General features: G+C 35.9%; 1 protein-coding gene, 1 long non-coding RNA gene and 1 pseudogene across 2 annotated transcripts; all 3 read right to left on the bottom strand.

Annotated features, from left to right (window-relative positions):
* Positions 1–178,954: 178,954 nt before the first annotated feature.
* Positions 178,955–487,410, bottom strand: LOC117312595 (uncharacterized). The gene is made up of 5 exons (XR_004526988.2): positions 486,780–487,410; positions 458,214–458,284; positions 319,428–319,490; positions 190,626–190,719; positions 178,955–188,808 (listed from the first exon to the last, which is right to left on the bottom strand). It is a non-coding gene; the product is annotated as an uncharacterized lncRNA (long non-coding RNA).
* LOC101331679 (non-selective voltage-gated ion channel VDAC3 pseudogene) lies at positions 218,247–219,169 on the bottom strand (annotated as a pseudogene).
* TUSC1 (tumor suppressor candidate 1) lies at positions 431,675–435,713 on the bottom strand. Its single transcript, XM_004331951.4, has one exon. The coding sequence runs from the start codon at positions 435,437–435,439 to the stop codon at positions 434,825–434,827; it is 615 nt and encodes a 204-aa protein (XP_004331999.4). The 5' UTR covers positions 435,440–435,713; the 3' UTR covers positions 431,675–434,824.
* Positions 487,411–576,716: the final 89,306 nt, after the last annotated feature.

Genomic DNA, 576,716 nt, shown 5'->3' with positions numbered 1-576,716 from the left:
CTAACTCAGCTTCTCATTCTTCTTTTTGATCCATCCAATAAAGAATAGTGGTTAATTAGTTCAATAAGGTAAACCAGAGTTCAATAAATCCTATTCTGTTCCATTGCATTCTACATCTTGAAGTTATTAGTAGTAAAGTCTGCTTTTAAACAAACAGCAACAGTAAAAAAAAAAAAAAAGGAAAGAAAAGAACAAGAAAAAAAACTACTTAAAAACAATCTCTCTTTCTCTTAAAAAAAAAAAAAAAGGCTTGAATGAGTTTCCACTGTCAATTGCATTTTCTGCCTCTGAGCCTTCCCTGAGCTATTTCCCTGATCTGTGAGGCAAGGGATTCTGCCTGCCAGCTTCCTGAGCAGATCTAGGGGAAAATTAACACATCCACAACTGAGCTCAAGCATTGCTGACATCTGGTTTACTCATTTTCACAGCACACTGGCACTGTACCCTATTGCCTTCTTCTTCTGCACTGTTTTATCATGCGGCTCATTTCAAGAAAATGCATTTAACTTTTAGGTACTACTCTGTGGTATGAAGTGTGGCAAATAGGAAATAAAATAACCTTGAAAGAGCATTTCCACATATATGAAGCTATAATAATCACTGAATATCAAACCTCAGAGCTTATGATATGCTCTGTTTGGTAAAAGCTTATGAGACCAGGGACAATGTTGATATCTGAAGACACCAATCTCACTTTTGAAGAGAACAAAAACAAAATACCAACAACAAATCATCTCTTTACATGGACTGGAATTTATTGCTTCCCAGAAAGATAATAGGCAGTTGCTTTTACAGTCATTTGTTTAATGGTGTTTTAATGAAACCAAAGTTCAAGGCTTTGGGTTTAATTTTGAATTGTACCTTTGAAAAGTATTCTGTGTGTTTTCTATGCTCTACTTATAATTCAATTGCTCCGTTTATATATTTAATAGGAACTTCTTTAATGTAGATCCCATTTAATTTAGAATATATGATAAAGCAAAAGTACTAAAGATTGCTTTGATTATGGATACAGGTTTTGCTAAGAAAATTTATATTATAAACAAGATTTATATTATATCATAACATCTACAGTGAGAGACATAATGAACGAATTATTAGTTCTTCATCACTAATAGAAAATTGACAAAGAATGTCTGCCAAAATAATTTCATTTTAATTGTTCCATAAACTTAGTATTATTGAAACTATACTTAAAAGTATTTCTCAGGGCTTCCCTGGTGGCTCAGTGGTTGAGAGTCCGCCTGCCGATGCAGGGGACACGGCTTCGTGCCCCGGTCTGGGAAGATCCTACATGCCCCGGAGCGGCTAGGCCCGTGAGCCATGGTCACTGAGCCTGTGCGTCCGGAGCCTGTTGCTCTGCAACGGGAGAGGCCACAACAGTGAGAGGCCCGCGTACCACAAAAAAAAAAGTATTTCTCAGTTCAAATTTTAATTGTGATTTGTTCTTCTAACAGTGTATTCTTGAATTTTCTTTAAAAAGATATATTTTTCATTCCTATATTATCGATCTGTACTAGAATTTCAACTCATATAATATTGTTATGCTCTTTTGTAAACGAAGTACAGGGCATAGAAGGAGAATATAATTACTACAGTGTAACATCCATGAGGAAGGTTGTAATAAGATTGAATGTTTTCTGAAATCAAGAGGTGATCATTTAAATAACTGCGAGGTATTTAACAACATTAACCAACTGTCACTTGGAAAATATAATAAATATGTTCTCACACCCCTAATCATTAGGTAGAATATGTAGGCATAGATATGTTGCGTGTGGGTGTTAAATTCAACCAGATTCCCTATGTAGTCATTAGGAAAGTCCTTAAGATGTAACTTAAATTTTATTATAAATCCTACATTTTAGTTGTAAATTTGTATAGTTATATAGTTAATAAAACTCTATATTTACAAGAGTAAATCTTTTTTATTAATAAAGAGTTAGAATATCTAAATTTAAATTATAGTGAATAACAATTTTAAATGAATAATTTAAAAAAATATTAAAAATATTTGAAAATTAAATAAGACTAATTCATAAGGTCAAATTATCTAATAAATTAAATTTCTTCTATATCATTTAGCCAGCCTGAGTCCAACTGATATGTACATTTGTATCCATGAAAGATGCTGTCATGTTTTGTCTCCCAAAGAGACCACCAAAAAAACCTTTTCATCAAAAATATTTATTAGACCTACTCCCTTAAGGAAGAACCCATCTTGAGTCTCAATAGTGCCTTAGAAGAAGGTATCAGAGGAAAACATGTATAGGGTTTTAGGGCCTGGACTTGATTATTTTAAGGTAGATCTTGCAAGGAAGGTTACTGGTTAGGGTTGGTCAAAATTTTTGACATAATAGCTTAGGATTCGCCAGCATAGCAAATCAAGGATCTTGAAGCATGTCGTGATGATCAAACTCTTAGTCTTGAAAAGTACACTGTTTTAATTGGCTCACTTTCCAGGAGCAGATACTTCCTGGAGCAAGCAGATTAGTTATTTTCACTTGTCCTCAACATTGTCTAACATAGGAAACTATGCCTATTACTGCTTTTATCTAACACAGGGACAGGTAATTTTCTCAATTTAAAGGACTTTCTGTTTGTATGAGCACAAACAAAAATTATTAATTAATGGTAGATATTGTTGTCACATTGGTATATTCTTAAATGTAACCATTATATCTAAAACCTGTTTATATTTTTCCTTCTCAGTGCTCTTTACTTCCTTTTCAACTCAGAATATGAGGCCTTCCTGATTTCTGACACTCCTATTATCAAAATAGATCAAAGTCTGAAAATAGATTTCTAAAATTATCATGGAAATTATAAAATTCATAACAGTGATACTTTATGTAGATTATGTTATTTAATTAATTGTTATATCATGTTGTCCTATTATTATCTCCATTTAACATGCATGATGCTAAGGCAGACAAAAGTTAAGTAATTCGAGAAGGTCCCTCACAGCTTGGGGATAGAATTTGACTTGATTGTATGAGTTTAACCACTAAGGTTAAATGAAAATTTCTAGTTAAAATAAATGTAAGCAATATTGAATAAATGGAAAAGAAAGATATTATTGGTTTTGAGTATATACATTGGTGTTTCTATCCCAGACAAAAGTTTAAGGGTTCTCCTCTAAAGAAATGGAACTAATTTTTTGGAATACCTAAAACATTTAATGATGTGGAAGAATAAGAGATTTGACTGGGATGTGAGCTTTCCATGTCCTGGATTTCAGTTAACTCAGATTTTTGGACCAATATTTCCCTCTTATATTCTGTCATACATACGGGCTTTCTTGTACCCTACAAAACATTTTGGATACCTCATTAGCTGTGTTTAATCTAGACTGTGGCTTTCTTCTTCCTGCATCTATACTTACCACTCCTTAAGTTGCTTTTCATGTTATCAAATGTATTGACAGTTTTCATGGGTTATCTCTCTATACATTGCTCCACCTCCAATATTTTTGCAGTTGTTATTTCTGGGAGCTTAGATCTAGTAATTCTAGTATATAATCATACTTTTTGAACAAGCCTGTCTCCTGGGAAATATGAATTAGAGGAAGGAGTGGTTGGCCTTGCTGCCTCTTTATCCCTTAGTGCCATCCTCCCTAAATTATTACAAGTTTCATACCATGTATCTGACTTAAGATAGTTTGTGTTTTCAGTAGTGGGAAAGATCATAGGAAAATACAAGATGAGGTAAATGGATAGAACTTAACAATAGAGCGTTCTGGAAAAACACCATGGAGTAGGGAACTTCAATTGTTAGATATTTAGTTATCCTGGACATTTAAGGACTAATGTTTCTGCATGTGTTCTTAAGCCCACCCCCAGAATAAACTTGTTGACTGTAAATTTTCTTATAACAATTAGAGTACAAAAAATTGAGAATGTTTTATTATAAAAATTAATGTACAACTTCCACTTTCAAATGGCAGTATGAGAAGCTCCATGAACTCGCTCCCTTGCAAAACTAAAACTGGTAAAAATTACTTTAAGAAACCATTTAATGTCTGTGGAAATTGTCCTAAGGGTATGCATGAAAACAACAAAACAAGCTCTGAGGTGAGGTGGGAATCAGTACTCAGAGTTGCTACAGTATATTATCTAAAATGGCTACTTTTTAATAAAAAAATTTGAGAAATATAAAAACACAGGACAGTGAGATCAATACACAGGAAATACAAATCAGACAATGAAAACTACCTGGGAAAGGGCCCAGATGTCAGATTTAACTTAAGACAAAATAGATATTTAACAATAAAAATGTTAGAGAACATTTTATAATAATAAAAGAGTCAATCCATCAGGAAAATATGGCAATTTTAAACATATATGCACCTTACAACTGAGCTTTAAATTACATGAAACATGAACATACAAAATTGAAGAGAGAAACAGATAATTCAACAATAGTTGGAGAATTCGGTGTTATACTTTCAGTAATGGATAGAATTACTAGGAAGAAGATCAACAAAGAGATAGGTGATTTGAACAACAGTGTAAAGCAATTAGACCTAACAAACATCCAGAGAATATTCCATCTAACGGTGGAATACATATTCTTCTCAAGAGCACATGGAATATCCTCTATGAAAGACAATATGCAAGGCCATGAAATAGACTCAATAAATGTAAGAGATTGAAATCATACAAACTGTGTTTTCTAATAACAGTGGAATTAAATTAGAAACCCAAACCCAGAAAGAAATTTGGGAAATTAATAAGTATGTGGACATTAAATACCACATTCCTAAGCAACCAATGGGATAAGGAAGATCACAGGGGAAATTAGAAAATACTTTGTGGTAACTAAAAATGACAAAAACTTATTAATACTTATAAGATGCAGTTAAAGCTGCAAAAAAAAAGAAAAAGTTCACTTTGGTGAAATAGACAAATGCCAAGAAATAGTGAAAGTGACTTGAAGAAATAGAAAATCAGAATACACCTATAGGAGTAAAGAGATTGAGTTTACAAACAAAGAACAACAAAAAAACCTACCCCTAAAGAAGCCCTGGGCCAAATGGCTTTACTGATGAACTCTGCCGCATATTTAAAAAGTGATTAATATCATTTTGTCACAAATTCTTCCAAAATATAGAAGAGGAAGGAATACTTCCCAACTCATTATATGAGGCCTATGTTACCTTGTTTGGAAAACATTTTGGCAGTTTTTCAAAAGGTAAAACATAGAGACATCATCTGACCCAGCAATTCTACTAGATAAACCCCAAAGAAATAAAAACACATATCCACACATAAACATATACAGAAATGTTCCTGTAAATATTATTCTCAATAGCCAAAAAGTGCAATCAGCCCATATGTCCATGAACTGATAAATGTAGTGATGAAGCATGATATAGCCATTAAATGGAATATTATTGAGGAACAAAATAAAGGAATAAAGAACTGTTAGAAGCTATAAAATGGATAATCCTTGAAAACGTTATGCTACATGTAAGAAGCCAGACACAAACACCACCTACTGCATTATTACATTTTGATAAAATGTCCAGAATAGGCAAATCTATAGACACAGAAAATCGATCAGTAGTTGCCTGGTGCCTGGGTGAGGAGGGTAACGAGGAATGGAGAGTGACTGCCGCTGTGGTACAGGGTTTCTTTCTGAAGTGATAGAATATGCTACAATTGATGGTGGTGATAACAGCAGAACTCTGTGAATATATTAAAAACCATTGAATAGTGCACTTTAAATAGGGAATGTAGGTATGTGAATTATATACTAATAAAGCTGTTATAAAAATATCTATTTCACTCATTTTTGTGAATTATTTATATATACTTAGTAAAAAATTTATGTGTGGGAGCAAAAGTAAACAAATACATATATGTATACAAATACATATGTGTGAGGGAAGGTACAATGTATGCTGTGTGCATCTTCAAATGGTATTTGGAATCCTGAAAGAATTGCTTGCCTTCATATAGATGAACATTCAATTTCCTGAATAAGATTTATTCATTCTAATTTATTATAGAATCAGTGCCTGCTAAATGAACATGTTCGCCCTTCCAAGAGACTTCTGATGGTTAGCAACAAAAATCCCAACTACTGAGTTTTTATCATTAACTTTTAACAAACCTATGGGGAAGGACAGTAAGAAGTAAGAGCAGAATTCCATGATATTTTAGGATTTCCTTAAGGAGATACTAATTTTGAATAAAACATGAATATTTTGGTCCCCTGGTTTTTAAACAAATGGTTGCTTAATTGAAAATGTGTCCTAAAGCACTATAGTGATCCTCTCACTTCCATAATATTATTCAGACTTTGCTTCAAGCATATGCATTTTGATACATATTTTGGCATTTTGCAATATGTACATACTGCATAATCAAATGCTATAAAACATTCAGATAAAGCATAGCACATCCAAACAATGTCTTGAAAAATAAAGTTATGACAAGTGTGTTCATTAGGAGATTATATAGTACACATATGTGAGAAAAAACTGAGTTTGTTTACAATATTAATATTTTACAGGAATTATGCTTTTTTTTCAGCAGGACAGTTCTATGTATGCATTTTTCTTTTCATTGCTGCTGAATTGATAATTGTTTTTCCAAATGTCACAGCTGCAAGAACATATTTCAAAAATGTTCTAACCATGAATATCAAATTTACCTCCTACTTTTTGGGAATTTAGACTTCTTAGACTGTAATTACAGAACCTGGTCTTTCACCCATCTTTTCACTTTCATAGTTAGTATCAGGCAACAACAGCAGCTCATCTAATTTTGACATCCTTGGATGGGTTTGAATATCTAAAGAAACACTGTGATCTTTGCTCAGAATCTTCTCCAAGATTGTCTTCATTTCTAGGGGGTTTTTTGTGTGTGCGAATTTTTCCTAAAGCAAGAAAGCTGAAGTCAGGAAAGTGTGCAGTGAAAGAAAATAAATCTGGGCTTTTTCATTTTCTGCTTTTGATACAAGAAAAAAAAAAAAAACTACTTTCCTGTAAATACATTTTTTTTTTCAATTTATTTTTTAAAATTTTTATTAGAGTATAGTTGATTTTCAATGTGTTAATTTCAGGTGTATGTAAATACATTTTGATATTGAAATGTTTTATTTTTAATCTGGTTAATTACTCAGAGAAAGGTAATGAACACAGTAGTTGCAGTGTTCTGATTTGGTCCCACCCAAAACAATTGGATATTTTATCTTCCAAGAGGGTCTAACTGTAATGACTAGCAGTAAGGCCTAAAAGTTCTGAAGCAGTCTAGTTCCAGTGAACTCTTGAAGGCTCCTTTCCTACTGAGGATGGTGTCAAAATGAAACAGGAGAAGGACCACAGGAAGGCAGGCAAGAATAGGTCCAAATAAAAGTGGAGGAGGGGAACAAAAAGGAGAAAATCTCAGAAAGTAGTTTACCATAGTTTTTAGCACTACCCTAAAATAACAGAAGGGGGAGTTTTGGAAGTTAGAGACACTTTTAGTCAAGCCATTTTTCTGTTTGGGAAAATTAAATTCAAATAGAAATGTACAACAGAAAAGTATCAAGGTTAAATTCCATAGCAAATTATTTTAAGAAAAAAGAATATAGAGCCTTATATCATCCTTATATTGAAAGTATTGAAGTACAAAGTAAAAATGAGGAGAAAATTTAAATGTAAAGTAACAAAGGAAATGATAAAAAGGATTCAAAAGAAAGTGATAAGTATTGAAGATCAATAAAGAGGATGAGGCATATAGATACTAGAGTTTCTAAAGAACCTAAGAAAAGCATCAGAGAAAATTATGAAAATGTACCTTTTAAGGAAACTTTTCTTTAAATGTTTAAACTTTACATTAAAAGACACACTGTGCACCTGAGAATATTGACTATAATGATCAGCAAGACCTAGTCTAGTAAAATTATTGCACTTAAGAGAAAATGAGGGAAAAATTAAGAATGTGACTTGAAAGAGAAATAAAATTAGATTATCACCAGACTTTTCAATAGCAATTTTTATGCAAAATAATAGAGTAAAATACCTGAGTTATTCAAGGAGGGGACATGAGAACCATGGATTTTGTAGCCAGGAAAATTGACCTTCAAGTATCAATATAAAGGACTTCATAAAGGATATTGTAAAACTAATATCAACTGGCAAAATCTTACAGGATATGGTTCCCATAAAACTCTCCTAAACATTCTACTTAAGAAACAATCTTCAGGAAAACAAAATGACTAGAGAGACACATAGTGGAGAGGAGATGAGCATTAAATAGGTAATTCTTATACTAAATGAGAATTAAAAGGGGGAGAAAATAGCATGCAGTGCCCATCTGTTGTGATGATTTAGACAGAAGACAGTGATTGACAATGAGGGGGATAATGGGGATAGCATATATCAACATTTTTAACCATTTTCAGTACAAGTAATTCGTGATAAAAATATTATTAACATAGTTTAAAACTGTTGTATGTAAAGAAGACACTGAAAATATGTAATTATAGTTTAATTCCATCATCCCTATTGTTCTAGAAAACTAGGATTCTCAGTGTGGAACTAAGGAGATTCAGATGTAATATAGAAAAGGTTAAGTAAAAAACCCTGAATGCTGCACATATAATAGTAATATCAGTGTAAAAACATGAGGTATTTTACCTTTAAATATTTATATGCAACTTATATACACATATATATGTTTATATATGTATGTCTGTGTAAATCCACACACACACCCACACACACACATGATTTCTAGCCAGTATATATTCCTAATAAATATCCTTAGCTCTGTCCATCAAAAACATGTTACAAACAATGACCAGCTCAGCAGCAGTTTGCTTTCCAAGCACTAATAATGATTCTGATTTATCATTTCCCATTAGAAGAAACCAGAGTCTTGTAGAGAAACTACTGATTCTCGTTCTGGGGCAGAGAATATACAACATGAGCCTGGGACATCTTGACATACCAGTTATCAAGAAAGCTTTCCAAGAAAATAAAAGGTCTTAGGAGCCCCCTCTCTCTTTGAAAAAATAGCATTACTGAATACAAATTTAGAAACTGAATATTTTAACCACGTATTGGGTTAAAACATACAGTACATAAAGTAAGAACTTGAGTTCAGACAAAATTTCCACAATAATTAGTATGTCCTTGTTGGTATCTTCTTTGAGAATCAACCTCTGTGATAAAATGCTGGCTAATCTCCCAAAATATGAGAGAAGATTTGTTTCCTGGGCCAACTCTTAAAAGCGATGTTTAAACATTTAAGAGATAGTGTCATAGCTTGCACACTGTATGCTCAATAAACACAAATTGATTTTTATACCATCTCCAAGTAAGTTGGTTATAAAACCATTCTGAAAAGGTCAGTGTTTCTGTTTGTTTTGAATTTGGGTTATGTATCAAAGAAGTTGTTTTCAATATTTACCTAGTACAGGTCATAAAATTTTGATATCTTGTAAGAGGAATTTAAGAAAGAAATTCTCTAATGAAGTATGAATAAAATAGCAGGTAGATGTTTGTGATTTAAAAGATTACACTAGTAAACTATGACTTCCCTACTGATTACCTATCATATCCAAATCATAATGAATAATTGATATCGATAATATAAAATAGTTTGAGTCATAAAAGAAAACATACATTTTCATCTGTTATATATCTATAATGTATAGATATCATCAGTAAGCCATCTCCCATTGTTACCTTGACAAGCATTCAATACAATGTAAAATTTTAAATGGACACAGCCAATAAATAACTGTGACTCGTACTCTTCACACAAACTCATCCAGTTGTGAAACATGGAGATTTTTACTATCCTAGTTTTACAAATAGAGACAGAAAATATTTTTTAAATTGTTATGCATTTACTATCTTAGATCTAAACTTTAACTGGCCCATTAAAGAAAAAAAAAAGAATATCATAGTAGCATTACTAGGATTCAGGTTTTACTTTAAAATAATAGTTCAGAAATTGTGAATACCTTAGCTAACTGATTAATGTATAAACATTAATTTTTAATTATTAGAATAATCTAGAAGGAAGCACAAGTCTAGTTTATTATTGATTGCATCATCAATTCCTGATTACTCTAGAAAAATTAACTCCCAACTTATTGGCCATATCACTGTTCTACAGATTTGATGTCTCCTTTAGCAACCTTATCGGTAGGTAGCTCAACACTCGCTTATTGAGAAGTGCACCTGTATTGGTTTACTTTGTATGCACAGAAGTTCCTTAAAAACCTGCATACTTAACCCTTCTCCTGTTTCCACAATTTAAAAAGGAAAACTCTCTATAAAGAAGTGTCAGATAAGTTAGCAATTAGAGAAGTAAGTCACCTTGCTGACACCTTCTTCAAATAACAATTCATTATTTGTTTTGAAGCATCTAAGAAAGAAGCAGTTCATTGTTTGTCTTGAAGTATTGCTCAATACTAGCTATTTGCCACACCCATTTAAATGTAAATACAAAGACATACTAAAAAGTTAAAATATGTTATCACAAATCATACCTATCTTAATCTAGCTTCTTCTGAATTATATATTTAATTTTGAAAAATACAGTCTCATTTACTAATACAAATCCTCCTGTATTTTCTCCATTGAACACAAGGAGAAATGACAAGAAATCTCATATGTCTGAAGTGGTTTCAGTCCTAGTAAGCTAAGACTGGTGCTGTTCATCTCCATCTATGGATTGGAGACAGAACTTGGACTTAAGGAGATAGAAAATTCATAAAATTAGAGCTCCTAATGTGATACCCTGAGTAATAGTTTGGACCAGAAAGAAAAACTACACCACTAGTACAAGTACAACTCATCAACACTTTGTCTGTACATGTATCTGGAATTTGGGTAGAGAAGTGTTTCTCCCGAAAAATCTTAGTCTAAACTGGATCTCCCATGGCTATTTTTGTCTAAATTTATATGGTATGTAGTGTTAAAACCAACAAAAGAAAATAATAATAAAAATTAGTTCAAGGTCTGTTTTATATGGATATTCAACAGTTAATTACATAAACCATTATGGAATAAAAATGGTGAAACTAACATTTAGTCCTTACTTTAACATAGTTACCATGGCCCTGTCTGCCATGGAACATATCGTATACAAGATCAGAAGAAGATTTAAATTTTATCTTTACACCTTGAAGATGAGTCAGAGTGTTGAGTTTTTTTGTTTGACTTTTTTTTTGGTATGTATGTAGGTATGTATATATGCATGTATATATGTCTATTTTTTTTGTATTGTTTGGTTTGGTTTAAAAATTAAAAATATTTTCGTCAGAATAGTATTATAAATAATTCAGTGAAAATGGTTGACTTTCATATGAAAACTAAAAATTCAGCCAATTGTTTCTTCTGAAAGCTTGACTGCTTTGCAATATGATTTTTTGCAAGGAAGAGGAAAAACCTTTATCAGGAATCATAACTTTCTATAAATTTTTTTCTTTATTATTGGTGTAACTCTGATTGCTCAGTTTCAGGCTAGAGGCAACTTCTGGGCCCTAGATTCAGGGAGGGAAACTCAAACAGAATCCAGCTGCCTTGGTGATAGCAATGTAGCTATTGTACATATTTTTTAGATTATCTAAATATTTATCTAAATATTTCTCTTTTTAGTGGTATTTTTTTATTTAACTTCAAATTTCCATTGTTTACTGTTGGAATATAAGAAAGCAATTGACTTTTGCTTATTTACCTTATATTCTGCAACATTGCTATAATTGCTTATTAGTTCCAGTATTATTTTGTTGATTCTTTGGATTTTCTTCATATACAATTATATCATCTGCAAACAAAGACTGTTTTACTTCTTCCTTCCCAATCTGGACTTTTTTGGGTTTTGGTCTTACTGTATTAGCTATGACTTCCAGTATAATGTTGAGTAGGAGTGATGAAAGCAGATGTCTTTGCCTTGTCCCTGATCTCAGTGGGAAAGCATCTAGTTCCTAACATTAAGTATGAGGTTGACAGTAGATTTTTTGTAGATGTTCTTTATCAAGTCGATGAAGTTCCTCTTTATTCCTAGCTTGCTGAGAGTTTTTGTTTTTTTTTTTAATCATGAATGGGTAATGAATTTTGTTGGATTTTTTTGCATACATTGATATGATACTATTTTTCTTCTTTAATCTGTTGATATGATGGATTACATCAACTGATTTTCAAATACTGAACCAGCCTTGCATACCTGAGGTAAATCCCACTTGGTTGTGTTGCATAATTTTTTATATATTTTTGGATTCAATATTCATTGAATATTATTTCATTCAGTAATATTTCATTGAGGATCTTTGCATCTATGTTCACAAGAATTATTGGTCTGTAGTTTCCTTGTCTTGTAACGTCTTTGCCTGGTTTTTGTATTAGGGTGATGCTGGCCTCACAGGATGAGTTAGGAAGTATTCACTCTAATTCTTTTTTCTGGGAGAGAGAGTTGAGAATTGGTGTAATTTCCTCTTTAATTGTTTGGTAGAATTCACCAGTGAACACATCTGGGCTGGTACTTTCTATTATGTAAGGTTATTAATTATTGATTCAATTTCTTTAATAAATATAGGACTATTAACATTACATATTTCTCCTTGTGTGAGTTTTGGTAGATTGTGTCTTTTAAGGAATTTAACTAGACCATCTAAGCTATCAAATTTGTGGGCATAGAGTTGTTTATAATATTTATTTATTATCCCTTAATATGTAAAGAATCAATAGAGATGATCTCTTTTCATTTCCAATATTAACAATTTGTATCTTCTCTTTTTTTTCTTAGTTAACCTGACTAGAAGTTTATCAATTTCTGTTGACTTTTCATAAGAACCAGCTTTTGATTTTGTTTTTTTTCTTTATTGATTTCCTGTTTCCAATTTCCTTGATTTCTGCTCTAGTTTTTTTTTTTTTTTTTTTTAACGGTACGCGGGCCTCTCACTGTTGTGGCCTCTCCTGTTGCGGAGCACAGGCTCCAGACGCACAGGCTCAGCGGCCATGGCTCACGGGCCCAGCTGCTCCACGGCATGTGGGATCATCCCGGACCGAGGCACGAACCCGTGTCCCCTGCATCGGCAGGCGGACTCTCAACCACTGCGCCACCAGGGAAGCCCTCTACTCTAGTTTTCTATTAGTTATTTTCTGCTTGCTTTGCATGTTATACAAACTCATTTTAGAATTTCTCTCAATGTTTCTTTACTTTTTTCTTCCATTCTGAAATACATTTCCAATACATATAGATTTCTAGTTTGGAAGTTATATCAGCATTTCAAACATGCTATTTCATTGTCTTGCCACTTGATTTCTGGTGAGACATCACTGTCACTTTTATTTTTAATTTTTCAAAATAAGATATACCAGCTTTTTTTTTCTTTGTCTTTTGCTTTGTGTACTTTGACTTGTATGTGCCTAGGTATGTTTTCTTTGTTGTCCTACTAGGTGTTTTCAACTTGTGAAATCATAACTTTTTTCAGTTTCGGAATAGTCTCAGGCATCATCTTAAATATTTCTTCAATTATACATTTGTTAGAACTTTTCAGTGTTCTTCATTTATTTCTTATGCTATTTTCTTCAATTTCCATTCTTTTTTTTCTCTATTATTTGGTTTGAACATTTTTATTGCCCTTCTTTCATTAATCCTGTCTTCTGCTAATTCTGTTTGATATTCTAGTAATACACTCTCTGTCACAATTTTGATTCAACATGGCAAATCTGTTCCTAGCCAGACATTTAAGGCAAATAAAATTATAAAGGTTAGGAAAAAAAACATGTGAACTTTTCACTATTTGCCAAAAAATGTGATTGTATATATAGAAAATCAAAATGACACTATGGACACACTTTTCTAATTAAAGTGAGTGTATCAAGTTTATTGAAGACCAGGTCATTGTAGAAAACAAACAGAAAAGTTTTAAATAGTGTCATTTATTACAGCATTAGAAAACATCAAATGCCTATGAATAAATGTAACAAAATATGTGCAAAATTTCTATACTTATAAATATAAAACATCATTAAGTATGAGTTTTTTAAAAATCTAAGTAAACTTTCTTGAATTAGAAAATTTTAAAAGATTTGAAAACACTATCTTTTAAAACTGTTCTATAAATTCAATGAAATCATATTCAAAATCCTGTAAAATTTTGTACATTTGTATAAATCCACAGCTTCATTCTGAAGGGTACATGGTAATTAAAAGTCCAGAATAGTCAAGGAAAACTCAAAAGAGAAATACAAAGCTGGAGAAATTAAAGATTTAGATATAAAAACCCATTATAAATATCTACGTATTATAGTATTTGGTATAACAATGAAACATATGTTAACGGTCTTTTGATTAATGACTACAGCCAGAAAAGGGGAAAATTACCTCTTAAATAAATGGTTTTAGTTCAATTAAACATTTGCATTTTTTAAAAGGAATGATAACCCTTGATTAATACCATATACAAGAGTCAATTACAGATATATCATAGATTTAAAGTATAAAAGTAAAACAATAAATCTTCTAGATGAAACATATTTATTACCTTGGAGCAGGCTAAGTTTCTTCAGCAGAATACAGTGTGACATGATATTTGATAAATTCCATTAAGATTAAGTCCTGGTATTTACTAAAATGCACCAGTTAGAAGGTGAAAGTTAAACCAAATAGTGTGAGAAAATGTATGCAATGCATATATCTAGCAAAGACCTGTACCCAGATAATATATAATGGTCCCAACAAAATACCAAGAAAAAGGCAAATAGGCCAATAAAAAATGGGTAAAAACCTTGTTCAGGCTCTTCAAATGAGGATGTGCCAGTAGTCAATATGCATATTACGAGATGTTCAAATGCTTATTCATCAGAGGAATGAAAGTTAGACACAATTACACAGCCAGCAGAATGGGCAAAATAAAAATGACACATAATACCAAAGTTTATTAAAGACGTAGATCAATGGAAATTTCTGTGCATTTCTTTTGGGAACGTAAATTGGTAAAATTACTTTGGAAAATTGTGCTGTAATACCTACTAACATAGAACATACATTTACTGAACCAATTACCATGAAGTAATTCCTCTTTACTCCAGAAATGCATGTGCATGTACATGTATAAGGATGGTCCTGGAAGCATTATTTATAATAACCAAACACTGGAAAAAATAAAAACATCCACAACAGGAGAATGCGTAAACAAATTGTGGTATATTAAAGAACAGTGAACAAACTTTACAACATACAACAAAACAGATAAAATTCCAAATATAATTTGAATAAATAAAGCTAGTGATAAAAGAGTATATATGATTCCATTTATATAAAGTTGAAAAAATAGACAGCACAAAATATAATGTTTCAAAATGCTTACTCAGTAAAGCTATACAAAAAAGGAAGAAAGCATTTATTTACCATTGCCATCAAAGTATTGTTTGTATCCAGTTGGGAGGAAAGGAATTTTTAATTGCCAAGAGTCATGCAGGGATCACCTGAAATGCTGACAATATTTTGCCTCTTGGCCTGGTAGGCATTATGCAAGGATTCCTTTAGAATAATTTATTGAACAGTACATACCTTTTTGTGCACATTATTTATCCATATATATTTCATAGTAAAGAAGTGTAAAATTTTTTTTTTTATAAATTTATTTATTTTTATTTTTGGTTGTGTTGGGTCTTTGTTGCAGCGCACGGGCCTCTCATTGCAGGGGCTTCTCATTGCAGTGGCTTCTCTTGTTGCGGAGCCTGGGCTCTAGGCATACGGGCCTCAGTAGTTGTGGCACGTGGGCTCAGTAGTTGTGGCACATGGGCTCAGCAGTTGTGGCTCACGGGCTCCAGAGCGCAGTCTCAGTAGTTGTGGCACACGGACCTAGCTGCTCCGCGGCATGTGGTATCCTCCTGGGCCAGGGATCAAACCCATGTCCCCTGCATTGGCAGGCGGACTCCCAACCACTGCGCCACCGTGGTAGCCCCGTAAAATGTTTTTTAAAAACTAAAATGTATATGTGATTCATTAAAAGATGTTTCAGATTAAGTGGGCATTCTGATTCTTAAAGGAAGATTGACAGGTGCGGTGAGAATGACACATTGTGTCATGATAAGTAAATTAAGCCAGTTTTTGTTTTGAAAAGTTAATTTCTAAATAGATCAGTTAAGGGGATATTATCAAGGAAAATAGTTTAGTTTGAATGAGGACCACAAAGTCTGAGTGACAGTTATAATAAATAATTGTTTAAAATTAGAGTCAAAGACATAGTTTCTGAAGAAGACATCTCACATCCAGAGATAGTATGCTCTTCTTTACTATCATTTGCTCATTATTATTCTTAATTGATTTCATATATATTTTATACATTGACTCTGCCACAATTCACCTGATTATTATTTATTTAAATATAGTTTAATCTTTTTAAAAAGTTTTCTAGTTAAAAGGAAGTTTGTATTTTCTCTTAATGTGATATCAGTCTGTTCAAATGTCTGTAATATGTGAGGACCTGATGACAGTCAAACATTTAAGCCTACTTTTTTTTGGTGGGGCCAGTTTATGCTATTGTGAAACAAGGAATGCATACATTCTTTTTTTTTTTTTAAATAAGAATTTTGACACATGTCCCCTTAAGAGGTCACAGATTTAGCTAAAAGGAACATATTCACCCATAACTTCATAAGTTAACTAGAAAAGCCATGAAATTTTTATCACTAAATTTCACATACATCATATTCTCTAATTAAAATGCTCAGAATTAAGATAGTCTAGGGAACACTGCACTGTCTTTTTATTTTTAAGATAATCCTGTCTTCTAACAGAGCCTTTCTGTGTTTAATTTGTTGATAGATTAATAAGCTCGATATGAATTAAAAGTCCTGTGCTTAAATGCTATGTTTGACAAATTTAAATAGATTTCTTCACTGAAGGATTCCTCGTACTCTTGTATTTGCTAGTGTATACCTTAACTCTCAAAGAAAAAAATTTCAAATATATTTGACCATAGAATTTTTTCAAGTAAGTTTTTAATCGGCCAGGATTTGCAGACTATGCCTTGGTAAAATTAAACTTATTCCAGGTAACAATAACAGCAATCATTTCTATTATTATTTTTATAATAAATGTCATAAAACAAAGACTATTTTATCTATTACTTTTGGTAGCTTTCTTGATTTACTTACTTCAGTTCTTTTTTAATGCTATCATGTATATTTTACAAAGATCCTGGCTCATCTGTTAGTATACTTCTCAAACTTCTTATCTCATCTTGGTAACTGAGAAGTTATGCATGAAAGAACTGAATCATGAGAGTTTGGGATTAACATGGCTGTCATGAATGATGAATATTTTATACTAGTTAAGACATCTTTCATTATAACTGTACCAACTAGGCATACTTTTATATCTGTTGGTGCTAGGAGTCAGTGGTTGCTTGGGAAATGCTGTTATACCTGTAAGTTTCCCAGGGGTGCCATGTGTTTAAGATTAAAAGAGATAAACTAAATTTACATAGATATCTCTTAGGTAGCCAGCTATGTGTTTGAAAAACATATTCTAAATCATGAATCTGAGCTAAAGGCATGGAGCCATATCCAGTGTTTTGTACTAGATGTAGATGGTTCCATATGTTTACTATTTTTTTTTAATTTGAGGTTTTTAAGATTGGATACTTAAAGAGAGAACTTTTTGTAAGCTTGCTTAGTTCCAGTGGAAGTGTTTATTTGGCTTTATAAATGAGTACATGTCAATTATGCATCAATTGACAGTTAAGAGAGTATTGAGATTTATTATGAGAGATGCTGTGTAATCAATTTTAAATTACGGGACACTAATATAATTAGATTTTTAACACATAAAAATTGTAAGGAATATTTAGGCACTTAATCAGAATTTTAAAAGCCAGTGATAACAAGTTAATAATTGTGACAGCTAATAGAGTATCTAAATAAATGTCACTATTTTTATTAATTGATATTTAATTTGCTGTAGCTTGCCTTGGTAAATGTTAATTAAATGCCAGAAAATTCCTTATAATTTTAACATATTAATAATCTTATAATTATGCCTTTATTGCTTACACAATTATAAGTTAATTACACAGCTACTAGATTTACTGTACCCTTTATAGAGAGCTCAGGACTATTCATTTTTCTCCACAGGTCAATAAATTTGATTGCCTGGTAACCACTGTAGGTCATAGAACATCAAAACTATTTGTGAATGAATATACATTTCCATACAACACTCTGAATATTACATATTAAATCAAGATAAATGAAATAATGGAAATCTGCCATTATTCCTTCTATTAATCTATTATCTTTTACCTTAGAAAATATGTATTGATATGGGAGAAAACATGGGAATAGTTTGTCTTTCACAAACTTTTCTAAAATGGTATATATGAATCGTATTTTCTTTCAACGTGCTTTCATATGTGTAGTCTGATTTTATATATACAACAACCTTATAAAGTTCAGTTATCCTTATTTTACTAATAAGGAAACTGATTTAGAGATTAAATGACTTTCCCAATATAGTTCCATATTACTGTTGCTTACACACTCACTGACCTTTGTCACTCTTCAGTCCCTTGTATTTTCACCCCCACTTCCTCCCAACTATCAATTTCCAATCTAGATACATTGCTACAACCCTGTTTACCTCTCTTTCTGGTAGACAACTAAACATTATATGAAGAAAAAAACATAAATATGGTCATTCGTTCTTCAAAAAAACCATGTTTCTATCAGCTTTTCACCACTGTGGTCAAGCCTGATAATGAAGAGGCCATGACTTACTCATCTTTGGATGATTAGCTGAGGCTCTATCACAGGACATGTAGTATTTGATGCAAAAGTATAAGTGAATTCAAAACTTGTAGAAGTTTTGTTCAAGTTCAAGTTAGGTCCATTTCCTCTTTCTCCTGGTGGTTATAGCAGAACATCATCTCCCCCCAGTCCTCAGATTTTAAGCCTGCTGCTCTCTTACCAGTTTGACAATTTTGTCTCTTACAGAGAGACCTTCTACGACCAGTCTCTCAAATCTGCCTCTCATTCTCAAATTTCAGTCTATTCTCATCTCATTCTTTCTTTTTGCAGAAGAAGAGATACTGTTTTTTAAGGTGGATCCTCCATTTATGTTCTTGATCATTTCTATTTACATCTAGTGCTTATAGCCAACCACTGATTTCATAAAATGTGAAATAAAAAGCACGTAAAAAGCACAAATAAAAAGCACATAACACTAATTAAGCAATAAACAACACAATTTGCATGTCACAATCACTAAATAGAGGTGAAGCCTCATTATTTTTTATTTTATACTTACAGAAATATTTGTTATAATAGACACATTTGGATTGCATTTTTAAAAAAAAATTAATTGCATATTCTAAAGGTAACAATAACTCAACGCCATGGAGATATTAATTAATACATAGTGTTAGTCTTTTTCAACATATTGCATCATGATATAATAGGAAAAAATGGAATGGATATTATCACATCTACAGTCCAAATTGTGCACTGAAAAATGAGATAAATGGATTAGAAAGCTTTTCTGGCCTTTTCAAATTCCAGGTTTAAAATTAAACTATTTGTCCTTCTACTGTACATAATATATCAAGATTAAAATAGATTGTTAAATAAGCAACAATCACTTCTTCTATATTCTCATCCTTGATTTTATAAAATAGTGCTTTATTCATGTTGAAGCAAGTTTTATCAGAGTCATTCTTGCATCACATGAAAAAGTCTGCATATTCTGATAATGGAAGAGACCAAGTTTTACAGCAATCAGTGCAGAATCTACTACTCTGCCCAGTTTCCAATTTTCTTCATAATTTGATGTCACACTATTTGTTCAATATACTTTCTCAGTTCTCTTCAACATGTAATTAGATTTCTTATCTCACACTACTTCCATAACTTGCAAATCTATAGCTTTGACCAGAAAGACCCTATCTACTCACCTCTGAGTGTTCAAATGGTTTTCATTTTTAGAAGACCCAACCACGTCTTATATTTTATCATCTTTATGACACATTATTAACAACTCTGGCCTTCACTGATCTTCAATACTGATGTTCCACAGTAAATACTCTTTATTTAATTGATTACCCCTTTTATATTACTTGTCTTGTGCATTTTTAATTTTTTCCAAACTGTATCATTAGACCCTTCAGATTAATGACCAGGACTTCTGTTTCTGTTTTATCTCTAACACTCGCCAGCATTGTATTATGTATATAGCAGACCGTAGGCATTGTTCAATTTAATTCTTGTTTGAATCTTGTACTAGTGCAGCATTTTTAATTCTGTGGTTCTTTAATGAAAGTGAATTACCTAGAAGCTTGTTGAAATATGGTCTCTTCTGGCCTGCCCTGGATCTGAGAACCATGGAGTAAGGGCCAATACTCTTTAAAAGGAGCCTCACTAAATCTTATACAGCATATAGGCTGCAGGTAACTGAGTTTGGATGCAGATTTCTAATACATAAATATTACTTCTCACCTTATTTTAATGTTGATGAGCATCAAAGGGGAAATGATCCTGCAATTCATCAAACATTTTTGGAATTTTTAGACTAATTAACAGGATATTATTAGGATAAGTATATGTACTTCTAATTCCACATATGCCTTCTCCATGGGTAACATTTAGAATATGACAAAAAGAAAGTATGTAACACCAGTGAAAGATCTTTTGACGATCTCATTTGTGTGCTTTGAAATCAAGTCTGTATAATGAAAGAAACACTTTTCATGCTCAACAGCAAATTAATTTAAAAAAATTAAAATAGACCTATTCCAAAAAAAGACATTATTAAAGAAAATTCAGTGTATATCACTTAGTTCTTCCTAAAGATTTTTTTTTTTTTACCTTTTTAAGAGAGGAAGAAACTTATACTAAGTATAATTGAAAGGAAAAATGGAATTATCCTGTTTGTCTTTATTTTGCTTTCCTATGGGTAAAAGTCACAAATCATTCTGTGAATTTTACCAAGGAAAAAATGTGTCTTAATAGATTGCCTAGGTGAAGCTCCATTCTAGAGTAAAAATTAAATTTTATGAGAAACCAATTTCTCTAAAGATTTTCAGCTTAAAAATGATTTTTAAAAATTCCTAATCATTACCGTTAGTTTAACTCAGCCAGCAGCTATCAATCCAGAGTTTCATGAACATTCTTTGCAGAGGAAGTTGATCCATAGATATAAACGTCAATTTTAATTTCTTGCCTTTTGTTGTGTAGCGATAATATGCTTTCCAGGTATGTATTTAATTTGTAATTTATATTTATACCATTCTGAAATTCATGCGGTAGGCTCATCCTGGTACAAAGTTACCTTTCCCATAGGACTGGACATTTATACACTGTAAATGAACAGCTGCACAGTGTACTGGTTTCCAAGGCTCACATTAGTACAACGCTAATCCATGTATATTTGCAAATTGTTATGATCATTGCTCAGAAATGGCATCAGTTGCAGCTGCAGCATTCTGAAAATATTTCAGACTTGTGATGGCTAGAACAACAACACAGAAATTATAATCATCTGACATCCATCACCACTGCTCTTTCACTTGATTACACCAGTCAACAAATCCTGGGCAGGAAGACAGTGAAATAGGGAACAGCACAAGTCTTATCTACTAAAGAAATTATTATCTTTCTCTCAGATTTTCACCATTCCAAGTTTCTACCATCTTCCTTCTTTCCATTTCAAACAGTATCCAATACACAAACAGAATAAGAAGAAATACGATTTTTCGAAATGTCCATTAATGTGCTACTTCTTAAGAACTGAATCAACAAAGAACTTCTAAGAAAACCTAGTCCCAGGTAATGTGAGGTTGTTACGAGATATTAGTCTAAATATGATTTTGTTTTTAGTATAAACATATTTATCTGCTTCTTTTTCTCTTTTCATCCCCCCTCTGTTTTCTGTTTTCTTCTTACTGGAAGATTTATCCTCAATGTACAGGGTAGACAGGATTTCTTTTTCAATGCTGCTGTTTTTATCTTATATCTCCTAATCCATATACTATGGCTAAACAGTTGTCTACTGAAGGCTATTTTGATAATTGATGTCTATGAAGTCACTATAGAAATTCAACCTAAAGCATTTTTTTTAAGTCTCAGTGGTAACCTTAGTGTTACTGGTTTTTCTTTAATCTCTCAAACAAGCAGAGCAACTTCATAAGATCCAACACCAAGCAAAGTGCTTTTACTTAACATATGCTAAATGAACGTGGAATGAACTAATGAAAGAATATTTAATTGGATGACGTGTTATACAAGTATACTGTGTCTTATCAAATTAGGATCCAATTAGACAAAAAAAAATCCTAGTATTATAACATGTAATATAAAACCTTTCATTGGCTGACCTTTGCTTGTTTATTATCCTGCTTGCAAACCATCTTTTCGTTATTTGCCACACCATATATTATGTCTGAATATCCTTAGGTTTTAAGTGTAGTATTTCATGGCTTGTGCATGATCTCTCTGAGAGAATTCTATTCGCTAGTAATATATCTATCTCAAATGATTCTTTCTCCAGAAAACCATTTAAAGCATACAATTCAATTTTTAAAATTTTTTTTAGTAAGGTTACAGAGTTGGACAACCATTACCAGTATATAATATAGAACATTTTCATCACTACAGTTTTGATTCTCTTAATTTCTTTGTGTAGATTTGTGTTACCATCTGGTTTCACTTTTTTATTCAAATACATCTTAATTCCCACCTGCCCTCCTTTGTATGGCTATTGTATAATGTTTGCATTGTGTAATGATACAAATTACATATATATTACATATATATATAAATGTATTATATGTATATATATACCTCCAATAACACAATTAGATACATTGTTTTATTAAATTTTTAATTATTTAAGAGAAGGGAGAAGAAATATATAATTATACTATCTTTTATAACTACCTACATAATTTTTTTAACTAGCACTCTTTGTTTTTTCATGTGGCTTTGAATTTACGTCTGCTATCAGTTGCTTTCAACCTGAAGAATTTTCTTTGATTATTTCTTGTAATATAGATATGATAGCAATGCATTATGTTTATTTAATTTTCATTTTTGAAAGACTCTTGATGTTTTTTTTTTTACCTTTAGAACTTTGAATATGTCGCCCATGACTTTCTGGTCTCCATTGTTTTTGATGAGAAGTCTGACTCTTCTAATTTGGTTTCTCTCACATGTGATGAATTGTTTTTCTCTTTCTGCTTTCAAAATATTTTCTTTATTGTTAGCTTTCAACATTTAACTGTGATGCATATGAGTGTGGATTTTTTGTGTTTATCTTATTCGAACTTCATTATATTTTTGGATGTGTAGATCAATATTTTTCATCAAATTTGGAATATTTTCAGCTGTTGCTTCCTCGAATATTTTTCTGTCCTTTTTTCTCTCTCTTCTCCTTTTGTATTATGCATATATTGATGTTCTTAATGATGCCCCACATTTTTCTGAGGCTCTATTTATATTGCTTTATTTTTCTCTCTTCTTAGGATTGATAATTTCTGTAATCTTTCTTCAGGTTTGCTAAATCTTTGTTTTGCCTGCTCAAATCTACTATTGAACATTTATTAACTCTAGAATTTCTGTTTAGTTCTTTATTATAATTTTTATCTCACTATTGATATTCACTGATTGTTGAGATATTGTCAGCATGAATTCCTTTAATTCTTTGTACGTGGTTTGCTTTAGGTCTCGGAACAAATTAATCCTAGCTGCTTGGAAATCTATTGACAAAGTTCAAAATCTAGTTCCCACAGAAACGTTTCTATTGTATGTTTTGTTTTGTTTTTTCATTTGTCTGACATAACGCTTTTCAGAACTTTGCATGTCATAATTTTTCAGTTGAAAATTATATCTCAAGATAATATAATGTGAGGACTATGGAGACTGATTCCCACCCACAGACACCTATAGGGAGTTGTCATTTTTGTTGTTGTTTGATTGGTCATTTGTTTATTTGTCTAGTGACTTGGTTGAACTGAAACTATGATGTTTATTTTCCCTGCAGTTTTGAATCTCCTGATACCCCTGCTTAGACTTTTCTTTTTTTTTTTTTTTTTTTGCTTGTTTTTATCTTTTAGCATGGCTACCAATGGTTCTTCCTTTGTCAGCATAAGCCACTTATTGATCATTGAGTGTGTTTAAGCCTCCTGACCAGTTAGATTTCTACTCTTTAATGTTGGGTATGTGTGTGGCTTGTGTGCTGTTAACACAGTCAGTTTTTGGCAAACATTCATCCAGGGACTAGTAGCCTGGATGTTCTCATTCTGATTACTTCTGAGAGGGCATAGCCTTGGGCATACACACAGTCTTCCAGACTATCAAGGGTGCATGTGATTTTATTTTTAAACAAATAAACTTCCTAGAAGTTGTTCCTTGGTTAGAGTAGCCTAATGCTTAGGCAACATTGATCAGAGGTTGTAGTTAAGTCCCCTGTGCCAGTTGTTTTCTGCCCCCTGTTAATAGATAAGTGTGATATTTAGGAATTGTTTCCACATCCTGTTCTGCGATTGGGCAGCCTAGTGAATGTGTACAATCTTCATGATTCCCAGGGTTGAGTGTGATCTCAAGGGGTCCCTCTATTGCTCTCTGTTATATTTCTGATTGCTCTACCATTTTGCTTGTTTCTATCAGTATTATGGAGCTACCAGACCCTCTTAATTGCTCTCTCCCAGGATCTTCATGGTTTGTGACAATGAAGGGAACATCAGTCCTGTTGCCAGTGCTCACCCAGAAGAGCGTTTTTGCAACATGGGGCTGAGGAGGACAAGATAAACTAGTGTCCTTCCCCTTTTGGGGAGAAATCACAGCCCTAGACCGGGAGCTAGAGGGAGGGGGAGCTCCCTTTTTGCTACACCCACCCAGGGTAGAGTTTCCATATGCAGGTCTGGGGAGCAGCATTGGGAGTAGGTTGTGGATCAGATACCACAGTCACTTGTTTTCTAACTAAGATCTAGCATATCTTCTTGAGTGGATGTTTCTGTATTTGCTGTAAATCCTTTAGACAATTTCCAGAGATTTTAAAATGTTTTTGCTGTAGTTATTTGTAGGTAAAGGCTTGCTGCTCTTGTTGGAGACAGTGTCATCAAGGTCCTCGCTCCACCACTCTAGAAGAAAAAACAGGGTTTATTGCAGCAGTGTGAGGCTTTTGTTTCGCCTTGTTTTTGTTCGTCATTACTTTACTGACATACCCATCATAGTAAAAGGCCACTTGGTAAAAATCGTATGATTGGATAATCACTTTCAAAAATGTAGTAGTCACTTGCTAAAAACTCATGTTTAATTTTAATAGTTAGTTTAGGCTTTGTAAAAGCACAAATGAATAGGTTATAAAGTTAACTCATTGACTTGCCACTTTATTTGGTCTCATTTCCCATGTATGTTTGACAAAGAATATTGATGCTTTTATTTGTCTTCTTTTATATCATTATCATTTCCATGATTCATTACTGAATCATCATTCCTAGAGGGAATAAAATATTCTTGTATTTTAATACAATTTTATCAAATCATTCAGCAGCATATCAAAATAATAATATAACACGATCTAGTAGGGCTTATTCCAGGAAGGTAAGGGTTTCTCTTTATTAATCTGTCTATTAACATAATTCTGTACAGCAGTAGACCAAAATTTTACGAAAGCATATGATTATCTTCTTAGATTCTAAAAACTCAGTGATGAGACACACACTTCCTAAAAGTCTCATTAAACCACTTCCTCGTGAGGAATGGTTCTGATGAACCTAGGGGCAGGGCAGGAATAAAGATGCAGACATAGCAAATGGACTTGAGGACACGGGGAGGAGGAAGGGTAAGCTGGGACGAAGTGAGAGAGTGGCATGGACATATATACACTACCAAATGTAAAATAGATAGCTAGTGGGAAGCAGCCGCATAGCACAGGGAGATCAGCCCAGTGCTTTGTGCCCACCTAGAGGGGTGGGAGGGAGATGCAAGAGGGAGGGGATATGGGGATATATGTATACGTATAGCTGATTCACTTTGTTTTACAGCAGAAACTAACACACCATTGTAAAGCAATTATACTCCAATAAAGATGTTAGAAAATAGAAAAAAGAAATATTTGTTTAGTTAAATAAATAAATAAGATAACAGCCCTGGCTATTTCTGTCTTCACTGGTAACTGCAGAAGTTTGAACAAGCGCAAAAGTATAATTCTTCTGCATTTCTGTAAATGCCGCCTGCTGACCTAAATGGAATATTTGTTTGCCTATACTAAACATCATATAAAAAATTTATCACTGAAAAAAAAATAGTTCCTCATAAAAATATTTTGTAAGCATACTTGAGTTATTTATTTATTTACTTATTATTTCAATCAACACAAATGTTAGCAACAAATCTAATGAGGAAACTATGAAGGCTTCTCCGACAAAGTCAAGGAGAAATGTAAAGATCTCCTTTATCACCGCAATCATTTAAAAGTCTTCTATATGTATATAAAAGAAATGAGAGGTAAAAATTAGGAAGAAATAAAACTATTCTTATTTACAGATGATATTACCGTTTATCTCAAATACCCAAGAGACTTAATGAACACTACAAGTAATACGATAATTCAATAAAGAGGTGGGCAGCAACAACCCATGAGGTAATACAATTAAGGAAACAAATCTATTTATACAAGCAAAAGAAAATACCTAGGAATCAATAACAAATGTACAAGATCTATTGGAAGAACAATTTTAAATGCTACTAAATGTCACAAAAGAAGAGTCAAACAAACAGAAAGACATGAGTGTTTTTGGCTAAAGTGGCATGGCAGGTAGAAGTGAGCTCTAAGCCATAGGTGATTAGTTAACTGAATAGTCAATCTGTTTGGTGACCAGATATTTTCTCACAATGACTGAGTGGTTGCCTGACATCTCTACTTCATCACACTAATGGACCAGTAGAACACAGTCCTCGTTTAAGCAAACAGTAAAAAACAAACATATCTGCACTATGAAGGCATACTAGAATTTCAGAGGAAGACGTCTCCCTAGGCACTGAAGTGTAGTTGTGGGGCTGGGTAACTTTTTTTTTAAAACAAGATGCTTGAACTTCATAGAAATCCCCCCCGCCATCACCAACCCACCCAGGAGTGTAATAGTTGATGTTTAATAACTCTTAGAAAAAATAAAAATGCTCTAAAGCACTAGATTGTCTTCTAGTATAAGAGAGTATATATAGTCTAATCTTACAAATAAGTTTAGTACACTCTATTTACTGATGTTAAAAAGAATTGACTTTTGCTTATAAGGTTAATTAACTATATTTTTTAAAGGTATTCATCTTTCTGTATAAATAATGTCCGAATATAGTGCCTCCATGTTTGGGTAATGTTAATAAAGCATTTTCTTTTTCCGGAGTCTGGAATAGAAATGCTTCTGTGGTTCTGCTTTTACAGAGGAAATTTATTGTATTAGGCCACAGCTGTAAATTTTCTCCCTCCAATCCTATAAATTTCTTCTAAATGTTTAATGGTTTATAACTGTAATTATTCTTGTGTGCCAACATTAAACTTTAAAAAGTTTAATTTGGAGACTATTCAGAGAAACTCATCTTTTTTACAGCCTCATAAATAGTTCTTTGATGAAATGAGCAGAGGCTCTGTGTCTGCCTGAGGTGAATACAAATGACACCACATAGCCTGTCTTTATGAAGAGGAAACAAATGCACTGATGTTGAAAGTGATCAGCTGGTGCTTAATAGCAATGGGGAGTAATATGTTCAAAGGTGGGAAATGACATAGCTCTCAAGCTTTATGTCTTTCTCCTCCTCCTCCTCCTCCTTCTCCTTGCCCTCTTTCTTCTCCTTATTTTTCTGAAAGTCCTCAAAATTACCAACTAGTTCTAAGAAACAGAGGATGGTGTAGATGTAGCCACCACAAATTCCTAATCCAGAATATATAGTTCATGGCTTCTTTTTAGTCAATATATTTCAGTGCCATTTTTGAATACTCTGCAATGGAGAGTGCATAGCTATATTATATATTGCTAAGAATATATCTTCTTTGCAAAGTTCATTTGCTTTATCATATCATTTCAAGAAACTGAGGTGAATGAGAATTTCTTCAGCTTCAATGTAGGCTATGGACATTGAGATAAATATTGAAAACTCTCAGGTAAACAGTTGTACATAGAATGTTTCCAAATATGAATTTATACACAGTAGTTAAGTTCAATTAAGATAGAATACCCAGTTGATTTTCTTTAATTAAATTCAAGGAAAAAAATTGAAAGCTTCTCACCTACAGGTACATAGAAAGACATGGGCATACCCTGGAAAAGATTGAAATTTCTGTTTTTATTTTTAAATTATTAATTACTATGTTTAAATATATATTTTAATACAAAACAATGCATTTTCATTTTGTATAATTGCTTGAATTGAAAAAATTCAAATTAATTTATGATATATTAATATACTACCTTAATTGAAAAAGTATTTAAGATGACAAATACTAAAATATATATCAATTATTTCTTCTATTTAGGCATTATATACACATATTTGTAACATATGCATTTTTCAAATTTTAAAGTTAATACACAATTAAAAAATATAGAAAAATAGATGTAAGCACAAAACAACAAAACAATCTATTTTCCTTTCCAAAGTTGTCTACTTACTCTATAGGTATGATTCAAATATGATTAAGATAATAAATTTGTTTTGTTTTAAGACACTAATTTTGTGGTAATTTATTATAGCAGCAAAAGCAAACTAATACAATAAAAATGCAGCATAGGTAATATAATGAATGTAAAGGTACAATATATGACGAATATGGCACAAAGGTTGGGAGGGGAGAAATGAAGGTATAGAATTATAAATTTCTTATCATATACATTAAGTAGTATAAAATCATTTAAAGGTGGTTATGATAAATTAGGTGTATATTATAAATCCTGCAGAAACCACTAAAATAACAACAAAAGAGTTATTGATAAAAAGCCAACAACGGGATGAAGTAGAATCACAAAAAATTATAAGATGAGATCAATGGTAAACATATAGCAAGATGATCGATTTAAAGATAAAGATGTCAATAATCACATTAAATGTAAATGCACACTGATTAAAAGTCAGACGTTGTCATAGTGAATAAAACGCCAAGGTGTACTTATATGTTGTGTATAAGAAATGTACTGAGACATAAATTTAAAGATATGTATGGAAAAAAGATATACTGTGGTAACACTAATTATAAAAGGGTGATATTAACATCAGGCAAAGTAGATTATAGAGCAAAGAATATTCCCAGAAATAAAAGGTTATTTCATAATGGTAAGAAGTTAATTATTCAAGGGGTAATAACAATCCTAAAGATTTATGCATGTAACAGAGCTTCAAAATACATGAAGCAAAAACAGTAGAATTAAAAGCAGGAAAAGCCAAAACTACAATTATAAGAACAGATTTTAATATTCTTCTCTCAATAATAGACCAAGTAAACAGAAATTCAGTAAAGATATAGAAGATTTGATCAATACTATTAACAAAGTTAAACTAATTGACATTTATAGATTCTCAATCAATGGCAGAATACACATTCTTTTCAAGGATACATGAACCACTTGCCAAAATAAACCATCTTCCAGAACATAAAGCATGTTATGTTTCAATTGTTTAAAAGGATTCAAGACATACAAAGTAGATCTCTGATTAAAATGGAATTAAAAGATAAATCAACAACTTAAGAATTTCTGAACAATCCAAACATGAAAGCATACAAATGAAAATCAAAAAGTATTCTGAATTGAATGAAAATGAAAATACAATATAACGAGATTTGTGGGGTGCTGCTAAAGCAGTACATAGAAGGAAACTAGTAGCAATAAGTGCCTATAATATTGTAGAAAAGCAAAAAAAAAAAACAATCAGTGACCTCAGTTTCCATGCTAAGACACTACAAAGATAAAACAAACGTAAATGCAGATAAGTATAAAAAGAAAGAAATAACATCAGAATGGAAATATGAAATTAATGAAATGAGAAAAGTAGAGAAAATCACTGGAAGTGAAAGCTATTTGAGAGTATCAATAAAAATTTCTAACTAGACTGACCAGAAAAAAATGGAGAAAACATAAACATCTCCAAAATCAGGAATGAGAGAGATGACATCACCATAGATTCTGCAAATAACAAAAGTATAAGTTAATAAAATTATGGACAACATTACATCAATAATTTTTAAAACTTAGACAGACTGGACAATTCCTTGAAAGGCACAAAATATTGCAATAGCACACTCAAAAAGAAATTGATAACATAAATCTCTCTATATCTATTTTAAAAATTGAATTTGTACCTAGAAACCTTTTCATAAAGAAAACTCCAGACCCAAATGTTTTCAGTGATGAATTTTACCAAACATTTAAGGAAAACATAATAAAAATTATATACAACTTTTCCAGAGAATAGAAGAAAAGGGAATTCCCAATTAATTCTATGAGGTAAATATTACCCTGATATTACAATTAGAAAAAAGACATGAAAATAAAATAAAACTACAGACTAATACTCTTCATGAACATAAGGGCAAAAATTCTTAACAAATATTTAGAAAAAGAAATCTAACAATATACAGAAATATATGATACTCATGAACATGTGGGATTTATCATAGGAATAAAACTTGGTTTAACACATAAATAATCAAAATGTAATTCACCACATATGCAACTTTTTTAAAAAAGAAAAACTATATGATCTTCTAAATAGATATAGAAAAAGCACAAACCCAACATCCACTCAGATGAAAATCTCTAAGAATAGTAGGGAACTTTCTCAACCTGATAAAGGGCATCTAAAAAAAAAAAAAAGCCTACAGCTAACATCATACTTAATGGTGAGAAACTGAATTCCTTCTCTGTAAAATTGGTAGCAAGATAAAAATATCTGCTCTTACCACTCCTATCTATCATGGTACTAAATGTCCTAGCTAGTGAAATAAGAGAAACAAAGAAAATTAAGATCATATAGATAGGAAAGAAAGAAATAGCACTCCTTAATTGCAGACAACATGATTATGTAGAAAATACCAAGCAATCTACAAAAAGTATCACAGAACCTATTAAGTGGGTTTAGTAAGGTCACAGAATAAAAGGTCAACATACAAAAAGTCAGTTATATTTCTATTTACTGGCAATGAACAATTGGAAACAAACTTTTTTTTTTTCTAAAACATCATTCGATAGCTCCTTTAATCAACAGACATATCACACCATCTTTGAATTCTCTCTGCCATAATTGTTGTTTTTCCCATTGGCTGATATCTTTCTGGCACACTTGTTAGAAAGAGGAGGCTTGTTTAATCTCTCTGAACGGAAGAGCCCTTTCCTTATTGGAATTTAATTAAATGTGTTTTCCCTGATACTCCTTGCTGGGTTTCACTATTTCACCATTCATATCAGTATATATCAAATCAAGAATTAGAATCACATAGTAGATTAAACAGGGCAAATGTGATATAAAAAACTATGAAACTCTGCTAAAGGAGTGACTATAATTGTAAGGAAACTGTATATGGTAGCTGAGGGATGAGGGGTAGTAGTCAAGAAAGGCCAAACGTGGAAAAGTTCAACTTTGTTGGAGAATTTTTTTTTTATTTTTATTTTATGTTGGAGTATAGTTGATTAACAATGTTGTGTTAGTTTCAGGTGTACAGCAAAGTGATTCAGTTATAATATACATGTATCTACTTTTTTACAAATTATTTTCCCATTTAGGTTAATACAGAGTATTGAGCAGAGTTCTTGGGCTATACCATAGGTCCTTAATGGTTATCTGTTTTAAATATGGCAGTGTGTACATGTCAATCCCAAACTCCCAATCTATCCTTCCCTTCCACCCTTCCCCCCCAGTAACCATAAGTTTGTTCTCTAAATCTGAGTCTGTTTCTGTTTTGTAAGTAGGTTCATTTGTATAATTTTTTTTAGATTCCACATATAAGTGATATCATATGATATTTGCCTTTCTCTGTCTGACTTACTTCACTTAGTATGATAATCTCCAGGTCCATCCATGTTGCTGCAAACCGGGTTATTTTATTCTTTTTAATGGCTGAGTAATACTCCATTGTATATATGTACCACATCGTCTTTATCCATTCATCTGTCGATGGACATTTAGATTGCTTCCATGTCTTGTCTATTGTCAACAGCACTGCAATGAACATTGGGGTACATGTATCCTTTTGAACCATGTTTTTCTCTGGATATATGCCCAGGAGTGGGATTGCTGGATCATATGCCAGTTCTGTTTTTAGTTTTCTAAGGAACCTCCATACTGTCCTCCGTAGTGGTTGTACCAATTTACATTCCCACCAACAGTGTAGGTGGAGTCCCTTTTCTCCACACCCTCTCCAGGATTTATTGTTTGTAGATATTTTGATGATGGGAAAAACTTTAATTCAGCCTACTGAATAGCAGAGTTCATTAGTTTGCCCAGGCCAGAGCTGGTCTGCAGTCACTGTACAAGTAGGAAGCAACATCATTGTACTGGTGGTGGAGCATCTTGCTGCAAACACTCTAGAAAACTGTGGCACAGGGGCCCACTAAGGAATCACTGTGCAGATGTAGGTGGGAGGTCTTTCTTCCATGTACATCGCTTGCGGAAGGCTATTTACCAAGTCTGACCTAGGCCACAGTGTTAGGGCAGAGATTCACCGGGTGTTTCAAGTCCACACATTAACCTACCAAGCAGCTGTAGGAAACAGCTAAAGGATGGTTTCCTCCCACAGTGTCTCTCCAGCGCCCTCCATTGAGAAGCATAGCATGCAGCTCATTATACAGAAGGGATGCTTAAAGAATTCTGTCCATTATGTCTGCACATATATTGAAGGGCACATTTAGAGTAGAGAGGCAATAAATTGATAACTGGCATACCGTTTATTTTTTGTTAATTAATTTATTTATTGATTTTTGGCTGTGTTGGGTCTTGTTGCTGTGTGCGAGCTTTCTCTAGCTGTGGCGAGCAGGGTATACTCTTCGTTGCCGTGTGTGGGCTTCTCATTGTAGTGGCTTCTCTTGTGGTGGAGCACAGGCTCTAGGCGCACGGGCTTCAGTAATTGTGGCACACAGCCTCAGTAGTTGTGGCTCACGGGCTCTAGAGCACAGGCTCAGTAGTTGTGGCACAAGGGTTAGTTGCTCCGCGGCATGTGGGATCTTCCCAGACCAGGTATTGAACCCATGTCCCTTGTATTGGCAGGCAAATTCTTTTTTTTTTTTTTTTGCGGTACGTGGGCCTGTCACTGTTGTGGCCTCCCCCGTTGCAGAGCATAGGCTCCGGACGCACAGGCTCAGCGGCCATGGCTCACGGGCCTAGCCTCTCCGCGGCATGTGGGATCTTCCCGGACCGGGGCACGAACCCATATCCCCTGCATCGGCAGGCGGACTCTCAACCACTGTGCCACCAGGGAAGCCCTGGCAGGCAAATTCTTAACCACCGTGCCACCAAGGAAGTCCTGGCATACCGTTTAAAATCTTACATCCTGCAGTTTACATAGGTCAAAGGGAGAGTCATGTATGCATTCATGTGCTACGTAACTATATTTCCCAAGCAATACGAGTTATTAATTTTCCAAACATAGTCAAAATGAGGAATTAAAAAGAACTTAAAAAAAATTATATCCATCTCTTTTCATCAACACAACAAATTTACTGTGATCACTACCTTTGCCGCCTGCGTTCTCACACTGTTCTTTCATTCCTTTTCTTTTGTCCTTTGTATTCCCATAACTTTATACAACTTTCCCTTTCTGTACGCAACCTCATCCCCTTTACCTTCTGGATTTCTTCATGACCTCATCATCTCTTAATTTTTAAAACAGATTTATTGAGGGATAATTGACATAAGATAAACCGTACATATATTTAAATTGTACAATTTAATAAGTTTTGACATAATGAATAAAATTGGAAAATCATGACAATCAAGATAATGAACATAATCATCAGCCCCAAAACCTGTGCAAGCTCTACTGTACTCTCTCATTTTTGTTCCTCCCACCCTTGCTGCTCATCTGCAAGCAGTAACAGATCAGCTTTCTGTCATCATATGATTTCCTTACTAGTTTTTTAATAACTCGAGAATCTGTAATGATATCACCTCTTTCATTCCTGATTTTGGCAATTTGTAGGTTCTCTCATTTTTCACTGATCAATCTGGCTAGAGGTTTATCAACTTAATTGATCTTCTCAAAGAATTAGGTTTTCATTTCATCTGTTTCTCTCTCTTTTTTTTTTTTTTGCTTTCTATTTCATTCATTCCTAGTTTGCTTGTACTATATTATTTTATCTGAATTTAGTTTGTTATTTATGTTGTAAGGTGAGATCATTGATTTGAGACTTCTTTTCTAATATCCATTAATGATAATTTTTTAAATTATCAATTATTGTGTCCATCATTATTTTGTAGCTGAAGCTACATTCCACAAATTTTATGTTGCATTTTTATTTTCATTTGGTTAGTATACTTTCTAATTTCTCTTTTGATTTCTTCTTTGACATACCAATTATTTAAAAAGTATATTATTTAGTTTCTGAGTTTGGGGGAATTTTCCAGAGATCTTTCTGTTATTGGTATCTTATCTATTTATTCACATAATTATCAGTCCCCCTCATTTACTCCTGATATTATTTTCAAAATATTCCATCCCTGAAGATATGTCCTAACTTATAAATAATGACACAGCAGAACATTTGAAGATGAGAAGTCCAATAAAATTATAGGTGATATAAATGTAGATGGAGAATTCCAAAAATAGTTTGATTAAATTCCACATGATATTCATTTAAAAAGGAAGTAATTTAAGCTCATTTAACACTCATTAATGTAAGTTCACATAACAGTCAACACAGATAATTGATCAGTAAGCATATCAGTGTTATTGCACAGCTCAGGTTGTTGCACAGCTCAGGTCCCCAAAATATGTTTTAATAATGATCGTTGAATGAAAAACCATGTTTATTATAACTAGATCTTCATGAATTTAATGATATTTAATAATATATTATTTAGGTATTGAGGATTTATAACTACATAATGGATATATTGCTTTATACACTCATAAATGTCTTTTAAGAAATCACTAAAGTATCTAACCTCAATAATGATCCTATTAAGTTTCAATTTAATGCCTAGTTAAGTATGTTTAGGGCAAGTCATTTAGACTATGCCCATACAGATGAAATGAATTAAAAGAACCAAAATAGTTATCTAAATAATTTCAGCCAAAAGTAAATTTTAAGATCTTAATTAACCAGGACAAATGTCTTCTTTGATGTGTTAGGTACCTCTGTAATTCTTGGATATTTTTGTTTTCAAAGAATAAAGTTTACGTGTCATTAAAACTATAGTGAAGTTTCCTCAGGGTAGTAAACCTTTTTTTTTTGGCTTCTATATCTTTCTCATAGGCCAAATGAATTAATCAAGATGTAAAGAGGTGACGCCCAATAAATTATTGATAAGAACTACTTAACTTTAATTAGAAACACTAAATGATATCTACATAACATCAATTTTCATGGAGTATGAAATTTTGTAGTTTTTATTACAAGTTTTATAAAATATTATTATACTATAATTTTTGAAGTGTCTCTAATGTAAAAACCAATTCATGAGGTTTTGTGTTTGTGTAAGAAATGAAAATTAGGGCACTAAATACTTTAGACTAAAATTGTCTCAGCTATCTGGAAAAGAAAGCATTCTTATTGATTCATTATTTGACTGTCTAAAATTGTCAGCCATCAAAAGATAAAGTGAGGCATATTGAAACTGTTGAGTTTATTTGAGCAAAAATCGATTCTAATAGGGCAGTGCCAAACTGGAAGTGGTTATGAGTACTCCTCAGGTAGGAGCTGTGAGAAAGGCTTATAGAGAAGTTACAGAAACAAAGGAAGAAAATTGATTGGCTGTAGCTTAAAGCCTAGTTGGCTATTTCTGATTGGTTGTCCTTAGGTTTCGATTTCTTAACCTTGAGGTATTTACAGGCTTAGGTTTTGGTTTGTATACTTAGGCCACCAAGCATTAGAGCCACTTCAGTGTAATGGGATTCTTGTTTAATTAATTTAACATATGATGTTCATTTCTCACTTACTCTGTAAATGTCGTTCTTCTGGATACTGAATCATATTTGAAGATTAAGAGTGTGTAGAAATCAAACTTTTCAGTCTAAAAGGGTAATAAATATGGAAATAAAACCATAAAGAAATACAAATAAAATGTGATAAATACAAAAAAAAAAAAGGATAAAGGTGAAAATATTTGTGTTCAGAGGAAAAGGCAATTATTTCCAAAGAATTAAGGGAGAGTTTGTAATAGAAATGGCATTTGATGTTGTTCTTGAAAAATTGGTAAAATTTGGAAAATATCAAATATTTGGAAATCATTAAAGAACTGTAAATATTTCAAAAGAGCTAAGTTATAGGATAAAAATACTTATTATGAGTCCAAGCAATAGCTTGAAGTTTGATGGAAGGAAACTATGTAAGAAGGAAAATAGTTTAGGACGTAGTTGTCATTATTGTCTGGTACAGTGAGTGAATTGAATATCCAGCTGAGGAGTTCAGATATCAATGAGATTTATTGAAATGACTGTCTTGATTATAATTTTTCAAGGAGCAAATCATATTCATTAACCCAAGTTTTCCATTGACTTTGTATAACTGGCATATTACTTGTTTAAATAGGCTTTGGCAGAGAAAAAACTGAAACCCAAAATGTTTCTTCTGAAAACTAAACCTAAGGCCAAGATGAGCCCTGAGAGCACTAATTATGTGTCAAATTTTAGTTTATAATCTTTTAAATAGCTACTGTGAAAAGACCTGTTATTTTCAATCCAATGGGGGAAAAATGTAATGCTCTAAAAGCCTGTCTCCAATTATTTTCCTAATTCCTCTTCCTATACCATTTCAACTGTATCATTCACCTCAGGTTTCCACTGTTTTTATGATGCAGCAGCTCCTCTAGTTCTCATGAAAAGTGATCTATAATCACGTTGAAATTGATGTGTTAGTGACTTAACATGTAAATCACCACTTTAGACAAAGAGCAGGAAGGGCTAAGGTAATTCTCCATAAAAATTAAATGCTAATGCTGAACTTTCGGCATCAATAAGGTCAGTTGGTATATTAGCTAGGACTCTGGTTTGCAAGTGGCATGGAATTCAAACCAAACTGTCTTAAAGGGGAAATTACTGGTTGATGTCCCTGTAATATTAAGTACAATGTTACTTAAGAGGAAGTTAGATGGTAAGCATTCCAACAATGTCTCACAGCTGCACTTTTTTTTTTTTTTTTCTCTCTCACTGTATTTCTCTTAATTCACTCCATATTCTCTGAGATTTCCTTTCTCTCCTGGACTTTCATAGCAGTTTTAGATGTTATATACCTCTGTTTGAATTGGGTAGTAGAAGACATGTTTCTTTCCCAGAAGTTCCATCAACAGTATTATCTTGTTTCACTTGTTCTGATTAACTCAAGATCTTCCATGGTGAACAATTAATGGAATGTTCCAATGGGCTTGGGCCAGGACACCTGCTCCAGTCCCCATCTGTAGGTGGAAGTGACTACAGGTAGGAGAAAGGTGTTCCTTAGAGAAAAATTGGTGCTGCAGTTACCAGAAGAGAGAGCAAATGAGAGAAAGCAAATGCTAAGTAAATGATAAAGGAACAAACCTAACTTTTAACTGACCCCAATTTGATAAATAGAAATTTTCTTTCTGTAACTTTATTGCTTTTGTAACAAAATTTAAATGGTATTTTGTCAAAATGTAAAGTTGACTTTGATTAAAATTTCATGGCTTATGAATTATTTGTGCATTCATTAATAGTGTCAGGTATGGGAAATTTATGTAGCAATATGAAATATTCCCAAAACTTCTCTCTCAACCAGAAAGCCCTCATATTTTGTTCAGTGTCAAACCTCAGACTTCATGAAAGCCTATACCTGCTATCCTACTTCATAATTCAGGCTGAATCACTTTTTTTTTGACGTTCATATATATTTTTTTAACATCTTTATTGGAGTATAATTGCTTTACAATGGTGTGTTAGTTTCTGCTTTATAACAAAGTGAATCAGCTATACATATACATATATCCCCATATCTCCTCCCTTTTGCGTCTCCCTCCTACCCTCCCTATCCCATCCCTCTAGGTGGACACAAAGCACCGAGCTGATCTTTTAATTTTTCTTCCCCTTTCACTGTTTCTCTGTAACTGCACTATCACATGAGACTATGTGACTCCTGGTACAATTTCTGGATCCAGATACTTCCTCTTATTCTCAAAATACTTCAACTTTAGAAGTTATGCAGCAAACATAACTTCTAAAAGTAGTCATTTTAAAAATCAAATTTTTGAAAGAATGTTTGTGAAAATCTCAGTTGAATTTCTACAAGAAAAAACTTTATTATATTTATTTTGAATAAATTTTAAAGAATCACTTCCAGTCAAAATTTGTGTATAAGGTTATGAACCAGCTTTCATTTCCTCTCCAGCCTCAAAATGTGTGGCCTCTCATTACACAGAAAAATCCCACCACATTATTAGTTCAAAGAACTAGTGGCAAGAGAGTTTCACATCTTATTATGTAGAGTACAGAATGAATGGAAAGACAAATATCCTTCTAAAGATGGCTAAGGATGATATTAAGACTGCCTAGGTCTTCACACAATATTTGATGTTTTTGAACTGAATCTGTGTTACTGTGTTGTTTTCTCTCCATCCTACTTATGTTTTAGAGACACGCTACTATTTAGAATGTTTAGAAATATTATAATTATTTTTTAGATAAATTTGATTTTAAAGTTGATGTCCACTGATATTGTCACCCTTTATTTTTTATGTTACTGTTCTCTCCTGGATCTGCTACTAATATAGCTGTTTGTTGAGGATCTCTTCTTGCTGGAAACCCCTCTTCTTCCCTACCTTCACTGTAGTTATTTTAAGGACTCAGTTGATACTTCTGTGTCTATACTCTTAATACCTTAAATAATACTTCTCTGTAGGATTTTGTGACCAAGAACCTAGCAAACTCTCAATACAGGTCTTCTGTATTATATTTAAAGACTTCAGGAAAATATAAAACTTCAGGGGAAAAAAATCTGTTCTGTCCTTTTTATGTGGTTTTCTTTGTTTTGTTTTTTTTCCATATGCGTTGTCAGAAGGGAACCTGTCCACAGGTTCCAAACAAATTTTTCAAATTTTAAAGCAATGAGACAAAGAAGTCAGTCACTTTTACTCCCTAAAATTTATAGTGCCTTAAAAGTTTGCTTTGTTACACATGGCCATATATATATATATATATATATATATATATATGTATTTATACAGAGACATATATTAATAATGCACACATTTATATTTAGTAAAAATACGTTTATAGAAAGTTATACTTTTTGTTCATTTCCTATCTTTTTTCTACATGAACATGAATAATCTGGGATTTATATTGAGATCATGAAATATTATCCAAAGTTCATTACTGGCCATAGTCTTTAAAGTTGAAAAAAAATAAAAAAAAAAAAAAAAAAAAAAACTATACAAAAGTTTATATTATTCCTTAGAGAATTCTCAAAGACATAAAACAGAATGTTATATTCTTCCACTGAATATTTGCCTTATTTTTTGCAAAGCACCAAACATGGGAAAAATCATTTCAATTGAAATAGAGTGGAATTTGTCACCCCAAAATATTGCCTCTTTGACATAAGTACTATTTTGGGCTGATTATTTTTAAGAAACAGCAGACAAAGGAGAAGCTCTGAAAACTGAGCAGAAGTTACCCTTTTGTAGGAGACATTTACATTTATAAGGGGAATCTCCATTTGTGAGGGTCTCTCCCTACTTATACCAGAGAGAGGAGGGATGACCAAATCTCTGAAAACACTTACCAGTTTAATGACTTAAATATGCATAAGAACCACACCCTTGTTTACTGTGCTTTTCCTGGAAACCTGCCATAACTGGCTTACTCTTCTTTCCCCCACCCCTAACATCTTTCTTTTGTCTTCAGCTGGAGACAAAAGGGGGTGGCTTGGGCCATTTCAGGGAGTTTCTCAGTTTTCCTGAATATCTCCCATGTCTACAGGAAGTATGTATATTATTAAACTTCTGTTTCTCCTGTTAATCTTTTCTTCTAGGGGACTCTCAGCAAAGAACCTAGAAGGGTAGAGGGAATTTTATTTTTCCTCCCCTACACAGTCCTACCAGGGCCTGAGGTAATCTCAGCTGGTGTTTCAGAGTTTGTTAGAGGAATCAGTCTTCTTCTGGATAGTCCTTTGTGTTTACCAAGGCTGCTTTTTTTTTTTTTTTTTTTTTGATAGGTGCTAAGCTCTTCTATTTTTTCTTATCCTCAGCACTGTATATCTACTGAAAGATTCATTCAGCTTTTCAACATGTGTATGAGCTTCTAATTCTCCTGTGTTTTGCATTTTATGAATAACATGATTTCAGGAGAAAACTGGCACTGTGTCAGGTTTATTTCCTAATGCCTCAATCCTCTTTGAGATTTAGAACACCCAATTCCAGGTTCCTTTAGCAGCCTAGAACTTTATTTTTTTCTACCTGACCCCATGCGATTACCTAACGCTCTGATGTTTTTTTCTTCTTGGTACCCACCCTCTGCTGGGCATCTTCTATGTGCATTGCATGTAGCCAAAGAATTTGCAAATGCCTTGAAGGGAAAAGCATCAAATGCAATTTGGATTTGGCTCAGTGAGATCTTCTTCCTAGGATTTTGGCCTCTCTAATTTGACTGCTTTTGAAGCTCATTAATGCTTATAAATAGACTTCTTTTTTCTGTATATTTTCTTCAGCTTTTGTAGGTCTTCTCAGTCAGAGTATTAGTCTATTTAAATCTATCCCATTATAGCCAGATGAAGCCCCCTAACTTATTCTAAAATATGTGTGTGTTTATATACCTGTGTTTTTTTTTTTTTTTTATATTTCTATCTGCTTAGTAAAGACACACATAATTTGGGTAGAAAGCATCTTTTGGATTGTATGGATAAATAAGCTGTTATCTTTGGATACATTGGCTACATTACAAGTAGATATGAAGTTAAAAAAAGCACAAAAGCCATAATGTGGTAAACATCTTTGTTGCATACTCAATAGCTATCTCCTCCCCGACCCCTCTAAGTTTGTGTCCGTAGAAACACAAAACCCCACTTTTGATCACTTACTGAGTATTGTAAAACAAAGAATGTTGCTCACTATCCTTTTCTACAAGGATTAAATGATTAGCTGCTGTAGTAGCTGACTGACAGTGCATCCTGAGAGGAATTAAGGACAAAAAACAAAATGAGGCACTCTGTGCTTTGGAAAAACAGGCTCCTTAGATAGTTAGATGTATATCTCAGGAAGAATTTTAATGAACCCAGATTCTTGCTTCTTCCCATAAGTAAAAAAAACACTAAAATCATTACCCAAGATACCTGTTCCTTCGAACAGCAGTAACCTTTAATTGAGGCATATGCTTGACTACATGTATTCCCTAACCCAAAACCATATATATACACTGGCTTCTCTCCCTACCTCTTTGGAGCAGTTCTCTCAGAAGCTACTGAGAGGCTGCTTTCTGGGCTGTATTCCTCAGTAAGGTCCCTGAATAAAACTGACACTCACAACTCTTATGTTGTGTGTTTTGCTTCCAGTCCACAGTATCCATGTGTTTTAGCTGGTGTCTTCAGCCTGAATGGGTGAAATTTCATTAGTTGCAGCCATAGTTGGTAACTATTTTCCCTGTCAGTCATAGTATTACAAATCAACCTGTAAAGCAATTCTGGCTAAGGAGATGTATTGGAAAGCCTTCTCTGTTACTTTAGAGTAAGTCTCTCTTCTTTTAAAAGGTATATGACGATTAGATGCTCTTCTAACCCTCTTCTGAGTTTTGGGAAATTTGGTTTTGAACATGTGATTTCTGGAGATTTGAGTAGAATTTACAAACAGGAGCCCCAGGGGTGAGGGAGAAACCAACATGCCACAAATGTCAGAACGGTAAGTTGGAAGGAACCAGCATCCATGAAAATTTAGCTGAGTTACTGAAGTCACTTGCCCTGGAAGGAATCTATCATTGGGCATCTCAGTGAGATAATGTGGCCGAGTGGCATAATCCACTTTAAATTATGTCACTTAAAGTCAGAAGTATCCTAACTCCTACAGGGGCATCTAGAGACACCATCTTGCCATCCTCATATGTGTATTTGCTAATTCATGAAAACTGAAATCAGTATCATAAGATGAGACTGCTACTTTTGGCTCAATTCGGTGTGAAGGGTGAAAAATTAGTTAAGGTTGCCGTTTTGTCTTTCAGCAGGCTTCTGTTTACCCTGCACCTTGAAATTTTGCCCTTTTCTAGTTCTCTGGCTCTTGCTTTGTTTTCAGATGCTTTTATTTCTAGATCCGTACCTAATGCCTTTGCTCATGCCTCTCTCACACCTGAAGTTCTCTACCTCTACCCTGTGACCTACATCTGTGAAAATGTTACCTTTGTTTGATGTCCATATCAAATATATTCTCCATAATGAAGTTTTTTTTTTTACCCAGTAAAGCTGCTTTTTATTTTCCCTGATTTTTCAGAGCATTTCTTTTTGTGCCTTCCTTATGCCCATTCTTATATTTTGCTTTATATTTTACTCAGACTTTACACTTTGTGAGGTAAAAGACGGCCTCATGTATTGATATATAGTGAGGTCCTTGAAAAGGGGAAGGGTTTTCATTCATCATTGTATTGACAGTTCCTGGTACGTTGTAGGTATCTAAGCAGTATTTATTGAATGAAATGATACTGGAATGCTGATTTAGAAATTTTCTCTCAGAGGCTCTCTCCTTTCAGCTCCTTACCTGGAAAAATTCACATTGCAGATGTCTATGAGAGTAGTTACCCTTTGGATCCAATTAGTGTTTAACTTCTGCTTGCAAGAGCAGTTCAGTCCTGAAAGTAGTATCAGCCATTAAAATGAGGCACAAAAATTAACTTTTTTTTATAAACAATTCATTTTCCCTACAGAAAGCAAACAGGTAGAAAAATAAATGAAATTAGCATTCTTATCTCCTCTCCCAGCATAGATCTTAAGGCACTCTGGTTGAGTTTGCAAGATTAACATGGCAGAATTTCACATAGAATTGTTCACAGTTCCATGGATGAATTTAAATGTAATTCAGAAATATCATGAAAGAATTTAATTTCGTAAAAGTGAATGCAAAAATTACAAGGATTAGAATGCAAAATACCACCAATTTTCAGTAAGTATTTGCTGGAATTAACCTTGCTGTATACAAATATTCTGTAATTCAGTATGCACTGGTTACTTTTCTATCAGAAGTAGCACTTAGTTTAATTTTTTCTCTGCACATTGAGAATTTGTGGTCTCTTAATTTAGAGACCAAGCTGCTGGGACCTCCCTCTCTGAATAGCTTTATTCCAGAAGGGACACATTCCATGTGCTTTGAGATCCACAATCTTACTCCTACTTAGTAGAAACAGATGAGATCTAAGTCCAACAGAATCTAAAAGGAAATGAATTTGGGGAGCTTGCAAGTTATCAGTTGCAATTCTTTAATCATGATGGAAGTATGAATTACTAACATGTATTCAGTGCATACTATCTCAGGTATCTTGTTTAGTACTTAGCTGCATTATCTCACTGAGGATCGTAGACACAGCCATGGCAAATAAGCTATGCAGCCTTGCTTTTATCATTCTTGAAAACAAAGAAGAGGAAAAGATCTAGGATCACTCACTCTGCCTCCGATCATCCTCTAACATCCATCCTTTACTACACATGATTTTGTAACTATAAAAATGAGGGCAAATTAGTCCACAGCGTAAATTTTATATTTTATTTTAATTGGTGTGTGCCTAACTGAGAGTATTCAGTCATAAGGACTTGAAATGTGGGTAAAATTCTTGAATGAAAGTGCTCTTCTTTTTTTCTGATTCATTGTATTCAATATCACCAAATCTGTACTAGATATTTTTCATTTATATTGTCCACAGGATTAACTAAATCACTTAGCCCTTTGGGAAATAAAAATAGAGTATGTGGAAAATAAGAATAAAACAATTGTAAATGTTTTCATAAATGACATAATGAGCATGCAATGAAATAACTGAACAGTGTGGTTCAGCCTTTGCAATGAGCTGCATAAGTGTGGGTGGCTCGAGGTTCAGCTTCCTCATCTGTAAAATGAAAAGAGATTGGATTCCATCTTCCCTAATATCCATTTAATTTCAAGTAGTCCATGGTACTAGGGAAGAAAAAGAAAGAAACTTTTTTTTTTCCTGAGACATGAACAAAGTTGAACAACTTGGTGTTGATTTCTCCTGAATATTTTGACATTGGGAAGGAAAAGTAATTTATTTTTGGCTTTTTTCCTTCCAGTGTAACACTGATAGTTTACACTATAATCAAAGAGAAGTTAGTACACTTGTTCTCAAAAAATATTGAAAATATGAAATCTAGAAATATTGAAAGAGCAAGCTATTGAATCATACATAGACTTATGTTGATTCCTATTTCCTATCGTTCAAGGATGATGCTATAATAAACACTAGAAAGGAAGTTCACTAGAGGTTTTGCAAGAGTGAGAGAACTGGGCCTTATGTACCAAACAAATAAATTGGCCTGTTCAGTCCCTAAATCTATGAATGTTGACATATTTTGAGTCTCACAACCAGCACACTGAACAGTTCACTTCCAGCATGGGTGTGTGGCATGGGATAGCCCAACGTGAGGTTTGTCTGCCTCTCTTTTCACAGCCTTGGTGGGAAATTTCTACTTTCTACAGTTCCTGGCACAAAAATTTATGCACCGAAAGGAGTGGCAAACCATTTTTCCTTTGGGTTTGGTAAATCCTTCATTTCAAAGAATAAAATAGTATAAAATCACAATATACAATTACTTTATAGACTCAGAGCTCACAAATCTGTCATTTTCACTTATTCAAACACTGTGGGGAAAAAAAACAAACAAACCCAGCAATAAGTAAAGTATCTTCTGAGCCACAGATACCTTGTAAAATGCATACATTAATACCCAGTCTCACAAACAAAACATGCTCAGACAACACTGAAAGGAATAGCATGGAAATGACTGATGGGAGGCAGAGCGTTTATAACATCAATACATAAACATGTACTGAGCACTTACTATTTGGCATTTATTGTCCTAAGTGCTATATCACCACCATGAAATAGAATTATCTTGTGAATGATTACCACGAATTACTACTTACTTCCATTTCATAGATGGTGAACCTGAGGCTCAGAAAAGTCATGTGACTTACCCCAAGTCACACAGCTGTAAATAATGTTGCCAGTATTTAACTTCAGGCAATCTTAGTATAGAACTCATACTTGAAGCCATGAGGTTTTATTATTTTTCTGACGTTGGAAAAGTGTGATAATTTGTAGCCTAAAAACAGAGATGAAATAAGGAAATAAAGAGACATTTTAAAACATCCATTAGGGAAATATGAACTGCTAAAATATAAACAAATATTGATCTATTACTATATTTACTACAGTTGGGTATCAGTGCTTTCAGCAAATTAGTTTTCTCTTCGATTTCTGTCACTTGTGAGTATTGCATGGCAGAGCAAATTTTCTTAATTTACTGACCATATGTTTTCTCATATATAAAATTGGGATGTTTTCATTGTGAGAGATGCTGTGATAATTAAATGACTATAAAAGGTCTAGCACAATGTCGGGCATATTTTGAACACTTAATACGTGGTAGCTACTACTATTAGTCATTAGATGATAACAATGTAATATAGAATGTGTTCAGATTCCAGTATTAAGATTCAAGTGGATCATATCACATTTTTCTTTTGCCTGATGCTTATGCCAGTCATGTTGTTTATAACATGTTTATAACATGTATGTATTTTGCAATTATACATATGTATAAAATTATATATATAGTACACCAATAGTAATACAAGAAAAAACTGAAAGTGCTAATCTTTTAGAAAAAGTTTGCAAAAGGAATCATTTTTAACCTCCAACATACTTAAGGATAAAATAAAATGTCATAATCTATTTCCAAGATTTCAAATAAATGATTCTTAGTTTCAATTCTTCAAATACAGGGAGTTGGCTGTTTGAGGTCATATACTAAAATGCTGGTGCAGTGTAAATGCTCACATTAAGCATAAATTGCCCATATGGGAGGCAAATCATTCATACAGCACATAATCACAGATAGTATTGGTTATTTCACAATTCCTTGGTAAAATCTGTTATAAATATTGAATCTCTCTAGAAAAAGCTATTTTTCCATGTCAGTTTAACCAGAAAAATGTCCTTTCTTTAATCTTACAGTGTGAATCCAATTAATAAAGAGTTAGTAGAAACACTTTTTTAATAAAGAATGATAGTCATTGTGGCTACATACATTTTCATCTGTTTGAGAGAAACGCCTAAAACGCTGGATAAATATAGAAACATTTATTTTAACGTATGGCTAATCTCTTGAATGCAAAGGCCATTTTGGTGACAATAATAAAAATAAGTAAGTATTGTAGCTGGAGGTTTCCCTAAAGGGATCTGATGACAGATTTAGTGGATTAGGATCTGGATATATTTAAAGGTGTGTCTAAACAGCAGGGACAACACAGAACCTGGGACTGTATTGGAACGACCTATTAAAAAATATCATACTTATGCATGAAGCCAGGACCCAGGACTCCCTGGAGACAGCACTTTCAGTAAGAAAAATACTTGCACACATGCTTCCCAGTCCCCCATCCTCCCCACACCCCATGAAATCTGTGAAGGGAGACTGTAAAGAGCCATGGTCTTGGTCAAGTCTTGCTTGAGAACTCTAGACAGAATACTACACAAATGAGGGTTAAGGTGACTTAGATGTTGGTTCCAGATTGGTAGTGTTTCCAATAGTCTGGCAAAGGAATCATAGGCCTTCTATAGAGGAACTCACTTTAAACCTGTGCCTTAAAAGCTTGCCACAGAGAAAGTTCCAAGGAATATTGCTCATCTTCAGAGCTCACTAAAATCATAAGAAAAATAGGTCACCATGAGTCAATAAAAAAATACAATTAAAAAATCAGAACTGCCAAGCTTATGAATGTTGGAATATCAGGAACAAAGACATTATACAAAAATGATACTTAACTGGGCTTCCCTGGTGGCGCAGTGGTTGAGAATCTGCCTGCTAATGCAGGGGACACGGGTTCGAGCCCTGGTCTGGGAGGATCCCACATGCCACGGAGCAACTAGGCCCGTGAGCCACAGCTACTGAGCCTGCACGTCTGGAGCCTGCGCTCCGCAACAAGAGGGGCCACGATAGCGAGAGGCCCGTGCACCGCGATGAAGAGTGGCCCCCGCTTGCCACAACTAGAGAAAGCCCTCGCACAGAAATGAAGACCCAACACAGCATTAATTAATTAATTAATTAATTAACTCCTACCCCCAACATCTAAAAAAAAAAATTATTCTTAACATATAGTATAACAACAGGTGAAGAGGGCTGAGTTAATCAAGCTCCTCAGTTCATAGCATCACAAAAAACATTGGTCTCTGTGAAGTCCCTTTCATGTTTCATTTATCTCCCTTTAACTACATCCTTGACTCCTTTCTATATCCTTATAGACAATGGTTGAGGTATGTGGATATATGTCCTTGAATTGGTATATATTATTGTAAATATGTAGTGAGGTTTTGAGGTCTGACTTTGATTTACATATATGCTCCTTTTGTTTTACATAATTACTCTGTGCTATTTTTTAATATCTTTCCATAACTGTGTTTCCATAACTGCTTTCTGTATTGTAATTCCTGTAGTTGATGTAACTGTTTTCTCTGTTCACACAAATACTTCATGATGAACATCTTACATGTTCCCTTACAGAACTTTGCAAAAAATGTGTGTGTGTGTGTCAGAGAGAGAGAGAGAGAGAGAGAGAATCAATATGAATCAGGAGAGAAATGCTTGCTCCTAGGTACTTACTGAATTTAAGTAAGTTACTCTTAAGAATGGCTGTTTATATCTTTCTTCTCCTCCATCTGACTTTAGTAATTAGGATTCTAAAGTTAATTGTGTTTGGACAGTAAAGGCCTATTCCTAACCTGTTGTTGAAAATTTAAGGTTTGTTTAAGTGTCTTTAATTAACGTTGCCCAAAAGGAAATTCCATGTTGTCCTTATTACAAAACAGGAAGTTTATCTTTGTCTTTTAATGATATAATGCTACTAGAAAGACATAGAATTTGGTTTCTGATCTGAACCTAATCTCTACATCTGCAACTTTCTCTCTGTGTAACACTGGGCTGGTGACTTAACTGACTTAGGAGCTTTGATTTTATCATCTATAGTATAAGAATAAATACCTATTTTAAATAATTATTGTCATGATTAGTAAAAATACTATACAGAAAATGCCTGTTACAGGGCAATCCTGAAATGCGAATTCCATTCCCCTTCTCATATTCCCCCCTTTTTACTTTTCATAATGCTTAGCATAGTGGCTCGTCATATTTTAAGGGCATTGACTACCTTGGAAAGTAAATGAAATCATTCTAACAGTTTTATTTTAAAAATCACATATACATTAAATACAAAATATTACACAAAATATCAAAGTGATCATGGACCTCTTTAGAGACTACATTTGTTTTTAAAAATATTTTCCAAGTTTCACTAGAGCCTCTGGCTTTTACCTCTTTCCATGGAGGACAGCCCCCAAATATGAATTAGATTCACAACCCCCATCATTTGGATAAAGGAACTGTTTACTGGGAGCTGATATAACTAGCCCAGAGTTAGGCTGACGGTAGCAGCACTCCAGCTTAGCAGAACTCTTTCTCTCCATTCCACTGTCAGGAGATAAAGAATGAGAGCTTTCTGCATACTTTTTGCAAATTATAATTTGCTTTATATGGAACATTCATTAATGGCTTTTGTTTTCTTGTCCTGAGGCACACATTTCTGTCTATGCCTTTGGTAAATGGTTTCATTTTCTGCCATTATTTATTATTTGTACTTGTCAGATTTTTAATTGTATAATTAAAATGCTATTGGTCTTCACTAAAAAAATCATCAAAGTGTTGTGACAGTGTTATACCAAATAAATTCTGAGGTCACTGAATATAAAAGGGAATTTAAGGGCTCTAAGCTACCAGGTATGTAACATATTTCACTCAGGGACAAACTTAATCAGGTTTAGGAAATAACCAGTTTTGCTAATAGCCATTGGAACACAGCCAGTTATTAGCTCTCTATTATTTAATGAAATGCCATTAGACCAGTGAGCAGTGTTTGAAATGGGGAATTTTAGGGAAATAGAATTAGGGGCAAACAAGTAGACATTGTTTTCCAATTCCTTTCTATGAAAACAGCAATATTAAGAAACAAATAGAACCAATTTAAAACTACAGGGAGTTTTCCTTGAGATAACAAAACTGAGGTCTAGAAAGTTTGTCATTTGCATGAGGTTATGTACTAATTGGGATTTCTAGTCAATCTGACTGTTTAGTGTTTTGTTTTATTTTGTTTTTGTTCCTCTTTTAGTTTCTTTTCTCCCTATACTTTGAGCATGCCACTGCACTTGGCCTCACTGGTAGCATTAATAGTTTAGACACCCATGTCTCCAGGATGTGGAAGTGCTGGGAATGCAGATTAAAACATTTACAGCAAATTCCGTAGGGCTATATATCTTTTCTTAATTGAAGTAGATTCTCTTTCAAATGTATATTGATTTACACAAATCCAAACTGCCTAATTACAAGAAACAATTTCTGAATTTATATAGATTAACATCATCAGCTAAAACATATGCACCCAGGTACTATGTAGATGGGACAATGTACAGCTGTTTGATTGTAAATTATTTTTATCCTCGAGATAATTTTTTTCTTTTTTTCTTTTGGAAAAATTGTTTCCAAGTCTTGTCCTTTTCCCCCCACTGTTATGAAATGAGGCTTTAAAAAAATGCCTTTATATTTCTTCTTGTATATGAATTGTATTGTGCAGCTGTTTTTGTTTTGTTTTGTTTTGTTTCCCTTTTGGCCTTTTTCCCCTTTTAATGTGAATAACTCTGAGACAGACAAGTACTGGATCAAAGCATTACCAGTTCTCTCCATGAGAAATCTGCTGACACCTGAACTGGCTTCTACTGGAATTGGTTTTGGGTTGATCTTTACATGACCTTTGAAATCCTGGCATCTGACCCGCCTTGGGCTTGGACTCCATGGCTCTAAGCCTAGTTGCTTCGGGGACCTTGTCCTCCCAATCTAGTAATTTCTGGACCTTCTGTCTATCTTAACCCTCTGGAAGCCAAGATAGGAGAAGCTAGTATTTTCTGGGCCTCTTTGTTGGTCCTAACCCTATGAAAGATAAGATATGTAAAGCAAAATACCACACACCTCTTTCAAGTGGCTGTTGTGTCCCAATGAATATACCAGTGCTGAAAGATGTACTCATAGAGGAAAAATGAGCTAAATTGGAAAATGCCGGAGACTGGGAAACCTTTGGCATTGTGTACAAAAAAGGGCCTCAGCCAGTGATGCAGTATTTTACTTAAGCCATTCTAAATGCTAGATGGCTAAAGTTAACAGATTAAAATTTTAGGAAATTTCCAAGACCATGAGTCCCAAAATAATATTTTTCATAATACATTCTTTCACACTCAGATGCAATTCTTGGTTCTGGCTTGGACTATTGACAGATGTGCCAACATCCTCCCAGGGAAAAAAAAAAAATGCCGTCCTCACAGGGCTTCTGCCCAACTGGAAAAGGGAAATTCCAGCCATCTCTTAATAAAGCATGTGCTCCAGAGATTTGCAACTCAATTTTGTAGAGCTAATGAGTTTGAAGATGATTGGAATAAACATTGAAACTTTGGTAGCAGCTTAGCCGAATTCTGGCTAATCTCTATGTCCTTTGTGGTTTGCCTTTCACAGATGCAAACTCCTCACAGCTATTGCTAACCAAGATTATTAGTGCCATACAAAGCCAACTGAAAACAAGTCGGGTGACAATCCTTATTGTGTATCTTTAATTTACAAAGGGAAATTCTCTGGGCAGTTTTCATTAGCTTCTAGCAAGTTTAATTGGCTGAAAACATTGCTTTCATGATCTTTGATACCATGTGTTGGTACAAATTAAAGCATAGCAGCTTCTAGTCACGGAATTTTGCTCCTCAAATGCCTCCAGAGGGTTAGACTAGACAAAGGAGGGTCCTTAACAGAATTATTACAAATCTCCCAGGGTGCAAATTGATGCTTGTAAATGTCAAGATTCAGTACTAAACAAAAGAACAAAAGTTCAGATAAACACATGCGTAATCAAACATTCATGAGAAACATATAATGTGTTCAAGACAGATAGTGCATATTTAGGAGTCCTGCATTACTTGAAATGGCGGCAGGTACTTTTATAGAAAGATTTGTTTTAATGTATTACAGTATATGAATCTTGTCCGTGTGGTATCATAATGCATTGATAGTTTTCTGACCAGTTTGAATTTGTATCATCACTGATGGTCTATTAACTGAATTTGGTCAATAAGAAACATTCAACCCTGATTATTTTGTGTGTGATTTACATTGATTACCCCACTGAAGTAATCTTTGGGAAAAATAAATTAATCTTCTTGAGTTTGAGAAGGTAAAGGGAGGAGGCAGCAGACTAAGATTTGATATATTTGTCTAATAAGAGAATCACAAAAATAGTCATGTTCAGATTTTTCTGGTTGGAAAACACCGTTACACTGATACTTCTGAGGTGGTCAGTCTTCGGAAGGTGGGCCCTCAGTAACCAAAATCACAAATTCCTAAAGCAATGCCGGTTGTTAGTTAGGATATGTGCCTGCTTCTGCAGACCAGGATACTTAAGGTTGGCTTTTAAGGGCATTCGCTTCCCCAAAGGAAGTCACACACCTCTTGATGAATTCCTACAATAGAGCCAGGGGAAATCCTAAGGGAAGTGTCACAGTCACGATGATGCACATTGTCCAGTTTTACTGTCTAGTGTTTTATCTGCCAAACAGAATACAGTAAGTCCCCTACACACGAACCTTCAAGTTGCGAACTTTCAAAGGTGCAAACGTGCCCCTGGATGCCAGCTGTTGTGCTGTACTACTGTACTTTTCAAGGTACTGTACTGCAAGATTAAGCATGTTTTCTTGATATTTTGTGTTTCTTATGTATTATTTGTGCGAAAAGTACTATAAACCTATTACAGTACAGTACTATGTAGCCGATTGTGTTAGTTGGGTACCTAGGCTGACTTTGTTGGACTTACAAACAAATTGGACTTACGAACGCGCTCTCGGAATGGAACTCATTCGTATGTTGGGGACTTACTGTAAATGTTTGCGTCATCTGCTAACTCTAGTGGGTATTGATGTATTCAGACCTTTTATCTTCCATTGACTAGACTCAAGTAGTTAGGCTTGCAACTTCGTGTTGTGAAGAAGATTATCACCTTAAAAATAACACAACTCCTTAATGAGTCTATGAATACTTATTTGAAACATAACAAATATGTATCATGGATGTCTCCACACCCTATTCCAGAGGTCATGACTAACAGTCATCCCCTGGCATGCGGTCGTGAGAGTGTTTCAGGTGTTTGAGGCTGCCAATACCAATCCGTCAAGATGGGGACATGAGTAGAAAAGTTTTGGTCCTGCTCTAACTATGTCATGAATTTTATAAAGCACTCTGGTCTTATTAGGAAAACATATACAGACAATCTCATGGGGAAGAATCTTCTTGTATGTGATTCTTAGTAATCTAATAATACTAATTCTTAGTAATTTCAGATTCTGATGGTAATATTTTCAGGCTTGTCCCTAACTCTAGTGTATGTTCTTTATTTAGATAATGTGACACATATTTTACAATAATAATTTCAACCCTCAGTGGTCATTTTAGTAGAAAAGTTAAAAGGTTTAGAACCATTCAAATGATGCCTAGAAACATTTTAACCTTTTTTTTTCTTGGTATAAATTATGCATACATTTAAACTATTGCTAATAATTCATTTGCTTGAATAGTCATAAACTTTAAATATGATATGTAGCTATTTGATTCAACTCCACTTTTTAATTAGAAAAAAATGAAGTCATTTTTAGCATTAAAAATCTTTAATAATGTTTTAAATGTAAGATCATGCCAGTGGTTGTAAAGAATTAATTCTAATTTCTAGAATAAATCAGCAGAACACATTTTTGCTATTTAGAAAACGTTTGCTAAAAGGAAAAAAAAAGAGCATTTGTATGCAAGGACATGCATTCCCTTCTTATGCAAATCTCAAAAATGCTTTAATTTTCCTGAACACTTAATTGACATTATACATAGCAGTGAACGATTCATACAGAATCACGTTTATGTGAAAAAAAAAAGGTTCCTGTTGAGCAGTACAGACTTGAAAGCCAAACCAGGAAACTATAATAAGCAACTAAGTAAACATTTAAGTCAAATGTGTGCTTCAATAATGGTGGTGTAATGGGATGATTCTTAGTAGATGCAGAGGGAACAAAAGGAAAGAAGTAATTCTGCTTGAATCATGTGACACTGAGTTTCTCTTTCTCATTGTCCCCAAATATTCACAGTAGGTAAGAGAATGTTGCCTCCATCTTTTCCTTTTCTATGCCCGCCCAGGGGAAGAGAACAATTTCATCTTTTCTCATCATGCTCAACTTTTGACAGCTCCTTGAAGAATGCTCCCCAGGTACATGTGGACCTCAGTTAGCAATGAATGGGAGGGGCAGGTGTGGAGGGGCTCCAGGCATCATAGTGAGCACCCCTAAGTAGTTTTCTCTTGCTACTTACTGGCACTGCTCCCCTGGATACTACTTCTCTCTCTGAACCAAATGGAAGAAAGCTTAATAGATATCACATCTTGCCCCTAAGTGGTTTTAATTCTTTTGGTTCACAGAAGACAAGATTTAACTCTCCCCGTAACTGTGAAATTGTACTGAATTCCCTAGGATCCAAGCCAGGAAGCTATTCTAATTATCACACTTTGTACAGTACCATTAACTTTTCTAATTTATCCTAATCTTGTGTTCTCAAATTGGGCACAGAACTCCCAGATTAACCCCTACCCGGGGCCTGGCCTTTCTGTAACATCTTCTTCTTCATGGGTCTGGACAGACTTATTTGAAGGTCTTAATTTGAATGATTCAGGCTTGTATATTAGTGTTCATATCTCCATTGGTGTCACACATTATGAGAAAGCTTAGACATGAAAAGGTAAGTAGGGATTTAATAAGCACGTTTGTACATCTCCTGTAAGTACCAAGGAGCACAGACTGAGGTGGAGTGAGCAGTGAGGAAAACATAGGGTCTAGAACTGGGCCTTCTGGGTTTGAATACTGACTCTACCACATACCAGTTGAGTGACCTCAGGAAAATTACTTAACCTCTCTGTGCCTCAAAACTCTTATCGGCAAAATAACGCTTAAAATCAGAAACAAAACCATAAGGTTATTGCGAGGAATAAAAGTATTAGTATATGTAAAACACTCAGATGTGTGCCCAGCATCTGTTAAAGCACAGTGTACTTCTTAAAAACAAAACAAAACAGAACAACTTGATTCAAGTTTGTCTTGTTCTTGATTTTGTAGAATATTCTTTACGCCAATCATTATTGTTTCTGTGTGTTTCAAGTGTCTTAGGTAATAGCTTATGTTTTCATTATATTTTCAGTGATATCTGTACACAATTTTACATTTTAATATAAGGACAAACTTCAGTATTTTTTAATAATTTAGCTTTTTGGTATTTTGTCTAAAATATTTAGCTTATGCTAAAGTGAAATAAAACAAAATACAACATTGTATATATAAATTATATGGAAAAAACTTGAAGTAAAAATCTGATGTAAATGTTAGTAGTGGTGCTTTAGATTAAATGTCTCCCCCAAATTCATATGTTGAAATCCTAATCCCCAAGGTGATTGTATTAGGAGGCGAGGCCTTGGGGAGGTGATTAGGCCATGAGAGTGGAGCCCTCATGAGAGGATTAGTGTCCTTATGGAAGGAGACCCCAGATAGCTCCCTTGCCCCTTCCACAATTTGGGGACAGAGCGAGAACCAGGAAGTGGGCTCTCACACCAAATCTGCTGGTCCTTGATCGTGGGATTTCCAGCCTCTAGAACTGTGAGAAATAAACGTTCATTGTTTATAAGCCATCCAGTATTTTGTTATGGCAGCCCAAACAGAACAAAACAAGTGGCTTCTAGTGTGTAATGGTATTTTCATCCTTTGTACTTTGCTCTTCACAAAATTCTGTTATAACTATGCTGCCACGTATTGCATAAGTAATAATAAAAGTTTAAGAGACTATGAGCTGGTCTGCAAACAGAAACACACATACACACTCACGTGGACCAAGGACAGAAATGTAACTGTCAAGATGGAAGGCACTGAGAAAATACAATCCGTGGTGTAACTTCCTCTTCCCTTGGAATCCCGTGAGGATCACTTACTGAAGATCCTCCACTGATTAAAATGGCAATCTCTTTTAAATCAGTATTCAGAATACACCCTGCAGACTTCATCCAGATTCTTCAGGTGTTTTGATAAATAATTCTCTGATTGCGTGTTTTGAAAAGAGGAACTAACTGAGGAATGAGAACAGAATGGTGACTAACCTGGAAAGAAGGGGACAATTATCAAACAGCAAGCACCCTCCACATAAATAATGTGCGTCTTTCCATGACCCTTGCTTTGACAGCTGGTTGCTGCTTCTCTCTAGCAAACTGAGGTCTCTCCTCCTGATTAGGTCGCCTCCCTTGATGATCATAATTCTTAGTGTCACAACAACATAGAAACAACAGTAAAGCAGGGATAACAACAAAGCCTTCTGGGCACTGACATTGCGTTCATCTCTGCACATTGTATGGTTTTGTAAATTGTCTTCACTTTGTAAATGTGCAAAGGCTGACTACTGGGTTCCTTTTCAAACTGGAGTTTTATCTAACAGATGATACCATCAAAATCAGACAGTGGTAGGGGTTCCCTTACCACTCTCCTGGCAAAATGCTATTATCATTATGCTCCAGCTGATCAAGTTGGAACAGTTTGCTCCAGAGGGATTAGACAGGGTATAGTTTATTTTTAAGGATGTTCTGTTGGTGTAATGTGGAGTAGAGTATGGAAATTCTCAAGTGAGTCTGGACAGGTACGTAGTTCATATCAATAATTCAAAGCCTCTCCTTCCTGAAACAACTATGTATTTATCTCAGTTACTCAGTTTGGGGTAAGATATAGGTTATAATCACTGTGGAGCCACAGTTTTCTAAACTTTCCTGCAAGTTCTGACATTCCACCTGTCTTTCCTCCTCACTTTATAGTCTCACCACGAACATATCCCTTGTGGGTTATTCTCCATATTTAGATATATATAGAGAGCATCTCTTCAGTTTCTTCCTTGATACCTATGGGAACCAAACAGGCCATTTTTTTTTTTTTAACAGGGAAATAGTCAGATATATAGGAAATTACAAACTTGGGGATGTTAAAAAATGTTCCAGACATGCTCCTTGGTTAACAGTCCCTGTCTCCCTTCTGGGATGGTAACAAGACACCGTATTGTTTTTATGGCTCCAAGAAGACCAATTCTTCCCCAGTGTAGAGTGAAGAGGCAATCCAAGGGAGAAAAAGAAATGTCTATTTTTCTCATTTGGGCAGTTTACATGCCTAGGGATTTACACTGGGTAATACTAATTTTCTTAAGCCTTTACACCTCACCAAAGAACCCTTTGAACATTTCTTACCTATCCACAGAATCAAGGAGAAAGTAGATCGTGTCCCCATCTGTTACCCAAATGATTTATGTGGGGTGAAATGTATTTTTGGTATCTTAGGAAATTATTTACTATTTTTATGTAGTATGAAATATTTATTTTTTTAGTACAAAATAGAACTTGTAATTTAATAAAAACAGGTTCCTCCTCCACACACGCACACACACACGTTTATATGAATGTAGACATAACCATAGTGCACTATAAAGGCAAAAGAAATCTATAGATATTGTATCATCATGGTTATTATAGCTGTCATATATCTTGCAATTTTTTATACAACTTTTTGTTTTAAATATTTGAAATATGTATCAGAAACACAGCTTCTGATTTTATTCTGAATTTAAATATTTCAGGTAACCATTTTATTTTTTGTTTATTATAAATTTACTATTCATTATCTCTGGTGAGATTTGCTATCATGATAATATTAAAATTAAATATTATTTTCAACTGAACCATTAAATTATGAAATTGAAAATTAATCCAGTCATACAGGTAGTAGTAGTTCATTCTTCCTACCAACTCATGTTAGCCATATGTTACTCTTCAAAATTATTTATTCAGATTGTGCAGTGTGTATCCAAAAGTAAAAATGAGTAAGCACAAAAGTTATATGTATTTTTTTAATATTGTTTTTCATGAATTCAGAGCATATTTGAATTAAATTTGGTCTTAGAGAAATTAATGTTCAAATTACAGGTGAGTAAAACAAGCCTGCAAAAGTTCAATGACTTTGTGCAGGCCTATGACGAAAACCCTGATTTCTGGATTGCTAGTCACCAGAACTGTTAGTCTAAGAACTGATGGTAGCACCAGCTCTGTCACTAATAAGTTGGCTAAGTCATAGAAATTATTTTACCTTCCATTACCTTCATATCTGAACTACAAAATATGGAGGCCAGCTAGATACTTCCTAAAATAATTCTGGTCCAAATATTCTATGATTGCATCTCTATCCATTCTACCAAGACTGTTTGCCTTCTTAGTTTAGATTTGCAGATTAAAATTAAGAGCTCCCATCCCCCAGAAGGACACCTTCTGCAAAAAAATTGGGAATTCTGTTCTATTAAGGGAGAATAGTTACTATATGAGCTTTCAGATAAAAATAATATTCTAACATGCATTTATGGCACAAATTTCAGGTACAGAAATATAATTCCTGTAGTCTCCTCTTCAGAGTTGAAGAGTAAGCAGTCTTTCTGTGGAATATTAAAAATGCAATATTGATTTTTGGCTAAGTAATTTGATCATTTAGACACATTAATCAATGCAGTTTTCAGAGTGCATTGAATAACGGGTGATCAGTGGTATGGTAAGCATAGTCAGTCAGTGGTCAAGACATGCAGCAAGATGGTAGGTAGAAAAAGGGGCTAGAAACTTTAAGGTGGTATGATATCCCTAGGGTATTGTATTACCATTAAACCAATAAAAGAAGTTACTAAGGTGAAAAGGGCAGATAGGGTTTCTACTTTGAGGAAGCATTTCTACTTTGAGGAAGATAGATTCATATGTTAATTCTTCAAAGATTTTCAGGAAAGGCATTCAGGTTAAACCCAGGCAGAAACCAGTTTATTCTTGTAATTAACACTTACGACAATTACATCAGATAAACCCTTGGTGATAGGCAAAGTGAGGTAGAGTATTCAGTGGCTACATCCTTTGTACTCAAAGTGTGATCCACTGGGGAGCTACCTTTGGCATCATATGAAATTTGTTAGAAATGCAGACTCTCAAGCACTGCCCCCACCCCAGAATGACTAAATCAGAATCTTCTTTTAACAAGATGTACATACAGTTTAAAGATTGTGAGGCATTTGTTTGAAACCTTTATAACTTTAACAATCTTATTCTCCCAAATTCAGGCTAAAATAGCTAATGATTAATGTCCAGTTTTTCTGCATGTCGTGAGAAATTACTTTAGCATGGAGGACACCTTTTTACAGAAGAGGTATTTTTCTCCATTTCATTTTTACCTGAAGGTCAGAGGCTAGCAAACAAGGTGATGTTCTAGCCAAGCGCTGCTGTTCTACCGCACGCCCGTCCCCCAATACCTGGCCTGCTTCCTTCTCTGAGGTTCGCATTTGGAAATTTCCTTTGGGAGAGGAACAAAGCTGCCAGCTTTATCACTCTTCACCTCAAGCATTTGTCAAATCCTAGTCTCCAGGCAGACCCTCCACCACTGAAATTTCAAATTTTTAAACAAATAAAAAGCAGTTATTTTCAATGAGGAAGTCAGGGAAACTTGGGACTGGTTTTGTTTGTTTGTTTGTTTTTGTTTTTCTTGATAAGAAAGAGTCTTTACTTCTTATAAATCTCCTTGACTCAATCACAGAAGCTTTTCTTACCCTGGCCAAAATTCCATTTTATTTCTGGACTTAAGATAAACTCTTTTCCCTCTGTAATGCATACTAAGGCAAATTTGTTTTTGTTGTTTTTGTTGAATCTCAGAGAACCATGATCCTTTTTATACCACTCATCTAAATGTATAATACACTCTCATTTGTGACACTGATTATTACTCTCCTGGCACTAGAAAACAGCAAGTATGTCTTATTTCTGTGTATTCCCTCTGTTTAGCACAATGCCTGACCCACGGTAAGCATTTAATAGTATTTGCTGATTAAACAAAGGAATTTGGGACTCAAAAAGTAATTGCTCAAAATGTCACACACACTTGAGACGTTTCTAGCTATAAATTCTATGTTTTTTCTTCTGTACCAATAGTTTTTCCAACCTGGCTGCATCCCAAACCAATTAAATCAGACTCTGAATATGGAATACTTGTGTTGGTATTGTTAAGGTCCTCCAGATATTCTAATGTGAAGCAAGGCTTGAGAGACTCTCTCTATACTTTGCTGTCTCTTTAATGTAATGGTGCAAAATCTTCCAGTATGATAAAAAACAGCAATTGAGGAAGTCAGAATAAACTTGTCAATTGGTAGGAAAACACAAGGAATGAAAAATGTTCAGTTTGAAGTAATGAAATCTCAAAAAGAACTGGCTCTCTGTCTTTAACTATTTGAAAAGTTTTCTTATATAAATGTGATTAGACTTATTCTATATATTCTCAGGAGGCAGAACCTAGCTGTATGCATGCAAATTACAGAAAGGCAGTTTGGGGCTCAATATGAGGAAAAAACCTCTTAGAACTTGAACACTAAAAATATACTGTACCATTTTTGGAGGTGATGAGGAACATATTGTGGGAGGTATTTAGGTAAAGCTGGGTGGGTGGGTTGGTGAGGTCCAGATGCTGAATTAAGTTAGTGAGAATGTGGCTGCATGGGACTCTGTGATTCTGTGTGTCTCAGAATATTTATAAGTTTTATTTTAAAATTATTTAGTAATAATAATATTAAAAATAATGATAGTGAATATTTGTTGAATGTTAATTATGAGCCAAGCACTATCTTAAACAATTTATATCATTGTATTATCTCTGTAAGCCTCACAACAACTTGGTGACATTGGTATAATTAATAGCCCCATTTTAATGAGGAGGAAACACAGACATGGAAAGATTAGTAAACCTGCACATGGTAATTAGCCAGAAACTATTGAAACAGGGATTCAAACTCAAGCAGTCTAATCTTGAAGCCTGAATTCTAGGTCATTTGGTTCCAATCATCCATACAGATTTCTGTATTTATCAGACAATTAAATACTGTTACTTTTATAGACATACATAGGTTTAAGATACCTACTTTAAGATACAAGAACAAAGCCACTAGGGAAGAAAATATTCAGTTCATTTCTTCTCTTTAAAACCAGGAAATTGCAACCATGTATTTGAAGCAGCAAAGGATGAAACTTTGTTTTGTCGCCTTAAGATGTTAGAGATATGCTTGATCTCTCCATTGAATGATAGAAAGACCAGCTGAGGTGCTGCTTCTCAAAATCTCAACTCAGAAGTTTTGATTAAAAAACTTTTGTAGCTTATTCTTAGCACCTCAGTTTACTCACTCCCCACTAAAGTGGAGAAAATTATGCCAACTTCGACAGACTCAATGAGAATTAAATGAAATAATTATCTAAAATACTTGGCACAGTTCCTGGTTCTCAGCATATGTTAAGCAAGTTTTAATTGCCTTCCTTTATCCCTCTTTTATTGTTTGTTCCATCACCTTTAAAATGGTGCCAATAAAACTCCCTGACTTAAGCCATAGTGCAGTTATGAAGATAAAAAATGAGTTTATGTATATTCAAGCTATGACTACTGTAATTTACTATTTACAGTTATCACTATTAGTCATTGCCCTTTTAATTATTTAGTTGTCTATCACTATCTTGTATTTTGATTCTCCATAGTATGTGCCACCTCTGTTGAAGGCACTATAGAAATATTTCTAAGAAGAAAAAAGGTCATAAAGTTAGATATGTAGCTGAGCTTCCCAGGGAGACAAAAAACTGGAAGGTACTAAAGAATATTGCTGTAGTAATTACCATCTGCATCCTGTTTAGATTTGCTCTCATGATCCTGCATAGTTTCAGTATAAAGAACTATGGGAGAAGCAAAGGAGGTCACTCTTACAGCCAAAGGAAGTCTCTGTCTCTCTCTTCTCCCCTGTTCAATCCTACTTGGAACTGAGTTCCCTGCCACCATTGTCTACAGAGGGTGAATATTTCCACTAGTATCAGGAAAATTGGCACATTTCTTACTCAAGCTTATTAAGGCCATGCTCTTTCAATTATTTTTCCTCATAAATACCTGCTTCACTTCATGCATGCATCTTGCTTCAGATTGAAACTTTTAGTACAACGATGAACTGCTTGTGTTTGTGGTTTTCTTTGCTAGAAAATGCATATACAGAAAGGATACAAGTTTGGTTTAATGTTAGGCCAATAACTCTAACAGAAAACTCTTCAGAACAAAAGCAGTGTAGGCATTTTTCCCCCAATACATCATGTTTGCAGTCAACTGATAGTGACAAAGAGACAGAAGAATTATGTTTGAGAAAGCATATTTATTATTATGAAGTTTTCAATAAATAGGGCAAAGAACAAGCTGTGATGAATTATGTTTTACTTAGGAATACATTTCCAAAATTGTTAATAAAAGGAATATTGACTTCAAATGAAAGTCATAGTACTTAGTTATTTTTTATATACATCATCAAGAGAGAATAACTACAAATAGGTTTTACCCCAGTACTTTATACTAGCAGAAATAATGGACTTAAATTTTCCAATGAGTAGGAGTGAATTCTCATGTAACCAAGTTAATGAAACTAAATAAAGCATCATCACAGATATAAGGAATAATTTGTTAATATGTCCTTTTCTACATGATTTTTCAAACTTTTTTTTATTCAATCAGTTCAAGTGTGCAACATATAGAACCTATGGTATCTTTCATTTACCCAAAAGGAGAAAATAACTACATATTTTCTGGCAGCCAGGATCATGCTTCCTTGGTTTTAGGAATAGGAAGAATGGAGTCTTGTCCTTCACATTTGGAAAGTACATTGTGGAAATGTGAAAGTTCTGCTGAGTGTCTCATTTTATATTTTTCAACTATCCAGACTCCCATATTGAGAGCCTGTTTGTACACAGATTGATTTGTTTAGGCCAGAGGAGCTGGCTTTCTCACCAAAAGTCATTCAAAATCATCAGGACTTTTAAACCTTAGCCAAGGCAAATAAAGTTCCAGTTCCACAATATCCACAGTTTAAAAGGGATGAAGGGTTTCTTCACAAATACTCAAGGATACTTAGGAACTCATTTCAGTCATCCAGAATCATCCTGGTAAGTTTCCCTTCTAAACAGAATATACATTGGTGGCGATATTCTATCTCCCTGCTGTTATTTCAAAAGTAGTTTCTTTACAGTTCTGTTATAGTGCTTGAGATGGATCTATATTTGTTTTTGGTTTTAGTTTTGGTGACATTTTGAAGAGGACAGGGCATTTTGGCCAGGTAGAACTGAATTCCAGATTTACTACTCTTTGTGACTTTGGACTAGCTTCCTAGACTTTCTGAATCTCCATGTTCTCATTTATAAAACCAGTGGAATAAAATCAGTCCTGCAATGCTAGAAGTAAAAAGGTCAGCATTGTACCCGGCACTTAGCAACTGCTTTATTATCATTATCTTGAGTAAATGAAATGAAGACCAACACTGAATTACAGGCATCAATGAAGATGTACAATTTTGAGGCATAAGAAATGACTAATGAAATGTCCAGGAATTTTTCAAATTAAAAAACAATGTTTTTCAGATCTCCAAAATATCCGTTGATGTATGGGATTATTACCATAAAATTTGGAGCAACAAATTTGCATTAAAAAGCAGTGTTTGTTTAGCCCTTGGACTCATAAACTGTGTCCATTAAGAATTTCAGAAACTTCTCTGTTTAAACTTTTCTGAAACTGTGATTCCTTCTTCCATTTTTTTTTTTTTTTCCCTTCAGAGAACCCTTACATCAAGCAAGTAAAAGACAATTTATCCAGAATCATTCTAGCGTGTCACAGTTCTATTTAGTATTGTGTTGAATAAAATGACAACTCACAAATCCCAACCCTGTTTTTCGGTCAGCGTTTTCAGTCCACAGTTCAAATGAAACTTCAGCATTTTCCTTAATGCCAAAAGTAATTTGGCAAACAGAATTTGAGAAAAGAACATTTTTGCTTCTGCTATGCAAAGCCCATATGCTCCATAAATATTATTTAGCATCTCCATGGTGCATTCTGTGTGCACTCTGTTTTATAATCATTGCTATGGCCATTAGCATAAAAGTGCTTTTCTCCAGTCTTTTCTTTCCCATGCTTTGGCTTTGAAATTTTATCCTTATCCATAGTTCAAGAACTTTGCAAACAAATAAGATGCTGCACAGAATACTGTAGGCAGCTTCGATCCCAGTACTAATCTGCAATTTGTAGCATGAAACGAAAGTTAAGCAAGCGTATGGCCAAAGACTGGAGCACAAATAATATTATGCCATGAGAATGCCATAAGAATGGAAATATCTATTAAGGTCATTAATTATAAAATCATCATTTGTCTTTCTGTTACAAAATTTAAGGCTGATCACAAAAGTAAACTTGTTTGTCCTGTGTGTGTAGATGTATATGTACATATACATATATAAGACATATTATATTTACATATACACACATATATAGTCTTGTTATGTTTCTTTTTTACTTTTATATTGATTACATTTTTTATATGAAAGGTAATAGAAATATGTGAGGGAAATGGCAAAATAAAGGCAAGGATGAGATTAGTTTGGAGAAATGTATACATAGACTCTTTTGGAGTTTATAAATGTGGGGTAAACATTTGTTGGGAGACAAAGCAAAAAGAGGACCCAGTCTGCCACAAAAGCCATGGTGCCCATGGGAAAAATAAAAACAAGCCAATTGCTCAGCACAGATTTTCCTGATTCTGACACTTGAGGGAAGCTCTTTCTGTGAATTATCTAAAAGATAAATGAGGACGAGGAGACAGAGAATAAGTTTTTTATAGATTTTGATCATTAAGATTACACACAAAATATATAGCTACTAATGAGTCAGCTGCTTTTTCTAATACTGGTGTCTTACACAAATTAAAAAAAAAATACATATCTTTGAGTTAAATCTTGCTTTATAGAATATTACTACCATATTGTAAAGCTGCATTTATATTAGTAGAGGCATTTTAATTCTGAAGATTTGAGTGAGAATAAAATTTTGGTAAAAGAGATTCTGTATTTTAAATAGGGTGTTTTTATTTAAAATCTCACCATTGTATCCTTTGGTATACAGAAGTTCTTAATTTTAATAAAGCCTGCAGAAAGGAAAAAGAAAAAGACAACCAACTCATTTTTTTTTAAAAAAGGCAAAATTGTTACCTCATCAAAGGTGATAACCAAATAGCTCATAAATCCATCAACATATGCTTAGTATCATCGGTTGTTGGGAAATATAAATTAAAACAACTACCAGATATACTATACATCTACCATAATTACTAAAATGAACTGAAAAGTACACGTACATTTATTAAAAGAAACATATACAAGGATATTAATGGCATTTATCGTACTAGCTTCAAAGTAGGAGCCATCCAAATGTCCATCAGCAGTGTCATGGATAAATGTATTGTGGTATATTCATTCAATGGAATTGATGTGGCAGTAACATTTCACAAACTCCAGTTACACAAAACAGTATCAGTGACTCTCACAAACATAATGTTAAGAAGTCAGACTTGGGACTTCCCTGGCGGTCCAGTGGTTAAGACTTCACGCTTCCAATGCAAGGGACGCGGGTTTGATCCCTGGTCAGGGAACTAAGATCCCACGTGCTGTGTGGCATGGCCAAAAAAAAAAAAGGTAATGTACTGTTTAAAAAGTCAGACTTGAAAAAGAGCATACTGCAGGATTCCATTTATATGAAGTTCAAAAACAGGTATCACTAATCTTGTGGGGAGGGAAGAGAGAGCAGTGGTTACCTTTAAGTGATGACTGGGGAATACTGACAGGGAGGAAACATGAGGGAGGCTTCCAGGGTGCTGGTAATGTTTGACTCATAGCTGTGCACATTATAAAACGTCATCTAGCTGTACACATATTATTAGTACAGTTTTCTGAAACTTAATATAGGCTCTTGAAAATCTCAAAAATAAGGGGAGCTCCTATATAGAATAAATCACAAGTTTGTTAATAAAGCAAAACTAAAATATAAAGAATAGAGCCTTAGAAGTATGTGCTGCTTTGCTGTGTAATGCAATTTCTCAGGGTTATTTTACTGGCTATCCTTTGTATCCATCCTTCTTATAGCACTTATGCCACGGTATTATATTTATCTGTTTACGTTCTTCTTATTTTTGGTTATTCTGGAAATTTCTCTTGGGAAAGGAAAAAGGTACTACAAACACCTGAAATTGTTAGATTTGTATTCTGTACTCTTTAGAAAGGGGCAGCATCAAAGCAAGGCCTGTCATTCCTGCGGCCTGTACTAGAACCTCTCCAGCAGGCCCCAATCTCTTGGTGTTGAGCAATCATCACCCAGCCCCCATCAGCCAGTAAGTTGTACTCCATGTTTCTGCCCTCAAACCCTAACCCACTCCTACCACCATCAAGATTGGGGAAGGTGTGGAGCCGAAAGGCAATCAGATTACCTCTCTTGAAATTTTGTTCGGGAGGTTTAGGACTAGAAATCAGTTGACTGTTTTTTGTTTTGTTTTGTTTTTGTTTGTGTGGTGTGTGTATGTGTGTGTGTGTGTGTGTTTTCTCCTTGCTGAAAACGAAGGAAAAAAAAATTTCCTACACTAAGACCCTTGTTTTTCTGACAAGTGTACAGTGGAGCAGAAAGGCCAGTAAACATATAGGATTAAGAATGAAACAGAAATAAAGATGAGACCATGTTACCGTGAGAGCTGGAGGAAAGTAACTTCCTTTGTTTATAACTTTATTTTTCTCCTTCTCGTTACATGTGAGGCCAACTGCATTTCCCTTCTCAAACCAGTAGCTGCATCATTTTAATTTGATGCGGCTTCTCCATGCTTCTGTCACTTGCAAAACAAGCAAACAAACCATAAACCCTCCTTTAAAACACATATATGCTGTTTCAATCAATTACTTTGCTGAGGCTTGGAAATTTGACCTATATGTGTAAATTTACTTTTTAACTTTATACTTTGTTGATTTTGTTCATCTGAATTTAAATAAAGTAGCATCATAATTTCTCATCTCTCTCAGATTAACCATAGAACAAAATCTGGTTTACTAGAAGATGAGTTTCTTGAAAGCAAGGAAATCTTATTCTAAGTTTTATCCCCAATATTTAGTGGGGCTTGACGTTAAAGAAAGCTTCCAATAAATACTGACTAGAAAAATGAATTATCCTGACATGCAGAAAGTCTACCTAACTGTGGAAAGTAGGAGAGTCCTCTGCAAGGTATGGTGATGGCAGTGGCTGTTAAAGGGGAAGACGTTAGGGTGAAGCCTTGTGTATTTGGTAAAGTGTGAAATAAATCTTTAACAGGAATGAGGTGGGCATAGCTTTGATGATTTTCTTCCCCCAAGAAACTGGCTCCATAGCTCCAAAAATAACATCAATTTTAAAAGTTTATTTGCTGTCCAAATAGTAACCAACATCTTTTTTTTCTTTCTTTCTTTTGTTTTTACATTCATAGAATCAAAGAACAAAATGTAGCCATTAAAAGAGGCTGTTTGGACGTTTACGTTTGAAAAACAAATTTCCTCTCTTATTTCTGCTTATGCTCCAGAATGCCTAATTTGAAGGCTCATGATTTGCTGAGGCAATGCAGCAGCCTGAGCTGTGCATAGCAGCTGCATGTTTATGTCTGATCCACAGACAGGAGGATGTGTCCATAAAACATGAGAATGTGATTATCAGAGCTTTGAAATGAGCAATACCGGGTAAGCAGGCACAAGATTGGCTGCGCCCGACCTACCATGAGCCCTGGATGCCAAAAATAGTGCAAGACACACACTTAATTTCAATTTTAATTTCCAAAAGGCTTAATTGATTTAAAACTGATATACAACCACGATTTACTATTTACTCCACTTCTATTCAGTCTTTTACTTAAACCCTATTGTTTCCTAAAGATATGGAGAGCCTGTACCAAAATGTTAAATAAGGCATACATTCTCATAAAGCCATAAGTAGTATCTCCCCTCTGTTTTAATCAGACTTTGTTGTTGTTGTTTATTGCAAGGAAAAAATGTAGATAGATTTAAGACATAGGGAGATAAGATAATGAGATGGAATAAGGCATAGTTCTAAACTGCAGGGTCCAAAACACACTGATATATCACAGTCATTCCTGAGGTATGTCATAATGACTTTACTACAGATAGCGGTCAACTTACTGAAAATTTTGTGTGATTTCCTTTTCAAAATACATTCTGTATTTTAAAGTTATATTTTTGTGATTTTTTCTAATTGTATTTTTCACATCTTTGAGAGAAGCTAAAGTCGTGGTTAGATCGCCAGGTAAAGGTAAGGTGAGAGGAGTAATCACATATATGGAAAGTGAACTTCGTTCTTCATTTATCTGACAAGAGAGAAGAAGTTTTCAATCATTGATATGAAAGGTTTCAGGATTTCATTAGTGTCAATCTTTATGTCTAAATACATACTTAAAGTCCACTGCAGACACCTCTCATTTTTTCTCAAAAGATTATAGACTAACTGAAATCAACTTGATGTCCAGTGTTTGGGGGAAAGTAGGTTTTTGACATGACCAGGTTATGTACAAATCTCATGTAATTTTATTAAATCATAAGATCTATTTTATCAAATCTTATAAGATTGCTTCCTAAAAGTCTTTAGACAATGTAAGGACTTTGGGATTTGAAGGCATTGCCCCTTGAGGATGCAGGGCTGATGCGAACAGAACAAAGGTTGACGCTGCCTTTTCCCACTGTACTGGAAGTGCTACTCCACATGAAGTACATAGGGCATATATGGCATAAGTGATATGGATATGACACTGTGAAATTCTCGTGGTCATTTTTGCTTTGTGTCTTCTGAATATTCAAAAAAAAGTTTTTCCCAGCATTTTGGCTCCAAGTTGTCTCTTCCTTCTAAAGAGGACCAATGTATTCAGTATGTAGATGTTGTAACACAAAACATGGATAAATAACCTGATAAAAGATTATCATTGTTGCCTCTGTTGTTGTTCTTTTTGCTATATCTCAGTGCAAGAGACAGTTTATGTTAGAAGTTCATGTTTAAAAGTTTAATGGTTAGAAGTTTAGTTGAATTTTCTAGAGTTCATAATTTGTGAGGTCAATACAAAGGAATGTTTTATATCCAAACTGTACTGAAATTTTAGCAGCTGAGATGATTAGAAAATAATTTAGAGATAGGTATTGCTCAGAAGACACCAAGTTCTTTAGGTAGATGTGGTGGGTTTTAAGTCGACTCACTTTTCTACAGTTCAATATATGGTAATTGTATGATTTTAAAGTTTCGGTTTTGAATAGAGGATGCAATGATTTGTTCTGGGGAGCAAAACGGTATAATGATTTTGTTGTCAAGTAGATTTAGATTTTTATCCTTTTCTATTTACTAAATGGGTCAGGAAACCTTTTAATATTTCAGTATTTTGGCCAAAATAAGGATATTATGTCTAATTCATAAAGTTTATTATGATAAATAAAATAAGCTATATAAGGTATTTAAAACCCCTAGCATATAGTTAGTAATCCATAAATGTTTATATTTTTCCTCATAATTAAAAAATTAATACTTATATCAATATAATCTCACACATAAACATCATTATAATCTCACACATATTCTCTGTGCTATAATAATATTAGGTAATAAGAGTGAAAAAATATTGATAATATTTATTACACTGAGAAAAGCATTTAATGTGGATTTCTCTTTTGATCTTCACCATAACCTTAAGAGATAAGTGCAATTTCTGTCTCACTTCACAAAAGAGAAAACAGAGGAGAAAGATTTCATAACTTGTTCAAGGGCGCACAATTTATCAATGGTGGAGGGAGTATTTAATGTTGGCAATTTGACTCTACAACCTGTAACCTATACACATACCACATCTAGAAATATAATAGCCTGGCTGTAGAAAAATAAAAATAAATTTTAAAAAGAATTGCAAAGACATGGCTAAGAGAATTGGGATGGATATAGAACTTCATACTTCTAAGCACCTACTTTAATACCCCACTTTACAATTATTATTAAACCCATCAGAGAATTTTTCATTCATTTTCTGGTTTAGGGTTTAGAATTTCCATCTTCTTATAATTTTCTTTCCTCTGTTAAGCTTCCCTATCTGATTATACATTAAGACTGTACTTACTTTAACTTTTTAAATATTCTTGAAGTTTACTTTTTTAACAAAATTTATACGCCATACAATTCATGCATTTAAAGTATACAATTTTATTTTTTTAAGTAAACTCAGAGCTGTGCAACCATCACCACAATTCAAGTTTGGAACATACCAAGCTGTGTGAAAGAAACCGCGTATCCATTGTCATTCATTCCTCATTTCCCAGTACCACCCCGTGGGCAGCCACTGATCTACTTTCTCTGTCTATGGATTTGCCTTTTTTGGATACATAATATAAATGGAATCATAAAACACATGATCTTATGTGACTGCCTTCCTTCACTTAGTGTAGTATTTTTAAGTTTCATCCACATTATAGCAAGTATCAGTACTTTATTCTTTTTTGGTGCCAAATAATATTCCATTGTATGTGTATTTCACATTTTATTTATCCATTTATCAGTTAATAGACATGTGGGTTGTTTCTGCATTTTGGTTATCATGAATAATGCTGTCAAGCACATTTGTGAGCAAGTTTTTGTGTTTATATTTTTTACATTTTTCTTGCATGTATACCTAGGAGTGGAATTGCTGTTGTAACGAATGACCACAAATATACTAGCTTAAATCAATGCAAATGTATTATCTTACAGTTCTAGAGGTCATGTGTTTCACGGAGAGAAATTCAAGGTGTCAGCAGGGCTATGTTCCTTCTAGAGGCTCTCAGAGAGACTCTGTCATTCTTGCCTTTACTAGATTTTGGAGGCCATCTGTATTCATTAGCTCCTGTGCCCTTTTTTCATCTTCAAAGCCATCAAGGTAATATGTTTAAATCTCTGAGTCTTCTGCTTCCCTGCTTCACTTATAAAGGCCCTTATGATTACACTGGGCCCAACTAGAGAGTTCAGAATAATCTCAAATCCCTTAACTCCATTACATCTGCAAAGTCCCTTTTGCCACGTAAGATAAAATATTCACAGATTCTGGAGGTTAGGCCATGCATGCCTTTGGGGAGGAGGCATTAGGCTGCATACCACAGTGGGTCATATGGTAATGCTATGGTTAACATTTTAGGGGTTGCCTGTTTTCCAAAATGGCTGCTTTTTTGCATCCCCACCTGCAATATGTAAGGGTTTTAATTTTTCTACATCCTCCCAACACTTGTTTATTGTCTATCTTTTTGATAATATTTATCCTAGTGGGTATGAAGTCATATCTTCTTGTGATTTTGATTTGCATTTTCCTAATGAGTAATGATATTGTTAATCGATTAACGTGCTTATTGGCCTTTATTTCTTTTATAGAGAAATGTCTATTCATACCCTCTGTTTATATTTTAATTGGGTTATTTGTCGTCTTATTTTTGAATTGTAGGAGTGAGTTATTTATATGTTAGGATATAAGGCCCTTATCAGATACATGATTTGCAAATATTTCTCCCATTATACAGTTTGTATTTTCACTCACTTGATGGTATTGTTTGTAATACTAAAGTTTTCAATTTTGAGCAAGTCTAATTCATTCAATTTTCTTTTGTCACTTATACTTTTAAATTGTATTTAAGTGCTTCCCTGGTGGCGCAGTGGTTGAAAGTCCGCCTGCTGATACAGGGGACGCGGGTTCGTGACCCGGTCCGGGAGGATCCCACAAGCCGCGGAGCGGCTGGGCTTGTGAGCCATGGCCGCTGAGCCTGGGCGTCCAGAGCCTGTGCTCCACAGCGGGAGAGGCCACAACAGTGAGAGGCCCACATACCGCAAAAAAAAAAAAAAATTGTATTTAAGCAACCATTGCCCAACTTAAATTCATGAAAATTTACAGCTATATTTCCTGTAATTCTTTGAGCATATTTTTCTTTAGTAACTTTAACATATTTATTATAATTTCTTTAAAATTTGTCTTTTAAGTCCAATATTTGCCACCTTAAAGTGATTACTATTGACTTTTTTTTTCTTGAGTATAGGTCATAATTTTTATAGGTTTTGATTGTGCACTAACCCTGCTGATAATTCATTGTGGGAACTCTTGTTTCTCTTATCTTCCTGTAAAGATTTTTGTTTTAGCCAGTCATTCTTTTACCAGTTGATCACTTTTCACTTGTCCAGACTTGATCTTTTGCTTTATTAAAGCTATTAATATTTCTGGAAAGCCCAAAGAATTTTCAGGACTTTCTAATTTGGAGATACTAACCATCCAAATCTTGGTTCCTCTTTGGTACTTAAGGTTTGATTTTAGGTTTCATTTGGGCAGATCCAGAATGAACCTTATTCTGCAATATAGTCTTTATTCCTAAGGCTTGGCTTTTTTGATGTCTCAGATAAATTCCTGCAGCATTCATGCAGGGCTTTATAAATATCTCCACTTCAACCAGGCTCAACCTCCAGTGTTGCCCTCTACTCCTTCACACTCCTATCCTTGTTGCATTTTCAACTGTATCAGCTGCTTTTTGGAAAGCTTTGTGTAATCTCATCCTGCATGTGTACAACCCATAATCCAGGAAATTGCAGGGAAACCTAACACAGACTCTGGCACCTTCCCATGTACACCTCTTAGCTGCTTTGTTTTGCCCTTTCAGCTTCAAATTCTGAACTCTTCCTCCAGTAGAAATGCTGAGCTCTGCTTAGATTCTAACTCTCTGTGTTATAGCTGGAAAATCGTCCCCAATAAAGAATAAAAGCAGGGCTTCCCTGGTGGCGCAGTGGTTGAGAGTCCACTTGCCAATGGAGGGGACACGGGTTCGTGCCCCGGTCCGGGAAGATCCCACTGCCGAGGAGCGGCTGTGCCCGTGAGCCATGGCCGCTGAGCCTGCGCGTCCGGAGCCTGTGCTCGACAACGGGAGAGGCCACAACAGTGAGAGGCCCGTGTACCGCAAAAAAAGAAAAAAAAAAAAAAAAAAAAAAAAGAATAAAAGCAATTATACAGATCACTCAAAACTTCTTTCCTCTCAGGAATTATACTATTCTAATGCCTCTTGTTCAATGTAGGAAAACTCTTTTGACATATGTATTTTGCCCAGGATTATGGCTGTTTACAACTAGAAGCCTAGTCCATTGTCAGTTACTCTATCATAACAGGAAGTCAGACAGAAACTTTTGATAAATATTTTAAATTATAGCCATCCTAACATTTCTGAATGTTGGATATCCTGTTACCTTTTCTCAGATATATGGTAATTACTATTGACTTAAATTTCATTGTCTGATACGTTTTAGGTAGATAATTTCATACCAATGCTTATAGTGAATATAGTGAAACATTTTTAAAACTTTTAAGTGGCAAACAAGGATCTGAATCTAAGTTAAAATATAACCATGTGTGCTTGTAGCAATACAAATGCAATATATATAATGCCTAAATCTGTGTGTGTGCAAGTAAAAGACAAATAATTCACCATCTCTTATGGCCGGAGGCAAATATCTTTGGAAACGAATTTTAAATACATCCTTATCTTGTTAAATTGGAACAAGATGATGTGGGATAAATACTTTACTAAATCCCAGAAATGATGTAACTATCATGCTTTCTAGAAAGGGATCATACTATAAGTACCTCAGTTTGACTCTTTTCTCACTTAACAGGTGTTAGATACCTTTCTAGGTCAGCACATGTAGATTTATAATATTCTTTTAGGAAAGCTTCGTAAAACTCCATTGTATCAATATACCATGAAAATGTTATCTAATTCTCTTTTGATGGACATTTAGACTACTTCTAGTTCTCTATTATTATAGTTATCTATTATAGTTATCTAAAAAAGGAGATATTCTTATACCTACATCTGTGTGTACTTGTGTGTATATTTCAGAAAGAAACATTCTAGAAATGAAATTGTTGTGTAAGAACCTTAGGCATATCTTGAAATATGGCACATAGTGACATGCTGCACTTTCAAACGTTTGTAGTGATTTACATTCCCACAATGCTAATCTAAAAATAAATGTTTAGGTATTGTTAGATAAAAGGTGTCTAACAGTAAAGTAGAGTGACTCCTTCAAAAGGTAAACTGGCATTTGATAGGCTTTTCATTTTACCAGTCTATTAGAGGGGACAAAAGACTATCTTATTATATTATATTGTTTTAAGTATTTCTAATTTTATATAAGTTTTTATGTTTACTATCTATATATATTCCTTTGTAAATGTCTTTTAAACTGTTTTTCTACTGAGTTATTGTATCTTCTGTGTGTTGGTGTATCCTGGATACAATACTTACTGTATACCTTTGGTAAACTAATTTAATTATTTAAAATTTCAGTATCCTCATTTATAGAGTGAGAAAAATAATAGTGCATTCTTCACATATTAATATTATAATTAAAGAAGATTGCAAATGCTTAATAAATATTACCTATTTCTAAACTTAAAAAAATCCTCAGTACATTAAGCATGATAACTGTGTATTTCATATGTACATCAAATAATTCATTTAAAAAATGCTTTCTTGGGCTTCCCTGGTGGCGCAGTGGTTGGGAGTCCGCCTGCCGATGCAGGGGACACGGGTTCATGCCCCGGTCTGGGAAGATCCCACATGCCGCGGAGCGGCTGGGCCCATGAGCCATGGCCACTGAGCCTGCGCGTCCGGAGCCTGTGCTCCGCAATGGGAGAGGCCACAACAGTGAGAGGCCCGCGTACCGCAAAAAAAAAAAAAAAAAAAAGCTTTCTTTTGTAGGCCTTAAAGTAAATTTTAATTTGGTTGTATTCAATTTATCCATCTCTCCTTATGGATTTCTGATTTTTATGTTATTATTTTGAATGACTTTCCATTCTAATCTCAGAAATATATTTAATCATGTTTTATTCCAATAATTATGATTTATTTTTTATATTTATATGTTTGATACACATGGACTTCATTTTCTATATGTGTGTGTATAAGGACAAAGTTAGATATCTGACTTTAATTTTTAGACTTTTATCATTATCCAGTTGTTCCAAGTCTGGATTCTCATTCTCCTCATTCTTTTAAATTTTTTTTCTTTTTTTTTTGGCTCTTCTTATACTGGTAAACAATGTACCTTTAATTACTCTAATTTTATAATATATACTAATATCTGAAACAACTGCTTCCTCATTTCTCTTTACTTTAGAATTTTACTGACTATTCTCGTGTGTGTGTGTGTGTGTGTGTGTGTGTGTGTGTGTGTGTGTGTGTGTGTATGTTTCCAGATAGACTTTTAAATCATTTCCTCAAGCTCCAAAATATACTTAAATTTTTTCTTTGAAGTCGCATTAAATTTATAGATTTAGGAGAACTAATGTTTTTATACTATTGAGTTCTCTGATCTGAGAAAAATGTTATATTGTTCCCTTTTTATTAATTTTTTATTTATGTACCTCAGCAGTATTTAATACCCTCTTTGTATATATTATAAACATTTATTCTCCATTTCCTCTCAAATATTTCACTATTTTTTGCTTGTCTGAAAAGTTAATATGATCGTTTTGAATTATAGCAATAAACTTACTACCATTTGTCATTTAAAAAATATTTTTATATAACTTTCACAACCAGCCATCATACTAATATTTTATTTTTTTACATTTCCTTATAGTTTCCTAGCTACTTCTCTTAAGGTTTCCAAATATACAGTCAAATCTTCTACCAATTATGATAATATTATGTTCTAGTTCTATCCCTTTCTAAGAGAGATAAAGTATACGTTTAATTATATGTTTTTAAGATATTAATAAGGCATTTATCTAGGGTCATATCAGCACTAAACCTGTGACCATGTGTTACTCACTTTGACCTATTAATTTGGTGTATTCTATTAATAAATTTCCCCAAATTGACATAGTTTTACAATTTTTTAAAGGAAACCTGCTTTTCGTTTCAGTGCTAGATATTGACACAACTGCTCTTTTTAAATTTCTTCATTCTATAGCTGATAATCTTCAATTTTGCATATGTAGAGAGGTTCATATCTAAAGTATTCTCTCTCTGGAATTTTTAAGAAGTTCCAAAGTATATTAATCATTAGTATTTTGTATTTAGAATTCCCATTCTCCATCTTTTTCTCCTCATCTTTCTCTTCTTAATGGTAGTAACCAGGAAAGATAATTGTGTTTTCTTTCTGTTTGTTACTCCTCCTTGAATGGAAGTCCTTTCTTTCTATTTGCTTGAGAATTCCCTGTGTACTCTCTTTTGCTCTCATTTTGCAATGTTTCTATTAGAATTTATTAGTTAGACTGGATTTTGATTGTTCAATACATCTCTTGCTTGGAGGGCAAGGAATGAAAGGAAATGAGCTAGAGCACACAAGTTTCAGTTTAGATATGTTATCTTAGGATTAACATTTTTCTGCAAAATATGACAGATCCTCTGTTTCCCCTAGCATTTGATATATTTTTTTTTTGATTGGAAATAAGTACTGAGGCTTGCATTAAACACATATTACACATACATCTTTTGTTTGGTCGTTTGCTGTATATTTAAGTCTGCTGTTTATCTCTGCAAAATGAAGTTAAATATGTACTTCTCTCACCTGTCTGCTTTAACAAGTCTCAAAATTCTTACTTGGATAGCTAGTTGTGTGGGTAGCGGGTAGTGGGGGAGGGGACGGAGAGGAGAAACAAGAAGGTGGGTGTGCCCCCTCAGGAGCAAGGAAGGAAGGAAGGTCATCTACTTGTCAGTTAGAGCTCTGTATATACTGGAAATTATTTAATAAACCTAATACTATGTGGCAATCACTGATTGTGAAAATCTAATTTAAAAATCTGGTCTTGTATGTTAGCTCATGTCTATTTCCCTCCTTCCTGAAATCTACAGTAATCTCAGGGGTTTCTGGTTCTTTTCAGTGCATGGTAGTATATTCTTTTCTTAAAAAAAGAAATAAAATAAAACAAAATCATCTAATGTAAATTCTCTGTTCTTAAATGGTAATGGGGTTTTACTCTTTTTCTCATATCACTAGCCACTACTTTTTTTGTTCTGGTTTTCCCTTTATACATAAAACCTCACTTTTGAGACTTATGTTTCTACTCTTCTCTCTACATCCCTTGCCTCTTTCTGATACATTCCTAACAAGAGCCAGGTTATAATGGAAGTGTAATAGATGAAGAAGTTGACATGGCCACGATTGGAGCTTGAGGGATCTGCACAATCCAATGAAGATGTAGATAAAAGAAGAGAAATAGGAAACTGGAGAGTGAAAAAAATCCCTGAAAACTCTGGAAATTTGTAGGAGGATTCCCTGACAAATAGGTCAGATTTGTATTTAAAATGAAAAAATTTATTGAGTGCTTATTTGGTGCCAGAAATTGTACCAAAGCCTCATTTTATAATTTCCTTGTGAAGGAAATTTCATAACATATTAGTAGGCTGATAGAAAGATACAGAGTTGGCTGAGCCAAGCCTTTTCTAATGGTCCAGATTTCTTCTGATGACAACTAACAATGTAACTATGCCAAAAACAAGCTAAAAGAATATACATCCAACCATCCATTCATCCAATAATCAAATGTTTATTGAGCAGCTCCTAAATGGCACACATGAGATTTATGTATGTTGGAGAATAAATGGGTGTTATTTATATCTTCAAAAAGCTTATAGTCTAGGGAGAGGCAATGAAATATAAGCATACAAATAAGTGTATTATTATAAGTTGTCATAAATACTGTGAAGGAAGGAACTGTGGGGTTCCAGTTGTTTTGGGTGACAGTGGAAGAGAGACTTCATTCACAATGAAACTATATTATTGTAGTCATGCTATGTTGATTGAAGAAAAGAAGGACAAGTGCCCACCACCAAAAAGATTAGAAAGAAACTTTACAACAATATGTTAAAATGTTTGGTTGTGCCTGGTCAGACTAGTTTTGTACTTAGAAACAGCATTTTATTTAATAGTTTCTTTATAGTATAATTCCTTTGAATAGTTATAATGCTGATGGAATTCAAAATATTGTAGTACATTTGAGTACTGAACAATAGTGTGGCGTATTCTTTATGAGGAGAAAGCACTGAGGAGAAATAAAAGAGCGCCATAAGTAACCCAAATGTGTGACAGAGAAAAGAGCTCACCCCTTCCAGTACTTTACGTAATAGAATGTCCTTGTAACACCAGTTGAAAAGGGAATCAGTGAGTGCCACACGATTTAAGTGGCAGGTGCAAGAGTATATATTATTCCTATTCATCATTTCAACAATGGCAGAAGAACCATGTTAAGCTTATAGATATCTTTTCTTCAACATATATTTGGCAAGAGCCCGCAAGTGGTATCTCTTGCTACTTGGCGAAAAAGAAAACTATGAGGCTACTTTCCCAATTAGTGTATTCAGCTGATTTTCTGCGGCAGAAGAAAATGCAGACTGATTGTTCAGCCCCCAGATGAGTGTGTCCCAAACTTGCTCATTCTACAAATGAGTGTCTGACACATAGCTGCCTTCAATAGATACCATAGGAATAAATGAGAAAAAGAAGAGAAAATAAGAGGAATGGGAAGATAGAACGGAAATAACAAGAATTTGGAGTACTTAAGGCATTATTTTTATCCAGTTTGGGTGATGTATAATTAACACATAACATTTTATAAGTTTAAGGTGTACAACATAATGACTTAATAATATATGTCGGTATTGTGAAATAATTACCACAATAGGATCTTTTAAGATTTACTCCCTTATTCTCTTTGAAATATACAGTACGGTATTGTTAACTATAGTCACCATGCTGTATATTACGTCCCCAGAACTTATTTACCTTATACCTGGGAGTTTGTACCTTTTGACCACCTTTGTCCATTTCACCGTCCCCCCCCGCCCCCCCCCGCCCCCCCCCCCCCCGCACCTCTGACAAGCACCAGTCTGTTCTCTGTTTCTGTGAGTTTGGCTTTTTTAGATTCCACATATAAGTTAAATCATACAGTATTTGACTTTCTCTGACATTATTACTAATTTGAAGTAACAAATATGTGATTGTGCCACAGGGGGAGAGAAGGAAGGGAAGATAACCTGGGAGACAATTACATGTCCTCAATTAACAAATTCAGAAATAACCCAACGTGATCTTGTGTTTGGGTCTATAAAGGGTATGTGTTATGCTAATGGTTTTGGAAACAAAATAGGACATATTCCAAAAGATGCATACCACTTTGAAAACAGAAATGTTGGAAAAGGTTAACAGATGTATATAATCAAAATGAAAGTGAGTATATCTGTCTGCCACTTTGACAGTCTTCCAAATCACCTCTGTTTCTCTCTTTCTGAGTAAGAAGCATATTGAGAAAATATTCATGCAAGATAAAGAGTATGTCTTTATTTTTTCTTTTGAACAGCGCTGTGGGTGTGGCAGGGACACCCGTGGAAACATAGCATGACTAGATGTCTTAGTGAAGTTTCTGAATGTTTAAACATTTAAGATTTAAGAGCTCCTTGGTATGAGAGTCTAATTCATTTTGGCAGTTGACAGTTTGCTGGCAGTTTCCACTTGGTAAGTGCACCTGACTCTGTCAGTCTGTTTTCACAAGCAACCTATCTGTCACACTGTGAGTGGCCTTCCCTCCACTTACACAAAGGCTGTCTTTTTTATATTATTTTCCTCATGGAGATTTAAAGAGACTGCGTGGTGAAAGGCCACATAATCAGTCTTTGTGATGACACCATGCCTGCACTCTAGATATCAAAATAGTAAGAAAAATACATGCTGGTTCAGAAATTGTGATTTAAGTTACAATCTAGTACTGAATGGACATTGAACTTCAGGCACTTGTTAGCAATTTGTGGTTTTGTGTTTGTTATTGTTCATAATTTAGAATCTAGTCTTCCACAATAAAAGTAATGCAAGAAATAAAAATGATGTAAAGATATATGGAGAAAATTATTTGTAATCCTAAGAAGGATTACAATCCTTCTTAATAATAACCCTCCCAAGAAGTTCTGTGAAAGTGGATTTGTATGGTCCTGAGATCTGTTATATGACAGCCAGTGAAGCACAGGGAGAATCCTGATATCCTTGTGATGATATTGCTAGCACAATTGCACATAGCTTCTGTGACTCCAAATGTAGGCTACACTGTGAAGGCTGGTACAACACCATGAAAGAAAAGGTTCAGAGGAGAAAGGCAAAGAATCAGAAAGCTCTTGGGTCATTACATAAGACATTCTATTCCTTGACCATATAGCCTGCACATGCAGTAGAATAGTTACATGCTGTAGAGGGCAGCTTGACTATTTGGGGAGTGTTAAGTAAACAGGCATCATCACAAGCAGTATGTCTTGCACCACATAAGAGGTGAGAGATGTAGCAAGAGCAAAGAAAGGAGATTTCACCTCAAAATTTACCTCACACAGAACTAGTCTGGTATGAACATAACTTCTCAGCCTTAGTAAATTGAATAATAAGTCTTCTCTGAAAGCTTTTAAAATGCCTGGCCTAGCATATAATTGGAAAAGTAGGATTGGAAATATGATTTTCATATCACCAACAAGTAGACTTCCTAAAGTTTTTTTTCACTACAAATGTTTTCAACAGAAGTTAAGGTTGTTAGTAGAAAATTCGTAAGGGTAATGCATTGATATTTTCAGTCTCCTTGATGAAATGATGAAAAATGAAAATTAAACAAAAGATGTTTGTGGGCTAAACATTGATGTTTAACCATTGTATAAAAAAGAAAGTTGCAGTGCTCTTGATCCAAAGTTAATATCAATATTAGAGAAGTATTTTAGCATTCAACAATCCAGGTAACATTTATCTGTGAACACTTACCTGGTAATATTAAGTGACTACCATGTATCAACTAAATGCCAGGCATGAAAAGAGTTATTTCACGAGAGAATTAAAAACAGACTGAAACACATTCAATATGAGTCACATCAGAAACTATTAGGATTAGAAATATTTTACTCTGGGAAGAGAACAGAAAGATAGAGATTTTAGTGTTTTAACAACTGAATTATCAGTCCACAGTTAAGTATTAAGAATAAAACTGACACTGACTCTATCAATAAGTAATTCATTACTGCCAAGAGACTTTTTATTAAAATTGAAATTGAGGATTATCAAGAGAGCAATGATAAAGACCGTGTATCAAGAAGTGTTTTAGCCGCTCCGCAGCATGTGGGATCCTCCCAGACCGGGGCACGAACCCGTGGACCCTGCATCGGCAGGCGGACTCTTAACCACTGCGCCACCAGGGAAACCCAAGAAGTGTTTTATTGTAAAGATTAAAAGCCATACTAAGAGAAGAGAGAATTTAATTTGTTTCAACACACAAAAAAGGGATTAGAAACAAAAAGCCACTCTTGTCTGAAAAATGAAAGTCTGAGAATTACTTCAAGCAGGCAAGAAAAACTATACAAACTGCCAGCCAATTTTTATTAAAAATAAGGAAGAAGATAAAAGGAAAAATTAAGAATTCAAGCACAAATCACAACACATCAATTATTTGAATGTGAAGGATGGCAAGGAGATTGAAGTCTTTCTAGACCTCAGTTATTAAGAAAATATTAGATATATTCACTTGAAAAGCCTAAATCAGAGAGGGAGTTACCATATACTTTGAGGATTCTCATAGATTGTTTTGTGATATGCTAGAAAAAGTCAGAAGTTTTGCCCTTTTTGTTGTTTCGTGTATGCATTTTTTCAAGAACTCCTGGATGACTCATACAGACTGCAAAATGTTATTTCCATATACTGAATCTACAAACCATGCTGGGATTACAGTTATTTACATCACATATCTTGTGGTAGAGAATGGAATATAGAGTTACAGAGTATAGAAGAGAAAAGAACAAAGGACCATAGCGAAAATTTAAATGAGAGAGGGAATTTAAAATTCTCTGTAGCAGGGGACATTGGCAGGTCTTTTTAGTGAACTATGGAATAACCATCACACCATCAGGGTCTGTACAGATGCTTGGCAAATATCAAAGAGAGCTATATAATATCTTTTATTTAATGTTTAGTGGGGACTAGATCTAAGAAACTCACAATTGGAAGACCCCTTAGTTCCCAAGTGACCTCTGATTTCATATTCAGCTTCTAATCAAAGCAGCAACCTTTCCCATGAGCTTTACAGATGATTGTTTAGTATCTGGTTAAACTAATTCACTGGTCATCTACTTATGACAATATTGGAAAATTTTAGTTACTTACCATTGTAGAAGGTTAAGCCTTATTTTGATTACAAATATATCTTCATGTAACTTTTCTTACATGGTTTTATTTTGAGCTACAAAAATCTAATTACTCTCACATAACATCGTTTAAAATATTTGAAATTACATTTGTCCTCCTTTTCAAATTGAATATCCTTGGTTATTTTCTATAGTTTCTTCAGTGGTGTATAAATTCATCCTGGATAACATTTGAATTGCCATATATCAAGGACATCACATTTTGAATTATACACATCATTTGTATAAACTAAAGATGAAACTATAACAAAATTTTCAAATTGGTATTATAATTCCCCTTTCAGCTATTAGGAACTATTTTTTATTAGATCGATCCTTACTCTAAGAACAAGTAGAAATCAAAATCTCTCTCTTTCTAGATAGACAGATAGATAAATAGATATACATACATATACATATTAGTATCTCTATAATCTCTGAAGTCTATACACTTGGGTACAAGGAAAAAAGGCTTCACAAAGCCTAAAATGGATCTTTCAATCAGTTCAATCATATGTTTGTAAAGATCATTTACTCTTAGTCTAACTTCTTGTAGGAATTGAAAGTATATACTTTCTTGAGCAGCAAAACACAATTCAGACACTAGGTTTTATTAAAATATTCCACATATAATATGCAATGCTCAGTAAATAAATGTCCAGGCATACAAGAAAAGAAAACTTGACCAAGAGAAAAAGAAACAAGAGAACAAACCCATAGGCAATTCAGATTATGGTGTTATTAGGAGCAAAATTCTAAATAATTATAATTGATATGTTAAATTAAATGTTAAGAGGAATTATTTTGGCTGAAAACTGGAAACTGCCAAGAGACATATCAAATGGATGTTATATAAAAGATAAGAACTAAAATTGAGAAATAAATGGATGGGTTTAATAGCAACTTATAAAGAGTTAAAAAGAAAGTTAACTGAAAGTTAGATTAGTAGAAAATATCCAAATGGAAGCATAAAAAGTCAGAAGGGAAAAATAGAGAAACGAGTGTATTCTGTAGAACATAGTGACAAATCTAACTAATGTATAATTTGAGTTACCAAATTTTAAGAGAAAGGAATGGAGCAGATACAATATTTAAAAGGATAATAACTGATATTTTCTAAAATTGATTGAAGACATGTAGCATAGAATAAAAATGCTATAATGCTTCTGCTTCTGGTTATGACTAACAGGAACCAGATATATTCCCACACATGAAATGACTTTTAAAAAGAGAAAAATATGTGAAACAAGTATTTGCAGACATTGGACCATGGGCAACAGAAGACAGTGATTCCTGCAAGAAGGGAATGAACACTGTGAGCCTTCTGATGGCCAAGCTTGTAGCCTAGCTAGAGTTTCCAGGGTGCAGTGTGGGAGGGAACCCCAAAAGGGACTAGTAGTCTTCTTGAGTTGAGCAGTAGAGTTTATAATTTGAAAAAGCCAAGAAAGCTAGAATTTGTGAGGCAAAGTGCCAGAGAACAGTGCTATGTGTCTTGTTAAGAAATCAAAATTATTGTTATATATCTTCCCCTCAAAAAAACAGCGAAACACATACAAACAAAAACAAAACAAAAAGGACCACTACAGGACCAGATGGCTACACTGGCAAATTGAATCAGAAATTTTAAAAGGAAATAATACCAAATCAGTGTAAATTCTTCCAGAAAACAGAAAATGAAGAAATGCTTCTCGACTCATTCTTGTCAACATGCATTACCCTATGGCACAATCAGACAAAGACATTAGCAGAAGAGAAAACCACAGACTCATGAACAGAGGTATACAAATTTTCATCAAAATGGAACAATTGGAATCTAAAAATATATAAAAAGTGTAATAGATTGTGACCAAGTGAGATTTATCCCCAAATTCAAGATTCTCTTAAAATTATAAAGATTAATTTTTAAGATGAGCCTCAATTGTAGACAAAAAGAAAAACTTTATATTGGAATGGAAGATCTCATTCACTGTCCCTTTCAGCAGTCACATAGTTGTCCCTCAATATAGGCCTATTGTATTGAGTTGAGAAATGAGTCCATGATCCTATTTTCAGGAGAAGAATTTGATATGATGTTCATTTTGGAACTAGAAGAGTACTGCTATTGTAGTCTCTCTGGGTTGTCTTAAGATTTAAGAGGCAAGGATTTAAGAACAAATCCAGGGAAGAGCTTAAAGTAGAAAAAGCAAGAAACCACATTGGTCTGGTTAAAAGTTGTAAAAGAAGTAAAGCATTCTGAAAACATGGCCAAGATGCTGATAGGTAGAGATGGGAAACTGAGGAATAGAGAAACCAAAAATACATCTGGCTTTGCGTATAAAGTCTAAGCAATGGAAATGAAATTGAGGTTCCAGACACAGGCCTTTGAAGTAAATTCAGTGTCAACTGGGCAAAACAATAGAATAAACAGAACTTACTACAGCCACATGAGCAAGAATAACAGGAAATCCAAAAGCAGAAACAACAATTCCAGTAGTGAAGAAACATGCCAGGTCCCAACATCGCCACTTGTTGCCTCTTTTGTGTTGCTCTTTTGGCAAGGAAATGGGGCATGGAGGAGATGAAGTGAGATAACAAGATGAAAAGGGCCCATAAGCGCTACTGGTTGGACTCAGAAGAAAATCCCAAAGAATAGTTACAATGACATTTTAAATTAAAGACATACTGCCATTTCAAAATTATTTAAACGTCTAGGTTAAAAATATACTTAACTCAGTTGTCAGTGTTAGAAGGTAAGAGAATTCCTACCAGGAACATATAAGAAGTAATGATATTTAAAAATTATGAGTGCCTTAATGTGTAGATACTTTATATTGTGTTAACAAACAACTACACAATGCATAGTCTAGAATCTTTATTGTCTTCTGTCAGCTGTAATTTCTTTAATGACGGAATCTTTTTTATCTTTGCTTTCCCTATAGAACATAGTATGCTGGCTTACACATGTTAATTTAATAAAGATCTTCTGAGTGCTAACAAAGAAAAAAAAGAAAAAAAAATGAACCTCAACACTTATCTCACACTCTCTGCACAAATTAATTTGAAATAGATCATAACCTTAAACTTAAGAGCCAAAGCTACACAACTTCCAGGGAAAACATTACAGAAAAAATCTTAGTCACTCTGAGTTAAATAGAAACAAACAACAACAACAAAAAGCAATATAAAAGAAAAAGAGATGCCTTATTGGAGTTCATAAAAATTAAAATCTGTTGTTCTTCAAAAGACTCATTAAAATGAAAAGACAAACTGCAAAATGGGAGATAATATTTGCAAAACATGTATCTGAAAATGGACTTGTATAGAAAATGTATAAAGAATTCTTAGGGGCTTCCCTGGTGGCGCAGTGGTTGAGAGTCCACCTGCCGATGCGGGGGACACAGGTTCGTGCCCCGGTCTGGGAGGGTCCCACATGCCGCGGAGCGGCTGGGCCCGTGAGCCATGGCCGCTGAGCCTGCGCGTCCGGAGCCTGTGCTCCGCAACGGGAGAGGTCACAACAGTGAGAGGCCCGCGTACTGCAAAAAAAAAAAAAAAAAAAAAGAATTCTTAGAACCCAGTAAATTTAACAAGCAATAAAACAAAACCAAAAAACTGACAAACCACTTTTAAAAATAGGAAGATTTGAAGAGACATTTCATCAAAGATATGTAGTTGGCAAATAAGCACATGGGAATGTACTCAATGTCTTTGGTCATTAGGTAAATGCAAGTTAAAATCACAATGAGGTATCATTAGACTCCTTGGAATTAGAAAGACTGAGTATATCAAGTGATACAAGAGGGTGGGGCTACTAGAATCCTTATCTACTGCCGCTGGGATCTTAAAATGAATATAACCACTTTGCAAAAATGTTTGGCTATATTGTGAAAAGCTAAACGTACAACTACTTTATGAGTTTTGACATAGAGATACACCCGGCTATTACTCAATATTAATGAAAGATTATTAAAAGCATACATCCACACAAAGAATTATAGACAAATGTTCACAACACCATTAATTGTAACATCTCTAACATGGAAACAACCCAAGTTTCCATCATCAGGAGAAGGAATAAACACATTTTGATATACACATTCAATGGACTACTACTCAGCTAAAAAAAAATTACTGAAATTAGTGTTTAACACAAAAACATGGATGAATCTCAGTGACTCTACTGAGTGAAAGAAACTGACAAAAGAGAATCTATATGATTCTATTTGTATGAAATTCTATAAAATGCAAACTAATCAATACCGACAGAAAACAGATCTGAGAGACTGGGGTAGAGGGAGTGATGGATTACAAAGGGGACTAGTAAACTTTCGGTAGGGAGAGAAATGTCTTTTATTTTGATTGTTACAGTAGTATATCTACAGGTCAAAACTCATGAAATTATACACTTAAATATGTACAATTTGTTGGATGCCAACTTTATAATTCAAATCTATAAAAAAATAATTGTTATTAAACTTAATTGGAATAAACAGTAAGAAAACTACAACTGGCATATGATAACTGAAATGCAAAAACCAAAGCAAAGAGAAAATCTTCTAAAAACCAAAATAATAAAGGCATATTATCTTCAAAGGAGCAACAATAAAAGTGGCAATTTACTTCTCAACAGATATAGTGAAAGAAAAAGACCAAAAAAAAAAAATGACATGTTGAAAGTTACTTTGAATGGGAGTAAATGCCGACTTAGAATTCTATAACCAATGAAAATACTCTTCAAAAATGAAGATATTTTCAGAGAGTCAAAATCTGAGAAAAATTTTCACTAGCATACCTGTACTATTGGAATTGTTAAAAGGTGTACTTCAGGCAGGAGAAAACTATTCCTAGATTCCAGGTCAAAGATGAATGGAGACGTGAAGAACTATGAAAATGGTCATTATATGGGAAAATCCAAATGAAAAATATCTGTATGAAACAGAAGCTATAATATGTTTGTTTGGTTATTTTTACTAATTTATTTTATTTTTTATTGTTTTATTGATGTATAGTTGATTTACAATGTTGTGTTAATTACTGTCGTACAGCCTAGTGATTCAGTTAGACATATATATGTCCTTTTTTTATATATATTCTTTTCCATTATGGTTTATCATAGGATACTGAATATAGTTCTCTGTGCTATACAGTAGGACTTTGTTGTTTATCAATTCTATGTATAAAAGCTTATATCTGCTAACCCCAACCTCCCACTACATCCCTTCCCCAAGCCCCTTCCCCTTTGCAATCACCAGTCTGTGTTCTATGTCTGTGATTCTGCTTCTGTTTCATAGGTTCATTTGTATCATATTTTAGCTTCCACATGTAAGTGATATCATATGATATTTGTCTTTCTCTTCCTGACTTACTTCACTTAGTATGATAATCTGTAGTTGCATCCATGTTGCTGCAAATGGCATTATTTAGTGTTTTTTTTTATGGCTAAGTATAGTATTCCATTGTATATATGTACCACATCTTATTTATCCTTTCATATGTTGCTGGACATTTACGTTGTTTCCATGTCTTGGCTATCTTGGCTATTGTGAGTAGTGCTGCTATGAACATAGGAGTGCGTGCATCTTTTTGAATTATAGTTTTGTCTGGATATATGCCCTGAAGTGGGATTGCTGGATCATATGGTAATTCTATTTTTATTTTTATTTTTAATTTTTTCCCCAACTTTGTTCCTTCTTTTAATCTGTTTTTTAACTTTAAAATTTATCAGATTACAAAAAATTATAAAACCAATACAAAGAATACACTCCAATTTCCCAAATGTTAAAGTCATATACAACAAGTATACAATACCAAACTGGAAAAAAAAATAACATTGATACAATACTGTTATCTAATATACAAATCTTATTCAAGTTTTATCATGCCTTTTGTTCATCTGTATTTCCATCCTTTATCCTTTCCCTTCAGCCTGAAAAAATTCTCCTACTAGTTCTTGTAGTGCAGACCTTTTGAAATCAATTTGAAAATTATGTTAATTTTTTTTCTGTCTAGAATATCATTATTTTGCCTTCATTTTTTTAGGATAAAATTCTAGATTGAAGGGATTTTTTTCTTTCAACCTTTTACAAATGCTGTTTCCTTTACTTCTGGCCTCCATTGTTTTTGGTGACAAGCTAGTTGTTTGTACGTTTGTTTGTTTGTTGTAATACCAGTTTTCCCTCGTATATAATCTTTTCTCTCTGGCTGCTTTTTAAAAAAAAATTTTATTGGAGTATAGTTGATTTACAATGCTGTGTTAGTTTCAGGTGTACAGCAAAATGAATCAGTTATACATATATCCACTCTTTTTTTTTTTTTAGATTATTTTCACATATAGGCTATCACAGAGTATTGAGTAGAGTTCCCTGTGGTGTATAGTAGGTCCTTATTAGTTATCTATTTTATATATAGTAGTGTGTATATGTCAGTCCCAATCTCCCAATTTGTCCCTCCTGACCCCTTAGCCCCTGGTAACTGTAAGTTTGTTTTCTACATCTGTAACTCTATTTCTGTTTCGTAGATAAGTTCATTTGCACCTTTTTTTTAGATTCCACATATAAGCGATATCATATGATATTTAGTTTTCTGAGGAACGTACATGCTATGTTCCACAGTGACTGCATGAACTCACATTCCCACCAACAGTGTAGGAGAGTTCCCTTTTCCCCACACCCTCTCCAGCCTTTATTTGTAGACTTTTTAATGATGGCCATTCTGACTGGTGTGAGGTGGTACCTCATTATAGTTTTGATTTGCATTTCTCTAATAATTAGTGATGTTGAGCACCTTTTCATGTGCCTATTGGCCATCTATATTTCTTTTTTGAAGAAATGTCTGTTTAGGTCTTCGTTTATGGTTATTTTATATTATACATTTATATAGCACACACAATATTGTTGCATCAGTTCAGAGCAAATTGAATGTGGTTAAGCAAATTGTAAGATCTTTCTATTAACTAAGTGATAAAGCTACTTATTTATATTAAATTTTAAAAGATCAAGAATGGGTGTTGTAACATCAAGCGTGACCCTTAAGAGAATAGAAAGAGAATGTATACTGGGTAAGCTAATAAAGAGGTAAATGGAAAACTGAAACAATTGATTATTTACAAAGGAAGAAAAGAAAGGAGTAAGAAATACAGAAAAGGTGGGACAAAGAGAAAACAGTAATATAGCAAATTTAAATCAAAATATATCAGTAAGCACTCAAGCAACAACAGTAAGACTTGATTAAGCACAAAAACTTAATCTATATAGTCCTTGAAAGGATACAAACCTTAAATACTATTTTAAATGTTTTTATATTTAAGTGTTTCAGTTTTCAACCTTTGAGCACAATAAATATTTGTTGAGGATCCAACTTGGGTCAGACCCACAGGTTCATAACATACAAGGCTAAAAACACATGTTATCTGTCACCAAGAAGTTCAGTTTCTCCCTGTAAAAAGATCTAAGTTTAAAATATGAGAAAAGAAATAATGATACATGTTTCTAATTATATCAGCAAATCAAATGGAAACTTTCTTTTCAATTCTGTTTGTATTTAAACTTTTTGGGGGGGTCATATATATGCCTCAAAATATATTGCTGTGAATCTATTTTTGAGCACGGCTGGTAAGCATATTTACACAGAATTAGCATGAATGAACTAGTTTGCAGCATCTGTTCAGTGCAGTGTGGCTTTCCTCCAGGGTGAAAATGTCAACATAGCATAGCAACTTTTTTGGAGAAGGGAAAAGTGAACTTTTATTGTTTAGAAACAATTGTTTAGAAACAAATTTATATCTGCCTAGCGGCAGATATAAATATCATAGGCAGTGTCATGACAGACTGATTAATGGGCTTAGCAAAGAGGGGAGAAAATGGTTCACTTTTATCATTTGACCAGTTTTGCACATTCTTTCCTAATTTTCTGGTTGTGCCAAAACATGCTTGTTTTCTCTTTTCTTTCTTTTTTTTTTTTTTTTTTGAGATTGAAGGATCAATCCAGTTATTCATTGTGAGCACTGTACATTAAAGAATGTGATGTTATTGTATGAGACTGTACAGTAGAGGATGCTGAAGTGCTTAAGTTCTAAGTCACATATGATTCCATGTTTAAGGAACAAGTTGCTTGTTAGATAGTTTTCATACATATTTATAATACTTCATGTAAATTCATACCTAAGTACTGATATGCAAATAAATATGCATATGTATATCTAAATACATATACATTATATATAAACACATATATATTGTATATAGATGGGTACATATATAAATATATGAATGTTAAAATATATATTAATATATGACTATATATAAATATACAAATGCATACACACACATACAATTCTTTAACCAGAGATTTTTACAATACAAATCTCTTCTAAATATCAACAGAAATTTATATTACCATTCATAACATATGACTGTTGCTCTCTGATTTGATGTATGAGCACTGAAAGAAAGTCTTGAATATGACTCACTTTTAAATTAACTTAGTTTTCATCAAAGTCAAAATGAGCTTCATTAGACTCTAATTATTTTTTACCCTATTTTCTTAAATGTACCTTGCTCAATCCTCCATTTTCAGTTCAAGTATGAAGTCTTTTCTTTCCTAAAATAAAAATTTGTTTTCTGGAAGAATATACTTCTAAAAAGTCACAAGGAGTAGAAACTACAACTAACTTCTCAAACCCTGGCACTTCACAAATGAAGTATGCTTCCAGAAACTTAAAAACAATGTAATTAGTCATTGAAATTTGGATTTGATAGCCAGGAAGATTACAATCAGTTTAAGTTTTTGAGAGGACTAACATGAGGGAAAGTAATCTTCACTGTTGCCAAAAAAGAAATTTTGTTTGTTTACAACAATATACATTATTTTCTGCAGAAATTATTTTGCTCTTAATTTCTTACCTAAGCACCTTGTTATCTCCACTGGTAATGACACCTTATTTCAAATGTTTTGAACATTTGTTCAGTGTAGGGTAAGAAGTACATCAACTCTTTCAAGTTTGAACCTGATTGAAAGCCTGAAAATTACACATTTTAAGCTATGACTTGGACTGTAAGCTTCTGATGAAACCTTAAAGTGACTGATTAAAATAATGCTTCTTTAATTTGTCTAGGAGAGCAAAAATAATTTTATCATAAGTTGGTAGTAAATAAATCAGAAGTCTATGGGTTAAACACAGGCAACAATTATGTTTTTAATGTCAGGGATAATTGGGAGGTAATTGCAGTTCAGGTTATTTAAACTTTAGCATATTTTATAATGTTTTGAGATAATAGCCAAACATGAAGCGCTTTTTACGTCATTTATCTAACTGGAGATAATGAGAAGTCAACTTTAGTTTGAGTCATCAGCAGTGATATTATTTTATTATCATTATCCCCATTTCTGTCACATGATAATGTTATATTAGGGACTAGTACATATCAACATAGCTTTCTTTTTCTTTATTTTATTTATTTATTTTTATTTTTGGCTGTGTTGGGTCTTTGTTGCTGTGCACGGGCTTTCTCTGGTTGCGGCGAGCGGGAGCTACTCTTTGTTGCCGTGCTCGGGCTTCTCACGTGGCGGAGCGCAGGCTCTAGGCACATGGGCTTCATTAGTTGTGGCACGCAGGCTCAGTAGTTGTGGCTCATAGGCTCTAGAGCACAGGCTCAGTAGTTGTGGCACACGGGCTTAGTTGCTCCGCAGCATGTGGGATCTTCCCAGACCAGGGCTCGAATCTGTGTCCCCTGCATTGGCAGGTGGATTCTTAACCACTGTACCACCAGAGAAGCCCCTCAACATACTTTATACTCATGGATTTGTAAGAAAGAAAAAGGAGAAAAAGGGGAAAAATCTTCAAAGAAAGAAAAATATATGTGGAGATGACATACTGAAAAAAGTGTTATTAGAAATCATTTAGGTATGAAGTGAATTATTTCTTTCTTCCTTTATTTTTTCCTTCCTTCTTTCCTCCCCCCCTTTTTTTTTTTTTCATCTTTAGTTCCTTCATTACTTCTTACAATTTTCATCCTGACACTTTGGCACAATGTGGGACGTATGGCCTATATTACTTTACAATAATTTTCCCTTATACTTACAAGTCAAACTATGCTTGCCTCTCTTTCTGTTGTCAATAGGCAATAATCTAGCATTAATAGTTACTGGTCCTAGGATAGATATTATTATTCAGCAAACTTGTAGGAAAAAGTAATACTTTTTTGCTAAATAGAATTAACAATATTAATTATCTTCAACTTCTCCTTCAAAAATAATATGCCAGTGTATTTCCTAACCCACTCAGAAATAGCATCTGTTCAAAAGTTACTTACGTAAAACAGGAAGCTGCACATTAGAGTTGTGTCTTAAAAGAGTTCTGAGAATCACATAAAGGCAAGACCTTGGCAAAGCAGAGAAAGAACTTAAAGAAGAGCAGAGGGATATGAATCTTCTGCCAGAATAAGAAAAACACAACTTCTGATTATGATTCTGAAACTCAAATGTGTCTTCCTTGGCATAGAACCAGAGAGAAATGAAGCAAGCGGCACTTTTTGTTTGGCACAAGTCTCAAAACGTGCCTCCAAAAAAACCAGAGTTTTGGCGCAGTGAGACCCCAAACATCCAAATGAATGGCTGACTTTTTCTCCTTTCACATGAGCTGAACGATACCATTCCAGCCTCTGTGTATGTGAAGCAGCCTGTTCATGTGCATCATGTTTCAATCCCCAGGATTACCACTCTCCTATCTTCTTTGATCATATAGACCAGTAGTTTCCATCAATAGTTGACAATGTGTGTGTGTGTGTGTGTGTGTGTGTGTGTGTGTGTGTGTAGGTGTGTGTCCAGTGACTAGGCCTGGGAAATCACATGATGAAACATGTAACACCTTATGTTGTCAAATTGTGAAGACATGTCAAAGGATGATAGGGACCTACCAAAAGAACATGCTTTGAAGGAGTTTCCATGGACAAATCTGAAACTATTTGAGCATAAAAAATGATTGTAAACCTTTATAACTTTCTGATTAAAACGTAACTCTATAAGGGAAGAATAAAAAACTTTTCTTACAGTGGAAAAATTTGTAAATCTATAAGGGAAGAATAAAAAACTTTTCTTACAGTGGAATGTCCTTTAATAGATATAAAAAGATTGACAGAATTAGAAAATCACCAATTTGAAATATGGTACCATAAAGGTATCATTTATTCAGGCAAAACTAATCAGTGCATGTTAAAATTATTTGATAAGAAGATATTGATTACAAAAGGGACACTTTTATAGTTGTAAAAACTAGGCAAATACCACCTTAAGTGACCAAACTTAAGATCATCAGTAATGGGATAAATTTATATTGTGACATCTTGACATGAAATACTGAGGGTAATCAATATGACTTATGAACAAGAGTGAATATTAGATGAATCCAAATTGAGGTACATTCCACAAAATAACTGCTATGTAGTGTTAAAAAATTGCAAGGTCATGAAAGACAAAGGAAGAGGGATAAATTGCTCCAAATTAAAAAGGATTAAAAATTCATGACATCTAAACATCACACATAATCTTGGCCAGACACTTTCTGGTTGGTTTTTTTTTTTTTTTGCTTCAAAAGACATTAAATTTGGATAAATTTAAATAATAAATGTATCTAGCTCAGCTCTTGACCCTCTTCTGTCTACTCTCAGTGGAGCCATCTGAGTTATTCAAGTGAAGCATAAGACAGATTATATCATCCACCTGTTCAAACCATCCAATGACAAACTATTAGGGTAAAATTCAAACTCCATACTACAATCATGGTGACTTATTATCCAAACTGGGACACTTTTGAGAGTGAATATCACATTATTAATAATCACCCCAAAATAACAGGCATAAACTTGGGTATATGATCACCTTGATTACAAAATCTTATGTAGCCCCCCTTAATTCTCTGGTCTTCTCCTATTGTCTCTCCCTAACTATGCTGTTGCAGTTACTTTGGCTTTTCTGCTCCTATGAGCAAACTAATAAATCCTCCACCACCGGGTCTTTGCAAACATTGCTTAGCCCTGCCTGGAATGCTCTTGCCACAAATTTCCTCATGATGCCCTCTCTTATTTCCTTGAAGTCTGTACTGCAAAACCACTTTCTCAATGATGTAAAATATGTATGTATTTTTGTAAAATATGTAAAATTTCAAGATCTCCTCTCTGAAATTTCATGTCTCTCTTTCCTGTCTTATTATAGGCATTTATTTATATATTTATCAATATATAATAGAACACAGAGTTTGATGATTTATCTAGATTGTTATCTGAATTCCATAGTAGAGTATAAGATAAAAAGGACAAGTATTTTTGTTTGTTGGATATAGTATATATCCATAGCTCTTACAATAACGCCTAGCACTTGATAGGCAATCAATCAATATTTCTTGAAAGAATTAAAGAATGTATTTTATCAATGAAAAATATTAAGTTTACTGAATGTTTAAGAAAAATAAATTCATGAATTTTGTGAAGAATCAGCCTATATCTTTACTACAATGTATACCTTTATTCGTGGTAATAAAAAGCAATTGAGCATTAGTTATATTAAAATAATAATTTATTTATATCAGAGTCATAATAATAAAATATAAACACCGAATTCTGAGCAACATTCAGTTATTCTTCATCCTTGGATTGGGTTGAATGGATGTTATTCTATTGTTTTTCTTGCATTTCACTGATTAACTGTTAGGTAGAATATTATTTTTTCATGTTTTTTGAAACATTTGTTTTCCTACTCAGAGTTGTGTCTTATAAGTCCTTTTTTTATTTGGTTCTTAGTGATTTCTTTCTTTTCTATGAAATCATAAGAAGCTTATTCATTGTGGTTTCTCTTAAATATAACATTTTACATTATTCTACCATAAAGAATATGCAGCATCGTCTTATAAAGTTTAGGGACTAGAAACATATTTAAGGGATTCAAATATAAGCTTACTATCCTAATTGTGGATTTGGAGTCAGCAACCTGGGTTTAAATTCCAGAACCATATTGTCATCCTGTATGATTATTTGACCTTTGCATAATATCTTCAAGCTTCAGGATCTCCTTCTCATGGTTATTATAAAATGGAATGAAATAATGAATTTTAAGCACTTAATGTTACATTGGTTTTTATTAACTATAGAGTAAGCTGTCTCCTTTTAAGGTACTCTATTATTATTAGGTTTTATTGTTATTGGTCATCATCTTTGACCAATAATTTCCATATGCATACATATTTGCATATTTGCGATGATGGAGTATATTCAACTTTATATCATGTGTTTTGCTTAATAGCATATCATCAATAAGCTTAATGCTGCAACATAATATGCATAATTTTAATTTTAATGAAATGCGTATGATTCCATCTAGTGATGGTATCATAACTTATTCAAATATTAGACTAGTATTAGGCAATTAATTAAAATGCTTTTTAACATACAAATCTGGTAGGGTATAGTGAGAGAGGCATGATCATAAACTCATGATAGTTATACAAATATGATCATAAAGTCTTTTAGGAAAGCAAGTTTGGAAAGATATCCAAACTTTAAACATATTCATTCTCATTGACCCAGAAATTCCATTTCTGGGAATATCTCCTAAAGAAATTATCAGAAATAAGAACAAAGATTTATGTGCAAAGATTTTATCATGCCATTATTTATGGCAGCAAACAATTGGAAGCAATACAAAAGTCCTGCAATGAATGATTACCTATATCATAGTACAGCCATAAGAATAAAGAGTAGGCAGCTCTTTTAAAATATACTTAGGAAAAGTTTTAAAATAGGGAATATACTCATAATGTTAAAAGAAAAACAACAGATTTGAAAGGTATAAACTTATAACATGTACAAGAAAATATTTGCAGTGTTATCTCTGAGTAGAGAAATTATAGGTGTCTTTAAAATTTTCATCAATTTTCCACATCTTCTACAATGAGCATACATCACTTTAAAGCTAATTTTTTTAAAGAAAGTAAAGCTACTGTTAAATTACTAATAGTGACATCTATGTTGAGGTGGGGAATTTTGAATGATATGGCTTGCTGTGTATTATAGTTCAACACTGATGGCATGATACCTTTGTTGGTGAGCATGATACCGCATCCCAAAGGCAATGTCAAGCCATATCCAACCATTTTCAGCTTCTCTTAGCCTGTGGAAAGTTTCCAAATTGCAGTGTTGTAAAAGCAGAATAAAGTTAAAGTCTTATGAAGTTACAGACTAATGAACAGTAGCAGCAGGTTCATCCACAATCCAATTACTTGGAAAGTAAATGTACCGAATCTAGTTAGTGATATTGTTTAATATTTAATCCTGTGAAACGAAAGCATGAACATTAAAGTTCCATCGTAAACCCTAGAAGCATGAAAATAAAGTATAAAGGTAGCAGGTCTTAATAGTTCTACAGAAAAGCAAAACCCTGCATTAAAAAATTGCCCTTACACAGACTGCACATGTGCTGTTACAACAGGATAAATGAAAACTGATTCAGTTCTCATTTTTTCCTTCTGTCCAAAATAATTAAAACTAGATTAGGTTTGTTGCAGCCTCTTCAACTGGCTTCTTAGATTCTATAATGACTGGCAGTCTATTTAAAAATGAGCATTGGGCTTCCCTGGTGGTGCAGTGGTTGAGAGTCCGCCTGCCGGTTCAGGGGAAACGGGTTCGTGCCCCGGTCCGGGAAGATCCCACTTGCCACAGAGTGGCTGGGCCCGTGAGCCATGGCTGCCGAGCCTGTGCGTCCGGAGCCTGTGCTCCACAACGGGAGAGGCAGTGAGAGGCCCGCGTACCGCAAAAAAAAAAAAAAAAAAAGAGCATTATTTAAGGTCACATAGTTTTGAACTTGAACTTTTAAAAATAAGTTTCTAATAAAAATATAGTAGGAAGATGACTATTTAGACTCATTACTGTAGGGATCATTGCTTCCTACTTCTCCTGACCCCTCATGGCTACAGAAACTGAGGCCTCCAAATTACGAACTCACTCTCATCAAGATTTAAACCAGTTCCCATCTAGGCAGCAGAACATAGTAAGCCCTCTCCTCACCAGTGGTAGAGTTTGGAACTTTCAGTTTTATTCTCATTATAGTATATGGGTATATATGGTGAATCTACCGATGAATAGCGAGTGCACTCAATTGCAGTGTAGTTTACAGGAATGCCACGTTTGCTTATTCACTGTAACTAGATGCCTAGGTCAAATTCTGATTGTACAGCAGTTTCATTGGCACTCAATTGATGCCCTTAATCCCAGTTATTTTCCTACACCCCTCACACCACACCTAGTTCTGGTCCTCTTCCCTGTAGCACCTACAGTCCATTTTATATGTACTCAGATGCTGCCTGTAATCCGGTATCAAGCCAGATAGATCATACTGAGTTTTCAGTTATGCCCCAAGAGACTAACATACCTGAATTTTGTGTCCCATTCACTTTATTGACCTCCTTTTTATTTTCTGTAAATAATAGACAAATCATAACAGTTTTATTCCGGGAATATTACCTACTTTTAGTTGCAAACTGTTTCCCCCCAAGTTCAGACCATGTAGCCTGACTTGGAGTTGTCTCATTTTCTCAAGAATCCATCTCCCTAATCATAGGGATTTATTCAAGAAATGACAAATGCCGGCCCTAACAGACTCTTTCCTTAGGAGTTTTCAAATTTGAATTGGACAAGAGCTACTTTCATTGATATGGTGAAAGAAAGATAATGTGACACCCAACGCTGGCAATAGCTGTAGGATATAGTATTGTAGATAATGATGCCTCACCACACCACTTAGCCATTACCATTTCCATGCACGTTGGCCCAACCTCCGTCTGATAACACCTGCATTTCTTTCTGTGGACTTTCTTAGCTACTAGAGCCCTCTCCGTGCACATGTGTGGCAAGCCAAAAGTGATGAGGAATTAACACTTCATAAGAGCAGCCCTCACTGATGACTGACAGGAGCTGGTAGGTTAAACACCCTAATTCCCTCACCCTTTAGATGGGATAACATGGAGCTCCAGGATCTATACCACCTGGTACCTGACTTACCCAAGAATCCTGGCCATTTCCAGAACTTCGTTTTTCTTTTCTTCTAGTCTATGAACCACATTAGTATTCTTCCAGTACCTACTGCTAGCTCTTAATTGAGAAATTAGTGTTTGATATTTGAATCCAAGCAAATCCAAATATAGATATAAATATCCTACGCTATGTCCATATGGTAGGCTGAATAATGTCCCCCTGCCACCAAAAAAAAAAAAAAAATCTATGTCCTAATCCCTGGAACCTGTAAATATTACTTTATATGAAAAAAAAAAAAAGATTTTGGAGATATGATTAAATTAAGGCTCTTGAGATAGGAAGATTATCCTCCATTATCCAAGTGGCCTAAATGAAATCAAGTGTATCCTTTTAAGAGGGAGGCATAGAGTGATTTGGCCACATGGAAGAGGAGTAGGTCACAGAGGCAAATATTGGAGTGATGTGACCACAAGCCAAGGAATTTTGGCAGCCAGAAGAAACAAAGAGACAAGGACAGATTTTCCACCTCCCCTAGATTCTCTGGAAAACGTGAGGCCCTGCCAGTACCTTGATTTTGGTCTAGCGATGTTTATTTCGAGCTTCTGACCTCCAGGACTATAAGAGAATAAACTGTTGTTTATACCACCAAGGTTGTAGTGGTTTGTTACAGCAGCCACAGAAAACATACACAGTCCCATTGAACACTAAGGTACAAGCCACATATTTCCGAGACCAGATCTCTAATCCGGTTGGTCCCTGAAATCCCTTTTCTTCCCTTTTCTACCATCTTTTCCTTCTCCAGCTGCTCATCCACTGAAGTACTACCTAGCCTGAGTCCTGGCTAGATTCTACATTAGACAAACTAAACTGAATTTATACCACACCGAATCATCTTATGAACAATTTGCATAGTTAGTAGTTTACCTAAAATATGACCATACTGCCACCCTTTTTAGTTTTGTTTGCATTTTGTGTCTTTCTGCTAATTTTTTTTATCATTTTAAGCTTACTCTAAAATAAATTGTCTGTGGACACACTGAATGATATTTTTTTTTTTACTTCTGAATTATCCAATCTCTCACATATAGGATTATTCTAATATGTATATATAGAACAACTAAAGAACTCTTAAAATAGTGGTTTTAGGTACTGTAACGTGAAATATTAATGTAAATAATGTTTCACTTTGTTACTTATTTACTTTTATTTCATTGTAAACATTCAAAATACATTAATTTTAGGCAAACTGAACTTTTCCTAAACATAAGGAAAATTGGACTTTACCTAATGCCTTTAGGAAAGTGTCTTTGTGACTTATATTTCTACCCTGGAATTTATCTATGCTAAGTTATTATAGTAAGGGATAGCAAAAAGGTAAGAGAGTTTGAATATTGCTTAATCATTTATTATCTGTAAAAGTCTAGAGGGTTTACTAAATCTTTGAGTCTGTTTCTTTATCAGTAAAGTAGGTATAATTTCTCTTGCCATATAGGGTTTCTATAACAGTTAAACTAGGTACTGTATAATGTACTAGTTGAGTGTCACACATAAAATTAGTACCCCCAAATTTTGTGATACACTAAATTTGAGGAAGGTGTTAAATCAGTGTCATAAATATCTCTGACTACTTTATCTCCTCCATTAATTTAGTCATTACAGGAAGATTTAGTGTCAGAAAGTTTGCATTACATCCTAAATTTGTGTTTACTTAGCAGAAATTCTGGGTGAAGATGGTGTCAGTAATAAAGTGCACCTTTAAATAATATAGGTAAATTATAAATATTAACAATAAAGAAAAATTGATAAGGCCACATTATGCAACTTGCACTGTTCTCAGAACAAAGGTTACTTGACCCTTCAATGGAAGCAGAGTTGAAATCTGGTATCTGTAATGTAATATACACACAGAGGAATGGTCTAGACCACGGAGTTCCTGATTTCTTAGTACTTTATCCATTTCTGCAAAAAGCAGAAGTTCCTTTCCACACCCTGTCTGTTTTGCCACTAGAACCTCAGCCTACCTTTGTGACTGATACAAAATCACCACCACCAATTGCTACTTCAACCGAACACCTACAGCATTAAAAACACCTTTTCCTAGCAACCCTTCCTCAGGGTGCACATCTCTGCTGTCAGAGAATGAGAAATCCTTGACAGACTCCCAGACATTCTGCTCCCTTTGCCATTCCCTTTCCAAATTTCCCACTTATCAATCACCCAGCTAACATACTCATTGATTCAGAGAACTCTGGCAACATTTCATCTAATAAACTGTCCCTGATAGCCCAGTCTAAATTAAAGTCTTCTTTCTGCCTTCTGTTACATCACTGGAAAATTCCTACTATTGAAATTAGCATGTTATTAAGTGAAAATAGATTAAGACATAGTGCCTAGGCAAGATTAGGGGCTCAATGATTTTGCATTGAATGAATAAATAAACAAGAGTCAACACTAATAGAAGAGCTGAGTGTACTGCTTTTTCTCATAGCAGAAATATTATAAGTAGCATATAGCTTTCTCAGGGGATGTCCCCTAAAACTTATTTAATACAAAATGTCACTGAACTATAGTTTTGCTACACAAAATGAACATACACTCATTCTAATATTTAGGTTTTATGCTATTTGCAATTTCTAGATAGTTGGCTTTGAAAAAGAGCTGGGTAGAAGAGTTAGAATGGTAGACAGCACCTCCCCCCAAAAAAAACTTAAGGAGCAACACAGTTATAAAATTCATTTTATAAAATTCAGTGACAGAATAGTTCTTCTAAGAACAAGGACAAAAAACCTTTTATTCTTAGCTCATAGAACATTCTTATACCTATGTGAAGTATATGAATATTTTGAAGCTAAGAATAGCAATATATCACAATGTACTTTGGGCAGATATATATATATATACACACACACACATATATATATACACACACAAATATATACATACACACACACACACAATAGGATATATACATATATAATGTAAGATACATGTATATCTCAAACTTGAAATGTAAGATGTTCACAAAGTCACTGCAGATATTTAGCTATAACAAATGAGTTAGCTAGACAAGTTTCAGTTTTTATTACTTAATCATAGAAATAATCCAAAGAAAAAATGTTTTAACTTTCCATTAATTCATATAATTTGTGATGTATTAAAACTATTATTTGTTCAACTGTATAAAACTATCCATTTCATGTACAAGGGTCAGAGGGCACAAACAGATTTAACCTGAGGATTAGCTCTCTCCTATAATACTGGAATAAATAGCTTTTGTATTTTCTATCCCATTCTATGAGTTGCTTAACTTCATTGAACCTCAGTTGTTCATCACTAAGATGAGAACAATAAAAAATATATCTCAGCATTGATGTAAAGATTAAAAATTAGAAAATATCTCTGGCACATGATAGAAGTTAAATAATCTTCTTTCAGGCTACAAAGTAAATATGTTGCGATTGGGTAGGGGAAGGAGGAGAACCTTCAGCAAATTTGTCAGATTCATTACCCTGCTGTCTGCAAAATTCAGGAGAATTATGAATGAACATCCATGTTCGTATAAAATTGTGTAATTCTTCATTCTGCTCTTTAATGTTCATAATGTCCTATTAGCTTTATATAGGCATTTGCACTATTAGTTCAGAACTAAATTTAAGCAAATATCACAGAGTGGACAATTGAATCATGTATCTAGATTGAGTCAGCAGTCTATAGCCCACAAGTCAAATCCAACTTGCTGCCCATTTTGTAAATAAAGTTTTATTGGAACACAGCATACTCACTTATTCACATGTTGTCTGTGGCTGCTTTTACACTTCAATGGCAGCGTTGAATTCTTGCAACAGAGGCCATATGGCTAAGTATCTTGTATTTAGCCCTTTACAGAAAATATTTGCTGAGCCCTGATTCACACAATTGAGGAAAAGAAAGCTGTATTACAATTAAGAACAGCTTTATTTGATCAAAGGGGATAATTTTGAATAGAGGTATGATTTGGAATATATGTGCAAGAAGCTCAAGAATAATTCAGTTTCTTTTCTTTTTTCATTTTTTATTGAAGTATAGTTGATTTACAATTTGTGTTAATTACTGATGTACAGCAAGGCGATTCAGTTATACACATATATAATTCTCTTTTTTAATATTCTTTTCCATTATGGTGTATCACAGGACACTGAATATAGTTCTCCGTGCTATACAGCAGGAACTTGTTTATCCCTTCTATATGTAAAAGCTTACATCTGCTAACCCCAACCTGCCACTCCATCCTTCCCCCAAGCCCCTCCCCCCAGAAACCACCAGTCTGTTCTCTATGTCTATGATTCTGTTTCTATTTTATAGATAGGTTCAGTTGTGTCATATTTTAGATTCCACATATAAGTGATATTACACGGTATTTATCTTTCTTTTTCTGACTTACTTCAGTTAGTGTGATAGTCTGTAGTTGCATCCATGTTGCTGCAAATGGCATTATTTTGTTCTTTTTCATGGCTGAGTAGTATTCCATTGTATATATGTACCATATCTTCTTTATCCAATCATCTGTTGATGGACATTTAGGTTGTTTCCATATCTTGGCTATTGTGAATAGTGCTGCTATGAACAAAGGGGTACATGTATCTTTATGAATTATAGTTTTGTCTGGATATATGCTCAGGAGTGAGATTGCTGGATCATATAGTAATTCTATTTTTAGTTTTCTGAGGAACCTCTGTATTGTTTTCCACAGTGGCTGCACCAACTTACATTCCCATCAACAGTGTAGGAGGGTTCCCTTTTCTCCACACCCTTTCCAGACTTTGCTATTTGTAGACTTTTTCATAGAATGATGGCCATTCTGACTGGTGTGAGGTGGTACCTCATTGTAGTTTTGATTTGCATTTCTCTAGTAATTAGTGATGTTGAGCATCTTTTCATGTGCCTGTTGGTCATCTGTATTTCTTCTTTGGAGAAGTGTCTATTTAGGTCTTCTGCCAATTTTTAGATAGGGCTGTTTGGGTTTTCTGGTTGAGCTGTATGAACTGTTTGTTTATTTTGGAAATTAAGCCACTGTCAGTCTCCTCATTTGAAAATGTTTTCTCCTATTCTATAGATTGTCTTTTTGTTTTGTTTATGGTTTCCTTTGCTGTGCCAAAGCTTGTAAGTTTGATTAGGTCCCATCTATTTATTTTTATTTTTATTTCCATTGCCTTGGGAGACTGATCTAAGAAACCACTGGTAACAATTTATGTCAGAGAATGTTTTGCCTATGTTCTCTTCTAGGAGTTTTACGGTGTCATGTCTTATGTTTAAGTCTTTAAGCCATGTTGAGTTTATTTTTGTGTATGGTGAGATGTTGTGTTGTAACTTCATTGATTTACATGCAGCTGTCCAACTTTCCCAACACCACTTGCTGAAGAGACTGTCTTTTTCCTATTATATAATCTTGCCTCCTTTGTTGAAGATTAATTGACTGTAGGTGTGTGGGTTTACTTCTGGACTCTTTATTCTGCTCCATTGATACATATGTCTGTTTTTGTACCAATACTATGCTGTTTTGATTACTGTAGCTTTGTAGTACTCTCTGAAGTCTGGGAGGGTTATGCCTCCGGCTTTGTTCTTTTTCTTCAGGATTACTTTGGCGATTCTCAGTCTTTTATGGTTCCATATGAATTTTAGGATTGTTTGTTCTAGTTCTGTGAAAAATTAGTGGGTAATTTGATAGGGATCACATTAAATCTGTAGATTGCTTTGGGTAATATAGCCATTTTAATAATATTAATTCTTCCAATCCAAGAGCATGGGATATCTTTCCATTTCTTGGACTCATCTTCAATTTCCTTTATTAATGTTTTATAGTTCTCAGTGTATAAGTCTTTCATCTCCTTGTTCAGGTTTATTCCCAAGTATTTTATTTTTGGAGGTGTGATTTTAAAAGGTTTTTTTTTTTTTTTACATTCCCTTTCTGATATTTCATTGTTGGTGTAAAGAAATGCAACCAATTTCTTTATGTATCCTGCTACCTTGCTGATAATTTAGTTTCTGGAAACAACGTTTGAGACTGACTGTAGATTTCAGCAGTAGTAAAATGTAACAGTTTCCATGTTGATCACTCAGAGTAAATGATTGATTCAGTTTAAAGGATTTCATCTTTCAGGCAACTGTAATCATAGAGTGGTAATCTAATGATTTCAATGTGATCAAACTTGGTTGAACACCCATGTCTTCTCCACATGTTACCATAATCATATGACTGTCAAAAATCAATAAACTGGACAATAATAGTAACTTGTGGGTAAGAGTTCTAACACTGATGTTATAGGTTTACAGTAAAACTGGTAGTTTATCATAAGACATTCTTATTTAAAGGAATATTATTTAGTTCATTATTTGCATAGATAGATAGATAGATAGATAGATAGATAGATAAAAGTAATACATCACTACTTTTCATGCCCTGATTCCTCTTTCATTAGCTATTCAAGGATTGAAACCAAAGAACTGAGCAATTATGACTGTCTAGTTTTAATATCTTTCGTATGTAAAGCTCTCGACAAATGTTTTATGATGGCAATACATCAAATTTATTGTAGTTGTTCTATGTGGCTAATTCAGGGTAGATTGCCTTATCCTTTCTATGGAAGAATTTTAAAGAGTATAGACATTCCTAAATGCAGTACAAAAGAGCACAAAAAGAAAAAGAAAAATCCTGTGCAATCCATCTAACAGAGGGATCGATACTGTTAACATTTTTCTCTGAACAAGTTTAATATTCTCTGTGTTTGTGTTTCTCTTAGCATCTGTTGTACAAACCACTCTGTCTTTGTTTTGGTTTGGTTTCTTCAGCTACACTACATTGTCTATCAGTACATTTATACACCATTGTTTTTAGTATTCCAACACAGAAGTGTGTTATAATTTATTTTTGAGACTTCACATTACTAGTATACAAATTATATAGTGTTTTAATTGTTTTCAGGTGTAAATAAAGCTGCGATATCTGCCAAAGGCTTTTTTCATCCACATCTCTAACTTCTTTTGACAAATTCCTAAAGTAGAAATACTGGGTCAAAGTGCATTTATTTATTCATTTGCTAACTTACATGTGGTTTATATATTAACCACCACTCCACTTATCTCTGTTTGAATACAATATTTGAATGTTATAAACATATCAAAAGAGCTATTATTATAACAAAGACTGTGCGGATTTATTATTCTCATTTATAATTCAAAAATCCAGAGGTCAGAGTGCACACAAAAATATGCTAGAAAATGTTTGCTTTGTCTATACTGGGCTCTAAAAATATTTACCCAAACACATAAAACTTTTTAGTGGCATAAAAGTGGGAAGTATATACAGTTATTCCACATTTATATCCTTGTGTATATGAGCGTAGTAATAGCAATATGCAAATACTTGCTTTATGTCTAATATAATGGGAGCTCATCTACTTTAGGAATTAAAATCACCAGAGAAATGGATTATTATGACTTCCTAAATGTTATTATATGGAAGAAGGAATGAAATAAATCATAAATATTACTTTACAAAGAATGAATATTTTTAGCTTGATTTAACTGAAATGGTCTTATGTTTCCTTTAAGTTATTTTTTCCAAAGATTTATAGCATTTATTCTAAAATATTTTCAGTACATCTTTAAAGCAAAACTTGTGCTGATTTTGCACAGGAAGCAAATGAAATTTTTTAATTTCATTTAAAATAAGCTATCGTATCGCCTATTTAGTAAAGTAACCAAAATCCTGATTGCTTTATATACAAAATAGAGGCTGTTGAGTATTCTGTAAATTAGATAATGAAATTGCCTATTGTATGAAGCAAGCTATTTTTTCCTTAATCAGTCTGCCTTACCTTATATATTTATAGGTATTGCATAAAAATCTAGATTGATATTCCTTAAAAATTATGTAAACAAAAGGGAAATTTTATTTATACTATCTAATCACTGAAAAAAAATACGAGCACTAAGTTATTGATCTAACTATCTTCAATTTAGAAAATATGACCCTGAAAATTTACCAGTTAGCATCATTTATCCACATAAAACCATGACCTATACCAAAAACTATGGTAAATTAATTTGGTCATCTGAAAAATGGGGATGCTGCCCCTTTCTGACCCCATTCCCACATATCTTCTCTCTCCCACAGCCCACTTGTTGCCATAGTCCATTCTTAAGGCATATTACCATGAGGGAACAAGTGGGCAGGCAATACCATGTAAATGGTGGACACAGGAAGATTTTACAGAGAACATAAAGAAAAGCCAAGATGGTCAATGAGTTGCTTTGGGGCCCAGTGGGGTCCAGACTCAGAGTACTCAGTAGACCTAGCTGGTCTCTCTGAAAGACAGGTACAATAATGGAAATGAAGCAATGTAAGTCTTTATTCCTCCAACAATCTTTATTTTGTTATTGCATGTCTCCTACACACTTAACACCACACCATAAAAAATAACTTCTATGTTCCATAAATGAATGTGTTAGTCTTGGTTCATATTTTTCCCAGAGATTTATGCAATGGAGAATGTATCAATTTTTGGAGAGCTCTGTGTTTAAACTTGCTTGGAGACTGGGGATGAGATGGAGTGGTAAATTAGATAGTCTCCATGGCCTGAATTACAATAATTTTCTTAAAATTTGTATAAGTTATATACAGGCAGAAAAATAGTTTGTCAGTTTTAAGCCTCAAAGACCAAGATCTTCAGTAGTTTACATTCATCAACTCATTTAAACCCATAACAACCTATGAAATAAGTACTTCTTTTATCTACATTTTTGTAATGAGACAACTGAGTCACAGAATATCAAGTGCCAGAATGCAAATCCATGCTGTCTCACTTCTAAATACTAAATATACACCTAAAATAACAATAGTTACAACAGCTAGCATTTATTGAGTTCTCATTATGCCTGAGAGACTTTGAAATACATCAAATGGATTGATTCATTTAATCCTTAAAACAGTCTTTTGAGGTAGGTGTTAATACTATTTTACTTATTAAAAAAACTGAAACAAATGTCAAGTATCACATCTAGTGCCACATATCTATGAAATAACAAAGATGGAAGAAAACACAGGCATTCCTTCTTTATTGTGCAGCTTGGAAACATTGTTTATTTAATATAGTTTCGAATTAGAGCAAGGACCACCCACGCATTTTTTTCCCCAAATTATCTTGGTTATTTTAACATTCTTATGCCTGTGTAGAAATTTGAAAATCACTTGAAATATATATATTTTAAGCCTTTAAACTTAGTGAAGATTCACCACACTTTAGCAACTATAAATTCATTTTTATTCAGTTCACATTAAGATTTTATAATCAGAAATATTACAGAATTAAAATATTAGTAACCAAGGTGTTCACTGTGTATCTTTATATTAAAAGCAATAACAGTAAAAAATACCTGTGTAACAGTTTTGGAAATCATTAACAGAAGAAGCATCATCTCAGTGTTGGCAAAAGATGGTAAAGTAGCCTTATGTCAGTTTGAACTGTATGAGGTTACCAAATTTGACCACTTTTGACCTACAAAAATAGCCTTGCCTATGTTTCAACCTATTACTATGAATAAGGATTATGCAAACGATGGAAGATATCTATAGATTTATATGCAGAACTTGCAACTCTATTCAAAGCTGAGATTAATTATGCATTATTATATCTAAACAAATTTCTCTACCAGCTGATTAAACTTCAATATGTGTAGCTATAATGCTTTTAGCCAATGAATGCTCTGAAATTTACTGAACATGTGTTGCTCAGAATACAGAATATATAACCATCAGCATTTTACAATCTATAATAGGAAACACAAACTGCATTCATGAGAACTTCACTAACTATGAACAGTTAGGTTTAATAAAGGTGTTCAGGGATAGGATTTATGTAAGAATTTGCACAAAGCCCAATGAAGGATTGATCCCACAGACCTCTTAAAGGTATATTGTATAACTAGTGCATGTTTCTTTTTGGCATTGAACTGAAAAATCAGAAGTTATTATGGAGAGTAACAGGCAGTGGTAGTTATATTTCACATAGCTTCCATAACTATCCAACACATGACATATATTTCCTTTAATTAAAGCATGGTAGAATGCAGGAATTTGGTAATCTGTCTCGTAATGCTCATAAGCTTAGTAGTAATAAACTTTGCTAAATACTAAGTTTGAGAAAATGCTGTGCAGGCAGATGGTGACTATGAGCCTCAAGTCTCTCCCAGAGCTGCAAACAGTACCATCTGCTGCTCTGCTGATTTCTTTTATGTTCATTGGTATCAAATTTAACAGGGGATCACACTTTACATTTTAATTTTACACCCTGGCCACAATGGTGGGAGCTCTTATCTCCCTCAATGTATACTTATTCAAGTTAGTAAGGAATTTTTCTTCCTTAAAAAAACCCAAAAAACAGACTACCACTTTTCCATTCATGATGGAATAATAGGAACTGGATTTAACCTCTATTTAAAACAAACTAAAGCATCACATCAAATATATGAACAACACTTTTCCAGACACTGGACAAGAGTTTCCAGGCCAAAGCACATAGAGGAAAAGCCTCGATGAAGCTCAGCAGACTTCCTGAGTTAAGGATCAAGACCTGGGAGTCTGGGAAAACAAGGAAGGTAGAGATCACACGCGAAATTATTAGAGAGGAGAGAGCAATACAGCCTGATAATTCTGGGTATCTACAAAGCAATTGACTCAGTATTCAGCAGAGTACTGATCAGCAAACTTGAGTGAAGAAACACTAGAAGCCTGGGAAAGACCCATCAAAAAAGATTTAAGGTAACAATACTTGTACTTACATTGGGCTAGGAATAATGCCTGTCTGTTCCCACAAGTCAGACTGGAATACTACATGATTCATATGGCTTTGGTTAGGTTACACAGAAGTATGTTATAACAGATATTAAAAGTGAGACAAAAGGATCAAATTGTTTCCAAATAACTACTTTCCAGATGAAAGCTCAAGAATATTAATAGGAATAAAAAGATATCCAGAATTCAAATAGGTAAAGCTCATAATGTCTGCTATATAAACAAAAATTAGCAGGAATACAAAGAAGTGGGATAATAGGAGAAAGTCCAATCAATTGAATCTGGCACAGATATTTAAATTAGCAGATAAGAACATTAAAACAGTTATTAAGCCAATTCCTATATGTTGGAAAAGTTAAGCAGATGCAGGATTTTCAAAGAGCAAATCTTCTCCCCATAGCAATTTTAAAACTACAAAATTGATAAAACTAATCATTGGATACTCTGAAAATCAAGCAAGGTATACAACAATATGAGAAGTACTTGTGTTTGTAAACCTGCCAAACAAAGTAAGAACAGTGAGAATCGGCATCATTCTTATTTAAAGCTGCACCCAAATTTTCCCCAGTGTGACAGAATAAAGGATTACCACACTTCTAGGATTACCACACTAGAAGAACACTAGCATCTTCTCTGCAAAGGTTTAAGGACACTCACTGCATTTGTACCATTGGATGATATTCACGCTCAGTGGCATTGTCAGTGGATCAATAGAAATTATGTAATCTAATATGCATATCAGAATGGGAAAAAAAGATTTAAAATGATCAGAGACTCAGAGATCTGTACAATACCAACAAGTACACCACCATATATGTAGCTGGAACCAAGAAGGAGAGGAGCAAAAATATTAGGAAAAATATTTAAAGAAATAATGGCTAAAAAATTCCCAAATTGGATGAAAAGTATTTATCCACACATCCAAGAAGCTAAAGGAAGGAAGGAAGGAAGGGAGGGAGGAAGGGAGAGAGGGAAAAGGTAGAATTAAGTACCAAGATATCTTCTCATGGATATATTGGGTTGTCCAAAAAGTTCATTTGGGTTTTTCCAAAAAGGCGTAGAAAAAAATTGAAATCCTTAAGAGAAAACCAAATTAATCATGTTCAAAGAACCCACAATAAGATTAACATCTGACTTCTCATCAGAAACAAGGAGGCCAGAAATGAATGGAATGACAAATTGAAAGTAGTGTAAGACAAAAAAAAAAGTCAACCAAGACTTCTGTATCTAGCCAAACTAGCCTTCAAAAGAGAAGGAGGAATAAAGATATTCCCAAGATAAAAAAAGAATAAGGGAGTTCATTGCTGGCAGACCCATTTTACCAGAATTAATAAAGGAATTCCTTCAGACTGACACCAGATGTCAGAAATGACACCAGATGGTTATTCAACTCTTCAGGAAAAAATAGAGAACACTGTAAGTGCTATATATGTCACCTTAATTTAAAAGACTCAATAGACATATATATATTTCTCATTTAGTCTCTTTACTTCTTTAATTGACACAAGATTGTACAAAGCAATATTATAACACTGTTATTTAGATTCTAATGACAATGATAGCATAAAGGATGTGGGAGGAAATTGAGCTAAAGTTGAGCAAATTTGCTATTATTTACCAGAAATAAATAATTATTAATCTGCTGTAGTTTGTGGTAAGATGTGCCTATAATGTCATATCTAAAAAAAAAAAAGTGTAGTAAAAATAAAATCAACAAATTAAATTGATATGGAAAAAATGACTTTAAGATAGAATTTTATTAGAAACAAAAAGGGGCATTTTATAATGATAAAGTGGTCAATACCTCAAGAACATAAAACAGTTATAAATGCATATTCACCTAAAATCAGAGCCCCAAAACACAGGAAGGAAACCTGACAAAAAAAGAATGAGGAAAAGGCAATTTAACAACTATAATTGGAAGTTTCAGTGTCCTGCCCTCAATAATTTATAGAAAAACTAGACAGAGAATTAGTAGATGTATAGAATACTTGAAAAATATTTTAACTAACTTCACATAAATGATATGTAGAATACTTCACTGAACAGCACAATAAACATTTTTTTCAAATATGCATGAAATATATACTAGGCCATATGACAAGATAAATTAAGATTGAAGTTATATAAAGTAAGTTTTCAACGTACAATGGAATTAAATTAGAAATTAACAAGATAAAGAAATCTTTAAAATCTCCCAAATATTTGGAAATTAAACAGCATATTCTAAGTAATCTATGATTCAAATAAGATATAATAAGAGAAATTAGAAAATATTCTGATTCAAAAAATAACGTAGCAAAATTTATAGGAAGCAGCTAAAGCAGTGATTAGAAGAAAATGTGTAACTTTAAATGTATTTACCAGAAATGAAAATTTTCAGATAAATAACCTTGCCTTGTATGTTAATAAATTAAAATAATAAGTTAAACTCAAAGCAAGCAGGGGAGAGAAAAGAAAAATTATAGGAGACATCAGGGAAATATAAAACAGAAAATTAGAGAAAATCAATGAAAACAAAAGTTTATTCCTTTAAATATCAGTAAAGCTGACAAATACTTATCTAGGTTAAGCAAGAATGAAACAGATAAGACACAAATTATCAAAATCAAAAATGAAAGAGAATACATTATAACAGACCCTATAATTTAAGGGATTATTATGAATAATTTTTGGCATCATACTGGACAACTTAAATGAAATAGGCAAATTCCTAGAGTGACACCAGTATCAAAACTTATTCTAGAAGAAAAAAATTAAAATGTACCTAAAATAAGTGAAGACATTGAATTACTTATTAAAAATATTCCCACATAAGGAGTACAGTACAGATGACTTACTGGTGAATTCTATCAAATATATAAAAAGGAAATAATACCAAGTCTTTAGCAAACTCTTTCAGATTATAGAGACCAGCATTATACTGATATGAAAGCCAGACAAAGACATTACAAGAAAACTATAGACCAATAGTTCATATGAACATAAATACAAAAGTGCTAAAATATTAGAACTGAAATCTGGCAAAATTTAAAATGGTTGTATGCCACAACCAAGTAAAATTTATGTCAGAAATATGAGTTGGGATTAACATTAGAAAATTAACATAGTACACACTATTAATAGATGACAAAAAATACTAATTTCAATTGGTATAATGCAATTAATGACTTTTAGTTAATGTCAAATTGCAAATGCATTTGACAAAACTCAACACTCATTCACAATAAAAACTCTCAACAAAAGTAAGAAGGAAATTTCATATATCTCATAAAGGGAAGCTAAGAAAAACCCACATCTAACATCATAACTAAGAATGGAAGACTAAATTTCGTCTTCCTAAGATCCAGAACAGGGCAAGGATATCTACTTGCACTACTTCTATTGAACATTGTACTAAAAATTCTAGCTACTTCAACAAAGAAAAAATTTAAAAGGTACTAAAGCTCTCCATGATGGAAAGGGAGAAAAAAAAAATCTCTTTATTTGCAGATGACATAGCTTTTATATAGCAAATTCTAAGAAATACACACATAACAAAACTACTGTAACTAATACAGAACTTTAGCAAGTCCATAGGACACAAGATCAAGATACAAAAATCAATTAAATTTCTGTATGCTAACAATAAAGCACCTAAAAAAGGAATGAAGAAAACAGTTCCATTTACAATAACATCAAAATATAAAGTACTTAACAGCAAATTTAACCAAAAATAGATCAAGATTTGTACACTGAAAAATACACTAAGAGAAATTGAATATACAAATTAACAGAGAGACTTTTCATGTTCAAAAGGTGGAAGAAACAATATTGTCAGGAAGGTAATTTGTTCCAAATTTATTTACAAATTCAATGCAATTGTTATCAAAATCCCCAGAGAATTATTATAGAATTCAAAAAGCTGATTCTAAAATGTATTGGAAATTCAACACACCAAGAATAGCCAAAACAATTCTTCAAAAACAGTAAAGTTGGAGGATTTATACTACATGATTTCAAAACTCACTGTAAAGCCACAGTAATAAGTACAGTGTGGTATTCGTGCAAATATATGCATGTAAGTCAATGTAACAGAATTAAGAGTACTTTTCAATTATCCCACTTTCAATATGTGCAGCTTATTGTATGTCCATTTTACTTCAATGAAGCATTAAAATACAAAGCCCAGGCTTCCCTGGTGGCGCAGTGGTTGGGAGTCCGCCTGCCAATGCAGGGGACGCGGGTTCGTGCCCCGGTCCGGGAAGATCCCACATGCCACGGAGCGGCTGGGCCCGTGAGCCATGGCCACTGAGCCTGCGCGTCCGGAGCCTGTGCTCCACAATGGGAGAGGCCACAACAGTGAGAGGCCTATGTACCGCCAAAAAAAAAAAAAAAAAATACAAATCCCAGCTAGAGTGTCATACTGTACACCAAAGTATATACTTTGAAAGGTGGGATATGATGTGGATTTTATTCATAACATTCTTAGCTGCTGCATGTGTATTCTTAAGGGATTTGTTTTCACTCAGGAACACACATGCTAATTAGGGATCCATTTTATTTTTCAGATAAAGTTGAGAAAAGTCTTACTTCAAAGCCTAATCCAATCTTCCTAGAAAATGTAAAAAGTTTTTGGCCAGCAGTGACTGGAAGCATGATAGAAAGGAAAACTGGCTTTACTTCCTTGCCAATTTTTCACTTTTATTTGGTAAAGTAGAAGGAAGACATGATATTAAATGTGTAGTTTGAGGGATGAGACAATATGGGAATATGTTTATTTGAAGTGAGAAATTTTAAGAAGGTCATCTTCATGTACTATGAAATTTGGTATGAAATGAAAGAAAGATTAAATGTGTTTAGTAGAACATTGCTTCAAGTAATTAGAAATCTGTGTTCCTTGGCGGTCTAATAACTATCTACTTTTGAGCAAAAACACTTCACTAGATTGTTTCCTCATACATAAAATGAGGAATTTTATCAGATAATGGCTAGAAATATTGTCTATCTGTAAAATACTATGTTTCTAGAAAGTATGCTGCATTTCTATCCCTCTTGTTAATGAAATTTTTTTAGATGAGCAAGGTTTTACTTTTCCATTTTTATTGAATTATTTCTCTGGACTTTGTTTAAGCAATTTATTTCATATTTTAAAGGTATTTTTTGGATGACTAAAGAATCAGGGTATAAAAGTTGTCCAAAAAAACACTTTGTTTAAACAAACATAGAAAAAACGTTTAAGAACATGAGATACCAGTCTAAAGGAACTTTAACATGTTAATTGTAAAGAAAAAAAAAGGACACAATATCCCCACCTGGACAAAATTACTTTGTTTTTATTTATGTATTTTTTTAAGTTTTTATTTTTTGCATTTCACTGTTAACTAATGACACCGAACAGTTTTGCATGTACTTATGACTCATTCATATACCGTCTTCTGGAAAGTATCTGTTCAAGTATTTGCCCATTTTCATATTTATGGGGATCTTTTTTATTTTAATTTATTTTTTTATACAGCAGGTTCTTACAGTCATCCATTTTATACACATCAGTATATACATGTTAATCCCAGTCTCTCAATTCATCACACCACCACCACCACCCCACGCCGCTTTCCCCCCTTGGTGTCCAAACGTTTGTTCTCTACTTCTGTGTCACAATTTCTGCCCTGCAAACCGGTTCATCTGTACCATTTTCTAGGTTCCACATATATGCGTTAATATATGATATTTGTTTTTCGCTTTCTGACTTACTTCACGCTGTATGACAGTCTCTAGAGGAATCCACGTCTCTACATATGACCCAATTTCGTTCCTTTTTATAGCTGAGTAATATTCCATTGTATATTGTACCACATTTTCTTTATCCATTCGTCTGTTGATGGCCATTTAGGTTGCCTCCATGACCTGGCTATTGTAAAGAGTGCTGCAATGAACATTGAGGTGCATGTGTCTTTTTGAATTATGGTTTTCTCTGGGTATATGCCCAGTAGTGGGATTTCTGGGTCATATGGTAATTCTATTTTTAGTTTTTTAAGGAACCTCCATACTGTTCTACATAGTGGCTGTATCCATTTACATTCCCACCAACAGTGCAAGAGGGTTCCCTTTTCTCCACACCCTCTCCAGCATTTGTTGTTTGTAGATTTTCTGATGATGCCCATTCTAACTGGTGTGAGTTGATACCTCATTGTAGTTTTGATTTGCATTTCTCTAATAATTAATGATGTTGAGCAGCTTTTTCATGTGCTTCTTGCCATCTGTATGTCTTCTTTGGAGAAATGTTTATTTAGGTCTTCTGCCCATTTTTGGATTGGGTTGTTTGTTTCTTTAACATTGAGCTGCATGAGCCGTTTATATATTTTGGAGATTAATCCTTTGTCCGTTGATTCATTTGCAAATATTTTCTCCCATTCTGAGGGTTGTCTTTTCATCTTGTTAATGGTTTCCTTTGCTGTGCAAAAGCTTTTAAGTTTCATTTGGTCCCATTTGTTTATTTTTGTTTTTATTTCCATTACTCTAGAAGGTGGATCAAAAAAGATCTTGCTGTGATTTATGTCAAAGAGTGTTCTTCCTGTGTTTTCTTCTAAGAGTTTTATAGTGTCTGGTCTTAAATTTAGGTTTCAAATCCATTTTGAGTTTATTTTTGTGTATGGTGTTAGGGAGTGTTCTAATTTCATTCTTTTACATACAGTTGTCCAGTTTTCCCAGCACCACTTATTGAAGAGACTGTCTTTTCTCCATTATATGTCCTTGCCTCCTTTGTCATAGATTAGTTGACAACAGGTGCGTGGGTTTATCTCTGGGCTTTCTATCCTGTTCCATTGAGGTATATTTCTGTTTTTGTGCCAGTACCATATTGTCTTTATTACTGTAGCTTTGTAGTATAGTCTAAAGTCAGGGAGTCTGATTCCTCCAGCTCCGTTTTTTTCCCTCAAGACTGCTTTGGCTATTCAGGGTCTTTTGTGTCTCCATACAGATTTTAAGACTTTTTGTTCTAGTTCCATAAAAAATGCCATTGGTAATTTGATAGTGATTGCATTGAATCTGTAGATTGCTTTGGGTAGTATAGTCATTTTCACAATATTGATTCTTCCAATCCAAGAACAGGGTATACCTCTCCATCTGTTGGTATCATCTTTAATTTCTTTCATCAGTATCTTATAGTTTTCTGCATATAGGTCTTTTGTCTCCCTAGGTAGGTTTATTCCTAGGTATTTTATTCTTTTTGTTGCAATGGCAGATGGGAGTGTTTCCTTAATTTCTCTTTCAGATTTTTCATCATTAGTGTATAGGAATGCAAGAGATTTCTGTGCATTAATTTTGTATCCTGCAACTTTACCAAATTCATTGATTACCTCTAGTAGTTTTCTGGTGGCATCTTTAGGATTCTCTATGTGTAGTATCATGTCATCTGCAAACAGTGACAGTTTTACTTCTTCTTTTGCAATTTGTATTCCTTTTATTTCTTTTTCTTCTCTGATTGCCATTCCTAGACTTCCAAAACTATGTTGAATAATAGTGGTGAGAGTGGACATCCTTGCCTTGCTTTCAGTTTTTCACCACTGAGAATGTCTTAAAGCACAGGACAGCACCACTGTCCTGTGCTTTCAGGACATCCATGCTTTCAGTTTTTCACCACTGAGAATGATATTTGCTGTGCGTTTGTCATATATGGCCTTTATTATGTTGAAGTAGGTTCCCTCTATGCCCACTTTCTGGAGAGTTTTTATCATAAATAGGTGTTGAATTTTGTCAAAAGCTTTTTCTGCATCTATTGAGATGATCACAAGGTTTTTATTCTTCATTATGTTAATATGGTGTATCACATTGATTGATTTGTGTATATTGAAGAATCCTTGCATCTCTGGGAAAAATCCCACGTGATCATGGTGTATGATCCTTTTAATGTGTTGTTAGATTCTGTTTGCTAGTATTTTGTTGAGGATTTTTGCATCTATATTCATCAGTGATATTGGTCTGTAATTTTCTTTCTTTGTAGTATCTTTGTGTCTTTTGGTATCAGGGTGAAGGTGGCCTAATGGAGTGAGTTTGGGAGTTTTCCTTCCTCTACAATTTTTTGGAAGAGTTTGAGAAGGATGGGTGTTAGCTCTTCTCTAATTGTTTGATAGAATTCACCTGTGAAGCCATCCGGTCCTGGACTTTTGTTTGTTGGAAGATTATTAATGGCAGTTTCAATTTCATTACTTGTGATTGGTCTGTTCATATTTCCTATTTCTTTCTGGTTCAGTCTTGGAAGGTTATACCTTTCTAAGAATTTATCCATTTCTTCCAGGTTGTCCATTTTATTGGCATAAATTTGCTTGTAGTAATCTCTTAGGATGCTTTGTATTTTTGCCATGTCTGTTGCAACTTCTTCTTTTTCATTTCTAATTTAATTGATTTGAGTCCTTTCCCTCTTTTTCTTGATGAGTCTGGCTAATGGTTTATCAATTTTGTTTAACTTCTCAAAGAACCAGCCTTTAGTTTTATTGATCTTTGCCGTTGTTTTCTTTGTTTCTATTTCATTTATTTCTGCTCTGATTTTTATGATTTCTTTCCTTCTGATAACTTTGGGTTTTGTTTGTTCTTCTTTCTCAAGTTCCTTTAGGTGTAAGTTTAGATTATTTATTTGAGATTTTTCTTGTTTCTTGAGGTAGGCTTGTATAGCTATAAACTTCCCTCTTAGAACTGCTTTTGCTGCATCGCATAGGTTTTGGATCATCGTTTTTTCATTGTCATTTGTCCCTAGGTATTTTTTGATTTCCTCTTTGATTTCTTCAGTGATCTCTTGGTTACTTAGTAACATATTGTTTAGCCTCCATGTGTTTGTGGGTTTTTGTGTTTTTCTTTTCCCTGTAATTGATTACTAATCTCATAGTGCTGCGGTCAGAAAAGATGCTTGATATGATTTCAGTTTTCTTAAATTTACTGTGGCTTGATTTGTGACCCAAGATGTGATCTATCCTGGAGAATGTTCCATGTGCACTTGAGAATTTCACTGGGGAGAGAAATGCACAACATTCATGTGAATTTTTCTTTGTCTTTAATTTTTGCCAATTTGATTACTATGTGTCTTGGCATGTTTCTCCTTGGGTTTATCCTGTATGGGACTCTCTGCATTTCCTGGACTTGAGTGGCTATTTCCTTTTCCATGTTAGGGAAGTTTTCAACTATAATCTCTTTAGAAATTTCTCTGGTCCTTTCTCTCTCTCTTCTTCTTCTGGGACCCCTATAATGCAAATGTTGTTCCGTTTAATATTGTCCCAGAGGTCTCTTAGGCTGTCTTCATTTCTTTTCATTCTTTTTTCTTTATTCTGTTCCGCAACAGTGAATTCCACCATTCTGTCTTCCAGGTCACTTATCCGTTCTTCTGCGTCAGTTATTCTGCTGTTGATTCCTTCTAGTGTATTTTTCATTTCACTTATTGTACTGTTCATCTCTGTTTGCTTGTTCTTTAATTCTTCTAGGTCTTTGTTAAATGTTTCTTGCGTCTTCTCAATCTTTGCCTCCAGTCTTTTTCTGAGGTCCTGGATCATCTTCACTATCATTATTCTGAATTCTTTTTCTGGAAGATTGCCTATCTCCACTTTATTTAGTTGTTTTTCTGTGGTTTTATCTTGTTCCTTCATCTGGTACATAGCCCTCTGCCTTTCGTCTTGTCTGTCTTTCTGTGAATGTAGTTTTTGTTCCACAGGCTGCAGGATTGTAGTTCTTCTTGCTTCTCAAAGTTTGTATTTAAAACAAATAACTCTCAAAATGAATAGTTTTCTTAATTATCTTTAATACAAAATGATGTAGACTATAGTGACCTGATTTTGTTTATAAATATTTTCATGAGTATTTTTGGGGAAAGGTTTTAATGGAGTTTATATTATTTATATTTTTTGTAATCCAATTTTTCTAATGATACCTATAATATATAGAATAAATATTCTTGTGTTGACGATTGAATCACCTTGCTTTCTTATATCGTGGCAAAGTTATTCTAAGCAGAAAGTCTTTCCATGGAATTCTACCCTCAACTTAATCTCAACTGGAATCAGATAAATTTCACTAGATGTACAGTGTAAAAAAGTCCTTTCTCTCTCTCTCATATGAAGTACACTAGACTAGTGTGACAGTTAGGGTGGTTGAAGCCCATATAATCTTCCCATGAACATATACTATATAGTCTGTTTGCAGTAGGGTTTGAGCTATCTGGAATGCCACAAAATAGGATTGCAGTCTTTGATTTTGTTGTGATGTTAAATACATTTTCTCTTTCCTGTTGCTTAATGTCCAGTGTGTCTGAATAAGAGAAGCAATGTTTTCTCAAGATTTTATTTTCAAGCACTTCCATTTTGGGGGACTATTTTTAAACACTATCACGCAATATGTTTCTGAGATATTACCATTTTGAACTTTCACAGTATGCTGTTATTCTTACACAGTGTAAAATTTTTTCAACACAAGAGTAAACATGTTTAATTGATGCAAAATATCAAGTAGAATTCTGTCACATTTTTCCTAAAATTATTTTCACAGTAGATATTTTATACAGGATATTCCAAAAGTAAAGAAGGTAGAGAAGCACATACAGCTCACTTCTTTCCATCAACCCAAGTAAATTAAGATCATGTTATTTGAAGAGAGCTATGACATTTGAGGGCCTCATTTTATTTTATATTTAACTGAGCATGGAGAAATTTTTTAACATGTTTAAACAAACATTTTATCACACTTTTGATATTTTTTTATTATTCAGCTGCCTTACATAAAAGAGAGTTTATTCCTTTATGATATCTGGGGCATTGTGTAGTCAAACTGTTAGTCTTGCCAATGTGATATGTTGTCCTTGTAAATATTCCAACTGCTTGTGTTAGTATATTTCAATTTCGTTTGTCATTATCAATTTCCTTTATATTTGGGAATATTAATATATGTAAGAATTTGAAGTTAACACCTCATAAATAATGATTCAGTGCTGTTGTCTCTTACCCAATGGAGATAGACAACTTTTGCATATTTGCCCACTCCAAGAAATCCTTTCTATTTCATAATTGTCACTCATCCTCAAAATCTGTGTTTCTCTACCAAGTCTGCTATACCTGTCCCAACATCACTGACCACAGAAGTTTGGATAAGGAAAGGACAGCTGAGCCAATCAGACACTCCCTGAAAGAAATTTGAAATTGGATTTGAAATGATAGATATAGGATCATGTAAACTTTAGAGTGGAGAACCAGTTGTGAGAATAGAGGAAATAACCTGTGTACGAAGAATGAATCAGACATGAAAGAGACATGTAGCACCTGACAGAGGACTTAGTTCCCAGCATTTTTTTTTTTTTTTTGCCTCAACCCTTCTGTGTCTTGACACTACTCTTTCTACTTGATTTCATAACCTAAACCTGTATCTTTATAAGGTAAAGTAATATAAGGTCTTAAGCTCGTTTTAATGAAAAATAAAAATAAGAAGATGTACTGCTTACTGTTTACCAGACACTGTTCTAAAAACATATTCATATTAACTCATTTAAGCTTTGCAACCCCTAGAGGTAGGTATTATTACTGTCCTCACTTACAGATACTGAGGCATAGAGAGGTTATATAATCTCCCCATTACTTACGCCTCTTTTATATGACAATTGAACAGAAAATTATGGAAAGTATAATAAAGAATTTGTTTTAGCACATTAAAAACCTTTGTCCATGCTCAATTAAACATAGACTTCGTAGACTTGCAGCTAGAAAGTCTAAAATAGGTTTCTTGATACTAAATAAATAAAACCAAGCAAAATAAAACAAACCAAACAAGTAAACAAAACAGGAACAATGTTAACCAAGGAACCTGGTGAAGACAGTTATATGAAGCTAATGACACTCTGGTCCGTACGAAGGCCAGAAACAAAGACACTTCCTTTGCAAGTTATTACTTTAAGCCATGAATTCTCAAAGGAGGTGGGTGATATTGCCCCCATTGAGAAGAAAATTGGTTCCTGGGGTGAAAAAATCTTTTTATTTTTAAGTCACAAGTATACATACAGTACATAAACATATATATATATATATATATATATATATATATAGTATTTATGGTATCAAAATTACATGTGAGAGGCAATTAGAAAAAATGTCTGAAAAAGCTATTTAAGGGGGCGATAATGAAAAGATTAAGAAACGCTGTTTTAAATTATCCAAAGTTTTTCCTATGTATATTGACCTCAGCTTCAACCATGACACAAACTATAAATTTTTTTCTTAGGATTTCCTAAGAATTTGTAGTTCTAGGATTTGGGATAAGCTTTTATCTACTCTGTTCAAGTTCAAAAGCATTATGCAAGCTGTTTTCTGAATTAAAGAGCTGCAAAAAATATTTATGTTTTCTGTTATTAAAAAGCATTTCAAAAATAGCACTTTTTTTGTGCTCTCATTTGTTCAAAAATAGCTTTCCTTTTAAATGATGAAACTTGTCACTGGCTCATTTTTCCATGGGAACAGCTGCTTGTTGCATGTTTGAACATATTTGCTTAAGAAATACAAAATTATTAACATTCTAATCCTCTAACCTTTTAAGGAGAGCCAGCTGTGAGTATTCACAGCTAGACCATAGCCTTTGGTTTCAGCTTTGTGGAAACTTCTTCCCTTTATTTCTCAGAGAATATTACCTGAACAATTTGATTTTCTGAGTAGGAGCTATACCATACGTAAAGCAACCTAGCCCAAGAGCTAGGGAAAATATTAAAAAATATATTAATCTGGTTTTGCTAATGGTAAGAATTGTTAATTGCATTTTCATCTTATTTAAAAAAAAACTTACAGCACTTACTCTGTGCTATAGTGCTAGGTACTGTTTTAAACACTTTAAAATATGTATTTTTTTAACTCAATTTTTTTTATGTATGTATTTTATTTTTGGCTGCATTGGATCTTTGTTGCTGCACACAGGCTTTCTCTAGTTGCAGCAAGTGGGGGCTACTCGTTGCGATGCATGGGCTTCTCATTGCAGTGGCTTCTTTTGTTGTGGAGCACGGGCTCTAGGTGTGTGGCCTTCAGTAGTTGTGGCACGTGGGCTCAGTCATTGTGGCTTGCAGGCTCTAAAGCGCAGGCTCAGTAGTTGTGGTGCATGGGCTTAGTTGCTCCGCGGCATGTGGGATCTTCCCGGACCAGGGCTCAAACCCATGTCCCCTGCATTGGCAGGCGGATTCTTAACCACTGCACTACCAGTGAAGTTCCCACTTTAAAATAGTAATTAGCTTAATCTTCATGAAGTACGTACAATCATTACCCTTGCTATTTTTGTAATTTAAGAAATTGAGCCAAAGAGTGTTTAAGCAAATTGCCAAGGGCCACACATCTGGCAAGCTCCAATGCCAAGATTCAAACAGAAGCCATCTGGCTCCAAATCCTGTGCTCATTATCATTAAACTGCAATATTTGAAGCACCTAATTAATTACCTTACTTATATTTTCTTATTTATCCTCACAGCAACCTAAAGAGGTAACATGGTGATTACTTCCACCTTGATGGATGGAGACCATAAAGAAGACAGAGTTTGAGCACCTGGCCCCAAATTCCAATACTGTTAAGAGGTGAGTAGCGGATTTGAACCCAGATCGTTTCTGACTCCAGAGCCCGTATGCTGCACTGGCACAGGACTTCATACCAATTTCTTCCCAACATGTCAAGGTAATATGTATCATTTATGGAGAATCACTGCACTGGCTTTTATATCACTCTATAGTTTGGCATAAATCAATCCAGTAGTCAACAACTAAAGGTTTCTTTCTCACCTGTAATAGCATTTTTTGCCCAAGAGAATAATTGCTCAATCAAACTGGTTGAGGTTCTAGCCATGGAGTTCCTTTTTTATTTACAGGAATTGAAGATATCTGGGAGACAGTCTATCTGTAGTTTTGAACTATTACTGAAGTAGCCTTTTAATGTGACCTTGTAGATTCCAACCCAAATGATGATCATTCACATCTTTCCCATGTTCTAGGTATAATGAGACCTAACCTAGCATGTTTACCATGTCTTGAGTTCAGATATGAAGAAGGCTGCCATCTACAAATATATGTACTATCTTGTTATCAAAGAAAGTGATTTATCTCAGTCCCCAAGTGATATTCATATAGTAGTAATCATAAGTTATGCCATACCATGCTTTATATTGTATTGAGTAGTTCACTTAAAACCTCACATCACAATCCAGTTATGTTGGCAGGGCAGATATTTTATTACCCATTTTATAGATGATAAAAATGATGTCCACATGCTCCAGTGATGTCTACTCAAGGTAAAGTTAGAGGTGGGACCTGTTAGCCATTGTGTGGATTCTATTAAATATATATTTGGTGGAAAAGCCAAGGCAAGGATGCTGCTTCCCATTGAGAAGGTAGGTAAGTTATTGTTTTTCTGTTACCCAGTGTAGACCCAGATAACATTGATATCTACAGTACAACAACTGTGTAAAACATTTAAAAGCTGAAAAGTGAATTGGTATGTTGTTTTGTGCACAGATTAATAGGGTCAAAATAGTTCATATACTCTATGTGTATCCCTTACACCCCCTCTCTGACCCACCCTTGCCATTACTCATTCCCCAGATTTGTGGTCACTGGAGTACCTGTATGCCTTCACATACACATATGAGAACTTCTGGAAGTTTTACCCCTTCTCATGTGCTATCATTTGACTCACCTAGCCTCATAGTTATAGAGAAACACTGTGCTATGCAGATATCACTATTCACTTTCTAACACTAAGAAAGGAATTGCCATAGAGAAATAAAACTATGAGGTATTCTACAGAAGCAGGAGTATTTTACTTTAGTTATATCAATGAATTAATTATAAAGTCTTATCTCTAATTTATTCCTATTCTTTTTATCCTCATAGAATGTTAAAATGAAGAGTCTATACATTCAATATAGTAAATACCTTCTTTTCTGGAAGGTCACTGAGATCCAGCTGGGGCCCAAGACAGTAACAAGGAAATAGTTTCTCAGGTCTGGATCCAATCTCAGCTTTAAGCCAGGATTAGAAAATGATTTTAATTTTATATCATCACCTAAAATCGTCTAGAACTGACTTTTAAAGTGCTCTGTCACCATAGCCTAGCTTATTAAGAAATAATGGTATTAGTGAATACTAAACTATTTCATAGTTTTGTATGAGAAAATAAATAACCCTTATTCCAAAAAATACAAGCTGTACTTTAAGGGAACAAATTTCAAGTGGATCCTTGAGAATTCCACATGTCTCCATTTAGCTCACTTGGGTAATACAGATACCAGCAGTGGGCCACATACATTGAATGTGCATTTAAGTGGCACATCCATTTTTTCTAGAAATAATTATCTAATTAAATGTACCTAAGGATTACCTAGGGTAAATTCCTTAGTATGCCCTTAGAATTTATGACTCGGTACCAGGGAACCATTGTTATCCAATGATAAAACATCAAGAAAGAAAAACTTTAACGTTTTTCTAGGGAATCTAAGAATGATAGTGAGCAGTTGAATTAACTACAAAATTTGGATCATAAAAATCATGCCAAATACATTTCTTTAAGAAATTATCCTGGAAAGGATAATTACTTCAGAGTAAAAAAAAAAAAGATAATTAAATTCAAATATTTATATACATATTTATTTAGCTAAAATGTATTATATTTTAATTTTATAGTGTTGATTAACAATTAAATGAAGACTCATTAACCCCATATGCAGTCCAAGAATGAGAATATCATTTATAACTTGGGTCATGATTCTATTCTCCTGTGCTATCTGCTTGTTTCCCTTCTAGAGGGAACAAGTATATTGTATTGTGTATTTTTACTTTCTTTTTTTGTTGTTCTTGTTTTTGTTTTAATTTTAGCATGCATATATGTTAGCATAAGCAATATAATTTGGGATGTTTTCTGTTTGAAAACTTTAAAAAAATTATTTCAAATTATGTAGTTTTCTGGCACTTCAGTTTTCTCTCAATATTATGTTTCAACGTTTACTTTGTCTTGTGGTATATAGCTGGAGTTCAGTCATTTCATTCTTGTGCAGTAGTCTGTTGTGACACATCACAATTTCTTTATCCATTTTCTTGTGGTAAGTTGTTAGAATGTTTTTAGTTTTATTTTGTTTTTTTAATGTGTAGTGCTGCTATACATATTTTTATCTTAATTTTTTTGTGTGTATGTAGAAATGTTGGATCAATCGATATGTATTTAATATTATAAGGTAATACTAAGATTTTCCCGAGAAATTGTACAATTCACCCCCAATCAGTACATTCTCACTGATGTACATTCCTTTAATATCTGGTATTTTCAAACTTCGTAATTAGGGAATCTAGCAAATTTCTACATTTTTGAAGGGTAGTTTTAGTAGGTACACAATTCTAAGTTGACATTTACTTTTCACAACACCTTGGTAATGTTTTCCACTTTCTTTTGGTATCATTTGTTGATACCAAAAAAAACTGTTGTCTTTCTAATTGTTGTTTATTTATGAATGACCTGGATTTTCTCTATGTCCACTTTTAAGGCTCTTTTCCTTTATGTTCTGAAGTTTCAATATAATGAATATGGGCCTGATTTATTTTTTATTTGTGCCATTCAGATAGATTCATAAATTTTTCATTTATATTACCATTTCTGTCAGTACTGGGAAAATTTGTAGCTGTTTTTCCTCAATTCGTTTTTTCAGTTCTCTTCCCCTACAACATCAATTAAATGTATACTATACATTTTCATTCTGTCCCCCATATCTCTTAATTATTTCCTGATTTTCATCTTTTCGGAGAGTTGCTTAAATCTGGGTGATTTCTTCAGATACAGTTTTATTATTCTTTCTTCAGTTGCTTATTATCTACAAATTAATACATCCATTGACTTTTTCTCAAGGATTTTATTTTACATCTAGAAAATTTTTATTTCTTAGTTTATAGTTTTCAAATCTTTTTGTTTAATTCTAATGCCTTTTGTTGCAATTCTTCTAATTGCCTTTTTTCTTTAAATATTTCTTACATAGTTGTTTTATATTATATATTTGATAATCTCAATATCTGTAGTCATTTAAGATCAAAATCAGTTACTTGTTTTTCATGCTTGCTTTCTGGTGTCTTTATTGGCCGTTGGCTGTGAAATCATTGTTTGACCCTAATCTTTGTGAATATAATAGGATTAAATTAAGGAAGCTTTATTCCAGAGAATTGGATTTTACTTCTAACAATATCCAGTGGTCCATTACTGAACTGAAAGCATTTCAGGCCCCTTCAAAATTAATGGATCAGTGTTGGGTCCCAGAGTGAACTTTTCTATTTTTTTTGTTTGTTTGTTTTTGTTTTGTTTTGTTTTGTTGCGGTACACAGGCCTCTCACTGTTGTGGCCTCTCCCATTGCAGAGCACAGGCTCCAGATGCGCATGCTCAGTGGCCATGGCTCACGGGCCCAGCCGCTCCGCGGCATGTGGGATCTTCCCAGACTGGGGCACGAACCCGTGTCCCCTGCATCGGCAGGCGGACTCTCAACCACTGCGCCACCAGGGAAGCCCAACTTTTCCATTTTTTAGCTGACTCAAGACTTAGTACCCAAATCCACTTCTGCTATCAGCATTTTCCTCTAAGAAAAACCTAGTCTTATTGGCAAACAATTCTCTGTCACCAGAAAACTTTCTTGGAAGTAAAAGGGGGAGGGGATTGTCTTTGGAGAAGGTTTTTTTTTTTTTTTTTTTTTTTTTTTACCATTTAAGAGACAGCAGTGCTCCATTGTGATGTTCTATCCATGGTACCATCTATAGGGTTGTTCAAAGAGCGCCTTTTTAACCAAAAGGCTGGAAACTAAGTTTAAAATAATGCCATTACTAATGTCTTCACTACAAATTTAAAATTTATAATTAAGGTCTAGTATTTGAATCATTAACCCTTTTACAGAAAGGTAAAAGTCTTTCTGACTGAAATTTGTGGCTTATAGAAATTGACATTTATATTGCTGTGTATGGAAAAAAAATACTTCTAAAAACAATTATTTAATTCTTCCCCGTTTTCCCATCCCACTGAATGTTTGTAGAGGGAATTCATTAAAAGGATATAAATACTTGAGAATGAAGGTGAATAGACAAAGGTGGATTAAATAACATGTCATAAAGACTAATGAGATTTAAAATTATGCAAATAAAACTTTGGGTGAATTTGCATGACAGTTTCTTCATGATGACATATATACATTGTAAATTCAATATTTAAGGGAAACAATAAAATCACCAATCAATTATACTAGATTTGATAAGAATCCCAGAAGGCATGCTGAAGTGTGAGAGGTTAAAACTGACTAAACTGATGAGCTAACATTTTTTTCTTTATATATTTACCTTCAGTAGTTCTTAAATTTTCCTCCCCATTTTTTTTCCTCCTTATAAATTTTCCCAACTAAGGGGTTAGAAAAAAAAAAATTAGTGTTGGTGTTCACTCAGGGAAGCAGAACCATTGTGAGTTATCAGGTAAGGGAATCAAACTACACAAATGTATAAACAAGCTAGGGAAGTCTACAGGGGTAGGAGGAAGACCAAGGGGCCACAGCCAGTGAATCTGACAGGCCAATTGGGCCTGCAAAGGAGAAAGTGGTGGAGAAATCTGAGTGAAGTGTATATATCTGCAGCAAAGCATCTTGTCATGGACCTGGGCCTTTTACTGGTCAGTAGAAAGAACTGGTCAGTTGAAAGAACTGAAAACAGAGGAGAGGAAAGCAAGTGCAAACTAGAATCTGCCAGCCCTTCTGCGTGTCACCATAGCCAGCCACTAGTTCCTGCAGAGAGCAATGGCTGTTGCTTCACTCTGCCTACCAGATCTTACAGTTGTACCTTGTCTACCCACATTAACCCAGAACAATACAGGGTAGGAGATTCTAGGAAACGTAGCTCCAGTTTAACAAAACTAATTAAAGAAAATTCCGTGACAATCACTTTCAATTGAAATTGGTAGTTATAGACATTTCTCACTTATCAAAGAATGACAGGAATAAAATTACAAGATATAAAATTTCATTGAAAGCTATATTTTCCTTATTAAATATATATAAGATTTTCCTTATTAATGATGTATATGTAACTTTACATATATATTAAAGATATATATATATATAAAACCTTACACATAACTTTACATATTTATTACATATATTGTAATTTTACACACATGCACACATCTGACAGAGAAAAAGTGACTATAAAATGTCGTGGGCCTGGGTATAACAGAATCATGAATTATTTAATATTGATATGAAGCTTTTCTATTCACCAGTTGATTTTCCTTTTATTGCACATAGCACAAGGACTTTCTTGATAGGTTTATAAAATCTATTATTAAAAAATATCCTTCTCTAAAGATAAGTAGTATGTTCCATTAAATGTAAAAACTTTAGAAATTTGATAGAAGGTTTTAATTTAATGTTCTATCAAAAGGCAGTAAGGAATTTCCCAGAAGAGATATATAATGTAAACATGTATTCAGTCATGTTTCTCTGAGCTTTGTTCTTTCCATTCTAATAGGAGAAATTATTTAACTTGTGTTATCTCAGGCTTTTGGAAATATGTGCAGATTTTGTTGCAATATAATCTGATGATATTTAAAACATATCATACTAAATAAATTAGTATTTAAGCAAATTAAGAGAGATAAAGAGATTTGTTTTTAAAGTAAGATAAATATGTTTGCATTTAAATAAGTAAAGATCTGTTCTTCCACATTTTTGGCATGTTATATCCAAAATTAATATTTGGAAGAATTTACTTATTTAATCAATAAACATGCAACTCCCCTTATGTTATTTCTTCAATACACATTTTAGTAGCTCTGCATCTCCCTTGGGATAACACACAGAATCTTCAGCATGGGCTTCATATGTTTCATAATGTGATTAAGCTATATTTTCAGGCTTATCCGCACACTTTCTCATAGGCACTCTCTGCAGTATCTTAAAATATTTGTGTTTCTCTGAATGACTCATACATTTCCTTATTCGCCAGGCTTCACTCATGCTTTAGTAATTAATCCCCATATGCTCTGAGAATTCTGTAAGTGACAATGTCGTCTAGTGGTTTAAACCAAGGAATTTGGTGTCTGCTTGAGACAAGACTCATGCTCTTTTCTGCTACCTTGTGAGGATTTCTTATTCTTTCTCTTGTTCCTTTTTTTAACTTATGAAGTGGAACCACAAATAGTAACGTTATCATGAAACAATGATATAGATTAATCAATAACTACATGTAAAATGCTTAGCAGAGTCTGGCATCTAGTAAATAGTGAATTTTATGTAACATTATTTTTATCATTCTTTTTTCTTTTTTTTAATTGAGGTATACTTGCTATAAAATATTATATGTTACAGGTGTACAATATAGTGATTCACAATTTCCAAAGCTTATACTCCATTTTAGCTATTATAAAATATTGGCTATATTTCCCATGCTGTATAATATATCCTTGTAGCTTATTTTATACATAATAGTTTGTACCTCTTAATCCTCTACTGCTATATTGCCCCTCTCCCCTCCCTTCTCCCCACTGGTAACTACTGGTTTGTTCTCTATATCTGTGAGTCTGCTTCTTTTTTGTTATATTCACTAGATTGTTATATTTTTTAGATTGCACATATAAGTGATACCACACTGTATTTGTCTTTCTCTGTCTGACTTACTACACTTAGCACAACGCCCTTCAAGTCTGTCCATGTTGCTGCAAATAGCAAACTTTCATTATTTTATGACTGAATAGTATTCCATTGTTTGTGTGTGTGCGTGTGTACATACACACACACACACACACACACACGTCTTTATCCATCTGTTGATAGATATTTAGGTTGCTTCCATATCTTGGCAATTATAAATAATGCTGCTCTGAACATTGGGGTGCATGTATCTTTTCTAATTAGTGTTTTTGCTTTTTCAAATATATACCCAGGAGTGAAATTACTGGGTCATATATTAGTTCTATTTTTAGTTCTTTGAGAAACCTCCATATTGTTTTCCACAGTGACTGCACCAATTTGCATTCCCACCAACAGTATAGGAGGATTTCCTTTTCTCTACATCCTCACCGACATTTGTTATTTGTGTTCATTTTGATGACAGGCATTCTGACAGGGCTGAGGTGATATCTCATTATGGTTTTGATTTGCATTTCCCTGATGATTAGCAATGTTGAACATCTTTTCATGTGCCTGATGGCCATCTGTGTGTCTTCTATGGAAAAATATCTGTTCAGGTCTTCTGACCATTTTTTGAGTGGTGGCTTTTTTTTGATATTGAGTTGCATGAGCTGTTTATATATGTTGGATATTAATACCTTATTGGTCATATCATTTGCAAATATTTTCTTCTATTTAGTAAGTTGTCTTTTTGTTTTGTTGATGGTTTCCTTTGCTGTGCAGAAGCTTGTAAGTTTAATTAGGTCCCATTTGTTTATTTTTGTTTTTATTTCTATTGCCTTGGGAGACTGACCTAAAAAAAATTGGTACAATTTATGCCTGAGAATGTTTTTTCTATGATCTCTTCTAGGAGTTTTATGGTGTCATGTCTAAGTCTTTAAACCATGTTGAGTTTATTTTTGTGTATGGTGAGAGGGTGTGTTCTAACTTCATTGATTTACATGTGGCTGTCCAACTTTCCCAACACCACTTGCTGAAGAGACTGTCTTTTTCCCATTGTATATTCTTGTCTCCTTTGTTGAAGGTTAATTGACCTTAGGTGTATGGGTTTATTTCTGGGCTCTCTATTTTGTTCCATTGATCTATATGTCAGTTTTTGTGCCAATACCATGCTATTTTTATTACTGTAGCTTTGCAGTATTGTCTGAAGTCTGGGAAGGTTATGCCTCCTGCTTTGTTCTGCCTATGGTTTCCTCTAGGAGTTTTATAGTATTCAGTTTTATATTTAGGTCTTTAATTCATTTTGAGTTTTTTTCTGTATATGGTGTTAGAGAATGTTCTAATCTGATTCTGTTACATGTAGCTGTCCAGTTTTCTCAGCACCATTTATTGAAGAGACTGTCTTTTCTCCATTGTATATTCTTGCCTCCTTTTTCATAGATGAATTGACTATAAGTGTGTGGGTTTATTTCTGGGCTCTCTGTCCTGTTCCATTGATCTATGTGTCTGTTTTTGTGCCCGTACCAAACTGCTTTGATTACTGTAACTTTGTAGTATAGTCTGAAGTCAGGGAGCATGATTCCTCCATCTCCATTCTTCTTTCTCAAGATTGTTTTGGCTACTTGGGGTCTTTTTTGTTTCCATACACGTTTTTAAATTATTTTTTTCTAGTTCTGTGAAAAATGCCATTGGTATTTTGATAGAGATTGCATTGCAACTCTAGATTGCCTTTGGTAGTATGGTCAGTTTAACAATATTAATTCTTCCAGTCCATGAACATGGTTTATTTTTCCATCTGTTTGTGTTATTTTCAATTTCTTTCATCATTGTCTTATAGTTTTCTTAGTACAGGTCTTTTACCTCCTTAGGTAGGTTTATTCCTAGATTTTTTAATTCTTTTCAATGTGATAGTAAATGAGATTCTTTCCTTAATTTCCCTTTCTAACCTTTCATTGTTAGTGTATAGAAGTGCAACAGATTTCTGTAAATTAATTTTGTATCCTGCAACTTTGCCAACTTTATTGATGAGTTCTAATAGTTTTCTGGTGGCATCTTTAGGATTTTCTGTGTATAGTATCCTGTCATCTGCAAATAGTGACAGTTTTACTTCTTCCTTCCAATTTGAATTCTTTTTACTTCTTTTTTTTCTCTGATTTCTTTGGCTAGGACTTCCAATACTATGTTGAATAAGAGTGGTGAGAGTGGGCATCCTTGTCTTGTTCTTAGAGGAAATACTTTCTGCTTTTCACCATTGAGTGTGATGTTTCCTGTGGGTTTGTCATATATGGCCTTTATTATGTTGAGGTATGTTCTCTCTGTGCCTACTTTTGGAGAGTTTTTATGAAAAATTGATTTTGAATTTTGTTAAAAGCTTTTTCTGCATCTATTGAGATGATCATATGGTTTTTATTCTTCAATTTGTTAATGTGGTGTGTCACATTGATTTATCCCACTTGATTATGATGTATGATCCTTTTAATGTATTTTTGGATTCAGTGTGCTAACATTTTCTTGAGAATTTTTGCATCTGTGTTCATCAGTGATATTGGCCTATAATTTTATTTTTTTGTGATATCTTTGTCTAGTTTTGGTATCAGGGTGATGGTGGCTTCATAGAATGAGTTCCAAAGTATTCCTTCCTCTGCAATTTTTGGAATAGTTCGAGAAGGATAGGTGTTAACTTTTCTCTAAATGTTTGGTGGCATTCACCTGTGAAGTCATCTGGTCCTGAGCTTTTGTTTGTTGGGAGTGTTTTAATGACTGATTCAAGTTCACTACTGGTAATTGGTCTGTTCATATTTTCTATTTCTACCTGGTTCACTCTTGGGAGATTGTACCTATTTAAGAATCTGTCCATTTCTTCTAGGTTGTCCATTTTATTGGCATATGATGAACAGGAGATTTAGCAATGAATAAAATGGAAAAAGTTCTGCCCTTTTGCCTTTGTGAAGCTTGCATTCTAACAGTGGAGATATACAACAAATAACAATATATATTTCTATTAATTGTTTACATGTCTTAAAGTTACTTTTTACATATTCCTATTAATATAATTAGAGAATATTCAGTTCTTAAAGGGTAGGGAAAATTCTATTCTTCTTTCTCCTCAGTATTTTCCATAATATCTGGCCCAAAGTAGCATTCAATAAATAGTTGCTGAATAAACTCATTAATGAATGAATGATAGCTACAGAATCATAGAATTTCCCCAAAATTTTTAATATATAATTCCTGAATCATTCTTAAGTGTGTATTGGGTGATCTCTCAACTGTATATAAACACATTTATCTTATAATAAGTTCATATATTTGTATATACATGTTCAGTACATACAAATTCTATATATTTAAGTGTAAATTTTCAAGCAAAAACATCAATAATATTAAAATGAGTACTTCTGAATCTCTACATCTATATATATTTCTAAGTTTGTGTGTGAGAACATAATGCCAGAAAAATATAAAGCTCTATGAAATAAAAATATTTCTGACAGAGTTTATATAGGTGGGAAAAGCTAAGGGTTGAAATATACAGAGGTAAATTAGTACATGGTAGCCAGTCATCAATTCTCCTAAGTATTATCTTTTATACTATGCAAATGTGATTTCCCCCTCACTTTATAGTTTAGAAAAATAGTTCACCATTTAATGCTCTAATCCTTACTTTGTTAGAGGGGGATCACAAAATAAATATGCTTATACTAAGAGATTATTTATTATCCTATGTTAGAAAAGACAACAAGGTTAGTATAGATTCTATTGTATGCAAATGGGTGGTTGTACTACATGAAGTTATAATACCACAGTGACTTTCTAAACATTTTTAGCATGTTCATGACAGGATGAGCTTCTGTTTATCTACCTCTCTTATCAACATTCAATTTGCATTTTGTATCAGGTTGTGTTTTTCTTTTCTATTTGCTTCAAGCAAATCTACAGAAGTTAATTCTTTACTACATGCAGTAGGAATGTGAATCTTAGTAAACTGGATGGTAAACAACTTCAGCTTATTGGGAAGACAGGGTATGATGCTACATATCCTTCTTCTTTCTCTGTCCATGTATCATCAGAATGTCCTGTTTATATAAGTATATTCCCTTACTTTCGGCTCCTCATTCAGTTCAGCAAGTGGGGAACAACAGAAAATGTTCTAACTGAGGGAGGAGAGTGACGCATTGGGATATTTTTCTTTCCTCCTGGGCAAGGCAGTTTCATGGGTGTGACACTTGTGCAGTCACACATGGTCCCACACTGTGAAGGACTGGACATTGATTCAAGGAATAACTTGAGGCAAAGAAAAGACACAATATATTTTTAAGCAAATGCAAGAAGTTCAATATGTCTAAAATGGTTGTTCTCACTAAGTGTGTTTTGGCAGGCTGTTGTGTCTCCAATTTTGTTTCACTGAAAAGAAGGATGAAGCTTATCAGAAATAAGAGCTGTAAATCTGTGTGAGACATCAACCATGCACATACACAAAAAGATAGCATAACTAACAAGGACAAACTTTGCTTCTAGAGAATTGTATAGCTCAATGGAACATCTCATTGCTAAAAGATGACAAGAGTGACTTGTGTCCTGATAGTGAAAATTTGTATAAAATATTTGAGATATTATACTACATTAGAGATTGAACTGTAATCATTGCTGCTGTTTAATGTTGATTTGAATATGTTTTATACCTTTGAATGTGCTACCAAGAGCTCTTAATTTTGAGTGTGCCACATATACAAAGAAGTAATCAACCTCTGGTCTAGAGTATATTCAGTTATGACTGAAAATAACTGAAATTTATTCCTCAATGTTGGACTCTAGCCAAGATCTAAAGAGTTTTTCTGACTATACTAAGTAGCTTGGAGTCCACCCTGTTGGCATAGAGTAGGCACAGAAAAGGAGAGAGAAATGAATCATTTTATGTTGTGGGAAAAATAACTCTGACATATGAAGAATAAAAAACTTGGAATTTCAGATCTGTGACAGTCTCCATGCCAAATAATGGTATAATTATGTCAAATTTGTCAGCTAGCCTGAGAAAGAAGGAAAGAAAGAAAGAAAGAGAGAGAGAGAGCGAGAGAGAGAAGGGAGGAGGGAGGAGGGAAGGAAGAAAGAAAGAAAGTAAGGAATGCACTAACATGAGTATTAGCTGGTGTGAACACAATGTTTTAGAAAGACAAGTCTACTTCAATCTTTATTCTTAACTTGGAGAAATGTGTATGATGCAGTATTTGAAATTTCTTCCTTTCATTCACAATATGTCTCTCCATAAATATATATTTATTTATAAATATGCATATATATAAAATCATTCAAAATATAGCCTGGAAAATGTGTTTCTAAATAAGTATATCAGGAACAGGATCTTACATCCAATAAAGTTCTTCACATCCTAGTTCATCTTCAGTTTTCCCTGAACATGCAATTTTTACTTCATATTTATCATTTTTGAAACCCTTTTCCTCAGTGCATGTCTCAGAATGACAGCTTTTCACTTCAAGTAGTTCAACCTTGGTGTTATTTATTTGACAAAATACCTCAGAAACCACTGTTATTCCATTGATTCCTGGTGGATGGATAAAGTCATCATCCTTCCTATCTGTGTCCAGTAAATAGATTCTTATCATAATTGTCACAGGATGTTTGAGCCAGACTAACTCTAAAGGAGTAGAGCTGGTCTCACTCACCTTAATTTGTATGCTTGGGGTTGTTTTGAAAACTAGACACTATATAGTTCCTATAAATTTCAGAACATAACAATTAAAAAATCATGCTGGTAAAAATAATTTACTATTGCTATGATTTCCTAACTTCTACCCCACTTCTTCTACAAGGTGTTTCCTTTTTCCATAAAAATAACAATAGACAAAGAAATATTCACCATCCATAGGCAGTGTCTGGTTGTATACAGGTTATGTCTGGATCCTATAGGAATTTTTATGCATATGATGTGTTAAGAAACAAATGTGAAACAAAAGCCCTTTATTTGAAAGAATTAAAGGTATAAATTTTGACAATAGGGAAAATGTATTTGTGGGGAAACATTTATCAACCACAAGGCTTAATTTATTAAGGCAACCATTGGTTTTCTCTACTGGTGTTATCATGATTTAGTCTGGAGACTTTGTCCATAATACCAATGATTATATGCGGTTTATTTTTCTTAAGGGCTACCACTCTAAAAAATAAAAACAAGGAATTAGAAAACCTTAAAAAGGACTTTTTTTTTGGTTATATATCCTTTTTAGACAACATTTTTTTAGTGTTTTAGCAGAGGACACGTGAGTGTTATAATAAATAAATTATGCCTTCTTCCTAGGAACAATTCCTTGAATTAATAATTCCATCTTTTTTGAAAGAGTATGTTAGACATCTAATAAAGAGAGCATCACCTTTCTTTTTCAAAATGTGATCAATTTTGATTACCTAATATACGTAAAGTAGGAAAAGGGAAATAAGAAATCTATTTGTAAAGAAGGAAAGGCTTTCTGGTTAGCAGTGGGGGGCAACCAAATTTTTCTCAGCTATGTTCTCCTTTGCAGAACTTTATTAAAGTAAAGAACTGATTTATTTGCCTCTCAAGAGGCAAATAATTGAGACTATTTTAACTACCATATCCTAGAACTTACATATCTTTATGTTTTCAAGCAGTAAACATATATTGACCTTTTTTTGTTCATCAGATTTGCACATTACATATTGACTTTCTATGATTGCAGATGACAAATTGTTACACTGGTGTCCTCTCTGCATTTCTTCCAGTATACCCAATATTACTATAATACAATTTTTGCTTCAATGTATATTCCATATTTACATTTTTATGTCTTCCTAAATATTATTCACAACCAGTGTGTGTATTATCTTTACTTTTCCCACATTTTTTGTTGCACTTGAAGTTAAAATTTGCCTTTTTTTCTTTAATTTTCCTTTTACCTATTATTAAATCTTCTAACACCTTTTATTTTCATTTCAGCACAATTTTTCACAAAAGCATCACATCTGCTAGTCAGTTTAGTTTTTCATCTTTGGAGATAGCCCTTTTCATCCTAGAGCATGCTATTCCCTTTGTCTCAGGATCAGAGATCCTGTTTCCCTAAATTAAGGATTTTTTTCCTTCTTGGTTTTCTTCTTTGTTTTGGAAGAAAGTAGTCTATGCTAATTTTTCAGGTTTAAAGTATGGTACAATAAGGAAAAAACCCTCCACTTTCATGTATATTGAATTACATGGGAAAAACGTAGACTGGTTGTCCTTTCTGTGTGAGGTACAATTTTCATCTTATTATCTTGGGAATAACCTAAACCATCAATTTGGAGATCCCCTTTACTTCTCTCCTTTATTGGCTATTTTAATATTAGAGAATATAGGTTTATGAGAAAAGAGAAGGATTTTCATAATATTAAAGGGGTCAATTAATCAAGAAAATATAATAATCCTTAATGTTTCCTAATAGACGTTTCAAAATATAGAAAGTCAAACTTAACAGAAATGAAATAAGAAATAGATAAATTAATAAGTACAGTCAGATTTTAATATAAGAGATTTCAATACTCCTCTAGCAATGATGGACAGAACAAAATACACACACACAAACACAAACCACTTAGAGAACAATTTTAAAAGTTAAACATATGTCTGCCATTGAGTCCAGTCATTCCACTTCCAGGTATTTATCCAAAAGTGAGGAAAGTGAATGCCCACCTAAAATAAATGTCCATACCAGCTTTATTTGTAAAACCAAAATAGGAAACAGCCCACATGTCCATCAACATGGAAATGGATAAACAGATTATGGTATGTACATAAAATGAAATAAGGTCATCAATAAAAAGTAATAAACACATAATACTATGGGATGATCATGGAGCTAAAGTGCCTTTTTCTTCATATCATATCAAGGGACCATACTTTCAACACTTATCACTGCTTATGCTGGGCCTGGTCACATGACTGAGATAGTGCTTGACAGGGTTCTCCACTGTAATATTACTCTCTTTTCCTGTTTTTCATACTATCCTCTGGAAAGAAGTCACATGTGCAGCCCCTATTTAAGGAGTGGGTTTATGCTTCACCTCCTCTAAGGCAAAGTGTCTACATAAGTTATTTGGAGTTCTACTGCTTGAAAGATTTGTACTGTCTCCTGCATGTAATTGTATTCAATAATTTATATCAGTATGAATTTATAGATATTTACTTTATAATTTGGGTTACTTTTGATTATAATCCAATACTACTTTATTTTGTTGGTGAAATTGTTCCAGCTTTAGCCACTGGGAGTTCTTTCAGTTGCCTTTTGTGTTTTTTTGACATACCACCAACATTGTAGGTTTGTTTGTTTACTGACTGGTTGATTTTTTTTTTTTTTTTTTTTTTTTAGCACTTCCTTAATTTTTGAGACAAGACATCTGGGATCATCCTGTATTTTCCAGTCCTAGAATATGCCATTTTTCTGGTTCCTCTTATTGGAGAATTTTTATAAAAATCAAGATCTAGGGGGCTTCTTCAAGACAGTGGAGGGGTAAGATGTCTTGCTCCTTGCTCCCCACAAATACATCAAAACTGCATCTACATGTGGAACAACTCCTACAGAACACCTACTGAACTCTGGCAGAAGACCTCAGACTTCCCAAAAGGCAAGAAATTCCCCCACGTACCTGGGTAGGGTAAAAGAAAAAAGGAAAAACAGAGGCAAAAGAATAGGGATGGGACCTGCACCAGCGGGAGGGAGCTGTGAAGGAGGAAAAGTCTCCACACACTAGGAAGCCCCTTCACTGGCAGAGACGGGGTGTGGGCAGAGGGGAAGCTTCTGAGGCACGGAGGAGAGCGCAGCAACAGGGGTGCAGAGGGCAAAGTGGAGAGATTCCCTCACAGAGGATCAGTGTTGACCAGCACTCACCAGCCCAGGAGGCTTGTCTGCTCACCAGCCGGGATGGTTTGGGGCTGGGAGCTGAGGCTCGGGCTTCGGAGGTCAGATCCCAGGGAGAGGACTGGGGTTGGCTGCTTGAACACAGCCTGAAGGGGGCTAGTGCACCACAGCTGGCCAGGAGGGAGTCCAGGAAAAAGCCTGGAACTGCCTAAGAGGCAAGAGACCATTGTTTCGGGGTGCACAAGGAGAGAGGATTCAGAGCACTGCCTAAACAAGCTCCAGACAGGCGCAAGCCGCGGCTATGAGTGCAGACACCAGAGACGGGCATGAGACGCTAAGTCTGCTGCTGCCGCCACCAAGAAGGCTGTGTGCAAGCACAGGTCACTATCCACACGTCCCCTCCCGGGAGCCTGTGCAGCCCGCCACTACCAGGGTCCTGTGATCCACAGACAACTTCCCCAGGAGAACACACAGCATGCCTCAGGCTGTTGCAACGTCACACTGGCCTCTGCCGCTACAGGTTTGCCCCGCATTCCATACCCCTCCCTTCCCCCAGCCTGAGTGAGCCAGAGCCCCCTAATCAGCCGCTCCTTTAACCTCATCCTGTCTGGCCGGGGAACAGACACCCTCAAGCAACCTACATGCAGAGGCAGGGCCAAATCCAAAGCTGAATCCCAGGAATGTGAGAACAAAAAAGAGAAAGGGAAATTTCTTTGTGCAGCCTCAGGAGCAGAGGATTAAATCTCCACAGTCAACTTGATGTACCCTGCATCTGTGGAATACCTGAATAGACAATGAATCATTCAAAAATTGAGGCAGTGGACTTTGGGAGCAAATGTTGACTTGGGGTTTGCTTTCTGCATCTAATTTGTTTCTGGTTTTATGTTTATCTTAGTTTAGTATTTAGAGCTTATTATCATTGGTAGGTTTGTTTATTGATTTGGTTGCTGTCTTCCTTTTCATATATTTTTTTCCTTTTTCTCTTTTTCTGAGTGTGTATGTGTATGTTTCTTTGTGTGATTTTGCCATTTGTCCTAGGGTTCTGACTGTCGGTTTTGTTTTTTCTTTTTTTTTTAACATACTTTTTAATCACTTGTTATCATTGGTGGATTTTTTTTGGTTTGGTTGCTCTCTTCTTTCTTTCTCTCCTTTTTATTTTATTACTTTTTAATTTTATTATTTTTAATAATTTTTTCCATTTTAATAACTTTATTTTATGTATTTATTTTTTCTTTCTTTTTTTTTTCTCCTTTTTCTTCTGAGCTGGGTGGCTGACAGGGTTTTGGTGCTCTGGTCGGGTGTCAGGTCTGAGCCTCTGAGGTGGGAGAGCCGAGTTCAGGACATTGGTCCACCAGAGACCTCCTGGCCCCACGTGATATCAAATGGCGAAACCTCTCCCAGAGATCTCCATCTCAATGCTAAGGCCCAGCTCCACTCAATGACCAGCAAGCTACAGTGCTGGACACCCTATGCCAAACAACTAGCAAGACAGGAACACAACCCCACCCATTAGCAGAGAGACTGCCTAAAATCATAATAAGATCACAGACACCCCAAAACACACCGCCAGATGTGGTCCTGCCCACCAGAAAAATAAGATCCAGTGTCATCCACCAGAACACAGGCACCAGTACCCTCCACCAGGAAGCCAACACAACTCACTGAAGCAACTTTGCCCTCTGGGAGCAGACACCAAAAACAATGGGAACTACGAACCTGCAGCCTGTGAAAAGTAGACCCCAAACACAGTAAGTTAAGCAAAATAAGACAAAGAAGTACACAACAGATGAAGGAGCAAGGTAAAAACCCACCAGACCAAACAAATGAAGAGGAAATAGGCAATCTACCTGAAAAAGAATTCAGAGTAATGATAGTAAAGATGATCCAGAAAGTTGGATGTAGAATGGAAAAAATACAAGAAACTTTTAACAAGGACCTCGAAGAATTAAAGAGCAAACAAACAATGATGAACAAAACAATAAATGAAATTTAAAATTCTCTAGAAGGAATCAATAGTAGTATAACTGAGGCAGAAGAACAGATAAGTGACCTGGAAGATAAAATAGTGGAAATAACTACCATAGAGCAGAATAAAGAAAAAAGAATGGAAAGAATTGAGGACAATCTCAAAGACCTCTGGGGCAATATTAAACACACCAACATCCGAATTATAGGGGTCCTAGAAGAAGAAGAGAAAAAAAGGGACTGAGAAAATATTTGAAGAGACTATAGTTGAAAATTTCCGTACTATGGGTAAGGAAATAGTCAAGTCCAGGAAGCACAGAGAGGCCCATACAGGATAAATCCAAGGAGAAACATGCCAAGACACATATTAATCAAACTATCAAAACTTAAATACAGTGAAAAAATATTAAAAGCAGCAAGGGAAAAGCAACAATTAACATACAAGGGAATCCTCATAAGGTTAACAGCTGATCTTTCAGCAGAAACTATACAGGCCAGAAGGGAGTGGCAGGACATAATTAAAGTGATGAAAGGGAAAAACCTACAGCCAAGATTACTCTACCCAGCAAGGATCTCATTCAGATTCAATGGAGAAATTAAAACCTTGACAGATAAGCAAAAGCAAAGAAACTTCTCTAGGCAGGAAACACAAGAGAAGGAAAAGACCTACAATAACAAACCCAAAACAATTAAGAAAATGGTAATAGGAACATACATATCAATAACTACCTTAAATATAAATAGATTAAATGCTCCAACCAAAAGACATAGACTGGCTGAATGGATACAAAAACAAGACTCGTATATATGCTGTGTACAAGAGACCCACTTCAGACCTAGGGACACTTACAAACTGAAAGGGAGGGGATGGAAAAAGATATTCCATGCAAATGGAAATCAAAAGAAAGCTGGAATAGCAATTCTCATATCAGACAAAATAGACTTTAAAATAAAGACTATTACAAGAGACAAAGAAGGACACTACATAATGATCAAGGGATCAATCCAAGAAGAAGATATAACAATTATAAATATTTATACACACAACATAGGAGCATCTCAATACATAAGGCAAATATTAACAGCCATAAAAGGGGAAATCGACAGTAACACATTCATAGTAGGGGACTTTAACACCCCACTTTCACCAATGGACAGATCATCCAAAATGAAAATAAATAAGGAAACACAAGCTTTAAATGATACATTAAAAAAGATGGACTTAATTGATATTTATAGGACATTCCATCCAAAAACAACAGATTGCACTTTCTTCTCAAGTGCTCATGGAACATTCTCCAGGATAGATCATATCTTGGGTCACAAATCAAGCCTTAGTAAATTTAAGAAAATTGAAAACGTATCAAGTATATTTCCGACCACAATGCTATGAGACTAGATGTCAATTACAGGAAAAAATCTGTAAAAAATACAAACACATGGAAGCTAAACAATACACTACTAAATAACCAAGAGATCACTGAAGAAATCAAAGAGGAAATCAAAAAATACCTAGAAAAAAATGACAATGGAAATACAACAACACAAAACTTATGGGATGCGGCAAAAGCAGTTCTAAGAGGGAAGTTTATGGCAATACAATCCTACCTCAAGAAACAAGAAACATCTCAAATAAACAACCTAAACTTACACCTAAAGCAAGTAGAGAAAGAAGAACAAAAAAACCCCAAAGGTAGCAGAACAAAAGAATCATAAAGATCACATCAGAAATTAATGAAAAAGAAATGAAGGAAATGATAGCAAAGATCAATAATACTAAAAGCTGGTTCTTTGAGAAGATAAACAAAATTGATAAAGCATTAGCCAGCCTCATCAAGAAAAAGAGGGAGAAGACTCAAATCAATAGAGTTAGAAATGAAAAAGGAGAAGTAACAAATGACACTGCAGAAATACAAAGGATCATGAACGTTACTGCAAGCAGCTGTATGCCAATAAAATGGACAACCTGTAAGAAATGAACAAATTCTTAGAAAAGCACAACCTCCTGAGACTGAACCTAAAAGAAATAGGAAATATAAGCAGACCAATCACAAGCACTGAAATTGTAACTGTGATTAAAAATCTTCCAACAAACAAAAGCCCAGGACCAGGTGGCTTCACAGGCGAATTTTATCAAACATTTAGAGAAGAGCTAACACCTATCCTTCTCAAACTCTTCCAAAATATAGCAGAGGGAGGAACACTCCCAAACTCATTCTACAAGGCCACCATCACCCTGATACCAAAACCAGACAAAGATGTCACAAAGAAAGAAAACTACAGGCCAATATCACTGATGAACATAGATGCAAAAATCCTCAAGAAAATACTAGCAAACAAAATCCAACAGCACATTAGAAGCATCATACCCCATGATCAAGTGGGGTGTATCCCAGGAATGCAAGGATTCTTCAATATACGCAAATCAATCAATGTGATACACCACATTAACAAACTGAAGGAGAAAAACCATATGATCATCTCAATACATGCAGAAAAAGCTTTTGACAAAGTTCAACACCCATTTATGATAAAAACTCTCCAGAAAGTAGGCATAGAAAGGTCTTACCTCAACATAATAAGGCCATATATGACAAACCCACAGCCAACATCGTTCTCAGTGGTGAAGAACTGAAACCATTTCCACTAAAATCAGGAATGAGACAAGGTTGCCCACTCTCACCACTATTATTCAACATAGTTTTGGAAGTCCTAGCCACGGCAATCAAGAAGAAAAAGGAATAAAAGGAATCCAAATCAGAAAAGAAGAAGTAAAACTGTCACTGTTTGCAGATGACATGATACTATACATAAAGAATCCTAAGGATGCTGTCAGAAAACTACTAGAGCTAATCAATGAATTTGGTAAAGTAGCAGGATACAGTATTAATACACAGAAATCTCTTGCATTCCTATACACTAATGATGAAAAATCTGAAAGAGAAATTAAGGAAACACTCCCATTTACCATTGCAACAAAAAGAATAAAAGACCTAAGGGGCTTCACTGGTGGCGTGGGGGCTTCCTTGGTGGCGCAGTGGTTGAGAGTCCGCCTGCTGATGCAGGGGACATGGGTTTGTGCCCTGGTCCAGAAAGATCCCACGTGCCACGGAGCGGCTAGGCCTGTGAGCCATGGCCACTGGGCCTGTGCGTCCGGAGCCTGTGCTCCTCAACGGGAGAGGCCAGAACAGTGAGAGGCCCACGTACCGCACAAAAAAAAGACCTAGGAATAAACCTACCTAAGGAAACAAAAGACCTCTATGCAGAAAACTATAAGACACTGATGAAAGAAATTAAAGATGATACAAATAGATGGAGAGATATACCATGTTCTTGGATTGGAAGAATCCACATTGTGAAAATGACTGTACTACCCAAAGCATTCTACAGATTCAATGCAATCCCTCTCAAACTACCAATGGCATTTTCACACAGCTAGAACAAAAAAAATTCACAATTTGTATGGAAACACAAAAGACCCCAAATAGCCAAAGCAATCTTGAGAAACAAAAACAGAGCTGGAGGAGTCAGACTCCCTGACTTCACACTATACTACAAAGCTACAGTAATCAAGAGAGTATGGTAGTGGCACAAAAACAGAAATTTAGATCAATGGAACAGGATAGAAAGCCCAGAGATAAACCCACACACATATGTCACCTTATCTTTGGTAAAGGAGGCAAGAATATACAATGGAGAAAAGACATCCTCTTCAGTAAGTGGTGCTGGGAAAACTGGACAACTACATGTAAAAGAATGAAATTAGAACACTCACAACAAAAATAAACTCAAAATGGATTAAAGACCTAATTGTATGGCCAGACACTATAAAACTTATACAAGCAGCTTATGCAGTTCATTATCAAAAAAAACAAACAATCCAATCAAAAAATGGGCAGAAGACCGAAATAGACATTTCTCCAAAGAAGATATACCGATTGGCAAGAAACACATGAAAGGATGCTCAACATCACTAATCATTAGAGAAATGCAAATCAAAACTACAATGAGGTATCACCTCACACTGGTCAGAATGGCCATCATCAAAAAAAACTACAAACAATAAATCCTGGAGAGGGTGTGGAGAAAAGGGAACCCTGTTGTACTGTTGGTGGGAATGTAAATTGATACAGCCACTATGGAGAACAGTATAGAGGTTCCTCAAAAAACTAAAAATAGAACTGCCATATGACCCAACAATCCCACTACTCGGCATATACCCTGAGAAAACCATTATTCAAAAAGAGTCATGTACCACAGTGTTCATTGCAGCTCTATTTACAATAGCCAGGACATGGAAGCAACCTAAGTGTCCATCGACAAATGAATGGATAAAGAACATGTGGCACATATATGCAATGGAATATTACTCAGCCATAAAAAGAAACGAAATTGAGTTATTTGTAGTGAGGTGGATAGACCTAGAGACTGTCATACATAGTGAAGTAAGTCACAAAGAGAAAATCTAATACCATATGCTAATAGATATATACTGAATCTAAAAAAAAAAAAAATGGTTCTGAAGAACCTAGGGGCAGGACAGGAGTAAAGATGCAGACATAGAGAATGGATTTGAGGACAAGGGGAGGGGGAAGGGTAAGCTGGGACGAAGTGAGAGAGTGGCATGGACATATATACACTACCAGATGTAAAATAGATAGCTAGTGGGAAGCAGCCGCATAACACAGGGAGATCAGCTCGGGTGCTTTGTGACCACCTAGAGGGGTGGGATAGGGAGGGTGGGAGGGAGACGCAAGAGAGAGGAGATATGGGGATATATGTATAGCTTATTCACTTTGTTATAAAGCAGAAACTAACACACCACAATTATATTCCAATAAAGGTGTTAAAAAATTTAAAAATAAAAAAATAACCATATGAGAACACTCAAAATTAAATAAATCATATTGGAATGATACTGTTAAGTAACTAAAAAAAAAACCCAACATCTAGGCATTAAGTATGATCTTTGTTACGGGGGTGTTGTTGCCTCTAGGGCCTCTCAGCTGACAAAGGAAAGACATATATGTTTGAATAATATAAGTATTCTGTAAATGTCAGTGGGTCAAGTTAATGATTCATGCTGTTTAAACCTTCTGTATCCTTCCTAACTTTGTATAGGTCTGTCCATTATTGCTAAAGGAGTATTGAAATCTCCTATATTGAAACTGACTGTAGTTAATGGATTTGTCTATTTCTTTAGTTTTCATGAATTTTGATTTCATATAGTTAGAACCTCTTCTGTTAGGAAGATAAACATTAAGGATAATTACATCTTATTGATAACATCATGAAGGTCATCCTATTTTTTCCTGATTGAAAACCTATATTCTCTAAAATTAAAATAGCCAGTACAAACTTTCTTTTGAACAGAGGTAGCATAAAATTTTCTTTCATCCTTTAAATTTTTAACCTATTTGTGTCTTAATATTTAAAGTAAGCCCCCTATAGTTTGGTCTTACTCTTTTATCCAATCTTAAAATCTTTTCCTTTTGTTTGGGGTGTTTAAAACTATTTATATGATTATTGCTATGATGCATTCAAATCTATCATTTTTCTATTTGGTTTATATTTGTCCTCTCTGTTCTTTGTTCCCTTTTCCATCTTTTATTCTGCCGCTTTCTGTATTGAGTACTTTTTAAGGTTTTATTTCATCCCCTTCACAGGTTTAATGGCTATACTGTATTTTTTTAGTTTCTTTTATGATTTATAGGATATATAATTAACTTATCTCATTTGACTTTCAAGTAATATCATAGCATTTCACATAGGGAATAAGCACTTTACAACTGTTCACTCACTTCTCTTCCAGCCAGTGTGATTTTGTTGCCACACATGTTATTGATCCAGTTTTGAAATTATCTGTGATAAAAGTTAAGGTTTTATTCTCCAACAAATATATTAAGACAGATATAATGAAAGAAAGAAATGGATTTTGAGAAAGGTATGGAATAGAAAATATATATATTAGAAAATTGTTACTATTTTGCTTTTAAATGTTAGTTATCCTTAAAAAGAGATTTTAAACACATGTATTGACATTCTCTCCCTGTTTATAATTTCTGGCACTTTATTTCTTTGTTGAGGTCCATATTTCCATCGGGTGTCTTTTTTCTTCTTTAACATATCTTGGCATGCTGCTGCTCTGCTGGTAGTGATTTTTTTAGCTATTTTATTTCTAAAATAATCTATATTTTGCCTTTTTTTTTAAAGATATTTTCCCTGAAAATACAATTCTGAGTTGACAGATTTTTTTTTAATTTCAGCACTTTATTGATGTTTCTGGTCTGCCTTCCAGCTTTTGTTGTTTCAAACAGAAGTCAGCTGTCATCTTTATCTCTGTTATTCTGTGTAAAATGTTTGTTTTACTTTGAATTCCTTTAAGATTTTATCTCTGCATTTAAGCAATTTGCTTACAGTATTCCTTTTTATAGTCTTCATCATGTTTCTTCTACTTGGGGTTGGTTGAGCTACTTCAATCTATAAATTTATTATTTCCAACAAATTTGGAAATTGTAGTTACTTTTTCTTTCAATATTTTTTTCTGTGCCTGTCCTTCTCTGGGATTGACAATTACAGCTATATTAGGGTACATCAAGATATCTTATTATTTCCTAATGCTCTGACAATTTTTTAGTCTTTTCTTCTCTCTTTCATTTTAGATTATATTTATTGTTATGTCCTCAGTTTTACTAATCTTGCACAGTGTTTCTTCTGCTGTGTATCATATCCATTGAATTTTTTATCTCCATTATAATTTTATTGCTATCTTTTTAATATCTGCCATAGAATACGTTTATTATACCCATTTTAATTGTTATTCATTTTTTTTATTTCTTTACAACTATCTTAATATTCTCATCTACTAATTTTATCATCTGTGTCATTTCCTCATTGGTTTTGACTGACTGATATTCCTCCTTTCATCAGTTCTATTTTTGTGCTTCTATGCATTCCTGGTATTCTTTGATTAGATGCTAGATATTATGAGATTACTTTGTTGGTATCTGTTTATCTTCTTATTACTGTAACTGTTAATGGGCTTTGCTCTGGGATGCAGTTAATTGTTAACAATGTTATTTTTTAAAGGCTTGTTTTAAATTGTTAGGTGGTACCAGAGCAACCTCTAGTCTACTACTTTGGGTCAAAGACTACTTTGACCCTACAACTGAGACCGCATACTTCCAAATACTCTTCCCAGTAGCCCATGTATTATGAGGTTTCTTTACTTTGGCAGTTGAAGTGAGCTATAACCAGTCCTGTGTAAGCTGCGTATATTGTTTGCTTTGTTCCATTTCTGTCATTCCTTTTCTAACTTCAAATAGTTGTCTCACATACATGTATTTAGGTGATAGCTTAAGTTGAATTCTCTGAAGATTTCTGAGGCCATCACTCTAAGCTGCATACTTCTTTCAAGTACACTGCCCTGTGAATTCTAGCCACTTTGGTCTTCCTAAATCCTCAACTCTGTCTTCTTAATTTAGGAGGCCCAGCAAGTTCTGAGCTTTTTCTCATTTCATCATTACCTGGAAACTGTCTACAGATTATAAGCTGAGGCAAATGTTGAGCTCATCAGGTTTGTTTCCCCCCCTCTCAGAGATCAGTGCCCTTCACTACTTGATATTCAGTGTCTGAACAACCATTGTTTATATATTGTTTTTATTTATTTAAGAGAGTAGTATGAAATCTGATCTCCTTTGCCCCAACTTGTCTAGATGTGAAAGTACACATTGTTTTGATAATATGAGAAATTAGCCTGTTGTGTCAAGCTAGTAAAATTTTGAAATATCTTTATTATAACAGCTAATACTAACTGAACTTAAACATAATACCTAATCTATATGACAGGAAGTTCTTAGAATGTGTCTTGGCATATATGAACCATCATTAGGTCTCAATGAGATCTAATTCAGCAGCCATGCCTTAAATAATTTGTATATTTTTGAAACGTTTGTTTAGAACATTTGCTTAAATATTTATTCTTTTATTCTCTCTTGAGTGAAATTGAACTAACATCTATTAAAGGAAAACGTTGGAACTCTCTTGATTTCCTATATCCAAACAGACTTAATTTCCAATTCCCAGAACTCTGCTCTCTTGGTTATAAATGTTATCAGATCAAGATGATTCCATAATATTACAAAACAAAATTGCAATTGAGAGTCCAAATTAACTGTTTGGTTGGCAGAACAAGAATAAAGCCATTTTTAAAGGGACAAGGATTATACAATAATGTATTATTATACTATAATAATATACATAATATAAAAACATAATATGTTATTAATAGAGCAGAAAGTTAAAGAGATTTTCTATCGTCTTTCCTGGATGGAAAGATTTGAGGAAAATTTTATGTATTTTTTTATGCCTGCTAAATTTTGAACATTATTTTCCTCTATTATAAAGTTTGTTACTTTAAAGCAATTGCATATACAAGTGTATGGACTGGATTTTTACTGCGACCATGTGTTCAGCAGAATTTGTGGATAAAAATAAAATGGAGTCAGTATACTTACTGCATGCATATTTCCCCTACATCCGCTTTTGAAAACTCAGCCCATTGGTCATGTAACAGTTCAAGGGGCATCAAAAGCAGCTTCAAGTCCAGAACTGTTGATTTTGAAAAGTAAAAAGGAATGAGGAGAATCAAAGGTACTAAGCGAGCCAGAACAACAGATGGTTATAAGGAAACAGACGCAAAAGACTTGCTTCCTCATCTGATTTTCACCCAAGACTTTAGAACAAGAAACTGGGTTATATTGCAAGATTCATGCTAAAAATAGGTCCTGCATGAGAATTTCCATTGCTGGTATATTACTAGAGAAACTAGCTTTGGCAGCACTGGGGAAAGAAGAGACTCCATGTTTCCTCAGGGCCTATATAGCAGGATTGCTTTTCTCTATAGTCTGTTGAGCAGCCAACATGACTCCAATGAATTCTGGACTTACTCCCTGAAAGAATGCCAAGTATGTTAAATAAGCTTCACATTGGGAGCATCTAAGATCGAGTGATCATAACATCATTAGATTTAAAATGCTCATGAGGCCAAGTTCTAAAGGAAACAACAGAAAATCATCAGACTTTTAAAAATGCCAACTGTGAGAGAGGACAAAGTGATTTAAAGAATGCTTATAAGAAGCATGATGTATGCAGGATTCATCACGAGAGAAAACAAAATAGGAAAAAACTTATCAAGCAACTAACAGCGAAAGAAGAAAGAATATGATTTAATGTATTCTATTAAAATCTATCTGTATTAAAAAAAAAAGGTCCAGTGAGGTTTTAGGGACCACATAAAAATTAGAGAGGTGTTGAAATCTACAAAGAATAACAAGGAAGTTGGGTAAGCAGCTGTCTCATTGAAGTCAAAAAGATTAGCTAATATCCTCCAGTTAAGAACTTAAAAGTGTGGCTTAAACTCTCCCTCTATTACTTCTTTTCTGATTGGGTTTTAGGGAAATGTGTTTTTGTGGATAAAGTCTGATCTGGATCAGCCCAGGTGGTGGCCCATTTCCTATAATTTAAGAATGATTGGATTAACCTCATTTCCTACAACCCCAAAAAGGACAAATCTCATGAGACTCAGTTGTAAGCCTCCTTTTAAAAATGTTAACATAACTTTTAGTTCCACCTCTCTTCATTTGTAATTAAGATGAATAGATTCATATTTAGATAGTTTTTCCTCGTTGCTAAAGGAAATCAGTTTTCTAAAGTAAAGCAAAAGGTGTTTTGATGAAGTTGAAGTACAAACTAATCAACTGTTTTTTTAAGTATACGTAAAGACCTAAAAGAATAAATCTTTGCTGGGGAAAAGCAGTGGAGGCTATCAGCCGAACAAACCACAAACAAACAAAAAACAAAACTTAAAAAACAAGAACACGCAGCCCAGGCCTATTTGGTCCCTGAGTGATTAAAGGAAGACACATGAAGGTGGTGGTTGGGTGTGGCGGTGGGGCGTGCTTATTGGAAGAAAGGAGTTCAGGAAAGAACATAAGGAAGAGAATTCTTATTTATCTCACTCTCTCCTAGTAAAATCATTTGCTGTTTCCCTCTGTAGATGCTAAAGAAATGGGGAGGTGGTATGGAGATTTAGAGCTTTGCTATTCAAATGTAGTCTGAGAACTAGCAGCATGGATATCACTTGAGAGGTTGATAGAGACAGAGAATTCATGCCATATTCTAGACCTACCAAGTCATAAAATCAGTAAGATCCCTTAGTAACTTGTGGGCATATTTAAGTTAGAGAAGCGCTAATTTCAAGCATAGGCTCTGCTGTCAGAAAAACCTGGGTTTGAATTCCTGTTCTACAACTTATTATGTAACCTTGGATGAGGTATATAACTTTTCTGATAATTTGTTTCTGCAAGAAAAATGGGGATAATAATAGCACCTAACTCATGAATGTGTTAGTTTAAATGAAATATCGTGTGAAAATTATCACAATGCCTGGCATATCAAACAAACTCTATACAAGCTGGGTAGCAGGACAACTGACGTGGATGAAATGATCAGAACAAAGTTAGAAAATATATAAGAGATAAAATTCACTGTTTGCTTTGCTGTGTTACATTTACTGATCTTATATCTGGTGTTGACATGAACCCTTCAGTGGTAAATAGTTCATGCTATGTTCAGGCTCTGGCTATAAAGCAAGAGTAATTCATTTAAAACAAAAGTAATATTTGGCCATTCGATCATCCAAGTCAGATCAGCTGCTCAATATAATGAAATAATTGGGCAGATATTGGTCATTAAAATAACAAAAAAATAACAATAAAGAGAGCTGATGATGTCAACAGCTGTTATAGCCTTGCTTAAATGAAAAAGTTGAGTAAAAAGGTAGAAAGTAATAGCATGGTTGTTAGGGAGCCTGTCTAAAAGCAATAAAAGCTGTTGCTATTCTGAATCTCTGAGGTACCTGTAATATTATATCTCCAGCTACTTCACTCTTTGCATTTGCAAATTCTATAACATAATTTTGGTACTTCCTTTGAAAGTATAGGAGAAAACTCTGTTTCATTGGTCCATAGCTTTAAGATTATTCGATTACTGTAGGTTCCAGCCAAAGTTACAGTTGCTACTGAATCTTGGCCAGTCCTTGCTAGCCATAGAAAGTTTTAGAGGGTAGCATATACCTGCATTTATATATCCATGCCCAAAGAACCATCTTCATCAAAGTAGGTAATCCCCTTTAACTGACTCTGAAGCTTGGAGAGTTGTAATACAGAGAGATAACTGGTGATATTTCTCTGACTTAAAGGAAATGAAACCATGCTGGAGGTCAGCTTGTCAACAGATATTATAGCAAGGTATAACTAAATCTCTTGGGTCTCCATTTTCTTCATTTGGAAAATGAAGGTTGATAATTTCACCACAGAGAATTTTTATGGGTCTAAAATAAATGAAATGTAGAACTACCTAAGTGTTTATTAAGGTAGGAATCCAATAAGTGTTAGTTTTCCTCCACTCTCAGCAAAACAGATTGTTTCATATAGATATGCTATATAATATACACTGTATTTTAAACTGGAAATATTGAGCAAAATATACAGTGCAAGTTTTATGACATACCCATGTAAGACAGGTAGCACTTTAACACATCTGTTTCTGCTTTAATTCCTAAATACCCATGTTATTCCATCTCATAAATGAACACTGATGACCAAAAACCTTCTGGCACAATTTGTAAACTAAATTAACAAATTAATTTACTGATTTTAAACTGAATTTCAGAAAAAATCCCTTAGGTTTCTCCTATCCATGGATGATGATGTGAGTCGTTGACAGAACTACTAACCTCTTTCTGCCTATTCTAGCTAGGCAGAGTTTTTGGCTATCTTCAAAAATTAGAGTGCTTAAGAGCAAATAGAAAATTCAGGGAGACTTATTTCACACAAAGATGGTGAACATATAGAATAAATTGCTAACTTAGACCAGCAGAGCAGATAATATAATTCAGTTTAGCAGTAAAATATTTATTTCTAGAGGGAGGTGAAGATGGCAGTAAGGAACTAGAGAGAATTGATGCCAGTGGGTTGGAGGATGTCAGATAAACCCAGATGAAAAAGGTTCTTTAATGCTCACATGGCCTCTCCCCCACCTCTGGCTTGGTATTCTTTATGTCCTTAGGATCTTTTAATTTTGTGGAAACGAATATAACTGTGACTAGCTTAGCAAAAATTGCTGCTGTATACCGTAATGCACGCTATAAACCATGAGGGGATCTTAAAGTGCGTAATCGGGCTGCATATGGCACTGTTAATTTCTATTACTGACTCTAAAACCATGAGGGAGTTAGTGCTTGCCTCACTGCCTCACTGTTCTACAAGAATGATTTTTGATAGTTTCCCTTTGCACAGCTTTTCTGCAAAGTGTTTGTCTTTTAGAAAGGCCAAAAGGAACTTATCGGCTTTTTTCAAACTCTGTGCAAAACTGCCAAGCTGCTCTGGGCCCTGCCCCCTGCAGTCCCCAGTTTGCTAGTCTTCTTTAAGAAGGTACAGGTATCTGTTCACTCAGAAAGAAATAAGCCTTCTTCTGGGCTTTGGGTATTTATGAAAACACCAACTATCTCCTTCATACCAAATGTAGAGCATAATATGAAATTCTATCCATGAAGATTCTTTTGAGGATGGCAAAGTTAAATAAGAAGGTAAATATTAGAAAATATATATATACACATACAAAAACAAATTTTGCTGTGTGACGCCATATGATTCTTTATTCTTTAATGGAACTTTGATTGAAATTATGTCTGTCATCTGGTTTCACCCAATAATTTATAAATTTTTAAATTCTGTTCTTACTTTTGGGTTTCTGTGGGTTTGAAACCTCCAAATGCTTGTCAGATTCAAGAAACCAACCTTCTAGCCAACCTCTCAAATGAATCATTGACAGCACATAGGCTTTGGAATCGGTAAACCTGGCTTAGGTTCTTAAAGATATCACATAATAAGTATATGATATAGAGTCCCCCTAATCTTTCTATATCTTTGTTCTACTATCTAAAATATCTAATTATGGGTTAAAGGGGATTAAACAAAAGAATGATTGTATAGTGCTTAGCATAAGGCAAAATGTGCAGTAAATCCACAATGATGTTGACTGTGTCTACTTTTGCATTTTTCTTTCACAAGAAAGTGACTGTCACTTCCAAGCAGTTTTAGGCAACCTACAAAAGTTGGTTTGCCCCCAAACCAGTCAGTATTTTAAGACTGAATCTCCTTATATTGTAGGCTCAGTAGAGCTAAAGTATTTTCAGTAAGGCTTCATTAATTACCAACACAATATCAGTAGTTAAGTACCTCAATCTTTGTGATTTAATCTTTTATGATATATGATTAGATGATACTAGTTAAGATTATTAGTACAACTTTTTAAGTTATTCTGTTTTCCCATAAAATAATGTTGCATAGATTTATAATATGCCTCTTTTCTCTCAGTTTTTCATTCTTAAATTCAAATGGTTATATTAAGAAACCACTGCTCTTCTTCACATTGCTTACAAAAGTACAAATGTATAGTCATAGCGTCGATATGCCTCAATAATTAAAATGACAATGTAGATCTCTATTTGTCCACCTGGAAAGTTCAGGTATTTTAATGTAAAAAATAAGCATTAAGATAATGCTCACAGTAGAATCATGTTAAGGGCACATAGATATATAGATTGGTATCTTTAGCTGGCTAGCTAGTTAACTAGCTGTGTTCTTATGTATAAATGGAAGGTTAATGAGTGTACGTGGGGTTGGTGCGGTTATTGGAGGAGGGGAGTAGCATTAACCAATAAGCTTAATTTATGATACACATACAGGGGTGAAAGATAGGACATTGGGTCTGTGGAGGTGGAGTTAGGGTGTTGTAACTTAAGCACACACCCCCTGCCCTTCCCCTACACATACATAGTGCTGTAAGGCCATCAGAGAGCATGCAGACATTGATGAAAGGACAGAGGAGGAGAAAAAATAAATACATAAATGACTGCAGTTTCTGAACTTGTAGTTGACTAGGTTGATAAAGGGTAGGAAGCAAGCAACAAGGGTACCTGGGGCCTTATGCATTGCTTGGCTAGAATGTCAACTCCAGACTGCTTACAGACAACTATCACACCACTGTGAGCCTCCGCGTGCTACTAGTGGGAGCAAACACAGAGCAACTCACCTGGTGTATGTGGGGGCGAAGCCCTCTCAAAAGGAGGCTCAGGTAGCAAAAGGGGCAATTTTACCTCTGTCACCCAGGATTCGAGACAAGTGTGAGCTCCTCGGAGGCTGGTAATTTTCAGTAACAAACCTGTCTGTTAAGGGTCCATAGGACTGTTGGGTACATCTGGCCACTGGCTCAAGAATGAAAATTGGTTTTGCCCAAAAAGGCAAAGGTCACCTCTAACAGGAAGATAATTTGCAGGTCTGAAAATCACATCTACCTCAAGTTTGAGTCTGGCAGTTCTCAACTCAGAAGGCGAGTAAGTAGGGAAGCCGAAGAGAGCGGTTAGGAAATGGGCTTCCTGACAGGTGTCCCTGCTCTTGTGGAGCAAAACTTTGTTTATGGATAAGAGTTTAGGGTATGCAAAACCAAGGGAGCTGAAGAGTGTCAATTATTAAGATTTTGAACGTGAAAGAGATGTTAGAGGAGTTATATTTTAAGAATTTACTATGTGTTAGGCAAAATTCGAATTCCCTTGTATGTATCTATACATGTAATCCTTATACCACCCTACAAAGTAGTTATGACCATGATTCCCATTTTATAAATAATGGCCAACTATGGTGAGGTAAGGTGATTTGTCCAAGGTCACATAAATAGAGTTAGGAATAAGATTCAAAGTGTAGATCTTCACTGAACTTTATTGAACAACAAAATGAAAAGAAAAGAGAAGACTGGTACTTAGTTAACGTTTTAAATGCATGTGTTCAACTTACCTATAATAAACAAACCTATCATTTATTTGTCATCATTTTTCTTTGATTGTCCTATTGTATTTAAGAATATTTAAGGTAAATTTAGTGTTCATGTATTTCAGAGGTTAAATGTACACACAATATTTCCACATACAAAATGGTAAGCAGATTCTTTTAGAAACATATTCTTCAAACAGAGAGGATGTAGTGGATGTAGCTCTATAAATTGACCAATGTTCAAAATATTTTTCTCAGCCTTCTACTTAAATTGTACCCCTGCCTTGTCCTTCACGATGTCTAGATTGGGTTTTACCAGAACCACAGTCCAGCTCTGCCTTCCCCCAAGACTGGGTGTAGAATGAAGAGTCCAGAAGTGTTGTCTCTCATTGTGTGCCTTTAAGCCATTACAGTGCACTCACAGCCCAAGAAAACCCCGAGGTTCCTGTCTCACCTTCTCAAGAAAGTCCTACAAACTTTACCTTTCAACTTATCACTTCACTCAGGAGCATCCCATGATTTGAGGAACATGGCTTTGCATTTTGGCTTTTCCTTTTCAAGGTCTCCTTAGGATTTAGTTAATTAGTTTCATTCTTTCTAAACCCGAACCATAATGCCGCCTTGCCAGGAGCTTCTCTTACATTCAGATCAATCTTTACATCATAATACCTGCAACATAATCTCTGCACATGGAATTTCCCAGTGTTCCCAAATACTCCATATTTTCCTCCCTCCCTCCCTCCCTCCCTCCCTTCCCTCCCTCCTTCTTTCCTTCCTTCCTTCCTTCCTCTCCCTCTCCCTTTCTCCTCTTCCCTCTCTCTTTCATTAACATATAACATTCTTTGTTACAGTTACCAATTCTTCTGCTAAGAATTTCTTACCATACTTCTCTGCCTAGAAAACTTACATACATTTTTGTATCCCAGTTGATCTCTGAAGCTGATTTTAATCTCTTCAATATTTTCATTTCCAAATAATAATTACATTACATATTTTTGGTATGTCCTACCTCCATTACATAAATTCCCCTTGCTCTTAATCTATGGAAAGTGAGATTTCATATCTTATGCATTTTCATATTCAACAAACTGGCTAGAAAAGTATGTGATACACAGTAACTATTTAATTTCTTTCTTAATGAATAAATGAATGTCAATCAATCACGAAGAATTATGATTATTGGCATCACCCAAAATTCTGGCCCAAACATAATACCTTTTTTGTATCCAAATAACACGAATCTCTATTCTCAATTATATTGACTTAAATATTCACATCACATAACTCCAGAGAAGGACTCATATTTACAATCCAAAGTATTCAGAGTGCATTGATATATGCTTAAGGATACACAAAAATGAGAATGTGACCTGAAAAATGAAAACAGAATACTCCCCACCAAGTGTCCATTATGCAAGACATTATGAATGAGAACTCTAGAGGAGTAACGTATTTCCCACATAAATGATAAAGTATTATGGTTGACTCTGATCCCCAAATGAGATATATGGAGTTTACTATTGAAAATTATAACTTTTAATTTCACAATTATATGTGTAGCAGTTATGTTATGAAAGTCATATGGTCCCTTTGTACACATAACACTTGAAGAGTAATTTATATTTTTGAGTGTTTTTCATAGATGGTTCTTAAATAAGATGGTCTTTCTGAGGAAGATAAACAGAAACCAACTACCATCCTAATCACTATAATAACGAGTACAGAATTCATGCTGGCCAGAGTTTTTAACAGCACCCCGAAGTCCATAGGTTGCTGAAATGTTTGCTTCTGACAGGAACGGAAGCATATTTAATCACTACACTCAATAATTTATTAGGGCCATATGATCTTCCCCATTATGCATGTGAAAAAAGCAAAAGGCACTGACAAGATGGAGAGCTAGCTTAGGCATCTGGCTCCCTTCCTGGAAGTAGAAACTAGAGAACCTATAAATGCAAGCATGAAGCATGAATTTGAGAAAGGGACACAAAAAATAAAAAGCCACTGGGAAAATCAATGACTGTTAGGAGGTGATATTGATGGCGCTCTGGTTGTAAGACAGGCAGAGAATGTCGTAGTCTGCTCACGTTGCCATAGCAGAATACCACAGACTGGGTAGTTTAAATAACAGACATTTATTTCTCCCAGTTCCAAAGGCCAGGAAGTCCAATATCAAGGTGCCAGTCAGTTCAGTTTCTGGTGAGAGTCTCTTCTGGGTTTCCAGACAGCTGCATTTGAGGCTGTGTATTCACATGACCTCCTTTGCATGTGCAAAGAGAGAAAGACATCAAGCTCTCTGGACTCTCTTCTTATAAGGAAACTAATCAAATCAGATCTGGGCCCTACCTTTATGACCTTATTTAACCTTAATTACTTTGGTCAAGGCCCTAACTTTAAATATATTGTCACATCTGTAGGTAGGCCTTCAACATTTAAATTTTGTTCAATTGGGAGATACAAACATTCACTCTATAACAGGGAAACACTTCTAAATTCTTTTCTTGTATCTCCCCTTATTGGCTTGGAAAAATTGAAGCTGGATTTTAGTCGGATTTGAGTCACTTGCAGTTGAGATAAAAATACCTTAACTGATCCGTTGAATAATTCTGATTCTTGTAAATTCAAATTATTATAGTTACCCTGAATCCCGTCTCTTTGATCATTTCACCCTCTTCTGCCCTATGCATTAAACAGTTACATATCCTAAAAAGGTGTAAAAGGTTTTTTATAGAGAATGTATAGCAAATCATATCTACAAAAAGTTACATGAGAATATGACACTCAAAGCCTCACTATGTGTTTTTTTTTCTCTTTAGCAATATTCATGCTTCAGTTTTAAATTAATCAAATGTTTCTTCTAACATCCCCTGTGAATACAAAAGTATTGAAAAAAGAGAAAGAAAAAGTACACGATAATGTCTTTCTATGAGACATATTTATTAGTTAAATTGCTTAGCCTATGTGTACTCTTTCTGGTGTACCACCCAAGAAAAGTAAAATGTCTCTGAGCATCAGAGGTCTGTCTTAAGTCCATTTCCTCCTTGAGCCAATCTGCTATTTAAATTCCTTCTGCTTTCTCCATTTTTCTTTCAGAGTATGATATTTTTTCCTGTCATGTTGCTATTTGTTGTTCATAAATTCCAAGGCATAACCAGTGCATGCACATCACAATGTTTTTATGAGAAGAGGGGTTTAGTGCCAGTGCAAAGATTTATGACACCATATATATTTTTTACTTGCTATTAGTCATACAGGCATTTTAATGTAGAGATTAATTTTTAATAACTCTTCTATTTGCATCTCTGGACTTATTGATTTGCAACATGGTGGCGGTGGTGATCATGGTATCTTTTTATAGTCAAAGGAACTTTAAATAAGCCTTTCTCATAAGACTACACATTTCTTCTAATCATATTCACTGAGCTGAAAAATGCTTTGTTGTTTGAAAATGATCAGAGTGGACATATTATGTGAATGATCAAACCTCTACTTAATTTTGAAGAGGCTGTGTAATATATTCATTTGACAATGGGAAGAAAGAAACTCATTCTGTCTTTTTTGGTACTTAAAAACATATGCAAAAAAATTGCAAACGACTACAGCTTAGTAAGACCCAATTTATTTAAGAATGTGAAGATACCATGGTGTACCTTCTTTCATTATACTCAATCAAAAACTAACTCCTATCGTTTTTGAAAGTTACAATAATAACATGTGGGTAAATAAAACAATCAAGACCCTACTAGCAATGTATTATTAAATTTACTTCTCAGTGGAATTCAAAAAGGAAAAGTTCTATTTAAATGGAGAAATAAATATGAAGCAATTAGAAACCAGTGTACACACACACACACACAATTGTCATGAACACTTTTTAAAAAGCTCTGAATGTCTAAATATCTAACAACTGAGATGGATTAATGGTGCATTCATGGAATGACATATTATGTAGTTATTCCAATATAGACCAAAGGATAATATTAATGACACAAAAAAGTCCTAATATTTTAAGTTAAAAAGGATCCATGAGTAAAAAAAACTATACTTGAAAGGAAGAATGTATATACATGTGTGCAGAAAATGCTATCATAATCAATTATAGTATATTAATAACTCATCACTTGGTGATGTGATTGCAAATGTTTTTATTTCACTTTTACTTATCCATATTTTCCATATGAATATTGGATAAATTACCTTAAAAGATATATACCTATAGACATCTTGACAGATATACAAGTAATATACAATAAATCCTTACACTTGAGGAGCATGAAAAGAATAATGATCTATATGAACTTGCACAGAATTCGAGTAAACTCCTTCGAGAGGAGTCTTCCTTCTGTAGTATTATTAAGTTTGGTTATTTGGACCAACCTTCATGCTCTATAAAGCATGGCAACTAGGAACACTTAACAAAATATAAACAAATCATCCTAAAAGCATAACATAGTTACTAGGTGCTATGAACTGCATTTTGTCCCCCCAGAATTCATATGTTGAAGCCCTAGCCCTCAGTATGATGGTGTTTGCCGATGGGGCCTTTTGGGAAGTGATTAGGTTTAGATGAGATCATCAGAGTGGAGCCTTCATAATGAGATTAGTGCCCTTATAAGAAGATACATGACAGAGCTAGCTCTCTGGTTTATGGGAAAAATGTATTTAAATTAATTAATATTTTCCAACCCTTTCTGGACAATTCATGCTTAAAAAGGCTCCCTAATAATAACAGGCTGTTTAAACCTTTTTAGAATATTCCCCTCAAATTAAGAAAGTAAGTGAACTTCATGATTAACATATTTTTGTGCAATTAAGGGGGTTTCCAATTCATTGCTTTGAAACATTTTAAATTATCTTCTAACCTAGTCATTCAGTGAAAGGTCATTAAAAATAATTTTTATGCCATACCATGTCATGTAATTCAGTTTCCAAAAACTGAGCAAGTTAGCAATTATAAAAAAAAGTCTATCTCCGTATGCCTTTTAATATTCCTATCTACTATTTTACAAAAACAAATACACTTACTGCTTTTATTAAAATGGGAAAGTGGGATAGAATTGATTCAAACCCTGTTTCATTCTACCAGTAATTAATATTCATGAACTGATAAATAATGAAGATATACAAAGTTCAATATATGTCATCAAAAAATCATTTCCCCCAAATTACCTTTTTATATATATATATTTATGTGTCAAAATATGTAATATATTTATATTCTTTGGATTCATTGACTATGCTTTGTAAATGAAATGGTAATTTAAGTTACAAAAATTTTATTTTAATAGTATCTTACATCATAGAATTTTTTCTTTTTTGCGGTACGCGGGCCTCTCACTGTTGTGGCCTCTCCCGTTGCAGAGCACAGGCTCCGGACGCGCAGGCTCAGCGGCCATGGCTCTCGGGCCCAGCTGCTCCGGGGCATGTGGGATCTTCCCGGACCGGGGCACAGACCCGTGTCCCCTGCATCGGCAGGCGGACTCTCAACCACTGCGCCACTAGGGAAGACCCATTGAAAATTTTTTTAAATGACTGTCCATATTATTGTTTCAGAGAATTAGGATCAGATGACAGATACTGTGACAGAGCCTTTAATGGATTTTATCAGTGGAATCAGTGTTTCTAACATACGTGTGGGGAAAAAAAATCTGTGTTAAGATTTGAAACTTTGTCTTGCTTTTGTAAACCTTCCCTCAAGAGCAATTCATTCTTTGACAATAAGCAACCCCATCACCAAATTTACAATAAATATAAATTGAGGACCACTAAAAGAGCCTCCCTAAACCAACATATTTCAATGTATGTGTGTTGAGGTGAGGGTGAGGGAATTTTTAAAAGGGAATGCATAGATTCATGATATGTGAGGGGTTTTTGCCTTTTTGAAAAATGGGGAAAAGAATGTTTTGAAAGGAAGAAGAGGGACCATTCTTACGCCAGTTATCGGACAAATCAAATTTAGAAAAGAACATTATGAAAGCTGAGGATTTGAAAATTGATTCCCTAAATATTCACATGGCGATATTCACATGGTACAGTACCCCAGGGTGAAGACTTGGTCTAAAGGTTAAGAAACACTCAATTTGTACCTGCAATTTATGTTAAGAGAGACTGAGTAGCAGTCATACTTTAGGCCAATGTTTTTCAAATTATGGATCTTTATTATGTCATTAAGTTGGTTTGGTGAGTCTCATGTAAGTATATTTTAATTAATTATGACAATTTAGAATAGAAAATATCAAAATACAGAGTTTATCATAGTAAGAGTAAGCATTGTTTGGGGATGTTACTGATTATATATATGTGTGGGTGTGTACACAGGCACATACATATAGATGTGTATATTGGATTATGTTGTGAAATGTATTTCTTACTATGTATAATATTAAAAACTATAAATGCTAGTGCCTGGTGCTGTAGGCAATAGAATATAGACTAATGTTCAGTTTTCATCATATGGCTATGGAATTCCTCTCAAAATACATTTCTTCTTTTTATCTCTCTTTCCCTCTCTCTTTATATGCCAAATGCCCCAAAACTGAAATTTAAATGACCTGACCTTAGAGCTAATATACAGAAAGGGTTATCAGAATCCCATTTCTCAAGGACCAGTCTACCTAGATGATGCTTTTAAGATGATCTTAGTGGCAAGAAAAATGGATTGAGAAAATCAAATGAGGTTCTTGAGATAGGTCAAAATTTTACAAACAGCAGAGTAAGTTGAAGCAAACCTCGTAACACAAGGTCACTTGGTTTTGTGTCGCATGCTATTTAAAAATCTCCTTCGTATGTGTATGTTTGCAGGACTTTTCGGTGGTGATGACTGACAATGACTAATTTTCCTGCCTCTGTTTCCCAACTGTGGTACTCATGTAAACCAAAAAGAATTTTTTAAATTTAAATATACTGGACACTGGTGAAAAACTATAGAATCCCAGAAGGAATTCTCACTATCCAAAGAAAGAAAGGTGAGGAGTGAAGGATGAGAAAGACAAGTTAACAGGCTGCCCATTACAAGTATGGTCTGTCTGTGCCCATTATGCCACATTATTGCCTCCTGTAATCCCAGTGTAACCATCAGATTTGCTTACCCCTACCCATAGCAATATATACATTAAATCAATAGATATCAAAGTATACTTTTCTCAGTAATATCCAGAGCATTTGCTAGTAAAATAAAAATTTTAAAAGGATTATAATGTAGTTATGGGAACATCAAAGGAAAGTAGATATTCTATTGTTGGATAACCTACAGTCATCAGTGAACCAATCCTCTCTTTTCTCATCATAGAGCATCAGGACCAAAGAATTATTGAGTATATGAACATAAATATGAAGATGTGCAATGCATGATTCTTCCTGATATAGGTCTTCAGTGCACAAAGACATATCCTTTTAGCAATCCTTATCAATTGTTAATTCTTTGATAATTAGAAATACCTGCACAATGACACGATCACACCCCAAAATAAATATAGTCTCTCACAGAAAAATGCTCAAACCTTTCTAACTAATCTTTATTAGAATTACATTGAAAGCAATTTCTTTTGAGCCACCTGTAGGCTTTTTTCTTCTCCATTGTTATATTCATAGGGCTAATAAGCACATTGCATTGGCATACAGTATCCATTAAAAACATATTTGTTACAAGTATGGAGAGATGAATGAATGAATGGATGACTAGCCAGTTGGATGCCTGGCAGAGTTTTAAAAAGATACATTCTTAGGTAGGTTCATTTGTTTCATATTTTAGATTCCACATATAAATGATATCATATGGTACTTGTCTTTCTCTTTCTGACTTACTTCACTTAGTGTGATAATCTCTAGTTGCATCCATGTGGCTGCAGATGGCATTATTTTGTTCTTTTTTATGGCTGAGTAGTATTCCATTGTATATATGTTTCACATCTTCTTTATCCATTCATCTGTTGATGGATATTTAGGTTGTTTCCATGTCTTGGCTATTGTGAATAGTGCTGTTATGAACATAGGGGTGCATGTATCTTTTTTAATTACAGTTTTGTCTGGGTATATGCCCAGGAATGGGATTGCTGGATCATGTGATTCTATTTTTAGTTTTCTGAAGAACCTCCATACTGTTTTCCATAGTGGCTATACCAACTTACATTCCACCAACAGTGTAGGAGTGTTCTCTTTTCTCCAAATCCTCTCCAGCATTTGTTACCTGTAGACTTTTTAATGATGGCCATTCTGACCAGTGTGAGGTGGTACCTCATTGTAGTTTTGATTTGCATTTCTCTAAGATAAGCGATGTTGAGCATTTTCATGTGCCTGTTGGCCATCTGTTTGTCTTCTTTGGAGAAATGTGTATTTAGGGATTCTTCCCATTTTTCGATTTGGTTGTTTGTTTTTCTGTTTCTTGAGTTGTATGAGCTGTTTGTATGCTTTGCAAATTAACCCCTTGTCGGTCACATCATTTGCAAAAATTTCCTCCCATTCTGTAGGTTGTCTTTTCATTTTGTTTATGGTTTCCTTTGCTGTGCAAAAGCTTGTACGTTTGATTAGGTCCCATCTGTTTATTTTTGTTTTTATTTCTATTGCCTTGTGAGACTCACCTAAGAGAACACTGGTGTGATTTATGTCAGAGAATGTTCTGCCTACAATCTCTTCTAGGAGTTTTATGGTGTCATGTCTTATGTTTAAGTCTTTAAGGCATGTTGAGTTTATTTTTGTGTATGGTGTGAGGGTGTGTTCTAGCTTCATTGATTTACATGTGGCTGTCCAGCTTTCCCAACAGCTTACTGAAGAGACTGTCTTTTTCTCATTGTATAATCTTGCCTCCTTTGTCAAAGAGTAATTGACCGTAGGTGTGTGGGTTTATTTCTGGGATCTCTATTCTGTTCCATCGATCCATATGTCTGTTTTTATGCCAGTACTATGCTGTTTTTATTACTGTAGCTTTGCAGTACTGTCTGAAGTCTGGGAGGGTTATGCCTCCTGCTTTGTTCTTTTTCCACAGGATTGCTTTGGCAATTCTGGGTCTTTTATTATTCTATATAAATTTTAGGATTTTTGTTCTAGTTCTGTGAAAAATGTCATGGGTAATTTGTTAGGGACCACATTAAATCTATAGATTGCTTTGGGTAGTATTGCAATTTTAAAAATATTAATTCTTCTAATCCAAGAGCATGAGATATCTTTCCATTCCTTTGAATCCTCTTTAATTTCCTTTATTAATGTTTTATAGTTCTTTCATGTCCTTGGTCAGGTTTATTCCTAAGTATGTTATTTTGGGGGGTGTGATTTTAAAAGGTATTGTTTTTATACATTCCCTTTCTTTTATTTCTGAATGTACCTGTGAAAACAGCAACAGTCTCATGAACATAGGGAACAGACCTGTGGTTGCCAAGGGGGAGGGGGTTGGGAGAGGGATGGAGTGTGAAGCTGGGGTTCACAGATGTAAGCTGTTATATATAGAATGGACTAACAACAAGGTCCTACTGTATAGCACAGAGGACTATATTCAGTATCCTGTAAGAAACCATAATGGAAAAGAATTTTTTTAAATAGAATATATATATATGAGAATCACTTTGCTGTACAGCAGAAATTAATACAACATTGTAAATCAACTATACTTCAATTAAAAAAAATGAAGTAGAAGAAAAAGATACATTCTTAACAGTAGATTATGGAAATAACAATGGTCTTCCAGAATAGAGACCATGAATGGATATATTAAAAGGGTTGATCAAGAATAGCAATCTTGAGGATGTAAATAGCCTATTTTATTTAGGAAGAAAATAGTCATGATAAAAAAATCATGGGGCTTCCTTGGTGGCGCAGTGGTTGAGAGTCTGCCTGCCGATGCAGGGCACATGGGTTCGTGCCCCGGTCCGGGAATATCCCACATGCCACGGAGCGGCTGGGCCCGTGAGCCATGGCTGCTGAGCCTGTGCGTCCGGAGCCTGTGCTCCACAATGGGAGAGGCCACAACAGTGAGAGGCCCGCGTACCGCAAAAAAAAAAAAAAAAAAAAATCATGCATGCTTCTTCCAGTCCAGAATTAGATTGTCAAGAGGGATTCAATGAAAGTGTTTGTGAAGGCCTGGAAGTTTTTACTGTATGTCTTCATATGGCACACAAAAATAGAGAAATAGTGTTTTAGATAACATTCTTATTTGTGAAAAGTCATTATTTTGCCTCCAGAAAATCTAAATAGACTAAATGCTTTGGTCTCACATCTATAGACAGTATAAATGCATTTCAATTTTTTAACATTTATTTTTCATGAACATTTGGATTTTCAGCCTTTGCTGAAGATAAATGTGAACTAGTTATACACAATAATTTGTCTATGAGGCATTGTCAACAGACAATCCTATTTTATATGGCTAAGTGGATCATTGATATATACATAAACAGCAATCATCTTTCAGTGTCAGTGGTCCTATTTTAAGTACAATGATTCTTACTGCATTCTTAATACATAGACTATACTTTCCAAATTTCTGTAATTTTTAAAAATTTTGTAATTTACTTTGCTTTTTTCCCCTATATTTTGGAGGAATCACAGTAATTACAGTGCTCCTTGATAATATTAAAATAAAACAGTCTTAATATCTATGAATATCACATACATTTTTATGCATTGTTTCTGGGCATATTTCCAATATCTTATAGCTTTATTAAAAATTATTAATTTCAGAATGTTCCCATGTATTTATATCCTGGAACCCCTTCTGTCACATGGAATGGTTTATTTTTGCATTAAAAATATTTTGAAAAAACAAAGTGTATATATATATATATTATATTGTTATAAACAAAGTGTATATATATATATATTATATATATATATAGTTCAGTTATATAAAGTAAGGCAAATAGTTGCAAACAATTAGCTGGCCTTTGCAAAACTTTAGCATTTATACTAGCATCAAAACAACCAAAATAAAACTGATCTTTGCATTTCACAAGAGAAAATACATGCTATAAGTTCTGATTTTAAATATATATGAAACACCTGAGAAAACATACGCATGCATCCTGGAGTACAAACCACAGAGACAGAGGTAGAGATCAGAGGTAAGAAATGAATAAAGTCACAGCAGACATTAGAAGGGTTCATCTCTGTATGAATGTCAGCACTGTGGATATCTAATGCACTAGATGTACTTGGGATTCAGTCTAAATATATCTTTTTTATGGAATTTAGTATTGACTGTAGCCTTATTTATTTGTATATCAACAAGATAACATCAAGGATGCTTACTTCACCTCATTCTGCCTTTTAAAATCACCAAATACAGGAGAATAAGAATTTCATAGATATGGAAATATCAGTTGGAGAGAATTTTACCCTTTTCAGAAATTGATATGCACACCAATATTCAACACCTTGAATAAAAAAATCCATCCTATTTTCAGCTCTAATAAACCTCCATTAAATCACAGTAATCATGTGCTAGAGAACAGGTGTTTTAAATCACTAAATTTGGAAGTAGAGTAAAGTTGCAGGAGCATGTTGGAAGCTTTTCATTGGCTGAGTGTGACTGCCGTTTCCATGGCAATTCCACATGCACCCTGGTTCCCAGATCTTCTTCTCACTCTTTCAAAATGCAGTGGAAAATACTATTTAGTATGAGGAGAACAAATTGGGTCAAATTATCATCATTTATTTAGCTAGAAACTGTAATAGGAATAGAGAGAACCATGTGTGGACTCTCCTTTACAATTTGCTCACATTTTATTTCATCTACATTTATGCATAATTTCTTACGCCCTCTGCTGTTAATCAACATACGTTACAAAAGAAAAATACCCATAGGGCAACAGCTTGTTACAATAATCATCATTTATGGAGAGAAAATGCCAGTCATATAAAACACAATCACACTTGGTGTTTATGCTTAGAGTGTTAAGTATTTGGGTGCATTAAAATCAGTATCAAGTACCATTAATTCAATATCCCATGGTCCTATGATATTTCCAGGTGAGTTGAACATGGACCCTCTTTTGTAGAGTTGGCATTACCTTCAGAGTTAGAGCAGGAGTGAGACATAGACCGAGAGTTGTCACTAAATAGTTCAGTTAAGAAAGGCAAGGGACAATGTAGGACACATACTTGGCATGGGAATCTTCTTAGTCAGACTCTGTTCTTTCACAACAAGAAGCAAGGCCCTTCTAGACTTTGAACTTGGTAGAATACACATGCACAGGGGTCACACTGTGAAAGCTGAGTTTTCCTGAAAAAGGGCTTAGGGCTACAATCTAATAAAATTTTTTAAATCTGATACCATTTTCTATTTATGACATAAATTACAATCTTAGTTGATAATCGAAGAAGAGAAATAGCCATGCTTTGACTCTGGGATTTTAGTGAATCTTGTGAAGACAGAAAAGAGTAAAGACATTTTAGCAGCCGAAATAGCAAAGGGCTAATGAACAGGATTAAGAGTTTCCATTTGTGATTACTTCACTGAGGAACTTAGCAAAACAGCTGTGATATGGAACATAGGGATTTAAAATGAGAGTGCCTACTGAATACAAGAAAGGATAGTAATCCCCAAGTTTAGACTGTTCAGGCCTAAGAGAGTCATCAAATTGGAAATGAAACTAGGAGGACTTGTAAAAGAAATTAGTAATGTAAATCAGAATAAGTAAGATAAGACTCTGTATATCAGATTACACTTTATAGACCTTGAAACTTGACCATCTGTCTTTCTAAAATGCTTAAGTATTTTGAGTATCTCAGAGAGTGGTAAAATACATTCACAACCTTTGAAGTCAGAATCCAGGTTTTGAATTCTGACTGAGTCAGCTAAACTAAGTTACTTATCTCTGAGTCTCAGTTTTCTATTTTGTAAAATGGGAATGATTACATAAATCTTGCATGTTTGCTGTGAAGATTAAAAGAAGATAATACATGTATTGTCACATGTACAAAGTGAATACTTAATATTTTTCCCTCTATTTTCTTCTGTTCCTCTGATGCCTTATTTGACCAATGCTATGGGAAATGAATATAGTATAAGCAGAAAGAAAAATCCATGGATCACAATAAGGAATTATTTTAGAATATTTCCACCACCCCAATAGCCCCCTCCATCACCAAGTAGTAAATACTGTATTAGAAAAGGCAGTGGGGATTATCAAGGTAGAAAATTGGCTCATGGAGGTCTTCTATCTGTCCCTGCCTCTCTCTCATCATTGTGGCTAACACCACTCGTTTCTGTTTTCAGTGATAAACACTGAGCACCTTTAGAGGGGCTGAGTGTACATTCTCTATCTTGGAAAGTGGGGTCTAAGAGCACAGAGACTCCAAAGTTCTGACAGTCAGTTATTTCATGCCACCTTAGAACTTTGTGGAGATGGGTCTAAAAGTAGTGGTAAGGGTAAGCTGTTAGGGCTTCCCTGGTGGCACAATGGTTAAGAATCCGCCTGCCAATGCAGGGGACACGGGTTCAAGCCCTGGTCCGGGAAGATCCCACATAACGTGGAGCAACTAAGCCCATGTGCCACAGCTGCTGAGCCTCCGTGCTACAACTACTGAAGCCTGCGTGCCTAGAGCCCATGCTCCGCAACAAGAGAAGTCACCGCAATGAGAAGCCCGTGCACTGTGAAGAAGAGTAGCCCCCGCTCGCTAGAACTAGAGAAAGCCCGCACGCGGCAATGAAGACCCAATGAAGCCAAAAATAAATAAATAAATAAATTTATAAAAAAAAGAAGAAACTAAGCTGTTAGCTTCTCTTACTCAGCCAAATCATTTCCCCATCAACTCCAGTATCAACATTGTGATCTCTGAAACTAAAATGCAAGAGATAGAGCAGCAAAATTTACATTCCATTTCCTAATAGGGTTACAATCCTGAATCTCTTCTAACCTTCCTTATTCAAAGCCAGCAGCCATATTTAACCTTTTCATACCCTTTATCTGTTTTCCCTGGGCCATGTCCTTCTTTTGGTATTTTCCAGAACTTAAGCACTTAGAAGCCAAGCACTTTGAAGCCAATGTTTTACCAAGTCCCAAGTTTTACGACCTCATGACAATTATTCCAGAAAGGGAAATGTATAATATAAAAAAGCACAAGAGGAGAAGATTATTCAAGTTACTTCTTCCCCTGACACTGAAAGATATTACACTGTAGCCCTAAGGAAGGGGATGTGTTATTCCATATTTTAAGGAAGATCCCTTGTGTCTCCTCTAAAAAGAGAATTGAGAAATTCATGGAGGATGTTTATAATGAATAGAGATTCTTCCACTTTTAGCAGACTTGTCTGCCTGTGGTTAGAGAAAGACCATCCAAAGAGAGCAATTAATTCTTCCTTATCTCTGCTTCCTTACCAACTTACCTAATTTCATTTTTGGAAGAATATGATTGATGCACATGGCCTTCTCAGTGCAGTTAATTTGAGGGATCATGGGGAAGTATGGCGAGCACAATGGCCAGAGGAGAGCCTGGGTGGAATTTCCCACACCCCCTCCACTCTCCACAAATACACACAGAACCACACCCTACTGAGAGCTTGTCCTTGTAAGAATATCAAGGCTTCATGAGCATATACAGACCCCTGAAGGTCCCTCTCACCATTCCGCATGTGTTGCTGCATGGGAGATTCCAAGTAAAGCAATATTGCAAATGTGATTTGCTATAATCCTTTATATGTCTGGGATTTTATACCACTTCAACACATACTTCAATTATGTTGTTTATGTCTCTGTATTGAAGTTGTTTTATTGCATATATCTTTCCCACCTTATTTTCTATAAAGTCCAGGAGGGAAAGACATTAGTTTATGTTTTGTTTGTTTTAATTTTTCAATCTGTGTGTCCCTATCCATTCAACAAACATTCAGTTAGCAAGTTCTACAGGACAAACACTGAGCTAAAAGATAAATAAAATATGATCTCTTCCTTCTAGAATCTCATACTGGTGAGCCATTTGGGTACTTACTATGTGCCCGAGGCATCATTGTTTTTCAATTAAATATTTACCTTATGGAGGAAATATTTTATCCCATTTTACATTATAGAAACTAAGAATGAAAGAGAATTCCAACCATGTGCTTTCTGGAAGAAATCTTAGTTAAGAATGGAATGCTTGAAAAGAGACATCTAAAAATCCATCAACTATATAGAAAAGGATAAAGTAGATTCAGAAGGGTTAAAAAATAGACCAACAAAGAAAAATCCAAAGAAAATATCAAGAGAAAAATGAGCCTAAATGGGTTATGTGAAGTTCTTGCTTTACTTAACATGCTATCAAGGTGGTAAGTTGGCAGATATAAAGCTTTTCTGAGAGACACATGTCTAGTAATTAACCAAGAACCTTGGTGTATAGGTCTATTTAACCCAGATCTATGGTGTAATTATCTGTTCCAAAGTTGTGAAATGAAACGAGATATTTCTCAAAATCTTTATCCTTGTCTTTAGACAATGTTTTCACACCATATAAATAAGTAGCCACAGAGATATCTCCCTTTATTTCCTGTGTAACTAATTGACATGTATTTGAGCAGAGTTATACCTATTTTACATCTTAGTAATAAAATAAGAAATTATAAATGCCATTTATTCCATTTCTACTACTATTATTCAGTGATGGTACCATACCAAAAATGTATATCTTCAAAGCTTGATATTTCAGAACTCTTTGCATTGTCCAGAGATTTAAGACTAAAGATCAATTAAATGTCCTTTTTTTTTTGAAAAGTCAATATTAATGCCACTGATTCATCCTAAATTATGACAGACAGTATGAGGTCTTTCTTTGCTATTTCTGAGCTGGTATCTCTTAAGAATAAGAATAATGTTTTCATATATTTATATATATTAGTTTTATAGAACTATTAAAGTGTAAGATTCTTTACAGCTTCCCCTTTTTTCATTCATCTTTTTTTCTGTCACTTCCCCCGTAATTGCTCCCCTTTATTAATATGCACTGTGTTGAAAGCAGCAAGTTAAGTATACAACTTTTACCTCCTTACCTTCTACTTGTGTGCGATCAGTAAAGTTTCTCTGCCCTTTGCCAAGGTGGCACTAGGATGAAGGAAAAACAGCACAATCTAAATTTAACTCACCTGAGTCCAAATCTAATTTTGGCATTTTCTGTCTGTAAGACTTTATGCAAATTGTTTAAATGTATGAGCCTCAGATTTTTTTAATCTTCCAAAGTGAATAATGTCACTATTCTCTAAGTGTTTTGTGAGAAATTTATGAAACTTCCTGACCTACCATCAGAACATGTAGTTGTTAACTGAATGTTACCTCCCTCCTTTTCCTTAGACCTCACTCCTGAGCCAATGTATCTGCTTTTTAAAGGGCCGATGAATGGGGGTTAAGGCCCTCTACTATTTAGAGAAACAAAGGATATTCTGGACCACTAGGGGATTTAGGACTTGTGCTCAGCTTTTACCTAGCCTGAGTTCTTTTAAGTCGAAGTTGACTCTGATCTTGGATGTGAGACAATGTATTTAAAAGCATCAGAGAATTTGGCCCTATTTGTCAGCTGAATCTAAAATAACCACCACGAGATTCTGTAGAAAGGGGATTCTACTAGCTTTCTGAATTTAGGGAAGAAACATAGTCAATCTGTACAGTTTCCTAATTAGTAAAATGAGATATTAGGTGATATCAAGCAGGGCATGATGGAAACCCATGGCACTGCTGCTCCCTCCAGAGCCTCCAATAGAAATATCCAATCCACTACAAAGCTCCTTCCTTCTGGGACAGGGCCTCAAAATTCTGTTTCACACAGCTCTTGTGTTGGGGTTATGTTGATTGTTATTTGTCAGTGCTTGGGTTATATATTTCCTTAGCTGCCTTCCAATTTTTAATTGCACGTTCTATGATTATTATTATGAGACCCATTTGTTATACTGTGTTAGAGTTACATCCTCAAGGGTCAATCAAGTGCATATGTCTCTTTGTCCCAGCCTACTGTGCTTTTTTATTCTTCTGTTTGCTCTATAAATATAAAGATTATTAGCCTAAAGCAGCCAACATTTGGGGAATGGTTGCCAAAAAATCATGACTAGTTTTGTAATCAATGATCTATAGTCCTTCTTCTGGCAGTAATTAGACATAGCAATACATGCTTATGGAAATAATAAAACCATGTCTTATAAAGAGGAGAAAATGCTTATTTTTTCCTCTATAGAATGATATCATTCAAATAACTGAAACAGTGGCATCAAATCACTGTGATATAAAATTTAACAAGGATAAGGACTGCTTAGAATTCGTCCTTGCTATGTGCCCTCTATAGTTTGCAACCTTCTCATTTAAGCTATCTTTCTATAGAACTTTCTTAAGTTGTAGTTTGGGGATCAGAATCATCAGAAGGGGTCAATACTGGGTTCCCACAGTTTAGTCCTGGCTTGTTTCTATCCAGTGTACAGTTCCATGGATTTTGACGACTATCACATGTGTCCACCATGACAGTATCAGAAAAAATATTCTCACTGCCTTAAAATATTTTCATGCTTCAACTACCCCCCCCACCGCTGCCAACCTCTGGGCAGCAATGATATTTTTCATTGCCTCTATAGTTTTGCCTTTTCCAGAATGTCAAATATTTGGAATCATGTAGTGTACAGCCTTTCCAGACTATCTTCTTTAACTTACCAATATTCATTTCAAGTTCTTCTATATCTTTTCATGACTTGATATATCATTGCTTTTGATCAGGAAAATGTTCCGCATGGATATACCATAGTGTTGATGCATTCACCTACTGAAGGATATCTTGGTTGTTTCAATTTAAGCAATTATGATTAAGTCTCCTATAAAAATTTGTGAACAGGTTTTTTTGTATATATAACTTTTCAAGTAAGTTGGATAAATACCTAAGATTACAATTGCTGGATCATATTATAGGATTACATCTGGTGTTGTAAGAAACTAGCAAATTGTCTTCCAAAGTGGCTGTACCATTGTGTATTTCCACTAGCAATGAATGGAAGTTCTTGCTGCTCTACATTCTTGTCACCATTTGGTATTGACAGGTTTTAGATTTTAGCCATCCTAATAGGTATGTAGTGGTATCTCATTTTGTCTCAATTTGCAACTCTCTAATAACAACTGATGCTAAGCATCTTTTCATAAGCTTATTTACCATCTGTATATCTTCTTTACTGAAGTGTCTAGTCAGATCTTACACTTTTTTTTTAAGTTGGGTTATTTGTTTCCTTATTATTAAGTTTTAAAAATTCTTTGTATATATTGGATACCAAATTCTTTATCAACTAAATAGTAGCAAATATTTTCTCCCAGTCTGTGCCTTGTCCTTTCATTCTTTTAACAGTGCCTTTGCATAGCAGAAGGTTTCAATTTCAACAAAGTCCAACTTATCATTTTTTCTTTCATGAATTTTATGTTTTATGTTGTACCTGAAAATGAATCACCGAACTGAAGGTTACCTAGATATTCTCCTGTGTTATTTTCTAAAAGTTGTATATATTTGTTAATAAAGTTGATGATGTATTTCTAGTTAACTTTTGAGAAAGGTGTGAAATCTTTGCCTTGATTCTTTTATTTTAGTAACATTACTTTTGTTCTTGGCTAGTATGGATAGAGTATTATTAATTTTATTTATCTTTTCTAAGAACTTGATTTTGATTTTATTGACTTTCTGTACAGTATTCCTATTTTCAATTTTATTTATTTATTCTCCAATTTGTACAATTTCTCTGTTTGCTGCAAGCTTAATTTTCTCTTTTACATGTTCTAAGATAGGAGCTTAAGTTGTTGGTTTTAGATATTTAATCTTTTCCAATAAATGTAATGCTATAAATTTCCTTCTAATAACTGTTTTTGCTGCATTCTACAACTTTTGATGAGTTCTGTTTCCATTTTCATTTAATTCAATTAAAAAAATTCTCTTGGGACTTCTTCTTTGACTCACATGTTATTTAGAAGTATGTTGTTTAATCTCAAAATGCTGGGGTTTTTTCTCACTATCTTTCTGGTTTTGATTTCTAGTTTAATTCCATTATGGCTTGAAAAAAATACTTTGTATGATTTCTGTTTTTAAATTTGTTAAGATATTTTTTTCTTGACTTAGAATATGGTTTGTCTTGTAGGATATTCCATGTGAGCTTGAGAGGAATGTGTATTCTATTGTTTTGGGATTGAGTACTCTATAAATATTTATTATATCAAGTTGATTGGTAGCAATTTTTGGGTCAAGTGTGTCCTTTCATATTTGATACCTGCTGAATCTATCAACTACTGAAATAAGGGTGTGAAAGTATCCAACCATAGTAGCAGATTTGTCTACTTCTCCTTGCAGTTCCATCAGTTTTTGTCTCTTGTATTTCAGGTTTCTGTTATTAGGCACATGCGTGTTAAGGATTGTTATGTCTTCTTGGAGAATTGAGCCCTTTATTATTATGTAATACCCCTCTTTATTTCTGATAATTTTCCTTGTTCTGAAATGTACCCCATCTGGAATTAATACAGCTTCCTTCAATTTATTTTGATTTTTATTAGCATGATATATCTTTCTCCATCCTTTTAATTTTGACCTAAATGTATCTTTTAATTTTTTTTCAATCTGACAAACTCCATCTTTTAATTGGTATATATGGATCCTTCACATTTAAAGTGATTATTTGTATACCTGGATTAACATCTACTACGTTTGTGACTGTTGTCTAATCAGTGCAATTACTCTTGGTTTATTTTTATATTTTCTTGTCTTTTACTACCTTCTCTGATTTTGGTTGAGCATTGTATATGATTCCATTTTCTCTCCTCTCTTAGCATAGCAATTACACTTCTTAACAAAAATTTTTAGTGGTGTCCTAAGGGTTTGCAATATATTTTAAATGAATCTGAGGACACTTTCAAGTAACATTATATTATTTCACAGATATCCAGGTATTTGTAAAAGAGTATTATTCCCAATTCTTCCCTTCTTCCCCTTATAATATTGCTGTCATTTATTTCCCTTATTCATATACTAAAATCACACAATACATTTTGCTGTTATTACTCTGTAAAAAATAATTACTTTGAAAAATCTCTTAGATCAATTAAGAATAAGAAAAATAAAAGATTTTATTTTTACCTTCATTTATTCCTTCTCTGGTGCACTTCCTTCTTTAATGTAGATATAAGTTTCTGTATCGTTTTCCTTCTTCTTGAAGAATTTCTTTTAACATGTTTACATCAACACATGTGTGTTGATGATGAATTTCCTCAATTTTTGTTTGTCTGAGAAAGTCTTTATTTCTCTTTCACTTTTGAAGGTTGATTTCACTGTAGAATTTGAGTGTAGTGGGTTTTGCTTTTCTCTTTCCACACATTAAGTATTTCACTCCAATTTCTTCTTGCTTGCATGGTTTCTGATGAGAACTCCACTATAACTCTTTTCTTTGTTCCTCTATAGGTAGGGTGTTTTATTCCTCTGGATACATTCAAGATTTTCTCTTTGTCTTTGGTTTTCTGTATTTTGAGTAGGATATGCCTTAGTGCAGGTTTTTTTATTTTTATTTTTTTGGTATTTATTCTGTTTGGGTTTTATTTATTTTAAAAAAGAAAGCAAGATATAATGCATTGGGTAATAGGAACTGAGATAAATAGACCATCAGTGTTAAGATTTATGTTAATCTGGCTAGGAGTTTGGCTCTGTTTGATATTTTCTGTCGTGTGGACGATAGAGGCTTCCTCTAGTGTCTTTGTCTTTGCCTCCCGTTATCTTTGGGTTTTCATAAGAACAGTCTCTTAAGTAGAGTCTGTTTCTTGCAGCTCCTTCATCTGTAATCCACTGCTATTATACTGGAGCCCTGATGATACGGTGGTGAGGTTGGGGGAGGGGAAGCATAATCTAATTTTGTAATTCAATCTTTATCTTTTAGTGGGCCTACATCTTTCACAAATGTTTCTTAGCTTTACCCTTCACCACCTTATGATGAGAAATGAAGGACAGAGGGGGCTGGATTTGGGTAACTGCCCTTCTCTTAGGTTGGGTAAAGTCTTTTATGGTAAAGTCTTTTCTCTTGGAGGGAGTCCTTTGTTTTTGATATCTCTGGGCATACTGCAAATGCTCACTTTTTTCTTACCCTGTCAGAAATGCAAGTGGAGTTTCCTTGACTCTTCACTGTGAGAACCTGTTAGAGTTCTTTGAGTTAAAACTCATAAAAGTATGGGGTTTCCTCTAAGACTGGGCCTTAGGAGTTTCTCACTTTCAAGCCAGTCTATACTCAGCCCCCAGCAATTAGTGAAAATTACCATATGTTTCTACCAGTTTATGTCTCCGGAAGCTTTTGCTTCAAGTAAACTTATCTTGGCTCTGTTTCTCTGTATTTGCCTATCTTTCCAGATTTCTGGGTGGGAGTTTGCCCTATGATATCGATTCCCTTAAAGATCCATTGATTTTCAGTTTGTTCAGCTTTTTATTGTTTTAAGGATGGAAGTGATTTTTAAGCTTTTTATATGTCACAGTTGAAACCAGAAATCTGTTGGAATTCATTTTTGATAGAGTGTCTAGTACTCCAATAGCTAGTTCTGTACTTTTTGGATTAATGTCCATCATTAGAAATTTGGTTACAGTATGAACATCATGTACATCCAATCATGAACTGTTATGCAGTTTTGTCAAAATTAAGAATTAGGATATTTTAAATTACTGTATAGGAAAAAGAAAAGAGATTTCCAGGGTGTATTATTTTGTGAAAAATAATGTCCAGAAAATTACGTAATAAGTGACCATTTATGTAAAATCAGTGGGAAATATTTCATGTTTGCTTGTATAAGAATAAATAATCTTGAAGAGAAATCCAAGAAAATATTACAAATAGTTATTTATAGTAAGCAAAGGTAAGATGATGAGAAAGAATAGACAGAGGAAGAGGTGGGAATTATCAACATATACCATTTTAAGCAATATCTTTATTTTTGGATGCTATGATTGTATTTCTCTCCCCCCACCCCTCTCTCACATGCACACACATACACACACATTCACATGAGTAACATTCCCTCAGATGTTTCTTTTTTTTACTTTCATTTATAAACTTTAGGAAAGTTAACATTGGTTTATACAGTTAATAATAATAAGGAAAATATCCTACTGAATATGAGGCTTTTGATATTTCTTATCATCTTATACCTATGAAACCTTATGCCCCATAATCTACTATCTACTTAGTCAGGCCTGAATTAGAGATACCTGAATACTTTAGATTTTTTAAGGATGTGGGTATATTTTAATTTTATTGTAGATGGATTTGGGAGAGCCACTGCCAGTTAGCATTTTGGATGCTACTTCTTATTTCAGAGTTTCTTTGTTTTTTCTTGTTTGCCAAACATCAGAACCTTTTAGGCCAGGATATAGAATTGGAAACCCCGTATCTGCCATAACACTTTGAGGTTAGATCCATTTTACAGTAATTGCACCCTCAGTAAACAATGAGAAGAATCGTGTCTTCTTCCAGACACGAAAACAAATGAGGTTTAACAAGTTATCAAAATAATTTAAAGATGCCCTAGTCTATTTTATTTTTTTCCATCCTTAAGGTTCTCAGTTCAACCATGAGTGAATTTGGTTCTGGATCTCTTAGGTCAAAGGTAAAAAGGAGAAGGAAGTGGTCCACAGGGGTCATTGTGAGAATATTTTTTAAGCAGAAAGTTTCCTAAAACTGTGGAAATAGTTTCAGATAAGAAAAAGTTACAGGCACCATGCAAGTTCTTCCATCATCAAATCCCCTGCAACCCCAGATTGCCACATGGCTCGACAGTGTCTAATTTTCATCTCATGTGTCAAATTAAATCCATCATTAGTGCTACTACTAGCAGCGTTGAGAAAGATATTGATACAACATCTTGATTTTAAGATACATACTTAAAGTCAAAGTGCTGTGATCCATCAGTGTATCTGGTAATAGGTGCAAGGAGGGAGAGTGGTGGAACAAAAGCAAGACATCTGCCAACTCCAGGAGGGTTTGCAACTCTGGGAAGCCCAACTTCATCAACTATTTATAAATATTAGAAATATTTGCTAAATACAATATAAACAGTTAATTAATATATAATATAAAGTGTGTAAAGACTAACCAACATTCATTGAGCAGTAACTATGTTCCAGGCACTGTGCTAAGGAATTCACAAGCATTAACTCATCTAATGATTACCATAACCCTAGGAAATATTGTCCCCACCTAGTTTATCCACAGTGACCATTATTTTCTCTTTAATATACCAGACCCAGAAATCCTTTGCATTCAAAACCATTTCTTACAGAAAAGAAGTAACTGTAATAGTAAGTGAGAATCCTGCTTAAGGCATAATTGATCTTGAAATACATACGAAAATAACTAACCTAGGTTTCGATAAGTTTACCAAATTCGTTGTGTAACATTTTCCAAGTATTTGAAATATCCAGCCTACTTTGGCGGGGTTTAAGAAATGTTCACGATTTTTATACATTCTGAAGTAGTTTTACAATATTTTATAAGTAACTTTTAATAATATTTTCACTACAATATTGGTTTAAATAATATTTGTTGTGATGGAAAAAATCAACAGATTAAATAACTAAATAGAAGCAAAGAAAGAAAGAGGAGGCAAAAAGCTAAATATGCAGGAAAAGTGTCTCAAAATCTGCAATATAATACGCATATCTACCCTTGGTTGTTTAAAAGAATTCCCACTATAGCCTTTATTCCACTGAAAAGGGTAAGTATTATGACATAGGACAGGTGGTGCGTTAACGTCTTTGATCATACTATAAACTTAATTTCCATTGCAGAAGAAACTATTGGAAATGTAATGAAAACGTAATGAAGTCAACGTTCTTGCTTACCAAGTGGGATTTTGCAGCACAGTTAATTGGATGTCAGTGTGAAATGTTGACAGACAGAGAACAGAATGGAAGGAAAGACTTAAAGAGAGAATGATTTTATCTAAGCATTTATATGTGCAAAAGTAGCTTTAACCATCTGGATATTTGCAATCACATAGATAAAACATATAGCTGGATGAGCTTTTAGGTTTTCATCTAGATTTCCCTGTGTCCTCTCCAGGGCTTAGACAAAAATGGACACTCAGTAGGCACTCAGTAAATACTCACTGATTAATATCTGCTATTCTGTACCAAAAATCATAGGCTCTCTCTGTGTTGGAGATTGGGATATAAAACGTCATCCAGCTTTCTTCTTTTCATTTCTTTTACATGTTTGTTTGAAAAGAGTGGAGCTTTCATCAGTTTTTTAAAGTTTTATTTATTATAATTCACATACATACAATTCACCACTTAAAGTATACAATTCAGTGTTTTCTTATTATATTCACATACATACAATTCACCACTTAAAGTATACAATTCAGTGTTTTCTTATTCTATTCACAGCCATCACTACTGCAATCTAATTTACAAACATTTTGGTTCCCACAAAAGAAATCCCATACATGCTAGCAGTTAACCTTAATTTTTCCCCTGCCCACCTCTGCCAGTTCTAAGCAACCACTAATCTACTTTGTCTGTATACATTTGCCTATTTTTGACGTTTCATATGAATGGAATCACAAAATATGTGACCTTTGTGACTGCCTTCTTTCAGTTAGCATAATATTTTCAACGTTCCTCCATGTTTTAACATGTATTATGTATTCGTATTGCCAAATAACATTTCACTGCATGAATATACCACATTTGATTTATCCATTCATCAGTTGATAGACATTTTGGTTGTTTCCACTTTGGGACTATTGTCGATAATGCTGCTCTGAATATTGACATACGAGTTTTGTGTGGATATTTGTTTTCATTTCTCTTGGATATTTACTCGGGAGTACAATTGCTGAGTCATATGATAACTCTCTATTTAACCTCTTGAGGAACTACTATCTAAGCATGTATATTTGCAAAAGTGGCTACACCATTTTAAAATCCCACCAGGAGTGTATGAGGGTTCCAGTTTCTCCAGTATTACAGGCCTCCTGCACCTGGAGGAGAGCTTTCTCCCTACAAGTGGAGGCTGAGTCAGGGAAAAGAGACCCAGTACACCAGGCCTGCTCTGCTTCTCTGAAATTAGAGCTTCTATAAAATGGAGCTGGTGGAGGATGAGAAAGGCTAGCAGCCTGCTCCTTCTGGGGTGAAACCATAGGCCCAGGCTGGGAGCTGGCAAGAAAGGGAACCCCTGTCTTCTTGGTGGTACACATTGGGAGTAGAACTCTTGCAGCACAGAGGGATGAAGGGAAAGAGTGGCCCAAATGCCACAGACTCTCCCTAGTCTTACCCAAGATTCAGTAAATTTTCTTGAATAAATGATTCTCAGTCTCTATATATCTTTAGGACAATTCTGAAGACTTGGAATGATTGTTTTCTGTATATATTATTTTCACCAAATTGTTCTGATGTGAAGAATGTCTGTGGAGGTCTTTGCTCCTCTGTTCTAGACGCTTCCCCCCATTTCACTTTTTTAAATCACTTTCTCTTCGTCTGATACTTTTTGACTTGAAGTAGTTTCTCTGAACTTGGTGACTGATACTCAATTAGCTATCAAATATACTGTTTATACATCACTGACATTTCATAAGAAACAATAGAGGCCAGTCAACAGTCAATATAGCATCATATACCGAGTGGAATTATTCTTCAAAATGAAGGTAAATAAAGACATTTTCAGATAAAAGATATTTTTTTTGTCAGCATACTGACACTTCAATAAATGATAAGTTTTTCAGGCTGAAAGGAAATAGCAGATGGAAATTCCAAACTTTTGTAATGAATGAAGACCATTGGAAATAGGAAATACCTAGCAAATGGTAAGACTATATATTCACTGCTTTAAAACACATATGACTATGTTAAGCAAAACTTACAGCATTATCTTGAGAGCTTAGAGAGTGTGTAGATGTGATACATATGACAGCAATTGCATGTTGTGTGGATTGGAGGTAAATGGACCTACAAAATCGCAAGACTTTCACATTTTTATGAGAAGTTCTACAATATTAACTCTAAATGGACTATAAGGAGTTAGCAATACATACTGTAAATCCTAGTGACAACACAAAAACATTAATGCAAAGAAATGTAGCTTAAAAACCAAGTGATAAATAAATAACAAATCTGAAAACGTCCAAGTATCAAAAATAAGAAAGAGGAAAGAGAAACAATAAACAGAGGGGACAAACATAAAATAAATAAAAGTTTATAAACCTAAATCCAATTATATTAATATTACATTATATATTAACAGAATGAACACACAAAAAGAGGGTATCAGAATGGATAAAAATGCAAAATCCAACCACATGCTGTCTATAAGATTGCATTTTCAACACGACACATGGAGGTTGAAAATAAATGGGTGGAAAAATATAGCATAGAAATTGTAATCATAAGAAGATTAGAATAGCTATATTAACTAAAGTAGACTTCAAGACAAAGTAGATTGTATTATTAAAGCAAAAGAGGGATATTTCTTAACAATTAAATGGTTAATTTGTCAGAAAGACGAGACAATATATATTGCCTAATAAGAGAATTTCAAAATGCATGAAGAAATGTTTGACAGAAATAAATGAAGAAATAGATAATCCAAGAGTCAGGCTAGGAAAATCTTTTCTTTCCACAATTAATAGAACTCTAGACAGAAAGACCAGTAATGATATAGAGGATCTAAACCACTCCGTTAACCACCATGAATCAACAGCCATAGAACACTGTACTCAACAACTACACAAAATACACTTTTTGAAGCACACATGGCATATTCATAAGATAGACACTATATGGTAAGCCACAAAACAAATCTAAATAAAATTAAATACTGACACCACAGTATGTTTTCTAACTATGATACCGTTAAATTAAGTTCAATGACAACATGTTTACAAAACCCCAAGTATTCGTAAATTAAAGTATACAGTTTTTTTAAAATTAATTTTAAATTTTAAAAAATTATTTTTTATTTTATATTGGAGTATCATTGACTAACAATGTTGTGTTAGTTTCAGATGTACAGCAAAGTGATCCAGTTATACATATACAAGTATCTATTCTTTTTCAAATTCTTTTCCCATTTAGGTTATTACAGAATATTGAGCAGTTCCCTGTGCTATACAGTAGGTCCTTGTTGGTTATCTATTTTAAATACAGCAGTGTGTACATGTCAATCCCAAACTCCCAATCTATCCCTCCTCCACCTCCCCACCCCGTAACCATAAGTTCATCCTCTAAGTCTGTGAGTCTGTTTCTGTTTGGTAAATAAGTTCATTTGTATCTTATTGGTTTTTTTTAGATTCTGCATATAAGCAATATCATATGATAGTTGTCTTTCTCTGTCTGACTTAATTCACTTAGTATGATAATCTTCAGGTCCATCCATGTTGCTGCAAATGGCATTACTGCTTTCTTTTTAATGGCTGGATAATAGTCTATTGAATTTATGTATCACATCTTATTTACCCATTCATCTGTCAATGGATATGTATGTTGCTTCCATGTCTTGACTATTGTAAACAGTGCTGCAGTGAACACTGGGGTGCATGTATCCTTTCAAACCATGGTTTTCTCCAAATATATGCCCAAGAGTGGGATTGCTGGATCATATGATAGCTCTATTTTTAGTTTTTTAAGGAACCTCCATTCTGTTCTCCATAATGGCTACACCAATTTACATTTTCACCAACAGTGTAGGAGGGTTCCCTTTTCTCCACACCCTTTCCAGCATTTATTGTTTGTAGATTTTTTGATGATAGCCATTCTGACTGGTGTGAAGTGATATCTCATTGTAGTCTGATTTGCATTTCCCTAATAATTAGCACTATTGAGCATTTTTTCATGTGCCTCTTGGCCATATCTATGTCTTCTTTGGAGAAATGTCTATTTAGATCTTCTGCCAATTTATTGACTGGGTTGTTTGTTTTCTTGATACTGAGCCACATGAGCCGTTTGTAAATCTTGGAGACTAATCCAGTGTTGGTCACATCGTTTGCAAATATTTTCTCCCATTCTATGGGCTGTCTTTTTGTTGTGTTTATGGTTTCCCTTGCTATGCAAAAGCTTTTGAGTTTAATTAGGTCCCATTTGTTTATTTTTGTTTTTATTTCCATTACTTTAGGAGATGGATTGAAAAAGATATTGCTGTGATTTATGTCAGGGAGTGTTCTGGCTATGTTTTCCTTTAAGAGTTTTATAATATCTGGTCTTCATTTAGGTATTTAATTCATTTTGAGTTTATTTTTGGGTATGGTGTTAAAGAATGTTCTAATTTCATTTTTTTTTAATGTGTAGCTGTCCAGTTTTCCCAGCACCATTTATTGAAGAGACTGTCTTTTCTCCATTGTATAGTCTTGCCTCCTTTGTCATAAATTAGTTGACCATAGGTGTGCAGCTTTATTTCTGGGCTCTCTATCCTGTTCCATTGATCTGTATTTCTGTTTCTGTGCCATTACCTTACTGTTTTGATGACTGTAGCTTTGTAGCATAGTCTGAGGTCAGGGAGCCTGATTCCTCCAGCTCTGTTTTTCTTTCTCAAGATTGCTTTGTCTATTTGGGGTCTTTTGTGTCTCCATACAAATTTTAAGATTTTTTTGTTCTAATTCTGTGAAAAATGCCATTGGTAATTTGATAGGGATTGCATTGAATCTGTAGATTGCCTTGGGTAGTATAGTCATTTTGACAATATTGATTCTTCTAATCAAAGAAAACAGTATATCTTTCAATCTGTTTGTCTCATCTTTGATTTCTTTCATCAGCGTCTTATAGTTTTCAGAGTACAGGTCTCGCCTCCTTAGGTAGGTTTATTCCTAGGTATTTTATTCCTTTTGATGTGGTGGTAAATGGGATGGTTTCTTAAATTTCTCTTTCTGAACTTCCATTGTTAGTGTATAGAAATGCAAGAGATTTCTGCATATTAATTTGGTATCCTGCAACTTTACCAGACTCATTGATGAGCTCTAGTAGTTTCCTGGTAGCATCTTTGGGATTTTCTATGTATAGTGTCATATCATCTGCAAACAGTGACAGTTTAACTTCTTTTCCAGCTTGGATTTCTTTTATTTCTTTTTCTTCTCTGATTGCCATGGCTGGGACTTCCAAAACTATGTTGAACAAAAGTGGTGAGAGTGGACATCCTTGTCTTGTTTCTAATCTTAGAGGAAATGCTTTCAGTTTTTCACCATTGAGAATGATGTTTGTTGTGGGTTTGTCATATATGGCCTTTATTATGTTGAGGTATGTTTCCCTCTGTGCCCACTTTCTGGAGGGTTTTTATCATAAATTGGTGTTGAATTTTGTCAAAAGCTTTTTCTGCATCTATTGAGGTGATCATGTGGTTTTTATTCTTCAATTTGTTGATGTTCATTTGCAGATATTTAAAAATTCATGCATCCCTGGGATAAATCTCACTTGATCATGGTGTATGATCCTTTTAATGTATTGTGGAATTTGGTTTGCTAGTATTTTGTTGAGGATTTCTGTGTCTATGTTCATCTGTGATATTGGCCTATAATTTTCTTTTTTGTGTTATCTTTTTCTGGTTGTGATATCAGGGTGATGGTAGGCTCATAGAATGAGTTTGGAGGTGTTCCTTCTACTAACTTTGGGTTTTGTTTGTTCTTCTTTCTCTAGTTGTTTTAGGTGTAAAGTTAGGTTGTTTGAGATTTTTCTTGTTTCCTGAGGTAAGATTGTATTGCTATACACTTCCCTCTTAGACCTGCTTTTGCTGCACACCATAGGTTTTGGATTGTTGTGCTCTCATTTTCATTTGTCTCTAGGTATTTTTTAATTTACTCTTTGATTTCTTCAATTTCTTCAGATCCATTGGTTGTTTAGTAGCATGTTGTTTAGCCTCCATGTGCTTGTGGGGTTTTTTTTACAGTTTTTTCCTTGTAGTTGTTTTCTAATATCATAGTATTTTGGTCAGAAAGGATGATTGATATAATTTCAATTTTCTTAAATTTACTGAGGCTCACTTTGTGGCCCAGCATGTGATCAACCCTGGAGAACTATTGATATGTATTTTTTTTTTAATACATTTATTTATTTTTTGGCTGCATTGGGTCTTTGTTGCTGTGCACGGACTTTCTCTAGTTGCGGTGAGCGGGGGCTACTCTTTGTTGCAGTGTGCGGGCTTCTCATTGTGGTGGCTTCTCTTTGTTGCGAAGCACAGGCTCTAGGCACGCGGTCTTCAGTTGTTGTGGCATGCGGGCTCAGTAGTTGTGGCTCATGGGCTCTAGAGCACAGGCTCAGTAGTTGTGGCACACGGGCTTAGTTGCTCCGCAGCATGTGGGATCTTCCCAGACCAGGACTCGACCCAGTGTCCCCTGCGTTGGCAGGTGGACTCTTAACCACTGCACCACCAGGGAAGTCCCTGATATGTATGTTCTTATTGCCTTTCTGCTAATTGTTTTGGGTATGTGTTTGTAGGTCTTTTTTCTTCCCTTCCTCTTTTGTTCTTTTCTCTCGTGATTTGATTAGCTAACTTTAGTGTTGTGTTTGGATTCCTTTTTCTTTTTTGTGTGTGTCTATCTATTGCAGACTTTAGGTTTGTGGTTACCATGAGGTTTTGATATAGCAGTCTATATATAAACAAGAATGGTTTAAGTTGCTGGTCTTCTAATTTGAAATGCATTTCCAATATCCTGCATTTGTGCTCTCCTCTTCTCACAATTGCTGGTTTTTATATAATATTTGTGTGCAGATGATTTCCTACCTTTACTGTATGTTTGCCTTTACTGGTGAGCTTTTCCATTCATAAATTTCTTGTTTCTAGTTGTGGCCTTTTCTTTTCCACCTAGAGAAGTTCCTTTAGCATTTGTTGCAAAGCTGAACTGGTGGTGCTGAATTCTCTTAGCTTTTCCTTTTCTGTAAAGCTTTTTATTTCTCTGTTGAATCTGAATGAGAGCCTTGCTGGGTAGAGTATTTTTGGTTGTAGGTTCTTCTCTTTCATCACTTTAAATATTTTGTGCCACTCCCTTCTGGCCTGCAGAGTTTCTGCTGAGAAATCAGCTGATAATCTTATGGGAGTTCCCTTGTAAGTTATTTGTTGCTTTACCCTTGTTGGTTTTAACATTTTTCCTTTATCTTTAATTTTTGTCAATTTGATTACTCTGTGTCTCAGCATGTTCCTCCCTGGGTTTATTCCTCCTGGGACTCTCTGCACTTCCTGGACTTGGGTGACTGTTTCCTTTCCCATGTTAGGGAAGCTTTCAGCTATTATCTCTTCTAGTATTTACTCAAGTCCTTTCTCTCTCTCTTCTCCTTCTGGGACCCCTGTAATGTGAATGTTGGTGCATTTAATGTTGTCCCAGAGGTCTCTTATACTGTCAGAGGTCTCTTATACTGTCCTCATTTCTCTTCATTCTTTTGTCTTTGTTCTGTTCCACAGCAGTGATTTCCATCATTCTGTCTTCCAGCTCCCTTATCCATATTTCTGCCTCAGTTATTCTGCTGTTGACTCCTTCTAGTGTATTTTTCATTTCAGCTATTGTATTGTTCATCTCTGTTTGTTCTTTAGTTCTTCTGGGTCTTTGTTAAACATTTCTTACATCTTCTCAATCTGTGCCTCCATGCTTTTTCTGAGATCTTGGATCGTCTTTGCTATCATTACTCTGAATTCTTTGTCAGGGAGATTGCCTATCTCCACTTCACTTAGTTGTTCTTCTGGGGTTTTATCTTATTTCTTCATCTGGCACACATTCCTTTGCCATCTTATTTCTTCTACATTTCTGTGATTGTGGTTTCCCTTCTGCGGGCTGCAGCGTTATAGTTCTCCTTGCTTCTGCTGTCTGGCCCCTAGTGGATGAGGCTGTCTAAGAGCCTTGTGCAGGCTTCCTAGTGGGAAGACTGGTACCTGCCCATTGGTGGGTGGAGCTGTGTCTTATCCCTCTGGTGGGCAGGGCCGGGTCAGGGGGTGTTTTTATCATCAGGCAGCTGTTTATTCAGGAAGACTTTAAGCAGCCTGTATGCTGATGGGTGGGGCTGTGTTCCCACCCTGTTGGTTGTTTGGCCTGAGGTGTCCCAGCACTGGAGCCTACAGTCTGTTGCGTGGGGCCAGGTCTTGGGGAGAAAATGGTGGCCTTCCAGTGTCTTTGTCCCCATTGTGAGCCACAACTGACCCCAGCCTCTGCAGGAGACCTCCAATATTAGCAGGTAGGTCTGGCTGAGTGTCTTATGAGGTCACTGCTACTTTCTGTGTCTCCTGGTGCGCACGAGACCTTGTGTGTGCTCTCCAAGAGTGGAGTTTCTGTTTCCCCCAGTCCTGTGGAATTCCTGCAGTCAAACCCCACTGGCCTTCAAACCCTGCTGGCCTTCAAATGCTCCAGGGGCTCCTCCTCCTGTTGCCAGAACCCCAGGCTGGGGAGTCTGACATGGGGCTTAGAATTTTCACTCCTGTGGGCGAACTTCTGTGGTATAATTAGTTTCTAGTTTGTGGGTTGCCCACCCGGCAGGTATTGCGCCCCTCCTGCTGTATCTATCTTTGTGGCTTCTTCTTTGTCTTTGAATGTAGGGTATCTTTATTAGTAGGTTCCAGCACTTTTTTGTCGATGGTTGCTCAGCAGTTAGTTGTGATTTTGGTATTTTCGTAAGAAGAGATGAGTTCACGTCCTCTACTCCACCATCTTGTCTCCTCTGTCCAAACTATACACTTCTAAATAAACCATGGGTCAAAGAAGAATTCACACAAGAAATTTTAAAATATTTTTAAGTGATTGAGAATAAAAATACAACATCAACAGTTACAGAATGCAGCTAAAGAAGTACTTAGCAAGAAATTTATAGCTTTAAGTCTTTATATGAGAAAAGGAAAAAGATCTAACTTTCCACTATAAAAGCTCCAAAAATAGAGCAAAGAAACCCAAAATGGTGAAAGAAAATAATAAAGAGCAGAAACCAACAAAATAGAAAACAAAAGTCATAGCCAGCATAATGCTATTACCATATACCCACAAAGACATTATAAAACAAAAGAAAATCACAAACCAAAATTCCTCAGGCATATCAGTGCAAAATTCCTTAACAACATATTAGCAATGAAGACATTAAGATCACACAATAAAGGGAGATTTGAATGCCAAGAATACATGTAGTTAAAGAATAGATGGCGATTTAAAGTAACTCCATTGTCCTCTTTTCTAATGGATCCTAGGCTGGTGGAGAGTATCTATGGTAGAAAGGTTGATGTGTTTCCACAAGCTATTAAGATAGTGATTGTGAAAAATGAAATATTGGATATATTCTTAATGGGAGGCATTTAATGTGGGAAATTGGAAACTAGAAATTTTGAGGTTCTAGAGGAAAACCTAGAGGAGAATCAGGGAAATTGTGATAGGGTTTGTTGTAAGGTCATAATTAAATAAAAATTCTGCTAGATTTCCTTCTAGTGGGTCCAGCCTTGCTTACCTGAAGTCAGATATTCAGGAAACTAAATTTGAAGCTTTCTTATGGACAGGATATTTAACCTAAGCACACAGACTAGCATGAAGTAAGCATTTAAGTAGATACATAGTAAACAGAAGAACATCACTGATATTTGAATTTTTCCCACATTATGACTTTCAGGAACCTGAGCATATGAAAGAAAGTAACATAAAGTAGATATTTCAAAGTACAGATCTTCATCAACTTAGGATGGGGTTTCAATGAACCCATCCTAAGTTAAAAATATCAGAAGTCAAAAATGCAGTTAATACACCTAGGCCAGCAAACATTGCAGCTTAGCCTCGCCTATCTTAAACATTCTCAGAACACTTACATTAGCCTACATGGGGTGAAATCACCTAACACACACAGCCTATCTTATCCTAGTGTTAAATCATGGCATTTATTGAATACTATACTGAAAGTTGAAAACAGAATGGTTGTGCTGGTACAGAATGGTTGTAAGTGTGTTAGTAGTTCACCCTCGTAATCTTGTGGCTGCTACTGCCCAGCATCACAGAGAGTATCATACCAGAGATCATTAGTCTGGGAAAAGATCAAACTTCCAAATTTGAAGTACAGTTTCTGCTGAATGAGTGTCACTTTTGCACTAAGGTAGAAAAAATCATAAGTCAAACCATCATCAGTCAGGGGTCGTCTGTACTGGTGAAATTTATCTGAAAAGAAGAAGAGAGTAAATTAATACCTATAGGGAGTTTGGAATTGTACCTTGAGTCCACATTTCTTTAAAATTTCAGGTTTTGTTTTAAGAGAATTTTCTATCAGTATATAAAGAGTAATGTTTTGATTTTATTTACAAGTTAAATTACTTAACTCTCCCCCCGCCAAATCTTCACGTAAAGTGCAGTTTTAAGATCGTGTGCCATTTTTATCTGTGGTATAGGATACCTCCTGCCATTGATACTCTACCATGTGCTTCTAGGAGTGTTTATACATTGTTTGAGAAACATCTGACAAAGTATCAATATTTTAGGAAAGCAGAATAAAAGGAGAATATTAAAATTAGGGCTCTGCAATGGTATAACGTGCTGCTATGAGAATAAAGACCATGTGTTTTAGTACTTTTTCATCCACAGTGTAAGACACATGAGTTCTCAGTACCTACACCTAATTGGAAGATGACTAATTGGTTTCTGCCTTTTGTTTTTTTTTTACCAGTTCTTCTCCTAACCCTTGTCCCAGTAGCTCACTGACATTTTGTGTAAAGTTCACTTTAAAGTTAAACCTTCCCTTCAATACAGCATTTTAATTTAACTGTTTTCTAAACTCACTAAACAAAAATGTTTAAACAGCAGGTACATATTTGGAAATGAAGGTGCTATTTACAGCATGTACATATGACATGAAATATACCTACTTTAAGGAAGAGAACAGTGAAACAATGTTTTACTGTACTTTTTATTATAGTAAAATGTATAGTTCTTCGAGTAAATTATTGTGAGAATACAGATAGTTCCATAAAACTCCACTGCAGTTTATTCATATTTACAATTATAATAAATCTTTTCCAACTCAGCTATAATAACCTGATTGAGGCAAAAACTGAATTGCAGAAGAATGGCATCTGCAGTGTTGCCCCAATTTTACTGCAACGTGTATAAGCAAAGTGTAATTATGCAGTAAAAATAAACTTAAAGAATTATGAGCCAGGTTTACAGATTAAGACATTAATTCTTTTAATATCTGAGCAGTCAGTGGTAGTGTTAGTTATCTATGGCAATTCCTTACCATGGATTTACTAAAGCCTAAACAAACATTTAGATTTCATTAAAGCCTATCCAGTGGACAGGAATGCTGGACTAATTATTTAATACCCAACAGCAGGGCTTTTTACGTTGTTAACAGGGTGTATTTGCAGTGCCCAGAAGGCTTGGGGTTATCACTCCAGAAAAGCTTGTTTCAACCTCCTGATTTCATTTGGTTCTCCTAACGCCTCACTGGACCCCTGCGATTACCTTTTTCACAGCGTTTATCCCACTTTGTTGTCATTTCCTTGTTAGAAGCCTGACTCCTCCACCAGCCTGAGTTCAAGTCTGCTGTGTTCTTTTTGGTGTCACTACCACAGTGCCAGCACATTAGGAAATGTGATCCATAAGGACAGAGCAAGCATTACATCCATGGAACAAGTATATATTTGTTCTCCTAGACACATCACCAGGGAGATTTTGGTGTTTGTGTGCAATGTTTTTAGACAGCTTTGGCCAGTTTACCTGGTCTAGGACCATATCTCCTTCTCCTAGTGCTGCTTTCTGTCCTCCAGCCCCATTCCCCACCCCAAGCCCCGCTGAAGGAATAAACCCCTGGTAGAAAGAAGTCAATAGGAGAGAGAGGGATTATTTGCCCAGATCTTTAAGACTGATTTTTTAATCCCTCTCTTAGCCAGAGTTCTCCAGAGAAACAGAACCAATTTCTCATCTATCTCTATCTATCTATCTATCTATTGAGAGAGGTTTATTATAAAAAATTGGCTCACGTGATTATGAAGACTGAGAAGTCCTGTGATCTACCATCTGCAAGCTGGAGACCCAGGAGAGCTGATGGTGTAATTCCTGTCCAAGTTTGAAGGCCTGAGAAGCAGGAGAGGTGATAGTGTCAATTTCAGTCCAAGGGCAAGAGAAGATAAAATGAGATGTCCCATCTCAAGCAGGCAGGCAGGAATGGGACACATCCTCCCTTATTCACTTTGCTGTCCACTTTACTGTGTTCACCACTTCAAATGCTGATCTCATCTAGAAATGGCCTCTCAGACACACCTATACATAATGTTTAATCTGGGCACTCTGTGACCCAGTATGTTGACATATTAAATAAACCAACAAGGTCCCACCTTGAGATCATATGTATTCCTGCCCCTGGGTTCAGTGAAACATTTCCTCTTTTTAATGATTTGCCTGTTTGGCTTAATCGAAACTGGTTTTATTACAAGTAATGAAATATTTTAACTAACATACCATAACTTACGACTTTTAGTTTGAAGTGTCAGCAATGAATAAGCTGTATTTTTCAATCAAATGGTTTTTCCTCATTCATCTGTGTTGCTACTAGGTCATATAGTAACTGGGTTTATCATGGGCACTATTATAGTACAGTTAAATCTCAATCTGCAAAAACAGGAGGTTGGCTGGGAGTCTCTGTTTAGTATCTTCCTTAATCTTTTTGTTATTTAAATTAAAATCACCTGTTTAAATAGCCAAACTTAACTTCAAGCCATAAAACAGGCACTCCTCAGAGTAGGAGCTTTAAAAAAATTACCTTCCTGTAGAGACAAGTTGGTATCTTAGCACTGAGCTTGTTTCAGCGATTACAGTGATGTCCCAAACCACATCTTGGGGAGCCCATTCTACTGCTGACCTCTGTGATTTGGGGGAGTACCCAGCAAAAAAAGCAAATGGTGATATCCGATGTTTCGGAAATAAACTTAGGCGTTCACACATAAATTCTACCCCTCACTAACTCCTAGGCTTTTTAGGATATTTCTTTATAAGTAGTTTACTGCTCATTCTGGTGTTTATGCTTTGTGATGACCTTTGCAGTGTGGCAAGAGGAAGGTTTTATGTCCATGCTCTCTTGTGATCATTTTGTCATAAACAGCCTGGCATAATCAAAGAAAACTTAATGAACTGACAGTAGAGAGAAGGAATATGGGATTTGTGTTTTTTCATGATTTCAGTTTATTTACGTAGACTCTCTTAAAGTTTTAGCCACCTTAGATGCATACAGTACACACAACTCATGTTATAAGTGAGGAAACTGAGGCCCAGAGCGCAACCCAAGATTAAAACTTGGTTAAAATCTATCACTGAACAGGTTGTGGAGGTCCTGATTTCCTGTCTAGTAATCTTTCTGCCTCACTGTGCTTATTTTTGGTATACCAATTAGGCAAAAAACCAATTTATTTATTAATAGGGAAAAATACTTGTGGTAGTATCCTTCCTAAAACAACCTATAAGTGACCCTAGTCGTTTAAAACAGCAAGCAGAACCTGAGCCCTGACCCAAGACATCTAATTTCAGGCAACACTAGCATACTGCCCTCACTCTGACACTAACCAACCTGACTCCATTGGACATTTATGCACCCATTCAAAACAATAACAACAATAATAGTAAACCCTAAATACCCTTATCAGTACAAATAACCTGCCGTCAAGTGACATAAGATTCTTTTCTTTTCTAGCAGTTCTCATCAAATTAATTCCTGTCTACTGTAAATTAAAACATTCAAAGCAGCAGTCTGACTAGAAACATAAACTATTCCAAGGTATTTCCAAACCCAGTCTACTTCTTATAATATTTAGTGCGTATCTTGTTTTGGGACTATTTTTGCCTTGAGTGTCAAGGAAAGAGATTTCTATCTGAATAGACAAGACATGAAGAAAATGTAAATTGTCCATATATGAGGATGTTGTTGTTGTTGTTATTTGGAGTGACTTCACAAAGTAGACTAAAAGAGTTTGGGTATGGGTATGGCTGAAGCTTCCTAGGCTTTCTATTTTGGCCACTATTCTCCCACTCTTTTCAATCCAGAGCTATGTGGCTATGGATTACCATTATTTACAACGTATGCACATATAAGTCTTCTGGAGCTAGACCCATTTAGGAATGGGAAGGTTATGCACAGAGAGTCCAGGGTCTAAGAGGCAGATGGTCCAGATCAAATTCTAGCTCTGCCACCTTATCCATCCGATGAACCTGGGCAGTAAGACTTTAAAGCTTGACTAGGCACTATGTAAAATTCACAGTTGTGAAAATCAAATAAAATTGTCATGAAGGCACTTTATAAAAAGTAAAAATCACTAAACAAATGTCAAGTATAGGCCCCAGGAAACTTAACTGAGATCAACATGAGTAAATCTTTACTTACTTTCACAGCAAAAAAGATCATTAAGATACTTCTTTTAAGTTCTGTTTAATAAGACAAAATGCCAAGAGGGAAAAAAAAAATCTGGAGAGTCTGCTTAATAACAGACCATGATTAATCACTTTAATAAATGGGTTGATGTTGGCTATGCTACTGATCATCAAACCAATTTCAGTAATTCCATCAATGCAATAAAGATATTTCATCCAAATTTTCTGAGCCAGTGGTTGGCTTAGATTCAGATATGGAAATTTCTGCTTGTGTTTTTAAAATAAATTGTGTCTTGTGGCAGTAAAAGAAAAACGATATCCTCAATTTTAATTATTACAGTGGTTTTCTAATGGTTCTCAGATGCAGAATTTTTGTCCGAAGGAAACCTTAGTAGGAAGTGTCCTATATGTAGCAGTACGTTTGTTTCAGTTGATGTTAGAAGGCGCCCCACAAACCCCACCCGAGCTCCAATCTGCCCTCTTTGCTCTAGAAACACCTGAGGAATAGCTACATGATGCTCTTAGGAGCACAGTTTGAAAACCATTCGTTTATTGGAAACAAAGCACTTTGAAGTAATTTGAAATAAAGTTTAATCATGATGCAGTCTCACAATAATGCCAAATGTTACCTTTGGCACAATGAGATCTTGGATATATCTGTTGATTGACTAGCTCTATGGGTTCATATAAGCAAGCAATACAAATTATATTTTCTTTTCTCGAAGTTCTCATTGATTAGCATTAGCTTCTAAAAATTCTGACCTCAGTGATATTGGATATTTTTTAGTGGTCCTGGCTACTTCTCACAGTACACTTAGGGGCTGACCAGATATCATGCTTATTAGTTTTCTGGTACAGCTTCCATTTATAATCAGTTTTCATTCACTTTGATAATTTGCCTAATGAAAATGCTGTACATTTTATAAAGATATATTCTCCCCACTTTATACACACAAAAAACTCTTGGTTTGAAATATTCCCTGGATGGAATTATAGAACAAAAATTTATATTTGAGCATATGTTTCAGAAACATTTTGACCCTATAGCTATTTAAAACTGGGAAAGATTCCTAGCATTCTGATTTGATCCAACAAAATTGAAATCATGAGAGTAAAGGGTAAACTCCTATTTCCACAGACTTTCATGCTTACAAGAAACAAAAAAAAGAGAGTGAGAACTTTAAGTGAATTAAACCACTGAGAATTATGAAGTTGCCCATAAAACTTTTCCTTATCAATTGCTTCTGGATAGAGCCTGATCTAGGCAGAATATGAAAGGAACCCTCTTGCTTCAGATGGTAGGACGTCCTTCTAAATCCAGGTTTTTCAGTAAGCCTTTGTGATCTTTATTCCCAGGAATTCAGCAAATCGAGAAAGAATAGAGAAAATGATCAAGTGTTATCATGCAAGTTTCCTTATTTTTCCATATCCATCTGAGCTTATGGAACCTCTTAATTGATGAATGAGGACTTTATCAAGCCTGGCAGGAGTCGTTATGTTTCTGATTTTCCTTGAAATGTATCTGTCATGCAGCTCAAAATTGAATAGCCAGTTTGGGGCCTAACCAGAGACATGGCACTGACTTAAGACACTCTGAAGGGGATGAATGATTAATGCAGTTTATAGACAGGATAGCGCTGCTTCTGTCTCACATGCTTTTTGTATGTAATCTCCAGTGGTTCAAGTTCAGATGGATCTAATGAAAAAGGACTAGATGTTTTCCACCTTCCCTTCAGAGCATGCTGTACGATTTATCCACTGACAAAATGTGCTAATGAAATGTCACCTTGGACAGCTTGCTAAAGGATTGATGGGCTGAAAGTTTTGCACTTTAACTTTTGCAGGAAAAATGAATAAGTCCTCCAAACTCTGTATGATATAGAGATCCATTATGGTTTTCTAACTCACTCAGGAAGTAGCTATGCCACTGATGGAATAGTGGATAGAGAAAAACACTGATGGAACAAAGTTTATAAATAAGGAAATTGAGGATGTGTGGCTTTATTGTACCTCCATTCTAAATTATTGTCAAGTTACATGATTTTATGAAGGCATTTCCTTCTATATACCTTATACAATTGTTTTCAATCTATTGGTCTATCAATGAGAAATAGAACCATCAGCCTCTGTAGACAGTTATCCTATTTCTTTGTTCTTTGTCCCTTCATTACCAGAATCCCAACTATAAAACCTATCCTGAGAATGGTTTTAAACCTTTTAATTCTTTCCACTCATAAAAACTTCATAATCTGTGAGCAATGGCCACTGGAGACCATTAAAGAGAATTGAAAATGGCAGACAAAAAAATCAGGATGTGGAAGAAAATAAAACTGTACATAATCAGAGAGACTGTTGATAGCAGTAAGAGAGCAAAATATACAAAGTGGACCAGCACTGAAATAATAACATCAAAGACGCAAGTGAAAATTAAGCAAAAATAATGGGATGCAGAAAATAACTGAGTTATAAGCTATGTACATCTACACTGACCAAAATAAATAAAAATAACCACACAGTGACTCAATACACACACACACACACACAAACACACACTCACAGAAGCTTAAAGTGTATAGGCCTACAGAAAGTAAGTTAGTTAATGCCTCATTTTATCTAGAATGGTGAATGGAAGAGAAAAGAAGGATATTTTCTTACTCCTTAGTCCAAGGAGAAAATCTGGTAGAATCTACCAAGGCAAGAAAATTATCTGTGATCAAGTTCCATAATTGTTAAAATGAGAATGAGAATATTATTAGGGTAATGCTAGCTGCTATAATAATTAAGTCAAGTCCGCAAATTTCAGAGGCTTAATAGAATAGAAATTAGTTTTCCACATAGTATCAAACTTAAAACAGTGGGGAGTTAGTTAACATTATCCTCTGCTAAGATTGACAGATCTTGATTCTTTCCATCTTGGGGCTTCACTATTTTTAATATATAGTTCTCTCAAGGTTGTTTAATGTATAAAACTTCCAAGAAAAAGTAACATGAGAGTCAGCGTATGAGGTGTTTATAAGGCAGACCTGGTAGAGAGCCACTACTCAGTAGACTATATGACTAATCCTAACTACAAGAGGTTGGAAAATGTGGACTAGGTGAATGTCTGGAAAAAGGAGGAAACAAGACCAATAAATAATCTGATAGCAGTTCCTTTCACTTTTGTTGGAAAAAAATCAAAGAATATAGTGCCTATATAATAAGCTCATTATCTCATAAGCATTTCTTTTTAATTTTACCTGTCCCTCTAATATTAAATGCCTCATAAGTATAATACTTTGTTATTATTATTTGGTTCTAATTAGGATAGCTATTTTTGTAACCATTGTTGGGAGGGAGCGGGGGAAGACACAGCAAAAGGACAATTTACTTAATAAAATTGAAAACAAATAGATTATGCCCTTTTGATTATAAAATCACTGAAAAGGGAGGAGTTCTGGACTCACTGACCTTCACGGTCCTTTTGGAAATATGTTTGTCCTTGATTTGTTAATATTCTGCCATATTTAATGCTCTCTTAACACATACTCTGTGTATTGCATCTCAGCATGATTTCTAATTTTTTATTATGTACATACTTGGATGGTAACGATGACATAAAAGCCGCTCAAAGGTATATTCAATATTTACACTTGTTTCATTTTTAAATCCAAAAAGATAATCTGTTTTAAATGCATCCATGTCACATTGTAGTTGCCAAGATTTTTGAAGCATGCTAAACTAAAATTTGACAAAAGAAGTTACCAAATTGGTGATTAGAAATTCAAAGACAGGATTAATTTTGTTTAATAACTTATGTTTTATGTGCTAGATATTTTCAGCTTTTGAAACTCATATGTTTTTACAATCTAAAAAATGAGGGCTGTCACTGTGGCCTATACAACGTTACCTTTCCCTATAATAGAAGTGTGATTAGTACACAGATACTGACTCAATTACTGATGTTTATGTAAGTTTTTGTGATTTTTATATACTTTTAAAAATTATGATTGATATTACTCTTAATATAAGTGGATGTAAAGATTACTGAAAACACAGCAAGATTTGGAGTTAGCAAGACAAGTTTGAATCTTGTTTCTACTTTAGGTTGCATGCATTTGAGTGTTTCTTAGACTCCCAGGATTATTACTTTACTGTCAGAATTTGGTTGCTGAATTATGAGCCTCTTATAGATGAAGTTACGTGACCAAGGTATAGTTCCTACTGAAAACAAAATACCCTTGTCGAACACCTAATATGTACCAGAACAATTTTGCCTGATGCTTTATCTAATCAACTCATCTAAATTTATAATTATCTTATGAAGAAGGTAATGGTTCACTTAAGATAAGCAGTTAATATATAGCAGGGGATTCCAAAAAAGCTGAGAGGGCCAGAGTGAGACAAAAGAGAGGTATTAAATACAGAATAATAAACACCTAGCAGATTAAAGGTATCTCAGGAGTTCCCAGCTAGAGTTTCCATCCACACTATGTGGTTAAGGGAAAGAAGCAGAAGTGCTAGTAAAATGCTAAGTAACACTAGGATAAAAGCAGGATTTGCTTTGAACCTTCCTGGACCGTGATGAATTTGGCAAATACAGAGTGGTATATACTAGTAAAACAATTATTCTTGAAGAAGTGTGTTTGTGGGAGGTTGCTGGAAAAGGGAGTGTATAGGTGGATAGGGTTTAACTAAATTATCCACATAAACCTACTTAGTTTTCGTTGTAGAGTGTTGGTAAAGGAAACTAGTGTCCATTCTACCTATTTCTTAGGTCAAGTTCCCTGGGAAGAGTCAAAATCAGACAAAGGGATTAGCCGAACTGTAATGCAGTTGCAACAGATTCCTCAGGCGATCTAGTTAGGATGGCCCCCAAATTGAGGCAAGGTGACAGGGCCTTTGTCCCTCAATGGAGACCAGTCACTGACTGCAGCCATCCCCCAGGGTGGGAATGGCAGCAGTACAGCATAATATTTTCTACAGTGGGTAGATTTCCTACTGTAAAAAAGTCAAAAAAATCCTTAATCCAAATGAAAATTTCAGACATTTACCGCAAAATAATCAAAAAGCAAGAGGAGAATTAAGTTACATAAAGGACCTGAGAAAATGGTAGGAAATAACTAAAGTTAATATTATTTAATAAGACTCAGATGAAATATATTCAGATGATGGAAATAAAGTAGATCGCCTTGTTGTCAGATATTTGTAATACTATGTGAATTCGGGGATTGTTGAGTTTCTTACGATGAAATAAAAATATGTGGATTTGTAATTTCATGCATTTGATGCATGAAGTATCCCAAGTTTGAGATAATCATTTCCCTAAGCCCTTTTCAGTTTCAACAAAAATACAACCACCCAAATCACTTTGGATACAAAATTTCTGAGAAGACAAAGATTTGCTGTGCTCCAGCCCCAGAAAGGAAATCAACTGAGCTGGAAAAGAGGGACTCAAAGACTTGAGATGATCATAGAGAGTGAAGTAGCAACCAGGTTATGAAGGACTTTGTTAGGCAGAGAAAAGGTCTTGGATTTTGTTCAGTGGGGTGATTGATAGAGCTGCTCAAACAAGTTTCTGAGAGCTGATCACTAAATTTTCAGAAGTATTGTGAGCCTGTTTTTAAACATCATCCACACTCAAGGTTAAATTAAATTATTTAAATTTACAACTAAATGAATCATTTTGGAAACAAAGACAATCAAAGCTCACCACTTCCTAAATTATTTTGCTATAGTTTTCTATTATCACAATAGACATTTTACAACTATTGTATCTATATGGTGGACACGCAATGCAATGGAGTGCTACTGCACACCTCTTTCCAGCTCCACATTCAGTGATATCACATGACGATGCTGGCTTGAAACTGGTGGGAGTTTTGAAACAAAGGAAATCATTAAGCTAATCACTACAAAACAGAGAGAGATTTTTTTTTTTCATTCCCCAGAGAGCTGGTTGCTTAACATTTATCAACAATTAATCTAATTCTAACTGAAATAAGAAGAAAATAAAGATTTTTAAAATATCTAATTGAAATAAAATTAATTTTAGCAAGACAGTGGCATAATTAAACTTTGTTTTGTTTGCTTTTTTTTTGGTTTTATGTTTAAGATAACTCTGGCTATTGTGTAGAGAAAAGACAAGAGAAGCGAGGGAGAAAGTTAGGAAGTTAGTGGGATTTTATTATAGTCACGTATGCTGGTCTCAATGAAGCAAAGAGAATGAATTAGAAATAGGACAAATATTGTTGTCAGACTTGAGGAAGAGAGAAAAGGATCCAGGATGACTGTAATATTCTGGCTTGAACAGTGTGTTCCTGATGGTGCAATTTACTATGACCATAAAAACCAGAGGAAGAAGGAGTAACTAACAGAGAGCTGGTGACAGGAGTGAAGGAAGAAACAATGCAGTTTTGAACATGCTAAATTTGAGGTGCATTTTAAATATCCAACTTACATAGCCTGGAGCATCATGCCAGGGAGTTGAACATCAAAAGCACTGAGAGCCTTGGGACTGCATGAGATCACCAAGGAAAGAGGGTGACAAAAGAGTAAACATCCTACATCAATGTCTTTATGACTCTGACACCTCACATTTCTGCTTTTCACTTGATGTTGACAGAATGTCTTAAAGCATTCCTACTTTTTTAATCCTCCATGGACAAAATAAAGCAAGGCCTAAATGCTGTGGTCTCTGTTTTACTTTGGTGAGTTTTAGCCATATACTAGCTAACTCTCTTCCTTTCAATCCTGGATTATTTCAAAAGTCCTCAGTATTACAAGAATTTTCCCTAATGGGTGTGTAGCTGCAAAGAGAGGTAACTCAGTGATCCAAAGACAAAATCCACTGACAAATTATGTATAGACAAGAAGAAGAGATAACAAACCACCTTGATGACAATCATGATTATTCTTTTCAGTTTCTCCTTTATAGAATAACCTCTTTAGGATTCCAGAATCATTGTCACCTGTAACTGATTGATTCCCTTGATTCCAGTTGTTCTCTCAGCAAGTATCCTAGCCTGTGCCAGTTCCTTGGAAAATACATGCATAAAAGCCCAAGCATTAGGCAAACTTCCCTTGCATTAAGACCTAACCATCCCTGCCAGAAGTCAGTAATAATCTGACATATACTACAGACTTCAATTGTACAGAGAACATATTGTAAAATATATATTTCCATATTCTAATATTTGCAAATCTTGAGCTATACATCTTTAAATTTTATGACTATCACAGACACAAATGTCCAGATGTTAAGTTTTAAAACAGATCCAAAGCATCATACCTATACCAGAGTCCTCAACGTCTGACCAAGTCATGGAAGCAGCTTGAACATCAGCTAATGAAATTTGCTATTTGAAGCAAATATAGAACTTATTGTTTGCAAAGGTGAACATTTGGAAAGATCTATCTTTCCTACATATAACCAACCTGTTTGTTTGGTTTTGAATGCTAAGTTCTTACTAAAATTCTAAGTCTGTACAATACTACAAAGCTTCAGTAATCAAAACAGTGTTGTGCTGGCACAAACACAGACATATGGATCAATGGAACAGAATAAAGAGCCCAGAAATAAACCCACACACCTACGGTCAACTACTCTTCGACAAAGGAGACAAGAATATACATGGAGAAAAAGTATCTTCAGCAAGTGGTGCCTGGAAAGTTTGACAGCCACATGTAAATCAGTGAAATAAGAACACACCCTCACACCGTGCACAAAAATAAACTCAACATGGCTTAAAGACTTAAACATAAGACATGACACCCGAAAACTCCTAGAAGAGATCATACGCAAAACATTCTCTGACATAAATCATACCAATGTTTTCTTAGGTCAGTCTCCCAAGGCAATAGAAATAAAAACAAAAATAAACAAATGGGACCTAATCAAACGTACAAGCTTTTGCACAGCAAAGGAAACCATAAACAAAACAAAAAAAACACTACGGAATGGGAGAAAATATTTGCAAACCATGCAAACGACAAGGGCTTAATTTCCAAAATATACAAACAGCTTATACAACTCAACAACAAAAAATCAACCCAATTGAAAAATGGTCAGAAGACCTAGACATTTCTCCAAAGAAGAAATACAGATGACCAATAGGCACATGAAAAGAGCTCAACAGCACTAATTATTAGAGAAATGCAAATCAAAACTACAATGAGGTACCACCTCACACCAGTCAGAATGGCCATCTTTAAAAAGTCTACAAATAACAAACACTGGAGAGGATATGGAGAAAAGGGAACCCTCCACTGTCGGTGGGAATGTAAGTTGGTGCAGCCACTATGGAAAATAGTATGGTGGTTACTCAAAAAACTAAAAATAGAATTACTATATGATCCAGCATTCTCACTCCTGAGCATACATCTGGAAAAAACCATAATTCAAAAAGATACATGCACCCCTATGTTCATAGCAGCACTATTCACAATAGCCAAGACATGCAAACAACCTAAATGTCCATCAACAAATGAATGGATAAATAAGATGTGTACATATATACAATGGAATATTACTCAGCCATAAAAAAGAACAAAATAATGCCATTTGCAGCAACATGGATGCTAAGTAGGTAAGTCAGAAAGAGGAAGACAAATACCATATGCTATCACTTATATGTGAAATCTAAAATATTTCACAAATGAATCTAGCTATGAAACAGAAACAGACTCACTGACATAGAGAACAGAGTTGTAGTTTCCAAGGGGCAGGGGAAGTAGGGAGACATGGACTGGGAGTTTGGGGTTAGTAGATGCAAACTTTTACATATAGAATGGATAAAAAACAATGTATTGCTGTATAGCACATGGAACTATATTCAATATCCTGAGGTCAACCATAATGGAAAAGAATATTCAATAAAATGTGTATATATATCTGAATCACTTTGCTGTACAGCAGAAATCAACAAAACATTGTAAATCAACTATATTTCAATTAAAAAATAAAATTCTAAGTTTGTAAAATAAAGTCCTTATAAACTAAGAAGTTAAACCTTAAATCAGTTTTCTAAGCCATATATGCCTATATGGAAATGTGCTATCTACCAACTAATTTTTTTTTATTATTATTATTTTAGCCAAGAAACAGAGCTAAGCCCAGTACTCCCAAATGCATCTACTATATACCATATATTAGGTATCTCCCAACACTTCATTTTAACAAATGCTGATTTATATGCTAGCATTCCTTTCACTGTGCTTTCATTGTGACAGTCTTCTGCATTTTACTAAGATTGTATGTACCTGCTTTGATAGCTATTCTTTTCCTTTGAAAATTAAAATTCATCAGAAAATTTCCTATATTATTAATTTTTATTTCTTTGTCTTTTCTTTAACTTTTTGGATGCTCATATATCCCAAAATAGCACAACTTAATAAAGTCTATCTTTGTAAATCACCACTTAAATCTCAAAAATAATCATAATTGATTAACTGGGAAAAAGAAAATAAAAGACATTCCAAATACTCAAAGCTTTCAATGACATGCCTTGAGTTTTCAATGAAGTTTGATATAAAAACTGAAAAGAGCTGAATTTTTCTATGTAATGAAATGAATTTTTTTCCTAAGCTTCTGAACGTCCCATCCCTGAAAATAAAGCCTTGGTTAGCATCTGCCAAAGGAACTTTGGAGGACATTTTTTCACTGGCTAGAGAGAGTCTACTTTTTCATCTCTATTTATCAGTGTCCAGATAAGGAAAAACTTAACCAGTTCACTTCTGTATTTCCTTCAATATCTTCTTTGGAAGGGAAAGAGGCAAGAAACCTCATCCTATGAGATCCTATGACCTCAGCCTATGGATCCTCATCTCATAGGATCCTGTGAAATCCTATGTACTTAATGGAGATGAACTACAAATTTTGCTCTGGGCTTTCTGGCAGCAAACAAACATGAAAAAGCAGCATAACACAAAGTCTAACATGATTTATAAGTTCCATAATTCCATGGACCAACCCATTAGATAAAAATAAATTATATGTATATAACTTATTTATATATAATATAAATATATAAAATATATTATAAATATATATTGTAAATATAAATTTAAATGTATATTGTAAATATATATCGTAAATATATATTTTATATATATGTATATGCATTCCTGCCTCAAGACACTGAAATTTTTCCCAAGTATCTTTAATTAGAGACAGAAGTGTAAGTTAAAAAATATTGTATTCAAAATGTCTTTATAGTAAATATCAAAAAAATTCCAAGGGTTGCTCCTAAAGCAATATTAAGTCTAGAAAGGTAAAGCACTAAGACATTTTCATAATTTGTTAAGAAAAGGTTTGAGTATCAGTTGTTCAAATTTCCAGATTTTATGAAATATTTTAGACAAAAGAAGACCATAAATGTTTAACTGTACTCAGTCTGATTTTTATTCTGCATATTTTAGTGTAAATATAAAGAATCTTTTAATTTGGAGATAATGAAAACTTTCTGTATAATTTGTTCACTTCCCTTAACTTTTCTCTACCCTTGCTTTACCTCCAGTCTATAAAATCAAAGAAAACATTTTTCATTACATTGGTGCTTTATTCACCTGTGCTTTGAGTCCTTGGATATGCAAGAGAATGCAGCAATGAGATTGCTGCGTGGAGAATCCAATTCAGTCTTTAAAATATTTGAAACAATTTAAAGAGTAAACAGGAAGAGTCTGTGGTAGTAACATCACATTTCAGTGTTGCTCAGAATGAAGAAAAGCTGGGAGTTCTGCAGAGTCAACAGTCACAACAGAGAAGGAAGCACTGAACCTGAGTTAGTACTAGCTTTAGAATTCTATTATTTAATATTCACTAAGGGTATTCCAAAAATGTCAGGGCCTGCCCTTTAAACTTTTATTGTGCATCTGTGCATTTTCTGCCCTTTTAAAGCCCTGATTCACTAACTTTTTAAGCCAGTGGTGAAAATATTTCTAGTTTCCACTGAGACACATTGGGGAAAAATGGCATTTAATAATAATTAGATGAAGAATATTTCAGTTAGAATCAAAAGGAAGTTCTGGGAACTTTTCTAAAGGAGTAGACACACAATCAGCTGGAGAAGCAGGAAGGCTGGTGGTGTAATTCAGCCTAAGTCTGAAGAGCTGAGAAGCAGGAGCTCCTGTGCTTGGAGGCAGAAGATGGATGACATCCCAGCTCAAGGAAAAAGAGAGGGGATTCACCCTTCTTTCATGTTTTCTTTTTTCCATTCAGGCCCTCAACAGACTGATGCTACCACCCACATTGGTGAGGGCAGATCTTCTTTATTCAGTCTACTAAATCAAATGGTACTCTCTTCTGGAAATACCCTCACAAACACACCCAGAAATAAAGTATTATCTGGGCATCCCTTAGCCCAGTCAAGCTGACATAAAATTAACCATCACAGGAAGGGCGCATGTAAATTGAAGATGGTTAACTGATGCTTTGACTTTTCTGTGATCCATGGTAAAACTCGGGAAGTTGTGCTATCTTAGATAGTAGGTTGCCTATCAGATTATTAACTACTCTGTTCAACTAAAATAAAAATCATTATTGAGTTTTGCAGACCTGAGTAAGCCTCTCAAACAATGGTTATGCCATAATATAAAGTGATGAAATTAAACATTTTAGAGCAGTTTTTATAGTGATTTATTTGATTTCTTAGGCCTTTTGTTTTGTGCTCTACTTATTTCTACTTATTTAAATATCTCCTTTCAGTGATAATAGTTATCTTATTTACTCAGAAACAAAACAAACAAAAAACCCAAGGTAGTAGAAATACTGAAAACCAGAAACTGTATTAGAAATAATAGGAAGGTTTATCAAGTACAAGCATAAGCACGTATATAATTGTTAAAGATCTATTTTTATCCAACTAATAATTGCTTTCCATGTCAAACTAATACTAAAAAATACAATTTGTGGGCTTCCCTGGTGGCACAGTGGTTGAGAGTCCGCCTGCCGATGCAGGGGACACGGGTTCGAGCCCCGGTCCGGGAAGATCCCACATGCCGCGGAGCGGCTGGGCCCGTGAACCATGGCCGCTGAGCCTGCGCGTCCGGAGCCTGTGCTCCGCAACGGGAGAGGCCACAACAGTGAGAGGCCCGCGTACCGCAAAAAAATAAAATAAAAAATAATTTGTGGGAAAAGAGCACAGATAAGTAATATCCATTTAGTAAATAGAATCAGTATGGCCTTCCTGTGAGAAATTCTTTAGTTATACGATTTAAAACAAAACTAAACTAAACTAAAACTTAAACAAATCAAAAATTAAGTAAATTAAAAAAAACTGTAAGAGGGAGAAGAGGAGTGTCAATGCTGCTACAGTGTCTTAATTCAGTAGTAGGTAAGCTATAGCACATGGGCCAAGGTTGACCCACCACCTCTTTTTGTACAGCTATGGAGCTGCAAATGGCTTTTATATTTTTAATTCGTTTCAAAAATATAAAAAAACTAAATATTTCATGATGTGAAAAATAGATAAAATTTAAATTTCAATGTTCATAAAGCTTTTTGGAACACAGCCACAGCTCATTCATTTACGTACGGTCCATGGTTTCTAGGCTGCTACAACAATGGAATTGAGAAGCTGTGATAGAGTGTATATGTCCCACAAAGCAGGACATATACACTGACTGGGCCTTTGCAGGAGAAATTTGTCTATTCCTATTTTAATTCAGAGACTTGCTAATTATTACCTGTTTGAAGAATATTAATGGGTATGTGTTTATATCACATTAGTAAAGTTATGGTAAAATACTTAATACCTATTATATATAATATGCATGGATATAGTATAAACATGAGTATATATATATTTTTAGTCCTTACTAATTGTCATGTACTGTGCATATTACATGCCTATCTCATTTAGTTCTCCCAGGCAATATATGCAATATTTGAGTTATTTCACTTAACCCCTGAAGTAGTCATGCAAGGATGTGCTAGAGTTAAACCCATTTAACAAATGCAAATACTGAAATTCACATAGACTATCTGGTTTCCAGAGTCAGACATCTGGAACTCAAGCCCCATTTAATCTAACTCCAAATTTCATACTCTTATTCACTGCTACAACTTTATGTTTAGTTACATATTTATATAAATTAAAATTTATATACAAATGCTAAGACATCAAAGTCTAAAGCAATTATGCAGCATATTTATTTTAATTTCAATTTAAATATATCTTTTGCTGTTTCAAGAAAATCTTAAGGACAGCAATAAATAATGTATTTAATGTTGCCAGATAGAGCCTACTACTGCAGACAAAGGCAGTTTCATAAAGGGCCAATATATTTTTCTCTTTTTCTCCTGGAATATTTTCTATCTAAGCAGAGTGAGTAGCCACAGAGAATATCACTCATTCTATGAACCTCCAGGGAATAGTCCTAAAAACACTTGTGAGATAGTAGATGAAAACTGAAGGAGGAAGGGAACTGAGGGAATAGTAAGCAGAGGAAAACTGGCCATCTGCTTACCAGTCTGAAATTAGTCCAGTTTTTCTCCAGCTAAATTCATACAAATTAAGTTCAAATGATTAAATTGTACCAAGTGGAGATTCATAACCTTCCTAATTCTGTGAATCAGGAATTAATTATTGGTGGGAATATTCATCAAGACTGTCCTGACCCACAAAAGGCTCTTCTCCAGCCATTCTTTTAAATATGTTCCTAGGGGGAAAACGTCTCATTCTGGATCTTGGGTTGTAACTGACTTAGAATAGAATTAGAATATCTGAAGGGATTCTAATAAAAATTTAACCTGTAAAACCACACATTATTTGAGACTAAAACACTTTGTGACAAATTTACTAAAGTGCATTATATTTTTAAAGGGAAAAGGGAGACACCAGTTAAAGAAAAAAATAATAGTCTATGTATAAATATAAGATGTAAAGTGTCCATTTTTTTCCTTGATGAATGATATTTAACTTAGTACAAAGAAACTAAAATTTAGGAAATTTCTACATATGCCAGTAACCTTATTAGATGTTTCACTTATGCTATTTTGTTTATAATTCCTACAGCAGCCCTGTGAAACATACATTTTTCTCTCATTTAAAAATTTAAGAAAAGACAAAACAAAAGTAGCTGTTGTAGAGTAAGTCCTTGCTCGCGTTCATTGTTCAGTTCCTTTTCCCCTTATCCATACTGGATACAGTATTCCTCCTTTCCCCTTGACTTTAGGCGTGGCCATGTAAATTGCTTTGGCAAGTGGAATACTGTATTAGTGAACTAATGACACAGGAGGTTTAAAATATGCTTCGGTTTTTGGCTTTCTCTTTTGTGCTTCTGCCCTTGTCATGAGAAGTTTTCCCTGGCATCTTAATACCCTTCAGCTGAGCCCACAAGCTAACCCAAAGACCATGGGCAAGAAAAACACTTAATGCTGTATGCCACAGATCTTTATGTAGGAAAATATGACTATGAAAAATTGGTGATGGGATGATACCATAAAACAAAACAAAACACACAAATGGGAAAAACTAAAATATGTGCTGTTTTATTTGGAATTAGGTGGGAGGCAGCAAAGAGACTCTCTTACGGGAAGCTGGAAGAATGAGCCCTGTAATAGTGGCAAGACTTTCGGTAAAATTTTAGTTACAGTTATTTAAAAGAGAGAAAATAAAATTTTGAGGCAAAATGTTGAATGTATGAGTTACTTAAGATACTACAAGAAAGTGATGAGCTCATTAAAGAACAAAATAAAACAAAAACTAGCCAGTTGGCAAGCGAAACTTAGAATAGAGAGCTCAAAGATTGCATGGCTGGAGAAAGGAACTGTCGGTCTTACAATCAAAGGTGTATCCTAACCAAGATGGCCGTAATCTTCCCCTCAGCTTTCTTCCGATGGTAGGTCCCCTGCCTCCCTTATTTTAGGGCGTTTACTTCAGAAAACTTTCTATTGTAAACTCTTTCTCTGCCCTTTTGAGAGGTAAATATTCTCCCAGCCTCTTACCAGTTTTACAATACAAAAAGGTTTTTCTTATGTAAAGCAATTATACTCCAATAAAGATGTTAAAATAAATAAATAATTCATTCATTTTTAAAAATAGAATTTTCTCTACCTAAATTATGGTGAACCATGGAAGGAACTTAAATAAGTCCATTACATTTTTTTAAAAAGTTACTATGAAGATAATATATATTTGATTTTATTCAGTAAATGTGTACCTAAAGACACCATTAGATTGAATTTTTGTAAGCCTAATAAAAATGTAAATCCATTAAAAAAAAAAAAAAAGACCTGGGAGCCACTCCTTTGAAATACAGTCATCAAGGATGAGGGTGCTCCTACCTCCCAGTCCCAGTGGAAAGGTAGGATAGTGTCTTCAAGGGGCATCAGTTAGCAAACACAGATGGCCTAATCATACAGAAAAACATCTGCAAACTCAGGAACAACTGAATGTGATGGCACATCCCACTGACCAGTCTCCTTCCTTAATGTCCTCTAGTCCTTTTCCACTAGATCACTCACCTCAGCACTTAAAAATACATTCACCTTGAGTTCAGTCTCTTTCCTCTGCGGCAATAAGCTTAACTAAGGCTTCCTGGTTTTTTTAACTTTGTCCAGTGTAATCTTTCTTTGACAGTCCACTGAAGAACAGCCTCAGATAAAGGACAACTACTCACTCTGAGCATTACAGTAAGACATGATCTCAGAGCAAAGACTAAATCAAGCCTGTGGCTGTGACATTCTTTGTTAAAACCTCTGAAAAGTGTAAGATACATCTAGTAGATCTTCTAAGCCAACAAGACTCCTAGGAAATGTAGGGTCATAAGCCCACAGAATCCTGATGTATACAAACCTCTAGTAACTAAGGAGAGAGAGAGAGGTATTTTGTAAAACTATTTTAGAGGTGACATTTGGCACATGGATTTGACCGGAATCAAATACACAGAAATTCAGAATGTTTCAAGAGAGCTGTACTAGCAAAGGCACCTCCTCCTGCCTGCACTAAAAGAATATGAGATTTTTGAGATATTAAAAGACATTCAACAGGAAGCTGACCAAGAAATCTGCTCGATGCCCTTTTCAAAAATGGCCAAGGAGAATGATGCAAAGGAGAAAATCCCAGAGAGTGGAGTCAAGAGCTAGAGAGAACAATCTACTGAACTGAACGGAAGCTTAGTCAAGGTACATTTCCTATCCCCACGGTACAGGATTCTGGCAATATTTGCTCGTTAGGATCTCAGAATTGCTGTAGACTCATAACTTCTATTTGCCTCCTTTTCTTTCCATTTCGAGTTAGGGGTGTTTATTGGGTTATCCTGCCCTTTTCTACCATCACATGTTGGGTGCATGGGATGGGAGGGGTGCAGACAATTTATCTAGCTCTCCAGATCCATAGGCACTGCATCTGGACCTGGTTGAGCCTGATGCCATGTAAAAATGGGACTATGGGGATGTTTTGAAGAGGAATTTAGTGTTTTTCACATGGGGAAATGGAGTGAATGGATATTTGTGACCAAAAGGAAGCTGGAGTTGTAGCAGCAATAAAGACACCCCACTCCAATCTCCTGATTATGGGGAGGGTGAATGTGATGCTGGATTATATGCAGATGACTATGAAATGACAAGTGGTCTGTTTGAAATGGGTTGATGACCTTGGGGTGACATCTGTCCCAGTCAGAGGAGCTCAGGGGTATTGAGGAAGTTCCAGTTTTACATATGTCTCTCTTAATAGCATCTAAACTTTAAAAACTTTAACTTTACTCACTAAGTAACAGAATCCTCAAGAGAGATAAAGTATAATGTTAATTATTAATAAATGATTTAAAATATTATTCTACTTGCATGACAACTGTTTTAATTAGGTTGAAATTGCATACTAATTGGTAAATCTAAGTTGAGTAGTCTCCTTGGAAGCATACATTTACTTTTACACAGTGTTTTAGATAGTTTTATCTATTTGCATGTTTGAAGGAACTTGTGTTAAAATCTGATCTTAATATTGTACATAAGATCACCACAACTGGTTAATACCTGTAAGGGAAAGAGTACCGAATTAGGAATGAGATGTGCTACTCACCACCTCTATGGCCTGGAACATGCATTTAACTTCCCCGAACATCAGTATCATTTTCTATAAAATGGGGCTGATATTAAATGTATTGTAGAGTTAGTGTGAAATTAATTGCTGCTGTAGTATATGCATAGTTTCTATTGAACAGTGAGCTCTCAGAGATTTAATTTCATACCTGTCCCCCTGTGAACGCCCACACACAATTTTTCCTCAATGCATAAGAAATTGTTTATCTGACATGAAATACAAAGTTGGAATCTTTAAATGGATCTGTGGGCTTAGGACACAAAATGCTCAACTCCATTCACTCTTAATTTTCAGCCTGTCCTTTTCATAGTGCTGGTCAATCACATCAGAACTAGTTGTTCTGTTCTATGGCTACTTCTCTTCTTAATCATGGTGGCTTAGAAGACCAAAATATTAGAAAACAAATTAATTCAAAACAGCAAGTTATTTGAAAATAAAGAGGCTTTAAATTCAGGAGAATGTAAGTCGTAGAGGATAGAGGTAGGAGCTGATCTGAACTTGTTAAAACCTTATCTAATGGTATGTCTCCAGATCGCTCCCCTTGTGTTTTGTGTAGCCAGTTGCCACATTGGAGATGGTGCGAGGAGGGTAGATGTAAGGCTTAGCTCCTACAGTGATGCCTATAAAATGACCAGTGGTCTGTCTGAAAAGGGTTGATAATCTTGAGGTAGACATCTCTTCTATTGGAGGGGCTTGGGGAACGCAACTACTTTCTGCTTTTACATCCTCTCTCCTGTGCAGGGCCTGCTCTGCTGCCCTGCCCTCTCAGTCTGTTGCTCACTACATCTGAGCCTATCTCATTGGAGTATGAGGTTAGATAGGTTTAGATTCAAATCCCAGAACCACTATCCAAACAATCATATAATCTGGTATAAATTTCCTAAAATATTAGAACCTCCCTTCCTTAACTATTAAAGAAATTAAAAAAAAATCCAGCTCATAAAATCCACACCTCTTCTCAGATGAAATGAAACAACATGTGTCTGTGATGTAGCATGACAACCTTTAGCTGCCATTCAATAGAAAACAGCTAAATCAGCTTTTATAGCCTCACCTCTTTAAAAAAAAGTCACATATAAACCTGAGGCAAACAATATGTTGAAGGTCCATGTGAAAATTTTATCAGCTATCCTTTGGAATTAAGAAACAGAAGGAAATCAGAAATTGACAAAAATCACATCTGGTTCTACCATGAAAGTAGAACAGATTAACTTCTGAGTTACGGGTACACACAAGGGGATCACTTCTACTGAAAGTGTGGTCCTCAGTATTGATTATTTGGATAACAAAGTGAGTTTCATCAGTCTGTTTTAAAATCCTAATATAATTTGTTTGAAAGTGTTTCAAAAGCATTTATTTCTGGTGACATTCTAGCTAGAAATAGATAAGATGCCTTTATAAAAAGGTATTCTGTATTAGAGAGCAAATATATCAGCACTAATCTCTTGAGTTAGAACTGAAAAAAGGTACACAGATAGTTACCATAACCATTGCATTTTAAATGGTCCAGAAATGTCTGGTAAGTAGAAGCTTGTAGTAAATATGTATGAGAGAAGAAATGTAAAGACTTGAATTTTGCCCAGAGCACTTACTGAGACTATTTGGGAAAACAGAGGAAGACCTTTTCTGAGCTTACCAAAAAGTTGTCATAAATCCACATTTCTGTACACACACACTCACATACACACACAATACACATTTTGGTTCCAAGGAATTGAAGTATGGTGGTATGTTATAACAAGAAAAAAATTTAAACTAAGATTTTTTTTAATCTCTACGTATTTCCAAGAAAACATTAGTCTAGCTTATTAATTAATGTAAATTTATATTAGAGATTGAAGTTTGTCATCTGACGTGGAAAGCTGAAAGGGAGAACAGATCATTAGTTTTCTAACAACCAGTGTTCTGCGTTTAATATAGACTGCTAAAGAAAATAAGCAGCAGCTTTGCGGATTATTCAAAGGCCCAAACTTCAGAAGGAGAGTTTTAAAATGTTGTACACTGGAAGTAGAAACAAGGAAATGGACACGCTTAAATCCCCAAGGTCAGCAAGAGATCAGTTATAGGCACCTTTCAACCTAATCAAGACAGGTTATTCACTCTTTACACTGTGTCAACGATATAAGAGAAAAATATCGATAGAGAAGTGTGATGAACAGACTTTACAACTCCAACCACTGTGTTCCTGCCCTTGTATTATCCTCCACTCCCTTGATTGTGAAAGAGACCTGTGACTTGCTTCTATCAACAGAATATGACAAAAGTGATAAGATGTCACTCCCCCGATTAAGTCATGCTATGTAAGACTTTATCTTGCCCCCAACTGCTTTCCTTACTGACTTTGAAGGATCAAGCTTATATGAGCTGTATGGTCACAAGGAAATGAATTCTGCCAGCAACCTGAGTGACCTTGGAAGTTCATCTTTCCCCATCGATCCTCCAAATGAGAACCCAGTCCTGGCTGATACCTTGATTGCAGCCTTGCAGAGGACCCAACTAAGCTGTGCCCAGATACTTCACCCAGAGAATCTTTGAGATAATAAATGCATATTGTTCTAAGTCACCAAGTCTGTGACGACTTGTTACATAGCATAGAAAACTAATATACGGAAATCCATCAATCTTCACAGAGCAGCTTGGTGAAGGTAGAGCTTTCTTTGGAGTATTGTTTGGTTTAAGGATAACTAATCTCTTTTCAGGTGCCTTAGTAGTACTGGACTACACATTGTGTGGAGAGGGCTCATTTAATGCCAAGTAACCATATGCAATGAAGCTCAAGCTCCAAATTCAAAAAAATGAAGGCTGAACGGGGAGAACCTATCAGACTGATTATCCAAAGAACTTATGGTTTCACCAACTTATTTTCTGTTGTTTCTTTTCTTTTTTTTTTGCAGTACGTGGGCCTCTCACTGCCGTGGCCTCTCCCATTGCGGAGCACAGGCTCCAGACGCGCAGGCTCAGCGGCCATGGCCACGGACCCAGCCACTCCATGGCATGTGGGATCTTCCCGGACCGGGGCACGAACCCGTGTCCCCTGCATCGGCAGGCAGACTCTCAACCACTGCGCCACCAGGGAAGCCCTGTTGTTTCTTTTATTTTTTGTTTTTAATTGTGGTAACATTGGGGTAAAATACAATTTGCCATCTTAACCATTTTTAAGTATACAATGCAGTAGCATTAAGTACAGTACATTCATATTGCTGTGCAGTGTCCAGAACTCTTCATCTTGCAAAACTGAAACACTGTAACTATTAAACAACTCCCCATTCTTCCCTCCGCCCAGCCCCTGGCAACCACCTTTCTACTTTCTGGGTTGGATTTTGACTACTCTAGGTACCTCATGTAAGTAGAATCACACAGTATTTGTCTTTTGTGATTAACTTATTTTACTAAGCATACTGTCCTCAAGGTTCATCTATGTCGTAGCATGTGACAGGATTTCTTTCTTTTTTAAACCTGAATAATACAGTAACTCCCCTACATATGAACCTTCAAGTCACAAACTTTCAAAGATGCAAACATGCCTTTGCATGTCCAATCATATAAAGTAGTTCACGTGTCTGGCATACATTGTCATGTGCATGCATCCTCTACAAGTGGTTGTGCTTTTGTGTACTTTACAGTACTGTATAGAGTACAGTAGTACAGTATCTTTATTTCGAACTAGATCTGCAAGAGGACGACTTCATTGAACTCCTTGCTGTGCAACACGAGGAGCTTACTAATGAAGACCTGATGGAAGTGGAGCCCCAGAGAAAGGATGAAGAGAGACAAGAGGAAGAAGTAACTGAAGAGCTGAAGAGATTCACGATGCAGGAAATGGCAAGGGAATTTTCTTTATTTGAGGAGGCATAGGATCTGAATGTAGAACGGTACATGGAGGTTGCAGTAGCCGTTCAGTATGCAATCCACTGCTACCACATCATCTATGATGAGAAAAAAAGAGCAACTACCCAGACATCACTGGATCATTTTTCCAAGAGCATAGAGAGAATTGAACCTAGCAAGGAACCGGAACCTGTGCTGTCAACATTAGGTGAGAATGAAACTAGAGCTTGCCCTCCATCTCCTACTGCTGGTGATCCTTCAGCTCTACCATCTCCCACCTCCTCTCCCTCCTCCAGTCAGTAACTCTTCTTGCCTGTTCACTTGATGCCAGCCCCTGTATGCCAGCTGTTGTACTGTACACTGTACTTTTCAAGGTACAGTACTGTAAGATTAAAAATGTTTCCTTTATTTTTTGTGTTTGTTTTTTATGTATTATTTGTGTGAAAAGTATTATAAACTTATTACAGTACAGTACCCTATAGCCAATTGTGTTACTTGGGTACCTAGGCTAACTCTGTTGGACTTAAAAACAAGTTAGACTTACAAACTCACTCTCAGAAGGAACTCGTTCATATGTAGGGGACTTACTGCATTCTATTATTTGTATTTACCATGTTTTGTTTATCCATTCATCCATTGCTGGACAATTAGGTTGTTTCCAACTTTCGGCTATTGTGACTAATTCTGCAATGACTATATAAGTGTACAAATATTTCTTCAAGACTCTTCTTTCAATTATTTTGTGTACATACCGAAAAGTGGGATTGCTGTATCATATGGTAATTCTATTTTTAATTTTTGAGAAACTGCTGTACTGTTTTCCATAGTAGATGTACCATTTAACATTCTCACCAACAGTGTACAAGGTTTCAACTTTCTTCATATCCTCACCATTTTTTATTTTCTGTTTTTTGATGGTAGCCATCCTTACGGATATGAGGTGGTATCTCATTGTGGTGCTGATTTCCATTTCCCTAATGGTTAGTGATATTAAGCATCTTTCCCTGTGTTTTTTGGCCATTTGTATATCTTCTTTGGAGAAATGTCTATTAAAGTCTTTTGCTTCTTTTTTTTAATATATTCCAAATATGATCGGTTTATTTTATTTTACTCTGATGCAAAACCAAAGATTCCATGACCACAAAGAGACCTATATAATACAAGGTCATGAAGAAGTGGTGTGGGATATGCAGGACGTGATGAACAACTGGAGAGTCGGGTCATCTCCTTTGTAACATGACACTACACCATTGCTGAGCAACACATGGAAAATAACACTGCGGAACTGAACTGAAATGTGGCACGAATGTGACAACTTCCGGGCATGACTTCAAGCACACCTCCCTTAGGATGGACTCGATATCTAGACTTCAGTGTGGGGAGGATTACAATTCTTTGGAAGAATAAAAAGTTCACACTTTTGCAATTTCACAGAAGAATTTTAAGGCCAAAACATAGTGGGTTCATTTCTCTTCACCTCCAGGGACAAAGCTGATGCTTTACTCAAAACCACGTTAAGAAGAATTACAATCCTGCAGCCTGTGGGACAAAAAACACATTCACAGAAATATAGACAAGATGAAAAGGCAGAGGGCTATGTACCAGATGAAGGAACAAGATAAAACCCCAGAAAAACAATGAAATGAAATGGAGATAGGAAATCTTCCAGAAAAAAGAATTCAGAATAATGATAGTGAAGATGATCCAAGACTTCAGAAAACGAATGGAGGCAAAGATCAAGAAGATGCAAGAAATGTTTAACAAAGGCCTAGAAGAATTATAGAACAAACAGAGATGAGCAATATAATAACTGAAATGAAAAACACAGTAGAAAGAATCAACAGCAGAATAACTGAGGCAGAAGAATGGATAAGTGACCTGGAAGACAGAATGGTGTAATTCACTGCTGCAGAACAGACTAAAGAAAAAAGAATGAAAAGAAATGAAGACAGCCTAAGAGACCTCTGGGACATTAAACACAACAACATTCACATTACAGGGGTCCCAGAAGGAGAAGAGAGAGAGAAAGGACCTGAGAAAATATTTGAAGAGATTATAGTTGAAAACTTCCCTAACATGGGAAAGGAAATAGACACCCAAGTCCAGGAAGTGCAGAGACAAACCCACAGCAAACATCATACTCAACAGTGAAAAACTGAAAGCATTTCCTCTAAGATCAGTAACAAGACAAGGTTGCCCACCCTCACCACTATTATTCAACATGGTTTTGGAAGTCCTAGCCACGGCAATCAGAGAAGAAAAAGAAATAAAAGGAATACAAATTGGAAAAGAAGAAGTACAACCGTCACTGTTTGCAGATGACATGATACTATACATAGAGAATCCTAAAGATGCCACCAGAAAACTATTAGAGGTAATCAATAAATTTGGTAAAGTTGCAGGATACAAAATTAATGCACAGAAATCTCTTGCATTCCTATACACTAATGATGAAAAATCTGAAAGAGAAATTAAGGAAACACTCCCATCTGCCATTGCAACAAAAAGAATAAAATACCTAGGAATAAACCTACCTAGGGAGACAAAAGACCTGTATGCAGAAAAGTATAAGATACTGATGAAAGAAATTAAAGATGATACCAACAGATGGAGAGGTATACCCTGTTCTTGGATTGGAAGAATCAATATTGTGAAAATGACTATACTACCCAAAGCAGTCTGCAGATTCAATGCAATCCTTATCAAATTACCAATGGCATTTTTTTACAGAACTAGAACAAAAAATATTAAAATTTGTATGGAGACACAAAAGACCCTGAATAGCCAAAGCAGTCTTGAGGGAAGAAAATGGAGCTGGAGGAATCAGACTCCCTGACTTTAGACTATACTACAAAGCTACAGTAATCCATACAATATGGTACTGGCACAAAAATAGAAATATACATCAATGGAACAGGATAGAAAGCCCAGAGATAAACCCATGCACCTATGGTCAACTAATCTATGACAAAGGATGCACGGATATATAGTGGAGAAAAGACATCCTCTTCAATAAGTGGTGCTGGAAAAATGGGACAGCTACATGTAAAAGAATGAAATTAGAACACCATACACAAAAATAAACTTAAAATGGATTAGAGACCTAAATGTAAGACGAAGCGATATAAAACTCTTAGAGGAAAACATAGGAAGAACACTCTTTGACATAAATCACAGCAAGATCTTTTTTGATTCACCTCCTAGAGTAATGGAAATAAAAATAAAAATAAACAAATGTGACCTAATGAAACTTAAAAGCTTTTGCACAGCAAAGGAAACCATAAACAAGACGAAAAGACAACCCTCAGAATGGGAGAAAATATTTGCAAATGAATCATCATACAAAGGATTAATCTCCAAAATATATAAACAGCTCATGTAGCTCAATATTAAAAAAACAAACAACCCAATCCAAAAATGGGCAGAAGACCTAAATAGACATTTCTCCAAAGAAGACATACAGATGGCCAAGAAAGCACATGAAAAGCTGCTCAACATCACTAATTATTAGAGAAATGCAAATCAAAACTACAATGAGGTATCAACTCACACCAGTTAGAATGGGCATCATCAGAAAATCTACAGACAACAAATGCTGGAGAGGGTGTGGAGAAAAGGGAACCATCTTGCACTATTGGTGAGAATGTAAATTGATACAGCCACTATGGAAAACGGTATGGAGGTTCCTTAAAGAACTAAAAATAGAATTACCATATGACCTAGCAATCCCACTCCTGGGCATATACCCAGAGAAAACCATAATTCAAAAAGACACATTCACCCCAATGTTCATTGCAGCACTACTTACAATAGCCAGGTCATGGAAGCAACCTAAATGCCCATCAACAGATGAATGGATAAAGAAGATGTGGTACATATATACAATGGAATATTACTCAGCCATATAAAGGAACGAAATTGGGTCATTTGTAGAGATGTGAATGCATCTAGAGAATGTCATACAGAGTGAAGTAAGTCAGAAAGAGAAAGACAAATATCGTATATTAACGCATAGATGTGGAACCTAGAAAAATAGTACAGATGAACTGGTTTGAAGGGCAGAAATTGAGACACAGATGTAGAGAACGTATGGACACCAAGGGGGGGAAGCGGCGGGGGTTGGGGGTTGTGGTGTGATGAATTGAGAGATTGGGATTGACATGTATACACTGATGTGTATAAAATGGATGACTAATAAGAAGAAAAAATAAAAAATAAACATACACAGGTTATTTGTGAGTAAAAAAAAAGAAACAATTATGAGGTCTCTTGGAACTCCAGAATTCACGGACACCTCTTATAGCAATGGATCATGATTGTTTACTAATAAAGTTCACTTGATATGGACATGCAGAAATTAAAAAAAAAAAAAAAAATTACTCTGAGGGTGTAAAAAAACAAAACAAAACCACATTAAGCTTCTAGTTCAAATCCCAGCCTGACCTTGTGCCCTCCTGCATTGAAGGTCTTTCCATGGATTAGAGCTGACAGGGTCAGTTTCACTCCTGCTTGAAGGGGCTGAGTATAACGCAGCCAATCAGGCTGGCATTATTCACTTTAGCCGATAGAGAAGTTCTGCAATCCAGCTTGTACTCAGCAGCGATGCTGAAACGCGTGTTGTTACTGCCGGTGGTCCACAAGAGGTTTATTGATGTTTCAATCTTCTCATTCACCTTCTGGTAGATCTACCTTCCAAATTCAGTGCCGTTGTTCATATGAGTGTGCAGCTGGAAGTCTGTGGCCTTGTAACCCAGGGCGAAATTATTGTGACAGTTTGGATTTGGCTGTGTCAAAACTCATCTGATAACCAGCAAGCCAACCTTCAAAGGCCAACACAGCCCAGCCATAGATGGTTTGGTCCAGAAAAACTGATACCAACATTACTGCCAAGACTGAAAGAATCTCGTTTATAGGAGGCCTTCAATTTCCCACTCTTCTTTCCTGTGTTCCCTACCAATATGGTATCAAGAGTCAGTTTTGACCCTTCAGCCAACTTATTCTATTCTCCAAAGACATTTCTGTCCCAAGAGTACTGTCTGTGTTCCACTTTTGGGTGAAGGTCAGTCCATAGTTACAAATCTTGTATTTGGTCTCTAGGTTGCCTGATGCTTTCCCTGTATCATTGTAAGCATGACCAGAAGTAGAAAATTCCACTCCACTACATGACTTGGTTCTCAGATCTATTTTGACCATGCCAAATCCATATCCTTTGTTGAAGACATCCTTGGCAGCCTTTCCTAGGTCATAGTAAGTTGGTGTGTTACACATATCTCCGACGGCAGGGCCTGTCCGCTCAGCCAGAAGAGTCCATCCACTCCACTAGAGCACCGCTTAAGGTCTTCTTCAGGCCAACGCCGTCCACGCCTGTGCAGCCCCACACCTGCGGTATCTGTGCGCTGCGAGCCCCACACTGCGGCTGTGCCAGAGTGTTGCACCGGGGTCGCGCACCACACACGAGAGCCGGACTAACACCCCCAACTGTCCGAGTGTGCGCGTGCGCGGCAGGGCCCGGCTTTTGGCTTCTTTCTTAATTATTTTTGTTGTCGTTGAGTGGTAGGAGTTTTAAAAATATATACTCTGAACATTAACCCCTTATCAGATATATGATTTATAAATATTGTTTCCCATTCCATAAGTTGCTTTTTCACTCTGTTGATTGTGTCCTTTGATGCACAGTTTATCTATTTTTCTTTTGTTTCCTGTGCTCTCTCTTTTTTTTTAAATCACACAAGTATTCCCCAGTGCTCTAATCCAAGATTCAAAGAGAATGATCATCATCACACAATGGGATGGAATTGAATAGATTCATCAGATGCAGTCACAAGTCCCAGTCTTTCTACCTTTTAGGGATACTTGTCTAACTTTTTTAGTAAAAGCACTGCTTAAACCCTGTCAAATCTCCGTGAAGGAGATGGGCTTGAATGTATAGTTCTCTACGTCCTGCTTATTGGGCTTACCTATAGCTAGAGTTGGGCTGTGGGAGCATCTGAGCTCTCTCTTTGGGCCCACCAGACAAAACAAAAAACAAAAGAAAGAAAACCAAAGCAAACAAAAATACTTCCGAAGTATAAAAGACCATGTGTCCAATTTTAAGGATAGATATCGACTATAGCATGGGGAGGCAGTGTACAACGTGGTGGATAATTTTACTGGTGAGGACTGTATCCAAAATAACTGTTCAGGAAAAAATTTACTAAGTATTTCATCTCAGAATTGCTATGATAATTTGGCATATAACTGTAACTACCTCTGAACAAGTTGCCCTGTCAGGAATATGGAAGAGGCGAAAGTTTCTCAAAAAATATTTTAAATTAAAACCAATATACTGGAGTACTAAAATAACAAAACCTCTTTGTGACCTCAAATAATTCTCTCTCTGGATGTGTTCCCTTACCTGTAAAAAATGATGCTAAATAAATGAGTTGAGTTAATCTGTCTTTTAGTTTGATTCAAAATCAATGAAGTATATGGGAAAAGCAGGGTGCCTACATGATTACATGACTTCATATACCTCAGAATGGGTTTTGTTTTACATATAATTAAAAGCAAATTATAAGCAAAGAAGATAATTACAACATCTTACAGACTTCATGTGTGTGTGGTCATGTGGTTAAATGTGGATGTGAGGGTACTGCACAAGGTAAGCTCCTTACAGTGAATTTACTAAGTTTACATTTCCCATACGGCAAGTTTCTTAAGGGTATTTAAGGTTTTAATGCAAGAAGCATGCGTGACATTACTCTGTTAATATTACAGGAAGTCTTTACTTTTGTATAGCTTTTTTTGGCTGTAATAAAGTCTGCAACTCACATTTTATATGCAATAAATGTATAGGATCTATTTCTCTCAGGGTCTTTAACAACTATCTTTACTACTGCAGCAAAATATTTTAGTGAAAATGTGTGATTTGTGGGTGCTAAACATGGAGATGAGGTTGGAGGGACATGGTGGGACAAAGTGGCATAATGGGCTGTGAGGATAATAGATGCATTCTTTGGTTTACTGGATGACCATTTCACACCAAGAAGTAAATTAAATTCATGCAGTAATAATTTTTTAAGAGCCAGAAATACAGAACTATAGAGAAATGAACCCATGTGAGCTCCTTCTTTTAGTCATATTGGCCCACACAAGACTCCTAAACAGTGTGTGTACCAAGCACAGTAAAAGATGATACTGAAACTATTCCTTTTCCTTTTTCCTTTCCTTTTCCTCTAGCTTTTCTTTTCCATTATGAGGTATGCTTAGCTATTCAGCAAACAATTATAGATGACAAACTATTGTACTAGTTATGTCATGAAGAGCTAAAGAATGTTGGCAGAGACATGAATAATGCTCAGAATTTTCACTCAATCTTTAAGTGCAGTATTACTATTAATTCATTCTAGAATTATACAGACATTAGCAAGGTACATAATTATGGTAGTAATTTTCTTTAATATTATAATGTCTTATAAATGTTAGGATTGCTTTTCCAGAAGAGGGAAGATAAAAGTTTCCCTTATTCTGAACTTAATCTTCTGTGAATGAGTTACCCCAATTGCCCTCCCCAAAGTCTACCTATGGAATTGAGCTAGAAAACACCATGTCCTACACAGCAGCAAAAATTGCTACATAGTTATTTGTCTTTAAAATACCCTTCTTGTAAACAAGAGGAGTTATTCAAGAGATTTGCAGCATATCCTTGGTGAAGACAGGAGAGGAGAAAAATCTAGAGGTATATGTATTGTGCTTTGCTTTATATCATAAACATGTAAATGGAAGGTCAAGCATTTATTATTTTAAACAAATTCAAGTGAGGAGGGATGTTTTATTTTGTAAATAATTATGGCCTTATTTAAGTTCAAATCTCCATACATCAAATTTTATTAAATGGAGCACATCTGTATGAGATCTAAATGGAAAACCTGAGAAGAGTTCATGTTTAATGTAGTGATGATTTAATGAATTAATCATTCATTTGTATATTAAATATTAGCCAAATATTTACCTAGACTCTGTTTTGTTCGGAATAGACTAGATCTTACTGCAGGAACAAATAACCACTATTACTGACTCCAAACAGACCAAAAAAAAGTTTATTTCCTACACTAGTTACATGTTGGTGACAGGATAACTAGGACCTCTGTTCATTGTCACGTCACCTCCCCTCTGAGACTCAGGCTGATGAAGCATTCACTAGCTACACCATGCCAGACACTGTGGTAGAACAGGAAAAGAATATGTTCAGGCCCGCATCATCTCTTAAAACTTCTACCCAGAAATGACACGTCACCATGACTCATGTTTCATTGGCCAACACAAGGCCCATAACACGAGTCTGAAGTGCAGTATGAGAAATGCAGTAAACTGAATTTCCTATTCACATGTTTAGGTGTGATTTCCTGTCCCTAACTAAATACAGAAAACAAGCAAAAATCAGTGTTACTTGTTTCAGAAAACACTTGACCCTGAGAGATGCGCGTGCTAATCAAGTAATTTATTGATCAAAACTAACATCCCACTATCAAGAATGGCTTCAAGACCTTCACTTTGTTGTGTCCACCATGCAAAGCCATCATGTCATAAATATTTCCTGATCTCAACTAATTCACATTTTGCAAGACACAACTTAAAATCACCTAGCTCAGGCCCCAAAACCCTGTAAAAATTCTCCATTGATTTCCCCTTTCTGACACAATGTTAAAATAGTGTTTTCTCTTACTGCAGCTGGTCAAAGAAACTTTGCCTTGCTTAAACACTAAGTTTTTATGCTGGCTTTCTGGAGGACTAATTATTTGATATATGCCTACTCCACACTTGGAAGGAGACAGGAAATGAAATATCACTGAGCAGCATGAATGGTAATCATAGTATTTATATGTAAAGTGTTGTGATAGGCTTTTGAAATACAGATTTGAATAAGGCCCAAGCTTTGGCATATGATAGGTGCTTCATGTTTGTTAACTGAATGACTGAAATATAGAAAAAAAGGCAAGTGTGTATGAATCTTATAATATTTCATGAAGACAATGATAATAATAGAGTTAGCAAGATAAATAATTAAGGTCTATACAACCTCACTGCTATGCAACCCCATGTTTTATCCGGGGTTAATTTTTTTTCTGATTCTCAGGCCTGTTTCCCCGGCCTGAGAGTGAGAGTACCCCACAGAGAGGCTGACAGTTTCTTCTCAATATGGTTTGCAACAAATCACGTCATAGGAATTGAAGAACTTCAGAAAGAAAACCTAGTCTAGGAGAGAATAACATATTTGACTGTTTCTCAAATTTCATTCTCTTCCATGTCTATAAATCCATGAAGACACAATGTTTTCACCTCCTAATACCTAATACAGTATAGATGTACAATAAAGATTTTCAATGAGTGAATGAATATTAACTCCCTTCATTCTTGTGGCATTTATTGGGCTCACACTATATACAAAACTATGTGCTGGAGAAACCACCATGCTTCTAAAAGGTGAAGAGTAGCTGGGCCTTCTCTTAACGCTAAAAGGCTAGGCACATTTCCTAAAGAAATAATTGTATGACAAGCAACATGATACAGTAGAAAGAGTTCTGAACTTAGAATATGTTTTCGATGCCAGCTCTAGCATTTGATTCTCTGTGTGAACTCTGGCAAGTCTCTATGTGCCCCCACCTTGGTTTCCTAGCCTACAAAATGAGAGGTGATATATTTACATTTTAAATGTGTTATGAGCAAGCAAATATGTAATACTTGGAAAATAACTTAGCACCATCTGCATTTAAGCCTAGCAAATTGTTTCTATGTTTCCCTCTTTTATCTCTTCATCTTCTGTCTGTGATCCTTCAGCATCCTGTGGCATTTTATATCCTGCAGTGAATTGTAATTCTCTATAGATTTGTCTGTATACTTCCCTTCGCAACTTCCCTGAGGACAAGACTATTTTATTCATTTTTACATCCCACACATTTACTACAGAGCCTGATGTATAGGAGATGTTCAGTAAATGTTTGAAAAATGAAAGAATATATATAAATATATAGATGAACTAATAAGAGAATGAATGAAATGAGCTGTGGAATTAATAACTTTCAACAAAGTTTTTGATGAATCATTATAGTAAGAGGGTCCCTGGCTCCTCTCATCTGTGTACCTTTTTTAAAGACAAAGATGTAACTGATGTGCAGCAAAGGATGAACATCAACCCTATACAGCAATTTTCCCAAACTTCCTCGATGATATGAATTACTTGGGTATTTATTAAATATACAGTTTCCCAGACCTTTGTCTTAAAGATTATAATTTTCCAGTCTGGAATATCATTAAGTAATTTGTATTTCTAACAGCTACTCCTAGGTAATACATAACATTATGGAAATTTGGTAAATACTGATCTAGAATATAAAATGTAATAATAGTTACAACAAAACATATAGTGCCTGCTAGGTTAAATTATTTTACTGCACTAATTTACTTCATTAATTTATAGATATTGACTCATTTAATCTTCACAACAACCCTAACAAGAAGTCATTATTATTACCTCTATTTTACAAATGAGTAAAACTGGGGTATGGAAAAGTTAAATAACTTACCCAGGTTATGGAACTATATATGGAATAGGTGGGATTTGAAAACTGGCAACCTGACTTTTGAGTATGTACTCTTAATTTTTCTTGATTACTTCCTCCCCAACAATGAAAACAGTGCACAGTGCTACACAATTTAAAATATATTATTTTTACTAGTTCTGAGAGCAAGTGATGCTCACAAAGATCCATTAAGAGAATTTCCAAGGTACGCACCACTTGAGGATCTGGATTTGCAGTGCACGGGAGAGCACCACGTGGTTACTGACCAAACTCTTTGGAAAGCTACTGTATTAGTTTGCTACTGCTGCCGTAACAAAGTACTACAAACTTCGTGGCTAAAAAGCACACACATTTATTATATTACACTTCTAGAGATCATAATTCCAGAAAGAGTCTTATGAAGATACAATCAAGGTGTTGAAAGGGCTGATCCTTTCTGGAAACTCCAGAGGAGAACCTTGGCGTGTGGCTGAGCACTTTCATCTCTGCTTCCATTGTCAAAATGCTCTGTCCTATTCTGTTCCTCCTTCTTCCCTCTTATAAGAGCCCTTATGATAACATTGAGTCAACCTGGACAATTCAGGATCATCTCACCAGTTCAAGTTCCTTAACTTAAATCAACTCTGCAAAGTCCCTTTCATCATGTAAATTCACATATTCACAGGTTTGGGGACTTGGGTACCTTTGGTGGCCATTTGTTACCCTAGCACACCAAGAGCAACACAAGGGGTTACCACATAGGACGGTTTCTTAATCTAGATGTCACGGAGCCTCTTGCTGTACTCTATGTGTCCACCAAAGGACGGGGATTGGGTGAAACATTTTTCAAAATCTTGGCTAGAATACTTGGGGGAATAAAAATACAGGTTCTGATTTGATCAAGAAATCATCCTTTAAATACCCACGAAGAACATTATACCCAACTAATCTCAGTCAGCAACCCCTTCTTTTTCTTACATGGGAACTGTTCTGTTATCCCAAGGTAAAAACTATCCATGGGGAGCTGGGTACTCGATGCTTTCCCAGAAGCCTAAATCCAACTAATTTTCATATTCCACAAGAGTTTGCTGTGGCTTTACCTACAAACTAATAACAAACCGTCTAAAATTTGAAGTCATAAAAAATCCTTAGCAAGGTTTTACAGACGCAAATCATGCCCATTTGAAAGATTCTGCCTTTCTGAGACAGAAGAGTGTTCGTATAACACAGAGGAAATTCTGTAAAGGGCTGTCTGTATCTTAATGATAAATATTCCTGTCCTGTTGAAAATTCTGCAGCAAGCTTTAAAAAAATCGAATCATAGACAGCATGAGGAGCTGCTGGAGGTCACAAAGGACTAAAATCTGTAATAATTTGCATGTCTCTATCAGATAATAGGAAGCAAGATGTTGACTGAAACAGTTTCATTTCAAATGATCTCTGTGATATTGATCAAATTGGGAGCATGCCAAATAAAAACATGTTTTCTTATTAATTCTTAAATTGCTTCTCTCATTTTGCAAATGTAAGTTAATGCATTGACAAGAGGAAAAATGTTACTTGAAGTAGAAACAAATATGAATTGGCTAACAGATGCAGGAAGCTAAATAGCAGTCATCTTTGGAATAATTTTTCTAGGCTTTGTTAGTTCATATTTTATGGAGCTAAGAAGAAAGTGTTGAGTTTTCCTATCGCAATGTTCCATTAAGAGTATTTCCAGAATAAGCACCACATTACGTTTTGGATCTTGCCGTGCACGACAGGACAGCACTGAACATCCTCTGGATGACTTATGAGCAGTGAAATTAAGTTGTTTGCAAAGTTGTCTTTGGGGGCAAGGTAAATGAATTGATCTGAAACTAATGGAAGTTTGTCTTAGGTCCTGGAACATTACCCTGAATGGCTTGAAGGTGTCACTTTAAGCAAAGCACTTAAATATTTTGTACTAGAATCTCTCCTTTTGTATAAGACAGATATTATATACCTGCTATGTCTTTACCTAAAGTCCAAGAGTACTTTAGAGATTTGCAAGATTTTTTCATTTTTAAGGCATTCCAAAGAAAAATTGAACATGTAGGAAATAAGTATAATCTTTTCATGTGATATTCGATATAGATTAAAAATATTCCAACCCTTATGTTGACAAATATCATTCTGAGGGATTTATCTTAAGGAATTATCCAAAAGACAAAACAGGCTATGGTCAAAGAACAAAGATGTTCTTTTGTGTATTAAATGTGATAAGAAATATATGAAAGCAATGAAATTGTCCCAACTATTGACATTTGATTATATAAATAATAGAAATGTGTTTAGTTGATGAACACTTTCATTAAAATAAATGATAATGAGATCTATGTGGCAGCATTGAAAATTAAACAGTGTTACATGGAATTAAAAGTGAACCCTTTTTACAGGGATAAAGACGCAGACGTAGAGAATGGACTTGAGGACACAGGGAGGGGGAAGGGTAAGCTGGGATGAAGTGAGAGAGTGGCATAGACATATATACACTACCAAATGTAAAATAGATAGCTAGTGGGAAGCAGCCGCATAGCACAGGGAGGTCAGCTCGGTGCTTTGTGACCACCTAGATGGGTGGGATAGGGAGGGTGGGAGGGAGACGCAAGAGGGAGGAGACGTGGGGATATATGTATACGTATAGCTGATTCACTTTGTTATAAAGCAGAAACTAACACACCATTGTAAAGCAATTATACTCCAATAAAGATGTTTAAAAAAATTAAAAAATAAAAATAGCAAAGAAGAAAAAGTGAACCCTTTTTACTAATATAGCAAATATGTTTTCCATATGGATGAAAACTGGATGAGATGTGCACAATTTAAAATGAAATATGTTTGGGTAAAGATCTGAGTGATATGTATTTATCTATTTTTACATTTATTAAACATCCTGTAATGTTATACAGTCTTTACAATTTTTAGAAATACTTAAATTAGGATTTTAAAAGGAAAGAAATAAAGACTTATGGGGGAACACTTGACTTTTTTGCTCTTACCATCCTGTTTTTCATCTTTTCCATTCCCTAGACTCAGCCAACATCACTATCTTCACTGGAAGCTTTCTCTATAATTCACACGACTGTTTAAAGGTTTATCATTCACAGTGTTCTGCTAGTGAAAGAACTCTATAGCGGCCTGCAGGCTCTGTCTAGCTGTCTCTTCTCCTGGCTGCCCTTGGGTCATCCACACCACTGCTGGTAAAATGCCAACAAGAAAATTAATGGAGCATCCGCCTATACCCTGATTCCTTCCTAAGGGAGCCTGTCTCTGGGGAGCAACTAAAAGGGCAGGAAAAATGTGCAGAAAATCTCATGGGGATGGAAAGACGTGAAGACAGCTGGTAGATTTGGCAAACCCACGCCCCCTCAGAAACCTGTCTCTCAGAAATAATGCAACCCAATTCTCTATGAATATGCATGTTACTAAACTGAAAGTGGAGGGAGCATCTCTGTGAATGCAGCCATTTTAAAAAGAGTAAACCAGACGTTGTGCTCAGAACTATGCATGCATGATCTCATTTAATTCTCACAACAACCCAAGAGAGAGAAAACGTAATCTCCATTTTGTCAATGAGGAGAATGGGGCCCTGAAAGAGTTAATGACTTTCCCTGTGGCACCCAGGCTTACCAGAGAGTGTTGCAACCTTCTACGTTTTCGTTTAGTCTCTGAAGACAGTGTAACCAGGATTATGTAGAAAATACAGCAAAACAAACACCTTTTCCTCCATACCAGGAGATCCACAATCATGCCGTTGGATCAATGGTCCAGGGCCTTCATATTAGCTGCTTCAATTTGCTAATTAGATAGCCTTTAAGAATACAAACTTTCCTAATCAAACTAGCAAATGTCGGCATTGCATTTTGCTTCTTCAAACACCTGAAGTAACACCTCTGAGGTGAAGGAAAGAATGTCATTTGTATGACCTCATCTTTGGATATTCTACTGTACGATACCATGTCTTAGAACATGTGTGATGGGTAAATGTTTATAATGATAGGTTTAACTTGTGACCCAATGACCCATATGTATGCTTGTTTTCCACTTGCCTTCTTAAAAACACATGCAGTTAATTTCAATTTATAGATACTCATTTTGTTTTAACATCTTTTACTATCTAGGCCAGACCACTCCAGTGATGTGGGAGAGCTTAGGTAGATTACATACATGATGAAGTGGTAAGGACAAAAAGAACTCTAGTGGCTAACATATGCCAGGCATGGTTCTGGACACATTACATATTTATTTCAGTCTTTACAACTGGCCTTCAAGATAGATACTGTTATTCCCATTTGTACTTTTGAGAAGATAAAGGTTTAGGAGTTTTCCCAACAGTATCACACTACTGGTGAATTGCTAGAGCCAAGATTCTGACACAGACTTTCTAAAGCCTTTTCCAAATACACCAATATTCCTTATATTCCCCAGAACAGCTCAAGCACAATAATACTGCCAGGATCTTACTTCCCTTGCTGGCCTTGAAATGGTGCATGGGTTCTTAGTTGTAATCAACAGAAACTGACTCTGATCAATTAAATTTGTTTTAAAGGTTATTAGATAACTCGAGGAATCACTAGCAGGGCTGCAGATTGAGATGTGGAAAAACAATAGGAACAAGAACAGCTCCTAAAACCATAGTCACAATCGTCCCACAGAACTAGTCCTATAAAGATACCATTGCTGCCGCCATTAACCCCCTGATGCCACAGCTTGAACCTCCACCATCACCCCTGGCACTAGCTGCTCAACACCGGACACTGCCTTTGCCCATGGCCACTGCTGCCCTGGAAACTCGAGGAGTTGCCTCTTCCACTGCAGCCTTCCACCCACATGGGTTCTTCAATGTCTCTGTTCTTTACCTGAATTCCCTAACTCGAAGTTAAAGTGAGGTCGAGCATGTCTGATCAGTGGAGCCCGTGTCACATGCCTCCACTTTAGTCACAAGGGGTACTGCAAAACCAAGTATCTGATATTCTCAAATTCTTTCATTATAGATAGGCTGTCACTGCCTTTCCCCAAAACTCAAAAATACTATCGTCACATTAGCAATAGGAGGGGACAGCTCTCCCCCATTCCCACCATCCCTGAAAACTGTCAACAATACATCTGAGTTTGTTTCTCATTCTTTTGGCTTCAGAATTGAAAAGTTTCCTTTTAAAATATAAAGAGGATCACCTAAAGAGGACAAACATTGCTCTGAACAAGCCAGCCCTTTAGATCCTTCTGGTTTATGTGATTATTTCACGTAAAAATCAAAGTTCTAAAAAGATGAGCTATAAAAAAAATCACGTTGATTTAGGTTCAAGGGTAGGAAAAGAAGAATTAATAGAGAAAGGCAAAACTGGTTTGTTTTTGTTGTTGTTCAGTTGTTTGTTCTGCAGACCTGGGAGGTAATTCTAGGAAAAGTGACTGAGAGGGAAAAAGAGGCAATATGACCAGAAAGTTACTTAAATAACAAATGGGTATGCATTCATTCATTCTTTGCTCCAACAAATATTTTTGAGCGTCTATGCTGCCAGGCACAGCACTAAGTATTGGGGATACAAAAACTGTGTAAAACCTACTCATTCTTTTATGCTGTTTGCTTTCTTCATGTCTAGGGTGCTCAGTAGCTCACAGATATTTCCCCATAAGGGGCTAATTCTCAGGAAACCAAACATGATCATTTTCTTCTAAAACATCTACCTGGCATGAAATGAAACTAGATTGCACTGGTTCAGTCTGTGTTTAATATTCTGAAATCATAATTTGAGCCATAAATTCTGTTCCTTTCAAGTGATTGCTGTCTGGGGATTCTCACAGCAGCCTTGAGTTTGGGAGTACTCAGATCCTTTCCTGGCTGTCACTGGCTTGTTTAAGTGACCCTGAGCAAATGAGTTAAGCATCTCTGGGACTTGGTTTCTTCATCTCTAAAAGACGGATAAAAATACCAGCCACCTGTTGTGAAGATCAGGGAGCTAATGTGTCTCAGAAGCTTTCAAATCTCTGGCTCTAAGCCTTTTGCTATCTATGCCTAAGAACAAAGACAACTCCTCATTGCTTTCACCCAAATGCTGCATTCAAAGGAATAAAAAAAAACAAAAATACAATATTTGAGTTCTACAAGACTTGAAGCTTATTTTGTATTAGTTTAAATTGCAAACTGTTTTTCTCTGTTGTACTCTTGGCACTGCCATTTTTTAAATACAGCTCTTCATTTGCATAGTAATTACAAAGTTTAACAAATAGCATTAATGTCTGAAAGAAGGAGGTACACTCCATTTAAATTACTGAGAGTATTGCATTACACATTTTTAACCTCACTTAAAAAAAAAAGGAAAGCTATTCCATTCTAATGTGCTGTACAGATTCCCAGAGCTCAGCAATATTTGTGCTTTCAGAAGGTAAAATCTCTTCCTGTGCTCTTTAGTGACTTCTAAAACCCTATTCATAAATACTGATTAGGTACTATTTCACCATAGACACAGTGCTGTTGGCACAACTCCCCACTCACAGCCAAACTGGAAATGTTAGTATAGTAAATTAGGCCAGATATCCTAGCTGTATTGCACATGAAGGATCATCTTTAATAAATAGACGCTAATGTAGCACTTGGATCACTTATGGCTGTAAATGTCAATCCTTGGTCTTGATTCCAGGAAGTTTAAAAAAAAAAAAAAAAAGGAAAAGAAAAGACATTCAAGGAATGTGTGCTATTTTAATACAAAATGAATAATAAAGAGCAAATGTGAAAATATAATTTGTTTTTTGGAATAATGGTAAATTTGAACAAAAATACTACTTAATAGTAGTATGAGGAAAGGGAAAAAAGAGGAAAGGAAGAGATCTCTCATTCTTCCCACTTATGTCTCTGTAGTATTTGTTTTCCTTTGTTTTTGTCTAGCTCTGTTCCTTTGTGCATTCTATACTATGTATTTTTAACTAGTCTCCCTTTCTCCTCAATTGTTTGTCCATACTTCCTTTGAAGAAACTCAGTTCCTCTAGAAATGAAGCATCCTTGATGAATGATTCCTGACTTACCATCCTAACCACTCCACTCACATGCCTTTGTATCAAATCAGTACACACACACACCCACACACACACAAAACTCATGAGCAAACTGGACGTGATGAAATTTAGTTTAGAAAACTTAGTCAGGTGGGCAAATGATCATGGCTTTATCTTTACACTGGCCAGAGGTAAAACAGCTTACTTCCTACCATAAAACTTATCTCTGAAGGACATGGAGGAATTCCAAATAAAAATAGAAGTTATATGAGATAAATAATATAAAGAAATTTGATCTGGCTTGATACACTATGCAAACATTTTAACCCACCTATTCATTGTCCTGGAGGTTTAGCTTGTTTGGTTTTCTGAGTTGCAACAGCAGATGCAATACCTAAGAGTAATCACAAATCCCTGATTTCCAGCCAAATGTCAGCAACTTATTAGACCTCCACAAGTCAAACTTCCCAAGTCTCAGTTTCCTCCTCTGTAAATTAGTGTTAAGAGTACCTATCTCATAGATTCATTGACTCATGGAGTCAAAGGACTCAGTACAGTGTTTGGCATATAAAGGGAGCCCAATAAACAGGTGATATGAACATCACTATTTCTAAATGAATGGAGTCATTCTGAGTCTTAATCCTTACGGATTTGATATTTTATTCACAGCTTTAGCCTGAAACAGCTTGTTTTTCATGTGTGATCTCTGCCTTAGGAAAAAAAAAATGTCTTCTCTTTGGTATATCCTTAGTCTTAAAATTCTGTGCATCCAATAGTTTTTTTGTTTTCATGCTCTGTCACTGACCTACACTCTGAAACCTTCAGCAAAGTACCATAGTTTTCACGAATTTTATTTTCTAAAACTTCCTAAATACTATAGTAGTAGTTTACATTGTGAAAGTCATGGCATTTTCAACTTAAAATGAAATTATCTGTGTTATCATTTTATCCTTAGAGTCAACATGATATGGTTTATCATGGGGAGACATCTACAATAGAGATTGAAAGCATTATGCTGAAGAAGTGCCTCTGCTATATCCATCCCATAATAGCCTTCTCTTGGATAAACTCCAAGAGGAACCTGATACAGTCTTCATTATAATAACTGTATTAATGGTTTAGTGATTGTTTGATCCCCTGCTGTATGCCGGGTACTATTCTGTGTGTCTTCCAAAAGACTTAGTTGTAACCTTTACCACAGCCATTCAGTAAAATAATTATATTCTCATTTTATATTAGAAAATGGGAACTCCCTAAGTTAATGCATGAGGTCACATAGATAATAGGAGTAATCACCTGGATTCAAACATAGGCCTTTGTTGGGCCTCAAACACCTATGTCTATTTTGCTGTACCATTCCGTGTTCTAAAATTAAATCATAGGGATATTTGCTTAGCAATACTGATTGTTCAGGTCTAACATTTCCTTTAGTGTGAAAGAAATGTTCCTTTTTGGTAGGTAATTCAGAGATTATTTCTAAACGCATAAATTGTTTTCATTTTAACCTCCTTTATAGGCAATACAAATCTGAAAAGAATGGATCAACCATTCCATGATTTAATTCCAAGAAATAAGAATACCAGATAGATTCTCTAGGTGAATTGAGTTAAGGAATCCTGAAGAAGTTCACAGGGCATGGAGTTAAGTGGTACTACCTTGAGATGTAGATTCCGAACAGGTGAGGCAGTACAAGCCATGTAAACAGTGGACTAGAAGAATGGTGAAACCTATTCTAGGTCCTGGGTGGAAGTCATAAAATGGTATATGCCTGAATTTATATAAGAATAACTCAAAAACAAGTTAGCCATGGCCAGTGGTGATCTTTGTCTGTGAGTCATTGCCAAGGTAGATCCTTGATGAGAAGATCAAGGACTTGACACTAAAAGAGTTCAGTAGTGGTATTGGGCTTTATGGTGGCTCAGATGTAAAGAATCATTGGAAATTGAGGTACTATCTGGGATCCATGCAAGGGTTTAGGGAGGTGAGGACTTTCAATTAAACAGTATTATTTAGTTTTCCACAAAGGGATGTGATAAAATTATAATGTAAATTTTATAGATTAAACATTAATTTAGAAATAGGTTGTGGTGTGTTCTAAGAAAAAATCATGAGAAATAGATAATACAATATTAAGATAACCTATGTAAGTTTCAAAAGAATATTATAATAAATAGAAATATAATTTATGAGGGGATTGGAGATTATTTTGAAAGGTGCTATTATATAATAATATCAATATTATTTGTCTGACAAATTTCTGTCAACAAACAATATTGTACTGCCCATAAATTGAGTATTTACAAGTCTCTAAGAGTAAGCAGTATTCTATGAGCATTCATCCAACCAACAGAACTGAATACTCCTAAGTGCTTAATGAGCACTGTTGACTGCTTAATTAATGTTTTCAGGTTTTTAGCTCATCTACATCTCTAGGGAATACACTGACCTAACAGATTATGGCATCCCCTTTGGTCCAGTGATAGGCTTGTGAAGGAATGGGTTTATTTCCTATTCTAAGGGAGGACGGTAGTACGTTTTTTTCTCCTTCCATGAGTGTTTCTGTCTCTATTTCCTAAAGGGCAGGGACATTGAATCACATCAATCTGAACGTTATTGGAAGCTGTGCTGTAACTACAAGGTGAGTCAGCCTCAGTATAAAGCCATTCCTGATGTAAGCAAAGTATATAAATGGAAAGAACTTGGGTCTTGGATGACATCACTTAGCTGCTGTACATGATACATCTGGAGTCAACTTTACCTTTTATTGGTTAAGCCAGTTTGCATCTATACTTTCTGTCACTTATAGTCAAAAAAATCCTAACTGATACACATGCTTTCTTCTATGTGGTGTTGATTTTTCAGGAAGAAAAGATGTTGAGTTTCTGCTCCCAAAAAGCTTATAAGGGAGCAAACAAATATATACATTATTATGTTCGGATAAAATAGTTATTAAAGAATCTATATGTAAATATATTATATGTACATATATAAAATAGGCACATAAAATATATACATAATTACAAAACAATGGGACAAATGTTAATGTTTATCATGTTCAGAGGGCAAACACTCTCCTGTCCAATTGCTCCCACAGCAGGCAGAGTACAAGAGACCACCAGGCTACATGAATGCAGACCATGGCTTGCCCAATTTCAGACATGAAATCCACATTCACTGTCTTCAATAATCAGCAACAGCAGTGAATATGGAAACATGACCCCCATGAACGAGACCTCCCTCACACTCAGAGTCTGAATAGATCATTGAACAGAAAGATAAATTATTCCTCACTGAGCTATATTGTAGAATATAATAACAAGTACTTCTTTATAAATTTTAAATTTAATTTGATTTTTAAATTTTATTCTTATTAAAAAATACCCTTGTTCTTGTGAGAGATATATATATATATCTCTATATATATATATATATCTCAAGTATTATGAGAGTACCGTGGTTATGAATTTGCATTGGGGTAGGACACAGTCATGGAAATTTTCATAGAGTTATCATTTGGTGTTCAAGGTAATACTCCGCCATAAATTTAGGAAAGTTAGTCAATAAATATTTATTGAGCACTTACTATGTGGCAGGCAGGCACTGTTCTAGGCTCTGGAGAAGTACTACTGAAGAAAAGAGAAAAAAATCTCTTTCATATGTGGCTTATATTTAGTAGGGTTGAAAAAGTCAGATAGTAAAAGAAATAAATTGTATGGTATGTTAAAGCAATGAGTGCTATGGAGAAAAAATAAAGCAGAGAAGTGAGATAAGGAGTGTTTGAATTGGTGTGGGCAAGGGAGACTGCAATTTTAGGTAGGATGATCAAGGAAAATCTCACTGAAAAGGTGATTTGAGAGCAAAGATCTCTAAGAAAGAGGATTCTAGGCAGAAGAGCTGGCAGTACAAAGGTCCCTGAATCTGGACCATATCTTGCATGTCCAATGAACAGCAAGATGGCAGAGCATCTAGAGTAGGGTAAGCAAGAGAACGGGAGAAGATATACTGGATCCCCAAATCTGGTAAGATTTCAAAGGCCTTTGTAAGTTCTTTGACTTTTACTCTGAGTAAAATGGAAGGCCACTGGAGGTTTTGAGCTAAGGGGTAACAAGACCTAATTTAGGTTTCAATAGGATCATTTTGCTGTGGAGTTAAGAATAGATGGTAGTAAAGAAAAAATATGGTATGTTTATGAAGCAAGTAGTTGGGAGAGTGGCTAAAGGTTATTCTATGCTGCAGTGGGTCCTAGATGGCAAGGTATGTAGAAACTGAGTATGATGGACCTTGGTCTCTTTGGTAACAATTCTGGACTTTCCTGTAGGTGGCAGATGCTAAAAACAGGAACAGCATGCTAACATTTATATTTCAGAGAGCACAATCATATGGCAATGTTTCCCTCTCTAGGAGAGAAATAACAGTGAGGCAAAGGAAGGTGTTAAGAGGCACTGATTGTCATGATTCAGTTTAACTGCCAATGAAGATCTAATACAACAGCAATTTAAATGAAAGGAAGTTTAAACATTGGCTGTCTAAGGTTATCAAAATGGTTCGTCAGTTGACAAGGATCTAGACTTTTTCTATATTGTTACTTTACCACCTTAAACACTGGCCATTTATGGTATGGTCCAAGATGATTATTCCATTTCCATCTATCACACATGTATTCCAGCCAGCAGAAAGAAAAAAAATGAGAAAAGCATGACAACCTCCTCTTAAGGACATAGTAAAAAAAATTGCTCATACTATTGCTAATTACATCATATAGGTCAGAATTTAGCCTCAAGATGATCATATCTAGCTGTAAAAAATGTTAAGAAATTTAATTATTATTCTGGGAAGACATGCAGTCCAATAAAATTCAGGATTTCTCTTGCTGAGGGAATGGAAAAGAGGATATTGGGGCAATTCTCTGACTCTGCAGCAGAGGCTACTGCAGTAGTCCCGGTGACGGGTGCACAGTGCCTGGTCTCAGCCAGTGTCTCTGCAGATAGAAGACAGCAGTAGGTTTAAGAGATGTTTAAAAGGGAAATCAACCAGACTTGGTGAACAATTGAATCTATGAATGATAAAGAGCCACATCTAATCTAAGATCTCTGGCTTGGAAACTGATTTTATGACAGGGTCATTACGTGAAATAGGGGGATTCCTGAGGAAAGAACAGGTGTATACAAAATAGAAGTTCGGTTTTGTACAGGTTGTATTTGAAATTCTTTATGAAAGTCAATATCTAGAAGAAATCCTTATTTTTATATTATATTGCTTTTTTAAAAATAATGTAAACCACAGGACACACATTCTTTGAAGTATAATAGTACTATTTGAGTGTCTGAACTCATTTGTCCTTCAGCCCTGGAAATTGCTCTAGGAAATACATTTCTATTTACTTAAGGGCTACCTGTTATTTTATTCTTGACCCTTCTGCCATTTGCTAGCATATGAGCACAGGTTACCAACTCACTCTAACCAGTTTTATTTTATTTTAGAGAGGAACAATGTTAATAAAATGCCTTAAATTCTGACCTCTCTACTTTCACATTTTCTGTGGTAATTATCCATTCAGGAAGACTCACCTTGAGAAATAAGCATCTTTCTGAAATCAATACAAAAGGGAAAGCAAACAATTGTGTAATAGCATTTCTGCCAGTCCTCTCTGTCCAAGAGATGTTTAAATCACAAATGTCAATTAGTTTTAGAGGGATTAGGGTATCACCCTTATAGGTAGGAGCCAGAAGCATATAAATAGCTGTCTGCACTTTCCTCTTGGCCTTCCCAGTTTCCATCTTTCCAGAGACCTCATCCTGAAAACATGAACTATCCCAAGAAAGAAACTTTGAAAAATACAAAAATGTGGTCCAAATCGAAGTGGTTAAAAATTAGAGAGGCATTAACAAGTCTGAGACAAACAAGGAGACCAACTGTTGATCTCATTAGATCACCTCATTAGAGAATGCTAAACCGCCACTATTACTACAACTACTGCAAATTACTGTTGTTGTTGTTATTGTTTTTATCAGGTTTCAGAGCAAATGCCTTTTGACTTAAAAAAAATTCAGGGTTGGAAGATAGTCATTGGGGAAACAGATGAGAAATTACTTTGCATTAATCACTTTACATACATTCAACTCATCTAATTCATATATTTAGCTTGAGGTAGAAATTACTCTCATTGCACAGATGAGGAACCTAGGTTTTACAGGATATGCCACATTCACAGAAGTAGAATATGAAGAAGTAAGGATTTGAACCTAGGCGTATCGGACTTCAAAGCTTCCCAGTGTTTCCCACCACACCGTAATGCTTCTCATGTGAATCTCAGATTCGCTAAACCAAGTTTACTTTATTTGCTACATTGCCTCAATTCTCAATGTCTTGTTTAATGTGCAATGACAATTTTTATTATACATTTACACTAATTATTATATTCTACTGTCAGATCAGGGTACACAGGTCACAGGTCCCTTTCCTATGACACAAGTCTACTGTGTACTGCATTAAATTTTGACTGAGAAAGCTATCAATTTATTCATTTATTTATTCAATTGTATTCAAATAGTCATTGAGTAAGTACTACAATATTGTCAAGTAGTGAGGGTATGTAAGGATGAATGAACCACAATACCGCCCCTCAAGGAGTCCACAGTACAATGGGAAAAACAAACAGACAAAACAGACAATGGAAATATCTGGACATAGAAATGGTGTGGGTAAAGAGATGGAGGAAAACAGAGAATGAAAAAAGCCAAGTATGGCTTTAAGGAAGATTTTCACAAAGGGGACGACATTTGGGCTGGAACTTAAAGAATGGGCTTTTAAAGTGGAGAGCAGAGGAAACAGATGTGCACAAGCATAATGGTTGGAAACACCAGTTAGGAAGTTGTATTGTCTGAGCTCAAGGGTGTTTCTGCCTCTCTCTAGCTGAAAGACCTTAAGAAATCTGCTCAACTTCCATCAGCCTCAGTTTCATTATCTCTAAAATGAAAAACATAATGGTTCCTACCACATAGGGCTACTGTACAAAGTAAATTAAATAATTTATGTAAAAGTATTTTTCAGACTATGTAACCCAGAAAGAACACTCATTAAATATTAGCTAATATTACTTTGTAATGTACTGTAGCTATGCTTTCATTATTTAATAAGCACATTGTCTAGTATGGTAAATGGAAAGTCTGGATAAATATTCTAGTTAATAGTTATATTTCATTTGTGAATATACAATTTTCAAAAAATTAAAATATTGAAGATGACTTGTTTCAGGGAAGATTGAGTAGATCTTTTCCCTGTCCCTAACCCCAAGTGCAACTAAAAACCTTGGATTATATAAAACAAACGTAAGAATACTGAAAGACAGAGAAAAGAAAGCAGATCAGCTAGGACCCTGGGAACCAAGAAACTACACAGGAGTGAGTTTCCCTTTAGTTTGCTTTTTGCTTTATATATCCCAGACTTGGAGTTGGAGAAGGCAGAGAACTGGAAACACCAATTGGTAGAGAAAAAAAAAGCCCCAGCAGAAGGTGACTCTGTCTGGTCATGAGACTTGGAAGCGGGCAGCCTAGCAAGATGGAAAACATTTAAGACAATAACTGCTTTTTTTTTTTGTTTTTTGTTTTTTTTGCAGTACGTGGGCCTCTCACTGCTGTGGCCTCTCCCGTTGCGGAGCACGGGCTCCGGATGCGCAGGCTCAGCGGCCATGGCTCACGGGCCCAGCTGCTCCGCAGCATGTGGGATCTTCCCAGACCGGGGCACAAACCCGTGTCCCCTGCATCTGCAGGCGGACTCTCAATCACTGCACCACCAGGGAAGCCCAATAACTGCTTTTATCCAGCGAAATATCACAGAAAAGATGATGCCCCCTCCACCTATGTCAGCAAAGGCTGAGTGAGGATCCTGGACTTTCACTTTCAAAAAGCCCTAATCACTATCCTCCTCAAGTGCTCCCACCTCCCACATCCCTCACCCCCCATCCCTGACGTTGGTAAAGGGATGAGTAAGAGCCTGGAACATTCAGCCCCACTAGGCAGTAATGAGGCCTCCAACCCTGCAATGTCAGTTGAGGCCCACAGTGAGATTGGACTTAACATCTCCACTGAGCAGTAATGAGATGCTCCTCTTCCTCCCCATTGGGGTGGTATTAGATGAAGTCTAGTGAAACGTCAGGATTTTGATTACTGCCCAGTGATAATGAAGCCACCTTCCTCCCCATATCCCATTCCTCCCCCAGACAGCAGAGGCCAAGTAGAGACAGTAATGAGGCACTCCAGCCTTCCTAGGCAGGGAGATATTAGTGGACTCTAGTCAAGAGGGGACTGGAACTTCTGCCCTTACCCAGCAGTAACACAAATCCCCCACCTCTGGTGTCAGTAGAGACCAGATGGGGAGCTTGTACTACAATCCCTACCTCCTTCTCTTGCTGGAGCAGTGTCTGAGGAAGCCAGCTAAAATGGAAGGTTTAAATAAGATCCAGAGTCTTATAAAACCCAGAATATCCAGTTTCAATTTAAAAAATTACTCGTCAGGAAGATCACAAAATGAATGAAAAAAAAATAGATGTCAACACCAAGATGACAGAGGTATTAGAATTATCTGACAATTTTTAAATAAGCATTATAAAAATGCATTAAGAAACAGTTAATTCACTTGAAGCAAATGAAAAGAAATAGAAAGCATCAGTAAAGAATTAGAAAATCACAATAAAGAAGCAGAATATATAAAGAAGAACCAAATGGAAATTTTAGAAGTGAAAAATACAATAATCAAAACTTATAAGCTCAATTGATGGGCTTGACAGCAGATTATAGAGGAGAGAGGGAAGAATCAGTGAACTTGAACATAGAACAATAGAAAGTACCCAAAGTAAACAGCAGGCAGAAAAATGAACAAAATATCCGGGACATGTGGGACTATTAAAAAAAGGTATGACATTCAAATTGTTGGAATCTCAGAAGGAGAGGAGAATGAGTCCAGTGCTGAAAAAGCACTGAAACAAGTTATGGATTCAGCGGATTTGGTAAAGTTATAAACCTAAAGCTGAGCAAATACCAAGCAGGCTAAACCCAAAGAAATCTACACCAAAACACATAATAGTTAAACTTCTGAAAACAAAAAGAGGGAAAAAAAAAAAAAAAAAAAAACCTGAAAGCAGTGAGAAACAAAACCTTACCCATAGGGGAAATCAATTCTAATAACAGCAAATTTCTCATTAGCAAGTATGGAGGCCAAAAGAAATGGCACAATATTTTCGAGCGCTAAAAGAAAAGAATGGTCAACCCAGAATCCTGTATCTAGTGAAAGTACCCTTCAGGAATGAAGGGGAAATCATGACATTCCTAGATGAAGGAAAATAAGAAAATTTGTTGTCAACATACCGAAAAAATAGCTAAAGGAATTTCTCTAGACAGAAAGGAAATGATAAATGGATTCATAAAACATCAAAAAGGACCAAAGAATAAAGAAAGAGTAAAAATATGGTAAATTCAATACATTTTCCTTCCACTCTTGAGTTTTATAAATTGTTTGATGGTTGAAGCAATAACCATAAGCAAAAATGGTTACTCTGCCTAATGTGGATTTAAATGTATGTAAAGGAAATATTTAAGATAATTATATTATAAATGAGGAGAGTAAAGGGAAGTAAATGGAGGTAAGGTTTATATACTTTACTCAAGCTAGTTAAATAATTGATGGTAGACAAGTTGGAAGTAAAAGGATTGGAAAAGATATATCATACAAACAGTAACCAAAAAACCCCAGCAGTATCTATATTAAAACCACATAAAATTAACTTCATATCAAAGAAAATTACCAGAGACACAGAGAAACATTATATATTGATATATATTGATATATATTGATATATATATTTATAGAACTAGACAGAAATCAGCAAGGATATAGAAGCACCCGACAGTACCATCAACCACTAATATCCAATCAACTATATTACTTCACCCAACAGCCGCAGAATATCTATTCTTTTCAAGTGCCTATGGAACATATACCAAGATAGATCATATCCTGAGCCATAAAATAAACATAAACAAGTTTTTAAAAAGCTAAAATCATATAAAATTTATTCTTTGATTACAATAGAATCAAACTAAAAGGAATTAACAGAAAGATAACAGGAAAATTTCCAAACCCTTGGAAACTAATAACACGTCTCTAACCAATTTTGGGGTCAAAGAGAAAATCTCATGGGAAACAAAAAATACATTGAACTGAATGAAAATAAAAGTATGCTATATCAAAATTGGGATAGTGTGGGATAGTGTAAGGGCAGTGCTGAGAGATACATTTATAGCACTAAGCATACATTAGAAAAGAGGAAAAGTTTCTAATCAGTAATCAAAGTTTTCACCTCAACAATCTAGAAAATTAAGGGTAAAATAAACCCAAATAAACTATAAAGGAATAGTAAAGATAAGAAACATTTGAAGATGAAAACAAAAAACGTTAGAGAAAATCAGTGAAACAAAGAGTTGGTTCTTTGAAAAGATCCATAAAATTGAAAAATCTCCAAGACTGACAACAAAAAAGAAAAAACACAAATTTATAGAATCAGGAAGGAAATAAGGGGTATTACTACAGACCCTGCAGATAGCTAAAGGATAAATATATTATGGAGAACTCTATATAAATTTGAAAAGTCAGATAAAATGAGCCCACTCCTTGAAGAACACATTACCACAAACTATCCAATATAAAACATATCATTTTAATAGCTCTGTAATTATTAATTAAATTCATAACTTAAATACTCCCAAAAAGGAAATCTACAGGCTCAAATGGTTACATTGGAGAATTCTACTAAATATTTTGAAAAGAATTAACATCAATTCTACAATCTCTTCCAGAAAATAGAAGGGACCACTTCCCATTTCATTTTATAAAGCTAGTAATATCCTGACCTCAAAAGCAAAAAAAAAAAAACAAAAAAAAAAAACAACAACAACAAAGAAAACTACAGATCAATATCTTTCTTAAATATAGATGCAAATATTCTTAACAAAATGTCAGCAAATAGAATTCAGCAACATGTAAAAAGAATTATACACCATGACCAAGTGGGATTTATTCTAAACATGAAAGTCTAGTTCAATATTTGAAAATCAATCAATAAAATCCCACCAGTCTTAGTTCAGGCTGCTATAACAAAAATACCATAGACTGGGTGGCATAAACAACAAACATTTATTTCTCACAGTTTTGGAGGCTGGAAGTCTGAGATCAGGGTGCCAGTATGGTCAGGTTCTGGTGAGAGCCCTCTTCTAAGTTGCAGACTGCCATCTCTCCTTATATCCTCACATGGCAGAAAGGGTAAGAGAGCTTTCTGGGGTCCCTTTTATAAGGGCACTAATCTCATTCAGGAAGGGTCCACCCATATGACCTAATTATTTCTCAAAGGTTGCACCTCTTATCACAATGGAGGTTAAGGTTTCTACATATGAATTTGGAGAAGACACAAGTATTCAAGTCATTGCACCACCGTATTAACAAACTAAAGAGGAAAAAATCATATGATAATATCAATCAAAGCAGAAAAAGCATTTGAAAAAAATAACATCCATTCATTGTAGAAACTTTCAGAAAAGTAGGATTAGAGAACTTCTGAAACTTGATAAAGTATGTCTACAAAGTGCTTCCAGCTAACATTGTTATTAATGGTGGAAGACTGATAAACTGTCCTTATTTACAGAAGACACAATTGTCTATGTAGAACATCCCAAGGAATCTACAAAATAAACCTCCTAAAATGAATAAGTGAGTAAAGCAATGTTATAGGATAAAAGATAAACATACAGAAATCAATTGTAGCTCAATGAACTAACACAAAACACGTGGGCATCAAAATTAAAATACAATACTATTTATAATTGCTCAACAAGACATGAAATACCTAGGTATAAATCTATCAAAGCTTCTACAGAACTTGTATGATTAAAAACTGTAGTGTACTGATAAAAGAAATCACAGAAGATCTAAATAAATGGAGAGACATTTCATGTTTGTGTACTGGAAGACTCAACAAAGATGTGAATTCTTCCCAAATTGATATACAAGTTTAACACAATTCCTATCAAAATACCAGTAAGATTTTTATAGATTTATATAAGATTTTTCTAAAATTTATATGGAAATGCAAAGGAACTAGAATAGTTAAAACTATTTGGGAGACAAAAAGATGAATAAAGTGGAGAAATTTGTTTATCTGATTTCAAGACATATGTAGTTGCAGTAATCAAGATTGTTTTGTGTTGGTATTGACAAATAGATCAAAGGAACAGAACAGAGAACCAATGAGTGGTTCCAGACACATATACCCAACTAATGTTTGACAGAGGTGCAAAAAGGAAGGCAGCCTTATGAAAAGTGATGCTAAATTGGACATCCATAAGCCCCAAAGTGTACCTGAACCTAAATATCATACCTTTTACAAAAATTAACTCAAAATGGATTATGGCTTTAGATGTGAAACAGAAAACTATAAAATGTTTAGAAAATATATATATAGGAAAAGATCTTTAGAATCGAGGACTAAGCAAAGACTTCTCAGACTTGATACCAAAAGCACAATTCATAAAAGGAAAGATTGATAATTGGACTTCATCACAGTTAAAAACTTTCTTCTGTGAAACACCCTGTTAAGGGAATGAAAGACAAACTACAGATTGAGAGAAAACATTTGCAAACCACATATGCAAAAAGGACTAGTACCTAGAGTATATAAAGTACTCTCAAAACTCAACATTTAAAAAATCCATTTAGAAAATAAGTTAAAGAACAGTCACTTCACTGAAATGAGTATACAGATGTCAAATAAACACGTGAAGATGTTAAATGTCATCTGCCATAAGGAAAATGAAAATTAAAACCATGGGATATCATTGCATACCTATCATAATGACTAAATTTAAAAAGTGTGGGGCTTCCCTGGTGGCGCAGTGGTTGAGAATCCACCTGCCGATGCAGGGGACACAGGTTCATGCCCCGGTCCAGGAAGATCCCACATGCCGTGGAGCGGCTAGGCCCGTGAGCCATGGCCACTGAGCCTGTGCGTCCAGAGCCTGTGCTCCGCAACGGGAGAGGCCACAACAGTGAGAGGCCCGCGTACCGGAAAAAAAAAAAAAAAAAAGAAATAATACACAGGGATCTCATTTACCCTTTACCCAGTTTCCTCGAATGACAGAAGCTTGCCAAACTATTGTACCATATCACAGTGAGGACATTGACATTGATACAGACAAGATAGAAAATATTTCCATCACCACAGGGATCTTTCATGCTGCTCTTTCTTTTAGGACTGGAGTTTTCACTAAGCATAATTCCCTCAAGTTTCATCCATCTTGTGTGTGTTAATACTTTGTTCCTTTCTATTGGCATAGATATACCACAGATAGTTTAACCAAAAAGTCATCTGCAGAAAGATAATCAGGTTACTTCTAGTTTTTGGCTCTTATGAATAAAGGTGCTTTAAATTTTCACGTACAGATTTTTGTGTAAACATAAACTTTCATTTCCCTGAAGTAAGTGACCAAGAGTGCAATTTCTGATTCATAGCATAGTTGCATACTTAGTTTTTTAAAAAAAGAAATTGCCGAATAATTTTTGAGGGTGGCTGTACCATTTACATTTATATTCCCAGCAGCAATGTATGAGTGATTCAGGTTCTCTTTATCATCACCAGCATTTTTTCTCTCACACTTTTTTTTTTTCTCAACCACTGCGCCACCAGGGAAGCCCTGTGTATTATTTCTTACAACTACATGTGAATCTACAGTTATCCAAAATAAAGTTTAATCTAAAAAAAATAGAATACTATGAAGTGTATTAGCCCTGTCTTTATGATTTTCATTCTCTTGATGCTTTTCTCCTATTTTAATTTTTCCCTCCTTGCCCCATCCATCTCCCTGTTTCTCTTAGACACATGTGTTTCTGACCATTTGTGGTACTCCAGCAGTTTTTTTTTTCAGTCTTAACTACTACCCAGACCTTCAACCCATGCTCTGTCTTGCTGCAGCCAGTCAACCAGCTACATTCCTTTCCTAAGCTCTCCAATCACATGCCCAGAGTATCTAGCCCTTTGTCCTGCCACTTCTGGACTCCAGTGAAATGCTGCACTGGATGATGCCACCCTGAAATGTAGAGGAGTTGCCTCTCACTGGTGGCAGGGGCTGAATGGGAGAGACCCAGGCAGATAAATTTTTTTACTACTCCTGCTAGCTTGCTCAAGGAATGGTCACTATAGCTATGTCTATTTGTGGCTTATAAAACAGTGGCTGTTGTGGTAGGACATTTTCTTGTTTTGCTTACTACCTTTCCCTGCCTCGTTTTCTTACGTTCCTTCATTCTTGCTGCCTTGGGATTGAATCTGCCCCCAAAAAGTGTTGGCAGTTAATTTCTACCGCAGTTGTCGTTTTTCAGAAAGACAATTTTCATAGTTTCCACTCCCATATACCAAGTATCTTCTTTGAATTTCTAGACTAAAGCAGTCAGGCAATTATTTAGATCTGTTTAATTCTTTGGGCTTATTCTTGCCACTCTTTATGATTACAGCCAGCTAAGTTGGAAACAGCGTAGCACAGTTGTTTAAAGAACAATTTTTGAAGTCAGACAGACACCTCTTGCTGTGACATTTACATTTGTTTGCATTTTGAGCAAACTATTCAAAATTTAGGAGCATCTGTTTCATGAATAAATTGGTGATAATAATATTGATAGCAGAGGATTTTTGTGAGGACGAAGTAATGATGTTTAGAAGTACCTTAACAGACCACCTAACCTGTCATCAATATTATTGAATGCTCTAGTTTTTCCTGTGTTTTTCTCAACAGAGATTCTAACCAATCACAGTGGTAAGACTTCATCATTTGAGGTCTTCCTGCTTCTCCAAACAATTTGCCCTACCTATACTTCTTTTCTTTAGGCCCACTTCTCAAATTGCCACACTGGCAGCAGAATGCAAAGGAGCGGTACTCGAATGCCTGGTAGCCAAGTGTTTACATTGCTCATCGTGGAAACATAGCCCAGTTACTTCACCTCTATTAGCTTTACTCTTTTTGTGTGTAAAAGAGAATAATGGGATATTGTATGGATTAAATAAGATAGCATTGATTCCAGTAAATGCATATAATGGTCACAACATTCTAACAATCCTTCTTTCTTTCACTTTTTAATATTCTATCTTGCCCCAAGGTGCTAGACAAGTAAAATTTCCACACATGATTTTAATTTAGTACTTCAGTAACTGATACTCCATGGATTTACAGCTTAGAAGTACCTGTTTACAGCGATTTTTAAAATTCCACAGTGCTACCGTGAGGTACCAGTATTTTTATGTATTATTATATAGGTATAAGCAAAACAAAACAGCATAGAAGGTGCTTGATTTTTTTAATGTATTTCCACCACAGCAGTTTTCAAAATTCATTGTCATAATCTTTTTTCATTAATGAATGTTCGATATTTGTATGAAAGAATATCATTGTCCATGATCTTAAAACACAAATTATATGACCTCTGTGGTGTGTTGGAGAAAAGAGGGAAAATAAATAGATGCATAACTAGTGAATGTAGCAAGGATTGCCCTTAGTGTAAAAAGATGATAAGGATAGAGGATAGAGGAAAAAACTGAATAAAATTAATAAAGCAAAAATTAAAAGGAAACCCCTTAAAGAAGCATTATACAACTGTTGTTCCTCGCAAGGCTGAAATGTGATATTAACCGTAACTACCAATCATGAAATGTGATATTAACCGTAACTACAGCTTCATTCAAGTACATTAGCCATAGAGAAGAGTAATAAATTTAGTACTGGCTTGTTTCTCATATTGAGTTACTTACTAATGTCAGTGGCAGTGGAATTACTGCGATCAAATGAACACATTTATGTGCACCTGTGTAATTTAAGTGAGACGTTAAATCACAAAAATGTAAACCACAGTGTGTGCTATTTGTCAGAAACTTCCTGGGAAAACTGTCAACCAGGACTTTATTGCTGATCTGAGAAATAAGTGTGCTCTGCGAAAGTCAGCAGCTTCCTCCTTCTAGAACTTCTCTGGGAGGCCTCGCCCTGACTTTCTGCTAGGACACTGGATTCCATCACCTCGTTTCCAGTGTGCTGCTTCCGGTTGTACATATGGGCAGAGAGAATTTATTCACTAGCTCATCCAATTTAAATCTACTGTGCTTTTTATTTTTCACATCTGTTCTCAACTTATTTTTCTTTATTCCAAAATCAAATAACTGGGAAGAAATGTTCACAGTGTACACATTTAGGCTGTGTCTATAACCATGATTTAATTTGATCTTCTAGACAAAGTTAACAGTCTAAAAACTGGTATGAAATGTTAGTAAGGAGCACATAGTAATCAAAGAGATTTGTTTATCTAGAGTAGTACTGTTGAATATAAGTAAAATATGAACCATATATGTAATTTAAAATTTTCTGGTAGCCATATTTCAAAAAAGTTAAAAAAAGAGCTGTGTATTTATACTTTCAGAACATCTCAATGAAGACTAGTCTCATCTTAAGCGCTTAATGGCCATGTGTGCCTAATGGCTACCATATTGGAAAACACAGACCTAGGCTAGAGTCTAGATATAATATAAGCTTAAGTGGCATAGAATTTTGAGAAAGGCTGTGGGATATTTCTGAATAACTGTAGACAACCACAATCTTAAGCAATAATTTAAAAAAATGTTTGAAACGATTATTATTCAAACTTGCAGGATTCCAGAGGCAGAGACTGAGTATGAAGTATGTGGATGGAAAGAAGGTTATGGTATTTAGGAGATAACTTACTTTAAGTTTTAAAGTTAATGATTTATCAAGATGACACAGAAAGAGGCAATCAAGCTGAGCTGTGGAAAATAATTCATGTCACTGAAATTGCAACTCAATATCAGGGTTAAAATTAGAACTGAATTGAATTAAATTTTCCTGTTTATCTTCCATACACTACACATATGGGAATATAAAGATGAATGAGGAAGACAAAATCCTTGTTTTTGAAGGACTCACAATAAAGTGGATAGAGAATATGATCTATTTGAAAAGGATAATTTAAAACAAACCAAAGCAAAATCCAACTAAGTCCAGAAAAATTTAATTCATGACTATTGCTAGTTTTTAAAAATGACTAAGATGACAGTAGGAAAAATTCCATTTTCCTATTTTTCAGGATTAAAATATTTTTATACTGAAACAAAAACATTTTATTTGTGGATATCTATTTTAGTAAATAACTTGACATGTAGCAAAGATATATCCAAATATGCTTTTCATATATAGACTTATCTTTAAATTCACATACTTATAAGATGATTTGCTTTATAAATTATACTGTCTCCTCATGATGGAAACAAAGCAGTTCAAAGAGTCCTTAAAGACATAGAAAATAGTTATGATATTTTGTGAATAAAATGGGATACAAAATTATAGATATGCTATTATTTCAAATATATAAATATTACTTAGAAAATATATTCAAGGATATATGTCAAATTATTAATAGTAATTGTTTCTAGGTCATTTATTTCCATTTATTTCTATTTTTTACTTTTCAACTATTATAAAAGAGTAATTTTAATTTCATGATAAAGCCAATGAAGCTTATCTCATCACAAGGAAAAATAATGTTGGACTTGAATTCATAAAAATTAAGAACTTCTATTAATCAATAAATATCAGAAAATTAAATGCAAAAATCCTGGAAAACTGTATGTGAAAAAGATGGCAAGAAGTTGATACTCCTACTGTACAAAATTCACACAGATTAAAAATTAGGATTAAAGCAAAGAGTACAGTCAAAGCAAAGGAAAATAACACACACAAAAATCAACCTCATTAATAACCAAAGGAATGAGAATTTAATCATGAGGTATTATTTTCGAATATTAATCTAGAAAAGATGATTTTTAGTCAAAGATATTTATTATTATAAGGCATTTGACATAATGTTCAATTTTATTCACTGCTGTGAGAATACAAATTGGAATAAACTTTCTGGGATATAGTTTGAAAATACTACTTATAACTCTAAGGAAATCTTTATTATATTTGAACTAGGGTTTTAATGTGAAGGAATTTATTCCCATTTTTAATTAAAAAGAAAATATTTACATGTTAAAAAGATTATAATTTCAAAGTATATAGTGGTATTTTCTTTTAAAAATCATTATCTACTCATCGAAAATGTTTTCAAAGAATGTAAGATGCTTCTACTCTTAGTAAACAGCAGCACTAGAAAACCTGTGTTTATTCACAATATAGCAGCAATGATTAATCATATTTTTAAAGAAGTAACCCCAAAATATCAAAACTGTACAACAGTGGTTACTATAGTGGATTTTTTTGCCAAGCATCAGTAAAATGAGACAGCTTCAATTTTTTCTTTAATGTTTTAAGTCAATAGAAACTTAATCCAATACTTTATAAATTATACTGAAGCTAATGATAAGTTTTCAAAGCCTTTTTGAGGGTTTCTTGAAAGCAAAAGGCTGAAAGTCACATAACATGTGAGAAATTAATATCCATCCTGGTGTGGTAAAAATGGTTAACATAATACATGGAAAACAGTATGGCAACAAATTGAAATGCATATATATATATATACTTTTTTGTGTGTGTGTGAGTAAATAAGCTCCTTGCACTACACTGCACTGTCTCCTACCTTCTCCATCCTCTGTTATCTTTGTACAAGAACAGAGATAAGGAGGCTCTGTTCCACCTCTGCTGGGAACGTGCAAAACGGTTTCACCATTCTGCACATGTCCACAAATGACTGCAAAATCCCCACCAGTATTGAAGTAGGGGTTACAAATAAAATTTAGCAAGTAGGCAAATCCTTAAATACAGAATCCACAAATAATGAGGGTCAACTCTATACATGGCCAGTAAACCCGAGTCCATAAAATATGCTTTGAAAGATGTAACACACACAAATGTTGAAATTTATCAGAGATAGGAGAGTGTGGATAAATGTTAGCTATTTTATCCTTCATTTTCTAAAATGGAAATATACTGGTTGTAAAATAATGTTTTAATAAACAATGAATTCTGTGTTCTTTGCTGTAGAGAATAACTTAAATATCATTACAGGCATCTAGTTTTTTTTAATGTCTTTTTAAATCTAAATGAAAACTGTTATTAAACTATCCATTTTAGAGTATTCACATTAAGTCATATAGTGTTGATAATCAAAAATTGTTAACTTCATGTTATGCAGAAAGAACTCAAAAAGTAAATGAAGAAAGATATTTTAACTACTTTAACTGAATATTTTTACTATCAGACGCATAGATTTCTTTCTACATTCCTGATATGTTGTTTATGTGAGTGTGTGTGTGTGTGTGTGTGTGTGTGTGTGTGTGTGTGTGTGTGTATCTTCCACTAACAAGGAAAAGCAAAATTTAGAAGGGGAAGATGAGAGTAAATAAGAAAAAAAGCAAAAATTCCACAAGTGGCATTTCACTAAAACACTTTTTATTCTAATGTTCTAAGCAATATATGGAAATGACTGCTTTTTACAAAAGCAATTTCCTTTTTGGCCTGATGAAAGTAAAAATTTCTGTATGTTCAAATGCATTTCAAAATTCAAAGGACAGAACAGCCTTGGCATTGCATGGTTCTTGCTAGCAGTTGGGTAAATTGACTACATAATGAGTCCTTGGCTGTCCCTAACCAAAACTTTGCTGGACAGGTTCATTTACAATCCTCAAACAGAATGACCTTCCATCTGGCTTAATGGCCCCTGGATTGTTGCAAATGCGACCTGACATTTCCTTATGGGTGAGTTATTAAATTATATCACAGAGCACAATAACATAATTTGGTTTCAGAGCCTAAGTGAAAGTGATAGTCCAGCAGATTAAGATGTAAAATTCCTTTGCAAAATTAAGTTATTTATAATCTGATGCATACCCCCTTGTTTTATCTGCCATATAATGTAATTACTTTCCACAGTACAGTAGCTGCATATACTGACAATGCTGACAGAACAGAAACATCATTTGAAGAGGGGAAGAGAACTTCAGCCAGCATGTAACTGACTTTTATAGCTATCTTTTTAAAGTGAAACCACTTGGAATTTTTTCTTTTTTTTTTCCCCCCTAATGGAATTGATCCATTAAGCAGTGCTTCTCTCTTTCACTTAATAGTATTAGACATACTTAACTCTATGAACTAAAATTCCTTAATATATCCTGAAATACCTGCTTTCAGATGACTAATACCAATATATTTAAATTTGGGGTTTTCATATATTTAGCTATTTCTAGTAGTTGTGATTGAGTGAAAAGTAAAGCAATGTCTCATTTGTTACTCTATCAGACACTTATTACCTCTAATTCTTTAATAGTCTGAATTAATTTCAAAGACAAATAAAGCTTAAAGAGCAACTTATTTTTATAATTATTCATAGATAATATAAAATTCCCCTTAGATTTTTTGCCATTAGAAAAAGAAAGATTTGAAGGTAGGATTTGCCTGTTTGGACAACTAGAATTTCCATTCTAACAGTCAAGAACTCTGTCCTGCACCGAGTTCAATCTCTTTCCTAGAATTTTGTAACTTTTTAAAGCATTTTCCTTTATTCTGTTCACTCATGTGTGCTGTTTACTTGCCATCAACCCAGCTTTAGTTTAACATTCATTCAGCAACTTCTTTTGAGGGCTTACTAGTCAGGCCCTGTGCTGGGTTTTATAAAAACAAAGATAGCAATGGAAATAACAGTAATGTTAGCTAAAATGTGACTAAATACAAGACCTGCAAGACCTGCTAGGACGAGTCTATTTTAATCACATATGTATCCCAATTGACTAAAATACATCTGAAACATATTAAGAGCTCAAGGGAATTCCCTGGCAGTCCAGTAGTTAAGACTTCGCCTTCCAATGTAGGGGGTGCGGGTTCAATCCCTGGTCAGAGAGCTAAGATCCCACAGGCCTCGCGGCCAAAAAACCAAAAACATAGAACAGAAGCAGTATTGCAGCAAATTCAATAAAGATGTTAAAAATGGTCCACATCAAAAAAATCTTTTAAAGAAAAATAATTAGGTGCTCAAACCGTGGAATAGTTCTCCCTGACTGCTTCACATGTGTATTCTCATGTAGCCCTAAAAGATGTCCCTACTGGAGAGATACTGTTATTTCTCCCTGTTCCACATGAGGAAAAAGAAGAACAAAGAGGTTTAATCATTTTTCCAAGGTCATGAAACTAACAATGGCCAACCATGTCTTGAAGCCAGAGAGACCGGTTCCAAAGCCTATTCTTTGAGCAATCGTCCCATTATTTGTCCCTGCCCTCAGGAAGCTCACTCACATACGTGAGCTTATCCACAATACAGACATCTGAAATTAACTTACTTGGTGATCTTTGTACATTTATGAGAGCATTTTTTATATTCAGCTCTCATCATTCAGATCCATGATATAAATTATACTATATATGTGTATGTGTCTCTGTGTGTGTGTGTATACATGCATATCAAGAAATTTCAACTTTTTTTTTTAAAGATTTTTTTGATGTGGACCATTTTTTTTTTTTTTTTTTTTTTTTTTGCTGTATGTGGGCCTCTCACTGTTGTGGCCTCTCCCGTTGCGGAGCACAGGCTCCGGACGCGCAGGCTCAGCGGCCATGGCTAACGGGCCTAGCCGCTCCGCCGCATGTGGGATCTTCCCAGACCGGGGCACGAACCCGTGTCCCCTGAATCGGCAGGCGGACTCCCAACCACTGCGCCACCAGGGAAGCCCCGATGTGGACCATTTTTAAAGTCCTTATTGAATTTGTTACAATACTGCCCCCCTTCCATGTTTTGGTCTTTTTGGCTGCGAGGCATGTGGGATCCCAGCTCCTCGACCAGGGATCAAACCCGTACCCGCCCCGTATTGGAAGGCAAAGTTCCAACCAGTGGACCACCAGGGAAATCCCAAGAAATTTCAATTTTTTAATAAAACCAATTTGATTCAATGAGAGTTAGCAACTTCACTTGAAGGAATATCATTCTCACATCACTGGTTTTATCAACAGTTAATTTGTCTCACGTTCTGTCTTCCAAACTACATCACTTAGAGCTTTAAATCCAAGATTAAGGCTAATTTCCTGCATTAAACCTTCCCTCATTTAACAGTATTTACCAGTTCATGCATCTCTTAATCTAACTGGGCTGTGTCTATATAAATCCGAATAATCTTATGTCAGGATGAAAACATCAAGCTCATGTGAAGTCATAGAGATGCTATCAAGTGAATATTTTCCTTCTGAGTTGTTGAATAACACCATTTCTATGGATTACTTATCCTTTTTTTCCTTCAAAAAACTCTACACACAGTCTCTCACACCTAAATGCTGTGGTTTCATTTTGGAGGGGATGGGAATTGAAACTCAATGACCCTAAAGCTTTTTGAGGTTATCACACACCCTCAATAAGTACAGAAATCAGGCCTTCTCTATACTGTTAGCACTTCCACATGGTTCCTTCCTGAGAATTAGAAGAACCCACGGAGTGCTCAATACATTATGGTATTTAAAGCTTGCCAGTCATTTTCCATACTAAAACTAAGATTTTATTTATAATTGTTTAAGGATACTACAAGGCAAGTACTTAATCTGTATTTTGCAATTGAAGAAACTACTCTCAGAAATTTCAAAAAATGTGACCAGGGTCAGCCATTTAGTGGAGTTAATGGATTTCCACTTTGCCTCTCCTTTAAGATGAAGGATTTAGCAAGACTATAAAGTATTGCCACCTTGTTAAATAGTTACTGTGTGCCAAGTCCTCCACTCATTTCCCTACCTTACCGTAAGTCCCCAGATATGTCCGCTCCAGCCAAATGAGATTGGCCAATTCCAGGCTTCTTTTCCTGCCCCAGGGACTGTTCATTTGTCTTTCCTCTGATAGAGGGTCACTGCTCCCACCCCTCCTTCCTTCCTGTAACTCCACAGACTGAAGTCCTGCCAGCCCTTAAGGGTCAAGTTCAAATCTACTCTGACATCTTTTTTTTACCAGCTGAATGTGAATTCTCCATGTGCCGCACACTCACAACCATAGTTTGCCCCTGTCGGAAGTGACCTCACCCTGCCTTATAGTGTAGTTTTCCCTTTTCTCAATTTTGTTTACCGACAAAGTTCTAAGTCTCTCCAAGGGTAGGAGAAATATATATGCCCTGCCCTCTTACCACATACTCACCCTCTCCTAAATACATACACAAGGGGTGTGCTGGAAAACTGACTCTCCAAAAAGAAAAACTAGAAGAGCAGTGATTTGTTGTACTTGCCTGTTTCAGTGATGTAAATACTCCTCCTTGCCCAATTTCAAGCTGCCAACAATTTAACAACCAGCTCACAAAATTTCTTAATGTTTGAAAATTGACCCTTGGTAGCTTTAGGAGCTGACTCATAGACCCACATTTACACTGACTAGCATAGTTCCATGTACACAATCAATAATCAGTGGTAAGCAATGAAGGAAGCCAGCAAGAAGGCGTACAGTACAGAAAGACAGGAAGGCAGAAAACTAAGTGGGAACATCTCAGTTTTTCAGATTTCCTATCGTACTAATAAAGCAAGACAAGCATATTACAGTCTTGTTTCCCGTTATTCTTGATGAAGGATCTCCTTGCTTTTCTCAGTCTCTCTCTCCCTCCCTATCTCTCTCTCTCACACACTCACACACACATACACACAACTGTTTTTCCTCTTTCCTCAGCCCCTCTCATCCAATAGCTAAAAATTATCACAGCAGGAGGAGAAAACCCATGGTAGTAGATTTTGAAAAACAGAGCATTAGCATCCTCCAAAATTCACAACGGCCCCTTCCAACAGTCCATTTGACAGTGTTTTCGTTAATCCAGGCAGAAAAGCTCAGGTTTTAGGAGTTCAAGCATTTTACATCTCCGGGAGACCACCCACCTTGTTGCTTTCCACTGGTAGCTACCCTGACCTTGATGTCTCTGCAGCTAATGGTCCTTCATAGAATTCTGAAATGGAATTACTAAAATCTCATTTGGTTTTGTGTAAGTTCTTGTCATTGGGCAGAAAGAAGTTCCTCAGGAACGCAGTATTCAATTCCATTTGGACCAGCGTGATAGCTGGAAGGCAGCTGTAACGTTTATTTAGTCTTTCAGTTATTTTATATCGCACCCATGATGAAAATGCCCCAGGGAATAAACTAAGAATTAGCACATTCATTATAAATAAAGCATTAAAGAACAACAGCAATTAACAGCTCAAACTAGTTTTTTGGTGCTATCATTCATACCAAGCCACTAATAAAGAAAAAAATAACAAGAATGGGAGAAGACAATAAACCACTAAATTACCTCTCTGTCTCTCTCTCTCTCTCTCTCTCTCTGTCTCTCTCTCTCTCTCTCTCTCTCTCTCTCTCTGTCTGAACGTCTATCTCCCTACCTACGATCTGTAGTTATCCTAAGTCAGGTTTTTAAATCCTGGTTCTGCTACTTCCTACCTCTGAAATATATTCAATTAATTTAAATTCTCCAATTTTCTATATCCTCATCTGCAAGGATGATGTCTAGTGTATAATAGCAGTGTTGCTAATTTCTGGCTTTCTGTTGTTCTCAGTGTTTGTTTCAGTTCCCATTTCCTCTGACTTGTAATAAAAATGGCATATTTTGAAAATCACACACAATTATCTATTTCTGTTGAGATGGGAACAGCCTAAACCTGCAGCATAAAACATTTAGGTTATATAATAAGCAGGTGAATTTTACAACAGTGAACATTTCAAATGAAGTAAGGATTACTCTCTTCATAGGAGAGAATATAGAAGAGAGTTACTGAATCTCTCTATAATTCTTAGAAATTATTCTCCATATATCATGCATTTGTTTATTGGTTCCCTTCTAGACAGTCGTTCTAAATATCCATTTTTTTCTGCCCTTCCTCCAAGGCTTTCTACAAAGATATTTCCTCCACGACTAGATAATATCAGCTCCTCAGAGTAATTCTACCAGCCTCCTAGAGTTGGTGTTGAGGTTTATATTATTTTATCTTTTAATGCTTACCACAGTGTGCTATTATATTATTTTCTTGTTTCTCTTCTTTTATTACTTTTGGTAGTTATTGCACACTAGAATATTAACCTCTGCCTGGGCAATTTAAGTGTGTAATGATTGCCTTTATATCCCTAGAACTTAACATTATGTCTCATATAATAACTGCTGGTTGACGAAATGGATGAAGGAGAGAATCTAATAAATGATCATTTTGTGATGGAAACAGAAAGTTTATTTGTTCTTATGGAAGTAAAGAGTACACCATGCTGCGTAGGGATCATACTGATACAGCCAATGTAAATTAATGTACCAGGTAAGAAAGGTCCCAACTCTCCTGTGTCTCTCAAAATTTTAAATATTCAAGCAAATATAATTTCTAGATCATTGTCTAAAACTCACTCTTACATATGATTTAGAGAAACTCATGGTACTCTATTGATGTCCCACGATTAATATTCCTTGAGAAGTATATAAGGGTATTTTTATAGCCCTAATATAATTTACAACACCTACACATCTCTTCAAACTCAGATAATAGTAAAAACAATTCCTTTGTATTTAGCTTGGTGTTAAATTTTGGAAAAGTTATTTATATACATTAAATCAACTTATAGTTCACTTGAATCCAGTGTTCTTCTTGAGATGAAATGGCCTCCCTGCTTTGAGGGTGGGGAAAGATTTAAACAAAAAAAAACCTTCTACTTTCACATTTTCAAATGAAAAGGATATCTCAGTCACTTGTAACACATCTTAATTGCTTCATTATATTTTTATAGAGCACCTGAATTGCTTGGAAGCAGCTTAATTAAAATGGTGCTTGTTTTATAGTTAACAGAAATGCAAAAAGCACATATCCTGCAGCACAATCAATCATATATTTTCTTTGCTGCAGTCTTAAAGACAGTGTAGACTTGAGCAGATTAATAAGGCACTGAAACATCTGAGCACCACTGGAATTTAGATGTGTGCATCTTCTTGGACCTCAGCTTCTCATAAACTTTAATGTGATCTTTTCTTGAATCTACTATATCATTTAATGAATCACGGACCATATTATATTTTTGGTCTGACTGTTCATTCACCTCTGTACGTTATGCAAGAAAGGAAATTTTCAATAAAGCAGCAGTTATCATCAGGTACAATTTCACACTGCATTGACAGTTAGTTTCACTATTATTTTCAGTAGAAGTTATCAGGAAACTAAGAGACAGTTTTGAATCCTAATTCAGTGGCAGGCATGTTGTGTGGTCTCAGTTAAATCACTTAATTTATCTGTGCTTATTTCCCTTTTCTAAATAAAACGGACTTCTTCCCTGGAGATATGTAATAAGCTTTTTGCATGATTGTGACTTAAGACTCAGAGGTAGAAAGGATAGAGGTGTAGAACTTGAGAGGGTTTGTACAGGAAAAAGGTGCTTGCAGTACCTGAGGGTAGCATCTGCATGCGAATTCCTAGAAATTTCTGAAATGACTAAGTAGCTCACTATAGGACTCTTGCAACAGTGCTGGTATGACCTGCCACTGACATTTTTCTTCCTTACAATCACAGTCATATTAGAATTCCCAAGTTCTTAAAGGTATATGCCAGAGCCTGCTTCATTTCTCCTCTGGGAGTGAAAAATCAGCGGATTTTTTAGAAGTTCTTCTTACCTTGAATTTATTCCAGTATTTATGCAAACCTATAACATAGCACTCAGTCATTCATTTGTTACTCATTCAGTGACTACTTACTGAACATTACTATGTTTCTGGCACAGTTGAGGTCAGATTTTATTGTTTTTGACATCAGGGACTAATTATCAAATATAGATATGAGATATAGGGGATAGACAATGGGATCCTCAGAGCAAGAAAGAAATCTTAAACATTAAAATATGTACATTTTCAAGGAGAAATTCATAAACAAAATTTCTAACCATGTAATACTGTGTCACATTTCACGCTATAAAGTGATCCAGCTCTGATTTATTAAAACTACCAGTGCACAATGAGGCTCATAGTTATATAAATGTCAGAGCCAGAAAAGTAAACAACACACCTTTCCTGGAATTAATGTTGAATTTTAAAATACAGTAGTTAAAACTGATAGTACCCATCCCCTCCCCTATATACACATACGCACACACACACACACACACAGGAAGACTTTAGTTACATAGAGAAGAATGAAAAGAAGTAGAATAAGCTTAAGATAAAAAATCACATGTTCCCTTGACCAGAATAATCCACCATAATGGGAAAACTACCTCTAACTAGATAAATAACAGTTCTGTTTTGGTGGGTTTAATGGTAGCTGCCAAAAATATACGTTCCCATTCTGGAACTTGCAAATGTGACCTCATTTTGAAAAAGTCTTTGCAGATGTAATTAAGCTAAGGATCTCTAGATGAGATGATCCTGAGTTATCTGGGTGAGGTCTAAATTAAATAACAAGCGTCCTTATAAGAGGCACAAAGAGCAGAAACTCACAGGGAGAAAGACGAGAAGGTCATGTGAAGAGAGAAGAATAGGGATTGGAGTGATGCAGTCAGAAGCCAAGGAATGTCTGGGGCCACCAGAGGCTGGAAAAGCCAAGGAAGAATTCTCGCCTAGAACTTTCAGAGAGAATGAGGCCTTGCAGATACCCTGACTGTAGACTTCTGTTCTCCAGAACTGTATGAGAATAAATTTGTCTCTAAACTACTAAGTATGTGATAACTTGTTATGGCAGTCCTGAGAAACTAATACATGTGACAAACATTTTGTCTTTTCACTACATAATGAAATTAACCTGTATAAACCAATAATATTGTAAACTGATTGGTGTGAATCTGAATCCGCCCAGAAAAGTTTAGGAGCATGACAAGAAATCTCAACCCCATCCATGATGGGATCATTTTCCTCAGTTTATTTGATTTTAATTTTCTTGATTTTATAATATATACCTTTCAGTGTCATCCAGATAAACAAAGCATTGTTTTTCTGTTAAGTTCTTGCCTCTTCTAGCCATCTTAGAAATTCATGAGCAGTCCAGGATAGTATTCAGTTTCATTTTCTTCTAGTTCTTATGGTTTCTGCTTAAGCTTTCAAGCCCATTTCCTATACCGCCATTTCGGTATTACTCATCCAAAAGAAATCTTTATTACTGTCTGCTCTTCTTCTCTCACATTTTCCCTTGGACTTTGTTAACTTCATCTGGTGAGCTGGTTGAACTTTCTAAATATATTACACAGTCCATTCATTTAATCTTCTCAGTAACCCTATAAACTGGGTACTGCAAGTGCTATTATTCTCCATTATTACTAGATGCGGAAACCGAGGCACACAGCATTCAGAGACCACATTCAAGGTGGGATTGGACCTCAGGCAGTTTGGCATAATCTACGTACTTTGGTGTTTCTTTGACACGTCATCATTTCCTTGGAAGACCTCGTAATGATGAGGTACCTTACCAACTACTACATCCTTTAGAAGCCTGGTGAAGAGGGAAACAAAGCGGTGAACAATCCCAGCAGAAAAACATGTCCCATCTGTGTTCCAGAATTCCTAACAATATAGTCCTATCTGGTAACTATCTCTAGGATACTGAAACTCATCTCCCGTTACCTCCTAGGTACACCATTTATGTAACTGCTCCCTTTGTCTTAACCTTCTTATTCCAGAGCCAGGCCTAATTTGCTTTTCATAGCCAAAGTGTTTATCAAAACAGTTTTCTGAAAAAGAGGAAAATATCTTTCCTCTCCCAACCCCAGTTGTCCTATGAAGGTAGAAATCTTTCTTACCAACAATCAAAGATTCCAATCCCAACTGCAGCCACCAAGAATGTTAGAAAAGACTGCACCAGCTTTTACATTTGTCTTTTCCTTCTTGTCCTGTCTACAGCTATTTTTACATTACAATATTCATTTCTATCAGAGTCTACAGCAGGGGCAGTGAGATGTGCATGTTTAAATTATCATCATATCCACAATTTTCAACAGTCTGCCTTTTTGAACTACCATTTCACTAGCACTGGCAGCTTATCTTTGAAATCTGACACTCTGCAAGATATACATTGCTCTGAAGTTCACGAACAAAACTTTATCAATCACTTAGTCTCTCATTCTCCAAAGCTAAGGGATCATTTAGCTCTTTCATAGATGTCTATAAACTTGAATGAATATTTGTATAACTATTTATGTATATACCTATTTCTCAATATTTACAAAGGATTCTTAGAGGGGGAGTTTCTAGCTCTCATTGACGTCTGTATTCTCTCTATACTCCGTTGCCTGATGAATGGATAGACGGCTAAATATTACTTGACGTGATCCTGTCATTTTGACCTCATTTGTTCAAGAAGTTTTGTGCTTGAAATGCTTTCCCCCTCAATAATCTTCTTGATTAACTGCCCATCTTACAAGGTTAATGCAAAGGTTTTCTTCTATATTAGTAATTTCCTAACTTCACTGAACATAAGAGTTACAAGGTTATATTGTGGGAAAAAAATCTCAAGTCCTCTAATTAGAACACCCAAGAAAAGGCAGGTATTTCTAACGAACACTGCAGATGAGTCTTATGATCAAGCACTTTTGGGAAAAGTTGAATTGTATGAAATCTACAAATGCCAGTGAGAAACATTCTCTCCAATAGTTTTGTACCTTCTTCAGAACACTTTTAACACTCTATCTTAAAATACACTTTTAGGGACTTCCCTGGTGGCGCAGTGTTAAGAATCCACCTGCTAATGCAGGGGACACGGGTTCGAGCCCTAGTCCTGGAAGATCCCACATGCCACGGAGCAACTAAGCCCCTGCACCACAACTACTGAGGCCACGTGGAGTAGAGCCCATGCTCCGCAAAGAGAAGCCACCACAATGAGAAGCACCACAAGGAAGAGTAGCCCCCACTCGCCGCTCGCCGCAACTAGAGAAAGCCTGTGCACAGCAACGAAGACCCAATGCGGCCAAAAATTAATATTTCTTTTAAAAAAAACACACTTTTATGTGTATAGTCTAACTCTGCTATGAAACTGTTCCCCGTTGAGAGTTAGAAACTTGTTTGAGTCAAATTTTGAATTTACTATAGTAGAGCATAGTGCTTTGCAAATAATAAATACTTGTTGAGTTGGATCATTGCATGGACTCTGCTCAGTCATCTTTCCACACTCAACTCAAACGGGTGAAAGAGCTACAATTTGCTTAAAAGACAAGTTTTAAATAAATGTAGGGTAACTTCATTTATTTATTATTTCTAATACACAAAACATTAACATAATGCTTAATATAAATTGAGTCCCACTGACATTTTGTTATAAAAATTTAAAAGCCTGATATAGTTAGTAAACTTTTCTAATGTTAAAACGTTATTTACAAGTTTTTCTTGACTTCTGATAACAGTCAAAAGACCCAATTATAAATTTACTTCTTCTAATATATTAAGTAACAGATACCTGAGAACAGATTTTTAGAAAAACCTACAATGAAGGAATAATCTAAGAGATTGAAAAACAAGCACAAGTTGAGAAAAAAATGGATCTTCTAAGGAACTGAAGTTGACAAATAGCAAATGAAACATACTGTTGACTAAATGCAAAACATAACACATCAGTCAGGATGGCCAGACAAGCAGAACCACAACAGCACGCTGAAAGTGCAAAGGAATGAGATCTTCAAACAAGAACTCTTCTCAACAAGTTTACTGAAAATTAGGAGTCTATTTTGACACTTCAGAAAAGAAAACAAAGAGAACCTCATGACAGGTATTTTCTCACTGCAGAGTGCATGTAGGGACTCCTGTGATGATCAGTTCAGGCCATATTACTAGAATGACAAGAGTGATTCATGTCCCTGAAGTCATACTTTTTAAAGTTATTTTTTTCAATTTTAGGTTTTGAACTTCATTTCTCTTTCTTTGTCTTTATGTAAATGTCAAACATACAGAAAAGCAGTGTAATGTAGTAGTTAAACCCCCAAATTCTGGGGACCTTCCACAAGTTGCTTAGTCTGTCTATCCCTCAGTTTTCCCTCTGTAAAAAAGATGATATTAATGCCTAAATCATGGAATTATTATAAGAAGTAAGTGCATTAAATGAATTAAAGTGCTTACTTCTGTAGAGGACTCAATAATTGATACCAATTGGTGGTAGCAGCTACAAGTAAATAAAGAGTAATGTATCAGGATGACTTAAGGGGCTTCCCTGGTGGCGCAGTGGTTGAGAGTCCGCCTGCCGATGCAGGGGACACGGGTTCATGCCCCCATCCGGGAGGATCCCACGTGCCGCGGAGCGGCTGGGCCGGTGAGCCATGGCTGCTGGGCCTGTGCGTCCGGAGCCTGTGCTCCGCAGCGGGAGAGGCCACAGCAGTGAGAGGCCCGCGTACTGCAAAAAAAAAAAAAAAAAAAAAAAAAAGATGACTTAAGTACACATAACAGAAAGCCTGAGCTATCTAGCTTAAACAATAGGGCAATTTCTTATCACTTGTGTCAGGCAACTTAACTGCTCCCCAAAGATGTCTTTTTGTAATCCTAGGATCCTGTGAATATGGCCAAAGGGAATTAAGATTTCAGATGGAATTACAGTTGCTCATCAGCTGGCCTTGAGATGAGGAGGTAGCATGGATTATCCAGGTAGGCCCAGTTTTAACACAAGCATCCTTTTAAGTGGAAGGATGAAGCAGGGGAGTCACAGTTACAGAAAAGTGAAAACAGCGGTAGAAGCTGGAATGATGTGATTGCTGACTTTGAGGACGAAAGTGAGCCACAAGTCAAAAAATGTGGTCAGCCTCTGGATACTGGAAAAGTTAAGTAAATAGATTCTGCCCTAGAAATTTGAGAAAGTAATGTAGCCTTGCCAACCACTTGATTTTAGTCCACTGAGACCTATTTTGGACTTCCGATCTCCAAAACTGTAGGATAATAAACTTTGTTGTATTAAGCCACTAAATTTGTGATAATTTGTTACAACCACTATAGGAAACGATTATATCACTCAATACAAGACTCCATAATAATCTCCATTGCAGCTCAGCAACATCATCAAGAACTCAAATTTCTTCCATCTTTTGCTTTGCTATTATCAGTGTATGGCTAGCACCCCTGACCAACATAAAACACCTTCACCAGCTTCCAACTCCCTGACAACTTTACAAACCTACACAGTGAAGATCTAAGGACAAAGAGATTAGGTATCTTCCTTTTATTTCTGTTTGAGGCTTGTCAGTTTATTTTTACTATCTTCATCATAAAGGTTTTGTATTCTAATTTTATTAAATATACCAATCTTTCCCCTTGTGATTTGTACTCAATTTTGGCTTTGTTTGCAATTTTCCACCACTGAGATCATTTCTCCAAAAGGTGTACACTTTCGTCCTTTGGTCATAGTTTAAAATCAACTTGGATTTTACTCATGTATGGTGCGAGGAATAGATCTAATTTTTTCATAGATATCTAAGTTTCTTAATCTTACTTATTACAGAGCAATTTCTTTCCTCAATGACTTGTCATATGCCACCTTTGACTTAAATAAAAGTCTGTTTATAATGTATATTTATTTGGGGGCTGTCAAGTATGCTGCCCACATCAAATGGTTTATTCTTACATATTCTACATGATTTTCATTGCTGTCATTCTGTAAAAATTCTTTGTATATGGTAAGGCAATTTCTTTTTCCATCTACTTTTTAAGAATTTTCAACACAATTCATTCCAAGTGCATTTTAGAATTAATCAAGTTTTATAAAATATCCTATTGGAACTTTGTTTAGAGCTTTATTGCTCTTCGAGATTAATTTGGAAAGATTTGTTAACTTTCTGATATTTATTTTTTCACTAGGAACATCATGTATCTCCCTACTTATTCAGGTTAAATTTTACTTTATATCATTCAAAAAAAGTTTATAGTTATTTCTATAATTTTGCTATCTTGACACGTTTATTTCTAAGTACCTTATGATTTTTGTTATACGCCTTTTTACATTTTTTAATCAATTTTAATATTCTTTTTAATTTGATTGGTTATGGCAAGAATATGACAACACTACTTATATTTGTATCTAATTAAATTGATTTCTCTTATAAATCTGAAAACAAATTTCATATATTCTATGTAAACAATGACAAGTTTTTATTTATCTTTCATCTATCTGCTTTTTATGCCTCTTACTACTGTTTATGGACTTATTATTTAGTTTCTGACTTTAGTGGAAATATTAGGGGTAAGAGTAGGAAAACTTATCTTGGTACTGATTATAAGGGAAATTCTATAATATCCCTACTAAGTATGATATTTTTTTTTCTTTTGGTTATCCATTTTAAGTTTAAGGAGGTTTGTATTTCCAGAATTTTTATTCTTTTGTTTGTGGTTTCAGACAACTCTTGATCAAGATAAATTGTTTTCTACTGGATTGTATGTTTTGGCTTATTGCAAACTCATTTTGGAACAGCTTCATCTGTGGGAATCTCACCACAAAGTTCTTGCGTTCGGTTTTCCCAGGTAACCCAGCTAGACGCCGCTTTTATATTTATTTCCCATGTCAGAAAGTTAATCTAGGTCTTCCCTGGTGGCGCAGAGGTTGAGTCTGCCTGCCGGTGCAAGGGACGCGGGTTCGTGCCCCGATCCCGGGGGGATCCCACATGCCGCGGAGCGGCTGGGCCCGTGGGCCATGGCCGCTGGGCCTGTGCGTCCGGAGCCTGTGCTCCTCAGTGGGAGAGGCCACAACAGTGAGAGGCCCGCGTACTGCAAAAAAAAAAAAAAAAAGTTAATCTATATGCAGTCTTGAAACTCATGAGTGCAGGCCTGATGTTAGAATTCTCAAGGAAACAAATTTTTGTTTTTTAATTTTTCACCCAGAGCTCAAGCTGAGGCTTAGAAAGTTCTCTATAATCTTCATCTGCAGGACATATTTTATCTTGTCTACTCTTTAGTAGAAGCTGTAATCCTTTAAGAGTCCCAGAGTTATTTACACACCTCAGTTCCGACTCCCTGACTTCTGTAGACCTAATGATTTAACCCTGTCCTTGTATGGCTAAAGATCAAAACTATAAGTTACTGAGACTGACACATATACCCAAGGAAGTGCAAAGTATATTATTATTATATTTGATTTCTATTTTCTCTTCCTTCTGTGGATTTTCCCTAATTTCTTATTAAACTAGGTATTTTAATTCGTTTGTTGCATTTTTAAAGCATATTCAGTGTTTTAAAGAAGGTAATTTTTCAGCTTACCTAGTTCAGCATATTGTCACAAATGAAAGCCCCATTTCTATTATTTGTAGATAAGTTTAATAGATTTATATTTATTTGATTACTGATATACTTGGACTGCCTCATAGAATTATTTTTGAAGTTTTATGTATGTATTATATATAGGTAACCTCCTGACTGTATTAGATGCTAACTGATTATCCATATTTATACCAGCCCTAACTAGATATTTATTTAACATCTTTATTAGAGTATAATTGCTTTACAATGTTGTGTTAGCTTCTGCTTTATAACAAAGTGAATCAGCTATACATATACATATGTCCCCATATCTCTTCCCTCTTGCGTCTCCCTCCCACCCTCCCTATCCCACCCCTGTAGGTGGTCACAAAGCACCAAGCTGATCTCCCTGTGCTATGCGGCTGCTTCCCACTAGCTATCGATTTTACATTTGGTAGTGTATATATGTTCATGCCACACTCTCACTTTGTCACAGCTTACCCTTCCCCCTCCCCATGTCCTCAAGTCCATTCTCTACGTCTGCATCTTATTCCTGTCCTGCCCCTAGGTTCTTCAGAACCTTTTTTTTTTTTTTAGATTCCATATATATGTGTTAGCATACGGTATTTATTTTTCTCCTTCTGACTTACTTCACTCTGTATGACAGACTCTAGGTCCATCTGCCTCACTACAAATAACTCAATTTCGTTTCTTTTTATGGCTGAGTAATATTCCATTGTATATATGTGCCACATCTTCTTTATCCATTCATCTGTCGATGGACACTTAGGTTGCTTCCATGTCCTGGCTATAGTAAATAGAGCTGCAATGAACATTGTGGTACATGACTCTTTTTGAATTATGGTTTTCTCAGGATATATGCCCAGTAGTGGGATTGCTGGGTCGTATGGTACCGACTAGATATTTAGAAGGTAAGGATACTGTTCTAGATAAAAGCTCTATATTTTACTCATCGTAAGAGTTGTGGTTATAAAATATTTAAATTTTGAGTAATACTGTATGCCAGATACTTTTCTATGATTAATGAAAGTAAAGCAAGTTTATTCCTCCTGATGAAATAGATCATTTATGACTTGATAAATCTACATGTTCCTGAGTGGTTTTGCTGTTTTGTCCAGATAGATAGTGGGGCCAAGTAACTCAGGTGTCTTCCAAAAGCACATATGTAGCTCAGTGCCGAGTTATTTCAAACTTCAAATTTCAGGGAAAGAAGATGCCAGGTATCAATTCAGCTTCTCTGTTTTAAGAATACCTTTGTGGCATCTTTAGTTATGTATCTGTGAGTCCACCAATTACCCTGGGGTCAGGGTGCAACAAAAGCTTTTCTGTATATTGAAGAGGGTTATCCTTCCCAATATCAAATAGTTTTCTGATCTAGCCACTGGAAGATAAAAAGATAAGAATATTTGCAAAACCTAAGAGTATAACTCAAAAGGAATGGTGTTATTCTCTCTTAAAAGAACTGTGCCAGGACTTCCCTGGTGGTGCAGTGGTTGAGAGTCTGCCTGCCGATGCAGGGGACATGGGTTCGTGCCCCGGTCCGGGAAGATGCCACATGCCGCGGAGTGGCTGGGCCCGCAGGCCACGGCCGCTGAGCCTGCGCGTCCGGAGCCTTTGCTCCGCAACGGGAGAGCCACAGCAGTGAGGGGCCTGCGCACCGCAAAAAAAAAAAAAAAAAAAAAAGAACTGTGCCAGTGCCTTTGTGAGACTCTGGACCAGTACTGGAATCATCTCAGTAGTCAACAAGTATACTTCTTACTGTACCTGTTTTCAAGAGGGACACTGTGTGGCAGGGATCGAAGTATTGATAACTATAGTAGAAAATATGGTTTCCAATTTTGAATTGTTATTAGAATTAATGTTGGGGTTTTTTTCCAACAATGAGGTATCTGTAAACAAGAATACCTCTGTAATGCTTAAGTCTGCAGGATTCTAGGACAATTTTTGGTGAAGAAATGGGACTGAGAGAGACATTTTAAAGATCACTGAGTGTTTAAACAACTGATTCAAATTTCAAAATGAGATGAGACCTCATTTATATGTCTAGCAGTGAAGTGGGACATACTGGTTAAAATGTACAATCTCATGGATAAATCAGAAAAGAAAGAAAAGAATTCTTTTCAGTGTATATCAGGAAAAGGTGAGTATGATAGCAATGAATGAAATAGGAACAACTATAGTCATAGACTCATATTTGAATAACACTTTTTGAATGGTTAAAATTCTCAGACTCTCCTAATTTAACCTCTCAAGGGTTTTTGTATTGCTTTGAATGAGTACCATTGCATTCAATTCTCAGATATGTCTTACCCAAGGGCACATGTTGGTAGACTTGTGCCAAATAACTCTACTTTAGCCCAGTAATGCGTATTAGAGAAAGTCACTTTTTAATGGTCCAAAATTGAAAAGGGGAGCAATCATCTCTAATCCATCACAAAAGGACACTGGAAAACATCTCTTGTAAAGTTTGTGAGAAACTAAAAGTGTAAAGGAGAAATAAGTAAAGGAAAAATAATAAACTAGGTAAATGCTACCTATAGATAAATATTTGGGTCTATAGATATTTTATCGAATAATTCATTTCTTATGGAAATCTTCCAATGAGTTTTTAAATGACAGTTCTTCTGAAGTATGACCTATCATTGGGCCATTTCTAGTAAATGTTCTATGGATAATTAAAATAAAGATATAATCTCTCTTAACAAAATTCTAAGTTTTGTTTCCATAATGTTATATGTACTTAATGTTATACTCAAAAACTTTAACTTTAATATTGATACAAGTGATATATTATTCAACAATATATGTAAGTCAAATTTTTTGGCCCTTAATTATTCTTTTACATCCTTAAACTCTAATAGATTAATACATCTATATTAAAATAATTTTTCTCTCAAGTCTCTTTATTCCAAACATATTTTGCCAAATATGTGTCTCATTCAGTACAAAACTCTTCGTGATTGTTATGCTTTGGAGGCAATTTTGTAAATATAAACTGACCCTCTGCTTTTTGTTAATTATTTTTGTACTAAATTTTATTTATCTATAGTGTTACTCTTTTTGTTTAGATTTGCCTTTGGTAATCTCTACTTTTAGTTTTCCTCTTCATTTTGTTTTATATGTGAACCTTGTGACTGGAGGCAGCTTTAATATCAAACTAATAAAATATCAATTTCAGGAACCCTGCAAAGCTGTTTGACAGACTGTATTTATAATGGTATACTCATTTTCTTAAAAAGAGCCACAAACTTTTATAAGCTTTAGGTCCCATCAAACCTGGATTTTACTGCTTGCTAGCAACACATAGCTGGATTTTTAAAACCCAATCTGAAATTCTTTCTTTTAACAGGGTATTTAACATATTCATTATAATTGAGATATTTGATCTTATTTCTGCCATATTCCTTTACAACATTTACTGTGTCTTTTTGATATGGCCTCATCCTTTTCTTGAAACTTTTTCTTTCTGCTTTATCCATTTTTAAATCAAGTTGTTTGTCTTCTTATTATCATAGTGTAAGAGTTCCTTATATACTCTACATATAAGCTCTGTGTTAGATCCATGTTTACAAATATTTTCATCCAAAATGTGTCTTGACTTTTTATTTTCTTAATTGTGTCTTATGAAGAACAAACATCTTTAATCTTGATGAAATGAAATTTAACCAATTTTTCTTTTATGATTTATACTTTTTGTCTTATTCAAAAAATCTTTGCCTAACCCAATCACAAATATTTTCTCTCAGTTTTCTTATAAAAGTCTTACAGATTTAGTTCTTATTTGGGTCAATAATCCATTTTATGTCAATTTTTATATATATTATGAGACAAAGGTCAAGACTCATTTATATTTGCATACTTTAGCAAGTAGAAAGACCTCATAATACAGGCATCAGGTACACTCTTCAGAAGGATACTGCCTTAGTAGTATGGCTAAAAGAGTTCTATTAAAGTCTATTCTAAACTTACTCTAAAAAAAAGGCTTTAAAACAAACCTCAAAATGATCAAACTGATTCCAAGTAACTGTCAGGTGGGAACACTATTCCAAGCCCTCTGTAAGCTTTGGGAATTCTTTGCCCTCCTGCTTTCAGGTGGTTCTTTCCCAGGCCTCAAGTAGTTCCTTGTCATGTATGCAAAGATAAGTACTAGGCAACAAAGGCTGGAAGAGATGCCTCTTCAGATCTCAAGAACTGAAGATCACTTTCTCCCTGTGAAAGTACCTTTTCTCTAGTATTCCGTTTTGCAAATTCTAGCATCCTGGACTCCTCAAACTCTGAGCTGTCTCTTCAATCAAGAGACCTCTGGAATCTGTGGTTCCTCACCCTACAGATGCCTGAAAACTGCCTCCAGGCAGTACACTGAGGCAATGGTAGAGTTCATCTTGTTTATATCCCTTTTCTTAGGCATATACATCCTGCTCTGTTTGCTGTACAATATCTGAAAACTGATAGTTCTTATATATTGTCTGGTTTTCTTTTTCATGAAGTGTGGGGCGTGGGGGGGGAAGTGAGTAAATCTGGTCCCTGTTGTTCCATAATGGCCGGAGCCCAAATGTGTCTTGAGTAATGTACAGGGTGACCATTTTAAAGAATAAAACTCTTTTAAATCTTTATGTTGTAAATAAATCAGTGATCATGAAATATATCTCCCTTTAAAGAGCCTTATTTTTACTTACATTTGGAAAAACTAGAAAGTGCTGCCGTTCTTTCTAGCTGTTTCCAAATGATTATTTTATTGACTAGGTTAACTTTCAAGTTAGAAAGCTTGAGCTGCCTGATATAAGAGGTAAATTCACAATTAAATTTCATTAAAAGTGTAAGAATGTCACTGTACCTGGTATATAAGCAATTGTTGAATGAAGGAGAAAGATAATTAGAAAGTGGAAGTAATGAGAGAATTCAGGAAGAACAGAAGTTAGAATGTCTTAATAGACAGTCAGTAAGAGAATTTGGGGGTTCACCTTCAAAATAATGGAAAAAAAGTAATTTAAAATAGTTACCATCCTACTGATTCTCATTCTAGATTCTTTTCTTTATACCACCCACGTTCCTTTCTTAATAACTCTTTTAATGGGCCAGTTACATTAAGTTTTTCTAGAATGAATTGATCACATTTTACACTGTCCACAGAATATCACCTCTTGCCTGACAACTGAAATACTTCAATACAAACAAAGGAATTCATACTATGAATAAATAAAGACCAAAATAATAAAAAAAAGTTTTAAAATATCATCTCTGTTCTATCTTAAGTGTTTAGGGCACTTACTTTTTTTTTTTTTTTTTTTTTTGCTGTACGCAGGCCTGTCACTGTGTGGCCCCTCCGGACGCGCAGGCTCAGCGGCCATGGCTCACGGGCCCAGCCGCTCCGCGGCATGTGGGATCTTCCCGGACCGGGGCACGAACCCGTGTCCCCTGCATCGGCAGGCGGACTCTCAACCACTGCGCCACCAGGGAAGCCCCAGGGCACTTACTTTTTGGCACAATAGGTACTTAGGGAAACTTAGGAAGACTGCAATAAACATCATATATATACAAAGCTATAAATGAGAATATAACAAATAACACCAATAGTAATGAATGCAAACTAAAATTGTCCATCAGCAGTTATGAACACATTTATTTGGGCTGTATGAGGGAGAATATTCATAGATAGCCACCCTTTTCAAATCATACTCTGAGAATTCATATGTATTTTGAATAAAGTTCTTTGAAACCTAACACTGAATTTCCTCCAAATATTCAAGTTTGTTTAATGTAAGACTGATAGAGCTATAGTTTTCATGAGGACAGAACACAATTCCTATTTACTTAGAAATAGTTCCTATTTACTTAGGCATTTTGTTCCGGCTTAACTAATTTAAATGTTTCAAATACTCAAAGTATGAATGAAGTTGACTACTAAGGAAGAGGCTTCCAAAATAACAATATATTCTCAAAATAAGATCTCGCATGGTTCATGAAAATATCTGGTTGATTGTGGCCACAATGCAAATTACCCTATACGGTGATATTTCTTCCTCTCATTTTTAAGAGACACTCTTGTACTTGTGTGCGTGTATGCGTGTGTGTGTGTTTTATAACATTTTATAAGACTACTGACCTGATAAAGATAAAAGGAATTTGGGGAATAATGCATGTGCATTAAATGCAGTGTATTTTCTTGTAGACTGTAGAAAAATACAAAAGTAGATTGTTTAAGGGCTATGTCTCTCATAGTAATAATAGGTTCCACTGAGTTCTTCATATTTTCCCATTTAGTTCAGTCATCTGGATTTGTGAGATATGGACCAGAGATATATTAATAGGTGAATTCTATTTGTTGTAACTTTGTTTTCCTTTATGCAAAATCAGCTGGGCCATAGCAACATCTTCTTACTAACAGGTATATTCCATTTGTGTATGCATTCATACCAAGCCTCCTTCCAAATAGGAACTGAGATAATTTACAAAGATGCATGTGTACAATATTATTTAAAATATAAGTAAAAGATCATGGAGAAATAAATATCCAATGAAAATAATATAAACTCAGAAGGAAAAGTAGCATCTCAACCACCTGTCACATGTTTCCCCACACACTTTGAAAATTGTCATAGTATATAAACTAAAACAGGTCTGACTTAGTAAATATATTTTATTATTATTACTTTTACACAATTCATATAAAAATTTCCCACTAAAAAATCCTCATGGCATAAAACGCCTTTTACATCATAGTGTCCGCCCTCTTTTTAAGTAATATCTTCACTGTTCTCTCATATGCAGTATGGTTTAGTTACCCAGAATATCTCCCCATTTCCTTCCATGTCATGTTCTTGCACTTCTGTGCCTCCGTGTCTCTGCTTCAGAGCCTACCTCAATCTCTCTCTCCTTTTTCCTTTGGTTAAATGACATGCAACATTTAAATTCAACCTTAGTGTTTATTCCCACTGAAGACTTCCCTAGAACCACAGAACAAGTTAGTGTTCTGTGGACCATCAGAATTTTAAAACAATCCCCAAGACAGTATAATAGTGCCTCTCAAAACCCTTGCAATAATGTCTCATATGCTTATTAGCTGCAACAGACTGACACACAGAAAACTTATCTTGTTCAATTCTACATTCTCAACTAGGAGCACCTTATAAATGAATACTCTATGAGTACGAGACACACAGTAAATTGTGGTCTCCCTTATATTAGCGTAATGATGGAGCCCACAGTAGAAGTGAGTGAGAAGTCAATGAGGAGGAGTGAAATAGGCGAGAGACAGACTCACATGAGGACTGAGCACCAAAGTACTCAAAGAGAATCATGGTTTTAGAAACATAACCTTATAAAAAATGTTTCATTAATCTGGATTAATCTCACAATTAGTAGATTCATTTTAAAAATCCATAGGAATATGGAAAGTTTGGGGAAATGCTTAGTATTACCAGTATAATCCATATAAATTTCACCTAATGTGAGTTATATTTTTAAAGGAAGTCACCTCCCTTAGTTTGCACATTGAAAGCATTTTTATTTTATTAGATATGGCCTTTCTTTGTGGCTGTGATGAGCTATCACAGTCCAATTTTCTTTCAATTGTACAGTACAAAGAATTTCTCCTAGGAGCTGCTTTTGAAGATTAAAGCATAGAAATAATTTTATTAATGCAATTTTATTTTATATAACAGCAAAATTCAGCAAGCCTAAATTTTTCATGAATATCAGTATTACCTGAATAAAATTTAATTTACCAGTGGTACAATATGAAAATGCCCTGGTTACCTGTTCACAAAAGTGAGGGAGTATCCTAACAGTTACAGCTTGCTGTGAATCATCACAGTTTCACCAGAAACTGAAAAATTAGTAATATTGGGCTCAGTAGCACCCTTCAATTATGTCCATTCTCTGTTTTACAAAGTGGTTATCCATAACCTTATTTAGCCTTACTACAACTCTGTAACTTAATAACTGTTTGCCAATTTATTTTACATAAGTGAGAAAAAGAGACTCAGAGATCTGAAAATGACTTTCCAGGGTCATGAGACAGAGGAGGGCAGAGCTGGGGCTAGAACTTAGGTTATGTGACTCCTGGCTCAGCAATATTTCCCCTCTTGAATAACTCTATTTCAGCTTTGGAATGGTTCATTAGAAACTATGGTGTCAGGTTCAGAACTGTGGAGTAAAAGAAAGTACAAAAGACATAGAGGGAGCTAGAAGAAAATCAAAAGTCACTCAGAGAATATTCATTCATACATTGATTCTTGCAAGAAATATTGGACATCTATTATGGGCCTTTCACTCTTATAAGTATAGAGAATTTAGCATTGAACATACGTATTATTTTAAATATCCCATTTTCAAAAAAACTATGAGACATGCAAAGAAACAGGAAAGTCTGGCCCATGTACAGGGGGAAAAAAAAGTCCATAAAAACTGTCCCTGAGATTGCTCTGACATTAGATTTATTAATAGACAAATGCTTTAAATCAACTTTTATAAATATGTTCAAAGAACCAAAGGAAATAATATCTAAATAAATAAAAGAAAACATGAGAATGATGTCTCACCAAGTAGAGATTATCATTAAAGAGACAGAAATTATATTTTAGAAATTAAGCAATTAGAAATTATGGCATTGAAAAGTATAATAACTGAAATTGGAAATTCATGAAATGTGCTCAAAAGCAAATTTGAGCTGACAAAAGAAAGAATCAGAGAACTTGAAGAAAGATCAACTGATATTATGCAGTCTGAAGAACAGAAAGAAAAAAGATGAGGTGAAATGAACAGAAACTCAGAGACTTGTGGGATACTATTAAGCACACAAACATACTCATAATGGAGTGAGGCAGGGGGAGGGAGAGTAGAAGGGGGAGAGGGAGGCAAAAAGAATATATAAAAAGTATTAAAAAATTATTGAAAAAGCTCAACAAATTCTAAGAAGGAAAAACTCAGAAATCTATACCTAGACACATGAAAATCAAGCTTGGAAAGACAAAGAGAATCTTCAAAGCAACAAAAGAGATGACTCAACAAATATAGTGATCCACAATAAAATTAACAGCTGATTTATCACCAGAAACCATGAGAACAGAAGCCACTCGGTTACATATTCAAAGTGAGAATGAAAAAGACTATCAATCAAAAGAATTTTATATCCAGCAAAACCATCCTCCACAAATTAAGAAGAAATTAAGACATACTCAAATAAACAAAGACTAAGTGAATCTGTCCCTAGCAGACCTGCCCTACATGAAATACTAAAAGGAGTTTTTCAGACTGACATGAAAGATTAGACAATAATTTGATTCCACACAAAGAAATAAAGAACACTAATGAAGATAATACAAAGGTATACACAGGTTAATATAAAAGACAGTATGTGTTTTTTTGTTTGTCATTTTTTCTTTTCCTAAGTGATATTTTAAAAAATACCAACTGCATAAAGCAATAATTATAAAACTGTGTTGATGGGCTTAGGTACAAAGGTGTAATTCATATGATAATAACAGTGCAAAGGATTAAGGAAGAAAGAGAGTTATGTAGGATGAAAAAATTTTGTATGTTCTTCTAATAATGGTGGTATTAATCTGAACTAGAGGGAGACTGGTTGAAGATGGCAGAGTAGAAGGACATGCACTCACTCCCTCTTGCGAGAGCACCGGAATCACAACTAACTGATGAACAATCATCAACGGGAAGACACTGGAACTCACCAAAAAAGACACCCCACATCCAAAGACAAAGAGAAGCCACAATGAGATGGTCGGAGGGGCACAATCACAATGAAATCAAATCCCATAACTGCTGGATGCGGAACTCACAAACTGGAGAACACTTAGACCACAGAAGTCCACTCACTGGAGTGAAGGTTCTGAGCCCTACATCAGGCTTCCCAACCTGGGGGTCCAGCACCAGGAGGAGGAATTCCCAGAGAATCATAGACTTTGAAAGCTAGCAGGATTTGATTGCAGGACTTCAACAGGACTTGGGGAAACAGACTCCACTCTTGGAGGGCAACACAAAGTAGTGAGCACATCAGGACCCAGGGGGAAGGAGCAGTGACCCCATAGGAGACTGAACCAGACTTACTTGCTAGTGTTGGAGGGTCTCCTGTAGAGGTGGGGGTGGCTGTGGCTCACTGTGAGGAAAAGGACACTGGTAGATAGAAATTCTAGGAAGTACTCCTTGGTGTGAGCCCTCCCAGAGTCCACGGTTAGCCCCACCAAGGAGCCTGTGGGCTCAGATGCTAGGTTGCCTCAGGCCAAACAATGAACAGGGAGGGAACTCAGCCCCACCCATCAACAGACAAGTAGATTAAAGTTTTACTGAGCTCTGCCTGGCAAAGCAACACCCAGCTCTACTCACCACCAGTCCTTCCCATCAGGAAGCTTGCACAAGCCTTTAGACAGCTTCATCCACCAGAGGGCAGACAGCAGAAGCAAGAAGAACTACAATCCTGCAGCCTGTGGAATGAAAACCACATTCACAGAAAGATAGACAAAATGAAAAGGCAGAGGACTATGTACCAGATGAAGGAACAAGATAAAACCCCAGAAAAACAACTAAATAAGTGGAGATAGGCAACCTTCCAGAAAAAGAATTCAGAGTAATGAGAGTGAAGATGATCCAGGACCTCGGAAAAAGAATGGAGGCAAAGATCGAGAAGATGCAAGATATGTTTAACAAAGAATTAGAAGAATTAAAGAACAAACACCTAGAAGAATTAAAGAACAAGCAAACAGAGATGAACAATACAATAACTGAAATGAAAAATACACTAGAAGGAATCAATAGCAGAAAACCTGTGGCAGAAGAACGGATAAGTGACCTGGAAGACAGAAAGGTGGAATTCACTGCTGCAGAACAGAATAAAGAAAAAAGAATGAAAAGAAATGATGACAGCCTAAGAGACCTCTGGGACAACATTAAATGCAAAAACATCAGCATTATAGGGGTCCCAGAAGAAGAGAGATAGAAAGGACCCGAAAAAATACTTGAAGAGATTATAGTCAAAAACTTTCCTAACATGGGAAAGGAAATAGCCACCCAAGTCCAGGAAGCACAGAGAGTCCCAGGCAGGATAAACCCAAGGAGAAACATGCCACGCCACATAGTAGTCAAACTGAAAAATTAAAGACAAAGAAAAATTATTGAAAGCAACAAGGGAAAAATGACAAATAACATACAAGGGAACTCCCATAAGGTTAACAGCTGATTTCTCAGCCAAAACTCTTCAAGCCAGAAGGGAGTGGCAAAATAAAATGCAAAAATAAAATAAATAAATAAATAAATATAAATATATATATATACACACCTCAATAAAGGGGCAAAGAGAGAAGTGATCCTCAAAGCTTACTTCGTACACATACTTAGAATAAATACCATGTCTGTTACCTTATTATATTCTTAATAGTTGCTATGCAATAGCACCTTAGGGCTTGATGAGTTTTTTAACTCTTTACTCTGCAAGAAAGTTAAAAAAAAATAATAAACAGTGAAAAAATTGTATGTTTATTTTAAATTTGAACCCAAAACACAACTTAAAATGTGTTATATTTAATATGAATATCTCAACTTATCCACTTATATGGGACAAATTTTCCAGTTTTGAAATTAATAATGACTTTCAATAAACTGTAATATTTACACATTAAAAAAAAGTGATGAAAGGGAAAAACCTACAACCAAGATTACTCTACCTGACAAAGATCTCATTCAGATTCGACATAAAAATCAAAAGCTTTACAGACAAGCAAAAGCTAAGAGAATTCAGCACCACCAAACCAGCTCTACAACAAATGCTAAAGGAACTTCTCTAAGTGGGAAACACAAGAGAAGAAAATGACCTACAACAACAAACCCAAGAGAATTAAGAACATACATACATATCAATAGGAACATACATATCAATAATTACCTTAAATGTGAATGGATTAAATGCTCCAACCAAAAGACACAGGTTTGCTAAATGGATAAAAAAACAAGACCTGTATATATGCTGTCTACAAGAGACCCAATTCAGACCTAGGGACACATACAGACTGAAAGTGAGGGGATGGAAAAAGATATTCCATGCAAATGGAAAGCAAAAGAAAGCTGGAATAGCAATACTCATATCAGATAAACTAGACTTTAAAATAAACTGTTCCAAGAGACAAGGAAGGACACTACATAATGACCAAGGGATCAATCCAAGAAGAAGATATATAACAATTATAAATATATATGCACCCAACATAGGAGTGCCTCAGTACATAAGGCAACTGCTAACAACTATAAAAGAGGAAATCAACAGGAACACAATAATAGTGGGAGACTTTAACACCTCACTTACACCAATGGACAGATCATCCAGATAGAAAATTAATAAGGAAACACAAGCTTTACATGACACAGTAGACCAGGCAGATTTAGTTGATATTTATAGGACATTCCAGCCAAAAACAGCAGATTACACTGTCTTCAAGTGCACTCGGAACATTCTCCAGGATAGATCACAGCTTGGGTCACAAATCAAGCCTCAGTAAATTTAAGAAAACTGAAATCATATCAACCATCTTTTCTGACCACAGCACTATGAGATTAGAAATCAATTACAGGGAAAAAAACATAAAAAAACACAAACACATGGAGGCTAACCAATACGTTACTAAATAACCAAGAGATCACTGAAAAAAATCAACGAGTAAATCAAAAAATACCTAGAGACAAATGACAATGAAAACACGATGATCCAAAACCTATGGGATGCAGCAAAAGCAGTTCTAAGAGGGAAGTGTATAGCAATACAATCCGACCTCAAGGAACCAGAAAACTGTCAAATAAACAATCTAACTTTACACCAAAAGGAACTACAGAAAGAACAAACAAAACCCAACGTTAGTAGAATGAAAGAAATCACCAAAAAAAGAGCAGAAATAACTGAAATAGAAACGAAGAAAACAAGAGCAAAAAAATCAGTGAAACTAAAAGCGGGTTCTTTGAGAAGATAAACAAAATTGATATACCTTTAGCCAGACTCATCAAGAAAAAGAGGGAGAGGACTCAAATCAATAAAATTAGAAATGAAAAAGGAAAAGTTACAACAGACACGGCAGAGATACATAGCATCCTAAGAGACTACTACAAGCAAGTCTATGCCAATAAAATGGACAACCTGGAAGAAATGGACAAATTCTTAGAAAGGTATAACCTTCCAAGACTGAACCAGGAAGAAATAGAAAATATGAACAGACCAGTAACAAATAATGAAATTGAAACTGAGATTAAAAATCTTCCAACAAACAAAAGTCCAGGACCAGATGGCTTCACAGGTGAATTCTATCAAACATTTAGAGAAGAGCAACACCCATCCTTCTTAAACTCTTCCAAAAAGTTGCAGAGGAAGGAACACTCCCAAACTCATTCTACGAGGCCACCATCACTCTGATACCAAAACCAGGCAGAGATACTACAAAAAAAAGAAAATTACAGACCAATATCACTGATGAATATAGATGTGAAAATCCTCAACAAAATACTAGCAAACAGAATCCAACAATACATTAAAAGGATCATACCCTTTTGTGATCAAGTGGGATTTATCCTAGGGATGCGAGGATTCTTCAATATATGCAAATCGATCAATGTGATACACCATATTAACAAACTGAAGAATAAAAACCATATGATAATCTCAACAGATGCAGAAAAAGCTTTTGACAGAATTCAAACCCATTTATGATAAAAACTCTCCAGAAAGTGGGCATAGAGGGAACCTACCTTAACATAATAAAGGCCATACATGACAAACATCATTCTCAATGGTGAAGAACTGAAAGCATTTCCACTAAGATCAGGAACAAGACAAGGATGTCCACTCTTGCCACTATTATTCAACATAGTTTTGGAGGTCCTAGCCACAGCAATCATAGAAGAAAAAGAAAAAAAAGGAATACAAATTGGAAAGAAGAAGTAAAACTGTCACTGTTTGCAGATGACATGACACTACACATAGATGATCCTAAAGATGCCACCAGAAAACTACTAGAGGTAATCAATGAATTTGGTAAAGTTGCAGGATACAAGATTAATGCACAGAAATCCCTTGCATTCCTATACAATAACAAAAGTTCAGAAAGATAAATTAAGGAAACAATCCCATTCACCATTTCAACAAATAGAATAAAATACCTAGGAATAAACCTACCTAAGGAGGCAAAAGACCTGTACTCAGAAAATTATAAGACACTGATGAAAGAATCAAAGATGATACCAATAGATGGAGAGATATTCCATGTTCTTGGATTGGAAGAATCAATATTGTGAAAATGACTATACTACCCAAAGCAATCTACAGATTCAATGTAATCCCTATCAAATTACCAATGGCCCTTTTCTCAGAACTATAACAAAAAATCTTAAAATTGGTATGGAGACACAAAAGACCCTGAATAGCCAAAGCAATCTTGAGGGGAAAAAATGGAGCTGAAGGAATCAGATCCTTAACTTCAGACTATACTACAAAGCTACAGTAATCAAGACAACATGGTACTGGCACAAAAACAGAAATATACATCAATGGAACAGGATAGAAAGCCCAGAGATAAACCCACGCACATATGGTCAACTAATCTATGACAAAGGAGGCCAAGGATATACAATGGGGAAAAGACAGTCTCTTCAATAAGTGGTGGGAAAACTGAACAGCTACATGTAAAAGAATGAAATTAGAACACTCTGTAACACCATACACAAAAATAAACTCAGAATGGATTAAAGACCTAAATGTAAGGCCGGACACTATAAAACTCTTAGAGGAAAACTTAGGAAGAATACTCTGAAATAAATCATGGCAAGATCTTTTTTGACCCACCTCTTGGAGTAATAGAAATAAAAACAAAAATAAACACATGTGACCTAATGAAATGGAAAAGCTTTTGCACAGAAAAGGAAACTACTAATAAGATGAAGAGACAACCCTCAGAATGGGAGAAAATATTTGCAAATGAGTCAATGGACAAAGGATTAATTTCCAAAATATGTAAACAGCTCATACAGCTCAATATTAAAAAAAACAAACAACCCAATCAAAAAATGGGCAGAAGACCTAAATAGATTTCCCTCCAATGAAGACATACAGATGCCCAAGAAGCACACGAAAAGCTGCTCAACATCACTAATTATTAGAGAAATGCAAATCAAAATTACAGTGAGGTATCACCCCACACTGGTTAGAATGGGCATCATCAGAAAATCTGCAAACAGCAAATGCTGGAGAGGATGTGGAGAGAAGGGAACCCTCTTGCACTGTTGGTAGGAATGTAAATTGATAAAGCCACTATGGAGAAAAGTATGGAGGTTCCTTAAAACACTAAAAATAGAATTACCATATCACCCAGCAATCCCACTACTGGGCATATACCCAGAGAAAACCATAATTCAAAAAGACACATGCTCCCCAGTGTTCACTGCAGCACTATTTACAATAGCCAGATCATGGAAGCAACCTAAATGCCCATCGACAGACGAATGGATAAAAAAGATGTGATATATATATACAATGGAATATTAGCCATAAAAGGGAACAAAACTGAATCATTTGTAGAGACACGGATAGACCTAGAGACTGTCAGAAAGGGTGAAGTCAGTCAGAAAAACAAATATCGTATACTAACGCATATATGTAGAATGTAGAAAAATGGTACAATCGGTTTGCAAGTCAGAAATAGAGACACAGATGTAGAGAACAAAGTTATGGACACCAAGGGGGGAAAGTGGTGGGGTGGTGGTGGTGGGATGAATCGGGAGATTGGGATTGACATATATAAACTAACATGTATAAAATAGATAACTAGTAAGAACCTGCTGTATAAAAAAATAAATAAAATTCAAAAAAAAAATCTGAACTAGATTGTTAAAAATTGAAAAGCTAATTGTAATCATCAGGATAAACACTAAGAAATTTAAAAGAATGTACATAATTTACAATATAAATAGATAGCAAACTTTCTCCCAGATGAGAAGATATATTCAGATTCTAAAATTATTTTAGTATAATAGGCAACAGTGATTCAAAATGAATATTTACAATTATGGAGTAATTAAGGCTGGCTCAAAAATACTCGGTTCTCTGAGTAGAATTGCACTTATTAGCTGTCTGTGAGTCAGGCAGCCATGTGTCTTGTTTTGACCAAGTCTTCAGCTGAGACAGAAACGGCATGCTTCAGCTCTAGGCTGTAATTTTATAAGCCAGAGTATGGTCTGCAGTCGTTTCTGCCTTTACACTAGTGGAAGCTTGTGTAGAGACTTGAGTCCTCATTAGTGTTGTGTCTCTGAATGGCCATGATATTCAGAGACCTCAGGTAGTGCACATTGGACATGTGCTGTTAGTGGAAACAGACTTTCATTGTATTTAGCCATTGAATTTGGGGAGTAATTTGTTATTGCCACATAACTAGCCTATTATGACAGATAATAGTAAAAGTAGAATTTATTACAAAGCCTTTCTCTAGGATTAAGTCACACTATGATTCTGTGTTTGACAAAAGATTTAGATAATTTGGGAAAAGTTTTTAATTTCAGTTATTTTACTTGATCTTTAATAGGTGGCCCATATGACATCCAAATTTGTTATCAGGTTTCTTATTCTCTCCAAGAATCTTTTACTCTAATAGGGCAGTTTTCTCTGTTATCTCCTAAGGAAGCATGTGTGTTTCTGCCTCCATGCCTTTATTTGCTTTCCTCCTTGACTTAGCTTACTCAGATTACCTTTTAAAATCCTATAACAACTTCAGTGACCAATTCAAGTCATATTTCATCCATCAGAATTTCTTTCATTCTTCTACTCCACATAGATAATAAGATAATAAGGTATCAAGTACCAACACATACATGCAAAGCTCTGGTACTTGCTTTTCATGGGTTATGCTATTTAGACTTTACAACAAGGTTATCATGAGGAATTTAGACTGAGAAAGCATCATATCCAAGCCAGGTACCTCATACATCACTATCCCCTATTTATAGAACCAGTATTTTTTAAAACTGTGGTTCTATACTTTTAACTATTTCTATTTTGAGCTCCTACTGTACTCAGCTCACTTAGGAACTCAGTCATTGATTTTTCCCTAATTCTATCATGTTCTTCAATTCTGTCCTCTACGTAAATTGTAAATTCGGGTCTCATGGTGATTTGGTATCTCATCCCCTGCATAGAAGTGACTATTATTCTAAATATCTCAGTTTAGATTTTAGGATTCAAGAATTTGAAATAAAAAATAAATAAGGTACACATGATTCTTAAAGTAATAAAGTCTGATATGGAACCTTAATTTTTTTGTTTTGTTTTGTTTTGTTTTGCGGTACACGGGCCTCTCACCGTTGTGGCCTCTCCCGTTGCGGAGCACAGGCTCCAGACGTGCAGGCTCAGCGGCCATGGCTCACGGGCCCAGCCGCTCTGTGGCACGCGGGATCCTCCCGGACCAGGGCACGAACCCGCATCCCCTGCATCAGCAGGCGGACTCTCAACCACTGTGCCACCAGGGAAGCCCAGAACCTTAAAATTTAAAACACTAGTTTTAGCTGAGAAAAAAACTTCAGTGACTAGGAGGAGAAAGGGATATTAAAATAATTATGTTATTATGAGTTACAGATCATTTATTTGTAGAAAACAGACAATATATAGACATCAGTGATGACTTTTCCAGTTTTTTTTTCCAGTTGTTCAGATGCAGATATAACTGCTAAGCTTGTGGTTTACTTGGGTTTCTAGAGGGGAAAAAAAAAAAAAAGGTAACTCATGCATATCAACCACCTATGTGGAAGAACACAGCTAGATGGCTAGGGTTCCTGAACATTTTTAGGGTTATCAAAAGTATCAGAAGTGCCATTTTATTCTCCTATATATATCTCCTATATATATCCTTTGTCATTTGCTTCATTTGCAAATATTTTCTCCCATTCTGAGGGCTGCCTTTTTGTCTTGTTTATGGTTTCCTCTGCTGGGCAAAAGCTTTCAAGTTTCATTACATCCCATTTGTTTGTTTTTGTTTTTATTTCCATTTCTCTAGTAGGTGGGTCAAAAAGGATCTTGCTGTGATGTATGTCATAGAGTGTTCTGCCTATGTTTTCCTCTAAGAGTTTTATAGTGTCTGGGCTTACATTTAGGTCTTTAAGCCATTTTGAGTTCTTTTTTTTTTTTTTTCTTTTTTTTTTTTGCAGTATGCGGGCCTCTCACTGACGTGGCCTTTCGCGTTGCAGAGCACAGGCTCTGGAAGTGCAGGCTCAGCAGCCATGGCTCACGGGCCCAGCTGCTCCACGGCATGTGGGATCTTCCCAGACCGGGGCACAAACCCGTGTCCCCTGCATCGGCAGGCAGACTCTCAACCACTGCACCACCAGGGAAGCCCTTGAGTTCATTTTTGTGTATGGTGTTACGGAGTGTTCTAATTTCATTCTCTTACATGTAGCTGTCCAGTTTTCCCAGCACCACTTATTGAAGAGACTGTCTTTTCTCCATTGTATATTCTTGCCTCCTTTATCAAAGATAAGGTGACCATATGTGAGTGGATTTATCTCTCAGCTTTCTATCCTGATCTATTGATCCATATTTCTGTTCCATTGATCTATATTTCTGTTTTGTGCCAGTACCATACTGTCTAGATTACTGTAGTTTTTTAGTACAGTCTGAAGTCAGGGAGCCTGGTTCTTCCAGTTCCATTTGTGTTTCTCAAGATTGCTTTGGCTATTCGGGTTCTTTTGTGTTTCTACACAAATTGTGAATTTTTTTTGTTCTAGTTCTGTGAAAAATGCCATTGGTAGTTTGATGGGGATTGCATTGAATCTGTAGATTGCTTTGGGTAGTATAGCAATGTTTCACAATGTTGATTCTTCTAATCCAAGTACATGGTATATCTTTCCATCTGTTTGATTTGTATTTAATTTCTTTAATCAGTCACCTTAAAGTTTTCTGCATAGAGGTCTTCTGTCTCCTTAGGTAGGTTTATTCCTAGGTATTATATTCTTTTTGTTGCAATGGTAAATGGGAGTGTTTCCTTAATTTCTCTTTCAGATTTTTCATCATTAGTGTATAGGAGTCCAAGAGATTTCTGTGCATTAATTTTGTATCCTGCTACTTTACCAAATTCATTGATTACCTCTAGTAGTTTTCTGGTGGCATCTTTAGGATTCTCTGTGTATATTATCATGTCATCTGCAAACAATGACAGTTTTACTTCTTCTTTTCTGATTTGGATTCCTTATATTTCTTTTTTCTCTGATCGTTGTGGTTAACTCTTCCAAAACTATGTTGAATAACAGTGGTGACAGTGGACAACCTTGTCTTGTTCCTGATCTTAGAGGAAATGGTTTCAGTTTTTCACCATTGAGAATGATGTTGGCTGTGGTTTTGTCATACATGACCTTTATTACGTTGAGGTAAGTTCCTTCTATGCCTATTTTCTTGAGGGTTTTTACCATAAACGGGTGTTGAATTTTGTTGAAATCTTTTTATGCATCTACAGATATTATCATATGGTTTTTATCCTTCAATTTGTTAATTTGATGTATCACATTGATTGATTTGCATATACTGAAAAATCTTTGCATTCATGGGATAAACCCCACTTGATCATGGTGCATGATCCTTTTAATGTGTTGTTCAATTCTGTTTGCTAGTATTTTGTTGAGGATTTTTGCATCTACGTTCATCAGTGATATTGGTCTATAATTTTCTTTTTTTGTGATATCTTTGTCTGGTTTGGGTATCAGGGTGATGGTGGCCTCGTAGAATGAGTTTGGGAGTATTCTTCCCTCTGCTATATTTTGGAATAGTTTGAGAAGAATAGGTGTTAGCTCTTCTCTAAATGTTTGATAGAATTCGCCTATGAGGCCATCTGGTCCTGGGCTTTTGTTTTTTGAAAAATTTTTAATCACAGTCTCAATTTCAGTGCTTGTGATTGGTCTGTTTATATTTTCTGTTTCTTCCTGCTTCAGTTTTGGAAGGTTGTGCTTTTCTAAGAATTTGTCCATTTCTTCAGGTTGTCCATTTTATTGGTATATAGCTGCTTGTAGTAATCTCTCATGATCCTTTGTATTTCTGCAGTGTCAGTTGTTACTTCTCCTTTTTCATTTCTAATTCTGTTGATTTGAGTCTTTTCCCTATTATTCTTGATGAGTCTGGCTAATGGTTTATCTATTTTGTTTATCTTCTCAAAGAACCAGCTTTTAGTTTTATTGATCTTTACTATTGTTTCCTTCATTTCTTTTTCCTTTATTTCTGAATTGATTTTTATGATTTCTTTCCTTCTGCTATCTTTGGGTTTTTCTGGTCTTCTTTCTCTAATTGCTTTAGGTGTAAGGTTAGGTTGTTTATTTGAGATTTTTCTTGTTTCTTGACATAGGATTGTATTGCTATAAACTTCCCTCTTAGAACTGCTTTTGATGCATCCCATAGGTTTTGGGTTGTTGTGTTTTCATTGTCATTTGCTTCTAGGTATTTTTTGATTTCCTCCTTGATTTCTTCAGTGATCTCTTGATTATTTAGTAGTGTATTGTTTAGCCACCATGTGTTTGTATCTTTTACAGTTTGTTTTTTCCCTGTAACTGATATCTAGTCTCATAGCACTGTGGTCAGAAAAGACACTTGATACAATTTCAATTTTCTTAAAGTTACCAAGGCTTGATTTGTGACCCAATAAATGATCTAACCTGGAGAATGTTGCATGAGCACTTGAGAAGAAAGTGTGTTCTGTTGTGATTGGATGGAATGTCCTACAAATATCAATTAAGTCCATCTTGTTTCATGTGTCATTTAAAGCTTGTGTTTCCTTACCTATTTGCTGTTTGGATGATCTGTCCACTCGTGAAAGTGGGGTGTTAAAATCCCCTACTATTGTGTTACTGTTGGCTTCCCCTTTTATGGTTGTTAGCATTTGCCTTTTGTATTGAGGTGTTCCTATGTTGGGTGCATAAATATTTACAATTGTTATATCTTCTTCTTTGATTGATCCCTTGCTCCTTATGTAATGTCCTTCTTTGTCTCTTGTAATAGTCTTTATTTTAAAGTCTATTTTGTCTGATATGAGAATTGCTACTCCAGCTTTCTTCTGATTTCCATTTGCATGGAATATCTTTTTCCATCCCTTCACTTTCAGTCTGTACATGTCCCTAGCTCTGAAGTGGGTCTCTTGTAGACAGCATATATATGGGTCTTGTTTTTGTATCCATTCAGCCAGTCTGTGTCTTTTGGTTGGAGCACTTAATTCATTTACATTTAAGGTAGTTATCAATATGTATGTTCCTATTACCATTTTCTTAATTGTTTTGAGTTTCTTATTTTAGGTCTTTTTCTTCTCTTGTGTTTCCTGCCTAGAGAAGTTCCTTTAGCATTTGTTGTAAAGCTCGTTTGGTGGTGCTGAATTCTCTTAGCTTTTGCTTGTCTGTAAAGGTTTTAATTTCTCCATTGAATCTGAATGAGATCCTTGCTAGGTCCAGTAATCTTGGCTGTAGGTTTTTCCCTTTCATCACTTTAAATATGTCCTGCCACTCCCTTCTGGCTTGCAGAGTTTCTGCTGAATCTGAATGAGATCCTTGCTAGGTAGAGTAATCTTGGCTGTAGGTTTTTCCCTTTCATCACTTTAAATATGTCCTGCCACTCGCTTCTGGCTTGCAGAGTTTCTGCTGAATCTGAATGAGATCCTTGCTAGGTAGAGTAATCTTGGCTGTAGGTTTTTCCCTTTCATCACTTTAAATATGTCCTGCCACTCCTTCTGGCTTGCAGAGTTTCTGCTGAAAGATCAGCTCTTAACCTTATGGGGATTCCCTTTTTTGCTATTTGTTGCTTTTCCCTTGCTGCTATTAATACTTTTTCCTTGTATTTAATTTTTGATAGTTTGATTAATGTGTGTCTTGGCATGTTTCTCCTTGGATTTATCCTGTATGGGACTCTGCGCTTCCTGGACTTGAGTGACTATTTATTTCCCATATTAGGGAAGTTTTCAACTACAATCTCTTCAAATATTTTCTCAGTCCCTTTCTTTTTCTCTTTTTCTGGGACCCCTATAATTCAAATGTTGGTGTGTTTAATGTTGTCCTAGAGGTCTCTGAGACTGTCCTCAATTCTTTTCATTCTTTTTTCTCTATTCTGCTCTGCAGTATTTATTTCCACTCTTTTATCTTCCAGGTCACTTATCCATTCTTCTGCCTTAGTTATTCTGCTATTGATTCCTTCTAGAGAATGTTTAATTTCATTTTTTGTGTTATTCATCACAGTTTGTTTTTTCTTTAGTTCTTCTAGGTCCTTGTTAAATGTTTCTTGCATTTTCTCCATTCTATTTCCAGGATTTTGGATCATCTTTACTATCATTACTCTGAATTCTTTTTCAGGTAGACTGCCTATTTCCTCTTCATTTGTTTGGTCTGGTGGGTTTTTACTTTGCTTCTTCATATGCTGCCTATTTGTCTGTCTTCTCATTTTGTTTAACTTACTGTGTTTGGGGTCTCCTTTTCGCAGGCTGCAGGTTCATAGTTCCCATTGTTTTTGGTGTCTGACCCCAGTGGGTCAGATTGGTTCAGTGGGTTGTGTAGGCTTCCCGGTGAAGGCGTCTGGTGCCTGTGTTCTGGTGGATGAGGCTTGATCTTGTCTTTCTGTTGGGCAGTACCGTGTCCGGTGGTGTGTTTTGGGGTGTCTGTGAACTTAGTATGATTTTAGGCAGCCTCTTTGCTAACGGGTGGGTTTGTGTTCCTGTCTTGCTATTTGTTTGGCATGGGGGTGTCCAGCAGTGGAGCTTGCTGGTCATTGAGTGGAGCTGGGTCTTAGTCTTGAGACAGAAATCTCTGGGATAGCTTTCACCAATTGATATTACATGGGGCTGGAAGGTCTCTGGTGGTCCAATGTCTTGAACTAGGCTCTCCCACCTCAGAGGCTCAGGCCTGACACCAGGTCAGAGCACCAAGACCCTGTTCAGCCATATGGACATCCTATAGGGGAGTCACTGCATGCTATGCAGGGCCACAGAAGCTCCAGAGTTTGGTCGGGTGGCAAAGACAGGAGCAAGAAGAAACTCTAGGCCAGAGCCTTTAATGGGGTTTCTGAACTTGAGTTTACTTGGGAATAGCAGAAGAACTGCAATTCTAGAAGGCACAGTATTGCAAGTCATAGGCCAGTCTGTGGCGAGTTCAGGATGGGCTGTATTTATGGGGAAGGACCACCAAAAAGTAACTTTTTAAATTACATGTTTTCCTCCTCAACTATCTTCTCCCTGGTGTTTTCCAGTCATAGTCATATGTTCTTAGTTTCTTCTCAAATAAAGATTTTGCTGCTTTAAACACCACTGAGGCAATATCATGACAAACACTCTGGAAGATTCTGTTCTGTCATCTTTCAAATTGTCATCCAAGTCCTCATTTCAAAAAATGCATCACTGATAATGATGCAAAAGGGAGAATATCAGAGCATGATTTCTGGATCCCCAGTAGAGATATCATTGGAATATGGAAAAATGGTTTCTTAACTTGATGGAAATCATATGGGAGCCAGGAAAAGAGAATGAATACTGAAATACACATTACCATTCTTTGGTAAGGTCCCTTAAGATTAGAATCACAGTCAGTTAGTTTTGATATCATAGATTGTTTGGCACTGATGAAGTTTCATGGCTGTGTAATTATTTTTGAAGCTTTCCAAGACTGTTGAATTTCTATAATAAAATGAAGATTAAGAACTCTGTTCAGCTCTCAAAGGTGTTACAAGCTATCCTAAGGCAATAGCACAGCTCCTACTACGGAATGTATCCAAGCTCCAACTTGTAGGAATAGTCTTCAATCCATGGCTGATAATGCTGGTGACAATAAGAAAAGGAATGTGATCCAAGTCAGAATTCTTTCTAAGAGATTGCATCACTGATACACATTCTGCAATTAGGTGAACACCTTTTTTCTTTGGATGTATGCTGAAAGTCAGATGCTAAATGTTAACTGTAAAACTGTGTTGATTATCTTAAGTAAGATAGATAGAAAATCTGAGCATTTTAAGCAAAAAAGATTGTGACTTGTGTTGAATAATAATTACTTCACATGCTGTATGGTAACATCTCATTTTGATTTACCATAGGAAATTGGGATTTCCTCCTTTTCTTCCCTTCCCTTCCCTTCTCCTTCATTCACTTTCCCCCCTCACTTCCTCCTTTCTTCTATTCTTTCCTTCCTTTCTTTTCCTCTATCATTACATTTTTTTCTTTTATTCAGATTGGGGAAAAAGTTAAAATTTGTAACAGTTCTAAATCCTATCTAAATTTGGTCTGTTGGCATCTAAACTTTGAGGTGTTTTTAATGAAATTTTTCAGCAGAATTACTTTAGGAAGTAAGATTTGCCTCTTAAGCATTATTAATACAATAAAAACAAAGTATTCTTATAGAGAAATCAGAATATTTTGGTGCATGTCTTCAACTCATTAAGATTTTTTTTTCTGGAAAATATTTACTACACTGAGTTATATTATAGCTAAATTAAATATGGTGAATGGATCTCTCCTAAGGGGATAAACTAAATTAAACTGGGAAGAGACCAAATCTAATTGTATTGCATCTTTATAATCAAGCAACAAGAATTACCCCCATCCTTTTATTATGGTAACATTCACACTTTAACACTGTGGCTGATATTCTGCATTTTTCTAAAGGAAATAGGAAATAAAACATTAAAAACTAAAGTACTCTTAAAGATTACTCATTTTTGGTAATGTTATGTGTTCATGTTTCTGGACAAAAGTGTTGTAAAATTTACTAATTATATATAATCATTTACTTTCCACTATTTTCTTGATAATTTAGTCTTTATATTTCGTCCACTTATCTATTCAACAAATATTTATCAAGCAGCTAGACAATGGGAGCACAAAGAATACCACATGGTCCCTGCTTTCAGGTCTTCTGTCTACTTGGGCAGACTTATAAACTAATGGAAATAAGTAGATAGAGTAATAGATAAATGGGTAGATAATAGATAGTAAAGGCTCTCTAGCAAAGCTGTATAGAAAGTGCTTTTGGAAGAAGAAAGTGGTGAATTTTTTTCTGGGGGTAAATCCAGATAAATGTAATAGGAAAACAGACAGTTACATTCAGTTTCTGAAATTGAGTAGAGAATGATAAGGCCTATCTAAGCAAAATACTAGCTAACACTTATTAAGCATCCCATATACATTTTACATATGTAGCAAAACAGGACTAGAAAGGCAGGCAAAATGTCAAGGTCACACAGCTGATGAGTGGAAGAGTTGGAATTGGAACTCAGGTGATTTGACTTTAGAATCTACACACACTCTAGATAACACTGCAAATGAATGGTAACAAGAAATCTAATAGATTGTTCTGGATCATAGAATCTGAGATGCTTGGGAACCTATGGTGATGAGCCTAGATATTATTTATGGTTTATTATGAAAGCCCTAAAGTGTTTTGCCAAATAATTTAGATATAATCCATTAAAAAGTATCCAAAGCTCTTAAGCAGAGAAATCATAAGCTGTGAGGAAGGTAGATTTTTAAATCAAAACTACAAATTTAGAATTTAAAAGTAAGAGAGACAGGACAGTTATTTAAGGGACAGGAAAGCTACACTGCAGAAAGGAAGGGTGGGAGTACACCCCAATCAAAGATTGGGTGGGGTACACTACAGTTCCCTCAACTGTTTATTATTGTTAATTCAGGGTCTCTGTAGCAGAAGAAGGGCCTGGAGTGCTCTAGTGTGCCATCTTGCTGACATCGAGCAACTCACTTTTTAAGCCACAACCAGTTTTAATGTATTTACCTAAACACTTCAATTCAATATTACCTAGGATGAAGTCTATATCTCAAAATACTTTAAAGGCTCCTCTTGCCTTTTGGATATAAATTACTCTTAAGCACAGATGACAGGGCTTTTCATGATCTAGCCTCCACATAGAATTCCAGGTTAATTTCTTCCCTGAACTTGAAATCTACAATATAGTCAAGACTGATTTTTTAGCCAACATACTCTGAAGAAATCAAGATCAAGGTGCCAACTGATCAGTTTCTGGTGAGGGCACTCTTCTTGGGTTGCAGATGGCCATCTTCTCACTACATCTTCATATGGTGTTTCTTCAGTATGTGCACATGGAGAAAGACAGAAAGATATCTCTCCTTTCTTATAAGACCGGTAATGCCATCATGAGGCCCTCACTCTCGGAACCTAACCTAACTCTAGCTACATCCCAAAGACTGCATCTTCAAATACCATCACATTTGGGGTTAGGGCTTCAATATACGAATTTTAGGTGGGGAGGCACAAACCAATCCATAGCACACCCCAACCTCAATTCTACTTTCTCTTTGCCTAACTAACCTCTTCTCAGTTATTTTTCCAATATATCTTCGCAACTAATTCCTAATATTTCCTGTGTAACTCTAATTCAACTTAACTTAGATTTTTAAATTTTATTGTTTATACCTTTTAATCTGTCATTTTTTGTTTTTTTTTTTTTTTTTGTGGTATGCAGGCCTCTCACTGCTGTGGCCTCTCCCATTGCAGAGCACAGGCTCTGGACGCGCAGGCTCAGCAGCCATGGCTCACGAGCCTAGCCACTCTGCAGCATGTGGGATCTTCCCGGACCGGGGCATGAACCCGTGTCCCCTGCATCGGCAGGCGGACTCTCAAGCACTGCGCCACCAGGGAAGCCCTAATCTGTCATATTTTATCTATTTTTTCTTCACACTTCCATCAATAACTTCTTCAGATTTCTATGTCAGTTTATTTTCTCAAGTGTGCTCCATATGCTGTATAATTTGTCCATTAAATTATCAGTTTGTAATCATAATTTTTTCTATTTTAAAATTTTCTTTTCACATTTTATCTGTGTTTTTAAAGAATTTTGATTCATTGTTTATATATTTTTTAATTGTCAATTAAAATGTGATTGTTATCTCTTATGGTAGCATATTTTCTTATATGCTCTTAATTTTGGATTTTGAGCTCACATGATGAGTTCCTCTAGAGAAGATTTGTATTTACTCATGCCAAGTGGCCAAGGAGTTAGTTACTATCTCAGGATATCTTTAGTTAATTTTTTTTTTTTTTTTTGCGGTATGTGGGCCTCTCACTGTTGTGGCCTCTCCCGTTGCAGAGCACAGGCTCCAGACGCGCAGGCTCAGTGGCCATGGCTCACGGGGCCAGCCGCTCCGTGGCATGTGGGATCCTCCTGCACCAGGGCACGAACCCGTGTCCCTTGCATCGGCAGGCAGACTCTCAACCACTGTGCCACAAGGGAAGCCCATCTTTAGTTAATTTTACTGGCTTTAGGTTTTCTGAGATGCCCTGGTAATGGAGACTTAAGCCCAAAACCTTGTTGGTAGAGAGACTGAATTACAAACTCTCTAGGGAAATTCTTTTTTTTTTTTTTTTCCTATCCAGTGCTGTGGCTAAAAAATAGTTACTATGTTCATGTTTCTGTGATGGAGTAAATTTTTCCCTGATTAACATTTTCCCCTTAAGATGCAAAGCTAAATATGAGAGTCTGATTTGTACCTTTTATCTTGTACAGGCTTAAGACATTGTCACCTTTCATAAGTAGCTCTTAAAACTACTCCTGGTTTCCTGCTCTTAGCAGACATCTTCGGAAAGCCCAGAATTTACTCCTGTTTACTACTCAGATTTTATTTCTTCATTTATGTCCCCCAAGAATTCCCTTTGTGTGTGTGTGTGTGTGTATGTACCTTCCCTTATATTTTTAGATATCTATCACATGTAATCAGCTTTCAGCACTGACTGATATAAAAAATGTTTTTCTAGAATAACTACTTATCTATTTTGCTAGCAGCAGCAGAACTTTCCAATTCATTAGATCTCAACTTAAAGCTTTCACTCACTAGATCTCTTCATCGTAGATTTTGTTAGGTACCTATCTGTGCCAGTTAACCATTTATTGCCTCTCAGCTCCAATTCATTCTTTTTGCCTGCTTTGTGAAAATGGATTTGGGCCCTTTAAATATTTTCCTTGGCAGGCACATTTTGACTTTGTCAATAAAAAGTACTATAGAGAAATATCAGGAGGAAAGGGTTTGCTCCCTGCTTCCTGTGAGCCCTGCTCAGTCAGTTCCCAAAGTGTGTGGCTTCTCCAGTGCCCAGCTCTTGCTGTGCACTTTCCTCTTTGGGCACATTTTGTAGCAGTGTGTCTGATAAAACACCTCCTCATCAACAGTTTTCCCCAACACCCAAGAGGATCTATTTCTGGAAAGTTCTAGAGGGTAGATTTCCAGCAAGTTCTGCTGGTGCAGCACTACAGCGACTTAGCTGCATACAGTGAACCATGGAAGGCCCTCTCCAACAAGGTCTGGATCTCAGCCCTTGGGAGAAGGACATGGGCTTTTTCTTGGATGTTCTATCTCAGAGTTAGTGGTAGTGGCTGCTCCTTATATTTGCTATTCTTGTATTCTTTAGAGTTCTCTTTACTTCTTGTTAACCAGTCCATCTTTACTTCAATCCTCTGTTGTATTTAATTATTCTTCACATTATCTAATACCTTCTCATAAGACATTTTTGCCTCAATTTACTTATAAGTTTGTATTGTAAACTCATTTAAAGGACTGTGTTCCCCATAGTATGCTAGCCACTTCATAGAAAGTACCTAATATATATATAATATATATATATAATATATATATAGAACAAAAGAAAGACTAAAAATAAAGCACTGCCCAATATTTACCTACATTATGCACAACTGAAAGTTTTAATTCCCTAAAATACCTAAGAAGTTCATATATATATTCTCCTCTTCAAATGTAAATGAATGTTTTCCCCATGTTAAAAACAGTTTAATCCAAATTAACCAAATGGCATAAAAGATAAAATTAATAGTAAAAATGTTGAATACAAAGGTATAGAGACTTAACATATATGTTCTGTCAATGGAGCTAGTCTTACCAATATATCCAAGTGTGGACATTATAAGAACATCCAAGTGGATAAAAAGCCAAAATTTACTATGCTTATACAGCGTCTTGCTTCCCACTGAAACAAACTTATAATATTGAGATACTTCACAAAAATCCTCTTTGTAAAGAATGTAGTATAATATCATAGTTGAGGCATACCTAACTTCACCTAAATAGCTTCTGATTCAGCTCTCTGGCAAAGGAAAACGGCAATAGTAACAGAGGGAGGAAAGAAAATTTAATAAGATCATCTGTAGGAGGATAATATTTAGAAAAGCAATTGCTGTATTTTTCCTTAGTTTCCTATGTCCATTTTCTTCTTTGAAGAAAATCCACCATCATTATCTTAAGAGGAGGATAATAGGACAGAACACAAAGAAAAATGCAATATATTTTTAAAAACTTTTTTTCAGGCATAAAATAATAGACTTGGAAGAACGTGTGATTATTCAGCATCAGTATTACTCATTAATACTACTTTCAACCTGCAAAACTAGATGGAAGTTTCCTGTACTGGCAAAGGGGGAAAGAGTTATACAGTCTGTCCTCTGTATTTGTGAATGAGAAACCCATGGATACAGACGGCAGACTGTACTACATCATTCTGTAAGAGACTGAGCATCTTCAGGTTTTGGTATCCATAGGAGCAAGCAGGAACCAATCCCCTGCAGAAACTGAAGAGGGACAACTGTACAGGGAAAGATGGAAGCTTAGAGGCTAGTGGGTCTCTGATAAGAGTCTCTGCCATGTTCTTCTCCTACCAAATTTGAATAGCTAAGAATGCCAGAAAACTCATAACCCAAGTTGAGATAATCAGAAGAGATATGACAGAATTTTTTAATACAAAATGAGCGAATTAGAGTACATTTGAAGTTCAAATCAAGAGCACAATCTTCAAAAATTCTTTAAAATTTGCTTAATTAATTAAAGTATGGTCAGTTGCATGTTCAGTGGACAACACGGCTCAAGGAAATAAGATTAAGGGCATGGATCCACTGTTGAAACCTGAAATGCTCAAGTATCCTGTAAATAAGTCTGGAGAAAGAGGCATATATCAAAAAGAAGGGTGGGTGTCACTACTGGCATACAGAATTTACTGGGATCAAAAATATATAAAACCAACTAGCTTTTTGGTTTTTCTCTTTCTCTGTGATCTTTATTTAAGGTTTGCCTCTATTTTTTGTTTTATTAATCCAGTCTTAAATCTTTTAAATTGAGATGTAATTGATTTATAACATTATATTAGTTTCAGGTATATAACTTAATGATTTGATATTTGTATAATGATCACCACAGTAAGTCTAATCAACATCTGTTGCCACACATGGTTATAAATATTTTTAGAACTTTTAAGATCTACTCTCTTAGCAACTTTCAAATATACAATACAGTATTATTAACTATAGTCACCATGCTGTACATTACATCTCCATGACTTATTTTTTTTTATTAATTTTTATTGAAGTATGGTTGCTTTACCATGTTGTGTCAGCCTCCACTGCACAACAAAATGTATCAGTCATACACATACAGATATCCCCTCCCTTTTGGACTCCCCTCCCATTTAGGTTAGCACTGTGCACTAGGTGAGTTCCTGGTGCTATACAGCATGTTCCCATCGCTTGTCCATTTTATACATAGTATCAATAATGTATATGTGTCAATCCCATCTCCCAGTTCCTCTCACCCCACCCTTTTCCCCCTTGGTATCCATACTGAATTTAAGACTAGACACTATAAAACTCTCAGAGGAAAACAGAGGCAGAACACTCTTTGACATACACCACAGCAACATCTTTTTTGACCCACCTCCTAGAGTAATGAAAATTAAAAGAAAACTAAACAAATGGGACCCAATTAAACTTCAAACCTATTGCACAGCAAAGGAGACCATAAACAAGATGAAAAGACAACCCTCAGAATGGGAGAAAATATTTGCAAACGAAGCAACTGACAAAGGATTCATCTCCAAAATACACAAGCAGCTCATGCAGCTCATGCAGCTCAATATCAAAAAAACAAACAACCCAATCCAAAAATGGGCAGAAGACCTAAATAGACATTTCTCCAAAGAAGTTATACAGATTGCCAACAAGCACATGAAAGAATGCTCAACATCATTAATCAGTAGAGAAATGCAAATCAAAACTACAATGAGGTATCACCTCACACCGGTCAGAATGGCCATCATCAAAAAATCTACAAACAATAAATGCTGGAGAGGGTGTGGAGAAAAGGGAACCCTCATATATTTTTGGTGGGAATGTAAATTGATACAGCCACTATGGAAAACAGTATGGAGGTTCCTTAAAAAACTAAAAATAGAACTATCATATGACCCAGCAATCCCACTACTGGGCATATACCCAGAGGAAACCATAATTCAAAAAAAACACATGCACCCCAATGCTCATAGCAGCACTATTTTCAATAGCCAGGACATGGAAGCAACCTAAATGTCCATTGACAGAGAAATTGATAAAGAAGATGTGGTACATATATACAGTGGAAGATTAGCCATAAAAAGGAAAGAAATTGGGTCATTTGTAGAGATGTGGATGGACTTAGAGAGTGTCATACAGAGTGAAGTAAGTCAGAAAGAGAAAAGCAAATATCATATAATAACGCATATATGTGGACTCTAGAAAAATGGTATAGACGATCTTAGTTGCAAAGCAGAAATAGAGACACAGGTGAAGCCAACTAGTTTTTTGAGAAACTTGTACTACTCAAAGAGCTCAGTGGGGATTAGACAGGATTGTGATTGTTCAAGACAAAATTAGTAAGTTTTACCCAGACTCCCATTTCTACAGGCAGGCAGCAGCCCTCTCCACATGAGTCCATTCCAACAAAGATAATATAAAGAAAAGGTCAGGCAGGAGGTGGAGCCAGGAGAAAAGAGATGGATCGACTGAAAAACAATTATGGGGGAACATTACTGGAGCTTCATTAAGGAACATTAGCAACAAGGTTTTAGAATAATTATGGACCAACGACTACGGTATGCCTTCTATTTTACTCTTTTTTAATGGAAGCATTTATAGCAATTATCTTGTCCTCACCCTGCTACTATTTTGGGGTTTTTTTTTGAGATGAATCGCTAAAAACCTGACATCCTATTTCATAAAACCCAGATCAAGAGGAGCCAGATGTAGAAATTGACATCTGACCATATCGACCCAGATGCAGAAATTATTACAAAATCCTAGACTTTGAGTCTTTTGCAAATTTTCCCAGTGGAGGAGTAAATGTATTCTGTGCTTTAAAGGGAGGAAAATGACACTTGGTAACCAAAGGTTAGTCTATGACAAATTGTACTATTATTTCCAATTATTTGCTGCCTAAGTGTAATAGGATTATACATCTCTCCCCAATGTCACATTATTTGTACTAGCTGTCTGTAAGAGAAATATTACTATTTTTCCCTGTCCCACAGTCATAAGGTTCAGTCATGTGACTTACTTTGACCAGTGAAACAGAAGAGGTGACAGAAGGTATCCTGAACCAAAGCTTTTAGATCCATCTTGTGATCCTTCTAGTTAACCTGCATTTCACTCTATGTCCCCCAAAATAGCATGTCCAGATTTAGCTGGATCCTAGAATACAAAAAGCCGGCTAATTAAATATAATTGGCATCACTTTTAATCCACAGTATGAAAAAAATAATAGAGAGTTTATAATCTTAGACACTAGCAAATGGGAAATCTAACAATTTTAATCCTAAGGATACATAGTGCCTTTTATCCCTGATATCTATCTTAATCCATGAATCTTTATTGAACTTTAAATATTTTCAGATTAGAAGCTTCTGTGGGGGACCATCCATGTTTAATAGTATTTCTTCTATTTTCCTGAATGTTCATGACAGTGTATCCAGATCAATAAATGTCTGCTAAGACTTCTCTGAGGTGCTTGAGAGTTTAGGACAAAGCTAAGACATGGAGTACACAATCTTAGAGCTAATGATCTCCTATTTAACACTCAGAGGAAGAGTAAAGTATCAGAATGGGACTAATTTTCTAAAAGGATTGAGGAAAAGTAATCAAGCGTAATATTCTAGGAGGCAACAATACCATTTTTAAAGTAAATTGCAAATTGTTAAGATGAGTTCTAAGTAAGAAGTGTCAATAGACATTGGTAACATGCTGAGATACTATATAAATGTCATTGAGTCAGTGAGAATTGTGTGAATAAAGCCTGCTGATTTAGGTCAACTTGGAGAAATTACTGAAAAAAACAATAAAGATGATAATCTTTAAAATCTTTTTTCTTCTACTGCATGAGAACTGATCATCCTAGTTGCCCACTTATGGGCAAAAAAGGAGCTCAGAGATTAGCACTTGAATATTCATCACACCTTTATGAAACTGGTAACAGGAAATGTGTATTTTTAATCATCACAGAAACTGACTTATTTGCATGATAATTACCCCAAAGTTAATAATTTAAGAATTGGCCATTCCCAAAACGTGAAAGTATTTATGAGCCCTGTCTGGCCAGGTGTGTTGTGCCTTTTTAATTTTTTTAATAAGTCACAGGATAGCACTATGCTTAGAACAGAGGGGGTGTACATATAGTACATATATACATATAGCAAATGCTGAATGATTGAATTGATGAACTTAAGACTAAAGCTCAATTATCTTGCCTCTAATCACGCTCCTGTAAGTAACATACACATACTATGCCCAAGGAAGCTCCTCCTTCATTCTCTCTTTAATTAAGTTATTGAAGCATTGAGCTTTAGAGTAGTGAGTGAATTTTGAGATATTGGCCTATTTATTTTGCTTCTATGAAAAGTTTTTATGGGGGTTCAAATAATATAATTATGGCTACTCTCCAAATTCAGACAGTAGAAAAGTGGGAGGAGTATAATTTAACTCTTGTGAAGTATCTGTTAAAAATTACTGTACCAGGAGCATAATAATACCAATGAGCAATGGTAGCTTGAATAATTCAGTACCATGACACTCTTTTTAAGGCAGCACAAAAGTGGGTTCTAATATCTATTGTTTATTTCCAGGCTAACACATTTATTGTCTCCAAAGAAGGGAAAAATACCTCTGGAAGTTGGAAATTTTTCACGGAAAAAATAAACAAGATATCTTGCTATTTCTTTCATAAAGTCCATAAAGGTCCAGATGTTGAAATGCTTTTACAAAGCAGGTCATAGGCAGAAGCAGAGTGAATGTTATAGTAGGCAACTGAGACATCAGGTATTGCAGGGCAGAACTAGAAAACATTTCTATGAAGCTCTGATGTACCATACCATGCCTGCTAGCCCTTAATCAAGGAACCAACTTGTCTGCCTGTGCCAGTATTCCCCTTTTAATGGATATATTGCACATTACCGGTCCAATCTATTCCAAGTTAGAAATAGCTTTGCTAAAGAGAGATACTGTAGAACAGTGGAAAAGCCCAGGATTGTGAGTAAAGATTAGAGCATAGGAAGAAGGAACAGGAACTAAAATTTGTTCTATAACTGACCACATGACAAGTGCTATGACAAATATTATCTAATTCAACTTAATTTCCCCAATAACCTAGAGACAAATGTAGTTGTAGTTCACTTTGAAAAGTAGGAAATAGGTTCAGAAAGATGATGGAGGCTACTAGATGTCACACAGCTGTTCTGTTGCTGTGCCACGATATAAATGCACGCCTGTCTTATGCCAGGTTCCAAACTCCCTTCCTGCTTCTGCGGCTAATGACCTCCATGAACATTTGCGAGTTACAGTCCCAAGGTCTATGCTTGGGTTTTCTCTTCCTGTCATATTTAGATAATACCATTTATTGTTATAATGGTATTATTTACCTAATGGCCATTGATCTAGGTGCTTTTGAGAAGTGTTTTGATAATAGGGAGGTGAAGTATTTTCAACATAGAGAAGCACTGCGCAATGTAAGTTACTTATAGCTTTCAGTGAATTTACTCACAGTGGAGGGAGAGCCATTTTACTAACACTTTGGGCTTCTCTCTGCTTCCTCATCTCTTATCTGGCACATCGAAAAACACAGTCTGACTTTGCCCTTATTCACAATAAAGCTAAAATGCAATTTTTATATGCCTAAATTCTTTGTCTCTCAATTGTTTCAGAAATTGAGAAGGCGCAGTTTATATTTTTCTTCCTTTTTTGAAATTCATTACTGACATTCCTTGTTTTCTACTTTCAACTACCAATTCATGGACATAAGCCCTTTGAAAATGTCCAATTTTGGATGTGATATGATTTTGTAACCTTCTCGATATCTTTTAAAGTAGTTTTATTTAGTCATGTAAATCTTGGGTCTTACAAACAAGTTAGGCCCTTGCATTAGAAAAACAGGAAACAAATGTTTGGGGACATATTTTAAGTAACTGCACAATTATATATTTTTTTTCAGGCACTAAACTTTAATATGCGATAGCAACAAAATATACTTGCAATCTTTGGAAACAGATGGAAGATTAAGTATATGGTTATTAAAATATCCACTTATTGTTCTCTAGTACAATATGTTTTCCTAAGTTTGGGCTTATTATGGTGATTAATGTGATAGTTAAGTACACTAAATGGCCAGGAAAATGTAGAAGTTTAGTAGGCAACATCTTGCATATGTGAAATCTCAAGGAATGCTTGCCATGTAAAAATACACCCTGGCTCATAAATACATTTTGAAGTTCTTAATAATCTCAGAATAAAATAACAAGTATCATTGCTTTACTATGATACCAAGATAAGGTATCTACTTATCAGAGAATTATTTTTCCTTTGGATACTTCAAAAAATATTTTCTATTATTCTGTTAAGTTGAAATAAAGGAAATGTCGTAATTACTGTCGCATTCTTAGAGCTCTGTCAGGTACTTAGAGGTTCAGGTTGATATTACTGGGATATCTGCACTCATTTTGGTATGCTATGTTGTGATTTGTAAGAAATATCTATTTGGTTTTTGTCCTTGATTTCTGGCACAGAGTTCCTAAAACTCTTGGAATTTCCTAAGTGTTGAGAGAAATAAAGATAGCTTTTGTTATGTTAATGAGGAGACTTTCAGAAAGCACATAAGAATGGGGGCTGGCTGCCAGAGATGAGCAAGTGATTAGAGGATTGGAACTTTCAGTCCCACCCCACTGACCTCCAGGTAAGCAAGAGGGGCTAGAGGTCAGATGGATCGCCAATGGCAAATGATGTAATTAATCATTCCTATGTAATGAAGTCTCCATAAAAACCCCAAAAGGACTTTGTTCAGAGAGCTTCTGGACTGGTGAACTTGTAGAGATGTGGGGAGAGTGGCACGCTGAAAGAAAGAATGAATGGAAGCTCTGTGCCCCTTCCCACATACCTGGCCCTGTACATTTCTTCCATCAGGCTGGTCCTGAATTATATCCTTTTGTAATAAACCAGTGATCTAGTAAGTATAATGTTTCTCTGAGTTCTGTGAGCTGCTCTGGCTAATTAATCAAATTGGAAGAGAGGGTCCTGGAAGCCTCTGATCTATAGCCGGGGATCAGAAGCATAGGTGATAACTTGGGCTTGTGACTTGGAGGAAGGGGGAGAGAAGTCTTGAAGGTCTCGGCCCTTAACTTGTGCCATCTGATGTATCTCTGGGTAAACAGTGGCAGAATTAAGATGAATTGTAGGCCAGAACTTTGCTGGTTGGTGGCGCGGGGAACCTCCCCCAGATTGGAATTGGTACCAGAAACCCTTTTAGGTACATATCCTGAAGTGGGTAGCATGTATGCATATAATAAGTACCTAGTCTCAGAAAAATTAGTCACAATCCCTTTCAAGATTCTCTTGATATTATAATCTCTGATGATGAATGGGTTTCAAGGTCCAGGTTAGGTGATACCTAAATAGCATTCATAGAATCACAGAATTTTAGATTTTCAGGGAATTATAAAGGTCATCTAGTCTGTTAATGTGTTATAGTTTAATGTTTTCCATATCCCTTTGGGATTTCCCTCTTATCAATGAAGCATCTTTACCATTACATACAAAATATTTTTTGATAAATTATTTCATTTAAACATGAATGAATAAATATATATACATAATTAAAATAATCTCATATCAAAGTTATAATAAAATGTTAATTCATTTTAAGATAAATTAACATTAAAATAAATTATATATGGATATGGATATAAAATTAAATTATTTTATATACATATGTGTATATAAATGTATATATACCTACATACATATAAACACAAACTCTCTAAGTCATCTTTTTTTCGCGGTACACGGGCCGCTCACTGTTGTGGCCTCTCCCGTTGCGGAGCACAGGCTCCGGACGCGCAGGCTCAGCGGCCATGGCTCACGGGCCCGGCCGCTCCGCGGCACGTGGGATCTTCCCAGACCGGGGCACGAACCTGTGTCCCCTGCAATGGCAGGTGGACTCTCAATCACTGCGCCACCAGGGAAGCCCTAAGTCATCTTTTTTATAGCAGTAGGATATGCATACTACGAACAGTGATCTTCCTGAAAACCACTCATTGTGTTTACATCCTGTCCTCCATAGTAGGATATCTCTGAGAACAAATGTGAGCAGATATCTGTATCCCTGTAATATTTATTAATTGATCATAGTTCTATAATTCTATGATCAATAAATAAACTGAGGTTCAGAGGAGGTTATATATTTCTTCCAGGTAATGTCTTTTAAAATATATTTAAATAGAGTCTTAGAAGTTACCAGATTGTTTAAAACAAGTACATTCCTTTGTGGGTAAGCCATGAAAAGATATACTCAAGAGAAGTAAACATATAAGAGTTGTTTCCAGCCATGTGGTCAAAGATAACTGAGTGGTGACAGGATTGGTAACACATTGTCACAGTTTTGGGTGTGAGTGGCTAACTAGTTTGATACCATACTCAGTGAGAAAGCCTTCTTGATAACTTTTACAGCATTGTAAAAAGTATGTTTTTTTTGCAAAATGCTACTCATATGATACTAGTCTCATAAACAAGGAAAGCATTTTACTTCTCAGATCTTTTTTTTTCCCTCCCTATTTCAAAATATGTTTTTGTATTTTTAAAGAAATGGCACACAGAACAATGATTCCAGGCCAATTCTGTTCATTTCAGATGGATAGATTTTCAGCACATTCACTTCACACTGTAACTTTTTTTTCTTCTTAAGTTTACCATGAAGATAGCTACTGAAGAGCTAGTGAGTGAGCTTGAAACAAGATGAGTGTCTAGGATGAGAGAATCTACAGACCCTTACCTTTATACCTACAATCTTGACAGCCCTCTCTTGCAACACTTCCCTGCATGTTCACTATCCTTCAAAATCCTTCATCCTCTAAGCCCATCAAATGTATGATGGGCTTACCCATTAAGTTTATTTTAGAAAATAAAATTCATAAAAAGATCAATTTTCTTAGAATCTTCACTTATAAAGAATCAGCATAAAACAGCCTCTAAATTACCTAATGTTGGTGACAGATGCTTAGTAAAGGTTTCATGTGTCTCCACTTATCCTAGTTTATCATAAGTCTCTCATTCTGATCCCATAGTTGTATTCTTATTTAAATACACACACACACAACAATATAGCATAATGGCAATGAATGCATGCCCAGTGTATATGAACCACACAATTGTTGTGGTTGCTTGGCAACCACTGACAGGTACTATATACTGGAGAGCAAGGGGATACAAAGCAATGAATGAAAGCCTTATCATCTGCACTGATTTCAGGTGAAGGGAGACTGTCTTCAATGCAAAAATGCCTCCTTTGGGTTATGAAATACAAACAGAAGAAAAAAGTTTGTCTATTTTTAAAAATTAAGCTAAATCATCAGTTGTATTATGATAGGACAGTAAGTCATTTCATGAAAAAAATAGCTGATTATTGGTCAAAAGAAGAGATGGATGTACCTAACAAATTAGTTCTTGAGTGTACTCCTTGTGGTAAGGTGAACTACTGATGTTGCTTTGAACACATATGTATTTTCCCTCTTATTCCCAGATTGAAGGAAATCTTACTAGACTTGAATTTTTAGCATGTATTAAAAAATATATATATTGGTCCAAAGTAAAAACTTTTGCTACTTTAAAACACTGTAGGACTTCCCTGGTGGCGCAGTGGTTGGGAGTCCACCTGACAATGCAGGGGACACAGGTTCGAGCACTGGTCTGGGAAGATCCCACGTGCCGCGGAGCAACTAAGCCCGTGCGCCACAACTACTCAGCCTGTGATCAAGAGCCTGCAAGCCACAACTCCTGAAGCTCCGGCGCCTAGAGCCCGTGCTCTGCAACAAGAGAAGCTACCGCAATGAGAAGCCCATGCACCTACAACAAAGAGTAGCCCCCACTCACTGCAACTAGAGAAAGCCCGCGTGTAGGAACAAAGACCCAACTCAGCCATAAATAAATAAATAAATAAATAAAAACCACTGCATTTTTCTCTCCACAACGTCTATGATATAGTTGCATAATATCTTATGCAACTAAAGGAAATGAGCAGATTCAGTCATTACTCTTATTAAACCTTTTTAGTTTTGACTTCCCTGGGTCACAAAATTTCATGTCTTACTGAAATGGCTGTTTTCCATATTATGCATTCATGTCTCTGCTTATACTTTTGCACCTTTTAGTTTCGGAATACTTGTTTCCTTCCAGATAGTCACCTTTTGTTCTCCAGGTAAGATAGTCAAATATATCTGCACTCAGATGACTATAGAAAAATAATTGTGTTTCCTTTAAACATGCTACTATCAAATATTGCCAGAGATATAAAACATGATATCTGAGTAAATTTCATACCTAACACCTTCAAAATGTACTTATATATCAAAGCTAAAATGCTTATAAATTTGAAATTTTTAGTCCCATTGCTGATACTTTAAATTACATCATTTTAATTCCTTCAGTTGCAGGAAATACCATGAGTTACATTTTTAAAAATGATTAGGAAAAGCAGATGAAAGAGCAAACTCTACACTTGCTACCATGAGCCTAGGAGGAGAGAAGATTAAACTGGTGGGAGACACACAATTTTTCTTAATCTCCAACTCCTGTTGGCTCTCCCATGATAAGTAAATTAGAGAAAACAGATGATTCTAAAAGATGTTTTCATTTAACAAATATTAATTGAGTGTTTCCTACAACCCACTACTAGCCTCCTTTTCTAAATAAGAAAGCAGGGCCATAGATAGGTTAAATAACTTGACCAGTTAGAAAATGTTAGCCAGTGATAGAGCACAGACAAAATCAAGACTCTCAGTCTGAAACCTAAACATCCCTGAATTTCATTGCTTCTTGGGATCCTTTAACTCATCTGAGTGTTCAACTGAAGGGGTCACTATCCCTCTCTGTAATACCAGTTACTTGACCATAATATACCATAAGAAACTGAAATTACCAATTCCTACGTTCATGGGAATTCATCTGCATTTATGACCCACATTTGTGAGTTCACCTGCAGTGTATGGAACTGAATTTACCTCTCCAAACTTCCCACTTTTACTGCCGTTTGGTTTCATTACTATGTTCAACAGGAAAGACTTGTCTTTACCTTTCCCCATTGGACAACTTAACCTAGAAGAGTTTGATCCCATAGTCACCCAATCACCAGTCAGATTTTCTTCAGCAACTCACAATGAAAGCCATTTAAGCAGGTATAAATTTTAGAAACTTCAGTCCTTTTAGGAATGTTGAACTTCTCAGTAGTCCACTTGTTTTCATACCTTTATAGAATATACCAAATCATTAAAAATTATTATGGATGAATAGCAGGGATTGCTTTAAGAAATCGAGTTTATAGTAGCCCCCCTTATCTTCAGGGGATACATTCCAAGACCCCCATTGGATGCTTGAAACCCTATATACACTGTGTTTTTTCCTATACATACATACTTATGGTAAAGTTTAATTTATAAATTAGGCACAGTAAGAGATTAACAACAATAATAAAATAGAACAATTAAAACAATATACTGTAATAAGAGTTATGTGAATGTAGTCTTTCACTCTCTTAAGATACTTCATTGTACAAATTTAATGCCTTTTCCATCTTAACTAAGCACTTAATCACACACAGTGGCCATAACTTTTGCAGTTTGAGGTGCAAAAACAAACCTGGCAAAAATTTCTTTTTCCTTCTTCACAATGTCTTTGACAGAAGATTTATTATCGTACATCTTAGCAACCTTAGCATATGATCTTTCTCTTTCCTTATTAAATCAATATCTTTCACCTTTTCACTTTAAAGGAAGCACTTTAAGGCTTCCCTTTGGCAAACCGAATTGCCAGCATCACTACTCTTGTGCTTTGGCACCATTATTAAGGAAAATAAGGCCTACTTGAACACAAGCCCTGTGATACTGTGACAGTGGATCTGATAACCTAGAGACTACTAAGTGACTAATGGGCAGGATGAATTGGACAAAGGGATGGTTCTTGTGCCCGACGGGGCAAGATTGCATCACTGCTACTCAAGATGATCTGCAATTTAAAACTTATGAATTGTTTCTTTCTGGAATTTTCCATTTAATATTTTTGGACCGTGGCTGACCATGATAACTGAAACTTACGAAAGCAAAACCATGGATAAGTGGAGACTATTGTGCATGCTATCAGTTTATTGTACCTGATGCAGGTTGTTGAAAGTTGATTAAGGGGAATTGAAATTTCCAGTCCAAAGTTTTCCCATTACAAATTTATGTTATCTAACTTAAAGAGAGTAAGCTGTTCCCAGAACAGTGTGAATTATTTTATTTTTGAAATTTACAACACTTGTGCTTTAATAGAGGGAAAAAAATAAATAGCTCCATTTAATATTAGGTACTTTACCTTTTGGCTTCTAACCATAAACAGAAATTAATAGAGGTGATTCGTTTTTTCATATGTACATCAGCAATGATTGGTGTTTCTTGATATACAATATTAAAATCAAGAGGAATTCATTTGAGTTTAGGTCATAGGCAATGATATGTAATAATATCCTCAAGTAAATAAACATTAAGGTATTCATATTTTCAACTGCGAAAACTCAACCTAGATCTTGTCATAAAATTTGAAATGCATTTGATGGCATAATCAGAAAAAAATGTTAGAGTATCTTGATCTATCTATAAATGTGTCTTAAGAGAATAAATATAGCAATGATATAGGACTTGGGATAATTTTTTCCATTGATTCTCAAATAAGTAAAGTAAGAGCTATGTAAAATTAAAAGTAAAATATTGAGAGTGGGTAGAAAATCATCCATAATTTAAAGAAAAATATTGAAATTCTATTTATTACAATAAAAAACAGATAAATATTACTTATATATTACTGCTCCCTTACTTGAGTGGTACTTGAGTAGTTCCTTTCAAACACTGAGTTATAAGGCTATAACAGTGAGTAAGGACTGATGTTCTCACAGAAGTTTGTCTGTAATAGGAACGTATTTCATAAATCAGAGTCTTCTGGATAATGTTCAGTGTGGACGTTAGCAGTTATTTATACTTCACATATTAGAATTCCTTTGGAGAGTCAATCTATATGAAGGCCAGAGGCCAATGATGCCTATTAGCCTAAGAAATAGTTCGAATTTTGGGTCATCCATAGGCTGACCTTGGTTGTCATCTCCTTTTCTGAAGGACTGAATCTCTCTACCTGAATGGCATCTTGATGACTGGGAACTCACTGTCTATATAGAGACCACCCACATGAGCAGTATTTGCTGGCTGAGATCTGTGATTCCCACGATTAATTTCTTGCACTAGATCCACAGTTACAATAGTCAGTTCACATGTAGAAACATGCTGCTTCTACATCTTAGACTGTGACTTCTGCCATGATGTAGAAACTTCTAGACTGTTTAAGCACCTGACTTCTCCCACTTAGTAGAACTGCTCCATGGGGCAGATCTACTCTGCGTGTATTTTTTCCTTGTTAAGAATCTCTTCCTTCCCTTATTTCTTGTATTTTCATGCATCAAACAAAATTTATAACTCGGCTGCAAGTTCTGAGTTATGGAATGTCTTTATACATCTCTACTAATGTCAATGTATTAAAATTGTCATTAAGTTATATTTGTTATTAAGTGTGCTAGGCACTTTTCATACACACACACACACACACACACACACACACACACATCTAAACCTTACAACTATTTGAGGTTAGTGCAAATATTCCTTTTTATCAAATGAGGACACCAAGGCACAGAGAGTTTATGGACATTCCATAAACTCTCATAGTGAGAAATTGACAGTCAGGATTTAAATCTAGGTGTTTTGACTTCTGAGCCTAAGCTCATAAGCACTACATTTCAATTGCTTTTCAAAGTTTCTTTTTAACGGGGTTACTAATCTAGTAATTCAGAGAATGTGGTAGTGTAGTCGACTTAGAATTCAATATAGCATTTGATGAGATATGTCATGGAAATATTTTTCATCTCTTTTTGAGATGGAGAAGTACGTGCTGAATACTTATTTAATCAGGTAGATTTGTACCTGGTCTCAGGATTAAAGGATCTACGCTAACCTGGAGGGAAATGTGTTGTTAGGCCATAAAACTCATTTCAATCTCAAAAGTTAAGCATATTTACTAATGACTTGTGTTTACATATGCAAAACACAATGATCAGACTTACAGATGAGGTAGAGAGGGTAAATGCTTTGAATTCCTGAACCAAAAATATGTTGATAGACTGCAGGAAAGGACTGAATATTAAAAGATAACATTAAACCAGGGGAAAAAAAAAACACCTAAGATTTTGTACTTTCCTTAGTTCCTCAAGACAAGTATAGAAGTCCATATATTGGAGATGTGGACAAGCAACAGCATCCACGGGAATGGTTTAGAGACATTACATCAACAAATCAGGGCTTCCCTGGTGGTGCAGTGGTTGAGAGTCCGCCTGTCGATGCAGGGGACACGGGTTCGTGCCCCGGTCCGGGAAGATCCCACATGCCGAGGAGCGGCTGCGCCCGTGAGCCACGGCCGCTGAGCCTGTGCATCCGGAGCCTGTGCTCCGCAACGGGGGAGAGGCCACAACAGTGAGAGGCCCGCGTACCACAAAACAAAACCAAAAACAAATCAGGCCCATGTAATCACCAGTTTACTACAACCATCAATAAAGATAATCTGAGCATAGGTATCTTGGAGAAAATAGGGCAGTTCCTACGATGAAGGAAAGGCTAGTGCCACACTATTCAGTTCTGGTCATACCACAGTTTTTAATGTTTATCAATAACTGCACTCAAAAGATGGTGTGAATAGCAAGGACGTATTGTTGGGGATATGCAAACAGTTTGGTGAAGGATGCCATACGACATGAGAATGCTTGAAGAGGGTACAGATGCTTAGCTTGAAAAAGAAATGGAAACATGTTTAAACTTAGTATTTAAAAGACATTTTTGAAAAGAATAATTAGACAATTGTTTAATCCTCCCAAGAGTAAACTTGAGGGGTAAAGGTGGAAGCCATAATGAGAAAAGTTTCTGAACATAAAGAAGTGCCTTGAAACATCCAGAGCTACCAAGTTAGGAAACAGTGAATACCCAGGCATAAGATTGAGAGCTATCTTGATCTATAGTTGTAGAAGGATTTCAGAGATAAACTGGGATGTTGGATTATATGCTAGTGAAGATTCCCTCCAAACTACAGAAAGTTAGGGCTCTTTCCCTTGCCACCCTTTTGTTTGTCTGTTCCTGAAAACTGAGGTCAGATAGGGAAGTGTTAGAGAAAAAGGTAACTGCTTGCTAATAAGTCTACAGCAGCTCGACACCATGGAAATCATAGGCCTGCTACGCAGACCCGGTCTCCTTGAGGAACAGCAGCCTCTGCCTGCACGGAACTTTTATATTCTAGTCCATCTTCTGTTCTCTGCTTCCCATACACTTAAGTCTCACTTCAAATTTTAAAGATATTTTCCAAAAAAAAAAAGGTAGCTCTTTAACTTCTATGACAACAACAAGGACTCCATTATTCCTCTCCTTGACAAATATTGTTCTGATGCTACAAAAATGTTTAAAGTAGTATAGTGGGGATTGATCACCTTAGTGGTTCATGTTGAGTCTTTCAATATGACTCCAAAGAGAATATGTTTAATGCAGGATCTGCCCAGTTGCTGGAGCAGAGTGCTACATGCTTACACTAATACCTCAGAGTAGATTTGCACTGGCTTCCACTGTCTTGGTCCTATCTTTCAACAGAATCTTATCTTCATTCTCTGAAAACTGGTTGAAAGGTAAAGATTAAAAAAAAAGGAAGGGCATTATCATCACTTAAGTGCTGAACTATGAGTTCCTCTTTCACATTTACTATTGCATTTGGTCCTTATACTAAAGTATGAGAGTAGGTGTGGCTATCTTGATTTCACAGATAAGGAAACTGAAGTTCAGCTATGGGGAGGGACTGACTCCAAGGCAGAGTACTGGCTGGTGTTAGAGCTGGAGTCCATAATTACACCCATTGGTCTTCTCCCCACTGAGGAGAGGGTGGAAATACAAACAGAGAATGAGTGAGCTTTCAAAAATCTAGTCCTTAATTGCTGCAAATCTACTCCCTGTAAAGATCTGCCATTAATAGGCCCACGAATACAAACAACCCCCAAATAATTAGCATCAGACCACAGGGACTCTGGGAAAGCAGAACCATCGGAGGAAAAAGTAAGTCTCCAGGCTTTTTTCTGTACCCCATGACCACTAAAACCTTAGAATAGAATCGTATCTATTTATGACACATTCTAGTTTTTGTAGACACTGGGCTGAAAAGAAATCAGATTCTGACTAAATTTAATGCTTAACTCATATGTGAGCCTGAAAAAAATAAAAGAAAAAGCATATTGTTTTAATGATGGTACACCTGCATGAAAATGATAAAGAATTTTGAAATGGAAAAAAAAATTTCCCACTTTGTTGCTCAAGTTACTGTTTTATTTCTTTGGAATAGGTAATTAGAAATACTTACTTAAAGGAAAGCAATAATACGTCCAATGTTGCATAAAATCCCTTCGGACTTGATTCTCTTTCTTTCTGAAGAACCATATATTTCTTTGCTACCCTAAGTTCCTTCTGAATAAGTTATAGCTTTATCAGACACAAGAACAACACCAGACAATTGCTATATTCTGTAAAAGTATAGCTTCATAGTCTATATATGTGTGAAAACATTGCCTATAGCTCTTTTGCAGATACTGATCAGTCCAGCTATCTTATGTGATTTCACGTCTGCTCCAAAAGTACTTTTTGTGCAAATATTCAGGAGATAAAGACACCAGGAAACTCCCAAAACGTAACTACTGCTAAAATCCATACTTCCTTTCCATTTTGTGAAATAGAATATGATACACTTCCTTAGTTTTAAAGGTATTTATAGAATTTTATTTTATAATAGAATTTAAAACAACCCTTTCACATAAAATGGGCTTAGTGAATATTTCTTGAACAAATGAGTGAATTCATAATAGTAATTCACTTGGACCTTGAATTCATGTTAATATTTCAACTACCAAACTACTGTTTTCTAAGCTCATCATTACATCATTATCAATACTAACCTTTTTAAAATGATACCTCTCTTTAATTTCCCTTTCTGATCTTTCATTTTAGTGTATAGGAATGCAAGAGATTTCTGTGCATTAATTTTGTATCCTGCTATTTTACCATATTCATTGATTAGCTCTAGCAGTTTTCTGGTGGCATCTTTAGGATTTTCTATGTATAGTATCATGTCATCTGCAAACAGTGATGGTTGTATTTCTTCTTTTCCAATTTGTATTCCTTTTATTTCTTTTTCTTCTCTGACTGCCATGGTTAAGACTTCCATACTATGTTGACTAAGAGTGGCGAGAGTGGACATCCTTGTCTTGTTCCTGATCTTAGAGGAAATGCTTTCAGTTTTTCACCATTGAGAATGATGTTTGCTGTGGGTTTGTTGTGTATGGTCTTTATTACATTGAGGTTGGTTCCCTCTATGCCCACTTTCTGGAGAGTTTTTAACAGAAATTGGTGTCGAATTTTGTCAAAAGCTCTTTTCTGCATCTACTGAGATTATCATATGGTTTTTGAATGAAATCCCTACCAAATTACCAATGGCATTTTTCACAGAACTAGCACTAAAAATTTTTACAGTTTATATGGAAACACAAAAGACCCCGAATAGCCAAAGCAATCTTGAGAAAGAAAAACAGAGCTGGAGGAATCAGGCTCCCTGACTTCAAACTATACTAGAAAGCTACAGTAATCAAGACAGTATGGTACTGGCACAAAACCAGAAATGAACAGGATAGAAATCTCAGAGATAAACTCACACACCTATGGTCACCTAATCTATGACAAAGGAGGCAAGAATATAAAATGGAGAAAAGACAGCCTCTTCAATAAGTGGTGCTGGGAAAACTGGACAGGTACATGTAAAAGAATGAAATTAGAACACTCCCTAACACCATACACAAAAACAAACTCAAAATGGATTCAAGACATAAATGTAAGCCCACATGCTATAAACTCTTAGAGGAAAACATAGGAAGAACACTCTTTGACATAAATCACAGCAAGATCTTTTTTCACCCACCTCCTAGAGTAATGAAAATAAAAATAGGACCTAATGGAACTTAAAAGCTTTGCACAGCAAAGAAAACCATAAATGAGACAAAAAGACAACCCTCAGAATGGAAGGAAATATTTGCAAATGAAGTAACTGACAAAGAATTAATCTCCAAAACAGACAAACAGCTCATGCAGCTCAATATCAAAAAACCCCCACAAAACCCAATCAAAAAATGGGCAGAAGATCTAAATAGACATTTCTCCAAAGACATACAGATCGTCAAGAGGCACATAAAAAGATGCTCAACATCACTAATTATTAGAGAAATGCAAATCAAAACTACAATGAGGTATCACCTCACACTAGTCAGAATGGCCATCATCAAAAAACCGACAAACAATAAATTCTGGAGAGGGTGTGGAGAAAAGGGAACACTCTTACACTGTTGGTGGGAATGTAAATTGATACAGCCACTACGGAGAACAGTATGGAGGTTCCGTAAAAAGCTAAAACTAGGAGTATCATATCACCCAGCAATCTCACTACTGGACATATATCCTGAGAAAACCATAATTCAAAAAGACACATGCACCCCAATGTTCATTGCAGCACTATTTATAATAGTCAGGGCATGCAAGCAACCTAAATGTCAATCAACAGATGAATAGATAAAGAAGATGTGGTACATATATACAATGGAATATTACTCCGCCATAAAAAGGAACGAAATTGGGTCATTTGTGGAGACATGGATGGAGCTAGTCTGTCATACGGAGTGAAGTAAGTCAGAGAGAGGAAAACAAATATTGTATATTAACACATATATGTGGAATCTAGAAAAATTGTACAGATGAACCTATTTGCATTGCAGGAATAGAGATGCAGATGTATAGAATGGACATGTGGACACAGTGAGGAGAGGGGAGTGGGATGAATTGGGAGATTAGGTTTGACATATATATACTACCATGTGTAAAACAGATAGCTAGTGGGAACCTGCTGTATAGCGCAGGGAGCTCAGCTCGGTGCTCTGTAGTGACCTAGATGGGTGGGATGTGGTAGGTGGGGAGGGAGGTCCAAGAGGGAGGGGATATAGGTATACATATGGCTGATTCACTTCATTGTACAGCAGAAACTAACACACATTGTAAAGCAACTATACTCCAATGAAAAAATAAATAAAATGAAATGATACCTGTCTAATAATAATGTTTTATTAGACTTCCCTTGAATCAGTACACTTTAGATAAACAAAGTTTCAATGAGTGTCATTATGTGCCCTGCATGGTTCTAGATGTGGAGATACAGGGATTGGAAAGAGGGAGTATCTGCCCTCAAAAGTTTTACATCTAATCAGATGGGTAGGAGAAGGGTGCTGATAAGAAAGGCCGTAACAAAGAGGGAGACTACCCACTGGGCGTTCAGTGCAGGAAGACCATGGATCCATTTTAAGGATTCAGAAAACTTTTCAGAAGAGTACATTAAAGATAGATCGAGCAGGTAGAGCTTTGACAAAGACTGGTGGAAAGAAGTTTCTACTTTTTTTCTACTCTACTCCAAAGGTGCTTGATCCACTCTGGACTGAGTCTGTGATTCCTTTACAGGATTACAAATAACAGTGATCTGAGTGCCTTTTGTGATCTTTAGAATTTATCAAGTTACTTTATATACTTCACAGTACTGAGTTCTCATATCCAGCCCACATGCTGGGCAGAGCAGACACTACCATGCCCATTTTTCAGATAATGAAACTGGGCTCTAAGATTTCCAAAGTCATCGAAATAATAGATGATTTAATGGAAAAAAAAACACCTTTTACCTTGGGAAACCAATGCCATTAATGCTGCTATACTTCTAGGTTGTATCAGCTGTAGTGAGCTGTCACTCAGAGAGCAAGGCAAGCTTTTCATGGGAGTAATGCCATCTATATTGTGTGCCTTAAGCAATACAATTTAACCAAGAATTTCTTAATTACCGTCAACCACACTAAAATATTATGTTGTGAATGATAACAGCACATGCATATGATCAGGAATTAGATCATCTGGAAGGTTTATAGAAAGGGAGAACACTGGAATGTCTATTGAGAATTTGCCAGAGAATAACACGGTACATGTCACAGTTATCCTGGAACGAGGCTTCAAGTTCTACAAGTATATCTCAACCAACTGAAAGGACATCACAGGCAGGGTACTGATGCAAGATGTTATTAGACATTTAGGGTAGACAAATATGTATTCAGATAAAGATCTGTGAAGAAAGTTCTCCGGTAGAAAGCCTGTTCCTAGATGGGATGGGATGGTTTTCCTTGGCTTCTTGGCTGAAATCTATCTGTCCTGAGAAGACTGAAAATTTAAAAGGAATAGAAGGGGCACAGCAGGGGAAGCATTGAGAGGAAACCCAGGCCAGTAGCAGCATTTAAATGTCAGGATCATTTCCCCCCACGTATGGCTTTAAGCGACTGTTGTAGTGGAGGACTCAGTGCTGACTTTGCTCCAACCTTGGAGAGCAGTTAAGGGAAGGAAAAACTGAAGACTTCTTTTCCCTTTAGCCTGCACATTCAGATTTATCTGAATTGAGCAAAGAATTCAAAAGAATTTATGCAAAATTACTGGAATTTGAGAGAGCCCTCACCATACTTCTCAAAAGTACATGCATCGCATTTGAAATAACCCAGATGTGTGAATTTCTAATGTCATCGATATTGCTGTTTTCAGATAGGAGTCTAACCATTAAATCCAAGTATTCTCAGGAAAAATCTCAGCCCCCACACCCCAAACATGAATTTCCTATTTGTCTTTCCTTATAGAAACTATGTTTTGACTTCTTGAAGCCAGTGTAAGCCTTTGTTTCTTTGCTGTCTGGAAAATAACAGACAGTGTGACCCTGGCTATCATCTTTTTTCTCAACTGCTGATCTGATTCCACCTAATAAGTAGCAACTAATGGTGACTATGGCAATTCAAATTAAAACGAGGAGAGTAGAATGACGTGCAGACAAAGCTCAGATGTGGGTTTGTTGATATTTGTAGCAGGAGGTTAATTAGCATTAACAGAAGTATCAGCAGTCACTTGGACTTACTCATAAGGTACCGGCTGCTCTCAGCAGTACAGTACAGAGGAAAACAAGTCAAAATAGTTTTCTTTTTCCTCTTACAGAAAAACCATTTACAAAAACAAACATAAAGTAATTGGATTCTTTTCTGTTTGCTTTCTGTTTCTCCTTTCCAGCTAAGTGTTTGATTTAGCTACTTCTTTTGCTCCTTCCAAGTCCTACATGGTTTGAGTAATAATAGTGTTAGTTGTTCTTTCTTTTTCCCTTTTTCATTCCCTTCCCCCCTGCCCCCTTCCCCATCCTTTGGTGGTTGTTTTCCCTTTAGGCAACCATTTTATGTATAGGCGCTTTCAATTTCAATGAATGATGGGTATATTTTTATGGGTGGTTTATACATTTTGGGTTATATAAATGCAGGACGTACATCTATCCCTCTGATCACTAAACCCATCTAAAACTTTTGAAGCCCCTACCTTTCCCTATTCTATGCAATGATCAGAATAAATGTTATTTCCAATGTTTCAGCCTTAAACAAAGCCCAGAAAGAGGTTTTATTTGTTTGACTTTGTATTTTTTTTTTCCATTTGCACTCTAATAAAAAAAGGAACAATATATTATTTTTTTTAAATGAAAGTTCCTTTTATCTATATTCAGGAGAGCTTAGGATCATTTGAAAAGCTATTCTAGGTATTCTGAAAATAAATGTCCATGGTTTAGTGCCTGCAGAATTATTTAATATACACATATCATTACATTATTTAGTCATTCTTTGATGTTTTATAGAAAGTTCATTATTTTAATCTATTGAGAAATGTTAATTAATAATGAAAGATCAATAAATAATAACCATAATGTGAATTAAAATATCTCCTGCTGTGCGAGACTGTAGTTACTAGAATTTTGATGAGGACTTTTAAAATTAATTTCTTTGTTCTTTTCTTCTGTACAGGGAGCTGGAAATGGATTCAAAAGAAAATTAAGGAAATATATATATATTTTAAAATTCTGACCACAAATCAAAGACAGGCTTAAAATTCTTTGAGGAAAATTTACTCAGTGGTGATAAGACATATGGGATTGCATGTGCCACCACTGTTTTGTACAAAAACCTAAAAGGAAGTTAACTGTCACATTATTTCCACTTAGACTTGCCAAATCAGATGGAATATATCTGTCTGTCTATCTATCTATCTATCTAACCTATCTATCATCTATCTATATCCAAATCTACCTATCTAGATAGACAGACAGACAGATATCAAGACATTAGCTGTAGATTATTTTATAAATGGTACCAAGTATGAATCATAAATATATAAGTATTTCTTACCAAGTATCATGGCTCATTGGATAGACAAGATAGATAGACAAATTCCTCAATTAATGCAACCCTATCATACAGTGGAGGATACTGAGGTAGGCAAATGCTAAGTGAGAACCGAAACAGTAGTTATTTGGCATCTGGGCTGGGGATAAAATCTAAGTCACTGACCCTTCATTTAGTAGCCTTTCCTTAAATCTACAGTGCCATATATAAGCAAATCTATAAGCATTATCTTGGAAATGAGAATAAAGAAATCTTTGGTCTTGATTTATCTTCTACTTTTTCTCTGTAAAAATGTACCATAAGGAGTATGGTATGTAACTTATGGGCTAAGGAATTGGACATGTGTTAAAAGTGAAGAGATTTTAGGATTCTGTTCTGCTCAAATTTAACTTCAAAAGAGTACCCATAACTTAAACCCCCATGATTGATGAAGGAGAGTGAAGGAAGAAGAATTCTCATTTCTAACTATATTCTGTTATTTTAACGAGGAGGTGGCTACTATGGTTTCTTCAGTTTGATGACAGCTAATTATCCAAACCATTAAAACAAAAGGAGATTAAAACAAAAGGATGTGGATGTATGGATAAGAGGTATACGTCTATATTTTCTTTGTCTTGTCAATGGAGACAGGCAATATTTGGATGTTTGGGATTTTTTTGTTTGTTTGTTTTGCTATTTTTAATGATCTGAGTAGACTCTGGCAAATGGCTATCCTAAAAGAGAATTTGGGCTGCTCAGTAATTGAACATTGAGTTATCACATGAAGTAAGAGGAGATTCCAAGCTTGAAAGGCAGACAAAGTCAAAGTGTGTGTGTGTGTGTGTGTGTGTGCATGCGCGCGCGCGCACGCGAATGTGTGCACGAGAAAGAGAAAAAAGGAGAGAAAGAAAAAGAGGCATCAAAGTCTAGGTAACAAATGCAGGAGTTTAGAAAACGACTGACAGAAGTAAAGAATCAGACTTTCTTGGGTCTGTTGATTTTTCAATAATAATTTAAAAAGTTAACATTTTTGAGCACTTTCCTGGCAATTTTTGCCAGTATTCTGGTTTTTACATAAGTCATCTCAATTAATTCTTATAGCAATTTGTGTGTGTGTGTGTTGGAATAGTATCTATGATTATTTTCCAGAGGAGGAAGAATAAGCTATGGCAAAATAATTTCCCCAAGGACACTTAATTACAAAGTAGCTGGCAGAAGCTGGATTTGAACTCAGGAATTTCTAGATCAAGAACTGAAAGTTCTTAGCCATTCTATTACAATGTCTCCCATGATCAATTGCTCCTATCCAAGACCAGGAGGTGTATGATTTATAGGTGATTTGGGCTGGCATAGAGAAGCAAGAGCCTCCTGAAAGACAAAGCAGGAAAGCAACTGAAATTCTCCTATAGCTCTACTAGTTAAATATACATTATACAGGAAAACTTAATTTTTTTAAAGGACAAGTATCTTTCTCAAATTCCCTTAAATGCCTAGCAAGTTGATGCTAGGAAATGTGCCATTTTCTCATCCTTTTAGTATATTCTTTCTCATCATAATGCCTTCCTCCAAATAGCAAATGGTAAATGAGGGGAAAAAAATCTATATGAAAAAATGTGGCAAGAATATTGAAATAGCAATTAAGAACAGATGGATGTTTTGTAAGTACAAACGAGTTTTAAAATAAATGAGGGTTCACAAGAGGTTTGTGAGAATCAGTTAATATCCTATTGAAATACTGAGACACATATGTAAAAGTCTACCAAGTTCGGCTCTATTTGTGAGTCACCAGCAGTAGTACAGAATATTTTTGCACAACAGCCAAATTAAGCACCTCTTTCCAATCTTCATGTCACAACACTTTTTAGATATAATTCACCCCTTATTTCCCAGCCCAGGTTTTTGACTGACAGTACCTTTTCTACTAGATGAGAAAGCACCTACCAATGTCAAAACACAGGGCTTATATTCTACTAACCTGTAATCTTCGACTTGAGGTCACTGTGGGTCCTTATACTCACTATTTGCCTCCAATCAAAGACACTTGGTCCAAGAGATCCAGATGAAGAAACTGGAGCAGAGGAAAAGTGATCCTCACCTCACATAAGATCTTCTCAGGTGTGTCTTGTGTAGAGAAACAGGAAGTTTCTTGAAGCCACTGCTGAGAAACAAAATTAGAAAGAACATGTGGATCCAGGTTCAGTTTTTTGGTTTGTTTGTTTGTATAAAGTATGGTGACCCTATTCACTAGCAAAATGTGGCCTGGTGAGTATAAAGACACCAACATTATTTTCTCCAAAATTGCCCTCAGGGAGAGGAACAACCTTGAGCAAATATTACCTACATTTGACGGACAGAGATAGAAACAGGGAGAGTCTAGTGCAGCTCTTTCATTTCAAAAGAACCATTAGTACACAGGGCAATCCTTAATTCTATTTGCTCCCTATTAAGATGTGGAGTAAAAATAATTTATTGATGGCTTCTCAGAAAGAAGGGCATGTAATTTTGGAAGCTAGTATTTAGGGTACCAATAATGATATCTAATTATTGAATAGTTACCTTATGTTAGGTATTATATTAAGAGTTCCATGTATAGCATTTCATTTAATCTTCATAGTGACACATTAGAAAGTACTATTATAACTACACGACAGATACAAAAACTGAGGTGCAGAGATGTTAAAGAATTTACTCTATACCAAAACAAGAAGTAAGTGGACTGCAAACTGAGTCTAGGCAGTCATGAAATTCCCTTGAAGAGAAAAGATTATGAAAAAAGATAAAATTTACTTTATGAATTTAATATGCTATTCAATATTAATATTTAATGTGACATTGTTAAGGAGAATGAAGTAGCACTTGGGATATGTAATCAAATATAACTCCATGTAAAACTTGGATATCTGACTTCAAAATACGGTCCCTTCTGCCTTGCAGTTTTTGCAGGAGTTGCTTATTCAGAAAGTAATGGTCTCCTCCTTCCTATTGCAATGAAGCCACCTGTGCATGCATATCTGCAGATGATAATCATCTATGGGACAAGATGGAGAATGGGGAAGAAGTTGAGGAGGGCAGAACTATGAAGAACTTGTGGTGTGTCATAACCACATTCTCTTTGTGACAGTCAGTGTGCTGCTGGTCTTTTCCTCCCTGATAAGAATCAGAGCACTGATAGGAAGAACACTCTTTGACAAAAATCACAGCAAGATCTTTTTTGATCCACCTCCTAGAGTAATGGAAATTTAAAAAAAATAATAAACAAATGGTGCCTAATGAAACTTAAAAGCTTTTGCAAAGCAAAGGAAACTACAAACAAGATGAAAAGACAACCCTCAGAATGGGAGAAAATATTTGCAAATGAATCAACGGACAAAGGAGTAATCTCCAAAATATATGAACAGCTCATGCAGGTCAATATTAAAAAAACAAACAACCCATAAAAAAATGAGCAGGAGACCTAAATAGACATTTCTCCAAAGAAGACATACAGATGGCCAAGAAGCACATGAAAAGCTGCTCAACATCACTAATTATTGGAGAAATGCAAATCAAAACTACAATGAGGTATCACCTCACACCAGTTAGAATGAGCATCATCAGAAAATCTACAAGCAACAAATGCTGGAGAGGGTGTGGAGAAAAGGGAACCCTCCTACACCACTGGTGAGAATGTAAATTGATACAGCCATTCTGGAGGACAGTATAGAGGTTCCTTAAAAAACTAAAAATAGAATTACCATATGACCCAGCAATCCCACTACTGGGCATATACCCAGAGAAAACCATAATTCAAAAAGACACATGCACCCCAGTGTTCATTGCAGCACTATTTACAATAGCCAGGACATGGAAGCAACCTAAATGACCACTGACAGATGAATGCATAAAGAAGATATGGTACATATATACAATGGAATATTACTCTGCCATAAAAAGGAACAAAATTGGGTCATTTGTAGAGACGTGGATGGATCTAGAGACTGTCATACAGAGTGAAGTAAGTCAGAAAGAGAAAAACAAATATCATATATTAACGCATATATGTGGAACCTAGAAAAATGGTACAGATGAACCGGTTTTCAGGGCAGAAATAGAGACACAGATGTAGAGAACAAACGTATGGACACCAAGGGGGGAAAGTGGCTTGGGGGTGGTGGTGGTGTGATGAATTGGGAGATTGGGATTGACATATATATACTAATATGTATAAAATGGATAACTAATAAGAACCTGCTGTATAAAAAAATAAATAAAATAAAATTCAAAAAAAAAAAAAAAAGAATCAGAGCACTGCAACTTTGGAGCATTCACCTTGCTGATAGAGAGGGGAGATGTAAATACCAGGAGGAAAGAGTTAATGGGTAATACTTTCCTTTCCTGAGAAGGTCCACATAAATGAAAATATTCCCAGGAACCATTTTATTCTGCCTCCTAAAATTTAATCTCAAAATACTATTTATTCAGACATTTGCCCATTGTTTCATTAATTTTGTTCAGTAGACATGTTTTTTGTCTTATCACATGGTGTTCAACTGTAAATTGTTTTTGCATCCAGACTTTGGTTTGCAATAATCCCAGCAGTAATTTCTTTTTTTTGTTTGAATTTTATTATTTATTTTTTAATACAGCAGGTTCTTATTAGTTATCTCTTTTATACATATTAGTGTATACATGTCAATCCCAATCTCTCAATTCATTCCACAACCACGACCACCCACCACCACTTTCCCTGCTTGGTGTCCATAAGTTTTTTGTTCTAGTTCTGTGAAAAATGCCACAGGTAATTTGGTAGGAATTGCATTGAATCTGTAGATTGCTTTGCATAGTATAGTCACTTTGACAATACTGATTCTTCCAATCCAAGAATATGGTATATCTCTTCATCTGTTTGTGTCATCTTTGATTTCTTTCATCATTGTCTTTAGTAATCTGAGTACAAGTCTTTTATCTCCTTAGGTAGGTTTATCCCTAGGTATTTTATTCTTTTTGTTGAAATGGTGAATGGGATTGTTTCCTTAATTTCTCTTTCTGATCTTTTGTTGTTATTGAATAGGAATGCAAGAGATTTCTGTGTATTAATTTTGTATCCTGCAACTTTACCAACTTCATTGATTAGCTCTAGTAGTTTTCTAATGGCATCTTTAGGATTCCCTATGCATAGTACCTTGTCATCTGCAAACAGTGACAGTTTTACCTCTTTTCCAATTTGTATTACTTTTATTTCTTTTTCTTCTCTGATTGCTGTGGCTAGGACTCCCAAAACTATGTTGAATAATAGTGGTGAGAGTGGAAATCCTTGTCTTGTTCCTGATCTTAGTGGAAATGCTTTCAGTTTTTCACCATTGAGAATGATGTTTGCTGTGGCTTTGTTGTACATGGCCTTTATTATGTTGAGGTAGGTTCCCTCTATGCCCACTTTCTGTAGAGTTTTTATCATAAATGGTGTTAAATTTTGTCAAAAGCTTTTTCTGCATCTATTGAGATGATCATATGGTTTTTATTCTTCAATTTGTTAACATAATGTATCACATTGATTGATTTGCATATATTAAAGAATCCTTGCATCACTGGGATAAATTCTACTTGATCATGGTGTATGATCATTTTAATGTGCTGTTGGATTCTGTTTGCTAGTATTTTGTTGAGGATTTTTGCATCTATATTCATCAGTGATATTGGTCTGTAATTTTCATTTTTTGTACTATCTCTGTCTGGTTTTGGTATCATGGTGACTGTGGCCTCATACATTGAGTTTGGGAGTGTTTCTTCCTCTGAAATTTTTTGGAAGAGTTTGAGAAGGATGGGTTTTGGCTCTTCTCTAAATGTTTGATGGAATTCACCTGTGAAGCCATCTGGTCCTGGACTTTTGTTTTTTGGAAGATTTTTAATTACAGTTTCAATCTCATTACTTGTGATTGGTCTGTTAATATTTTCTACTTCTTCCTGGTTCAGTCTCAGAAGTTTGTATCTTTCTAAGAATTTGTCCATTTCTTCCAGGTTGTCCATTTTATTGGCATAGAGTTGCTTGCAGTAGTCTCTTGTGATGCTTTGTATTTCTGTGTTGTCCATTGTAACTTCTCCTTTTTCACTTCTAATTTTATTGATTTGAGTCCTCTCCCTCTTTTTCTTGATGAGTCTGGCTAAAGGTTTATCAATTTTGTTTATCTTCTCAAAGAACCAGCTTTAAGTTTCATTGATTTTTTTGCTGTTGTTTTCTTCGTTTCTATTTCAGTTATTTCTGCTCTTATTTTTATGATTTCTTTCTTCTACTAACTTTGGGTTTTGTTTGTTCTTCTTTCTCTAGTTCATTTAGGTGTAAGATTAGATTGTTTGTTTCAGATTTTTCTGGTTTCTTGAGATAGGATTGTATTTCCATAAACTTCCCTCTTAGAACTGCTTTGGCTGCATCCCATATGTTTTGGATCGTCATGTTTTTGTTGTCATTTATCTCTAGGTATTTTGTGATTTCCTCTTTGATTTCTTCAGTGATGTATTGGTTATTTAGTAATGTATTGTTTAGCCTCCATGTGTTTGTGTTTTTTACGTTTTTTCCCCTGTAATTCATTTTTCATCTCATAGCATTGTGGTTGGAAAAGATGCTTGATATGATTTCAATTTTCTTAAATTTACCGAGGATTCATTTGTGACCCAAGATGTGATCTATACTGGAGAATGTTCCATGTGCATTTGAGAAGAAAGTGTAATCTGCTATTTTTGGATGGAATGTCCTATAAATATCAATTAAATCTATCTGGTGTATTGTGTCATTTAAAGCTTGTGTTTCCTTATTAATTTTCTATCTGGATGATCTGTCCATTGGTGTAAGTTAGGTGTTAAAGTCCTCCACTATTATTGTGTTACTGTTGATTTTCTTTATAGCTCTTAGCATTTACCTTATGTATTTGGGTGCTCCTATGTTGGGTGCATATATATTTATAATTGTTATGTCTTCTTCTTGGACTGATCCCTTGATTATTATGTACTGTCCTTCCTTGTCTCTTTTAACATTCTTTATTTTAAAGTCTATTTTATCTGATACGAGTATTGCTATTCCAGCTTTCTTTTGATTTCTATTTGCACGGAATATCTTTTTCCATCCCTTCACTTTCAGTCTGTATGTGTCCCTAGGTCTGAGGTGGGTCTCTTGTAGACAGCATATACACAGATCTTGTTTATGTATTCATTCAGTGAGCCTGTGTCTTTTGGTTGGAATATTTAATCCAGTCACATTTAAGGTGATTATCGATATGTATGTTCCTATTACTGTTTTCTTAATTATTTTGGGTTTGTTTTTGTAGTTCCTTTTCTTCTCTTGTGTTTCCCAATTACGGAAGTTCCTTTAGCATTTGTTGTAGAGCTGGTCTGGTGGTGCTGACTTCTCTTTGCTTTTGCTTGCCTGTAAAGCTTCTGATTTCTCCGTCGAATCTGAATGAGAACCTTGCTGGGTACAGTAATCTTGGTTGTAGGTTCTTCCCTTTCATCACTTTAAATATATCATGTGACTCCCTTCTGGCTTGTAGAATTTCTGCTAAGAAATCAGCTGTTAACCTTATGGGAGTTCCTTTGTATGTTATTTGTCATTTTCCCCTTGCTGCTTTTAATGATTTTTCTTTGTCTTTAATTTTTGCCAATTTGACTACTATGTGTCTCGGCGTGTTTCTCCTTGGGTTTATCCTGCCTGGGACTCTCTGTGCTTCCTGGACTTGGGTGGCTATTTCCTTTCCCATGTCAGGGAACTTTTTGACTATAATCTCTTCAAATATTTTCTCAGGTCCTTTCTCTCTCTCTTCTCCTTCTGGGACCCCTATAAGGAGGATGTTGTTACGTTTAATGTTGTCCCAGCAGTCTCTTAGGCTGTCTTCATTTCTTTTCGTTCTTTTTTCTTTATTCTGTTCCACAGCAGTGCATTCCACCATTCTGTCTTGCAGTTAACCTATCTGTTCTTCTGCCTCAGTTATTCTGCTATTGATGCCTTCTAGTGTAGTTTTCATTTCAGTTATTGTATTGTTCATCTCTGTTTGTTTGTTCTTTAATTCTTCTAGGTCTTTGTTAAACATTTCTTGCATCTTCTCGATCTTTGCCTCCATTCTTTTTCCAAGGTCCTGGATCATCTTCACTCTCATTACTCTGAATTTCTTTTCCTGGATGGTTGCCTATCTCCACTTCATTTAGTTGTTTTTCTAGGGTTTTATCTTGTTCCATCATCTGGTACACAGTCCTCTGCCTTTTCATTTTGTCTATCTTTCTGTGAATGTGGTTTTCGTTCCACAGGCTGCAGACTGTAGTTCTTCTTGCTTCTGCTGTCTGCCCTCTGGTGGATGAGGCTATTTAAGAGGCTTGTGCAAGTTTCCTGATGGGAGGGACTGGTGATGGGTAGAGCTGACTGTTGCTCTGGTCGGCAGAGCTCAGTAAAAATTTAATCTGCTTCTCTGTTGATGGGTGGGGCTGGGTTCCCTCCCTGTTGGTTGTTTGGCTGAGGCAACCCAGCATTGGAGCCTACCCGGCTCTTTGGTGGGGCTAGTGGTGGACTCTGGGAAGGCTCACGCCAAGGAATACTTCCTAGAACTTCTGTCTTCCAGGGTCCTTGTCCCCGTGGTGAGCCATAGCCATCCCCACCCCCCTGCAGGAGACCCTCCAACACTAGCAGGTAGGTCTGATTCAGTCTCTTATGGGGGTCACTGCTCCTTCCCCTGGGACCCGATGCACACACTACTTTGTGTGTGCCCTCCAGTGTTGAGTCTCTGTTTCCCCCAGTCCTGTTGAAGTCCTGCAATCAAATCCCACTAGTCTTCCAAGTCTGATTCTGTGGGAATTCCTCCTCCCGTTGCTGGATCACCAGGTTGGGAAACCTGACATGGGGCTCAGAACCCTTACTCCAGTGGGTGGACTTCTGTGGTATAAGTGTTCTCCAGTTTGTGAGTCACCCACCCACCAGTTATGCGATTTGATTTTATTGTGATTGTGCCTCTCCTACCATCTCATTGTGGCTTCTCCTTTGTCTTTGGATGTGGGGTATCTTCTTTTTTGGTGAGTTCCAGTGTCTTGTCGAAGATTGTTCAGCAGTTAGTTGTGATTCCGGTGATCTCACAAGAGGGAGTGAGCACACGTCCTTCTACTCTGCCATCTTGAACCAATCTCCTCTCTCTTGATGAGTAAAGTTTCTTTCCAGTTGCTCTCCTTTTTGTCAGAGTGCCAGTTCCACTTCCAGTATTGTTCTGCTTAGGTTGCTGGGAGGCCAGTAATTCCTTAACATAAGTTTTAAGAAAGACCATTTCCTAGAATTTTCTTTCAAAGAAGAGTATTAGTAAAAATATCTCTGAATTCTAAATACTCGTATTAAAGGAAAGACAGTACATTTACTCAGCCAACAATGGTTGTTGAGAACTACATTGTATATTCCCTACAATATCTGAGGAACTGTGAATTTGCAAATGAAGTTATGGTTTTTCCCCTTTCTGCAAGACTGCCTTTTATTCTCTTACTCTCCTATTTGCCCAGCAAAACAAGTTAAGAGTTTACACATTTTGTTGCAAAGATTCTGAGGGTTTGATGAATGTTCATTCATCCATTCTGCAAGCATATATTGTCCATTATGTATCGGGCATGGGGTAGGTCCAAGATATTCAATCTTGAGTAGAACATGGTGTAGGAATAGGAGCAGAAAATCAGTTGAATTTTGAAGACATAAAATGGAAGTGATTCCTTGAGTGGGTGTACTTGAATTTGAATTTTTGGCCTGTCATGTATTATCTGTATGACCTTGAAAATGGCACAATTTTTCTAAACTCCAGCCCCACACTGGTAGAATGTGATCATTAATTCATCTTTCACAGAACTGTTATGACAGTTTAATGACAATGTATAGAACGTATTTCTCAGCTGGCAATTTTTAATACATATTAATTCTCTCCTCATTTTTAATTCAGCCACACATAAAGGTAGACAAAGCAAATTCAGAAAGGATGTTTTAGTTATGGAGGTAGAAGGTGAATAAAAGCTTTTGGGAAATAAGCTCTCTGCTGAAATAATCTCACTTATTAGACTAGGGGAAGGTCTCTTAGAAAGGCGTTGCTTTCTTTCTCAGCCTGAACTCTTTTTTTTTTTTTTTTTTTGCGGTACGCGAGCCTCTCACTGTTGTGGCCTCTCCCGTTGTGGAGCACAGGCTCCGGACACACAGGCTCCGGACGCGCAGGCTCAGCGGCCATGGCTCACGGGCCCAGCCGCTCCGCGGCATGTGGGATCTTCCCGAACCGGGGCACTAACCCGTGTCCCCTGCATCGGCAGGCAGACTCTCAACCACTGCACCACCAGGGAAGCCCAGCCTTAATCCATGCTCATCAGAGTACATAAGACCAGAAAATATCACACTGAACCTCTGATAGTTTTGGCTTATTTTTCCACAGAGCACAACCCAAATGCGTTTTCCTCAGCATCATTTGATCTTTCATTAAATTAATAAACTTCTCTTTTGAAGACATTAATAATTCTATTTATTATGACATAACTATATGCAAAGGAGTTTATCCTTGGTCTTCACAACAATACTGTGAACTAGGTATATAATTATTTTTATTTTATACAAGGGAAAAGTGAGACTTATAAAAGTGAGACTTATAAAAGTGGAATAATTTGCCCAAACTCACATGTCTACTATGGAGGACTGAACTAAGGTTTGTCTGGCTGCAGTGATTATACTGCTTTGAAATTGCAATAAAAAATAATTATTCCACTTTTTAAGCAATTTCCCCAAGAAATAGAGGACAGAGGCCCTTGCTTCTTTACTTCAAAGGCTCTTGAAATGATATTGCTTAGCTGATACTCTCCTAAATTGGTTTATCCTATGGGAACAATTAAGCAATAATCACTTATAAGTGGCTTCAGGGAAATGCTGAAGATGGACCTTGTTAGTCTACAACTCCTAAACAAAATAATTGAAAATATGGCCGCAGTTAAAATAGCTTTTTGTGGACTTCCCTGGTGGCATAGTGGTTAAGAATCTGCCTGCCAGTACAGGGGAAATGGGTTCGAGCCCTGGTCTGGGAAGATCCCACATGGTGCAGAGCAGCTAAGCCTGTGTGCCACAACTACTGAGCCTGTACTCTAGAGCCCACAAGCCACAACTACTGAGCCCACGTGCCACAGCTACTGAAGCCTACATGCCTAGAGCCTGTGCTCTGCAACAAGAGAAGCCACCTCAATGAGAAGCCCGCACACCGCAAAAAAGAGTAGCCCGCACTCACCACACCTAGAGAAAGCCTGTGCACAGCAATGAAGACACAATGCAGCCATAAACAAACAAACAAATAAATAAATAGGTGATGTGTGATCACTACACACTTGTAAAAATAAATACCTTTTTGTTTCTGTGGAATACATGAGAATATATGGAATAAATTAAGGCACATTTGTTTGTATAAGAGCATAATATACATTTGATACAAAATGGAAATTTGGGGCAAGAATGCACTGCTTTTGTCCTGATAGAAAGAAAATGATGCCTAATGGGGCAGAGTCAAGATGGCAGTGTGGGAAGATGCGGAGTTTGTGTCTCCCCACAACTAGGGCACATCCTGGATGCTGGTGGGGGACCTCAATGCCCAAGGAGATGGGAGGATCCCCTGAGCAACTGAGTAGGACATGGAGGGAGTAAGGGGGGAGGAGAAGTGGAGGCCTACAGGACTGGCTCCCCTGAGGTGGTGGCTCGGGGGGGGAAGGGGTTCCCAGACCTGGACCCTTGGGGGCTAGGAGATCAGGGGAAATATGCCTAGCTTTCCCCTGCCCAATCGGGCCAGGAAGCCTATGGGGCTCCTGGGCCAGGCCCTCTGCCCTCCAAGGCCCTCTGGGACACGTTGGGCCTAGGGGAGTAGGAGGGAGGCAGAGGGAGAAGAGGAGAGGTGGCGGGCAGGGAGGGGCCCTCCTGGACTGGAGGATCAGGGGAGGTGCAACAGGCATTTCTGCCACCCACTCAGCCCTGGGAATCCTGTTGGGCTTCTGGGTCTGGTCCCCTACCTTCCGGGCCCCCACTGGCCATGTGGCTCCTTGGGCATCGGAAGGAGTGGCGGGGTGGAGAAGAAGAGAGGCCAACAGGGAGGGGCCCTCCGGGATCAGAGGATCGGGGTAAATGGGCCTAGCATTTCCCCCGCCCACTCGGGCCCAGTGAGCCTGCTGGAGTTCTGGACCTGATCCTCCAACCTCAAAGGCCAAAGACACTCCTGAACCCCTCCTGCTGTGTTGAGCCTAAGCCCCAACCTCTACCCACCAGGGCCTTTTCCAGCCCTGTGGGTCCTAAGCATAGGCCCCGCTCCCTGCCTAAACCGCAGCCCTGCCTAAGTACCGCCCCACCAGCCAAGGCCTCTTCTGGCTTTTTCTTTGCCCCCTCTTTTTTACTATTGTGGCTCTATTTTACCTTCCACTTCTTGTTTCATCTGTATTTGTATTTTTTTAATTCTCTCTAACATACCTGTTAGTTTTCTAATCTTGTTTTATTTTTTACTCTTTGTTACTGTTCTGCTCCTTTTTTTCTTTTTCTTTTCTTGTTTTTGTTTTTGCTGCCCCATGTGACTTGCACAATCTTGGTTCACAAACCGGGCGTTGGGTCAGAGCTACTGTGGTGTGAACTCTGAGTCTGAACCACCAGACTAACAGAGAACCTCAGACCCCAGGGAGTATTCATCAGAGTTAGGTCTCCCAGAGGTCCTCATCTTGGCACCAAGACCCAGCTCTAGCTAACAGCCTACAAACTGCAGTGCTGGAAGCCTCAGGCCAAACAATCAATAACACAGGAACACAATCCCACCCATCAAAAAAAAAAAAAAAAAAAAAGAGACAACAAGAAGATATATCACAGATGAAGGAGCAAGGTAAAAACCTACAACCAAATAAATGAAGAGGAAATAGGCAACCTACCTGAAAAAGAATTCAGAGTAGTGATAGTAAAAATGATCCAGAATCTCAGACACAGATGGAGGCACGGATTGAGAAAATACAAGAAATGTTTAACAAACATCTAGGAGAACTAAAGAACAAACAAACAGAGATGAACAACATGATAACTGAAATGCAAAATACACTAGAAGGAATCAATAACAATAACTGAGGCAGAAGAACGAATAAGTGAGCTGGAAGACAAAAGGTGGAAATAATTGCTGAGGAGCAGAATAAAGAAAAAAGAATGAAAAGAATTGAAGACAATCTCAGAGACCTCTGGGACAACACTAAACGCACCAACATTCGAATTATAGAGGTCCCAGAAGAAGAGAAAATGGGTCTGAGAAAATATTTGAAGACATCATAATGGAAAACTTCCCTAGCGTGGGAAAGGAAATAGTCACCCAAGTCCAAGAAGCACAGATAGTCCCATGCAGGATAAACCCTAGGAGAAACACACCAAAACACATATTACTCAAACTAACAAAAATTAAATTCAAAGAGAAAATATTAAAAGCAGCAAGGGAAAAGCAAAAATAATATACAAAGGAATCCCCATAAGGTTATCAGCTGATCTTTCCAGCAGAAACTCTGCAGGCCAGAAAGGAGTGGCAGGATATACTTAAATTGATGAAAGGGAAGAACCTACAACCAAGATTACTCTACTCAGCAAGGATCTCATTCAGATTTGATGGAGAAATCAAAAGCTTTTCAGACAAGCAAAAGCTAAGAGAACTCAGCACCACCAAACCAGCTTTACAACAAATGCTAAAGGAACTTCTCTAGGCGAGAAACAGAAGAGAAGAAAAAGACCCACAAAAACAAACCCCCCAAAATTAAGAAAATGGTAATAGGAACATACATTTCGATAATAACCTTGAATGTAAATGGATTAGATGCTCCAAACAAAAGACAGGGATGGGCTGAACGGATATAAAAATGAAACCCATATATATGCTGTCTACAAGAGACCCACTTCAGACCTAGGGATACATACAGACTGAAAGTGAAGGGATGGAAAAAGATATTCCATGCAAATGGAAATCAAAAGAAAGCTGGAGTAGCAATACTTGTAGCAGATAAAACAGACTTTAAAATAAAGACTGTTATAAGAGCTAGGGAAGGACACCACATAATGATGAAGGGATCAATCCAAGAAGAACACAAAAAATATAAATATTTATACATCCAATGTAGGAGAACCTCAGTACATAAGGCAAACGCTAACAACCATAAAAGAGGAAATCGACAGTAACACAATAATAGTAGGGGACTTTAACACCCCACTTACACCAATGGACAGATCATCCAAACAGAAAATAAATAAGGAAAAACAAACTTTAAATGACACAACAGGCCAGATAGATTTAATTGATATTTATAAGACTGTCCACCTGAAAGTGGCAGAATACACTTTCCTCTCAAGTGCACACAGAACATTCTCCAGGAGAGATCACATCTTGCATCACAAATCAAGCCTCAGTAAATTTAAGAAAACTGAAATCATATCAAGCATGTTTTCTGACCCCAACACTATGGGACTGGAAATCAATTACAGGAAAACTATAAAACACTGATGAAAGAATTCAAAGATGACACAAACAGATGAAGAGATATACCATGTTCTTGGATTGGAAGAATCAATATTGTGAAAATGACAATACTACCCAAAGCAATCTACAGATTCAATGCAATTCCTATCAAACTACCAATGGCATTCTTTACATAATTAGAACAAAAAATTTTACAACTTATCTGGAAACACAAAAGACCTGAATAGCCAAAGCAATCTTGAGAAAAGAAAGCAGTGTTGGAGAAATCAGGCTCCCAGACTTCAAACTATACTACAAAGCTACAGTAATCAAGAGAGTATGGTACTGGCACAAAAACAGAAATATAGATCAATGGTACAGGACAGAAAGCCCACACACATACGGTCACCTAATTTATGACAAAGGAGGCAAGAACATAAAATGGAAAAAAGACAGCCTCTTCAATAAGTGGTGATGGGAAATCTGGACAGCTAAATGTAAAAGAATGAAATTAGAACACTCCTTAACAACATACACAAAAATAAACTCCAAATGGATTAAAGACCTAAATGTAAGAACAGACACTATAAAACTCTGAGAGGAAAAGACAGGAAAAACACTCTTTGACACAAACCACAGCAAGATCTTTTTTGACCCACCTCCTAGAGTAATGGAAATTAAAACAAAAATAAACAAATGGGACCTAATGAAACTTAAAAGCTTTTGCACAGCAAAGGAAACCATAAACAAGACAAAAATACAACCCTCAGAATGGGAGAAAATATTTGCAAATGAAGCAACGGACAAAGAATTAATCTCCAGAATACACAAGCAGCTCATGGAGCTCAATATCAAAAAAGCAAAACACCCAGTTAGGAAGACCTAAATAGACATTTCACCAAAGAAGACATACAGATGGCCAAGAGGCATGTGCAAAGATGCTCAATATCACTAATTATTTGAGAAATGCATATCAAAACTACAGTGAGGTATCACTTCACACTGGTCAGAATGGCCATCATCAAAAAATCTATGTTCCATATATATGCGTTAGCATACGGTATTTTGTTTTCTCTTTCTGACTTACTTCACTCTGTATGACAAACTGTAGGTCCATCCACCCCACTACAAATAACTCAATTTTGTTTCCTTTTATGGCTGAGTAATATTCCATTTTATATATGTGCCACATATTCTTTATCCATTCATCTTTCAGTGGACATTTAGGTTGGTTCCATGTCCTGGCTATTGTAAATAGTGCTGCAATGAACACTGTGTTTGTTGTGCAACAGAAGGTACCACAGTATTGTGAAGAAATTATACTCAAAGAAAGGTTTATTTAAAAAAATCTATAAACAATAAATGCTGGAGATGGTGTGGTGAAGAGGGAACACTTTTGTACTGTTGGTGGGAATGTAAATTGATAGAGCCACTGTGGAGAACAGTATGGAGGTTCCTTAAAAAACTAAAAATAGAACTACCATATGACCCAGCAATCCCACTACTGGACATATACCCTGAGAAAACCATAATTCAAAAGGGCACATGTACCCCAATGTTTATTGTAGCACTATTTACAATAGCCAGGACATGGAAACAACCTAAATGTCCAACAATAGATTAATGGATAAAGAAGATGTGGTACATATATAGAATGGAATATTACTCAGCCATAAAAAGGAACGAAACTGGGTCATTTGTAGAGATGTGGTTGGACCTAGAGTCTGTCATACAGAGTGAAGTAAGCCAGAAAGAGAAAAACAAGTATCGTATATTAACACTGATGAAACTATTTGTAAGGCAGGAATAGAGATGTAGATGTAGAGAACGGACATGTGGATACAGTGGGGGAAGGCGGGGGTTAGATGAATTGGGATATTAGGTTTGACATAAATACCCTACCATGTGTAAAATAGATAGCTAGTGGGAACCTGTTGTATAGCACAGGGAGCTCAGCTCGGTGCTCTCTGATGACCTAGATAGGTGGGATGGTGGCGTGGGTAGGAGGTCCAAGAGGGAGGGGATATACGTATACATATAGCTGATTCGCTTCATTGTACAGCAGAAACTAACACAACGTTGTAAAGCACAATTTTACTCCAATTAAAAAGATAATGATGCCTCAAAATAAGGAGCCCTATATATATGATCAATATCAATCATATGTTTACCAAGTCCAGTAGTTTCTAATGCCAAAATGGGTTATATTTTAATAATTTTAAATGAAACTGAATGCATATTTTGTTATTATTTGAACAGAGAATTTGTTCTTTCTTCTTTATGGAAACTAAACTACAGTTTCAATAAAATATAAAATAGTAGTATTAAATGTGAAATTAGATAGATAGAATTAATGTGTTGGGTATACTGATGTAAAAATCATAACAAAAAGCTTTATAAATCCTGACCTTCAAGGACTGTAAACAAGTAAGGCATGTTACATCCAGTTTTAAAAGTTTGGCTTCTTCTGGTGCCTAAAACTATAAACAAGAATGCAAGTTACAAATGAACCAAAGACTTGTACTTTTGGCCACTGATGGGGTAATTGGTACCAGACTAGTACTTCTGCCATTTAAAAAAACCCAAAAAAAGAAACCCCAAAAAAGCACCTTAGGAAACTGGATTAAATATATGAAAAATATATTCTTATATTGGACAAAACACCATACTGGATTGTGATTCATAAGGGGAGAAAAACAAAGTAGATGATTGCTATGATCATGCTGGCTTTCTGTCTGGAGGCATCTTCCAGATCTTAACACATAGAAGAGAGAACCAAACCAAACCAAAGCAGTTTCACTACGCAAAAGAGACAGATATAAGAAGTCAGGGAATCAGAGACAGCTAGAATTTGATGTGCATAGTACTAGATGAGAGGGAACTACACAGACAAAAAGCTCCAAAGATCTACACACATGTTCCATAGTCTTTGCCTGAATACTAAGCTGTGCGTGTGTGGAGTGAGATACCACCAGTCTGATTTCAAGTAACTTTTAACCTCCTGATAAAAGTTATTTTAAAATTGCAAATTCTTAAAATTTATTCATCAGATGTTCCAGTTACAAAATAAAGCGTCATAAAAATATGAGGATACATTGAAAAACTAAGAACAAATAATGAAAAGAGATGAAGCAAAAGGAAATTTACTGCCCAGGGAGTGTCAAAATGAGTGAGCAGATTTACAAAAGTACACTTGACCATTTTGCTAAGTATAGAACTGATTAAATGCATGTAACTGTAAACTCAAGAAATGCCAGGTGTTATGAACCCAGAGCATAATGGTCCAGACCTAAGTTATTCTAATGCACTTTGAAACCAGTATTTCAGTACAGAATTGAGTTTTTGTCATGTTGTTTGCATTAGCAACTTTTCACAGTTAATACACTAAACTACCTTTTTTTTTTTTTTTTCTGTCAGTTATTGCCTTCTGTAGCAACTTCCACCTAGACACTCTCTGGTTTTTTGTTTGTTGTTGTTGTTGTTTTGTTTTATTTTTCCTATTGCAGGGTTTAACTAAGACCAGACTCTGGGCTTTAGTCCCCCAGTTGTGGGTAGAGTATGGTATGAGTCTTTCTGGCACCTAATGTGCCTGCAGAAAATCCTGTGCATCCTTGGTCTCAGGTTCCCTATCTAGCTACTCAATTGCCAACTGGAACGAGAGCACAATGCTGAGGCTCCACCCACCTCTCGAGGGCACTGACTCCTTACCAGGTTCCTGATTGTTTCCAGGGAGCTAGATCCTATGTCCTCTACCCCATGGATGAAACTCTGCTCCATGACGGGAACAATTTTTAACGGGTTGATATTCCCCTATGATGATACCCTCAGTGGCACACTATAATCCTGAACTACTTTAAAAATACAGCTGCCTGCATTACAAGTCCCTTGGAAACCAACCACAATCCAAAGCAAGTTCAACTTCGTTGAGAAGGAGAGATGGAACAAGAGAAGTCATGCATGTGTAAACAATAATGAACTATTCTATGACTCAGTGTACAATAAATGCAACATTCCAATGTTTGTATCAAAAAGCTTACTGTCCAGATAGACAAAAATTCTAATATCTATCAACTTTCAGATTGACCACCATCTTTTATATAACAGAAGAACTCAGGGGCTTCTTTGGATTGGACATATAAAAAGCGACCTGGTCTGTAATCCACTGGTTTGCCTTATTATTTCTGATACGTGAAACCACTATCTGGCAATGGTTTCCACCAGTAATCATAGAACTACCATTGTGGGCAAGACAAAGAGATGTCCTCACAGGATAGTCTCAGCTCATCATAATCCTGACTTCAGAGATTCTCCCTGAGTTTCTAAAGCTGAGGAACAAGAAGTACACTTCCAGAGACATCTACACAGCCATTCCATGGTAGAAGTCCTAGGATCCTTGGGCACTAAGTGTGAGCAGAATACAGAACTCTACCACAGCTCAGTTTTTACAGAAAACTGTAGACTTTTTCAGAATTCCATCACACCCTCTGATGTCCAATTACATTCTTCTTTCACATGGAGCACCTACCTCCATCCCCATCTCTTCCTGAACAATTCAACTCTGTCATCTCAATAGGCCCACTCTTTCCAAACAAAGGCCTTTTTCAAATCTCACTTGAAAGTACTGGAAGCCCAAACCTTAAGCAGGAAGGCCTCAGTCTTCTCTTTAAAACATTCTTTTCACTACTCAATGTTGTAACAACAGTAGCAACAATAACAACCAAAATGGTATAAGGCCCCATGTTGCTATTGTAAAACGATGGATAATTTTCATTGAAATTTACTGTGTTCGTGGCATTCATCACTATCTGCAGTTCTGCTTTGTAAGATTATTTATTCATCTATTTATGTTGGAACCTTGCACTACACTCTCCATTTTGTCCATGACTCTATCCTCAATACCAAGAAAGTTCCCCATATATAGGAAGTATTCAATACATATTCTATTCCACTCCTTTGCACTTGCACTTATTCTCTTTTGTAAAAAAATAATAAACAGAAGCCTCAATTAAATAGAGTTGGGAGAGCAGAAGAGGGAATTGTCACAGCCTACGACGACAGCAGAGCCCAACAGGAAGAAGAGAGACACCTCTTCTTTCCTGGCAAGAACAAGCCAATGAAAAGCCATGAACTCTTTGTTTACTGTAGCCCTCCCAACTTTCTTTTCTTGTCTATGAAAGCATTCTTCTTTCCTTGACATGTGGAGACTTGCTTGCGGCTCGCCATGATTGCAGCCCCCAAACTGTAGTTCTCTGCTGATCCCAAATAAACCCATCTTTGCTGGAAAAATATCTGGCAGTCTATTTATTTCAGGTCAACACTTTCTTTTTTCTTTTTTTTTTTTTTTTTTTTTCGGTACGCGGGCCTCTCACTGTTGTGACCTCTCCCGTTGCGGAGCACAGGCTCCGGACGCGAGGCTCAGCGGCCATGGCTAACGGGCCTAGCCGCTCCGCGGCATGTGGGATCCTCCCAGATCGGGGCACAAACCCGTGTCCCCTGCATCAGCAGGCAGACTCTCAACCACTGCGCCACCAGGGAAGCCCAACACTTTCTATTCCTCTTCCAATACTGTCCCTGAATATTTTTCCTACTCCTGCATTAATCAATGTACCTAAAAATCTCATATTGAATGTAGTCCATAGAGTTTTCCTAGTAAATTCTACTAATTCTTTCTCCTTGATCCAGTCATTGATTGTTCAAATTGTACAGGTGTCACATATGCACAAACATATTTTTTCTGTGCCAAATTCATTATTCGGTCTAATAACTTGATTTTGGATAATACTTTGGTAAATATTACCAAATTTAAACAATCAATAGATGAACATTATTATTGTCTTTTCATTTTCTTTTCTATTATCCTAAGTTCTCACATTTGATTTTTCACCATTCAGTCATTTGCATGGGAAGTCATTTTGGAGTTCTACCTACTGTAAAAAATGTAGTCCCTTTTTTTCTCCATTAATGTTGCTTTTCCCATAAGAGAGCAGAGGATTTTAAATAGGGCATTATATGCAAGGAATATGTCATGGATATTAGGTGTTGACTTTTACTTAAAAGTTAAACATCAACCGATTAATGTATAGAAGGGATACACATCATGGGAATCAAAGACTGACCCCATTGTAGTAACCCAATTCCATAACATAGCTTAAAAAAAAAAGGAAAAAAGAATACTGTATTAGGAGCAACCTGGTTCTAGTCTTGGCTTTGCCACTTTTGACAAAGTTTTAGGTTCTTTATAACCTGACTAGTTTGATGTAGTTTTCAAACATTTTTAAACAGTGGAATCAATTTTCCAAAGAAATCTTTCAATATAACGCATTAGATTAAACAGGTAAAGCGAAGGTGTTCGGATTAAAGCTGAAGAGGGAGATCTGGGGGCCTGGGGGCCTCCAAAGAAGTATGTCCACCTACTCTTCTCGCAAGACCTTTCACTTAAAGCAGCCTTCAAAGCAACTCCATGGAACACAGTTTAAATGAAATGCTCTTTAAAGTTTCTTCTATCTTAACCTCTTAGGATAAACTGTAATAACTACACGTATCACAAAGACTGAGCTTTTTGTTATTATTTTTATTACTGTTGTTATTTGCTTTTCTCTTAGGGTAGAGTACAATTATGATTCATTAGGAGAAGGGAAGCTATTCTTTTTTTTCTCTAATCAATTATATGACCAGAAGACATGTCAATTCATTGCCTGGAGTCCATGGGGACATTTTGACTGTCAGCTAGAATCCTTTACCTTTGAATTGCACTGGCATAAAATGGGCCCAGATTCCAGTGCTTTATTTTGTGTATGCAAATATTCTAGAGACAAATTCAAAGGCAGAATTAGTTCTGATCATTTCTCTTTCCCGGGGTTGGGAGGAAGAAGACAGAGTAAGGGTGAATGTTCATTCCTTTAAATTAGTGGCAACTGAAATAAAATGTAAGATCCCTTTGAAATGTAGAAAGTGTTCAATCTCTAGACCATCTGCAGCAAACACTCCTGCACCCCTGGAAACAGTGTTATGCCACAAACTAGGAACTTCTCCCAAGTTACAATTACGTGATTCAAAACAGGTAATTTTCACCCCAATCTCGACTTTTCATTCCAGGTCTTAGTTAATGCTGTCTTGATGGCTGCTGTTTGATGAATCAGCTTTCCTGTTAACTAGAGGTGCAGGGCTATCATCTAATGAAAACAGTCTGTATTTTATGGCTCCCTGGGCTGCAGTTCTGCATATTAAAATGGAATTTCAATCTCACTGTTAGAAATAAAATCAAAAATAGCATCTGTGGTTTGAACAGAACTGAGAAAAATGCTGCTCATTTAATTTTAACAATATTTTTCATGCTAGACAGTATAAAGAAGAAGCCCTGGATATAATTTTAGAATGCCTATAAATTAGAAATAAATTGGTAGAAACCAACACAATAGTTCAGCGCATGGGTTAGTTCATTATATCTACAAATTTAAATGCTAAAAGTTTTTTGCTTTCATTAGGAGTTTGCCAAAATGTTCACAAATTAAGGTTTCCTACTGTTCTTCAAATTGCACTGGTAGCAGGTCACTTTCCACTCCTCCTGTTGCAAGTATTGGGCCTCTCTGATCACTGTCCGAAAGTTTCTTATCTCTCTAGGCATAAGTGCACATTCAATCAGGAAGAGGAATTCAAGAAGAAGATGAAAGAGAAATGAATTAATTGTTATAAAGACCAATAAGCAATGTCAGCAAAGTTACAAGGCAGTGTTTGCAGGTAGAAAGGACTCTTTTTTCTTTGGCAAGCTGAAGGGGTGTAGGACTGAGCGTTTAAGTGTCTTCTAAAAAAAAAAAAAAAACTTGAATATAGGAATTATTAATATCTTTTTTACAGATGAGGAAATCTAGGCTCAGAATTTCTAAGTTAGTTTACTTATCAATTGTCAACCTATGACCTTTTCACTTTCAATGCCCAGGATCTTTGGGCATGAGCAGCCCATCCTAAAATATTCTGCCATAATTAATTTAACATCTCTACATATTATAAAGAAAATGAGAAAAGTTTTTCTAACATTTTATGAACAAAGAAAATATAACTAAACATTTAAGGAATTTTCATAGCTTTATCAATATTCCATATAAACTTGATTTGCCTTGTTAAACACAGTCAATGCAGTAATTTCCTGGAGTACTTACAAAAATGTTTAGGCAACAATTTAAACTCTAGCATGAGTCCAGCTCATTGTAGAGTGATATAATAATCACTATATGCTTAGGGTCAAGTTGAAAGAAATGAGTATGTGGGTAATACAGAATCATCTAATGTTAAAGTATATGGGTCAGTTTTTTTTAAATTAATTAATTAATTAATTCTGGCTGTGTTGGGTCTGTTGCTGTGCGTGGGCTTTCTCTAGTTGTGGCGAGCGGGGGCTGCTCTTCGTTGTGCGTGGGCTTCTCATTGCGGTGGCTTCTCTTGTTGCGGAGCATGGGCTCTAGGTGTGCAGGCTTCAGTAGTTGTGGCACGTGGGCTCTAGAGCACAGGCTCAGTAGTTGTGGTGCACGGGCTTAGTCGCTCGATGGCATGTGGGATCTTCCCGGACGAGGGCTCGAACCCGTGTCCCCTGCATCGGCAGGCGGATTCTTAACCACTGCGTACCAGGGAAGTCCTATGGGTTAGCTTTTAAGTGTAGAAGAAAGAGATTCATTGGGGTATGTGCCTTTGTAGGATTCAAGCTGTGTCTTAAAGCAAGAATAAGATTTATGTATGTGAGTATGGGAATGGGGTTAGATTTTACATAACAAGGTGATATTGAGATGATGACATGGTACAATTCCATAATTTCTAATCTTCAATTTTGAAATCTAAATAGTTCTGAAAACAGAAAGTTTTTATAACTCATTTATTGGTAAAATCGGACCTAAACTGATGGAAGGATTTTAACAGTCTTTATGTATTCCACTTGGTGTAAATCTTTATATATTTTGCTGCAGAAATATTAATGTTTTGTTGTTTTTGTTTAAAGATGTTGCCTCAGATCCAATGGGGGTTGTTATATAATATACCGCTATGCCTCCATTAGTATCTTTCTTAGATCTAAAATTTTCTAATTCTTTTATACATCTGACACCAATTTTCTGGGTAAGGGATTATAAACATTTAATTGTATTGGGAGGAAGAGAAGGAAAGAGGACTAAGATATTGAGGAGCCAGAGGGGATGGTGTACAATGAAGGAGATGACACAGAACCTTAAAGATAGGCCAATGGTAAGAACTGATGCAGCAGGCACTAGTTAGGTGTTACTGATTCTTCATGATGAGTGTATGGGAACATGGTAAGGTCATGGATAAGCTATTTAACTTCCCAACTCCTCAGTTTCCTTATCAATGAAACAAAGATAATAGTACCTACATTATTAGGCTGTTGTGAACATCAGTTGTTCTAATACACGTATACCACTTAGAAGAGTTTCTGACATATACTAAGAGCCTGATAAATAGTACCCTTGACTATCATTGTCATTCTAGGACTAGTGACACTAAGTAAGATAATTAAGGATAGAAACAAATCACAAGGTTGACCCTAAAGTTTATTTTCTGGAAGACTGGGGAAAGATGGCCTTATTATACTAGAAAGAAATATAAACACTTTTATGGCTTCATTTGTTCACCTCAGAGCTTGAGGGTAGATGCTCTGATTTTTAAAAACATACAGAAAAGCATCATGGAAATTACTGCCTGTTAAATCAAATGCAGTGGAAATAATAAAGCATATATGTAGGGCGCGGTCAGCTAACTGCCACGCAGCAGGAAGCTGAAGTAAGCTGAATCATCCTTCCTGTGGCCACTGCGCTTGCGCTAAGTATACTAATGAGGTTTTAAAGTAGCGACCTATCCGATGCTGGCTCACAAGTCGCACCATCGGCGAAAGCCAATCACAGAGCGACACATGTTCTTAATCCCTATATAAGCAGACTGCTATAGGATTGCGGTGTCTTCCTTCCATCTTTTCTTTAACCAAGCTGTGCTCCAATAAAGTGTGATACGAGAAGAATCTTGCGTGTGGCGACTCGTCATTCTGCTGGTCGGAGGCGGCTCGCCGCACATATATTACTAAAATCGTACAGATCTCTAGCAGATGTTGGATTCATGATATCCACTTGGATATCAAATAGGCAAGTTTAACTAGATAGAAAGTTTGCAGCATTGTTTTGTCTTTTTTTCATAAAATGATAAAATATTTGGATGACAAAAATACAGTCCCTTAATTCTATAATTCAAATATGGTCAATTTTTTTGGACATAACCTACAAGGCAGAGGAATATATATATATATATATATATATATCCTGGATCACCACAGAGTGAAGCTCCGGGAAGAGTAGGCAATAGTCCACAAATAGAGAACAGAGAATTGTCCTAGTGGAAAGTTGAAAGCATACTTTATTTTAGAGACCCTGCATTCAACTGTAGAATTCATCCTCTTTAAAACACCCATGACAGGTAAAGTCCATAATCACTAGGTGAGCTAAATTTATTTTTCCACTTGGATGTGTCATACTTAAAATATTTATTATTCTAGCCCAGAATATAATCAAACATTTTCTTGAATATTCCCAATAAATATTTTGATTAACCAAAAAGATAATCTAGTGAGAAATATTTCGCATTATATAGGGATTTACTAGAAAATATATTCTAATAATGAAAGTCTGTATCATAAATTCTGTCTTCATCCTTCCACTAAAATAATTCTCTGACCATGCTTAATTAAGCACCTAACAATCATGGAGCTATTTCTTGCACATACAAATATAAAAGACATAATTCCTGTGTTCTTTGAGGTCACAGCCCAGTGTCCCAAGATTAGATTCCACTGAGCATCGTAACCCACCAGTCTAGAATAGATTCCTGACCTGATTGATGGCTTTAACTCGCTTAACAATAATGCTGGATTTTCTCTGTTATTGGTGTGTTCAAGCACCTGGGCTATAAAGTTGTCAGATTGTAGTTCAGATTTTTAGCCTGTCACTTACTAAGTTTTTGACCTTGGACAACTTAAATTTTCTGTTGCCTCATTTTTCTTATTTATAAATAGACATTATGATATCTTTCCTACAGTTCCACTGTGATGACTAAGCATGTGTAGAGTCCAGTGTAGTGTCAAGAATGTACTCAAATATGAATTCTCATTCTGATATCAATGTTTCACCTTGGTTTTCTCCATCCCTTCAGTTCCTTCCTGTGGCTTCTTGGTTCCTGATGTCAGCACAGTCTTTTAACCACCCTGATTGCTTTACCCGTTAATGATAAAAGTAATAAACTCTTGTTAACTGGATCCTTACTGACTTTTCTACACTAACACTCATATCAAAGGGGATCAACAGAGTTGAACATGTGCCTAAAATATAGTAATAGCAATTTTTTTAACTGCTTATTTTGCATTCAGGTGCTATGCTAAATACTTATACACATAATTTCTCATTTTATCCTTATAATTAAAGAGTCAGATGCTGTATTTTTTTCCTATTTTGTAGGTAAATAAGACTCAAAGAGATTAATAAATTACCTAAGGTTACAGGCCTAATAATTGATAGCACCTGATTTTAAACCAGATACTCCTGACTCCAGACCTTTGCTCTGCCTGAGACATGGTATAACTATGACAGTCCTCAAAGGGCCCATGTGTTTCAGAGGTCTTGTCACAAACTTAAAAACTATGTCATATTCATTTCCTATTGCTGCTATAACAATTTACCACAAATTTAGTAGGTTAAACAACACAAAAATTAATTTTCTTATAGTTTTGGAGGTCAGAAGTCCAAAATTATTTCAACTGATTGAGCTAATGTCAAAGTATTGTCAGGGTTATTTTTTTGTTTTGTTTTTGTATTTTGCTTTTTGTTTGTTTGTTTGTTTGAAGCCCTGAGAGAAAAATATCAGCTTCTTTGCTTTTTTCAGCTCTAAGGGCTGCCTGTATTTCTTGGCTTTTGGCCCCCTCGTCCACCTTCAAACTGCATTACTCCAGCTTTTGCTTTTGTCATCACTGTGCCTTCTCCTAGATTTGGACTCCTCCTGTATCCCTCTTATAAGGACAGTTGTGATTACACTGAGCTCACTGGGACAATCTAGGTTAATCTCCCCATCTCAAACTCCTTCATTTAATCACATCTGCAAAGTTCCTTTTGTTATATAAGGTGACATAGGTTCCGAGGATTAGAGTTTGAGTACATTTGGAGGGCCATTATTTGGCCTGTCACATACAGCTTCACTTATATTAACTCCCTACAATTACATGAATAGGAAATTTACCTGGAGAAATTCATAATGGGATTAAATATGGCTTTTGAAATCACTGTTATGGTCTTTGAACCATGATAGGAATATTGTGATTTGCATTTATCTACCAAATGGGAAAAAATATCTTCCAAAGTACTGAGCGACAGAAAAGCACTAAATTAATAAAGCAGGATTGTTTAACGCATAGCATTTTTCTGTACATAAAACAACAGATTTCCCTCCAACAAATACTTGTTAGTGGAACAGATGTATTAAAAAAAAACGCATTTTCACGTAACAAAGTAATCTATTACTTAGACTGCTTCTGTGATCACTTTCTTCTTTTTTCTATTCAAATACAGTGCATTATTTTCATGTTCAGCTGTATTAGCCACAGTTCCCAATGTACTTGTTTATCTGATGCAGGGTTAATGTGGTATCAAGAAATTTTATGGAATTGGAATTTCTAGTTATTGAACAAGAGTTATAGCAGCACCATCACACTCTTTATATTGGATATGTTACAAAAAGAAGAAAAAAATTAAAAACTAATATAAACCAGGGGAGGATATTCTGATAATGACCTTCTTACATGGCATTTCATATCGTGCAGCTTATGAACCTGGCCAGCATGTCAGGAAACTGTATCTTTAATGGGTCTTTATAACTATCTTTCCAACCTCTGAAACATATTAGCTAATAAAGGAGAACATGGCTTGCATTATTTAGGGCCTGACTAATTAGGAAGTCGGTCTCCAGACAGAGCTGATACGCGTTATTATTGTAAAAATCTAGGATACCATATTAACTACATCTTTGCTAACTGAAAGACAGACATTGAGATGGTAGTCAGAGATATGCTGCAATCCCTTCTCAGATCTGAATTGTTCATTTTCATTTTAAAGCAAACTTGTTTTTCTTTCATTTGAATTAAAATAATGATCTCTACCAACTGGTTGAGAAACATTAATGTCTTCAGCTTCCTTTGGGATAAAAGAAACTAGTTTACTTACCACAGACCACATCTAATTCATAGTCTCTTATCTAGTCAATAGCAGTATTTGCTATTACATGCTCTGAAATGGAAAACTGCTGAACAAGGGAAAAAATAATTTAAAAGGAAATTAAATACTCTCTGACAGATGGACCAATTAGTTACAAACTTCAATGAGGTAAAAATGTGATCTGTGGTAGTTCAGGATTTCTGTGTATTGTTTGTGAGTGTATATGCACTCACATGCATGTCTACAGAAATTCAGGAAACTCTCAGGCCTCCCGAGGATATCAGCATTGAATGGATAACAAGCTGAGAGTGTAGCAAAAGGTCTTTCAAATATACATAGATGACACCATAACCTCATGTTTAGGTGGAAACAGGAAGAGGTGTATCTATACTTGGATTATAAGGACAAGTTTTCAGTGATTTTTTAGATTCCAGTTCAATGCACCTCAAGAATTTGGTTCCTATTATGTGAAAAACTCCTGGCTGAGTCCTGGGATACGTTCTAAGTTATACAAGATATAGCCTTTGCACATAACTTGTACACAATCTAATAGTCATGTTATGAAATTTAGGAAATGTTGGGGGAGACTTTAAAGGGCAATAGTCCAGACACATTTAAAAAAAAGTAAGTGGTATCAAAATGGAGAAACTGGGCTTCCCTGGTGGCACAGTGGCTGAGAGTCCGCCTGCCAATGCAGGGGGTGCAGGTTCGTGCCCCGGTCCGGGAGGATCCCACGTGCCGCAGAGCGGCTGGGCCCGTGAGCCATGGCCGCTGGGCCTTCGCGTCCGGAGCCTGTGCTCCGCAACGGGAGAGGCCACAACAGTGAGAGGCCCGTGTACCGAAAAAATTAAATAAATAAATAAAATAATAAAAATGTGTGGAATTTGTTTCAATTCTACTTTGAACAAACCAACTATAAGAAGATATTTTTGAGACAATCTAAAAAAAGTAAATACAAACTCAGTGTTAAAAGACATTGAGAAGAAAAATTACGTGATCTATTTTTTGAAAGGACTATAGCTTGAATTGGAAGACCTAGTGTGAATTTCCCATTAAAATGAGCAATCATCTAAGTCAAAGTATTAGATAATGTTACAAATATCAACATGCATTTTGTTGTCAATAAAAACAGAGTACATCTACACCCCTTCCCTACAAAAATGTGCTCTGATCCCTTTGGCTTTAGATTATTCGGCCTTTCCTTTGCATATGCTATGTTGGAGAGGTGACATAATGTGCTGGTGGAGCGTGTGGGCTTTGGAGTCAGAGGGCAATAGCTTCCAGTGCTGGCTTCCTCACTTATCAGATGGCTAACTTGGACCAAGTTATTTAAGAAACCTCTAGATGTCTCATTCTCATCATCTGTGAAATTAGTTTATCCCTTGTGGGATTGTGGAGAGGATTTAATCAGAGGGTGTCACACAAGGCAAACAGCTTAGAAAAAACAAATTAGAAGGAATATCTCAACAGAACTATCTTTGAATTTTGAGCAAATGTTAAAGTAGCACTGATTTCTCATTGTATGCACTTTCAACTCTCTGTCATGTGATGTGTGGAGAAGGCTGAAGTTAGGAAGAATGTACTGTGGGAAAATACCTAGGTCAGACTATACATTTTGAAAGTCAGAAACATCTAAAGTCTCACTCCCCAGTGTTCTCAGCATCAAGACATCAAAAAAATGTACTCCGCTTCTATAAGTTGAACTGATGTCTTTCAAATTATCTCAGTGACTCAAAGGGTCCTATCTATGAAAAAAGGTGATTTTTAAAACTGTGAACAGGGAAAGAATATAAATATCATCAGAAAGATGCATACTAGAGGCTTACAGAGATTCAAAAGAACAAGAAATAACTTCCAGCTTGGGAGAACAGTGAAGGCTTCATGGAAGAAGTAGCCTTTGAAACAAGCTTCTGGAAAGCTTGAAGATAAAAGGGGCTATGCCAGATGTAGGGAGAAGTAGAAACAAAGGCACACAGAACCACTGGGAATAAGATTTATCTTCTGTTATCTCCATAAATATTGGGGTAGTGGATAATGACAAAAATCACTGAAAGATCTATTCTTTCTTAATTAGACTTTGAAATCTTATGTTTGTTTTTAAATTATATTTTTAGACATAATTGATGTATAATAAATCACACATTTTAAATTGTGCAGTTTAATAAGTTTGACATAGGTATACAACTGTGAAATGCACATCACACGCAAGAGAGTAAATGTATCCGTCACTCCTAAAAGTTTCTTCATGACCCTTTGTAATCTCTACCCCTTGACACTCACAGCCCTCCAAGCCCAAGCAACTACCGCTCTGTTTTCTGACACTATCAATTAGTTTTCAGTTTCTAGAAATTTATAAGAATGGAATTATACAGTATGTACTCCTTTAGGTCTGGTTCTTCCACTCAGCATAATTATTTTGAGATTCATCCATGCTGTTGTATATATCAAGAGTTCAGTTCTTTTTTACTGCTGAGTAGTATTCCATTATATGAATACACCACAATTTGTTTATCCATCTGTCTGCTGATATACATTCACATTGTTTCCATTTTTGACTATTTCAAATAAAGTTGTTATAAACACTTATGTAGAAATTTTTCTCTGGACATACACTTTATTTTCCTTTGGGTAAATACTTAGTAGTGGAATGGCTGGATCATATGGTAAGTGTGTGATTAACTTTTTTAAAAACTGTCATTTTTTTCCCCCCAAACTGATTGTATCCTTTGATATTCCTACCAACGGTGTATGGGAATTTTAATTGTGTCAAATTCTCACTAACATTTGTTATTATCAATCTTTTAAATTTTATCCATTCTAAAAAATGTGTAGTGATGTTGCATTGTGCTTTTAATTTGAATTTTCTAATAACTAATGATGCAGAACATCTTTCATGTGCTTATTTTCCAAAGGTATACATTCTTTGGGGAAATGTCTGTTCAAATATTTTGCTAAATTTTAACAAGTATTTTGTTATTAATGAATTCTTAAATGTTCAAGATTTATATACTGAAAACAAAACAACTTTCGTTAGATTTATCCTATTTCATATTGGTTTTGTAAGTGATATTGTTACTGTAAGTGTATTTCTTATGTTCAAGAAGTTAAGTAGAGACAAGAAGGACAAAAAAGACACAAATATATCTTCTGGAGATATACACTACAATGTTTGTTGTAAAAAACACCTTGGGAAGGATTAATGAGATTAAACATTGCAAAGAAATGAACTCTGCATGGTAACGAAATGGCAACTACATAGGTAAATATATAAGATTTAAAACTCATTATTTAAATCTCTCTAAAAGATAATTGATTGTCTAAACAAAAATTTGACTCTTTTTGGTGCTGAATATTTTGTATTCTTTTCTATAAATCTGCTTGAGCTTTTTGCTGGAACTCAATTAACTTACTTGGAAACAATTTGATCCTTTGGGTCTTGCTTTTAAAATTTGTTAGGCATTACCAAAAGTAATTACTCCTCACTGCTAAGGCAAGACCCCTCTGAGTGTTCTACCAATGCCCAATGAAGAATGAGATTTTGCAGTTTGAGTCTTAGGAACAGGCACCATTTTTGGCATCGTATTCTCTCTGGACAATGTTTCCCCTAATTATTTTGGAAGGTTCTTTCCCTGGGCCTCATATAGTTTCTTCACATCCATGAACTAATAGTATTCTGCGAATACTTGATAGTGACCGTCTGAAAATCTATAGGGTCTCTATTTTGTGCAGCTTTCATTTCCCTAGTCTTCTGTCCTCCAAACCCCAGCCACCTTGGTATTCCTTGGCTCTCAGCTCCACCTCCTCAATTCAGGGAGACCTTCAAGCTTCACCAGGGTTCCCCCTCCCTATGCGGCTGCATGGAGGAGATTCTGTTCATTTGCTAAATTCAGATTCCAAAATTGTTTTTATTTTTGTTGTTTGTGTTATAGCAAGCAAATTAAAAAGAGAAATATGACTATTTATAAAACTGGTTATGTTCATAGGATTTCTGTTTAAATAATAAGAAGTACCATGATTTTGAAAAATTTTCTCAGTAATGATTTCACAGCACATTTCATATAATTTTTTCTTCTAACAACCCCTACAACAAACAGTTTCAGTAAAAAAAATAAAATAGTTAACAACTATTGAGCGTTTCTTACAAGCCACATCTAGTGTTAAATAGTATATACTTACTATCTCACTTAATTTTCCTAAGAGGTATTGTTACTAAAATCCACTTTACAGACAAGGAAACTGAGACTTAGATCAAGCAATTTTCTCAACATCACACAGTTACTAAGAGAAGCAGCCAGAATTCAAAACTAAGACTAGCAGACTGGAAGATGCATTTAACCAGATGTCTCCTCTAAGTATCCTATGGAGGAACAAAATAAGTTGGTCTAATAATAGGTAACATTTATTGAGCACTTACCATTATGCTAGACAATCTTCATTTCATTTTACATATGATAGCTCATTTTGGTGTGATAACAATCTACGAATGAGTAGCATTACCATCTCTACTAAAAAGAAGACTGTAACACAGCACAGAGTTTTTAAGTCTCTTACTTGCTAAAGATCACATAGCCGATAAGTGTAGCACTAGGGTTCAAATCCTGGACTGCAGAGTTCTCATGTAATATTATTGTTTATATCCAAGCCTTGGAAACTAGTGGGCAGCAAGAAGCTTCAGGACATATTCTTTGTCAAGAACTTACAGATTAATCATAATACTGAGATTTGGTTGAAATGAAGAGATCCAGCGTGAGTGAAAACACGTTAAAGGCTTTTGCAGTTATCCAAGCATGAGGGTACGAATAACTATTTTCATCATAGTGGAAATTGAAAAAAAAGTAATACACTGAAATTACAAATTAAAGAACAATCATAATTCATGAACTGAGTTTGAGAAGATAGTGAAGATGACCACAAGTTTCTGAGTCATGCTGTTGCCATTGGTATCTGGCAAGAGGAAGGTTTTTGAGAAAGTAAATGAATTGGTAATTAATATCTATGTTAATTAACTATTATTTTGTTCCTCTATCATCACTTGAGTGGTCAGTAAGCTTGTTGCAATATTTATTGTCCATATAAAGAACAGAGGAAGGTATTAGAGCGGAATGAGTGTTAGAAGCTGGTTTTTGTTCCATATCCTGCAATTCAGTAAACATAACATTAGTTACATCACTGAATATTCCTGAACATCAGTCCTTTCAGCTCTGTAATATAAGTGCTATCTGCACTTACATAAGGGCTATAGAGATCAAAACAATTCATATATATGGAGTATTGCTTTGTAACATACAGAGAAAAAAATAGAATTATTATCATTATCTCCATGTCTAAGTCCCTACTTTTAGATTGTACACACTCTTGTTTTACTATCTCTAAATAATATTCTTTTTTTTTTTTTTTTTTTTCGGTACGCGGGCCTCTCACTGCTGTGGCCTCTCCTGTTGCGGAGCACAGGCTCTGGACGCACAGGCTCAGCCGCCATGGCTCACAGGCCTGGCCGCTCCATGGCATGTGGGATCTTCCCAGACCGGGGCACGAACCCGCGTCCCCTGCATCGGCAGGCGGACTCCCAACCACTGCGCCACCAGGGAAGCCCTAAATAATATTCTTGATGGTGGCATGGGTTCATATCTCAGCTTTACCACTTAACCTCATGTATTGTGATCTTGAATAAATTACTCAAACTCTGTGCCCGCTGTATAAAATGGAATACACAGCAGTACTTAACTCAAAAGATTGTATTGAGCATTCAGGATACAATCAGTGCATGTAAAGTGCTTATAATAGTGCCTGAAATACATACTAGGTCAATAACAGTCATTATTATTATTAATACTGACATAATTATTAGCTCTTTTTGTTCAGCCATTTAATGCTACTATTATGGGCTACCACAGTCATGTGGATTTCTCTAACTTAATATGTACATAAATAAATACAGCAATTTTCACAGGTATAATATTTAAAGATATTCACAATGATTTCCTAAATGCAACACTTCATCACATAATTAATATTAGTGTTGTTTCTAATTGTGCAAATTGAAAAAATTTGATGCAATGCCTTAAACATGTATCCAAAATGTGCTGTACTTTTTTGTTGGACAACAATAATTATTTGTTATCCAGTTGTTTAAAGTGTTTCTCTTACTATATAGTCAATGAAGAGTAGTTCTGGTATGTCACAGTTTGATTTAAAGGCACCATGACCTTCTGTATCTTCTCTTTATTTTCAGTGAGTGTGTTGAATAATCCAATGGGGAAGGCATTTTCCTTGACAGATATTTTTCATAGTAAAAAAAAACATGCTGAGATTACAAAATATTTTAAAATATTTCCATGTGACTATTATTTTAGTGCATATATTTCTGTGTAATGGCATTTGACATTTGGCATTCTTGCGAGTAAGTCTTCTTTCTTTACACACTGTACATCTTTTCACCTATCTTTGTCAGTTTGTGTCTATTTATAATTAATCTCTAGGTTCACGTATTAGGCCTCTCCTGCATGTTCTCTTAGCCGAGGAAACAAGTACTCAGGAGTGCAACATTATAGGCAGGGAACAAAGGACTCACATTCCACGCTCTGTGTTAGAAAGCACTGATGTAATTCTCAGGAGCCAAGCCTCTTAGCAACGAAACGAAGGATTTACAGCCCTCCAGCTTTCTCAGCTACCAAAGCTCTTGAAGGCTTTCAAGAGCTGACCTTCTTAGCAAAAGGCTGGATTCTTTTAATGCACTCACTTTCAAAAGGTAGCATACCTGTTTTCCAGTGTGATGTGGATGCTATTAAAAGGGAGTTTCCATGGATACGGACATCAGTGGGAATGAAATAGGATTGTCCTCTTTTCAGACCCATTGTTGTTCCAAATATTCCTAAAACCAAGATCATGTCACTCCTTTTATTCACATTTCTTATGGCTACTTCTTATTTGTAAAGCACTGTCACTGGTAGGTAATTAATGCTTTTTTTAAAATGTGTAGGTTCAAACACCAAGTTATTTATGAGAGATGTTGTAACATGTGCGTGGAGAAGAGGTCAGTTAAATACTAAGAGTTTATTGAGTGTGAGTCTCGTTATAGCTCTTTTATACATGACTCTAGAGAATACACATTAATAAGAGACACTATCCATTTCTTTTAAATAATACAGAATTTGTCAAACCCTCCTTAAATGATGTGAATTTGAAGTTGTATCACAACAACACTACAAAGACCCCTTTCCCCTTGCTTTATATATTTTGAGTTAATTTTAAGTGTATATCATACCCTTAGAATTGCACATTTCAGGAATGTTATGGTTAAAGAATGTCAAATTCTTTTTACCAAGACCCAATTAAATATCAGATGTGATCAACCCAATTCATTTGTTGAGTATCGAAATATATCAGGTAATATGCTTCTCAGTGGGACTTCTACAATGAAAAGGGCATTAACTTTCTCTGGAGAGCTCACAAAGGAGTCACACCACCACCTCTTCATGGAGTTAGAAGACCTGCCAGTAAATGTCCCCAGAGCTGAGAAAACAGCTATGTACTATCTGAGCCGTCTGTCATAAATCTATGGTGCAGGAAGCCCTCACGTGGAAAGGAGGGGGAGAAATCCCTGAAATGAGGGTAGAATTATAAAAATAAGCAATTGGGCTAACTTTTCAATTGAGAAATAGCTCTTCATCTTGGACAAATTTTCCAAATTCAGAGCAGCAGCATCAATTATTTAATAACCCATCAATAATTGAGGGGAAAAATCAGTCTCATCTTAGAGGTAATGCTGACCAAGTTGATCAAAAATTCAGCTGAATCCACACGTTTTAAGGAAATTTAACATAGTTGATCAGCCTTTGATCCCCTTACATTGGCTTTTGGTCAAATAAATACAGGATAAACAATATTTCTCATGATATCATGTTATTTTATTAGTAAGCTGCAATCATTCATTTGTTGGAAACTCTAAATCAATGTGTAAAGTGAGAAAATTTTACTTTTTTATCTTCCAATAATCTGATCTCTTTTTCAGTTAACTGTGTGTCAAATCACTTTATTTCATTTAGTGCTTAAGAAAAATCAAGGAATTAAAACATCATTAGTTTTCCTGCAACTATTGATGATCCCATATAAAAACTGGGTCCCTAGAAAGGCACGTCTAACTTCTAAGAAGTAAGCTAGGAATTCTCTGTCATCTATTAATTTGTCAATTAATATCTATCAGTTTAACCACAAACACCAATAATTTCCACAAAAACTTTATCTGTGGTATTTTTTTTTGCTTGCTGCCTTGTTATTGAAAAGGTTAAGAATGCAACTTCATATTAGAGAAAGCTGATTATTATTCCTATAATCCAAAATTCAATGTTAATCCCCAAATCATAACTTCAAAACAACGGGCAGATTGAGAGAAAAAAAATATTACTTTTCTTAAAGTGAAAACAAAGGGATAACTTATGAGAGTTCCAGATGTTCTTTGAACATTAGTAGTCATCCTTCATGAAAACACGCAACTAACTAATACTATTTAAACTTCAAACTGTTTCCCTCAAACTATAGAAAACCACCAATAAATATTTATTATTATCAAAAAGATCCACAAACTTAAAAGCTTTTGCACAACAAAGGAAACTATAAACAAAATGAAAAGACAGCTTAGGGACTGGGAGAAAATATCTGCAAACCATGCAACCGACAAGGGGTTAAGTTCCAAAATATGCAAAGAGCTCATACAGCTCAATATCAAAAAAACAACCCAATCAAAAAATGAGCAGAAGACCTAAATAGATATTTCTCCAAAGACATACAGATGGCTAAAAGGCACATGAAAAGATGTTTAACATTGCTAATTATTAGAGAAGTGCAAATCAAAACTACAGTGAGGTATAACCTAACAGCAGTCAGTCTGGCAATCATCAAAAAGTCTACAAATAATAAACGCTGGAGAGGGTGTGGAGAAAAGGGAATCCTTCTACACTGTTGGTGGGAATGTAAATTGGTGCATCCACTATGGAAAACAGTATGGAGGTACTTTAAAAAACTAAAAATAGTTTTAAATTTGATCCAGCAATATGATCAAACTGATCCAGCAATCCCACTCCTCTTCGTATATCCAGAAAAGACGAAAACTCTTATTTGAAAAGATACATGCACCACCATGTACATAGCAGCACTATTTACAACAGCCAAGACGTGGAAGCAATCTAAGTGTCCATCAACAGATGAATGGAAAAAGAAGCTGTGGAATATATATATTTTATATATATCAGCCATAAAAAAGAATGAAACATTGCCATTTGCAATAACATGGATGGACCTAGAGAATATCATACTAAGTGAAGTAAGTCAGACAAAGAAAGACAAATATTTAGGATATCACTATATGTGCAACAACAACAAAAAAATACAAATGAATTTACTGATAAAGCAGAAACAGACATAGAAAACACAGTTACCAAAGGGGAAAGGGGGGCAAGGGATAAATTAGGAGTATGGGATTTACAGATACATACTACTATAAATAAAATATATAAACAAGGATTTACTGTATAGCATAGGAAACTAAATTCAATATCTTGTAATAACCTATAATGGAAAAGAATCTGAAATATATATATATGTATAATCTGAATCACTTTGCTGTACACCTGAAACTAACACAATATTGTAAATCAACTATACTTCAATTACAAAAAACAAGATCCAGCTTTTAAAACTTTACTTAATTACTCATCAGAAAAAAATTACATAAAACTGGACCGTTAAATTGAAGGACAGTTACCTTCAGATTATAACCTTTATTTATCTCATAAAACTTTTGATAAGAAGTCAGTTTTCAAATACTTTTAAAAGAAATATTTAGCATATACTTTCTTCACTATTGTCATTTTTGCCTCCTTCAGAAAAGAGATGAGAAAAGACTTTATTTATGCCCTTAAATATCTACCTACATTTCAGCCCAAAACATTAAAGGGTAGGGAAAGTGGAGAAAACTGTCACAGAAATTCATAAACCCTTCAGGTGCCACAAATAGGTTTCAGGTAGCATGAGCAATTTATTAGATTTATTGCTTGTACTTGTTCACATAAAGGAAGTTATAAGATATTCCACAAAAGAAGATAAAATTGAAGGTTGTTGGTAGAAACTGTTATTGCTGTAAACTATACAAAAGAGAGATGGGACCTAGGAATAGAAAATAAGTTACTTTATCTTTTCTGTCACCTGGATACATCTCTCCTTTGAGTCAACTCTGAGTCTTTTCCATTGTTTTACTTTTTATCCTTGTTGTAAAAGCACTCTTATTGTTTAGTAAGCAGCATTAGGGTAGCAGAAGTTTATAGAGTCAATAGCTGACAAACAATAAGGTCAATGTCTGTCCCATTCTGGAAAAATTGAGGTTAGAACAGGTGAAATTATCATTTTGTTTTGTTTTTATGGCTCTGATAGAATGCCAGAGAGTCCCTGACCTCTGCTGCCACTCATGTCTTACTCTGATAGCAATGTGTGACCTTTGACACTCAATTAAAACAGGAAATAAGGCAAAGGATAGGTCAATATGCATGTTTGGCCAATGCAAGCCTTCAAAATAAATTCCAAGGGGTTTTCAAAGGAGCCATAACCCCTATTCACTTGGCACATGGGCATTAAAGTTACAGTCAGTAAAGTAAAAGAACATAGAAACAAAAAAATAAGCTGTATCATGTATTTTCTTTCTGACCTCAAGACCTGTGTATTAAGGTATCCCGCAACAGAACCATTCACATTATACTTTCTGATTACTGAGGGTGACAGTGTTGCTGCTAACTGGCTGGATGGGACAGGATAGATGCATAGGGCATAGAAGGTTGCTGATTTGAATAGCCAGATCTTTTTATTTAATGTGAACTTATTTTCTAAATAGAAGAGAACCAGAGAGTACTTTCTCTATATGGAATACAGCAGCATTGTTTTTGAGAAGAGTTAAATACATGAATGTCAGGGCTTGTAATAGGTTTGGTGATCACCCAGAGAGGCTTCCACATTAGGGAAAACAGGTGTACCACAATTCTGGTATGTTCTGCAAAGTGACAATCTGTTGGTGGGTAAATGGTCTTCACATATATTCCAAGATACCACCTCACATTTTATTCAGGAAACAATGAGAAAAGTGTGGGAGAAAGAACATAGGCAAAAAGCAGTAACAGAAGCACCATGGTCTTGGGATTGGTTAAGTCTACATGCAAATCCCAATTTTCTTACTTATTAGAAATGCGCCTATAAGTTAAATGACCTTCTTTGATCTATCATTTTCTATGAAGTAGGGATAATACTATATACTTCTTGATACTGTATTTCTTTTCTTTCTATTATTGCTTTTGATGAAATGAGATGGTTCTTATTTAATTACTGACTAGCATAAAATGAGCATAAAATAAATATTTCTTAGCTTCTCACTAATTTATTATATACGTTTCTGTATTGAACAAATTGATTTGGTCTAATGTAATATTAGTTGTTAGAGCTCCAGAAACACAGTGCCAGAGTGTAGTATTTCACATAAAGTAGTGATACATCTATTTTCAAGTAAAATAGTTTAGACAGGAACTGGTATATACACAATGCACACGCAGACACACACAAACCCACATACATGCACAGCAGAAAATATCTGGAAAGATATACATAAAATGTCAATAGCAGCAACCTGTGGATGGTAGGAATATGGTATATTTTTCTTTTTTTTTAAGGATTTGTCTTTTCTTTTAAATTTATTTATTTATTTATGGCTGCATTGGGTCTTTGTTGCTCTGTGCAGGCTTTCTCTAGTTGCAGTGAGCGGGGGCTACCCTTTGTTGTGGTGCATGGGCTTCTCATCGCATGGCTTCGCTCGTTGCGGAGCATGGGCTCTAGGTGTGTGGGCTTCAGTAGTTGTGGCGCACAGGCTCTAGAGCGCAGGCTCAGTAGTTGTGGTGCATGGGCTTAGTTGCTCCACAGCATGTGGGATCTTCCTGGACCAGGGCTCGAACCCGTGTCCCCTGCATTGGCAGGCGGATTCTTAACCACTGCACCACGAGGGAAATCCTGGTATAGTTTTCTTATTTTTAACTTTCTATATTGTACATTTGCTGCTTTTGTAACAACAACGTAAAAAGATATATTAACGTTTACAAATCAACTACTTAGTTTAAAAAATTATAAATTAGATTACTGATAATCCTTCTTAGTTAGCCTCTCACTTAAAAATATTAGTAATATAATCTTAGCACTATCTATTTCCAGCACTCATCGATCCATTAATTTCTGAATGCATATATTAATTGATGGCAAATGTGTATTCTCCACATGCCAGCTGGTACTAATCTCATCTCATTTTAAGGTAAAGCATTAGTGTGTTATTGCTTTAATATGATGAAGGTGATATTGGACTCTGCTCGTATTTTACTTAGGCTTTGCCTTAGACTTTGCTGTGTCGGAAATTAAGACTGGTCTTTAGCTTCCTTTCTGGTACAAGATTATGAGATTTATTATAAGTGCTCTTCTTGCTTTGTATGAAGAATTGGATGTTTTCTTTCATTATATATGTTTTGAAACATGTTAAGTAAAATTGTGATTATTCACTCTTTTAGATTGTAGAACTCCCTTGTGGAATCAGCTAGACCTGATGCACTTTGGAGGGTTAATTCTCTGTCAGTTTTCTTTATTGTTTCCATGGCATTTATTTTGGGGTAAGTTTTGGTGAATTATATTTTCTAGAAAAAAATTCATAGAATTTATTGCGTAGAGTTTTGTAAAATATTTAAAGCTTTCATAATGAAAACTATGTCCTTCCTGTCATTGATTGTTTTGTATTCTCTACTGCTTTCTTGAATAGATTATTCCTATTTATCCTATTTTATTTATTTTTTCCAATGAAACTGATCTTTATACTATTGGTTCTACTGTTTTCTAGCTTATTCAATTCTGGTTTTATTTTTTTAATTTTTTAATGATTTGACCTATATACATCATGAAATGTTTACAGCAATAGGTTTAGGGAGCATCCAGCATCTTATATAGATACAAAATAAATAAAAATATAATTTTCCATTTTGATGAGAATTCTTAGGATTTACTCTTGTATTTACTTTTATCTTAAAATAGTTTATTAATCATTCTCCTTTTTAGGGTACAAAGTTTATCATAGACCTGTAAGACCTACTTTTATTACTTCTGTTGTTTAGGTCTTCTATAATCCTGCTGTCTTGACTATTTAATCTATCTTTGGCAAAGAGAGTATATTAAAGTCTCCTCTTATGTTTGTGTTTCTGCTTATTTGCCTCAGATCTCTGATATATTTTGCTTTATGACAGCTTCTGCTTTGCTATTTGATGGATATTTATAACCATAATGTCATCATTATAAGATGTAGCCTTTAGAATTATAAACTGCCTCCTTTCGTTTGTTTAATATTTCTATGGCTGAATTTTCTACCTTGTCTGTTACCAATTTTGTATCCTCCCTCTTTTTCACACATCTACTATGTCCACTACCTTCAAACTTCCTGAATTACTTTGTTTACTATGTCTCTTGTATACATCAGCTTACTGGACTTTTCTTTATGACTAATCTAAACATCTTTTCTTTTTCTACTAAATTTAATCTCATTTAAATTGTTTGACAAGACAAATTTTTGGTCAGCTTTGTCATGTTATTTTCTGTTACGCTTATTGTTTTAGTTGTCTTTCACCATGTAGACAGTTTTCTTTAGTTATTTTTCTTTTAATATTCTGATATTTAGGATATTCTATCATTGTGTCTGATTGTTAACCTTTATATTAATACCAAAATAAGATACTTTCAGCTTCTTTTTTTAGACAGTATCTTTTGGTTCCCCAAACCGATAAACAATAAAATTAGAATATATCCTTTCCTCACCCTCCTCCTTTCTACACTTTCTCTGACTCAACTGATAAAATGGCATCATCTTTTGGGGTACTTTGTTACTATAGTATAACTTAGAAAATTCTGAATTAATGTATTTTTGGCTTGCTGCTGACAGTATTCTTTCTTTTTCTTATAGTTCCAATAATTTCACCAGTAAATAGCTTGTATTGATGATTCTGGATAAATTCTTTTTGGTACAGAATATGTCTTTTCAAAATGCAGATTCAGATCTTCTTTTAAGGACATCTCCTGAATTACAATTTTAAATATTTGCTCTGTTCTATTGTTTTGTTTTGTTTTATTTTAGAACTCCAATTATATGTTTGTTGTACCATCTTTGCTTTGAAGATTGTTGTATCTTCAATATTTATCACTTTGTCCTATGATCCCTTTACATCTTCTTTTATTTCAGTTTTATTTTCTTACCTCTATGCATTTGATCTGCTCTGGATCTAACTGTGCTGTTTGTCAGTTAATTTTTAGCTCTTTGTAATGTAGTCATTATTTAAAAGTAATTGTGTTTTACAGCTATTTTTGTTCCTAATTCACATCCAGTGAATGGGTAAGACAAATTACTGCTTTCTCAACTTTTCTGATGTTTCCAAGACTGGCAGTTCCTTTTGTATGTGGTACTAATGCTTCAATACACTTGTACTTTCTATGCATGTTTTTCTCTCTACCTTGATTACTCTTAGATCAATCTAGAACCTTTCCCCCAAAGAATATGGAACAGTGACCTGCAATGTTTGCTACTCTAAGAATAAAAAATGGAAGAGCATCTTTAAAGTTATAAGGTTATAAAGGAAGTGTAAGAAAATCTTTTATTATTCATAGGTGATATGATTGCCTCTGTATATAATATACATGAAAATGTTTTTAGAACATAATACAGATATTTTTAAAATAGTCTGGAAGATAAATTCAAGGAAACTAAAAGAGACAGAAAAAAGGAGAGAAAAGATGAGACATAGGGACTAAATTTAGAATACTCAATAGCTTTATAATTATTTTAGAAGAAAAGCAAAGAGACAACAGAAGGGAAGAAAAAATATATCAAAATATCTCAAGTTCCCTTAGGATAAAGAAAGACTTAATTCTTCACGCTGAAAGTACTTCTCAAGGGCCAATTGCTATGAATGAATAAAACAAAACAAAACAAAAACCACTTTATGAGACTGAGGCATAGTCTGATAAAACTTCAGTGTTTCAAGATGGGGAAAAAGTCTTAATAAAGTTTTTAGGTAAGATCAGGTAAATGATGCTGGAAAGGTTATTTATATTAGAATAAGAATTGATATTAGACAGTATTCTTGAAAACAATGGAGCTATAGCTTCATGATTATGAGGGAAGCATTTGATTTTGAACCTAGAATTCTTTAGCAAGCAAAACTAGTAAGAATGAGAGTAAATAAATATATTTTCAAACATAAAAGACTTATAGATCAACCTTTCATGACCACTCTCAAAGTAGGAAGTATTAATGCATTGATATTTCACAGAAGGAACAGAAACCCAAGGAGAGGAAGATATAGATCCAAAGAAATAATCTATTTAATTAAGGAGAGCAATGTAAGTAAATTCCTAGTTGTCAGCTCTACAAAATCCTTAGAATACAATTGGACTATATTGAAAAGTCAAGTCAAAACCTCCATGAAGACTAACGTGAAAAGGGTCACAGATTTCATTCTAAACAAATTGTCTGTTTAAGGAACTCTATGATATTAGCAATTGGATGATGACGTGTTATTTTATTCAATGAGAAAATGGTAAGAAAATGAGAAACTTCAGGGGATAAAAGTATACAAGAGCCGTGGTTCAAACTGAACCAGACTAATATAAGCTATGGGTTTTGAGAAAATAATATGGTATAAGTGATGATAATATACTTGACTTGGTGCTTGAAACTTTCTCATTTGAGAGGTGTGGACATAGGAAAATGGAATCACACTTTCTTTTCCATATGACATGGCTCAACAGGCTATAACAAGGATGCTTTCAGATATAACCCCAGTACAATTACCAAAATTTTTAAATTCATACTTTTATAATACTATTATCAGTCTATAGGGTCTATCCAGACTTTGCTGTCACATTAGTGTTCTTTATAGCAAAATAAAGCCCTTGATTGTGGGGTGCATTTAGCTTTCATGTGTTTGATAATCACTTCACAAGTTATCTTTTGGTGTGTTTAGTTTTTCTGATCACCTTGGTTCATTTTGTATTTACCTTGGTTCATTTTGTACTTTGCCCTTTTGGTCACCTTTTGCTAGTGCATGAACATCACACTTATCTAGATAGTTATGTTTACTAGTTATATTCTGTCTATGGCTCCTGTACCTCAAAGGTCAATAGAGAACTTCTTCAGTAGCCAACAAATTTCTTTAAGTACCTCACATTTTCTCAAAGGAGTAAGTCAGAATTAATTGTTTTTAAAATTTCCTAGACTTTTAAGTCATCATCCATTCCAGAATTTCATGCCATACAATTGTGCTTCTTATTATTCCAATATTTTTAAAACTGTCTTCTTAAAACCTAAGATGTATATCTGACTGCACTCTGCAGTCTATTCTTTCAGTGTCATGTAGACTATAAGATGACATAATTTCTTTGTCCTAAAGTTCCCATTCATTGTCTTTCATTAGCAATCAGTTCTTCCCTGCCTAAAAGAATTAGATTCATTCTAAATGTTTGATGAGTTTTTCCCTTTCACCTCTGGGAGACTGACTTTTTAAAAGTCAAGTTAAGAATGTGTATTTTTTTTTGTATTTGAATGAGACTTCCAGTAAATGTCCAGATGGCTGAAGCCTCAAATAACTAATAATTTGCATCTTAGCCAATGTGTGTTCTATGCACAAAAAGTGGTTTCTACTTTCTCCATACAGCAGAATAGACTGTAATCTAATCTTTCATAATGGTACCACTTCTGTTCCATCCTCTAAGCTTGTTTGAATTTTCATGGATTTCTGAGAATGTATATATTGTTTTGAGTTTCAGAGTTTCTCTGCCTTCTGATATAACAGATGTTTCTTTTGAATAGGGCATAATTTTCCATTAGTGTACTCTTATCCTATCCCGCCAAGTTTTGGAGAATACTAAAAGAAGTTATTCACTATTTCATTCTACAATCTCATATCTGCATTACTTATCACTCATTCTTTACATTTAAGGATGCTACAGTTTCCCAAGCTCAGTGCTAGGTAATATATTTTTTAAGATGTAAGTGGGTATATTGTGAAAAAATGGTCTCAGGGTCAAATAATTTGGGAAACACCATCTACCATAACTTCTTAGGAATTCCCAAGCTGAACAGCCTGTGAACAGCCCTGAAAAATGCCACATTAAAAACAACAAAAAGCTAGAACTTGTTTAATTTTGTATATCTGAAATGTTAAACATGCAGCATTCAAGATGTAAACAAAGTGTAAATATAGCATTGTTCTTCCCTTTAAAATTTATTCAATGAATTTAACTTTATCTGGGCCCTAAGTGAAAAGTTCAGCAGGTCCATGACCCCTGTGTGTGAATTACTATTAAGTAATGATTAGATTAGCCCTAAAGTTACTTTTAGTTAAAAACAAACTCCAATATATAATCAGGTTGTCTGTTCCAAGACATGAATCAAAACAATGAGCTTGATTTAACATATATCTTCTTCCTAACACCAGCCCAAGCCTGCTTTAGACTGAAAGGAAAGATTACTTCCTTCAATTTACTATTCTCCTACCTCTCCTCTCCCCCAGGTTCTGACCCCTCCAAGGTTTCAGGGGTGAATGGAAGAGTGATAAGGGCATAAGAAAGGACTTAAATCAAAAACCAGTTCATGTTCCTTAAGACTGGCAGAAATTTATAGCTCTTGGTCTCATGAGCATTTTTTTTGTTGTTGGTGGAAATCTTGCTAAAAGTTTATTAGACTCACTAAATTCCAGGTGCTCACTTAGGACTTCTCCTACAGTTTCCAGGTATCCCATAATCGTGTCCATCTTCCTACTGCTGGGATCCCTCTGCCCAATCAAGTGGCTCTACTAGCCAGGACTCTAGACTACTCCACCCTGACCCTCTCTCCTATACGGTCACATCTATCTACACGAAACTCTCAGGCACCCCCTGCCCTGATAAACTCTGAGCATACAAGTCAATCCCAATACAAACTTGTCTACCCTGCTGCCACAGGCCATTTTCATTTTCTCACACGAGTCAGGATCCAATCTTCAGAGTCCCCAGATTTCAAGGAGCACACTTTAAGCTCTCTGAGAGTTTCATAAAAGCCCTATTCACTAGATTTGCCGATAAGAAGGTAGCACACTCCACCCTCCCTATTGGTGAGTGTAGGACTGGCAGAGGCAATGTACTGCACAACAATAGGAAGTGAAATGGCCTGGACTCTATGTGAATGACTGAGGGTGTTATTCACAGAAAGTACAGCACCCCCTGGAACTGTGCAACATGGAAACTTTGATGTGGGGAGGCTATCAATACAGCAACAGTTATTGCCCAAGTTATGTATTCAAACTCCTCCCTCTTTTCACTAGTTTATATTCTCTAATTGAGTCAGAGAGTTCAAAAGCCATTGAACTTGTTTATGGAAATTTCCTTTGTAAATTCTGCATGTGGAAATCTGTCTCCCTCTTCTTTCAGGATTTGACATCTATCATGGTTTTTTTTTAACTTTTTATTTTATATTGGAGTATATTTGGTTAGCAATGTTGTAAAGTTTCAGGTGTACAGCAAGGTGATTCAGTTATTCATATACATATGTCTATTCTTTTTCAAATACTTTCCCCAGATTGTTACATAATATTGAGTAGAGTTCCCTGTGCTATACAGTAGGTCTTTGTTGGTTATCCATTCTAAATATAGCAGTGCGTATGACATCTATCATGTTTGCACCTTAGTAAATAATAAGGTAGAAAAAAAGCAATTTTAATATCCTGTTAATCAAACATTTTCCAAAATTATTTGTTTACAGAAGCTATTTTTCCCATAGGACACTGATTAATATTTCATGGAGCAATGATGATCCATGTAACAGAGTTTGGGTAACAGTAATATGTAGGAATCTGAGGTCAAATGTAATAGCCAAGATAACTATAATTTTTATTTGCTCATAACACCTTTCCATCCTCTTCTTTTGAGTCCTTTGGAAAATTTCACCCTCTTTCTCTGTCTCAGTGGCCTGTCTTTTATCAGAAAATAAGAATGGGCAAAAAAACAAAGCAAAACATAAATCAAGCCAATGTATTTTCCACAGGATATTTTCAATAGAACCAAATTTTTCTCATGCATTTCTTAAGAGGAAAGAAGATGAATCTGGGGGTGAGAGCACAAAGAGAGCCTTTCTGCAGAATAAAGTCAGTGTTTAGAGTGAGTCAAAGCCAAGAAAGGAAATTTTTGAGCTCCTGGATATAGCTGAGTCTCATAAGACAATTACACCACCAAACCTGCTATTCACATGAGAAAATACATTCTCCTCTCCTTTTTTTCCCCTAACATAGTTGGGGTTAGCTTTACAGCTAAAACAATTTTTTTACCTGAACACTCTAAATGTACTAGAAGCTCCTTTTCAGTTGTTTTCCTTTGGAAAATAAATACCTCTTCTGTGTGTGTGTGTGTGTGTGTGTGTGTGTGTGTTTTCCAATTTTGAGTCCATAGGCATATCACAGGTCAATATTAGCAGGTTTATCATTTTCTCTCAGTCTGTCTCTTATTTCCTATGTTTGTTTTTTTTTTTTGTTTTGTTTTGTTTTTTTTTTTTTTTTTTGCGGTACGCGGGCCTCTCACTGTTGTGGCCCCTCCCGTTGCGGAGCACAGGCTTCGGACGCGCAGGCTCAGTGGCCATGGCTCACGGGCCCAGCCGCTCCGCGGCATGTGGGATCTTCCCAGACCGGGGCACGAACCTGTGTCCCCTGCATCAGCAGGCGGACTCCCAACCACTGCGCCACCAGGGAAGCCCCCCTATGATTCTTAATACAAAGCCAGAGACCCTGCCAGATAATCCCGGTAAGCTAATCTAATGCCACATCTGACCCTAATGTACCCTACTCTTTACAGGACATAATAAGGAAATATCAAGGTAATATTACATCATTTGGCATAATTCAAGAGCATAATTTGTATTTTGAAGTTTATATCAATTTATGAGTGCAACTAATGCTAATGACTTTCGGACCTGAACTTCGTATCTGGAAATGAGCAAGCACATTCAGTTCTAAAGGAATTACATACAGGTAATGGTTCCCACTGGGTCTTTCCTTTTTATGAGTTGATAGATTTGTTACCATTTGCTGTTATCCACTGTCATTCTTAGTGGACGATTTACATGCTCACCAAAATTAGAATATACTTCTAAATAAGGAAGAATATGGACAGTTCACTTTAGAAACCTACTTGATATTAAAGGCTTCCCTGTGTTGAGACAAAATATGAGCAACCAAGGGAAATCAGTGAATGAAAATAAGCATAAAATTGAATGAATGCAGGGACTTAGATTTTCCTACCACTATGAAAGATAATCATAGTTTCCCTTTCTCAAGTGAATTTACTCTTGAGAAACAAGATACATTAATAGATTGGTGGGGTGTGTGTGTGTGTGTGTGTGTGTGTGTGTGTGTGTGTGTGTGCGTGCACATGCAAGAGAATATACAACTTCTTCAAGAATTAATTAAATCCATATTTTCAGATGAAGTGCTATATCTGAAAAGGTAAGCATATATGATCGTATTTCCTTTCCAAAATTCAGCCTCACCTCATCAAGCAATAATTATGATCATACTGAGTTGATCCTTAGTCAACTTAGTCAAAAAAGAAAACGGAAAAAAGGCAAAAGAGAAACAGAAAGAGCATAATATAGCAAGGATAGGCTAAGGATAGAACCCCCTAGAATTGTGTAGAATAAAAACTTTGGCACGTGGAGATCACAGAAGAGCAGCATCTCTCTCCAGTGAAACATATTCACAAGTCTTTCTCATTACACTTTTATAATCTTTGAGTCAGTCTGTTCAAAATCTTTTTAAATGGGTAGAAACGCAATCAACTGCATTTCATAGTTCTGAATGGTCACACTAGATGGTGTAGGGAGAAAACACGAACTTGAAGGATAAAATAAATTGAAAAATATATTTTCATTTTAATTTATGGGTTCTTTCTAAAGACTGAATTTAGTTCATTCTGAGGGACTTAATATTGATCTCTTTCTTGGCAGAACAACAAATGATAGAGGGAAAAGAGAGAATTTAACAACACAATTATTAGTGATGGAAAATTCATGTCTATCTCAAAGACTCATGTTTCGATAGAACTTCAGAGCTAAGAAAATATATGTTCACCAAATACTATTCCCTTATTTACAAATAGGAAAATGAAGATCAGAAAGTTGAAGTGATTTGCTCAATGTCATACAGGGAGATACTAACAGATCTATACCTGAAGTTTAGTTGTCAGGCTTTCTCTATAAAATTGTGAACTTGCATTCTCTCTCAATGAGAGGCATCAAAAATCCTACACTTCTGTCTTCTCTGAAGTGCGAAAATCAGAATCTTAAGGCTGGCATGAGGCACATAAGAACATTTAATCCCATCTAATCAGTGCGCATCATGTGAGAGATCCATTCTCACTTTCTGAACATAATTCTCAAATACAATAATCAGAATAAAGCTCTCCCTAAACATGAATTTGCCTTGGAAAGTCTAATACCGTGCATAATTTTTGTAAAGACACACTTTAGATGGATTTTTTTTTCTAGCATGCAATAATTTCATAGTAAGAAAATGTATTAAATGTCATTTTTAAAGCTGGAAGCAGCCATCAAACTGTTAAAAACCATTCCAGAGGAATTTGCATCATATCCACACTTAGTTTATGTTTATTCAACTACATACAACCATAAAAGAGTGTGAATAGTTTAACTAAGTTGAACTATATGAAATCAATATTTTTAAAGTTTAAAAATTATCAAATATCAGCAACTTTATATCATTGAGCCCACATGCTCCCGAGTGATCATGGAATGCGAGATAGTAATCCTGATCTTCTTGTTTCTTCCATGCCCTAAGTATGTTGCTAAGCTGAATCTGACTCTAATATTTTAAATTACTTTCCTTTTTTTTAATCATAGGAGTCTTAAACACAGTCCAGTGGCCTTGTACTTACATAAATTCATGTGCACTGTACTTTTAGAGAATGAGTAATTTAAAGGCATTATTAAAGTTAATTTGGGGTATGCACATTTATCACATTTAAATTTATGACTAAAAAAAGGTAAATCTGAATAAGATATGAATTCAACTTATCTCTGGGTATTTTAAAGTAAAAAGGTTTACTTTGCTCATTCAACTTTCATATCCTTTATCATCTTTCACAACAAACATGCATTCATTTTATTATACACAAGAAATCAGAGACTACTACCTGAGAAATTATCTAGTCCACCTTCCATATTATATCAAGGGTTCTAGAGCATTAAAAAGGCAGATTATTTAAGGTTCCTATGATGGTATCACTAATGGAAGGCATACCTTGAGTTTCAGCTTGCTTCACGTTCTACCACTTGTCACTAGAGTTTACCTTAACTTCCAAAAAACCGATCCTTTATTCTTCAGTGTTTGATTTTATCATATATGAAGGCTATCCTTCAGCCTAAGAAGTATCTGTTAATAGCTATGCATAAAAATTCTTACTCTTCTGTATCTCAGGTGCAGGAGCAACAGAACCCGAGGTGAGGGCCTGTAGTAGTGAGCACAGAGGATTATGAGAAATCAAGTGGGATTATTTCCACAGCTGTTTGCTACTCCTGGTTTATAGGACTCTGACATCACCATGGGTTCTTTGTTCTAAGCACTGGCCTCACTTAAGAGAAGAATCAGGGCAAAGAATCCAACAACAGCAGCTGAAGTCAGGAGAGCTGAAACAAGACTGATGGATTGAGTGTCAAAACCTCATGGTGGGTGTCTTTGCAAGTATTTAACAGAATAAGTAATTTGCAAGCAGGGCAACCTGATTTTGAAATTCGAGCAGTTTCTCCTTCCACTCTGGATCTTGACTGCTCAAAATTAAATCACAATAAAGATAAATGCAATGTGTTAAGTTGTCCCTGAGCTATCGGAATCAGATAAGAGGTGTGCAGCATTGTGGGGAGATCACATAAGATTGTGATAACTCAAATGTGCCATTTGTCAAATGGCTCCTTCGGTTGGCACAGAGAGCTGAAGCATTTTCATGAGCTTGAGAGCAAGATCCTGAGCAAGGGCGAGAAATAACTATTTTGCTTTGTGGACAAACAAAGATAAATGTGTTCTGAATTATGAGGAGGAAAAACTAAGTGTGATTAAGCTTAGATATTTTCAAAGTATTTTTCTTTAGAAATAAAGCTAACGTAAACATTTCATCTGTCCTCAACACTCATCCCTCTGTACTCTATTCTCTGTAAAAGTAACACTAGTACTTTGCATTTATATAGCACCATTTGTCCAAAAACTAAGTAACATTATGAGTAGAAATAGTTTAATTTATCCTTGCAATGCTTCTCTTATGTGAATAAAGAGTTATTTTTCTTGTCTCTATTTTTGTGTTTGTTTTAAGGATAGAATAAGTCAAGTTCAGATCGGCAAAGTCATACAGACAGTGTAGCTGCAATAATTGAAAAGGGCTGCCCTATTTCACCATTATATTTCCATCAAAGCCAGGCATTGCAAATTTTTTGGCTGAAAATATCATAACAATAGAAGTTGAAAAATCCTCTCCCCTACCTGCAGTGCAGACATTTGCTAACATGCAGCTTTTCTTAACAAGCTACTATGTCTATCTTCTAGCACTCTCTTGGTTTGAAAAAATGCAAATCACTGTCAATAATTAATTATATTGAATTTTCAATGTGGTTAAGGCAAAATTTTGAACCAAAATGAACCATGATCCCCGAGCTGGAAAAATGCACACTCGATTACTAACTCATAAACCAAACATAAAAGCCACTTTGTATGAACAGTGGGTTTTCCAATAACAGTCAAATATAGTGAACACATTTAAAACTTAAATGTTTTTTATAAACATACATTATAATAGCTAGGAATGTTGTGAACTAGATGAAACTTGAGTATCTATACCAGTGCAAAATGGCTCAGGACTCTCCTCAGAAGAGCTGATGGGAGGAAATGGTGAAGAAATTCAGGAAATGCATCAGGAGCAGTAGGATCATGATCAAGGACTCAGAGTAACTGGGCTAGGTGACAGTCAGAATTTTGGACAACTCAAGTCCAGTAAATATTTTTCAAACAGAGTCTTCTCCCTAATATTGAACTTTCAATGGCATCAGAAGTAACAAGCTTCCCTCTCTCAAAATGAAACACTTCTAAAAGTTCTTTTCCTTTCAGAGACAGTGATTAATTGGATGTGGACTAGAATTCTTATGTATGTATCTCATATTCTCTGACTCAGGAGTCTGTGTTCAGCCTATCCAACCATGTCTTCATTTTCTTCCTATTTCTCTTCTATTGTATTTATTTTTGGCTTCCACATTTTCTAATGTAAGGGGAAAGGCCTCAATAGAAATTTTGAAAAACATCATGTTGTATAAATTAAAAAGATAGCCCAACCTTAAGATCTTACACAATGCTGATAATGGTCTACATTAGAAAGTTGTGCTTTGAGTGTATTTCAGAAGTCTGAAGCATGGGGAGAAAAGAGATACCCCCCACCCTCCCAAAAAAATTGTTACCTTGAGGTATCATAGTTACTTATATTCAAGTGTCCTAGCAAGTATAAAAGGAGTGGTAGTAAATAGCACTTATGGACCTCTAAAGCATAGATAAAAGTGAATTAAAAGAATGCCACTGAGTCGTAGGAGTGTATGTGTGTGTCTATGAGTTGTGCCATCATGTTTTGCCATTGAGTTTAAAGTCCATTTCAAATAATGTTAGGATGTGAAAAGATTAAGAAAGTTCTGCTAAATCAGCATCTATACTGAAGAGAGTGATTCTTAACCTGAAATTTTAGTTCTTTAAAACATGTCATTATCCAAAGTCTCAGAGTATACAAGCAGTTAGGCAATTAGGTAAAAGCAATGTGGTCCCCTAACTGTTCATGGATAGTGCCAGGAGACACAAATTCGAAATGAAAAGTCAGTATAGCATATATTCTAAATTAAGACAGCTTTTATTTCAAAGTATTTATTTATTCAAATACTCATTTACTCAACAGCTAAAAGTATGCACTGAATGCCCACTATATATGAGGTATTTTCTAGGTACCAGGAATACCTCAGTAAATAAAGTAGTCAGAAACCCCTGCCTTCATGGAACTTCTATAGAAAAGACAATGTAAAAGTTAATAATTTTATACAGTTAAGTTAGAAAGTAAAAACTGCTACTGAGAAAATAAAGCAGGGAAAGTGGACCAGAAGCCCAGTTGGGGTAGAGGGGAGGGTAAAATTGAAATAGGGTGATCAGAGAACTCTCAAGAAGATGACATTTAGACAAAGACTTAAAGGAGGTGAGAAAGCTCACTATGTGGATAGCTTCCTCAATTTAGAGGAATAGCATCACAGGTAGAGGGTGTAAACAAGTGCAAAACTACAGGGGCAGGAGTCTGCCTAATGTCTGATGTCAGTATAGCTAAAGAAAAGTGGGAAGGAGAGGACCTAGTGAGCAAGACAGTCAGAGAGGTAATAAAATGTGAGGGGACCGATCATGTAGGGTTTTTAGGCTAGCTTAAAGATGTTAGCTTCCATTCCAAGTGAAATCCAAAGTTATTGGAGAGTTTTGAACAGTGAAATAACTTCCTCTAACTCATACATTAGTAGATCCACTCAGAATGCCTTGTTGAGAATAGACTTTAGGGGATAGAAATAGAAGAGATGGAAGCAGAGAGACCACTTAGAACCAAAAATCCAGGGCAAGATGACTGTGGATAGATCTAGGGTGATTATCATGAGAGGTGGTGAGAAATGGGAAGATTCTAGATATATGTTGAAGATAGAGCCAACAGAATTTTCTAATGTGGGGTATGAAACCAGAACCAAAAACAAAATTAAAACAACAGCAACAACAAACAAAATACCTGGGTGACTTCAGGATATTTTGATCTGAGCAATTAGAAATATAAAATTACTACTAACTGAAATGGGGGCAATTGCACCTGGACCTGATTTATGTGGGAACAGAAAATCAGGAGCTCTAGTTTCCACTACCCATTATGTCTAGATACCTTGCAGACACTGCAGCAAATTTGTTTGGAGTCCAGGGTGAGGTAGGTGTACGCTAGAAATACAAAGCTGTCAGTCATCACTCTATAGATGGTATTTAATGAACAAAACCAAATAAGATTCCCAGGAAAGTATAGATAGAAAAGAAAAAAGGTTATAGGAACTGGGAATTCCAACGTTAAGAGGTTGGAAAGATAACGATGAATCTCCACTAAGGAGATTAATAAAGCACAGAAAATAAAGTAAGAAAAACACAGGGGAATGAACGTGATGCTGAAGAAGACAAGTGAAGAAAGCATTTTAAGAAGGGAGTTGTTAGCTGCATCATATGTGGATGATAGATCAAGTAATTTTAGAATCAAAACATGACCACTGGATTTTCAATATGAAGGCATTGATAACCATGTCAGTAGTAATTTCAGGAGAGGAGTGAGGGTTGCTGAGAGAATGGGAGAGAAGGAATAGGAGTCAGAAAGTGTACACAACTGTTTTGAGAAATTTACTACAAGGAGGAATGGAAAAATGGGGTGATAGCTGAGGGTACTAGAAGTAAGGGAGGTTTTTGGTTTTTGTTTTATTTTGTATTTTAATAGCAGCATGCTATTCTGTGGAATAGCAGCATGATACGAAAGTAGGAAGGGTAAATTTGATGGTTGGGGTCAGAGAAGGGAGACTGGCTAGAGTGATGTTCTTGAGTAGGCATAAGAAAGGATGAATCTAGTATACAGGTGAGCAGGTTAAGCCTTAAATAGAGGCATGGGGGGTTCATCTATAGCAACAGTTGGAGAGAGAGAACACAGGCACATAGATGCAGATGGAGGATTTGAGGGAAGAGCTTGTAGGATTTCTCTCATAACTTTCAATTTTCTCAGCGAATTGGAAAGTTCAGTCACTGGCTAAAAATATGTGGAAATTTGAGAGACAAGAAATGTTTGAAATTGTCTCAAATTTCAGTGAGATAATGAATGAAGTAAGTGGATAATGTATGATGAGGTAATGTATGATGGTGGATGTGGTTTATTTGAAGTTAGTAGCTATTAATTTAAGATGAAAACAATCAGTTTGGTTCTAGATCTTTCTCAAACCATAGTCAATTTCATGAATGCAAATGTATGCAGTAGGCAGTTGTATTTTTCCAGGATTGGTGTTTTGTTGAGTGTGTAAACTGAGAGCGAGTCAGAGAAGAATGTGTCTAAGATGGAATGGTTTTAGTGATGGTCCATAAATTCGAGTTGGGTGAGAAGGGCTGAGAGGACATAAAGAGGAAGAGAGGCAGTATAAAGGTACCAGAATCACTGGACGTTATGCCCCAGGGAATCAGAGTGTTCCAGAAAATCCTAGAGGAGATGTCAGAGAGAACAAAGTTTACAACTGAGGTTGTAGAAAGCTTCAGTCGCTCATAATGACGGAGTCTAACTGTGTACTTGAGGTAAGAGCAGAACAAGTTTCCCTGGAGGTCTGGGAACTGAGAAGCTAGGGCACAGGAAGGATCATGTTTGTGAATTATACAATCATCAATAATTAGGCAGGAGTAATTTTGGAGATTGAGACAGGTGTTAAAAATCTGCAGAGTGAGACGAATTGCTTTGGAGTAGGGGAATGAATGATCACAACAAAGGAGCGTTCATGGGTGGTGTCGTCTGATGTGATGACCTGAGAGTCACATTGTCCTGTTTTAGAAAAGAGACAGCAGCAGGATTGAACTAGGAGACCTAACCCAGCTCTAGACCTCATGGTAGGAAGGAGTGTGAGAGGGAAAAAAATTCACTATGTAATATAATTACACGTCCTGGGGGAGCCAGATTGTTACCAGAAATAAAGTGAAAGGGAAATTCTTTCTGAGATTAAGTTGATATATAGAGGATTTTGTTGATGATGAAAAGTACAGTATTTTGAAAATTGTAGATTTTATATTTCATTTTCAGTTCAGTACCTTGTTTACTTGCTCCATTTTTGGTATTTATGTTTTTGCTTTGATATAAAGTTAATTTTGTTTGGGAAAAAATTGTGTTTTCTTCCTGCATTTTCAACAGTCATTGCCCAGAAAGATGTTTCCTTGTAAGCTTAAATTTATCTAACAATTTTTTTCAAATCCTATTATCTATCAATTTGATAGCAAAACAAAATCCCTAATATACTGAAAAGGTTCTAAAGGCATTTTCTAGTGAGATCCTAATGGCAAACATTACAGACTGTAGAGAAGAGAACCAAAACAATGATTCTGGGAATGTTCATTCAGATATAGTGAGGCAAGAAGCTGAGGGTATGAAATTCTTTATATTCTTTTCTCTATTTAGTTTTCCTTACTCTCTCCATTCTTTTCCTTGAGTTCATCTCTAGTCCTTTGTATTTTCTCCTACTTTTCCATTTAATTTCTTTCTTTCTTTCCTCAACCTTTCAATTTTTGCTCCCCATTTTTTTTCACCTTTTTTCTCCTTTTCCAGAATTCTATCTTTCAAATGGAAAGTAGTTAAGCAATATGTTAATTTCCACCATCTTCCTTATTTTTACCCTTCCCACCAGCATTGTAGGACATTTGTCACCTCATCTGAGATTCCAGCAATGTTCATTCATTTGTACTTATGGAAAAGTATTGTTCACTATCTCTAGCATTTGTTGGCAAAGGTCTCTCATTAATAATTCTGACCTCACTTAGTACCAACAAGTTGGTAAACAACGTGCAGTGACATTTCAAATGTATTTAGAATTTATAGCAATTGCGGAAAACAGGTCTCCTCTATCCATTCTATTTTTTTTTTAAAGCAAGAACCAAACTGAAACAGAGATTATGAGTCACTGAAAAGTTTGTTTTTTCTTCGAGTAAAATATTAATACAAATCAAGCAAATATATTTTAGAAAAGTCTTTGGAATATTTTAAGTATCTTAGTGTTCTGATTTTTCAAACATCTTAACTTTTTTTTGAAAATATGAAAAAAATCACAAATAATATTAAAGTGTCTCATAATTACTCAAAAACATGTCCTATATTAAATCTGACATGCTATGATACATTCAGAGACGGTATGTATGAGAGCTTGGTGGTTAATCGCCTGGCCTCATCAGACAGATTGTGTCATTATGAAATCTGACCATGTCACCTACTAGCTACATACCTTTGGATGAAGTATTAACTCCTCTTTTTCTTATGTAAAAATAAGGACAATAGTACTCTCCTCACAGACTTGTTGGGAGTGTTAAATAGCACACATAAAGCACTGAAAGCTGTGTCTGACTAATAAATAGTAATGACTCAATAAAAGTTTGCCATTAATGTTGCATAACACTTTGATATGTTTAATGTTCATAGATGACCAATAAAGCGAGAGATTTAGAGTATTATCCACAATATTTCTCCCCTTCTCCTTTTTAATGGATAAGCATCAATAAAGATAAACTGATGAATGATCAGTTAATTAAGTAAAAGCGAAGTCAATTTGTATGGCTTGTCAAGTTATGATAGGCACAGTTTTAAAGCAAAGGATGAATGAATTGAATGCAATAAATAAAATGAAATGTCTTCTGCCTCTAAAAGGAACATTTGTATCTGTCTTAATACTTAGAAACATTTTCTCTTGTTCAGTCAAAACACAGGAAGTATTTTATGTGTTTCTATTACAAATAGATATGCTTCTTTTTTTTTGGCTGCATTGGGTCTTCGTTACTGCATGCGGGCTTTCTCTAGTTGCAGCAAGCTGGGGCTACTCTTCGTTGCAGTGCACGGGCTTCTCACTGCAGTGGCTTCTCTTGTTGCACAGCACGGGCTCTAGGCACGTGGGCTTCAGTAGTTGTGGCACATGTGATCAGTAGTTGTGGCTCGTGGGCTCTAGAGCACAGGCTCAGTAGTTGTGGCGCACAGGCTTAGTTGCTCTGCGGCATGTGGGATCTTCCCGGACCAGGGCACGAACTCGTGTCCCCTGCATTGGCAGGCAGATTCTTAACCACTGCACCACCAGGGAAGCCCTGCTTCTATTTTTAATTGTGTTAAAAATATTTAATATACATTATATTATTAAATTTTCAAATTTTATAAATAAACATTTTAATGCCGAAATTTAAACTGTGGGTCAATTAAAATTTCAATTATTTTATAAATTTCAACTTATAACTATATATGAATAACATCTTAATGCATTGAAGAGTGATTTTTAAAGTGACATTGCTTATTCTTTTTGTCATAAATTATGTAAAACAATGCTTGTGTGCTACATCATTTTCATGGTTACGTTTTCAAAACAAAAATCAAGATTTCAAAACAAAAATCAAGATATACTATCTGATAAATCTCATTATACCTTTTACACATAATTGAAGTAAAGACTATAGAGGAAGATCAGGACATATGGTAACTTGATCTCAATCTTCCCTCTAAAGTCACTTGACAAAATATCTGAGTCCAATTTTTGTTGATAAACTCTAGTACATAAACAGAAACATGACAGGCAGGTATAATAAGCAAATAATGTTTCTCAGAACCTACAGAATCTGATTCAGCACTGTTTTTCTCCTCTCTAATGAGTACTGCTTAATACTTAATGAACTCAGCTCAAAACAAGGTCTTCTATCCAATTGTCATCTTCCTACTTGGCCAACTATGGATTGCCAAAGTACAAAGAAGACTTTAAGATTGACTAACAAATTAAGTTAATTTTAACTTAATTATCTTAACTTTATTAACTTGGATAATAGTTCACTTAATCCTTAAAAAAAAAACTAGGAATTTGGTTACAGATTAGATAAGAAAATGGAGATTCTTGGGATTAGGTAACTTGTCCAAGCTAGTAAGTGTTGGTGCTAGGGTCTGAACCTCAGAATCTGAGTTATTAAACATTCTGGTGTGCTATTCCAGCTTGACTATAAACTGTTTGACTATGAGATGAGCAGAGATGGGAAAATAAGATCACATATTCTGTTTCTGAGGATTAACTGATTACATTAGGAATGAACAGGCCTTAGCTTCTTAAAGCAGTAGTTAATTCTGTCATCAAAAAAAAAAAAAAAGAAAAAAAAGTTTATTTTCAAAGGTAATGCTGTGTGGCTGGGCCCTAATGATGGCTTTTAATCTTAACTCTTTCCACCTTATAGCCAGAATAATCACTCAACTAGATCCAACTCTGAAAGTATTGTCTGTTAAGTAGATTTTAATCAGAGTTTATTAAAAAAAAGTAAGGATTAAAAAATGTCATCAATGGCTAGTCACCACAATTTCTGATCTCACTCTCCAATCTCTCTCCCTCTCGCCTTCCCCTCCCCCACCCCCTCCATCCCCTCCCCTCTCTCTGCTCTCTAGAAACCTTGTGTCACCTTCTACTCTCAGGAATGACACTCCCCACTTTTGAGATGAAAACTGCACTCTCCTATCCCCTTCAAATTAAATTCTTCCCATTAGCTCTCCAGATTTTTATAATTGTTTACTAAGAAATTTATCTTTTCCAGAACACTTGGGGAGGCGAAAAGAGAGTTGAGGGTTGGAAATAAGAGTGTGCACACACACGTTGACATGAATTTGCCCTGCTATGTTACTTGATAGCTTCTTTTTCTCTTAAGAGGAGATTTTGTAAAATTTTCAGTTTAAATATCTGTACACTCTCACATTCATAAGTTGGTTAAGTCAACAATGTCAAGGGAAAGAGAACAGAGAAACAAAATTAGGGTATTTTTGCCAAAAAAATAATAATCTCATATAGTTTCAGAATTTCTGCTTTTGTGGACTTATGTTTATAGTTAAGTCTTTAAAGAAGTGGCTTGGCAACTATTAAAGGAGAAAACTGATGAATTCATAATAGATAATATAAAATAAATCATGGAAGTCACAAGGCAAAAGCTAAATGAAGGACTGATGGAGAAGACCTAACTTGTTTATAATAATAATCAAAAAAGCCTCAATAAAAAATTTTAAAACTTTGATTTTGAGAAGAGATTTATCCTTTTTAACTACTCTATATATTGCCTTTAATTGTAACTATTGATACTTTCATAACTTGGATTAGAGACTGAGACTTTTCATATTGGAATTTCTAATATTCTCATTACCTTTCTTCATTTGAGAGAATATTAAAAATTCCATTTTCCATTTAATAGTTCATTTGATGTCCATAACACAAACTAAAGCTAAGCTCATAAATAAAAATAAAGGTAATGTGTGTGATGTAATGATTTGGAACATTCCTGTTAAGAACTGCCACTTATTATTTAAAATGTATGACATTTAATCACACTTCAATGCCTTTACATTCTTCCTCTTCTCTCTCCCCAGTTTTAGTTTATTCCTAAAAAAAGAATGTAGATATTTTTATCACCTTTGGTAAGATTCACTAATTTCATGTTTCAGTAAAACAAAAAATTTAAATCCTTATTAATGAAAATGAGTTCTCCTTGAGTCAAAATCCTAAAAGAAACCAGTAGAATAGTATACTGTCAGAAAAAGAATAAGACAGTTCTATATTACATAATGAAGAAACACTGTAAGTAACTCCATTTTCTTTCTAGTCATTTTCTAAAATTCTTATTCTAATTTGGACTATGTCCATGCAATAAGGAAAAGTCAATATTCTACAGAGAAGTGATAATATCTCTTTAGCACACAGAGATAACAAAAAGGGGAAGATAGGAAGATGTATGCTATCACCAGAAAGAATGAGGAAAGTCTATGTGTATATACATGGAGCAATTTCTAATTTATACTATTAAATGGAGGGAAAAAAGATGCAGAAGAATATGTTATGGATTGCATATAAAGGGGAAAAAAGATATATACATAGGTGTCTGAGTGTTCTTATACTATCTCTAAAAGAGTTGGTAAGTTATTTCCCTCTGGAGAAGAGTACTAGATAGTTGTCAGATGTGGACAGAAGGAAGATATAGTCTTTGTTATATATACTTTTGTATTTTTAAGTTGTTCTATGAAGTTCACATATTTATTACTGAAAAAATAAAAATTTATGAAGAAGATATCTGTCGCTATGCAGAAGAGGTCTGGCACTCATCATTATTGAGACTCAGTGCTAATTTTATAGCCTATCTAGATTTGGGACAGATTTAAGAGTTTTGCAAAGTCTCTGAAAGCTTCTGTAATTTGTTGTAAGCACATAAATATATATATTTTAAAATACAAGCACTAACATTCCTATGTAATATGTAACTTGAGTGAGAAATTGCTTTGATGATGTATTAAGCTACACATCATCAGAGCCAGCAGTCACTCTGATGATGAATTGGTGCAGTAAATCTCCAAGTGGGACACATTGAAAAAGTATTACTCAAAAGAGAACGGTCTTCAAGTTAAAAACTGATCCAACATAAAATTCAAAGAGAAAACTATACAGAAACAATTTATCTGTTGCCAGGAAGTGATATGCAAGCAAAGATGTCTTCTCAGGGCACTTCTGTTTTGAACATTACAACTTTAGCAGCTCAGGGGAAATCAAAACAATGTGCCCCTTCTTCCAGCATCCAAAATTGATCCTGGATATAAGTGGCTAAGAGCACACCCAAGGCATCATCAGAGGAGAGAAGAAGGCTCACTGAGTACCAAAGATTTAAAGGTGACATAGGAGGTGAAAAAATAGGGGCAGGGGAGGCATTTCAGAAGATGATCTATATACAATTTAAGTGAGAATTTGTTCTGAAGGCTGAAGAACTGAAAAACTGCAATGCAATGCAGAACCCAAGTCCAGAACATGGCAATGAACAGGGAAGCATGAAGTGCATGTCACAGGTCAAGTTCAGAAGCGGTTTAGGGAATCCTCCCTGAGTTAGAAACTGGCAGAGAAGAGGGAATTTCACAGGTTGATTCAGGATTTTTCTATTTATTAATCATATGACCTTGGGAATTTTGAAATAATCTTTTGGCATTCAGATTAGAAAGAAAAATTTAGGATAGAGATGGAAAATGCTCACTTGCATCCATTACAAGTCACCAAAGAAGGTTTCGAACAAATGTGTCTGTGGTTGTTTTGTTCCTTTGCTTGAGAGTCTTTAAGCAAACACAGAACATGATCTTTTAGAGGTCACCACGTGTGTAAGCAGGGGGAGCATCTTGCAATTAATTCATTAATTCAGTAAGCATGTATTACAGAGTGCTTGGTGTGCATCACGTACTGTGGCCAGCTCTGAGGACAGAAAAGTGAACAAAGGAGACATAGTAACTCTTTGCCTTTATCAGGCTTTGTCCCCTTTTTGTTTCCCTTGTCTAACAGCATCTTCTTTTTTTTTTTTTTTTTTCGCGGTACGCAGGCCTCTCACTGTTGCGTCCTCTCCCGTTGCGGAGCACAGGCTCCGGACGCGCAGGCTCAGCGGCCATGGCTCACGGGCCCAGCCGCTCCGCGGCATATGGGATCTCCCCGGACCGGGGCACGAACCCGTGTCCCCTGCATCGGCAGGCGGACTCTCAACCACTGTGCCACCAGGGAAGCCCTAACAGCATCTTCTTAATCCTTCAATGTTACCGCATGTTTCATGTGACTCAAGTGATCATCTGTGGCCACTCCATCCCAAGGTATGATCTCCCTCTTCTGAATTTCATTGAATTTCACAGCTGGATGAAACATTCTAATCTAGTTCAACATTTTCAACTTAGATGAGACAGTGGTGGCCTACACAAATCAAGTGACTTAAGTGTTCAGGTTGTATATATTGAGTTGTATTGAACCCGGTCTTCTAACCTTTTTCAAGACTTCTCCCACTTCATCATGCCTGCATATTTACTTGTCTGTGCCACTCACTTGGCACGTGACCTACACGGCCTTATTTGTTTTTAACTCTTTGAGTGTATAATTTATGTCTTTCCCAACTGAAGAGAACTTTGAGTCTAAGGACGAGGTCTAATTTATCTATGTATTCTCCTCCATCCCAACCCAGGAGGACCTCACAGTCTTCCTGACATAGGAACATGACTGCAAATATTACTCCTGTTAACTTTCCTCAATCACTAAGTTCTGAAAGAAGAGCCATTCCAAGTAGTGCTCTCCAAGTGACCCCGATCATGTCAGTTTGAAAAAATAAACTGAGTCTCTTCTAACATCACATTCTAAAAAGGAATTCCATCTATATATGGAATTGTGGCAAAAGCACTTGAAGGAAAGGCAGTGAACTCCAGGGAAAGAACTAGTAGATCAACTCTTAAGCTGCCCAGTTCTTTTAGATTAATTCCTTTTTAAAAAAATTTTACTGAAGTATAGTTGATTTACAATGTTGTGTTTAATTTCTGCTGTACAGCAAAGGGACTCAGTTATATATGTATATATATTTTTTCTTTTTCATATTCTTTTCCATTATGGTTTATCACAGGATATTGTATATAGTTTCCTGTGTTATACAGTAGGACCTTGTTGTTTATCCATCATATATATATATATATATATATATATATATATATAAAATATATATAATAGTTTGCATCTGCTAATCCCAAATTCCCAGTCCTTCTCTCTCCCACCCTCCTCCCCCTTGGCAACCACATGTCTGTTCTTTATATCAGATTGATTTCTTTTGATGTAGTGGGGAAAAAAAAAAAAATTCTTGGATATGATTTAACAAACATTTTGGGTAAAATAGTCCCTGAAAATTGTAATGCTGAAGCTAACTGAAATACTGAAATATTTGAGATAGGAAAGAAAGACAGCTCAGTGGCAACAGATAGGAAGCCTTTTGCTATAGGATGTTTTTTTCAAGGATTAGAGTGAGGAACTCCTAAAATCAGCTCTGGCTAATGAAACTGAGGATATTGCCACAAATTCCTGAAAGATTATTTTAAAGATATAAACTTGATACAAATATTAATTACTTTTGCACATAAGAAACACTTTCCACTCCTCCCCTTTTTCCAGGTTTCATTTGAAAATCCAATTATACAGAAATACAGTTTTAATTATAATATTGATTTTACTTCTTTGCTAGGAGTGGGACTAATTCAATTAGTTCTAATTATGTACACAGAGTGGTCGGACTAATACTGCAAGATGTTGGCCCACAAATTTCATACCACTTTTCTTAACATCCAAATCAGAGAGGAAAATTAAGGCTCTGAAAGGCCTGATATTGTGCAGACCTTTAATAAAGGAAAACAAGGAAGGAGATACAATAGTCTGTTGAAGAATTTGACAAGTTGACGGGGATTGGGGGGCATTCAGCTGCAAAATTGTTGTGCAAATCAGATTTTATTTAGGCTTTGCAATTAGCGACTGCAGCAGAATTTAGAGAACTTTTATGAGAAGCAAGAGGAAGACTAATGAAACAGTAATAAAGAAGAAATGTTCAGTGGTAACAACTACTTTTCCATTTAGAAAAAGCAAGGCAAGATCAAATGATAGGTTTAATAATTTATATAAAAATGAGCAGGATGTTTTGTAGAAATAAGAGGTGGTATGATAATTGTAAAATGTACTAGACTATTAAACAGATGGAGAAGACTTTATTCAAAGCTATTGTAATGGGGGAAACAGATCTGAACTCTGATTTCTACTCTGCTGAAACCATGAGCAGAATGGGAAGATTTTTCAGGCCACCTGTGTTTGTTAATTTGCTTTACCCAAAGGAAAAGTAAACTTTCTTGTATCTTCATGACAGGAGGCAGTTTTATAACTTGAAGCAAGGTGCCCGCCAGTTAGGCTCTTTCCCTCCCACAGAGATCCGGAGATAGAGGCCTAACCTTCCTTGATGATTACATATCAAAGGGTTGTCTCTAAGGTCACTGAAAAAAACAGTCAGAGGTATAAAACGGGCAAGAGACTTTTTTAAAGATTTACATCTCAAAGGGGCATAGAAAGAATTTGCAATTACAAGTTTCTTAAACTAAATATTACTCAGAGAAAAGAGAGGTTGGGGCCTAGAGTCAGGTGAAGTCTGTCTACAGTTTAGTCAGTCAGAGGGGAACAAACATGAAAATCTTCTTGGTCAGTACTTTGGAAGAAGGTAAGGTGTTTCTTTGAATATGAAAATACAGGGCCCTTCCACTCCAATTTAAAAAAAAAACTGAAAATACTAACAGTGAAACACTTATTTGTGTGTACCTTAATCTTTGTTCACATTTACATCTAATGTAAACCTTTAAAAAATGTAGCCACTGACAGGAGTTGCTCCGTTTGGAAACCAGGAGATCTGGGTACAAGCTGCTCTCTGGCACTTACTAGCTATAAGACTTCAAAAAAGTAAAGTCATTTTCTTTCTCTGATTTTAATGTCTCATCTATGAAATGAAAGACTTAGAAAGGCTTGGCCTTGGTGATAGTCTCAGGTCTCTTCCAGGTTTTATATTCCATGAGTCTATGTGTGTGGTCTCTACAGAAATACTTATAATTCTGGTAATCTCATTTAACTGCTTTTTTCAATAGAAAATATGTACCCTAATATCTTGGGAGAAACTTTGAGTGATCAACTCCTTCTCTACAATCAAATGGCAAGTAAAATAAAAACTAGGGGAAATTATGTTTCTCTAGCACACAACTCTCTCCCCAAAAAACACCAAGACAAGAGAAGACAAAACAAAACAATACCCCAGCTTCTTTCCCGTCACATCTCAGATGCCTTCTGCAAACTTATCATTGCCTGACCTCTTCCTCAAGGTATGAAAATAGCTTCAGAGCACCAGATCAATCAAAAAGCTTCCTGTATTCTCTCAATGACTGTGTAAGATCATGACCTTGAAGCTGCAGTCTTGCTCCTTCTGTATATACTGGGATGTACAGATAACTTATGGAATTTAACCTATTTGGAACAATGTCCATGTATCACCTGGATCTTTAGCTTTGCCTGTGATCCCAAAGTCACCATGGCTCTTCAAGTATTATATCAGTACGATCATTATAAACCCTTACCTTGGATGCCACTGATGGGCCCAAACTATTAGAGTATTCAAATATGTTAAAATATTTAGGGGAAGGCTTCCATTAGCTTTCTATATAGTCACTTAGAATTAACCTTTCTCTCTACGTTGGTGACAAAGAAACTATCTATAAGTATCAACCCTTCTAGGAAAGAAAGCAGCCTAATCCAGATAAGCAACATTTCTTTAGAAAGTCTGTGAACTGCAGTTTTAGAATAAGCCTTTGGGTAGATCTGAAATTTTATCTGATTGGTAGCTACCTAGTCTAAGAAAATTAATTAATTAATAAATTATTAATCTATAATTAAAGGAAAACGCACAAATAGCAAAAAATTAGCTTCAATGTCAAAAAGGCCAAATTATTGCAAAAAAATTATAAAAATAATCATGTCGATGATTATTGGAGCTTCCCTGGTGGCGCAGTGCTTAAGAATCCGCCTGCCAATGCAGGGGACATGGGTTCGATCCCTGGTCCGGGAAGATCACACATACCGCAGAGCAACTAAGCCCGTGCGCCACAACTACTGAGCCTGTGCTCTAGAGCCCACGAGCCACAACTACTGAGCCTGAGTGTCACAACTACTGAAGCCTGCACGCCTAGAGCCCAGGTACTGCAACAAGAGGAGCCACTTCAAGGAGAAGACCGTGCACTGCAACGAAGAATAGCCCCAGCTCACCACAACTAGAGAAAGCCTGCGCGCAGCAACAAAGACCCAACGCAGCCAAAAATATTAATTAATTAATAAAAAATGATGATTTCTGGCACTATTCTAAGCACTTTACCTGTATTAACTCATTTAATCCTCATTTTCACCGTTTTACATAAATGAAAACAAGGCAAAGATTAAGTAATTTACCCAAAGTCACAAAACTAGTAAATGGCAAAGTGGGTATTCAAAGCTCAGAGGTCCTACACACTAAGCCTTTTTCACATTGCCACACTAGCTTTCAAAGACTCACCAGTTTTTCATTCCAACAGCCATGTAGTAAATATCTCGTTTTACTCTCAAGAACAGTGGGGTGATTACTTAACAAAATATTTTGAATATTTTATCAATTTAATTAGCGAAAAGCAGTCTTTGCTATTTGAATATGCATTTATTTAATTACTACTGAGTTTGAACACTAACAACTCTCTGTTTAATCATTTTCATTTACAAGTTGCCTGTCCTGAACTCATTTTTTTCCTATTAAGGTAGTATACATACATTATTGTATGTAATACATATAATATATAGAAATGTATTTATGCATGTAATACATATAAAGTATGTATGTAATGATTTTTAATTTTTTTATAGTGTCTGTGTTTTTTCTTTAGAGTTAGCATTTTTATATTGCTAAAAGCATTCAAATTGTCTTTATGGTTACTCACAAAATACTTAATACTTTATTTGTAAAAAGGCCTCATTGTTCTAAATCAGATAAACATTTTCTTGTATCTTCTAAGATATTTGTTTATGCTTTATTATTTTTATATTTAAAGCTTCAATACATGTGGAATATACTAAGATCAGGTAATATAAATCGTTCTCTCTCTCTCTCTCTCTCTCTCTCTCTCTCTCTCCATCTAACTAACCAATTTTGTCCCATAGCTATTATTTAACGTTTTGTGTTTTCATTGAATTGAAATAAGATTTTTCTATGTAGTACACTTTTTCTAACTTTCTTTTATTTGCTTGACCAATATATCTATTCCTGTGCATTTCCTTCCATACAGCTAAATCACTGAAAATTTATTTTTCAATTTAGGTATATCTATTAGTATTATTTTTTCAAAATGTATTTGTAATTGACTATGTATACTTACTAAACATTAGACTAAAACATTAGACTAAACATTAAATTATGATCAGATTCAAAAAAGAAAAATCCCATTGATTAAAATTGAATTTAACTTACAAATTAATTTATGGAGAACTGATGTGATGACATAATTTAAATAAACTTAGATCCCAAACATGGCATTAATTTCCATCTAGTCAAGTCTTCTTCGTACTGGTTCTTCACATTTCTTATAAATTTAATTCATAAGAATTAAATAATCTGACTGGCCATGATAAATAAACACATACACACACACACACACACACACACACACACACACACACACACAATTTCTATTTTATTTTAGCTTTATACCAATACCCTTGCAAAATTTTATATTAAAATTTTTAATTAACTTTATTGTTCTCAGTATAAAGTCATTTTCTTATTTAATAATAATAGTTTTGGATGTTGCCAACACAATCATAATGTAAGTATACATTATTTTTCTATATTTATTATTCTGGATCTTGCTTCTAGCTTAATGTTCAACTTTTGCCTTATTCCTGATTTTATGAGAATTTGTCTAGAGTATCACCTTTACACATAATGTTAGAGTCTGGTTTGAGATTTAAATTACAAGTTTATTATTAAGTTTTTCTTATTTTATGTTTTAGGTTCACTAGCATAAGGAGGGACTCTGAGGTCTCCTTGACTCCTTATCTTGCTCTGAAGAGATTTTTTTCTGGATGGTCTGCAGCAGCGTGAATTTCTTCCTTTACAGAGTAAGTAACTCTGAAACACCCATCCCCAAGACATTGCTTTGAGAAAACTTCTGGGCTCATCCTTCCCCACCGCCAATTTAGCAACTGCATAAGCATCTCTGTCCTTTGTAGTATTGAGTGGATATAGGCAGAGAAGTTTTAGATTTAAAGAGAGGAAGAGGGTAAAGGACAGGGAAAATAGCTCTTTGGGCATTAGAAAGGGCTTTAGTAGGGAGAGTAGCTTCTGAGGTAAGAATCCAAAGTTATGGTGACTGAATGGCAATTTCCTACCTTCTTTTGTTGGATGACCATACTTTTTCTTCTCAATAGTATATATATAACTTTCATCCAAATACAATTCTGCTTCTTGAGATTGGAGAGTTCTCTCTTAAAGATGAATTAACATCTTTATTTTTTTTCATGCTTCTCTCATCATCTAGTCTATAATTCCATGTTTTTCTATTTCACACCAAGTATGTACAATTCTTTACCAGAGCTTCTCCAAGATTATTATCAATGCTATTGTGGTGTAAATCTGTGAGACTGGACTTTCTTACTGTCATTTTTCAAAGTGCCGATGACTGTGCTGTCTAAGGAATGGTAGCTCACAAATTACTTCTGTGACTGAAGATAGAAAAAAATGTTAAGTCAATATCTTGAATTAATTAAGAGATAACATTGATATAGGAATGGGATAGTGCCACAAATAATTATCACTTGAAATTACACAGTCAAAAAGGCCAGTTAAGGAACCAAATATAGTTAATGAGAAATTTTAATTTATAATTTTTCAAGCTGCTGGTCTGGTCCTGTATTTTTTTCTATAGTTCAGCAAAAATAACAACAGAAAAAAACAACAATGAAAAGCAACAGAGGCTCATCTGATTTTATATGAGCAAGCTCCTTCTGGATCTCAGCTGAAGTTTGGTTTTAGCTATATGAATCCACTTTTTTTTCTTCCACATCAATACATATTTAGTTTATTGTTAATGATCTTTCCTAGTTAAGCATAGTTTCCTCTACTTTTTAAGAATTCTACAACTCGAAGTAGAAGAGAAATTTCTATATGTTAAACTTCCTGGTTAAAAAATAAATTCAAATTTACCATGGAGGTCTTATCCTTCACATTATTTTTTGGTGGTGTTGTAGACTATATCCTCTGATTGACCTTCCTGAAGAAAATATCTAAAAATTCTAGTTAAAATATAAAAATTACCTTTTGAAAATTAATTGCTAAGCAGACAATATAGTAAGGACTCTTTAGAGCCCCAATCAAAATGAGACCAGGAAACAAGAGAGATAAGAGAATTATTCACACTGGCTTTCATCTGAGGACATTTTCCAGTGACCTGTAACTTTGAGCATATTTTCAAAGTTCCATGGAGCATGGATAGTAGAAAACGTTGAGTTTGTTCAATACAGGGTGAACGATAGGACATTTAGGCATAAAGTCTCATGGAGAGAGCTGGAAATAATCCTGCTCTTCCACACCTGGAGATAGTTGAAGAAGAAGCAAAACAAGAAGGAGAAGAAAGAGGGAAAGGAGAAGGAGGAAAGAAAAATTGCACATCTCAAGAAACCTGTTTTTAGAAATCACACTTCAAATCTGGGCCTTATAAGGTTTTGTATCCTGAATTTACATTTGTTGCTGAAACTAAAATAATTTAAAATGAAAGGTTTATCTTAAAGAAGTACTAGACTGATAGTGTCCTCAGGGATCTGGCAGAAGAAAATACAGATCTTCTTTCAAAGGATCCACATCACTCACCTCATACCTCAAAAACACATCGGTTCACAGAATCAACACTATCAATGCAGAAGGAAACAAGGCACCATGAGTCAAACAGGCAAACGCAACTGAAAAAACATGTCAGGTCAACAAAGACTTCAGGTATTAGAATTACCAGATTCCAAATTTTTAAGATAAAGATTCATTTATTTAAAGAACTAAATTAAAAATGGAAAACAAAAGTAGGATAATGGAGAAAGAGACCATAAAAATGTTCACTCGGATTTGAAAAATGTCTATATACTACTACAGGATATTTAAAATACTATAAATAAAATTATACACACAGTGTGATATTGAACAACATATCATAACAAATATACAAGAGAAATAATAACCTGAAAGATAGATCTGAAATATGAAGAATGCAGCACAGTGGAAGAAAGTATGTCATATATGAAAGTCATGCTACCTCAAAAGTAACGACTATCAGCTAACTTTTAAAAATCAGAAGACAGTAATAATATCTTTAATGTTATTAAAGATACTCAGTATCTGTCAGGACAATTGTCAACCCAGAATACCACACAGAGCAAAAATATCCTTCAAAGTTATTTTTCAGACAAACAAAAATTGAGAGTTTGCCATATTTCCTCATGAGAAGGATTTCCAAGAGATTTAATGTTATTAAAAGGAAATGAAACAGAGAATGGAGGTCTGAGATGCAAAATTTAATGATAACTAAGATGATAATATTTTATATAAATCTAAAAAATACTGACTATTAATCAATGATAAAATTCTGTCTCTTTTTTTAATGAATTAAATCTTCAAGAAAATGGCAACAAATTGGGTAGGATTGGTTGAATTTAAAGTGGTTAAAGACATATTCTTAAGGAGGGCAAAGATATTCATTATCATTTGAATTACATTAAAGAACTATGATGCAATTTCTAAGTTATCAGCAGAAATAGTGCATACAACTTTCTGACATGTAAGAGTAAATAGCAGTGTAATAAACGATAATCCAAAAGAAGCTAAGGGAAAGAAAAAGAAAAGAAGACTACAAAATTAGATGATGCAATTAAATTCAAATCTATCAGTTATTACAATGCATGAATGGAACAAATTCTCCAGTTACAAAAGAAATTAGGCAAACAGGACTTTAAAAATCCAAGTAGATGCTCTTTATAAAAGCCATCTATAAAATATAAAGATGCTTTAATTTACTAGGAAGATAGAATAATGTGAAATGCATACATACTTAATAGTATAGACTCAAAATACAAATGGAAAAGTGACTAAATTGCAAAGAGAAAATAAGATGGATCCTAATACTGAGGGATTTTAACACTTGCCTAACTACCGAAAGATCAGGCCAACAAAAAATCAGTAAGTATATTATTTGAACAATATAATTAACAACTGCTCACATACGTGGACAATTCTTAGACTACTAATTGAAAAAATAAATTATTTAAATAATTTAAATATTATTTAAAATAGTGACGAAAATAAGATGTCAAAGAAAAGTAACAAATGTAATAGAGTGATTCTTTAAAGTTATATAATTCCTAGTTTTTAGAAGAGTTTTATTAGAGTATGAATATCTCATATTAGAGTATGACTATCTCCTAATGAACTCCTACTGAATGCCCAACTCAAAAGGCAGTTTTGTAATGAAGGTACTCATTCCAACCTCCTTTGAATTCAGCACTTTCTTCAGCTTTGTCATTGTCCACGTTGTTGATTAATAACACGTCTGTCTCCTATTCTAAGTTCAAGTTCTTCACAAGATGGAAAGGAGATTGCAAGCTTTGACCCTGAGGCCACCAGGGATGTAGAGAGGTTACTTCCTACTCTATTAAGGATCATGCAGCGCCCTGGAGAATCCTAGTAAGTCATTCCTTATGTGATTCTAGGACTTAAGCCCATTAAAGAGAAATCCCCCATAAGTCTCTCTATCATTGAGCTTATTAATGATCATGGGTGCCCACTGGTGAAGTCTTTTGTTAATTCTGTAACTATATCAGCTTGATCCTCAGGGGTACAAGTCTAAATCCTTTTCTCCCTTCATTCTTCTCTATCCCACTAAATGACATCAACATTCTTCAGACTGTATATGAAAGAAATAGTAAGTCTTTTTCCCTTCATGTTTTAAAATATACCTTAATTTGTTCCATTTCTCCACTCCTACTCCATACCATCATGCTTGTCATAATTTACTTGAAGTACTGCTAACCAACTGTGCCCCTCTATCAACCATTTGCTACAAACTCCTGAAGAGACTTTATAAAAATTATGAAGCACATCAATCTCTTGCCTGAAATCTTCTATTGTATCTTCTTGCACTCAGAATAAAATCCAATCTCTCTACCTTAAACGGGCTTGGCTTTTGATATCTCCACCCTCATCTGGTAGTCTTCTTGTTAATTATGATTCAGCAATAGGGGTCTTTTCCCTGTCCTCTGTCACACAGAGCTCTTATTGCCACATTAAGACCTTTGCTTTTGTTGGTCCCTTTACCTTCCATGCTCTTGCCCTGGCTCTCCACAAAAGTGCTTTTTCTCATCCTTTGGGTCTTTGTTTAGACATCTCCACAGAGACCTTATCTGAACTTTCTCATTTAAGTGGATTTTCCACCCAATTATTCTATCAGCACCTTAAAAAAAAAAAAAAACTTTTTTAGAACTTTGCAAGTCTGCATTTAATTTTTTTTTAAAAGCACATTTCAAAGTATATCTTCCCCATCAGACTATAAATGCCGAGAGACTTAGCAGATCACATTAGCTCGAGCACATGGCACAGATAAATGCCAGATAAATATTTTGAATGAAGGAATTAATGAATTGATGACTGAAATGTCTGAGCACAGTACCTGTCATGCAAGAGTCCTCAGTAAATGAAAGCATGCATATTTTGCATATCTATCAGTTACATAGTGATGGGTACACAGTGCTAAGAATTGGATGGGCTGTGGTGAGCAGCATAAAATATGCATTTGATGAATAGAAGATAGAGCTATGGCAGAGATGGCCATGTATTAACCAAATCTCCTTTCATCTCCTTCCTGGCATTTAGCTACAGTGCACTTTCCAGTCTCCCATATAATCAGAACTCCCATGAGACTGAGTTCTGAACAATGGGATGTATACGGAGGTGAAGTATGCCATTTCAGGCCTAGCTCATAAAATTCTACAACACAACCTTCCTCTGTCTCTCTTTCTTTATGCCTGGGTAATCAAGATGACTCTGAGAATCTAAATTTAAAAAGCTTTCATTCCTGATGATAGCATAGAGTGGTTTCTCCCACACCTCTCTCCCTACCTTGTACTGTGATGTGAGTGAGAAACTTTCATTATATTAAGCCATTGAAAATATGTGATTGTTTTTAGAGCATTAGAGCAGTTAGCCTACCTTTATTTATATGCCCTCACAAAATTATAATCCAGTGGGATTATAAAATAGTGTGACAATGTCTTGCCGTGTTTTGCTCTTTTGTTAGTTTCAGAATAGTGTGCTGTATTAGAACTTGTAAACTGAAGTCAAATTCATATGATAGAAATTGAATGTAATTTTCTAAAACAAAGCCAGAGTTCACATGGAAGAGGAAACAAAATGAAAAGGCACCCTATGGAATGGGAGAAAACATTTGTAAACCAAATATCTAATAAGGGGTTAATATTCAAAATATATAAAGAGCTTATAAAACTCCATAACAAAAAACTGAACAATCTGATTAGAGAATTGGTAGAGGACTTAAACAGACATTTCCCCAAGGAAGACTTACAAATGGCCAACAAGTACATGAAAAGGTACTCAACCGTTACTAATCATTAGGAAAATGTAAGTCAAAACCACAATGAGATTATCACCTCACACCTGTTAGAATGGCTATTACCATAAAACATAAAGATAACAAATGAGGATGTGGAGAAAAGGGAACCCTGGTGCACTCTTGGTGGGAATGTGAATTGGTGCAGCCACTATGGAAAACAGTATGGAGGTTCCTCAAAAAATAAAAATAGAACTACCACTTGATCCAGTAATCCCACTTTTGGGATTGAAATCATTATCTAAAGGAATTGAAATCATTATCTCAAAGAGATATCTGCACACCTGTGTTCACTGCAATATTATTCACAACAGTCAAGACATTTAGGAAGCAACCTAAATGTCCATTGACAGCTAAATGGAAAAAGAAAATGTGGTATATGCACACAATGGAATTTTATTCAGCTTTGAAAAGGAAGGAAATCTTGCTATCTGCCACAACACGGATGAACCTGAAAACATTATACTAAGTGAAATGAACCAAACACAGGAAGACAAATACAACATGAAACCACTTGTTATCATGGGGAAGTAAACAAGAAATCTAAAATAGTCAAACTCACAGAAGCAGAGAGTAAAATGCTGGTTGCCAGAGGCTGAGGGGTAGGGGAAATGGGGAGATGTTGGTCAAAGAGTACAAACTCTCAGTTATAAGATGAATAGTTCCAGGGATCTAATGTACAGCATGGTGACTACAGTTAACAGTACTGTGTTGTACACTTGAAAGTTGCTATGAGAGTAGAGCTTTAATGATCTCACCATAATAAAAACAACAACAAATGGTAATTATGTGAGGTGAAGGATTTGTTAACTAACCTTATAGTAGTGAATATTTCATAATACATATGTGTATTAAGTCATCACATTGTATACTTTAAACACACACAATGTTATATGTCAATTGTATCTCAATGAAGCTGGAAAAAAAATTTTAAATAAAAAAAGAATTCCTGAGTTCAAATTCTGACTGCCCCTGTTTAGGAGGTGTGTGGTCTTGGGCATGTTATTCTTTACTTGTTTAATACTTGCCTCCCCATCAAGATGCAAATGTCAATAGAGCAGAATCTAACTTTTCTTTTTCACTGAATCCTCAGAATCTACAGTAAAGTAACTTTTTCAGGAAACGTGAAGTTTTTGTACCTTATTTTAAATAGGTAATTCTCATGCAAGAATTGGTCTGCCTTATAAAAATAAATCTAATCTTGTTTTAATATTATCTTCGGAAATATAAAACATGGAAATGAAATGTCCCCTAAAATACATTTCCTGATCCTTTATTTAACTTTTCTTTGTTTTGCCTCAAGTACTGTAAAACTAATAATTCCCATTTGGGGAGTATCTACCGCATGTAAAATCCAGATTAAATGCTATAAAAACATTACCTTTAAAATTCAGTGCAAATCTGTAACAAAATACTATCAGTATCCATATTTCAGAGTTCAGGAAACTGAGGCTTAAATTCCATTCAACATATGTTAATACTCTTAGTTTGGTTAGTATTAATGTACTTTCAATCTGAATTTTTTTCCTGTGCTTAAAAATTTACATCCACTAGGCTTAGTCCCTAAAATTTAAAAACAAATAAATAAATAGCTTTAAAGGAACCACATTAGGCTAAAGAATGCAAAATGTATAACTTCAGTTCAACTCAGTTCAGCTCAACTGACCACTTAAAGAAAACTCAAAGTGAAAATCAGATTTACAAGATTATTCCATGCAATTAAGAAGTAAATATAATTATGTGGATCATATTGAACTGTCAGCAAAATTTTGTTTATATGAGTCATCAACTTCAAGTTAAAAACTAAAATGAAAATTAGGTAAGGCTAAGATTTCTTCTAACCATCATTCAAACATGTATGTAATAAAGATTTACTGACCACTAGAAAATGCAACCAAATTATATATATACAAAGGAATACTACTCAGCCATAAAAGAGAACAAAATTTTGCCATTTGCAGCAACATGGATAGACTTGGAGGGCACTGTGCTAAGCGAAATAAGTCAGACAGAGAAAGATAAATATTGTATGATATCGCATATATGTGGAATCTAGAAACTACAACAAACTAGTGAATATAACGTAAAAGAAGCAGACTCACAGATATAGAGAGCAAACTCTTCGTTACCAGTGGGGAGGGGAGAAGGGCAATATAGGGGTAGGGGAGTGGAAGGTACAAACTACTGGGTGGAAGATAGGCTCAAGGATGTATTGTACAACATGGGCAATAAAGCCAATATTTTATTAAAACTGTAAATGGAGAGTAACCTTTAAAAATTGTATACAACCTAAAAAAAAATTTTAATAAAAAAATGCAACCAAATAAAAAAGAGAGCAGAGTACTGTGATATATACAGTGAATATAATACAATGGGATTATTAATTATAAGCAAAAGAGAAGGAAATAAAGTAAATGGAAACATAGAAGCAGTATGTAATTCAACCATGAGGATGTTTAGGAAGCAGTCATAGTCCCTGAACATCTGCACCTGGAGACAGAGCCTCTACTCAGGTAAAGGTTCTACAGAACCAGTCAACTCAGGTAAAAAGCTTCTGCTGTCTTAAAGACCTGACAGGCAGAGCCTATGTTATAAAACTCTGTGTTTGGGGGATAAAATTTAGAAAAGGCTCCTGGTGTGTATGGAAGATGTTATCTTAACAAAGTCAAAATAAGTATGTTTTTAGATGGCTAAGTTTTGATTTTATGGTTTTGTGTCTCTGTGAAAAGTGTCCTTGTTAATCTCTGTTCCCTATGCCTTAAACTATATTCTGAAGAGTGTGAGTTAAAACAGATGAGCCGTCTATTGGTGGTCCCTTCAGAGTGCTTTGGGAGCACAGAGTAAGGAATGGCTAATCTCTCTATTTACATGAACTAAGCAAATTAAGTAATTTCGCTGAGACTCGGTTTCCTTTATAATGACTATTCTAACCTACCTCACAAGGTGGTAAGAGAAAAAAATAATCAGTACAAAATATATGCCAGGCACAGAGTAGCTGCAACATTTACATTTATCTTCACTACCATGTATTTTAATAAGAATTAGGAAAAGGTGCCTAATATACATAATATTCTTCTCAAAATCCTCATCAACGTTTACCCACTGAGAAGAGCATAATGTCCCAAATCTTTAGCCTAGCATTCAAATCTGTCCACAATTTGGCCCAAACCTATTTTTTTCACCTTTCATTTCCCCTATAAAACACACTATCATGCACATTTTGAAATTCTCCCCCAAGATGCCTCTTGTTCTAAATAAATAAATAAGCAAACAAACAAAAAATGCATTCTCCTTGATAAGAATTTCTAGAGATTTAGAGTCAGGCTTTTTCCTGACACAGAAAGGGAGACACACTTACAAATGAAGATTTCCCTTATACAGTCCCCAATTTACTTCTTGACAAACAAGTTTTCAACTGTATTATGGAGCGAAAGTGACATGCATTCAGTAGAAATCATACTTTGAATTTTGATCTTGTCCCGGGCTAGCAATATTCAGCCAGATACTCTCCTGCGGTGTGGAGTAGCAGGAGTCAAAGCCATCAGTCAGCTGCAAGACTGCAAGGGTAAGCCACCCGCACACTGAAAATCATTCTGTACCCGTACAAACATTCTGCTTTTCACTTTTAGTACTTTCAGTGCATGCAATAAATTACATGAAATATTCAACACTTCATTATAAAATAGGTTTTGTGTAAGATGATTTTGCCCAACTATAGGCTAATGTCAGTCTTCTGTGCAGGTTTTAAGGTAGGCTAGGCTATGATGTTTAGGTTAGGTATATTAAATGCCTTTTCAACTTGCAATATTTTCACCTTACAATGGGTTTATCAGGACATATAAACCCACCATAAGCCAAAGAAGATCTATAACTGTAAATGTCTCTTATGAAAGAGTAACTTGTACAGTTTTCAGAGCTTCACCTGTGTCTGCTGTTTCTTAAGAATAATCAGCCTAACATAATCAGTATGCCAAAGAGGCATATTTTCGGTGATATATTTTGCTCCCCTTCGAGAGCTACTTCAGTCTAATGGCCTTCTTGTTTAATTAATTTAATACCTGAAAAATCTACCTTTGAATGGTTTATTTAAATGAGAAATACATTTATTTTTTTTTTCCCCTTTTCTTTCTTTTTTCTGCTTAGGCAAGCTTGGATTTGTTTTTCAATCATTTAAGATTCCTAACGGATACTTGTATAGATACAAAAACTGGAAACTTTACACATTTACTTCCTTCTCATTGGAAGTTTACATCTCTTTTGCAATATGTGCTATATACAAATCAAAAGTGCACTAAGAATACGATTTATAAGCCCCAATAACGAGCTGCGGCAATAGCACCAAAGATGTTTAGGGCAAGGATTTGAGTTGGGCCAAAAAACAAAGTAAGGTTTAAGCTAAAATCACTAAATATGAAAATGTGAGGCAATGGAACTTTAAATCTACCCTCAAACATTTCAGTTTTTGTAAACTTGATTTAAATAACCTGACATACTTTGTCTCTGTATTGTAGCATTTAAGATTATATTCAATCTGGCACCATGAAAAAAGTTTTTTGTTTTTTTTTTTTGCGGTACGCGGGCCTCTTACTGCCGTGCCCTCTCCCGTTGCTTGCGGAGCACAGGCTCAGAGGCCATGGCTCGCGGGCCCAGCCGCCCCGCGGCACGTAGGATCCTCCCCGGACCGGGGCACGAACCCGTGCCCCCTGCATCGGTAGGTGGACCCCCAACCACGGCGCCACCAGGGAAGCCCCTGTAGTGTTACTTTTATATTTGCCATCTGATTCCAGGAGTAATTATCATACCATTTGGAGAAATATTTATGTTTACCATAGTGTTTTCAATGGAATGAATGCCTCCTTAAAAAAAAAAAAAAAAATCCATAAAGTTAGCCAATCAAGAAGACAAATGGTCTGCAGCTGTTTTTTTAACTCCTATTAATACTCTAGCCTTACCTAACTCCTTCATTTATCCTTCTGTTTTCAAAGGAGCTCTTAATTACTTCCATTCCCATTTCAGTTGTAAATGCTTCTTTATTGTCATTCTTTCATTAGAATAAATCCTCCAACCTATTCAAGGACCTGACACTTCACCACTGATTTACAAGTGATCCAATTTTATTAATCAGATGTTTGCCCTGGCTTTGGGGCATCAGTACTGACATTGCTGATAACTGTTGGTAAAAGGCCCTCTTTCTTCCTCCCCATTTCTTGGAAAATGCACAGGTATTCAGCATTTTATTTCAGGAAGGCTGAAATTAAAAAGAACTAGGGAAAATAGAAAATCTTGTAATTGTCTTGAAAAGAGTTATTATTTCACACTGTTGGCTAAGCAAGCTATGGTTGCAGTGGGGATAATTGTGACCTATAAAAGATTTGTCTGAAATTTTCCATCAGAAATTCTTTCTTCACGGATTTCAAGCTACTCCTGAATTTACTATCATAGGACCAATTCATAACACCACTGAACAATTTTCTAAAAGCAAAATTAAACAACACACAAGAAACCACATTAAACATGTATGGTGGTTGACTTTAGTACTTCTTTTCATGTTCCGAAAACTCCACTTATAATATATTTAAGATACACTAAGGATTATACATATGAACTATATATATATATATATATATATATAAAATCCCAGTCTTCTTTTAGGACTTGACTATGTGGACCTTTCCAATTAATAGTTACTACTGAAACTAAGCAAGACCCTGTAGGGCTCCAGGGCATGGAAGCCTTTTAAACAGTTGCTAATCAGGGAAGGGAAGGGGATGCAGAGACAAGGGAGGAGCAGTCAAAAAACAATAGTGCAGCCTTGGGGCAGGGTCCTGGTTCGCCTCAAGGGATACACATAACAATATCTCTGAGCTCTTTACAGAACTAAAACCCCAAGAAGTGGAAGATGTTAGCATTCTTCATTCCAGAGAAGACCACCTGAGGTCAGATTAAAGGAACCAGCGAAGCTCATCAGAAGACTACCTGAGACCAGGTTAAAGGAGTGCTGGCCCTGCACACACCCTAATCCTTATCAGCAACCACGCCCTTGAACCATTGCTATAAAAACTCCTCACCAAATCCTCCCAGGTTGGGACACACAGTTTTGAGGAGCACGAGTCTGCTGTGTCCCCATTTGCCTGGCAAAGCTATAAAGCTATTCATTTCTACTTTACCCAAAGCTCTGTCTCCAAGATTTGATTCAGCACCGGTGCACAGAGGCCAACATTCTCAGCATCATTATTGACCAAGAACAAGTCTTTGGAATCTCTCTGACTGTAACTGGCCTGGGTTATAGAGACCAAAAGCTTTGTAGATGCATTCCTAAAAGTATTTTAAATAATCTTTCATTAAATAATAATCCTTGTCTAACACCGACATGTGAACTTCCAAATGTTTCAGTTAAAGGCTTTGCATTAGCGTGGATTAGTATTTCTTCATTTGACATTGTAAGTTGTCCTTGAATATTTTCTACAGTCCAGATACCATAGTGCATAGAATCCACAGTCCTTTCTAATAGTTTCATTTTTTATTTCATATACATCTTTAAATTACACTTCAATCTCAGTTTTAGTTTTGTATAAATGTCTATAATAGTTTTTTTTTCTTCGTTTTTCGTGATTGTATTAGTTTCCTACAAACCTAGTGGGTTTAAAACAATAAAACTTTATCTTCTTAACAATTTTGGGAGTCAGAAATCCAAAATGGTATGGTCAGGTTGTCTTTCTCTCGAAAGTTATCAGGAGAATCTGTTCCCTTGCCTTTTCCAGCTTCTAGAGTCTACCTACATTCTTCATGACCCTTTTCTTCATTTTAAAAGCCAACTATGTAACATCATCAAATCACTCTTTCTCTGCAATCTAGTTCTGACATCAGATCTTATTATCTACCTCTGACCCTCCTGTTTTCCTCTTATAATGACTCTTGTGATTACACTGGGCCCACCTAAATAATTCAGGACAATCTCCTCATCTCAAAGTCCTTAACTTAATCACTCCTGCAAAATCCTTTGGCCACATAACGTAACATATTCACAGGCCTTGGGGATTAGGACGTGGAAATTTTTGGGAGACCATTATTCTTTACAACAATTATATAAACCACTGTGTTCTTTGTATTTGTAATATTTTTCTCCTATGATTTTTATTTATTTGGCTGCATTGGGTCTTCGTTGCTCCACGCGGACTTTCTCTAGTTGCAGCAAGCAGGGGCTACTCTTCGTCGCGGTGCATGGGCTTCTCATTGTGGTGGCTTCTCTTGTTACAGAGCACAGGCTCTAGGCATGCGGGTTTCAGTAGTTGTAGCACACGGGCTCAGTAGTTGTGGCTCATGGGCTCTACAGCACAGGCTCAGTAGTTGTGGCGCACGGGCTTAGTTGCTCTGGGGCACGTGGGATCTTCCCGGACCTGGGCTCGAACCCGTGTCCCCTGCATTGGCAGGCAGATTCTTAATCACTGTGCCACCGGGGAAGTCCCTTCTATGATTTTTTTAAACCTAAACAAATCTCATCTTTTTTCAGATAAAGTTTTTCAATAGTTGCGTTATAGCAGGTTGAGTTGCAAAGCATGAGAATTTAGTTCTATTTATGCATTGTATCTCAACTTTAAAGTTGCTGAACACTAGCAGTTGAAGTTTATGCCCTTTTCTACTTCTGAAACAGTAGGAAAGGGGTCAGGGCACAACCTTTGAAAGAATGACATAGCCCAAGTACATGACATAAACTGATTAAAACCAAATGGGTCCAAGGTGGCAGACAAGTTGACTTCCACTAGACCTTGAGCCTCAGTATACGCTCACTGTAAGTTCAGCAAGCTAAATGACACTATTTAGTTCAGCAAGCTAAATGACACACCCACAGGCACCATGACTGTTCTAAGGTGGACCATAAGGATCAAAAAGTGGGCAGTGGCCCAATTTCTGGAAATCCCAGTCCCTTCCTGAAAGAGCTGGAATACTCCTCCCACTCATTAGTCTATGAAATTATCCACCCCTATAAAAACTGACAACCCCATACCCTGGTGCCTTTCTTAACTTCTGAGATAGCCCCCACACTGTCTGTGGAGTATGTTTCTCCCAAGGCCTTTCTCACCTTCTGAGATGGCCCACACTCTGTGGAGTATGTTTCTCCCAAGGCCTTTCTCACCTTCTGAGATGGCCCACACTCTGTCTGTGGAGTGTGTTTCTTTCTAAATAAATCCACTTCTTACCTATCACTTTGTCTTTCACTGAATTCTTCCTGTGATGAGACATCAAGAACCTGAGATTCATGAAGTCCTGAAACAAGGTGTGTGATCTCAGTTGGAAGACTGTGGGTTTTGGCTGGGTTCGAGCCCCAGCCATGTGGGTTCGAGTCCCACTCTGAGGTGCATGGTTTCACTTTTAGTAAATCATTTTCTATTGTCTTGGGATTTGTTTGGTGTCCTGTTACTTCACCACTTAACATGAACCAGTCATTTACTATATCTCTTAGTATAAACTATTAATAGTTCATTATAGTTTGTATCATGTGTATGAATAAAACAGATGTAATTTTCTAAAAAGAAATCTGTAAAGTTTAATTTAGGTTTAAGTCTAGTTTTCCCATACATACACGGTTCATCAACAGACACCAAATGTGAAGGAATGTTGGGTTAAGGAAACTGTAAATCATTTTGTCAGTAGAAATGTTTCAGTGTCCACATCTTTACCATCATTGGAGGAAGGGAAATTTCCCTTCTTTCCCCTTTTAGTTCTTTTGGCTGGCAATAAAAATGACATAAGGCAGATTAATAGGAGAAAACCTAATTATTATGTATACATGGAGAATCCGCATAAGTATAAAGAACTCCAAAGACAACAAAGGAAGGTGAGGTATATATATATATATATATATACTATTATGGACTAAGGAGAAGGAGGTGGGGGTCTGAGACTTCAAGGGGAAATTCACAGGAAGATAAAAAGAGTTAATGTTTGGTAAACAAATGAGTGCTGGTCTGTCCAGAGACAGTGGGACATAGAGAGGACTGTGATCGAATGGGCTTTCCAAGGTTCCTCCCTGTCTACCACACCTAATGCTTTAATTATAGTTATCTCTGGTGATAGCTCCATACAGGACAGTCTTCCTATCTTAAATTCTTTTCGACAGTAAGGAGGAAGTTCAAAGGTTCTTCCCAAATCTTTTGGGCCTTGATACTTTTCAGCTCAAAATAATCTGCATGCCAAAGGGGCACATCTGGGGGCCACTCAGGAGCAGCCTGCCCTGAGTCCCATCACCATTTCTATATATCTAAATAGCAATTTCCCAGGGGGTCATTCTAAAATCTTTTTACCCTAATCTATCTGGCTGTCATTTTACCTGTATGAAAATTAGGCAACCCTAGTTGTTGATCTTGGTAGGATGTAATGTCCTTTACTGAATGGGAAGCATCTCTTGTGGTTTAATACTGATAGAGTAATGTGGCCAAAACTGGGGCTTATAGCCCTAATTTGCATGCAAAAAGGAAGATAAAAGAAAAACCCTCTAAAACATCTATTCATTAGTGCAGCGAGGTCCACCTCCAAAATATAGCACAATCTATTTCCTTCTATCCTCACTATCAGTCCTTCATCCAAGTACTACATCTTTCACCTGTATCACTGCAACTGTCAGTCTCTTGTCTTCCTCTCTTGCATCTCTCTTGCCTATGGTATTGGGACAATAAAGACAAGCAGAAAGAGTCACCTGAATGTCTGGATCCCGAAATGTGTAAATTATTAGCATGATCTTTAGGGCCCTGCATGAACTACTCTCTGCCTAGCTCCCCGTCTTATTTCTTATCTCTTACCCATCTTCTATTACACTACAGTCTTACTGGCCAGTTCTGTACACAATGAGCTCTTCTCCACAAGAGATTTGCCATTGTTTTTCCAGCGGCCTTAAATTACCTTCCCCAAAGTCTTCCCATTGCTGACTCCTGTGCTTCAGGTCTCAGCTTAAATGGCATCCTCTTACAGAAGATTTCTCTAACGACCCTCCCTAAATTAGAGCCTCCCTATCATTATCTGTGGATTACCTGTATATTTCCATACTCTTCCCTAAAACGTTAACTTCATGATTTCAAGAGCTCTTTCTTATTTTTATTATAACCCCAGCACTTTGCATAGTACCTTACACATTCTAGGCAATCAATTTGTATCTGGCAAGAAGATGAATTAATAAATGGATAAATTATGAAAAGAGGGGAGTTCACCTTATTCCTCTCATCACTGGTTTTTGACTCTCATTCCAAATTTACATATCTCACAGATGCAAAAGCAATGTTGGAGAAAGAGACAGGGAAGATATAAAATCAAAGAGAATGTCCCACAAAGCAGAAAAAAAATCATTTCCAAATACCTCGCCCACTAGTTATGATATTGCAACTGGAGAAAACTCCTATGCAAATTCAGTCATGCAAGCCCCATTTAGCTCAGAAAAATGTGTAGAAATTGATTGAGTGAGCAGCTGGTGATATTGTAGTCAGGCTCTCTGGAAGTTAATTGGGAAGCGCTGTGAAAAATCCTGACATTGTACATGTAGCTATACTGACTTCCATTGTGCCCCAGACACTCATCACACACAGTTGCTATTACAAAATAACGGGATGCCTCGGAGTCTCTGATGACTCTCATCAATAGTCTGCTAAGAAAACGGAGTAGAAGGGAGTGATGAGCTGGAGCTTGAGCTTTTCTAATTGAAATGAAAAAGCCCCTAACCTTGTGAGTTTTTACTCCCTTCATGAAATATTTTTATTCTCCCACAGACAAACTATTCCTTCCCAGGTCTCTTTTTATATTGTTCTCATGGAAAATCTAGCATTGAAATTAAATGACTTTCTTTTCCTGGTATTTTATTTACGTATCTGTATCAGTTAGTGATTGTCATGAAACAGACATTCCAAGTCTTGTGCTTAAAATACCACGTGGCCATGTATTATTTCTCACAAGTCTGCAGTTCAACTCGACAGTGCTGTTGTTCTGGAGTGGGCTTGCTCATGTGTCCTTGAGGAGCTGGTAGGTTGGCTGGTGGCCTAGGCCTCATCTGGAGGAACACGGCTATTCTCTATGTGTTTCTCACATCTTTAATGTCTATTATATTCTAGGCATTGTGTTCTGTAGTGAGAATACAAAGGGCAATAAAACTTTGTGATCTTGAGGAGTGTAGGGTGTAAAAGAGGAATAATGATATGTAAACAAATACAGCACTTAAATACCAAGGGCACCACAGAGAAAATTGTGTTGCATACAAAGGACATCAGAGAGAAAATATTCAATCCTGAGTAGAGTGAGAAGGAGGTTTCAGGATAGACTTTGGGACATACATCTCTTGAATCAAGTCTCAAAATATGAGAAACATTCTGTTAGGTCTTTAAGCTAGGATTCCATGCAGAAAGGGCAGCTGAGCAAAAGCACAGATGTATGAGACGTGCAAGGTCTCATTGGGCCTGGGGAGCATGAGGTGTGAATGCAATAGTGCAAGATAAGACTGAAGGAACAGACGGCGGCTGTGGGAGCTTTGTATGCCAGACTGAGTTTGAATTTTGCCTTAGACACTAAAATAATAATAATAGTAATAATAAATTACATTTATTATATTTTTGCTACATGGTAGGCACTCTCCTAAATCTTTTGCATGCCTTTCTCATTTAGAGCTCCATATACCTCTATGATATGGATACTACTATTATCCCTATTTTAAGATGTGGTTATTAAATTTAGGATACAGACTCCAAATAAACTTATATAATCCTTCAATCCTGCAGATCAAATCCTTCAAATACAAAAAATAAAGTCTTGCCCTATTTTATCACTTACACCACTAACTGCTAGTCAATAAAAGAATACACAAATCTTCGTTTCTAAGAACATAATATTAAATAAAATTGAAAGTTCTATACATGATGAACTCCCAACTTAAGCTGCTTGCCATGCTTCATAGCATATAACAGGGTGTTGAACTAATAATAAGCATACAAAAAATATTTACTGAATTTAAATAAACCAATTCATGATGATGAGGGGACGCGAAATGTTTCCAGGTTACTTAATTTTGGCAATACAGTATTTTGTATATTCACCATAATGCTAAATGATTCTAGGGAAGAAAAGAAAAAGAAAGACTCTTGACAAACTCAACATGCTTCTTAAGTACCTTGATTAATTGTTGCATTTGTGTTAACATCTTATTGAGGACATTTTCTGTCACTTAATGCATACTATTTATAATTGAGTTGTACAGTTATTTATATATTTCTTCCCCCTGAAGAGCAGTTACGGTTTCTATTTTCTAATAACTTGAGTTATGCATCTTATGTATGTTTCCCTCTTTGTTCTGGCTTCCTGAAAGCTAGAAACAAACATGTTTTATACAAGATTAAAAAAAAACCAACAAAGTCACGTCCCTCAGTCTAACATAAAAGCAAATAAGGAAATCTCTAAGTAAATCATTCAAAGTGATGTCAACTTTCCAAGGCTCTATACAATCAATACTGCACCACTTATCTGTGGAATGACCTTTTGTTGTTCAAAATATGAATTTTTGGTATTTCTTATTTAAAACGTTTGTTGTTTAAAAACCTAGAAAATAGATATCAACAGTGACAGTTACCAAATAACCCTCCCCAGAGATAATTTCTATCAACATTCTGAAACTTTTTTTTTTAGTCTTTTTTAACACACAACTTTGTTTAAACAAAAATAAAATCACACTGGAAATAATGTTTCCTAACACACCCTATAAAACATCATGAATACCTTTCTATGGTATTTAATATTTTTCTACATTATTTTTAAGACTATACTTATGATATGCCACAATTTACATCACAAATGCCCTATTATTGACTCTCGCATTGTTTATATATTTTCCCTACTATAACAGTGATATGACATGCAGTCTTTCGTAAAGATCTTTTTACACACTCATTTGTTCATTAGGATAAATACATGTGAAATAGAATTATCGGGTCAAAAGGTACATACATTTTTCAATGTTTTGATGCAGACTATCAAGATATGTTCATGAAAGTTGGGCAAAACATACAATGCCCCAAGAAAATGAATGTGTTAATTTCCTACACTTTCTCAAACACGGAACACTGCAATATATTATTTTCTTTACTATTTGATTGCTAATGTGCATTTCTATAATTGTTAATGGAGCTGAAATTAGCTTTATAGGTCAGTATTAGCATGCTTAGGACAAAGCACATTACTTCAAAGAAAATAAAAGACTTCACAGGGTAGGACCTTTACCTGGGTCATATTTTTATCAACAGAATTAGATGCCATAATTGGCAGTTTTCAGTACATTGTTGTAGTAGGGAGATTAACTTTTCCCAAGGGAAAAAATACTTCCAGTTGAAAGAGAAAGAACCTATATGTGATTACTACATATTATTTGTGGCCATTCTCAGAGCTCCCTGTTCTGAAGATCTTGACAACGAGTATTCCAACGAATCTCTTGCATGTCTTACATCTGAAGATGAGGGGAAAACAACCACTTGTTTGGACATGATTTTCTGTCGTGTTTGGTTTAAACCTTTGTTTAATTGGAATCAATTAGCCAGCTCGTCGTGCTAAGTGCTAGAGATATAATAGCAGAGTTCACAGGAATTTGGGAATGAAAGCATTTCCCTTGCTCATCTACCCAAAGGTGAAGATGAGAGATTCAAAAACCAAGTCTATCTGATTCAGAATAATGTGTTCAGTTTTAATGCACAAATAGACTTCATCCAAACAAAACCCATGTACGTGTCCATCAGGTCTGTCCTAAAACCACTATCAGTTGGCAATGATAGACTACGCAGGAGACTTGACATCATAGTATAGGTTCTACATACCTGTATAGCTACATATCTATGTAGTAGCTAGGTTTCACTTCTAAAGGCATAAAGAATCTAAGGCTATATTATCCATTTTATATTTTTGAACGTTTAAGTGAATATTAACATAAATATTATAATATAATGTTATATTATTATATATTGTTATAATATAAACATTATTATATTATATATTATGTTATACTATAATATAAATATTATATTATAGTTATAGTATTATATAAATATAATTTTATTGCTAAGGGAACCACAGGTAATCCTTTTCCATGGATATTCACCTAGTTGAATTGTTACTAAGAATCAAAAATAAAATTGGAATTTAACACAAAGAAGAGTTAGTTCCATGGGCTACACCCCCTAATTACTCAGTAAAAGTGCCATAGACTACTCTTGTATAAGACACATTATCTTGTGAGCATCATCAATCTTAAAGTAATTAAATTGCATACAATTTTTGTCCTAAAAATCTTAACCATTTTACAACTATGTTCATATGAATTCCGCATATTTCCTCATAGATGACCCAAGAGATAGATACTCTGCTAAAATCTAGGAATCATGAATATAGATGTCCAATATACAAGTCTTGGTCTAAAGGTTATAAGTTCAACTCCAATACAGATTAATAATGATGCATTATCATTATACTTTGAAGGTCACTGGAAAGAAGTCAACAATTTGATGGTAGCTTCCAGGAAAAAATGTTACAGAGGTCTTCTCTTCATCAGTAAAAATTGCCTAATTCACATGGGGAAAAGCTTTTATAGAAATAGAAACCAAAGCCTTAGAGATATCAAATTAGAGACAAGAGTAGGGAAAAAAAGCAAAAAACGGTGCTCAAGCTCTCACCGTCTACTTACATGAGGAAGAATAGCTTTACTTGATCTGTTATCAATATGCAAACTTAGATGGAAGATACTTAGCTTATGCTACATATGCTATTTATTAATAGCCATCTAATATTTCAAAGATAATTTATTAATTTCAAACAAAACAAAAATACAATATACCATAACGTGATTTTTTGCAAATAATCCATTCGAAAACTGCCTCTATTCAGTCATCTATAGAGACTGAATCATGCTAGGAGATTCAGTTTCTATAGAATTCATCCAAAGACCAGGTTCATAACTAGATAAACTGTTGAAAATTTTTGATTTTCAAATTTGGAACTATGAAAACAACTGAATTGAGAACAACCAAACTAGTATGGAAGAATTTTATAATGATCTACCAAACTACAATTTACATGCCTTTATAATTCACTGCAATATATTTGGTGCAAATTAATTCCTTTTCATTTGTTAACCCCTCCCTATTAAGAACTAGCAAAATACTAGCAAATATGGCAAAATACCATTTCTAAGAATTCCCCACTTAGCCTCACATGAATCCGTCTTTTTTTTTTGTCTGTAGTAATAGTGCTTGAAGCATATGGAATCTAGAAGCTTTTCAAATTCTGTTGGCATTTACTTAGAATCACTTTCAAATATAAGAGACATTTTTCCTTAAAAACTCTTGATATTGTTCTAATCTTATTACCCTTTAATCTTACTCGATTTTTTTACAGCCTTAAATTATTAATTTATTCATTCAATATATTTGAGCAACTATTATCTATCAGTCAGTGTGCTAGGGGCCAAGAATACAAAGTTAAATAGATACCGGCCCTTTCTTTAAGATGCTTAATCTATGGTGAGAGAAAGAAAAAGTGTGTGTGTGTGTGTGTGTGTGTGTGTGTGTGTGTGTGTGTGTGTGTGTGTGTGTGTGTGTGTGTGTGTGTGTGAAGTGCTATGTGATGGCATATTCAAGGTCATTTAAAAATCAAATTTTGGGGGCTTCCCTGGTGGCGCAGTGGTTCACAGCCCGCCTGCCGATGCAGGGGACACGGGTTCGTGCCCCAGTCCGGGAAGATCCCACATGCTGCGGAGCAGCTGGCCTGTGAGCCATGGCCGCTGAGCCTGCGCGTGGGAGAGGCCACAGCAGTGAGAGGCCCGCGTACCGCAAAAACTAAATAAATAAATAAATAAAAATCAAATTTTGTAGTCCCTTAGAACACAATTCAAGGGCTTCTTGAACCTTTGTCTCCCAGTAGCAGTCCTAACAAACCCCAAATAAACACCTTTTTACTTAAATCCAGTCTCCCTTTCTGAAATTTTGGTTAATATAGAAGAGGCAATATGACTCTACTTAAGAAATGGGGGCGAATGAAAACTAGTGAAACCAAATGACATTTTCCCTCAGATTTGAAGAATAAAAATGAGTCTTTATGGTGGACAACGGGGATAAGAAAAAAGTTATCCCAGACATGCGGAACGACATCTTCTGAGTCTCTCTTATACACACCACACAACTAGCCTTAGTTTTCTCATGTAACAGTTACAGTGGCAAACATAAACCTGTGTGCTTTCTACATGTCCCATTTTTCAGTAGTTTCTTAGGGATGCTCTCTCAAAGCCATACTCTCCTAAGGACCTGCCTGAGAGCCCACATTCTTAGACCTGCACTGGCCATACAAGCTACTAAGCTACTGTTTGGCCAGGCTGACTCCCCTGATTTCACAAAGCAGATGTCAACATTCACTACTTGGATTCATAGCCAGGGGTACCTCACCTTGATCATCACACCTTACACAAGTGCTATGACATAATTATCCTTACCATGTTTTCTAAGCTAAGTATTCTTCTGGTTTCACTATTCTGTACTCTTGGAGTGTCAGTTTAATTGTATTCAATGGCTTTTTTGAAGAGATGAGCATCTAGAAAACTGAGAAAAAGGAAGGCCGTCCCCATTGCAAAGAAAAGAGTTTTATCTTTACGCTCTTTTATTATGTCCTTTGTATAATATCCCTTTTCCTTCTCTTACATTTGAAGGAAATTTAGGACAAAGTGAGTAAAACACTTTATGATATTAACATTCAAAATGCTGCTCTTATTCCAACAGCAAAACTCTATGTAAAATCTTTAACTTGTTCATGTTCCACTCTGTGATCCTTATATAACATTGACTTGAACGGAAGACATGAAGGAAAATCAGTGTTTATGTGTAATATCTCTAAAGGTTGAAAAATTACTACCCCAAATTGAAAATTATATATATGTGTATATATATATAATATTATATGTGTGCATATATATATATATATCACGAACTAAATCTGATAAAATATCACTTTTTAAAATGCTGCATGTAATACCAATAGTACTGTAAGCAGGTATGCAGCTGGAGATCTTTTCATTTTTAAGAAAATAAAGGGTTACTAAGTGAGGAAGGCCAATGACTTTTATTTTAATGCTAACATTCTATATAATACTATTTTTAGAGGTAAATTTTGGCCAATAAGATTTCTGATATATTTTGATATTTCAACAATATATTTCACTTTATTCATCAGTTTTACTTTTTTTTTTAATTCTCACAGACAAAATTTTCAATCATTGTTTCCTCTTATAATGATTTTAGTACCTCTATTTTGGTATAATCTTTAATTTGGAGAGTTCTTTTTCTCACGTCTGTAAACTGATTTCTCAAAGCTCATCTTTAAGTATTTCTGAAAAATACTGTTAGTGATGTATGAGTGTAGTTGGAGGTTTTAACCTTGCTCAAATGCCAGTTCATTATTTTGGGTATCTAGTAAATACTCATTAAAATCTGGAGTCACTATTTAAAAGTATTAAAACAATTCACGGGGCTTCCCTGGTGGTGCAGTGGTTGGGAATCCGCCTGCCAATGCAGGGGACACGGGTTTGAGCCCTGGTCCAGGGGGATCCCACATGCCGTGGAGCAACTGAGCCATGCGCCACAACTACTGAACCTGCGCTCTAGAGCCCGTGCACCACGGCTGCTGAGCCTGGGTGCCACAACTACTAAAGCCGGAGCACCTAGAGTCCGTGCTCCGCAGAGGGAGAGGCCACCGCAGTGAGAAGCCCTCGCTCCTCAACGAAGAGTAGCCCCCGCTTGCCATAGCCAGAGAAAGCCAGCACGCAGCAACAAAGACCCAATGCAGCCAAAAATAAATAAATTAATTAAAAAAAAAAAACAATTTGCACATAACTCCCATCCTATACCCACACAAAATGGAGGATTAATGGGACCAGGTTACTATGTGGCTGAATTGTACTAAAATTCTTTCTACATTAACACAAGAAGACTTTTAGAAGCTAGTAAGTCAATTCCCCCAGCTCCCTGGTATATTACTTTTTAACACTTGCTATTAATTTTAATGAAAATGATTTAAAGTAATATTCACTAAATGTTTTGGAAATTTTCCAATCTATGTTAATACTTAATTGAAATGTGCCGAAGGCACTTAGCATATATTAGCCTTACGATGATGGTTGTTTGGTTTTCCATAGGACTAAGAAAAATTGTAAATAACAGCAATGCCTTTGGGCAGAGAGGCTGTAAATTACAAACCAAAGGTTAATGAAAATGACTTTTCTGCACAAATGTTACTGTCAGAGGTAAAAAGAATGAGTTATTTGTTAGTTATGAAAAATAAACAAGAAATAAAAAGTGTTCTCATATCCCACTCCTATTTTTCAATGTCTTGATCTTTTACTTCTTTTTATTCTGTGGGATATGCTGCTTTTGTACCAAATTTTTTTCCAACTTGTAGCATTCCCCTTTTATCTAATTTCTCTAGTTTTGAGTTCAAAATATTTATCTTGTTGATAACATGTAAAAAGTTTCACTTTAGGTACATTTATAATATGGCTATTTCTGAGGTTTTTCTTACAAAAAGTCATAAAAAAAGAATTGGGATGAATTCTGAACTATGCTTAAATGAGAATTAAGAGAAACAGAGGGATATGTAAATATAGAAGATTCTTTTGGTTCCATTCAACATACATTCAGTTTACTATTGTGTTTCATGTGTAAGATATTGTGCTGCTGCATGGCTAATTTTTTTTAAAAAATGGTCTCTGCCCACAATAATCTTACAGTTGAATTGGGTAAATATAACATATGCACAGAAGCAATTAGAGAATCAACAAAAGTATTAAAAAATAGAAAAAAACTAAGTAGTTTAAGTTAGAGACAAACTTTGTTCCTGACTTCTCCTTTATAGGTATGAAAAAAGTTGTTTTACTCTCCTTAAGTTTAACAAATCATCAAGAATAATATTAGGGATATTAAAGTGTAAGGATTCTACAAGACATTCTGAGTTCATTATCAAAAGCAGTTTTCTATCCAAAGGCTAAAAGCCACCACCAAACTCTACTGTTATTGTTGCAGACACGTGCTGCTTACTAATTTTAATGGAAGCATTAAGAATTTTTCTCTGAAAGATACTAAGCTTATATTTAATTAGAAATGTTTGGGTTCACTTGAGAAATCAGAGCTCTTGTTAGCAAATCTTTTGTGCAAAGAAAAACTGTGGTTACAAAAGAATATAAAATTAAGTACAAGGCACTTGAGAAAGTATGTACAAAGATACATGAAATTAAAAAGGCGCACATATGCTCTGGATTTCTCTTTTCTGAAATAACCACAAATGACAGGGATGGAGGTGTACAAATAAGTGAAAAGATATTTACAGACATTAACGTTATCAGTCAGCAGAGGCCAAGGGTAGGAGTGGCAATGTTTGCACATAGCTATCATTACTCCCAATCTAACCACATGCATCTATTCCAAAAACATGTCTTGATGCTCCGACAACATACACATTTCAGGTTGATCCCCCTTAAATCCTCTTTCCTCTCATGGTTCTGTTTCTGAGAACACTCTTCTAGTTTGTCTACCACTACTCTGATTCCTCTTTCTCTGTTTCCTCTACTCTCTTGCCTTGCTGCTCCTCTCAGCCCTTCAATGTACGCCATCCCTAAGCCTCTGGAGTCATTTTCTTATTCCTTGTCTTTCTATCTATAATCCATTATGTCCTATCATAAATCTTTGAGTATCATCTCTCCTCAGATGGCTCAGAATCCTGTATTTCCAGCTCTGAGTCTTCTCCCAAACTTTTAATCTGAATTTTTAACCTGCCTCGTTCCCAGATCCCCTTGATATACCTACTTGGACTTACATCTTAGGCAATCCTGTCCCAAACCCTCTCTCCTCAAGAGTTCCATACTCCCTGCTGTCTCTTCTCATGACTAAATGTCACTTGATCTCCCTCCTCCATCCCATCACTCTTCCTTGGAGACTCAGGTTTGATGCCTCTTTTTTAAATGACTAATTCCACCTTCTAAGCAGAAGTAAAACCCCTACTTTCCTCAAACTCCCACAAAACAAGACTGCATTATAGCTATTTGTCTTCTACTAAAATTTCCTTTTGATTTTTAAATTTCTATTCATGGCACCCACCCTCTAGTCTTTCAAGGTTAAGAACTTTGAATCAACTTGGTTTCTTTATCTTCCTTATCCTCACATTTAGTTAATGCTGAAAAACTGTAGCTTCTTCTCTGCAAAAGTCTCTGGTTTGATGACTTGATTTTAGAATTTCAGATCCCCCTTCTCAAGCAGAAGTTGCCTCTTCTTTCCTCTAAACACCACCATGCAAAATGCTTTCTGCTATTTGTGTTCAAATATTTTACCCTTAACTATTATTATACTGGTGATAACAATGGTATAATATAATTATTATACTGGGAATAACTTCTTCATCTGAGTATCTAACTGCATCACCAAACAGTAAATGATAAATTCTTTTACTTACAAATAAGTTATTCCTCCTTTATTATTATACTGTACCTATACCAGTCTACCTGATACACTAACTTCTTAACAAGAGGTATCACACCTCTTCACTAAGTTGTTCAGTTCTCCTCCACATCAAATTCTATAGCCTTGATTTTCATTATCTTTTTCATAATCACCATCATCATCACCATCATATTCATCATTATTCTTATAGTGTTTTACGTTTATTTGTTCATAGATTTTCATTTTCAAATAATTTTCATATGTTTATTTGTTAAAAAGGACAGCATAACATTTTAAAATCATATTACTAATTTTCCAGAGGATAATAACCTGAAGCACTTGGAAATATATAATAATAAAAATGTTCCCTGAACTTAAGAAGTTTAAACTTCACAGCAAATACATAATAAATAATATATGTTTGTGAGCCTTCACCTAGGGTTTGGGGACCTATGTCTTAAATTTGAGTAATTCTTTACCTATACTCCTTGAAGTACATAGAATTTTTTTCTTCTAAAATTTCCTTCTTTAACAAGTAACTGAAGCTGAAGGTATGCTAATGCAGGTGCAATAATAAGAGGAAAGTGTACAAGCCTCCTTATAGCTTTTTTTTTTTTTTTTTTTTGTTTTCACATACCCCCACTGAGCCTGTGTTAGCAAAAGATTCCTCACCCAACAGTATTATATTTCAAGAACACCTGTGCTTTCTAACATGCACAGGAATTAAAGAAGGAAATTCCAATTCTCAAGTGAAAAGTCTATGAGTAGGTGGAAATATTAACTACTAAGTAGGCCAGTGCTACTAAACAAGCCATTAACATGATTTAAAAGATTATTTTATATATTTCTCTAGGTTTAAGGGATATATCCTACAGTTGCTTTATTAAAGATTTATCACACTGGCCTACAAGGATTGGGGGTCTCTAATTTTCCTTTCTCCTGTGGGATATGGTGTATTCAAAGCCTCAAACCTTTTTTTATCCTTTATTTCATCACAATAAATGTCAACAACCCATTTTTCACCCTATACAACCATAAGGTCTAAGCAGAAAACAACACAATGCAACTCAAAAAAGTAACCTGGATTTACCACTCTAGTAACTAAAAAGGAGAAGAGGGAAGAAAAAGATAACACAAAAGAACAAGGAAAGAAGTTTTCTTGCGTATCTGCTATGAACAGGATACTATGTTAGAGAGTTAAACATATCTCTTTTAATCATTACAATTTAGAAAGATAAGTGTTATTATTTTCTATTTATATCCAAGGAAGTGAAAAAATCAAACATCTTTAAAAGATAGAGCTGAGATTCGATCCCAAGTTGTTTTTAAATCTCTAAGTCTGCAGGAGCCAAAAAAACCAAATTTTAAGCAAAACAAAATGAGGGATAACTGATAAAAAAAAAATTTTTAAACCCATTCATGTAATTAATGCAAAATATAAAGAGATCCTGGAATTTTTAACCTCTTGGCAAAGTTTGGGTTGGTTGAACATGCAAAATGGGAAGTTTAATTTGATGACCAAATATATCCCTTCCAAAACAGAAATATGAAGCTATTTCTCATTAAAAGGATGTTCACTGAGTACACAAAATCTATACAGCAACAGATGTTTGGGGTTCAGTAGTTAGTCATGCAATTTTATTTAAAACAAGGTGCCTAAAATCTCATGAAATAGGATAAATTCAGAAATGAAAATGTCAGTTTAGTATTGTATCTTATCAGAAATTACAGCCATTACAGCCCTGAGGAGGATGCAAAGTACTGGTACCCCAAAGTTTCATTACGTGCTTAACAATTAAAAGAAACTTTTATTATGATTACTCTTGCTCCAGATTTATGCTCAACATCTAAAGAATCCTTCACCAGGAGGTGAAGGTCATAACTGACCTATGTATTTCAGCATTCAGGCCTCATCAAATACATTCTCTAAACCAATGAGTTAGCAAAAACCATACTCTGACATCTTGAGAAAAAAAAAAACAGGATGGGACTTTGAGATCTTTTAGGAACTCATGCTGCAATCTATTTTGGCTCAGCATCAATGAAAATGGTAATTTTTATCATAACATGAATATAATGTTAATTATTCCATGATATTCACTCTAACTTCTATTTCTACTGTGTCAGTGAATTTTAAATCTAGTTTGAAAGACAAAAAGTGGCTTTTTGTTTATACAAGAAACAATGACCATCATGTCTACTTACTAAATCACATCAAGCTGTAAGGTTAGGAGGTCCTAATAGAGTTGAAGCCAGAAACCCTTAAGTCAAAAATTTATACATTCAAATCAAACACCTAATACTTCTTTTTTGACCCTGAAAAGTTAAACATATAAGGTCAGAAGGAATTAAAAAAAAATAGTAGTGGCAAACCATGCTGTCATTTTTAATATGTCTTACACAGAAGCTGAGTCCTTAGATTCTGAAATGTTATTCCTTATAATTTATTTTAGAACCTACTTAATTAATATTCATAAGTATCCCTTACTGTCTTTTGTTTCTAAAATTAATACAATTCTAAAACTGGAACTCTTATGTTTGGTTAAGAGATTAAATCTATGTTATTTTAACTTATGCAAAATCAGCTGGAGAACTAAGGATAATTATCCAAATAAATCAACCAAAATCAAAGTTTTGCAGCACTTGTATGTAATGAATAATGAAAAAGATGTTTTAGATCCAAATTTTACAGATGAAACTTTCAGTTCATTATTTTAGAGGTCTGAAACTTGGCATGGTACTTAGACTTATAGAGTACTATGGTAGGCAGAATAATGGTCCCCCAGGATGTGCTCATTTTAAACTCTGGAACCTGTTAATATGTTATGCTACATGGCAACGGGAAATTAAGTTTGCAGTTGGAATTAAGGTTACTAATATTAAAACGACCTTTAAAAAAAGGTGACCATCTTGAATAACAGATAAGGAGATTATCCTGGCCCAATGTAATCACAAGTGTCCTTATAAGTGAAAAAGGGAACCAAGAGAATCAATATCAGAGTGACGCAGCATGAGAAAGACTCCACTGGCCATTGGGCCTTTGCTGGCTTCAAAGGTGGAAGGACACCTTGAATCAAGAAATTGGCTGCCTCTAAAAGCTGGAAAAGTCAAGGAAATAGATTCTCCCCTAGAGCCTCCAGAAGGAACATATCCCTGCTACCACCTTGATTTAGCCCATTGAAACATTTCATACTTCTAACATAAAGTTAGAAGTTTTAACAAAACTCTAAGATTAAAAAAAAAAATTGTGCTGTTTTAAGCCACCAGTCTTTGGAAATTTATTATAGCGGTAATGAAAAACTAATACAAATATTTCACAAACATATTACTAGTAGCTCCTGGATGGTTTATTGGTAGCAACACTCCTAATACCTAATACAGTGCCCTGCCTGGCACATGCTGAAGTAATTACATTTGACTGACTACCAGATTCAATTTCCATAATAGGTAAATTAATCAGACAGACAATATATTGGGTTCACACTTTGTAATCCCTGATACAAGCCACACATATAACTGTTTTTTGAAGAAGTTAGGAAGACTAGAAAGAAAAGACTTTATTCTCAATTTTACTTTTTTTTTTTTTTTTTGGTAGAGACAGCAAAATTTCACAAGGAAAAGAAAAGAAAAATACAGTGGCATATAACAATACTGAAGCAATGCTACCAAAATACCTGCAAAGTACTGAAAGTCAAAGCTAATTTTATGTGAAAATAAACCAGAACATTGTTTCAAAAAATCTCTCTTTGAATTATAAAAGCAGAAATGGAATTCAGAATTTCCATTTTTAGCAGAGGTCAACTAAAAGCATGATAATATAATGACCACTAAAATTAACCTTAATATCTGTATTGTTACCTATATCTACATAATAATAAAAATATTTTAATGACTGTTAATTGTAAGGCAAATTCCCCCTTCTTTTCAAAAAAGATATACGTCCTCCTATTTCATAGTCAATACTACTACAAAAACACATAATTGATAAAAAAAAATAAGAAAACTTATACTTATTAGTTTGTAATTATATATGGACAGATCTATTTTGCTATCCCCCAAATCTTCTTAATGAAAGAAAATAATGCAATAGAAGAAAGAGTGAAAAGTAATTCATTAAGGGGATGTAGGCTACTCCTCTCTAATAGTAATGGACAGGAACTAACAAAGCACAATTGAAACTTGTATTAAAAGTGGGTGAAAGGAAAGAGGGGACAAACTAATAGTTGTAATGTGATACAGATATGATTAGAAAGACCAGAATGCATCTTAGCTGTTCTGTTTGCTCAGACTCCAGAACAAAAATAAAATAACAGAAAAATGGGCATATAAATGTTCTAAATTATAGAAAAAGTATTGTTTGCTTGTTTGTTTTTTCGATTTACACAAACTTGGGTCAAACTGTGTCTATTTTGAGACTGCCTAGGGGGTCAAATTGTCTTTTTCTCTGGAGTCCCTCAATATCATATGGTCATATACTGTATTTGCTAGAACTTTCCAAATAAATAATAAAACGTTGCCTTTATTCTAGGTCTCTTCTTTACACACAAAATGCCATTATTTCTGGGGAAAATGTCAAACTACTTTAAGAGACTTTGAATCCATTACAATGGGTTAAATTGATGAAATTGAGAGAGTATTTAACATACTCTGAAGCCTGACAAATATAATCTGGTTGAAATTAGGGGAGCAGCTTAAAAGGTATGAGGGAAATGTGAGATGGAGAAAGTAGATTTTAATATATAATAATAAATTCTGTTTAATAGAAGACTATGTGCTAATCGCAATCATGATCTAGCTGCAAAGGTCATAAACAGGATTTTAGAGAGCTACATTCAGGACTGCATAGAAAAGATAGTACACCATGATTAATCCAAGTTAATCCAGTAATAGAAGGGTGGTTCAACACTGATACGTATTTCAGCTTCTTAGCAAATTAAAGGAGAATATTGTATGATCATCTCAATCTTTGTGGATAAATGAAAAAATCTGATATCAAGTTATTATAAAACCTTCACAAAATATAAAATAGAGGGGGAAAAAAAAAGGACTTGGAAAAAGTGTATCTTCCTAAAAGCAGACCTTTTAAAATCAAAAACATGATAAGGATGTACATTATCATTGCTTCCATTTAGAGTTCTGGAAGTCCTTGTTAGCACAGAGAAGAAAGGAGAATAAAATTATTAGAATTTTTAATAATATAATTATTCATAGATATTATTACTATATAAAATCATCAAAACATTCTACAAAAAAGTTAGAGAAAATAAGAGAGTTTAACAATGTACTTGAATATATGGTCAGTATGCAATAAAATTCTGTATGCCAGGAAGAAACAAGAATACAATCATCACATCACCATTTTCATCATAATCATTATTTATCATTTATAATAGCTATCAAATGTAAAGTACTTAAGAAATGTTTAACAAAAGATATGTAAAAGATGTATAGAAAAAATATAAATTTTTCTTGTAATATATTAAAGAAGATTCAAATAATTGGAGAGATATGCCATTCTCATGGACAATAAAACCTCCAAATTTATGTATAGACTCAGTGTACTATAAATCAAAATTCTAATAGTTTTTTCAGAACTTGACATGTTAAATCTGGAATTTATATGAAAAATGCCAAATGACCCAAAAACAGCCACACACAAAAGATGCCATTTCTATAGAAATAAATATATGATGACAAAACAGAACAATTACTGCTTCCTAGAAGGATGCAGAAGTTGAGTGGGAGGAGCCATGAAAGAACTTTCTGTCATGATGATGATGTTCTTCTATAAACTGATAGCCATTTGTGTGATACAACAGATGTATGCATATATTAAAATTCATGAAATGTTACACATAAGGTTTGTGTATCTCTATGCTTATTTTACCTAAACAAATATTGAACTCTAGTTCATAATATGTAAGCTGAAGTGTTTTGTGTTGAGGAATACTGATATCCTCAACTTACTCTGCATCAAAAATAAGATGAATTGATGGATGGATGGAGAGATAGAATGGAGAAATCTGTAACTGAGCAAATATTGTTTCTTTAAAGTTGAAGGTAAGTTTATGGATCACCAAGTATCCTTATATGACACTTATTCAAATTAATTGGTGCAACCACTTTGAAACACAATAGAATCTCGTAAAGCTGAAAAAAGACCTTGCAATTCCACTTTTTCCTAGAGGTACACCTGCACTAATTTTCAATGTACAAGATACAGCATAGTTCCTAATAGCAAAACAATTGGAAACAACTCAAATAATCCTCAAAACAGGTTGAACAAAATTTTGTTGTATTTGCACAATGGGATTTTTTATAATCATAAAAAATAAAAATGCCAAACATGTGAATACACTTTAGGAATATATTGATCAAAAATGCTGTTAACAGAAACGACATAAGCAAAAAAGCAAAATAAAAACTATATTTTAGGGATACTTTCATATATGATGAATGTGTATTTTTAAAAGAGAAAATGATAAATCCAAACTTTAAAATAGCAGTTATCCCTGACCATGAGTCAGGAGCACGAGATAGTAAAGGACCACCTAGTTGATGAAGCTGTGTTTATTTTATTTCAGTTCTTAAACTGCGTGATGAGTTCATAGGTATAAATTTTACTATTATGTCTCCTATCTTCTATATACAGTATATTAAATATATATATTTTTAGGCATCAAATATTAGGAAATAAAATGCAAACCACATCTACCTACAATGAATTTGCATATTAATAATTAAAAAAGAAAAGCTCAACAAGAGAGATGAAAAAAGTAAACATCTAGGAACCACCCCGTTCATGAAGAAACTTCCACATAGGTTGCTTTCCACATATGCCATTGCTGCCATTACACACACGTTTAATACTTTGCACACGTGTTTAATATTCATGTTCTCAACTTATCTTACAACTGTAGCGATACTATTAATTTCCCTGTTTTACACATGAGAAAGTTTAGAGGTTAAGTGATTTACTCAAGGACATACAACTCAGTGGAGATGGCAGAACAGTAATTCAGGATTGCCTGACTCTAGAGCCCAAGATTTATCATGTTGTACCTAGATGTTGTCACTGATTTTCAGGAGTCAATTGCCTTATAGGTCTCCAAATTGAACACTTTATATATTTATTATAGAAACACATTTTAAGAAAGCCCTCAACAATAAAAGTCAGTAAAGTTACAAAGGGATTGTTCCACAACACATCTAAAGATTTTATCTAACTAATAAATAATAAAGAATGGATTTGTAACACTAATTAACCCAATCAAACAATATGAGCTATTGTCAAAAGATAATAAAATTAAGGTTTCTATGTTTTTAAAGTAGTATTTTTGATTATCTTTATATCCACTGATGTTTAAAGATTCATCAGTATCCTCAAAAGAAGAACTCCGATACCTTAAGTTTCAACAGGTGGAGAATGACTGCCTTAGTACATAGGTTATAGTTCAGCCTGAAATTGTCACATAAAATGGTACTACCCTGAGAATAAATTGCAATAATATCTGATAATCACAATTCAAGTACTAATCTTCATGTTTGTCTTTTGATATCAGATTTTCTGTAGTTCTGAGGAAATAAAATAGATGAGTTTATCTGGCCTTCTCTATATCTTTTATGGCAATGAAAAAATAAAATCTATGTTTGATTTCTATATAAATATTATTTCAGGGGAACAGATGTTAACTTCTTTTATTTTAAACCTCAGCCTGCCTTTGTATGGCTAATCTCTTAGCTATCCTCCAGATTTGCTCTAAGTACTGATGACTCAACAAATAAAGAAAATATGAGTGAAGTGACATGTATTCCAGCCTCCCCTATTCACTCATAAACCCAACAGTGTTAAGAAGTGACATAGAATTATCAAACATCTGGGTTGCAGATACTCTTCCAATCATTTAGAATCATGTAGATAGCAGTGGGTTTACTAGGAAAGAAAATGTGGCATGCGACCTTGAAAACAGGTTTAGATGGCTTCTCTTTATTAGAGTCAATTGCTTTATTCTTTTTGTAATAAGACAGATCCATTCCTTCCATTGCAGCCGATGACTTGCTTCACACTTTGTTGAGAAAATAGAAAAAGAAGAAAGTAATGCCTTTAGAGTCCCTCCAATAAATCTGCTGCTCCTGTATCTCTTTATCCTCTATCCGCTTTCTTTCTTATGACAAAGAATGAAGTGTCCCTACTCTCTTCTAAGGCCAGTCTTTTCATATATTCTCAGACTTCCATCCTCTTGTCCCTATCTCCTCTTTAGAGGACACTGGTCCCCTATTCATATGCTCCAGGAATATCATCTCTTTCCATTGTATCATTCCTAGAATTAAAAAAACATAAAAATACAAGTTTCTCTTAATCCTTTATTGGCTTATTATCATTTCATTTTGTTGTTATTGTTATTCCTTTAATAGGAAAGTCTTGAAAAACCTGTTATTAATTGTGCATCTAGGATTCACTTTGTCAGCTTCCAATCTTTCTTTTAAACTGCACCGCTGAAACCACCCTAGTCAATGTCAACCATGGCCCCGGTGGTGACACATCTCATGGCTGCTTCTGTGTTCTCTTCTTACTCAGCCTATTCATGGTATTTGGCACACTTGGTAATCCCCCATCCCTGTCATAGGCTCTTTGGCATCCACGAAGTATCATGCTCCTGGTTTTTGTTCTGCCCCTTCTAAGTTTTCTTTACTGACTTCAGCATCTTTAGGTGAGATCCAAATATTTGGGAGTTCAGGCCACTTGTTTTTTCTATCTCTAACTACTCCCAGAAGATTTCTTCTATTCTTTATATATTGATGCCCAAATTTTCATATCCAGCCCTGATCCATTCCCTGAGATTTGAATTCTTGTAATCAAGAATTTATAACATATCTTTATGTCTATTTCTAAAAAGGCATTATCTTGATTTCTCTCTGGGCCCCCAGATCAGTCAGACTGATGATTTAGAATGTAAAATGATATTCTATATTTCCAGCACTCAAAGTCAATGGCTTAGAATCACACTTAGAGCAAAATGCAAATTTCTTTTCAGGGTTTACAAGGAAGTTCTGGCTCTCACTACCTCTCATTTCAACTACATTCTCCTTACTTCCCTCTTCTCACTTCAATTTTCTCTTTCAGACTTGACTAAAACCAGGATGTAATTAATTAAAAGAAATTTTTTCATATGTGATTCATTTCAATAGATTCTTCAGGTTCCCTTCTAAAATGCCAAAATGTTTTTCTCCATTTGTACTGCACAACTTTTTAATTGACCTCAAGCTATGTTTTGATTAAAGCAACCCTTGGATTTTTTGATCCCTCATAGTATTGCTGAAAATTTTCACTACTGGTTTTTCAAATACTCTATGGAATTTGATGAAGAGGGCCCTTACTGCTGCTATTCATGTTACCATTATTTCAGAACAAAGATGCATATGCATAACTGAGGCCACATAAGTAGGGTCATCAGTGGGATAACCAGATATAGGAGCAATAGATTTTTAAGGTGCTCTGATTTTCCTCACTTCACAGATAGTATGCTGCCTTTTTATTTTACTTCTTCACCATTCAGAAAGTTTTAGAGGCTACCTTATAAAAAGTTCAGTTTCTAATAATGGATGATTCCAAATTTTCGTTTTAATTTACCATAAGGCCAAGAAGACAATAGCTACGTCTTCCTTTTCCCTTTGTAAGAAACTTTGGTCTAAATGACTAATCAAGTACAGTGAACACTTTACTTTAGAATGATACCTATTCCTCCTCTATCTTGTTTTGTTTCTATTTGATTTTATTTGTAACTGCTGTGTTTAAATATATTTTGTGGGTAAGCTTCGGCAAAAATTATTTGCAAGTAAGTGGGATATATAAATTTTTGATACATATAATAAACTGCAGAACGGTGTTGAGCTGCTTACTAGCAGCTCTCTTTAAATGTAGCTCCTGGTTTTAGTAGATGAGAAATTGAATACAAACCTAAGCTGTGTGATATAAAAATCATTGTAATCCAGTAACAGAAGATGATGTTCTCAAGGGGAAAAAAATAATCCCACTGTATTCTGTACTTATTAGACAGTACTATTCAAAAGAAATATAAGTCAAGCTACATGTATGCTTTTAAATTTTCTTGAAGCCACATTAAGAAAGTAAAAGAAACAGATAAAATAGTTTTATTAACATATTTTATTTACCCCAATATATCAACTGTTATAATTCTAACATGTAATTAATATAAAAATTATTAATGCAATATTTTAAGCTTTTTTGACTAAGCGTGTTAAATCCAGTGTGTATGTCACACTTACCTTATGCATCTCAAGTCAGACTGCTCAAATACTCAACAGCCACCTCTGGCTATGGGCTACCATATTGGCCAGTGTATTAGACTATATCTGTAAGTGAATACCAATTTAAGACACTAGTACACTTATGAGGCTATTATAGGAACCAAATTCTAAATCACCATTATGTGGAAAACACAGGAAGTTTAACTAATATAAACAAGAGGAAAGATACATTCTTCACTTCCCCTGAACTCAACTTCAGTGATTCTATAACATAGCATTTTAGATATTTCGTTTCAAATAAACATGGTTTTGTGCTTTACCTCCTGCTGCAGCAACTTCAAAATGCTGCAAGTAAAAAACTGCTAAAAACTACAAATTGCCACCTAAGAACCCCTGCCTACATGATGATAATTAGTCCGATTTTTGAAGGACCACAAATTACTGCCAAACAATTAGATACATCTCTAGGAAAACTCATCTCGTTTCTTTCAAAATACATTTTTGGAAGAAGAGAAAAGTAATCTGCTTCCATTCAGCTTGGGAATCTTCTTTTTTTTCAAAAGTAAAAAATAATTATTTATTCCCTATAATATTCCAGGTACTTATTAGGGATACAGGGTGAATAAGATACAATTCTTGCCTTTGAGAATTCACAGTCAAATGAAACACATGATGTACGTTTATATAATGTCACCTTTCAAGTTAAATATCCACTTACTTCAGTGAAAGCTTCTAAAAGCAAGCAAGACCTTATTTTTTAAACTATTTTATTGAGGTATGATGGACAAACACAAAGCTGTACATATTTAATGTATACAACTTGATGAATTCAGAGATAACTGTGAAACTATGATCACAAGTTACGCCACAAACATCTCCCTCATTTCTAAAAGTTTCCTACTGACATCTTTATTTTTTGGTGTGATAAGAACACTTAACATAAGATCTACCCTTTTAGCAAAATTTTACGTATGCCATACAGTACTGTTAACTACAGGCAGTATGCTGTACAGTAAGATCTCTAGGATTTATTCATCTTGTATAACTGAAAGTTTGTACCCTTTGACTAATACCTCCCTGTTCCCCCTCCTGGCAACCGGCATTCCACTCACTGCTGCTATGAGTTTAACTCTTTTAGATTCCTCATATAAGTGATACCATGTAGTATTTGCCCTTCTGTGTCTGGCTTATTTCACTTAGGATACTGTTCTCCAGGTTCATCCATGTCATCACAAATGACAGGATTTCCTACTTTTATAACATTTTATATATATATATATATATATATATATATATATATATATATTAATATGTATATAGTAAACATTTTCTTTATCCATTCAGTCATCAATGGACATTTAGGTTGCTTTCATTTCTAAGCTATTGGGAATAATGTTGCAATGAACATGGGAGTTCAGATATGTCTTTGACTTCATGATTTCAATTTCTTTGCATATATATACAAAGTGGGATTGCTAAATCATATGGTGGTTCTATATTTAATTTTTTGAGGAACCTCCATACTATTTCCATAGTGGCTGCACCAATTTGCATTCCCACCAATAGTATACAGGGTTTCCTATTTTCCACATCCTCCTCAACACTTATCTTTTTTAAAAAAAAACAAAACTTCTTTTTAGGTAATAGCCATCCTAGCAGATATGAGGTGATATCTCATTGTGGTTTTGATTTGCATTTCTCTGATGAATAGAGATGTTGACCATCTTTTCATATACCTATTGGTCACTTGTAGGTCTTCCTTAGAGAAATGTCTGTTCAAGTTCTTTCCCCAATTTTTAATCAAATCATTTCCTTCCTTCCTTCCTTCCTTCCTTCCTTCCTTCCTTCCTCCCCCTTCCCCTCCCTCCCTCCCTCCCTTCCTGTCTCCCTTCCCTTCCTTCTTGCTTGCTGTTGAGTTGTAGGATTTCCCTATATATATTGGATATTAGCCCTTTATCAGATATATGGTTTGCAAATATTTTCACCCATTCCACAGGTTGCTTTTTCATTTTGTTGATGGTTTCCTTTGCCATGCAGAAGCTTTTTAATCTGATGTAATCTTACTTGTCTATTTTTGCTTTTGTTACCTGTGCTTTTAGTGTCATATCCAAGAAATCATTGCCAAGGCCCATGTTAAGAAGCTTTCTTTTCTATATTTTCACCTAGGAGTTTTAAGGTTTCAGGTCTTATGTTTAAGTCTTTAAACCTTTTTGAGTTAATTTTTGTATATGGTTTAAGAGTTCAATTTCATTCTTTCCCACATGGCTATCCAGCTTTCCCAGCACCGTTTACTGAAGACACTATCCTTACACATTGTGTGGAATATTCATTTTTAAATTGTATCTAAAATTAAATGAGTTGGTGAGAATTTATACAGATCAGGGGAATTAAAATGGGAAGAGAGCTTTATGCATGAAAACTAGAAAGGCTCAGTGATAGTGACTCAAAACCACCTGCTCATACCACTATGCTATTACCTCTCTCAGTGTAAACTTTTTTCATCTTGTCCTCCCAATTAATATAAACCAAAAACTGAAAAATAAATTTTGTTAAACAAAAATTGATAAATTATTTTGGATTGAAAAAAGATATTTATTATTTACCTCCCTTCAATTCTTTGCAAGCTTTCCAAGGTAGGGACTGAGGACAGTGCCTGTCACAGAGCAGGTACTCAACATACATTTCAAAAGTGAATGACTGTTAACTTCATTAATAAAAGAATGGATTATTTTAAAATTTCTCACCTTGTATATATGTTTGAGACCTGATCTTCAGAATGCAATGAATGCATTCTGCAATGAATTATGCTGTTTCTTTCCCTGTTTAAGATAGCAGGGAGAACATATCAATGTTCAAAAATTATGTGTCACTGGCTTTACGCTCTATCAACATCTATGTAGACGAACAGAGCAAATAATCCTCATCATGAAGAACTTTCAAATGGTACAAAAAATGATAATAAAAATAGTTCACATAGTTCAAATAGTTCACGCTTCCCTGGTGGCGCAATGGTTGAGGGTCCGCCTGCCGATGCAGGTGACGCGGGTTCGTGCCCCGGTCCGGCAAGATCCCACATGCCGCGGAGCAGCTAGGCCCGTGCGTCATGGCCGCTGAGCCTGCGCCCGGAGCCTGTGCTCCGCAATGGGAGATGCCACAACAGCGAGAGGCCCGTGTACCGCAAAAAAACAAAAAAAAAAAGTTCACATAAACATTGCATGATAGAAGCAGTAAGATATGCAGGGCTGGTGGGGTTAGAAGTAATTGAATTTAGGTTTCTTTGGTGAATGTTGTGTACATACATTGAAACAGTATATACACAATTTTATAACGTGTAACACTCAGGGTATTATTTTAACCCCTTATGACAAACGTTTTAGATTAATTGCTTTGATCATTTTGAGACAGAACCAGTATTTTTAAGCAATATGATAAGGCTTATTCCTTGTATCATTTAAAAACAAATTTTAATAAAAGTTATCTTAAATATTGTTGCCGTTAGCTTTAGCAAATCCTTTTCATTTGCATCAGGTTTTAGATTTTCAATGCACTTTCATGTATACTTATCTCTTTTGATTTTCTCAACAATTCTGCATTGATATTATTATGCTATAAGTAAAGATACTGAATCCAATTGATTCTTCTGACTGCAGATTAAAGAAAGGAAATCCCAAGAGACTGCCACAAAAATCCAGTCTTCCCTTCCTGTATAAATGTACCTCATTCTTTGCCTTTATCAACATCCTCCTCTGATCAACATGCTGCAGATACAGAGACAGTTTGCCATCTCTGCACAAAGGACCCAAGAACTGTTTCTCATCAACTTCGCAATCCTGATGTTAAGCCTGATAAACAAAGAGAGGGCACTGTTTTCCTTACATTTCTTATTAATATTTTATATTTCTTTCCCAACACTAGTCTGGATTGTCAAGTCTCCACTTTGTCCCTCTCTTCCACCCTACATACACTGCCAAGACTCCAAAATTATGAAATTTTCAAATTTGCACATGCATGATCTAATTAATTATACTTATCCTAATAGGATTAATTCAAGATATACAACATACAGAAAGAAATCATCAGAATTCAGTTACCAGTAAGACTGCTTAGTGAAATCCAACCTTAGAAATAAAAAGTTCTCTTGTGTATCCTGAGGTTATCTTTCAGTTTTCTCTTGCGTGTTTTTTCTCCCAATGGCCAATATGATTTCTACACTTGCAGTGTGTTTCTTGCTATCCAGAATCACCTGGGCTCTCAGAACCATTCAGCCATCCTTTTATTTATCTCCCAATTGACCACACTTTAAATATCTTTCATCAGTGTTTGAAACTTTTCTCCACTTTTAGAACGGAAAATCAGCTAACTTATTTCAACAAATGATTTTACTGTTTCATTGAAAAGACATGACCTCACTCAATCTACCTGTCTCCAACCTCATTCTTTCTCTATATTATCACCTGCTCTTTTCTCCTTACCTCTTCTTCAATAAGAATTTAATCTATTCCTTTACCAGACTATTCTAATCATCTGTGCATTTGAGTTAATCCATTCATGATAACATGTTAACTCTTTATATCTTCTTCCATTGGGCTGTTCATCTCACTTTCCATTATTCGCATCTCTCCTGAAACATACTCAAATTCATTCCATACACAGAATACAAATAATAATACCCTCAGCAACTTTTCCAACTCTGTTCTTCTCTTTAAGATACTTATTTAAAAATATTCATTGCCAAATTCCTTGTAACTGCTCAACAATTTATAATCTAACAGTTTGCTCCCCAAATCTAATGACTTAATATAACCATTAATTGTTGATCACAAGTTTACTTGTCAGTGGTTTTCCTGACCTGGGCCTGGCTAAGTTGACCTATACAGGGCTTGTGCGTATCTGTGTGTTTAGCTGACTGACTGGGAACTGGGTGGTTGAAGATAGTTGGCTGGCTGTTGGCTGGGGTAACACGAGTGATCAGTTTACACTCATTCCACCCAGCATGCTAGTTGGCTGGCCATGGGCTGGGGTAACAAGAGTGATGAGTTTACACTCATTCCACCCAGCGTGCTAGCTTAACGTTGTTCATGTGGTGACAACAATATTCTAAGAAAGTATAGAAGTGTTCATGGTCTCTTGAGTCCTATACACAAAGACATTGTCAGTTCAGTTGCATTCCATTGGCCAAAGCAAGGAGCAACAAGAAGCTCCACCTGTTCATAGGTAGAGTTGTAAAATTACTTTATAATGGCTATGGATATAGGGATGAGCGGACAATTAGACCATTTTTTATTTGGACTCTATCACATATTGCTTAACTTGTTTGTAGTATTAAACAGTTCATTCTTTCATCAAATCTATCTTCCCTGGGTTTCCCCTAAGGAACTACAATCTCTTAGATTTCCCCTTACATTTCTAGCCTACTCTTTTGAATCTCCTTTGTTAGTTCTTTGAATATACACTTTTCTCTAAGTTTATTCTTTGGTCTTTATCTCTTATAGCTGTAGATGTTTCCCCCATAATTGTATTATCTTTATATACTGCCTTGTAACAAGCTCTGCTTTCAGAGGAAACAAATTAAGAAACATACTCTTCGCCAACAATTTTGATCATGTTCAAACACTGTTACCTCTTAATTGTACCATTGCTCTAATTTCTTTACTGGCATTTCTACCTCCAGTTTCCCCTTTCCTCTAATTATCTGCTGCCTGTGTAATCTTCCTTAAAACTACACCTGATCATGATATGAGCTACTCTACAATTCTAAATCAATCACCTGCTCAAAGAACTTTGATTTTTCTCCATTGAACGATTAAATTCCCATTTGGAGTTTAAGGTCTTTCACTATTTGACCACAATCTGCTTTATTCAATCCTCTATACCCTTCACTGCAGTCATATTACAGTCTTTTTTATTCCTAGAGCATTCCCTATACATTTCTATTCACATCCCTTTGCTCATGTTCGCTTAGTCTTAAATAATCATCCCATGAGACCCATCTACTTGATACCCTATGTGTCTTTTAAGAATTAGCTCTAATAACACTTCATGTGAATCCTGTTCTTCCTACTTTAGGTCATTAATATTTTCTCCCTGATTTCCTATTTTACATTATATGTCTGCATCTTTGCATTGGATGTTAAACACTTCAAAGGAAGAAATGATTTCATAGATTATATTACTAATGGTCAAAGATTTTATACATGAGTTATTAAAAATTAAATATCTGTTGAATGATACTGAATCACTGAGGATACAATTTTTTTAAAAACCCTGTAACCAGTAATATATACCTAGTATCTAATTGTAAAACCTAATTTTCATGTGTCCGTTTTGAGTTAGTTAAATCAAGAAAGCATCAAACTAGATTAACTGAAGATCAGATTTTGAGATATAGCATTTTGCTCCATGGACTCTTCAAGATGCATTAAATTAAATACAGTAAAAGTATGCAAATCGATATCAATATCAGTAGTCACTGTTCATTTATTGAATCAACCTGGGTCCCCACAGGAAAAAAAATGGCACAGTGAAGGTGAGTAATTTTTAAATGGTTCAATAAAGGGCTGTTTGCAAAAACTGGGTGAGGTTTAGGGAAACCAAAGGATACGGAGCAGTACCCTGAAGGTAGTAACACCTACTACGGAAAACTTCACCACCCCTTGGGCAGAAGTGGTGAGAGGCTAGAGCCCCTACCAGAACCTGGAGAAAGAGAGCTCTGAGAGAAGGCAGACTTACAGGAGCTGTGACCCTTGATAGGCAGGATGCAGCTAAACTGTAGCAACCCCATACCCAACCCTACTTCCTGCTTCTGCCCTCTTGCTAGTATTTCCATAGCCAAATCCAGTCAGAAACCAATCTTGCCTTGAAACCCAAGGACCAAGGGAGGCCAGTAATGTGGTAAAAAAGAGAGTAAGGTGGAGAAGAATAGAGAGTGGATCTGGAAGGCAAATGTTTGATATCTGGGAGTTATTTTTGGACATTTTGTTTTTATTTTATGCTGCTGAATCTTGGTATCAGAAGAATAATTCATGGAATTTATTTCATTATGAAATATATTGCTTAATAAAAACGTGAAAATTTCTTTTTGGCTAAAGGAAGTCTTCAGCCCCAATTATTTCGCATTTTTGTTAAGAAACTCAACATCTGCATCAATAATATGGGGAAAAAAAACACTGTTGAAGGAGGGGATTCAGAAACCTTTTGATTATACCTTTCTGTTTGAGTACATAATCAACTTCACAGTCAGGTATTTTCAGGTCTTAGAATTATTAGTAGTGTTAATGTGCCTCAATAAAACTGTTTTATTCTTCTCAGAAAAGGTTGTGAAGCACACAGATTCATTAATATAACCTTTGAGATTTGTAGGTTAATTCGGTAGCCTCCTTATACTTGATAGATACACACCTGCCCTAATTTCTTGCTTGAAATGTATAAAATGCCAAGCAAAAAGATACGCACTGAAAAATTCTGATGAATTAATCCTAAACCTTAAAAAGTAGTTGTGAAGATTAAAAAAAATGTCAAAAATCTAAAATAATTTTAATAGCTAATTCTTTTTGTCCCAAAAGCCAAGGAACATGAAAAATTATCTTTCAAAAAATAGTAATTTTCTTACTTTGGTAGTATTGTATTTTAAAGCATAAAATATAAGTTTAGTTATAATATCTAATTTAAGTCTCATAACAAACCTAGCTATAATGCATATTTAGATACATTCTATTACTCAATTTTCCTATTTAAGAAAAATTCCATGTTAAAAAGATTATAATATTCTTGAGGTCCAAAACTAATAAATGAAAACCCTGCAAATGAGCTTTTGACTCCCAGTGTAGTATTCTTTAGACTCTATCAGGATCTATAAATATTTTTGAGCACATAACAAAATGTGTATATCATTTACTATACTAAGAACACTTCAGAACACACACAGAAAGAATAAATTTTAAAAGCATGAGGTAAAAATAAACGCAAATAGAAGACCTGAGATTTTTAACCTGCTCTCAGCATACTTGCATACCCTACTTTGAAAATTATTGGTCAATAGTACATACACCAATTTATCCTCTGAATTAAAATAAATTTGCATTCCTTAGTGTTTACCTCATGCAAAATGAAACAAAGGTCCTTAGATAACCTATGCCCAAAATTATGAATGAAGAAAAAGGAATAACTGTGAAGGGCATTTTTGAGACCAAAAATTTTAAGATTTGATAACCATTTAGATATAAGGAGCATTGGAAAAGATATTCAGAATGATTTATAATTTTTTTCCTATAGCCATTAGGCAAATGCTGATTATTTGAGTTATGGAATATAAGAGATAGGACATCTAAGTTTTATATTACTATTAATTTGAAAATCTTTCCATAGTTTATTGGCTATCCAGCTTATCTCTAACATAAAGGATCTGTAAGTTCTTTTGCCTTTTTCTGCATTGGGATGATTGCCCTTCTCTTGTTTGATTTATAAGAGTTCTCAATAGATACAGATATTAACGTTTTGTCCATTTTATGTTCTTTGTGTCTGGCCTCTTTTCCTCAACATTTTGTTTGGGAGACATCCATATTTTCATGTGTCATCATAGTGTTCATTCTTACTGTTGTATAGTATTCCATTTTTACTCCTACTAAGAGAATTTCCTAACTCAAACTGGGTTAAACAATAAGGAAATGTATTTTCTCAGATAACTGGAAGTCCAGATGTAGGACAGACTCTGGGTGTGATAAACAGAGCTGCAATGATATTATTAAGATATAAGTTTTCTTTCATCTCTCTGAACTGCTATTCTTATGATCACAGGATAGCTGCCAGGGTCAATGGGTCATGTGATAAGGTTTTACCAGCACAATGTGACCAGGGGAATTTATATCACTTTCTCACTTGGCCAAGCCTTTCTTTTCCTTTCCCATATGCTGAAACCTGGACCTGAAAGTAACCTATTTCTACCACACAGATGAAACAATGACCTTGGGCAAGGTAGAGAAACATGATAAAAAGAATCTGAGACCCTGAATGACCATGTGGAGCATAGCTTCCCGACATCCTGAAGCACCCGAATCAGGAAGTTTATGTACCAGATTTAAAAATCCTGTTTTTAATAGTCACTGAATTGTTCGGTTTCTTGGTTATTAGCAACAGAGTCTTCACCATAACTTAAGTCAGACCCATTAAGTTTAAAATACAATAGAGGTTTTTTTTTTTTTTTTTTTTTTTTTTTTGCGGTACGCGGGCCTCTCCCGTTGCGGAGCATAGGCTCCGGACACGCAGGCTCAGCGGCCATGGCTCACGGGCCCAGCCGCTCCGCGGCATGTGGGATCCTCCCGGACCTGGGCACTAACCAGCGTTCCCTGCATCGGCAGGCGGACTCTCAACCACTGCGCCACCAGGGAAGCCCCTACAATGGAGGTTTTAAGTTTAAAATGATAGAATCAAAAATAAAGTGAGGATACCTGGAAAAATGAAAGGCCATGGAAAAATTTCATCAGTCCCAGGTATGAGGTCTGCGGTAGACTGTTGTTCAAGTTCCTCTCTCTAAGCACTCAGTTTTTAGAGTAGAATGCCTATCACTCGGACAAGAATTAAGCGCCAACAAACTCACTGCTGTCCTTTCTCAATTTTTTTTTTTTTTTTTTTTGCAGTACGCGGGCCTCTCACTGCTGTGGCCTCTCCTATTGCGGAACACAGGCTCCGGACGCGCAGGCTCAGCGGCCATGGTTCATGGGCCCAGCCGCTCCACGGCATGTGGGATCTTCCCAGACCGGGGTACGAACCCGTGTCCCCTGCATCGGCAGGTGGACTCTCAACCACTGCACCACCAGGGAAGCCCCCTTTCTCAAATTTTCTCTAAAGTCTTTCTCAAATTTTCTCTAAAGTCTAATAAATTAACATGAATAATGCAAAGACTATACTGACAAGTCGATTCTGAATATGAATTTTTTAATAAGCAAAACCCCCTATGGATTAAACACAACATAGTTTAATTCAAATCATTAAGAGATGCTAATATTAGTTTAAGCTTTAAAATCTGAAATTTGAGCATGATAACCTCAAAGTCAGACGTGGGTATTATTGGTTTTCCTTGGTTCATATTTCCATTGCACAAATAGATTTATATAGTGTCTATATCAGATAGGTAAAATATATATCAGGAAAGCAAGTTTATAGTAGAAAAATTAGAACTTATAATTGATCAATTAATCACTGAACAGAAATATTAATAAGTTTTTTCATTCACTCATGAAGATTTTATGACAAATTCTCAGTGAAAATCTGTTCCTTTAATCAAAATAGAAAATGGTATTTTGGCACTGGGATCAAAATCATGTTGCTAACAATTATTTAGTATATACTGATGATTTAATTTATTGAATAATTTGGTATTAGTTTCATCATGGGGATACTCATAAATTGGCAATCTATGTCTAAGACTAAACAATACAAAGAATATTTTCAAGTATTCTTCAAATATTCACTATGTTCAAGAAGTATAGCAAGGACAGCTTGTTCTATGATCTACAAAAGACCCCATTTTATACTGCTTTGATTTACATCCTAATTTTTACAGATGAAAACATAAAGATGGTATACGTTTGTGAGTAGCAGCAATAAAAATTGCTAATTAAAAAAATGCCAACCCTCCTCACTGAATTTGCTTGCTAATATGACACACATTTTTTGCTCATTTCTATTATAAGCCCTCTTTTCATTGCACAAGAAATCTGAAGTTATGGAAATGTCATTGTAACAAAGTATGATAATCTGTAGTTTTAGGTTATTTTAGATCAAACTAGGGCCTAGACAAAACTTTTCTAAAATCAACTCTACCCATTTCTTAAACAGGTACATATTTTAACAAAACATCTTTTATATTACTACATGATACTTCTCATCAGGTATCATTGGGGAAATTCAACAAAGTTGAGCCTTAACCCATTTATAGGGGCATTTGGGTTTCAGAATTTTTAAAACTTTTCAGGAATTGTGCTAAAAAAAATTCCTCATTTGTGTGTGTGCCTTATTACAAAAGTTTTTTTCACCATACTTATACATGATTTTAAAACAAAGGGTGTTTAAAACTAGTTAAACTGAATATTTTGCTTAGTTCTTGAATCGCCAGTTGCCACAATCAGGAAATATTTTAAACTTTTTGTATTACTCCCTTATCATAAAGGCTTTATCTCCCCTGTTTGTTTAAAAGGAGAGAAAAATGTCAACATATTCGAAATATACATATCTGCTAATACCCATAAAGTCATAGAGGAACAAAATACAGAAGGAAAGTAAAGTGACAGTAAAATATGCACTTGAAATTTCACAATTTGGATTATAATTCTTACTGATAGATCTTATTTTGAAGCAGGTATTCTGCAGATAGCATTTCAATAAAATTTTTATTAACATTTTAAGGTAGATGATATGTTCATTTTAATAGTAACAAAACTAAGGCTTAGAGAGATTAACTAATTTACACTCAAAGTAGAAGTAGGGCCAATAGGCTTTTTTCCATTCTTCAATTCCTACTGCCTCCTAAAAATGTTTTAATTCTTTCGCTATTAGAAAACGACGTAAAGGGGATAGAAATAGTTTTCATATACCTACTTATTCTCACCAAGATTCTTCTCGTATTTCTTGGTCATAGGGGAAGATTTTAATGTTCAAAACTATCAATTACTTTTAAGCAAAATGCAGTGTCTTCAATACCCAGGATTAGAAAAAATCTCAAAACTATTTTCTTTGGCAACTTGTTTTATAATATATGCTATGAAACTTTTGGAATATTCCACAAACAAAACAAACATTCTAACTCATGATTTTTTTCTAGCTGTAACAGAAACTCTTCTCATTGTTTTCTGCCTCCTTAAACTGAAGTGTTCTCCACCACTTAAACACCCTTTTACACCTATGATTTTTACCAGGTACAATGGTATCCTCTTCATTACTAGGCAAAGGTGTTATTCATTAACAAAGTACAATCAACTGATTTTAGAATATTTGTTAAGATAATCACATTTTTTTTTCCTGCATTGAAATTACAACTGAGACTTAAATCACTTTGTTTTGGGACTTCTGATATACATATAATTCATAATTTCTTAAAAATTCTTAAACATTAGCAATATTAGGCAAAGTAGCTGTGTGCTATGCTGTCAAGTCTAAAATGTATAAGAATTATGAAATGTTTAGACTGTCTAATCTTTAGATTGTTTTAAAAGATCACTGTTTCATAAAGCGAAAAGAAAATGAGTTTACAAAAGCTAATCAAGTTCAGATATTAAAAATAGGTATAATGTATACATACATGTATATTTCTTAAAGAAACGTGTAAACATTTCACACACTTTAAATAATAGTCGTGGGATAGCTTTAGGTTATTTTTAGTGCACCAAATTTATTTGCCGATCAAAGAATTACTGTAGGCAGATAGTTTAAAAATTCCCAGGGCTGGGGGTGGGGGGCAGAATGGGGTAAACAAATCAGTATATATTAGATGTATAAGGACTAGAGCCAGGGCAGACATGAGTTTCTAAATTATATATATCACCTTTTTCATAAAAGGGTGGTACTTCATAGGCTATCCAAGTAACACCGACTTATAAAGACAAACCAAATACTTAGAATGTTGGCCACATAAGAGAGAGCGGCTAGAGGCTCTGGGAGACTTAAGAATGAACAAACTCAACCGATTCAAAATGTATTATTCATCCCTCAAAGAACCAAAACAGAGGGAAAAAATACCACAGGTCCTCACAACACTCAGAAAACTTCAGGCATTAGGACGTGTTGACTGGCACCCATTTCTTGCTGTTTTAAAACCCGCCCCTCCGCTGCCTGGCCTCCCTCCACGGAAACAAGCAGGGGCCAGAGAAGGCTGATCTGTACACGTGGACTCAGACGGCCCCACGCCCTTCTCAGCCTCTGCCGGCCGAACGCGACTCGCCCCCGGAAGTGGCCGGCCAGGCAGGAGGCGGGAGCGCGCGGCTCAGGAGCGCGCTAGCTGGGGGCAACCGTGAACGGAGGAGGAGGGGCCCGCGCGAAGCCCCGCCTCCCCCCGGCTGCGGCCTCGGGCTACAGCCAGGGTTCCGAGGGTTCGGGCTCGGGTTCCGGGGTTCGCTGGCCTGAGTCGGGTCTGCGTGGACAGGTCTCCTCCTTGTCCCCACGCGGGCGCGGCCCCCGCTGCTCGAGGTGCAACTGCAGCAGGGCCCGGCGGTACATGGCCTCCAGCTTCTCAAGCCGGGCTCTCAGGGCCCTGGGGCTGCCCTGCTCGTCCTCGGGGCCGCCGCCCCTAGCTCTCCTGTTCGTGCTGGCCTCTTCGGGGCTCGGGGTCGCCCTCGCCGCCTCCGCGTACGCCCCGTCACCACCCTCGCCGGGAAGCCGCAAGGCCTGACGGAAGAGACTGCGGTTCTCGCGCTTCAGCCGCCGGTTCTCGAGCCGCAGTCGGGCGTTCTCCTCACGCAGCCGCGCGTTCTGTCGGTCCCGCTCGTCCCGCGCGCGGATGGCCTCTAGGTGGCTCGCCGCCAAGTCGGCGAACCGCTCCTCCAGCTGCTGTCTAGCGCCGCCCGCGCGGCCTCGCCAGCCCCCGCTGCCGCCACCCCCACGAACGCGGCCCGGGCGGCCCTGCCCGCGGCTGTCCCCTCCGCCGCAGCTCCCGCGCCTGGTGGCGCCACCACGCATGCGCCACATCGTCCCAACCACGCCGCCAGCCCCTTGGGCCGAGGGGCCGCGCGCCCAGGCGCCAGCGAGTTCGGGGCCCGGCAGGGCAGTCGGGGCAACAGCGCAGGAGGAGAGAAGGTGGCGGGTGGCGGCTGCTGGCTTGGGGCCAGAGGAGGCCGGGAGTTTGCCCGGTTTGAGGCGTGTCTTGTCTCCTCGGGTGGAGCTGCCCCCTGGGCCTGCGATCTCCAGGCGGGCTCACACACAATGCCCCTGGGGAGCGCCCTGCGGCTCAGGCCTCCGGCAGCGCGGGGAAAAGCGTGTATCCTCGGCCGGGCTCTGCCAGGGCTCTTCGGCGCGGGCCAGGGCACTGCAGGAACCAGCCGGCCTCGCCCTGTCTCCAGCGCAACCACCAGTTACCTTGCCTTTTACAGGGCAATCTCAAAGCAAATAATATTACAATGAGAAGTTCTGGGACAGCTTCGTGGGGCACGTTGAAAAGCTATAACGGGTTTATTTAGAACCCAGCGGTTTAACCCACCTCTAAGCTTAAGGAAACATTCAACAGAGTGGAGCTGAGCACCTGTCATGAGGCCCTCAAGTGGGAACGGGTAGCTCTCAAAAGAATATAGGCAATTCCCAGCTTGTGGACAGCCAGGGTTCCACTTGGCAAATTGTTTGCAAGTCTATAGAAACAAGGTTATACGTACTTGATGTGCTCAGGTCTGTTAACAAAACCTATGAAACTCAAAATGTGTCTCACACGTTCAAGAAACTTTACTCAGTAAATTCCAAAATTTCTGGGTGGATACAGCTCATTGAATGAATCACACTCTGTTTCTAAGGGACTCAACTTACACAATAATTGGATAATTGCAAAGTAAATTAAGGATAAGACACTGATGCCAGAATCTCATGGGAGAGAGAGGTGTTAGCCAGAACCTATATTTTCAACAAGGTCCCAGGTAATTCTTAGGTTAACTGAAGTCTTCAAACCACCGGAACAAGTAAAGGAACTAGAAGAGCATTTGAGAAACCTGGTTCACAGTTAGGGTTTTCCTTGAACAGTATAAACAAAGGTAAGTAACTAGGGGAAAAGACAGAATTATTCAACTTTTATCCTAAAACACCACAAACACAACTGTCATTATCATTTCATGAAATCAAAAAGGATATATAACTTCAGAATTTCAAGAAATAAATTTAGTTTTATGAAAGAAAAGACCATATCATTCTTAATTTCCAATAAAAGTAGATGGTGAAAACTTTGTTACAGACATACACCAACTTTTCTATGTATTATTGAACAAAAAATAAGTTTTTTCCCATAGTGTGTATGGAGACTGCAAGAAAAAATGCTGGTGAAAGGTGATTAGTTCCCGATTTTAGATAAGAGCTTTAGGGAGCCCTGAGATAAGAAGATAGATATGCCACACAAGTTAGAGAGACTCTGCATAAGAAAGATTCAGTCACCCCTTGGATGTTATGAATTGAGTACTAGTGTCTTTTATTTTTTGTTGGCTTCACTCTTCTTACCCTTACATTAGTAAATCTACTAGTATTCTCTTTTTACAACTTATCAGATTAAAGCTGCTTTGTTTCCTTTGTAGAATATCTCGTAAATTTTTGTACCTAACCACTGTAATGAACTATACTGAGTTTCCTAAAGAACACTGACACTGGTTATATGAGAAGGCCTCCATGTCCTACTCTCTACCCCGATCCAACCCGAAAGTGCTCTCTTTTGCCTTGATAAATTAATGAAGTAATATAAAATATCATGAAAAGCAGATAAAACTCATTAAGCAGAAGAAGATCCAGTAAAATTGTCAGTTTGTTTTATGTATTTTACAGTAACTAATCTGATTATATGTATATACTCCCAAAAGACAGAACCCACTAATTCTGCCCCTCTGCAGGCATGTGGCATATATAACTATTTTTATTTTACTAAAAGAAAGGAAGGAGGGGAGGAAAGAAAAGGGGGAAAAAAAAAAAAACAGGTGGGGAGAGAAAATTGATCCAGCAAAGATTATTAATCACAATCATGAAGGTTATCTGTGCAAAGCAATGAACATTCACCTTAGGGTTAATGGAGATTCCACCCATCTTCCCAAATAGGAGGTAGAGACAATGGATGTGATCTCTAAGTTGAAAGATGATTTGGAATAGAGTTACTAAAATGATCACTGCCCAAATTATTCCTTGTATTTAAATATATTTAAATTCACTTAGAATATTGTCAAGAATTGTATACTTGAACATTACAGCATTTCTAAATATAGTAGGACAAAAGTTAGTAAAAATGGTTCTACCGACTATTATTTGTTAGTAGACTACATATGAAAATATTATTGCACAAATAATATAACATATATGAAAGTAAAATGAAGAAATCTTAGAGAAAAAAATTATGGAAATGATAAAATTTAAAAGCAATTATCCTTCAAAGAAGAGAATATAGAAAAACATAAGCTCTTAATTAGAAAATATACATAAAATAAACACTTGTGCTTTCTTTGAAAAATGGGAGCTTGTAAGCAGTAAAATTACTTGCTTACTGAAGAGAAAAAAGGCTCAAAGGACACAAATTGCTTTTTTCTGACACTGTAATTATTGTTCTTTAAGCTACCCCTACTCAAGAAAAAGAGATAAGAATTCTCCTATAATAAATGTGACAGTTTTATAAATAAAAACTCCAACGGACTATGTGCACTTTGTGTTTAGAAAACTCTAATGCCAAAGATTATTCCTTCACTAAGGTTATAAAATTTGTAGTAAAAGAGCAGAAAAAGTGGAAGTAAGTAATTTAGAGTACTTGATTTCACTATTTCCCTGAAACAGCAACTTTTTAGTTTTTTGGGAACTAAAAAGGGGACTTTTTGTAAGTATTATTATCAATTATTTTCTCTCTCCACACCCTCACTGCCCATTCTCTAACTGTTCAACACTTGTATTTCATTTTACGTAAGAGAAAAAAGATGATTAGATGAGGTGACAGTCATTGTGCTGCTTCTTTTTTTTTTTTTTTTTTGCGGTATGCGGGCCTCTCACTGTTGTGGCCTCTCCCGTTGTGGAGCACGGGCTCCGGACACGCAGGCTCAGCGGCCATGGCACACAGGCCTAGTCGCTCCGCGGCATGTGGGATCTTCCCGGACCGGGGCACGAACCCGCGTCCCCTGCATCAGCAGGTGGACTCAACCACTGCGCCACCAGGGAAGCCCTGTGCTTCTTAATATAATGTCTTACACCAACATTTCTGTAAATACTGGAGTTAAGAAAAGCTGTGTCAGCAAACTGGAGTGGCACTGTTTTTTTTCGCCCTACACTTCCACTTTAGTACTTCTCAAAACCAACTTTGAATGACAGCTGAGTTCACTGCCCCCTTTCTCCCATCCTCCAAACAAGTTTTCTTTATTTTTATTTTTTTCCCCATATACACTCTCTGGTATATATTTCTAAGTGCTGGCTTGAGAAAGAGGCCCTATTACATACATAGTTTCCTGTATCCCCAGTTGATTTCTAAGATTCTTTTATTGTCATACTTATTTGACTCTCATTTCTCCATTTTGAACCACATTTCTTATCAAATGAATCATATGTTAAGGTAATTTATGGCACACTCACATTGGGACAAGTCATCCTATATCAAATGCCTCTGTGTGGCCTCTCTCCTTAAAACATCCTATAATATATCATCAAATGAACTTGGTTAACAACTTTGACCAAGGTCGGTTGTATAATTATGTTGAACTCCTTAGTCTGGCAGGATGCCCTGGGTGTTTCTATGCTTACCTTCCATTATTCCTCTGCTGCTGTATTCATGCTGCTACTGAGAGTCTTTTGTCCTGGAGTTTGGGTGTAATGCATGGTCTGTGGACTGAACTGTACCCCTCCAAAATTCATATGTCAAAGCCCTAATTGCTAATGTGATGGTATTTGGAGATGGGGCTTTTGGGAAGTAATTAGGTTTAGAGGAGGTCATGAGGGTGAGACTCTCTTCTGATGGAATTAGTGCCCATAAAAGAAAGGACATCAGAAAGCTTCCTTCCCGTCTCTCTTTCCACCTTGTGAGTACACAGCCAAAAGATGGCCACCTGCAAACCAGGAAGAGAGCCCTCACTGGGGAGTTGAGTCAACTGGCACCTTGTTCTTGGACTTTCCAGCCTCTGAACTATGGAACTATGAGAAATAAAGCCTTGTTGTTCATACAGTACGTTTCATTTTTTGTCTCACTTATCTGGATTGTAAAGAAAGTTTATACCCTACCATTTCATACATTTGTCTTAGATCCCCTGAACTCAAGGTGTTTTTCCCTCTTTTAGACATTGATAACGTACTGCAATACCTGTTCCAGTAAATTGATGCTGAGGTCCTTCTTGTACAAGTAGATCTGTACAAGATATAAGTTAATATTTCGTGTACAAGTTAATATTTCTTGTACAAGTAGATCTGTACAAGATATGAGTTCCTGGAGCAGCTTATATTGTGTGTGTGTGTGAGAGTGTGATACAAATATTTCTTGAATGACTAGGATATTGAAAAAATTAATTCCTCATTCTCTTATATAATCTTAAAGGATGATTTTATCAAGTAAAACTTTAACCATTTAATAGTCAATAAAGTTAACCTATATATCCAAGAGCTGAGCTAATTGAAACTCACCAAAAAAGGTTTTTAGAATGCTGACAATTTTCAGACTGAACTAGGAAGGAGGCTGGCATTGCCTTGTTAATGACAAGCCTTGTTAAAGACTTATCTTAATATATAGTGGGTCTTTATATGTAGATTTTTGAATATGTAATAAATAAGAGGTACAGGTTTTGGAGTAAGACATACATACCCAGATTTCATAAACACCACAACCCAAACCTCCCACTCCAGATGTATGACCTTGGGCAGCCTTCTGAAGCCACAGTTCCCTCATTTGTACAATGGAATAAAGTAGTATCTACCTCATGGGGTTCTTGGGAAGAGCTCTTAAAAATCTTAAAATAGAGTCAGCCAGCAAGGATTACACATTAACTCTTGATACTATTATTAATTTGTTGTTTTTATTTTATAAGACATTAATAGAATGAGTTCTTGTGAAGAGCCAGTGGTATTTAAACTCCCCATATGAGTTATTTGCTTAAGGAGCTGCCCCAAATATAACATGCAGCCCCTTTGCAGATACGATTTTTATTTTTTGATAGTTCTTATTAAATGTTTGGGTTTTAAAAATCCATATTTTGTAAGCTCCATATGCTGAAAAACTTAATCACATTCTGAGCTTGGGATTTGCTAACATTCTCTCTAAAGCCCTAGCTGAACACGGTTTTATTTTCTGGGAGCAGATTTATTAGGGTTATGAAGAGCATGTATTAATGCTTGGTAGCATGAATATCTCTTTATTGGAATAATTACTAGAGGGTTAGGAATTGAGAATATTGATTGCATTTATTTAATCTTTTGATATGGACAAAAATATTAAAAACCATCAAACACTAGCATTGCCCTTTGACAACATCATTTAATTCTAGCTACAGGGAAAATTGTGACATAAACAAAAAGCAGCATGACTTCTCTGTCTTAATTAGGATACTTTCTACAGTGGGGGAAAGACCCTCCTTCCTTTAAATATAAAAGCACTAGCCAGACTAACAAAAGAGGGCAAGAGCATTATAGGTTAAGCAGAAAGTAATGTAGCTAAGAGCAAAAGGTATCCACACAGAACACTTGGCCAAAAGAAGTCCAAAATGGAGACTTTTTAATGTGGGAAATGTCTTTGTTAGTTCTAAAGTAGTGTCCCCATGCTACATGTTTGTAGATTAGCATTATTCCTTAAAGGGTCTGGACCTGTGCTGTACACTAGCCACAGGTGGCTGTTTAAATTTCAGCTTAAATGAATTAAAATTAAATAAAATTTAAAAATTAGTTCTCACATTACGCTAGCTACATTTCAGGTTCTCAGTAGTCACATGTGGCTTAGTGGCTATCATGATGGATTGAACAGACATAGAGCATTTCCATTATCACAGAAAGGTCTATTGGACAGCACTGGGACAATCAGTATACCCCACTTCTTACTCTAATTATTGGTCTCAATCTTCAGAAAGCCATGGTGAAATTGATATTGGAAAAGAAAATGCAAGAGATCACTCTGCATATTTCCAGCATTTTCTCTATGTTTGATTTCATGCCAATGAAAGAGTTTTTTTGTTTGTTTTGTTTATTTTATTTTATTTTAAGGAAAAAAGGCCATATATTTTAGGGTAAGGATGAAAATGTAAGTGTTACTTAAGCAGACAACTTTGTATTATGAATTAGTCCAGTTTCTTACACCATAATAATTAGCAACCAATAAAGCAATTAAAAACTAAAGCCATTTAACTCGATTTTCACAGGAATTATTAAATTCCAAAGTTACAGTTTACCTAGACGCAGAAGAGCAGTAAGAACGTTCATATCTTAATATCTTCCCGAACTTCAACGTATTCAAGAATAAAGACCTCAGACCCAGGCAGGTCAATTTACCCTGCAAAATTTTCCGTAAAAACAGTACGGCTGAAAAGTGGCTCTCCTAAAACAGAAGGTACTTTCAGAAGAGTTATATAAGCGAAACACACAGGCCAACTGAGTGATGCGGAAACCACCTCATGCAAGAGAAACGCAGCAAACACAAGTAACCCACATTCACGTCTCAGAACCTGTCAGGGTCTCAGAATAACAATCAAGGTTGATTGTAACATCCTACCTCTCCAGTGACAGGATGGAAAGTTTTTAATGAAAAGTTATAAACAATTAAATGAATGACAGTCCTAACACACTTTCTGGAAAAGATTCTTTTTTTTTTTTTAACACTTCATTAACTATCTGGAGAATCTTTAAACAAGTATCTTCTCTTGACCTCTTTCTCTATTCTGTTAGGATAAAGTGAGTATTTTTAATTCTCTTTACTATTAGAAGTGCCTGTCATATGCAGTAGATGTGTGCATGGAATGTGTCACAAATTGGAGGGGAAGCAGAGAAACTTGCTCAAAGCCTCTTCCCTTCAAACCACTTATTCCAAATGCCAAGTCTTTCCCACGTCCCCCAGCACACTGAGAACATCCTGCTCTCGCAGCCACCTGCCCTTCCTTCCATCAGGCAGACAGTGACAGCAACGCCACCTCCTCACAGAGGTGTCCCAGGCGGTGATGGGGGCCAAGCCCTTGTCTCCCACCCATCGGGGTGAGGTGGGAGGTGGAGGTCAGGTAGGTGGCAGCAAAAACAAAACTGCTGGCATTGCACAGATATTTTCTCGGCTTCAAGTACACAGCACTAGAAGGATAGGGAATTAGGGTCGGCCTGCTTTCCAGAGCAGGTGTAGATTCATTCATTCACTTAAACATTCCTGAGACACCTCCTATGTGGTTGGCAGTGCTAGTTCAGAACTGGAGGCTGAGGCTCCACGAAGGCCAGCAGCGCAGCATGAAGCGACTGCGGAAAAGCATTATTATTTGTTTTATCTTCTCTTCATGGTTTCACCTCAAATCAGGAACACGTCCTGGAGACCAGCGGGCTCACCACGGCCGGGGAAGGGGCATCCTGGGAGCTCCAGTTCCGGCAGGAATCTGGCCGCAGGAGTGCGGGGGCCGGGGCCAGAGCGGGCTGGAGGCGAGGGACCGCGGATGCAGGCGAGGTGCGGAGCACCCATGGTCCCGACCCGGCCCCTGCCCCGGCCCTGGCTCCACCACAGCACGCCCGGTCTCGGTGTTTTGTATTTTTAAATCAACCCTGAACAGATAGGGCCCTCTTATTATTAAGCATATGTATCTAAAATAGTGATTCTAGCTCAATCTGAGTTCTCCAGCTACGTACGCATCACTGAAGGTAGTAACGGGAGTCTGGGAATGATTTCTAATTAGAACTAAGTTACCTACCAGCTATCTTCAGAAGGGTGCAAAAAACCAAGTAATTTATTTTTTCTTTTACCACTGCCCCTCAAACCCACTCTGTCACTCTTCCTTCCCTTCCCTTATATAATATCTCGAAAAGAACCATTAATTTACAACTACTTCTGAATATTAATGAACAGTCCTCATTTTCAGATATTAAAAGTCCACTGCAATATAATTCAAAACTTAAAACGCTCATCCAATTCCCTGTTTCTCATCTCCTCACAGCACTGTCACTACCCATTCCCCCCCAGATTGGAATTAACCAGCCTTAATGGAAAAGGAGGGTGAAATTGATGTTTATTCTCTTCCATGCTTTACCTCCTCACCCACCCTCCTGAAGTCATCTTCAGCTAACCCTTAACCTTTAAGATATATCCAGGCAACAGTGTCCCACAAACACCAAGCGTCTCACTACGCTCCACCTGTCGAAGCATACACTAAGAATATCAGTTTCTGCAGTTAGAGTATTCTGCTTCAGGCTGAATGTCAGCTTCCATTCTGTGGACTACTCACAGGATCTAGCTGTGGCTCTTCTGAGGACCTTTTACTTAGAATATGTAGGGAGCGGGAACCTCAGGAAAACACTCTCTGTTAGACTCTTCCAAGATGTTCATATCCCCAGTCTTCTCTCTGATCATGCTGCCCTCTTATATACAGGACAGTGAATCAGTTTCCCAGTTCAAATCCCTTGATGAAGGTTCTCGATATGGTTTAGCCTCTCAGACAGGTATGCACCTATAATCAATGTCTAGTTTTGGCATGTCAGCTGAGATGAGGACAAGTTCTACCATATTTCAAAGAGATATTTGTTCTAGTGAAGGCTGTACATTCATTCAATCAAGTAGTATTTAATAAATTCAACTATGAACCAGTATTTTAAAAACTTAAAATATATAAAGTGCCTAGCACATTGTAGGAACTTGAACATGTATTGCCATTACAGTTGTAAACTCTAAACTTACAAGCCCTCAGATTATGCTGGATTCCTATATCCTTTCTTCTTCTCTATGTTTTCATTAAATATTTCATCCAATCCAATAACCTTATTTTTTTCCTGTGCTAGTGCTTTCCAAATTTATCTCTCAACCCCAAAATTCTACTCTGAGTTCCAGCTTCTGAGTTCCAGCTTCATACATTGATTCTCACCTGACACGTTTTCTTGACTATCTCACAGGTGTGTCCAACAATATTTTCAAAATGGAACTCTTACACTGCCCTGCTCTCCTAACCTGTTTTGCTCCCAGACTTCTCCATCTCAGTAATTAGTCCCACCATCCATCTTGTGGTTTAAGCCAGCTGTCTTCTTTGATTCCTTCTTCTTCCCTATCATTCCCACCCCTGGTACTAGATCCATCTCCAGTTGTTCATTTCTTCCTCTAAAGAATCTTGGTTTTTCTCAGCATCTCCTCTGACCACAGATTAGTCCAAAGCACTACCCTCTATCATCTGGCCTGCTGCAACTCCTTTGCTGGTCTCAATATTTACCCTATCAAATCCCTTCTGCACAGAGCCACCAGTGTGACTTTCTGTTTTTGTTTTTGTTTTGCGGTACACGGGCCTCTCACTGCTGTGGCCTCTCCCGTTGCGGAGCACAGGCTCCAGACGCGCAGGCTCAGCGGCCATGGCTTACGGGCCCAGCCACTCCGCGGCATGTGGGATCTTCCCAGACCGGGGCACGAACCCGTGTCCCCTGCATCGGCAGGCGGACTCTCAACCACTGTGCCACCAGGGAAGCCCACCAGTGTGACTTTTTGCAAGCATGAATATGAGCATGCTGTTTCTCTGCATAAAACCCTACAGTGGTGTCCCATTACGCTTCCAATAAAATCTAGAACTCTTATCATAGCCTACAATTTTCTGATAATCCCTGGCTCCTGCGTACTTCTTAAGACTCATCTATTTTTATTACCTACTTTTCTGCTACACTCTAGCCATGCTGGCCTCTTTAATTCTTGGAGCTTGTCAAACTGTTTCCTGCTTTAGGGATTTTGAACATTCATTTCTATCTAATTGGAATGTATTCTTCCTCTGCTCTGTGTGACTTGTCATGATTAAAAAAATCATTTAGATCTCAAGTTAAATATTCTTTCCATCAAGGTTTTCCTAGATGACAACCATCTTTGCTGTCTATCCCTTTGCTCTATTCACTTACTTCAGAATGTTGACAATTAGCCTTGACTATATTTTATTAAATTTTCCACTAATCTGTAAGTTCCATTTTAATACGACATTTTGTTTATCTATTCTGCCAGTCTGTAAGATACAAAGAAATAGAGCCCATATCAGATTTGTTTATCATTTTATACTATCTAGGATAATATAGGTGCTCAATAAATATTTGTTGAATAAAAAATGAATCCCGAGGTGACCAACAGTTCTTTTCCAGCTGTTAACTTATACAAATTCTTGATTATTAAAAATGAAGTTACTACTGAATTTATTTTTACCAAGGCTAATTTTTCAAATATTAGGAAAATAAGAGGACATTGGCGTTCAAATAGTGATAAACAGTGGCTTAGTTTGATCATATCTGCAGGAAGTATCCAGATTTAGAGAGAGATTCACCAAGAAGAAACAACAATCCACCTAATCAGTAGAATTTAGGCTACAATGAAACAAGACTTGGGAGAAAATACTATAGTGTTGACTAAGCACTTTAAAACCTTTTTGAGTTTAGGGAACTGATTCTACATGATGTTTTTCTAGTCCCAAAGCAACTTCAATCTTAAGCAAAAAAACAAACAAAAAAAAAAGACAGGAGAAAGAAAGAAAGAATAAGAGAATTAAAAAAAAATTGTCTACATTTCTAATCATATCCTGTATCATTAGATTCTCCCCATGATGAAACCTGAGACAGCAGTAAGTTAAAGGGGAAGTTTGACCAACAGGCAATTGATGAGGAAGCAGCTAGAAAATACTAAAACAACAACAACAGAAAAACAGAAAACACTGAGGCCTTAGTAATAGGCAAAAATGTGGCCAGTGTAGTAGGTGGAGTTAATTACCTCAGAATCCCTGAGGACACTGAGCAGATACCAACACCCAGTCACCACTTTTTAGTTAAATGGAAACTACATCAAAGAGCTCATGAGTAATTATTTACAGACTGAGAGAAAAGTATTTGCATGAGATTGTGGAGAAGCAAAGAATAAGAAGTGGGAGAAGACTGTGCACCTCAAAAGAGAATAATGGAGTGAAAAGAGGATATCTGAAAAGCATGCATCTGAAATAGTGGCCACACAGAGTAGAAAGGAAATTACAGGCTGGTCCTATGTAATATTAGGTTTTAATTTTTCTAGAGTGTATTTTGGCTAGAACATAGATTCTAATTTCCTAGGATATAGCCCAGAAGTTCATATAGTTGAAGTTCAATATGCCATTTTAAAGTAGATGGATAGATAGCTGAATGATGAAATGGATAAGCAATGTGTTGGCAATAATATGGCAATAAGAGATGGCAAGTAAGTGACACAAGGGCTAGTACTCCCTCCCCCTTCAGTACCTATGCAGATATCACTAATCCCACTTTCTTCCTTGCTAAGGTTGAATTTGGATTCAATCTTTAAAACTTTCTCAACGCAGTGCTCCCCTACTAAAGTGTGGAAGATCTAATTTCAATTTCTTCCACAAGCTATTGAGAAAGCAAAGAGTAGAGGCTAGTTCTTACCTTTCAAGGACAACACTGTTTGGATCCCCCTAAACTGTCTGAGTGTTATTACTCAGTATTTTAGCTGTAGCTAAGTGAAAGAGGTAACAATACCTCTTTGCTTGTGCTGTTAATTCTAGCTAACTTTGGACAAATAACTGAATATATTCCCTCAGATCCATAATCTCATGAACTATCTCATGACCCACATGACACGTTAAGTTTTGGGTCCATTACTGTTTTTCAATGGATGAAATGTTATACATATATGAAATATAAAGGCATTGATATATACATTTTTCTTTATGCAATTGAAAATCATTATTTCCATATACTTTTATCTTTTTACAGCATGTGGTAATAATAGAGACACATTCGTTTCTTCTAGGTCATTTCAGTTACTTATAACAGTGTAGAATAAATTATTGGTCATTTACTTCCCTTTATTTACTTACTACTGAGAAATATACCACCATTTGGCCAGCTCTGCAGTGTAACATTAGTGATGATCCAATGAATGGGATGAGATGGAAGCATCCCAATCACCAGACCTACTCTCAAAGCAAGCTCTGAAACCTTTTGTTTGAAAGACTAGAAATAATACTCTCCCGTTATTCCAGATATCAACAAACAACAAACAAAAGCCAAATCTCTTCTAAAATCCTCTTAAACATCTCAGATCAGGACTGTCAGCTGAGCCTATTGTTGCTTAGAGATTTAGAGGTTTCCGGGGAGGGTGCAAGAGGAGCACTGTCTGCTTTAACAGCACTGGCTTGAAAAAACATTTTTTTCCCACCACCTCACGAGCGAGAGGCGTCTGTCTAGAGATGAGACGAGGGGGTGTCAAAACAGAGCTATCCATCAGAATATGACTTAAGGAAAAAGATTATTCATATTTAGAAAAATATAGTAATTGAAGTCCATAAAATGAAGGCTAGGACAGACCTACTTGCTAACAGGACTAAATGGGGAGTATCTGCGAGTGCAAATGTGCTTCACATTCCATTCCCAGGGAATGTGCTGTCTGATTTGTTTGTCTGCGTATTTTTAAATTTAATTTAAATTACTTTGTGACAGTGTGATGGTTATCATCTCTGTCTGTTGTTTTCTATTTTAGTGTACAGATAGTGCTTACTAAGAAAGTGAAAGACACGTTCATGGCCTCCAGCAGGGCTGAAGGTCCTTGTGGCAACCACTCTGAGGCTCCCTGGCCAGGGATGGGGCAGGGATGGGAGCAACCCACAGGCAGTCTGTCCTCTGGCAGGTCAGCAGACACTGATCTCTGCTCCCGCGGAATCTTACACTGTCAGTAAGTAAAATTCAAACTTCTTGTTCCCATTATTGTTTTGTATTTCAGGGAAACGGGCAGTAGGTTTGCTGCTAGAAAGGCTGGAAACTACCACCCTAACTCCTTCTTGCCAGTGAAACTTCAGCTCCGTTCAGGGATGATGAACTGGAATCGATCACTTCCTTTAAAACCCATCTTGCAAAGGTTTAAAGGGGAGGGAAGTGAGTTAAGTGAGATAATATGAGTTCCGGTAGATAAAGACATGATTAGAAAAATTACAGGCATATTAAGATTTCCTATTCTGATTTCCCACTTAGAGGCTTCATCGCATGTCTCAGAGGAGTTGTCCTGGTTTCCCATATATTTTTTTTAACATAACGAAATGTTTAATATTTAGAATCATAATCCTTATTACGGTTTCAGAATATTCTTCATGTATGACCTATACCCAATGACCTAATGGCAAATGAAAAACGTGAAATAAATATTTAATAATTCCCAATCAATTCCTGTGTTCAGGGTTCACCCAGGTACGAACTGTTCAGAAATTATTACATAGTCAAAGTAAGTGGAAAATTAGTTCTCCTTCTCTTTCTGTTAGCCTCTGTCACTTCCTCACTGTAGTTTTATCATTTCTTATTCCATTGTCTAGTTGCAATTCAAATCTATGTCTATCAAACTGAAACTTATAGTTTAAGACTTTTGTTACTTCTAGATAAAAACTACCGAAAGCGATATGTAAGTTTAAGTACATAAAAAGAGAAACATATTTTAGAGCAACTGAAGAGGCACTAAGCATACAAATACAGGGTTTTTCTTAAGCATAAATATATATCTATATTTGAGTTTTATCACTATGTATTCAGATAAAATTCTTACATGCATTGGAAGTCTTCAGATTTACCCCCAGCATAATCAGCATGACCTCTACTGAAATGTCTGCTGGTTTCAAATAAGACAATTGTGAAAATTCCAGCAGCTTCTGATAGCATTAATTTATGAAAACGTCACTCTCTGACCCTGGCATGTTGCAGTTCAATTTTTCAATGAACATCTAGTTCTTAGAACTTCAAATTCCATGTTGTCACTGGAGGCCCAACAACTTGCTTTTTTGTCATGTGTTCTGGACCTGACATAGGGCTGTATGTATCAGGTTCAGGGAAAAGACATGCAAGGAAGCCAAATCGTTTTTCATCTAAATATATTCCTCAAATTCATAAACACTTGTAAATGCCAAATTAAGGAGCTACAGTCAATTCTTCTTTTTAAAATATAACTACTTATTGAAAGAAAATTAGTAAATCCAGTTGAAATCCTCAGGTTTTCCCCATTCCGATGAAAATAAACTGATTTTGTCTTGAACAGAAGCCAGGGTCTCTGATCTCAAGAAGTTTACAGCAAATAATGGACACTGACATTTCAATCTACCTGTGAGGTAGGTAGTAAAGAGCGTTGAGTATGATTTTGAACAGGGTTGACTTTCCCTTATAACACTGTGCTTCATTTAGATTCTGGTGCCAAGCATCAATGTTATTGGGCCTTCGTACCTGGCTATCTGGAGACAGAACACTAACTGTGTGGAGTGAGTACTTAGAAATGAGATATAAGTCAGAGTTCACTGAGTTCGTGCTCATATTTCACAGGAGCCTGAGATATATTTTTTCCCTCATGTTTTCAGGCACAGTATTCACAGGTCTAACTTAATATCCCAAACTCATAATTATTTGTAATATAGCAGTAAATAATGCATATTATACATGTATGACACAGCGAGAAATTCATTTTGTATAAAATCTCATGTGTTTATAGATATGCATATATACAAAAATATGTCTATATATATATGAGTATATACCTGAAGAAGAACGTTCACAAAATAATACTTAACCTACTATATGTGTTTGATATTTTTATTGTGTTCAATTTAATCTGCAAAAACATTTTTGGTTCCTATCCACTAATACACTGCAACCCACAGCTTTAAAAACACTGTACTAGATATCTAAGGAGCTATATTATATTACTAGTGGTACACACGCCTTTTAAATCTAAAACATGTTTTAATATAAAACATTATTGTTAAAAATTATATTTCTTTTGCTGTCTGTCATGGTTTCCTTTGACTATAAGAATAGTTATTTTAATAAATATATTTTGGGCTTAAGACTGTTATTTTTACTGAGTTGTTTTTTCTTTTGATAAGCTATTTCAATGAAAACTTTTAAGGAGATTCAAAAGAAGAGAGCCAGAAAATCTCTTAGTTTATTTCCACAAAGATATGGTAAGGTGGCCAGTCCTTAAAAATACCAGAAAATAAGAAAAATGCCTTCTTATTAATTTCATGGAATCTTCAGCAAATCACTTGTAATTTGCTGTTTTCTTAAATGTTCCCTGAAGTCACAAGACTTAAACTATTAACTTACTGTATATGGAAAATTTCCTATACAGACCATAGATGGAAGTGCTGATGCTAGGAAATTTTTATGGATGACCCTCAAAATAATTATTTTGTAGAAAAGGAAACTGAGGACCAAGAAAGATTAAGTAATTGGATCAAAAGCTGGTTAGCAGAGAAATGGGCCTAGAATTCGTATTTCCTCATGCATAGTATGCTGTATTTCCACTACAGCAGCTTTTCCCAGTCTTTTTTGATCTTAAGAATTATTTAGGGTGCTTATTAAAAATGAAAAATTTCAAACACTGTTCCAGAAGATTGTGAGTCAGTAAATTTGGGATGAGACCCAGGAGTTTTCACTTTTCACAAGCATCCTAGGTGATCCTTACACTAGGCAAGTTTGAGAATCACTGCCTCTGATTATTTTAATGACTGGATTATTTGTTTCTGCTACAATACAGACAATTGGTTGCTGAATGTAAAAATGACAGTTTCAGTCAAAGTACAACAAATTTCTCACTATCCCGTATGTACGTGAAGAAAACTGAACATCCTTAATGTTTTGAATAAGTTTTGCCCGTTTAAAAACTAGTAAAAATGTTCTAATCATAGAGATTTGAATTTAGCATAATAACAAAATGTATACTTCCCATATGTTAAAAGAGTCTTGCTTTCTATAATACTCAGCCTGGTCTCAAAGACCATGAGGACCCCTTAACAGCCTTCTCTTAACATTCCTTGACATCTTTTCATTCTATAACTCTCACAATGTTGTTACTTCATCCCCCAGGTCTGCTAGGTAGCACTGCAAACTTTGCAATCATCTAGAGCTGCTATACATCTGAAAGTGTAAACTTTCCTCTTTCTACCTCTGACTACAAATCCCCATCCCTCCAGATGCCATCTGCTTTTGCCATACAGCTTCGTCACTGAAAACTCCAATTTCTCAACTTCCATTTTTTTGTTTCCTATCTGAACTTCTCTGCACTGTACTCTAGCTACATTGGCCTCTTTTCAGATCCCTGGACATGACAAGCTCCTTTCTCTATCTAGAGTAGTCTTCTGCTAGCTTTCATATGGTTTTCTCTTCAAACTTCAGGAGGGAATTCTTTCATGACTACCTACCTATGGGAGTTGATGACTTCACCCACTTGTTATCTTCTTGGCATCCTACTGCTGCCCCTCATAGCTCTTTAACAACCTGCATATATATATATATATATATATATATATACACACACACACACACACACACACACACACACACACATGTTCTTACTTGGACTATAATAGGCTATAGGCTCTGTGAGGGCAAGGCCCATATTTTTTTACTATTATATTTCCAACACCTAACATAACGTCTAGGTTTTATTAGTTAGTTAATATGTTAAGCTACACATTTCACACTAACCTGTTACTACTCTTAACTCTTTGTCTCAAAAAAAAAAAGGAGCATTTAGAAAGAAGATGGGATATCTCAGAAACTATTTGGTAGAACAAGCTATCTGATCTCAAAAAATGAGAAATACAGAGAAAAAGGACAAATGAATACTCTGTTTATCAATTAGGCAGAGCTAACCTTAAAATGTCTCAGGATGTTTAACCTCTGTAATTTATTTTAAAGTACTATATTTAGTTGCTATTCCATTAGATGTTCAAATCATTTTCACCTATCTCAAACATATTGTACAGTGATTCATCAGACATCTGTGGCAAGTAAATATACACAGTGTATTTTTAGAGTATCAAGTGTGTGTATCCATTTATAGTATAAGCAAAATTAAACCTGATCTGGAAAAAAAAAGTGAATTCTTCAGATCTGACCACTATTGTCCTATTTTCATCCTTAGAACCTACATTTCCATCTTACAATTTTCAGATCACTTCCCACCTTTAAATGCCAGAATTTATAGGAAATTGTATTTTTTCTCTGTATACAACTTTGCTAGAGGAGCCCTTCTGCAATGAATGTTGAATGCTGTTAAGCCCTATTTATGGCTTTAATAGCTTTGCATTAATGAAAAAATCAGATACCCTTTATAGACCCACCTCAGGGGTTCATCTAGGAGATGTTCTATTGATGTGAGAGTTAAATTGATTTCTGCCAAAGATGAGAAAGTAGAAGAAAGTCTCCAACTGCATGTGGATAATGAAATGGCTTGTTTTATCACAAATATTCACTGCACATGTTTTCTACTTATTCCTTCTAATGGCTGTCCCCTGCTTTTCATATAGCTCAAATCCAGATGTCTAAACTGTTATGTGTATCAACAGAAAAAGGGAATGAACAGAATGTCATAACATTTTAGTGAGAAGAGAGTTAAACATAGAGATAGCATTCCTGCATTTTGATTTGTGTGTGCACTTATTTGGATAATTGGAAAGTTTGTTTTTTATGAGTTAGACTTCCTGGAACAATTAATCAAGATTTTAATCACTACATCTATAAAAATAAAGTTACATGTGCAGGCTAAAAACTTTCTAGCACAGAACTGTCTTTTTTTCCCCCCTCTTCCTTTAAAGTATCAGGAATTTCCAAGCTATCAACATTTGCTAAATCTGGTCATGCATAGTCTTCAAAAATAGGTTTCATTTATTTTCAAAATACTTTCCATTTCAGTAGGTTTCCATGAAGTGAAAACATTTACCATAATGGATGAATTTCATGAGGGAACTGTTTAACAGTGTCCTGAATGAATAGAGTAAAAGCATTGCAAAGATATAGTAAAAAGACGTAAGCCTCTTTCAAAAAAAAAAAAAAAAGTGCTAAAATTTAAAGCCAAGCCTCATTCTGCAAATTGGACAGTATCCCAGGTAATTTGCCTAAGAGTGAGTGAGGGCCGCAGAGAAGTCAGAGACGAAAGAGAAATCTGGAGTAGAGTTAGCTGGATTAGACTCAGCTAGACTAGGTCTGGTTATAAAAGCAAGACCACCATGACCAGGGGAGTTTACAGTGAAACTGACACACAGGCCAGGAGCTGTGGTGTTGCCAAGGTAGAACCCATATTGATGTAAGGTGCCTGGAGGCAAGACAGAGAATGGGAGAACCAGAAACTAATGACTCATTTCAAACATGAGACCACAAGATGAAGCAAAAGCCAACTTGAGCAAGAAGAAACGGGAAGGAAGAGAGTGAGAAGCACCAGCCAGAGCATGTGCATGAAATTAAGTTAGACATATGTATGCTTTCTGACTCATGAAGCCAGGGATGAGATAAAACTTCAGGCGGCAAGTCATGGGGTATTTTATTTTGATTTGAATATAAGTAGTCATCACAATCAATGAATACAATTGGTCATTCTCATCAGTTTGTATGTACAGACCCTTAAAAATGTTAGGTGCTCCATATACAGCTGTAAGAATGAATGAGGAAGATCTCTATTACTGACATGGAGTAATTTTCAGGTTGGATTTTTAAGTGCAAAAGGCAAATACAAAAGAATAGAGCATACAGCCTTTCATAAAGAAAGACAAGTAAGAAAATATCAATATATCTGCTCATTAGTGCAAAAAGTAATTCAGGTAAAAAAATTCAGAAACAAATGAGATGGGTTACCTCTGGGGTGGTGGGAATAGAGTGGAAAGGATGGGGGAATGAGAACGGGAGTGGATCAGAAAAGAAGGAGAGGAAGAGAAACTTCTTTGAGTGTACCTGTATGTATAGTTCTGCATCTTAGAATCATAGCAATATTTTATAAACAGAAGTAATAAATAATTAAATTCAAACTGGATATGGGGGAAGGACTGAAAATGGAATACAAAAATAACAAATAAACCTAATCCTACTACAAATGAATAAATAGTCCCACTGCAGGGGTCAGAGAAAAATAGACTAAATAACTCCATAAAAAAAAAAAAAAAAAGTATTTTCACAAGATACTATAAGCCTAAAGAAAAAAAGAACTATACACAAATATAATGCTTCAGTTGGTAAATTTGATTTCGCTGGAGTATGAATTAGCAATTCTGTGACTATCGTATGTCAGTGTATCCGATAGTAATGGATTGTGGATAATGAGACACAGATTTCTCACTACCAGAGAAAGGAGTTACAAATAAGGAAAGGAGAAGGCTAGAATGAACAAGGTGATGTTAGATTGGAATTGGAAATATCAGTTGGAACTGATGGATTTTATTAGAAATAATGTGAATTGTTAGGAAATAGATGTAGATGTATATATACAAGGGTTACTATACATACAAATATTTTCTAGCTGTATTCACTGAGATGGCATAACAGCAATGACGTCCCAGTAGCAATGAGAACACTCTATGCCTAGATCTTGGTTTCTATAAACAATTCCCCAAAAGAAACAAAAACACTTGAAAAATTACTGATTCTAGGGCTGGGAAATTACTGAGGAAGTACAAGATGAGCTTGGAATATCTTAGAGTTCTGAAAAATAAGGAAGTGTTAAAACAAAAAAAGGATGAAGGTCACAAAAGCCAACTTAAAGATGTTTCCAAAAGCTGAAGCTGAGACAAGTTAAGGAAAAAAACTAAACAGTAACAAGCAATGGATAATAGCACATCAAATAAAATAAATCTCCATGAGTCTATATTGATATAAGTAATTAAATACATAAACAAATAAACGGGGTAAAAGGGGTAGCTCTTCCTTATACTAGGATTGCAATTAATAAGTGTAGGAGGAATGACAGCAATTTGCCATTTGGTGAACATTTTAGTAATAGGTACTGTAGGCAGGAGTCATCAACTAATGCTAAAATTACTGGGTCAAAGTATGATGAGAAACAAAATATTTGCATAGTCTCAAAGTATCTCTTACGACATATTTACTACTTTCAAAAGAAAAATTTGAAATTTTACAATGGAGAAACCTGGCAAACATCTCTAATTGACATTGCCAAAAACAAGACATAGCATCAATTCCTGAACATTTTCCTAAACTCTGTGGCCATTTATCTGAAAACTTAGAAAACACCACTTCCTATGTGAGAAAACATAGAAACACTACTTCTGTTGGAGTGATTTTCCTCCTTCTGACTTTTCAGGCACAGTATTTCATAAAATGTACCCTGTGCAACTAAATAATGCTATGGACTTCCTTGTAGTTTCAAGTCTGATGACAAGGAAACTGTCTGGTTTAATGTCTCCTGAGCTTATTGAAGACTCTAGCATGGGAGCTGAGCTTTAGACAGTTTTGACCAAATGACAGTCCTCCTCTATTTAGTGACAGAGATAATCTGATCAACTGAATGGACCTTGACTGCCACTGGGGTGATAGATGTTACACCTGTTTTTCTTGTATCACTTATATCACAGCTTCAAAGGCTAAGGAAGAGAACTTAGCCCCTGCCTGTACAAAGTTTCTGGACATCTAGGATATTCCTCACCACGGCCACGAGCCAAACAGATGCTACCTCTCAGATGTAGCATCTACTTTGATTATACCACTAGCCGTAACTATTGCCTACAATGGAAAAATGTATTTCCCAAAAATTATTCAGTAGAGTGCTGGTTTTGAGGGATGTTAAATGGTGTTCAGTAAAGGGACAGGGGAGGGGCTTTCGTTTGAAAATATACCCATAAGGTATATTTTATATATATAAAAAGGTAAAAAAGGTATTTGACTGGTAAAAAAGGTAAAAGGTATTTGACTGTCACCATAAAAACAAACCACACCAAGTTTAAACTTCTATCTCTAATAGTGAATTCTTACTTCAGATATCTAAATAAAGACGTAATTCCTGAAGATTATATCTGATCTCATTAAACAAGGAATTGGTTAAATTTAGGGAAAACCGAGTTAAAATTTTATCTTTAACACATGAATTTGCAAAGTTTGAATTATCTTCAATGTATTTTTAAGAGGGAAGAAATGGTGTACAGCTTTTCACAAACTTATTCGACCGTCTCACACCACCACCTGCCCTTTTTCCCAGAATTTTTCTAAGGACTAGCATTTCCTGAAACACTTTTGGGAAACAGTATTTTAAGTAACAATAAATTAGTCACAAAGTAATCTTCAACTATAATAAGTAACAATAGAAAAATAACATCTTTGTGCTTACAGTTGTGCTTAGAAATTAAAGTGTACACTTAGATATCAATAAAAAATCAAATGATAAAAAAATATTAAAATGCCAAATGGTTCAGATGATCGTTTCCACAGGGTATATCAACATAGGTTAGAATCAGTAGAGGAGGCAAAGGAGCAGAGCCTGGAGCTGAGCTGTGATGTGTGAGTAGGTTTTGTATAGGTAGAGAGCAGAACTGCACAGAGTGTTCCACACAGAGTAGGTGTTTATTAAGAGCTTGTTAATTAACCAGCTAGCCTGAACTGTATGGCCCTCAGAGGAAGCATGGCCTGGCTCAAACTGGAGAGGAGCCACGAGTAAACTTTCCATCTGGCAGTGATGCAATGGAGGTGCCTTTGCAGAAAAATCATTAGAGGAAGAGATGGCACAAGCGCTTTATCTAGCAACCTGCAGTGAGACCATTCAGGCTGTTATGCTTGTCCTAGAATTCTTCCTCCAGAGATGAAAACTTGGCTGAAATGGTAGAGGGCTTGAGGGTACAGTATATCATCTCCATCGGTCTCAAAGTGCATATATTAGTATCTCCCTCCTGAGGAAGAACTAGCCCATTAAGTTATGACTGTATCATCACTCCCTACACTCACTTTCCACTCAATCAAAAATACTGGCTAAGCAAGGTCATGGAAGCAAGGCACTACGACAAGTATGGTAATATGGAAGGTCGGAATACTTATATCAACTTATCTGGAATGAAGGGAGCCAATATAAACCTTGTTAAAGCCTTCTTAAGTGGATGATTCATATCTTATCCATCTATGTATTACACTGCCACACAACGAACATAGTGTATGCTCAGCAAACAACTAACTTTACCTAGCTAGAACATGGTTTAAAGATGTCAGTGTCTAAGGCCTAATCACATAATCATGTCATGTATTGATATTTAGAGTAGCTTTCTTTTTCTTAAAGAATCCCACCTTTCTGATAAGATAGGCAAGTAATCTGCATTAAAATTCAATACTGCCACAAGTTGCCACCATACTTACGAAAAGACCTGCCTTTGATTCACAAATGACTTGGAATTTCCTTGAAGATACTTTGATACATGCCTTATGATGCCAGATTTTACAATAACCTTTTATTTTTAAATGCAATGACATGAAAAGATAAAATCTCCACATAATAAGTGGTCTTGATAAAAATGCAAATTGATAAAACCATCAAGTTGTCTCCTTTACTCTTGATTCTTAACTCAGGTACCTACATACAGATACAAATTCCTAAATATTACATCCGATTGCATTAGACAAAGGATGGGTAATCTAAAGATGATTCCCTTTGACCCTTTCTAAAGCTGCATGCATTTATTGAGCATCCTCTATAATTTTTGATGTATCTAGTATTGTCAGTTATAAGATATTATTGAATATTTATGAATAACTTATTTTGGATATACCCTTTCACAAATCTTAGGTCCTTCATTATCAATAAACAAACCTGCTGAAATAAGGACTTTTCATTAAAAGTGAGAATTGAGTGGTATAAATTACTTACTCATTCATTGTCCAGATCCTTCTATGAGAGCAGGGACCTTGTTTATCTTCTTGAACACTGAATCCCATCTCCTAGGGTACAAGTAAAATAAATTTTACTTCAATGTATAAATGAATGAACGAACTAATAAATAAGTAAGTTGCACCACGGAAACATGGATGTGTAACCTAGCAGGACCCTATGAGGCCTTCCCAGGACAGATACCTCCCCCATATCGTCTGCTGTAGCTCCTCTCTGAAGTACGTAGGTAATAGTATCTGCACACTTCCTGAGTTGTTTTACAGATGCTAAATCCACCACCAAATGGAAGAAATTAACTACTTGATGATCATGAGCCCCCAGACCTACCGGCTTCTAAGGATTGATAATATTAACTGCCCTGTTACCTCACCATCAACCAATCAGAGAATTGTGTGTGAGCTGATCACATACCCTGGGACACTCCTTCCCCCCTCACCTGGCTTTTAAAAATGCTTTGCTGAAACCCTTCGGGGAGTTCCGGGTATTTTGAGCATGAGACACCCGTCTCCTTGCATGGCCCTGCAATAAACCTTTGCCTGCTCCAAACTGACATTTTTGTTTGGCCTCTCTGTGCGTCAGGCACACGAATTTACGTTCAGTAACAGGTACTTTAAATGGAAAGGTACCTGCGATTTTCAAGGGTTCTCTGATTAGGTCCCTTGACCATCTCTGGCAGATATGGGAAAAATTAGGAGAACTTTTTAGCATCTCCTCAGTGTTGCCCTGTGCCCCAAATAGGTTCCATTTCCAGAAGAACCAAATATAGTCAGGATCTTTAAAAGCTATAAGGAGAAGCTGTTCACACTATGTGGGTCAGGACTGAGAGCTTCGTGCTGTTTTAATTCTGCCAATCTCTAAAGCACTTGGTTAGGACAATATAACAATGGATTCTTTCCAGATGCTACTAGCCTAGGGACCAGAGAACTCTATCTACAGTGTTCACTGTTTGACTCCAGTCTTTGAAGTCTTCTCGGAAACTGTGTCTTAAAACTGTACACAAGCTCCAAGCCTCCCTCTTTTATTACTTTTTTTGTTCAGAGCCTGAGCTATCACCACCCAATCAAGTTCTTGCCTTATTTGTGTTTAATGCTTTCAACTTAGCCTTCACTAAGATCCTTTAACCTATACTCTATAGCCCACACAAGAGCCCAGTTTGCTCTGTCTTAGGAAGGAAGGAAAGAAGGAAGGAAGGACACTGGAATCCAGAGAGCAGCATCGGCTCCCTCAGTCACAGCCCCTTCCTCTTCAGGAGCACCCCCTGCCTCCAAAGCTAGAGATCACTCTGGAAGGTTTCCTAGGCCCTGGGACCTGGCCAGCCAAAAAAATAAAGTGAGAAGACAAACAGGACATCAGAATCCAGACATTAAAACTGTACTTCTTTGGGTTAAGCACACATTCTCCAGAAAATTTTATTTAAATCCAAATAGCACAAGGAATCCTCAAGATGGAAAAAAAAAAAAAAATCATTATACCTTTATTTGAAAGAATTGATCAATCATAAAGCTTTCCTTCAAGGAAGAAAGCAACTAACATGGGAATGGATTATTGGGCATCCAGAAGGAAGAGACCCTAGAAGAGAAATGAAAAAGGCACAGGAAGAGAGACAACAGGACTCCAAAACCGAACTTTGCTTATCATACGTTTTTCCCTGAGTCTGTATATGTGCAGAATTTGATGCACCTGAAGCCTTTAGAAGATTCTAGCAAATCTTTTAAGCCCCAACTCCATTCCAAGCAAAGTTTATAGACTTAAAAGTACAATACTTAATTTTATTTGGAGCACAGGAAGATAGATAGACCTTTAACGGTTCTATTTGTGATAATAATCTGGAAAAAAGAAACAATATTGTGCCATATTTGTATTTTTTATGAAGTCTTACTAAAGGATGAGTCAAATAATATAAAACTCTTTTTCATATATTTTTCTGCCTCCTGATATATAAAACTCTACTAAAGACAGCTAATTCACCTCTACCACAGAAAATATGACTTTTCATAACCGCAAAAAAATAGTACACACATCATTTACAACTAAAATGGGCAAATCTTTATATGAGCAATAAATATAATAAACATGTTTAAATGTAAATTTAAAACACAAACCTCAGACAATGAGCCTACATGAACACTGATATTTAGACATTTGTCAGGCAGCCTTTTTCTGTTTTGACAGCTAAATGAATGTTATATATAGAGGGACTCTCTTTGGAAGATAGACTTCCTTGCCTGGTTTCCTTCACTCTGAATACAACAGTAAGACATTTCAGTGTGTGGGAAGCATCCATGGTACAGAGAGTTGGAAAACATTCAGGCTTGAAGTACCAAAACAGTCAAATACTTGCAAAATCCAATATGCTCATCCATAATGATTCCTTCTCTATTTAAATCACATTTTCAAAGCCTAAGACAATCCAACCTGCAGTGTTAACAAAAGCCTCTTGCTTTTGACCATCTTAAAGATGAGCTTAAAAAGAAGGAATATGTAATCTAAATGTTAACAATTTTCAGTTCTAGGAGGTGTCTTTTTTCCAGTGCTCAGACAGGAGACAAAAATTAACTGCAATCATCTTTACATCATCTGTAGTCTTTGTTCTCTCTCTCTCTTTTTTTTTTTTTTAAGTTCCTGCTTTGTATAAAACTATTGATATTAATATAAGAGGAGAAACCAGCAATGCAACTTTCTGCATAAAAGAAATTATTCCCAGAATCTTGGCTTTAATTTGATTAATAGTCTTAGCATGGGTTTCATTATATCCAGCTGGAAATTATCTTTGAGATCTTTGGATATGACTGTGTGTGAATTTTAAATTTTTGAAAACAAAAATAACAATATTGTTGATGATTCATCATTTATGGCAAAACCTTGACAATTTTTTCCTTTCATAGTTTTTAGGAAACCAGGGCTGTAAACAAGTATATCTTTTTCTCCCATACTCTGCTCATACTGTGCTTTAGAGGAGAGCTTGTTTGAATTATTCTACCCTAAGAGAAGTGTATTTAAATTATCTTCTTTCACTTTTGATTATGTCTAGTGACTTAATTAACGGAATGAATATTTTTGAGTAGTGCAGAGTAAGTATTTAGAAGAAAGGAGAAACATAAGGAAAGTGAGAAACGAGAAATATTAACACTCTGGCAATATTAATTTTGTTAGCACTATGCCAGAAAACATTCTAATACACTGGACAAATATTAGAGCTCTTATAAAGAGTGTGAGGGAAAACTCATAATGAAATCTGGAATGTGTTTTAGTTTTAGAATTTGACTGAATTTCTAAACATAATGGACATTGCAAATATCATGATGAAAATTTCTGTCAAATCTGACCAAATAAAGTAAACCCATTAAGACTTGTGGGTAGAGTAAAAAGACCATAATTTAAAAAAGAATTATTTCCTGCTTAAAAAAGTACATTCACAATAAGCTCCTTTCAAAGCATTTGAGAATTTAGAAAATAAAAGCTTACAAGCCCCAATATTCTAACTGGAGTAAGGTCTTTATAGAGCATTATATGTAATCTTTTATAACCTATATTTTTTAAATGATTATAAATAAGAACGAGAAAAAACTAGTTCTTAAAAGAGATGAGAATGCAAATGATCTCCTAGGTGACAGTACTAAACATAGTCACTTGCTTTCCATCTAAGTCATAACTTTTCACTCTTTTCACACATACGCTTAAAATGTCTACACTTCTTATTTCATTTAGATATTTCTTTAAAAGATGCAGCCAATCTAAGTATAGTCATAAGATATAAAGCACTGTAATGAATATATGACAATGACAAATAGAAAACAGAGCCAAAAGACTTAAGTAGATACTTTATAAAAGAGGATATCTAAAAGGCCAATAATCATATGAAAAGTTGGTAGACTTCATTGGTAATCACTGAAATGCCAATTATAACACTTTGGTATTACTATAAATAAACCTTACAGAATGTCTAAAATGAAAAAGACAGATATCACCAAGTTTCAGCCAAGATATGTGTAAATTAGTACAACATTTTGGGAAAGTTTTTGGCAGTATCTTCTGAAGCTGAACAACAATACTCTGTGAGCCAGCAATTATCACTCTAGATGTATAACTATCAGAACTTCATTCTACACACAAAGACATAAAAAATAGTATTCACAGCAGCACTATTAGTAATAGACTCAACTGGAATCTTCCAAAATGCCTATCAATCACAGAACAAGTATATAAATTGTGGCATATTCACACGATTAAAGGTTATACAGCAATGAAAATGAAGGAACTACAATATGCAACAATGTAAGTGAATTTCACAAATGATATTGAACTAAAGAAATCAGACATAGGAGTACATATTGTATGACTCTATTTATATAAAGTTCAAAACCAGGTAAACCTAATCTGTGATTTTAGAAGTCAGAATAGGGACTGTGAGGGATAGTGATGGGAGGAGGCACAAGAGGCTTGCTGGGGCACTGATCATGTTCTGTTTTTTTATCTGAGTACTAGTAACAAGAGTGTGTACACACAAAACTTTATCAAAACATATACTTACGGGCTTCCCTGGTGGCGCAGTGGTTGAGAGTCCACCTGCCGATGCAGGGGACACGGGTTCGTGCCCCGGTCCGGGAAGATCCCACATGCCGCGGAGCGGCTGGGCCCGTGAGCCATGGCCGCTGAGCCTGCGTGTCCCGACCCTGCGCGTCCGGAGCCTGTGCTCCGCAACGGGAGAGGCCACAACAGTGAGAGGCTCGAGTACCGCAAAAAAACCCACAAAAAACAAAACAAAACAAAAACCCATATACTTACAATTTGAGGGGAAGGAAAGCTATCTTCAATAAAAACTTTACAGTGAAAAGTAATTATTAGAAGTGCCCAGAGGAGGATTTATGCCTGGAAGGGATCTAGTTATGTGTTTAAACTGAATTGCGTATTTGAAAATTTTTTTTAAATTTTTAATCCTTTAGCTTTATTTTACTCTCTTTCAACTCTGACTTCTTTTTATTGTTTTCATGTGACTAGAGTTGTTGAGGGCATTTTGAGGTCCAGCTAAATGGAAGTTGAGTTGCAGCCATTACATTTATTTTGTATCAAATAGGATAGATTTATGTAGTTTGCAGTCACTGCCATGGATAGTTACATTACTGGTTGCTATCCCTGTAGAGGAATGACTTCTGGGAATTCTCTGATGGCCCTCTGGTATTAAGAGAGAATGCATCAGGACCAGAGATCCTACAGAGAAAACAAACTACCTACAACCCTCAGCACTGGAAATATGAGGTTAGTGGAGGAGAAATACTGTTTGAATATAGAGACCAAAAACTATTCTATAAAAATTCTTCCAATAAATACATATCTAAAATTTAAGTGGAGGATTTATTAATTTTTGGTGTTTCATCAAAATGGAAGTTTCCCCCTGTCAGAAATATACTTTCCAAGGCAGAATATGTAATTATAAAAGCAGCATAATTTTTTTTTTTTTTTTTTTTTTTTTTTTTGCTGTACGCGGGCCTCTCACTGCTGTGGCCTCTCCTTCTGCGGATCACAGGCTCCAGACGCACAGGCTCAGCGGCCATGGCTCACGGGCCCAGCCGCTCCGCGGCACGTGGGATCCTCCCGGACCGGGGCACGAACCCGTGTCCCCTGCATCGGCAGGCGGACTCTCAACCACTGTGCCACCAGGGAAGCCCTGGTAATTGTATTTTTAATTTTTTGAGGAACGTCCATATTGGTTTCCATAGTGCCTGCATCATTTAATGTAAATTAATTGTAATTAATTTAAAATTAATTGTAATTGATGTAAATTAACAGTGTGAAGCGTTCCCTTTTCTTCACATCCTCACCAATGAAAAGGCAACCTATGGAAAGGGAGAAAATATTTGCAGACCATATATCTCATAAACGGTTCATGTTTTAATATCCAAAATATATAAGGAGCTCCTATAATTCAATAGCAAAAACAACAAATAATCTGATTAAAAAAGTGGGCAAAGGACCTGAACAGACATTTCACCAAAGAAGATATACATATGGCCAACTGGTATATGAAAAGGTGCTCAAGATCACTATTCATCAAGAAAATGCAAATCGAAACCACAATGAGCTATCACCTCACACCTGCTAGGATGGCTATTATAGAGAGATATATTTTTAATGTTTGTGGATGTGTGTGTATACGTGACAAGACTTGGTGGTAGAATATGGAGGGATGTATAGGAATTGATAACGGGTGTCAGCATTCAGCTAGTCTAGGGAGAAAAAACACAGCACTCTTAGAGGATACAAAGGTCTTAAAGAAGCTGGAGAAAGGTAGACATAATGGCATGCATGTGGCAGGCATCGGAGGTGGGATGACAGTAGAGATGCTCTGGAGAATATGTAAGTTTGTCTGGGCAGTTGTCATGAGGCAGATGGTAGGAGGAGGATGAAAAAAGGAGCCCACAAATTCATTTTCTATCTCCAGACTATAAAATTATTAGAAAATTGAAATCTTATTGAACATTTCTCCAAGAGATGATTGGGGTAGATAGAGACAGGGCTGGGAAGGCAGAGGGAGGCTTCTATATGCCGTACAAATGAAACTTAGTCATGCTTTTCATGCGGCTTTCCCTCGTTTACGCCCTTTGTGCCATATAAAATAGGGAGGCGGTTCCAAATGCCTCAGGCCCGATGGCAGTTCCTTTCCATGCCTCAGTCCTGGGGTGGTAACAGTTTCTACTGTCCTTTCACGAACCTTAAGTTCTACCTGGTCCTGTTAGGCCCAGAACTCCTGCCTCCCTGGAGTTCTCCTTCTTCTGAGCTATCACTTCTCACGGGCAGTTCCATCTGTCTTCTCTGTACTGGCCTTCAGCCACTTGACCTTGATTTCCGAACAAACACAACAACACTCAGAACCATTCATACACGGTAGGCACGTCTGGCAGACTTCAAGTGCTGCAGGGATTAATTTTCTACAGCAGCACCACAAATTACGCAAACTAAAATCTGAGATTGCCTTGCTTTGGCAATGATACACTCCAATTCATTCCAACTCCACTGTTTCTTTCTTTATCTTCTTACTACTTAGCCCAACTCTTCATCCCTAACCCCCCAGCAATCCCAGACTCATTCACTCCACAATTCAGTTCCCTGAATTGAGCTCCAGCCTGAAACTTAACTACGGATCTATTTTTACCTTTTTAAAACCCAGACACTGATGAATGTGTTCTGCTGAATGGTGTGCCGTCCTCTTTGGACCTCACGTATCTCCTTCCCATGGGGATAACCTGTGCCATTCCCTGCGCCCACTCTTCAAGAGCAGAAGCAGCAACAGGCTTTTTTGTTTTGTTTGTTTCCGGCGATTCACACAGATAAAACGAGTGGGGTTATTATTTGGTGACAAATATTTTTTACTCTTAGACTTGGTGTTTCATTACAGGCCATTTGGGGGAAGCTCTCAGAGGTGCATGGAGCACACACTGCAGGGCTGACTCCGGTCTGGGCACTTCATTTTTTCAGACAATATTGAGTTATACACAGTGTTTTCCTAGACGTGATCTCATCTGATCCTCCCACTAACCCTATGACTTTGATAGGACAGGTAGTGTATCAGTCAAGATCGTATCAGGGGACAGAAAACAAGAGAGAATTTAATGTGAAGGCTTAAGTAGCAGTTAACTTTCAATTAACTATTGCAAAGTGTTAAAAAAAAGAATTCTAAAGTTTCACAAAAGTATCTACTTTATAAAGTCCTTAGGCCCGAGGGAACAGAGAAGAGGTAGCAATTACTACAATTCAGGAGCTTGGAGGAGGGCTCCAGAGGAGCTGGAGTTCAGATGTCTAAGGAGCTAGTGCAGCTCCGACCATGCTGGCATCTCTGAGCTGGGAAGAGGGACCCTGTGGGGCAGGGACCCAGACTTCAGAAGTGGGAGCTGGTGCTGGTGTTTGGAGCAGGGAAGGGCAGCATGAAGCTGGTTCTGCAAGCATTAGAAAACAGCAAACAGGATTCAACGGCTCCTTCGGGAAGGAACTGCTGCTGACAGGGTGAAGAAGGCCTGCCAGCGTGACTCATAGAACCGCCCGCCGTGGGAAGGAGCTAGTACCTCTTCTCCCTCCAGGCGTGTGGTCTCTCCCTCGTGTTCGCTCCTGCCAGAGCCTGGTATTAGCCAGCCAGCAAAGCAGGCACCAGATGCTTAGGTCCGAGGCCAGTACACACAGAGGACAGTGTGGAGGTTGAGGCCAAGAACTCAATAGCTAGAACAGATCATTTTCCTGGCCTAATTCTGCAAATCAAAACCAAGAAGGAAAATCAGGCTTAAGAGGATGTAGCCAAAGCAAAGTAACTTGCTTTGAGATAATAAAGCTGGTAAAGCTGGCATTTACATTCAGATATCCTGATGATAAATGTCATACTCTTTTCACTAGACCACATTTCTTGATGCCCAACAACTGAAATAACTCACCTAGAATCATGCACTATTGCACTGGCAGAAAACTGAAAAAAATATTTCTTTTGAAATATCCAAATTATCATTTTTTTCTGTATATCACACTGACTCAAAAATGTCTCCTGGGGATGAGGAGAGATCAAATTTAGGAGAAAGGAGAAGTCCTGGTTGGGAAGAGAGGAGGATCTCAAATCCACAGCATGAGGGAGAAAGCTAACCAGGCAGGGGGAACCCCCAAACTGAAAGAATCAAATGCCCCATACATTCATGAACTGATTCACTCAACAAACAATTATTGCATGTCCACCTCATTCTAGACAATATTTTAGGTGACGGTGGCTCAGATTTGAATAAAAAATCCTGCTTTCATGCCGTTAACAATCTAGTAAGGAAGCTAGACAATAAATAATGTGAATGGCATATATAGTATGTTAGAAAGTACAGAAAAATAGAGCAAGGAAGAAAGATAAGAAATATCACAGAAGTGCAGGCATTTCTCTGCAGGCTCGCCAGAAAGATCCTCATGGAGGACTGCGTCAGAAGACGGAGAATGAAAAAGGGAGTGTAGCAGGAGAAGCAGGCATAAGTAGTAGGACATGGTGTTAGAGAAATAACAGAGGACCTGTTCATGTAGGGCCTTGTTTGAAGAAATCCACTGCAACAGATTGTATTATTGTTCATTAGTAATCGCCACCTCTCCCTGGAGGACAATTTTACTTTCTTTCTCCTTGACATCACGTGTGCCAATGTGACATGCTCTGGTCAGTGATGTGAGCATACATGGTCTATGTCCCTTCAGACAGAAGCTTTAAGAGCTAGAACATGGTTCGCCGTATTCCCGTTTCCCTTTTTCAGGATCACCAGCTCTATCAGCCTCGTTCTCGGAGGAGAGCTGATGGGGAACTGAACTTCAGCAAACCTGAAATGGACATGTAAGTGAAGTATGAACTCCACCTGTGTTGTTAAAAGCCACCCAGGATATCAGTTTGTTACTGCAAAACAATTTGGACTACTTTGGATGACGAATACACTTCTTCTACTTATGTATGACTAGTACTCAGTCCTAGTTATTTGTTTTGCTTTTGTTTTTCTTAAGAATAGCACTGGAGCAGTAAAAAGAATATGTTGAACTTGGTGCTCTAGCGGGTCCACCCTTTTGAGGGAACGCTACTCAGATGGACGGTGGTGCTTTCAGTCAAAAAGGGAAAGGTTCAAGTCACAACATTGGTTACTCTCTTTCACACAAACTACCAGTTAAAGAAAAATTCAGAATTCCATATGGAAGTCATTCTATCTTAAAGAAGTTGGTTGCTGCCAACTTACTCTTTATGGAAGTTATGTGATATAGTATCTTGTTCTAACAATTGGGAGAATCAAAGAACACAAAAGAGAAAACAGGGAAGAGAAGAAAGTATGTTATGTTCCCCTTTATGCTGCATCCATCCCCACCCAACCTTTTATCTTACAGGCAGCCATCAGTCTTCGCAATCTGTCCACTCAGCCTCCCAACCTCACCTAAATGTCTTTACAAATATACCATCTACTGTTTTCTGTCTCTGCATTCTAGCTACAAACACATTAATTCTCCTGAGGAAAAAATGGAGGTGAAGAAAGAGGGAAGTTAGAATATGAAAACATCCTAAGTAAGATGAGATACCAAATATCATGGTGTACCAACTAAGAATTAGTGATATAATCAAATAAGAGAAATACACTGAAAAACACCATTGGTCTTGCATGCCTCTATTAATATCATGAAGAAATTATCTAAGGCTATTTTTATAATATTTCTCTTAATTACATAATACATTCTTTAAGAATAGGAACCTGACTCATTCATTTTTTATCCCCAATAGCTAACTAATATTACTTAATAATAGGTAGGCATAGGAAAAAAAAGTCTGTTGAACTAAAATTAAAAACAAAAGTAGAATCAACTGGATCTCTGTAGAAACTGATCTTTTGTTTGAAAATTTATTAACATTTAATTTGTTTTTCATACCTCTCTCTCTCCCTCCATCTAGCACATGAATTAGCAGTGACATGTCAGAGATACCTAGAAATTTGCATATAAATACCTACATGTGGTTATATATATGGCTATATAAATATGAAAATACATACATATATATATAATTTTAAGTATTTTTATGTTTTGTTTCCTATTATATTTGATCAAGGCATCAGTTAACTAAAAAGACACAACACTTTTTTTTTTTTTCCTGCAATGCAAGGAAAGCCTGTTGTAAGAATGAACTGATTACTTGAGTAGACATCTCAATTTCTGGATCCTTTGATTTTCCTGTCATTTAATACTGAAAGCCAATATTCTCATAAACCCGTAAACTTTATTTTTATTTATTGAATTTCTGGAAAGTGCATCTGGGGAGGGGTTTGGAGAGAAAAATAATGTGTCTAGAATGTTATTACTAATATATACAGGAGCTGTCATGTTAAGAATGACTACAATGTTGTTAATATGACTTTAGCAGAATACACATAGCCTCTAAATGGTGACATAAATTACATCCAGTGTTCATATTGCTGCTTGATGCTATTACCTAAGACAATATAAATTTTACACTTGAAGTAAGTTGGCTACAGTCTTCAATAAAGAGCCAGCTCTCACACTGCATCTTCTACAGCAAAACAAATTAGGACATTACACTGGTGACAGATCAAATCCTCACGACGTTGTGTAATCTTCTGGGATTCGTTTCTATTTTGCCCCATTAGCTTTTTCTTATGTAAAAAGAAAATCCCAGATTTGACACTTTTACAGATTAAACATGAACAGCACTACGTATACGAATGCACATCTTTCCAATAATTTCGGCTTCACAGATCCTTACTGAATAATGAATTTAAGAGATGGCAAAAACCATAGGAAGAGACAGGGAAATTCAAATCTATTAGTTATATTATTTATTCCTTTGGAATAGCTTTGATAGGTAAAGCATTTGGAAAATCATTGGCCTTAAAGATGTAACGGGTACGTTTGGATATTTTTCACAGCGTCTAACCACAATAAATTAATACAGCTTACTTTTAATTTCTTTCAGCTAATAGTTGGTTTGGAAAAAAGATTAAACAAAGTTTTAAGTATTTTCAATACAACTGAATCCTTAGCATCATCCTTATTTATTTATTTATTTTTTTGCGGTACGCGGGCCTCTCACCGCTGTGGCCCCTCCTGTTTTAGAGCACAGGCTCCGGACGTGGGGGCCCAGCGGCCATGGCCCACAGGCCCAGCCGCTCCGCGGCATATGGGATCCTCCTGGACCAGGGCATGAACCCATGTCCCCTGCATCGGCAGGCGGACCCCCAACCACTGCGCCACCAGGGAAGCCCCATCATCCTTATTGAGTCAAACATTTCATTTGTCTTCATTGAGTTTTTGTTGTTGTTATTGTTATAATTTTCCATTTTCTTCTCTACTGTCTTTTTTTTTTTTTTTGGTGGTACGCGGGCCTCTCACTGTTGTGGCCTCTCCCGTTGTGGAACACAGGCTCCAGACGCATAGGCTCAGCGGCCATGGCTCACGGGCCTAGCACTCCGTGGCATGTGGGATCCTCCCGGACCGGGGCACGAACCCATGTTCCCTGCATTGGCAGGGGGACTCTCAACCACTGCGCCACCAGGGAAGCTCTCTACTGTCTTCTAATAAGGGCATGCAATTGCATTTTTTTTTTTTTTTTTGCAATTGCATTTTTTACCTTCAGTAAAACCTAACTGAAGACTCCACTAGCCAGAGTGATATTTAGTACTGGAGTTATGTAGTTGAGACCCATTGTTCCAAGAAAAAAATGGCTTTTAAGATAGGAATAAAAAAGACATAAAATTTGGAGTCATGAATTAGGTTTCATAAAACTGTACTAGGATAAAGAAGATGTACAAGTGAGGAAGAGATTACTCAATGTTTTGGCACACATTCAGTTTCAAAATATTTAGAAGAAAAGAGTGACAAAACACAGTCTTATTTACAATTTTGAATCACTTGGGAAAAAAGCTACAGATCTTTCACCAAACTCTGAAAATAAATTTTTACCTACCTCCTCCTATTTAGCAAATATGTCTGTTTCCAAAAATTACATTTTTATACTGATGTATAAAATGTACCCTAATGTACATACTTACATACATATGTATATCTTACATTATGGAATGGAAATCCTTTCTATGCCTTAGAAAATAGTCACATTCTTTCTCAGTTTGAATCATTTCCAACAATTTATTCTTAGAACTTTCTTTTTTTTTGAAATATAATTGACTTATAGTATTATATTAGTTTCAGGTGTATAACATAGTGATTCAGTATTTTTATACATTATGAAATAAATCTACTTATATCTGTCACCACACAAAGTTACTAAAATTATTACTGATCATATATCCTATGCTGTACATTACATTCCCATGACTTATTTATTTTATAACTGAAGTTTCTACCTCTTAATCCCCTTCACCTATTTTGCCCATCCCCTTCCCCTCTGGCAACCACTAGTTTGTTCTCTGTATCTATGAGTCTGTTTCTCTTCTGTTTGTTCACTTGTTTTGTTTTTTAGGTTTTACACATAAGTGAAATCATATGGTATTTGTCTTTCTCTGTCTGACTTATTTCACTTAGCATACCACCCTCTAGGTGCATCCATGTTGTTAAAAATGGCAAGATTTTATTCTTTTTTATGGCTCAATAACATTCCCCTGTATGTATGTATGTGAAGATTTTCTTTAATGTGCATTTCAGCTGGCATCACTTTCTCTTGGACATCTTCATCCCTTCCTTCACAACCACTTTCTTCATTTAAGTCAATAAAAGTCACCTTAACTAAGTTATCTGGCTGCACATCTACAGTTTCCTGAATGGCAGCTCCGTTAACCATCTAATTGTTAGCTATTTCTTTTATAACTGCATTTACATTCAATTCAGATTTCATGTTAATCTTTATAGCTTTTTGTTTCTTTGCTGCTCTTTCATCTTTTTTGGCCAATTTCCTGCTTTGATTATCCACTTTTGTAAAATATCACATGGGTTTATCACTGAGAGCAAGGAGGCAACACAACTACACACTGTTCTGTCTGAGCAGGAGCTGAGTAACAGATGCACTGTGACCAATCACCAACAGACTTTTAAAGAAGTGATGTGACTGGTCACTCATCATGGTGCACATCTGTTATACAGTGATTTGGGGATGGAATAGTTGGCAGCAATGTACTTTATGTAATTACTCACAGTTACTTCAGTTACCATGGTAACTGAAAATTGGACCATATTCTTTGGAATTGTGTTATTTAATTAAACTATGGTAACTGAAATGTGTGAGTATTAAAAATGTGAAAACTGAAGACCACCTGTATTTGATTAACTGTTTAAAACTGTTTTAAAAAGTATGTACCATTTTGCTCTCCATGATCGCCACAGCTAGAGTCTATATATTTGCACACAAAAAATATATTTTTAGGATTTAGATATTCAAAAAATGCTGCAGATCATTGTGTAAAATGGCTAATAGATATATGTATAGCATCTATAACTTACACAACCACAACACTAAATCTTCAGTAAAGGGATATGTTATTCTAGCAGGCCGATGACCTTCTCAGCAGTCTCTGGAACTCTGCAATCACTTTAAGGGGCAGATATTAGCCACAGAAAATTCTCTGGGATTTAACCTCTTTATGATGTTATTCCCTCTAAACCCATGGATCTACATCCTTTTTCTGAGACACTAATCATTAGGAAATAGTCACTGAACTTTTTCTTTTAATGTAACGTATCTGTGTTGGACATTATACATTTATAATTTTGAACTTTAACAATAATGCTGCAAGGTAGACATTAAGTAGTATCTGGAATTTACAGATAAGGAAACAAAGGCCCAGAGTCATCAGGTAATGTGCCCGAAGTTACACATGCAGATCTTTGGCCTCCAAATCTGGGATCTCCTCTCTAAGAGGAGTACCACTCTTCCCAGGTTGGATAAAGTTTTCAAGGAAAACATAGACATAAACCAGTAGATGGATCCTACCCAAGAAGGATGGGATTAAAACAAACTCTCATTTGTGAATCAGGGCGCATGGCTAATATCTACCCTTTAGCGCAATGAAGCCTAGAAACAATCAGCTTCCTCCAGATCCACAGCATAAATCTGACCTAACTGTGACTCTACTTTCTCTTCCTCCACCTCCCTCAATTCTATTGAATATAATTGAGGGACTAAAGTCTTTTCAGAGCTTTTAATAGCCCAAACACTCTGCATAAATGAGCTCACCGGGTTTTATATAAATAAAAAGGCTTTCAATTTACAGTAGCTTATTTGTTTTCTCTGTGTATTTGTTTTAAGACCATTGCTCATCTTCCTGTAATTGACCAAACGATTTATTTTTAAAAATCTAAGTTAAAATTGTAATATATCTTGCAACGTAATATATCCTGAAAGGGAAGATGAAAAGAATAAAACTCATAATTGTATTGTGAGTTGTACCATATAACATTGCTTTCCAATTTTCTGTGAAATATAAATTTTACTTCTAATTTTGAAATATAACAGATTGTATCTTTTAAATGACTATAGTAAATGTAGAGGGAAGGAGCTGCATTTGAATTTTTTACTAAATGTCTGCAAAACCAATTAAGAGGAGTGAGGCTTTTATGTGAGTAAATCTTGAAGAGTGTTCATAGAATACGTGAGAATTTTCTCACCGTAGTTTGAAAATACTGGAGCTAAAGTTGAGGAACTGTGCTTTACTATTTGATGAAGGCTATTTTAAGGCAAAATAAAACATAAATATTCATTCTTATTTTCTCCTATAATTATTTTACAGCTTTGTTCTCTGATTATACACATTTCTTCAACTTCTTGCACCCTACCTATAAGCTCATCTGCAACTATCCCCATCTACCTCTTCCATTCCTGTTTGGCAGGATGTCATTCCTACAGTTAATCTTTCAACCTGTACCCTGAATCTTATCCTCTCATTCCCTCGTTCCATCAACTTTCCCTCCACTCTTCTGCAGTCTCCATTCTTCTGCACCTTTCTCTCTCCTTGCTCTTGGTCCTCACTGTATACACTAGCTCAAGTCTGAAACTGGATTCTGATCCTATTTCCCCACTGAAATTACTCAAGAAAAATCATCAGTAACTTCCAAAAGGCTAAATACTATGCATATATTTCAAATCCTATCTTTCTGGGCCTTTTTCCAGAATTGGACCCTAGTGATGACCCTTTCCTTGAAAGTCTTTCTTTTGTTTCTATGATGCATCTTCCTGGTTTTCTCCTTCCTAAAATTACCATTCCTTTAACCTCCTTCACATTTTTTCCACCTTGACTTTTATCTGTTTGTGCCCTTGACTGTCCTCTGCTCTCACTCTATACAAACTTCTAAATGATCTTATCCTACTTGTTCTTTCGTCTAACACGGTTATGATAGAAATCCCATGCACACCCTATCCAGACCTCTCTCATAAGCTCCAAATCATAATCTTAAAATGCCTCTTTTACATCATCAGGCACTTCTGTCTCAATTCCCCTCTTCCTTCCAAAGCTGCTCTTCCGTTTCCTTATCTAAGTTAACTGTACCACTATCTACCCAGTTCCCGAAGTTAATAATGTCAAAGTGTTCTTAACTCGTTGACTCTTTTCCTCATATATCACATCTACTCAGTTACTGATGTCTACTGATTCTACCACTTGTCTCTCAAATCTCCTTCCTCCTCTCTATTTCCACTTCCATTGTCTACGTGGGGCCCTTATTATTTTGGGAGTTGATAACTGCAATGACATCAACCTTTATCTACTTCTTCCCCTAAATCTATCTTTACTCTGCCATTGGAATGATTTTTAAAAACACCATTATTGTGCTTAAAATTCACCAGTTGTCCCAATTGTATTCTGGATAAATTTTGATCTCCCCATCAGTTGGACCAGCTTCTTTCTGTACCCCGCCTGCCTTCTAGCTTTTTCTCCTGCTGTGGGGATAATGCTGCAAGGTAAGTATTAAGTATTATTTCAGATGAGGAAATAAAGGCCCACAATCATAGTAATTTACCCAGAGTCACACAACTGGGAGATGCTCCTCTCACCCTCCTGTGAAGATACACACATCCTCTGTACCAGCCACACCGACTTACTGGCAAGGCTTCGAAGGTGTGCTGCTCTTACATATTTCTCTGATTGGAACAAGGCCTTCCTCTTGCTGGAATATTTGTCCTCACACATTCCCTTCACTGCTTTCAGGAAACAGCTCCAGTGTCACCCCTCCTCTGAATCATTTTCTAATGTCCCAATGATGACATAACACATGTTCCTTCTGCTTCTTCTTCCTACTTCAGTAACGTTTAAACATCCCCTGGTTTTGGTATTTATCCTGTTTTTTTTTTTTTTTTTTTTTTTAATATGGTCCTCAGTTTATTGTCTTCCATGCTAAACTGTAACTCTTTCAACATTGTGAGTGCCTCGTCTCTGTGTCTTCTGTTTTGTGTACAGTGCCTGGAATTTGACAGGGCCTCAGTTCTAATTTTTAATACACTGAAAAACAGAAAAATCACTGATTTTTCTTATTTGTAAAATGAACTTGGGCCTACAAAATCACTCAGGTCCATTCTGTGACACTGTGATTACTACTCCTGTGTATTTGTGTAAAGTTTTGTATACATACTTGAAATGTGCAACTATTCTAGGGCCTGTAATATAGTGCACTTGGGTTACATTTTATTTCTTTAGGACACATGGGTATTGAATAATTTTACTGCTGTTATGTATATGCATGGGTTTGCATAACTGAGTTTAAACATGGTCATTGACAGACAAGGCAGACAGAGGTAGAATGTATACAAAAGAGAATTCCAGCTGAATGCTATGTACATTAGGCTATAAATCTGACACTCAAATAGCTAGTGGGTTTAGTCAATTAAATAAAACTATAGGCCAGTTTGGTGGGAAAAAAAAAGTTGAAGAGCACTTCAAGTTAGTAATTTCACTAAATGTACTCATTCTTCACTAAATTATTTATTTGACCAAATAAATCAAAATTATCCATGTCCCCAAAACTCATGGGATTATGTACATATATTTTACATAGTAGTTGAAAGTATTAGAAGACACAAAAATATTTATTTTTGAAGGAATAAATCTAGAGATAAAAAACCATGCAGATTTCCTCACAGGCTGTCACATTCAGATACCCCCAGATCTTAAAATAGGCAGGGATCTAGAAAAGAAATTTGGTTTAGAGATAAAAACTGTTTGACTTGAGATCCCTAGTTATTGTCATGTGTAACATATTCAAAGACAAATAAGTTTCTCAAAATCAAATTTGATAGGCACTCTGTTTATAGGTTTTGTCTAATCTGGGTAGCAGATTCTTGATTCTGATGAAAAAGTGATGTCCACTATTTCCAGATATAAATATATAGCAATAGGATATTAACGCAAAAGCATATAAAGTTCGAAGCCATGATATGTAACTGGAAAAACATAATATTTACTTGTTAATTTATGTAGGCATTTTACTACACGCAAACAGAACTTATGGGGAATCACATAGCTATGTAAATGCTGCATAGTAAACTGCATTTATAATAAGGAAGAAAAATGGAACCAAGACCAAATAAGTATAGACAATCAATATAGAGGCAGGAAAATGTTGAAAACTCAAAATCTAGGCAATGAGGCCCTGCATACTTGCTCAAAGACGACAAACAATTAGTTCTAAGTTCTCTAGATCAGCAGAAGAAAATAAAATCAGTAACACAAGTCACAGCATGTGTAGTGTGGAAACAAGTCAATTGTTTAGAGAAGGAAAATTATTCCTATAAACACTGATATACATTTATCTACGGATTTTCCTAGAAAGAATACTACATGATAAAAAAAGATCAACAACATACTTAGAGTTAAGTACAATGCTGAATGTCACGGAACTGCTTTTAATATGTTTTTCAATGTGGTTTGATATTTTTATGCCAAAGTTAAAAATCACTTGCTCAGAGATATCAATTTATGTGGTCTCTGTATGTAATATCTTTCCATATCTAGCTTCACAAAAGGATGTTTTAGAGAGGAGAGCACAAAATAAAATGCACTCAAAGTCAGGCAAAAAAGGAAAATTAGTGTAAGACAGGTAGGGATGGAAGATCTGTAAGAGCATATCTAAACTAAAGGGATTTAAGTGCAATTAAAAAGAAAGAAACTGTGTAGACCCAACAAAACAAGTCTAGTGATAAAGCACAGCTTTGTTCAGTAGTTTACCAATTCTGTTTTGGAGAATTAAGATGAATAAATAGGTTGTATATACTTCAAAACTGGTGCATAAATATTGCTTACTTCAACCTTTTTATGAAAGTTACTGAATATTAGTAATGTCAAGATTATACTTCCTGGAAGGTACTTGAAGTCTAGTTATTTAATATTGTCAATAAAAATGATCCCTATACATTATCAAATATATTAACTGAGGTGAAAGTGATAGTCACCTGCAAAAAATTGAGCAAAAAATAAGCATAACCCTGAATAGAGGGGATTTCTAGTAGAAGTGTTGACATTTCCCTTATATCTGATTTTGGACATTTTAGACACAATCAAAAAGACATCTTAAAATGAAAAAAGAGAAGTAGCTATGATAGAAAGTAAGAGGAGGAATCCATGATGAACCAGAAATTGGATGATTCTCAAAAAAGGATTGTCAACCACTGGCCACTGCCAAACTTGTGGAGGATTCTGATGAAGGTCTTGAGGTCTTCATTGATCCTAAGAGTCTCAAAGCTGTAAAATCTTCACTACTTATATTGGAAATATACAGTATTTCTCAATGAGTTGACTTATATGAGGTATTCTTTCTTTCTCCTCATGATTTTATCCATCACTATGACACTTTGAACCCTGTCACATTTTTTTCCTGACCGAAAACAAAACAAAACAAAAAAGGAAACACATGACTATTTAGCCTCTAAGGCTTGCCAGTGTTCAATGAGGAGGAGTTATTAGAAACTTTTTTGGGTAATTCAGACTTGAATCTGTTTGTTGATGGGCCATCATAAATGAGAAATTATCAGACTGGCTATGCCATAAAAGAATCTCAGTTCACCCTTGGAATATAATCCCTTATTTTGAGGGCTGGGGAGGCAAATTGGCAAAACTGACTGCCTTTATGAGAACTTGCTAACTGCCCAGAGATAAGAGAGTTATTACTTATAAGACATTAAGTCCCTCACTAATGTGGGATACTTTAGAAAAAGCAAGGCTTCTTAACCTCAGCAAAAACTACCTCTTGAACAACAGGTAGAGAAAATTCTAGATTCCTTAATGCAGCAAAATGAAGTGGCTATTATTAAGGCAGAAGCTCACTAAAACTAACAACTCATCCAGACCTAAGAGAAATGGGAATGCCCTAGGTGATCATGATGCCAAGAAGACAGTTCTTACAAAATTTCTTGCCCCTGCAATTCTGTTATCCCTATACAGTGTGTTTACAGGAACCACTATTTAAGCCAAATTTTATCCTAGCATTAAAGAAAAAAATGTTAGGAGGAATCTGGCTATAAATTACATGAAGATAATCTCAGGAGGGCACCTAGTAATGCCAAAAGATCTCAAGTGGAAACATGCTAAAATCCAGATGAGATCTCCCCAAAGCACAAGGACACATTGTCTCTAGCATACTTCTTACCTGCCAAAAAACATAATCCTGACAAACTTTGAAGGAAGGGCATGGATATGGCCAAATCATCAGGCCTACCTGAATAACTCTAAATGGACTTTATGTAATTATCTTCTACAGTAGAATATGAACATGTTATGGTTGACGTACATATTCGTGTTAAGTGTGGAACAAATCCTCACCCTTTTGTAGAGCTATAGCTCTGAAGTGGCTAGAAATGTACTCAATTTCATGTATTCTACTTAGGAAGTCCCAATCTATCTTTCTGTTAACAGAATTGCTCATTTTACTAGAAATGTCATTAAAGAGCTCTGCAAGGCATTACAGCTTGCTCAAAAACTCTGCTGTGCATACAATCTGATCTTTAGGCAAAGAAGGAAGGACAGATCATACTCTCAAATTAGTTAGCCAAAACTTTGAGAAAGACAGAAACTTCCCTGGCTTCTTTCTTCTAACTTAATAATAAGAAAATCTCTTTTGGAGGTTCATCAATTCTGCTTTTATAAGTAAGTCATTAGTAGACTCATGTATCTAGGAATATCATCTCTAATCCTAGATTCTTTGTACTTTGGCAAGCAAATATGGACAAATAATATAGAGGACCCAAGGAATACAGACAGCATTATCATCAAAAGTTACAGAAGGCCTTTCTCCAACCTCCTTCCAAACAATTTTTGTATGACCTAAAATCTAGAAACTTGGTCTACTTGAAGAGATGTGAGAGAAAAGGAAACTTCTATTGAAAAGGACCTTATCTGGTACTATTAGCAACGAGCAAACAAGTGAAAAGCCAAAGGGTTGATCTATGCATACAACTGCACAATGTCATGTGACTCACATCTCTTCATTCTTTGCTAACCTTTGGCCTCACTTGCCTTGACGCTCACCTCAAGAAAGCAATCAGTTCTAAGAGTCATACTGCTACTGATGTCTTATTCCTACAAATTTCTGAGACCAATCTATAAGTAGTATAGTAGTGTAAAGCAAAGTAAGAAATGTGCACTCACTTCCTCTCATAAAATACCATTTCAGAATTAACCTGTGTCGTGTTCTGCCATGGGGCAGTAAGACAACAGAACTCAGTTTTCTCATATCATAAGTGGCTTCTTTATCTGAAGAGGGAACTTTTTCTTGGTGGTAAAAAGTAAAACCCGTAGTCTTTCTTTGGAGCATTTATTAAATAACTTTGGAAACTACATGTGTTGAAAAACCATAACAGCTATAGAGTGGGAACTTTAATTCTTTCATTAATGTTAATAAAAAGCTTTCATAAATATTGTCAGAACAAGTGAAAAGGAAGAAGGAGAGGAAAGAATGAACAAAGAAAAGAAGGAAGGATGGGTAAAAAGGGAAAAAGGAAAGAAAACTACATTTTCTATCCTTTCACTCAGAAACTTGGATGAAAATCAATACAGAAGGATATGTGAAAAATAAGCATGGTAGATAAAACTCTTAGCCCACCCACATTTTGACGTATCTAAAGTTCATCTGAGGATATTAGTCCTACCCCACAAGATTACATTCCAGTTAGATGGGGACAGGGGAGTGGAGGGCAGGAGTTTATATAAAAGTAGCTCCTCTGATTTTGCTGCAAGAGAACTTGGCTTTGAGAAACCCTTCCTTCCTATCAATCTGTCAGGGGGAAAGGTTTAGATCAAGTCAGGATTCTTTTTGTTTGTCCTGTTCTATTCTTTTGCCCTACTGTTGGTACAAAGATGTTTGCTTTTTTCTTTTTTAACTGTGCTCATTTTTTTTTTTTTTTTTGTGGTACGTGGGCCTCTCACTGTTGTGGCCTCTCCCGTTGCGGAGCAACAGGCTCCGGACGCACAGGCTCAGCGGCTATGGCTCACGGGCCCAGCCACTCTGCGGCATGTGGGATCTTCCTGGACCGGGGCACGAACCCGCGTCCCCTGCATCGGCAGGTGGACTCTCAACCACCGCGCCACCAGGGAAGCCCTGTGCTCATATTTTTAATCACAGGTAATTTTACCTGTAAAAATACACTCATTAAATATGTCTATAGTTTGAGCTGACAAAGGTAAGGGTCACTGCATTATTCATTAAGAAAAAATGCTGCAGGATGATACATGTCTCTATATCTCTCTCTACATAAACCTGAGCCTTCTGTGTTTATATTTTCTCCAGTGGATATCTGCTCCCTGTGGGATTAATGTTCTTTTGTGAATTAGAGTGACAGCAGGACTGTTTAAAAAGTCTTCAGCAGGGCTTCCCTGGTGGCGCAGTGGTTGAGAGTCCGCCTGCCGATTCAGGGGACACGGGCTCGTGCCCCGGTCCGGGAAGATCCCAACATGCCGCGGAGCAGCTGTGCCCTTGAGCCATGGCCGCTGAGCCTGCGCGTCCGGAGCCTGTTGCTCCGCAACGGGAGAGGCCACAACAGTGAGAGGCCCGCGTACCGCAAAAAAAAAAAAAAAAAAAAAAAAGTCTTCAGCAGAGGAAGTCACTTCCTTCCTAGAAACACCATGTAACTTCCTATAATAATTTATTAAACGTCACTGAAAAAAGCAGGTAATGGCCATTACCTACTTTTGGTTCAATATTGTACCAGTTACATTTATTCCTAGTAATCTTCAGCACTTGTTTTTGCCTACTTGGAGGTATTTTGTTTGTTTGCTTGTTTTTATACTCAGAGGATGTATAGAGCCAGATGCATGGTAAAGGAATGTATGACACTGACTCTCCTTTAGAAGAACAGACAACTTAGTTTCTTTATGTTCTCTCTGTACTGCTCTACCACCTGTTTATATTTTTCTAGTTCTCTTTAAGGGAACAAGGGACAGTAGTGATCGTCTATACTGTTAAAAACGATTATTTTCAATTTTTCATTCTCCTCTACCTATCTACCATTTTGATTATTACATGATACCATTTAGCAATTAGATAAAAGAGAATGACCCACTTGGCTATTTATTTAACAACTAGAGGGGAAAAATGAAGCTCAAGCTACTGAGATGTAGTTTGAAAGGTAAAATGATGACATGTGTGCCTAGGGCATATTTCAGCCTCCTGGATCAATTCTAAAGAGCCCTGATTCCCCCAGGAACTTTGTTCGGAGAGCTCCAAGTATTCTTTAGTTACTCTGTTCAGCACAAGTTATAAGCCCTTTTTTGGGAAAGCCTGAACCTACTTCTATCAAACAAGACTATTAGCAGGTAGAATTAAAAGCAGCTGACACAGTGAGCAGAAGTAATACCTGGAGTTTATATACACACCGTGATCCACATACAACTTGAAGCAAGGAGCCCACTGAAGTTAAGGTCCTTCCCTCCCTTCCCAGAGACTGGGAAATAGGGGCTCTATCCTCCTTGATGATTATATTTCAAAGAGACGTTTCCCAGGTCCTTGAGAAAGGCATCCCTGGGTTGTAAAAATGGCAAGAGGCTTTTACAAAAAAATGTACATCGTGGGGCAGAGAAAGAATTCACAATTTCAAGTTTTCTAAAGTAAATCCTCTAAGAAAAGGGACACCAGGGTCTTGAGTCTGGAAGAAGCCTGTTTAGTTAACCTGAGGGAAACATTCAGGTCATCTTGCTCAGCTGGTAACAATTCTCTAAGATTCCAGTGTAGGAAATGATAAAAAACTTAAATATAGTGTCAATGAGTGTTTAAATCCAAAAGCTTATTCATGATCTCTTCCAGAGAAGTGATCTCATGAATTTGATTATTCACATCGTAAGACCCCGAAAGATCCCAGTAATGGGAATCTGGAATTACTCATTTTATTTTTTTGGGAGCAAGGGAAATGTTAGCAGTTGACAAGCTAATATTTGGGCTTTCTTTGCTAAAAGAAAGGCCCAGACTATGCCCTGAGGCCAATTGTTTAAAATGTCTACATCAAGGATCTTAAACGATGAGAACAAAGTTCTGAAATATGACCCTGTGGCATAATGAGGTCTGTAGTCATTGAGGGGAAAATGTAGTTATTTTCTAGACACTCTACTACTATTGCAGAAAATTGTATGAATCACATTTTAGAATAATTTCTTTCCAAGAATTGAGGCAAAAAATTAGTTACAAGAAATTAAACTAAAATTTAATCCAAACATTTTTCTTAATTAGGATTTCACCACATTGTTCTAAAAGAAAAATCATAACTGGTGAGTACCTGTCAAACGTAGGAAATGATGTTTGAATGGGTTCTATTTTACGTTACCTGCACCTCTTTACACGTTTGCACTTCCTCTAGGAGGTCTATTTTATTATGGTTGGAGTTCAGTGAGGACTGCCAGCAAACCAGACCCTCATTAGAGATTCTGCTAAGATAATCATACAAATTAAGAAGGTCAGGAAGGCTTGGTTGCACCAGAACAGAGAAGTGAGGGAACTGTGTTCTTGCACATGGTGAAGTATTTTGCAATCTTTTGCTGTTGTAACTCCTATTTCGGAAGGACTGAATTCTCCATTCTTGAATTAAGCTTTAGGCATTTTTGAACCTCTGTTAGTGAAATTGCAATTTTTCCTCTCCAGAATTAAACTGTTTGACCTAGGGGAAAATCTGTGATCTTAAAATAGAATGCTTTAACTTTCTTTAGAAACTTCCTGGGGTCATCTTGTCTGTTACCCTAATTTCACGCAGGGTTGTCCTTATCCTCTTGAGCAATATTTTTTTTCAAGGTTTCCAGAAATCCTACTTTTGGCCGAGTAAGAAGACTTGGGATCAAATTTGGAATTTCCATATATTTATTATATATGCTTGGACAAGTCGCTTAGCCTCCCCAAGCTTCAGTTTTCTTAGATGTAAAAAGGACAATAATAATAAGTATTAATAAAGTTGCGGTGGCTGTAAGATAACCTGTGTGAAACTACCTTTTAAGTTGTAAAACACAATGCCAGTATAAAAACTGATTTTTGCAACTTATTAACTTATTATAAAGTTGTTTTCTTCAAGGTTACATATTTTACCATTAAACCTTGATACAGGATGAGATTTTTCTACCTCGACTACATTACTTTCAAGCCCTGAAGGACACTCTTTGGAGGCTATTCCAATGCCAGCTTCTCTACTGGAAAACAGAAATACCTAGAACTGAGAGATAAATATTCTAGGCTCTGGAATTTACCTAGCTCCCATTTACTTGTTTTATGTTAAATATTTGAATGTCTTTCTGCTATTTCCTGAAACGTTTCCCCCTCTTGGGAACTGCTCTATTGAGATTACAAATACTTTCCGACATAACTTTTTCCACTCCTAGATCTCCTGAGTGCTTGTGAGTGTGTGTGTGTGTGTGTGTGTGTGTGTGTGCACATGCGCGTGTACGCGTGCAGATATGGTGGGATTGGGGGAGTGGTGGGGAAAAATTATTATGAAGATAGTATACTGAAAGTGTGATATTTGAAGGGGAAATGGAGAATTAAAGGATAACTTTGCAGTCACTAAGTTGACTGTCAAAAAATTCAGCAGACTTTCAATAAGTTGTCAAGATTTTATGAATAAAATATGACTACTTATGACATAGACACGCAATATTTTTTAAAGGCTTATACGTATCTATCCTCTCTTCTCTCTAATGATAAATGGATGACATAAGAATGTAAAAGGAGGGCTCAATTTTTCTTTTTTTTTTTAACTGACTTTTGGTTACTTAACTCATTGCCTCATTTACCCCATTTGGACCTGTAGGTTCTGTCCTTCATGACAGTTTATTATTAAAGAGAAATTTCCCTAAAATCACAGCCTTTTAAACTATTTAGTAGAGATCATTTAATGACAAATTTCACTTTACAGATAAGCAGGGTGACCACAAACCCTGGTTTGCCTAACACAATCCACGTTTAGACCTGTCATTGTGGTGTAATTATTGTTAGCATCCTTGTTCACTCTCAAACCTGTCCTGGTTTGGATGATAAATTACAGTCATCCTACAGGCATGGAAAAATCAAACATAGAGAGTCAAGGAGCTTGCTCAAATCTGAATAATTATTTAGCTCTGCCTTTAGGGCTAGAACTCAGACCTGCTGATTCTCTTCCTGGCCTTCTACTCGCTGTACCCAGGGTTCTTGTTACTTTATCTCTTAGTCATTGCAATTCATGAATGATTTTTAAACACAGATGGAAAGGCTAAATCTCATCATAAAAAGGAGACACATTCTCCTACAACATCTTCAACCAGCTTCTACCTAAAAGAAATGAAAATGTTTTCAATTTACCTTCTTCTACACTAGTGTGTATTATTATATTATACAGGAGATTTTTAGGATAATATGCTGACAACATCAGGAACTGTTTTTTTTTTTTTTTTTTTTTTAATATAGGTGAGTAAAGTTCAGCTGCTGGGGACCAAGGACAACATAGTTTCTTTCACCATAAGGAAATCCGTCAGTTATCAAACAAACTTCACTGGGCTCTTCCAGTGACTCAGGAATATTCCAGTGACTCAGGAATACGCCAGCTGCAAAATATTTGCTGCCTGCTCTTTAGCCCTAGGAAGTAGAAGATCATGCTTGTTACTGGGCAATTATGTGCTACCGGAAAAGAAAAGAACCGGTGCTGAATGTATGTCCTGCACCTTTTTGTTTGAAGGGCTCGAACTTGAATATTGCCTCCTGTCGGGGGCCCCCTTGGACATGGGGCCCAAGTGTGAATAAAGCCCTGCTGTTTCTCTACTAATTTGTTATGCATCAGGCTTGGGCAATCTGTTATGCATCTGCTCTGTTCAGGCTTTGCCTGATGATGTGGGAGGATCACAAAGTCTAATCCGACACAATGGCTATGTAAATGTCATCTGCATCCCTTGTACATTTGCCCAAGGGCTCCTTCATGGGGGCACATTTCAAAAACGATAAAGGTTATAGCACCCTGTGAAGGATTTATGCCGTGCAGTCTACAGGCCATGATTTAGTTTTGTAGCAGACATTCCATTTTAAATTTAGGAATTAATCATTTAGCATAGCTAGTTTTATTGGGTCACACAGGATATGCAAGAAAGAGGGGATGAGTTTTCTATACATCATTGCTTTTGTCAATGAAAATAATAAATTCTTATATATTTTCTCTCTTTGATATAAGTCTGATAAAAGAGATATTAAATAGACATTAATCAAAACTTTCTTTTGCTTTAGAATGGCCCAAGAGGTTTATAGTCAAATAACATTGCCAGTTAATCACTGATATAATCCAACACTGCAAAATTCTAATTCTAGAAATCAAGTATAAAATTCTTTGATTAAATACTTTAATGATTTATGGACTATTCTAATTCTGATGGGGTCCCACATATTCACAATAATTGTTATACCCAAACCAACATGTAAAGACATTTCTGGAATGTAAAATTTATTTTCCCCTAATAAACATGAATAAAGCACCAAAAGAAACATTCAAGATGTCATCACTCATTAAAATTATTCCTTCTTCCTCTAACCATGCAATTCTCATCCTACACCGGGTTAGAATGACCAGGGCTACTTGTATACAATACCAGTACCTGAAACCGATTTCTCTGGGGGCAGGCAATTATTTCTGTAGTTAGGAGAAAGCATCAGCAAAGTCCATGTTTGAAAGATACAAGGTGCAAGCCAATTTAAAGTTAAAATGCCCACAGGACAGAAATGCTGAAATGATGTTAGAAGCATGCTTACCACTTAGGAATGTGATTATTAGACTAAGAGTCTGTCTAGACTCATCATACAAGTTATTTGAATGCAATTAGTAAATAAAGTCATTAGTACTGGAAATTGCTGAAAGATGCTAGAATTTGTATATCTGGCAATAGTATGAAATCATTCTAGGAACAGCCATTTGATTTCTATAAAAAATGTTATGCTGGCCAAATCCACCTAAAGCAGTGACCAACCATCCCAGTTTGTCTGAGGCTAAGAGATTTTGGGGAAGTAAGAGATTTTGGGGAAGTGGGACATTCACTGCAAAAACTAGAGAACTCTTGGGCAATCCAAGATGAAGTGGGCACCTTATGAACTGCCTGAACTCTAGGAAAAGGGAGAAGCATATTGCCAAATGCCACCAACAAGTGTAAGTATATTCACATCCTCTAAACAGAGCAATAATTTAAATGATCAGTTCGACTGATAGCTTTGATTTACAGCCCAGTAAGTTCCCACTATTTCAGATATTCCTTGCACACCTTGTCCTACCCCTTTTTTTCCTGTAAAGGGCTCTTTGATTTTGTTACTGTTTTTTGTTTGTTGTCCACATTCTAATAACACTGAGTTGTGTCTTGAACAGACTTTGAAATAGGTTCCCATATATTTTATTGTCTACCCTCACTTATCTTTGCCTAGTTTTATTCAGATTGTTCTTCTTCCATTTCATACTGTGCCTATTTTTAACAAGTTGCTTAATTTTCCATTTTATTTATGTTTTCTGTTTAGTTTTTCAATATGGATGTATCTTTCTTCAATATAAAATACTTCAGACATACCAAACAATGCACAATATAATGTAAAAAGACCCATTTACCCACGACCAACAGTAAATAAAAACATTAAAGTGAAGTTGAACCATCTTACCTCAATTGCTTTATTCTCCTTATCCTCCAGAGCAAATGACTACACTGAATTCGATGTTCATCTTTCCCAAACAATCCATCCATGAACAGTAGATTATATTGTTTGGCATGATTTTAACATTTATATAAATGAATTCTTACTCTATGTATTGTAGGGGAGGAGAAATAATTTTCCTTCTGTCCTTCTAGGTTCTTGGCTGAAGACCCCCATAAGAATACAGATTAACAGGAGAAAAACACAAGGTAATATAGCATATATACCTCCTGTATACACGGGAGATACCCAGAAGAACTGGGTAACTCCCCTAAACGTACCAAACCATTACCTTAAATACCATCTTCAGTTAATGAAAAAAAAAATGGGGGCGGGGGTAGGGAGGCCAGTTATGGGAGGTTACCAGGAAAAGCACAGTAAACAAGGGTGTTGTTGCTATGCAGATCTAAGTTGTAGTGTTCTCCCTTGATAAGAGTTTCTAGGGATTTAGAGTCAAACTTCCCTTCCTGGTACAGAGACGGAGGCCACCTTACAAACAGAGATTTCCCTTATAAATGTAAATGTCTTTTATAAAAGAGTAACTTTTACTTGGTTTTCAGAGCTTCTCCTTTATCTGCAGTTTTTTTCTTTCTTTTTTAAATTTTCATTGACTGTATTTCCCACGCTGTACATTTCATACCTCTGACTCATTTATTTTGCAACTGGAAGTTTATACCTCTTAACCTCCCTTACCTATTTCTCTCATCCCACCACCTCCCTCCCCTCTGACAATCACCTGTTTGTTCTCTGTATCTGTCGCTCTGTTTCTATTTTGTTATGTTTGTTCATTTGTTTTGCTTTTCAGATTCCACATCATGCAGTATTTGTCTTTCTCTGTCTGACTTATTTCACTTAGCATAATATCCTCTAGGTCCATCCATGTTGTCTCAAATGGCAAGATTTCATTCTTTTTCATGGCTGAGTAATATTTCACTGTGTATATATGTGTGTGTGTGTATATCTATATATATATCTATATGTAGATATATATATATCTACATATTTATATATATATCTACATACATACATATATTCCACACCTTCTTTATCCATTCATCTGTTGATGGGCACTTCCATATACTGGTTATTCTAAATAATGCTGCAATGAACATTAGAGGTGCATACATCTTTACAGTATCAAGTTTTCCTATTCATGATATTGTATATCTCTTAGATTATTTAGGTATTCTTTAATGTTTTTAATAAACTTTTTAAAAAACTTTCCCCGGGCTTCCCTGGTGGCACAGTGGTTGAGGGTCTGCCTGCCGATGCAGGGGACACGGGTTCGTGTCCCGGTCCGGGAAGATCCCACATGCCGCAGAGCGGCTGGGCCCGTGAGCCATGGCCGCTGAGCCTGCGTGTCCAGAGCCTGTGCTCCGCAACGGGAGAGGCCACAATGGTGAGAGGCCCGCGTACCGAAAAAAAACAAACAAAAAAACTTTCCCCATAGAAGTCTAGTATATATCACTTAAATATATCTATATCACTTAAATATCACTATATATCACTTAAATCTGTCTGACAATATTTTGACCTTCATTTTTCATTGATTATGTACCTACATTTTTCACCAAGTCACATTTCTATCAGGTGATCCCCAAGGAGTTAGGTAAGTAACATTTTCAAGTTCCACTCAAAAGGCCATCAATTTTTTTCTCCAGTTCTCTGACTAAGGAAAACAGAAGCCTATCTTCCAGTTTCTCTCTGATTTCAAGGCTCCCTTTGATCTCCCACTTAGGCTTTCCTCTCTTCTACTGTTTTTTAAGTCTCCATTGGAATAAAGTATGTAGGAGAAGGAAGTTATTATCTTCTTCCCATGTATGTGAGGATGGTCACTTGCTCAACTAAAAATGGAGAAACTGATAAAGTCATTATAGTGTACTATTTTATAGTACATTACAATGGACTACTTATATTAGATAACTAGTTCCTTTATTATATGATTAAGTTTGTTTCATATAAATTTATAGCAATTGCCAAGAATATACTTGCTTCCTACACAACAATGTTTCCAGACAATATGTAATAGTAAAGTGTGGCCCAAATACACTGCTTAAAGTCACATTAATATCAATTTATTCTACATGTTGATCCTTTGTCAAACAAGTTTGGAGAAATTATTCTCCTACTGAAAGTTCTCAGCTGGACTTCGACTATTTATTTTCTCTCTATTTCTAAAAGGATTTGTGTGGAAAGGTTTCTTTCTCTCTTTTATTTATTTTTTTTAATTTTGTCTCAGAAATATGCTCAGGTAAGGAATAGATTATATTGAATTTTGTGCAGTGTTTGTAACTTTTTTTTTTTTTGCGGTACGCGGGCCTCTCACTGTTGTGGCCTCTCCCGTTGCGGAGCACAGGCTCCAGACGCGCAGCCTCAGCGGCCATGGCTCACGGGCCCAGCCGCTCCGCGGCATGTGGGATTCTCCTGGACCGGGGCACGAACCCGCGTCCCCTGCATCGGCAGGCGGACTCTCAACCACTGCGCCACCAGGGAAGCCCTTGTAACTTTTGCTGAATGATAAATATTAATTATTATTTAAAACTACAATAAAAAGTTAAGACTCTTAGTTCCTAATTATTGTGCACAGCAATCTACTGAGTTAATACAAACTTAATTTGTAATAATTACTTCTGTAATACATAAATTATAGGGTACAGTATAATAAGTGATAATAGTACATATTATGAAATGGGCTGACATCTTAACAAAAAAACATTCTAACACACGGCTATTAGACTGGAGGAAAACAGTATTGTGAAGTAGCTACACTTAACAATTTGCTTAGAAAATGAATCATAATGCATTAATGCCTCTGAATAATTTGCAAGTAAATGAACCAAAAAATTTACATAAATGACCAGCCATAGGTATTTATGCTATTGGGGGTTGGGAGAGGTGGTGCTAAAGGGGAGGGGAACTGGAATAAAGCCTTGCGTTAGTAAGTGCTTACACGTATGCTGAGACATAACATTTAACCAGCAGAAGTCTAATGCAATTACTTTGTATTTATTATTTTGCTGATTTGTTGGCTAATACAACGTTATTGCCCAATGACAATGTTGAATTGACTACATAATGCTGCTTTTGAAGATTAGCTAGATTAAATGATAGAATCCAATAGCTGAAGAATTACTTCAGAGATCAACTAGTCACTCCCAAGTCTCCCAGTAGCAAAATCCTTTTCAAATCATTGCATAAAGATGCCTGTTCTTTCTGTCTGTGGCAAACCCTCTCTTCTTCCTCACTATCAGAATCTTCACTTTGATCAAGACTGCAAAGATGTCTAATTAAATTTTCCCCATCTCAGCCACCTTTGTAGTTCCGACTGGCCATCTGATACTGATAGCGCTAGTAAAAAATAAGTAAGCAGAAGTCTCCTAGAGGCTCTTGGGAAAGCATTTTCTTTCCTGACAAGAGGGGCAAAATGTCTCTCTCTCTCTTTTTTTTCCCTTTTTCTATCTGGAATACTGATGTAATGGAAGAAACTACAGCAGCTATCTTGGTGCCTTGAGGGAAAGGTCAAAAAACTTGCAGACATTGACCCTGGCTAAAGAGAACCTGCCATCCACTGCATCACTGACTTAAGTCCGGAAGCTCGGAATCCTGCAAGCCCCTGCTCATAGAGCACATTGATTCGGAAGCTCACAATGTTCTAGGCTTGTGCTCAGCATATTTGTTTTGTTTTTAACAATAGCTCATTTAATCCTTTTAACAATCTGATGAGGAAGCATGGAGATGTTAAATCTCTCTCTATGCTTCGATAGCTGTTTAGTAGCAAAGCTGGGATGTGAACATAGATAATCTGATAAGGAAATCTATACACCATGAATTCTCACTTGTCTCTCACTCACTCCCCCCACCCAGTAGGTTAGCAAATCCTGATTGCACCATCTCGGTACCTGTCAAGCGAGCCTGCTTTTCTCCCTTCCCGTCTACACCGCTGTGTCCTCTCCAACCTCAACTGAAGGGGGGACCCTAACACACCACTCCTTCCGTACTACCTTCACACCACAAAGATTATTTTCCAAAAACACAAATCAAATCCTATCTTTCCCTTTCTTAAAGCCTTCAATGATTATAATTAACAAGCCACTCAGACTTTGTAAATGAAACAAATTATACGTTAGACCCAGCCTGCCTGACAAATACCAGGCCAGAGCTCTAACCACTGATCCCTTTAGTAATTAACCTTTTAATTACATGCTTTAAAAAAATAGGATGACAATCATTCCTATAAGATAATATAAGATGGAATCATCCTGTACAGAACCAAGAAATAGAAGTACAAGGGCAAGATCCTCTGCACAGGCTGGTTTTATTTGACCCATGTGATGCTTTTAAGAAGAAGTTAAGATCTGAAGATCTAGAAACAGTCTTTCTGTATTCCTTCAGGCAACAGGTGGCTAGAACTGAATAGCAGCTGGCCACTCAACAATTCACCTTAGGCCCTGCAATGTCCTTCTGTTTTTGTGCTGGGCCTAGTCTGCTGATTTATAGTATGAGCTGGAATCATGGAGATTTGAGTGTGGGACCCTAGATCACTGATATTCCAACCTTGAAATTGTTGCACCTGCAATCTTAGCAGCAGCAGCAGTAGCACTGCCATTTAGCTTAGTAGCTATGTGTTTATCATTGCCGGGGACATAAAGATGTCCAACGTGCCTATAATTAATAATCTGGATAAAGAGGTCTGATGTGTCAAATATGGCAGAAAGAAACTATGAATTCAGAGAGACGATTCGCAAGCTATACAAATGCAAATATTAGTAACAGCCACGTCACATGACTGTTATAAGGATGAAACAATAAAATAACGTGAAAGCTTCTAGCAGTCTGCCTGGCATCTATTAGGTACTTAATTGGATTGAGGTTTCTTATTATGCGACAGGTGTAGAAAAAAGTTACAGAACCCCTTTGAGAATCTCCTGAAAGCATGAACACTCAACCTAAAGAGAATAAAATGTTTGTTTATACAAACAGATTTTTTCATATGATTTTAGGATCTTAAGTCACTTAGAGGCCACTGAAGTAGACCTCAGGATGACAGTTGATGTAGAAAACAGGGATTCTTAGTGCCTATGGATTTAAACTACCAAAGCATGTCATGAAATAAATGAAAAAAAGCCTAAAAACAGAGTCCTATCTGTAAAAATAAATTAATTAATTAAATAACTAGGTAGCATTTGATTGTTGTAAGAGAAATGAATTTATGCTAGAAGCAAAATTAAGGGTGGGTTTGTAGATTGTTTACTGGAGTGTTCTCAAACATATTAGAAAAATTATAATAGTTTGGTTTCCAGGCACATAACCCTTGTAAAGACACGCCCAGCTTTGCAAAAACAATTCTGTAATTAATGTCATCAATATTTTTCTCCAGAACCATGTTGTTGTTCTTTCACTGTTTTATAAAACCAAAGTTTCTTCCAAATATGATTGTGAAACCATTCTTCAATAGATTAGAGTGTGCATGTAAACATAAAATGTTATGATTAGATTATTAATGAATCTCATGTAACAAATTATATAAGGAGTAAGCACGATTGGCTTTGTAATTAAGATCCAAAACGGTGTCCTGAAATGAAGATCTGAGTTTATACATTCATCAAGATGTGGAAATCCATGAACAAGTCACAACTAGATTTGAGTTTGCTGATAGTGATAGGATTTCACCATCAGTTCAGTCCATTCCGGATCACATACACATCTCTCTCTATTCAAACGAAAGGACTCATAAGAGTGAAGGGGTTCAGAATGAGCCTCCCCAAAATGTGCCACTTTGGCATACTATTTTAAGATGAAGGCATCCAGACTCAGCAGACCCAAGAAACGCTTTTACCTTTCCCTTCACTGTCTGAAAGAATTTAGATAGGGCGCTTGGCCCAGAAAGAACATATTTCCAAGAGATAACTTTTTATTGGAATGACCTATCTGTGTGGCAGGACAAACATCTACTTACCAAACATCTGCTCTTCTTATCATCCTGTGAATCCCCCTCCTCCCCTTTAAAGCCCCAGGCCCCTATTCCATTCTTGAGTTCAAAATCGCATTAAAGTCTCAACTGCCCAACTGGTCCTTGGGTCTCACTGTCCTTGTAGAGCCCCAGTAAGTAGGTAATTAAATTTATTGTTCTCTTGTTAATCTGTCTTAGGTCAATTTGATTATTAGACCAGCCAGATAACCTAGAAGGGTAGAGGAAAAAGGTTTCTCCTCAACAACAGCAATAAAAATACAATCAAGAAGGGGATATTTATATAGGAGGATAAGAGGGAAAGGAAATTAACACTTACGGAGTCTCTATTATATATAGAACGCTGTATTAGTTCATTTAATCTTCATAATATCCCTGTGAAGTAGTTATTATTATGCCTATTTTAAAGATAAGAAACTAAGGCCACACAGGTGACCTTAGTCACACAGCAGCAATATACCTAGAACCAAACAAACCGAGGGGATGAGGGTAGTAATCAGATGTTAGTGATGAAAGTGTCATGATGTTATTATTGATTGGTTTTAAAAGGTACCAGTTGTCCATATAGGGACAGCAGTTTAGGATTCTTGGCAGTCTAGTTATGTAATTATGTGGCCACTAATCTTAAGCTTAGCCAGAGTCGTAAGAGTGAATGGATAAGACTGATCACAAAAGTTTAAATATCTGAGCAATTCACCACAGCATGTTTTTCATGAAGCTTCATAATATTCTCTAGGAGCCAAGCATAAATTGATCCATGTGTAGCCAACTCTAATCATAATGTTTGGGAAGGATAAAAAAAAAAAAATCCGGAGATGCTTGATTTCTAGAATTTAAAAACATATTGCACTATAAAACTGCCTTTAACATCTCAGAAAGAAAAATATTCATTGGCAGGCAAATCAAATAAGCGGTCTGGTTTTATGCTCAGTTGAGTGATACCATTTGCTCTGCCAATTTGCTAAATCTTAATATATTTGCTAACTTGAGTCCACATATTTTTTCCTCTTCTGCTTCTCCTTCCCTCTGCCACTTTGTCCTTCTCTCTTTTGTGTCTGATTATCATAAAATGAACATACCACAGAGCTTCGCTATTTCTTAAAAATGTAACTGTAGAAGATAGTCTTTGTTGGATGTTAGACTCAGGCTGTTTTCTGCCATTTACAAAAGACTGGGCTCATTTTCATATGAAGCCTTGGAAATTGAGGGAGTTAGGTCACATAATGAAATATCCTAGCAGGCTGTTCCTGCACCGAGGGCCACTGACAAATTTTATGGCCTTGAATCCAGAAATAAACACCATTCGGTGACTGTTTGTATAGTCAGGCTATTAAGTGCAATGATTTGTATTTCCCCAAGAGATCCCTTCAACTACAGTGCCTTGTGTTTGCAGCAGCTTGGCAGAAGTTGTATTTTTTTTTAATCCTGCAGTTCACTGGCCAATAACGTGCGTGCAGGGCACAATACCTCCCAGTAGGTATGAAAGAAAAGAGGTGGAATTGTAGGGCTTCATGGAGCCCCTGGGAGATGCCATGCATATAAAGCGTGTTGAACACCAATCTATTAATAAATTTCATTGAAGCAACTCTCTTCATGGGTGAAGTTGCTTACCCCGTTCTGTCTGCTCTGTGCTCTGGACCTCTGGCCAAAACAGTTTAAATAGTTATCTCTAATAGTTCTTAAGAGGATTCCTTAAAGAAGAATCTTCCAAAGATAACAAAAAAAATACATCATGATGATGATTCAACTGCTACTCTGAAATAAGGTTACAACTCTTCTACCAAGGATTTCCATAGCAAGCAGATATATTTTTAAGAAAATATATATTTATAAAAATTATATTCAGTGGGATAACTCTCCCTTAAAAATTGGTAAAATCCATCTCTGGTTAAACATAGGCTGTATTTTCTACCACTTTCTAACCTTTTTCATCCTATTTTGGATGCCCTGTGCTGTTTATATAATTCATTATTTTGTGGATATTCTCTTGCAGGTATAGGCTATACATGATTGCTCAAAGTTCACTTTAAAATGTTCTCATAAATTTATATAAAAATATTTTGCTTCCAATTTTCTTGAAAAATGCTGGATGCCTGCTTTGCATATTACCTAAAATATGACTTTCCTTTTTTTTTTCTTTTCTTCTCTTTTTTTTTAAATTCTATGCCTTGCTACCTTTTATCTTTCTGAGTCCTGTTTTCTGGTCTCTGAATGCCTTCAATGTCATCTAATGGACTGTGGGTAGTCAGGAGAATTGAAAATATGTCCTGATAGAAGGAAAGTATTTTTCATTGAGGTTCAGGCAGAAGACAAATCTCCCACATTGGACAGAAATACATGCCATGACATCCCACTACCACTCTTCTTCCTTACTCCTCCAACACCCAACACTGAAGCTCTGGAGGGTATCCTAATGTAAACTTGCCACATGTACCTGGAACCCAAGTTCACAGATGCACAGCACCTTACATCACATAGGAATTGAACAAGAGTGTTGATTTTAAGTGTGAAGATATTTACAAAGCTACATTTTAAAATGCAGTCTGTTCTTTTACTGAGTAGCTATTATAATAGCAGGCACCGTGCTAGGCTCTAGGATGCAATGATAATAAGGTCTGTGACTCAAAGGAATCACTTTCTAATGGCAAACTATATAACGATATATCTGTATCTTTCTATAGAGTATAATGTCAATGGCTTAAGTATAGACACATAAATTGAGTGGTTTTAGAATTTGAAACCATACTCTTTCAATGGATACACAACAGAATGTATTATACTTCTTAGAGCAAAATAGAACATGTTTCTAAAAAGAGATAAGTAACTAAGAAACAAGATAAAATAAGCCATTTTGTGTGTGTTGTCGGGGGGGGGGGTATTTTATCAAAAGTAAAAAAAAATTGATTAAATAAGTACACCTGAATCTCTACCTACTGTTAGTTCTTAAGTGAAAATATTAAATCATGAAAAACAAAGAAAAATCACAGGTACAAGGACAATCTGACCAGCAAAAAAACTTAAATATACCTATGCTTGTAAAAGTTGGTGTGGCAGTTTGATAATGGAAATTCAAAATTTTAATTTAAGTAACAAGAAATAGCAGAAATAATTGATATTTCCATTTTTAGGTGGGTATTCTAATTTTATGAACCCTTAGTGGGATATATATTTACTAGCATTTATTGAGCAGCTACCATGTATAAAACACAGATGCATGTGCAAATAAAATGCTTGGGCTTGTTAAGTGAGTGCTGTGTGCTTTTTTTCTTGATAGCATCAATATCCTTCACGACCATTTATGGGAATTTTTCCCATTGGTCAGTTGTAATTATGTTTTAATATTTATATGGACTACACACAGTGAAGGCTATATTTCAGCATGCTTTGGTCACCTGTATTTCACTTGTATCATAGAACATTCACATTCTCCCCGACAAACTCCGTATTTTCCCCTTGTCTCATCCTGTGCCTAACACCAAAATCCCTGCAAATCTTTGTATGTGTCATACATTTTTTCTTTGTTTCCTTGCCCTCCTCCACCTCCTAATTTATTCAATGACTTCCCTGAGTTCATCACTGCTTCAGCAGGCCACACGCTGGAGCTGATTCTTAGATTGGCTCTGGAAATCTCAACTGATGCATTTGGGCTTCCTTTAAATGTGCTTGCCTGTCATGTGTAGCACTTAAAGAGCATCTCATGTGAGGAAATCGCACATAGTTTATTTAAAAGCCCCTCAGCTCCCTTGTGGCAACAACCAAGCACAGCTAAATTGCTGAGCACCTCCGTTGTTTGCTACAAATCATAACATCAAATACACATCACGCACACTGAGGAGCACCCCAAAAGCAATTGATGCTGATGAACCCCAGCTATTAACATGAGTAGCGCTGGCTCTGTCTGCCTTGCTGAAAGCTAGATTGGGGTAGGAATAGGGGAATCAGAGAAGTGAGGGACAGCTCAAATCTCTAATGGCTTGACTGGGGTATAATTATAGCAGATATGCATGTATAAATCATGTTTAACATTTTCACAGTACAATCACATTTGTGCTTTTCAAGGGCTTACAAAAATGAATAAAAGAGAGATACTAGCCCCAGAAATTACAATTCTCCATAAAAGCTAAACAAAACAATGACATTGATGAAAGCGGGTTTCTGGACTTGTTGGGATTATAATATTGAAATGAAAGTGGGATGATTTTACTAAAATAACAGCTCAAGAGATAAACTCCCAGAAAACCTGTACAGGTGGCTGTTACTAAGCAAATGAAAAAATAAGCAGAATTTTAGCCTCTTTTCCCCCTCTGACTCTTCAAATGAAAGACGAAGGTTGAAACTGCACATGCCTATTTGGGATATGATAGGAAAGACTGACCCAAGTATAGCATTGCTGCTAATCAGAGAGCTCCATTAGCACCAATCACTCTAAGTCTATTTAATAATCAGATATCCCTACAGCTGCAGCCAGAAGTGATGTGGGTCTAAGAGAAGAGGCATGACAACATGTTCAGCAGGTGAAGTGGCATCAGGGTCTGAGGCCACAGTGCCTTTGAGTCAAAATCAATTGTGTAACAAATGAGAAGCTAGTCATGCCTGACACAGATGTCATATTTTGAATAATTGAGTTCCTGATGTCACAGCAGGAGCCTCCACCTATATCCTTTTATAAGACATATCAGAGTTTGAGTTGTGGAAGAAAACTTACTATTGGAAGTGAGGAAGAGGTATGCCAGCAGGGCCATGGCAACAAGTTGTTGTATGGAAGAGGGACCAGTCACGGGTGATATTATACTGACATAGATTTCAGGAGGCTGAATGGAGTTCTGTAGCTAGAGCCCACCTGGAAAATCTTTCATTCAGACACACTGTAAAATCTATAATCCAGGAATATTTAATTTCTTACACTTAAAAAGACAATAGTTAGAAATGGTCCAACATATTGAAAATTGAACTTTCTAAACTGTCTCCTAAGAAAGAACACAACACATTTCTAAGCATGGTCTTTGACTAGCTGTGCTGATGAAAAATGACTAAGATTCAAATCACAAGTTTCTTTCCTGACTCTTTAAGTACTAACAGATTTTCGGCCACAAATTCAGGACAGATCCTAATGTTGATATGCAGGATAATAAAACTTTGTTGAGGCTGTCTGTAGCATGAGCCAGGATTACGGTTTGTTTCATACTGGTTTTCCGTCATGTCATAAAAGAAACATCAAAGTTTACAGTCACTTCTCTCTCACTTTCTTCTTCTCTTTTCTTTTCTTCCCCTCCCTCCATTCCTTTCTTTCTTCCTTTCTCATTCTAAATACAACATTTTGCAAAAAGTGATTAAGAGATTTTTGAAATTGAAATATCATTATTCACAAAGATGGTGCATGCTTCTCCTCTCCTAAATCTGTCATATATATATATATATATATATATACACACACACACACACACACATACATTTCAATAGTAACAAACTTCAGAAGGGAAGTAAAAACAATCATTTGTTTTCCTCCTTGACAAACATCTGTTAGAAAAGCAACACACAACCCATTCCAAAGTATAGCCTCAAGTTTCTCTGTAGCATTTCTTTGGTAGAATGTGAAATGTTCCAAGGAACATGCATAAAATCTGCCCAATATATTTTTATTGTGCACCCATTTGTATTTGATTACAGGACCTACAGAAGGCAGGGCCACCACCCTGATGGGCCCAGGGGACAGAACATGGAGCCAAAGCGGTTTATTCTCTTGCCTTGAAATCTGATAGAATTTGTCTTCCTAGGTTTTGGACTTGCTTGGAACATTTTCTTCTCTGACTGCTCCTTTTAAAATGGGAATGTCTATCCTATGCTTGTTCCACCACTGTATTTTGGAAGCACATAATTTGTCTGGTTCCATAGGTTCATGGGTAGAGAGGAATTTTGCCTCATGATGAATCACACCCCAAGTCTCACCCATATCTGGATTTAGATGATATTTAGATGAGACGCTGGACTTAAAATTGATGCTGAAATGGGTTAAGACTTTTGGGGCTGTTAGGATGGAAACAAATGTATTTTACAGGGGAGAAGAACATGAATTTCATAGGTTCAGAAGGCAGAGTGTCTCAGACTGAATTGCATCCCCTCCAATTCATACGTTGAAGCCCTAACTACCCAATGTGACTATAATTGGAGATAGAGCCTTTAAAGAGGTAATGGAGAGTAAATGAGATTGTAAGGGTGAAGCCCTAAACCAATATGACTGATGTCCTTAACAGAAGAGAAAGAGACACCAAGGATGTGCTGCACACATGGAGAAAAGGCCATGTGAGGACATGGTGAGAAGGCAGCCATCTGCAAGCCAAGGAGAGAGGCCTCAGGAGAAACCAAACCTGCCAACACCTTGATCTTAGATTTCCAGCCTCCAGAACTCTGAGGAAATAAATTTCTGTTGTTTAAGCCAGTCAGTCTGTGGTGCTTTGTTATGGCATCCCTAGAAGACTAATAAATCTTGAAAGGTGGAGAAAAAAAGGTACACTAGATAGAAACCTTGGGACCCAAGGAATAATATGGCAAAATTGACAACCTAGAAATGCCAGTGGATGAGGATAAAACAAGCCTCAACAAAAGCCTATTCTCTCTAGCCAAAGGGAACAGAAAGAAGAAGTTTGGCCACGTTCTAAAGATAGAAAACTTTTAGATAATAACTGCTCTTTTCCAGCCAATGACAGAAAATACTGTGGCTCTACCCACGCCCCCACAATCAATGGTTGAACGGGAAAACAGAATTCCACCTTCACTAAAGTATAACAAGGCTGAATGGGGAGACAAGATATTCATTCCCAGCACTAACAAGGTATCTCTACTCACTTCCCTCTGCTGTTGATGTGACGTCTAAGGAAGCCAAGTGGACAGTTACGACACTCAATACCACCCAGCGGTAGAAAGGCCATACACTGATGGAACCAGTGGATGCCATGGAAAGTAGTAACAAGGACCTACTATTGTTTCCAGCCAAGGAGGTCTCAGCAGAGGTCTAGTAGGGAGTCAGGACTCTTACTCCTGCCCAGCAGTAAAGAGGAGCCCCTCCCCTCATTAGCTATCAACGTCGGTCAAGTGTGGAACATAAATTTCTACCCCTACCTCACAGTAGGCAGTGTTCCCCTTCCCTCTACCATATCAGTGTCACAGAAAAAACTGAAGGTTTAAATAATATCCAAAGTGTCATAACATAATACCTAAAAAATTATTATAAAATATCACTCATAATTTCATAAGAATTATTTCATAAACTTCATAATGATTTCAATAATAAAACATCATTCATCACTGAAAAATGTCAATAAAATAAAAAAGACAACACATGGATGCCAACACTAAGAATATAGAGATGTTAAAACTATCTGACAGATATTTTAAAGCAGTTGTCATAAAAGTACTTCAAAGATTAATTACAAAAGTAATTGAAAAGTTGAAAAAAATGAAAGAAAAAAAATGTCTCAGCAAAGAAAAACACTATACATAAATCACAATAGAATTCTAAAAAACTGTTCATGTAACCCACAGGAGGATAGGAAAGAGACAAAAGATAAATAAAAAGGAAAGAGAAGAACTAGGGAACAAAAAATAAAATGGAAGATAAACTAACATATAATTATATTAAATATAAATGGTCTAAATGCATCACTTAAAAGTAAGATATTAGCAGAGTGGATTAATAAACATGACCTGAACTCAAGAATCTCACTTCACATATAATGCTATAGGTAGGTTAAAAGTAAAAGGATGGAAAAAGAGGTCTCATACAAACATTCATGAAAATGATAAAAAAATAAAATTTTAAAAGATAATAAAAATCAATGAAACAAAAAGCTGATTTTTTGAAAGAGCAATAATATTAACAAACATAAGACTGACAGAAAAAAGAGAGTAGGCACAAATTACCAATATTAAGAATAAAACAGGGATTATTTCTACAGACTTTGCAGATGTCAAAAGGATAAGGAAATACTATGAGCAACAGAAAGATCACCAAAGCAGATATACAGATATTAAATAAGCACATGGAAATGTTTCCAACATCATTAGCCATTAGGAAAATGCAAATTAGAGCCACAATGAAATATCACTATATACCTATCAGAACAACCAAAATAAAATACAGTCCCAACAACAAATGCTGCAGAGGATGCAGAGAAACTGGATCTCTCATTCAGGGCAAGTGTGGGAACCAGTGTAATAATTTTTGAAATACTTATTAAGAATAGTTTTAACAGTCCTTGTAACTACCCTATTACCCAGAAATTGCACCTCTGAAAATTTATCCCAGAAAAGTGAAAACTTATGTTCCCACAAAAACCTGTCCATGAAACTAGCACCTCTACTCCTAATAACCCCAAACTGTAAACAAGCCAGGTAACCTTCTACAGATGAATGTTGAGACAAATAATAGCCCATGCATACCAAGGAAGACTACTCAGCAATCAAAATTAATTAAGTCACTTTTTTGAAGATTTGGTTTATAGCAGGTACTCAGAAAATAGCATTTTTGCCTAGTGACTTTAGTTGTAATGTTTTGATGGGAAATAGTGGGTGGAGGATAGAGCTCACCTTGGCAGGCTTGTGAGCCCCGACTAGTATACAAAGGTTACAGGGAGCTTGAGCTCACACACCAGCCTGAAAAGACGAACTGGTAGAAAAACAGTGTGGCTGCAGATGACTGTGTGTGGATGCCCTCCTGCGGAAGCAGGGACCAGCTGCACAATAACAAGGCACTCATGTCATGGAGCTGAATGTGACATCTGTCAAAGTCAACACCGGGCACTCCATGTGTTGGAAGAACAGACATGGTGGATAATGAGAGCTGCACAGAAGAGGACTCAGAAGCCAGTGGAACCTAGGAAGTAGCTACACCTTCGATCCCCTTTCTTCATGCTTTCAAGAAAACCCACAGGAAAACGGAATGGAAAGCAGAGCTAGACATGTGACCTGAGGCTCAGTTAATCAAATCCAGATATGACAAAGAAATCACTGGATTGGACTGAATTTGCTTAAGATTTCTAACAAAGATAACATTGTTTTTTGTTGTTGTTGTTTTTTGTTTTTCTCCCAGTTTTCAAAAGTTCCATTTTTGCCAGCCTAAGTTCTATAAACTGTCCTAACAGTGAAATGTTCCCTTGGCCACTCAAATTTGATACTGGTTAGTGGTTTTCTTTAGATGCTAAGGAACTAGGAATTAACTGTAAGTACTATGCATCCTGCAGGCTCATTATGTTGTGAGAAGAGTAACATTGTAGTGGGAGCTAAATGTCATCAGTGAGGAGAAACAACAATCTCTGTATGGTCCCCCCCTCAGCCCCCCCTCCTAAATAGCTCTTAACACATGCCTGAGGCTCATACCAGCTGAATAGACTGGGTGTTACTTTCCGTTTGCGCCCTTCTGATTTTACTCCTCAGTATGTATCATTGCTGGTACAGTAACATATTCTATGACTAGTCTATTCTCAATTGTAAATTCCTTTGTGCTCTTACAAATAGTCAGTTGGGACTTTCAGAATTGCTTTCACTGGGAATACAATGGTTGCTAGTCATATAGCATGTATGTTTTCATTATTATTTCTGGTAAAATTCATACTGCCTCATTGGATTAAATCAAAATATATTTGAAATGTTGGCTTTTCCATTGTGTTATACATTTTGCTGGTATTTATCTTGTATAGCACATCTTGCTTTATTAATATCTTCAATTATGTGCTTAGAAAAGCTTGGGTATATTTTCTTATGTTCCAGGTAAGTATGGTTTTTCTGTGATCAAAACAGTGCTCTAGTGAACACCCTTCTAGTCAATTTATAAATTAATTCACTGATAATTGACAAGTAGTAGTGCTTGTTCATAAGAATTATATGCATTTTGAAGCATTTATTGTTTATTATTAAGAAAAGTAAATTTGGACTTTCTACATCACACAATGTTGAACATATGTCAAGTATTTTGCACTTAATATATGCATGTAAGTTTATTAGAAGCATTAATCTTTCACTATCAGTTTTAAAAGGTATTTTGTCATTTATTGGATTTTTTTATTAAATGATAAATGTACATGGCTTAAAAATCAAACAATACTGAAAGGCTTATAATAAAATAAAGCCATCTCTACTGCAACTACTCAATTCTGCTCTCTAAAGGTAATCATTTGTAACTGCTTTGTCTATTTTTAGGTATTTGACTCTAAGTAAAATATATACACTCTAATTGACTTACAAATTTTATATATTATAAATTGATTTTAATTATAGACAGGATTTATCAGTGTTCATTATCATTAGCTATATATATATATTGTTTATACTATAAAGCCAAATAGTCACGTAGTATAGAGATTCCTTTACTGTATTTTTTTGTTTTTTTGGTAATTGTTAATAATTGTGTGTGTGTGTGTGTGTGTGTGTCTGTGTGTGTGTGTCTGTGTATTCATGTTTGTTTTTTACCTGCTAGGTTTTAATAAACGGCTCCCTATTGTTAAATTTTCCCCAACTGCTTTATCAGTAATACCTTCCACATATCCTCTAATAATAGAGACTCCTATTTTTTATGGAAACCTTCTTGGAGCCCTCTTTCCACCTGTTCCAACTCAACCTGATGGTTCTCTAAGTCGCTGTTCATCTGACATCTGGATTTTCATTCACCTTGCTCCCACTTTAGATCCATTTTTTATTGACTCTAATCTTTTGGTGTAAAGCCTGATTTTGCAGAATATTCTTCATTAATTTTCTAAGGAAAAGTATGTAAAGGGTCTATTTTCTGAGTGTCTGCAGGTCGGAGAAATGTATATTTTGCCCCACAATTGACTGATATTTAGCTGTGTATAGGATACTAGAGTAGATTTTCCCTAAGGACTTAAGGGCATTTCACCACAGTCTCCTAGCTTTCAGTACTGCTGTTCAGAAGTCTAACTCCATCCTGCTTCCCAATGCTATTAAGTGATGTGGTGATGGTGGCCATGGTTTGTTTTAATCTAGAATCTTACAGGATTATCTCTTAATTTACAGTGTTCTGAAATGTGAGTCTTTATGTGAGTCTACTTTTATCCACTGTCCCGGGTATCGGAGAGGCATTTTCAATATAGTATTTCATGCACTTTGATTATCAAATTTTTCTTATACTACTTTTCTCTATTTTTTTCAGTCCCCTATGTAAGACATTGTTGGTGTGACTGCAGAAGGTAAATACAAATAATAAAACTACATGATAGCTCTTAAGACTTTATTTAGCTCAGGGGGAGTACACATTCCTTTTGTTTGCATTTCATTAGCCAAAGCAAATCACATGAACAAGGTTTCTGTCAATGGATGCAATGAATTATCCTCCCAAGGAATGGGTCTCATAGGGAGAGACAATGAATACTTCGGCAATAACACATTCTACTTCACTTGGTGTCTGTTCATACTTAAGAGTGACTGTTAGGTTGCTGATAAGTGAGCTTCACTGTCTAGTGATGGACTGGGGTGGGGAAGGGCCATCTATTGAACAGGGGGACACCTGCAGCTTAGTATGTAGTGGTGTTTTCACCTGTGGTTGTCCAGTTTCTTCAGAGAAGAGTCAATAGACCTCTGCTTCGAAGAATTCAGCCTGGCTATAGCCATTCTATGAGCAAAGAGAACTAAGAGTGCAGGCCTTCAATGAAATCTCCACTTTCAATCACATATCTTGTCTCTGTTTCCTAGTACACTTGAGTATATAATTGCCAGTTCTGTCCTATTAAGTTTCTCCAGAGTGTAAACCTTTGGTCCCCTGCCTCGGGTACTCATTTGGCTAGACGGGATTATGGCATAATCATACATAGACTTGCAAATAATTACCCTGTTTTTACCCATACACTCATTCCTCTCACTATTTTAGAAATTGATATCTCCAAGCCCCCAAATTTCTAAGAGTCCCTTGCCAAGGAATGACTCACTTCATGTACAGTTTTTTCCTATCCGTGCACCTTTGGTTTCAGGCCCTCCATCCAGCTGAATTCACTACTGCTCTTCCATTTGCTTTTCCATTTATTTGCCACTGTCCCATAATCTTTGTCCTTCATATCATTTTATATTTTTTAGTATCATTTTAGTAGCCATTTGGGAGGAAGCAGAGATAAGCACATGTGACTGGAAATCAAAGTGTAAAGGCTTAAAGAGTGTACAAGGGCGTGAATAATGTTGAAGTATCTGAGACACTGAATAGTGTTCAAATCAACCCTCACACTTAAATGAAATGAGAATGATGACAATGAACAAAGAAGAAGGAAAAGAGCGGATATAAATTGGGAAAAAAAGAGCAAAATTCCTTAAGATAATAAAATGGACATAATGGACGAGAATAACAAACAAGCGATAATTAATATGGAAGATGAGAGATGTGATTAAGTAAAATAATATCTTAATAATAATCTTAATAAGCTCCTATAAGTTTGTTTTTTTTATACAAGATAAAGCTACTTAAAACAAATTCTGTAATATGATGTAGACCTGAGGGTGGAAAACATGTTTTCTTCATTTTTTACTTCCACTGCCTAGCAGAGTGCCTGGTACATAATTCAATTGCTGTTGCTCGAAGGCCTTAATGTCTTTTTGATTTAATATAATTGAGAGTCATAATACCAATTTAGTAATCTTAATTCAGAAAATTTGTGAAATAGGAATCTGGCATCTGCAGAGTTATTTAGGCAGTTTATTAAAACACAACACAGACTATATTTGGGAAAGGACCCCATGCTCAGGGAAATATGATGATGTTTACATGAGCCTTTCATTTCCAAAACATTTTGTATTGCTTCTGAAATTGCTCAAAACTATGCTTTGTTTGATAATTATAGCCAGAATTTGAGGTAGCATCACTTATCTTGCATAAAGGAAGTATGAAGGTTTTATAAAACCATGAACAAAACTGAAAGAACTCAGACTGATTTATGTTATTATGAACACATGCATCCATTCAAAAAGATATATATTGAGCACCTATGTTCCAGTACCTACGTATTTTGGTATACGGTGTGAACAAAATACGAAAAAATCCCTTCCCTAATAAAACTTGTATAGTACTGGTGGTAGAAACACATACACACACACAATCAGTAACATACATAGCATATTGGATTGTCGTAGAAGTTATGGAGAAAAATAAAACAGGAAAAGTAGTGGTGAAAGTGTTCCTGAAAAGGCATTTTGAGTAAAACCTGAACTTGTTGAAGATGGGGGAAGGGTGTTCCCAACAGAACCAACTGGAATTACACAAGCCATGAGGTACTACATGGTTTTTATTTTTAAGGAATTAAAAGAAAACTAGTTTGACAAAAGTAGAGCATGGGTAGGGATGAGCGGTAGAAGGCAAGTAAGATGGATGACAGAGGAATAGATAATGTAAGGAACTTAGAGGCCATTAAAAGAACTTTGGCTTTTACTCTGAGTGAGATAGAAACCAATGAGGATTTTGAGTAGCAAAGAAAAACCTCAAGAAGAACTCCTTTTACCTGAGTTCACTTCAACTTCTAAGAATTAGATAGGCTTGTAAATCTTAACTGAATAAATTAATATAAGTACCCAGCCGTGGCTGTTACTAGGCATGTTTAAAGTTGAGCACCTATTATTATCATTAAATTTGTATACTGTGAAAGATTAATTGCATTAATCGTGTCAACTCTTCAACCCTGCTCACATCTGAGACCTTTACCATGTAAACTATCAGGGCCTCCCACTCTATCCCTGGGGTTCCCTCTGACTACTGGGAGTTAGAGTGTAATGTATGCAGAGCCTTAATATGCTTGTAGGACTGCAGTTTCTTGCTCTTGCCCTCTGCCAGGGCCATGAAAACACACCTCGTGAAGCCTATAAGAGAATAAATGACATGTGGAACAGAGCTTAATTGCCCGTTTCCCCAGAAGAAGCCATCCTAGATCAATCAACAGCTAACTACATCTCCAGATATGTGTACAAACCCAGCCAAAGTCAGAAAACCTGAGTAGATGACCACAGCCAAACACAGACACATGAGCCAGTCCACATGGGATTCACCTGGGCCAAACCCAGATCAGCTGAAGGTTACAGACTCATGGACTAAACAAATGCCCCTGAGACTTTTGTTGTTTGTTGTAGAGCATTATATGGTAAGAATAGATAACTGATGCATATGTTAAGAGCTTTAATTAAAAGAAGGAAAATGCACATAATCAAAATTAAAATAATAGAGGGTATAACAAAAGATAAAAAAAGATATTTAAAATTCAAAAAGAAGGGGCTCCCTGGTGGCACAGTAGTTAAGAATCTGCCTGCCAATGCACGGGACGCGGGTTCGATCCCTGGTTCAGGAAGATCCCACATGCCAAGGAGCAGCTAAGCCCCTGTGCCACAACTACTGAGCCTGCGCTCTAGGGCCTATGCACCACAACTACTGAAGCCTGCGCGCCTAGAGCCTGTGCTCCACAAGAGAAGCCACCACAATGAGAAGCCCATGCACTGCAACAAAGAGTAGCCCCCCGCTCGTTGCAGCTAGAGGAAGCCCGTGCGTAGCAACGAAGACCCATCACAGCCAAAATAAAAATAAAAATAAATAAAATAAATTTTAAAAAAATTTTGAAAAGGAGACCATGTACAGATATATAGGAATAGTATATAAGCTATCTGTAAAAAGGGAAAAATGGAAGATTTCTCAATTTTATCAACAAGAAAAACCAAAAAGCACAAAATATAAAAAAACCCAGAAAAGTATAGAATAATATGTATACCTGTTGATTCAAATTCCTAAAAATAACTAACAAAACTCTTATCAAATGGAATAAAAATTTTTTATTAAAAACTTAAAAAATCTATTAATATAACACATAAAATTAAAAGGTTGAATAAGGAAAAACTATGTCATCTCCAAAGATGCCAAAATGCATTTAATAAAATGCAAATACTTTTGTTTAACAAATCCTTTACAAAAGAGATGAATATAAATATGGATTTCTCCAACAGAATGAAGGATATTGAGTTTCAGCCAAAAACTCACATTATAACTTGTGGCTTTCCAATTAAGCCCAGAATGAGTTGAGAATCTGTGATAGAATTCTAAAATGGCCTCCAAGTTTCCTGCCCCCTAGTGTACACAACGTGTATAGTCTCCTCCCATTGAGTGTAGGCAGAAGCTATGAATACAATGGGGTATCACTCTAATGACTGGATTACTAATCAACTGACCTTAGATGATAAAGAGAGATTATCTTGGTGTGCCTGGTCAGTAAAATTTCTGACCTACTGAAACTCTGAGATAACGAATGTCTGCTATATTAAGCCACTATTTTCTGGCAATGTGTTATGCAGAAGTAGAAAACTAAAATAGATTGCATAGTATCACCATTGTGATATAATAAAAATAGCATAATTAAGAGAAATTATGTGATATGTAAAAATTATCTGACCTAATACAAGTTTATTTATATATATGAAAAATAATAAGGTTAGAGAAAGGACCCAATTCTTGAGCAATACTTTTAAACAACTAAAATAAGCTAAATTAAAAACATACTCGGTCCAGATTTTAAAGAATGTGTGAGAAATTTCCTAATTCAGCACCATCTATGTTTTCTATAATCCCTTCATCTTCATTTGATCAGGAAAGTCTCCCTATAGTTCATTAAAATGAACTCAATCTTTACATGCTCTAAGTGCTCCATGTACCCTATACCACCCTCTTATTAGTTATGATGCTAAAAATTATATCTTTATATGGTTTGTTCTTTCATTATTACCTATTTCCTCTTTTAGAGGACATAAGAATCTTTCTTTTTGCTCAATGTTTTTCTCCAGGATGCCTGTGAGTTTAGCCTGCAAAAATTATGTGATGAATGTTTATAAATGGTAAGATAGATGTTAATTATCCCTATATTAGTTTATAAGTTCAAAACAGTATCAGTAATTGATTAGTACAGGTGACCTTCAACAGAGACACTTCATTATACAGTAAAAAAAAAAAAAAAAAAAAAAAAATCAACAGAAGATGAAGGTAAAGAGAGATTATTCAAGTGTATATGTACACAAATGTGTGTGTGTATTTCTGTGTTTATCTTATTACCAAGTTAATTTCCAAATAATCTCACATTATTTAATTGATGACTACATAAAGGCAGGGTGGTGAAAAAGAAACTGTGATAGAATTTGATTAACCTCTAAATAGAGGTAAGAAAATATAGAATTAAGTCATTCAAATCTAAGCTAGAATATCAAATGTAGGGTAATAATGCTTTCAATCACACACATAGAAAAAAATCATGCCCAGGACACTTCACTAAGGAAAATGTCCTTTGTAAGGATGAAGAGATTAGTAGCACCACTTCCAACATCTATGGAGGGGACTATATAGAGGGTAGAGCTAATGAATGGGAAAATTTCTTAAAACCATGGGAAAAGACAAGAAATAATGTACTGTATACATACTGTATACATACTGTATACATCCTACTGTAAGTAGGATATTTCCTCATAAGAAGAGAGAACAAAGACGGTTAGGGCAAAATGAAGGAGAGAACAAAGGAAGTGTAAACAAAAATAACAGGGAGAAAATATGAGAAAAATATAGGACACAAATAGATTAATCATGGGGAGGAGGAGAAAGGAAATCTCAAAATATGAGGAGAGGGAAAAATATCCATTATATGAGGAACATAAATTTGTCATAGATGGGAGAAAAAGATCAGAGGAAAAAAGATGAGTGAGAAGATAAGTATAAATATGATGATACTAGAGAAGCGATAATTAAGAGGGAAAGGAATTAAATGACTTAGAAAGTAGAATGGATAGTAAGAAGAAAATAACTGTGTAGGAATAAGAGGGAAATATACATGGGAGACAGAGAATGAGAGAGGGAGAAAGACTGAGAGTGAGAAGGTCCAGAGGAGAACAAGTCATTATGGGAGAGAAACAAAGGGAGAAGAAAAATGAAAGTGGATGAATACAAAACACAGTAGGGGAATATATGAATATAAATGGGGTTGATATTTCTAAGCAATTATTATGGAAGCAAATCAACATTTTCATGACTCTTTTCCTACTGGAGATAACAGATGTTTATGTGGTCAAACAACTCAAGGATATAACCTCTCAAAATGCTCATCATCCTTTCATAACTCCTTTTACATATCAGTTACACATTAGTGTTAATTCTCACTATATTTAGTCATTGACTCTAGTCATTTATGTAGAGAAGACCAACAGATGAATGTAATGAATGGAGAAATCAATCGCGTGTGTGTAGTGCTGTCTCTCCACACACCTCCCTTTCTAGCTCTGTTAGGGGAATTCACTGGAGAGCCCACCTCACAGTGTGAGGAAATGATGATTAATAAGGGAGAGTGTTTTGAAATCTAAGTTTCTTCATGATTGCTAAACAGTTACAGCCACAGGGAACAACAGCACACCTGCTCCAGTCCTACCTACAAATGAAAAATGAGAAGAATATTGCCTTTTCCTCCTTTGTCTTTCTATAGAAGAGGAAAACCTTTCAAAAGTTAGTGGGGATCTCAGTGTCTGGTGCTAAGCCCAAGTTCCATATATGTGATTCAAAAATCAACATTCTCTCTACCTGGAGCCTGGGAGCTTTCCTGAATCAACATTTCATTTTTATCCGTGATAGGTAAACTCCATTTGGAAGGATGCTTTTAAGTGTTTTCAAGATGGTTTTATGCCTGCTTGTTATGGGCAGATCACACATGTTCTGTACTGCTCTGGACTTCTAAATAAAAACAAAATTCTGAGTACTGTTTCAACATGCACAGAAGTCCATGTTTACTGTACTAATTGCCTTTGTCTTTCTTATTCAATCCTTCTATTTTCCAATTCATTTTCGCCAAGTTTTAAAATTTGGTCTTTAGTAATATGAAGCGATCTCATCAGAAAATACATTTAGCACAATGGCTAAATTACTGGGCTGCAATTTCATTTTCTTTGGCATTTTAAGATAGTCTAAGTAAATTGACAGATAGTAAATGCTTTGGGGATGATAGACCTCCTTTATCAGTGTACAACTTACCACTCAGTGCTAAATTATTTCTTAAAATGGCTAGTTGGTGAGAATAATATTGAGAAGAGAAACATTTAAATGTGTTTGACTAAGCTAAGAGCTCTGGCATATATTTTAAATTAGTATGTTCAGTATCATCACCCTTAATTCAGTCCTATCACAAATATACTGTGTGATGGTGCATTTTTCAAATAGGGACCAGAGCAGTGGAATTAGCTGACACCAACTGAATAACTATTTGATGGATTTTTTTTTTCTTTTTAAATGAATTCCTAAGAATAAATGTAGAAAACTCTTGGGAGATGGACTGGCATGATTCAGAAATCTATATTAACACATCTTAGAGACAAATTCTTGGTCTAACACTGCACCCCCATCCCCAGGTACAGAATCAAGGTGAAATATCAGAGGCAGAAGGGCAGTAGGGCATGAGGATGACATATACTCAAGGACAGGTTCCACTTCATGATAACCCTTCCTCTTTAGTCTGCTTCTGGTCCCACATGAAAGAACGGTCCCTGGAGCCAATTTCAGCCTTGTAGTTTAGTGCTCAGTACTTCACACACTTCTTTAAAATGTGTGTTCTTTTTCTATCATCTCTAAGATTTCCTAGATGTCTGACCTTTTCACTGTTGTGATCTCTTGATATTATTTTACAGAAAATTGCTGTTGACTTATAACCTACCCTTTCTTTTTTTTTTTCTCCTTTCTTTCCATTAGCGAGTCACACAATATGGATGCAAGTCAATACCAATAATGAAACATTAATATATGTATATATATGCATAACAGAATATTAGAGAAAATATAAAGAATAAACCTACTATATAAAAAGTAGCACCATCCGAAAATGGTAAAATTTCCTCTACTGCTTTATTACACATATATATATATATATATTTTTTTTTTACATTTTAAGTGTGTGGGAGGATATGTTATTCCTGTCTGTTTCATCTCAATCAATATGATTTGGCTTGTCTGTACATATTCAGGCAATTCAAAGTTATTATATATACATACACACACAAATAATGTGCATGCCAATGAATCCCTCAGTTGGACGTACTGCCATATAGATATGATGTAATTTCAAAGCAGCTGTTTCCTTAGGCGCTAGCTCAGTTTTTATCCCACTGCGTATCTCTTTAGCGGAACTACTGGGATCTCTTCATGCAAGAAAGATCCACTAAAGACAGGTGATGGATGATATTTGGTCCCCATTAGAGTAAGTTGCTTTGGCCTCAAGTGAAAGAACTGAGAAGAATAGGAAACAACCTGGTGTGTCATATTCAGAAGCTGAAGCACACTTCTTGTGACATTTGATGATAGTAATGTGCCTTGGTACTATATTATTTGGCGTGTCATTCTTAGATCTTATGTTGCCATAACAACAGAATATGTGTGTGTGTTTAGTAGAAGGACAATCCATTTTTCCCCCAGTCAATTTTTTTTTCTTTGATCTAAAGAAGTTGGTTCTTGTCTTTGAAGTTGTTCACAATAGGGCATGATAGAAGGAGCACAGGTAATAATTACAGAAACTTCAATAGAAAAAAAAATACATGTTTTAAATGAAAGCTTTAAGCCCTTGCCTTATGTCCCAGGACTGTTAAAGATGATTGAAGTGATTCCTGCCCGTATCTATCATAATGCCCTTTTCCCCTTATCAGAGACCAGCCAAAGATACAAAGGTTATGCCTTTCTTGATTAATCTATGTGACAGGGGCAAACTGCCTGTTTTCTTTTGTTTCTGTTATTTTGTTTTTTTTGTTTTTTCTTTAGAGTGCCAGAGGCAGAAAACTACTATGCTTCACTAGTGACTCATAAGAAAACTTAATAGAAGGTCTTTAATGCCCACTGGCTCTCCAGTAGCTGATTGATGTAGTCCCAAACTAAGCAGGCTACCTTCATGGAACCAAGCACATCACAGCCACAGGAGGGAGTGTAGGGGTAGGATCCCTTGTGCTCTGGCAGTGACAAAGGTAGGTCTGCCATATTTTCCTCTTGGTTCTACCTATATTTATGAAGACAGCACTTTGCTATCATTGTTACCTATGAAGTGACTATATTCGTGTGTGGTTTTTGTTTGTTTGTTTTTATCTTGCTGGTTTAAAAATATAGTTAGTAGACTCAGATATCCCTGAGGAATCCTCAGTTTCCTGGACTGTCAAGTGGCTTTAATAACACATACCTCATTGTTCTTTTGTGAGGCTTATACTAAATAATTTATGCAAATATTTAAGAGTACCTAGGGCTTCCCTGGTGGCGCAGTGGTTGAGAGTCCGCCTGCCGATGCAGGGGACACGGGTTCGTGCCCCGGTCCGGGAAGATCCCACGTGCCGCGGAGCGGCTGGGCCCGTGAGCCATGGCCGCTGAGCCTGCGCGTCCGGAGCCTGTGCTCCGCAATGGGAGAGGCCGCAACAGTGAGAGGCCCGCGTACCGCAAAAAAAAAAAAAAAAAAAAAAAAAAGAGTACCTAGAAAAACTTTAAGAGTGTAATCAATGGTGATTGCTATAAATGCAGATATGTGAAAAACTCTGAAAGGAGTTCCTTGGGCTATTACTGAGCTGATGACACAAGCTCTTAATCCCCAGAAGTCATCGTTGTTCATTTCAGCGCAGTGTAGGAGAGTTCAAGTTTGTGTTTGGAAACTCTCTTGCTCACTACCACCCATGAACTAAACCAGCTCAAGTTGCTATTGAGAAGCATTATGCTAGGTGTGTAACGCTTTGCAGCGTTTAACATGGTGATTCTGGGTTGAGAGATATTATGAGAATCATTATTTTATATACTTTGCAACTTAAAACAAACTTTATATTTTCAGGGTTAAATATGTACACACACTTAATATTTGATATGAATATCTTATCACAGTGATTCTCAAATCTAGCTGTACATAAGTATCACCATGTAGAGTATTAAAAATATAGGTTCATGGGCACCACAACCCTGGTGTGATGATTCAGTAGGAAAAGGTGGGACCCCCAAACCTGCATTTTGAAAATTACTAAGACTGTTTGGATACACAATCAGGTTTAGGAATTAGAGTTCTACAGCAGTTCCCATATTTAAACTTAATATTAACGTTGTGGTAAAAACATGTCCCATTTTCTACTTCTTCTTTCTTCTGATATATTATTCATGTACATGTCTCTAAGAAAGAGACAGTATGACACCCCACATGATAAAATATAGGAAGTATTGTATTCCTCTTACCACAAGTGGAAGATAATGCCAGAAAAACTGTTGATTGGAGAGAAAAAGATTCTGTGATGCTTTAAAGTCTTCTCATTACCTCATCCAGGCAAAAAGTACTGAATTTAATTTTTTGAAAAATTTTATCTTTCTTGGATCTTAATTATTGAAGCATCTTAAATACTGTGCTCTATTTAAATTTATCTCAGCAAAAAGCAAGGTTTATAGTCCATCATTGTAGCCTATTACCAAGTTAGCCATTGTATTTCCATTACCAAGTTAGCCATTACTATAATGTAAAGTAATTAATGAGATATGAAGAGCGAAACTATTATGAAGCCTTAACATTTAAAATCTATTCAGTATTATTACACCTTTGACAGGGCAAAATAAAATTCATGATGAAAATGAGAATTACAACCTCATTTAAACTAATTTAACTATGGTTTTTAAACGTTTTTGGGGTCAACTCGTTAGCCCTCCCTGATAACTGTCAGTCTCAGAACACAGGTGACTGACCCAGCTTTATAGTATTCTGCATAACTCCTCAGATATTTTTGTCAGGACTGCAGAATGTATGGAGTTGTTTCCCATGCGTATAATGTGCTCCTCTGTATTAAATTTGGCTAGTTGACTGCATGTTCTCTAAAAGCATCCCTCCTTTAAATATGAGCTCCCATGGACTCTTTGATTTTTTTTTCAAATGATTAACTGGCCAAATCCTACCTAAACTGGTAGAAGCACCAACGAACAGCAGTGCTATGAGAGGACCCAAACAGCATTATGTTTCAGCATTCATGCATTTGTGAGACACGTGAATATATTCTGTCCAGCTTGTTTTTTAGAGGAGACGGTTCACAAAGCTACTTGAAAAAGTTGCTTCCCTGCTTACAAGAGTAAAACTTTATGTGACAATCATTTTGATATCCCCCCCAAGACATATGTATCTTTTCACGCATTCTAACATGTTTCAGTATGCGCGGCAACATGTCCTCTATTCTCTGAATTGATCCAGTTAAAACTCTGGTTTTTCAAATTTTATTAATTGGACTCTTATTTTAAAAGAAGAGATCATAAACTCCAGGTAAGAATAAACATACCACAGTGATTCTCCACTTTATCCCAGTAACTATGAGACTGAGAAATAGAGAGTACAAAAATAATATAACGAGGGAGTCAGCATGACTTAGATTTTCCTCTTATTAATCTGAAGTGATCTTGGGCCAGTTTCTTTATCACTCTCAGCCTCTATTCCTTCAAATGAAAAAAAGAATAAAGATGCCTGCCCTCTGCTTTATGACTTTAAAATAAAGTAACTAATGCAAAGTTGCTTTGAAACTGTGAAGTATCATATAAGAAAAATTGTGGTTTTAAAATAAGTAGCCTCCAGACCAATTTTAGATCTCAGTTTTATAGAGTGGAAGAGTGAATGGGCTTTTATATACAACAGATCTATACCAAAAATCAGTACCAAAATTTATATATGTCTTCTGTGAAACATGGTGAATAATACCTAACAATTGGGAATGCTGTGAGAATTAATGAGATAATGTTTATCTCTGGACTGCCTCTCCCTCCCAACCTCCACTTCCTAAAACTCATCCTGTCTTCCACATCCAACCAATTCAAGCTTTTAGAAGTTTTACAAATCAATGCTTGACAAAAACAAACAAACAACAACATAAACATCTCTTCTTTGCCTTAGGAGCAGGACTGTTGTATCATGAAACTGACCAAGGGAGTGGGTCCTGATTATACCTCGTCTCTACCCCTCCTGCACATCTCATTGTGGCTCATTCTTATGTCTTTAGTTGTGGAAAATCTTTTCTGCTAGTTTTCAGGTCATTTGCACAGATAGTTGCTCTGTAACTAGTTATAATTTTGTGTGTCCATGGGAGGAGGTGAGTTCAGGGTCTTCCTACTCTGTACCTCTTGGGTACCTCTCTCTGATTTAATTAGCTTTATATTCTCAATGTGTGACAACTGTCAGATAGCACTCAATAAACATTTGTGGAATTAAACTAGGTAGCTCAATAATGGGCATCCAAGTGATGCTAAATGTATAAAAAATTCTATTCTAGATATCATTTATTATATTAAAATTCAACACTTTATTGTTTAGAAATAATAATATATACCCTCTCTAACATTGGTATTATTATATTGAGGGTTATAATGAGAGATACTTTATTCAGGAAAAGTGTTTTTCTTTAATAAACTGAATATTACAATAAAATTCCATTAAAAAAATCCTGCTGTGTCTTGAAAATTACACTATTTCTCCTTAAGATATTTGTCCTGTATCTGTGTGTTATGGAGATATTGTTCGTGCTATTTCAGTTACAAACCACCTGTAGTCCCACTCAAGTGGTTAATACATCTCTTTACACAGTAGTCATATAATCCACTGAGTGTGTTTACACACAATGGAATTGCAGCTTGAATGGATGGTATGCAATAAACTTTAATGCTTCCCAGAAATTCATAGCTTTACAATAGCAAGAAAGATTAAAAGGGGAAAGTTTCTCACTCTGCCAACCTTTACTTTTTTTGTTTTCCAAAACTGAAAAAAAAAAATTAAATGATCTCACTGTACAGATACAAGAGGCATTTGGAGTACCTTGACCAGCAGTCCTCACTCTCTTACTGAATTTCTGAATGTATACACGATGCACTATGAAAACACTGCCTTCTACCTTCCCCATTTTCTTGGTCCGTTCTTTTTATTCCCCTCAAAAGCATAGAAGCACCTATCAGGGACTGAAGGAGGTAATGATCAGGATTGGTAACTGAGATGGGAAGCTCTGCCTATGATGCTAAGAAATTCTATTTTCCCCTTGATAAACTTTAACAGTGCAAGACACAGTGAGAGTCACAGATCCAGGGATGGACGATCCTTTTGAGGACAATAGAGAGAGAATTTGTATAAGTTTCCTGAGTGAGAAACCTTCCAGAAGGCATCCCTGAAAGTTAGTTTTTCCTGCTCAAACACAGAGCTTCCTCAGGAGGAAGATAACACTTCCTTTCATCAGAGAGAGTGAGAGTTTTCAACAGAGTTACGGTGGAATTGGAAAACGAAACTAATGCAAGGAATTTCTTTCTTTTCTTTTTTCTTTTTTTAACATAATATAATTGGTAGACATGCCCAATGCTCTGCAGTGGGACAAAAAACTTCTGCCACAGAATACAACATGTGTGGTATGTCTGAGGACCCCACCAATCAGGGATAATAGCACAAAACTCAAAAGAAATTTAGCACAGGCTGGTGTATGAAACCAACTTGAAAGAATCAAGGACAACACAGAAGTGACCCAGTTCACTCCCTACTCTTCTTACTGGAGTTGATACTCATCTCTAATAAGGAAAATTACTAATCGATATTCATACTTGAATATAGTAAGTAGATGATTGCATACATATTTAAGGTAATCAGTGACTGTATTTGTTTACCCATTTTGAAACTGAGTTGTTTTCAATCCATTTACTTGATTGGAAAGTTAAGATTAAAAACAAACAAAAAACTCAAATGCTCAAATGTACGTCAACAATAGACACCCCTATAATTCCACGCAATTGAATACTATTCAATAATAAAAAAGAACAAACTATAGTTACGTTGAACAAAAAGAAGATTGAGTTAAAGAAGCCAAACACATGTATGTACTATATACTTTCATTTATGCTAAGTACTACACCAAGCAAAACTAATCTATGGTGGGCTTCCCTGGTGGCGCAGTGGTAGAAAGTCCGCCTGCTGATGCAGGAGACACAGGTTCGTGCCCCGGTCCGGGAAGATCCCACATGCCGTGGAGCGGCTGGGCCCGTGAGCCATGGCCGCTGAGCCTGCGTGTCCGGAGCCTGTGCTCCGCAACGGGAGAGGCCACAACAGTGAGAGGCCCGTGTACCTCAAAAACAAACAAACAAACAAACAAAAACTAATCTATGGTGATAAAATAGTAGAAATAAGGATAATGATTATCGTTGGAGGTGGGTGATTAAAAGACGCTATGGATGGGCGAACCTCTAGATGCTGGTAATGTCATTTATTGAACTAGATACTAGTTATAAGAACGTAATCACTGGGAAATTTCATGCAGCTATACGACTTGTTCATTTTTTTTAGTTATCTATGTCGCTCTTTTTTGGAAAGAGTTTAAAACAAACAAACATACTAGCCATGGATGTCGTATGTAGAAGAAATACATGACAGTAATTTTCTTGTCAACAGCTCTCACATTTGACATTCGAACCAGCTTACTCCACACTTCAGCGAACAATTTGCCATCTCTAAGTATCCTCCTACTTCATACTTGATGCTATGGCCCATCTGCTCTCCCAGTGTGGGTCACCTTACCTTTGCCCTCCCCTGGGGTTTCTTTCTCCCCAGAAGAAACCCTGTTCAATCCACAAAGCCCATTGTGAGTGACCAATTGGTCTTTCTAAACCACAGAGCTTCATATCTGAACAACTTTGAACAGTTCTAAAAGAACTTTTTTTTTTTTTTAATGTTGCTGCTTATTACAGTTTGTCTGCTTCTTTCTAACCTTCCTTTTAAACGTTAAGCTTTCTTGAGTCAGAGGCTGTGCTTTAGCCATCTCTCTGTTTCCTCCCTGAAGTACTTGGCATAGTGCCTGGTCTATAATAAGTGCTATATTCTGTAAATATTTGTAGAATTAAATTGTTAGTCATAGCCATTTTAACTATAATACCTTCATATTCCACACCACCTTCTAGGTCATCTTTGCAGTTTCTTAAAAGACAATGATCTTTTCATCTATGGTGAAGGATAAGATTACTTTTGGTACTTCATCACAATGTAACTGATAAGAGCAAACTTTGATGGTTTAATACCTCAGTCTGCAAGGATATATCTAAAAGAAGGGAAAAGCATTCCTTTCTTATGGCAACAGATGTTCCAGGGAGACTAAACTGACATTTTTTGCTTTTCTCTCTTCTTTTTCCCCCCGATTGCTATTATTCTTTCTTAGAGCTGGAAAGGATTAGGAGCTAGAAGGTGAAATCAAGGTATATTTTCTGTGTTATTACACAAAACTGAGGAATTTTTAACACAGTTTGAAGTCAGAAGGAGCTCTATCTGCACTGACTCACAAAGTAACATACACTATTCCTTTCAGCTCTACATGGATAGAGACCAGCTCTGTCTCTTGGTTGAGGGGATTATCAACATTTTCATCTTTTATTTCAGGGGGGCTCGTTCTCTCTGCATTTGCCTTTTGTCCCTCTGCAGTCACTTAAGTCACACAGATTTTTAAAAACCTGCCCACCCACCACTTGCCTGGCACATTACGCTGCTTGAGAGAACAGGGAACCAGCCATAAACAGGTCCTGAGGAGAATCTTCCAGATTGCAGCAGTTTAAGTTCTGATTGCTTCCTTCCTCGCTATGAGGGTGTTTTTCCCCAACGCTGAAATATCATTATTCTCTTGATACAGGCTTTGCTTACTGCTTGTGACCCTGTTGCCTAGGGCGTCAAGAAATTAGTCTCCTTTAAATAATCCAAGAAAAAGAAAAGATCGTCCTCGAGAAAGCACAGTTGCCAGCTCGGTCTCTCTCATAGCTTGAAGCTGCACTAATTAGACATGCTTTTCTATGGTTACAGATCTTCATCTGCCATGTTGGCTAAAGAAAAAAATGCCGTTTCTCCATTTTACCCTCAAAGATATGCATTACGGAGAAATCCATGAAAAATCACATTTATTTAAGATTGAATCTTAGTAACTGTGAAAAACAATGTACTGATCATCTTGCAAAAGACCTTTTTAATGTGACATAACAAACCTAACTAGAGGAAAAAAAAAGGGTCAGGGAAACAGTATTTCATTATAGCAGCAGATAAATATTTTTCATTAAACATTAAAAACAACATCTGTTTCTCTCTTTAACAGTGTGAAGATTTCACTTTATTAAGTTTGGGGTGGTTAATGACTTTAAAAGTAATTTGCAATTTAAACATGTCTCTATCTAGTGGCTAATTCATGGCTAAGTCTTCAGTGTTAACTCTCATTTTTATTAATTTTATTAACGGTCTCTCGCTCTCAAGAAAAAGTGACAAAGTGGTACATCATCCTTTTGACTTGTGATAATAAGAAACAAATGTGTATTCTTGAAATATTTACTTTATTGCTTTCCTCAGTGTTTCCCTTTATTACAATTTCCCCCTTTCCTCCAAGAAAAGGATATTTGGAGACTAAAGAACAACTGATTGGGAAAATAAAGAATCTCTCCATCTCTCCTGCATTACTATTCTCCGAACTGCCAACTGATGGTAGTCATTACATTTCTCGCCATGATGACTTTATTGAGAGGCCAAACTTAGGCTTTCTAAGTTATTTAACAAATGCAGATCAAGGCAGAAAATATCAGCCCCAAAGTGAGTAGAGTTGAGAATCAGTTTTGTTGCAACAGACCTAATGCATGGATGAGATTACAAGAATTCAGAGGCCGCTGGAGCCATAATATTTGCCTATATTGTCTTAGCTTTCATACTGGGCATCAGCTTCAGGTTTTACTGCCCACTGCAGCTGTGTTCTCAACTCCAACATGATTAGCTAGTACTCTTGACAATGTCCAACCCCAAAAGGCTGGAAATTGTCTTTCATATCTTCAACTAATATATACGCGAAACTGATAACCTCCACTTCGTAGTCAGTCTCTTCTCTCCCTGGCTTCACCCAGCCCTGGTGTCCTCCCTTTACCCACTGATCTATGTCATTTCAGTCCCAGCAAGTTTGAAGTCTACTTAAAGTATATTGGTAATTTGCAATTTTTATACACATATGTTAAAATTACATCCTCTCAGTGTGGAGAAAAGGGAACACGTCTACACTGTTGGTGGTACAGCCAGTATAGAAAACTATATGGAGTTTCCTTAAAAAACTAAAAATAAAGTTATGATCAAGCAATTCCACTCCTGAGCACATATGCAGAAAAGATGAAAACTCTACCTCAAAAAGATACATGTATCCCAATGTTCATAGTAGCACTATATACAATAACCAAGACATGGAAACAACCCAAGGGCCCATCAACAGATGAGTGGTTTCAGAAGATATGGTGTGTGTGGTGTATATATATATATATACACACACACACACATATATATATATATATATATATACCACACACACATATACACACACACACATATATATACACACACACACACATACGCACACAATGGAATATTACTCAGCCATAGAAAGAATGAAATATTGCCATTTGCAGCAACATGGATGGACCTAGAGAATATCATACTAAGTGAAGTAAGTCAAAAACAAATATTACATGATATCACTTATACGTGGAATCTAAAAAATAATACAAATGAATCTAAATATGAAACAGAAACAGACTCACATAGACATAGAAAACAAACTTAGGGTTACCAAAGGGGAAAGGGAGGGCAGGGGGAGATAAATCAGGAGTATGGGATTAACAAACTACTATACATAAAATAGGTGAAGAAAGAGGATTTACTGTATAACACAGGGAACTATATTCAATATCTTATAATAACCTATAATGGAAAATAATCTGAAATATATATATGTATATTATATAACTGAATCACTTTGCTGTATACCTGAAACTAACACAATATTGTAAATCAACTATACTTCAATTAAAAAAATTACATCTTCTTTGTGTCTTGCTCCATTTGTCCAAACAAATTGAAACTAATTTAAATTCTCTTTTGAATTTGAGGGAAACATGATTCCATATTTACAAAAGAAAGTAGGAGGAAGGACAGGAGGAGGAAAAGGAAGAAGAGGAGAAAGTGCTTTTTTGTTTTAAATGTAATATTGTATAATTCCCTCTTTCGGTACCATTGTAAAAGAAATAGCTGAACCGAGTGGATGTGTTCAAACAGAACTTAGTGCCTACATTTTTGGCAAAAGTATATTTATACTTCCCTTCAATACAGCTATAGGATGTTCAAATGAGGGAATTACTAAACTCTTCTATTAAACTGTCCTCTAAAGACCAAGAGAACTGATGAAGTTCTGTGAATGGAAGAAACACTAAAACAATCTTAGTATATCTCTGACACCTCATATTCCGTTTGATAAATTCATGGGGATAATATAGGTGTTTATTACCATAAATATAAAAACTTTCTTCAAATTTTGAATAAATTTTATATTCCAGGAAAAACTCACATTCATCCCATTATTTTAAGTACCCAAGCACACCTTTGCACACCCCTAGTTTAAGAGTCTAGGTTCTGAAGAATAACGTCTGCTGCTATACATTTGCAAGGTAGGGTTTGTCTCCATATCATGCAAAATCATCTTTCCATCTATGGAATATATGCATTTACTTTAACAAATATACATGAGTTAAAAAAAACAGCTTTATTAAGGTATAACTGAAGATAATGAGCTGCATATATTCAAAGTGCACAATTTGATATACTTTAATGTATGTTTACACCTGATAAACTATCATCACAATCAATAAATTCATCACTCCCAAGTCTTCATATGCACATCTGTAACTGATTCCTCCTGCTAGTACCTGTTCTACTTCCATTCCCAAGCAACCATTGATCTGTTTTCTGTCATTATGGATTAGAATTGCATTTTCTTGAGTTTTATTCAAACGAAATCATACAGTATGCACTCCTTTGTGTCTGACTTCTTTCACACAGCATAATTGTTTCAAGATTGACCCAGGCTGCATCACATATCAATAGTTCTTTACCTCTTATTCTGAGTATTGTTCCGTTCTATGGATATAATAGATTTTGTTGTTTGTTATCTGTTCACCAACTGATGGGAATTTGTGTTGTTCACAGCTTATGACTATTGCAAATAAAGCTTCCAGAATGTACCAAATCTTGTTATAACATCTGCTTCCAATTATCTGTGGTGATACTCAGGAATGGGATGGCTGGATCAAATGATAGGTATATATGTTTAACTTTTTAAGGGGTTAAAATACTGTTTTCAAAGTGCTGGGATCATTTAATATTCCCCGCAGCACTGTACAAGGGTTTCATTTCCTCTACATCCTTGAAATTAAATTATTGGCCTGAGTTCTCTTCTAGAGGCTCTGGGAACAAAGTCTTCTTCCCAAATTATTCTTTTGTTGGCAGAATTTAGCTCCTGGTGGTTTTAGGACTGAGTTCTCATTTATTTGCTGGCCGTCAGTCAGGGAATGCTTTCAGCTCCTAGAAGCTACCTGTATTCCATGCCACATGGCCTCTTCTATCTTCAAGCCAGCAGTGGTATGTTGAATCTTTCTTTCTTTTTTTAGCAACATAATTTTTTTTGTCGTTGAATCTTTCTTGTGGTTCAAATCTTTTTCTTCTGCAGCTGGAGAAAGTTTCTTTCATAGTCCTCATGTGATTAGGTCAGACCCACCTGAATAATCACACCATTTTAAGGTTAATTGTGCCATATAATACAACCTAATCAAGAAAAATCTACCACATCATTTCCCTGGGGCTTTTTCAGGGTGAGTACACCAGGGCTTGGGAATCTTGGAGGTTTTGTTAGAATTCTCTCTACTACATTATCCAAATGTATTTTCTGTTCTCTTTAATTCATTTGCAGAATCCCAATACATATATATATATTAGGCCTCTGAAACTGTCCCATAGCTCACTCATGTTCCGCTCATTTTTTTAGTCTATTTTCTTTCTGTGTTTCATTTTCAATTATTTTTATTGCTATGTCTTCAAGTTAACTACTCTTTTCTTCTACCATGGGAAATCTTCTGTTAATCCCACCCAGTGTATTTCTCACACACTGTAGTTTCAATTGTAGAAGTTTGACTGAGTTTTAAAATTTCTTCCATATCTCTATTTACCTTTGTTAATATATGGAATACAATTATAAATGTCATTTTAAAGCACTGTCTACCAATTCTAACATATGTGATAGTTCAGAGTTGGTTTTGACTGATTATTTTCATGATTATATTCTGTGTTTTCCTGCTCCTTTCTAAGCTTGGTAATTTTTAACTGGATACCAAACAGATTTTTCTTCTTTAGGCCTGCATATTTTTATGTCTCTATAAATATTCTTGAGCTTTTTTTCTGGGACACATTTAAGTTACTTTAAAAATATATGATCCTTTGGGCCTTGCTTTTGAGATCTGTTAGGTAAGATCAGAGCAATACTCAGTCTAGAACCAGAGGGAGGGTAGAAAGCATGAGTTTAACTTTGGATATGTTAAGTTTAAGGCGCTTATTAGACATTCAAGTGGAGACATAAAATAGGTCATTTAATATGTAAGTCTGGAGTTCAGGGAAGAGATTAGTGATGGAAATATAAATTATTTATCTTGATAATGCAACAAGCAATTTTTTTTTTTTTTTTTTTTTTTTGGCTGCGTTGGGTCTTTGTTGCTGTGCGCGCAGGCTTTCTCTAGTTGGGGAAAGCAGGGGCTACTCTTTGTTGTGGTGCACGGGCTTCTAATTGAGGTGGCTTCTCTTGTTGCAGAGCATGGGCTCTAGGTGCACGGGCTCAGTAGTTGTGGCGTGTGGGCTCAGTAGTTGCAGCACACAGGCTCTAGGGCATGTAGGCTTCAGTAGTTGTGGTGTGCAGGCTCAGTAGTTGTGGCTCACAGGCTCTAGAGCACAGGCTGAGTAGTTGTGGCGCACGGGCTCAGTTGCTCCATGGCATGTGGGATCTTCTCGAACCAGGGATCAAACCCGTGTCCCCTGCATTGGCAGGAGGATTCTTAACCACTGTACCACCAGGGAAGTCCCAACAACCAAGCAATTTAACACACATACACAACTGTGTGTTATTCAACTGAAGGAGTCTAGTCAATAGACCTAACTGAAGGAGGATATTCTTTGCCTTTTTCCTTTCTTTATGCTGTCATGGTTCAAGGATTCTTAAACTGTGATATCCAAATTAGCTTAACACGACCTAGGAATTTGTTAACAATGTAGGTTTGTGGCCCTACCTCAGGCCTACTGAATCAGCAGCTCCAGGGGTGAGGCCAGCCATCTTTTTTAACAAGTCCTGCAGGTGAATCTGATAAGTTCAAGTTTAAGAACAGGTGGTCTAGTCTATAAGTGCTGGAGAGTACTTCAAGGATTATGCTACTGTCACCTTAGCTGCTAGGTCTCAAAGAATGAACAGAAGTTTCTAGATGGAGAATAAAGGACATTTCATAGGAGAGAAACATGAAAAGGAATTGGATCTAAATGGCATTCAAGCGAGTTTTTTTACTATTTAATGTGTTTGGGAGATTTATATTATCTTCACTACTTGAAAGAGCCACTCTGAGCACTACTGAATGTCACTTTCTAACCAGGAAACTCAAGTGAAAATCCTTTTCCTCCTATAAATTTTATCTGAGGTATATAGGAAAAGCCAAAATGCCATGTTATGAAACCCCAAATTTTAGAAATATTTTATAATGCTGAAATGTGTAAATTCAAGTAATAGTTATTCATTATTAATCCCATATTTGATACTAGGGACCTATCAGAAATTCAATATTCTAGATATTATTACAGTTTTAATATTTCCTGCAAGATTGTAGGGCAATGCCTGATACATAGTAAGTATTCAATACGTATTAGCAAATATAACTTATATTATTTCAAAAGCACTTCCCACTCTCTTTCATGGTACATTCTAAAGTGTATTACAGAGGCACTGTGATTCATAGCTAGTGCTCTAAGTAATCTCTTCTTTTAGGTATGTGCATTTGCATACCATAAAAAGTAGAGCATGATTAACTGAATTGTTTATAGATGCAATTAAGTGTTATTTTGGAGTAAATATGGCCTGCCTGTAAAGGTATTATTAAACACTGTACTTTCTTCCTCCTAAAAGGCAAAAGATAGATATTACCTGTCCATGTTCCCCTTAGATGGTCTGGATCAGACACTCATAAAGAGAGTATAATGTTGAGACAAGGTCTGGAAGGCCAGAAATGTTAAATTGGCTCTCAGGTAAAGGGATACAAGTTCAGGATTGGAAATGGAATATGAAGTAAGAGATCTGAAGACAAATGAAGACAGGAAATGAGTAGGAGATAAAGAAGAAAGCAGGACCAAGCTGGTTCAGTCGGGATTAGGTGAACTGACCTGGGTCTCTACCCTGTCTTCCCACAACTGTCTTAATGACTGCTTTTCACTAAATGCTTTGCTTAGGATCTGGTGCATGCATTCTTATACTTCTGTTTAATTCTTGAACAAGAATTCCTCGACATATATACACTAATATGTGTAAAATGGATAACTAATAAGAACCTGCTGTATACAAAAATAAATTAAATAAAATACAAAAATTAAAAAAAAAAAAGAATTCCATATTGCATTGCGGATTAGCAATCCTGAAATGGACTAAACTTTTTTCCCTTACTTTCCTGTGCCTGTCAAAAGCATACTTATTCTACTTACATCTGGGCTTAAAATTTCACAATTATAGTTAGCAATTCTCTTTCCATTAACTACACCTCCCTTTCCCACTCCATTAAGAAGACTGGTGAAATGTATTACCCTCAAGTGTATAATATAAGGCACTGAAGAGTGTATGAAGCTTAGGCATGCACAGTTATGTTATCCAGGCACTGTAGTTGAGCTCTCCCATGGTCAAGGTAATTGAGACCACCCACCATTAAAGTTACTTATGCCCTAATGGTCTTTTCCATGAAGTGCTGTACAGAAATCTGGGGTTTCAAATTGTTTATTTTCCAAATATTTTAGCAGATTCAAAGCTCAGTTGTGGAGAAACTCTTGGCCTGATTACAAATATCTTTGTGGGTTGTCTCTGTGAAGAAGGGTGAATACTATGTCTGGGGAAGAATGAAAGTCAGCGTCCTCAATATTGGCACCAGAATACCGAATGCAACTTCTTGTTCAGCTAATTTTTTAAGCACATGGATCCCTTTATAATCAACAATACAACATTAATTAGGTACTAATTTCAGAACACAACTATGAATTAGCTATGACCCAGCATTTTCCAAAGGCAGCCTGGAGCATCCCATACTTAGGAAAAGTAGCCTCACGGGTATGTTAATCTTTTATTTCTCTAGTTCCATAAACTCTATTCTGACATTGAGGGAATCTGAAATAATGTACCAGTGTAATAATATTTTAACTGTCCTCAGAAATGCCTCTGTTCATGAGAACATCTATTATCCACTGAATGACCCAAGATATAGCAGATACTGTGCTGCGTGATTTGGAATGTTAGGTGAAAAAGAGACACAAGCAATTTAAGATTGAATGTGACCTGAAACTCTTAAAGAGGGTTAATATTTAAAATTTCCATAAGTGGAATATTAATGTATCTTTAGAAATGCTATTGGGGAAAAAACACTACCCCTTATTCTTAACTTTATCCTACATAATTATTTGTTCAATAAATATTTATTGATTGCCTTCCATGTGCAACAGAAATATGGTAGGGAACCAGGCAGGGCTTGGTCCCTACTTTAAGGAAAAATGCACTTAAGAAGTCTCAGAAACATGGCAATTAAGGACATAGCCATCTTAAAACCTTAAGACCATTAAAACAAAAGTAAAATGATCAGGTTTAGGAACTGAAGCCTGCGGTAAAGAACGCAAAATTAATTACTCCTGAAGACTTAGTCTGAAACGCCTTAGTCTATAGGAAGCTACTCTTATTTAGGTCATAACTTTCTCAGCTTCCTGCTACTAATATTTCTCATAAAAACCCAAAAAGTTCATGTCAGTCCTTCATGTTTTCAGTGATGGGAAGTTTATTCCTAAAAAAAAAAAAGAAAAAACTAAAATTTTTTACTAACCCTATTTTTGGCTAAATTGTCATAAAATGCAGAACACATGCCACAGAACGATCTCATCAGGTCACACCTATTTCTCCTTTTCTATTTTTTTGTAATGATTTTATTGTCCAATTTTATATTGAATTTTGCATTGTATGTGATCAAAGAAATTTTTTGGAACAAGCAAGGAAGGACCAACTTAATTAAAAGTAAGCAAACAAATGGAAAATATATCCCACACATTAGGTGGAAATCCTCAATTTCATATTAAATGTAGTTATGTCTTATGGACGCATACAAAGTTCCCAAAGCTATCATATAAACTCTTTTAGAGCAAGTACCATCTCTTATATGTACTTTGTTGTGTTGCAACTGTGAAAAATTGTTAGCACCATTACCAGTTTTCCACTTTTTCTTTGATAACAGGATCATAATTTTTTTCTAGCTTTATTGACATATAATTGACATAAAACATTCTGTAAGTTTAAGGTGTACATGTTGATTTGATACACATATACTTCAAAATGATTACCACTGTAGAGTTAGCTAACACCTCTGTCACATCACATAATTACCATTTCTGTTTTGTGATGAGAACACTGATGATCTACTCTCTTAGCAACTTTGAAGTATATAAAACAGTATTATTAACTATAATCATGATGCTATACACTCAACCCTCAGAACTTTTTCATCTTAAAACTGCAAGTTTGTACCATTTGACTAACATCTCTCCATTTCCTCCATTCTCCAGCCCCTGGTGACTATCACTTTACTCTGTTTCTCTGCGTTTGGCTTTTTTTAGATTCCTCATATAAGTGACATCATACAGTATTTGTCTCTCTCTGACATACTTCACTTAGCATAACGCTCTCCAGATTCATCCACGTGGTAGCAAATGGCAGGATTTCCTTCTTTCTCATGGCTGAATAATATCCCATTTTGTTTATATACCACATTTTCTTCATCTTTTCATCTGTTGACAGACACTTAGGTTGTTTCAATACCTTGGCTAGTGAGAATACTACAATGAACATCAGAGTGTAGATATCTCCTGGAGATTCTTTTATCATTTCCTTTGGATATAGACCCAGAAGTGGGATTGCTGGGTCATATAGTTGTTCTATTTTTAATTTTTTGAGGAACCCCCATACTGTTTTCCATAGTAGCTGTTCCAGGTTATATTCCCACCAACAGTATACAAGGACTCCCTTTTCTCCACATCCCTGCCTGCCAGCATTTGTTATCTCTTGTCTTTTTGACAGCCATTCTAACAGGTGTGAGGTGATACCTCACTGTGGTTTTGATCTGTATTTCCCTAATGATTAGTGATGGAGAGCACCTTTTCATGTATCTGTTGGCCATTTGTGTGTCTTCTTTGGAAAAGTGTCTTTTCAGATCCTCTGCCCACTTTTAAATTCAATTTTTTGCTTTGAGTTGTATGAATTATTTACATATTTTAGATATTAACCTCTCATAGGGTATATGGTTTGCGAATAGTTTCTCCCATTCTGTAGGTTTCCTTTTCATTTTGTTGATTTTTCTTCTGTGGCTTCATTTTGTTGTTTCTTTGCAGGAGTTCATTAGCTTTGTATAGTCCCATTTATTAATTTTTGCTTTTTTTGCATAAGAGGATCATCATTCTGTGAGGTGCCGTGTATCATGTGATCCTGTTTTCATTCTCTACTTTCATACTCTCCATTTTAACTGGGGTTAGACATGTGATCAGTCACAGCAACAAAAACTTAGAGCAAATCCAGTAAGTGTTTCTGAGAAAGCCTTTTCTTTCTTATAAAAATCTCACAGAATTCCCTCCCTCTTACCTTCCTTGATCAAGGAGCTGGGTTGAAGACAGGACAGATATTTGTGACCATACAAAAGGTATTGCACCAAAGGATGGAACCCAACAACCTCAGAATGTTGGAGGAAATGTAACAATCCTGGGTGTGATGGTATTGCTCAGAAGCTGAAACGACACTAGCAATATCTACCTACAATCTTATTACGTGAGGAAAACTCCTATATGTTTAGGTTGCTATTAACTGGGATTTCAGTTTACGGCAGCTGAATATATTCTTAATTCACATACTGCCATAAGTTTTTATTAGTCGTACTCAACAATTTTTCAAATTGTTCTTCAATAAAGATGTTATGTATGACACTTATCACCCTCCCACTTGAGTGATCTAATTTAGGTGTTCACTAATTTTTGCCTGAGTCAGTCAGTAGACCTTTAATAACTGTTTGCTAAATGAAAATGAATTAGATTTTTGTAATATCCATTTATGTTTTCTTGCTATATCAATTCTCTTCTCCTTCTAATAATCTTGAGGTCAATGGATTTATTTTTCTGGAGCATAATTTTGATCATGACGTTCTTCTGCTCATAAATGCTAAATGACTCCCCAGGGTCTAGAGAAATCCAAATTCCTTATTCTGTTATTTGAAGTCATTCAAAAATCTAGCCCTAATATTCCTTTCCAACCTAATTTCACATTATTGATTATAATCCAAATAAATAAAACTGCTGTCAACTTTTCTTACATACTTAACCAATTTTGAGGAGGAGATGTTATTTATCCTGCTAAAATGACCTACTGCTCCTCATTTCTGACTGTCAATCACCTGCTTTTCTTTTCAGTTTCATCTCACGTTTCATCTCCTCTCGAAAGTCTTTATTCAATCCCCAATTCCATCCACCTCCACCCAAGGTAGAACCAATCTTCTTCTATTCTCAACTATAACGCAGTGATGTAGTTGTAATTTTCGAATAGCTTACATATGCTGCTGAATAGTATAGGGTTCTATGTATAGGTCTTATTTACTCTACCATAATATCTTTGGAGTAATATTTGTGCTTGTATAAACTTTACTGAAGTCTAATATACAAACAGAAATAATATACAAACAGAAAAGTATAAGAATTATAAGTATAGATGTTGATGAATTTTTAGGACCATGAATACTTTTATATAACTGCCACTTAAATGAAGGTATAAAACATAACCAGCATCCAGCATCCTTTCTCATACCTCTCCTCACTGGCCACCCCATGCCAAAACTTCCTTGGATTCCATCACCATATATTAGTTTTGCCTGCTTCTGAACTACATATAAATGATATCATTCATTATGTATTATTTTGTGACTGGCTTCTTTTGCTTAGCATATACCTATGAGCTATATTCATATTGTTAATATATCAACAGTTTATTCCCCTTCATGAATTTAGTATTTCTTTTGTGTGAATATGCTGCAATTTTTATACATTCTACTATCGATAACCATTTGGTCTGCTTCCAGTTTTTTGCTACTATGAATAACACTAGAATAAACATTCTTGTACATGTGTTTGGGGGCACTTTGGATACACTGTTGTCAAGTATATACCTAACTGGGGAATTTCTGGGTAATAATATATATGTTATGTCCAGACACTCAGACTTATGAATGGGAGACAACCACTTTTTCTCCACCTACATTGGAGGAGACTGTATATATGTGGGTCTGTTTCTGAACTTTCCATTCTGTTATGTGGTTTCTTTGCCAAATACCACACTGTCACAATAACTACAGCTTTATAATAAATCTGAATGTCTGGTGAGCTAAATCTTCCAAATTTTTCCTTCATCTAGATTTTCTCTGCCATCTTGTCAACTAATTGACAATGTTATAATTAGAAATACATTGAACATATTACATGTTAATTTAGGAAAATTGGTATTTTTAAAATTCTGAATTTTCTAATCTATGAATATAGTATATCCCACCCATTTATGAAGGTCTTAAAATTTTTCTTTGTCAGAATTGTTTTGTCATTTTTCTATGTGGAGGTCTTGCATCTCTTTCCTTAGTATTATTCCTAGGTGTTTGAATTTACTTATTTTTCTTGCCTTATTGGACCAGCAAGAACCTCCGAATGATACTGATTTAAAGCAATTATAGAAGGAATATTTGTCCTTCTCTCTTAATCTGTGTCATGCAATATTTTACCATCAAGGTAATTTTTTTAAATTAACATGCAATTGACATATTATATTGATTTCAATATACAACATAATGATTCATATTTGAATATACTGTGAAATGATAACCATAGTAAGTCTAATGATTTTTGCTGGAGGCATGCTGTAGATGTGTTTTATCATATTTTTTTTTAATTACTATTTCTGGTTTGATAAAAGTCTTTAACATGAATAGGGAGAATTCATCTTCTGACCATGAAGGAGTAGAGAAGTTGCATTCCCATAGTAAACAACTTAAAAACTGGTCGAATAAATGAAACGACTGTTTTTAGACATTGAGATAAGTAGTCTAGTGCTGCAATTACTGAGAAAAGGGAAACAAATTAAGTTGTCCCTATGAGTTTCCAGCTTTCTTCTTGAAGGCATTTCCAGACTGCAGTGCAGAAAGGGGAAACTCAAGGAGAACACCACTGTCTCACTGAAGAGCCTGATATCAGAGTTTGGCTAGGCTGATGCAGCTGGAATTTGTGAGATGTAACACCAGAGAGAAGGATGCCATACAAAGAGCTCTGGGAATCTGAACAGAGGTACCCTATAGTCTGTCACTGATACTAAACTGTAAATCAAAAGTATAACAGGTTTATTTGTGGGTATTCTTCTGTATTAGCCTGCTCACGGTGCTATAACAAAATACCAGACTGGGTAGTTTAAACAACAAAAATGTATTTCTCATGGTTATGGAGGGTAGGCAGTCTAAGATCAAGGTGTCCACTGATTGGATTCCTGGTGAGACTTCTTTTCCCAGCTTATAGATGGCTCCTTCTCTCAGTGTCCGCACATGGCTAAGAGAGAGTGAGCTCTTCAGTACCTCTTTCTATAAGAACACCAACCCTATGGGATCAGGGTTCTACCCTCATGACATCAATTAACCTTAACTAGCTCCCTTGGCCCAATCTCCAAATACAGTCACATTGTGGGGGTCAGGGCTTCAACATATGAATTTGGGGGAACACAGTTCAGTCCTTAACAGTTTCTATTGTCTGTTTTGCTCCTCTTTCATGTGATGTGTCTGTGAAGAAATCAAAGAAGAGATTTAAAAAATACCTAAAAACAAATGACAATGAAAACATGACCATCCAAAACCTATGGGTCACAGCAAAAGCAATGCTAAAGAGGGATGTTTATAGCAATTCAAGCTCACCTCAAGAAACAAGAAAACTCACAAACAATCTAACCTTACACCTAAAGCAACTAGAAAACAAAGAACTCAGTTAGTAGAAGGAAAGAAATCATAAAGATCAGAGCAGAAATAAATGAAATAGAAACTAAGAAAACAATTGCGAAGATCAATAAAACTAAAACTTGATTCTTTGAGAAGATAAACAAAATTGATAAACCTTTAGCCAGACGCATCAAGAAAAAAGGGAGAGGACTCAAATCAATAAAATTAGAAATGAAAAAGGAGAAATTACAACTGACAGCACAGAAATACAAAGGATCATAAGAGACTACTACAAGCAATGCTATGCCAATAAAATGGACAACCTGGAAGAAATGGACAAATTCTTGGAAAGGTACAAGTTTCCAAGACTAAACCAGGAAGAATTAGAAAATATAAACAGACATATCACAAGTAATGAAATTGAACCCGTAATAAAAAATCTTCCAACAAACAAAAGTCCAGGACCAGATGGCTTCACAGACGAATTCTATCAAACATTTAGAGAAGAGTTAACACCAATCCTTCTGAAACTCTTCCAAAAAATTGCAGAGGGAGGAAAACTCCCAAACTCGTTCTACAAGGCCACCATCACCCTGATACCAAAACCAGACAAAGATATCACAAAAAAAAGAAAATTACAGGCTAATATCACTGATGAACATAGACACAAAAATCCTGAACAAAATACTAGCAAACAGAACCCAACAACACATTAAAAAATCATACACCATAATCAAGTGGGATTTATCCCAGGGATGCAAGGATTCTTCAATATACACAAATCAATCAATGTGATACACCATATTAACAACTTAAAGAATAAAAACCATATGATCATCTCAAAAGATGCAGAAAAAGCTTGTGACAAAATTCAACACCCATTTATGATAAAAACCCTCCACAGAGTGTGCACAGAGAGAACCTATCTCAACATAATAAAGGCCATATAGACAAACCCACAGCCAACATTATTCTCAATGGTGAAAAACTGAAAGCATTTCCTGTAAGATCAGTAACAAGACAAGGATGTCCACTCACGCCACTATTATTCAACATAGTATTGGAAGTCCTAGCTACAGCAATCAGAGGAGAAAAAATAAAAGGAATACAATTTGGAAAAGAAGAAGTAAAACTGTCACTGTTTGCAGATGACATGATACTATACATAGAAAACCCTAAAGATGCCGCCAGAAAACTACTAGAACTAATCAATTAATTTGGTAAGGTTGCAGGATACAAATTTTTTTTTATAAATTTATTTATTTTATTTATTTATATTTGGCTGCATTGGGTCTTTGTTGCTGTGCGTGGGCTGTCTCTAGTTGTGGAGAGCGGGGGCTACTCTTCATTGCAGCATGCATGCTTCTCATTGCAGTGGCTCTCTTGTTGTGGAGCACACGCTCTAGGCATGCAGGCTTCAGTAGTTGTGGTACACAGGCTCAGTAGTTGTGGCACACGGGCTTAGTTGCTCCGCGGCATGTGGGATCTTCCCCGACCAGGGATTGAACCCATGTCCCCTGCATTGGCAGGCTGATTCTTAACCACTGCACCACAAGGGAAGTCTGCAGGATACAAAATTAATGCACAAAAATCTCTTGCATTCCTCAACACTAACAATGAAAAATCAGAAAGAGAAATTAAGGAAACAATCCCAGTTACCATTGCAACAAAAAGAATAAAATACCTAGGAATAAACCTACCTAAGGAGTCAAAAGACCTGTACTCAGAAAACTATAAAACACTGATGAAAGAAGTCAAAGATGACACAAACAGATGGAGAGATATACCATGCTCCTGGATTTGAAGAATCAATTGTGAAAATGACTATACTTAACCAAAGCAATCTACAGGTTCAATGCAATCCCTATCAGATTAGCAATTGTATTTTTCACAGAATTAGAACAAAACATTTTACAATTTGTATGGAAACACAAAAGACCCTGAATAGCCAAAGCAATATTTGGGAAAGAAAAACAGAGCTGGTGGAATCAAGCTCCTGGACTTCAGGCTATGCTACAAAGCTACAGTAATCAAGACAGTATGGTACTGGCACAAAAACAGAAATATAGATCAATGGAACAGGATAGAAAGCCCAGAGATAACCCCACGCACCTATGGTTACCTTATCTTTGATAAAGGAGGCAAAAATATACAGTGGAGAAAAGACAGTCTGTTCAATAAGTGGCACTGGGAAAACTGGACAGCTACATGTGAAAGAATGAAATTAGAACACTCCCTAACACCATACACAAAAATAAACTCAAAATGGATTAAAGACCTAAATGTAAGGCCAGACACTATCAAATTCTTAGAGGAAAACATAGGCAGAACACTCTATGACATAAATCACAGAAAGATCCTTTTTGACCCACCTCCTAGAGATATGGAAATAAAAATAAACAAATGGGACCTAATGAAACTTCAAAGTTTTTGCACAGCAAAGGAAACCATAAACAAGACCAAAAGACAACCCTCAGAATGGGAGAAAATATTTGCAGATGAAGCAACTGACAAAGGATTAATCTCCAAAATTTACAAGCAGCTCATGCAGCTCAATATCAAAAAAACAAAAAAACCCAATCCAAAAATGGGCAGAAGATCTAAATAGACATTTCTCCAAAGAAGATATACAGATTGCCAACAAGCACATGAAAGGATGCTCAACAACACTAATCATTAGAGAAATGCAAATGAAAACTACAATGAGGTATCACCTCCCACCAGTCAGAATGGCCATCATCAAAAAATCTACAAACAATAAATGCTGGAGAGGGTGCGGAGAAAAGGGAACCCTCTTTACTGTTGGTGTCAATGTAAATTGATACAGCCACTATGGAGAACAGTATGGAGGTTCCTTAAAAAACTAAAAATAGAACTACTATATGACCCAGCAATCCCACTACTGGACATATACCTGGAGAAAACCATAATTCAAAAAGACACATGTACCCCAGTGTTCACTGCAGCACTATGTACAATAGCCAGGATATGGAAGCAATCTAAATGTCCATTGAAAGATGAATGGATAAAGAAGATGTGGTACATATATATATAACAGAATATTGCTCAGCCATAAAAAGAAATGAAATTGGGTCATTTGTAGAGATGTGGATGTACCCAGAGTCTGTCATACAGAATAAGTCAGAAAGACAAAAACAAATATTGTATATTAACGCATATATGTGAAATCTAGAAAAATGGTACAGATGAACATATTTGCTGGGCAGGAATAGAGATGCAGACGTAGAGAATGGACAGGTGGACACGGCAGGGAAGGGGAGGGTGGGATGAATTGGGAGATTAGGTTTGACATAAATACATTACCACGTGTAAAATAGATGGCTAGTGGGAACCTGCTGTAGAGCACAGGGAGCTCAGCTTAGTACTCTGTGATGACCTACATGGGTGGGATGGGGTGGGGAGGGAGATCCAAGAAAGAATCCTAGAAGGAGATCCTTATATACTTATACACATAGCTGATTAACTTCACTGTACAGCAGAAACTAACACAACATTGTAAAGCAATTGTACTCCAATAAAAAAAAATTGTAATCTCTGGTCCACATTCTCTTTCTCCATAAATACTTCACCTGTCTTCTGGGAGGCAGCTTGAGTGGAAGGCAGATCACCTCAATCCTGTCAGATACAATCTGATTCTGAGTTGGTTTATAGTGTTGGTTAGTCTGAGATGCCTTTAATTTTCCCCCATTCTCAGGATATAGCTCTGCAGGGGTTCCAACTGAGAGCCTGGAGTGTTTATTAGGGCCCCCTCCTTGGGAGAACGTGAACGCCAATGACTGCTTCCTCAGCTACCTGAGCATGTTGAAACCTTGACTCTCCTTTGTAGCAGCTTTTTGTTTTCACTTCTTAGCCTCTTACCATGACCATCTTAAGAATTCCGTATGTGCCTCAAAGGGAAAATGTCTACAGTGTCGTGTTCACTTTCCCCCATCTCTGAACTGTCTGAGATCCTTATCCCCCAGTCTTATTTGGCCATCCCACATGAAAATTATTCACCAGCCCGATGTGATTGACAAGACCCCATCTGCTTATCTGCCTTGGTTCTTGTCCTTTGCCTGTTTCTCAGACTCTCACTATCCCAGGACCACAACTGGCAGGTACCCTGAGGGGAAAGTGTCTTCTCCACTTTTGAGGATCTCTTCTTTCCCATTTGCCTCAGTGGCAATCTGACCTTTCCAATCAGATTTTTAAAAACTGTTTCCAGCTTTTCTAATTGGTTTGACAGAAGAACTGGTCTTCCATGAGTTGCTGCATCAAAATTATTTACAATGTGAAGTTTTCTAACATAAATGCTTTAAGTAAAGGGAACTCAAGGGTCTAGAGTCAAAAAGAAGCCCATCTAAAGTTTAATGAAGCTGAGGAGAACTTTAAGGCTCCCTTGCTCACAAGCTAGCTCAAAACCTATGTGATATTATACAGAAGCTCTTGTTTGTTTTTGTTTTTTTTGGGGTACGCGGGCCTCTCACTGCCGTGGCCCCTCCCGCCGCGGAGCACAAGCTCCGGACGCGCAGGCTCAGCGGCCATGGCCCACGGGCCCAGCCGTCCCGCGGCATGAGGGATCTTCCCGGACCGGGGCACGAACCCGCGTCCCCCGCATCGGCAGGCGGACTCCCAACCACTGCGCCAGCAGGGAAGCCCCAGAAGCTCTTTAAGCCTCTCTCTTTTTTTTTTTTTTCCTCAGCCAATACTGGAAATAACAACAGCATAACAACATCTCTATAGTAGTCATATTTTCACACCCACTTTATGGAAGAAGAAACCCTTACTTCGATAAGGTAAGTTCCTTGACTCTGGCCACGTAACTAGGAAGTGACAGATGTCTGTCTTTGAGATTTAAGAGCCTGTTTTCCTAACCACAGTGTTACAGAGACGAAACAGATCTCATCATGACGTAATTTTCCCCTTTACACCCTTTTTGTTTATCTTGTGTGGCCTTCGCCCAAATCACCGTGTTGGGAAGCCCAACAAATCGAACCTACATTTCATTAATTTTGTACATGTTAACAGCAACCCTTAACTCCAAACATTACCACAGTTCGATGACACAGACTATTGAAAGAAAATATGCAGTTGGCCCTCTGTATCCTGTTTCCTGTATGCAGATTCAACCGATTGCAGATTTTCAACTGTGAGATTTCAATCTGCAACTGGTTGAATGCAAGGATGGGGAACCCGTGGCTACGGATGCCGACTGCATTCATGGTACTACGCCATTTTATATAAGGGACTTGAGCATCTGTAGATGTTGGAACCAATCCCTCGGGGATACCAAGGGATGATGGTAAATTCTTTGTATATACTATACAGTTCCAAAGGAAATTAAAGAGATTGTTATTTTTTCTATCACCAGTGCCGTCACAGCAATATTGTAGCCAGAGCCTTCCTATCACGCCAACAAAAACAGTAACTACCCATTTTGATGGATAACAATGTGTTAGCCTCTGTGCTAAGAGATTTGCATTTTTTCTCACTTAGCTTAATTAACAACAGTCTGTGAGGTAGTTATAGTCTTCATTTTAAATATTAGAAAACTGAGTTTTAGAGAGGCAAAATAACTTGCACAAGGAGATTCACTTTAATGATATTCATAAATCATTAAAACTTGAATCTGAGACTGAGTTCCCTATTAGCTGATCCCAGTGTTGGCACTCAATGTGTTCCCTCAGCTGCTGTGGTTCTGGGCCATACATCAGCTCCTTCCTCGCCTCCCTTCCTTCTTTCCTCCCCTTCCTTCCTTCCCTGCTTTCCAGCCTTCCGTGACAGCCTTTCTTTCTTTCAACTATCTCACAAACTTGAATAAATCAGCATTTTGGGTAACACATTTTCATATTTGAGCAATTTGAATAACGTGCCATAGGTGATTCCCTAAATGGAAAGTTCTCCCTTAGGTATTAACAGTAATTAAAAAAGAAAATTTGTTGTCACAGGCATATATTTACATTCTATTATAATTAAAATACAACAGCTTTTATGGTATGCTTCATTGATGTGTGATATCAGTGATCAAAAGCATTCTTCAAATTGTGCTTTTATACCTTGAGAAATGCTTAGTGTTTCAGTGTTTTTCAATCCTGCCTTGAGAATTACCTAAGCAGTTTATGAAAAGAAAAATTACAAATATCCAAGCCTTAACCATACCTACCCTAGAATTATCAGGTATTTGTGTTTTTAAAAAGTCCCCATGACTAAGTCTGATATACATCCTGGTATTAAGAATGCCTGCCAATTTTTTTATTAACATTTTAACACACTGACCAGTTTAGCTTACAAAGTGTGCAAAAAAAAAAAAGTATTCACTTTACTTCTGTGCTACATAAATAACCATGTTAATGTTTCTGGATATTCACCAAATATTCTCAGTTCTCTCATTTGAGGGTGTGATGGGCTTGTACTTCTCAGCTCCCTTGTGGCTGGGAGGATGCATGTGCCTAATGAAACTGTACCTCTGGGCCAGAACATTTCATTGCCCGGTTAGATTTCTGCTACGGAAAAAAAGGCAGCAACAGCAGCATCACCTGAGCTCTTCTTAGAAATATAGATTCTCAGACCCTGCCCAGATATACCGAAGCAAACCTGGCATTTTCACAAGATCCTCAGGTGAGCTCACTCAAATCAAAGTTTGAAAAGCACTGCTCTAGAGTTCAAGCTTTCCCTGGACTGAGGCCAGGGACGCTGGAGATGCTGGCTGGAGTACCCACATTTGAAATGGTGGCCCCCTTGCCAGCCTGGAATTCTGAATGATTCTGATGGGCAGAACTCGCTGCCAGTTGGGGATAGGGATGTACCATGAGCTAAACTTCTGTGCTTTAAGATCTCTGTGTGGCTGGACTCTGCAGCATAAGATGTCCCATATTGAGTGGATAGCTTTTGGATGTATTGCTTTTCCCATCTCTTTGAACACGGTTATAAAATACACAGTACCAAATTAAAATCGAAATACCTGTGAGTATTTTCAGTTAAAACACAGATTTTTTTTAGTACCAGAATCAAAGATTTGCATTGACAAGAAAATAAAGTTGACTAGCCAGAGACAGGAACGTATACAAGCCACACTAGGGGAGCACTGGCTAGATTTTGGATTCATTCAGATCTTTAAGGAAATAGCTCTGAGTGGAGCCCGTAGTGAATGGAGAAGAATGGCTGCCTTTGTTTCAATATTTGAAACTCGCTGGTATTAAAACCAAAGCCAAATGCACGGATGGAGAGTGGGGTGAGGAAGATTATCACAGCTTGCCATATGGGCAGCTCTGTTTACTGAGCAAGGAGAGAAAAACAGGTGGGTAAAAAAGCAAGCAGGAAATAGAGAAGAGGGGAATGGAAATAGTAACAAAGGTTTCAGGCTTACCACATCTTGCTCTTTTATTTCAAACCTAGAAAATAGCTCTGGGCATGCTTGCCTTGATGAACTGGAAAAGTTCCATGCATTAAGGCCAGCAACCCTGACACAGGCCATATCGGGAATGAATACATCTTTTCGACGAAGGGCTAATCTTGTACAAACATATTGCAGGGCATTTTCAGGTCCTCTAATGACCCCCAGACTCTCTCTTGCACAATATTGTTAATGTAGAGGATATTTGGGCTAAGCATTGTACAGATTAAACTGGTGGGTTATTTCCCCGGCATTTTAAAAGTATCATTCAGCCCTATGGCTAGACCACTCTTGACTGGGAAATACAAAACGTAACTGAATTTTCCTTTGCTTCATTAGTGGAGGTGTGAGAAAATTTAAAGGGGCTTTTCAACTTTCTTCCTTAAAACAAGCTTATATTTTTCTTTCTCAGACACCACAGGACACCAGTAGCTTCAGAATGGAAATGCAATTACTATAGACTACATGCCAAGTTCGTTTAATCACTTAGGTACTCATTTATTTTTAAAAAACGTGTGCGTGCTCTCTACGTGCCAGACACTGTGTGGGAGCTGGTGATACAGTGGGAAACAGGATACACAAAGTCTGGTCCTTCTGCAGCTTACATTCTAGTATAGCACTATGACCTCCACATACATCCATGTGGAGCCATGGAAGCCACATACATCCATCAGGAATGCTGACTGACGCCTGGATTCTCTGGTAACTGTCATGAACTCACCTCGCTTGGTAACACAGCATCATTTTATGGTACACTAATTCCCACCTTATGTGACATATCAAAGTCTTTTTCACTTTTGTCCATTTATTCAATCATTTATTTCGCATTTTCCCACCACAGAACGCAGCCTTCTGACAGTGCCGCTTTCCCAACACATCTGTTTGTATTTTCCTGTAGTGTTTCCAAAGAAGCGGGTGAAACAACAACATGGTAACAAAACATTTGTCTCTCAGCTTTCAGCTTCCCCTGAAAATCTATGCCATACTCGCAAAGAATGTCAACTCTTGGCAATACTTGGGAAGCAGTCTTGGGACCAAACCAAGGAGTCTGTTACCCAGAGTACTTTCCAAATCAAGTTCTATGCTAATGGCAAGGATTAGTGTATTGATTAAGAAATTAAGCAAGTGGGTCATATCTGTATAGTTTATGGACAGGAGCAAGATAAAGAAAATGGTTAGTGATTGGGGTACAATGAGTTAAATTGGTCAAATCGCTGTTGGAAATTAATGTTGCAAATACTGAGTGTTCTCATATCATATGATACTTGCACACAGTTTTACCCGCTCCACCAGCCCTGGATGTGTCCTTAAAGCCATAAAGCTGGGTATTACAAATTAGCTATTACAAGAATATGCATGGGTATGATTTCAGTGCCAAAGAAATCACCAGAATATTCATGATAACACTTGCTTCTCTCAAAATGTTGTTGAAAGAATCAAAGGAGAAGGTATTTGGGAAAGTGTTTCATAGCCTAGAAAGCACTAGACCTACCAGAAATGGTAAATTCTCTCTTGTTATTATTCTCTATTGTTATTATTACTGTGCTTGCTTTAATGCAACCTAGATGCTGAGATAGCCTGGCCTGTATCTCGCAAGGGCCACGTTCCCCAGGAAAGCACATTCTGATTTTGTCAGCACTATCATTCAGACACACTTGCGGTCGGTGACTCTGACCTTTCATCTTCTCCAGTACTCCAGCCCTGCTGAGCTAAAATAGGGCAGTGTGCCTTCTTCCCCGCTTCTAGGTGAAACTGCGCACATGGGTTACAAATGGAAACCTATTTATGATGGAGAAAATTGGAGGGTGAAAGCAGAGTGCTTATCAACTTGTCACAATGTGGGGATGCTGGAAGGTAAAGGGCCATTTTCAAGCAACCTTCAGAGGAAGCAGCCTGATTTTCCTTCCTACAAATGTCAGAAGGAAAACTTTCAGGCTGTCACATATGGCCTATATTTCTAGAACCCGGCCCAACTTGGCAACTCTAAGGGCTTCGTGAACAGAGCCACTCAGAGGATGTGGTTTTGAGGGGAGGAGCTAGGGCATTAGCAGGGACAGAATAGTGAGACATGAATGCAGAACCAGAGGACAAGATAGCAAGTATATTAAGAAAACCTTCATGGAGAATTGGGATGTCAAGTTTATCCATGAACACTGGCACTAAACGGAAATAGTTTAGGCTGCTTTTGCGCCTGTATGCTCTTACGTGAAGGCACATACGTATCATACACATTCTGCCTTAGGCTGGATTTCTCCAGAAGCAGACCTTACAAATAGGATTGAGCAGAAGAAGTTTGTCTGGGAAGCGACCCCAGGAATTACCAGTAGAGGAGAAGGAAGAGAAGAAAATCTTAACCAGGTATTCAGTGGGCTGGTTACTGCTACAGGCAACTGGGAATCCACATCTGGGACGACCCTGGGAGAAGATGCAGAACCCACCGCAGAATAATCCCACAAGAGGTGCAAAGAAACTGGGACATGTATCCATCAATTTCCATTCATCTTTGTTGAAGGCTGTTCTCAAGGACATTTAATGCACAGCCCTTCCATCCTCCATACTTGTAAGCGGAGGATATCCCTGCTATGAGAACACTCTTCAGGCAGTGTTCGAGTGGAAGAACCAGTTAGACAGGAAGAACCAGTCAGTGTTTATGGGATGATGAGTACTGAGGCACATGGGCAAGGTGTTGACAGTATCTGCTACCCACACCATTGTCCTCAGACTCTATGATGTTTACTTCTGATTTTTCTCACTCGAATCTAATCCTTCTTACTCTCTTTCACCAGACACTGCCTTGAAGGGACAACTGAGGCTCTTGTATTGGATAGGAAGGCATTTCCTTCATACTGCCATCTTACATGCAAGTATCTAGAGTAGCACGGTCCATTAGAAATGTAAGGTGAGCCACAAATGCTAGCCACATATGTAATTTTATGTTTTCCAGTAGCCAATTTTAAAACAATAAATTAAAAACATGAAATTAATGTTAATATTTTATTTTACTTAATGTAACTAAAATATTATTTCAACATGTAATCAACATAAAACTATTAATGAGATATTTTACCTTTTTCAATTAAGTCTTCAAAATATATGTATATTTCATACACCAGCACTCAACAGTCATACGTGGCTAGTAGCTACCATATTGGACAGTGCAGGTCTAGAGCCTTTCCACCCTCCATCTGGAATAAGGAGTGCTTAGCATTGTCCTAATACATTTAAAGGGAAATGAGTAAATCTTTGGGGGCACAAACAGATCACACTCCTGCTGGATGTTAAGTGGGAGAGGTGCTAGCAATGTCTTTAATAGTTTGTCATCAATTTTTAGGGTGGATATATAATAATACCAAAGACCAGATATACCGGCCCCTTAACTCCACCCTCTCAAAAAGCAAACAAACAAAAAAACCCGAGATGTGTTGCTATGTAAAGATTTACATGCAGCTCCAGGAATGGGGCTTGGGGGGAAAGCTTCCATTGACTGTAATTAAGTTTCTATATCTAGCAAAACGGGGAGGGAAAATATCTGTGGCCTCCCCATGATCCACCTCCATCATTTGTGTAGCCTTCTTCCACACTGTATCAGGGTTGGTCTGCATGACCAACAGAATAAAGCATAAGTGATGGTACGTCACTTCTGAGATAAAGCTATGAAAGAGATCTTCTTGCTGTCTCTCTCACTGCTCACTCTAGTGGGAAGTCAGCTGCCATGGTGAAGGACAGCCCTGTGGAGAGACCTATGTGATGACGAACCAACCCTTGTCAACAGCCTCATGAGTGACCATAGAAGAGGATCTTCTAGTCCTGGCCAAGTGTTGGAGACTTCATGTCCAGCTGACAGCTTGACTGCAGCCTCATGGGAGACCCTGAGGCAGAGGTACCCAGCTCAGGCACTCCCAGGTTCCTGAGCCTCAGACACTGTGTGAGATAATCAATGTCAGCTGTTGACTGTTAAGATTTTGGGTCACTTGTTGCACAGCAATAAATAACTAATACAACATCCGCGAAAATACTTTCAATTATAGATAAACGAGGAGAGTACATTTCTGTGTGTATAGACTGAGATTTGTGTTTATCACAGTCAGATTGAAAAGAATAAGTGTGAGACTGAGAAAGAGAGATAAAACCAGACCATGATTAGAAAGTCAGGAACACAGGGCAAGGAAGATGATAGTCCAGAATTTCCTCAGAGCAAAGATATCAAAAACCGTGTCTTTACTGTTCGTTAGCCTAATGTAAAAGCATAGGGTCAGAATTGATTTATTAAGGGGAGGTACTAGGTCTAGAAGTCATCCAAGTCTTATCCAAATCATCAACGATTAAAAGATAAAAAGGGAAAAAAAGGAAAAAAAAAATCTTTCTCATAGTGTTCAGGATTAATCCAAATTCTGAGATTATATATCAGAGGGAACTGAAGATATACTTATGCCCCCAATCTGGAATTTCACCTGGTATTAAAGAAGGTTTTAGTCCTCCCTGGGGCCAGCATTCTAGAAACGTTAACTGCAAGTCTCTAAGGAAGCCATGCCATTGGGCCTAGCATACAAAATGCTTTAGGCAAGCTTCATTAATCTTGTTAAGGAACATGTCTTTGCCATTCATGGATTAGACATACAAATCATTCATCCCCATAAGGAATTGCAAAGGAATCTAAGGTCACTCAAAACTCAGCCTTGTACTGCCTGTGATTGTCAAGGTAACAAACATTTCACAATTCTGAGCAACCAGACCTCTGCAGACTATTTTGAAGCCACCATAGGTATTAGCCAGTCTTCCACGTCCCACTTCACTTAACAGTTTCCAGAGGCATTCTCAGGAGAGCTAATCAAGATACTAAGTCTACCCACAGACAACCAGACTACCAATACCCTGTAGCAAGTTAGGAGAAGTAAATAGGGTTTTCTTTGTCTTCCATCAACCTTAGATGCCAAGTTCTACAGAGCCGAATAGAAGCCCCCTCTGCTGTCGGTGCTTGTTACAGCAGCTGGGTCAGGGCGCTGACTGAAGGAGAGGCATCAGGAGTATGAGGATGCAAATTCTACTTGCTCCTTTATGTTGGACACAGTGGTGATTATAGATGGTATTTCTTAATTGTTTACAATGGAGTCAGGCCCTTTGAAACATTACCTCATGGTTCGGACTTCCCTGCTGGCACAGTGGTTAAGAATCCACCTGCCAATGCAGGGGACATGGGTTTGAACCCTGGTCCAGGAAGATCCCACATGCCAAGGAGCAACTAAGCCCGTGCGCCACAACTACTGAGCCCATGTGCCACAACTACTGAAGCCCGCGTGCCTAGAGCCCGTGACCCGTAAAAAGAGAAGCCACTGCAATGAGAAGCCACTGCAAAGAAGACCCAGTGCAGCCAAAAATAAATAAATAAATAAAAATTACCTCATGTTTCAAATATTATCCCAGGCGAAATGGGTTTTATCATGCTCATTTTAAAGACGAGAAAATTGAGGCTCAGTGTGTGGTTGAATTCTTACCAAGAACATACAACTATTACATGACAGAACCTGGGTTGGAACTGAACACTGTCTGACTTCAACAGTAGTGTGCCTATCCACTGTGATTTTTTCACTACTACCTTACCACTTCCTACAATTGAGTCTCTCTTTTCCTATTTTCTTTTTAAGATCACATTTATTATGAAACATTTTCTCCCCATGGCTGTAACGATGATATTAAAAATACTGAAAAACTGGTATGCCTTGGGAGTTGACCAGTGAGCAGAGATGCCTGGTATGGTTAGTGCAGGAAAGGGTCCCAGAGGTAGCTGGAATGCCAGAGGCGGGCCATGTAGTTGCCATGTTCTCAGAACTGAGGGGTTCCTTGAGGGAAGTAGGGCTCACGGGGGCTCATGACAGCTCCTATTTACCAGCTGTTACATACCTCTTTTAAATTTTTCATAGGCAGCATGGTTATACTGGTGTAGACCAGCTGAGTATCAGCATTGGCTGGCTGAATAAATTAATAATAGCACAAGACAAAACTTTGACCTTATGAACAACAGTTTTGCTCTAGAATTTCCACCAGAAGAAACAAGTGGAGAAGAGTTTATGCATTGTGTAAAAATACATATTTAGTCTCTCACACAGAGACCAGTAATAGCAGTACTAAGAATATGATGTAGCTGAGAAGATGGTTAGTGGTTTTAGCTCTATAACCCCAGTTCTCTCAGAGCTAAAAAAAAATCTGCATTGAATATTGAATACTAGAAATTTATAAATAAGCTAATGTTCTTTGTTGGTTTCTTATACTGCATTCTGAAAGATAACATGTAAAATGTTCACAGAAGAAAATTTAGAAAGTGAACAGAATTTAGTCTTTAAAATGAGTTTATACTTTGGGTATGTTAGTGTACTTTAGTGGTTGCTTTAGTGGTTCAACAAATGTCTGGTTATCTTTGTCATGATACCCTCTGATGGGCAAAGAGTAGCATGATGTTTCATTTTACATAGCTGGCAACCATAGGAGAAAAGGGAAAAGAGGATGAGAATATTCCAGAGGACTGCAGAGAAATGCACGGAGCAAAGTTTCTGAAGCTAACCCACACTCACAGACAAATGAGTACCGCTCACAAGCCATGTGAGAAACTGAGTAGGTATGTCTCCTTAAATAACACAATTTAAAATTTCTGTATCATTAGTAATATCCTAAAATATGTTATTATGTCGGATATGCCATTAGAACTATCCTCAAAAACACACCTGATTATTTAGCTATGAAACTATAAACAAATAAAACTAAAAACAGGTAAAATTAACTATGGAATATCTTTAAATATTTCTCTTACAGGACCTTGCTGGCAAAGGGATGTTTCAGGCTGACTAAGGGAATAAAATTGAGGATTATTTCTTCTGGGCTCTCCTATCTCCAATTTAACACCCACTGAGATGTGAGTTAATTCTATGTTAGGCATTTTGTTAATTTTTGTTAATTTTTAAATTTCAGGTTAAGTCATTATTAATTTTAACCTTTGAACTATTTTTGTTTTTCTTAGAGTGAAGTTTATGTTGTCACTGCTGCTGTTCCTGCTTCATAGCTGAAGCATTTTGGTTTGCCATGATTTTAACAGAGAAAATCATCTTGGACACTATATACCTAAGGCCTAACAGGTGGTTGAAGATACTGAAGGTCAGTGGTTGCTGGCAGTGATAGACTGAACTATTATTGTTTTCACATCCTCTTTTCCAGGCAACTTTGCATTTCCTCCCACAAAAGTACAAAGTGTGTTTCAGTGACTTCTGAGCTCAGCCAAAGACTTGCTTTGGTCAAAGGAACTTGGGCATAAGTGATAGCGTGCTGGTTCCAAACCTAGGCATTGAGAGGCCTTGTCTGTTTCCAGGTTGCCTCTTGGTCTCCCGTCATTGCTGTGAAAGCAGCTTCCGCTGGGTGGTTGCTCTCCCTCTTCTTGGGCCCCAGACTAAACAGGCTAGGAGCAGAGCCCCTGCAGAGCTGTGCAGCTAAATGCAGCCTGGAGGAGCTGCCCCAGCACACTTAGATGTGAGAGAAATTAATGCTTATTGGTAAATGGCTTGGAAGCCTTTGCAGTTGTTTGTTACATGACCAAATTTGTCAGCGGTTGACTGATGCACTGGAAGTGGCCTTAAGGTAGGGAGTTAATTAGAAGTGGTGTGATGCTGCTCCAAATAACCTCGCTTTCCTCCTGATACGATCGTGTCAGTGTTGCTCTCTGCTCAAATGACGAAAATGTAAAACTTAAGGGGCTGGAACAGCATCAGTGAGGTAACCTGTGGTTCAGTATACTAAAAAAAGAATTAAAATGGCATTTTTAAAATTCTTTAATTAGTTTTAATCTAGACTTTAAGTTAACTGAATATGTAATACCTCATTTAACTAATCTGTATTATCATTTTTTAAGGTAACAGAGATACTATCACATTATTATTATTTTTTTTGTGGTACGCAGGCCTCTCACAGTTCTGGCCTCTCCCGTTGCGGAGCACAGGCTCCGGACGCGCAGGCTCGGCGGCCATGGCTCACGGGCCCAGCCGCTCCGCGGCATGTGGGATCTTCCCGGACCAGGGCACGAACCCGTGTCCCCTGCATCGGCAGGCGGACTCTCAACCACTGCGCCACCAGGGAAGCCCTATCACATTATTTTAAAAAGAAATGTCCAGATTTAAACAGAGAGGGCCACTAGAATCCGGTAATACAGAGGACTTCGTATCTTAAATATTCTTGAGTTTGATCTAATCAAAATAAAATTTCATCTTCTTGGGAGAATCCATTAGTAGGGAACAAGCAGATGGTTCTCTCTCTAAATATTAAATGCATGCAGTTTATTATAAATCATGTAATGATGTACATAATGTAAGCACAAGCCCTGCTTGTGAGAACTACGCAAACTTGCTTTGGGTCTAAATACGCCAGAGTCCTTTCACATTATATTTTGGATTACACAAACTGTAGCTGTATGTACTACATGCAGAAGTAGACATGGCTCTCTCTTCTCTTAGTATGAATGGAAATAACGCAGCCTGCCAAAAAATGCTTTGTATCGTAGTGAAAGTTTCCAAATAAGAAAAATAGCAGAGCTCTCAACAACTTTCTCCACTGTAGAAAGAGGTTAATGCAGTTCCAGACAAAGGTCAATGCATTGATCAGTGTAGCTTCAAACAAGGAGGCAGGGGGCTTCCCTGGTGGTGCAGGGGTTGAGAATCCACCTGCCAAAGCAGGGGACACGGGTTCGAGCCCTGGTCGGGGAGGATCCCAACTGGGCCCGTGCACCACAACTACTGAGCCTGTGCTCTAGAGCTTGCGAGCCACAACTACTGAGCCTGAGTGCCACAACTACTGAAGCCCGCGCACCTAGAGCCCATGCTCCGCAACGGGGGAGGCCGCCGCAATGAGAGGCCTGTGCACCGCAACGAAGACGCGTGCGCAGCAACGAAGAGCCAATGCAGCCAAAAATGAAAAAAAAATTTATTAAAAAACAAAAAAAAACAACCAAACAAAAAAAACAAGGAGGCAGGTCTTTTCACAGTGTTTACAGTATGTCTTGAAATTATCAAAACATCGTTTTACTTTGTTTTTTTTTTGTTCATTAGGCAAAGATTTCTATTTAAAAAGCCTTCTGAAAAACATTAATTGTTGCTAAATAATTCCATGTGTAGCCCCATCAGATATACTTATTTTAATTGCACCTGAGAACTTTCCTTTTATAAATATCATACAAAATACTTTCATTTTATAGATACTATGTAAAAATGAAGGCTTATGAATACAATCAGTTGGAATTACAACATAAGAGAAATTGCAGACTATACGAACTATTCCCTGGACAGTCTATCTTTTAGTAAATATTGGAATGCCACTATTCTGCTTTCTCAGAACACAGGGAATGAAGGAACAAACCCTTATCATTATTTCACATTATTCACTCATATCACTGAATCAAATACCAATGTCTTTCTTTTTTGAGAAGATTTTTTGTTTTCACCCATCCTTTACTGTCTCTGCTTCACTAAAAACTTATTCATTCAACAAATATTTATTGAACATCTACTGTTCTCTAGGCACTGGATATGAAGCAGTTTACAAAAAGACATAGATGACCTTAGCCCTTTCGGAGTTTACAGTCTAGTAGAGGAGATACAGGCTAAGCAATAGATACGGAGATAAAGAAATCATTTCAAAGAGTAATTAACACAGTGAAGGTAAAGAAACTGGGTGCTCCAAAAAAGAATAAGAAAACTTAATTCAGGTTGGGTGGTCAGTCTAGGAAGAAGTGACATTGAAGCTGAGATCCTAAGACTGGAAAAGGGCTGGGCTTTGAAGGAAACCGTCCCCAGGCAAGGGAGAAAGTTCCTGCAAAGGCTCTGAAGTGAGAAGGAGAAGTTGGGGCTACCTCCTTGAAATTTTGGAGAGATTTCCTCTGTACCTTCATCTCATTCTTAGGTCATGGTACTTAATGTTTTTATTTTCTCTTAATGTATATGTTCTGTTTCCAAAGCTGCTTGAGGGCAGAGAACTAGTTTAAGCCATTTTTATCACCCATGATAAATAATTGTGCATTCCAGGGTCACAAATTTAAATGCCTCCAGGGTTTGGACTGGAGGAAAGCTGATGAAGAATAATCATTTTATTCTTAACCCAGAGGAGGGCATTTTTTTGTTTTGTTTTCTCACTGAATCAATCAGGCTTCAGTAAGGAAAACAGAAGCCATTCTATATGTTCTGAGTATAATACAGTTGCTTTGAACCTGACACATATGGTCTTCCCCAGTCACCTCTCTCCTACTCCCTCTGGTGCCTTTCCTCTTCTAGCTTCTAAATCTCACTGGTGCCTCTTATTAACAGATGAGAATCTGTCAGTTTATAACGAAGCAGATTCTGGGAAGTGTCGTTTCCAGCATCTCTTCTGCAATGCACTTTGGCCTACTCAACAGCCATATTGACCCTTTCAGACATAATTAAACTTTCGAATAACAACAAAAGGAACACCCTTCTTTCATCTATCACGATGGAACTATTCCTTGATCAACTGATGACCTGCCCCACCTCTTCCCAAAAGGTCAAGATGTAAATTCCATTATGTTCCTGTATTCATCTTTGGGTAAAATTCTTTTTCTAGCACAGTCAAGATCTCCCTTTGTTATCCTGTAGCTTAGCATTAAATTTATAGCATTAATCACTGTTAACATTGATAACACAGCTTATAATAAATAATATAGGGAGGGAAAATTGTTGATATATGAAAAATGCATATACAATGAAACAAGCAAGGAAAATATTAATAATTACTACCATGTCCGTTTCTGCAAGCAGTCATATGGCCAGAATCCCTGCCTCTTCTGCTCATTCCATGTTTCCTTTGCCCTGAGCTTGCATCTCAGTTGACTACTATTTAGGGTGACCCAAACTGTCATTCAGGAAACAACTGAGGTATTAGTGGTTCTGCCTATAATTGGTTGTAGCCTTTCATTAATGCTGCTATTGGACACAAAGTACTATAAAGTGTTCTAAGCAACCTCCTGAGTTCCAGACCATTCCCTCCATGCCCTGTTGGGTCAATCATTTAACTCAGTAGAGTAATCCACTACTTTGCTTGTGCATTCAGTGTCAGAAAGAACTCAGTGACCGGTTGGCAAATCTCAGGCTCCAATTCAGTGGAACAGTTGTTCTGTATCCTGATGGAAACAGCATTGTTACTAGATCCTCTAAACAAGCAAATTCAAAATTGTGGGGACAGAAAGCAAAAATTTTGTCTGAGTTTTTAGGGGCAATAAAGAGAGAAGCTACCTTCACTTTCATCCTTTGTTCCCAGATCCTGTTTTTTTGGTTGGTTGTTTGTTTTGTTGTTTTTTGTTTTGTTTGTTTTTTACTACGGGAGAAATGGAACCACATATGCAACTGAGCAAGGACCCTGTGGGACTCCTGGGCACAGAAGCCTTCCTGTGTCCCCCATTCCTTGTTTGTAGGGAACAGACTCCAGACTCCGTGAGTTTCCCTGAGTTCTAAAGGGCAGATTCAAACAGTTGCTAATTAGGGAAGGGAGGGGATGCAGAGACAAGGGAGGAGCAGCCATGAAACAATAGTTCAGCCTTACGGCAGGGTCCTGGTTCCACCTCAAGGGATGCACAGAACTGTATCTTTGAGCTCTTTACAGAACTAAAACCCCCAACAAATGAAAGATGTTAGCAATCTTCATTCCAGAGAAGACCATCTGAGGCCAGATTAAAGGAACCAGACCAACTCATCAAGAGATTACCTGAGACCAGATTAAAGGAGTGCAGGCCCTGCACACACCCTAATCTTATCAGCAACCCAGTCCTTGAACCATTGCTATAAAACTCCTCACCAAATCCTCCCGGGTTGGGACACAGGTTTTGAGAGCATGAGTCCACTGCGTCCCTCTTTGCCTGGCAAAGCAAGAAAGCTATTTTTTTCTCCTTCACCCAAAACTCCGTCTCTGAGATTTGGTTCGGCAACAGTGCACAGAGGCCGAGCTTTTGGTATCACATATTAGAAAATCAGAGAACACACCTCACTTGTGGCACAGTACGTCAGCTCTTCATGTTACTCACACATTACCACACATGAGCCTTCATGACACCATTTCACTGTTTCCACTGGGCTACTGGTTAAGGTCTGATAAACTCAGTGAGTGAATTCTAGGGATGTAAGCACCCTGCCTCCCTTATTTTGCTGTTAAATGAGTTCACTGGTCAAAAGCTGTGTTGTTTGGACACTTTGATTGTAAACAATTCAAGTAAGTGCAAACAGAAGTGATTGGAACAGAGGAAGCCAGAATAAGAATACCCAGAAAAAGAATCTATTCCAGTGAGGACAAATTGCTGTCGTCTCTATGATTGCAGAGATCCAATTAATTATCTGGTCCTCAAGTGGCTGGTTCTATCCTGCCCCGGGGAATAATGCTGTATCAGGGGTCCAGCCCTGGTTTCTGAGATTGGGAATGCAACTGTGGTGGTAGCTAGAAAACCCTATCTAGGGGTAACCTATATCTGTTGATCCTGTGACTGAACCTTCATCCCTATCACTACGGTTGGTCACACTGTTCATAAATCCACTGAAAGTATATAGAGCTTGTCATTTTTCTCATCTATTGAAAATCACATTGGGACAGGATGCCTTTTGGTGAATATTCTTAAAGGATACAGATATCTCCATGCATTGCCATTTTGAGAGGTCCACTGACATAAATCTTCACCAATTTTCCAATAGTGTTTCTTCCAAATGTTTATCACTACCCACAAATTGACTTAGATCCATATCTCTAGCCATATCTTCTTTCATGTAAAGTGAACAACAGATGCATAGCACAAGACTCTGCCCATTGGATGGAATTCCCTCCCCCTCTGCTCTTCAATGCCACCCCTAAGCGAAGCTTTAATAGTGCTATTGTCCACTTTAGGGTTACATCAGCATATCAAGCACAAACATGTATAAACCAGGCCATTTTTTTTTTCCCTTTCACATTCAGATAGTGATAGGGAATTACTCATGAGGCCATAAAACACGAGTTGAAGGAGAGATAGATGTTAATGGAGCAGGAATATATTTCATAGAAACCTGAGCCACATGTACATGATGCTTACTTATGTCTTCATGTCTGACTTGAGTCAAATCTCATGTATGTCACTTCCACCTGGTGACTGAAAGCTGCCTTGCATGCCCAATTTTATGACTTAGGTCCATCCACTACATTATGAGCAGCTCGGGTTGCAAGTATCCTATGGTCAGGAGTTCAGTCCATACAAGGGTTTGGTAGCGGCTCAGGAACTGATTCTCAAAAGGAGAATATTTTTCTGTATAAGAAAGCACGACTTTGCTCCATAACTCTAGGGTGCTGCCTTGAGCTGTAATTTTACTAATACTTATCAAATGCTCCATACAGTATCCATAAACGAGTTCAGATGCTATCGGATCTATTATGTGATACTGCCCAAATGGGAGAGTTTAACAGCACCTGGACTGGTCGCAAAGTCTTGTTCTGTTCTGAGTCTTTTTCTTGGTTCTACTTAAATCTGGGCTTGTTAAAACCATCAATCACTTTATTCACACAAGTGTCCCTTAATTTACAAAGCCTCAGTCATTCAGACACTTTTGGGGGATCCATAGTGTTCAAAGAACTTAAATATAATGCATCACACCAACCTAGTAAACCAAGCACAAAAAATATTCATATAAGCTTGTTGGGGCAAAAATGTTATAGATTCATATAAACTTATTGAACATACTATTTAAGTCTCAGAATTCTACTCTATTCTGATAAATGCCCTGATTTTTTAAATAAGAGACCAGATAAGGCTTTGAATCCAATTTACATTGTAACTCAGTTACTTACGTGATCAAAATTAGGATTTAATTTTCAAAATCCTCAACCCTCCTAGTTAGATAAAATAAAAGGTGTTTTTAGGACAGTCAAATTAGTTCTAATTCTCTGACTGTGTCATTATCTGAGGGCTGTATATAAGCTTTACAGTACTGTCAGAAGAAGGTATTCCACTTCATAATTCCACCCTAATATTCTATTGCAAAAAAAAAAAATTGGTCTTCCACAGTCTTTCCTTTCATAAGCACTTCATTCCAGCAGCTACAGATGATAAGTAATTGGTTTTGTTACTGCATGCCTTTGACTACAGAGTTTAATTTTTCTAATAGCAAAGCAATGATGTCAATTACTACCTTCAAACCACCAAACCAATCCCAAATTCTTATATGTGATGTTCTAGTTCCCTGGAACCGCTCCAAGTATAAATATACATTAGAATACAGTTAGACAATATTGTATGGATCCTATTATCGTGGCCATTTTTTAAAATATAGAGAATTAAAGTTTCACACAACTGTTGGGCGTTTGAGAGGAGCAACATCATAGAAGTCACTACAAACCATCAAAGCCTGTAGCACAGAAGCAGAGGATACCAGAGAAAGTAGTGCCAGGGATGCTGAATAGATAGCTAACTCAACTTACTCCCTTTTGAAAGACACATAAGTTTATGAAATATTTTATTTTGCTCTAATATTTTAAGTAACAACTGTTAACTGTCATGTCTTAGAAATTCTTATTTTCTACTAAAGGAGTGCCCATAATTATAGGGAGAGTTAGTATTTACCGAGTTCTTGAAGGGAAGAGAAGAAGGAATGGTATTATGCTGAGAGCAATATGTACAGCTAGCGACAAGATGTAAGGAAGTGTGGCTCGAGGTTGCAGATGAGCAACAAGGAGAAGAGTCTTTGCTTGGGCATTTTTTTCTTGGGCACAGACATAAATATCTGCCCTCATCGTTTTCCCTCCCTCCCACCACTACCATATGCTTAAGTTGAAGAAGAAGCCTAAATGCATTAAATTAAGGAAATATACTCTGGGAATGCTGAAAAATGAAACAAAACAAACCTCCAATTACTGAAATACAAAGTATTGGTCATGACTGGCAACATCTTCAAGTTAGTCTCTTGGAAGATGGGGAGAGGATAGGTAGAGGACAATATTTTGTGCTGATACAGCTGGGATTTAAATATTTCTGATCTCAAAGGAGGGAAACTAGTGACATAAAAGTCAGGAGGCCAAGACAGCAGCTAGATGGGTTGAGGAATCAGTTTTCTAAAGCAAAACCAAATGTTAAGGAAACAAGGTTAGAAAATCATGTTGCTTCTTGTTAGGAAAAGGCTAAATTTATGAGAAGAGGTACTGAGCGAGAGGAAGGTACCGAGTACTTAACATAGCAAACAAAAAAGCAAACTAGACTTTAGAGTTCAATGATGGAAAGCAAAGTTCTGTAAGGTGATTTATTCATTTATTCTCTCACTCAACAAACAATTATTAAGCATAATTTACTGTGCTCCAAGTGCTGCCCAGTGCCCTAGCAGAGTAAATACAGAGATAACCTGGTCCGCAGGCCAGGTGGACTGCCCTCTAGCAATTTTCCTATTTCCTTCTGTCTATGGGATTCTCTGCACCCAAAGCCACGTGGTAAGAAAAATTTCAGCCTGGTAGAATGTTGGAGATATCATTATGAAAATTGTAAGAATAAAAGATGGACATGTAAATACCCTTAGAGATCCCTCTTTTCCCCCAGTAGGCATCCAACTTTGAGATGAGCACAATAACACCATAAAGCACTGAAACAAAATTTTCCTTACAAATTTGGTAGACAAAATGTACGAATTCAGTTCCATTCTACCCTATTCCCCAGTTTTATATATCAGCAGAAGAGTAGGGTCCATATGCAAAAAATGGGCTGTGGGTCTTCTTTATGAAATGTTTGCATTCTTTAAATCAAGAAATCATCTGCAGGGCAGAAAATAACTGTAGATGAGTCCTCAGATCCTGTTCATAAGGACTGTATCTCTTTGAGTGCTGTTTCAGTGGGCAGCTTAACTTGGGGTGTCACTCCTGCTTACCTCTCAAATCTTCCTTTTAAATAAATTGGACTGCAACTTGATTTATTTTCAATAAAAGATAAGTAAATAATTAAACATATTATTTCAGTATATAAACTACTTTAGGAGCAAGATGCATAACTTTTGAGAAACACATACACGTACACCAACTGCTTTCAGGCACTAAGAAATCATTTAACAAATGATTGCTTCAGCTATCAATATTCTAATGACTCAAAAAAGTTAAAGAATTGTCTCAAATGTCTAACATCTACACTGAAGAACTTGGTTTGAACTGTATGCATCACACTTAGACAAATAGAAAATCAAAACTATGAGTAAGAATAATAATAACAATGTATTCTACAAATGGCTAATGTTATTATCCCCATTACTAGTATGTTCATAGTAGCAGCTTATTTACTTTAAAGAGATTTTATACAGATGCTCATTTGGAACGATATTGAGAAAGTTTCAAAATTACTATGAATTTAATAAAACTATGACTTGCATTAAATATTAAATTTATTTTAAACAGTATTCACATTATTTGGTAATTTAACCCTACTCAAAGTACAAATCTATGTGGCAATTTAGCTACTATCATTATTTTTTAATGAATTAGCTATGACTACCTACTTTGCTCAGGAAGGCTCTTATACATCTAATTAGTGCTAACAGCAAATGCCTTAAAAATGTTCAAATTGAAACAAAAAATATGATAGCAGTTATTCTCATCAGGGAAATCTGCAGACTCTAAGTTGTCTTATTAAAGGAGATAATACAGCAGTCAGTTGAAAGATGCCAAGGAATCTCCTCATTTTTGTGTGTGATTATTTTTTCATTCTGTATATCTGTGCACACTCAGAACCTTCAAAATTCCCATAAGCTTCTGAACAGGGAGGTAATTTGGGAATTTTTAACCCTGAATTGAAAAGAAAGGAAAAATAGGAGCCAAGGAGGGAGGGAGGTGGGGAAGAGGAAAGAATAGACAGCTAATGCAAAAAAAAAAAAAAAAGAGCTTGATCTTTTCTTGAGCCCTGAAAAGAGGCTGGCTCGTTCATTTATTAATTTTTTCAGGAAATATTTTAGCAGGTGTCTACTGTGTTTCATTTAAAGTGCCAAATACTGGGAATAGTTGAATGTAAAGATGCTGTTCCTGCAATCCAGGAGCTCACAATTAAATGGGGAGACAGACCCAAATATAGTGTGGTAATTGCCAAGATTGCTGTATATGGGGGTACAGTGGCAAATCGGGGGCAGTGCAAGTGTGTTGGTCTGTGGAATTCAGAGAAGGCTTTATGGAGCCCAGGACTATGAGCTGTCTTTTGCAGGAGGAGTAGGCGTTTGATAAGTCAATGGGGAGAAAAACAAGCGTTGCCAGCAGAGGGAGAGGCAAAGGCGAAAGCACAGAAACAGCATGTTGAATTAAAGAAACCGCAAGATGTTTGCTGCAATGTGAGCGCAGGCTCCATTGAAACAATGGCCGGTTTCTGATTATTACCACTTGGAGGGTAGACTGTCGGTTCCCTGAAAGCATGGTGCTCCTAAGCCATGACAGCTTAAATGGAGTTCAAGTGAAATGAAATCTAGACAGCCATCAAGCGGGAAAAAATAGCCATAGCCCCATTACTGGTACAATGGGTCCAAGGTAAGTTGCCCTGGACCCAGACAGAGCTCAGTGAGAGGCCCAATCATCTGGCAACAGCAGGAAATACACATATCATGGGGCCCCAGAGTGATCAGCAGGCAATACTTCATATCATGTTCAGGTAGGGCAAAGCCGGTCTTGCTCATGGGCAACAGAGCAGGAGAAGGGTCTGATCAGACTATGGAACAGGACTGTACTGTTAGGTGTCTTTAGTGTTGGTCTATGCCTTCCTAGCTGCTTAAAAAGATACAATCAATGTTAAGTTGAACGACATAAAATTGCCGATATTTGACCTTTTGACCTGAAAAATGGCAATTTCACATGGTTTAGTCTAATATTTGCTGAGCGCTCATCCAGGATCTATCAGTGTCCTGAAGACTATAAAGATACTACCTAATTTAATTTCAAACTTGCAAGCACCCTACAAGCTAAATCTCCAATCTACAGAGAGGAAACCAGAGATCCAAGTGCCTGGGTGACATACCCCAAGACAGAAAATTACTAATAAATTACAATCTCTCTGGTTCCAAAGCTGGAGAATTTTGCCAGGGTCTTAATCTGCACATTGAGCAATTAAGCAGACAATAAATGCTCTGAAGTTAGATAACAAATAGAAGGCTTGTATCAGGAGAGCTAGTAAATGGAGACCCAAGTCCACAGGATTTGCTTCCTCGTTATTTTTCTTTGCTTCTGTTCTCTACTATCTACTGGCCTATAGCCCTATCTCCAGGTCATCCTCTATTTCATCTACCCTCCTTCCCTCACTCCTCCCTACCTCTGTCTTCTTCCTTCTTCAGTCATGAAGCAATTATGTACAGAAAGGTTGGTGCAGCACAGGGAAGACTATGTAGCAATTAGTTACATTTTGTAGAGTCACACTTAAGCTATGGAAGAATATTCTCGCTCTATTAAGTGAAAAATAAAAATGTACAATAAAGTAAGAGTAGTTGATCAAACATCTGTCTATCTGGAAAATGTCTGGAATGGCATTCTAATAGTCATCTCTGGGGAGAAAAATGCTTCTGATTATCTGATTATTTTCCTTAGTTTTCTACTGTTTTGTAATAAAGCAAAAATATACTGTTATTTTCAAATCATCTAATTTTATATCCCTATTTCTGAAAGCAACATCTTAGAAATATAGTTGGTTCAAAAGGAGGCATTTTCAATAACTTCTTCGCATACAATGTTCCTTATTTTAGAGGACTATGCACCTTTATTAAATAACACTATTTGAAGATGTTTTCTTTATCTCAAAAACAATAAAAACAAGTTTTTGTTAACTGCCTAAAAAGTCTCTTCCAGTATTTTTTTAAGCTACTGTATTTTCCCCTCTCCTCTCTTGTTCCTCCCCCACCAGCCAAAATAATTTTTCTTTCTATCTTTCATTAGGATCCTTGGCCCTTTTGAAAGGAAGAGGCTAGATATGGTATATAAATCCAGTTAGCACAATTATTTCTTGAGTACGACCATTAGCCCTGCCCTTTCAGGTGTCACTATCTTTTTTTAACAAGCTATCGATCTCCCCCAAGAAAGTGGAGACAGAGATCAAAATGCATCTAAGAAAATGAAGAAAGCAAGAGAAAATAAACTGGAAAGAAAAGCAGACCTAGGACAGTATTAAAATGGAAAGGAAGATAAAATTCTTAGAATGATAGACCTGTGAAGGACCCTGAGAGGTTACAAAATCCTAGAAAGTCTTTTAGGTAGTGAAACATTCTACAGTAGCCACTCCTGCAATCTGTCTTGGTCCATGTATTGTTACTGCAATGCCCCAGGCTATCCTTGACCTTAGCATGGAAAATTTTTACTTGCCCTAACTCATCAATGATTGGTAATGTAATTTGGTGAATTTGGTGGTTTTCATTCACCAAAGAGAAAAATCCTCCCTTTGCTCCTTTAAGGATGAAAAGATAGAATGTGGGAGAATCTGATTATTCAGTCCCAGGGTCAACCCTTGAGGAACTTTCCCTCCATAGGTTTGCTCTCATCTGACCATCTAGTGTTTGGTTGGTGAATCAGGCTGCTAAGTTTTACCGTGATCCTCTCCTTCACAGCAGAGAACTCTCCTTCTTCAGCAACAGCATAGGGAGGATTTAGTGTACAGATCCTCTGATCCCTCGTCCAGTGTACTATTCACACATCATCTTTGGGCTAATCCTGAAATCTTGCTGCAACTCACTTCTCTGCTGAATGAAACAGTATGTGGAGCCCATGGTGTGAGCTGCTATCCCTCACTAGAAAAACTGCTTTCTTTCCTGAAGTAAAAAAGAATCTGATCTTACTTACAAAGCATTACTCTTTCACAGGCATTTCACAATAAACATTATAATAAAGATTTTAGTAATTTTAAGATACTCTGCAAGCTAAAACCCTATAAAACATACCACAGTTTTAAATTTAGATCTCCAGATTATTATTATCCCCAAAATGTTATTTTCCTATACTTTAATGTTACATTTATAACATTATGATTTGACTGAGATCAATATGTTCTCAAAGAACATAGATCACATGGTCATTTATCTATTATCTCTCTATCTATATAATCTATACCTCATTTTGAAAAACGCACTTATGACAACTAAACAGTTAATGTAATTATCTAATTCAGGGAAACATTGCATAGTAAAAATGGCTTTGAAATTCTACGAAAACGTCCTTGTTATCTTTGCATTTTAGCCTTTAAATATGACATGAAAGAGTTACCCCTGTTGAATATGTCAAAGCATCTGGAGAAATTCATCAAGTAGTGTTGAAATCACTATTAACTTCAACATAATACATATTAACCAGCTTTAAAATTCCACACAATACACTCTACAAAGATAATTCAAGGGAAATGCATGAATTTACAGCTGTATTTTTACCTTGGGGCTTTTTAATATCTTATAAATAACAAGTATGAAATACTTAAATCCCTCAACATAAATACAACCTTATAATGGTACACTTGTCATGCTTTATCCTTCATGCAATTCTCATCATCATCTCATTAGCATGATTTCCGTTCATATCAATCATATACTTTTATAATTAATTTATTGCATCAGAAAAAAATTCTTATCCCATTACACTTATAACTCACAAGCTATTAGAAGAATTGATGTGGAAGAGGGGAGTCCAAGTATATTTATTCCAACCAACTTTGTCTTCAGAGACTTTGGAATCCTGATAAGTTTTCTTTTAAACATTTTCAACATGTGAGGACATCAAGGGTAGTTCCCCAGGCCCTTCCTTTTTACATTGGAGACACACTCTCTGGTACAGAATAATAGCTGAGCTCTCCTAGTGAGGTTTTGTGAGATTTCGCCTACAATAGGGAGCATTTAAAATATGAAAAAACACTCCATCTCATATCCATAGAGTTATATAGCTTAAGTGACATTCTCAAGGGAGCCATGTCTCATAGATTATGGGTTTTTTTTTTTTACTGTAAGTAATTCTTTAATCATGAACATCCTGCTAAGGGCATTCTGCAGATAAGAGCCCTTCTTCAAAGCATTTATTTACCCAGAGGTCCAGTCAATGAGATTAGACCCACTCATATCCTTCTTTTCTTTCTGCTAACAGTGTCTCTCTGGTAAAGAGAATGAATTGATATCAGGGTACCTACTATAATACCTTTTTCCCACAGGGTATTTAGTAAGGTACAAGTCCTTTTTTTTTTTTTTTTTCCTGTTTTTGCTATCTTTCTCTCTTTTCCAGAGAAATGCTATTCAAAAGTTGCCAGCCATATTTATGCCAAGCAATTCTATTTGCAAGTCACTCTGGAGCCAATTTCCTGATTTCCTTTGTTTTATTCTAATTATGAAACTAAAATGCAAGTAGATAACAATGTTCTGAGTAAAAGATATAAGAAAACTTTTTCGGTTGTTTTTTTACTCCTCTTTTAAGGGCATTGGGATAAGTTAGTCAAGGTGCACTAATTATCTTGAAGAAAAAGGGAAAAATGTCCATCTGTTCTCTCACAGAAAGAATACCTCTGGTGAAATGAGATAATGTCTAATGAAAGCTGATATCTTCAAGAAGCTACTTATCATGAGAACAGTAAGGACATACATTTTTATTTCAATATGTAGCAAAAATGAGACTTTTATTCTGACTGGAGTACATTAGCACCACAGGAGTGCTCTGGGAATAATGACTGTGCCCATGAAAGCAAAAGAAAATACACATTTACAGGATCCCACGCTAATAGATGTAAGAGACAACAGTAGCTATACTAACGCTAAGAGAGGTCTCCTCTTGCTGCTCCTCTAAATACCGCAAGGCTATTGTACCCTTATACTGTCTGCAGGAAAAAGGCAACAGGATCAGACTGTGCAAATACTAAATGAGCAGCAGTGGCAGCAGCTGCAGAGTTTCTCTCTTTGAGCTATTAGCAAAGGACCGTCCTTTGCACATGTTAGGCTATGAAGAGCTCCTAATCAGAGTGATAGGAGGATCCCTGCATTCAGAAGATGCACCTGAGTCCCAGAACAAGCCAAATGAAGCAACAAAGATTTGCCTTTGAGCATGACCAGGCTGTGGAAAACCAGAAGTCATGGCTGACAGGGCAGTAGCTGCAACACCATCAGTGGGTCAGACATGCCTGCTGATCGTCCAGGCCTGTGGCTGCCCTAAGCTTCAGCAGCATAGCCTCATTTGGTGTCCTGTAATCGGCTATCAGATGGTGGTGGTTGAATCTTCAGTGTACAGGCTTGAGTCTGACAACAGTTGGACAAGCATTAAGTCCAGGTTGATTCTGGCAAACAAAACCCAAAAAAAAACAAAAAAGAAAAAGAAAAGAAAAGAAGGAAGAAAGAGAGACAGAAAGATAAAATGAGGCAGTCACTTTGGAATAACGATGGGAGGAGGAATTCCGGAACAGAAAAAAAGACTTCCCTATACTGGCAAAAATGCAAATAAGAAACGTAATTTTATCTTCTTATCTAGACAGGATCCATCACATACTCTTGTACAGGTTTTGCAAATGTGAATGGTGCCCCTCGATTGTGCAATGTTTCAAACTAATTCCAGACTGGTGAAGCTAAGCATATAATATAATCTAGTTGCAGAAAGAGAAAGCATTGAGTATTCATTAATTACATAAATAGAGATTCATATACTTTGATTCGGCCAAAATTTACTATTCGCCTATGTGAACCTCTGCCTTAGCATAAGTTAACTAAGAAAAGAGGGAGTCCTGACTTCCAGCCAGAAAACTTATCATATTGAAATAGAGGAGATATTCAGTGAATCGTATTCCATAACTGTACTTGTTCAGCTCTCATTAAAAGAAAGTTCCAAAGAACTATTTGGTCTACTCAGATTTTCTTCTACTTGCATTGCACTTGGTGCTTGTCAGTCTGGATATACTTTAATTTTACAAAAGAAGCCACATTTATATCCATATTCACAGTGCTATCAATCTTTCCATATGCATTTTAAAATATTTTATTTTTATATTATATTTACTGTATTATTAATAAAATATTGACTATACTGATTGATGAAGGGGAAAGCATCCTGATTCTGCTATATTCTCAACACTTCTAACTCCAGCTTGTGATTGCTGATTGGAAGGGGAGAGGATGAGTGAGCACTTTTGACGGCATGAATCTCATGCTACTTTTTCACATCTTCCTCTTCCCCTTCTCTCTAGATATGCAAAACTCCCTCATCAATATTCCTACTGTTAAGAAATATTAATCTATACAAATTAATATTAAAACAATATAAGATATGCAGACAAGCAAAGAGACGTTAACATTCTTCCCCATTCTAAGGAAATAATTACCTTAAAGCTAAAAAAGTTAAATGCTCAGCCTTCTGCCTCTAGACTTGACTTCACTACCTTTGGTGAGCTAGGTAATTGTGGAAAAAAAAAAAACAACAAAACTTGCTAGTGTGCGATATTCTTGCTATGGCCCCTCTGATCTGTGAAATTCATAAAAATGGAGACATTAAGAAGAGAATTGCTAGTTCTAGCTGCCACAGTCTGAACTGGCTGGAAAATATCTAGAAATAGTGTTTATTACGGATGCCACAAAGACTCCAAAACAGAAGATCATCAAAAACTTCTAATTCCTACTTTCCAAGTTTGTTTCTGGCAATGTTTACGAACTAAACTCTCAAAAACTTCCCAATGCAAAACACCTAGAAATGTTAGATAAAATATAACAAATATCCTTCCAAATGCATAACTGAACTAACTAGAAAGTAAGGACAGTCTCCAGAGGCCAGAATTCAAAAGAGAGATAGGAATCAGAATGGCAGGCTGAGGCTAACGCCACAGATGCCCTAGGGGAGCTTGTCAATCTCAGTAACCAAGAAGTTTAGGTTTTAATGGCTGTGCCCAGAATAGTAGAAATGACCTTGAGCCCAGGCAAGGTGATGTGTGAGAACAGAGCTTACATCAAAAGGGCAGGAACCTAGTGGCACTATGCCCTCATTCAAAGGTAGACTAGAAAACACCCATGAGAAAAGGGAATGGTTGACAAGAAAACTTGTCTATCTTAGCCTCCAATCTGCTGGGAAAAGTTAAAGTCTACCCCAAGAATTCGGTATTCCAGAACTTCTTTCATGCAGATTTGGTTTTATTTCTGGAAAACCCAACATTAAAAAGTAACACAGGTTAGCTTTTGGTTGGGAGTTTCTTGGGGGCAACTGGCAGAAACAAATACAATTATTTCTATAACGCCCATCCCCATTTCAGGCCTTGCGGGGCTTCCCATTAAATCTGCAGCATATGTGAACTCACGGTATCACAAACCAACACACAAGAGGAAAGAAGCCACCCCAAGTAGGATCAGCAGAAAAATAAAGAGCACGATTAGATCTCACAGAGATTCATATAAAATAATCACCAGAGAAAGCATAAAAACTATATATATTTTAAAATGTTTGGGTAAGTGTAAGTTCTCAAAACTTGCAAGAGGAATAAAATATTAAAAATGACAACGAGGGTCACATGAGAAAAATTAACCAGATGTTCTAGGAATACAAATATTAAAAAGTCAATTAAAATAGAATGCACATATTAGATAGAATTAAAGAGATAAATACTGAATTGTAATATAGATAGAAGAAATTCACAAACTATCTCAGAAATTCACAAACGATCTCAAACTATCTCTGTAATATAGATAGAAGAAATTCACAAACTATTCACAAAGAGATGTAAAATATGAAAGACACATGAAGGTAGATGTATCTGAGTTAAAGAAGAATGGAAAGCATAGGGAGAGAAAAGATACGAGCTGATAACTTTCCATAACTGATGAAACATATGAATCTCCAGGCTCAGCTAGCACAGCAAATTCCAAATGCAGCAAATACATGTGGACATATCAGATTAAAACCGTAGATCATCAAAAGCAAAGAGATTTAAAAAGTCATCAGAAAGAGAAGACTACTTGTAAAATGATACCTCAACACACACAAAAAAGGGGTTTCTGTAATCTATATAAATGTAGATCAAAGTATGCTTTTCTGAGGTGAGCTTGAGAAAAATCAGTTGTTTTCCTCCCAGAAGTCTCTTGATACAGGAATAACAAAACTCCTCAAGTTACCACAGATCAAATTTTTCTGTTTTATATACTCCCTTGGGACCCTCATGAATATGTACCTGAGGGTCCCATGTCCTAACACTCTTCGTTTGATCTTCCATATGGTAAAGTGATAATATGCCCTGTTTACAGATGAAAACTCATGCCTAGGTGCCTGCCTATGAATCACAGAGCCATTCTCTCTTGAATTGTCCTTGATGTAGGCGCCAGTGAAGCCAGATCATTTGGAGCCATCTAAACGCTATGATGTAAGTTTAAAGGACAGCTACACTCTTCCTCATGGGTAGTTATCTGCATACCAGTAAATTTCTGTCATTTTTGATTTCTCTATTTCTCCATCAGAAGACTGAGACACCATTCCTCCCCCAACACTAAGGCACATCAGGAGGTACTCCTACAACAATGTGCTTATTTACTTTTTGGTAAAAACTTCTCAAAGGGAATGGTAGGTTTAAATTAGATAATTTAACATAAAACACCTAGTACAGACCCAGAAACACTGTTGGCACTCATTTATCTCCTTCCATGATGTAAGTGGGAGATTGGAACCTTCTGTAATTTTGTAATATTACGTATCATCTCTGAACCTCAATTTTGCCACTTGTAAAATGGGTATAATACCTGCCTTACAGGTGATGGCTCCCTTGGTTGAAACTTCCACTTCTCTCAAGGTAAGCATCAAACTCCTTAGCCCTGAATCAAGAACCTTGATTGTTTTCTCTCTGCTTTCCTCTCTGTATGCATCTAGTGTCAGCCCAATACTCCCATTCTTCATCTGGTCAAGCTAAAATATTTGCTTTTCCGAAATAAGCAAAGTTCTCTCAGCATATACAGTTCCTTTTGCCTAAAATATATTTCTTTCCTTAATCCATCACATACATACTTCCTATCCATATTCCTGTTTTCAATTTATGTGTCACCACTTCCTGTAAGCCTCTCCTAACCCCTATCCATCTTTAAATTAAACATCTTTCCTGTGTACTATCTTTAAATCCCTGTGCAAACTCATATAATTAACATTTTTGCAGGTTTGCCTTATTGTGTTTGTATGTCTATATCTCTCATTAGACTTTAAAATTCTACAGGGCAGGAATTATAGTTATATGACTATTGTAGCAAAATAACTACAGCACAGATTTTAGCAAATAGCAACAATTTATTAACATCTGTTGAGTAAAAATAAGTATGTTGGTGATGACTTTTATTAATGATGAATATAACTGAAAATCAATAGCTAATGATAAGATTATATTAAATTAACAATTACTCTGAACCAGGTATGTTTTAAAGACATCCCATGCATCCTTTCCATCAGGTAGTTAGCATCACTGTCATCCCCATTTTATGGATGATATAGCGCTGAGGCACAGAGAAGTAAAGACATTACATAAGATACATGCGAGTTAGTGGCGAAGCCAAGATTCAAACTCAGGTCTATCTGTGCACAAAATCCAAGTTTTTACAATGCCTACATTGTATCCAATAAATACTGGCTCCCTTTCAGTTGTGTCTCTTCTTCACCACTTTTGTTAACTCCCTTCTCTCAGGCAGTCCAAAGATTCCATATTTGAATAATCAAGCTCAAAGCAATTCTATCACTTCCCACCAAAAAAGCCTCTTTTATGTGGATGAACAAAAGTTATAACAGATTAGTCAACCCGACATTGGCCAGAGGGGCAAACTCCTTGTCTGGCTGAAGCCCTACCATTTAGGTTGTATGGCTAAAGGGAATTGGGATGGTATGTTTTGCTGTGAATCCTGTAAGAGGTAAACTGTCAGGAAAAAGAAAAAAATTGTACTTTTTGATTTATTTACTTTAATCAAAAGACTTACAAGAAAGCAAAGGAGCTGAAAGACTAAATGGAAATGATGCCTTTTTATTTGTTTTTGCTCTTGGAAGTAGTCTGAGGGACACATTAAATGCAAAGATCTATAAAAGGCTTTGTGGGTAGACCGCCTGAGGAATTCCATAAAGGCTTTGAGCCAAACCCTTGCTACATGGTAGAAAAATCACCACGGAATTACAATCACTGATTACTCTGAGGATGGCACACACTGTCACCCATGCCCAAAGACCCAGGAAGAGGTTAGGAAACTCAGAAAGGATTAGGAAACTCTTGAAGCCCAGTAATTGCTCTATACAGTGGACCACACCACCTCATTATCCTCTGAAGCTTACTGAAGTTACATATGCAACAGGAGCTGGTTGCAGGATGAATCAAATAAAATTGTCCTTGGAGAAATCATACATATGTATTAACCAAGAATTTAAAAAGACTTTAAAAAAGACTTTGATAATAGCAAACCACCAGGTTGAATTGTAGATGAATTCATGAGAAGAATTCAATCTTTTTTTTATCATCACTCACAGGCAAGATTAAAACTAGAGCAAAGGTAAGTAATCTTAGCAATTAATTACTTCGTCTTCACTAAAATGTTATTTTCTTCATTTAATACACATTTATGTCTCATGATAATGCAATATTTTAAAAGGTTGTATAGCAGGTGCTGTATGCAAAAAAAGCTGTTACTATTACTTAACAGACATGACTATTCATCAAAAACCAAAAGTCTTGTATATAAATTACAAATGAAAAGAATGTAAGCAACAAGTTTAAGGTGGAAAGAACAGGAAAAGAAAATGAATTTGAGCTCTTTGAGAGCAGGGAATGCATTTTCTTCATAATATCTATTCTAAGTTCAGCAAAGCATATAGTAGATGTTCAATATATGTTGACTGGACTGAATTGCTTATTGAACAGAATCAGAAAGCACAGAAGGAAAAGAAGGTAGGTCACCCCTGAAAGGCACTGTTAGTCCTTTATATGAGTGCTCCACAAATTAGACAGCATGGGCCAAATCATGCCTACCACTTCTTTTTGTAAATAAAGTTTTATTGGAACATAGTCATGCACATGTATGTATGAACTACGCCTACTTTCACACTACCCTGTGGCCCAGTCTACAATATTTACTTCTGGTCCTTTATCCTCTGGTCCTGTATGAGAAAATACTTACTATTTGGTCCTTTATAAGGCCAACTCCTGCCCTATAGGTTTACTGTGAAATGAAAAGAATAGCCATGATCTTCCAACTATAAATCTTCACAGCATCATCAGTTTCAGCTTGGTTTATATTATAAAACTTATGTGTCCTTAAAAAATATCAGTGGGGTGTTGGGGCCAGATATGAATGGAAAAAATTATTTAAAACCTACAATAATCATATTAAAAATTCTGGATTCATACAGTTATGAGTATGAATCCTGGGCTCTAGGATTTGTGAGCAGTGAGATCTGGGGAAAGTCACTTACATTCTAAGAATCCATTTTCTTTTTCAGAAAACAGGAATGAAAATGTTCATTTCATAGCACTGTCAGGAGGATTAAATGAAATAACATATTTGGAGTGCCTGGTTAGTAATGTGTTCAGTAAATATGCTTAATTGTTTCATAAGATCTGCTTGTTAATTAAACTTCACTTTCTGGGCTGTCTCCAGTGGTACTAAGGAAGTAAGAACTGACTAGTTGTTTCAAAGTCTCCATCTAAAAGTAAAGATGAATGTTTCCATACTGGCTCCTATCCTTCTGTAATCCTCAATAATAACAATAACAACCTCATAAGTCTATCAAACTGGAGTCCAGGTGGTTTGTTACCAAGGTCCTTGGGTTTGAAGTTAGGAAATTAGCCTGGTTCCAATGTCAAAATGTCAAATATCAAAAGAAGAATTGAATGGTAGGCTTTCTCTATAAAAACATAAGAAAAGTCACTGAAATTAAAATGGTTAGTATTGCAATAAGAATAGACAAGTGGTTTAATGGAAGAGAAGCAGGCCTCAAGTGTGTGTGTGTGTGTGTGTGTGTGTGTTCAGATCAATAAGTAAAATTGGGCATACAATAAAGGGACTGTTGATAATTGACTAACCACTTGGAGAAAAAATAAAGTTATATCCCAAACTCATTACATACATAAAACTGAATTCCATATGGATTAAAGAGTTATTATTTTAATAATAAAAGTAACAAAAAGCATTAGAATAAAATACAATGTACTTTATATGAGTATGTGGAGGACTTTCCAAAGCAAGTAAAACCCTCCAGAGCAATAAAAGAAAAAGATGCCATATCTGTTTGAATAAAAACTGAAGACTTGTATACAACTACAAAAATTCCAAGTAAAATTAAAGGAAGTTATATAACAGAAGAAATTTGTCAGAATATGTATGACACACAAAGGTTTAAGGTAAAGAATATACTGAAAAAGATGGGACTCAAATTAAGACGGTGGAGTAAAAGGACATGGAACTCACCTCCCCCCACGAAGACATCAAAACTACATCTTCAGGTGAAACAATTCTCACTGAAAACTAACTGAAGACTAGCAGAAAAACACCTGTACAACCAAGGTTGTAAGAAAGATGCATGCAGAATTCGGTAGGAAGGGAGGGGACGCAATCAGGTTTTAATCTGTGCCCCTGGGATGGGACTCAGAGGAAAAGGGACATTACATGGGTGGAGACCCTCCCTGAGGAGTGAGCAATGCGAGATACATATTGGGTGCCCCAGCTCTGGGTTCTGACAAAGGGAAGATGAGCCCCCTTGGCTGGTTGGAGGGCCAGTGGGACTAACAGGAGGACTGTGGGAAGCCTGGACTCCACTCGTTAATAGCACACAAATGCTTACTGGCTCCTAAAGCAGGGTGGAGAGGGTGGATTTAAACTACGTGGGTGGCTGACTGGCTTTCCACAACCATCCAGGCACATGCCCCAGCCTAAGCCAAGTGAATCTTCCAGCACTGCTTGCCTTGCACTGCTGCTTCACACTGCAGCGTGTGCTGCCACAAATGGGCAAAGATGTTGGTCATGAAATGCTGAGGCAGCTGAAACCCTAAGCAGCGTCTGAGTAAGGAGGGGGCATCCATTACTGGCAGTTGTACAGGTGGCATATCAGAGGCAGTCCAGACCTCTAAGGGCTGCCAGACCACCACAGCCTATGCCCCAACTTTTGCGAAACACCCACACCAGCCCCTCTTGCTCTAGCACTGTTCTCCTCTGGGGCAAGGGTGCTGGTGCTGGGAGAGGGAAGAACAACACTTAAAGGGAATTGAGCCTGCTAAGACCCAACTCTCAGGGCTTCTCCTCCAGCACCTTGAGATCTAACCCCACCCCTGATAGGGCAGTGATGGTCACGGAGGAGAGGGGAAGGCCCAGCTCTGGTCCTAGCCCCTCCATTTCTAGCCCCTCCTTCTACCAAGTTGATAGCTGCCAGAACATCCTGAATAAAGATGTGCCTTGCGTTCATGTCAAGTTTAGCTCCCCCACCAAAGCCACTGGGAGCATACAGACTGTACAGAGATGCTCCCATATGAGGACACCCATTCAAGACTGCAATAGGTAACCTAATTAGGTTAGCCTAATTCCATACAGACAGAAAGCTAAACAAAATAAGAAGAGAAATCTGACTCAAAGACTCAAGGGAAAAGCCATAAAATAGAATAAAATAAAATAAAATAAAATAAAACAAAACAGAAATAAACAATTTACCAGAAAAAGAATTCAAATAATTGATAATAAGAATGCTAACTGAAATTAGGTAAAAGAATAGATGAACACAGTGAGGATTTTAACAAGGAACTAGAAAATATAAAAAAGTATAAGTCAGAACTGAAAAATACAAGGACTAAAATGGAAAACACACTAGAAGGAATGAACAGCAGACTAGGTGATACAGAACACATAAGTGATCTAGAAGGTGAAATAATGTAAATCACCCAATCAGAACAAAAAAAAGAAAAACAAATTTTAAAATAAGAACAGTTTAAGGGACTTTGGGATAACATCAAGCTTAGCAACATTCGCATTATATGTTACAGAAGTAGAAAAGAGAGAGAAGGGGGTTAAAAATTTATGGACTGAAATTAAAAGTTCACAATCCTAAAGAAGGAAACAGATATCCAGGAACAATAACCACAGAGGGTCCCAAACAAGATGAACCCAAATAGACACACACCAACACATATCACAATTAAAATGACAAAAGTTAAAGAGAAAATTCCAATAGCAGCATGAGAAAAACAAACGATTATATTCAAGGGAATCCCTATAATGCTACCAGCTGATTTTTCTGCAGAAACTTCACAGGCCAGATGGGAGAGGCATGATATATTTAAAGTGCTGCACACAAACACAAAAACAAAACAAAAACCAAAAACCTGCTCTGTAGGATACACTACCCAGCAAAATTATCATTTAGAAGTAGAGGAGAGATAAAGAATTTCTCAGACAAGCAAGAACTAAAAGAGATTATCGATACTAAACCAACCCTAAAATAAATGTTAAAGGGTCTTCTTTAAGTGGAAAAGAAAAGACTAACAACAAGTAAGTATCTACAGGAAAGGAAAAATCATACTAGCAAAGGCAAATATATAGTAAAGGCTGAGGATCAACCACTCAAATGGGCTACTACAAACATTAAAAGACAAAAAATTGTAAAATCAAGTAAAACTTCAATAATCAATAAAGGGAAAAACATGAAGATATAAAATATGACATCAAAAACACAAAGTGTGGGTGAAGGGAGTAAAAAAAAATGTAGATCTTTTAGAATGTGTTTGAATCTAATAGAATATCTGTACAAAACAAACAGATATAGTTACAGGTCAACATATATGAACAAAATGTTAACCACAAATCAAAAGCCTATAACAGATACACAACAACAAGAAAGAACACAAGCATACCACTAAAGAAAATCATCAAATCACAAGGGAAGAAACATAACAATCAATAATTACTTTGAATGTCAATAGATTAAATGCTCCAATCAAAAGACAAAGGGTGGCTGACTGGATAATAAAACAAGACCCATCATATGCTGATTACAAGAGACTCTCTTAAGAACTAAAGACACACACAGACTGAAAGGGTGAAGATGGAAAAAGGTATTTCATGCAAATGGAAATGATAAGAAAGTGGGGGGGGGGTTATCAATATTCATATCAGACAAAATAAACTTTAAAATGAAGGCTATTAAAAAAACAATAACAAAGGAGGCATCATATAATGAAAAAGGAACCAAAACAAGAAGAGGATATTACACTCATTAACTTATATGCATCCAAAACAGGCACATCTAAATATATATAGCAGATAATTTGCAACAATACAATAATAATAGGGGATGCTAATACTCAACTTATATCAGTGGACAGATCATCCAGATAGAATATCAATACAGCACTGGTGAACTTAAATGACACACAAAAAAAGTTGGACTTAACAGACACCTACAGGACGTCCCATTCCAAAAGAGGAGACTGCACATTATTTCAAGTGCACATGGAATATTCTCCAGGATAGATCATATATTTGGCCAAAAAACAAGTCTCAACAAATTGAGAAGGACAGAAATTTTATCAAGCATTCTTTCTGACCACAATGGTATAAAATTAGAAATCAATTACAGAAAGAAAAATGGGAAAAGCACAAACACATGGAGACATAACAACATACTACTAAAAAAAAACACCCCAAAACACACCACCAAATGTGGACCTGCCCACCAGAAAGACAAGATGCAGCCTCATCCACCAGAACACAGGCACTAGTCCGCTCCACCAGGAAGCCTACACAACCCACTGAACCAACCTGAGCCACTGGGGACAGACACCCAAAAACAACGGGAACTACGAACCTGCAGCCTGCAAAAAGGAGACCCCAAATACAGTAAGTTAAGCAAAATGAGAAGGCACAGCAGATGAAGGAGCAAGGCAAAAACCCACCAGACCTAAAAAATGAAGAGGAAATAGGCAGTCTACCTGAAAAAGAATTCAGAATAATGATAGTAAAGATGATCCAAAATATTGGAAACAGAATGGAGAAAATACAAGAAACGTTTAACAAGGACCTAGAAGAACTAAAGAGCAAACAGTGATGAACAACAGAATAAATGAAATTAAAAATTCTCTAGAAGGGATCAATAGCAGAATAACTGAGGCAGAAGAACGGATAAGTGACCTGGAAGACAAAATAGTGGAAATAACTACTGCAGAGCAGAATAAAGAAAAAAAAATGAAAAGAATTGAGGACAGTCTCAGAGACCTCTGGGACAACATTAAACACACCAACATTCGAATTATAGGGGTCCCAGAAGAAGAAGAGAAAAAGAAAGGGACTGAGAAAATATTTGAAGAGATTACAGTTGAAAACTTCCCTAATATGGGAAAGGCAATTGTTAAGTCCAGGAAGCACAGAGAGTCCCATACAGGATAAATCCAAGGAGAAATGCACCAAGAACATATTAATCAAAATATCAAATATTAAATACAAAGAAAAAATATTGAAAGCAGCAAGGGAAAAACAACAAATAATATTCAAGGGAATGCCCATAAGGATAACAGCTGATCTTTCAGCAGAAACTCTGCAAGCCAGAAGGGACTGGCAGGACATATTTAAAGTGATGAAAGGGAAAAACCTACAGCCAAGATTACTCGACCTAGCAAGGATCTCATTCAGATTCAATGGAGAAATTAAAACCTTTACAGACAAGCAAAAGCTAAGAGAATTCAGCACCACCAAACCAGCTTTACAACAAATGCTAAAGGAACTTCTGTAGGCAGGAAACAAAAGAGAAGGAAAAGACTTACAATAGCAAACCCAAAACAATTAAGAAAATGGTAATAGGAACATACATATTGATAACTACCTTAAATGTAAATGGATTAAATGCTCCAAACAAAAGACACAGACTGGCTGAATGGATACAAAAACAAGACCTGTTATATGCTGTCTACAAGACACCCACTTCAAACCTAGGGACACATACAGACTGAAAGTGAGGGGATGGAAAAAATAATTCCATGCAAATGGAAATCAGAACAAAGCTGGAGTGGCAATTCTCATATCAGGCAAAATGAACTTTAAAACAAAGACTACTACAAGAGACCAAGAAGGACACTACATAATGATCAAGGGATCAATCCAAGAAGAAGTATAACAATTGTAAATATTTACGCACCCAACAAAGGAGCACCTCAATACATAAGGCAAATGCTAACAGCCATAAAAGGGGAAATCAACAGTAACATAATCATATTAGGGGACTTTTTTATTTTTTTTTTTTTTGCGGTACGCGGGCCTCTCACTGTTGTGGCCTCTCCCGTTGCAGAGCACAGGCTCTGGATGCGCAGGCTCAGCAGCCATGGCTCATGGGCCCAGCTGCTCCGTGGCATGTGGGATCCTTCCGGACCGGGACACGAACCTGTGTCCCCTGCATCGGTAGGCGGACTCTCAACCACTGCGCCACCAGGGAAGCCCCATAGTAGGGGACTTTAACACCCCACTTTCACCAATGGACCGACCATCCAGAATGAAAAAATATAAGGAAACACAAGCTTTAAATGATACATTAAACAAAATGGACTTACATGATATTTATAGGACATTCCATCTCAAAACACCAGAATACACATTCTTCTCAAATGCTCATGGAACATTCTCCAGGATAGATCATATCTTGGGTCACAAATCAAGCCTTGGTAAATTTAAGAAAATTGAAATCATATCAAGTATCTTTTCCAACCACAACACTATGAGACTAGATATCAATTACAGGAAAAAATCTGTAAAAAATACAAACACATGGAGGCTAAACAATACACTACATAATAAGCAAGAGGTCACTGAAGAAATCAAAGAGGAAATCAAAAAAAAAACCTAGAAACAAATGACAATGAAAACACAATGACTCAAAACCTATGGGATGCAGCAAAAGCAATTCTAGGAGGGAAGTTTATAGCAACACAATCCTACCTTAAGAAACAAGAAACATCTCAAATAAACCAACCTAAACTTACACCTAAAGCAATTAGAGAAAGAAGAACCAAAAAACCCCAAAGTTAGCAGAAGGAAAGAAATCATAAGGATCCGATCAGAAATAAATGAAAAAGAAATGAAGGAAACGATAGCAAAGATCAATAAAACTAAAAGCTGGGTCTTTGAGAAGATAAACAAAATTGCTAAACCATTAGCCAGACTCATCAAGAAAAAAAGGGAGAAGACTCAAATCATTAGAATTAGAAATGAAAAAGGGGAAGTAACAACTGACACTGCAGAAATACAAAGGATCATGAAAGATTACTACAAGCAACTATGTGAATAAAATGGACAACCTGGAAGAAATGGACAAATTCTTAGAAATGCACAAACTTCTGAGACTGAACAAGGAAGAAATAGAAAATATGAAGAGACCAATCACAAGCACTGAAATTGAAACTGTGATTTAAAATCATCCAACAAACAAAAACCCAGGACCAGACGGCTTCACAGGCAAATTCTGTCAAACATTCAGAGAAGAGATAACACCTATCCTTCTCAAACTCTTCCAAAATAGAGCAGAGGGAGGAACACTCCCAAACTCATTCTATGAGGCCACCATCACCCTGATACTAAAACCAGACAAAGATGTCACAAAAAAGAAAACTACAGGCCAATATCACTGATGAACATAGATGCAAAAATTCTCAACAAAATACTAGCAAACATAATCCAACAGCACATTAAAAGGATCACACACCATGATCAAGTGGGGCTTATCCCAGGAATGCAAGGATTCTTCAATATATGCAAATCAATCAACATGATACACCATATTAACAAATTGAAGGAGAAAAACCTTATGATCATCTCAATAGATGTAGAGAAAGCTTTCGACAAAATTCAACACCCATTTATGATAAACACCCTTCAGAAAGTAGGCATAGAGGGAACTTATCTCAATATAATAAAGGCTATATATGACAAACCCACAGCCAACATCATCCTCAATGGTGAAAAACTGAAACCATTTCCACTAAGATCAGGAACAAGACAAGGCTGCCCACTCTCACCACTATTATTCAACATAGTTTTGAAAATCTTAGCCACAGCAATCAGAGAAGAAAAATAAAAGGAATCCAAATCAGAAAAGAAGTAAAGCTGTCACTGTTTGCAGATGACATGATACTATACATAGAGAATCCTAAAGATTTTACCAGAAAACTACTAGAGGTACTCAATGAATTTTGTAAAGTAGCAGGATACAAAATTAATGCACAGAAATCTCTGGTATTCCTATACACTAATGATAGAAAAATCTCAAAGTGAAATTGAAAAAACACTCCCATTTACCACTGCAACAAAAAGAATAAAATATCTAGGACTAAACATACCTAAGGAGACAAAAGATCTGTAGCCAGAAAATTATAAGACACTGATGAAAAAAATTAAAGATGATACAAATAGATGGAGAGATATACCATGTTCTTGGATTGGAAGAATGAACATTGTGAAAATGACT

This window comes from Tursiops truncatus, chromosome 6 (assembly GCF_011762595.2).
Source record: "Tursiops truncatus isolate mTurTru1 chromosome 6, mTurTru1.mat.Y, whole genome shotgun sequence".
Taxonomy (NCBI): Eukaryota; Metazoa; Chordata; class Mammalia; order Artiodactyla; family Delphinidae; genus Tursiops; species Tursiops truncatus.
Note: the sequence above shows the minus strand (reverse complement) of the source record. Positions and strands in the feature narration are given on the sequence as shown.

Bases quoted from the DNA above. Each gene is read 5' to 3' on its own strand.
- TUSC1 (XM_004331951.4), bottom strand. From the start codon at position 435,439: ATGTGGCGCATGCGTGGTGGCGCCACCAGGCGCGGGAGCTGCGGCGGA.